Source organism: Thalassophryne amazonica, chromosome 17 (genome assembly GCF_902500255.1).
Source record: "Thalassophryne amazonica chromosome 17, fThaAma1.1, whole genome shotgun sequence".
In the NCBI taxonomy this organism is placed as follows: domain Eukaryota; kingdom Metazoa; phylum Chordata; class Actinopteri; order Batrachoidiformes; family Batrachoididae; genus Thalassophryne; species Thalassophryne amazonica.
The window spans coordinates 38,718,515-39,255,150 of NC_047119.1; the positions used below are offsets into that span (position 1 = coordinate 38,718,515).

The 536,636-nt window shown below is 43.5% G+C and overlaps 1 protein-coding gene and 1 long non-coding RNA gene across 2 annotated transcripts; one reads left to right on the plus strand and one right to left on the minus strand.

Moving 5' to 3' along the window:
- Positions 1–292: 292 nt before the first annotated feature.
- Positions 293–26,499, minus strand: LOC117529559. The gene is made up of 3 exons (XR_004566038.1): positions 26,429–26,499; positions 22,900–22,902; positions 293–414 (listed from the first exon to the last, which is right to left on the minus strand). It is a non-coding gene; the product is annotated as an uncharacterized LOC117529559 (long non-coding RNA).
- A 129,230-nt stretch (positions 26,500–155,729) lies between these two features.
- On the plus strand, positions 155,730–394,992 carry LOC117530101 (matrix metalloproteinase-17-like). The gene is made up of 11 exons (XM_034193041.1): positions 155,730–155,735; positions 165,481–165,627; positions 238,374–238,506; positions 238,943–239,078; positions 295,739–296,025; positions 328,369–328,545; positions 334,183–334,285; positions 336,513–336,595; positions 345,290–345,442; positions 347,047–347,304; positions 394,036–394,992. The coding sequence occupies exons 1-11, from the start codon at positions 155,730–155,732 to the stop codon at positions 394,359–394,361; spliced, it is 1,809 nt and encodes a 602-aa protein (XP_034048932.1). The 3' UTR covers positions 394,362–394,992.
- Positions 394,993–536,636: the final 141,644 nt, after the last annotated feature.

Genomic DNA, 536,636 nt, shown 5'->3' on the forward strand with positions numbered 1-536,636 from the left:
TCGTTGACTACTAAAGTAGTTGTCGACGGTTTCATTAGTCGACGTCGGACTAGTCGACTAGTTGTGGCAGTCCTAGTGCGCGATAAGAGAAAGCTCTGTGGGCCACAGACTTTTAATTCCCTCTAGGGACACAAAGTAGTCCTGCGCCCTGAGGCTGGTACGTAGGGTTTGATTAGGTCAGCTAAGTTGGGAGGTGCTAGTCTGTGAATAATTTTATAGGTTAATAGCAGAACCTTCAAATCTGACCTCACAGAGACAGGAAGCCAGTGAAGAGACATCAAAATGTATGTAATGTGGTCGAACTTTCTGCTTCCTGTCAAGAATCTGGCAACAGCATTTTGAACCAGTTGAAAACCCCTAATGCTAGACTATGGTAAACCAGAACATAGAACATTGCAGCAGTCTAATCTAGAACTCAATGTCAAACTCAACATCATAAAAGTTCATCTCTGTTGGGAACTAATATTGATTACACTGCCATCTAATGGTCTCAAAAAAAAAATCGGCAAATGTTTCATGAGGTCTCCTGCAGACATCACTTTACACATAGGGAAAACTTGGGGATTAAGACCTTTGCACAAGGGACATTCTTGTTTGACAGGGAATCAAACAGAGAATCGACTGACCTTCAGGTTGTCACCTCCACAGCTCAACAGGCCGTTTGGTTGTGATCAAATGGTCTGTCTATGGATGAAGATCTCTAACCTAGATGACTATTATGTTGGGTCCTCCTATGTCATAATCACAAAAATAATATTCCTGTTTCCTTTTGATTTTTTCTTTTTTCTTTTTTTTTTTTGAGGTGATGACATGAAATTCACTGAACTCTTTGCTAAAATGATGAATTTAAACAGGAAAAAGGATAAAAGAAATTAAACATATTGTGCAAAATAAAAGGAGAGAGAAAAATGACTCGTACAATTTCTATTTAGGATAATGACTTCTTGTAAGAAGGGCCTCCTAGGAGTCGAACATAAAAAAAAAGAAAAAAAAAAGCAATTGACTTAAATGAGTGGTTCAAGAGTGTGCACACTTGGCAAATTGGGCTTTCGGAACCATAAAATCCATCAGTGCCAGGATGTTAATTTCAAAGGTTGGAACTTCACAGTGATAATGTAAGGGAGATGTGATGAACCAGCTCGATGAACAGCCGATGTTGTGAGGATTCTACATCTTTGTATAAAATATGGATTTATAAACCGTTCTGAGTGATATAAAATCAATCCAGGATCTTATGGCAGTATTTGGCTTTGCTTCAGCTGTTAGAAACTTTATTGTCATGATGACTGATTGCCATCACTTGAACATTGTTTATCATATTCCCCTACCTGACATTACCGATGGAGCATGAACTCATTCTCCACCTCCTTGTGGGTTTTCACTATGTGGGAGGCTTTTTGAAAAATAGTTTTTTGGAAGCAGGCGTCCATCCTTCCATCTTGTGACTAACCGAAACACCAATATCATCACATTTCTTCTGATGCCAGGGTGTCTGTCATCTCTTATCTCTTATTAACTGTCCACTTGCTTCTATTTCCAGTTAAGAGAAAACCTTTTTCAAAACTGCACACAACTCCATCAGGCAGTCCACAAGGACAAAGCTCTAGTTCAGCACTGGTTTAAAATGAGGCAATGGGGACAAGTGCGGTTCCAGGCACTTAACATTAAGGTTAAAGAGTAGGCCTCCTTACTGGGGTTTGTTTTTTCTTGCTGAAAAAGCTAATTTTACATTTTACTCATGGGGCTGAACCTTGATAACACTGAGATGTAGAACTTTACTCACAATGTCATGTTACAGCTGCAAAGATAATTCACCATATTGGCCCTAATATTAGACATTGGTAAAATATTTTCTGAAGACCAAATCTTGTTTCTTACAAAAGAAAACAATTTTATTTCTTATGTTTTTGGATATAACAGCTAAAAGTCTAGTCCGCGATGGAGACCACTCCCTTTTTTTCTGATGCATTTCAAGAAAGAAATATAGTCTTGTATTTGCGCCAAAAGAGTATGTAGTAAAAAACCGCTAACTCAGTATCCACCTGAAGCTACCCAGTTAACACATAGCAGAACATGATATGACTTATGATAACACAGCTGCATAATTTTGGACACTGTTTCATTAACCTCAAGAGGTAAACACACACACTCATCTTCAACTGCTTATCCAAGATTGGATCGCAGGGGCTGGAGCCTATCCCAGGGCTTACTGTATTTTGAAATGAACTGAATTTCGTCTGACACTATTAGATGTTAAAAACTGTGTGCACAAATGGGGCCTTTCTTTTTTGTTTTAGGGCAGACCATTTCCAGCTATATACCAACTAGCCAAGATAGCTAGTTTTGCAAAGCAGTATACAACCCCTGGCAAAAAATTATGGAATCACCGGCCTCGGAGGATGTTCATTCAGTTGTTTAATTTTGTAGAAAAAAAGCAGATCACAGACATGACACAAAACTAAAGTCATTTCAAATGGCAACTTTCTGGCTTTAAGAAACACTATAATGATCAGGAAAAAAATTGTGGCAGTCAGTAACGGTTACTTTTTAGACCAAGCAGAGGGAAAAAAATATAGAATCACTCAATTCTGAGGAAAAAATTATGGAATCATGAAAACAAAAGAACGCTCCAACACATCACTAGTATTTTGTTGCACCATCTCTGGCTGTTATGTGGGCCGCTGAAGAGGAGGTACTGCTGGCCCACCACCACCAGAGGGCGCCCTGCTTGGAGTGCGGGCTCCAAGCACGAGAGGGCGCCAGACCCAGAGGAAGTGACAGCTGTCACTCATCGCACCAGCTGTCACTCATCTACACCAATACATAAGCCGGACTGCAACTCCACCTCCCCGCCGAGAAATCGACTACCAAGAGGTAATTTCTCTGCTGACTGACACTTTGTGTACTAATCTGAACTTCTGTTGCAGCCGTTTTCCTGGAGTGTTGCCTTGTCTGTGGATTGGCGTTTGGTGTGACAGCGACGGCTTCGCCTCACACCCCAACCCAGATAAGTGGTTAATCAGGAGCTGCACGAGTGTGTGATTGGAGGTGGAGGTGCTCCCTCCTAACTGTGTACAGACTGTGGACTACTGAGTGTGCGGACTCACACTCATTCATCTTGTCTCTGCTTTCTGCCAGCAGTACCAGGGTCGACAGCCGAAGACAGGCCACCTGGGGACGCGGGACTTGGCGGCTCCGGTGTTCTTCAGACCGTTGGTGGTGGAAACCGTGTGGGACGCGACTTCTCTCTCGTCGGGGTCTTCTATCTTCGAGCCTGCCCACACGTCACCTGGTGTTAATTGACTTTACAAATTTTGTGTATTTAGTTGTGTGTTGTCACAACATTAAATTGTTACTTTTGGCTTATTCATTGTCCGTTCTTTAGCGCCCCCTGTTGTGGGTCCGTGCTACGACACCTTCCCAACAGGATTTCTCGGCCAATCGTCATGGATTCCGAGGGGCATCAACCCGAGCTTGAACGGCCAATGGAAGAGCCAGGAGCGCAGGCGTCAGCGGGAGGCGTGTTGAGTGAGCTGCAGCAAATCTTAACCGCCTTCACGGCTCGGCTGGATTTAGTGGACGAGCAGAATGTTCTCCTTAACCGGAGGGTGGAGGCTCTCACCGCCAGGGTGGAAGCGCGCGATCAGGGCGCTGCTGCAGCCACTCCTCTTGCTGGTCCTGGGCCTGTAACAGACGTTCCACTGGTCGTTCAATGACCCCCCCCCCCCCCCCCCCCCCACCATCCCTGAAGCATACATAAGCCCTCCGGAACCGTGCGGAGGCTGTGTTGAGACGTGCACAGACTTTCTCATGCAGTGTTCGCTCGTCTTTTCACAGCGTCCTGTCATGTACGAGTCAGACGCCAGCCGGGTGGCTTATGTTATTAGTCTGCTTCGAGGAGAGGCACGCGCCTGGGCTACGGCGCTTTGGGAGCAGAATTCACGGCTCCTAACGTCTTATGCTGAGTTTATACGGGGTTCAAACAAGTTTTGACCATCCCAACAGAGGCGAGACCGCTTCGAGCGTGCTGCTGTCAATGAGACGGGCGCCGCAGCGCAGCCGAGTATGCAGTTGACTTCCGCATCGCGGCAGCGAAGTCCGGTTGGAATAATGTTGCGCTCCACACCGCCTTCGTAAATGGACTGTCTCCGGTCCTGAAGGAGCACCTGCTGGCTAAGGAGGAACCGCGGGATTTTGACGGGCTTGTCGATTTGGTTATATGCTTAGACAACCGTTTGAATGAGCATCGTCGGGAGCGGCCGGGGGGCATGACCGGGCACGAGCCGTCCCTCCTCCTTCCGGTTCCGAAAGGGTGACGTCGTCCCCACGCTTCACTGCCAGAGAGCTCCGTGTGGCTACAGCTCCCCCTGCTGAGGAGGCTATGGACACGAGCAGGGCCAAAATAAAAACAAACATCAGACAAAGGAGGCTGGCCCGCGGGGAATGTTTTGTCTACGGCTCTTGTGAGCATATGCAGAAGGACTGCCCCAAAACGGTCAAACTACAATGCCCGTCCTTAGAAAATGGGCTAAGGGTGGGTCATAACACGCACGCGGGGAAACCCCGCAAATCTGCACGAATCCCAGTAACGATCCTTTGTGGGGATTTAACCCTTCACGCCCCAGCACTGGTAGACACGGGGTCGGAAGGGAATCTGCTGGATAGCGGATGGGCAAAGGAAGTAGGGCTCCCCCTGGTGGCTCTGCCGGCACCGTTGCAGGTGCGAGCACTAGATGGCACCCTGCTTCCATTAATTACACATCAGACACAGCCAGTGACCTTGGTTGTGTCTGGAAATCACAGGGAGGAGATCGTGTTCCATGTAACACCTCCCTGATGGGTGCTGGTTTCTTTTTTGTGGGCAAAAAGGACGGCGGACTCCGTCCATGCATTGATTACAGAGGGCTGAACGAGATCACGGTTCGCAACCGATACCCGTTACCTCTGTTGGATTCAGTGTTCACGCCCCTGCATGGAGCCCAAATTTTCACTAAATTGGATCTTAGAAACGCGTACCACCTGATTCGGATCCGGAAGGGAGACGAATGGAAGACGGCATTTAACACCCCATTAGGTCACTTTGAGTACCTGGTCATGCCGTTCGGCCTCACTAACGCCCCCGCGACGTTCCAAGCTTGGTAAATGACGTCTTGCGGGACTTCCTGCATCGGTTCGTCTTCGTATATCTGGACGATATACTTATCTTTTCCCCGGACCCTGAGACCCATGTCCAGCATGTACGTCAGGTCCTACAGCGGTTGTTGGAGAACCGGCTGTTTGTGAAGGGCGAGAAGTGTGAGTTCCACCGCACTTCTTTGTCCTTCTTGGGGTTCATCATCTCCTCCACTCCGTCGCCCCTGATCCGGCCAAGGTTGCGGCGGTGAGAGATTGGCCCCAACCACCAGCCGCAGGAAATTGCAGCAGTTCCCTCGGCTTTGCAAATTTCTACAGGAGGGTCATTAAAGGCTACAGTCAGGTAGTTAGCCCCCTGACTGCCCTGACCTCCACCAAGGTCCCCTTCACCTGGTTGGATCGGTGCGAAGCCGCGTTCCAGGAGTTGAAACGCCGGTTCTCGACTGCACCAGTTCTGGTGCAGCCTGATCCTGATCACCAGTACATAGTGGAAGTGGACGCCTCTGACTCAGGGATAGGAGCCGTGCTGTCCCAGAGCGTGGAGGATGATAAGGTTCTCCATCCTTGTGCCTATTTTTCCCGCAGGTTGACCCCAGCTGAACAGAACTATGACGTCGGCAATCGGGAGCTCCTCGCGGTGAAGGAGGCTCTTGAAGAGTGGAGACACCTGCTGGAGGGGCATCGTGCCTTTCACGGTTTTCACGGACCATTGGAACCTGGAGTACATCCGGACCGCCAAGCGGCTGAACCCCAGGCAAGCCCGCTGGTCTCTGTTCTTCGGGCGCTTTGACTTCCGGATCACGTACCACCCCGGGACCAAAAACCAAAAATCAGATGCATTGTCCCGGGTGCACGAAGAAGAAGCCAAAGCGGGGCTGTCGAACCCCACCGAGACCATCATCCCCGAGTCCACTGTCGTGGCCTCCCTCACCTGGGACGTGGAGAAGACCGTCCGGGAGGCCCTGGCAAGGAGCCCGGACCCGGGGACCGGCCCCAAGAACAGAATGTACGTCCCACCAGAGGCAAGAGCTGCCGTATTGGACTTCTGTCACGGGTCCAAGCTGTCCTGTCATCCCGGAGTGCGTAGGACCGTGGCAGTAGTCCAGCAGCGCTTCTGGTGGGCGTCCCTGGAAACCGACGTCCGGGACTACGTCCAGGCCTGTACCATCTGCGCCAGGGGCAAGGCAGACCATCGGAGGACCTCGGGACTCCTCCAACCCCTGCCGGTGCCTCATCGCCCCTGGTCTCACATCGGCGTGGACTTCATCACGGGCCTCCCGCCGTCCCAGGGCAACACTGTTATTCTCACGATAGTGGACCAGTTCTCCAAGGCGGCCCACTTCGTGGCTCTCCCGAAGCTCCTGACGGCCCAGGCGATGGCAGACCTCCTGGTCCACCACGTCATGCGGCAAAATGGGATACCATCGGACATTGTATCAGATCTTGGTCCCCAGTTCTCTTCGCAGAGGTGGAAGAGTTTCTGTAAGGAGCTGGGGCCACCGTGAGTCTCTCGTCCGGGTACCACCCCCAGACAAACAGCCAGGCAGAGCGGGCTAACCAGGAGTTGGAACAGGCCCTTCGCTGCGTCACCTCCGCGCACCCGGCGTCCTGGAGTCACCATCTGGCCTGGATCGAGTATGCCCATAACAGCCAAGTCTCGTCTGCTACCGGCCTCTCCCCTTTTGAGGCATGTTTGGGGTACCAGCCCCCATTGTTCCCCTGGTGGAGGGAGAGGTCGGTGTGCCCTCGGTCCAGGCCCACCTCAGGAGGTGCCGCCGGGTGTGGCGGACCGCCCGCTCTGCCCTGTTAAAGGCCCGGACGAGGGCCAAGACCCATGCGGACCGCCGGCGTTCCCCGGCCCCCACATACCAGCCCGGGCAGGAGTGTGGCTCTCGACCAAGGACATCCCTCTTTGTGTTGACTCCCCAAAACTGAAAGACAGGTTCATTGGTCCATTCCGTATCCTCAAGATCATCAACCCGGCCGCAGTGAAGCTCCAACTCCCGGCTTCACTGCGGATTCACCCTGTTTTTCATGTTTCCCGTCTTTAGCCACATCACACCTCGCCTCTCTGTGCTCCGGGAACTACGCCGCCTCCTGCCCGGCTCATCGACGGGGAGCCTGCCTGGACAGTCCACAGGCTCCTGGACGTCCGTCGTAAGGGCCGGGGGTTCCAATATCTGGTGGACTGGGAGGGGTATGGACCTGAAGAACGCTCCTGGGTGAAGAGGAGCTTCATCCTGGACCCGGCCCTCCTGGCCGATTTCTACAAAAGACACCCGGACAAGCCAGGTCGGGCACCAGGAGGCGCCCGTTGAGGGGGGGGTCCTGTTATGTGGGCTGCTGAAGAGGAGGTACTGCTGGCCCACCACCACCAGAGGGCGCCCTGCTTGGAGTGCGGGCTCCAAGCACGAGAGGGCGCCAGACCCAGAGGAAGTGACAGCTGTCACTCATCGCACCAGCTGTCACTCATCTACACCAATACATAAGCCGGACTGCAACTCCACCTCCCCGCCGAGAAATCGACTACCAAGAGGTAATTTCTCTGCTGACTGACACTTTGTGTACTAATCTGAACTTCTGTTGCAGCCGTTTTCCTGGAGTGTTGCCTTGTCTGTGGGATTGGCATTTGGTGTGACAGCGACGGCTTCGCCTCACACCCCAACCCAGATAAGTGGTTAATCAGGAGCTGCACGAGTGTGTGATTGGAGGTGGAGGTGCTCCCTCCTAACTGTGTACAGACTGTGGACTACTGAGTGTGCGGACTCACACTCATTCATCTTGTCTCTGCTTTCTGCCAGCAGTACCAGGGTCGACAGCCGAAGACAGAGGCAACCTGGGGACGCGGGACTTGGCGGCTCCGGTGTTCTTCAGACCATTGGTGGTGGAAGCCGTGTGGGACGCGGCTTCTCTCTCGTCGGGGGTCTTCTATCTTCGAGCCTGCCCACACGTCACCTGGTGTTAATTGACTTTACAAATTTTGTGTATTTAGTTGTGTTGTCACAACATTAAATTGTTACTTTTTGGCTTATTCATTGTCTGTTCTTTAGCGCCCCCTGTTGTGGGTCCGTGCTACGACACCTTCCCAACACTCGCTTTTATAACAGCTTGCAGTTTCTGAGGCATGGACTTAATGAGTGACAAACAGTACTCTTCATCAATCTGGCTCCAACTTTCTCTGATTGCTGTTGCCAGATCAGCTATGCGGGTTGGAGCCTTGTCATGGACCATTTTCTTCAACTTCCACCAAAGATTTTCAATTGGATTAAGATCCAGACTATTTGCAGGCCATGACATTGACCCTATGTGTCTTTTTGCAAGGAATGTTGTCACCGTTTTTGCTCTATGGCAAGATGCATTATCATCTTGAAAAATGATTTCATCATCCCCAAACATCCTTTCAATTGATGGGATAAGAAAAGTGTCCAAAATATCAATGTAAACTTGTGCATTCATTGATGATGTAATGACAGCCATCTCCCCAGTGCCTTTACCTGACATGCAGCCCCATATCATCAATGACTGTGGAAATTTACATGTTCTCTTCAGGCAGTCATCTTTATAAATCTCATTGGAACGGCACCAAACAAAAGTTCCAGCATCATCACCTTGCCCAATGCAGATTCGAGATTCATCACTGAATATGACTTTCATCCAGTCATCCACAGTCCACGATTGCTTTTCCTTAGCCCATTGTAACCTTGTTTTTTTTCTGTTTAGGTGTTAATGATGGCTTTCATTTAGCTTTTCTGTATGTAAATCCCATTTCCTTTAGGTGGTTTCTTACAGTTCGGTCACAGACGTTGACTCCAGTTTCCTCCCATTCGTTCCTCATTTGTTTTGTTGTGCATTTTCGATTTTTGAGACATATTGCTTTAAGTTTTCTGTCTTGACGCTTTGATGTCGTCCTTGGTCTACCAGTATGTTTGCCTTTAACAACCTTCCCATGTTATTTGTATTTGGTCCAGAGTTTAGACACAGCTGACTGTGAACAACCAACATCTTTTGCAACATTGCGTGACGATTTACCCTCTTTTAAGAGTTTGATCATCCTCTCCTTTGTTTCAATTGACATCTCTCGTGTTGGAGCCATGATTCATGTCAGTCCACTTGGTGCAACAGCTCTCCAAGGTGTGATCACTCCTTTTTAGATGCAAACTAACGAGCAGATCTGATTTGATGCAGGTGTTAGTTTTGGGGATGAAAATTTACAGGGTGATTCCATAATTTATTCCTCAGAATTGAGTGAGTCCATATTTTTTTCTCTCTGCTTGGTCTAAAAAAGTAACCATTACTGACTGCCACAATTTTTTTTTCCTGATTTCTTAAAGTGTTTCTTAAAGCCAGAAAGTTGCCATTTGAAATGACTTTAGTTTTGTGTCATGTCTGTGATCTGCTTTTTTTCTACAAAATTAAACAACTGAATGAACATCCTCCGAGGCCGGTGATTCCATAATTTTTGCCAAGGGTTGTATTACCTGTGTCATCCTAGTTAGCTAGCAAGCTAGCTCAGTTAAAACTGGAAGAATTTAACAATTATGTGAATTTTTTTTTTTTTTTTTAACAGAGCAGTGTGGGATTTTATTAAAATAACTGTCACACTGTGACCTAACCTCACAGTCACCATCTTGGACACTGTTCAGTCCCAGGCCATACTCAAATATTAAATGGACGAAATGGGGACTGATAATCATGAAATGTGGGTAAAATGTAATGAAATGGAGCACAGTGAACCAGACTGACTCAAAATTAGTACTTTCATTTAATTGTTTGGCTTTTGTTTTTTATGAGCTGCGCTCAGTACATGTAGTAGGGGCATGTCCGCCATCTGGTGTTCAAGAAATGAAACTTCAGTCAGTGGGTCAGTCTGCTCCATTTCGTAACATTTTACCACGTTTCGTTATTATTGGTCCCCATTTCGCTCCAATTCACTTAAAAATAATTAATAAAAGTACTTAATTGAATCCTATTCAATCATATTTGGAGTCAGTCTGGGTCAGTCTGCCCCACTTTGTTACATTTTACCCCATTTTGTGATTATCAGGCTCCATTTCATTTCATTTCGTATTTTAGTATAGCCATTCTGTCCCCTGAAAATCAGTGACATGATGCAAATTTTTGTGAATGTGATACAGAATAATGTAAATTCACTTCTATGACAGATGACATGTTTCCCTTCATTTTAAAGTTAAATTATTTCTAAAACCTTATGGCGTAAAACAATGACTGCCACATAAGTTAGATAAATCAGGCTTCATGTGCAGATACATGTCATAAATGACACATTTTCACTGTTTTTTATTATATGCAAACTTTACTCTCCACCACATTAAAATTTGTTTTATGATTAAAGCTATGCTAATAAACCTTTGCTGGGGGGTGGGGGGGTGTTGAAGAGCACATGCCTGTTTAACATTACGGTTTTATGACCTCATTTTTATACTCAGCATTTTTCTCCTGTGTTCCCTTTTTGGGGGTCATAAAATTGAGCAAAACTCATAAATGACATGAGGAATCAATATGGCTGACAGAAATGAGGTTATGGGAGACTGTTGGGTGCACTAATTTCTGACCACAGCCTCCGCAGCCCTTTAATTAGTTTATTCGTTTCTAAATGCAGACAGAAGATTTAGGAGCGCTCTCTTTGCTGGCTTCTCTGACCTAAATGGAATAAATTGGACTGGGATTAGTTCTCGGCACAACACTCAGCCTGCAGTTGAAAGGCAAAAAAAAAAAAAAAAAAATCATTCCACCCAAAAAGATTCATTGAAGTCACAGAAGAGAAAAGGATCATTCTGGGAAACTTTCATTTGTTCTAAATCATCCAGCTGGATCGCCACTTGAAAGCAGGTTACTCCCCAGCTGTGGCTGCTACCATTTACAGCTGAGTGGACTGAAACATTACAGATGAAGTGTCTCGTCCAAGGACACAGGAATCGCAACTGAGGCTTGAACCCACATCTGTCTGTTCTCCAATAGTATCCCAGCTCCTTCTGCCATTGGGATAATTTTTCTTCTGCAAACTGAGCTGTGAGGCAGGTCCACTTCCACAGATGCTTCTTTATTTCTGTTCATAATAATGCACCAGCTCCATGCCAAATATTAGCAGAGGGGTTGAACTGAGGTCCCGTTATACTAAAATACTTGTTCATTTCAGCTATTATATAGGTTTTACACTGCAGAGGTTCATGGCATGCCTCACAGATGATGTAGAATGATCTTAAGGAGGGTACACACACGAGAGACTAGTGGAAACTCCTATCAACCATGAGTTGGAAGCTGTCCAGCTCCCATCACAAAAAAATTTGCATTTAAACAGTGGAGAGACAAGCGTGTATATTGCAGCTTTCTCAACCAGCTTAGTTGTATTAGATGGATGAGACAATAGTTTGAGTTTATAATCTTGTACCATTGACAGTGTTGGGAATACTATAATAAATTATATACAAAAAAAAAAAAATTCATTGCATTGAAATTGATATTTCATTGTTGGCAGTCTCTGTGCTACCTGGAATAAGGAAACACTTTTTAATTGTGGCTTACAATCATCATGTAATATTGTTTAATTTTTCTTACATAAAAGATTACTGATTTGAATTGGCCAGAAAATGACTTTTTAATGCCATACAAAAAAGGTTAGCAATGACATCTCAAAATGCACTATTCCTAGGTCATTTTTGCAAGAAGTACCTATCTGCAAAATGTGCCGCCTCCTGAACTCACTCCTAAGCATTCAACACTGCCTTGTTTGTTTGGGAAAACTTTTTGCATTCACCCATGCAATACACTTTTGCACTGGTGTTCACAGTAATTATGTAGAAAGTAATCTGTGATGAATGTTTAACTACAGACATTTTTCTTAAGTACAATTTGTAATCCTTGATGTCATTGGTTTATTATTTGTATATTTTTATAAGTCATTTGATTCCTCTGAAAGATGGCTTTATGTCTTCCATGCAGTTGTTGACTTTTCGTAGTTTCTGCTCAGATTGCAACATTTTCTAAATAGCATAAAGAAAGTGGTCACACCCTAAACCCACTTGTGCCTTGTGTTTTAGACTGTGCCATTCACTGTCAAGATAGGGCCCACGGTCTTGTTGAATATTTGTCATTCGAGAATGTGCAGTTAGAATAGACTAAATATATAATGCTAAAATACTCTCAGCTATATGACCATTTTGGTCTTTATTATTTGCAGTTGTTTAATTATTAAGATCCTATTGTCTTACATACAGTTTGTACATGTTCATTAAAGCCCCTCTGTCAACAAATCAATCAAAAACAATATTTATGTTTTACGAACATCTGCAGGAGTCCTTGCGTTTACATGAGCTTTTGACGAGCGAAAGTTGTGCAAATCAAGGAATACTGGTAGATCATCCTCTGTGCATTTGCTGGTATTGAGACAAATTTAACTCCAGGAACTCTAGGAAGTTAGCTTTGAGTTAGCAAAAGTTAGCATGCAGGCTAACAAAATATCTTGTAAATGACTCTAGAGGTGTTATCAGGATACAAAAACAGCATTTTTAGTTTTAGAAGTGTTTTTCGCCCTAGCTTTTGCATAATGTATGACCAAGAGTATTGTATTTGTATTGTATTTACACACAAATGAAACAGAGTTTTGCAGCTAGCTACCAGCCTGTGACGTCACCATGCTAACGTCCACAAAATGTCTTGTAAATAAGTTCAGAGCTGTTATTAGGTTCCAAAAATGGTGTTTTCAGGTTTAGAAGTGTTTATTTCACTAGCCTTTACATGAGAGATATGTATAAACACACAAAACAAAGCGGTTTTGGAGAGAGGAACCACTGATGTCACGGTACAGCTGTACTCTAATTAGCTGTCACCCGTGCCACTCAAAAACAAAATAGAACAGACTGAAACAGAATCTGACATTTAAACCTCTTAACCCTTTATCTACGGCGATGGCGCCCACGGCATATTTTCCATATGCGTATTTTTTTTACCGTACCTCCGCCATAGTTTGTCCAATCCAAATTATTCAAAGTGCATTGTTAAGCTAACACCAAGGGCTTTCCAATGATATATGGTGTATTACCGTAAACGTAAGCCTGTGATGTCATAACGCAGAGGAAAAACACGGACGTTTCACACTAGTGCGCCGCTGATTCTCATTACCGTAAGTTCTCATGTAAGCCCTCAATCTGAAAAATTTCAACACTGACAGCAAGCCAAGAACCCGTGCTTTCCAACAGTATGCTATATGTGGCATATATTACGGTAAAGTGCATTCTGTGACTTTTGAAATGAGGGAAAAGTATGAAAAAGAGCGCAAAAGTGACAGAAAAGTACAAAGACAGACAGCAAACATACAAGGTCTATTAGAAAAGTATCCAACCTTATTATTTTTTTCAAAAACCATATGGATTTGAATCACGTGTGATTGCATCAGACAAGCTTGAACCCTCATGCGCATGCGTGAGTTTTTCCATGCCTGTTGGTTGCGTCATTCGCCTGTGAGCAGGCTTTGAGTGAGGAGTGGTCCACCCCCTCGGCGGATTTTCATTGTCAGGAAGTGGCGGAATGATTTGGGTTTTTTTGCATCAGAATTTTTTCAGAAACTGTTAGAGACTGGCACCTGGAAACCATTAGAAAAATTTATCTGGCTTTCGGTGAAAATTTTACGGGCTTCACAGAGAATAAGGACTGTTACTACAGCTTTAAAGACGGCTTTAAGGACGCTTGGTGCGCCGCGCTCCGTGCCGCCATCGAGAGCCACAAACCACCGGATCATTTCTAAACGGATGGCTCTGTGGAGCCGGACCGTCGTGTGCACTTTCTCTGGTTATCACAAGAGCTGGACATCAACCATTTTCCGGCAGATTTCACTTTTAACAAGAGATTTTGTCATGGAAAGCCGAGCGGAGGCTTCGCGCGTCACGACCGATTTGCTGATGGAGCGAGACAAAGGAACACCTCCGTTTTGGTCTCACAGGACGGCTTTGAGATGGCGTTCAGACAGCTGTCGGTGGTTTTTCTATCGAGTGATTATCCGAGAAATTGTGGATGTGCCTGGACATGCCAGAACATGTCCCGTGAGGCTTCATCACGGCGTTGCTGTGCGCCATGCGGCACCGCCGCTCCTCTTTCCATGACAAAAACTCCTGTAACAGTGGAATGTGCCGTTCATTTCCAAACTGGACGCTGTGTTTTATCTGGGACGTCATCTGACTAGCACAGGAATTGTGAAAAGACGTGGACATCAGCATTTTTTCAGCACATTGAGACAGACGTGCGGAGGAATTCCACGCGTCGCGGCGTGGCGCATGGCGCAAAGCAACGCCATAATGAAGCCTCACGGGACATGTTCTGGCATGTCCAGGCACATCCACAATTTCTCGGATAATCACTCGATGGAAAAACCACCGACAGCTGTCTGAACGCCATCTCAAAGCCGTCCTGTGACACCAAAACAGAGGTGTTCCTTTGTCTCGCTCCATCAGCAAATCGGTCGTGACGCGCGAAGCCTCCGCTCGGCTTTCCATGACAAAATCTCTTGTTAAAAGTGAAATCTACCGGAAAATGGTTGATGTCCAGCTCTTGTGATAACCAGAGAAAGTGCACACGACGGTCCGGCTCCACAGAGCCATCCGTTTAGAAATGATCCGGTGGTTTGTGGCTCTCGATGGCGGCACGGAGCGCGGCGCGCCGAGCGTCCTTACAGCCGTCCTTAAAGCTGTAGTAACAGTCCTTATTCTCTGTGAAGCCCATAAAATTTTCACCGAAAGCCAGATAAATTTTTCGAATGGTTTCCAGCTGCCAGTCTCTAACAGTTTCTGAAAAAATTCTGATGGAAAAAAGGCCAAATCATTCCGCCATTTCCTGACAATGAAAATCCGCCGAGGGGGTGGACCACTGCTCACTCAAAGCCTGCTCACAGGCGAATGACGCAACCGACAGGTGTGGAAAAACTCACCCATGCGCACGAGGGTTCAAGCTTGTCTGACGCAATCACACGTGATTCAAATCCATATGGTTTTTGAAAAAAATAATAAGGCCGGATACTTTTCTAATAGACCTCGTAAATGTAGTAATTTTTGAGGAAAAGGCAGGGTGTTAGTGTCATTTGTGAAGGTGTGTGTGCGTGTTTGTGTGGGTGTGATGGCTCCATCAGCCACTGCCCGGTGCCAACAAGCAGAAACCCACCTTGCCAGCGATCCACAAAGGGGCGGCGTTCTTGCAAGGTTTGCAAGAGGCCAACCTGCTGGATGTGCAAACTTTGTAAAATTGGCCTCTGTCTTCAGCCAGACAGAAACTGTTACAAACAGTACCACACTGACAATGGACTGATGTAGTTTAGATCTAATTTTGATTCTTGGTTATATATTTGTATATAGTTTGACACTTTATTGTTTTATTCATATTGTATAATTTTGCACAAAATGAGTGATCAAATGAATGATTTATTACACATTTTAATAATACAGATAATAATTGTTATATTTATATAGTTTTGCACTTTGTTTGTTGTTATTCATATTGTTTGGTTCTGCACTTTAAAATTGGTTACTTTTTGCATATTTTCGCCTTGCAAAATGTTTACTTTTGCACTGTTTCTGCACTGTTTCTGAGTTCTAGACACACAAAATTAATTATTTTGATTGTAACCACTTACAGCTTCCTGTTAAAAATGTGAAATCCAAACTTCCTTTACATAACAATCATTTTTCAATTAAAAACTGAAAAAAAAATCAAGTTCGTTTTTTGTTTTTTCTCATTTTAAATGCTAAAACTTACAAATAATGTGTATAAATAGTTAATCAGGTGTAATATAATTGAAATTCAGGTACTCTTGGAAAAGGGTACCAAAGCACACAAACATAGAACATTATTTCTTAATTTTATTGCTATAATAAAAAATTATACCCAATCGTCCATTTATAGCCTCAGTAGGTAAAGGGTTAAAATACCTCTTAAAATATGTCAAGGTTAGTCATCTTTGAACTTGTCCAAGGTCTGTGTCCCAGGAATGTTCCCTGTGAATTTGAAGACTGTGGCAGTAATATGACAGGACTTATGTTGAGCACAGACACAAAAAAGACACAGACGCAAAGCCTTTGCAATACCCGATGGCCATATTTGATGGCCTCGGGTAAAAACAGGCAGCAAAGTGAGGTCAGTGTAGCATTCCACTATTTGGTATTCAACTTTGTGCCCTATGTATAGAGTTGAAATGAAGGTCAAAACAGTTGTGAGGGTCACCCTGATGATCAAGGAATGAAGAGCAGACGCTCGTTGATATCGTTTCCTCTTCAAATAAGGTGCTTGTGGATGAGAGCTGAAAGAGTGACCTGCAATCAGAGTAATTTATGCATGTGGTCGTTTATGAGGTTTTGTTGTTTAAATGGAACAAGCTGGGTAGATATAATACAGACTGAGAGACAGTTACAAATCACAGTCAAGTTTCCAAAACACTGTTTGCAAACTGATCAAAAACATTGGAGGGTTAATATTTTTATATGAAACTGATTGTGAAATATTTATACCACCCTTTCATGCCTAACGACAAATGTGGCTGTTTCATTCTGCTGGGCGTCCTTACATGCAGCATTTCTGTTCAGTTTGAATACTAATGCTCAGTTTGAATACTAATGCATATAAACGTTGCTGCTGATGCCGCAATAGCGGTTTCCTGACCGCTCAGTCTGACATTGTCACATATGCTGTGGTTGCATCTGGTCAGTTGATTGCTGTTCCAGGCCTCGTCAGTCAGCCTTCCACTGCTGCTGTTGTGCATACATTACAGTCAGTTCTTTTCAAGGGGTCAGGGTGCTTTCTGTGTAGGTTCACCATCTCTGAAGGTTGGTGGGCATCCGTGAGTTTCTCTGGCACACAGCTGGCAAATCTGTATCTGTCTCAGGGTAGATAATGGGGAAAAAAATTGGCAGAACAGGATTCCTGCAGGATAAGAGTTGAGAAGCTCTGCTTTAAATAATACCCATCTTTGAACTAGTAAATCTTGTAATTCACAGTGTTATATTTCTATTATTCCTACAATGAGTATTCCGTTTCTGTTGCACATCTGTCCTTGAGGATTTTTTATCCATTGTGAGGATTTTATGTTGTAGCAAATATCAAGCACAATAACATGTTGTAGTTTAGTGTTATGAATTGAAACAAATGGGTGGTATACACATGGTACATAGTCGTAGTCTGTATAAATATTGTTTATGCGGTAGTAACCACTAGAGTAGTAGAAATACATGAACGAATCGCCTGGAAAATGTGAATAAGTGGACCTGCACATGGAGCTTTAAGAATCCTCTGAAAGCTCCATCATGGGACGTTTGTGACTTTTTTTTTGCTGTTTGCACATTTTACGAACAGTGAGATCAAAATGCACAAGAGAACACATTGTGGTCATGTGAACAAGAAGGGAGTGACGACCTTCAGCTGAAACAGAGCTGTGAATCAAAACTAAAATTGGTATTCTGTGATTGTTTCATTGGGTTATTACCGCCGCCGGAGGTTATGTTTTTGGTCGCGATTGTTTGTTGGTTGGATTGTTAGCAGGATTACTCAAAAAAATCCTCAATGGATTTCAGTGAAATTTTTTTACCAGGGGTGTATCTTGGCCTAACTTAGAAGTCATTAGATTTTGGTAATGATCCGGAACACGATCCAGATCCAGTAATTTTTTTTTAAGGATTCTTTATCATTGCAGGACAGGGCCAATGTCAACATTTTTGCCTCTAACTTCATGAAGACGGGTCACAAAGGCTGAACAAAAATTAAGTTACTACACAAGAATAATTTAGCATTTGTTTCTCCTTATTGAATAAACTTATTAGAAAATAAAAAAACTTGTATAGTTCATGCAGTTTCTCTTTATAAATACATTTGCTGAAGATCTAAGGGTTTAACCCTCTGGGGCCGACGCTGTCATATACGATGGCTGAGACCAGGCTTTACTAAATTATAAATAACTTTTTAATGATATGAGATAGAAACCTTTTTTTTTTTTTTGGCTGAAAAGTTAACTCCGCGGACTTTCAAGCCACCGTCCACCATCTTTGTACTCCTCATAGAAGCTGTGTGATGACATGAGCAATGGGAGTGTCCACGGAATTGGTTCACCGTCACATGGTTTTCCAAAATCCAATCGTTTGGCAGATTCACCTCACGTGACACACCAACGATTCTTTTTAGGAGTGATGTTTACTAGTTTATTATAGTTTGCTGTGTGTTTTGAATAAATGTGTGTGGAAAAATTATCCGCTTTACTTTTTCCTTTCTTATTTCTGACTGTAAATCTTTATTACACTTATAAAACACAGCTACAGCATATATGTATTGAAAGTACAGGTTGTCCTGAAAAAAAGACATAAAACTTGATTGTGGGATGCAGGGAGAGCTGTTAACAGCAATAATAAAACATTTATGCCAGGCGAGTGAACTGTCCAAAAATGCCCTCGGACCCCAGAGGGTTAACCACTGAATCTGAAACATGACGGTAGATGCGTGAAACGATGTGGAATAAGTCTCTTTGCCAAAGGGTATTCCATGTGATGTCTGTGACCCTATGGCCTTGGTGGAGGTTTGCGCTCTCAGAGTGCTTCTAGTTTTGTAAAATATAAATAATGTGGACTTGCCACAGCACAAACCTCTTCCTCTTGTCTTTCTGTTGATGCGAAATGTGGCTCTAAATGTGGCACACCTTCTCATTGTTCTGACTCTCTGGGATTAAATTATTTGTGAGTTGTGGCCATCCATCCAGATGTATTTATGGCTCTTCAAAGGAAGAATTTGGGCACTTCTGGTTTTAAGGAAAAAGAAAAAATACAAAGACTAGATCCTTAAAAATACATTAGAAGAGGTAATCTATATATTAAAAACCAAGTGACCTCTGCTGCCGCCAAAATGGAATGTTGATGGGACTAATGTTTTTGGAGAAATTACAGATATTACATAACAATGAATAATGGCCATTGATAATTACATTCTGGACTCCCACGTCATTACAAATCATCACAAGAGCTTTGCATAATTTATTACCAAATGTCAGATACCTATTCATTACCCAATCTAGAGCCCGTGGATCCCCACAGGCAACACGCTAGTATTGTATTATTTTTGCACTGTGCAGACCTGTTCCTGCATGACTGTAAATGAAGCCACTACAGTGAGGCAAATAAGTATCTGATCCACTGTCAATTTTGCAAGTTTTCCCACCTACAAAGAATGGAGAGGTCTGTAATTTTTATCAAATGTACACTTAACCATGAGTGACAGAATCTACAAAACAAAATTCAGAATATCATATTGTTTGATTTGTATTTTCTTCCATGAAATAAGTATTTGATCACCTCCCAACCAGCAAGAACTCTGGCTCTGACAGACCTATTAGTTTTTCTTTAAGAAGCCCTCCTGTTTGGCGCTCTTTACTTGTATTAATTGCACCTGTTTGAACTCGTTATCTGTTTATTAGACACCTATATATTACACATTCACTCAATCACTCTCCAACCTATCCACCATGACACCAGGGACAAAATTGTAGACCTGCACAAGGCTGGGACAGGCTACAGGACAATAGGCAAGCAGCTTAGTGAGAAGGTAACAACTGATGGCGTAATTATTCGAAAATGGAAGAAATAAGATGACCTTTGTTTTTTGTGATGGCTCTCAGTTGTCCAGGTGGTTTCCATAGTAGAGAAGCTGAATCTTTGACTGGACTGGGTTGCAAAAATCTTAGCCAAGAAAATAAATGGTTTGAGAGGGGAGTGAAGGAAGCTTTGTGTGTGAAACAGTTGAAACTCAGCCTTAACCGGGGAGGGGGTCTGAGACACACTTTGTCCCCTGTGTACAATGGGGTACGCAGTTTCAGTCTTTTGTTCATGGTAATGAGTCATTCACGTCATCAGGAGAGTCGTCAGGAGAGACGTCAGTCCCATCGTTAGGAGGGACAGCTGTCCTGTCATTAGGAGGGTGCGAACTACAGCACAATAGGTGCTAATTAGAGCAGTTGTTAGTCACTAGCCAGTAGCAGTCTATTGTTTGATAGGAGAGGTCTGGTTAGGTTTAAAATTCCAGCTTTGATGGCTTCTGTTATTCTTCTCTACAAGAGTCAAGACAGAAGTCAGACTACCAGAGCAAGAAATTTAGCTAAGGAATCTTCTGTGATTAGAAGCAAAACGTCCTTGCGTCAAGCAACCCAGTCCAATCGAAGATTCAAGCTTCTCTTCTAAACAAGATGAATGTCAATCTTCCTCAGTCTGGGGCTCCATGCAAGATCTCCCCTCTTGGGCTAAGGATGATTCTGGTAAAGCCCAGAACTACATGGGAGTGTTGTGTGGGCTGCCAGAAGAGGAGGTACTGCTGGCCCACACCAGAGGGCGCCCTGCCTGAAGTGCGGGCTTCAGGCACGAGAGGGCGCTGCCGCCACGGACACAGCCGGGAGTGACAGCTGTTACTCATTACTTCCTGACAGCTGTCACTCATTCTTCATCATCTCACTCCATAAAACCCAGACGTCATCTCCACCTCATCGCCGAGATATCGTACTTCATTGAAGGTAATATCCTCAGCCGTTTTGTGTTACAATATATCTGTATATTGTGAGTGTTTGCAGGAGTACCGGTTCCTCTTTCTGTGGAAGCTGAGTGAGTGCAGGACGGCACTCTTTTCCCCTGAGGAACTCACTGCGGTACTCATCACATATTGAGTGAGAGGTGGAGGTGGCATTCCCACCGTTGTTGTTACTGGGTGTACACACACCCACACTTGACTGTCTTTGTTCTCGCCAGCAGTACCAGATCCGACAGTCGGAGACGGTGATCACCTGGGAATTCGGGACTTGGCGGCTCCAGTATTCACCAGGTTCGGTGGTGGCGGAAATCGTGTGGTTCCGGCCCTTCTCAGGACAGACGTCTTCTATCCTCGAGCCTGCCCACACGTCACCTTTGTACTTTGACTGTAATCATATTCAGAGATTGTCTGTATATTCGTTGTGCACATTTCACAACATTAAATTGTTACTTTTTGGCTCATCTATTGACCGTTCATTTGTGCCCCCTGTTGTGGGTCCGTGTCACTACACTTTCACAACAGGATATCTCGGCCAGCGTCATGGACTCCGAGGGGCGTCACCCGGCTGTTGAACGACCAATGGGAGAGCAGGGAGCGCAGGCGTCTGCAGGAGGCGTGATTGATGAGCTGCAGCACATTCTCACCGCCTTTACGGCTCGGTTGGATCAAATGACTGAGCAAAACATCCTCCTGAACCGCAGGGTGGAGGCTCTCTCTGCGCAGATGGCGGCAAGCTCAGGGCGCTGCTGCAGCTCGTCCTCCTGTCGAGCCTGTGCAGGATATGAACGTTCCAGTGGTGGTTTAACAACCCCTCCCACCATCCCCTGAAGCATACATAAGCCCTCCTGAGCCGTACGGAGGTTGTGTGGAGACGTGTGCGGACTTTCTTATGCAGTGTTCGCTCGTCTTCGCACAACGTCCTGTCATGTACGCGTCAGATGCTAGTAAAATAGCTTATGTGATTGCTCTGCTTCGGGGTAAGGCACGCGCCTGGGCTACGGCGCTCTGGGAACAGAACTCACGGTTGTTATCAGCATACACTGGGTTTGTGGGGGAGTTCAGAACAGTGTTTGATCACCCTAACAGAGGAGAGACCGCTTCAACTGTGCTGCTGTCAATGAGACAGGGACGCGAGAGCGCAGCCGCTTATGCAGTCAACTTCCGCATCGTGGCTGCGAGGTCCGGCTGGAATAGCGTTGCGCTCCGCGCCGCCTTCATAAACGGACTGTCGTTGGTTCTGAAGGAGCACCTGGTAGCTAAGGAGGAACCGCGGGATTTAGATGGGCTTATCGATCTCGTTATACGGTTAGACAATCGGTTGGAGGAACGCCGTCGGGAGCAAGGCGAAGGACGTGACCGGATACGCGCCGCCCCTCTTCCTTCGGGTTCGAAAAGGGTCCGCCCTCCCCACGCTCCACAGCTGCAGCGCTTTGTGGGGCAACAGCTCCCCCTGCTGACGTTGTTAGGGAAACGCACAGGGCCAAAATGAGGAGGCTGATCCGCGGGGAGTGTTTTCTCTGCAGCTCAAAGGAGCACATACAGAAAAACTGCCCCAAACGGCCAAAACGACAACACTCGCCCTTAGAGACTGGGCTAAGGGGGGGTCAAAACATTCAAGTGAGACACACACAGATTGCCACACGACTCCCAGTCACAATCCTGAGCGGGGATTTAACCCTTCAAGCCCCAGCACTGGTGGACACGGGGTCAGAAGGGAATCTGCTAGACAGCAGATGGGCAAGGGAGGTAGGGCTCCCTCTGGTGGCGCTTCCTTCACCATTGCAGGTGCGGGCACTAGATGGCACCCTCCTCCCTTTACTCACACACAAGACACAACCAGTAACTCTGGTGGTGTCTGGAAACCATCGGGAGGAGATTGAGTTTTTTGTAACTCCTTCTACCTCCCGCGTGATTTTGGGCATCCCATGGATGTTGAAGCACAATCCCCGGATTGATTGGCCGTCTGTGGTGGTGGTTCAGTGGAGCGAAACCTGCCATCAGGTGTGTTTAGGATCCTCGTTCCTCCCGGTTTACAGGCTAAGGAGGAGGTCAAAGTCCCTCCCAATCTGACGGCAGTGCCGGTTGAGTACCACGATCTTGCTGACGTCTTCAGCAAGGATCTGGCACTCACCCTTCCCCTGCACCGTCCGTACGATTGTGCCATTGATTTGGTTCCAGGCGCTGAGTTCCCATCAAGCAGGCTGTACAACCTCTCACGACCTGAGCGCGAATCAATGGAGACCTACATCCGGGACTCATTAGCTGCCGGGCTGATCCGGAACTCCACCTCCCAGATGGGGGCAGGTTTCTTCTTTGTGGGCAAGAAAGATGGCGGACTCCGTCCATGCATTGATTACAGGGGCTGAATGAGATTACGGTTCGCAACCGATACCCGTTGCCATTGTTGGATTCCGTGTTCACCCCCCTGCATGGAGCCAAAATCTTTACTAAGCTGGATCTTAGAAATGCGTATCACCTGGTTCGGATCCGGAAGGGAGACGAATGGAAGACGGCATTTAACACCCCGTTAGGTCACTTTGAGTACCTGGTCATGCCGTTCGGCCTCACCAACGCCCCACGACGTTCTAAGCCTTGGTTAACGACGTCTTGCGGGACTTCCTGCACCGATTCGTCTTCGTATATCTGGACGATATTCTCATCTTTTCTCCGGATCCTGAGACCCATGTCCAGCATGTATGTCAGGTCCTGCAGCGGTTGTTAGAGAACCGACTGTTTGTGAAGGGCGAGAAGTGCGAGTTTCACCGCACGTCTTTGTCCTTCCTGGGGTTTATCATCTCCTCTAACTCCGTCGCCCCTGATCCGGCCAAGGTTGCGGCGGTGAGAGATTGGCCCCAACCAACAAGCTGTAGGAAGCTGCAACAGTTCCTCGGCTTCGCTAATTTCTATAGGAGGTTCATTAAGAGCTACAGTCAGGTAGTTAGCCCCTGACAGCCCTGACCTCTCCAAAAGTCCCCTTCACCTGGTCGGATCGGTGCGAAGCCGCATTCAAGGAGTTGAAACGACGGTTCTCTACTGCGCCAGTTTTTGTGCAGCCCGACCCTAGCCGCCAGTTCATGGTTGAAGTGGACGCCTCTGACTCAGGGATAGGAGCCGTGCTGTCCCAGAGCGGAGAGACTGATAAGGTTCTTCACCCGTGTGCCTACTTTTCACGCAGGTTGACCCCGGCTGAATGGAACTATGACGTCGGCAATCGAGAACTCCTTGCGGTGAAAGAGGCTCTTGAGGAGTGGAGACACCTGTTGGAGGGAGTGTCTGTGCCGTTCACGGTTTTCACTGACCATCGGAACCTGGAGTATATCAGGACCGCCAAGTGGCTGAACCCCAGGCAAGCCCGCTGGTCACTCTTCTTCGGCGTTTTGACTTCCGGATCACCTATCGCCCCGGACCAAGAACCAGAGGTCGGATGCCTTGTCCCGGGTACACGAAGAGGAGGTCAAAACTGCACTGTCGGATCCACCGGAGCCTATCCTGCCGGAGTCCACTATCGTGGCCACCCTCACCTGGGACGTGGAGAAGACCGTCCGGGAGGCCCTGGCACGGAGCCCGGACCCAGGAACAGGTCTGAAGAACCGTTTATACGTCCCACCAGAGGCCAGAGCTGCAGTCTTGGACTTCTGTCACGGTTCCAAGCTCTCCTGTCATCCAGGGGTGCGAAGGACCGTGGCAGTTGTCCGGCAGCGCTTCTGGTGGGCGTCTATGGAGCGCGTCCGGGAGTATATCCAGGCCTGCACCACCTGTGCCAGGTGCAAGGCAGACCATAAAAGGTCCCAAGGACTTCTCCAGCCATTACCGGTGCCTCATCGCCCCTGGTCCCACATCGGCCTGGATTTCGTCATGGGCCTCCCGCCGTCCCAGGGCAACACCACCATCTTCACGATAGTGGACCGATTCTCCAAGGCGGCCCACTTCGTGGCCCTCCCGAAGCTCCCAACAGCCCAGGAGACAGCAACCTCCTGGTCCACCACTCTCCGCTGCAGCAAAGCTGATAGACAATTAGCATAACGTGACAGCTCACTACACAGGTGAGGGACACCAAATCCCAGTCATTACTTCATAAAAGTCACCAAAACCAAATTACCTCAGGAAGTGTGCTGAAGAGCGTGAGACCTCACCCAATCCTCCTTCACAGACTGTGGCGTCAAACCTGGAGCGGTCTCTGCATCCGTGATGGTGAGATTGTTCTCCTGACGTCGATCTCACACGTCTGCTCACAAGGTCGAGTCTCTGGCAATCACACACTGCATTCAAGGTTTAAATGCAGCAATCTCTGATCAAGACAAAATACACCACAGCTGTGAGTCCTGATGACCTGCACGTGAAAACAAGCCTCAGGTGTTCAGGGTGAGGTCCTAATGCTCAGCCACTCAATCCTGAATGCATACCACCTGGTGGGAGAAACAGAAAACAAAACCCAAGCCAGCCAAACACCCCAGCCCACAACAAAAAATATACAGACGTGCAGGAAAACTTTGATATAAACTGAACAGAGCAATGCAGGCTGATTTGGCTCCCCATATATTTTGTATAAATAAATCAGAATAAAATAAGATGTAACTCACTTTGAAATGAATAAAACATATAGCTGCAGCTTATAATAACTTTGAAAAATAACAAAAATCAGCAGCTTGTATTTTTATTCTGACTCCAGTTCATTTTAGAGTGAAGTCATTTTTTTCTCCTCATCAGTCACGTTTTGTGCTTGAACGCTACATTAAGCTTAAGATTGAACAAATAAATACCTTTGGAAAATAACAGCTGTTAAAGTTCATTGTTCTCACCTGCTTTTTGTGATCTGTGCCTGTGAACATCACTGCAGCTTCTCCACAGCAGGCTTTTTTAACCCATGAATGCGTAATTTTTCCTCAGTTCATTTATATATTCTCATTTTTTAAGGATTTTTTTAAGGATATTTGACCGTTTATTTCTTCTCATGATCTCATAAATTCAGTATACGACACGCACATGGTGTGAACAGGACTGTGCCATCAGAAAAACACTGGTAGAGAAAGAGCAGAGAAAAGTAAAGGCAGTTCCGTTTTTTTTTTTTTGTTTTTTTTTACATGTTCACTCGGGTTAAAATCCTCTCTCTGCTCCGCGCTTGCTGTCATGTGCACTGATGGTTCTCAGCAGAATGTAATGTCTCGTGCCTCCGTTCGCAGTCTGCAGCGAGTTGACTCCACGCGTGCGCACACACACACACACACTGACAGCTCCCCCGGTAAACTGCGCATTTTAAACGGCTTTGAACAAGAAGGCCACCGTTTTAATCGGCCGTCTTATCCAAGTTTGAACATTCAATTGACGGCAGGACGGCTCGCTGCCTAAAACTATGAATTGAGAGAAAAACAAAGACTTAAATAAAATAAATGACTCGTTGACTACTAAAGTAGTTGTCGACGGTTTCATTAGTCGACGTCGTGACTAGTCGACTAGTTGTGGCAGTCCTAGTGCGCGATAAGAGAAAGCTCTGTGGGCCACAGACTTTTAATTCCCTCTAGGGACACAAAGTAGTCCTGCGCCCTGAGGCTGGTACGTAGGGTTTGATTAGGTCAGCTAAGTTGGGAGTGCTAGTCTGTGAATAATTTTATAGGTTATAGCAGAACCTTCAAATCTGACCTCACAGAGACAGGAAGCCAGTGAAGAGACATCAAAATGTATGTAATGTGGTCGAACTTTCTGCTTCCTGTCAAGAATCTGGCAACAGCATTTTGAACCAGTTGAAAACCCCTAATGCTAGACTATGGTAAACCAGAACATAGAACATTGCAGCAGTCTAATCTAGAACTCAATGTCAAACTCAACATCATAAAAGTTCATCTCTGTTGGGAACTAATATTGATTACACTGCCATCTAATGGTCTCAAAAAAAAATCGGCAAATGTTTCATGAGGTCTCCTGCAGACATCACTTTACACATAGGGAAAACTTGGGGATTAAGACCTTTGCACAAGGGACATTCTTGTTTGACAGGGAATCAAACAGAGAATCGACTGACCTTCAGGTTGTCACCTCCACAGCTCAACAGGCCGTTTGGTTGTGATCAAATGGTCTGTCTATGGATTAAGATCTCTAACCTAGATGACTATTATGTTGGGTCCTCCTATGTCATAATCACAAAAATAATATTCCTGTTTCCTTTTGATTTTTTCTTTTTTCTTTTTTTTTTTTGAGGTGATGACATGAAATTCACTGAACTCTTTGCTAAAATGATGAATTTAAACAGGAAAAAGGATAAAAGAAATTAAACATATTGTGCAAAATAAAGGAAGAGAAAAATGACTCGTACAATTTCTATTTAGGATAATGACTTCTTGTAAGAAGGGCCTCCTAGGTCGAACATAAAAAAAAAGAAAAAAAAAGCAATTGACTTAAATGAGTGTTCAAGAGTGTGCACACTTGGCAAATTGGGCTTTCGGAACCATAAAATCCATCAGTGCCAGGATGTTAATTTCAAAGGTTGGAACTTCACAGTTGATAATGTAGGGAGATGTGATGAACCAGCTCGATGAACAGCCGATGTTGTGAGGATTCTACATCTTTGTATAAAATATGGATTTATAAACCGTTCTGAGTGATATAAAAATCAATCCAGGATCTTATGGCAGTATTTGGCTTTGCTTCAGCTGTTAGAAACTTTATTGTCATGATGACTGATTGCCATCACTTGAACATTGTTTATCATATTCCCCTACCTGACATTACGATGGAGCATGAACTCATTCTCCACCTCCTTGTGGGTTTTCACTAATGTGGGAGGCTTTTTGAAAAATAGTTTTTTGGAAGCAGCGTCCATCCTTCCATCTTGTGACTAACCGAAACACCAATATCATCACATTTCTTCTGATGCCAGGGTGTCTGTCATCTCTTTATCTCTTATTAACTGTCCACTTGCTTCTATTTCCAGTTAAGAGAAAACCTTTTTCAAACTGCACACAACTCCATCAGGCATTCCACAAGGACAAAGCTCTAGTTCAGCACTGGGTTTAAAAATGAGGCAATGGGGACAAGTGCGGTTCCAGGCACTTTAACATTAAGGTTAAAGAGTAGGCCTCCTTACTGGGGTTTGTTTTTTCTTGCTGAAAAAGCTAATTTTACATTTTACTCATGGGGCTGAACCTTGATAACACTGAGATGTAGAACTTTACTCACAAATGTCATGTTACAGCTGCAAAGATAATTCACCATATTGGCCCTAATATTAGACATTGGTAAAATATTTTCTGAAGACCAAATCTTGTTTCTTACAAAAGAAAACAATTTTATTTCTTATGTTTTTGGATATAACAGCTAAAAGTCTAGTCCGCGATGAGACCACTCCCTTTTTTTCTGATGCATTTTCAAGAAAGAAATATAGTCTTGTATTTGCGCCAAAAGAGTATGTAGTAAAAACCGCTAACTCAGTATCCACCTGAAGCTACCCAGTTAACACATTAGCAGAACATGATATGACTTATGATAACACAGCTGCCATAATTTTGGACACTGTTTCATTAACCTCAAGAGGTAAACACACACACTCATCTTCAACTGCTTATCCAAGATTGGATCGCAGGGGGCTGGAGCCTATCCCAGGGCTACTGTATTTTGAAATGAACTGAAATTTCGTCTGACACTATTAGATGTTAAAAAACTGTGTGCACAAATGGGGCCTTTCTTTTTGTTTTAGGGCAGACCATTTCCAGCTATATACCAACTAGCCAAGATAGCTAGTTTTGCAAAGCAGTATACAACCCCTGGCAAAAATTATGGAATCACCGGCCTTGGAGGATGTTCATTCAGTTGTTTAATTTTGTAGAAAAAAGCAGATCACAGACATGACACAAAACTAAAGTCATTTCAAATGGCAACTTTCTGGCTTTAAGAAACACTATAATGAATCAGGAAAAAAATTGTGGCAGTCAGTAACGGTTACTTTTTTAGACCAAGCAGAGGGAAAAAAATATAGAATCACTCAATTCTGAGGAAAAAATTATGGAATCATGAAAAACAAAAGAACGCTCCAACACATCACTAGTATTTTGTTGCACCATCTCTGGCTGTTATGTGGGCCGCTGAAGAGGAGGTACTGCTGGCCCACCACCACCAGAGGGCGCCCTGCTTGGAGTGCGGGCTCCAAGCACGAGAGGGCGCCAGACCCAGAGGAAGTGACAGCTGTCACTCATCGCACCAGCTGTCACTCATCTACACCAATACATAAGCCAGACTGCAACTCCACCTCCCCGCCGAGAAATCGACTACCAAGAGGTAATTTCTCTGCTGACTGACACTTTGTGTACTAATCTGAACTTCTGTTGCAGCCGTTTTCCTGGAGTGTTGCCTTGTCTGTGGGATTGGCGTTTGGTGTGACAGCGACGGCTTCGCCTCACACCCCAACCCAGATAAGTGGTTAATCAGGAGCTGCACGAGTGTGTGATTGGAGGTGGAGGTGCTCCCTCCTAACTGTGTACAGACTGTGGACTACTGAGTGTGCGGACTCACACTCATTCATCTTGTCTCTGCTTTCTGCCAGCAGTACCAGGGTCGACAGCCGAAGACAGGCCACCTGGGGACGCGGGACTTGGCGGCTCCGGTGTTCTTCAGACCGTTGGTGGTGGAAACCGTGTGGGACGCGACTTCTCTCTCGTCGGGGGTCTTCTATCTTCGAGCCTGCCCACACGTCACCTGGTGTTAATTGACTTTACAAATTTTGTGTATTTAGTTGTGTGTTGTCACAACATTAAATTGTTACTTTTTGGCTTATTCATTGTCCGTTCTTTAGCGCCCCCTGTTGTGGGTCCGTGCTACGACACCTTCCCAACAGGATTTCTCGGCCAATCGTCATGGATTCCGAGGGGCATCAACCCGAGCTTGAACGGCCAATGGAAGAGCCAGGAGCGCAGGCGTCAGCGGGAGGCGTGTTGAGTGAGCTGCAGCAAATCTTAACCGCCTTCACGGCTCGGCTGGATTTAGTGGACGAGCAGAATGTTCTCCTTAACCGGAGGGTGGAGGCTCTCACCGCCAGGGTGGAAGCGCGCGATCAGGGCGCTGCTGCAGCCACTCCTCTTGCTGGTCCTGGGCCTGTAACAGACGTTCCACTGGTCGTTCAATGCCCCCCCCCCCCCCCCCCCCACCATCCCCTGAAGCATACATAAGCCCTCCGGAACCGTGCGGAGGCTGTGTTGAGACGTGCACAGACTTTCTCATGCAGTGTTCGCTCGTCTTTTCACAGCGTCCTGTCATGTACGAGTCAGACGCCAGCCGGGTGCTTATGTTATTAGTCTGCTTCGAGGAGAGGCACGCGCCTGGGCTACGGCGCTTTGGGAGCAGAATTCACGGCTCCTAACGTCTTATGCTGAGTTTATACGGGGGTTCAAACAAGTTTTTGACCATCCCAACAGAGGCGAGACCGCTTCGAGCGTGCTGCTGTCAATGAGACGGGCGCCGCAGCGCAGCCGAGTATGCAGTTGACTTCCGCATCGCGGCAGCGAAGTCCGGTTGGAATAATGTTGCGCTCCACACCGCCTTCGTAAATGGACTGTCTCCGGTCCTGAAGGAGCACCTGCTGGCTAAGGAGGAACCGCGGGATTTTGACGGGCTTGTCGATTTGGTTATATGCTTAGACAACCGTTTGAATGAGCATCGTCGGGAGCAGGCCGGGGGGCATGACCGGGCACGAGCCGTCCCTCCTCCTTCCGGTTCCGAAAGGGTGACGTCGTCCCCACGCTTCACTGCCAGAGAGCTCCGTGTGGCTACAGCTCCCCCTGCTGAGGAGGCTATGGACACGAGCAGGGCCAAAATAAAAACAAACATCAGACAAAGGAGGCTGGCCCGCGGGAATGTTTTGTCTACGGCTCTTGTGAGCATATGCAGAAGGACTGCCCCAAACGGTCAAACTACAATGCCCGTCCTTAGAAAATGGGCTAAGGGTGGGTCATAACACGCACGCGGGGAAACCCCGCAAATCTGCACGAATCCCAGTAACGATCCTTTGTGGGGATTTAACCCTTCACGCCCCAGCACTGGTAGACACGGGGTCGGAAGGGAATCTGCTGGATAGCGGATGGGCAAAGGAAGTAGGGCTCGCCCTGGTGGCTCTGCCGGCACCGTTGCAGGTGCGAGCACTAGATGGCACCCTGCTTCCATTAATTACACATCAGACACAGCCAGTGACCTTGGTTGTGTCTGGAAATCACAGGAGGAGATCGTGTTCCATGTAACACCTCCCTGATGGGTGCTGGTTTCTTTTTTGTGGGCAAAAAGGACGGCGGACTCCGTCCATGCATTGATTACAGAGGGCTGAACGAGATCACGGTTCGCAACCGATACCCGTTACCTCTGTTGGATTCAGTGTTCACGCCCCTGCATGGAGCCCAAATTTTCACTAAATTGGATCTTAGAAACGCGTACCACCTGATTCGGATCCGGAAGGGAGACGAATGGAAGACGGCATTTAACACCCCATTAGGTCACTTTGAGTACCTGGTCATGCCGTTCGGCCTCACTAACGCCCCCGCGACGTTCCAAGCTTTGGTAAATGACGTCTTGCGGGACTTCCTGCATCGGTTCGTCTTCGTATATCTGGACGATATACTTATCTTTTCCCCGGACCCTGAGACCCATGTCCAGCATGTACGTCAGGTCCTACAGCGGTTGTTGGAGAACCGGCTGTTTGTGAAGGGCGAGAAGTGTGAGTTCCACCGCACTTCTTTGTCCTTCCTGGGGTTCATCATCTCCTCCAACTCCGTCGCCCCTGATCCGGCCAAGGTTGCGGCGGTGAGAGATTGGCCCCAACCAACAAGCCGCAGGAAATTGCAGCAGTTCCTCGGCTTTGCAAATTTCTACAGGAGGTTCATTAAAGGCTACAGTCAGGTAGTTAGCCCCCTGACTGCCCTGACCTCCACCAAGGTCCCCTTCACCTGGTCGGATCGGTGCGAAGCCGCGTTCCAGGAGTTGAAACGCCGGTTCTCGACTGCACCAGTTCTGGTGCAGCCTGATCCTGATCACCAGTACATAGTGGAAGTGGACGCCTCTGACTCAGGGATAGGAGCCGTGCTGTCCCAGAGCGTGGAGGATGATAAGGTTCTCCATCCTTGTGCCTATTTTCCCGCAGGTTGACCCCAGCTGAACAGAACTATGACGTCGGCAATCGGGAGCTCCTCGCGGTGAAGGAGGCTCTTGAAGAGTGAGACACCTGCTGGAGGGGCATCGTTGCCTTTCACGGTTTTCACACGGACCATTGGAACCTGGAGTACATCCGGACCGCCAAGCGGCTGAACCCCAGGCAAGCCCGCTGGTCTCTGTTCTTCGGGCGCTTTGACTTCCGGATCACGTACCACCCCGGGACCAAAAACCAAAAATCAGATGCATTGTCCCGGGTGCACGAAGAAGAAGCCAAAGCGGGGCTGTCGAACCCCACCGAGACCATCATCCCCGAGTCCACTGTCGTGGCCTCCCTCACCTGGGACGTGGAGAAGACCGTCCGGGAGGCCCTGGCAAGGAGCCCACCCGGGACCGGCCCCAAGAACAGAATGTACGTCCCACCAGAGGCAAGAGCTGCCGTATTGGACTTCTGTCACGGGTCCAAGCTGTCCTGTCATCCCGGATGCGTAGGACCGTGGCAGTAGTCCAGCAGCGCTTCTGGTGGGCGTCCCTGGAAACCGACGACCGGGACTACGTCCAGGCCTGTACCATCTGCGCCAGGGGCAAGGCAGACCATCGGAGGACCTCGGGACTCCTCCAACCCCTGCCGGTGCCTCATCGCCCCTGGTCTCACATCGGCGTGGACTTCATCACGGGCCTCCCCCGTCCCAGGGCAACACTGTTATTCTCACGATAGTGGACCAGTTCTCCAAGGCGGCCCACTTCGTGGCTCTCCCGAAGCTCCTGACGGCCCAGGCGATGGCAGACCTCCTGGTCCACCACGTCATGCGGCATGGGATACCATCGGACATTGTATCAGATCTTGGTCCCCAGTTCTCTTCGCAGAGGTGGAAGAGTTTCTGTAAGGAGCTGGGGGCCACCGTGAGTCTCTCGTCCGGGTACCACCCCCAGACAAACAGCCAGGCAGAGCGGGCTAACCAGGAGTTGGAACAGGCCCTTCGCTGCGTCACCTCCGCGCACCCGGCGTCCTGGAGTCACCATCTGGCCTGGATCGAGTATGCCCATAACAGCCAAGTCTCGTCTGCTACCGGCCTCTCCCCTTTTGAGGCATGTTTGGGGTACCAGCCCCCATTGTTCCCGCTGGTGGAGGGAGAGGTCGGTGTGCCCTCGGTCCAGGCCCACCTCAGGAGGTGCCGCCGGGTGTGGCGGACCGCCCGCTCTGCCCTGTTAAAGGCCCGGACGAGGGCCAAGACCCATGCGGACCGCCGGCGTTCCCCGGCCCCCACATACCAGCCCGGGCAGGAGGTGTGGCTCTCGACCAAGGACATCCCTCTTTGTGTTGACTCCCCAAAACTGAAAGACAGGTTCATTGGTCCATTCCGTATCCTCAAGATCATCAACCCGGCCGCAGTGAAGCTCCAACTCCCGGCTTCACTGCGGATTCACCCTGTTTTTCATGTTTCCCGTCTTTAGCCACATCACACCTCGCCTCTCTGTGCTCCGGGAACTACGCCGCCTCCTGCCCGGCTCATCGACGGGGAGCCTGCCTGGACAGTCCACAGGCTCCTGGACGTCCGTCGTAAGGGCCGGGGGTTCCAATATCTGGTGGACTGGGAGGGGTATGGACCTGAAGAACGCTCCTGGGTGAAGAGGAGCTTCATCCTGGACCCGGCCCTCCTGGCCGATTTCTACAAAAGACCCCGGACAAGCCAGGTCGGGCACCAGGAGGCGCCCGTTGAGGGGGGGTCCTGTTATGTGGGCTGCTGAAGAGGAGGTACTGCTGGCCCACCACCACCAGAGGGCGCCCTGCTTGGAGTGCGGGCTCCAAGCACGAGAGGGCGCCAGACCCAGAGGAAGTGACAGCTGTCCACTCATCGCACCAGCTGTCACTCATCTACACCAATACATAAGCCGGACTGCAACTCCACCTCCCCCGCCGAGAAATCGACTACCAAGAGGTAATTTCTCTGCTGACTGACACTTGTGTACTAATCTGAACTTCTGTTGCAGGCCGTTTTCCTGGAGTGTTGCCTTGTCTGTGGGATTGGCATTTGGTGTGACAGCGACGGCTTCGCCTCACACCCCAACCCAGATAAGTGGTTAATCAGGAGCTGCACGAGTGTGTGATTGGAGGTGGAGGTGCTCCCTCCTAACTGGTACAGACTGTGGACTACTGAGTGTGCGGACTCACACTCATTCATCTTGTCTCTGCTTTCTGCCAGCAGTACCAGGGTCGACAGCCGAAGACAGAGGCAACCTGGGGACGCGGGACTAGTGGCGGCTCCGGTGTTCTTCAGACCATTGGTGGTGGAAGCGTGTGGGACGCGGCTTCTCTCTCGTCGGGGTCTTCTATCTTCGAGCCTGCCCACACGTCACCTGGTGTTAATTGACTTTACAAATTTTGTGTATTTAGTTGTGTTGTCACACATTAAATTGTTACTTTTTGGCTTATTCATTGTCTGTTCTTTAGCGCCCCCTGTTGTGGGTCAGTGCTACGACACCTTCCCAACACTCGCTTTTATAACAGCTTGCAGTTTCTGAGGCATTGGACTTAATGAGTGACAAACAGTACTCTTCATCAATCTGGCTGCCAACTTTCTCTGATTGCTGTTGCCAGGTCAGCTATGCGGGTTGGAGCCTGTCATGGACCATTTTCTCAACTTCCACCAAAGATTTTCAATTGGATTAAGATCCAGACTATTTGCAGGCCATGACATTGACCCTATGTGTCTTTTTGCAAGGAATGTTGTCACCCGTTTTTGCTCTATGGCAAGATGCATTATCATCTTGAAAAATGATTTCTCATCCCAAACATCCTTTCATTGATGGGATAAGAAAAGTGTCCAAAATATCAATGTAAACTTGTGCATTCATGATGATGTAATGACAGCCATCTCCCCAGTGCCTTTACCTGACATGCAGCCCATATCATCAATGACTGTGGAAATTACATGTTCTCTTCAGGCAGTCATCTTTATAAATCTCATTGAACGGCACCAAACAAAAGTTCCAGCATCATCACCTTGCCCAATGCAGATTCGAGATTCATCACTGAATATGACTTTCATCCAGTCATCAACAGTCCACGATTGCTTTTCCTTAGCCCATTGTAACCTTGTTTTTTTTCTGTTTAGGTGTTAATGATGGCTTTCATTTAGCTTTTCTGTATGTAAATCCCATTTCCTTTAGGTGGTTTCTTACAGTTCGGTCACAGACGTTGACTCCAGTTTCCTCCCATTCGTTCCTCATTTGTTTTGTTGTGCATTTTCGATTTTTGAGACATATTGCTTTAGTTTCTGTCTGACGCTTTGATGTCGTCCTGGTCTTACCAGTAGTTTTGCCTTTACAACCTTCCCATGTTATTTGTATTTGGTCCAGAGTTTAGGACACAGCTGACTGTGAACAACCAACATCTTTTGCAACATTGCGTGACGATTTACCCTCTTTTAAGAGTTTGATCATCCTCTCCTTTGTTTCAATTGACATCTCTCGTGTTGGAGCCATGATTTCATGTCAGTCCACTTGGTGCAACAGCTCTCCAAGGTGTGATCACTCCTTTTTAGATGCAAACTAACGAGCAGATCTGATTTGATGCAGGTGTTAGTTTTGGGGATGAAAATTACAGGGTGATTCCATAATTTATTTCCTCAGAATTGAGTGAGTCCATATTTTTTTCTCTCTGCTTGGTCTAAAAAAATAACCATTACTGACTGCCACAATTTTTTTTTCCTGATTTCTTAAAGTGTTTCTTAAAGCCAGAAAGTTGCCATTTGAAATGACTTTAGTTTTGTGTCATGTCTGTGATCTGCTTTTTTTCTACAAAATTAAACAACTGAATGAACATCCTCCGAGGCCGGTGATTCCATAATTTTTGCCAAGGGTTGTATTACCTGTGTATCCTAGTTAGCTAGCAAGCTAGCTCAGTAAAACTGGAGAATTTAACAATTATGTGAATTTTGTTTTTTTTTTTAACAGAGCAGTGTGGGATTTTATTAAATAACTGTCACACTGTGACCTAACCTCACAGTCACCATCTTGGACACTGTTCAGTCCCAGGCCATACTCAAATATTAAATGGACGAAATGGGGACTGATAATCATGAAATGTGGGTAAAATTAATGAAATGGAGCACAGTGAACCAGACTGACTCAAAATTAGTACTTTCATTTAATTGTTTGGCTTTTGTTTTTTATGAGCTGCGCTCAGTACATGTAGTAGGGGCATGTCCGCCATCTGGTGTTCAAGAAATGAAACTTCAGTCAGTGGGTCAGTCTGCTCCATTTCGTAACATTTTACCACGTTTCGTTATTATTGGTCCCCATTTCGCTCCAATTCACTTAAAATAATTAATAAAAGTACTTAATTGATCCTATTCAATCATATTTGGAGTCAGTCTGGGTCAGTCTGCCCCACTTTGTTACATTTACCCCATTTTGTGATTATCAGGCTCCATTTCATTTCATTTCGTATTTTAGTATAGCCATTCTGTCCCTGAAAATCAGTGACATGATGCAAATTTTTGTGAATGTGATACAGAATAATGTAAATTCACTTCTATGACAGATGACATGTTTCCCTTCATTTTAAAGTTAAATTATTTCTAAACCTTATGGCGTAAAACATGACTGCCACATAAGTAGATAAATCAGGCTTCATGTGGCAGATACATGTCATAAATGACACATTTTCACTGTTTTTTATTATATGCAAACTTTACTCTCCACCACATTAAAATTTGTTTTATGATTAAAGCTATGCTAATAAACCTTTGCTGGGGGGTGGGGGGGGTGTTGAAGAGCACATGCCTGTTTAACATTACGGTTTTATGACCTCATTTTTATACTCAGCATTTTTCTCCTGTGTTCCCTTTTTGGGGGTCATAAAATTGAGCAAAACTCATAAATGACATGAGGAATCAATATGGCTGACAGAAATGAGGTTATGGGAGACTGTTGGGTGCACTAATTCTGACCACAGCCTCCGCAGCCCTTTAATTAGTTATTCGTTTCTAAATGCAGACAGAAGATTTAGGAGCGCTCTCTTTGCTGGCTTCTCTGACCTAAATGGAATAAATTGGACTGGGATTAGTTCTCGGCACAACACTCAGCCTGCAGTTGAAAGGCAAAAAAAAAAAAAAAAAATCATTCCACCCAAAAAGATTCATTTGAAGTCACAGAAGAGAAAAGGATCATTCTGGGAAACTTTCATTTGTTCTAAATCATCCAGCTGGATCGCCACTTGAAAGCAGGTTACTCCCCCAGCTGTGGCTGCTACCATTTACAGCTGAGTGGACTGAAACATTACAGATGAAGTGTCTCGTCCAAGGACACAGGAATCGCAACTGAGGCTTGAACCCACATCTGTCTGTTCTCCAATAGTATCCCAGCTCCTTCTGCCATTGGGATAATTTTTCTTCTGCAAACTGAGCTGTGAGGCAGGTCCACTTCCACAGATGCTTCTTTATTTCTGTTCATAATAATGCACCAGCTCCATGCCAAATATTAGCAGAGGGGTTGAACTGAGGTCCCGTTATACTAAAATACTTGTTCATTTCAGCTATTATATAGGTTTTACACTGCAGAGGTTCATGGCATGCCTCACAGATGATGTAGAATGATCTTAAGGAGGGTACACACACGAGAGACTAGTGGAAACTCCTATCAACCATGAGTTGGAAGCTGTCCAGCTCCCATCACAGAAAAAATTTGCATTTAAACACAGTGGAGAGACAAGCGTGTAATATTGCAGCTTTTTTCTCAACCAGCTTAGTTGTATTAGATGGATGAGACAATAGTTTGAGTTTATAATCTTGTACCATTGACAGTGTTGGGAATACTATAATATAATTATATACAAAAAAAAAAAAAATTCATTGCATTGAAATTGATATTTCATTGTTGGCAGTCTCTGTGCTACCTGGAATAAGGAAACACTTTTTAATTGTGGCTTACAATCATCATGTAATATTGTTTAATTTGTTTCTTACATAAAAGATTACTGATTTGAATTGGCCAGAAAATGACTTTTTAATGCCATACAAAAAAGGTTAGCAATGACATCTCAAAATGCACTATTCCTAGGTCATTTTTGCAAGAAGTACCTATCTGCAAAATGTGCCGCCTCCTGAACTCACTCCTAAGCATTCAACACTGCCTTGTTTGTTTGGGAAAACTTTTTGCATTCACCATGCAATACACTTTTGCACTGGTGTTCACAGTAATTATGTAGAAAGTAATCTGTGATGAATGTTTAACTACAGACATTTTCTTAAGTACAATTTGTAATCCTTGATGTCATTGGTTTATTATTTGTATATTTTTATAAGTCATTTGATTCCTCTGAAAGATGGCTTTATGTCTTCCATGCAGTTGTTGACTTTTCGTAGTTTCTGCTCAGATTGCAACATTTTCTAAATAGCATAAAGAAAGTGGTCACACCCTAAACCCACTTGTGCCTTGTGTTTTAGACTGTGCCATTCACTGTCAAGATAGGGCCCACGGTCTTGTTGAATATTTGTCATTCGAGAATGTGCAGTTAGAATAGACTAAAATATAATGCAATGCTAAAATACTCTCAGCTATATGACCATTTTGGTCTTTATTATTTGCAGTTGTTTAATTATTAAGATCCTATTGTCTTACATACAGTTTGTACATGTTCATTAAAGCCCCTCTGTCAACAAATCAATCAAAAACAATATTTATGTTTTACGAACATCTGCAGGAGTCCTTGCGTTTACATGAGCTTTTGACGAGCGAAAGTTGTGCAAATCAAGGAATACTGGTAGATCATCCTCTGTGCATTTGCTGGTATTGAGACAAATTTAACTCCAGGAACTCTAGGAAGTTAGCTTTGAGTTAGCAAAAGTTAGCATGCAGGCTAACAAAATATCTTGTAAATGACTCTAGAGGTGTTATCAGGATACAAAAACAGCATTTTTAGTTTTAGAAGTGTTTTTCGCCCTAGCTTTTGCATAATGTATGACCAAGAGTATTGTATTTGTATTGTATTTACACACAAATGAAACAGAGTTTTGCAGCTAGCTACCAGCCTGTGACGTCACCATGCTAACGTCCACAAAATGTCTTGTAAATAAGTTCAGAGCTGTTATTAGGTTCCAAAAATGGTGTTTTCAGGTTTAGAAGTGTTTATTTCTCACTAGCCTTTACATGAGAGATATGTATATAAACACACAAAACAAAGCGGTTTTGGAGAGAGGAACCACTGATGTCACGGTACAGCTGTACTCTAATTAGCTGTCACCCGTGCCACTCAAAAACAAAATAGAACAGACTGAAACAGAATCTGACATTTAAACCTCTTAACCCTTTATCTACGGCGATGGCGCCCACGGCATATTTTCCATATGCGTATTTTTTTTACCGTACCTCCGCCATAGTTTGTCCAATCCAAATTATTCAAAGTGCATTGTTAAGCTAACACCAAGGGCTTTCCAATGATATATGGTGTATTACCGTAAACGTAAGCCTGTGATGTCATAACGCAGAGGAAAAACACGGACGTTTCACACTAGTGCGCCGCTGATTCTCATTACCGTAAGTTCTCATGTAAGCCCTCAATCTGAAAAATTTCAACACTGACAGCAAGCCAAGAACCCGTGCTTTCCAACAGTATGCTATATGTGGCATATATTACGGTAAAGTGCATTCTGTGACTTTTGAAATGAGGGAAAAGTATGAAAAAGAGCGCAAAAGTGACAGAAAAGTACAAAGACAGACAGCAAACATACAAGGTCTATTAGAAAAGTATCCAACCTTATTATTTTTTTCAAAAACCATATGGATTTGAATCACGTGTGATTGCATCAGACAAGCTTGAACCCTCATGCGCATGCGTGAGTTTTTCCATGCCTGTTGGTTGCGTCATTCGCCTGTGAGCAGGCTTTGAGTGAGGAGTGGTCCACCCCCTCGGCGGATTTTCATTGTCAGGAAGTGGCGGAATGATTTGGGTTTTTTTGCATCAGAATTTTTCAGAAACTGTTAGAGACTGGCACCTGGAAACCATTAGAAAAATTTATCTGGCTTTCGGTGAAAATTTACGGGCTTCACAGAGAATAAGGACTGTTACTACAGCTTTAAAGACGGCTTTAAGGACGCTTGGTGCGCCGCGCTCCGTGCCGCCATCGAGAGCCACAAACCACCGGATCATTTCTAAACGGATGGCTCTGTGGAGCCGGACCGTCGTGTGCACTTTCTCTGGTTATCACAAGAGCTGGACATCAACCATTTTCCGGCAGATTTCACTTTTAACAAGAGATTTTGTCATGGAAAGCCGAGCGGAGGCTTCGCGCGTCACGACCGATTTGCTGATGGAGCGAGACAAAGGAACACCTCCGTTTTGGTCTCACAGGACGGCTTTGAGATGGCGTTCAGACAGCTGTCGGTGGTTTTTCTATCGAGTGATTATCCGAGAAATTGTGGATGTGCCTGGACATGCCAGAACATGTCCCGTGAGGCTTCATCACGGCGTTGCTGTGCGCCATGCGGCACCGCCGCTCCTCTTTCCATGACAAAAACTCCTGTAACAGTGGAATGTGCCGTTCATTTCCAAACTGGACGCTGTGTTTTATCTGGGACGTCATCTGACTAGCACAGGAATTGTGAAAAGACGTGGACATCAGCATTTTTTCAGCACATTGAGACAGACGTGCGGAGGAATTCCACGCGTCGCGGCGTGGCGCATGGCGCAAAGCAACGCCGTAATGAAGCCTCACGGGACATGTTCTGGCATGTCCAGGCACATCCACAATTTCTCGGATAATCACTCGATGGAAAAACCACCGACAGCTGTCTGAACGCCATCTCAAAGCCGTCCTGTGACACCAAAACAGAGGTGTTCCTTTGTCTCGCTCCATCAGCAAATCGGTCGTGACGCGCGAAGCCTCCGCTCGGCTTTCCATGACAAAATCTCTTGTTAAAAGTGAAATCTACCGGAAAATGGTTGATGTCCAGCTCTTGTGATAACCAGAGAAAGTGCACACGACGGTCCGGCTCCACAGAGCCATCCGTTTAGAAATGATCCGGTGGTTTGTGGCTCTCGATGGCGGCACGGAGCGCGGCGCGCCGAGCGTCCTTACAGCCGTCCTTAAAGCTGTAGTAACAGTCCTTATTCTCTGTGAAGCCCGTAAAATTTTCACCGAAAGCCAGATAAATTTTTCGAATGGTTTCCAGCTGCCAGTCTCTAACAGTTTCTGAAAAAATTCTGATGGAAAAAAGGCCAAATCATTCCGCCATTTCCTGACAATGAAATCCGCCGAGGGGGTGGACCACTGCTCACTCAAAGCCTGCTCACAGGCGAATGACGCAACCGACAGGTGTGGAAAAACTCACCCATGCGCACGAGGGTTCAAGCTTGTCTGACGCAATCACACGTGATTCAAATCCATATGGTTTTTGAAAAAAATAATAAGGCCGGATACTTTTCTAATAGACCTCGTAAATGTAGTAATTTTTGAGGAAAAGGCAGGGTGTTAGTGTCATTTGTGAAGGTGTGTGTGCGTGTTTGTGTGGGTGTGATGGCTCCATCAGCCACTGCCCGGTGCCAACAAGCAGAAACCCACCTTGCCAGCGATCCACAAAGGGGCGGCGTTCTTGCAAGGTTTGCAAGAGGCCAACCTGCTGGATGTGCAAACTTTGTAAAATTGGCCTCTGTCTTCAGCCAGACAGAAACTGTTACAAACAGTACCACACTGACAATGGACTGATGTAGTTTAGATCTAATTTTGATTCTTGGTTATATATTTGTATATAGTTTGACACTTTATTGTTTTATTCATATTGTATAATTTTGCACAAAATGAGTGATCAAATGAATGATTTATTACACATTTTAATAATACAGATAATAATTGTTATATTTATATATAGTTTTGCACTTTGTTTGTTGTTATTCATATTGTTTGGTTCTGCACTTTAAAATTGGTTACTTTTTGCATATTTTCGCCTTGCAAAATGTTTACTTTTGCACTGTTTCTGCACTGTTTCTGAGTTCTAGACACACAAAATTAATTATTTTGATTGTAACCACTTACAGCTTCCTGTTAAAAATGTGAAATCCAAACTTCCTTTACATAACAATCATTTTTCAATTAAAAACTGAAAAAAAAATCAAGTTCGTTTTTGTGTTTTTTCTCATTTTAAATGCTAAAACTTACAAATAATGTGTATAAATAGTTAATCAGGTGTAATATAATTGAAATTCAGGTACTCTTGGAAAAGGGTACCAAAGCACACAAACATAGAACATTATTTCTTAATTTTATTGCTATAATAAAAAATTATACCCAATCGTCCATTTATAGCCTCAGTAGGTAAAGGGTTAAAATACCTCTTAAAATATGTCAAGGTTAGTCATCTTTGAACTTGTCCAAGGTCTGTGTCCCAGGAATGTTCCCTGTGAATTTGAAGACTGTGGCAGTAATATGACAGGACTTATGTTGAGCACAGACACAAAAAAGACACAGACGCAAAGCCTTTGCAATACCCGATGGCCATATTTGATGGCCTCGGGTAAAAACAGGCAGCAAAGTGAGGTCAGTGTAGCATTCCACTATTTGGTATTCAACTTTGTGCCCTATGTATAGAGTTGAAATGAAGGTCAAAACAGTTGTGAGGGTCACCCTGATGATCAGAGGAATGAAGAGCAGACGCTCGTTGATATCGTTTCCTCTTCAAATAAGGTGCTTGTGGATGAGAGCTGAAAGAGTGACCTGCAATCAGAGTAATTTATGCATGTGGTCGTTTATGAGGTTTTGTTGTTTAAATGGAACAAGCTGGGTAGATATAATACAGACTGAGAGACAGTTACAAATCACAGTCAAGTTTCCAAAACACTGTTTGCAAACTGATCAAAAACATTGGAGGGTTAATATTTTATATGAAACTGATTGTGAAATATTTATACCACCCTTTCATGCCTAACGACAAATGTGGCTGTTTCATTCTGCTGGGCGTCCTTACATGCAGCATTTCTGTTCAGTTTGAATACTAATGCTCAGTTTGAATACTAATGCATATAAACGTTGCTGCTGATGCCGCAATAGCGGTTTCCTGACCGCTCAGTCTGACATTGTCACATATGCTGTGGTTGCATCTGGTCAGTTGATTGCTGTTCCAGGCCTCGTCAGTCAGCCTTCCACTGCTGCTGTTGTGCATACATTACAGTCAGTTCTTTTCAAGGGGTCAGGGTGCTTTCTGTGTAGGTTCACCATCTCTGAAGGTTGGTGGGCATCCGTGAGTTTCTCTGGCACACAGCTGGCAAATCTGTATCTGTCTCAGGGTAGATAATGGGGAAAAAAATTGGCAGAACAGGATTCCTGCAGGATAAGAGTTGAGAAGCTCTGCTTTAAATAATACCCATCTTTGAACTAGTAAATCTTGTAATTCACAGTGTTATATTTCTATTATTCCTACAATGAGTATTCCGTTTCTGTTGCACATCTGTCCTTGAGGATTTTTTATCCATTGTGAGGATTTTATGTTGTAGCAAATATCAAGCACAATAACATGTTGTAGTTTAGTGTTATGAATTGAAACAAATGGGTGGTATACACATGGTACATAGTCGTAGTCTGTATAAATATTGTTTATGCGGTAGTAACCACTAGAGTAGTAGAAATACATGAACGAATCGCCTGGAAAATGTGAATAAGTGGACCTGCACATGGAGCTTTAAGAATCCTCTGAAAGCTCCATCATGGGACGTTTGTGACTTTTTTTTTGCTGTTTGCACATTTTACGAACAGTGAGATCAAAATGCACAAGAGAACACATTGTGGTCATGTGAACAAGAAGGGAGTGACGACCTTCAGCTGAAACAGAGCTGTGAATCAAAACTAAAATTGGTATTCTGTGATTGTTTCATTGGGTTATTACCGCCGCCAAGGAGGTTATGTTTTTGGTCGCGATTGTTTGTTGGTTGGATTGTTAGCAGGATTACTCAAAAAAATCCTCAATGGATTTCAGTGAAATTTTTTTACCAGGGGTGTATCTTGGCCTAACTTAGAAGTCATTAGATTTTGGTAATGATCCGGAACACGATCCAGATCCAGTAATTTTTTTTTAAGGATTCTTTATCATTGCAGGACAGGGCCAATGTCAACATTTTTGCCTCTAACTTCATGAAGACGGGTCACAAAGGCTGAACAAAAATTAAGTTACTACACAAGAATAATTTAGCATTTGTTTCTCCTTATTGAATAAACTTATTAGAAAATAAAAAAACTTGTATAGTTCATGCAGTTTCTCTTTATAAATACATTTGCTGAAGATCTAAGGGTTTAACCCTCTGGGGCCGACGCTGTCATATACGATGGCTGAGACCAGGCTTTACTAAATTATAAATAACTTTTTAATGATATGAGATAGAAACTTACTTTTTTTTTTTTTTGGCTGAAAAGTTAACTCCGCGGACTTTCAAGCCACCGTCCACCATCTTTGTACTCCTCATAGAAGCTGTGTGATGACATGAGCAATGGGAGTGTCCACGGAATTGGTTCACCGTCACATGGTTTTCCAAAATCCAATCGTTTGGCAGATTCACCTCACGTGACACACCAACGATTCTTTTTAGGAGTGATGTGTTACTAGTTTATTATAGTTTGCTGTGTGTTTTGAATAAATGTGTGTGGAAAATTATTATCCGCTTTACTTTTTCCTTTCTTATTTCTGACTGTAAATCTTTATTACACTTATAAAACACAGCTACAGCATATATGTATTGAAAGTACAGGTTGTCCTGAAAAAAAGACATAAAACTTGATTGTGGGATGCAGGGAGAGCTGTTAACAGCAATAATAAAACATTTATGCCAGGCGAGTGAACTGTCCAAAAAATGCCCTCGGACCCCAGAGGGTTAACCACTGAATCTGAAACATGACGGTAGATGCGTGAAACGATGTGGAATAAGTCTCTTTGCCAAAGGGTATTCCATGTGATGTCTGTGACCCTATGGCCTTGGTGGAGGTTTGCGCTCTCAGAGTGCTTCTAGTTTTGTAAAATATAAATAAATGTGGACTTGCCACAGCACAAACCTCTTCCTCTTGTCTTTCTGTTGATGCGAAATGTGGCTCTAAATGTGGCACACCTTCTCATTGTTCTGACTCTCTGGGATTAAATTATTTGTGAGTTGTGGCCATCCATCCAGATGTATTTATGGCTCTTCAAAGGAAGAATTTGGGCACTTCTGGTTTTAAGGAAAAAGAAAAAAATACAAAGACTAGATCCTTAAAAATACATTAGAAGAGGTAATCTATATATTAAAAACCAAGTGACCTCTGCTGCCGCCAAAATGGAATGTTGATGGGACTAATGTTTTTGGAGAAATTACAGATATTACATAACAATGAATAATGGCCATTGATAATTACATTCTGGACTCCCACGTCATTACAAATCATCACAAGAGCTTTGCATAATTTATTACCAAATGTCAGATACCTATTCATTACCCAATCTAGAGCCCGTGGATCCCCACAGGCAACACGCTAGTATTGTATTATTTTTGCACTGTGCAGACCTGTTCCTGCATGACTGTAAATGAAGAGCCACTACAGTGAGGCAAATAAGTATCTGATCCACTGTCAATTTTGCAAGTTTTCCCACCTACAAAGAATGGAGAGGTCTGTAATTTTTATCAAATGTACACTTAACCATGAGTGACAGAATCTACAAAACAAAATTCAGAATATCATATTGTTTGATTTGTATTTTCTTCCATGAAATAAGTATTTGATCACCTCCCAACCAGCAAGAACTCTGGCTCTGACAGACCTATTAGTTTTTCTTTAAGAAGCCCTCCTGTTTGGCGCTCTTTACTTGTATTAATTGCACCTGTTTGAACTCGTTATCTGTTTATTAGACACCTATATATTAGACACATTCACTCAATCACTCTCCAACCTATCCACCATGACACCAGGGACAAAATTGTAGACCTGCACAAGGCTGGGACAGGCTACAGGACAATAGGCAAGCAGCTTAGTGAGAAGGTAACAACTGATGGCGTAATTATTCGAAAATGGAAGAAATAAGATGACCTTTGTTTTTTGTGATGGCTCTCAGTTGTCCAGGTGGTTTCCATAGTAGAGAAGCTTGAATCTTTGACTGGACTGGGTTGCAAAAATCTTAGCCAGAGAAAATAAATGGTTTGAGAGGGGAGTGAAGGAAGCTTTGTGTGTGAAACAGTTGAAACTCAGCCTTAACCGGGGAGGGGGTCTGAGACACACTTTGTCCCCTGTGTACAATGGGGTACTCAGGTCAAAGCAGTTTCAGTCTTTTGTTCATGGTAATGAGTCATTCACGTCATCAGGAGAGTCGTCAGGAGAGACGTCAGTCCCATCGTTAGGAGGGACAGCTGTCCTGTCATTAGGAGGGTGCGAACTACAGCACAATAGGTGCTAATTAGAGCAGTTGTTAGTCACTAGCCAGTAGCAGTCTATTGTTTGATAGGAGAGGTCTGGTTAGGTTTAAAATTCCAGCTTTGATGGCTTCTGTTATTCTTCTCTACAAGAGTCAAGACAGAAGTCAGACTACCAGAGCAAGAAATTTAGCTAAGGAATCTTCTGTGATTAGAAGCAAAACGTCCTTGCGTCAAGCAACCCAGTCCAATCGAAGATTCAAGCTTCTCTTCTAAACAAGATGAATGTCAATCTTCCTCAGTCTGGGGCTCCATGCAAGATCTCCCCTCTTGGGCTAAGGATGATTCTGGTAAAGCCCAGAACTACATGGGAGTGTTGTGTGGGCTGCCAGAAGAGGAGGTACTGCTGGCCCACCACCAGAGGGCGCCCTGCCTGAAGTGCGGGCTTCAGGCACGAGAGGGCGCTGCCGCCACGGACACAGCCGGGAGTGACAGCTGTTACTCATTATTTCCTGACAGCTGTCACTCATTCTTCATCATCTCACTCCATAAAACCCAGACGTCATCTCCACCTCATCGCCGAGATATCGTACTTCATTGAAGGTAATATCCTCAGCCGTTTTGTGTTACAATATATCTGTATATTGTGAGTGTTTGCAGGAGTACCGGTTCCTCTTTCTGTGGAAGCTGAGTGAGTGCAGGACGGCACTCTTTTCCCCTGAGGAATCACTGCGGTACTCATCACATATTGAGTGAGAGGTGGAGGTGGCATTCCCACCGTTGTTGTTACTGGGTGTACACACACCCACACTTGACTGTCTTTGTTCTCGCCAGCAGTACCAGATCCGACAGTCGGAGACGGTGATCACCTGGGAATTCGGGACTTGGCGGCTCCAGTATTCACCAGGTTCGGTGGTGGCGGAAATCGTGTGGTTCCGGCCCTTCTCAGGACAGACGTCTTCTATCCTCGAGCCTGCCCACACGTCACCTTTGTACTTTGACTGTAATCATATTCAGAGATTGTCTGTATATTCGTTGTGCACATTTCACAACATTAAATTGTTACTTTTTGGCTCATCTATTGACCGTTCATTTGTGCCCCCTGTTGTGGGTCCGTGTCACTACACTTTCACAACAGGATATCTCGGCCAGCGTCATGGACTCCGAGGGGCGTCACCCGGCTGTTGAACGACCAATGGGAGAGCAGGGAGCGCAGGCGTCTGCAGGAGGCGTGATTGATGAGCTGCAGCACATTCTCACCGCCTTTACGGCTCGGTTGGATCAAATGACTGAGCAAAACATCCTCCTGAACCGCAGGGTGGAGGCTCTCTCTGCGCAGATGGCGGCAAGCGCTCAGGGCGCTGCTGCAGCTCGTCCTCCTGTCGAGCCTGTGCAGGATATGAACGTTCCAGTGGTGGTTTAACAACCCCTCCCACCATCCCCTGAAGCATACATAAGCCCTCCTGAGCCGTACGGAGGTTGTGTGGAGACGTGTGCGGACTTTCTTATGCAGTGTTCGCTCGTCTTCGCACAACGTCCTGTCATGTACGCGTCAGATGCTAGTAAAATAGCTTATGTGATTGCTCTGCTTCGGGGTAAGGCACGCGCCTGGGCTACGGCGCTCTGGGAACAGAACTCACGGTTGTTATCAGCATACACTGGGTTTGTGGGGGAGTTCAGAACAGTGTTTGATCACCCTAACAGAGGAGAGACCGCTTCAACTGTGCTGCTGTCAATGAGACAGGGACGCGAGAGCGCAGCCGCTTATGCAGTCAACTTCCGCATCGTGGCTGCGAGGTCCGGCTGGAATAGCGTTGCGCTCCGCGCCGCCTTCATAAACGGACTGTCGTTGGTTCTGAAGGAGCACCTGGTAGCTAAGGAGGAACCGCGGGATTTAGATGGGCTTATCGATCTCGTTATACGGTTAGACAATCGGTTGGAGGAACGCCGTCGGGAGCAAGGCGAAGGACGTGACCGGATACGCGCCGCCCCTCTTCCTTCCGGGTTCGAAAAGGGTCCGCCCTCCCCACGCTCCACAGCTGCAGCGCTTTGTGGGGCAACAGCTCCCCCTGCTGACGTTGTTAGGGAAACGCACAGGGCCAAAATGAGGAGGCTGATCCGCGGGGAGTGTTTTCTCTGCAGCTCAAAGGAGCACATACAGAAAAACTGCCCCAAACGGCCAAAACGACAACACTCGCCCTTAGAGACTGGGCTAAGGGGGGGTCAAAACATTCAAGTGAGACACACACAGATTGCCACACGACTCCCAGTCACAATCCTGAGCGGGGATTTAACCCTTCAAGCCCCAGCACTGGTGGACACGGGGTCAGAAGGGAATCTGCTAGACAGCAGATGGGCAAGGGAGGTAGGGCTCCCTCTGGTGGCGCTTCCTTCACCATTGCAGGTGCGGGCACTAGATGGCACCCTCCTCCCTTTACTCACACACAAGACACAACCAGTAACTCTGGTGGTGTCTGGAAACCATCGGGAGGAGATTGAGTTTTTTGTAACTCCTTCTACCTCCCGCGTGATTTTGGGCATCCCATGGATGTTGAAGCACAATCCCCGGATTGATTGGCCGTCTGTGGTGGTGGTTCAGTGGAGCGAAACCTGCCATCAGGTGTGTTTAGGATCCTCGGTTCCTCCCGGTTTACAGGCTAAGGAGGAGGTCAAAGTCCCTCCCAATCTGACGGCAGTGCCGGTTGAGTACCACGATCTTGCTGACGTCTTCAGCAAGGATCTGGCACTCACCCTTCCCCTGCACCGTCCGTACGATTGTGCCATTGATTTGGTTCCAGGCGCTGAGTTCCCATCAAGCAGGCTGTACAACCTCTCACGACCTGAGCGCGAATCAATGGAGACCTACATCCGGGACTCATTAGCTGCCGGGCTGATCCGGAACTCCACCTCCCAGATGGGGGCAGGTTTCTTCTTTGTGGGCAAGAAAGATGGCGGACTCCGTCCATGCATTGATTACAGGGGGCTGAATGAGATTACGGTTCGCAACCGATACCCGTTGCCATTGTTGGATTCCGTGTTCACCCCCCTGCATGGAGCCAAAATCTTTACTAAGCTGGATCTTAGAAATGCGTATCACCTGGTTCGGATCCGGAAGGGAGACGAATGGAAGACGGCATTTAACACCCCGTTAGGTCACTTTGAGTACCTGGTCATGCCGTTCGGCCTCACCAACGCCCCCACGACGTTCTAAGCCTTGGTTAACGACGTCTTGCGGGACTTCCTGCACCGATTCGTCTTCGTATATCTGGACGATATTCTCATCTTTTCTCCGGATCCTGAGACCCATGTCCAGCATGTATGTCAGGTCCTGCAGCGGTTGTTAGAGAACCGACTGTTTGTGAAGGGCGAGAAGTGCGAGTTTCACCGCACGTCTTTGTCCTTCCTGGGGTTTATCATCTCCTCTAACTCCGTCGCCCCTGATCCGGCCAAGGTTGCGGCGGTGAGAGATTGGCCCCAACCAACAAGCTGTAGGAAGCTGCAACAGTTCCTCGGCTTCGCTAATTTCTATAGGAGGTTCATTAAGAGCTACAGTCAGGTAGTTAGCCCCCTGACAGCCCTGACCTCTCCAAAAGTCCCCTTCACCTGGTCGGATCGGTGCGAAGCCGCATTCAAGGAGTTGAAACGACGGTTCTCTACTGCGCCAGTTTTTGTGCAGCCCGACCCTAGCCGCCAGTTCATGGTTGAAGTGGACGCCTCTGACTCAGGGATAGGAGCCGTGCTGTCCCAGAGCGGAGAGACTGATAAGGTTCTTCACCCGTGTGCCTACTTTTCACGCAGGTTGACCCCGGCTGAATGGAACTATGACGTCGGCAATCGAGAACTCCTTGCGGTGAAAGAGGCTCTTGAGGAGTGGAGACACCTGTTGGAGGGAGTGTCTGTGCCGTTCACGGTTTTCACTGACCATCGGAACCTGGAGTATATCAGGACCGCCAAGTGGCTGAACCCCAGGCAAGCCCGCTGGTCACTCTTCTTCGGGCGTTTTGACTTCCGGATCACCTATCGCCCCGGGACCAAGAACCAGAGGTCGGATGCCTTGTCCCGGGTACACGAAGAGGAGGTCAAAACTGCACTGTCGGATCCACCGGAGCCTATCCTGCCGGAGTCCACTATCGTGGCCACCCTCACCTGGGACGTGGAGAAGACCGTCCGGGAGGCCCTGGCACGGAGCCCGGACCCAGGAACAGGTCTGAAGAACCGTTTATACGTCCCACCAGAGGCCAGAGCTGCAGTCTTGGACTTCTGTCACGGTTCCAAGCTCTCCTGTCATCCAGGGGTGCGAAGGACCGTGGCAGTTGTCCGGCAGCGCTTCTGGTGGGCGTCTATGGAGGCTGACGTCCGGGAGTATATCCAGGCCTGCACCACCTGTGCCAGGTGCAAGGCAGACCATAAAAGGTCCCAAGGACTTCTCCAGCCATTACCGGTGCCTCATCGCCCCTGGTCCCACATCGGCCTGGATTTCGTCATGGGCCTCCCGCCGTCCCAGGGCAACACCACCATCTTCACGATAGTGGACCGATTCTCCAAGGCGGCCCACTTCGTGGCCCTCCCGAAGCTCCCAACAGCCCAGGAGACAGCAGACCTCCTGGTCCACCACGTCGTCCGTCTGCATGGGATACCCACCGACATCGTCTCTGACCGTGGTCCCCAGTTCTCCTCACACGTCTGGAGGAGCTTCTGCAGGGAACTGGGGGCCACCGTGAGCCTCTCGTCCGGGTACCATCCACAGACAAACGGACAGGCAGAGCGGGCCAACCAGGAACTGGAACAGACCCTCCGCTGCGTAACATCCGCGCAGCCGATGGCCTGGAGTAACCATCTGGCCTGGATCGAGTATGCGCATAACAGCCAGGTGTCTTCTGCCACCGGCCTCTCCCCATTTGAGGTGTGTTTGGGGTACCAGCCCCCATTATTTCCCGTGGTGGAGGGAGAGGTCGGTGTGCCCTTGGTCCGGGCCCATCTTCGGAGGTGCCGTCGGGTGTGGCGCACCGCCCATTCTGCCTTGTTGAAAGCCCGGACGAGGGCCAAGACCCATGCAGACCGCCGGCGGTCCCCGGCCCCTGCATACCAGCCCGGGCAGGAGGTGTGGTTGTCAACAAAGGACATCCCCCTGCAAGTACAGTCTCCAAAATTGATGGACAGGTTCATCGGCCCGTTCCATATCCTCAAAGTCCTCAGCCCTGCCGCGGTGAAGCTCCAGCTCCCAGCTTCACTGCGGATCCACCCGGTCTTCCGTGTTTCCAGGATCAAACCTCACCACACCTCACCCCTCTGTGCTCCCGGTCCGGCGCCGCCTCCTGCCCGGATCATTGACGGGGAGCCGGCTTGGACAGTGCGCCGGCTCCTGGACGTCCGTCGAATGGGCCGGGGGTTTCAATATCTGGTGGACTGGGAAGGGTATGGACCCGAAGAACGTTCCTGGGTGAAGAGGAGCTTCATCCTGGATCCGGCCCTCCTGGCCGACTTCTACCGCCGACACCCCGACAAACCTGGTCGGGCGCCAGGAGGCGCCCGTTGAGGGGGGGGTCCTGTTGTGTGGGCCGCCAGAAGAGGAGGTACTGCTGGCCCACCACCAGAGGGCGCCCTGCCTGAAGTGCGGGCTTCAGGCACGAGAGGGCGCTGCTGCCACGGACACAGCCGGGAGTGACAGCTGTTACTCATTACTTCCTGACAGCTGTCACTCATTCTTCATCATCTCACTCCATAAAACCCAGACGTCATCTCCACCTCATCGCCGAGATATCGTACTTCATTGAAGGTAATATCCTCAGCCGTTTTGTGTTACAATATATCTGTATATTGTGAGTGTTTGCAGGAGTACCGGTTCCTCTTTCTGTGGAAGCTGAGTGAGTGCAGGACGGCACTCTTTTCCCCTGAGGAATCACTGCGGTACTCATCACATATTGAGTGAGAGGTGGAGGTGGCATTCCCACCGTTGTTGTTACTGGGTGTACACACACCCACACTTGACTGTCTTTGTTCTCGCTAGCAGTACCAGATCCGACAGTCGGAGACGGTGATCACCTGGGAATTCAGGACTTGGCGGCTCCAGTATTCACCAGGTTCGGTGGTGGCGGAAATCGTGTGGTTCCGGCCCTTCTCAGGACAGACGTCTTCTATCCTCGAGCCTGCCCACACGTCACCTTTGTACTTTGACTGTAATCATATTCAGAGATTGATTGTCTGTATATTCGTTGTGCACATTTCACAACATTAAATTGTTACTTTTTGGCTCATCTATTGACCGTTCATTTGCGCCCCCTGTTGTGGGTCTGTGTCACTACACTTTCACAACAGGGAGGACCTGGTCAATGACCTGAAGAGAGCTGGGACCACAGTCACAAAAATTACACTAGTAACACACTACTCTGTCATGGCAGCAAGGTCCCCCTGCTCACACAGCACATGTCCAGGCCCAATTGAAGTTCACAAGTGACCATCTGGATGATCCAGAGGAATCATGGGAGAAGGTCATGTGGTCAGATGAGACCAAAATAGAGCTTTTTGCTATCAACTCCACTCGACGTTTTTGGAAGATGAGAACGATCCCAAGAACACCGTCCCAACCGTGAAGCGTGGGGGTGGAAACATCATCATGGGGGTGCTTTTCTGCAAAGAAGACAGTTCTACTGCATTGTATTGAAAGGAGGATGGATGGGGTCATGTATTGCAAGATTTTGGCAAACAACCTCCTTCCCTCATTTGAAGATGGGTCGTGGCTGGGTCTTCCAGCATGACAATGACCCAAAACACACAGCCAGGACCATTAAGGAGTGGCTCTGTAAGAAGCATTTCAAGGTCCTGGAGTTGCCTAGCCAGTCTCCAGACCAGATCTGTGGAGGGCACTGAATCTTGAAACCTGAAAGAAATATTATGTATTTCAGAGGATGTAGGATAGGGACGTGTGCGATGAGCTGCTTGGTCTCCTACCATGTGACCTGGACCTGGGTAAGCTGTTGTGGCTGGCGTGCCTGGCTGGCTTTTGTTTGTCTTCTGTTTCTGTCTTTTGGTTTTCCTTCCAGGTGGTGCGCGTTTAGGACTGAGTGGCTGTGTGGCTGAGTTACCAGGACCTCACCCTGATCACCTGAGGCTGATCAGGTGCGGCTCGTCAGGACTCACAGCTGTGGTGCATCTACACGGATTGGAACATGGTGGCATTTAAGTCTGGAGTACACAGTGTGTATTTGCCAGAGACTCGACCTTGTGACCAGACGGGTGAGATCGTCGTCTCGAGAGCCATCTCATCATCAGTGGATGCAGAGAACGTCCAGGTTTGATGCATGGTCTGTGAAAGAGGAGGGGGTGAGGTCTCATGATCGTCAGCACACTTCCTGAGGTACGTTAGGTTTTGTGACTAACATTTGCACAGTCAGTAAACGTGGTGTCCCTCACACCTTATTATATTGAGCTGTATGTTAGTCGTTTAATCAGCTTCCACTGCAGTGGAGTTTGTGACCAGGGTGTTCCATGCCTGCAGGGTGGGAAGCTGATTAGTAATTAAGCCAGGAAGTGTTTGCTGTTTGTACACCTTTGAGCGGTCTCTCTGTGTGTGGAGTGTGGACTCGCATAATGATTTCTTCTTTCACAGACTCGGTTTGTCGCGGCCACCTGGGGGGTGTCGGCGGGGTCCTTGGGTCTGAACAGTTTCTGGCTCCGGACCGTTTGTGCTGCTAGGAGCGCACCGTAATCCACCACGCCAGACCGCGCACTCATTTGTTGTCTTTTTTCACATCACTGTTATGTCATTAAATTTAGTTATCCTTTGTACCGTGCTCTGCTTATTTTATACTGGGTCCTTCAAACGCTGGTCGGTTCTCCGGGCTGCGTCCGACACATAACATAAGCGGCAGAAAATGAATACAGTTTTGCGCATAATTGTTGTAAAATGTGTTTTTTATTAAATATGTCCCAGTAATACACTTAAAAGTACCATAACAAGTGCTATGCAGTTTCTATAGCAGTACTTAAGCCTTTCAGAAGCCCTTTTTGGAACTTTTGACAAATTAGTGCTACCACTTTTGCTTCAAATTGTAACACGATATAAATTTTATACCATGCTGTCTAAATATCTGTCTGCATGATGGTGGGTTGAAAAGATTAGGCAGAAATGAAAAAACGGACTTCACCGCATGGAGGATGTGTAATATAAAGTGCAACAGCATAATTGCAAAAGTCCAGCGTCCATTTCTGCGGGTGTACCTGAGCTCCACGTGGCTCGTCTTTGCTGTAGTGTGGCATTTTCTTTCTGCTTCTCAGTGTGTAACAGTGATATGAGCGGCGTTGCTCTTTAATTGGCTGTGCAGCGTGCGTGGCTGTCTGTGTTACAGACAGCAAGGCCCGCTCCTTCGGGAGGAATGTCATTTCTTTGCACGAAGCTTCACGCTAAAGGTTCAAGTCTTTGGCAGCCTGGTTTAACATCTTGACACAAGTCAGCCAGCTAATGAACAGTATTAGAGACGCGCAGGCCGGCACGTACAAACCTGTGTTTGTATCTCACACCGTCTCTAAACTGGAGAATATGCCTGTGATTCAGTTACCTCTTGTTTTTCTGATGTCTCAGCCTTTGTCTTTTTATTTCACATTTTTTTGAGCATCTTCTCAGCTACAAGTTTGGAGGAATTTAATGTCGCATAAAAACTGAGGCAATTTTCTTGCCTAAAAACTGAGTGTTATACAAAGTATGATCCTGGATTTATTGATTAAAATGATTGAAAAATCCCAGATACTGCATCGGAGGCACAGTTAAGTCATCTTTGGGTCTCTTGTTTGATATTCTTTATGGCTCCTGTATTGATATCGCTCACTGCAGTCATAGCACAGACTGAGACAAGCAAAACACACACAAGAATGTTTAAGTCTGAGCATCTTATTACTCTAATTGACAGGTGTGATGTCTGACACCATCAGAAGGAGCCTTTGCACTATAGCGACTGACAATCCCTCGTAGTGTGTTACATCACATATCAAAAAACCCACAGTTTGGACCAGATCATTTTTGGATCAGCAAAATTAAATGGTAAATGGTAATTGGACTGCATTTACATTGCGCTTTTCCATTTGCATCAGACGCTCAAAAACTACTTTTCTTTCCATTTTTAAAAAGAACTTAATGAGCAATGAAAACAAAGAACTTTTCCTGTGGTCCTGAATTGGTACTTTGTCTCTTTGGAGGATCCTTGAAATGACTTTGCATCAAACGAGTGGTTACTAAAAGGGACTGAGATGAGGAGGATCACTTGCACTGTGAGGGACCGTCAGCTTCAGCATTTTAACCATGTGGTCCATTTCTCCAGCGATCCAGCGTGTACGTGTGAGTGTTGAGGACCCCAGTAGCTGGAGAAGGCTAATTCTATGACCACCTTTCACCTGGCTGCAGCAGAGAGATGATTATTTTAGCTATGTGAGAATGGACCGGTTGTCTGCCTGAGTGGTTACCATCCAGGACCCAAGGCGGTTCCATGGTGTCATGGATGTGCAAAGCACAGCACCAGTGAGTTCTCAAAGACTTGACTTGTAGCTTAATGAGTTAGGTCCAGTTAATCAATGATTACTGGGAAATTCTGCAGGTCATAATTTTTAATGCCCACACCAAAGCAAATTATTATGAGAACCACCACCCAGTCCGCAAAAATATGATTTAATTCACATCCAAACCAAGGTTCATCTGTTAGCTTAGCTTTGCATAATTCATAAGATGGGGAGCATGTGATTTTGGGGGGCTTGAAAATGGCTCTTTCTGTTCTCTGTGGGTGATGTCAACCAGAGTTTATCCAGTAATTTCTAATTCATGACAGAGGAGGGGTGGAATGTCAGTTAATCACTTCATAATCCCAGCTCTCAACTTTTTAAAAGAGCTGAAAATTAAGCACATTTATTGGAAAAGACTGTAAAATGAGAACAGACTGCTGAGTTCTTGACACCACACAGCAGTTAAGTGAGTCTGATGTATTTTTCTGCTAAAGGTTGCTCAGTTTCATTTTCAGTGGTTCACAAAACTTGAGCTGCACCTTTGAGAAAGAGAGAGAGAGAGAGACCTGTCCTTGATTATCATCTTCCCTGTGGTGTTTCCAACACATTGGATGCCATATTTGGTACATACAATGTGCAAAATAACTGGAGGAGCACTGTGCTCCTCCAGTTATTTTGCAGTGTATAAGGAGGGGGATGACATTAGTCAAGCTGCATGTTATCAGCTTTTTAAAAATTCTATACTTGTTCTTTTTCCATCACAAAGCTGACAAAAGTATTAGCCTTTGTGTAAATAGAACCTCAAGCCCATTTTCAGCATGGAGAGGAACCCGTGGCATTATGCGAACATCCCTGGGAGATGAACTTTCTGTGTGCGTCTGCATGTACCAGCATAGAAACATTCTGTAAGCTTGTTAAAAGGGATGTAGAAGAACATTTTCAGTCATCTAAACATCACTCGAGGCTCAACTGCACCAGGCATGAATTAGCTACTTTATCATTCGTCCTATTATTCTGACATAATTGTGAAACTGACTTTGCGACAGGGCTTTAACATGATCACTGCCGGTGTTCTGTCGAGATGAGGTGCGTCGTCGAGATGAGGTTCCTCGCGTAACTGCACGTGTGCACTGAAAAAATTACTTGACGGAGTTCGCTTATTTTGATGGGCAAGTAAATGTATAAATTGTTCATCTGAACGTAGTAATGTATAAAATCTACTCACTATAAAACGATAAGTGTTATTAACCTGAAGTTAGCTTATTTCGACAGGCAAAATATACATATACGTACATTTATGCTCCTAACGTAAAATACAGAAAATGTTTTACTTACTAGGCTATAAATACACTGAATACAATTAATAAAAAAAAAACATGTGAATTCTTCACGGTGGTGGGTAGAGGAAAAAACAAACAATAAAAAACAAAATGTGCAGTTGCACGTCGAGCGAGTTACGTCATCTCCACATGTGCAGTTAGTTGCGTGAGGCACCTCATCTCGACGGGACACCGGTCATAGTGGTGAAAATGTGGACCAAATTTTGCTTAAAAGTGTCCAGCACAGTTTTTTTTGTTGTTGTTTTGTTGTTGTTTTTTTAAGATTGAACTCATAAAAAGAATTTTCTTTGATGCCACTATAATTTTATTCCTTAGACTTTAAATAAGGGATTCACACATAAAAGTCTGTGTACTTACCAGTGTAAGTGTGAGAACATTTGTCTTGTCATACATTCTGTTGTCTTTGTAGTGACCTGGAGCCTCATGTGCAAAGACTTGTGTGGATTTCCTACTGATACATGGCATATGGTAAAACCCAGAAACTGTTGTACGCACAAAGTACGCATGGATCCAAGCATGTTCCATTTGTTCATCCACTCTGGTTTTCATTTGGAACAATTACACAAACTCAGCAATCAGCCACCCATCGCACACCGTGCCAATGTCTAGCCTGTTGCCAATCCAACCCAATGCATTTGCATTTCACATATGATTTGAACACTGATAGAGTGAAAATGTTTCCTAGTAATCAAAACAAATTCATCATGTAATGGTGACTCTGTAGTAATATGTGTGCACTCAATAGCTCTGATTACATAAAGGCAGGGGTGCCCAACCTTTTTTTAACCGAGATTTACTTTTAAAGTTGACTTGACAGTGTATCGAGATCTACCAAGTCATATCGAACGCGATAGCTTAGCCACAGTTTGTTGTGCACCAATATAGTAACACAATTTCCTGGCACAAAGATAACATTTTAACAATAATAATGCATTATTGAAGTAAATATGCAAAGAATGCACACAAGTAGGCTTAGGACTGGCCTGTAACAACACAACAACGAACAACTTAAATTACACAATGCTGAATTAAAGTTGGAAAAGTTGTTCCCTACCTTAGTGGGTCTTCTGGCACTGAGAGGAGGCAAGAAATAAGAAAGGCTAAATCCAAAAGCTGTACATATTCAGCAAGGTTTGAACGTTTCAGAATTTTTTAAATTTTGGGCAACAATTCATTAAATTGTTCCAGAAATTTACCTCTGCTGAGCCACCTAACGTCTGTGTGCAGCAGTCCTCCAGCTGCACATGGAATAACGAAAAAATAATATAAAACCACAAACAATAGTAACAGTTTATCTCTGTATTATATTTATAAACTGTTACAGAAACAACTCACCTGTGTCACTTTTGTAAATATTACACAAAATGAATGCACAAAAATATAAAATAAAATAAAATCTCAAACACAATCATCATCTTTAAAGTAGACCTGCACTGTAATAAATGCAGTCAGATCTTTGGACCAAAAAATGACTTATATTTACACATAAGATCCTTCTGAATGTAGTAAAGTAAATCTGCAAGCCCAGATCTGTTATTCAACGGAGAAATCTTCATTTAAAAATGACAAATTTACAGCTAAAATTTAACCCTCCGCAAAACTGTCATCACATCCAGGACGCTACCGAGACATCACAGAGAAGACCGTATCCCAGCATGCATTGCGCGCGCCAACTGTAATTTGTAGATTTACGTCAGTTTGCATCTGCACCTTTTTCATGTCTTATACGGAAGGATCTACTTTTTTTAAACTTTTTTTTTCATATTGTCTTGCGGCACGTTTGTTGAGTACACGTTTCTTTTATTTGTGCTTGAAAATTATTTTGGGGGACTTTTTCATACGCCCGTTTGATTGAGTGGTGTCGCATTGAAAATCTGTCTTTTGCCTCCAGTGTTACCATCGCGGGGTACGGAGGCGGGACCCGCAACGAATTCAAGTCATTAAAAAGATATAAACCTCTCTCAGCGGCCATGGAGCTGCGGGATTAAGCTGGATTTTGCCGCAAGAAGTTTGTCCTTGCAAGCAACAGGTGTCACCGCCCGCTTTGCATTAAAACAGCGAGCGTAGTCTCTGGACTTGTGCCAAGTTGGCTGCACCTCCATTCAGTAGACAGAGAGGTGTTGTTGGCTGCACAGCAGACACGGGGGCGGTGTGAGTGGCCGCTGCGGCGTTTACCGAGCCTGCAGACTCAGTAAGTGCATTGGAGGCAGAGAGCGAGGCGTCGGGGAAGAACGTCGCCTGCTGTCGATGTCGCCGCTGATCTGAGCATGCAGAGCTGTATCTCACATTCATTGCAGCTTACTTTTGGATGCTGAAACCAGGATGTGTATAACAATAACATTACTAACTAAAATCAATTTCAATGCGGGATCGGACTGAAGGCGCGAGCGCTCCGTCTTCTGCCGGACGTCACTGCAATGTCCCAGATGTACAGTTTTCGCTGAGGGCCAAATTTTAGCTGCAAATTTGTCATTTTTAAACGAAGATTTCTCCGCTGAATTACAAATTTGGGCTTGCAGATTTACTTTACTGCATTCATAAGGGTCTTATAAATACATATCAGCTATTTCTTTCTGAGATCTGACCACATTTATTTCAATGCAGGTCTACTTTAACAAAAGCAGTAAATCACAGAATTAATAGTCACGGCTAACGGCTCACTATTTGTGTTCACAAACAGAACAAATACATGAAAAATAAATTAATAAAAATACTGACTTTTAAACTGTCTACATATCATTTTTGTCCACAGTGTAACTTATTTAAGCTCTTTAAGCTGTTATGTTCCTTCAAAAACTTTTTTCTCATTTAAATTTTTTTCTCCTCTGCATCCTGCACCATAGAAGAAGAAGAGGAGCCTTCTTCTTTTATCGTGTTTAACAGCAGCCGACATCCTTATAGGTGCAGTGCTGCCACCTTCTGCATCAATCCGTTACAGCAGCACTGTCCGTTACAGCACCAGTGTCATGCGATCGACTGGAACTCAGCTGGCGATCAACCAGTCGGGCACGGCAGCATAAGGGAAACTGGCTCTCGCTGCAAATTGAGCTTTAATGTTAGAATGTGATGTACCTGGATGACATTAGGATGATTGTGTTCCACACAGCTGGTCATGGCTCACCTCAAGGTTGGCAAGCACACTCGGGACCGATCGGCCAGCAATCTCAGTGAATGTCCCTGCTGCCAGGAAGCCCAGCGTGGTCAGTACCTGGGTGGGCACAGACAACCCCTGGCTCCTTGTCATATTGCTGTCTGCGCTGGCCGCAGTACTGTGCACAACTCCAACACTGGCCTTGGTAATCAAAATCGGCTAATGAGCCAATTATCATCACTTGCAAGCAAATCCTCATGTTCCCTGAATACATGCTCAGCTCGGATTGCACCATTTGCAAGGTCTTCTAACAACGCTGACACAGCCATTGTTAATACCATTTTCCACATGCTTTTATATCCACCCATATACTTGCAGACATGGGGTGTGTTAATTGCTCATAAGTGTGTCTCTGATGTATACATCACTGTGGCAACTTCTTTTTTTCACACTATTAACAGTTTCCCAGCTTCACCTTTATGCCGCGTTCACACAGGGCGCGATCAGATGCTACAAATTCGCAGGGGTCGCGTGGCGACGGACGCGCCTCCTTCACCCGGTGTGTCGCTCTGCTTGGGTGGACTTTCGCTGCAAAAATTCGCCCCGGTGCGTCATCAAATAGGAGGAGCTTCCATTCCGCTCGGCGTCAAGTCATCATGACGGACCTTGATCACACGGAGCGAGTTGTTGTGAAAAGCTCCCAGTACAGAGAGTATCATTATTTGCTGCAGGAGCTGCGTCTGGATGACGGCCGCTTTCAGCGGTCCTTCCGCCTCTGCGGGACCCAGTTTGAGGACCAACTGTCCCATTCATGCGTGCACATGTAAACAATAAAAAAAAAAAAAGAAACTCCGCTGCTTGCTGCAGCTCACTCTTCCCCCCAAAAATTCTGTCATAATTGTGTTTAGAAACCAGTCACCATTTGTTTTATTATACAGCTGTGTAGTTAATTAATAAAATATTCTCCACACAGACGATTCGCTCGCGCGCGCACATAAATAAAAAAGAAAAAGAAACTCAGCGTCTTGCTGTGAGGCTGCTCCTCGCTCTTTCCCAAAAAAACTCTGTCATAATTGTCTTTAGACACCAGTCACCATTTGCTTTATTATACATCTGTGTAGTTAATAAGTAAAATAATCTCCATGGACAATTCCCTCACATGCGCATGTAAAAGAAAAAGAAACTCCGCTCCCCCTGCTGTGGTGCTGCTGCTCGCTCCAAAAACTCTCTCGTAATTGTGAAATAAAGGACAAAAGAGACATAAGTCCTGCTCACAGGCTACTACCAGAGACAGGACTGTCAGGTCGGGCGGGAGCCCGTCACCAGGAGTGGTTGGACCCACAATACAGACTCCCAGACTTGACTTAGGTGAAAGAGAAAACGTGGTCTTTATTTCAGGCAAAGTTTCAGTACACATGTGGTCAGTCAGCGTGGCAGAGGTACAAACAGGATCAGGCTGAGACGTAGTCACAAACAAGCAGGGTTCAGAGGCACGAGCAATACCAGACATCCGGGATAAGGCAAAAGGCATGGTCAAGGTAACAGAGCAAGGTTCCAAAACACGGCAAGACAAAAAACAGGACTGTAATGGGCGCTGGAAAGTGTGCTAAGACAATAATCTGGCAGTGAGCTGTGAGTTTGTGGAGGCTTAAATAACAGGTGGAGTAAACGAAGTGCATGTATAGACTGATTGGGTAACAAGGTGCATGTGTGGAGGGAAGATTCTAGAAAGGGGGTGTGGCTAGTGGACAAAGAGTAAGCACTGTGCAAGATAGGGAAGGAAGGGGAACACAGAGTGGAGTGATGTAACAGACAAAGAGACATTAGCTGGCGGCAAGAGTGTGAGTGAATGGAAACACAAAGAAGACATAAACAAGATGGAAGACAAAGACATGGGGCAGGTGTAGTGAAGTGAAGTAACATAAATAACTGGGCATGAGACGAGAAGACTTGATGGGAGGTGCGGAGTGGAAACAAATGGCAAAAGCAGAACCGAGCTACAATGGGAATCATTGGGCAGAATACAATACAATGACAAACCAGGCATGAACATGAGAACTGAAAGAAAACAAAGATAAAACTAAGCTGGACTAAGAAAACAGAGTGGTAAAACAAACCAAAAATAAAACAGACTAATGAAAACTGACACCAAAGCACAACAGATAATATAACAAATGAGAAGGACAAAATAAACAAATGGTAAACAATGGAAACACAAACTGGCTGAACAAAACAAGAACAAAACTGGACAATGGCTAAAGTATAAAAGTAGCAAAGAAACAAAGTGACAAAGCAAAATAGAACATAGCAGAAACACATGATGAAAATAAACCACTAATAAATCAAAGCGGGAACAGAAGATGCCGCAAAGAAAGGGGCAAAAAAGGGATCAAGGCCTGGAACAGGGCTGGTCATGACAGAACCCCCCCCCCAAGGCAGCCAATCCCCGGAGGCTGTCACAACAACTCCCCCACAACGCCGCACACCCCAGACAATGGGCGGGACGGCGGGGGACCCAGGACGGGGGGAACATAGAGACAGGGGGCACCCCACCAGGCCCAAAAGGTTGAAGACCCCGAGGAAGACCGAGAATATGACCAAAAACAGGCCAGGGACCCAGTGGGCGGAAAACAGGGCAAACAACTGCAGCAGGTGGTCGGCCATACGATGGGACCCGGGGCATGAAAGTGTTAGGGGGCCGACCTAAGACAGGGTCCGGGGGGCGACCATGAGGCCTAGTAAAGTGCATGACCGAATCAGGAGGCTGACAATCAGGGACACAGACCTTCATGGAGGAACCAGAGGGACTTTGGGGAGCAAAATCGGAACAAAAACACCTGTAACCACACGGCGAGAACCACTCGCTTTAGGGCGGAACCCATTAATTGGAGAACCCACTGTAGCCACGAGCGTAAAAAGTTCAGCATCACAACGCATGACTTGTTAACCAGCTGCAGGAAAGAAAACCCATCATCTAACAAGTTAATTACATCTCTCCACCCTTGTGCAAAGAAAAAGGGTCCCTCAGGAAAGTCCAAAACAATGTTTGAATAGAAAAACTTAGCAGGGAACCTGTGCAGGGACTCAGCCACTGCAAAAATGAAGTTAATTCCCACATGAAGACAAAAACTTCCTAGAATGAACCTGAAGACAGAAATAAAGTCGTAGCTCATTATTAAACATATGGCATTCAGTAGTCCCATAAGAAGCCTACATGAAACATGTCTCAGATATGGAAATTTTAGCAAATGCACAACAGATTTACAAGAAGGCCGTCTCAGTTTCGAACATGATGGTTTAAACAATCTTCCAACATATTCACAAGAAAACCATCTCCGGGTCAAATGTGGTGCTTGTGAGAAATTCCTAGCCACCTTGCAAGGAAACCAATTCAGGTTTAGTTGTGGCATTCTTGACAGATTAGCCACTGGCATGAAAACAAAACTGCATTAACTACATAACTGAAGAAACGTGCATACGCCAGCCATGAACTTGGCGTGGGGCACGGTCATTTCACTTTTGATACATCTGAACGTTAGTGTGGAGAAGGGCGTACACCACGTTTTTGTGCATACGCAGCATTTGTACATGAGGCCACAGATCTGTTGGTAACTGGCTCCATGTGTGTTCAATCACACATGTGCCATTTTAGTGATTTTAACACTATTTTAACATTTGTGCCAATTCTTATGCTGAAATGGGAGAATCAAGAGGGTTTTTGTTGTCCTTAATAATAGGTTCCAACTTTTGGAGTTTTCCTTTTATATTATTGTGCTTATGGTTTAATTGTATTTCATTGTATAGATTTTTGAAATGTTCAACCCATGTTGTTACATTTTGGACTGGTAGGACCGACTCTTGTGGTTTGGCTGTGCTCAAACAGTTCCACATCCCCAAGAACTGGTTACTGTTGATGGAGTCTTCACTTTGTTGTAGGATCTGGTTAGTATGGTTTTTCTTCCGCTTAAATTGTCCATTTAAAGGTTTTTATTGACTCACAGTATCCGAGGGCAGTGTCTTCAGGCTGATGGCGATTTTTCAGTTTGACAGATGTCTCAGGCCTTTTCTAATGTTCAGGCATTAAGAATCCAACTAATCATGTGTTTTTTAGATTTAATTTTTAGTTTTTCTGGTTCGTTTAGCCTTTTGTGCTGATCTCTTAAATGCATAATACAAATAATAAATAAAAGATACAACTGGCTTATACCAGTTGTGTTGTGACGGAAGTCTTGTTAGTTAAATTAGTGATTTCTTTAACCAATTCGTGTGAGTTTGGTACCTGTGTACATTTTTCAGAGCTATTTGGAGTTCATCTGTAGGTCACATTAAGTTTATACAGTTTGCTGGGCTCCATGTTTGTCCTGGGGTTTTGAGTAGTTTTCAGAAACTCATTAATTTGAGTGTGGTCTAACGGAATTTGTTGCCTGACAGTGAATACATTGAAGGCAGATGGATCCGTGGCAGTTACTGCATAATCAACTACAGTGCATCCAAGAGATGAACAACATGTGATTCTCCCCAAAGAGCCCTCTTTAATCCTGCTGTTAAATGTGTACAGAATTGAGGCTGGGCAGAGGTTCACCAACACTTTACCACTTTTGTTTACAGCACAGTCCAAACTGTTTCTCTGAGAGAGCTTTAGTGTGATATCACATGTTTCCTCCAAACTCATGGCTGTTGCCTTGAGGGTCAGGGCAGTTTGGTCAGGATCACACCCTGTTCTTGCTTTTAAATCTACACGCAGGAGGACATTTCCGTGGGCCTGGAAATGGCTCGTTTCTGTTTTGTATTGTGTGGATGAACTCCTTCTCAAAATAAGGGGAGTCTGCTGGAGGGATACACACTGCATATGTGAAGACATCACCTTTTGTCTAAGGATTTGACCTTTTCCTGTTTGTCTTGTGAGTCTTAAGCTGGGTATGGCTGACCTGCTCTCAGTCATCTACGCCAGTGCAGTTTTAAAAGACTGGCTCATGCATCCACTCCTTGCTAATTCATTCACACATCTCTTGTGCCAGCCACACACATCCTCGTCACCTGTTCTGCCCAAGCCTGTGGTACACTTTGGACTGTTCTTGCGGACTCTCTTCATTTCGGTAAATAAAATCACTTTGGGTCCAATATATTCATCTGTGTAACAGCACAAAGATGTTTTGCTTTAATATGCCAATCTAATAGGGCAGAGCAGTCTCATTTGAAGGCGGGCGCTCAAGGGGTAAAATATGACACATACGAAAAGTACTGTACCTTTTTATTTTTTTCAAAAACTATATGGATTTGATTCATATGTTTTTACGTCAGCCAAGCTTGAACCTTCGTGCGCATGCGTGAGTTTTTCCACGCCTGTCGGTTGCGTCTGTTGTGAAAGTGTAGGGACACGGACCCACAACAGGGGGCGCAAATGAACGGTCAATAGATGAGCCAAAAGATAACAATTTAATGTTGTGAAGGTGCACAACGAATACACAGACAATCTCAGAATATGATTACAGCCAATCCACAAAAGTGAGGTGTGGGCAGGCTCGAAGATAGAAGACGTCTGTCCTGAGAAGAGCCGGAACCACACGATTTCCGCCGCCACCGAACCTGGTGAATACTGGAGCCGCCAAGTCCCGAATTCCCAGGTGATCACCGTCCCCGACTGTCGGATCTGGTACTGCTGGCGAAGAACAAAGACAAGTCAAGTGTGGGTGTGTGTACACCCAGTAACAATAACGGTGGGAATGCCACCTCCACCTCTCACTCAATATGCTGATGAATTTACAGTGATCCCTCAGAGGAAAAGAGTGCCGTCCTGCACTCACTCAGCCTCCACAGGAAGAGGGACCAGTACTCCTGCAAACACTCACAATATACAGATATATTGTAACACAAATGGCTGAGGATATTACCTCCATTGAAGTATGATATCTCGGCGATGAGGTGGAGATGACGTCTGGGTTTTATGGAGTGGGATGATGAAGAATGAGTGACAGCTGTCAGGACATAATGAGTAACAGCTGTCACTCCCGGCTGTGTCCGTGGCGGCAGCGCCCTCTCGTGCCTGAAGCCCGCACTTCAGGCAGGGCGCCCTCTGGTGGTGGGCCAGCAGTACCTCCTCTTCTGGCGGCCCACACAACAGCGTCATTCGCCTGTGGGCAGGCTTTGAGTGAGCACTGCTCCACCCCCTCATCGTTGTTTCATTGCGAGGAAATGGTGGAATGATTTGGGCTTTTTTTCCATCAGAATTTTTTCAGAAACTGTTAGAGACAGGCAGCTGGAAACCATTCGAAAAATTTATCTGGCTTTCGGTGAAAATTTTACAGGCTTCACAGAGAATAAGGAGTGTTACTACAGCTTTAAGGACGGCCCACAATGGCGCACGGCGCGCCGCGCTCCGAGCCGCCATCGAGAGGCAGAAACCACCACATCATTTCTAAACGGATGGCTGTGTGGAGCTGGGACCGTTGTGTGCAATTTCTCTGGTTATCACAAGAGCTGGACATCAGCCATTTTCTGGCAGATTTCACTTTTAACAAGAGATTTTGTCATGGAAAGCCACGCGGAGGCTTCGCGCGTCACGGCCGATTCGCTGATGAAGCGAGACAAAGGAACACCTCCGTTTCGGAGTGTTAGAGGACAAGTTGGGACATGCCCAGCTCTCCACAATTTCTCTTATACTCACTCGACTGGTAAGCACTGAAAGCCGAGATAGGCATGTCCCATCTTGTCCTCTAACATCAAATCCATATAGTTTTTGAAAAAAATAAAAAGGCACGATACTTTTCTAACAGACCTCGTATGATGTAATTTCTCTACTTCCGGGGTACAAACCATGGCATTTTCAATGGGGTTTTGGGCAAATTATATGCAAACAAAGTGAAAATGCAAAGAAAAAGTGACGATGCAGTGGGAAAGTGGACATATATTGCGGTTTGTTTGTGACCCAGAGCACAAACGTGTTGAGGCGGTTTTGCCGGCAAGAGACCGGGGCTACTCTGGTTAGCTGTGTAGGCTAACACTTACTGACACGACGTATCCCACCTCCTCACCTTTTCTTCTCCATCTGGAACCGAAAAAAATATATACTTTTTATGACGGTGATTCGGTGATTGCAGCCGAAAACAAACCCGTACACCATTTATCCGTGTGAAGTTACAGCCCAGTCTCACTTTTTTTTTGTGTGCTCCTGTGATGAAATGAGTCAAATTTTCGTGACAGGTTTTTTTTAAACTCACTATTACTAACCCTACTCCCACCCCCAACCCTAACTATAACCACCCTGAACTCCCCCCCCAATATTAAATGGAGGTCCCCATAAGTGGTCAAATCCCACGATATCACAGAGTGTTCAAACGAAACTACGGTCTCCTATTGTCAATTTTAATCTAGCAATCAGGGTTTCCTGTTATAACAGAAATGTTTGCCAAGAGTCTCTCCTTAAGCCACACTAGAAGTCCTTCTGTAGCATAACCACATCTGACTGTTTTTGTTTTGCATGATGCTATCTTTGTTTCCCCAAAGCCTCAGGAACAACTTTTGAGTGTGTTTTTACCACACCATGTTTCAGTCAGGATGAGAATATCCACACCAGCCATAGACTTTAAAAATTCAGGGTCTTAACTTTTCAGGCCAAATGCTGAGGAGTAAAGGCCCTCAAATGTCATTTGATTGGACCATTATGAAACCGGTAGCAGAAACAGAAATATTCCACTGGAGCTTAGCCTCAGTGGAATAGGAGGTTGAAGGTGAAAGTGTAAATTTTGCAATTGAGGCACAAACACCGTGCTCCATCATGTTCTGTTCATTTTTTTTTAGATTTTGATGTTAAAAATGGTGTTAAGATGGAGCCAGAACTTGCCACTATATGTTTCTTTTTTTGTGGTGCATCTGATATTGTCTAGAAACAGGTGGATTTCTGTTTTATGAGGGACTGCAGCATCTTATGAGGGACTGCTGTTCCATGCTGTGTCCCACAGACATTAAAAAATACGCTTCAACTCTTCACTTCCTCTCTCTCACTCACACACACACACACACACACACACACCTCTCATTCCTCAGAATGAACAATATTTACTGTGTATTAAGTTAGTAACTACCGCAATTAAAAATTAAAATAAACCTTTGCAGACAAAAGGCAGCGTCCTCTCTGTGACAGAGAAGCTTGTCACGAACCCTCCACATGCAAACTGTTTATATTCCTCCAGGCTCTTGTAAGATTAAAGTTAATCCATATATGGATTGGAGAGAATATCAAATAATTAGTAATGTCCAGGTAAGTGAATGAAGGCAGCAAACTTTGGCTCTCAAACTAGGATGTCCACTCCGACTGAAAAAGTGTAACTGTCCATTTCAGATCAACAACAGTTTTATCTCTCTCTCTCTCTCTGGACCTTTAATCATGTCCATGTAATGCAGGGGTTTGTTGGGTGGCTTACCACTACCCATATTCAAAGAAAATAATAATGAATACATTAAAGGGTGATTCTTTAACTACGGGCACTATTGGCCTTGTAAATGTAATTTCCACCACACCATTGCCTTACAATATAAAGCGCCTTGGGGCAACTGTTTGTTGTGATTTGGCGCTATATACATGTGCTCTGATGTCACTGTTTATCTCCATAGAAACTACCCAAACAATCTTTCATACAAACTGTTTAAAGGGACATTACAGTGTTGTGGAAATTACGGCAATAGTGTGGGACAACTACATTTTGTTTAAAAAAATCACAACAGTTGTATGACATTGAATACCCCAATTATGTTTTGATTATTTTACTGATATTTTATTCAGAGATATTTTAAAACATTAGAAAAAACGTTTCTTTACCATTCATTTTTATCATTGAAGATCAAATGTCTGGGTGTGGGACAAGCACAAAACGGCAATATTTGCATATAATGATGCTGAAAAAAGGTGAAAAAGTCATCATAGACTACTAGAACAAATTTCTTAACACACTTTCATTGTAAAGATAACTATAAAAGTGTGAAATTTCCCCTTTTTTCTGTTTTTCATACAATATGATTAAAGGACATAATAAGTGCCCGTAGTCTAAGAATCACCCTAAAATAACTGCAGAGTTGACCAAATTATCATGTAAATGAACGGAGTCCTTGGGGGTGGGTCCCCAAGATGGAAGAATGTCTTTCTAGGTCAAAGTGTCATCAGTGAAAGGTGCAGCCACTGAAAATACAGTATATGTAATTAAAACTTTTGCACCAAAATTTTGGGTGCTGTTTGTCATAATGATGTTGTACCACCCTTCCAAAAATAACAATTCAAATAAATGTCAGAAAATTTAATATTGCCATGATCTTCACATCTGGGAGTGTATGTAAACATTTGCAGTTCACAACAATTCTCCTGCTACAATTTCAAAGACTGTTTGGTTAGTTTTCCACTGGAAAATACAAATGCAGCATAATGCTAAAGACTTCACTGAATCTGTAATCTTGTCATTGAGGAAAAATAATGCAGTGTGCGAGAGGCGGAGTCCTCACTGTGGACAGCTGTCAAACAGCTGCTCACCGCTGCCAGGCGTCACCCTAACAACAAGCACAATCATGGATCAGGAACAGATACACATTACAGGACAATACAACCACAACCAACTCCGCACATAGAAATGGGAACTCTTCAGGGGTGAAACATAACAGACGCTAAGGACCCGTAAGACAAGTCAGGGGCCGTGCATGTTTGATAGGCTAGACCATGGCAACCGTACGCAGCAGGAGAACGGAGGATGAGACCTGGAAGGAATGCTCATTCACACACTCACAGACACGCCAAGAACTGAAGTGCCCAGAACAGGATTGTATGTTCCTGCTCACATCGCATACGACAGACTAACCATACACACAGTCACCCATACCGCAGGGGCGCATAGCACTACACGTATGTACTCTCATGCGGGACAACCACACACACACATATGCAGGACAAGACTGGAGGAGGCATGCAACCAACATCTTTGCCCACACACATGCAAGACCTGGGAGGAGGAGGCAAGCAACCAACACCAACCCACGCATAGGCACGCAGGACCCAGGGACCATGGTAGGAACAGGACAGGTAACCAGAGACACAAAAGGACACAGGGACAGGGATCGCATAAAAAGAATACCAAAACCACCCAACCGAACCCCAAAACAGATTTTCTCATCACTCAGCTGTATTGAAATTTGTCAGTAGGTGTGTACAGTGTAACTATGGTAACCAGTGCTTCTAATCACCACCAGACACTTTTCCTGCTGTGATTATTCCACATTTATGGCATAAAGTATGTGCATGCAGTTTTTTGTTGGGCATCCAATCACAACTCACTTGCATGGGGTGTACAGCCAGTACACTCTGAGTGCCGGTCCCAAACTCAGATAAATGAGGAGGGTTGTGTCAGGAAGGGCATCTGGCATAAAACAAGCCAATCCAACAATGCAGACTAATAATCAAATTTCCATACTGGATCGGTTGAGGCCCGGGTTAACAATGACCAAAACTGGTGCCATTGCCCAACAGGGTGCCAGCGGAAATTGAGCTACTGTTGGGCGAAGAAGAAGAAGAGGAGGACAACATGTCTACAGACAGTGGGAGAAGACAAAAACTAGAAGGGTGGAGGTGAGAGCCGGGACTTTGAATGTTGACAGTATGACTGGTAAAGGGAAAAAGTTGGTTGATATTATGGAGAGGAGAAAGGTAGACATATTTTATGTGCAAGAGACCAAGTGGATGGGAAGTAAGAGCAGGACCATAGGCAAGTGGGGTCAAGTTGTTGTATCATGTTGTGGATGGGGAGAGAAATGGTGATGGGGTCATTTTAAAGGAAGAGTATGTTAAGAGTGTGCTGGAGGCTAAGCAAGTGTCTAACAGGGTGATGAGTGTGAAGTCGGAAATTGAAGGGGTGATGATGAAAATCATCAGCGCATGGGTGAGTGCATGGGTTCTTAGACTACGGGCACTTTTATGTCCCTTGATCATATTTTATGAAAAAAAGAAAAAGGGAAATTTCACACTTTTATAGTTATCTTTACAATGAAAGTGTTTTAAGAAATTTGTCCTAGTAGTCTATGATGACTTTTTCACCTTTTTTCAGCATCATTATATGCAAATATTGCCGTTTTGTGCTTGTCCCACACCCAGACTTATGATCTTCAATGATAAAAATGAATAGTAAACAAATGTTTTTTCTAATGTTTTAAAATATCTCTGAATAAAATATCAGTAAAATAATCTAAACATAATTGGGGTATTCAATGTCATACAACTGTTGTGATGTTTTTAAACGAAATGTAGTTGTCCCACACTATTGCCGTAATTTCCACCACAACAATAATGTCCCTTTAAAAAGTTTGTATGAAAGATTGTGTGGGTAGTTTCTATGGAGATAAACAGTAACATCAGAGCACATGTATATAGCGCCAAATCACAACAAACAGTTGCCCCAAGGCGCTTTATATTGTAAGGCAATGGTGTGGTGGAAATTACATTTACAAGGCCAATAGTGCCCGTAGTTAAAGAATCACCCGCATATGCCCCACAGGTAGGTTCTGAGATGGAGAAAGAAGATTTTTAGAGTAAGTTAGATGAGGTGGTGGAGAGTGTGCCCAAGCATGAAAGAGTGGTAATAGTAGCAGTCTTCAATGGCCATGTTGGTAAAGGGAACAGAGGTGATGAGGAAGTAATGAGCAGATATGTTATCAAGGACAGGAATGCGGAAGGACAGATGGTAGTTGGTTTTGCAAAAAGGATGGAAGTGGCTGTGGCGAATACCAACTTTAAGAAAAGGGAGGAGCACCATGTGACATATAAGAGTGGAGGAAAGGTGCACACAGGGGGACTACATTCTCTGTAGGAAATGCAAGCTAATAGAAATTGGAGACTGTAAGATGGTGGCTGGAGAGAGTGTAGCTAGACAGCATAGCATGGTGGTTTGTAGGATGACTAGATGTAAATTGTGAGAGCTCAACAATGGATCAGATGGTGGACACTGAAGGAGGAAGAATTGTGTGAAATTCAGCAAGCAGGTGAGAGAGACACTGGATGGAGGAGAAGCAATTTTGGACAGCTGGAAAAGTACTGCAGATGTGGTGAGGGAGTCAGCTAGGAAGGTACTGGGTGTGACATCTGGACAGTGGAAGAAAGACAAGGATACTTGGTGGTGGAACGAAGATATCAGGAAAGCATAAGGACAAAGAGGTTGGCGAAAAAGTTTTGGGATAGTCAGAGAGAGATGAAGAAAGAAGACAGGAGTACAAGGAGATGTGGCATAAGGCAAAAAAGAGAAGTGGCAAAAGCTAAGGAAAAGGCATATTGAGAAGGAAGGGGGAAAGGACTTGTACCAATTGGCCAGAAAAAGGGACAGAACTGGAAAGGATGTGCAGCAGGTTAGGGTGGCAAAAGATGCAGATGGTAATGTGCTGACAAGCGAGCAGAGTGTGTTAAGAAGGTGGAAGGAATAATACCTTGAAGAGCTGATGAATGAAGAAAATAAGAGAGAGAGAAAAGGCTGGATGATTTCGCAAGAGTAAATCAGGAAGTACAAGGGATAAGTAAGGATGAAGTGAGGGCAGCTATGAAGACGATGAAGAGTGGAAAGGCAGTTGGTCCAGATGACATTCCAGTAGAGGCATGGAAATGCCCAGGAGAGATGGCAGTGGAGTTTGTAACCAGATTGTTTAATAAAATCTTGGAAAGTGAGAGGATGCCTGAGGAGTGGAGATGAAGTGTGCTGGTTCCTATGTTTAACAAGGGTTATGTAAAGTTGATCAGCCACAGCATGAAGTTATGGGAAAGAGTAGTCGAAGCTAGGCTTAGAAAACAGGCGAATCTGTGAGCAGCAATATGACTTCATACCAAGAAAGAGCACTACAGATGCAATGTTTACTCTGAGAGTACTGATGGAGAAGCATAGAGAAGGCCAAAAGGAGTTACATTGTATGTTTGTGTATTTAGAGAAAGCTTATGACTGGGTGCCAAGAGAAGAGTTGTGGTATTGTATGAGGAAGTCTGGAGTGGCAGAGAAGTATGTGAGTGTAGTGCAGGACATGTGAAGAGTTCAGGCGCAAAACCCTGTATCGCCACCAGACCACTCTTGTTTTAAATGAGGATATTTGCCTGATGGATGTTATACGAGGGCTGTCAATAAAGTTACGGTCCTTTTTATTTTTTTCAAAAACTATATGGATTTCATTCATATGTTTTTACGTCAGACATGCTTGAACCCTCGTGCGCGTGCGTGAGTTTTTCCACGCCTGTCGGTGACGTCATTCGCCTGTGAGCACTCCTTGTGGGAGGAGTCGTCCAGCTCCTCGTCGGAATTCCTTTGTCTGAGAAGTTGCTGAGAGACTGGCGCGTTGTTTGATCAAAATTTTTTCTAAACCTGTGAGACACATCGAAGTGGACACGGTTCGAAAAATTAAGCTGGTTTTCAGTGAAAATTTTAACGGCTGATGAGAGATTTTGAGGTGATTCTGTCGCTTTAAGGACTTTTCACGGTGCGAGACGTCGCGCTGCGCTCTCAGGCGGCGTCGTCAGCCTGTTCAAGCTGAAAACATCCACATTTCAGGCTCTATTGATCCAGGACGTCGTGAGAGAACAGAGAAGTTTCAGAAGAAGTCGGTTTCAGCATTTTATCCGGATATTCCACTGTTAAAGGAGATTTTTTTAATGAAAGACGTGCGGACGGGTCCGCGCGTCGGGACGCAGCCGCCGCGACGCTCCGCCACAGGAAAAACACCTCTGTTGAAAGCCTTAAGGACAAGTTGGAACATGTCCTGCCTGTTAAACAATTTCTCATATACTCACTCCACTGAAAGCCATCAAAAGCCGCCTGGATTTTACAAATGGTTATCAACACGGAGGTGTTTTTCCTGTGCCGCCGCACCGCGTCGGCTGCGTCCCGACGCGCGGACCCGTCCGCACGTCTTTCATTAAAAAAATCTCCTTTAACAGTGGAATATCCGGATAAAAATGCTGAAACCGACTTCTTCTGAAACTTCTCTGTTCTCTCACGACGTCCTGGATCAATAGAGCCTGAAATGTGGAGGTTTTCAGCTTGAACAGGCTGATGACGCCGCCTGAGAGCGCAGCGCGACATCTCGCACCGTGAAAAGTCCTTAAAGCGACAGAATCACCTCAAAATCTCTCATCAGCTGTTAAAATTTTCACTGAAAACCAGCTTAATTTTTCGAACCGTGTCCACTTCGATGTGTCTCACAGGTTTAGAAAAAATTCTGATCAAACAACGCGCCAGTCTCTCAGCAACTTCTCAGACAAAGGAATTCCGACGAGGGGCTGGACGACTCCTCCCACAAGGAGTGCTCACAGGCGAATGACGTCACCGACAGGCGTGGAAAAACTCACGCATGCGCACGAGGGTTCAAGCATGTCTGACGTAAAAACATATGAATGAAATCCATATAGTTTTTGAAAAAAATAAAAAGGACCGTAACTTTATTGACAGCCCTCGTACATCTCCATGAATCATTCTTCCTTGTTATGAAATGGTTATGGTGCACTGAGCAAAATAGCAGAATCTCAAAAATCAACCTTTATTCAGAAATGTGTTAATTAGTAACCTTTAATAGATTTGGCTGCAAAATCTGGTATCTCCACCTTCAGTTTGTTTGCAAAATTGAGTAAGTCCGTCACTTTAATGTACGCCAATGCTGCGTTTACACATAGGCAGTACGCGTTACGAATGTCATATTTGCGTCATTCTTGGCACATTCCTGACATTCTTAATGTGACTTAACGTATCTGAATACGTTTAATAGTGCATGTTGGTGTGAGATATTCATGATTTTTGTGGAGCATGTTTTTGTCTGTCAAAAAATCTTCCACGAATGTCACGCACCACCGTCATTTCACCTCATGTTGTGTAGGTCACAACTGAGCATGTTGATCCATCTTGATTAGTGATGATCCTTAATAGAGCGTGACAGCATTCTTCTCTGACATGCGCACAATTAAACCCTGCTGCACTGCATTCAGTTTCATTGCTACAGTATGCTGAAGGAGTATAGTGATGCCAAGTCGGCTAAAAGTTTCGTTCCAATGCTCCTCAGCGTGCTCCTGCAGGTGTTCCACTTGCTGCTGCACCTGATGTTTCGGAAAATGAGTAAGACCAGAGTCACGTGAAACCACACATCTGGCTCTCTCAGTCTCCTCCTCCTCTGTCTCCTCTCTGAACTCTTCATGTACAAGGATAGTGTGAGAGCAGGAATAGGAATGACAGACTCATTCAAGGTGGAGGTGGGATTACACCAATAATCAGCTCTGAGTTCTTTCTTGTTCGCAATGGTGATGCACAGGCTGACAGATGAGATCAGGCAGAAGTCTCCATGGACCATAATGTTTGCAGATGGCATTGTGATCTGTAGTGAGAGTAGAGAGCAGGTTGCATCTAGCCTAGAGAAGTGGAGATATGCTCTGGAATGAAAGTCAATAGAAACAAGACTGAATACATGTGTGTGAATGAGAGGGAGCCAGGTGGAATAGTGCAGTTACAAAGAGTAGAAGTGGTGAAAGTAAATGGGTATAAATACTTGGGGTCAACTGTCCAACTTAATGGAGAGTGTGGTAGAGCAGCCCAGTGTCACTTTTTTTTTTTCGTGCTCCCGTGACGAAATGAGTCAAATTTTCGTGATGGGGCTTTTTTTTAAGTCACTATTACTAACCCTACTCCTACCCCCAACCCTAACCTTAACCATAACCTAATCCTACTCCCCCCACTTCACTTTTAATTTTGTGCAGCCATTACGGAATGAATTAGAATGAATTTGTGCTGCCGTGACGAAAATGAGGCGCTTTTTGTCACAATATTACAAACCAACAGATTAATGTATATTTCGTGCTGCTGAATCACGACTTGCCATGAGACCAGGTTGGGTAGAGAGGTGAAGAAGAGAGTGCAGGCAGGTTGGAGTGGGTGGAGAAAGGCGGCAGGAGTGATTTGTGACCGAAGAATATCTGCTAGAGTGAAGGGGAAAGTTTACAAGACAGTAGTGAGACCAGCTACTATGTTGTATGCAGTGTTGCCACAGTTACTTTGAAAAAGTAACTTAGTTACTTTACTGATTACTCAATTGTAAAAGTAACTTAGTTACTTTACTGATTACTCAATTGTAAAAGTAACTAAGTTAGATTACTAGTTACTTTTTTAGTTACTTTTCCCAGCTGCCGACAACAACCCTCTGCCACCTCAACATGACAATGATACCTGTTTTGCCAAAACTCACTTTATAGTCACCCTTTCTTGACTTCAATGAAAATAAATACTTGTTTTATAAAAAGTAAAATAAAGACGTCTTTCTTGACCTCATATTTAACTGTTGACAGCACTGTAACAGTAAAACTTGCAATTTCGAGCCTACATTGTTTATAAAGGTAACTATTAAATTCTAACATTTTTCTAACATTTAAATTCTCTCTAAACATTTTACTTGTCGAAATTATTATTATTTTAAGCAATATTAGTTGTAGTAAAAAACAGCTTCAAAATTGCACCTTTAATCTAGGGGTGTTGTGGGGGAGGGGGGCACATCCCTCCCCCACGCCCCCATTCCATCTGGATTCGCCCCTGCTTTGGCGTTTGAGCACAAAGAATGGATAACATTTATTTATGCAGAAAACAGGACCAGATTTACAGGTAAGAAAGTTTTATTGCGTTTTCACATCATGTGGTCCTCAGAAAGAGAGTTTAGGTGCATTTGAGTGGAAAATAGTGTTAGTTGTTGACGCGTCGCGGAGGATCAGCTGTTTTTAATGACCAGATACAGAGCGGCTCAGCTCAGAATTCTAAATAAAGGAGGAAAAAAAGTATAAAAATGTCTTTGTAAAGTTCAGTGCAGGTGTGCTGATCACCGCGCTTTAAGAGGTGAGGACGAGTCGAGCAGCTGCTAAAAACCGCGGATTAAAAGCTCACAGCTCACTTAAAGTGGGCAGTTCAGTCGAACCCCGACCTCCTGCCCACAGACCAAGTTTAATGCTGTTATCGACCCACAATGAAAAATAATAGTAACGCACAGTGACATGGAGAAGTAACTTTAATCTGATTACTGATTTGGAAAGATTAACGCGTTAGATTACTCGTTACTAAAAAAAGTGGTCAGATTAGAGTAAGTAACGCGTTACTAAGTAACGCGTTACCGGCATCACTGGTTGTATGGCTTAGAGACGGTGGCACTAACAAAAAGACAGGAGGCAGAGCTGAAGATGTTACAATTCTCTTTGGGAGTGACGAGAATGGACATGATTAGGAATTAACATATTAGAGGGATAGATCAGGTGGGACAGTTTGGAGACAAAGTCAGAGAGGCGACTGAGATGGTTTGGTCATGTGCAGAGGAGGGACCCAGAGTATATAGGGAGAAGGATGCTGAGGATGGAGTCACCAGGCAGGAGGAGAAGATGGAGGCCAAAGAGGAGGTTTATGGATGTGCTGAGGGAGGACATGCAGATGGTTGGTGTGACAGAGGAAGATACAGAGGACAGAGTGAGATGGAAACGATTGATTTGCTGTGGCGACCCTTAACGGGAGCAGCCAAAAGAAGAAGATCCAACCATGCAAAATATTCAGCGTCTTTATTTGAAACTGATAAAATTAATCCCTTTTGTGGACACAGCCATACTGTGCCACCACAACCTTTACCCACGTTGAAATTTTTTCACATTATTGTAGACACTGTCTTGGAGAACAGTGTCACGCTCCACATCCGGAAATCCATTGATTCCCTGGAAACTTTAATATGTGGGCTGTGATCAACAGAATATTGGACTATGTGCTGTTCACTACATTACTACATCAGTCAGCCCCGGTGAGAAAAGCACCGTGTATGCTGGCTACCGTTATGACATTTTGATAGATTACACTCAGTACATAATTAGTCAAATCAAGTCATTTACTTGTGTGATATAAAGTGAGCCCGTCAAACCCAGCTAATTAAGGAGAATTAAAATGTAGATGGCAGTGCTTGGCAGGCCGACAGTGATCATGGTCCTGGTGGATTTTTCTGCTTGGCAGGGTTTGTTTGCGCATGAGAGAGAAGAAGAATGCCAAACATCTTTCGACTGACATCTTACGTTTGTGATGTGACTATACATTGATTCTGAACTTCCAGCTTTCACATTGAAAACAAATCAGCAATCTACTCTCAGTATTTCTACGCTAATGGCCAGATCATGAATTTTTCTCACTTTCTTAATGAACATGTGCAAACTATGATAAGTTGAGATGCAATTAACCCTTTATGACGTGTATTATGGGCTGTAATATAGCAAGTAAAGTTTTATTACACAACATGTCATTTGTAGTAATGGACAGATTTTTAAATTTAATAAAAATGAAGTGGCCTCCAGTTCCATGTCTTTAGGATCCTGATGCTTCCTGTCTTACTGTATGGTTGTTAGACTTGGAGGATAACCAGTGACCTGTGGAGATGACTGGATGTCTTTGGTACTTGGTCTCTTTAGAGGATCCTTGGATAACAAGTGATTACTTCAGGAAACTAAGATGAGGAAGACTACTTGTACTGTGGAAGAGCGTCACCTGGCTGTAGCAGATAGATGGTTATTTTTGTGAAGTGAAGTTTGATCAGTTCGCTGCCTTGGTGGTTGCCATCCAGGGCCCAAAGTGGTTCCAAACTGTTGTGTATGCAATGATGTTTAGCACCAGCACATGCTTCTCGACTCAACTTGATTTTGCATAAAGTTAAAATGTCTTGCGTTTAATATGATAATAATTTTAACATTGGATTTTATTTCAAGTTATGCAAACCAGTGAAGTTGTGAATTAGTAAAAACCAACTGCAGGGCATTTCCCCTGTTTTAGCACAAACATCACATACAGACAAGTTAAAATTCACATAGTTTTCAATAACTTTACAAATTGAAAGATTTCTCAGTCTTCAGATGTCTTTTTTTATTCTACACAGTTGTTTATCCCTTAAAGGAACCCATCGTTTGAAGCATATTTTAAGGTTGTCATAGCAAAGTAAAAGTTGATGAGGACACTGATCCCGCAGTCATCATCTGCTCGTCATCCTCTGCCTGTCCACTGTTAAAGTGCAGTACAGGAATTACATCCTATAAAGGCCCTGAGCCCATTTGGTGCTCATCTCCACAGACCATAGTATGAAGTGGGTGGCAGTCCATGACTCTCAATAGATCAGTCACCACTCCATGACAAGTTACTCCCCAGGCAATACCACTACCCTCACAGACCCATTGGGACAATTGACATGTTTTCTTCAGAGACAGACTGGTACCCTGGAGCAGACATACCTGGAACCTAGTCTAATTGTACAGGATGGTATCTTTTAAATTTAAAGCATTCCCAGAAGCGATGTTGATTGTTTGCTTGACTGTTTTCTTTTTGTTGGGGTTTGCAAAGGATCACTGCATCTGAAAAGCTTGCACTTGTGCATATGTTCTTTCAGAGAAGACAAGCCTTCTGTAAATACACATGTTGATATTTTGGTGAGAAATGGCAATCGTTGAATGTTGAGAATGCTGTGTACAGGGCAATGGCCCCGCCCACAGAGCACTGTACTTTAAAGGTAAAATAATTATCTGTACCTTAGACATCGAAGTTTTCAGTTGTCAGCCAACTACAGCCAAGTGTTAACTTTGTCTGCACACAGATTTTGTTGTAATTCATCAGCAGTTGCACTGGATAGTTTTGATATGTCAGCAACTAAATATTTTTTTGACTTGCACATTAAGGCCATTTCTCACCTATGTAATATTCCAAAACCTCATCCTCTTCAGTACACCACTGATGCAGAGTTTCATGCTTTTGCCTGTCAACCATCAGTAATTGCAATATTTCCTCTGACATGCTGCTCCTGGAGCTGAGATCGCACTGGTAGCCTCCCTCCACTGGTAAAGATTCTTTGTTGTTGCTAACATGTGCAGTCTGTCCTGAAGAAGCTCATGCTGAATTTGTACTGCAGAGGAACTGCTAATAGGTCAATTGCTGATATTTGGATCCTGTTTGGTTTGACCCAGAAAAAGTACATCAAAGTTGGCACCCCCTGAACTCGTGAGATTACCGTAAATCAAAACCCAAATATCTTTCGTCTGTAACAAGTTGGTGTCAAGTAGTCACGCAGCAAAAGCCTGTTTTTATGCGTTGACCCAGGAAAAAGTAGGTCTCAGCCTGCCAGGATAAAAGAACACTTTGATTGAATTCAGTTACTGAAAGGTAAATAGGGCTCGAAACACAGCTAATAGAGGACTGTTGGCCTTGGGTGTCTGTGCTTTCAGTGTCCTTCTAATTGTCTTTGACCTGCAATAACTGCTCTGCACTATTTGTGCCGAATATTAATTATAAATTGGGATGCAAGGATACTCCAAATAAACCAAAAATCAGTTGTTGCCTTAGTTCACTGGTTAGCATAATCTCTCAACCGTACAATAAGAACAGATGCACTATGACCACAGCACCTCATTTCTACATAGGGTGTGGACTGTGCCCATAATATACACCCTCTGTCAAGAAATGCGTGTAATTATGGCAACAGCAACAGCCATAAGAGGATAAATCAAATCTGCTGTGGTGACCCGGAGTTAAAAAGCAAGAAGCGGAAAGGTACACGTGAACCCCATTAACTCGTGCATGCGTACGTCGCATTTCAGCTTTACTCGCGGTCGATTTGTGGACCCCGAAAATTTATTTATTTATTTATTTTCCCCTGTCTGCATATATAGTAATGGTAAATGCCACACTGGCAGAACCATTTGTGAACATTAATAACACATATATGCAATTTATTCTTACAAGACAGAAGGTATGTATTAATGTTATACTATTTACATTAGTATATTGCCATTTGCACTACAGTATCATACTGTTATATGTCCACTGCTTACACTGTTTATACTGTTTTATATTGTTATTTTTATTTTGTAAATCAGTAGTATTAAGGTAGTTTTTTTACTTAGCTTACTAGTAGTTTTTATTCTATACTTTGCACCGTGGGTCTGAGAGGACTAAAATTTCATTTGTGACTGTGCCGTATGTCGAGCATGTATAGCATATTTGACAATAATGTTAACTTTGACTTTGACTATGTAGTGCGTGAGTGAACGTGGTGTGGGTGTGTGACCCTCATCCGCCCTTCCCAATCAGCCTACACCATCCTACTCAAAGCCAACCGACAACTTCTATCAGGAAGTGCCGACCACCAAAAGAACACGAAGACAGACAAAAACGAAAGATGAAAATGAAAAGAAAAAAGAAAGTGGTGAAAGCAATAACTGTGAAGTGATGGGAAGTGAGACACCGAGGAGACGGGGCCCCAAGGAGGAAGAAGAAGATCCAAAACCCACTCCAGATGAAGAAATTATATAATCATCCAGGAAGGCATCATCCACACCAAGAAGATGGTGAAACTCTATAACCACCTGGGCTACAAGGTCAAGAAGGTCCAGATTCAAGTTCATCTTCATGACATGAAGAGAGAACTGGAGGAATGTCAAATCATAGCTGCCTCCAATGCCTCGTACACCTGTTGCTACAACTATTTGCACACACCAGCGGCTGAAAGACAGTGTGCACTGTAAAAGCCCATTGAACCCTCTCGCGGCAGGTGTCGGCCAAATTCCAGCTGACACACATGAACATCTAACACCTCTCGCTTGGCACTTTGAAAATGTGTGGTCGTTCACACTATTAGCACGACAACAGTCAGCAGACGATCACTTTTGAGCTGGATGTGAAATTTGTCTAGGTGCCCCCACGACTGGGGCTTTGCAAAACAGCAACACACATGTGAGGTGCCAGAGTGTCAGCTCCCCCCGCACAGACATGTGCCATGTGTGCAAATCACGTAGTTGTGTGGAATATGTGCACATAACTCTAAAAGAAAATAACAGGTGACAAATCCCCTTTTAATGCTGCTAGAAATAACTACTGTACGAGGTCTATAAGAAAAGTATCCGACCTTATTATTTTTTTCAAAAACCATAAGGATTTGAATCACGTGTGATTACATCAGACATGCTTGAACCCTCGTGGGCATGCAAGAGTTTTTTCACGCCTGTCGGTTACGTGATTTGCCTGTGGGCAGTCTTTGAGTGAGGAGTCGCCCACCCTCTCGTAAATTTTTTCATTGTTTAGGAATGGCTCAGAGACTGCTGCTTTGTTTGATCAAAATTTTTTCAAAACTGTAAGGCACAACTGAGTGGACACCATTCGATAAATTCAGCTGGTTTTCGGTAAAAATTTTAACAGCTGATGAGAGATTTTGGTCTGGTAGTGTCGCCGTAAGGACGGCCCACGGTGCCTGACGGCGATCTGCGCTTCGAGGCGGCAGCTTTCAGAAGAAGTCGGCATGAGGAGTTTATTCGGACATTCCATTGTTAACGGACATTTTGTAATGAAAGAACGTGCGGGCAGAGTCGCATGTCGGGCTGGAACCCGACCACGGGGGGTCGCAACAGGAAAAACACCTCCGTTGGAAACCTTAACGGACAAGTTGGAACATGCCCAAGCTGTTAAACAATTTCTCAGTCACTCACTTGTTGAAAGCCATCAAAAGCCACCTGAATTTTACAAATGGTTTTCAACACGGAGGTGTTTTTCCTGTCGCGGCGCACACAGATTCGCCAAGTCGTCACAGAAACGACTCGGCGAATTTGCGCGCACGTCTTTCATTAAAAAATGTCCTTAAACAGTGGAATGTCCGCATAAAGTCCTCATGCTGGCCTCTTCTGAATCTTCTCTGTTCTCTCACCACGTCCTGGGTGAATTAAGCCTTAAATTAGGATGTTTTCAGGTTGAAACAGGCCGACGACGGCGCCTGGAAGCGCTGCGCAACGTCCCGCTCCATGGGAAGTCCTTACACCGACAGAAACACCCCATAATCTCTCATCAGCCATTAAACTTTTCACCGAAAACCAGCTTAATTTCTCGAATAGTGTCCACTCGGATATTCCTCACAGGTCCAGAAAAAATTTTGATAAAGCAACGCGCGCCGTCTCGAGCAGCGTGTGAAACAAAGGAATTCAGCCGAGAGGGCGGGACCACATCTCACTCAAGGCCTGCCCACAGGGAAATGACGTCACCGACACGCGTGAAAAAGCTCACGCATGCGCACGAGGGTTCAAGCATGATTGGTGTAATCGCACATCATTCAAATCCATATAGTTAAAAAAAATAATAAAAGTGTCAGTTTCTTATCTAATAGACCTCGTATAATCTTAATGTCTTAAAATTGCGAAACTACTTTCGTTTTACTTGTACAACTGCAGTCAGTCAACTGAAAGGAAGGTGGTAGGTTGTCAGCTTTTCAAATGTTTGCTTCCTGGCACATAGAAGATATGGTCTCTGCGAAATTCACAGCAAAAGCACTGTTTGACATCACACAGGGCATCCACAGAAATGAATGGGTGAATGGCTGTCCACTCATGCTGTGTGCAAAAGGAGGTGTAAAGATTTGGGATGTTTTGTTCTTCTGCAAAGATACTGGCATCGCCAAAAACAAATGACCTTTACTTCAATTATAAAAACCTGTGTTTTTTTGTTTGTTTGTTTATCAAAAGTGTGATATTTTACATTAGAAAAATATCATTTTGTGCAGTCTTCTGGGATCAGCATAAATTATTGGTCAACAAACTGGCACAATGGAACATCAGTTTGACTTTTTTTTCCATGATGAACCTTTATATCATTGCTAGAATTTGCCCAATCCCCACAACTGTTTCTTCTGTTCAGTAATCCTGCACCAATCTCCTCACAAATCCCGTATTACACTTTTTATCTCTCCTGATGTTTCCTTACCTGTTTTTGTCATCTCTTTCACTTTTCTCACCAAGCCTTCCTTGCTCTTTGTTTTGTTTTTTCCCCTTATGTTTCTATATTGTCCAATTTGATTTCTGCATTAGGACAGTTCACTGTTGTTTGTTGTTTTTGAGCCAACTTTCAACATGTCAGCTGGAATTTCATGTCTGAATCTACTGTTTATTTTGTGGTTTGTTCTTTACCACAAGAGCTTGACAGCATACAAACAAAGGTGGCAGCATCTTATCACTTCTGCTGCCTCCTATTTTTCTTTGGACATTTTAACTTTGTTTTCAATTATTAAAATCTTAGTTTTTCCATTTGCTTTCCATTTCTACCTATCTGTTTGTCATTAAGCTTCACTTTTGTTTCTTTTTCTCACATCTTTTGCACAATTCTGGCCTGCTCAGGTCTTTGCAGAAGGATGGAAGATGTTAGAAAAAAATGGAAAAGAATGTCAAGTCTTTTTTTGGTTTGTAATACTGTTTTCTGCTCACTCCTGTTATGATGATGATGATGATTATTATTAGTAGTAGTAGTAGCAGTAGCAGTAGTAGTAGTTCCAATGCTTGTCAGATAGTTACCGGTGTATTCAGAGGGCACTGATTCATTGGTTGTGTGCCTTGGTGGTTGCTGTCCAGGACCCAAGGCAGTTCCACAGTGTGGCAGATGCAGCGATGTGCTCCCAGCTATCTTCAAGTTGCTTTCTATTAAAGTAACTTAATCTTTTGATATCCTAGTGCAACTTTTGGCTGTTGCACCAACAGTGGGATCTTCCTGGTGGAGCACAACAGGATTTACAAGCAAAAACAAGCAAAAGCATCAAATCTGGGCTTGTTTCTCCCATGTGCCTTCTGGTAAAAATGTAGCTGTAATTTCATTTTTGTAGAAAATCCTTCCGTACCACTCCTCCATGAAGCGCCAACACACAATCTTTCTTGATTTGCTTCCATCACTAGTCTGCTTCTTGCATGATCACTCAGTTTTTGAGAACTGTTTACTACAGATTTATCATGTTATTCAGTAACTGGGAATGTAATATCATCAATCCCCTGACTAGTAAAAGTGATTTTTGCATTAAAATGTTTTATTTTTATTTACATAAAGCCTTTGAAATCAGGGGCATTATGCAGGCGCAGGTCCAGAGGGGCTAAAAATCCCTGCCGAATGCTGTTTCTGAACTCTCTATTCAGCAATACGTTACTCAGCTAGATACATTTATACCAGACCATGATTCAGCAAAGTACAGCAAAGGTGCTCACTTTTTTAGCCACAATCATTTTAAATGCTTGTCATCATAATGTCATAGCATCACATTCAAGATTGTACAAGTTCGAATGAATAAATAACTTGTTATAACGTTTCTTTTTTCTGTGGTGTATTTTTTGATAAAATATGCACCAAAATGCAGGAAATGGCACATAAAAATAAAAAAAATCCCCCTCCCCCTTAGTTGTTTGTAAATCCAGCACCCCCCCCCTTACAAAATCCTGGATCTGCCCCTGCTATGTACCTAAATGTGGCTGTAACTCCCTCCACCAAGGAGGTAATGTTTTCACTAGCATTTGCCTGTTAGCAGTATAGCTCAAAAAGTAATGAACAGATTTCAATGGAATACGGCGTGCAGGTGGATAACGCTCTGAGAAGTAAGTGCTTCAATTTTCGAGGTGATCCAGAATATTTTCTGGATCTGAGATTCAGAGGAATGTTTGACACACAGCAACTTTTACCTCAAAGTTGTGAGAGGATGTTCATGAAATTTTGTGCACGGATGGATAATGTCCTAGAAAATCTTTCTTTTAAAATTGATCGAGAAGATTTTGGACCCAGAAGAAGTTTTTAAGTATTCAGGAGCATTTAATTGAAAATTGTACAAATAAATGAACAGTGATAACACTTTTTGAGCAGATGAAGAATGGCGTTGGAAATAATTCATGTAATTGGAGTTCATTAAGAACACATTCTGGATTCGTGAGCCAGAAAATTGTTAGAGAAATGGCAACACTGAAGTGAAAATTCATGAATGGGAAATAAATGCATACATGAACACTGCATTTCTCTGTTCTCTTGAAATCCTGCAAAGCTTTATGTTAATGCAAGTGAAAGTGGGTATTGTGGTGGTGAAGAATATGTGGCCTTGGCGGAGGTACACACAGTTTACGTCTTATGGTTCCAGTGATTTTTGTTAAACCCCTTGAATTAATGTTAACTGCCTACAAGAACATCTCTGTTTCATTAATTTACTTATGGACCTAACCATACAAAAAGTATGATTTAAGCTCACTGCTTTCAGGATTTTCATTTTGCTGTGTGTTGCTTTTTTCCATCTCACTTCCTCGTTCAGGCCAAGCCGCGGTGACATATTTAATGCTGCATCCTCATGTGCGTCTGCACCACAATAATCCAATTTGAGCAGACAGTCGTACGTTTGGGTAATTAAAGCCACTTAGGAGTCCAATGTAAAAACTAAGCGTGAAGCTCGAGGCTTGAATTGTGTTGCATAACCTAAACGATGCTTTTTTCTCATCAGGGAAAGCTGAGTAATTGCACGCTCTCTCTTGGTCGTTCGCCGCTCCTTTTACGGGAAGCAGAGGGTAATATCATTAAATACCTGAGGCTCTCACGTACGCCTGGGTGCTTTATAAAATTTTTAATGTTCCCAATTCAGTGGCTGCATATTTTATACCTCTTGTTAAAGATGTGCTTTAATATTTTAGTGTGAACTGTGTGTGCATTTTAGTAATTGGGAATCTACCAGTAAATGGAAAATTGGGTGAAATTAAAACAATACATTAAGTGAATAAGAATCTAACTTCATGTCCTCAACATTTAATGTCCCTGTGTTTCTCTGAGGTGGGAGAGACTGTTAAAAACCTCTCAGGTCATTCGTCACGTGTACATTGTCAAAGAAAGACTTGTTATTTTGGCTTTTTATGGGGTTCAAAATTATAATTCACATTCTAGAGATTGGTGCTTGTAAATGGGTAAGAACATAACTATCCATTTTCATTGTCGTTTTTTAACTGAAACTTAACGTTGACCATTCAGTGTGCTTATCTTGGTGCACGCAGCAAGTGAGTGTAGATTTGAGTGGTGATCGTGGTTAGGGCCCCTTCACACATAATACGAATAAGTACAAATCAGGGTGAATCACGGCGAAACAGCCCGCACAAAAACATCGAGTCGATGGGCAGTCATGAACGAAATCATTGCAGAGGGAACACAGTGCGAGCAGCTGGAGCATGTGTAACCACATCGCGCAGCTGCTGTGGAAAAAAAAAACATGCCACCCACAGGATTCGAACCTGCAATTTCCAAAAGCTCTGACTGCCAGGCAGAAACTTTACCATTGTGCTATCACTGTCCTATAAAAGGTGATTAAAATCCCCGAAATCAACAAGCACATAAACGTATTTAAAAAAAAATAAAACCAAATACCATAAAAACACTGTATTTGATTGAATCCCTCTTACTGAGTGGACAATACAAGTATGAACCACCTGTTTGTCTGTAGATGACCCATGGTCACAGACGTACAGTCATGAAATGACATGAATGAATCAGTGCACTCTTATCATGTCCACATCTGCTGGGCCGGCATGTCCAGCCAGCCCCACACTCGTGGCCGGCTTGACATGTGTCCTGTGGACAGCGCGCTGCAGGACTGACACCACGTCATGTGGAACAGTGCTCACATGGATGACGTGACATTCAGATCACCCACTGTGTGTTATGATCTGATGGTCCCTTTCACCTGGTGCATCCTGTCAATGTGCGCGCTGTGCGCTCACTGCAGCTGGTCACAACAGCGATATATGTTTTTATGTATGTCCACGTGAGGACAGCAAGCAGACACGCGCGTCACAGTGGACAGTTGTTAGTTCATGTCTGTCCAAATACAATACGTGTTCTCCAGCTGGGACATCCAGAACCAGAGATTTCAACAGCTGCTGCTGTCGGCAGACATGCCCCCTGTCAGTTCAGCGCACACACCAACGTGTCACTCTGTTCCTGTGTTATGTGTTCATTTTTCTTTAGTTGTTATGTAATTGTGTATGTAGGTAGTGTAGTAATCATGTATAATCCTGTGCACTGAGCTGTCATTTGAGTCTCTGGTCAGCAGCTGGGAGGCGCCTCCCTGTACTGAGTGCACGCTGACCTTTCTGTCCGCCCCGCATGTGATCATGTCTGTACATATATATAAGCATTTTATGCAAGTGTGCCCCACCGGCACACACACACACACACACCACATGTGTAGGGCGGAGCGGAGGGAGCGTGACACATGCAGAACATGTGTGTTGCTTTTTGCAATGCCACACTCATGGGGGCACTTAAACAAATTTCACATCCTGCTCGAAAGTGATTGTCTGCTGACTGTTTTTGTGCTAACAGCGCCAATGGGCACACATTTTATAAGTGTCAAGCGAGCGGTGTTAGATGTTCATGTGTATCGCCTGGAATTTGGCCGACACCTGCCGCAAGATCGAATAGGCTCCCACAGGGCACACTCTGTTTTTCAGTCGCTGGTGTGAGCAAATAGTTGTAGAAACAGGTGTACGAGGCATTTGAGGCAGCTCCAATGTTACACGTATTACATATGATTCCTGCTTCATGCGCAATTCGGCCACTTTCGTATTATGTGTGACAGGGCCCTTACCAAGGAGAAATTGCTAAAAACTTGAGCACTAGAAATTCAAGTCATATCAAGAAGGTGATTTCCTATCAAGACTTTTAAGGAATGTTTTGGTGTATGGGGAAATGTCTACATTTAAATGCAGGTGTCCAAATTGTTGTAAATAGTTTGAAGTCCTAAACAAGTGTAGGTAATGCTAACTTTTTTAATGATGCCACTGAAAGTTTTAGGGTGGTATTGATCTATGCAAAACAATGCCGATTTTACACAGTATCACTTAGAGCAGAGGTCTCAAACTCATTCCAGAAAGGGTCAAGAGGGTGCAGGTTTTCTTTGCAGCCACTGACTCCACCAGGTGATTTCACTGATAACTGATTCCACCTGCTCAAAGTGATGTTAATCAGTGAAATCACCTGGTGGAGTGGGTGGTTCCATTTCTGGAATGAGTTTGAGACCTCTGTCTTATGCCACGTTCACACCGGGTGATCAGATGCTACAAATTCGCGGGGGTCACCAGGCGACGGACGCGCCTCCTTCGCCCGGTGTGTCATTCTGCTTGGGTGGACTTTCGCTGCGAAAATTCGCTCCAATGCGTCATCAAATAGGAGGAGCTTCCATTCCGCTCGGCGTCAAGTCATCATGACGGACCTTGATCACACGGAGCAAGCTGTTGTGAAAAGCTTCCAATACAGAGAGTATCATTATTTGCTGCAGGAGCTGTGTCTGGATGACGGCCACTTTCAGTGGTCCTTCCGCCTCTGCGGGACCCAGTTTGAGGACTAAATGTCCCGTTCACGCGCGCACATGTAAACAATTAAAAAAAAAAAAAGAAATCCGCTGCTTGCTGCAGCTGGCTCTTCCCCCCAAAAACCTCTGTCATAATTGTATTTGGAAACCAGTCACCATTTGTTTTATTATACATCTGTGTAGTTAATTAATAAAATATTCTCCACAGACGATTTGCTCGCGTGCGCACGTAAAAAAAAAAAAAAAAAAAAAGAAACTCTGCGGGGCTGCTCCTCGCTCTTTCCCAAAAAAACTGTCATAATTCTGTTTAGAAACCAGTCACCATTTGCTTTATTATACATCAATGTAGTTAATAAGTAAAATATTCTCCACAGACGATTCGCTCGCGCAGGCACGTAAAAAAAGAAATGAAAGAAAGAAAGAAACTCTGCTGCTTGCTGCAGCTGGCTATTCCCCGCAAAAAACTCTGTCATAATTGTGTTTAGAAACCAGTCACCATTTGTTTTATTATACATCTGTGTAGTTAATTAATAAAATATTCTCCACAGACGATTCGCTTGCGCGCGCACGTAAAGAAAAGAAAAGGAAAAAACTCCGCTCCCCGCTGCTGCAGGGCTGCTGCTCGCTCCAAAAACTCTGTCATAATTGTGAAATAAAGGACAAAAGAGACATAAGTCCTGCTCACAGGCTGCTACCAGATACAGGACATGTTCACATCCAACTCAGTCAAACTCCAGACATCTCTACGTCACTACATATTCAGCCCCTGATTGGTCATCGCGGCGCGAAGAGACAAAAAAGTTCAGATTTCTGAACTTGAGGAGGGCAACGCGACGTGATGCGACGCAATATTGCGCCACAAACGCGCAAAACGCTCAAAATTGCTTCACTCACATTGCTTCACTCGCGTCCATTGCGTCGCGCTGCGTGGTTTGGCGCCAAAATGCGTCCTTACATAGGGATTACATGGCAACCTGTGGCTGCAGTCGCTCGTGTCGCGCCCGGTGTGAACGTGGCATTAGAGCCTGAAGCATCAGTCACAGTGTATGGTGGTATTTTTCCATTGAATAAATATTTGAATTGAAATATAAAATTTGAGTAGGTTAACTTGCTTCAGATGCATCATGATTATTGCAGCAAATGGCCTCCAAAACTTGAATTTTCTGAAGAACTTTCTTACTGGTGAGACAGAGGACCCCAACGTAGAGAACCACAATGAAGGCAGATAAAAACTGGTTTATTTTCCTCAAATAACTTATTGTTGATGCTCACAGGTGTGGCAGCGGTTGTCCAAATGGCAGACAGGAGGCAGATGCCAGGCACAATTGGATCAGTCCAATATGCAACAGTCTTTCAGAAGGAATAGCAAACTGAGTGTGCAAAGTAGTAGCAACAGAGATCATACCAGGCAAACAAATCAATATAACAAGCCTAAACTCTGGAAAGCCACAGTTTTTACAGTATTCTGCATCTATTTGTGTCAAATATTAGTTTGTGTACAATAAAATCATTGGATATTGGTTTATACATTTAGGTCTTAAGTGTGATCTGCGGTGGTAGTATAAATGTTTGTTCTCTATTATACTTTCTATTCTACTGAGCTGAAAACATCAATACTTCCGATGATGCGGCTAATTGGATTTTTTTTTTTTTTTTTTTTTATAAAGAGAACATGAAGGTAAAATTTACTTGGATGTTAACGGTAGTATTTATTTATTTATATATTTAATTTTTGGAAAGCAGCCATTACATTGAGCTGCTAATGGCCAGTTAGGGCCAGTTCTTCCAATTGGTTTTAATGTGTTCTGATAATGAGGTGGCAGGGTCTTTTATTACATCTCTGCAATATCTTCAAGGTCTTTCAAAGAAAATGTACCCAGATGGAAATATTGAGAGTAGCGTGTGAAATGTGTTTTCTGCCTGAAAACACCACTCTAATATGTAATTATGAGGCCAAACATAGCACCATCACATGTTCTAACCCTCTCAGACATATTGTTTCGCAGTAAATATTAAAAATGAGATGTTACTTTGTAAACATCTTGGACAATAGAAATGAATTTATCCACAAACAGAAGCACTAAATGTCTTTGCAGAATTAACTCATTTGTTGGCTGTAATATTGTGTATTTTTTTAGTTTAATTCTAAGGCTCCTCTGTATATTTTATAGAAGAAATCACACCTAACAACTTAGCTATATGTATGTGGTTAAATTTCAGGTTTTGCTTCCTTCAGATATGCTGGAACTGTCTTTGCTGTCTGAATCTTTTTCTTCTTTCTCCCACTTTCTTCAACACCCCCATCAAATATTCTGTCAGACCCTTTGACATTTCCTGTTTCTCCATATTAGTAAAGGTTAAATGAACATGTTACATTTCCTGGAAAAATTTGAAGTGTCTATTTTCAGCTCAGGAGGATGGATTTTTTGCTGTTTTGCAGCATTTTAAAAGGTCTGCTCCCCTAAAGGACAAAAAATGCCTTCTAAAACGAGTCTTATGTGTTTGAGAAACAAACTGAGGATTTTCTGATCCCTTGCATGTGATTTGGAATTATTTTGCCTAAACTGATTTCTACTTCACCACACCAACTCTGTGTGTTTTCACACAAGATGAATAGAATCTGAGAGGAATTCTATGGATCCTTTTAAAGAAGGCAAAAGGTGCAGACTGAAGGGATGCACACAGTCCTTGGCACATTCCAATGCGGCAGAATACCGAGGATTTCTAGTAATTACTTCACCTCTACACATATAAATCCTGACCCACCCGAATCATTTATGCAATAAGGGATTCATCAGTCATACAGCACGCATGGTAATATGTTCATGGAGGCAGAAGAGGGAATATTTTTCAGGTTTATCAATAAGGTGAGAACGAGACCAGTTGTAAACCAAATGTTGCTGAATGGTTGAAGACTGTAATATTCATGTAGCAATAATATTAAAATGAACAGTTGTGTTACTAGCGTTTGGCTAGTGATCCTGTTTGTGCTCATTTTGTACGTCCACACAGATTCAGTTCTGCACCACAGAAAAATTCCTTTTGGAAATCTGTCAGTTATATAAAACATCCTTTAATAAACAGCTATTGAGCACTCACTCCACAGACAACTGGACTCATCTGTATTTTTTCCATTTGGACTTGGGTGCAGACCCAGCTGGACCATGCCACCAAGCACCTCTGCAAGTCAGGCCAGACCCATGCCAGTGGGACCGGCATGGCCCAGAGTGCTTACGCTCATGACACAAACTGGACTTTGTGGATGTAATGTGCTCTGTCATGGTCCAGAGCATAGATGTCAAACTGATTCCAGACAGGGCCAAGAGGGTGCAGGTTTTCTTTGTAACCACCACCTCCAGCAGGTGATTTCACTAATGAACATCATTTTGAGCAGATGGGAAGAGTTCATCAGTGAAATCACCTGGTGGAGGTGGCAGTTACAAAGAAAACCTGCACCCTCTTGGCCCTTTCTGGAATCAGTTTGACACCTATGGTCTAGAGGAAAAAAGCCACTGCTGTCAAATTTAAGACCCTCTTTTGCGCACCAGAGTTCCTTGTCTCATGAATGCATGTACCATTCATGGTGTGTTATGTTATGTTTTTTTTTTAACTTCCAACTCAATTATGACACATCTACCAGACAAATATGTCTGAGTGCATTGCAGAAAACTGCATTAGGGTGCATCTTCCTAAGTGACTTTGCCCCTTTAAGCTAGAACATTGACCTGGAGTGAATACCTCCACCAGGATAACACTGGCCAGCCTTTACAATCTGTCAATTGAGAGGGGAAGGCTTAGGAAGCTGGATCTATATACAGTCGGTTGTTATTCATTAGAGCTGTTTCCTAGCCCCACTATTGTCATCCAGAGTTCACCATCAAATGGCCCTTTCACACGGCACACAGCGATCACTGAATGAAGGAAAAAAGTCACAAAGCCACAAAACATTGCTTTTCGTCCCACACATGTACGAGTCACGTTCAGCTCGTTGGATCTTTAGTTATTGAGCCGTTCAGATATCGTTAATGTTTGTGCCAGACGTCGGACTTGGGAGGTTGGACGAAGTCGGACGACAATCAAACGGAATGCTGATATTATGGGACCTACACAAATGATGAGGAACCATCAAGACAGAAAGCAAAATGGTCAGACTTGTGAACACTAATTGATTATTGATAATGTCTTAATTGTGAGTAATCCGTTGCTGGTGTTTCTTGTTGGTGCTTGTAGGGGTTGTATCTATTTTTATATTTTGTTGTATTTTGTACATTGTGACCTGCTGTTTCCTGCTTCTGCCCAGGGACAACAGATGAAAATTAGCTTGTTTATATTTTATTGCCTCTAGACTTTTTTTCTTATTAAATTCAAATCTTAACAGTGGTGAGTATCAGGTGATGATTTGGAAGGTTTGTTGATCTTAATCTCATATCTTTGGACATATTGAAGCTCACAGACGACCTGCAGGCAGAACTGCCACATTGTGTCTGGAATAAATTGTGAAAATTAGTCTGCCCCGCAGACTGGGTCTTGGATTGAATCAAATTGAATCCTGCAGTGGCATTGTAAATCAGCTTTATCTTCAGCTTTCTGGCACGTGTACAGTTTGGGGAAAAATTAATTTCTGAACCTCCATGTTGGCTTGCAATTTATTGAACTGAATGCATCCAATTTTATAGGAATCCGCTTTAGTTTGAAAACAAGTGCTTAAATTAATTTCACTTATTTACAGAATTTCAAGGCATTAACATCTGGTGGGGGGAATTTTGATTTTTTTGGGTGCAAATATAATGTTTTCTGTAATGTAAATGATCATAACCTTTCATCCAGAAGACAGTTAATGACTTTTCTCCACCTTGGCATAAAACTAGTGCTTTCCTGTCATGCGTGTCATTGAGGTGGTAGGTGACTGTACACATGAAATTAGTTTTGACAGCCCTCCTGGCATTGTGTCGGTGCATAAATGGAGCCCTTCAGTTTCAGCTGGAATAGCCTAATGATATTGGAAAAAGGGGGGAAGAGACATTCTCACATTTTTGTGTTTTCCCTGACTCTAATGAGGATTTTCAGACCAGTGACCTTTTTGGTGAGAGACTGCGGCGTGGTATTGCAGGAAGGCTGAAATCTGTTGGAAGCATCCGTGCAGTGGCAGATAGGCTTTTTTTTTTTTGAGCAGGGCTGCAGCAAGGCCAGCCAAAATAAACAGGCAACACTAACTCATATTTGTCTAGAATTTTGGATGAGGAGGAGCTCTCAGCCTCTCGTGTTTCTGCAGAAAGCTGTCAGAAAGTAGCCTTCACTTTGGCTGCTGTTTAAGCCATAATGGTAATGGGTTCTACAGTGATATTTGCAGCACACAGTATAGAAAACTAGAAAATAAAATGATCTCAAAGTACTCCAGAGGGACAGTTACACTCATAAGTATTTGGACAGTGATGCAATGTTTTTGTAATTTCAATCAATCAATCAACTTTTTTTTTATATAGCGCCAAATCACAACAAACAGTTGCCCCAAGGCGCTCTATATTGTAAGGCAAGGCCATACAATAATTATGAAAAACCCCAACGGTCAAAACGACCCCCTATGAGCAAGCACTTGGCTACAGTGGGAAGGAAAAACTCCCTTTTAACAGGAAGAAACCTCCAGCAGAACCAGGCTCAGGGAGGGGCAGTCTTCTGCTGAGACTGGTTGGGGCTGAGGGAAAGAACCAGGAAAAAGACATGCTGTGGAGGGGGGCAGAGATCGATCACTAATGATTAAATGCAGAGTGATGCATACGGAGCAAAAAGAGAAAGAAACAGTGCATCGTGGGAACCCCCCACAGTCTACGTCTAAAGCAGCATAACCAAGGGATGGTCCAGGGTCACCTGATCCAGCCCTAACTATAAGCCTTAGCGAAAAGGAAAGTTTTAAGCCTAATCTTAAAAGTAGAGAGGGTATCTGTCTAATTCTAATAGGTAATTTGCCACAGTGGAGTTGATATGAAACATTCAAGATGTGTTTGTAGAGTCGACTGAATATGTCTTAGACTTAGTTTACATTAATCATTAAATACCAACATTATGATGTTATGTCTCTGCAGACGATCATTGGGTGCCACTGGAATGACTTACTCCTCATCTTAGTCTCTAACTATTACTTGTGGGAGCATCAGCTATGACATTTTGGCCGTGTGGCGGGTTTCTCTATGTATAATCCATCATGCAGGTGCCTCAGTGTTGAGGAAGCCAAGGGGTCACCTATGTTTCACCTGGCTAAAGTAAATAGATGGTTACTTTCAGGAGGTGGAGATAGATCAGTTGTCTGCCTGGTTGGTTGCCATCCAGGGCGGCTCCGTGATGTGGTGGATGCATGGTGAAGCATGGTACAAGGACATGTTCCCAGACTTGACCTGATGGTACTCTGAGGTTTTCAAAACCTGACTAACACCTGACTAACTCATCCCATCTGCTCAAAGTGATTCATCAGAGAATTCACCTGCTGGAGTCTGTGGTTACAAAGAAACCCTGCACCCTCTTGGTTCTTTCTGTAATGTCTTTGGACACCGCTGGCCTTAAAGTGCCTTGTCAAGCATGTCGTCAATGCATTTCAAACCCAAGTTCGACTTCACCCAGATTTTGTTCAATCTCGGGCACGAGAGATGATGTGTTCAGTTAATCAATTGCCGTTTTTTAATTTAATTTAATTTTTATTTAACCAGGTAAGTCCCATTGAGATTGAGACCTCTTTTAAAAGGGAGACCTGGACAATGATAAAGTTTCCAATTCACCTAACCTACATGTCTTTAAATGTGGGAGGGAACCGGAGCACCCGGAGGAAACCCACACAAACATGGAAGAACATGGCAGAACATGCAAACTCCACACAGAAAGGCCACAGGTGGGAATCGAACCCATGACCTTGTTACTGTGAGGCAACAGTGCTAACCACTGTTAGCACTGTTAGCACTCTTGTTGCACCGTGCTGTTGTGCTGGTATGAAATATGTCTGTTCAAAGAATCACAGTTTTGCAAAACAACGCAATTCCGTACGTATTTCTGAATATTTGTCAACATTCCTAAGGGTCCGAATGTGGTCAAATTGCGCCTGAAGCAGGAATTGCATGCAGTACATGTAAAATCGGAGCTGCCTCCAATGCCTCATACACCTGTTGCTACAACCATTTGCGTACACCAGCGGCTGAAAGACAGAGTGTGCCCCGTGAGAGCCCATTTGATCCCTCTTGCGGCAGGTGTCGGCCAAATTCCAGATGGCACACACAAACATCTAACACTGCTCGCTTGACACTTAGAAAATGTGTGGCCATTGGCGCTGTTAGCATGAAAACAGTCAGTAGACGATCACTTTCGAGCTTGCGGTGAAATTTGTCTAAGTGCCCCCACGACTGTGGAGTACATATGTGGCGTGCCAGAGTGTTGGCTCCCCCCCACAACACTTGTGCGTGTGTTTCACGCGCTCTCCCAATCTGCTCCCCCAACGTGTGTGCATGTGATTCACCCCCCTCCCCCCCAGGGGGGGTGGCTGGCTGCCAACAGCACCAGCTGTTGACAACTCTGGTCCTGGACATCACAGCTGCAGAACACGCCCCGTGAACCACATGCACGCACGTGCTGGGGGGAGCAGAGTGGGGGAGCGTGTGAAACACATGCACAAAACATGTGTGCTTGCTGTCCTCCTGTGGAAATACATAAAAATATATGTTGCTTTGTGACGGGCTGGAGAGCGCGCACATTGACAGGCTGTCCCAGCAGAAACGGACCGTCGGTTCATGTGGACATGCAGCATGCGATCTGAATATCACGTCTGTCTGACAGGACGCATGTGTCCTGTGAGCGGCGCGCCGCAGGACTATATGACAAGTACGCCACTTTCAGTCACGTATCAGCAGAAATACACCGTAACAAACGGTGTATTTATCACGGCGCTTTTTTCTCTTTTTTTTTTTTTTTTAAATACATTTATGCCCTTGTTGATTTCAGGCATTTTTCTGCATCTTTTATAGGACAGTGATGGTAGCGCAGTGGTAAAGTTTCTGGCTGGCATTCAGAGCTTTTGTAAATTGCAGGGTTGAATCCCGTGGGTGGCATGTATTGGGCATGTATTTTTTTTATAGTAGCTGCGCGATGTGATTACACATGCTCCAGCTGCTTAAGTTCTATTTCAATTTATTCTCATTTATATAGCACCAAATCACAACAATGCTGCCACAAGGCGCTTCACAGAAGTAAGGTCGAACCTTACCTACCCTTTGCGATGGTGTCGTGCATGAGCGTGCACAACACCGTTGCAGTGGGTTCATTCACGCCTGCCTGTTGGCTCGATGTTTTCGCGGTTCATTCATACAAGCTGTTCCGCCGTGATTTGCCCTGATTTGTACTTATTTGTTCTATGTGTGAAGGGACTCTAATCTGTGTGTTGGGAAAGTGAAGTACACGGACCCACGCCAGGGGGCGTAAATGAACAGCCAATAGGAAGTCCGAATAAATAACAATTTATTCTGCAAATGTGTACAAAACAACCAAATATGCTTTTAGTCTGTCAATCACAAAACTCAGTGACATGTGGGCAGACCCGAGGGTAGGAGACGAGAACCAGAGAAGAAGGCTCTTCTAACCAGAGAAAAGCCGGGACCCACGAGGTTCCACCGCCAACGGAGACCTGCAACACACCGGAGCCGCCAAGTCCTGAGTCCCCAGGTGGCCACCGCTTCCAGCTGTCAGATCCGGTACTGCTGGCAGGAAAAGAGACAGGTTAAAGGTGGGTGTGTGTACACCCAGCAAACAGTCAGCAAAGATACAGTTCCTTCCTGAGGGAAAAACCTCCACCTCCAAACACAGGAACAGAGAGTACGTGCAGTGCCTTATGTATCACTTAAAGTCTGAAGTAAGGAGTGGAGACGCCAACTCCTCCAACTTCCACAAACTCGGCTACAAGCTGCAAGTGTACAAAAGGTTACGACTGCAAAAAGCTCTGCTGCAAAAACGTGCGTACGGCACAGAACGGCTGAATAGTTTACCTTGAGGGTAAGCAGATAACTCGGCAGAGTTGTGATGTCTCTCCCAGGCTTTTATGGTCAATCAATCAATTCAATCAATTTTATTTATATAGCGCCAAATCACAACAAACAGTTGCCCCAAGGCGCTTTATATTGTAAGGCAAGGCCATACAATAATTACGTAAAAACCCCAACGGTCAAAATGACCCCCTGTGAGCAAGCACTTGGCGACAGTGGGAAGGAAAAACTCCCCCCTAACAGGAAGAAACCTCCTGCAGAACCAGGCCCAGGGAGGGGCAGTCCTCTGCTGGGACTGGTTGGGGCTGAGGGAGAGAACCAGGAAAAAGACATGCTGTGGAGGGGAGCAGAGATCAATCACTAATGATTAAATGCAGAGTGGTGCATACAGAGCAAAAAGAGAAAGAAACACTCAGTGCATCATGGGAACCCCCCAGCAGTCTAAGTCTATAGCAGCATAACTAAGGGATGGTTCAGGGTCACCTGATCCAGCCCTAACTATAAGCTTTAGCAAAAAGGAAAGTTTTAAGCCTAATCTTAAAAGTAGAGAGGGTGTCTGTCTCCCTGATCCGAATTGGGAGCTGGTTCCACAGGAGAGGAGCCTGAAAGCTGAAGGTTCTGCCTCCCATTCTACTCTTACAAACCCTAGGAACTACAAATAAGCCTGCAGTCTGAGAGCGAAGCGCTCTATTGGGGTGATATGGTACTATGAGGTCCCTAAGATAAGATGGGACCTGATTATTCAAAACCTTATAAGTAAGAAGAAGAATTTTAAATTCTATTCTAGAATTAACAGGAAGCCAATGAAGAGAGGCCAATATGGGTGAGATATGCTCTCTCCTTCTAGTCCCCGTTAGTACCCTAGCTGCAGCATTTTGAATTAACTGAAGGCTTTTCAGGGAACTTTTAGGACAACCTGATAATAATGAATTACAATAGTCCAGCCTAGAGGAAATAAATGCATGAATTAGTTTTTCAGCATCACTCTGAGACAAGACCTTTCTAATTTTAGAGATATTGCGTAAATGCAAAAAAGCAGTCCTACATATTTGTTTAATATGCGCTTTGAATGACATATCCTGATCAAAAATGACTCCAAGATTTCTCACAGTATTACTAGAGGTCAGGGTAATGCCATCCAGAGTAAGGATCTGGTTAGACACCATGTTTCTAAGATTTGTGGGGCCAAGTACAATAAATGGTGTGGTGTGTAGATGAGTGATGACTGACAGCTGTCGGTACCAGTGCTCCTGGTGCTCCTGAGAGGCGACTGCGCCCTCTGGTGCCTGAAACCCGACAACAGGCAGGGCGCCCTCTGGTGGTGAGCCAGCAGTACCTCCTCTTCGGGCGGCCCACACAACAGGATCCCCCCCTCAATGGGCGCCTCCTGGCGCCCGACCAGGCTTGTCGGGGTGTCGCTGGTAGAAATCGGCCAGGAGGGCCGGATCCAGGATGAAGCTCCTCTTCACCCAGGAGCATTCTTCGGGTCCATACCCCTCCCAATCCACCAGATACTGGTAACCCCGACCCCTCCGGTGAACATCAAGGAGCCTGCGTACCGTCCACGCTGGCTCGCCGTCGATGATGCGGGCAGGAGGCGGCACTGGTCCAGGGGTGCAGAGGTCCGAGGTGTGGTACGGCTTGATTTTTGACACATGAAACACGGGGTGGATCCGCAGTGAAGCTTAAACTCCCAGCTTCACTGCGGCTGGACTGATGACCTTCAGGATGGGAAAAGGTCCGATGTAGCGATCTGTCAGTTTGGGTGAGTCCGTGTTCAGTGGAATGTTTTTTGTGGAAAGCCAGACCTCCTGCCTGGGTTGTTAAGCGGGGGCCTGGGCACATCGGCGGTCTGCATGGTCCTTCGCCCTCGTCCGGGCTCTCAGAAGGGCAGAGCGGGCTGTCTGCCACACCCGACGGCATCTTCTGAGATGGGCCTGGATCGAGGGGACCTCAACCTCTCCCTCTATGGCCGGGAACAATGGGGGTTGGTACCCCAAACATACCTTGAATGGGGAGAGGCCAGTCGCCGATGAGATCTGACTGTTGTGGGCGTACTCGATCCAGGCCAGATGTTGACTCCAGGCTGTCGGGTGTGCGGAGGTTACACACCGTAGGGCCTGCTCCAGATCTTGATTAGCCCGCTCTGCTTGTCCGTTGGTCTGGGGGTGGTACCCGGACGACAGGCTTGCGGTGGCCCCCAGTTCCCTACAGAAACTCCTCCAGACTTGCGAGGAGAACTGGGGACCACGATCCGAAACGATGTCCGTCGGGATACCATGCAGGCGCACGATGTGGTGGACCAGGAGGTCTGCAGTCTCCTGGGCCATCGGGAGCTTTGGGAGGGCCACGAAGTGGGCCGGTCCACTACTGTCAAGATGGTGGTCATTCCGTGGGACGCAGGGAGGCCCGTGACAAAGTCCAGGCCTATGTGTGACCAGGGGCATAGAGGTACGGGCAACGGCCGGAGGAGTCCTTTTTCTGGCTGGTGCACAGCCTTGCCCCTGGCACAGGTGGTACAGGCCCAGACATACTCCCGGACATCGGTTTCCATCTACGCCCACTAGAACTGCTGCCGGACCACTGCCACGGTTCTTTGCACCCCTGGATGGCAGGAGAGCTTGGAACCGTGACAGAAGTCCAGAACCGAAGCCCTTGCGTCTGGTGGGATGTACAGCCGGTTAGCTGGTCCACCACCGGGGTCCGGGTGACGGGTCAGGGCCTCCCTGACGACGTTCTCCACGTCCCACGTGAGGGTGGCGACGATAGCGGACTCCGGCAAGATGGTGTCTGGTGGATCCGACAGCTCTGTCTTAACTTCCTCTTCATGCACTCAAGACAGTGCACCAGACCTCTGGTTCTTGGTCCCGGGGCGGTAGGTGATCTGGAAGTTAAAACGTCCGAAAAACAGTGACCAACGGGCTTGCCTAGGGTTCAGACGCTTAGCGGTCCGGATGTACTCCAGGTTCCGATGGTCAGTGAAAACCGTAAATGGAACCACAGCTCCCTCCAACAGGTGTCTCCACTCCTCCAGGACCTCTTTCACTGCCAGGAGCTCCTGATTGCCGACGTCATAGTTCCGTTCTGCTGGGGTTAACCTGTGGGAGAAATAGGCACAAGGGTGGAGAACCTTATCAGACTCCCTGCTCTGGGACAGCACGGCTCCTATCCCTGAGTCAGAGGCACCCACTGGCTGCACCAGAACTGGTGCAGTCGAAAACCGGTGTTTTAACTCCCTAAACGCGGCTTCGCACTGATCCGACCAGGTGAAGGGGACTTTTGTGGAGATCAGGGCTGTAAGGGGACCAACAACCTGACTATAGCCTTTAATGAACCTCCTGTAGAAATTTGCGAAGCCGAGGAACTGTTGCAGCTTCCTACGGCTTACAGGTTGGGGCCAATCTCTCACCGTTGCTACATTGGCCGGATCGGGTGCGACAGAGTTGGAGGAGATGATGAACCCCAGGAAGGACAAAGAAGTATGGTGGAACTCGCACTTCTCGCCCTTCACAAACAGCCGGTTCTCCAACAACCGCTGCAGGACCTGACGTACATGCTTAACATTGGTCTCAGGGTCCAGAGAGACGATGAGGATATCGTCTAGGTACACGAAGATGAACCAATGCAGGAAGTCCCGCAAGACGTCATTAACCAACGCTTGGAACGTCGTGGGGGCGTTAGTGAGGCCGAACGGCATGACCAGGTACTCAGAGTGACCTAAAGGGGTGTTAAATGCCGTCTTCCATTCCTCTCCCTTCCGGATCCGAACCAGGTGATGAGCATTCCTAAGATCCAGCTTTGTGAAAATTTTGGCTCCATGCAGGGGCGTGAACACTGAATCCAATAGAGGTAATGGGTATCGGTTGCGAACCGTGATCTCGTTCAGCCCTCTATAATCAATGCATGGACGGAGTCCAGTGTCCTTCTTGCCCACAAAAAAGAAACCGGCACCCAACGGGGAGGAAGAGTTCTGGATTAACCCGGCAGCTAAAGAGTCCCGGATGTAGGTCTCCATTGATTCGCGCTCCGGACGTGAGAGATTGTACAGCCTGCTGGACGGATACTCAGCGCCCGGAACTAAATCAATGGCACAATCATACGGTCAGTGCAGGGGAAGCGTGAGTGCCAGATCTTTGCTGAAAACATCAGCAAGATCATGGTACTCAGCCGGCACCGCTGCAAGATTGGGGGGGACTCGGACCTCCTCTTTAGCACTCTCACCGGGTGGGGCCGAGGATCTTAAACACTTCTGGTGGCAGATTTCGCTCCATTGAGCCACAGTCCCAGTCGGCCAATCGATCTGGGGATTGTGCTTAATCATCCATGGATAGCCCAAAAATAATTCTGGAGGTAGAAGGTGTTACAAAAAACACAATCTCCTCCCTGTGGTTTCCAGAGACATCCAGCGTTAAGAGCTGTGTCTGGTGTGTTATTATTGGAAGAAGGGTGCCATCTAGTGCCCGTACCTTCAATGGTGAAGGAAGGGCCACTAGAGGGAGCCCTACTTCCTTAGCCCATCTACTATCAAGCAGATTCCCTTCTGACCCCATGTTGATTAGTGCTGGGGCATGAAGGGTTAAATCCCCACAGAGGATTGACTGGGACTCGTGCGGATTTTCGTGGTGTTCCCTCGTGAGTATTATGGCTCACCCTTAGCCCAGTCTCTAAGGGCGAGCATTGACATTTTAACCGTTTGGGGCAGTTTTTCTGCATATGCTCACTCGAGCCACAGTAAAAACACTCTCCACGGGCCAGCCTCCTTTGTCTGTTTTCTGATTTTACTTTAGCCCTGCTCGTGTCCATAGCTTCGTCAGCAGGGGGAGCTGTTGTCACGCGGAGTGCTCTGGCTTTGGAGCGGGGGGAGGGCGGTGCTGCTTCGGACCCGGAAGGGAGAGGGGCGGCTCATGCCCGGCCACGTCCCTCATCTCACTCCCGTCGATGTTCTTCTAATCGGTTGTCTAACCGTATAACTAGGTCGATAAGCCCGTCTAAATCCCGCGGCTGATCCTTCGCCACCAGGTGCTCCTTTAGGGCCGGAGACAGCCCCCTTATAAAGGCGGCGCGGAGCGCTACCGTATTCCAGCCAGCTCTCGCTGCCGCGATGCGGAAATCGACTGCATACTCAGCGGCGCTCCTGCGCCCCGTCGGATTGACAGTAGCACATTTGAAGCGGATTCGCCTCTGTAAGGGTGATCAAACACCTGTCGAAACTCCCTGATAAACTCAGTGTACGTCGACAGGAGCCGTGAGTTCTGCTCCCAGAGCGCCGTAGCCAAGGCGCGTGCCTTGCCCCGAAGCAAATTAACCACATAAGCCACCTGGCTGAGGACTGACGCATACATCACGGGGCGTTGTGAAAAAAACGAGCTTCAGGCGACGGGCGGGGAGACCTTTGAACTACCACTGGATCATCATTATTAAGTGACAGGCCTGCAGGAGGAGTGGCTGCAGCCGCGCCTGACGCGCGCGCCTCCACCTGAGCGGTGACAGCCTCCATCCTACGGGTGAGGTGAATTTCCTGCTCGGTTAACAGATCCAACCGAGCCATAAAGTTGGTGAGACTGTGCTACAGCTCACCCAACTCACCTCCTGGTGGAGCCTGCGCACCTTGCATTTCCATTGGTGGTTCAACTGGTGGAAAACGCCCCTCGGAGTCCATGACGTGGCCGAGTTATCCTGTTGGGAAAGTGAAGTAGACAGACCCACGCCAGGGGGCGTAAATGAACGGCCAATAGGAAGTCCGAATAAATAACAATTTATTCTGCAAATGTGCACAAAACAACCAAATATGTTTTTAGTCTGTCAGTCACAAAACTGACGCGTGACGCGTGGGCAGGCCCGAGGGTAGGAGACGCCTAACCAGAGAAGAGCCGGGACCCACGAGGTTCCACCGCCAACAGAGACCTGCAACACACCGGAGCCGCCAAGTCCTGAGTCCCCAGGTGGCCACCGCTTCCAGCTGTCAGATCCGGTACTGCTGGCAGGAAAAGAGACAGGTGTGTACAGGTGTAGGTGTGTGTACACCCAGCAAACAGTCAGCAGAGATACAGTTCCTTCCTGAGGGAAAAACCTCCACCTCCAAACACAGGAACACAGAGTACATGCAGTGCCTTATGTATCACTTAAAGTCTGAAGTAAGGAGTGGAAACACCAACTCCTCCAACTTCCACAAACTCGGCTACAAGCTGCAAGTGTACAAAAGTTTACGACTGCAAAAAGCTCTGCTGCAAAAACGTGTGTGTACGGCACAGAACGGCTGAGTAGTTTACCTTAAGGGTAAGCAGATAACTCGGCAGAGTTGTGATGTCTTTCCCAGGCTTTTATGGTGTGGCGTGTAGATGAGTGATGACTGACAGCTGTCAGTACCGGTGCTCTTGGTGCTCCTGAGAGGCGACTGCGCCCTCTGGTGCCTGAAACCCAACAACAGCCAGGGCGCCCTCTGGTGGTGAGCCAGCAGTACCTCCTCTTCAGGTGGCCCACACAACACTGTGCACAAGGAGAATTTATTCCTCAACAGGATTTAACAGGGCTATTCCACAGGGCGCCATTCTGCTACAATCATCCACAATCCAAAAAAAACTGCAAAAATGGGCTGAAATGGCTTAATCCAGTTTACCTTTTAAAGTGCACACCTGGCAACTGGGTGGCTAATAAAGTGCAGACCTGGGAACCCACTTGAAAATGAAAAAAAGGAGCTGTGCCCTTGGCCAGACATGATCAGAAATCTCAACAAACGCTGCTTCATCTTCAAATTGTTACCCCGATGGAGCTCGATCAAACAAGTTTCATGGTGTCGTCACTATGAATACCCAGTTTAAAGACGTTCAAACGTGATTTGAAGCCATTAAGGCCACGAATACCCAGACGTTACCACATACTATCAATGATTTTGAGAATCAAGATTAAATTTTTGAACAGCTAAAAAATTTCATCCCAATTTCAAATCTGGTGCAGATGATGGCCGTAATTACTCCGTATACCAAGTTTCTTCAAGATTGACAAATATGGATTAAGAAGTTACTGTGATGCTTCAAAATGTGCTCCAATTTGCTATTTGGGATTGAACTGGAATGAACGGCACTCTGTGGAATAGCCCCATTAAAGAAAAGTGGTTTCCTTTAAAACCCTTCACCAAGTCTCAACAGTACTCTGTTAAAAAGAATACTGGGGCCCACTGTGAAATGTGGTAATTGATTGGGGCCCACTCACAACCTTCCATCACATTGTTGATTGGCACATGAGGGTAAGATGATGTATTTCTATATATATCCAATATGTTAAATGAGGTCAGATAAATGAACAATACCACAAAATGTCACAAATCCCATTCCAACATTTTATTACTTTTGAGTACATTTTTAAAAATCTAATATTTTTAGGTAATTTTAAATATGATAGTTGTATCTGTTTGAACATTTGCACCTTGTGCTGTGTTCCATACCTCCACCAAACGTTGTAAATACCAGTTCAACAGTTCTTGAGGAATTCTGCAGAAGGATCACTCAATTATCCAGAAACACTCTTCTTGGCACTGTCCACCCCCCACCCCCCCCCCCCATGATAAGTCACATCAGAAATTTGAGTAATCCTGCTAAAAAACAGTAAAAAAAAAAAAAAAAAAAAAAAAATGAAACAGACCAAAAACATGAAAACATGATGTCCTTAGCAGGGAAAACAAAGTAAAAGGGTTTCTGGTCCAGGAGATGGTGGCGCCGAAAGCAGGAACCCGGCAGTTTAAGTCTGGGTCTAAACGCATTAGCGGTGCAGCTGACTAAGGTCAACAGAGTGTGACGAGAGAGTCTGTGTTTGGCCCCAGCAGCCCTGCAACACCCACCATTCAGTGAATGTGGCCTCAGCTTTTACACTGTACCAGATGGAAGTTGGAGCTCATTCTTCTCTGGCACGGCGCCAGCAGCCTGCCAGCACACGCACATGTGTGAGCCCGTGCACGTGTTTGTGTGTCTGCACCTTTCCACTCGTTTAGTTCTCTCCTCGGGATGGCAGCTTTCCAGTTAATGTCATTCAGAATCTGTCGTCTTTCTTCCTGCAGTTGTTCTCTCTGGAAGTTTACGGTTTAATTGAAGACATTCTTCTGACCTCATTTCCAAAAGCAGGTTGCAGATTTAATTTGTTGCTGGGGTTTTTTTGTTTTGTTTTTTGTTTTTTTGGTCCACTGCCTGACATTCTTGATGCTCTCCTGTGAGGCAACTCTGATTTCACTGTTCACCTCCCCTTGTGGGTTTTCTCTCTGTTGCTGAAGAGTACATATGAGATCCAGTAAAGTAACTTTTCACACCTCTCAATAATATGTCAGCCTTTCCACTCATAATAATAGATTTAAAGATACAGTGTGTAAGATTTAGTGCTGTCTAGTTGTGGGACTGCAGATTGCAGTATGAAATCACCAGTCAGGATTTTGTTCCCCTCATGTTTTTAGTTCTTTGTAGACAGGGATTCACGCTCCCTTGCCTTCTTTTTTGATGAGCAATATGTATGATCGTCAATTAATAAAAAAGTTCTCAACTTTGTTAACCTGTGCTAGCAAGCAGTAGGAAAGCAACCACTGATTCTTCTTCTTTTTCCAATCTTCCAACCACGCTGGGGGGAAAACTGTGAAAGGCAGAGTAAGTATGTCCATTTTGAAATACTTTATCAACATGGCGGCCTTCATGAGGGGGCCCACTCCAATGTTTGAGAGCTCATGAAAACGTATAGTCATTGTTGCGGGTAATTATACACAAATGAACAGATGGGTATGAATGCTATATACCATTTGTGCTAATAAACACCGTAAATCCTACGGTGTAGCTTTAAGGTTAACCCTACGGTCAGGTTAACTACAAGCCATAGAGGTACAGTAAGGACTTGCCATTCATTTTCAATCAGATTGGGTGTTTTGCAGCAATAAGTCACAATGGTCGCTATGGCACCAGCTGGGTGGGGGCCAAATAGACAAGAAGTCTATTTCATGCAAATACTGCATGACACGACACTGCAACTGCCAGTCTGAGTGAATAGGCAGCATGACATCAGCTGGCTGCTCGTATGAACAAAATAAACGCTGCAGAACCGCTTATTTCGATATGACACTGTTTTCCCTGTTTTTGGTCATATTTTGTAAACGTCGGCAAGAAATAAACACTTCTAAATCTAAAATGCTGTCTTTTTTAAAAGAGGTAACACTTCTGAAGTGATTTACAAGACCTCTTACAGCAATGTTAGCATGAAAAAGTTGGAGTGAAACAAATCAAGTGAGCTTTGGTTCGTTAAGCAGTTGAGCATGGAATGAAAGTGACTGTCGGATTTTTCGTCTTTTAATCTATCTTCAAACATTGTGCACATTAATGTCAAGTAACCACAAGCTGGTCACACCCCAGGAATGTCCATCAAGCAACAAACGCGAACTGCTCATCACCCTCACTTGTAGCTAATGTGACCGTAGCGTAAAAGAGGCAGGGCACAGCCTGGACAGGTTGCCAGTCTGTCACAGGACTCATTATCTTGTTGCATCGAAATAATGTTTTGTGCAGTTTGTAACCTTCACTTAGTTACGTGAAATGTTCAGCGTAAAGTTATCCTGTCGGGATTAGCAGCTGGACAGATGGATCAGACAGTGGCATCAGGTCTTAAGATCCAAGTGGAGGAATTTTAATGAAAGTGAGAGGACAATTTGTCCTTGACTTAGTAAAAAGTGAGGCATAACTTACAAGATGCAGCGAGGGTATGAATAGGCTGATACCTGAGTCCATACCCTCCACTTCAACTCAAACAATAAATGCGGTCATTTTCTAACTCAACAAATTTAAAGGGCAGATAATGACAAAGTGATCACATTTATAAATAATTAGTGTTCAAAAATGGCTTTATTGATCTCATTTTCCAAAATAAAATGATGCCTTTCATTTAGCTTTTCTGTATGTAAATCCCATTTCCTTTAGGCGGTTTCTTACAGTTCGGTCACAGACGTTGACTCCAGTTTCCTCCCATTCGTTCCTCATTTGTTTTGTTGTACATTTTTCGATTTTTGAGACATATTGCTTTAAGTTTTCTGTCTTGACGCTTTGATGTCTTCCTTGGTCTACCAGTATGTTTGCCTTTAACAACCTTCCCATGTTGTTTGTATTTGATCCAGAGTTTAGACACAGCTGACTGTGAACAACCACATCTTTTGCAACATTGCGTGATGATTTACCCTCTTTTAAGAGTTTGATCATCCTCTCCTTTGTTTCAATTGACATCTCTCGTGTTGGAGCCATGATTCATGTCAGTCCACTTGGTGCAACAGCTCTCCAAGGTGTGATCACTCCTTTTTAGATGCAGACTAATGAGCAGATCTGTTATGATGCAGGTGTTAGTTTTGGGGATGAAAATTTACAGGGTGATTCCATAATTTTTTCCTCAGAATTGAGTGATTCCATATTTTTTTCCTCTGCTTGGTCTAAAAAAGTAACCGTTACTGACTGCCACAATCTTTTTTTCTTGATTTCTTATAGTGTTTCTTAAAGCCAGAAAGTTGCCATTTGAAATGACTTTAGTTTTGTGTCATGTCTGTGATCTGCTTTTTTTCTACAAAATTAAACAACTGAATGAACATCCTCCGAGGCCGGTGATTCCATAATTTTTGCCAGGGGTTGTATAATATGAATATCTGCTTTCATACCTGTTGAAGAAAGTGTCTCATCACCCACAAGGTTTGACATCCTTTGGTGCAGAAAATTTTAAACGTTTAAAAAAGAAGGCATTTCCAAAGAATCCTTATTAATCATATTTTCACTGTTATTTATTTGCAGCGTTGCTGGGGGTTGCATCGTAAGCTCCTGTTGTTTTTTTTTATGTTGTTCATTTCAGTCCCCCCCCCCCCCCCCCCCCCCCGTGTTCTCTCATTTCCTCAACCCAGCTGTTTTTTTCAGCCCCTCTACACTTTACGCAAGAAGCATTTTTATGATTTCCCCTCTGAACCTTAACAACAGTTTTATTGCCGTTTCTGGCCCGCAACAAAATTAGCCACCTCTTTATGCAACCTGTCAATTAAGATTTAGCTTTGATTAAATGACAACCTTTTTTGAGGGGGGATGCTGTGTTTGAAAGGGTGTGGCATCAGTTTAATCAATTTTATCTAATTAAATTCATGACTGATTTATTGTTCACAGGCTCTTCCATTATTGCAGTATGGAGATTTGGATTGTAAAGAAATTGCCTATTGTACCTCTCGACTGAAACCTTTTATGTTGCACAGTGAAATGCAATCTCGTTATTACCATGTTCCTGTCCTAAAGCAAATTTAGGGCCTGAGAGAAGACTAAATGTTGTGTATTTTAGACTTAGCCAAACAACAGTTAAAACAATTAAAAAAGATAAAGCTGATAAAGTGACATTTGGCAGCCAACATTAGCACCATCCATCCTGATCTGGACAGGAAATGCAACAACAACGCAGCACAGACACAGAAATTATGTAATCTTGAAGAACTGTTGGTCATTTGGGATATTAACTCAATAATCAAATGACAACTTTATTTAAACTTTTATTTTTTTAAACCCCAATTTATGTCAGTTCTAAAAATGAGATTTATTACTGTTTTAGTCAGAATTTGTTTTATATCATTGTATACTGATGATATTCTGTTAGGGCCCCTTCACACACAGTGCGAAGTTTGGATGAAGTGCACACAGTGCGCATGACATAGGAGTCGTGTGCAAACCGTGCAATGTCGTCCCTGCCTCCAACACCTTGTACACCTGTTGCTACAACTATTTGCACACACAGGCGCCTGAAAGACAAAGTGTGCACTGTGCGAACCCATCGCACCCTCTCGCGGCAGGTGCTGGCCAAATTCCAGGTGACACACACAAACATCTAACACCACTCGCATGGCACTTACAAAATGTGTGGCCAGTCACACTCTTGGTACGACAAGAGACTGCAGACTGTCTGCTGTCATACTCGCTGTGAAATTCGTCTACGTTCTCCACGAATGTGGAGTTGCCAAGATATGGAGTGCCGTCGGCTCCCCCCACAACGTGTGTGTGTGTGTGTGTGTGTGTGTGTGTGTGTGTGTGTGTGTGTGTGTGTGTGTGTGTGTGTGTGTGTGTGTGTGTGTGTGTGTGTGTGTGTGTGTTGCACGCTCTCCCCCCAACACATGCATGTGTGTGGTTTGCATGACCTCTGTCTGCACACATCTGTAATCTTGCACAGTTCTATCACAGTTCAATATATTCCTCAGTTTGAATTTATTGAAGGTCATGTTGAAAATCAGGAATGGGTCTTCACAGACGGAGTCCATCTTGTGAAAGACAACAAAGATGGCTCACACAACACTTTTATACAATGTGGGCATTACAGTGGGTGTGGTTTAGTCTATACGTTACTGGCTATCACAGACAGGGGTCCCTCCCTAAAACTTGCACATGTGATGGAAGTGAAACTTAACTCTTATGTTTAAACTTTAAACCAGATTTCAGAGACTTTCAATCAGAGAACAAAGGCAAATACTTTATCACTAACATACATTAAGGAATTAGCAAAGATACTTTCTAACACATCTGACTGTTCAGGTTTTGTGGATCTGTGTGCCCTGCCTTCACATATTTTTTTTTTTTTTTACTTTCCTGATTGCTCACAGTGTTCTCTAAAGCCAATTTTACCACAGATTACACCCATTTTCCTTTTTACAAGACACATAATTTGCATTGTCTCATGTGGAAATTCACTCATTCACAAAAAATAAATGGTTTTCTGATTGATTTGCAGTGATTCTGAACACAGACACCTCTGCAAAATGCTCATTTTTGAAAACCAAATACATATAAAAAAAATAGAGAATAATATGAAATGACTGAAAACGTCTGTCATGTCGAACAGCCCTAACTGGTAATGTTACCGGGAATCCAACCCTGGTCTACATCTTGGTGAGCCAATGCTCTGTCCCATTGAGTTACCTGATCTCTTCTTTACTGGTTCAAAATATTAGAAAATGGTTTTTAAAAAAATGTTCATGAGCACCACTTGGTTAAGCTCTTATTGTCATCATGTCTACTGTCTTGGTGAACCTGTTTGGAACACATTATTGTCAAATTGGAACCTCTTAGGTTGGGTAGATGAAACCCCAGAGTTCCAGGATTACATTTGTGCACAGAGTTTAGTCTCTCAGCACCTGTCTAAAGGACACATGATACAGGACATGTATACAGATGTATGATCAGGTTTGTTTGTTTGCTTTAGTTCTTATGTGCTGAAATTCTCCAGTGATCCAAATGTGTATGAAATCACAAAAATGCCTGAATCTTTTCTCTCTTTTTTTGGCACCCCTCATACCTTCCATCTGTGCTGCTTTTGCCTTGAAACAAACACTTTTGTCTCGTATGACACATCAGTCAAAATTTCAGCAGTTCTTCCGGCCAAATCTGAGTGTGAGTCTGTGTGTGTGTGTGCATGAGAACGGAGGTTTTTTTATTGCCTTTTATCTGCCTCTGCAGCTGTGTTGGCCTTGATAAAACAGAAGAGAGGTTTTTTTTAATATGTAATTGTCTGCTGTCAATGAGGAATAAGCTTGAGTCAAAGTGAATGAAGCAAGAAAGCATTTACATCTTTCTCTCTTTTTTTAAGCCAGAGCAATTCTTCACTTCCTTCTAAGCAGCTGTGTGTTAAAAGGAAAGAAGGAAAGGTCACTATTAAATATCTCCACAGTGTCTGCACAGAGTGGTAAAGTTTTTTAAATGCCACCAACTATTCGACATAAGTGGAAGTTAAAGTCTAGAATGAAGCAGGTAATTTGTTCTCCACAACCTTTCACCTGTATTAAAAAAGGCCTGATGTTCAAACTGACACTGGCATTTATTTCAGCATCTCATATCAACCACTGGCGTTCTTCATGTTTGTGACTTAGTGATATATAAACCGGTAATCTTGTGGGCTCACTCCTTCGTCTTGCAATATTGATCCTTTCTTGTGCCTTTTTTTCCCATAAGACCTTGCCTGACTTGATCATCTTGCAAAATGTTTAATTTGATTCATGAGACTTTCTCCTTCTGAGTGATACATCTTGTCTTTCCTGTAACAACTCACACCATAGTTTAAAGTTGTAGCCCCTTTTAATTTTTTAAGCATTTAATCATAGAAAGGCTTTTCTTTGTGAATACTATAATGCTGTTGTTTAATCTTCAAATAAAGGATTCACAATCTTATATCTCCAGTATGATAGAAATTCATCTCTTTCAAAAGAAATATTTAGCATTTTTCCTGGTTAAAATTTGGTTAAAATGCAGCAACAAGACAGCGCAGCACATATTCTGTGGTAACATCATGAATGACGTTGTCTTAAGGCTTACAACCCTTGAATGGCTATGCTAGTGTTGGTATCATGGCCCTGGAAAAATGTAACTGACATTCAACTGCAAGTGAAGTTCCAATATATACGTGTGTGTATGTGTGTGTGTGTGGATATATATATATATATATATATATATATATATATATATATATATATATATATATATATATATACAACCCCTGGCAAAAATTATGGAATCACAGGCCTCGGAGTATGTTCATTCAGTTGTTTAATTTTGTAGAAAAAAAAGCAGATCACAGACACAAAACTAAAGTAATTTCAAATGGCAACTTTCTGGCTTTAAGAAACACTATAAGAAATCAGGAAAAAAAAATTGTGGCAGTCAGTAACGGTTACTTTTTTAGACCAAGCAGAGGGAAAAAATATGCAATCACTCAATTCTGGGGAAAAAATTATGGACTCATGAAAAACAAAAGAATGCTCCAACACATCACTAGTATTTTGTTGCACCACCTCTGGCTTTTATAACAGCTTGCAGTCTCTGAGGCATGGACTTAATGAGTGACAAACAGTACTCTTCATCAGTCTGGCTCCAACTTTCTCTGATTGCTGTTGCCAGATCAGCTTTGCAGGTTGGAGCCTTGTCATGGACCATTTTCTTCAACTTCCACCAAAGATTTTGTATTGGATTAAGATCCGGACTATTTGCAGGCCATGACATTGACTCTGTGTGTCTTTTTGCAAGGAATGTTTTCACAGTTTTTGCTCTATGGCAAGATGCATTATCATCTTGAAAAATGATTTCATCATTCCCAAACATCCTTTCAATTGATGGGATAAGAAAAGTGTCCAAAATATCAACATAAACTTGTGCATTTATTGATGATGTAATGACAGCCATCTCCCCAGTGCCTTTACCTGACATGGAACCCCATATCATCAATGACTGTGGAAATTTACATGTTCTCTTCAGGCAGTCATCTTTATAAAACTCATTGGAATGGCACCAAACAAAAGTTCCAGCAGCATCACCTTGCCCAATGCAGATTTGAGATTCATCACTGAATATGACTTTCATCCAGTCATCCACAGTCCACGATTGCTTTTCCTTAGCCCATTGTAACCTTGTTTTTTTTCTGTTTAGGCGTTAATGATGGCTTTCGTTTAGCTTTTCTGTATGTAAATCCCATTTCCTTTAGGCGGTTTCTTACAGTTCAGTCACAGACATTGACTTGTTTCCTCCCATTGGTTTCTCATTTGTTTTGTTGTGCATTTTTGATTTTTGAGACATATTGCTTTAAGTTTTCTGTCTTGACGCTTTGATGTCTTCCTTGGTCTACCAGTATGTTTGCCTTTAACAACCTTCCCATGTTGTTTGTATTTGGTCCAGAGTTTAGACACAGCTGACTGTGAACAACCAACATCTTTTGCAACATTGCGTGATAATTTACCCTCTTTTAAGAGTTTGATAATCCTCTCCTTTGTTTCAATTGACATCTCTCGTGTTGGAGCCATGATTCATGTCAGTCCACTTGGTGCAACAGCTCTCCAAGGTGTGATCACTCCTTTTTAGATGCAGACTAACGAGCAGATCTGATTTGATGCAGGTGTTAGTTTTGGGGATGAAAATTTACAGGGTGATTCCATAATTTATTCCTCAGAATTGAGTGAGTCCATATTTTTTTTCCCTCTGCTTGGTCTAAAAAAGTAACCGTTACTGACTGCCACAATTATTTTTCCTTATACTGTGTGTGTGACTTATATACCGAAAATTCACAAGTCTGTTATTAATAATAGTAATGATACTAATTATATAGAACTTTCCCAAGAATCAAAGCACTAAACAAAATAAACTCAGTTAATAAAATAATACATGCCGGTAATAAAAATACACTAAACAACCAGATTAAAGAGCTCAGAACACAGAAAAAGGTGTGACTTATAGTCCGGTGCGACTTGGGCCCAATAAAAAACATTAGTTTATCATCCCTGCCCACATGCTGAAATCGGCCCACATCTTTTTTTTATTTTTTATTATTTATTTATTCAATTATTTTTTTTGCAAATTTCATTGGTGGTACAGCTGGTGCAGGAACCAGCACACCCGCTAGGTGCTGAGTATGCTTGTTTACTGAGCCCGGCCCGGAATTGCCAATGTCAGGTATGGCACAAACCGAGCAGGACACAAATGCAAAACTCTCACAAACAGACTGGTGTTAAGAAAAGCAGGGATTCGGTACACGGGAGGTCCAGCAGTGACGGAAAAGGTACAGACAGACGTGAGGCTGAGGCTTGGTCCAAAAAACAGGCTGTGGTCAAAAAACACGGCATGGAGGTAATCAGAGGCAAAGTCAAGTACCAGGTTGAGGGCAAAACAAGGTCAGATACTGGCAGGCTGAATACTAGGCAAAACAAGACAAGGACGTGAGTGCTGGAAAGTGAAATCATTCGTGCTGGAAAGTGAAATCATTCAACAATCAAGTGAGGGACTGTGAGACTGTGAGGGCTTATATAACTGGTGATGTAATTAGTGCAACAAGACACAGGTGTCGGTGAAGGTTCTGGAAGGGGGCGTGACCAGGGAAGACAAAGGTTAAGCATGGGTAAGATAATGGGGAAGGGAGTGCACAAAGTGGAGTGATGTCAGATACAAAGATGCGTGAGCAGGTTCAAGAGTGGGAGTGAATGAAAATGCAAAACAGACAAAGTGTGGGAGACAAAGACACAAGGCGGGTGCAGGAAGTGGAATGAACACAAACAAATGAGGATGACGTGAGAACAGAGCAAAAACAGAATACGATACTAGGGGATCAGGACAGAGCAAGAATCATGGGAACTAAAAGCAAACCAAGATATAATAAGTACAAAAGAAAAACTACATGAGAACTGATCAGAAAATCAATACTGAAGCAAAGCTCAACAGGAACTGACTAATTAACAGAAAGCAAAACCCGATATAAACAAAACTGATGACTACAGAATAGTGCAATAAATAAAAAGAACTAACTGATGAGCAATAAGTGACAAACAGAACATAATCAGAAGAAACACTTGAAGATAAATAATAACCAAAACCTGTGACTAAAGCATAATACAAAAATGTGATAAACAGAACTAAGCTAAGAATACAAGATGCTCAAAAGAAAACTGAACCGGTGACCAAAGCATAATACAAGAAATGAAGTAAACAGAATCAATCTAAGACTGGAGGGACTAAGTGACCAAGCGTGTACAAATACAAGGATAATTGACAAAAACAAAACCAATGACAACATGAACATGAAAACCTGACAAGAACAAGAAACAAGACCAGCTGAAGCGTGACTATGATACATGGCATAATTAAAAAATACAAAAGGCTCAGAGCACAAACGTGGAAAAAAGACGTAATAATAACGTAATTAACGTAATAAAATAATAACCGCCGGGCCCAACAGGGCTGGATCATGACAGCGACTTGTTGTCATTTATGACCACAAGTTGCCAAGTGAGTTTTTCCTCATCCACTTCTTCTTTTTCTCAGTAGTTCCAGCCGTTTGGTCCGGCCCACCTCCTGGAGGAGTAGTTGGATGACATCCCTGTTTTTGTGGATTTTAATCAAATACCATTGCAGAGCTGTGTCTGGTTTAGTCATCATTCTAAGTGAAACTATGTTATAGTCTTTGTGTCTTATTAGGGGAAGTTTCATTTCCCAAACTTTTACTGTATTGTTTACTCTCTGTTTCCAAGAAAAAAAAAATAAATCCGCCCTCCTTCATCACTTTTTCTGATGTCAACAATGATAAACTAATATTTTTTTAATAGGACCTTATATATGTTTTTTCCTCTTCAATAAGCACTTTTTTGACAGGTGTGACTTAAACTCCAGAAAACATGGTACTTGTGTACATACATGTTGGATCATATGATCCTAAATATGCAATTAAACATTTGAGTAAAAGATTTAACTAAATATTCACTTGAACAATTAGTGAATGTCTGCATTTTGTCAACGCATGTACAGTAGTGTTCACAATAATAGTCATGCTATGTGACTAAAAAGATTAATCCAGGTTTTGAGTATATTTCTTATTGTTACATGGGAAACAAGGTACCAGTAGATTCAGTAGAGTCTCACAAATCCAACAAGACCAAGCATTCATGATATGCACACTCTTAAGGCTATGAAATTGGGCTATTAGTAAAAAAAAAAGTAGAAAAGGGGATGTTCACAATAATAGTAGTGTGGCATTCAGTCAGTGAGTTCGTCAATTTTGTGGAACAAACAGGTGTGAATCAGGTGTCCCCTATGTAAGGATGAAGCCAGCACCTGTTGAACATGCTTTTCTATTTGAAAGCCTTAGGAAAATGGAACATTCAAGACATTGTTCAGAAGAACAGCGTAGTTTGATTAAAAAGTTGATTGGAGAGGGGAAAACTTATACGCAGGTGCAAAAAATTATAGGCTGTTCATCTACAATGATCTCCAGTGCTTTAAAATGGACAAAAAAAAAAAAAAAAAAAACAGACACGTGGAAGAAAATGGAAAACAACCATCAAAATGGATAGAAAAATAACCAGAATGGCAAAGGCTCACCCACTGATCAGCTCCAGGATGATCAAAGACAGTCTGGAGTTACCTGTAAGTGCTGTGACAGTTAGAAGACGCCTGTGTAAAGCTAATTTATTTGCAAGAATCCCCCGCAAAGTCCCTCTGTTAAATAAAAGACATGTGCAGAAGAGGTTACAATTGGACAAAGAACACATCAACTGGCCTAAAGAGAAATGGAGGAATATTTTGTGGACTGATGAGAGTAAAATTGTTCTTTTGGGTCCAAGGGCAGCAGACAGTTTGTGAGACGACCCCCAAACTCTGAATTCAAGACACAGTTCACAGTGAAGACAGTGAAGCATGGTGGTGCAAGCATCATGATATGGGCATGTTTCTCCTACTATGGTGTTGAGCCTATATATCGCATACCAGGTATCATGGATCAGTTTGGATATGTCAAAATACTTGAAGAGGTCATGTTGCCTTATGCTAAAGAGGACATGCCCTTGAAATGGATGTTTCAACAAGACAGTGACCCAAAGCACACTAGTAAACGAGCAAAATCTTGGTTCCAAACCAACAAAATTAATGCTTCGTAGATGTGAAGAAATCATGAAAAACTGTGGTTCTTCTTATTTGTCTTTCGGCTGTTCCCGTTAGGGGTCGCCACAGCAGATCAATCATTTCCATCTCACCCTGTCCTCTGTATCTTCCTCTGTCACACCAACCACCTGCATGTCCTCTCTCAGCACATCCATAAACCTCCTCTTTGGTCTCCCTCTTCTCCTCCTGCCTGGTGGCTCCATCCTCAGCATCCTTCTCCCTATATACACTGGGTCCCTCCTCTGCACATGTCCAAACCATCTCAATCTCGCCTCTCTGACTTTGTCTCCAAACCGTCCCACCTGAGCTGTCCCTCTGATATGTTCATTCCTAATCTTGTCCATTCTTGCTTCAGCTCTGCCACCTCCAGCTCTGCCTCCTGTCTTTTTGTTAGTGCCACTATCTCTAAACCATACAACATAGCTGGTCTCACTACTGTTTTGTAAACTTTTCCCCTTCACCCTTGCTGATATTCTTCGGTCACAAATCACTCCTGCCACCTTTCTCCACCCACTCCACCCTGCCTGCACTCTCTTCTTCACCTCTCTACCACACTCTCCATTACTTTGAACAGTTGACCCCAAATATTTAAACTCATCTACTTTCACCACTTCTACTCCTTGTAACTGCACTATTCCACTGGGCTCCCTCTCATTCACACACATGTACTCAGTCTTGCTTCTACTGACTTTCATTCCCCTTCTCTCCAAAGCATATCTCCACTTCTCCAGACTAGACTCAACTTGCTCTCTACTCTCACTACAGATCACAATGTCATCTGCAAACATCATAGTCCATGGGGACTCCTGTCTGATCTCATCCGTCAACCTGTCCATCACCACTGCAAACAAGAAAGGACTCAGAGCTGATCCTTGGTGTAATCCCACCTCCACCTTGAATGAGTCTGTCATTCCGACTGCGCATCTCACTGCTGTCACACTATTCTTGTACATGTCCTGCACTACCCTAACATACTTCTCTGCCACTCCAGACTTCCTCATACAATACCACAACTCTTCTCTTGGCACCCTATCATAAGCTTTTTCTAAGTCCACAAACACACAATGTAACTCTTTCTGTCCTTCTCTGTACTTTTCCAACAGTATTCTCAGAGCAAACATTGCATCTGTAGTGCTCTTTCTTGGCATGAAACCATATTGCTGCTCACAGATCTTCACCTGTTTTCTAAGCCTAGCTTCTACTACTCTTTCCCATAACTTCATGCTGTGGCTGATCAGCTTTATGCCTCTGTAGTTATTGCAGCTCTGCACATCACCCTTGTTCTTGAAAATAGGAACCAGCACACTTCGTCTCCACTCCTCAGGCATGCTCTCACTTTCCAAGATTTTATTAAACAATCTGGGTAGAAACTCTACTGCCATCTCTCCTAGACATTTCCATGCCTCCACTGGAATGTCATCTGGACCGACTGCCTTTCCACTCTTCATCCTCTTCATAGCAGCCCTCACTTCTTCCTTGCTAATCTCTTGTACTTCCTGATTTACTCTCACCACATCATCCAGCCTTTTCTCTCGCTCATTTTCTTTATTCATCAACTCTGCAAAATATTCCCTCCACCTTCTCAGCACACACTCCTCACTTGTCAGCACATTACCATGTGCATCTTTTACCACCCTAACCTGCTGCACATCCTTTCCAGCTCTGTCCCTTTGTCTGGCCAATCAATACAAGTCCTTTTCTCCTTCCTTACTATTCAACTTCTTGTACAGCTCGCAATATGCCTTTTCCTTTGCTTTTGCCACTTCTGTTCTCGCCTTACGCCGCATCTCCTTGTACTCCTGTCTACTTTCTTCATCTCTCCGACTATCCCAAAACTTTTTCGCCAACCTCTTTCTCCTTATGCTTTCCTGGACCTCTTCATTCCACCACCAAGTCTCCTTGTCTTCCTTCCACTGTCCAGATGTCATACCCAGTACTGTCCTAGCTGTCTCCCTCACCACATCTGCAGTACTTTTCCAGTTGTCCAAAATTGCTTCCCCTCCAACCAGTGCTTCTCTCACCTGCTCGCTAAATTTCACACAACAGTCTTCCTCCTTCAGCTTCCACCATCTGATCCTTTGTTGAGCTCTCACTCTCTTCTTCTTCTTTACCTCTAAAGTCATCCTACAAACAACCATCCTGTGCTGTCTAGTGACACACTCTCCTGCTACCACCTTACAACCGAACTATGCAGACTCATGAAAAACTGTGGTTATACAACTAAATACTAGTTTAGTGATTCACAGGATTGCTAAAAAAAAGCAGTTTGAACATAATAGTTTTGAGTTTGTAACATCAACAGCAGATGCTACTATTATTGTGAACACCCCCTTTTCTACTTTTTTTTTACTAATAGCCCAATTTCATAGCCTTAAGAGTGTGCATATCATGAATGCTTGGTCTTGTTGGATTTGTGAGAATCTACTGAATCTACTGGTACCTTGTTTCCTATGTAACAATAAGAAATATACTCAAAACCTGGATTAATCTTTTTAGTCACATAGCACTACTATTAGTCTGAACACATGTGCTTTGAATAATTTTTCAACCTTTATTATATTATATTATATTTTTTATTGTTTTTACTTTGCAAGAATGCTGCAGCTTGGAGTTTCATGGTACATGGAAGAATGCCGCTCAGACAAAAGAGTTGCTCCTGTGTCCTGTCACAGTCCAATTGGCAAGGACAGTGGACAGGAACAGCAGCAGCTCTCCATTTGCTTGACATCTGTCCTTACGTGGTCTGGGTTTTTTGTTGTTGCTGTTTTTGTTTTTTTTGGTTGTTGTATTACTCTCACATCCACATCCTGCTTCAAATGGTCCCCATACAGTGTAGAATTGTATTGTTTCCCTAAAATATAAATTCAGTTATGCCCGTCCTCAAATGATCCAAACTTCAGAACATAGCCAGAGCTCCCTCAACAATAAGGTGACCCTTAGAGATGTAGGTCCACATAAAAACAGAATATTTGGCAGAGCGGGATACCTCTACTTATACTCAGGAAAATACAGCAGCTATTTAGCTGCTTCTTGCTGAACCTGCTCTACTTGTCTACATTTACAAAAGTGGTGAGATGCACTCTCTCTCTCTCTCTCTCTGTGTGTGTGTGTGTGTGTGTGTGTGTGTGTGTGTGTGTGTGTGTGTGTGTGTGTGTGTGTGTGTGTGTGTGTGTGTGTGTGTGTGTGTGTGTGTGTGTGTGTGTGTGTGTGTGTGTACCCACAGACTGAATATACATTAAGGGAAAAACCTGAAACACTGAATGCAAAGGTGCACTGTGTACCACAATTAAGCAGTTAAAATCCAGTCATGCTCTGTCACGTGTATAAAAATGCAGTCAGCAGATCTCAACCCAATTAAACACCTATGGGAGATTTTATGGTGGGCATGGAGAGCTGACGTGTTAGACAGCAGCACGTTCCACCACTACTGTCAAAACACCAGATGAAGAAAACCTTTCGAGGGCTGCTGTTGCATCCCTTAAATCTAATTCTAGACAGACTTTTGGTCTTGGGTGTATTGAAACTGTTCTGGCAGTATATGGTGGCCCAACACCTTAAAAATACACTTCCCCCCCCCCACCCTTCAATTTATCACCTGTCTGTCTGTCTGTCTGTCCGAATAAAAGAGAGGCTTAATGAATGACATTCCCATTCATACCATCGTCTTCTGCAGCTACATTAAACTGCCTGAGCTGCAAGGACTGGAATAGATCTACACACTGGCGCTGACAGGATGCAACCTTAAATGATCAGAAAATGAGAAAGGCATTATTACTTTTCCCAGCGCAATCCTACAAAGTCCCATTGCTGTGGGCCCCCTCCCTGCCTGTTTTTGTCTCCTCCCATTCCGCTCTTTTGTCTCACTGTAAAGCTTCTTTTATGGTTGCAGTTGTTACAAGAGCACAAGAGGGAACATATTATGTAATTATGTCACTGGCGCTTTGGACATTCACCAGCGTCTGTTCAGTAACACAGTGAGGAGTTCTACTTGGTGTTTGTTAGGAGAAATATAGTCCAAAGTGGCAATGAATGTGCAGTCTTTGCTGTTTATAGGACTTATTGTGATAAAACTTATGTGCACTAATTTGGTGCAGTTCAGAGAATCAATCCAAATGGTTCATGTGGGGGTTAGTGGAACTGCTCATCTGCTCATCCATATGGAGCTAGATCTCAGTGATGCCCTTCCCATTCTTCTGGTACACTCTGACAGCTTTAACGCCTTCCCCCATATTTAACGCTTTTACACAAGGCCATATTTGATGGCCTTGGGTAAAACCAAGGCCATCAAATATGGCCATCGGGTATTGCGAAGGCCTTGCATCTGTCCGTCCGTCCGTCTGTCTGTGCTCAGCATAAGTCCAGTCTTATTACTGCCACAGTCTTCAAATTTACAGGTAACATTCTTGGCACACAGACCTTGGACAAGTTCAAAGAAGGCTAACCTTGATGTATTTTAAGAGATTAAAAAGTCACATTCTGTTTCAATCTGTTCCACTTTGTTTTTCAGTGGCAGGAATTACAACCAATCAGAGTAGAGCTGCACTGTGACATCAGTAGCTAGCCTCTCCAAAACTGCTTTGTTTTGTGTGTTTATATGCATATTTCTCATATATTATGTAAAAGATAGCAAGAAATAAACACTTCTAAAACCGGAAATGCCATGGAACCTAATAACACCTCTGAACTTATTTACAAGATGGACATTAGCATGGTGACGTCACAGGCAGCTAGCTAGCTCCAAAATTCCATTTTGTTTGTGTGTAAATATATCCTCTTTGTCATATGAGGTCTGTTAGAAAAGTATCAGACCTTTTTATTTTTTTCAAAAACCTGATGGATATGAATCACGTGTGCTTGCATGAGCCAACCTTGAACCTTCGTGTGCACGTTTTTTCATTCCAAGGTAAAAGACGGAACGACTGGAGCAGCGCCACATCAAATTTTGCCAGAAACTGGGCGACAGCCAGGTGGAAACCATTCAGATTATTCAGACGGCTTTTGGTGACGATGCTATGGGCATCACACAGATTAAGGAGCGGCAGTGCTTAATTTGTAAAGTGGGAGGTCCCGGAGCGCAGAGGATGGGTGGCTCCGGTGCAGAAAAAAAAGAAGGGCCGGGGGGGGGGGGGGGGGGGGCTGTGAACAACGCTTTGCGCCACACCGAAAATAAACTGGGCATGGATTGTAGGCCTAATAACACTAGTCACACCAAATCCGGATAGAGTACAAATTCCTGTTTAATGATGTACAGTGGTCCCTCATTTATCACGGGAGTTACGTTCTAAAAAATAACCCGCGATAAACGAAATCTGCAAAGTAGCCAGCGCTATTTTTTACAATTATTATAGATGTTTTAAGGCTGTAAAACCCCTCACTACACACTTTTCTCAAACAGGCATTAACATTTTCTCACTTTTCTCTCTTGTGTAAACACTCTTTTTTCTTCTGTGCGAGAAGATTATAAACAGACACACGCAGAACACAATGCGCGGCTCTCCCTTCACTCACTGCCTCCGGGGGTACGGATGCGGGACCCGCAAAGAATCCAAGTCCTCTCTCGGTGGCCACGGAGCTCTGCGGCTACGGTCAACATCCGCATCAAAACAGCGAGCACCTCTGGACCTGTTGCCAGATTTGGCATAATTCCGCACAGCAGACAGGAGGGCGGTATGAGTGGCAGTGAGAGCAATCGCGATGATTTTTTTTTTTAAATTCTGTTAGTCAAGAGAGGTGGCGGATCACCGGATCCAGTATAAATAGCTGGCGGAGCCAACGTCAGAGGTTCCGGAGCACGCATCTGAGGTTCCGGAGCGCGCTCCGGCTTGCTCCCCCTCAAATTAAGCCCTGAGGAGCGGTACAACCAGTTTAAAGACATCTGCACAATGGTCATTTCCAAAGTGAACGCTGTGGTGATGTGGGACCATCATGTGACTGTCTGAGAAATTGCGGAAGAGGTGGACGTCAGCACTTTTTCAGCACATTCCAATTTGGCCATGAAAAGAGTTGCAGCAAAATTTATGCCGATGGCTTCGGCAAGAAGCTGATGGCAGAGCAAAAGCGCCTTCGTGTTGAAGTCTCACAGGACATGTTGTGACATGCCCACCTCTTCCACCATTCGGAAGATTCAGACAGCTTTCGGTGGCTTTTCAGTCATGTGACTATCCGTGAAATTGTGGAAGAGGTGGGCATGTCACAACATGTCCTGTGAGACTTCAACACGAAGGCTCTTTTGGAAATTAATGCGTTAATCTTTCCAAATCAGTAATCAGATTAAAGTTACTTCTCCAAGTTACTGTGCGCTACTATTATTTTTGCATTGTGGGTCGACAGCAGCATTAAACTTGGTCCGTGGGCAGGGGGTCAGGGTTTGACTCCACTGCCCACTTTAAGCGAGCTGTGAGCTTTTTATCTGCGGTTTTCTGCAGCAGCTCGTCCTTACCTCTTAAAGTGCGGTGACAACAGCACACCTGCACTGAGCTTTACAAAGACATTTTTATGCTTTTTTTCTCCTTTATTTAGAATTCTGAGCTGAGCCGCTCCGTATCTGCTCACTAAAAACAGCTGATCCTCCACGACGTGTCAACAATTAACACTATTTTCCACTCAAATGCACCTAAACTCTCTTTATGAGGACCACATGATGTGAAAACGCAATAAAACTTTCTTACCTGTAAATCTGGTCATGTTTTCTGCTTAAATAAATGTTATCCTTTCTTTGTGCTCCAACGCCAAAGCAGGGGCGAATCCAGGTGGGATGGAGGCGTGGGGCAAGGATGTGCCCCCCCCACAACACCCCTAGATTAAAGGTCCAGTTTTGAAGCCTTTTTTACTACATCTACTAATACTACTTATAATAATAATAATAATTTCGACAAGAAAATGTTTAGAGAGAATTTAAATGTTAGAAAAATGTTAGAAAGAATTTAATAGTTACATTTACGAGGTCTATTAGAAAAGTATCCGACCTTATTATTTTTTTCAAAAACCATATGGATTTGAATCACGTGTGATTACATCAGACATGCTTGAACCCTCGTGGGCATGCAAGAGTTTTTTCACGCCTGTCGGTTACGTCATTCGCCTGTGGGCAGTCTTTGAGTGAGGAGTCGCCCACCCTCTCGTCGATTTTTTCATTGTTTAGGAATGGCTCAGAGACTGCTGCTTTGTTTGATCAAACTTTTTTCATAACTGTAAGGCACAACTGAGTGGACACCGTTCGATAAATTCAGCTGATTTTCGGTAAAAATTTTAACGGCTGATGAGAGATTTTGGTCTGGTAGTGTCGCCGTAAGGATGGCCCACGGCGCCTGACGGCGATCTGCGCTTCGAGGCGGCAGCGTCTCGCCGTTTCAAGTTGAAAACTTCCACATTTCAGGCTCTGTTGACCCAGTAAGTCGTCAGAGAACAGAGAACTTTCAGAAGAAGTCGGCATGAGGAGTTTATTCAGACATTCCATTGTTAACGGACATTTTGTAATGAAAGAACGTGCGGGCAGAGTCACATGTCGGGCCGGACTCGACCACGGGGAGTCGCGATAGGAAAAACATCTCCGTTGGAAACCTTAACGGGCAAGTTGGAACATGCCCAAGCTGTTAAACAATTTCTCAGTTACTCACTTGTTGAAAGCCATCAAAAGCCGCCTGAATTTTACAAATGGTTTTCAACACGGAGATGTTTTTCCTGTCGCGGCGCACACAGATTTGCCGAGTCGTCACGGAAACGACTCGGCGAATTTGCGCGCACGTCTTTCATTAAAAAATGTCCTTCAACAGTGGAATGTCCGCATAAAGTCCTTATGCCGGCCTCTTCTGAATCTTCTCTGTTCTCTCACGACGTCCTGGGTGAATTAAGCCTTAAATTAGGATGTTTTCAGGTCGAAACAGGCTGACGACGGCGCCTGGAAGTGCTGCACGATGTCCTGCTCCGTGGGAAGTCCTTACACCGACAGAAACACCCCATAATCTCTCATCAGCCGTTAAACTTTTCACCGAAAACCAGCTTAATTTCTCAAATAGTGTCCACTCGGATATTCCTCACAGGTCCAGAAAAAATTTTGATAAAGCAACACGTGCTGTCTCGAGCAGCGTGTGAAACAAAGGAATTCAGCCGAGAGGGCGGGACCACATCTCACTCAAGGCCTGCCCACAGGGAAATGACATCACCGACGCGTGAAAAAACCCACGCATGCGCACGAGGGTTCAAGCATGATTGGTGTAATCGCACGTCATTCAAATCCATATAGTTTTTAAAAAAATAAAAAGGTCGGTTTATTATCTAATAGACCTCGTATAAACAATGTAGGTTAGAAATAGCAAGTTTTACTGTTACAATGCTGTCAACAGTTAAATATGATGTCTGGAAAGAGGTCTTTATTTTACTTTTTATAAAACAAGTATTTATTTTCATTGAAGTCAAGAAAGGGTGATTATAAAGTGCGTTTTGGCAAAACAAGTATCATTGTCATGTTGAGGTGGCAGAGGGTTGTTCTCGGCAGCTGGGGAAAGTAACTAAAAAAGTAACTAGTAATCTAACTTAGTTACTTTTACAATTGAGTAATCAGTAAAGTAACTAAGTTACTTTTTCAAGGAGTAATCAGTAATCATTAATTTGATTACTTTTCCAAAGTAACTGTGGCAACACTGGTTCCCATTACCTCAAAAATGGGTACTGAGAATGATGTCACACCCAAAGTGCTTCTTCTTCCGGAGTATAATCGAACTACAAAAATATGTGGTCCGTCAAAAAGACCACATGGATGAGTACAGATGGTACAGAAGGTATTTTTGTGTTTCAATTTGCTGTTCAGTTTGCAGTGCTAATATTGGCTTCCAGATTAGCCAATATTTTGCTCATGAAACACTGTGTAGCAACATTTCTACAAACAGTGGTACAGTACTGTGTGTATGACTTATTAAAGTGAACGCAAAAAAAGACCCAGTTAAAAACTACAGCTTTCAGTTGCTGCTCAGACCAGCCATCTTGGGATTGTGAATTTGGAGTATATGGTCTTCAAATGAGTTGGAATTACAATAGTCGAACTATGACCTCCAAGTGCAAATGGAATACAGCACTTTTCTCTAGTGTAATTTTATTTAGTATTGCCACTCTACTTCCCCCTGCTGTTTTGGAGGATATTACAAGTGCCAATAAATGCTTTTTCACTGTGCTGAAGTGTGAACACTCCACTTGACGTCCACTCAAGGTGTTATCTGGTCTTTTCTGTTTTTATTCATTTTTGACTGCTCCTTAATTCATCACCTAGTTTCCAAAATTCATCTGGCTAATGGGCCCAAGTGAACACAGGGTTCACCCACCAAACTAGAAAACATGAACACCTGCCTATGCTGCTTACCTGCAAACGCAAACTCCCTTGAGCAGATGTGAGTGCTGCTTCCCTGCCGTGATGATTCTGCTGTCATTGCAGTGTATGTTAGCAAGAAAATAAATTGATTGTGTCCTTTTGGATGAACTGGATAACCTGCCGTAGCACTGTCTTAATTAGCAGCTACATCAGCGAGGCAGAGTGGAGGCATTACTGGATTGACTGGGGTGGGTGGAGGAAGGTTTTCCTCTGTTGCTGATCTGCTCTGTCGCTTGTATCTCAGAAGATAAAGGGAAGTGGAGGTGAAGCTCATATTTTCTCCCTCTCTGGGTTTCGAGAAAACCTCATTGTGCACAAATTCCCTGCGTATAACCTTTTGCAGTGTGGCAGCGGATGTGTGCAGCTTAAAAAGACCAAAGCTCTCTCTCTCTCTCTTTTTTTTTTGTGGGCATTTTCAAAGCATAGAAAATATTTTCATCAGAAACAAAACTGCACCAGTCGTCTGCTGTTAGAGTGAGATCGGATCAGAAATGTACAGACTCATTCATCTTGTCAGAGTCAGAAAGTCGTGTGTGTGGTTGTCCTTTCTAACGCTCAATAATAAATAGTAGTAGTAATGATCATTTATACAAAATTCATACCTGAGAAGGGCGCACGTGTGTGTGTGTGTGTGTGTGTGTGTGTGTGTGTGTGTGTGTGTGTGTGTGTGTGTGTGTGTGTGTGTGTGTGTGTGTGTGTGTGTGTGTGTACATGTTCATAAATGTAGCCCCGGATCTCCCCCCCCTCCATTTTTTTAATAAATTTTTGTACAGTACAACACATGTTGAAATAGCATTCAAAGGCAAATGATCTATGAGCGTACGGGGTACCCGTAGGCTTAAAATGTGTTGTTGCAACCGTGCAGTGCAGGCCTCCACCGAAACTTAATGGGTAATGATATTAGAGATTTGTTGGGTTGATTAATGCTGCCAACAGCAGAGAGGAGGGAAAAGATGTCTTAACAGTGATAACGAGCACCGATCTCTTTACCGACCGTGCAATTATCAGTATTATTCCCACAGACACACAGGTTATGTTTTGGTGTTTGTGAGCTCTGGTTTTGTAGCTTTATTCACAAGATTACAAAAGTTTGGTTTGGACCTACAAGACAAACCATTAACATCCTCAAGAAGTACCATTTCTCTCTCTCTCTTTCTTGCCAAAAGATGAAAAACTACTCACAAAAGGGATGCAATTAACCTAGTGGGAGGAGATGGATAAAGGGGCGGAGCCTCTGTCTGGTGTCAGGTTCAGAGGTTAAGTAATCACTTTGAGTACAAAATCACATGAGGAGTAGTGGGTGTATTTCTACAGTTTTGTAGCAACATTGTAGCAACATTGCTACAAAACTGCAGAAATACATTTACAAAACTCCTGCATTGAATAAAGGAAAAATTAATGTCTTTTTTTAATTGAGGTCAGATTTCCTTTTATTGGCTGCACCACATCTTCAGTTGTTCATGGCATATCTGTAGTATATTAGCTGATTTCTTTATTTTTGTTTTTTATTTTATGTTTTAATTTTTCGATAAAAATCTGTTAATTTATCATTTACAAGTTGAGAAGGTTTGCAGAATATATATAAGTGATAAATGTTGGGATGCTGCAAGTCTGGAACTCTATTTCAGCTTTTATTTTTACAGACTTACTGCAGAAGAAACGGCTGCAGAGGTTTTCCAATACACTGGAATCCGGATGCATTTACAAAATGAGCATATGTTGTGTTACAGTAAATAGTGTCACTGCTGCTCCTGCATGCACACAGTCACTAAATAAAAGCACTCTGTTTAATTGACAGCAGTCAGTGATTTGTGCTTTGTGTTGAACCCCATCCTTCAGGGGCTCTTAGCGTAGAACAGGCTCCTTGCTCAAGCATTCTCCTGGTGTACATCAATAAATCTTCAGACTAAAGCAGGATTTCTACAACATCAGCAAACGGTAGCAAAATCACTCCTGTCCTGGAGGCTCTGCATCATTTTGTTATTGGTTAACCAAGAGAGAACATCAATTGGTTATCAGCACATGGGCGGCTCCAGACTGAGACATTATGGGACTGCAGCCCCCATTAATTTGGGTGGCACCAACATAATCACACCAGAAACTTTTACAGTCATTCAACATTCTACATTTTCAGCATCAATTTGTCACATACTGACTGATCTGGTCCTATAGTGCTCCTATAAAACACGTGACTTTGTTGATGCACTGCACTCACATAAAGCAAGCAATGAAATGCATTGGTATTGTAGCATGATCTAAATGGGATTTTCTTATTAAACCTTTCTGTCCAGAGACGAGAGCTGAAGTTAGTGGGCAGTAGGGGTGTAACGATACACAAAAATCACAGTTTGATATGTACCTCGGTTTTGAGGTCACGGTTCGGTTCATTTTCGGTACAGTATGGGAACAAAATTAAAAACCCAAATTTGCTTTTTGTTTAAACCAACAATTTATTGTAATATACAAACAGGAAAATAAAATAATTGCAAAGTTCTGCCTGGTAATAAGTTAAATAAAATATTCTCAAATAAACAACAAATGTCAACTGATGCTGTCAATTGATTTCCTGAAAGCTGCGCTCCTCATGCGGTGTGAATTCACACACACAGTGTAAATATAAGGTCTTACCTGTGCGTTTTAGTGACGAAAAGTTGCTCTGCAGCACTTTGCGCCGTCAGATTAGTTAGCAGAGTGCAGCCTTCCCCCACTTCCCCACAGGTTATCTGTCTTGGCGCAACAAATCAGAAAAGTCACAGAGCCTCAATAACGTCTCATTTACCACAGCCTCCATGTGATCCTGGCTGCACACACGATGAAATCACAAGAAAAAGTTATAAAATTACTCAGTTCTCCCTGTGTGGAGCAGGGACACCGTGCGCACATGCTGGATGACATGCACGTCAATATTTATGTGTAGCACTTCAGGGAAAAAGAGCATTTACGGTACGTATTTAATTAAAAGTTTAAAAAATCTTTCTATCTAACATCTTTCTGTGTAAATGTCTCATGTTACAACGTGGAGACACGCATCTTATAGACAAGTGCGGCTTATTTATGTACAATTTCTTTTTTCTTTTTAAAATTGGTGGGTGCAGCTAATATTCAGGTGCACTCTATTGTCCAGAACTTACAGTAAACACGTGCAAGGCAAACTCACCCGTGCACAGCCCTGTACCGAACCAAACGTCCCATACCGAAATGGTTCAGTACAAATATGTGTATCATTACACCCTTAGTGGGCAGACACCAGACTTTCAGAGTAAAAGCGAATAGTGTCAACTAAAGGAAAGCAGCCTCTTTCCTGGCTGTTAGTTGTGGTTAGTGGTGCTTTATGATTTTTCAAACATTTTTTGTTCTGTGTATTGTAAATCTGAAATGCGTATATAGACAGCACTTGAAATTTATACCCACATGCATGCTTGCACATTGACTAAAATCAGGTCAGGTCTAGGGGTATGCAGGGGTGCCGCCATGGAACCGCATCTGGTGCTGTATTACAACCACCCAGGCAGACAACCGGTCCATCCCATCTCTTGAAAGCAGCAATTTATCACGTGTGCATTCCTTTGACCTTTTCCATCTGCTGTGGTTTTCATCACTGAGGCACCTATATACATATCCAGAAAAATGTGTCACATGGCCAAAATGTCATATCTGGCATTCCCTCACAATGCAAGTGATACTGCTCACTGTTCATTCCAGTGGTATCCAAAGATTCTCCTAAGATTTTAAATGGCTTGGCTCCTTCCCCATTATGTCAATTTATTAATCTTCATCCAGAGCAGTCTGTAACATCTACCAGAATATCTTCAGTAAGAGATTGTTCTGTGCCTCCCCGTCATACTGCTTTTGGTCAGTCAGCTTTCTCTGTAAAAGCCACGACTCAGTGGAATGCTCTCCCTGACAGCATTAGGAACTCTGATTCTATTGGAAGCTTCAGGAACAAACTCAAAATTTTACTGACAGACACTCAACTCTGTAACCACTGATTTTAGAACATCATGTTAAATATGACTGTGTGAGTGTGTTTGTGTATATGTGAGTGTAGATGTCTATGTGGGTGACCTACAGCTCTGCAACTTTGAGCTAATGTTTTAGTGATGTTTTATTATTCATGTTTTAGTTGTGACCACCCATTGGACTGCAGATGAAAATTTAAGCATTAAGCTAACTCTGGTACAATGCATCAAATGGAAACATTTATGTTTTTTATTGCACATGGTCCCTTTACAAATAAACAAGAAAGAGAAAGAAGAAAAGACCTACCACCAAAGACTAGTTGCCCCCTTAGGTCAGTGGTTAGTGTCCATGTCTGACAACCATACAGTAAGACAGGATGTACCATGGGCCTCATGTACAAAAGCTGCGTATGCACAAAAACGTGGCATATGTCCGTCTCAACGCTAACATTCAGATGTATCAAAAGTGAAATTACCGTGGAAATGTGCGTTGTGCCACGCAAAAATCACAGCTGGCACGTTTCTACAGCTATTGTTCCACTGCCGACACATAGAGGTGATGCTGAGAACGGTTAATAGTGTGAAAACATGAAGTCATCAGAGTGATGTGCACATCAGAGACACATTTATGAACAGTTAACACACCCACGTGTTTGCAATCATATGGGTGCACATAAAAACTTGCGCAAAGTGATGTATAAAATGGCATTAACAATGGCTGTGTTAGCGTTGTTAGAGGACCTTGCAAATGGTGCAATCCGAGGTGAGCATGTATTCAGGGAACGCAAGGAAATTACTTGCAAATGACGATAATTGCCTCATAAGACGATTTCGATTACCAAGGCCAGTGGTACTGGAATTGTGCACGGAACATTGCGGCCAGCCCAGAGTGCAATACGGCAAGGAGCCAGGGGTTGTCTGTGCCCACACAGGTGTTGACCATGCTGGGCTTCCTGGTAAGAGGGGCATTCCAGCGGGAGCTGGCTGATTGGACAGGAGTGTGCCTATCAACCTTGAGCCGAGTCATGCCAGCTGTGTGGAGCACAATCATCTGAATGTCATCCAGATACATCACATTCCAACATTAAAGCTCAATCCACAGTGAGACTCAGTTTCCCTAATGTAATCAGAGCTATTGACTGCACATATTGCTGTAAAGGCGCCATCACATGATGAAGTTGTTTTTGTTAATAGGAAACAATTTCATTCTATCAATGTTTAAATTATATTTGATGTGCAAATGCATTGGGTTGGGTCGGGAACAGGCTAGAGGCTGGCACGATGCGCAATGGGTGGCTATTTAATGAGTATATAGTTTATTCATTTAATTGTCCCGAATAAAAACCAGCGTGGGCTCATTTGGGCATGTGTGCATTCAAATATGTTTTTTTATTTATTTGTATTTGTTTAGTGTTTTGCTGGTGAAACTAGAGCTGCAGAATGAACCCCAACACCAACCAAGAGAGGCGATACAATGAACTCCATTCCCGCCCTTGGACAGTAGTGGAGGGGGCATTCGGGACACGGCCAGTTGGGCAGGCACCAGCAGCTGGCGTCTCCACGCCAGAGCTGTGTCACCCACTATCGCGGTCACTTGTTGAAGGGGGTGAATTCCTCCACTCTGTCCCCTCCTTTGATCTCCTCCATCTGAGCATTTATTTTCTTATTTCAGTGTGTCTGTGCTGCTGTTAGCCTCAGCATTTTTATAGCCTCACACACACACCCACCCACTCATTTCATTATCGTTTCACATTGCAGCAAGCTGCGTGGGATAAGTAGGTCTGAAGGAAGCTGTGTCCGAGCCACAGCTTCCGTCTTTTCTGCACTCTACCTCTAAAAGTTTTTACGCACGACAACACAGAGATAATGGTGGATGTCATCAAACGCAGTACACTTCACAGTTATGGTATCCTCAACATGACACAAACTATTGAAATAAATTTGTATGTTCAGATAGAGGCGTGGACAGGGAGGAGTTCAGTACTTCTGCATGGGCGCTCATTTCCATGTTGATTGGGATGTACAAAAGGAACGTGCTTGGATCCATGCATACGCACACTTTGATGCAGCAGAATATTTTTGTGCTTATGCCAGTTTCTGGGTTTTGGAGTACACCATGTTTCAGTAGGAAATCCATGCAAGTCTTTGTACATGAGGCCTCAGGACTCTAAATACCTGAACCTTCATTATCCTGTAAAGATCCAGCATCATGAAATACCTGTCAAAAGACCTTATTGTTGTGTGGGCTGCCAGAAGAGGAGGTACTGCTGGCCCACCACCAGAGGGCGCCCTGCCTGAAGTGCTGGCTTCAGGCACGAGAGGGCGCTGCCGCCACGGACACAGCCGGGAGTGACAGCTGTCATGTTATGTGTCGGACGCAGCTCGGAGAACCGACCAGTGTTTGAAGGACCCAGTATGAAATAAGCAGAGCACGGTACAAAGGATAACAGAGTTTAATACATAACAGTGATACAAAACAACAAAAGAGTGTGCGGTCTGGCATGGTGGTGATACGGTGCGCTCCCAGCAGCGCTAATGGTCCGGAGCCAGAAGCTGTTCGGACCCAAGGACCCCGCCGACACCCCCCAGGTGGCCGCAACAAACCGAGTCTGTGAAAGAAGGAACCATTATGTGAGTCCACACTCTACACACAGAGAGAACACTCAAAGGTGTACAAACAGCAAACACTTCCTGGCTTAATTACTAATCAGCTTCCCAACCTGCAGGCATGGAACATCCAGTTCACAAAACTCCACTGCAGTGGAAGCCGATTACACGACTAACGTACAGCTCAATATAATAAGGTGTGAGGGACACCACATTTACTGACTGTATAAATGTTAGTCACAAAATCTAACGTACCTCAGGAAGTGTGCTGACGAGCGTGAGACCTCACCCCCTCCTCTTTCACAGACCGTGCATCAAACCCTGGACGTTCTCTGCATCCACTGATGATGAGATGGCTCCCGAGACGACGATCTCACCCGTCTGGTCACAAGGTCGTGTCTCTGGCAAATACACACTGTATACTCCAGTCTTAAATGCCACCATGTTCCAATCCATATAGATGCACCACAGCTGTGAGTCCTGACGAGCCGCAGGTGATCAGGGTGAGGTCCTGATAACCTCAGCTACACAGCCACTCAGTCCCAAATGCAAGCCACCTGGAAGGAAAACCAAAAGACAGAAACAAAAAGGTAGCCAGGCCCCCCCAGCCATACAACATGTCACTCATTAATTCCTGACAGCTGTCACTCATTCTTCATCATCTCACTCCATAAAACCCAGACGTCATCTCCACCTCATCGCCGAGATATCGTACTTCTTTGGAGGTAACTTTCTCTGCCTATATTAATTGATTCTAAGAGCTATTGTTTTGCAGCTGTCAACCAGAGGACCGGCGTGGGTCGCGACTGTTTCGTCCTACGTCCGTCAGATAAGTGGTTAAACAGACGCTGCACGAGTGTGTGTTAGAGGTGGAGGTGGCATTCCCACCGTTGTTGTTACGGGGTGTACACACACCCACACTTGACTGTCTTTGTTCTTCGCCAGCAGTACCAGATCCGACAGTCGGGGACGGTGATCACCTGGGAATTCGGGACTTGGCGGCTCCAGTATTCACCAGGTTCGGTGGCGGCGGAAATCGTGTGGTTCCGGCTCTTCTCAGGACAGACGTCTTCTATCCTCGAGCCTGCCCACACGTCACCTTTGTGGATTGACTGTAATCATATTCTGAGATTGTCTGTGTATTCGTTGTGCACCTTCACAACATTAAATTGTTACTTTTTGGCTCATCTATTGACCGTTCATTTGCCCCCCCTGTTGTGGGTCCGTGTCACTACACTTTCACAACACTTATAACTGCATAAACTCTTCCCAGCCATCCATTAATTTTCTTGTTTGAATCAAAAGAATAAATTGGTATACATGATGCTACTGGCAGTCTGATTTGCAATCTGCATATATCAGACTGCCAGTAACATATCCTGGACCCTGAGGATTTCTGAGTGAAAGAACGTGCACTACAGATATGCTTGCTCAAGCATTCTCATGCAAAAGTACAGAGAATTCCAGAAGGAGCTGCATTGTATGTTTGTGGATTAAGGGAAGGTTTAACAGATTACTGAGAGAAGAGTTGTGATATTATGCCAGGAAGTAAAAAATGGCAGAGAAGCATGTGAGGGTTGTGCAGGATATATATGAAGAAAGTGTGACACTGTTGAGGAAATGGGATTGCATCAAGAATCGGCACTGAGCTATTTCTTGTTGACAGTTCTAATGTACAGGTTGATGGAAGAGAATAGATAAGAGTTTCCATGATAACCTTGTAATTGGTGTGAACAGCCGGCCTGAAGAGGTGAAGGTACACACTGGAGAGAAGAGGAATGAAGGCTAGTAGAAGCTAGACTGAGTATTTATGAGCGTGCATAAATAAGAGGGAGTGTGGCTGCAACGAGTAGAGGTGGTGAAGCCCAATGAACAAGGGTGCCGAAAGTAGAATTATGACTATTACACAAACAAACATCCATCATGTACTAAAGCAGAAAATATGAGGCTTGGAAAGCTGTAGCAGAAAATATATGTGTGCAAAATGTAAATTACCATCACCCTTCCTCCTGTGTAGCTTCTACACAAGAGGCAGTGCTCCGAAAACCTAAAACACAAAACCGAAGCCAATTTGTCAGCTATAACAGAAGTAATGGGATGCAAAATGTGTTATCTCTGTGGATTACTGTAAATTATGGAGCCTCAAAAGGATCAGACTTGAGGGAGGAGGGTGTTGCTACTTCTCAGTACTATTACAGTACATTTTGTATAATATGTGAAATCTTCACTTCTTCCCTCCAGATTCAGTTTTGCTTTACATGCATGTTTTTCAGTTGATCTACTTTCAGCCAGATTTTGATTATCTAAAAATACACATAAAATTATATATATTTCTACTGTTTTGCCAGATGCTACAAGAGAGGGGAAAAAGTGAGAGAATGTGTAAGCATTGCTCAGTGAAGATGATGAATAACAAACACTGTGCTGCAAATTAAAGAACAGAAAATGCTTTTTTTTTTTTTAAGTAGATATAGATCAAAACAAATATGGGGGTTAAAGGTGCTTTTAAATGCATCAGGAGGATTTGGGGATCTGAACACTATCAAAAAGAAAATGAGGAACACGAGCAGAAGTTATTGATGGGAGAGCCCCACTGGCACACTCCTTCAGGGTGCATTTGAAATATTTCTCTTTGCGCCTGAGACAGCAGCTGCAGGCTGAGTCTGATTGCAAAAGGCCCTGTCCCCAGAACCTCTGGTCAATAACTAATATAAAATTTCTTTCCAGATTGCAGTTAACCAGAGGAAATGACCCAAACTCCTGGCTGCATGTGAGTTCAGCCTCAGAGGTGAAATCTTTGCTGTGGACAGCCAATTCTCATTGTACCAGACTCCGACATGAGACATTTTGTATGGTTTCAGAATACAGCCACTTTCTCATGGACACCACCACTCCCCCGGGCAAACCAAAATTTCATGGTGGTGTATAGAAATCTGCCTGCCTATTCATCTGTCCATGAATCTTAAGTGCAGCACCTTCTGAACCACCTGGATTTCAATAACACTTCACATAGTATGAGTGCAGCATGTGAAAATGTGCATGACAGAAAATTAATCACGGTCCGTTATCTTTAAGGTGAGATGAGATGATTTAACATTTGTATTTGATTATAGTGCATCACATGATCTTGATGGATGGATTACAGTTGCCAGCTGCTTTGGGAAAGCCTTGGAGTCCCCCAGGATAGGGAAGTATGGGTTGAGCTGAGTGGTTTGTAGCCATCGTGACCTGGGTAAGTGGCAGAAAATGAAGGAGTGATGCTGGCCTCCTAAGCACAAGTGATGAAACTTTTGCCAAATCAACATGCAGCTCACTGCAGGAACCACTGTGGTGACTCTTAGCAAACGCAGGGTGTGCGTGTGTGGTGGTGGTGGGGGGGGGGGGGGTAAATCTGCTCTATCATGGTGTGAAATTAGGTTGTTCCGCTCCATTTTATTGATGTGATTTCACTTTATTTGGAGTACTACCAGATCTGCTCCTGGAAGAGTCTCTTTTACTGTAAAAATTGACTATGCATTTGCATGTGTGATCCACAATCAGGTGAGTTGTTTGTGCAAAATAAAGAAAATAATTTAGTTTTTACACATGGTAATTTTTTTTTTTTTTTTTTTTTGGAGGTATTTTACCTTTAGCCGCACTGCAGCTTACCTGCATGGAAACTCATTCCCTCATCCACAATCTTAGGGCGGTGACATTTCACAACACTTGAGACATTGTCCAGCTTTTTTTATGGGTTAATTCATGGTTTAAGGTTGAGGTTGGTGGCATTCTCAATAAAATATCATGTCAGCACCTTGTGCCCAGTGTGTGACCCAGTAAAAGCAAAGTGTGCCAGACCCTTCAATTATTGAAGGGGCTTCGGTTGTTGACACTGAATGATGTGTGACAAGTGACACAATAAAAACTGAAACATAGCTGGATGTTAAATTAAAATAGGACAAAAATGTGCAAAGGTGAACAGCTACAGTTCAACATAGGGGAAGTCAACATCTTGGAAGATACTCATTTTCGAGTAAAGAGGTCAGTCCTCTTCTGAGATACGATGATATTTCCAACAAATAGGATGCACAATAGATAGCAAAAATATATCTAATATTCTTGATTTAATACTAGAAATGATTGTAAGCTTAAACAATGACTGCTAAGGTTCACTACGGGGACGGGAAGTAGTTCTGTTGTTTGTGTATGTGTGTTAGTTTGATGATTCGTGGTTGCCCAGATGAGAGGTTGCTTTTACTTGTATTTGCTGCTACGTGAGGTCAACACAGTGGCGGTTCTACACTGAATTACTCCCCGGGCGAGACCTCTTCCATGCCCCCCCCCCCCCCCCCCCCCCCAAAAAAAAACAGACAAAATTTTGCACAAACAGCCATTTTTTCTTATTTTATTATTATTTTAAATATTTTAGAAGTGCCCCTGAAATTGCAATTGAAATTGACATCAAAAGACTGCAGGCTACAATATAACGCTTATACAAAACAAACATGAACTGCAGATTTGAATAAACATGCCCTCACATGCTAAATGTCTGTATTAATCTGTCTTTTAAGGAGGAATGATTATCTCTTTTACTAAGGTGCATATTTGTCTCAACATTGAGCTTAATATTTAGCTTGATGTTTGTAAAACCACCTAAAACAGTTCTGCATTTTTAAAGGTTTAAAGTGGTCTCACCATTTTCTTACTTATTTATATCTGTTGTCAACCGTCAGTCATATCGACTATGGTGTAGTACCAAAAGGATCATCTTGTTTGACTGTGCGGACCGAAATTAGATTTACATCCTCTGTGACATTTCTGACATATGAAGACAGACGCCTGTTGTAGATGCCAGTGATTCTGTAGTGCTGACTTTCCTTCTGTCCCTGGTTTCATCGTTACAGTCTCTGATGACAGGCCGTCCATTTCTGACTCCTTGTGATATTTATTCCTGAATCTTATTTTGTTTTGTTTTTTCCTGTTTGTAAGTGAACATTATCTGATCTCACAGCAGTCATATCACCAGTGATGACATAGAAAGCAGAATGAAATCTGAACTGAATCTGATCTCTGAGCACATACACAAAGGAAGGTAACAGGAAAAACACATAAATTAAACTTGACATGTTCAGATGGGTAATAAAACAGTAAGGAGCCCAAATCTCACATCAAATAATTTGATTTGGCACATTCACACTCTGCTATATTCACTTAATCTAGTTCTGTAAACTGGTCCAACATACCTCAATTGTTTAAAGATTAAACATAATATACTGTAAAATACAATACAGTTAATTGTATATTTTGTTAAATTAGCTATATATTTTGTTAAACAACCAGGTTATGTGGTGAGGGCTAACAAAAAATTAGATTAAGTACATATATGATATTTGTTAAAGTGTACACTGCATCACGCAGGCACACAAAAAACAAGGTCAGATTCAAGTCAGTTCAGCTAGTAATGTGAATGCAGCTCAATTTCTAAACCTTCAATAAGCAGGCTCTCCTTCTGCAAACTTTTTTTTCCAAGAGTGGGCATTTTGTTCTTTCTGGTGAAATTCGAACCCGTTCTCACACTCTATCTATTCGCTTTCTAATGCCTGTTCTGGGCACAGAGTTCTGGTTCAGTGCTGCATCCTAAGTGGACTTTGCCACAGGACAACAGGATCCTGCTGAGCAGAACAGCTAAGAAACAGGAGCACTGTAGGATGCTCCGTCCGGAGTCAAAGCGGAGCAGAGCACAGGGGAGGAGAGCTCCTTTCCCAGGGGACAACGCAGGAGACAACCACCGAACCTTTTACACTGGCTCTGTTCTGTGCAGCTTGCTAATTCTCCACACAGTGCTATGATAACCGCTTTGCAGCGCAGATGATTCTTTACTTTTTCTTAAGTGTTTATGCCGCCCCCTGTGTGTCATGAAAAAATGCACCCCCGGCAGCTGCCCACTTCGCCCACATCAAAAACCGTGTCTGTTTCTGTCAATTCTTGTTCATGTGTGGTTGTTTGTCCTGGTAAGTTGTATGGTTGGGGCCCCATCTCCTCGGTGTCTCACTTCTCATCACTTCACAGTTATTGCCTTCACCACTTGTCTTTAGTTCTTGTCTGTCTTCGTGTTCTTTTGGTGGTCGGCCTTTCCTGGTAGAAGTTGTTGGTTGGCTTTGAGTAGGATGGTGTAGGCTGATCGGTAAGGGCAGATGAGGGTCACGCTCGCACACCATGTTCACTCACACACCACATACCTTCTGTCTTGCAAGAATAAATTGCATATATGTGTATTAATGGACATAAATGGTTCTGCCATTGTGGCATTTATCATTACTATATATGCAGAGGGGGGAAGGGAAAAAAGAAAAAAAACACGCCTGGGTAAACATAAGAGTATTGTGTGATTTTAGCATTTTACCATGAAACATTTTAAAACTGTTTTACACTGGGTATATTCTTGTATTTTCGAATTATTTCATTTATATTATAATAGCCAAGTGGCGTGTGTGTGTGTGTGTGTGTGTGTGTGTGTGTGTGTGTGTGTGTGTGTGTGTGTGTGTGTGTGTGTGTGTGTGTGTGTGTGTGTGTGTGTGTGTGTGTGTGTGTGTGCGATCATGCAAAAAACTGGGGAGAGCTGACATTTGCTGTTTGGCATACTTATGTATTTTGGGTCAAGGATGAAAGCTGCAAAAATGGAAAGTTGATATGACATATATTTGTGGAGAATTTTGCAATTTTAGCTAACCACTAAACGATGGATGCTGTGCTGCAATGCACCATGGGAATTCTGAGTTTTAAGGTTTTAAATGTTATCGTGGTTTATGTTAAACAGTGTTGTTAGTGTTATTGACTTATTGTGTTTTGGTAGGTCAATTGGTTTAATCAGTTTAGATAAGTCTCATGTTGCTATTACCATGAGTGACTTAAGTTTCATCTTGGTACCATGAGTGAAATGTTTAGTAGTTTTAATGTGCTCAGCCATTGTCTTGTTTGTCTAATTAAAACCACCTGCTTACAGCAGCTGTGTGTGCGCGTGCATGCTGTTAACTACTTTCTGGACTCACACAGGCCTGGGCGATATATCGATTTTATTTTAGTTTTTTGTTGGGGACAATTTTAAAAATAAAAAATTAGTGGGTTTTTTTGTTGTTGTTTTGTTTTGTTTGTTTTTTTTTCCTCTTGCTGCAGCGCATCTTTTTGTCCCCAGGACCTTCCGTAGCTCCCCCCTCCCCATCCCGTTTCCTTCACACAATAACAAACATGGCTAACCCCTAATGAAGAGCAAGTTTCGTTAGTGGTTTGGGATTGCTGTGACAGATGTGGAACAAGTGACTGCACACTGCAGAGTTTGTCTAAAGCCCATTGCAACAAAACGCAGCCACACAACAAACTTATTCCAGCATCTAAAACAGGTATCCAGCTGCGTGGGAGAAATGCCACACTTTACGAGGGGAACAAGAGCGCTTACTCTAGTGGAATCATTTACTCAAGTGTATTTTTTTTTAAATCAAAAGAACAGTTGGAGCTTCAATTCCAGGAGGTAAGTAGGGGTTGGTTTTGTTAAGTTTTTCATAAAATGAAAGCAAAACTTGTTTTGAGTTATCTCTGTATTTGTACTGAATGTTTTCTTTAAAAAATTAGAGAGGAAAAAAAAATCGGAAAAAATTGAAAGTCGAATTTTTTCTGAAAAAACCTGAGATTTTATTTTTAGGTCAAATTGCCCAGGCCTAGTCTCACACCATTCCAGCAGGGGGACGTAAGTCACCTTTATATTAAATGCATGAGTTTGGGGAGTGATTTTAAGTTCAGTGTAAGTACAGAATATAATTGTAAATACGTTAAAAATACATGGATGACACCAGAAAAAAAAATATTTTTTATATTTTATTTAAAGAGTAAAATATAAAATAGAAGTAGAAATAAAATAATAATAATAATGTATATGACAACAAGAACCTAAATAATTTATAAATACTTTAAGGCAGTAAATTAACATTAAAAATTACATAATTAACAGGAAATAAAAGGGTTGAGTTCTTCACTGTTGAGGTCTAAGATTCTAAAAACATTCTGGACTCATAACATTCCAACTCAATATACAAACTTTGCTTAATTTATTACCACCCTTACCACAAAAATGTCAGCTACCTATTTTATAAACACTACCCAATCTTGAGCCCGTGGATCCCTACGGGCAACACGCTAGTGATTTTTAATGTTTTTAAAGCTAAATCTGCTAACTGTTACATCAGCCATGTCAGGTAAAGTTAATCCAGGTGCAAGTTGTTTTGTTGGCACAAACTCAATCTGAAATTTTTGTTTATATAATATAAGTAGTAGTAAAAGTGGTACCTGATTGATTTGTAGTTGGAAGGTAACTAGGAAAAGAACTGTCCCCCTTACAATATCATGCTGTGGGACCAGAATGGGTGTGTAGCACCATCCACAAAGGTCAGGAATGAGTGTGAGACTTACTTTGTCAGATATTCATGCAGTAGTGTAGACCTCATGTTACCAGCACTGGTTCAGACATGACCCATATGAATTTGTACCACTTGTTTTGACAGAGCCCTGTAACAGTTGCTTTCCTGTAGCATCCACTGTTGTTCACTAAGCAGCACTTTATAAGGTAAGTGAAAAACTGTTGTCTTTAACTGGACATTTGCTAACAATCAACATCATCATGTTCCCTTTTCTGGAAATTTTGAGTCCTTAGGGATGTATCTTTTGTATCTAGTAGATGCTGAAAGTTTGTCCTATCTATCATCACTGTTCTTATCTGCAGGGCATCTATCCCCATCTGTCTCTCTAACCTCATCCATCTTGGAGAGTGTTCATCAAACAGTCTGTTTCCTTATGTCTTTGTTATCCATCCTGCAGATAAACCAGATATTTTAATTGTTGGTGTAAGCAGGATTTGATTGGTTTTGTCTGTCATGTGGTGTAGTTCTGTATTTGAAAGTTTGAATCTCCAGCCCTGCTCATCATCATTCATATTTTTTCAGCTCTATCATCCTTCTGACTTGTGTATTCATCCTTCACCATCTTCCTCAGGAATTCATTCCATACGACCGCGACCTTTGTGACTTCTTTCACAGTCAGCTGCTAAGTCTGTGTACTGTACAAGAGTCGGGGTCTCACACATGCAGTGAGGAACTTTTCTCTAGTCGACAGCTGTACAGTGGTCTCTCGCTATAACGCGGTTCACCTTTCACGGCCTCGCAGTTTTGCAGATTTTTTTTTGTGCAATTTTGCATGCTTTTTATTTTAACAGCGCATTGTGTTCTGCGTCCTTATCAGGCGGGCCAGTCGCAGCACCGGTCGGCATCACCGCGATTGCTCTCACTGCCTCAGCGGGCCACTCACACCACCCTCCTCTCTGCTGTGCGGAGCTGCGCCAAATCTGGCAACAGGTCCAGAGACTACGCTCGCTGTTTTGATGTGGATGTTGACTGCAGCCGCAGAGCTCCGTGGCCACCGAGAGAGGATTCGGATTCTTTGTGGGTCCCGCATCCGTACCTCCGGAGGCAGTGAGCGAAGGGAGCGTATGCACATTGTGTTCTGCGTGTGTCTGTTTATAATCTTCTCGCCCAGAAGAAAAAAGAGAGTGTTTACACAGGAGAGAAAAGTGAGAAAATGTTAATGCCTGTTTGAGAAAAGTGTATAAAGTGTGTAGTGAGGGGTTTTACAGTCTTAAAGCATCTATAATAATTGCAAAAAGTAGCGCTGACTACTTTGCGGATTTCGCTTATTGCGGGTTATTTTTAAAACGTAACTACCGTGATAAACGAGGGACCGCTGTATATGCTGATCCATAAGAACATGTTTGAACTTACTCTATTTTGTAAATGCTGATCTGTGGTACACTGTGTCTGTGGTTAATTATTTAGCAGTGAGAACAAAAACACTAATATTTCAAAAGTGTGAAGTGACTCTACTTTGTTTTGGAGCAAATTCAAATGGCTTTTTTGTTTATTTTTGTTTTTGCACCACAAATACTTTAATGACATTGATGAAATGACATTGATTTTTATGTATTTTTGGCTCACATTCAAATAGAAATCATGAGTAGGGGGCAATGGCGTATAAAATTAGGCTTTCTTCAACCAATTGGGAATTCACTTTGATGAAACAGCATTCATGGTTATTCAAGTTCCACTGTTCATTACCGATTTATATATATATATATATATATATATATATGTTGGGAAAGTGTAGGTACACAGACCCACAACAGGGGGCGCAAATGAACGGACAATGGAGGAAGTCAAATAACAACACTTTACTGTTGTGAATGGGCACAACAAACACAACAGATTACAACAATAGACAAAAGCCAAATCACAAAAGGTGTCGTGTGGGCAGGCTCGAAGATAGAAGACGTCTGTCCAAAGTAGAACCGGAACCACACGATTTCCTCCGCCACCAGACCCCGGGAATACTGGAGCCGCCAAGTCCCGAACTCCCAGGTGGCCACTGCCTCCGCGTGTCGGACCTGGTACTGCTGGCGAGGAACAAAAAAACAATTAAATGTGGGCGCGTTTGCACCCAGCAATCCACACGGCAGGAAAACTACCTCCACCTCTCGTTGGAAAAAGAGTCTGCTATACGATGCACAAAAGTCACAAAAGGTTACTGTCGAAAGATCACACAGTCTGCTGAGAACATTACCTTCCAGGTAGAGCGATATCTCGGCAAAGAGGTGGAGACGTCGTCCTGCTGATGTACCCCTGCTGATCAGGTGATTGGTAACAGCTGTTGCAGGTGATGCGTGACAGCTGTCACCCTGGCTGCTCCTGTGAGGCGGCTGCGCCCTCTGGTGCCTGGAGCCCGCACTCCAGACAGGGCGCCCTCTGGTGGTGGGCCAGCAGTACCTCCTCTTCTGGCGGCCCACACAACAGGACCCCCCCCTCAACGGGCGCCTCCTGGCGCCCGACCAGGCTTGTCCGGGTGGCGGCGGTAGAAATCGGCCAGGAGGGCCGGGTCCAGGATGAAGCTCCTCTTCACCCAGGAGCATTCTTCGGGACCGTACCCCTCCCAGTCCACCAAATACTGGAAGCCCCGGCCCATCCTATGGACATCCAAGAGTCATCGATGATCCGGGCAGGAGGCGGCGCCGGACCCGGAGTACAGAGGGGTGAGGTGTGATGCAGTTTAACTCGGGACACATGAAACACAGGATGGATCCGCAGTGAGGCCGGAAGCTGAAGCCTCACTGCGGCTGGACTGATGACCTTAAGGATCTTGAAGGGGCCGATGTAACGGTCCTGTAGCTTGGGGGAGTCCACTTGGAGGGGAATGTCCTTTGTGGATAACCACACCTCCTGCCCTGGCCGATACGCAAGGACCGGGGATCCGCCGACGGTCTGCATGGGCTTTTGCCCTCGTCCGGGCCTTTAGCAAAGCAGAACGGGCGGCACGCCACACCCGACGGCACTTCCGTAGGTGGGCCTGGACCGAGGGCACACCGACCTCTCCCTCAACCACCGGAAACAACGGGGGCTGATACCCCAGACACACCTCAAAAGGGGAGAGGCCGGTGGCTGAAGACACCTGGCTGTTATGGGCATACTCGATCCAGGCCAAATGGGTACTCCAGGCCGCCGGGTGCGCGGCAGTCACGCAGCGCAAGGCCTGTTCCACCTCCTGGTTTACCCGTTCTGCTTGCCCGTTGGTCTGAGGGTGGTACCCGGACGAGAGACTCACCGTGGCCCCCAGTTCCCGGCAGAAGCTCCTCCAGACTTGCGAGGAGAACTGGGGACCGCAATCGGAGACGATGTCTGTTGGAATCCCATGCAGCCGGACGACGTGGTGGACCAGGAGGTCCGCTGTCTCCTGGGCTGTTGGGAGCTTCTGGAGGGCCACAAAGTGGGCCGCCTTGGAGAATCGGTCCACTATCGTGAGGATGGTGGTGTTACCCTGGGATGGCGGGAGGCCCGTGACAAAATCCAGGCCGATGTGGGACCAGGGGCGATGAGGCACAGGCAGCGGCTGGAGTAGTCCTGATGCCCTGCGATGGTCAGCCTTGCCCCTGGCGCAGGTGGTGCAGGCCTGGATATAATCCCGGACGTCGGCCTCTAGGGACGCCCACCAGAAGCGCTGCCGGACAACTGCCACGGTTCTTCGCACCCCTGGATGACAGGAGAGCTTGGAGCCGTGACAGAAGTCCAGGACTGCAGCCCTAGCTTCTGGTGGGACGTATAGTTTGTTCTTCGGCCCAGTTCCGGGGTCCGGGCTTCGTGCCAGGGCCTCCCGGACGGTTCTCTCTACGTCCCAGGTGAGGGTGGCCACGATAGTGGACTCCGGGATGATGGGTTCCGGTGGATCCGACAACTCCGCTTTGACTTCATCTTCATGTACCCGGGACAAGGCATCCGATCTCTGGTTTTTGGTCCCGGGACGGTAGGTGATCCGGAAGTCAAAACGGCCGAAGAACAGTGACCAGCGGGCTTGCCTGGGGTTCAGCCGCTTGGCGGTCCTGATATACTCCAGGTTCCGGTGGTCAGTAAAAACCGTGAATGGCACGGACGTTCCCTCCAACAGATGTCTCCACTCTTCAAGAGCCTCTTTCACCGCAAGGAGTTCTCGATTGCCGACGTCATAGTTCCGTTCGGCCGGGGTCAACCTGCGGGAAAAATAGGCACACGGGTGAAGGACCTTATCGGCCTCTCCGCTCTGGGAAAGCACAGCTCCTATCCCTGAGTCCGAGGCGTCCACTTCAACCACTAACTGGCGGCTAGGATCGGGCTGCACCAGAACGGGTGCAGACGAGAAGCGCCGTTTCAACTCCTTGAACGCGGCATCGCAATGATCCGACCAGGTGAAGGGGACTTTTGGTGAGGTCAGGGCTGTCAGGGGGCTAACTACCTGACTGTAGCCCTTAATGAACCCCCTGTAGAAATTTGCAAAGCCGAGGAACTGTTGCAGCTTCCTACGGCTAGTGGGTTGGTGCCAGTCTCTCACCGCCGCAACCTTGGCCGGATCAGGAGCGACGGAGTTGGGGGAGATGATAAACCCCAGGAAGGACAAAGATGTGCGGTGAAACTCACACTTCTCGCCCTTCACAAACAGCCGGTTCTCCAACAACCGCTGCAGGACCTGACGTACATGCCGGACATGAGTCTCAGGATCCGGAGAAAAGATGAGTATATCGTCTAGATATACGAAGACGAATCGGTGCAGGAAATCCCGCAAGACATCATTAACTAATGCTTGGAATGTCGCGGGGGCGTTTGTGAGGCCGAACGGCATGACCAGGTACTCAAAGTGACCTAAGGGGGTGTTAAATGCCGTCTTCCACTCGTCTCCCTTCCGGATCCGAACCAGGTGATACGCATTTCTAAGATCTAGCTTAGTGAATATTTGGGCTCCATGCAGGGGCGTGAACACTGAATCCAACAGGGGCAACGGGTATCGATTACGAACCGTGATTTCGTTCAGCCCCCTATAATCAATGCATGGACGAAGTCCGCCGTCTTTTTTACCCACAAAAAAGAAACCTGCACCCATCAGGGAGGTGGAATTCCGGATCAACCCGGCGACTAAGAGTCCCGGATGTAGGTCTCCATTGATTCGCGCTCAGGTCGTGAGAGGTTGTACAGCCTGCTGGACGGGAACTCAACGCCTGGAACCAAATCAATGGCACAATCGTACGGACGGTGGGGGGGAAGGGTGAGCGCCAGATCCTTACTGAACACATCCACAAGGTCATGGTACTCCACCGGCACCGTCCCTAGATTGGGCGGGACTCTGACCTCCTCCTTAGCCTGGGAACCGGGAGGAACCGAGGAACCTAAACATGCCCGATGGCAGGTCTCGCTCCACTGAACCACTACCCCGGACGGCCAATCGATCCGGGGATTGTGTTTTAACATCCAGGGGAACCCTAGAATCACACGGGAGGTGGCAGGAGTCACAAAAAACTCGATCTCCTCCCGGTGATTTCCTGACACCACCAGAGTTACTGGTGGTGTCTTATGTGTGATTAGAGGGAGTAGGGAGCCATCTAGTGCCCGCACCTGCACAGGCGAGGTAAGCGCCACCAGAGGGAGCCCTATCTCCCTGGCCCATCTGCTGTCTAACAGATTCCCTTCAGAGCCCGTGTCCACCAGTGCTGGGGCCTTCAGGGTTAAATCCTCATAAAGGATTGTCACTGGGAGTCGTGTGGCAATATGGGTATGTCCCATGTGAATGTTTTGGCCCACCCCTAACCCAGTGTCTAGGGGCGGGCGTTGGTGTTTAACCGCTCGGGGCAGTCCCTCACTTGATGCTCTATTGAGCCACAAACAAAGCACCCTCCGCGGGCCAGCCTCCTCTGTCTATCTGGTGCCCTAAATGTGGCCCTGCTCGTGTCCATAGCTTCGTCAGCAGGGGGGAGCTGTCACCACACAGAGCGTAGAGGCCGTGGAGCGTGGGGAAGGCGGAACTCGGTCGGAACTGGAAGGGAGAGGGACGGCGCATGCCCGGCCACGCCCTTCGTCTCGTTCCCGACGGCGTTCTTCTAACCGATTGTCTAATCATATAACGAGATCAATAAGCCCGTCTAAATCCCGCGGTTCGTCCTTGGCCACCAGGTGCTCCTTCAGGACCAACGATAGGCCGTTTACGAAGGCGGCGTGGAGGGCAGTGCTATTCCAGCCGGACCTCACAGCCGCGATGCGGAAGTCGACTGCATAAGCAGCTGCGCTCCGGCGCCCCTGTCTCATTGACAGCAGCACGGCTGAAGCGGTCTCTCCTCTATTTGGGTGATCGAACACTGTTCTGAACTCCCTCACAAACCCATCATATGTCAGAAGGAGCCGTGAATTTTGCTCCCAGAGCGCTGTAGCCCAAGCGCGTGCCTCGCCGCGAAGCAGATTAATCACATAAGCTATCTTACTAGCATCAGTCGCGTACATGATGGGACGTTGTGTGAAGACGAGCGAACACTGCATAAGAAAGTCCGCGCATGTCTCCACACAACCCCCGTACGGTTCTGGAGGGCTTATGTATGCTTCAGGGGAAGGTGGGAGGGGTCGTTGAATGACCTGTGGAACGTCACTATTGCGCACAGGATCGACAGGAGGGGGAGCCGCAGCAGCGCCCTGACGGCGCGCTTCCACCTGCGCGGCGAGAGCCTCCACCCTGCGGTTAAGGAGGACGTTCTGCTCGGTCATCAGATCCAGCCGAGCCGTAAAAGCGGTGAGGATTCGCTGCAACTCACCGATCATTCCTCCTGCAGACGCCTGTGCGCCCTGCTCTTCCATTGGCCATTCAACGGCCGGTTGACGCCCCTCGGGGTCCATGACGCTGGCCGAGATATCCTGTTGGGAAAGTGTAGGTACACGGACCCACAACAGGGGGCGCAAATGAACGGACAATGGAGGAAGTCAAATAACAACACTTTACTGTTGTGAATGGGCACAACAAACACAACAGATTACAACAATAGACAAAAAGCCAAATCACAAAAGGTGTCGTGTGGGCAGGCTCGAAGATAGAAGACGTCTGTCCAAAGTAGAACCGGAACCACACAATTTCCTCCGCCACCAGACCCCGGGAATACTGGAGCCGCCAAGTCCCGAACTCCCAGGTGGCCACTGCCTCCGCGTGTCGGACCTGGTACTGCTGGCGAGGAACAAAAAACAATTAAATGTGGGCGCGTTTGCACCCAGCAATCCACACGGCAGGAAAACTACCTCCACCTCTCGTTGGAAAAAGAGTCTGCTATACGATGCACAAAAGTCACAAAAGGTTACTGTCGAAAGATCACACAGTCTGCTGAGAACATTACCTTCCAGGTAGAGCGATATCTCGGCAAAGAGGTGGAGACGTTGTCCTGCTGATGTACCCCTGCTGATCAGGTGATTGGTAACAGCTGTTGCAGGTGATGCGTGACAGCTGTCACCCTGGCTGCTCCTGTGAGGCGGCTGCGCCCTCTGGTGCCTGAAGCCCGCACTTCAGACAGGGCGCCCTCTGGTGGTGGGCCAGCAGTACCTCCTCTTCTGGCGGCCCACACAACATATATATATATATATATATATATATATATATATATATATATATATATATATATATATATATATATATATATACACACACTTCTTTCCAAATCACTGTGTTTGGCACCAATCTGAAGTCTGATGAAACAAAAGAACAGGACCAGATTCTTTTAAGTAACAGTGAAAAACTGTGAAGCCTGTTTACTTGCACTTCATTGATCTCGTTAATTTTTAACAGAGGAAGCAAGAAGCAACATAATCAGTGTATCATTTGTTTTTCGATATAAAACCAAAAATAAAGTGCAAAAAAAAAAAAAAATAAATACAGAAAAGGCAAGGTTTTTCTCATTTCCAAAACCAAAACTGAAAAACTGATAAGTACTTTAACAGCATTTTGACCTTTTCATTTTACTGTGCATCCGGAAAGTATTCACAGGGCTTCACTTTTTCCACATTTTGCTATGTTACAGCCTTATTCCAAAATTGAGTAAATTAATTTTCCCTCAAAATTCTACTCACAACACCCCATAATGACAACATGAAAAAAGTAATAAAAAAAAAACTAAGAAATCATACATACATAAGTATCAACACCCTTTGCTTAATACTTTGTTGATGCACCTTTGGCAGTAATTACAGCCTCAAGTCTTCTTGAATATGATGCCACAAGCTTGGCGTACCTATCTTTGGGCAGTTTTGCCCATTCCTCTTTGCAGAACCTCGCAAGCTCTATCAGGTTGGATGGGGAGTGTCGGTGAACAGCCATTTTCAGATCTCTCCAGAGATGTCCAATCAGATCTGGAGAAATCTGGTTGAACATCCGGTCTCTATCTGGGCCACTCAAGGACATTCACAGAGTTGTCCTGAAGCCACTCCTCTCATATGTGGGTTGTTGTTGTTTTTTTTATTTAACCAGGTTAGTCCCATTGAGATTGAGGGAACCCACGCAAACACGGGAGGAGAACATGCAAACTCCACACAGAAGGGCCAAAGGTGGGAATCAATCCCATGACCTTCTTGCTCCACCATGCTGCCCATGTTGGCTGTGTGCTTCGGGTCATTGTCCTGCTGAAAGATGGACCTTCACGCCAGTCTCAGCTCAAATGTGATCTGGAGCAGGTTTTCATCTAGGACGTCTCTGTACATTGCTGCATTCATCTTTCCCTGAATCCTGACTAGTCTCCCAGTTCCTCCCGCTGAAAAATATCTCCACAGAATTATGCTGCCACCACCATGCATCAATGTAGGGATGGTGCCTTATTTGTAGACGGGTGTGTGCCATTCCAGTACATGTCCAATCAACTGAATTTACCTCAGGTGGACTCCAAATAAGCTGTAGAAATATCTGATGGATGAATTTTGAGCTTCATGGCAAAGGCTGTAAGTACTTATGTATCTGTGATTTCTTAGTTTTTCATTTTCAGTAAATTTGCAAAAAGCTAAAAAAAATAAATAAATAAAATAAACCAAAAACGCTGTTTCTACATTGTTATTATGGGGGTAAAACAGAATTTCATTCATTTTGGAATAAGGCTGAAACATTAAAAAATGTGGAAAAAGTGCAGCACTGTGAATACTTTGCAGTGCAAGCTTGTGGTGTGACTGGGAGATTACTGTACGCTTCAATTTTAATTCTTTAACAGGTTTAAAAATGAATGTTCTTAAATGTGTTAAAGGAGAAAAGGGAACGAGTGCTTGTTGTCCACTTTGTTTCCCATTTTCCTGTGTGTCATGAAAAAATGTGCCCCAGGCAGCTGCCCGCTTCGCCCGCAATCAAAAACTGCATCTGTTGCTGTCACTTCTTGTTCATGTGTGGTTGTTTGTCCTGGTAAGTTGTATGGTTGGGTCTCCTCGGCATCTCACTTCTCATCACTTCACAGTTATTGCCTTCACTACTTGTCTTCCATTCTTGTCTGTCTTCGTGTTCTTTTGGTGGTCGGCCCTTCCTGATAGAAGTTGTCGGTTGGCTTTGAGTAGGATGGTGTAGGCTGATCGGGAAGGGTGGATGGGGGTCACACACAAACACCACGTTCACTCACGCACCACATACCTTCTGTCTTGCAAGAATAAATTGCATATATGTGTATTAATGGACATAAATGGACTGCATTTATATAGCGCTTTTCCATCTGCATCAGACGCTCAAAGCGCTTTACAATTATGCCTCACATTCACCCCGATGTCAGGGTGCTGCCATACAAGGCGCTCACTACACACCGGGAGCAATGGGGGATTAAAGGCCTTGCCCAAGAGCCCTTAGTGACATAAATGGTTCTGCCAGTGTGCCATTTGTCATTACTATATATGCAGACGGGGGGAAGGGGAAAAAAAGAGAAAAAAAACACTCCTGCATGAACATAAGAGTATTGATTTTTGCATTTTACCAAGACACATATTAAAACTGTTTTACACTAGGTATATTCTTGTATTTTCTAATTATTTCATCTATAATAGCCAAGTGGTGTGTGTGTGTGTGTTTTGTTTTTTAAATTTTTGGTTTCATATTGGAAAAACAAATGATACCACATTTCACTTTTTTAATGAAAGGCAGCGTGATCGATATTTATTGGACCCTGTGTTCCACCGGACACAGTGAAAGGGTCAATGCTAGCTTCACACCAACACAGGTAACATTTTCACACCAAGTCCTCATGTTCTTTAAATAGTGAGTGCACTTGTGCTACCTTGTATGCTCAAGCTGAGTGGTCTTGAAATGAGATGTGGCCAGGCACAAAATGTGATCACGCTGTTGACTACCAAAAACATCATCAAACGTGGGTGTAGAGTTTAACTGCGATTGACTACATGGAGACATTCAGATACGCCTCATGTACATTCTGCTTATATACAAGCTGAATTAAAAAGAAATACAAGTAAACGGTCACAAAAAAAATGCAAAACTTCACTTCAGGGAGCTTTGGTGGCTGCTCTCCACTTGCTCATTTTGATGCATTGCGGACTGATTTGAGCACATGCCAACATGCTCTCAATCAATTTGGCTGTCATTGCTAATATGCACTGTTGCTGCAGTCATATTTATATTTACAAAATAACAGGACGCTTCTTAAGCAAGAACATGAAAACAGTTCTGTTTGTTTGTTGGTCGGAGAGTTTGTCAAAACAAAAATGTCAAGCCACCTTGAGGAACAACAAGCACCAAAGAAAAAGAGCAACAGTTTCTTCTTCTGTTACAGCTGGATGATTTTTTTTCCTGACCTTTTTAGCTACAGCTCTGCCATTTGTTCCAGCGTTGAAGTGCAGTCTTTATGTACAGTTTGTCAAGAATACAGGAACTATAGACTTTCAGATGTTTAGGTCCAATCACAGGGGCAGTCACATCCCTGTTTGTGTGTCTTATTAGAGTTTCTGTGGCTGTTTGGAGCCCAGTTCCCTATACAAGCATTAAAACATCTTCATAGAAACTAAGATTAGGGAGTCACTTCCAGCTTTGCTTTTGATGCTCCAATTCTTGCAAAACATATTATACTCCAAATCAAAGCTTTAGCTCTGTGAATAAATTTTACGCCTCTTAATGGCCTTTTGTCCTTTTTGTCAGATCAGATGGTGAAGACGAATGGTTGACTACATGGCTTAATGTTTTTTTTTGTGTGTGTGTGTGTACTTGTTTTCTCCTGTTTTATATCAGTGCTGTATCGATATGCTGAGTCAGCTGTTTTCTGACTACTGCATCGAGAGGGACTCCAATCACTTTTGGGCGAAACTTGAGTGAACTCTCAATCACCGGACAGAGGCTTAATGAAAACAAGATTTCATTTCATTAACAGGGCAGTGAGCCCATTTAGTTTGGTTCTAGATGTGGAATGATGAATACCAGACATGAATGGTGAAGATGAAGAATAGATGAAGGTGGACATGTCTACCTGCGTGGTCGCATCCAGGACCCAAGGCAGATCCATGGTGCAGTAGTTGTGGTAATGTACAGTACCATTATGTGCTCCCAAACCTCAGAGACTAAAGGGTTAGCCAACATGGAGTTTTGGGACAATTACTGCAGAAATCAAACCCCATGCAGAAAGACTGGTCTTGAGAAGTCTTACAGAGATACAGAATCTTATTAATGTTATATTGTTATAATGATGATACTTGTACAAGAGTAGATAAAGGCTGAATCTCAATTGTACCCCTTACCCCTTCCCCTCCATTTTGCGCAGGCACGAGAGAAAGAGGGGTGTCTCAATTCTCTTTTTGGAACGAGGCGGAGGGGTAGGCGGAGGGCTACAAGCCCCTTCAAATGGAGTGAATCTGGATGCATACTCCGTTTGGAGGGGTAGGAGGAGCTTACTGCTGTCTTCACAGAAACAAACATGGAGCCGAAAGAGCCGCACAAATGTAAGTGGCTTTCATTATAAATTACACTGTTTAGAAAGTTATAACTTGCCAAAAACTTTACAGGCAATTGCCTATGACAGCAACGTGCACGCTGCTGGATGCATGTTGAGTATATTGTCGTTCTGAAGAATATCGTAACTTCGCTTGTGTGCTGAGCCGTTATAATGCACATACACACACGAACGCTACAATAAGACACTTTTATATCTCACAATGGAGAAAATCATGATAAAGGATAAGCACGTTAATTTGTATGTTCATAAATCTTTGGATAATAGTGATTCCTGCTGTTGGATTTCAAGGTCTGTAATGTGTGTGTATTTTGTAAACAAACAGAGAGCCCTGAGCACACTCATCTCCTAATAAGCTTTCAGGCAGAAAATGAGAAGTTTCATCAATGGGAGTAAGTTGGAAAATATATACACACACACGTATATGTGTAACACATAACCTGACGTCCTAACAGACTGCTGTTATTTGTCAAGGAAATTTCTAAAGGAAATAGGGCTGGATGCAAAAAATGGGAGAATTTGAAAAAGAAATATAAGTTTAACAGAACTAGATGCAGCCCATAACATACATACAGGTGCTGGTCATATAATTAGAATATCATGAAAAAGTTTATTTATTTCAGTAATTCCATTCAAAAAGTGAAACTTGTATAATGTATACATTCATACCACACAGACTGATATATTTCAAGTGTTTATTTATTTTAATTACGTATTAATTAAGTAATTAATTACTAATCAATCAATTAATGATTAACCAATTAACATTATTAATTATTACTACTATTAATGATTATTATTAGTATTATTAACATGAATTAATTACAATTAATTCATTATTAATGCTATTTATTATTGTTATAAATTACAAATTAATTAAATTAATGATTAATACCACAAAATTATCCGACATGATTGCGATGCATCAAAGAAATCTGTGACTTCTTTTATTTCTTTACATTTACGCAGAAAGGTGAGAAAATAAAAACAGGCCACTGCAGCAAGTCTCGCTTCAGTTGCCATGTTGACAAACAGTGAAGATGGGCAGTTTTTTTTTTCCTGTAAGGCAGAGGGGTGTCTCAATTCATAGGGCTAGAGGCATACCCCTTCGCTTTACCCCTTGATTTAAAGGGGTAGGGGTAGGGGTAAGGCCAAGGGGAAGGGGTACAAAAGAGAATTGAGATTGGGCCAAAGTAGCACTGTTCTTCTAAAATGTTGGAAATGTGGGTGTAATTCTTGTTTGTCAGAACCAAACTTGTGTCTTCAATTTTTAAGATCTTATGGTCATCATTGTCCCACTTGTTCAGGTCTGCGTTGCTGTGGCAGTAAACCAAGCAGCTCATCCCACACTTCTCTATCCTTGGCCAAGTCGTCTAACTAACTCTTCCTGGTGGATTCCAAAAAGGCTCCCAGACTAGCTGAGAGATATAATCCCTCCAGCATGTCCTGGGTCTTCCCTGGAGCCTCCTCACTGTTGGATGTGCCTCCTTAGGGAGACAACCAGAGCTTCTTCACCAGATGCCCGGACCACCTGAGGTGACTCCTTTTAGTGCAAAGAAGCAGCTGCTCTACCCAGTCCCTCCCGGACATTCAAGCTTCTCACCAAGTGCAGAGGAGCTACAGAGGAGCCTCATTTCCAATGCTTGTACTTATTCTTTTGGTCACTACTCAAAGCTCATGACCATAGGTGAGGATAGGAATGTAAGTCAAGAGCATCACCTTTTGGCTCACTTATCCCCAGGACCTCAGACTCAGTTCTAGACTGTCTGATCTCATGCTCCATCTTACCCCCACTCATGAACAAGACCTCAGACCTCATGGCTGTGCACGATTCGATGAAGGTCAGTTAGACTATAAAATAACAATATTAAAGCAGAGCAAATGAAGAAAGTTTAAAGCATAGCTCCTGGAAAATGACATTTATAAGACAAACTTCATGAATGCTTTTTCATTCAGAAAATGAAACTGAGGTTATAATAGTTTTTTCCATTATTTTAATGAGTCCTTCCCTAGCAAACTTATTGGACAAGCTCTGTTTGTACAATTGGTTCTTGTACACAGTGAGTACAAGGACATCTGTCCAGTGCCAGCCAGGGGAGTAAAGAGGAATAACATTGCAGTCCTACCTTTTTGTTTATTTGTTTTTTTTTTGTTTTTGTTTTTCTTTGGGGGGAGTTTTCCCCCCAAAAGGAATTACAGCTATGCTGCATTCTAAACCTAACCCCATTTTTTCCCGTTTGCAAAATCTCTTAATTTTCTTTTTGTTTTTGTTTTTCTTCAATAAATGCAGTTTGTGCACAAACATCAATTTGAGAGGAAAGGCATTTTTCATCTCAATTTATAATTGAAATTTTGAGTTCCCTAATTTTAAATAAATAAAAGTATTTTCTTTGATGCAGCACTTCACTTGTGCCTTTCTACCATATAATTAGCAGACCTGCTCCAAGGTCCAAAACACAATCTCCCCTTTATCATGCATTATCAAACATGATAGATTGTATTGTGTTTTGAATGTGCATTGTCTTATAAAAAAAAGTGTTTTACTGATACTTCTATCTGTGTTTATGAAACCTTTTTTTAAAACTATAGTAGTAACTTGACACATTGCACTGATTACAGCAGCCGAGCAAAAAGTGGCAGATCTGTTCACAACAACTCTGCGTGCTGCGTGTTGATATTTGTGGATGGTTGGGGCAATTCTTTGCAACATCAAATACATGTTTGATGTGCAAAGTAGCTGGCAGATAAAATACTGTCTACTGCTATCATCATCTCGTCCAACCAACAGCAGGGCAGTCAGAATTCAAAATATGCCCACATCTGGGCTGTATGCACTGATGTATGGAGATTTTTTTTTTTTGTAAACACTAACTTGCTACCATTGTGGAATTGTTTGATAGTTACAGTTCAAACACTATGTGCCATATTTCAGGATGGACTTCAGGTTTCTGTTGGATCCCATCTATGTGAACACCAGTCAAGGAGTATGCAGATTGTAGAGGTTCATTAAAATATGTCAGGTTTTTAAAGAATCTTAATAGAGGCAGATCTTGATACTTGGAGGAGTCAGTGTTCAACATGTTTCAGCATAGCACATGATGCCTGAAGCCTAGTGTCCACATGTTCCCATTCAGGTATTCTCCAGATATCAGGAAGCAAATGTCATCTGAAGCCACAGAAAAGAGAAACTGAAGCTGGTAGTGACCTTAATACTGGTGACACTGATTCACGGGATGCAATATTTTGCCGCCTGCTTGCTGTGCTGTCATGGTGAGCTTTAGGATAACAGATCGGGTACAGGTCTGCATCACTGTTTTATACAAATCTAATGCCGTCAGCTTGTAGCAGCATTCCCAGGACACTGCAGACGGCTAGTTAAGCCACCGTGATCTTGCCGGTAACCCAGTCGGGTTCCTAATGATTTCTGTCGGCGTCAAAATTTTGTTCCCAATAATCCCCATGATCCCGACACTCCAGATGGTGCACAACGTGCTCCAGGATGTACATGTATGTTTGCAGATGGGTTGCTGCATGGTTGGTGATCATCCCGTGAGTTTGCCATTTTGCAGTTTTTTCTATCGGGAAGCCAACTGCAAACTAAACGGTCGCATGTGGACAGGGGGTTTAAGCTTTCTTAACATAAATGTTTCAAAGGTATTGAAATGTTTCCGGTAAGTGTTTCAAAATTATCCAAGACTAATTTGCAGTCCCAACAAGATTCAGATTTAGAAATTCAGATTCTTTATTGACATTGTAACAAGTACAACAAAAGGTAAGGTGCAAGGCTTTCAGTACAAATATTAACCTGAGTAAACCACATGCAGACATAAAAGGTCTGAGGAAGAAAAGAAAAGAAACAAAATTTTACAGAATGAAACAGGTGTGTTCAATGTGCAAATAAAAAATATATAAGTATGTGGTAGCAAAAAAGATTGTCTTGCATTGCATTTAGAGTGGAATTTGGTTCCATTTAGAGTGCAAATTTGGTTCCATACATTTGGCACCATTGCACTCTGCCTCGATCGCCTCGTTGAATGGTATGTTCCAGCTTTCACCTCATGAAATATTCGTACCATTGAACTCATAAACATTCATTAAGAAATGTTGCACTCATTTCAAGTGTGACATGTGAGAACAAAAAGTTCTGGCACTTCCACAACCACATGTTCTAGCCATTCCTTAATCCATTTTAATTTCCCATTCTGCTGTAAATTTTGGCCTATGTTGTGATGTCTCTATTTTCACAGATGGTAGAACATCCTCCAAAACACGAGTGCTTCAGTGATTTCAAACTATTTTGAAATAGTGTTTTGAGTTTCCTCATGTGTAATTTGCATTATCAACAACGTTTGAGTACCCACCCACCCACTTACCCACCCACTTGCACTTTTGCTGTCCAAGCCCTACACTGTTACCAGCACATCAAATTCTGTCTGTAAATGCATGATTAAATAAAAATCTTCCAAATAAGTATTCATTGGGGGAAAAAAAAAACACGGAAAATGGAACAGCATAGGAGCCTTTTGGTTTATTTATTTATTTGTATTGCTAGAGTTTTAACATCAAATATGAATCCACAGGATGACAGGTGATGTACTGAGACATTAAGAGGTGATGAAACACAGACTGATGAAAAACTGAGGAGGCTGCAGTGGCGAGAACATCACATCCATGATGCATTGTGTGGCTGCTTTTCCTGTGGTGCGGCTCTTTATAATCTGTCAGGGTCACAGCACCATTCAGCAACAGGAGAGCAAGCAGTACCAGTGAAACTAGCCCTTCTTCTGCTGACACTTATTAAAATTGGAGAAATGTAGCTCAACCTACACGCCCACACTCATAGGCCAAGAGGAAAGCAACGCTAAGCTTATGGGCAGCCCACAGACAGGAGCAATCAGCGCAGACTACCTCAGGTTTTTTTTACAGGTTAAAATGAACACAAATATTCATTTGCTACAGATCAATTAATTGTTTGATGTTTGCACTCTCGCTCTGTGTGGGGTTGCAGGATGAAAAGGGAAAAAAAATATTCTCTCTACGCAGGTGTAGACAAGCTGCAGGCACATTTTTTAGAAAAGCATTTCCAATCGAGGACGCCATCGCTCGTGCAGAACCTTCAGGCAGGAGGACCCATGTGGATCGCACGCAACTCTGATTAACATGGGCATCCGTGGTATGCACAACCTCCTGACTTCTCGCATTTCTGCTTTCAATTTCTGCTGGATTTCACTTAGACTCCAGGGAACAAAGACGAAGGAGATGAGAGATGTTAAAGCTGCAGACATTCAACTTTTCAGCTGTGCTGCTGCTGCTTGTCGTGCATTCAGCCCAGAAATCAGATTCCATTATGCTGTGCTGCAGCAGGTGCAACTGCAGAAACAGTTGAGTCCAGTCAACAGTCATCACAGAAAAAAAGGCAAAGAAAATGGAACTGTCAACATATTAGATTAGAATATGAATACAATTATACAACAAAAAAGGTTTATAAATAGTATTTGTGTACATTATTACCCTTGGAAGCTCCACCCTCTATATGTTTGAAGCCTCCTGACTGCATCAGTTATGACTCAGCGTAGCAACATAGCTGCTATATTTGTATTGGGTGGTAACAGAGTGGATTGTGCATGTGTCCTTCTACGACTAGGACACGTAAGACATATAACAGCCGTGAAGTTCTTTGGTGCTGGTGTTTATTCTCGGATACCGTGGGATGAGTATAATTGGAACCTTGCTCATGTGTAGCACCTTGAGGTGACTTAAGTGGTGATGTTACGCTGTATAATTAAATTGAACTGAACAAGAGACCAGGTGTTGCCCTGGATGGAGATGCCAGTACATCCCAGTTTACTTCAACAGCCAAGGCCAGTAACTCTTTCCAGCTGGGTGGACTGTTCTAATGCTGATGAAGCATCTTGTCCAAGGCCACAGACAGGTCTTCTGACAGCGAATTAGATCCAGGTCTACAGATTAGTAGCCCAACTCTTTCGACCTGCTCCTGTTTGGTGGGGAGAAATACTTTCCGCTTTAAGTTTTGTTTATTAACACTTAGTGGAAACTGACAAAGGAGCTGACTGGAAACCACAGCAGTGTCTTTAATAGTAAAAATTCTTGAATAAATAATTTAAAAAGTTAACTCCCATCTGCTTCATCCTGCTGAGTCTAGGGATAAACAAAGGCACCATTAGGCCTTTACAGAACTTCTACTTCAGTTTTGTTATTACATACAGTGGTGAGGAGTGCAAATATCCACTTTTATATAATAAATAAATAAATACTTGTCATTTGATTGGATTGTGGGATTCATTTTTTGTACTATTCTATAGAAAAAATAGTAAGTCGTAGGATTTACATCATTTTTCACGCAATTTGGTTCATGTTACCATTCATTTTCATTCCATAAGCTTCTTTGCTTTGAATAACTCCACTACCTTTTCATAAAATGTGTCCATGATGTAAAGAAGGCATCTATAACATATGGACTTTGCCTAGGTGTCATCTAAAACAAATAATGAATTTTTCCATTCATTATGTAAAGAATGTTACACTCAGACATTCATTATTTGTGTACTGAACCCACGTACATAATGCATTTCACATATAAACAGCAGAAACTCTACACTCAACATTAGATCTGGTTTTGTTGGTATACGACACAACAGTTTGTTTGACCACATTTCAACACCAACACGCCCTTGGGCGCACAGATGGCATTTATACACTTGCTACTTAAACATGGCATCAGATATCAAAATAACAATTGCATCAGTGTGCAACTATCAATGACATTTGAGCTGGATCCTTGGTGACTTTTAATTATCTTGCTAAAAATATCCAGAAAATGACCCCTTTAACTTCAGCTGCAGCATTCATATAAAACCAACATTATGTCTTCAGAATCACCGTGGAAAATAATATGAAAGTGATGAAACACTTCATGCGGAGTGAGCCTGGATTCCTGAACCTGTTGTTAACATAAATTTAAATGTTTTGACCTTTTATTTGCCGGGAGACCTGCTGTGAGACACAATATTCAGATTAGTTTTTGGAAAAGACACATGTGACTGGGATAGAAACAGTAAAAAAAAAAGCAGAAAACATTGAGTTTGTAGCAACAAACATATTTTTCATACGTTTCTCCTCTGGCCCGGCGATGAGCAACTGCTGTGTCTACAGTAAGCAAATTGAAATTTATGAGTTTGTGCATGTGCTGCATGTGTGATGATGTTGCAGAGAAGAGGATGATTAATTCACAATGAACAGCATTCTTTAAATTCTGATGGTGGCTGCTTGATCATTTCTTATGCCAACAGGTCAGTAAGAGCAAATGTTTAACATAATGTAGTCAGATATTTGAGCTTGGTGGTTGTTACAGTGTGGTGCCTTTTTATTTTATTTATTTATTTTATTATTTTAACAGATTTCAAATTATTATGGAACACAAAACATACATAAATAAGTATGGCTGTCTTTTCTGAGAACAAAGCAGGGTGATAACAGCACTTCATGGCATAATTATCTGCTGCTCCTTACTGTGATGGATATACAGTTGGGACCATAAATATTTGGACAGTAACAGTTTTTGTAATTTTACAGGTACATCATACACACACACACTGCCTTTAACATTGCGAGATGGAATGTTTTAGGAGGTTTCCATCACTTTTTCTGAGATTAATACATAGAGCATTTCGGGGGAGGGGGGGTATTCAAGTCCTCACTTTGTCATTTCAGCAGTATATTTAATTTGGTGCACATTCCTGTAAATATCTGGATTTTATGAATCAAAATATGAATTTTTAAATGTTGCATTCATAGTGGTTGAGGGCACGTTAAGAAATTAGGCTACACGCCTGCAATTCTGTATGATCACAGAGTGTGCGTGTGTGGGGAGGCATTTATTTTTGATTGAATGAGCAAGACGTGATTAAACTGTTATGGTGCAAAAAAAGAGTTATTGTCATGATCACAGACACAAATTGACTGGACACAATTTCTGGACTCTGACACAAAAAATGGAAATTCAAAAGCTTTACTCGGTTTCCAGGCAGGGTTCAGTACACAGGACAGTAAACGATATACAGCAACAGTGTCCAAAATATAAGGCGGCAGGCGAGGTCAAACAACAGGTGGATAGTCGGTACACAGCAAGACATGAACGGGTAACTCGGACACTGAGACAAAAAGGCTGGAAACGTAGGCATAAAGCACAAACGATCTAGCAAAGAGATGACGGAACCATGAGGCTTAAATAACAGGTATGATGAGGGATGATCAGAAGCAGGTGCGGGGAAGAGGGCGTGGCACAAAAAAGGAACAGATACACCCAGACCAAACCCCAACAGAAAGACAAGAGCTTGCAAACAGAAAAACACCAACCAGAACTCTCAGAAAAACCCACACATGCAATAAAACACTAAAATAAATCAACATCTCAACATAACCCCACAACCCCCAACCATGACAGTTATAGGCTTCTATGTTTGTGCAACCTTTGTCTGTTGCATCACCAGTTCAACAGCTTCATGGTGGAGTGGAACAGACTTCAACTTTGTTACAGTTTCCAGAAAGGAAATTCAAGCCCAGATTTTTTGTTTTCTTGGATAGAAATCCTCCTTCATGATAGGTATTGTTGCCAATTATCCCCATGCACATATCTTTGGTCAATTGGACAGTTGCCTAAATTTCAGCCTTGGCTATTGGGCTTTTCATCCCCTGCTGGCTGAAGGCCTGAAGGGGGATTATGTTGTGGTGATGTCTGTCAGTCTGTCTATCTTTCTACAAAAGGGAATAAGTCTTCTAAAATGAACTATCACATACCTTGAAATGTTATCAGACTGTACCAAGCACTTGTACCAAAGCAGCACTTGGATCATTTTTCTTTACTTTAGTTTACATTCTGTACCAAGGTGGAGCAAATGTTGTGTAGTGCCAAGGCACAGTCTGACTTTTCCCTAATGACTTCTGGCATTCGTCAGGAATGTGTTCAGTCTTCAACTCCATTTAATACCTGCATGGACTGGATGTTGATGTCTTATCAGAGGGGAAAAATTGACTGACTTTTCCAATTAAGCTGTAGAAACATCTCAAGGATGATCAGTGGAAAGAGGATGCACCTGAGCTTTCATGGCAAAGGCTGTGAATACGTATGTACATGTTCTTTCTTAGGGTTTTTATTTTTTTTAATAAATTTACAGAAATAACAAAAAAAACTTTTTTCACATTATTATGGGGTATTGTGTGTCATGTTTTGAGCTAAAAAAAATATCCATTTTGGAAATAGGCTGTAACATAACAAAATATGAAAACAGTGAAGCACTGTGAATACTTTCTGAATGCACTGTACATATGATATTGATTAATTGAACTTCTGAGGAAAAAAACTTTCCACAATAGTGATTTACCTTTGCTTGTAATCTAGTTTGTGATGTCCTCTTGTTAATGGACTTAGTAGTGAACAAGACATGAGCATAGCAAGCTGAATTCAGACTATCAACAACAAAGTTATTCTCTTCCCCGCTCATTCTTTGTCTCGTTATTGTCGTTTTCGGTCCTGTGTTTCTCTGAACTTTCCCTCAGGTTCCTCAGTTGCTAATCAAACATCTCAGACACACTGCAAAAACTTTTAAATTATAAACACAGTCTGGAAGTCAGACGATACAACACTGAAAAGAAAAGACACCTTACTGATTCCTAATGAGGCAAAATTCATTTTAAAAAGCCCTTATGTTGCAATTGTATCAAAGTAATATATGAATAGTGATATACAGTAGAGGTGGTGGTTGCAACCCCCACCCCACCCCAACCCCAAGCCACTGACCAAAGGTGCGATAAAGGTCTTGCATAAAGACAAGACTGTCTGAACACTGCTGACGGCAGAATTAGAAGAGTTCCAGTGTTTAAAATAAAAATTGTGTATTTTCAGTGTTTACAATGAAACACTTTAGAATGCAGGATAAAGGCTATAGTTTTTTTCAGGGGGACATCCCCCTAGACAACACCAGTAGCACATCCAACACTTCACAAACACCCCTTTACCTGTGTCCTGTCCCAACTTGCTGCAGGATGAACTCAGAATTTGAAAAGAAATAAAATAGATGTAGCACACTGGGCATTAAACTTTCTTTCTTTTTAGAAATACAAACATTGTCTTCATAATAGTGAAGGAAAACAAAATTCACCCACAACTCATATCTCACTCCCAACTGAAGCTAGAGAGCAATTCTGCAGTTTTAAAAATAAATAAATAAAATAAATAATTGGTCTGTTGTTGGCGTATTTATTTATTTATTGTGTAACTTAAGGACATAGGCAAAACAAAGTTGCTTTAGGGTTCAGTTATTGGATTAAATTTCTCTACATTTTGATCAGTTTATCCTAACTTTATGTCCTTTTAAATTTGGAGCCATACAAGATGGTAGCATTTACTGTTCTTGAGTTATTGTATCAATGATTAAGAAGGGATTTACTTGTTCATGTACATGTTCTACATTACCACATGCATAGACATGAAAATTATAACGTATTTACATTTCACATAGGAGTCTTTTAACCCCAATTCCTCTGATGGAGTTTTAGTGACCATATCTCACGGCATGTCATGATTCAGCATCACGAAATATACGTTAATCTACTGGTTTGTCATATTGTCACGAAAAGTGCAAAATTTTTGTAAGCGGATCACAAATTTATTCTAATATGTTCCGTGATGGGTGCACAAAATTAAAAGTGCTGTGGGGGTGGGGGGGGGAAGAGGTGTCTTGGGGGGGGATTAGGGTTGGGGGGTGTAGTAATAGTAAGATAAAAAAAAAACCCATCATGAAAATTTGACTCAATTTGTGACGGAAGCATGAAAAAAACTGGGAGACTGGGTTGAGTTTTGGTGTGGTGGGTACACAAAGTCTCATGCGGGTAGTATACCATCATTCAGATAGTACTGTTAAGAATTTAATGCTTAAAAACAGGATTTAGAATGTCAAATGTCAAGTTATGGTGGAGTTACTGGAATTCATTGGGTGGGGGTGGCTATGGCCCCGTCACGCCCCTCCCTAGAGCCGCCCATGGTTAAACTTTAATTTTATCCTGGAGTTGCAGGGATTCTTCTTGCACCTGTGTGTGAGGGGCTTCTTTGGGTTCAGCCCCTTTGAGCCTCTGTCCGTGAAGTAGTCTCGTGAAACGTGCGTGTTGCTGCGCGCATCATTAGTTCGGTTGGCTCGGAGCGCAACGAAAAGGCGCTGAACATTTCCACTCGGCGTGAAAAGGTTTGTGCCACAGACTCATCTACGCTCACCGTGCGTCACAGAGCGCGTGTGCTGCTCGGCACAAAAGCGCACGCACGCACACAGCTGCTGCTGCTGCTGTGAGCCGGAGAACCGGAGCACAGACTGGACCAGGAGGAGCTGCGGGGATTTTTAATTCCGTGAAACCCGATTTAGGACCAGAGCGCACGTCTCACCTCTGATCCACGCCGCTGAGCTCTGGTCCTGTTTTCGAAATGTGAGTGCTCGTTTTCAAGGAGCAGCAGCGTTTGGTTTGTGGATGCGACCGTCGGGGTCGGTGTCTGCGCCCTGCAGGAGCAACCTGCCGTAGGGTGCCCGGATTATTCCGCTTCTTCACGCGTGGATGAGGAATATTTGTCCGGAGATGCTGCTGCTGCTGGTGGTGCCGATCTTCTGGTTTTTACCTGTGAGTGGAGCCGCTCCATCTCAGACCACAGAGCAGCTGGATCAGGGGGTGGTAAGTTCTCCAGATTTTATAGATGGATCAAAGTTTGTTTGTTGGTTTTTTTCGTACTACTGTCAAGAGCTGCAAAGTTTCTTTACATTTTTATGTCACCAGTGGACGTGCAGTGTTTCTGCACATACTATCGGTGCAGATGTTTCTCCCTTCTTCCATCTGAAGTCTGAGCACCTCAACAGTCCAAACCAATGGATTCCTGTTTGCGTCAACCAAGAAACAAATTTCAAAACCTTGCACTCTGATCCTCCTCGTCCTCATTATTATTATTATATGATTATTATTATTATTATTATTATTATTATTATTATTATTATTATATTATTTATTATCATTATGGTCAGTAAACAACATAACCAAAATGACAATAATTAAAAACTCATTATATGGGCTAACTTAAAACCATGCACACATTATTCACATGCAAATCATTCATGCATGATCAAAACTTACAGATTGAAGATAAGCTTACTGTGCTTACACCTTTTGCACGTTCATCGTCAATAACTAACGTAACCGATAACGAATATACATGCAACATTGTTCACTTTTGCATCCAAATATGTATATATGGTACATACGAGTATTTTTATAATTGTGAGATGCTGTCAGAACGATTTGGTAGTAGACGGGTAGTTGAGGTATGTTTAATGCTGGATGCCCTTCTGGATGAACTTCACATGTACAAGGAGAAGTCAAAACAACCACATGCTCACTCATAATTGGAAAATGGGCCATAATTATTAGATGTTATAACTACAAGTTAGTAATTCATAAATGCAACATGCCAAATCATGATTACAGTGTGCGAAAACCGTAATTACAATATGATGAGTCAATTACAAGATGTAAAATCATATGTAAATCACATGTAAATCATAATTCTTAGGCCTAGTTATTGGATCGTGCTATTTTAGATATTAAGTATAACTACAAGATATACCAAGCCATCTGCACTAACACAATCTCAAAATTGAGTTGACAATTTATAATTGCAGTTTATTATTTAAGCTAACATGGTATTCCACAGGCTGCCTTCTACTATGATCGCCTATGATCCAAAAATGTGAAAAAACCGAATGAAGTGCGTAATCACCCCCCACTAGCAGCTGCAGACTTGCCTGCTCCTACCTTGGCAGCCTCGGCCAACTGATTGAGCTGTTGAACTTTGAACAAAAACGCAAACATGCATTTATCAGGGCTGCGTTGGCTTTAAATTTTTACCCCGACAGAACAAAAATCAAACAAGTTTCAAGCCATATAGTCACTAAATACCCCGTTTAAGGAAGTTCAAACATGATTGAAGCTCTTAACTCTACGAAGTTACTGCGTACTATCAACGATTTTTGAAAATCAGAATCAAGTGCCGATGATGGCCAAAGCTACTATGTGTACCAAGTTTGTTCAAGATTGACAAAGAAGTTATGATCCTTCAAATGCACCCAATTTGCTATTCAGGATTAACCGGGAAGGAACGGCGCTCTGTGGAATAGCGAGTCATAATTAACATACGTCAAAATTATGGGTTTTTCAGTCGTAACTTCAACATGCAAGTCTTAAATCTAAGATGTAAATAACTATGAGAAATCAGAATTACAGTAATCACAATAAGATCCAAGATCATAATTTGAGATTCTAAGTTATAACAGGCAACCTTGATTAGATAAATTTAATAAGTATAAGAGGCACTAAACTATACTTATGAAACACTAAATCCTAATCATGTTAGAGTATTTTATAACTACAAGTCAAAGTTATAGTTACTGGATATAGTTACTAAGTCATATTTGCAAGATTGAAAATCAGAATCCTCAGTGCACAATATTGAGGTTAGCATCAAAGTTATAATTACAAGATGCTCAATCATAACTAGAATTGAATCAGAATTTTATAATTACACATTAGATAACGTGTACTAAAACATTTGTACAAGTTACTGGTAAGTCATAATTAGAGGATAACATTTTTGCTTAGTAATTTCCCAGCAATGTCATAATTACAGTAAAAGATGCTACCACAATTGAGGTTGCACAATAATGAATACTAAACCTTACCATCAAGTATAATTTCAGAATTATGACATCTTGTCACAAAACAGGAACCTTTTTCAGATTTATCATATTTAAGTAGCATTTTATGGTTTGGGTTTTTAGAGGAATATCTTACAACCAAACCCCATAAAACGTGAGTGGCCTGTGGGCCGTCTCAGCACCACTTAAGTAGTGTTTCAATCTTTTTGTTACAAAATGGAAAAGTTTTTTTGTGTTTTGTTTTGTTTTTTAAGAAAGCTTACCTTCTCCAAAATAAGATGAGACCCCAAGCATGACATTTGGTGTTGCTGTGACCAGAATTAAAAAAAAAAAAACATGAAACCACAAGCTTGACTTTGATCTGAAAGACAGCATCCGTCCTTGTTATGATGTTACTTCTGAGAAGGCATTAAATTTTAAAGTCTTTCACTGTAATTTGACAGTAGACAAGCAAATGTTCTGAGAGGTTGATGGTCCTTTCAGCTTTTGTTCAGTTCAGTTTGTTTTTATACTCTCTAGAAAGATACCTTTTTGTTCCAACTTTAAAAAGTTGGTTTTGACTTAGTGTCTTAAATTTTGTGTTGATTGAATTTGAGATCTTTGTTTTCAGTCATTACAAAACACACCTGTTGAGTTATAATATGAACCACTGTATATCTTACACTTTAATTCATTTCACAATAAACTGTTTCCAACTGGTTCATAGTGTCTTTAAACTATAAAAGAGCAAGGTGTAAGAGAAGACACTACAAATAATAATAATAAAAAATAATCTTTTTAAATCTGGTGTGAATGTGCTTTGTGAAATACCTGCAATGACAAAAATCAGAGTTTGAACTTCACAGCAAATAACTTTAATGTCTTGGGTTAGATAAATGTAAATGCTATTTTCTTGGTGGGCTATCGACCTCTTCCACAGCTTGCTGACACAGTAGCCTACATATCCTGCACTGATGATGAATCGCAAAGGCATAGCAGGGGCTCATTTCCAGCTGAATGGAAAAGAGCAAGCCAAAAAACATTATTGGCTATTTCCTTTTCTCAGTCATGCCTCTGAAAGCTCATTACAGCTCCAATATGTCATCTAATGCCAAATTCAAACATAACAGCTCTGCCTAAAATAACTGAGATATCCTGTTGAAGCCGGTGTGGTGGCGGTTATACTGTGCTGGGGCAGAAGATTCTGGGTAATTTATAAAAGACACTACAAGGTCCGGTCACATCTGGGAGTGTAGACTGGCACCGTCAAACTGCTCTGTGTTCTGATTGGCAACCACGCAGACCACGGATACATCCAAAACTCCCAAAAGTAACCATATATCTGCCACAGTGCATGACCCATGTTTTCATAAACCAGTGATTAATATAACACAGAGTCATTATACTGCTATCCATGGATTCTCCAGGGAGAATTGGTACCAAAGACATCCCTTTGCCACTTTAGGTTAAGTCTGATTCAATTCCAAGTCTCACAGCCATACAGTAAGACAGAAAACAGGGCACTGAAGACTGGGGCATTTGTTCTCCTGTAACGGTGCCTTGACACGTTTTCGACTTTGATCTGCGAACTGGTACGCAATCTGCCATGCCAGAGAGTTAACTTGTTGTAAACTCATTGTAAACTATGCACAGCTTCATGCAAGTGCGCAAAGAAAATTTTGAATGTTGAAAATCTCTGACACACGTTAATTATGTGAACTTCATGTGAACATTGCGCAAATAATTCAAAAACATTGAGTGTCAATGCGAGCCAGTGCGAGTCATTGCGTCAGCGCACCGCATCACAGCACAGCTCATCTGAATGATTATAACAAGATGGTAAATCTATCATAAATATAATTAACAGATACTCATAAGAAGGAATGAAAATGTAACTGTTTTACCAAGCCATTACATTTAAAAATATTACAAATTTTTACCTTTGAGATTATTCCAAATGCATTCTCCACATCATGAAGCGCACAAGAGAGAGAGAACAAAAAGCTACAGCTGTAGGAAATTCCAGAAGCGATTAGAGGTGGTTTCATCAGTCAAACTCTGAGAGCAAATGATTAATCTGCTACAAAATAATAATTTTATATAACGCAGCGTCCAGGGGATAAAGCGCGGCATCCAGTGGACCACAGCAGGTTGCATTGGCATGACGAATTGTGCGGCAGTGCGGGGGTTAAATGCGTGCCACGTGTCAAGGTGCCTTAACTGTATCAGCATTGGAAAACATCTGTTGTCTTTACGGTTGTTTTCTGTACCTGATAGGCTTCGCTACTAGAAACAGTGTTACTGCCACAATAAGCAAATATCCTAAAATGTTTGACAATTTCACCACACTCATACACTAACTTACTCATCTTCGACCGCTTACTCCAATTAAGGGTCATGGGAGAGGGGGGCTGGAGCCTATCCCAGTAGTCATAGGGGGTGTGAGGCCTGGTACCAGTCTGTCACAGGGCCACATATAGACAGTGAAACACATTCACACCCACACGCACACCTACAGACAAAAAGTTTAAACTTTCCAGTCCAACTAACCTGCATGTCTTTGGATGTGGGAGGAAACCCACACAAACACATGGAGAACATGCAAACAGCACAGAGAAAGGCCACAGGTGGAAATTGATCCCATAACGTCCTTGCTGTGAGGCAACAGTGCTAACCACTAAGCCACTGTGCTGCCCGACAATTTCACCACATACAAATGGAATTCTGACTGCTAAGTCCACAAAGTCACTGAAAGTCTGGATCTTAGTCTTGATCCTCAACTCAGTCACTGTGATTCTTCACTCAGATTTTCAAGTAGTTCAAACAGGGCATCCATTGACTCAGCAGAAATCACAGCATCATCTGCAAAGTCAAAATCAGTTAACTTTTCTTCACTGACAAAGACACCAAAGACACTTAACTACAAAACCTTACCCTACACCCAATTCATGCACACATTGAATAAAGCATGAGCCAGAACACAGCCCTGTTGACTGGGTAGAAGGTAGAGGCTCTGCTTTTTCTCTGAACACCACTCACAGTACCTGTCTATAGGCCAGCTAAGATGTCCAGTAACTTACTTGGAAGCCCATGAATCTTCAAGATGTTCAAGAGAGAAATCCCAACAACCAAATCAAGGACTTTGCCAAAATCAAGGTTGATGGCTGATTTCTTAGGCATGAAATCAAACTGCTCTGGTTGCTGACCAGCAAGCAGCTGGCATTTAATCCTGTTGCAAGTGCAGTGTTGATACAAGAACAGTGTAACAACAGTTGCAATCCAGGCGATCACTTTCCTTCTAGCTCAGTTGGGATGATACCTGTGTCCCAAAAGGAAGCAAAGGTTTCTTGGATCACCAAGAGAACAGTAGCTCCACCTGCCTGAAGGAGATCAGCTCAGATACCACAGATCCCCACACCTTTAGCAGCCCACACCTACTATAATCGCAACTTCACTGAGGTTTGGCAGTTTGCAACTGACTAGAGAATCAACCAGAACCTTGCCACCAGAGATTTCATGGTCGGAGGTGTGTGTGTGTGTGTGTGTGTGTGTGTGTGTGTGTGTGTGTGTGTGTGTGTGTGTGTGTGTGTGTGTGTGTGTGTGTGTGTGTGTGTGTGTGTGTGTGTGTGTGTGTGTGGAGGAAACGCAGTGCTTCAGTTCCTCTGCAGCACACAGGGTGAGGGTCACTAGATCACAGATAATGATAACCTGCTAACATATTCCTGTAACTAATGCTCCTGTGTACCTCAAGGGCAATGACATTTAACTTGAATATGAACTGTTAATGTTGTTGGTCTCATCGTTATTTCTGATGAGACCCACCACGGTTGTGGTGTCCGTAACTTGATGAGGAGGTTGGTGTTGTGCCAGTGGTGTGCAGTTGTGGGTCAGCAGGGTGAAGAGGAGGGGGCTCAGCACACATCCCTGAGGGGCCCCCGTGTTCAAGATGATGACCCTGGATGTGTTGCTGCCGACCTGCACTGCCTGTGGTCTCCCTGTCAGGAAGTCCAGCAGCCAGTTACACAGTTCAGTCACAGTTCAGTCCCAACCGGTTCAGATTGATGATCAGGAGATGATTGTGTTGAATGCTGAGCTGAAGTCAATGAACAGCATTCTGACATATGAGTCTTTATTGTCCAGATGTGTAAGAGCTGGGTGGAGGGCAGTGGCGATGGCATCCTCAGTCAAGCGATTGGACCGATATGTGAACTGGAAGGGGTCCAGGGAGGGCTTGATGTGCACCATTACTAGTCATTCAAAGCACTTCATGAAGACTGGGGTGAGTACAGCTGGACAGTAGTCTCTGAAGCCGGAGGGTAAGGACTTCTTTGGATCTGGGATGACGGTGGTGGCCTTGAGGCATGTGGGGACAACCACCTGACTCAGCGAGATGTTAAAGATGTCTGTGAAACATCTGCTAGTTCTCCCGCAGAGTCCCTCAGAACATGGCCAGGTATGTTGTCAGGACCAGAAGCTTTGCGAGTACTGATCTTGCTGAATGTGACAGTTCTTCATTTTGTTATTGTTGGTATGACCAAACAGATGGTCCCCTCACTGAGTCGGGGCTGCTTGAGGTTTCTTCTTGTATGTTAAAAAAAGCCTGAGGGAGTCTTTCTCTTACCAGCATTGCCAATGTACTTGCTCAAGGGATGTATAAGGTTAATCCATATTCATGCGAAGCCCTGGAGATGATATTTTGTGATTTGACACTATATAAATGAATTGGATTTAATTGAAACACAAGATGAGCAGTGCAGATGATTAAAACCATTAATTGGTGGCATTGGTTTTGTGTGTGGACGGAGTTATAATTAAAGAGGGATGTGTAGAAACTGAATGCCTCAGAAGGACTGAACCCCATCTCACATTTGTGACTTTCTACCAAGAAACCAACTATAGAGAACTGAGTTTTACTTACAGAAAATAAATCTGCTCAGTATTCAAGAGCCAACTGAAATGGTTTGTAGACATCAGAATTTTCCAATCTTTAATTTTGGGAACATTCATAATGATTTCTGCCATAATTTTTTTTACACGTATATATAGAAGTCCCTTTGGCTGCTCCCATGTTTTCACTTGGGGTTGCCACAGCAGATTCAAGGTGGATCTGCATGTTAATTTGGCACAAGTTTTGTTCCAGATGCCCTTTCTGGCACAACTCCATATTACATGGAGAAATGTGGCAGGGGTGGGGTTTGAACCAGGAACCTTCCACACTGAAACCAAGTGCACTAACCACTTGGCCACCTATACATAGATTAACCACAGTTACTCAAAAAGCTTTTATGAAAATTGAAGGTGTGGGACACAGGCCAAGAAAGAACCTAATAAATTCAAGTGCACGTCCAGAGTCACATCCAAGAAGTCTCTGTTTTCAGACTGAAAGAAAAGAGTAATGCTGACGATTAGCACCACTTTGTGCAGTTGGGTGGAGTTACTGCAATCAGCTACAGTAAAAGAACCAAAACCTGCAGACTGTTTATTTACGCACAGTTTATTCACTGGATCAGGTGAATTCAGCCAGTCAACATCTGGGGCAGGAGTGTACAGAGCAGAGTGAAATGGGGAAAGATGAATTCTGTGGTCAATCAGGAATGAGTTTGAGAACAAGTGATCTGGATTCAGATCAACTGCAGCGAATGATTTTCATCTGTGAAAACTCTGGTAATTACTTAATGATCCATCATTCACTCTGCAAAGGATGTACAGCTTGAAATATTGTGTTATGGTTGTGGAAAGACTTTGCAGCTGAATGCTTTTGATGATGTCAACAGTACAGTTACCTGGGCTAAGCCGGGGTAACTTCTCCCCAATCTAATCAATCAAGTCACGTGCAAAGAAACACAATAAAGGACAGCTTGAATAGGTTTTATTCTTCAACAGTTAATTAGCTGAGCCACAGTGGCAAACAGGAAGGATGGTCCAAAAGTGGCACACAATAATCAGTCCAAAACAATCTCAGCCAGTCTGATGGGATACACAGGAGAATAATCCAGAGCCAGGAAGAGTTTAAAAAAAAGCAGAGTTCATCAATAGCAACAGGCGTTCAAGCGATGAAGCAGTAGAACTGCACACAAAACAGAATGAATTCAACAACCAGGAATTATCATACCAGATGGGCAGGCAAATGATAGGAATCTGGATGGCAGCAAAAGTTGATAACAAGATCAACAATGTGGAGACAGTAAACACTATAATAAGAATGCTAGAGAGTAGGGCTGAACCTAATTCTATCTGGCCACTAGGAGACATTTTAATGTCTTTTTATTAAAGAAAACAGAGCAATAGACCTGGAAGTGTGCAGATGGGAACACAGTTAACAGCCTGGAAATCAAAGCTAAGACAGGAGAATAATCTGAATAAAAGCACTACACACAGTAACACAAAGGAAAAATGCCAGAAGTCGCTATAACATAAAAACTGGACTGGAGCCAAAATGTGTCCCATGGCACCTAAGTGGCTACAGTGCAAACCCAAAAGAAGACTGTTTACAAGTGTTTTGGCAAATGTATTTAAACATTTTCCATGAACTAATTTAAGAAAAAATACTGCAAATTTGAAATTAGGTAGGGACTCTCCATCCGTGCCCAGGACATAACAAAGCAGCAGTAAACAATGTTTCATCACATAACTTTGTGTTTTAACAAGTATCACGTACCAGATGGTGAGTACTGCACAATCAGTGCTTTTTGCATAAAAGTCCCGTCATGTTTGAACAGAGCTGGGAAACATCTTTGCATAATGAGTATACAGTACATGGTTGAAACTCAAAAAGCAGTCGTTTTAATGGCACCCCAAAGCCTGCATTGTTACAGTCTGCAAAATGGCTGAGGAATTCAGCCAGACAGACGCGCAGACACAAGAGCACCTGTCTCCCCCATCAGCAGCTGATTGACTTTTAAATAAGGCTTCTCCAGCTTTGATGAAATTGCACTCAGCTGCTGAGAGCAGGTGGATAACTGGTTCTTGAGGATTTGAGCGAGTTTTCTCATCTCAGCACAGTTGTGTCCATAACCGCTGTACAGTTGGGACATGGTCCACAACGGCAACCATCTCCCCGTAAAACTGTGTCCTGATCTCCGGCACTGCTGCTCTCCAGAGCAATTATAATTCAGAGCATTGGTGCTGCACCGCTTGGCTTTTGGTTGAGATGCACCGAGCGTGTCTCTCATGACACCGCAACCGTAATTAACCGAAGCACAAACTTAAGCACAGCTCAGAGGCAGCTTTGTTGTTATCTCAGCCAGTATATCACTGCACAGCACCACTTCTGCAATTTCAGCACAGGAGAGAAATGCAGCATAACAACCACAGGATAATCTGCACTATATGCATTCATCATTTTTTTACTCAGTGCTTGTTATTTTTTTCCTCTGATCTCCTTATTGGACTGCAGAACTTTTTGCAACCCATTTTTGCCTCCAAGGAAGTAATGTTTTTGGTGATGTTTGTCCGGGATTATGCAAAAACTACTAAACCGATTTTCTTCAAACTCAGTGAAAAGGTGGGGTATGGGCTAAAGAAGAAACTACTTATGACTTTTACTGCAGATTTGATTAAGGGGACAGATCCAGAATTTTTTCTCCTCACTTTCTTAAATGCTGTGAGAGAGCATTTTTCAACATTTTCAAGAATTTCTTAAATGCTGTAACTTGCAATGAAGCAGATTTCCTTAAAATTTAGTAAAAAGTTGGGGTACAGGCCAAGGAAGAAACCATTAACTGAGAGTGGATTTAATTAAGAGGGCAGCTCCAGGATCCCCCCCACACACACACAGACTTTACTGAACTTTGTGAAATGGGAAAATTTTTTTACATTTTTGTGAATTTTTAAAAAGCCTCATTTCACAATGAAACCAGATTTCTTCCAAATCTGATGAACAAGCCAAGGAGTAAACCATTAAGTGGATCTAGGAACTTTTTCCCCACTTTCTTCAGCATTGTGAAATAGGACATTTTTCAACATTTTTGTTAATTTCCCAAAAGCCTTATTTGGCAATGTTAAAGAAAATGGAAAAACAAAATTAGAAATCCTGTATCTGCAACCCAGTCTCACGGCATGTCGTGATTCAGCAGCACGAAATATACATTAATCTATTGGTTCGTGATATTGTCACGAAAAGCGCCTCATTTTCGTCACAGCAGAACAAATTCATTCTAATCCATTCCGTGATAGCTGCACAAAATTAAAAGTGAAGCGGGGGGGGGGGGTCAGGGTGGTTATGGTTAGGGTGGGGGGAAGTAGTAGGGTTAGGTTATGGTTAAGGTTAGGGTGGGGGTAGGAGTATGGTTAGTAATAGTGAGTTTAAAAAAAAAAACCATCATGAAGAATTTGAATCATTTCGTGACGGGAGCACAAAAAAAAAAAAAAAAACGTGCGACTGGCCTGGAATCTGCCCCCATGAATCGGATCCACTCCAAAAGTTGACGGCATCTTCCTTGACTTGTACGCAACTTTATCAGCAGGTTTCCAGGAAATGGCTTTCAATGCAAGACTTTTGAAAATGTTTCTTCCTTGGCCTGTACCACAGCCTTTTACCAAGTTTAAAGAAAATCGGTTTTGTCGTTTTTGCATAACATTTATCTCATGAGATAAGTATGAAGTGTTGATGGAGGTATGTGCTCTTGGAGCTGTTCTTCTTTAAAATGACTTGATGGGCGGCAAAAAGCTGATTTTAAAGAAACAACACAACTGTGTGACATGTGCCTGATGACATACCTCACCCTGTCAGTCTGTTTCCAGTTCCCTTTTTTTGTATAATCTGTCTAGTGGGAATGCCATCTGGTCTTCTGTCCACTAACTAGAAGGGGTGGAATTGGTAGAAGCTACCCTCCTCATCTGTCTTCCACCAGTGCTCCCTCTTGATGTCCTTTTCTCCCTCCCTGGCAGACCTCATAATATTGCCTTCTCATTCAGCTAGTCTTCCCGGCACCGGTACCACTACCCTCATTAGCTCAGTCTTTGCCTCTTGGGTACACGCTTCATAAGTATCATTTTCTGTCTTCTCGTCTTTCAGTCTCCATCCTTCAATTTTCTTCTGCAAATCCAGATCCCAGCACGTCGCACTTCTTCTGATTACACTCAAAGTTCTAGGGAAAGATGGGATCATGAAAAGAAAACCTGACCTATAATAAAAAAAGCAGAATATTTAATCAGGATGTGGCAAACGCGAATCCAACGGCTTTTGGAGTGACGCTGTTTTTGATAGTGCGGAACGATATAGTCGGCTCACAGTGCAGGATATCATACACGATTCAGGGGTTACAGTCACAGTCTATTAGAATTGAAAGCAAATAATGAGGTCATATTGTGGAGTGACAGTTATAAATTGAGGATATTAAATCCACATCATTTGAACTGTGGAGGAATTGCAGAACATTTTCTGTATGTAATCGAAAAACTGCCTGCTGATCGCTTTAGTGTTGAGTTGTGTTATTCCCTCGTTACTTCATTGTTAACTCAGCAGATTAAAAAGGTCTAGAGTTCATTTCATGGTTACATTTCCCTCAAATATCATATCTTTCTTTCTGTCTACCACAAAAACGTTGCTGTAATTCCCAACAACATTCACCAAAGTCAAACTGAATGCGTTCAAGTCCAGTTAAAGCAAACAGCGTACACTATTCTGTTTTTGCTTTCTCACATATTACACATATAAACACATTCAAATCTGAACTTTGATGTGTCTGCCACCTGCTGGATGGCTAATATACTAGAAGGGCATTTCCCAGCCCAGTCTCACGTTTTTTTTTTCGTCCTCCCGTCATGAAATGATTCAAATTTTCGTGAAGGGTTTTTTTTTAAACTCACTATTACTAACCCTACTCCTACCTCCAACCCTAAACATAACCACCCCCTGACCCCTACTCCCCCCCCCCACTGCACTTTTAATTACGTGCAGCCATCATGGAATGAATTAGAATGAATTTGTGCTGCCATGATAAAAATTTTGCAATTTTTGTGAAAATATGGCAAACCAATAGATTAATGTATATTTCATGCTGGTGAATCACAACAATCCATGAGACTGGCTTGACATTTCCATACTGAATGGAAAAATTGGGCAAGTTTTTTTTTTTTTTTTTTTTACAGTGTTTCCCTTGCCTTTTCAGTTTTCTAGATATAAAACAACTTTTTTCAAGAAAAAGGGACTTTTGTTGTAATGCGAGTCACGCTGTAATTACAAGTAATTAAAAGAATAATTAAAGATTTATCTTACTTCTTCTTTATGTCATTTCAGGCCTTGTGTCAACTGGCACATGCATGCAAGAAATGATGTCTAAAAATGTGTATGTGTGGGAGGTACACAAAAAAATAACTTGAAAAGTGACCAAAAACTATACCAGGTGGAAACACGCAGAAGCAGGTGTGGTCGCCAGTGAAGAGACAAAAGGTTTCTGCACATAAATGTACATACTAAATCATATCAGTAAGCCCTTACGTTCTATTATTTTACAGTGGGAATATTCTAAAACTCAAATAACATGATCATACCTCCACACAATCCTGCTGAAAGGATTTTTTGGTGTGAATTTAGCTGTGAAAGAAAACAAGAGGGACACGATCAAGGGATTTATGGAGTGAATGTGGTCCGTGAGAGAGACAGTTAACCTACAGAAATTTGCTAAATCAGTGAAACAAACTGTAATTTTCTGTTATGTTCTGCAAGTCCATAATCATGGTCACAAGCCCACACAAACCTGAAGAAGGGATTTTGTGTGTAGCCACTTCAGTTTCTTTCATTTCCAAAGCCGAGGCCACAAAGGTCACCACTGCTTGGATGCTGTGATTTGTCAACTAAAATGAAATTCTGTCTAAATGCACATTCTGTGTTTGTAACTCTTATGTTGTGTGTTTTATTATACCCCTACCTTTTTTCAGCATATTTCTCAGACTCAGTGTGTCAGTGCTTGATAGGTTTCCTCCATATAATTTTCTACATCATCATTCTCAAGGCAGTAAAGACCAAGGTCTGCAACAGTGGCTGGCTTCCCCCCATTGAACACAAACATTCTTACATGTATTTGTATGTCCTGTCATCTTCTTTCAGCTTCCTGCACTTGTAGTTCATGAATGGAAGTGTAACTGTGTTGTCAAATCCAACAATTGTACCATTCTGAATCAAGAGTATGTGCAAGTTCACTTCTGTTCATTTTGTTGCTGCTGTATTTGTGTTATTATAGCATTCATAATATGCTTATGTCACTGACATGAATGAACAAAGCTCTTCACCATATCACCATTTCATTTAGGTCCTTCACACATTTTTTTTTAAGTAAGTGCTTCTAGGGAGCATTAGCATGGCTAAAACCCTTCAGTTTCTGGGAGGCTTTGCCCCCCAGATCCCCAGAACCACAGCCCTCTTAACCCCACGCCATTTTAAGCATTTTTCTTTATTTGCCTCTCACGTGCACATGCCTGGAAAGACCTCACCATCTCATTTACATCCTTCACTTTTTTCACTAAATGGTTCTGGGGAGCATTAGCATGGCTAAAAACCTTCATGTAATTTACACACTAAATAGTCACCTACTGACCTCATGACCTGTCAAGGTGTGCACTGGCTCTCACTTTACAGTTCTCGGTTTCAATGTCGGCTCAACATTTCACATTTCCTGTTTCAGTGTCTACTGTCCACTGAATTTCCGTTAGATCGCCTCTATTCGCTTGAGATTTCCTCTTTGTCTTTTTTCTTTAATTGAGACAAACAAAAAGTTAAACAAAAACCGTACAGAGGATAAGCATACCACAGGAAAAACAACATATTTAAAAACAGGTTAATCTTCTGTGCTGTCACTCCAGGAAGTGTTCAACATTTGACATTTCCAGTTTCAGTGTTGACTGAAAATTTGGCATATCCAGTTTCAGTGTGGACTTTCCACCGAATTCCCGTGACATCTCTATTCTCGTAAGATCTGTTGTGAAAGTGTAGTGACACGGACCCACAACAGGGTGCGTAAATGAATGGACAATGAATGAGCCGAAAATAGAACACTTTACTGTTGTGAATGTGCACAACGAAATACAGAATTGTTACAGAATTTGTATGCAGTCAATCTACAGAGGTGACGTGTGGGCAAGCTCGAGGATAGAAGACGTCTGTCCAGAGAAGAACCGGATCCCACATGATTTCCACTGCCACCGAACCCGGATGATACTGGAGCCACCAAGTCCCGAGTCCCCAGGTGGCCACCATCTCCGGCTGTCGGATCTGGTACTGCTGGCAGGAAGCAGAAACAGTTAGGTGTGGGTGTGTGCACACCCAGTAACACAGTCAGCTAAGCAGATGGGAATTGCACCTCCACCTCCGCAATACTGAACACAGTCAATCCGCTAAACCCGACCAGTTGCTTGTCTTACGAGTCGTGAAGGGTGAGATCCCGCACCCTGCCGTCAATGACTGATTTAGCCTCCCGCTGACACAAGCAAACAGGTCCCTCTGAAAAGAATAAACAAACGGTTATGTGCAATACGGCACAGTATCTGGCTGAGAGAATTACCTCTAATGGTAGGCGATATCTCGGCAGCGGGGTGGAGATGTCGTCCAGCTTTTATGGAGCGGTTGATGAAGTGGAGATGAGTGACAGCTGTCATGAGTTGATGAGTGACAGCTGTCACTCCCGGATGTTCCCGTGAGACGGCAGCGCCCTCTCGTGCCTGAAGCCCGTACGTCAGGCAGGGCGCCCTCTGGTGGTGGTGGGCCAGCAGTACCTCCTCTTCAGCGGCCCACACAACAAGATCTCCTTTTTGCCTTTTATTTTATTTATCTATTTTTTTTTAATTGAGACAAACAAAAAGTTACACAAAATCCTTACAGAGGATGAACATACCACAGCAAAAACAACGTACTCAAAAAAAGTTTAATCTTCTGTACTGTAGCTCCAAGAAGTGTTGAACATTTGGTATTTCCTATTTCACTGTGGACTCAAAATTTGGCATTTCCGGTTTCAGTGTGGACTTTCCACTGAATTCCCACAAGATCTCCTCTACTGTTGATCCAGGAAGTGTTGATTCAGGAAGTGTTCAACATTTGACATTTCCTGTTTCACTGTGGACTCAAAATTTGGCATTTCTGGTTTGGGTCTAACCTGTACCATGAGAGAGCTTGTGCCAGCGCGTTTGGTGCTGTCACTTCTCTCATATCAGCAGCAAGAACCTCATGTGTTAAACGCTATCCACGTTAAATTTTGCTAAATGCACAACCTTGTATGAAAGCTGTGTTGCGACTGACTGAAAATGAGTGACAATAATCTGCTGAGCCAGTTTCCCTGGCTCAGCAGAGTAACGAGCTCTTGCTTCACTGGAACTTCACGTTGTTGCTCCTGGAGTATGAATTGGCTACAAGAACAATTTTGCACAGTAAACAAAGACGACTGCTTTTGGTAAGATCTGTTTCATCCAGACCCTGCTCTGTGGCAGCTTTCACACCTCATGGACCAAACTGAAAAGCCCAAACCAAAGACACTAACTGTGAAAATACCCTTAGGGTTAAAGCAAAGCAGGCCTGTGGGGTTGGCTGATTGTTGGGGTCACACTGAGCAAGACACTAAACCCCAAAAGCTCTCAATCTTGGAGCAATTGTCGCCCCAAGTTCTTAAAGGCTTTGGCATCACTTTAAGGTTTTTTTTTTTTCCAGATGTGGTATTTTGAGACACACAATTCAGCTTCCTTTTCTTGGAGTATTACAATGAACAAAGGACTACTTAATACTCAGAGCAAGGACACTTTTTTCCAGGACTGTTTACTGCTTCATGACTTCACAGTACAATGGAGTTGATTATCAGGCGATGATTGACAGTGGGTACAACAGACAGTTATTTATCACACAGTCTCACAATCTCAGGAAGAGGACAAATCCGTGACAACCAGTCCTTTAATCCCCTCCTGTCAAAATGTATAATGTCAAAGTTCTCCAGAGACTGCAGGTTCCTGTTGAGATTGTCGAAGAGTTTATGATATCCTCTGAGGCTAATTCAATGTTTTTTTTTAATACATAGTGTCATTTGGTTGTCAGTGTTGTATGAGGACTGATTTTCCGCAGCTGTAGGATGTTTGCATGACCCTTTGTGTCGGCAATGGCACAGAGTTCCAGAGAGATTCTTTCAAATTAATTCATAACTTGGTAGTCATCAACAGAAATGCAACTTCTTATAATCTTTCTCGAAGCACTGCATCTGTTGGTGAGCTCCATTAGAAAGATGTGTGGTCGGTCAGAATGTTAAAATTTACTTTATTGTGCAGTTGGACCCAGAGCAGAATTTGACTTTTGCATTTAATTTGTCCTAATCACAAGGTGGAAGCAAACGAACATTGAAGAGCATTGAGGAGCTGCTTTGTCCAGAGATCAACTCCGGGTCTTGTGGTAATGCCCAGATAAAGGACAGTGGCAGGATCATAACCCTAACGTGAATATAGAATCACACTCCTTCTGGCACACTATGACTTATGAACACCTTAACCAATTTATTCTAAAATTGATATGCATATTCATATCTTATGTTTTCACACCCTATGAACATTTGGCCCTTCTATCAGTCAGGATCTTGACAACACAGCCATTTCAAACACTGTTGGCTCTGTATATTATAGAATTCTTGAACAATGTCTATAACCTCTAGGTGTTTTGTTTCAAAATCTATATGCATAGTCATACACAAGGTTTGCCCATCCTATGAACATGATTATGCTAATGTATGAATGCTTCACTTACTCCAGCTGGGGATGCTCTGCCACAAATTGCCTTCTTATTTTTTAAAAGATATCAAAATGTTACTTCAAAATAATAAAAACTCTGCTCTTATATGTGCTTAATAATTTATGTATTTGTTTGTTGTTCTAATTCACAGAAAGCTTGTCAATTGCCATACTGGCCCAAATCAAAGGTCATACAGGCCCCACATTTGATCTATAGGGGCCAATTTATATTCCATGCATCTCGCATGAAGTGTATGCCGGTAATCTGAGTGAGTGAGTCAGTCAGTGTGTCCACATTTTCAGACCCAATAACTCCAAAACTAAGAATGTCAGTGTCTTATTTCCCGTGCCACATTTGTGTGTTAGAGATGATGCAATTAACATTTGATCAATGTATGGATATTGGTTATCATGTTCAAATATTGAGAAGCCAACTACATATGCCTATAATACATTTATTAAGTAAAAGTGTACAAGTTAGTACATAAACAACACACGTCATTTTATACAAGGGGCATAATACATCAGCTCACAATCACTTTAAAAAAAATATACTGAAGTCCTAATTAAATAAATAAATAAAACCACAAACAACTACCATGTAAACATGACTTAATACATTAATTACCCTTGATAAACCATTACTTAAGCACATCATGATTCAGTAATTACAAAACCCATAATAATATGCTTCATAACAAACTTTAAAAACATTTACGGATGTAGCCTTTACGATTTGAAGTGGTAGATTATTCCAAAGACAAACTGTTCTCACTGAGGAAAACAAATTTCCTCTATGGAGTCCAGAATAATTTAACCACCCTGAATTATGAAGCCGATGGGCTTGCGCATTACTTGTGTATATATGGTTCTCCTAAATTAATGAAGTGTTTTGTGAATTCCACTTACAGTAAGTTCAGTGCATTAGCATTTCTCTGGAAAAACATCCATCTGTAGTAGTGAAACAAATGGATTGTCCAGGAGAAAACTAAAGGCTGCAGCAGATGACTTTACCGCAGTAATGTGTTTAATTTTCTGAACATGTGCTTATTGAGGGTGACTTTCCACAACAGAGCTGCACACGATGGTCCACTTTCATTGGTTCATGCTGCCGTCATGACTTTACTTTTAGCAGGCTTACCCACTTCAGGGCTCCCCATATAGAAAACCTCAAATCAGCTCCATGTGGACAGCGCTATTTCCATCGAGGAAGCCCGCCCCTCCTTCTAGTCTTAAACCAGATCAAGGCTTTTGTTGCCACTGCTATTTAAAGGAGCGACCCACTCTGGTAATTACGGTGGTTTATGGTGTGGTATTGGCTTGTGTGTTGAAACTCAGAATAACCTGCAGGCCAGTCAACCACACTGCCAGTAGACGACTTTAACAGCCTGATCATGAAAACCTCAAAGCAACAACAAAGCTAGTCTTCAATTGCTTACAGAAATTGGCAGAATGGCAATGAATGTGGTTTGTGTGTGCACATCAGTTTCTACATGTGTCACTTTAATTTGCATGTGTGTGATTGCGTGAATCAGTGCCATACTGGTTGTGTTATTAGCATTTATTCAAGTCACAGAAGAAGGGATGATGGGGGAAGAGGGGAAGGAAGAAACATAAAAAACCCACCATGATCCTGTCAGTCTTCAGGCCCCAGTGAAATAAAGAGAATAAGGTAGGAGGAGGAGAAAATAAGAGCAAATGGAAGGCAGAGATGAGCTACTGTGAGCTTTCAATCAAAGATCACCGTCAATTAAGTCCAGCTTTTTTGTATGTTTTTTTGTGCAGTGTTAGTTTGTGTGTAGTGTCCAGTGATTATAGTGAGTCTGCAGAGTGACCGTGCCTCAGCTCAGCCAGCGAGGTGTTTGCTGGTTTCTAAGTGAAATCAGTGACTTGAAAATATGATAACTGGTATCAGCAACAAAATGATCAGAAGGCACTGGTGAGGATATAATACGAGTTCTATTAGATAAGAAACCGACCCTTTTATTTTATGTTTTAACTATATGAATTTGAATGACGTGCGATTACACCAAGCATGCTTGAACCCTCGTGCGCATGTGTGAGTTTTTTCACGCGTGTCGGTGATGTCATTTCCCTGTGGGCAGGCCTTATATCCGAGTGGACACTATTCGAGAAATTAAGCTGGTTTTCGGTGAAAAGTTTAACGGCTGATGAGAGATTATGGGGTGTTTTCTGTCGCTGTAAGGACTTCCCATGGAGCAGGACGGCGTGCAGCGCTTCCAGGTGCCGTCGTCGGCCTGTTTCGACCTGAAAACATCCTAATTTAAGGCTTAATTCACCCAGGACATCGTGAGAGAACAGAGAACATTCAGAAGAGGCCGGCATGAGGACTTGATGCAGACATTCCACTGTTTAAGGACATTTTTTAATGAAAGACGTGCGCGCAAATTCGCCGAGTCGTTTCCGTGACGACTCGGCAAATCTTTGTGCGCCGCGACAGGAAAAACACCTCTGTGTTGAAAACCATTTGTAAAATTCAGGCGGCTTTTGATGGCTTTCAACAAGTGAGTAACTGAGAAATTGTTTAACAGCTTGGGCATGTTCCAACTTGCCCGTTAAGGTTTCCAACGGAGGTGTTTTTCCTGTCGCGACCCCCCGCGGTCGGGTCCGGCCCGACATGCGACTCTGCCCGCACATTCTTTCATTACAAAATGTCCGTTAACAATGGAATGTCCGAATAAACTCCTCATGCCGACTTCTTCTGAAAGTTCTCTGTTCTCTGACGACTTACTGGGTCAACAGAGCCTGAAATGTGGAAGTTTTCAACTTGAAATGGCGAGACGCTGCTGCCTCGAAGCGCAGATTGCCGTCAGGCACCGTGGGCCGTACTTACGGCGACACTGCAGACCAAAATCTCTCATCAGCCGTTAAAATTTTTACCAAAAACCAGCTGAATTTATCAAATGGTGTCCACTCAGTTGTGCCTTACAGTTTTGAAAAAATTTTGATCAAACAAAGCAGCAGTCTCTGAGCCATTCCTAAACAATGAAAAAATCAACGAGAGGGTGGGCCACTCCTCACTCAAAGACTGCCCACAGGCGAATGACGTAATCGACAGGCGTGAAAAAACTCTCGCATGCCCACGAGGGTTCAAGCATGTCTGATGTAATCACATGTGATTCAAATCCATATGGTTTTTGAAAAAAAATAAGGTCGGATACTTTTCTAATAGACCTCGTACACTGAAAAAAGAGAATGTTTGAACCAACTTAAAAAAGTGTTACAGACAAAATCTGAGGAAATAATACATCACTGTCTAATAGACAGACTCCTAGATCAAGTTTATAGCTGTATACTGTTATACTGTATACAGCTGTATACTGTACTGTATACTGTATACTATACTATAGAAACTAGCTGACCATGCAGCACCGTTTTTCTTCTTCTTCTTCTTCTTTCTTTCTTTCTTATTTAATGACAATTCTGGTATGAAGAAAAACATCTTTTTTTCTAAATGGGGCAAAAAGTGCAATATATGGACACACACTTTTACTAAACTAAGTCCCGTCGGCGACTCCACAGCAGAGCCACAGTGGATCTGCATGTTGATTTGGTTTACGCCGGATGCCTTTCCCGATACAACTCCATATTGGAAATCGGGCAGGCCTGTGTTTGAACCGGGAAACTTCTGCACGGGAAACAAGCGCATGTTAGTGCTTGGCCACCACCCCTGCAGGCACATGTTTTTATCATGACTGTAAATTGCTAGCTTTGTCTATCTTGAGCTGACAAAAACATCAACTCACACTATAGTCACGTGCTTTTCATTAATGTTAAACAAATGGGGCTTCCTCCATGTGATTCCCATTTTTGAAACCTTTTGCTTTATGGCTGCATTGTTGCCAGGTCTGGCAAAACAAATGAGTAACCACAGCTTCAATGAGAAGCTCAATATTGTCTGAGCCACACTCCAGAACATATGGTGGTGGTAATGCACCATTATATCTACCACTGAAGAAGAAGGAAGCAGGTCTTTTTAAAAGTCTATTTCCAGCGTGTTCACACATATAAAAAAGGTTTGGTCGAGTTGCCTTAAGGAAACCAAAAGTAAAAAGAAAATTATTAATATTTACTAGGCAGCTAATAATGAATGCGGTTTCTCAGTGGTGACAGAATAAGGCACTGTGTATTACAGGAATGCTGACGCTGAACAACTCTTCAAATCCCATCTAGACTTCTTTTCATACAAATAGACATTTCAGCCATTTAAAAACACTTCGTTCTCAAAATTCTGAACTTTGTTCTTGGATCCAAAATGGAATATTGATTCTGAAAAATGTAGATCTGTGTGCAGTAACTGCAAACCAACTGTGACAAGTGACCACTGTGAGTAACCCGCTGTCTGAGGACATTTTCACTGCTTATGTCTGTGGTCTTTGGTTTGCTGCCATGACACACTACCGCCCACAGAGACAGAACTTCAAACAACGCTTTGGGGCTTCTTCCACTTAGTGGAGCTGCTGAAGTGTAAAACGCCTCTTAACTGGAGCTCCTGTTACAAAGGGATCTCCAAAAAGACTCCATCAATTTATAAATCTTTGATCTTTGTGATTGGCATTATTACAGCAGCAGTGGTAGTAAAGTTCACGGTACTGGTTCCAGACCTGTGTTTCAACAAAATGACTCAAGAGGTTTGATACAATTTAGACCAAATTGATTTGATTTTGAGTAAAATAAATCTCTCTCATTGTACACCAATTCAGTGGTTATTATGAAACACTTGTATGCACTCATATAACCTTTCTGTTCGATTTTAGTGCTGGGTTGAAATCTATTTGCCGATTTTAATCAATCAATCAATCAATTTTTTTTTTATATAGCGCCAAATCACAACAAACAGTTGCCCCAAGGCGCCTTATACTGCAAGGCAAGGCCATACAATAATTATGTAAAACCCCTGTGAGCAAGCACTTGGCTACAGTGGGAAGGAAAAACTCCCTTTTAACAGGAAGAAACCTCCAGCAGAACCAGGCTCAGGGAGGGGCAGTCTTCTGCTGGGACTGGTTGGGGCTGAGGGAGAGAACCAGGAAAAAGACATGCTGTGGAGGGGAGCAGAGATCGATCACTAATGATTAAATGCAGAGTGGTGCATACAGAGCAAAAGAGAAAGAAACACTCAGTGCATCATGGGAACCCCCCAGCAGTCTACGTCTATAGCAGCATAACTAAGGGATGGTTCAGGGTCACCTGATCCAGCCCTAACTATAAGCTTTAGAAAAAAGGAAAGTTTTAAGCCTAATCTTAAAAGTAGAGAGGGTGTCTGTCTCCCTGATCTGAATTGGGAGCTGGTTCCACAGGAGAGGAGCCTGAAAGCTGAAGGCTCTGCCTCCCATTCTACTCTTACAAACCCTAGGAACTACAAGTAAGCCTGCAGTCTGAGAGCGAAGCGCTCTATTGGGGTGATATGGTACTACGAGGTCCCTAAGATAAGATGGGACCTGATTATTCAAAACCTTATAAGTAAGAAGAAGAATTTTAAATTCTATTCTAGAGTTAACAGGAAGCCAATGAAGAGAGGCCAATATGGGTGAGATATGCTCTCTCCTTCTAGTCCCCGTTAGTACTCTAGCTGCAGCATTTTGAATTAACTGAAGGCTTTTTTAGGGAACTTTTAGGACAACCTGATAATAATGAATTACAATAGTCCAGCCTAGAGGAAATACATGCATGAATTAGTTTTTCAGCATCACTCTGAGACAAGACCTTTCTAATTTTAGAGATATTGCGTAAATGCAAAAAAAGCAGTCCTACATATTTGTTTAATATGCGCTTTGAATGACATATCCTGATCAAAAATGACTCCAAGATTTCTCACAGTATTACTAGAGGTCAGGGTAATGCCATCCAGAGTAAGGATCTGATTAGACACCATGTTTCTAAGATTTGTGGGGCCAAGTACAATAACTTCAGTTTTATCTGAGTTTAAAAGCAGGAAATTAGAGGTCATCCATGTCTTTATGTCTGTAAGACAATCATGGATAGATAAAGCTGGGTATCATCTGCGTAACAATGACAATTTTAAACAATACCGTCTAATAATACGCCTAAGGGAAGCATGTATAAAGTGAATAAAATTGGTCCTAGCACAGAACCTTGTGGAACTCCATAATTAACTTTAGTCTGTGAAGAAGATTTCCCCATTTACATGAACAAATTGTAATCTATAGACAAATATGATTCAAACCACCGCAGCGCAGTGCCTTTAATACCTATGGCATGCTCTAATCTCTGTAATAAAATTTATGGTCAACAGTATCAAAAGCAGCACTGAGGTCTAACAGAAACAAGAACAGAACAATTAATCAATTCACATTTAATTACCATAGATTCATACATCCAAAGATCGATTTTTTTTTAAATATACGCACTTCTCACCAGCGCTATAACAGTGTGCCTGGAAAAATCACGCTGCTGTTGGGCCGTTACACTGTTTTCGAGAGTCTGAAAATGATGATTTCTCTACATTGATTAGAGAAATGATTTAGAAGCAGGTCCAAATTTTATTATTTCACAAACCTCTGTCAAAGCCATTTAAAGATGTCAATCATAGCTACGGTGACTCTTGTCTATTGCCGGCAAGAAAAGAGAATCGTCCGCCATTTAATTCACATAGTTGTGTTTTTTTTTTCCTCATAACATGCCTTTTCTGTGGGACAGCGCATGAAGGTTCTCTCATGTGGACTTTTCCCACAGCGCTCGCTGCGCAGCTGTGGAAAACATTCTCCCACAACATGTTGCGCAGTGAGCGCTGCAGACATGAGTATTTGAAGGGAGACTAGGACCGTTGTCCCCGGAAAATTTTTAAATTTATAACTCTCTGAAACACTATTGCCTGCATTTTGAGGGCCAAATTTTGTAAGTAAGCCATAGTTTTTTTTGTTGTTTATTTTTTATCTTGGTTGCAGCCTTACTTTAAAGCCAAAAGAAACAAGGCATCAGGCCAAAACATGGAAGCGTTTAGACATGTACATGTGTCTTTTCCGCCCCCATTTTCATTGGATGTGCCAGCTTTTCTGTGTCGTGCTCCTGCTCTGCTTTTCGGCCAAAAGCGTAGTCGTCACCGCGGGAGACGAAGTGGACATGGTGAAGCTGAAGCTTTATTTTGCTTGCTGTTTGGCTTCCGGACGAGCATCTGTGCTGCCCTGGTGGCCTTGTGGATCCGGTTAGAGCCTGTGTGGTGCCGCTGGTCGGCTCTGAGGACTGTCGGCCCGGACACCTGGGCTTGCTTCGTCGGGTTCCGAACAGTGAGACTGTCATCCCCACTGAGGTCCTTACCCTGGGTCTCCTGAACATCAGATCACTGTCCTCAAAATCATTGTTGATTAATGATTTAATCATGGATCATCATTTAGATATGATTGGCTTGTGTGAAACCTGGCTCAAACCCACAACTCTCCTTCCTCTGAATGAGGCCTGTCCACCAGCATACACATTTAGTCACATGTCTCGTGGTGTGAAGCAAGGCGGGGGTGTGGCTTTTATTTACAAATCTAGGTTTTCTTTATTAGCTGTTGGGGGTCACAAATATAATTCCTTTGAGCATCTGACTCTCCGTTATGCCCATGATGCTAAGTACTGTCAGGGTCATAAAACTGGAGCTCAGCTATGTTATTTTGTCACTTATTATGTTATTTTGCCCCCTGGCCCATATCTGACTTCTAGTGAATTTGGTGCGTTCATCTATAGTTTGTCAACTAGTTGCAGATAACATTTTGATTATGGTGACTTAACATTCATATAAATAAGCCCTCTGATCCCCTTAGCAAATAATTTATGCAAATTGTGGATGCTTTAGGATTCCAGCAATGCATTCAGGACCCAAACACATTAGTGGAAATACCTGGATCTGGTTCTTGCACATGGGTTTGCTGTCACAAATATTGACATTTTGCCTCTCGCATCTATAGTCTCGACCATTCATTATCAGGTTTACATTTACGCTGCCGCGTTTAGTGGAACAACAACCTTGTCTACAACTGAGGCGTCGTATTAAACCCTCAACTATGACTGAACTTGGGGCCAGACCACCTGATATTTTAGCTTTGAGTCTGGAGAATGCTAAATCAGTGGACAGCCTCGCGGATAGTCTAAATATAACGCTTAAAACTACACTTGATAAGATTGCGCCTCCTCTTTTAAGGTCACGCCCTCCTAAGGCACAGTCACCTTGGTTCAATGATTATTTGCGTGACCTCAGGCAGAAGGCTAGAGGTTTGGAACGGAAATGGCGTTGTTCCAAATTACAGGTGTTCCGCCTTGTGTGGCGGGATGCTATTTTAGATTATAAGCATGCACTACTGGCCACGAAGCGGACCTATTACTCTGATTTGATCAGTAAAAACAAACATAACTCAAAGTTTTTGTTTGACACGGTCGCATTTCTTATTCACCTGTTAGTCATTCTCCCTTTTCAGCACAGGATTTCTTGGATTATTTTGAGAAGAAAATAGAAGATATTAGGCTGAGCATATCGCAGCATGCCTCGGCCCAGCCATTAAAACCTGCTATGGAGGTGGGCGCTACCATTGAGGTGTTACCTAGATTGACAGAATTTAATAGTATTTCACTGGGCGTGCTGACGAAACTTGTGGCGTCTACAAAAAGCACAACCTGTTTATTTGATCTCATACCAACAAAATTGTTTAAGGACCTGTGGCCCACTCTTGGGCCGACTGTGCTGGAAATTATTAATCTGTCATTAACCTCTGGATCTGTTCCAGAATGTTTTAAATCAGCAGTGATTAAATAATTACTTAAGAAATCTAATCTTGACCCCCGTGTATTGAAAAATTACAGGCCGATATCAAATCTATCATTCTGTTCCAAAATTTTAGAAAAGGTGGTTTCACGGCAGCTCATAGATCACCTTACTGAGAATGATCCTTTTGAGCCACTGCAGTCTGCTTTTAGGAAATATCACTCCACAGAGACAGTGCTCACTAAAGTAGTGAATGATCTTCTGTGAGCAATGGACTCAGACACCACTACGGTTTTGGTGTTGTTAGATCTCAGTGCTGCATTTGATACCGTGGATCAGCATATTTTGCTCAGTAGGTTGGAGAATTTTTTGGGGATTACTGGAAGTGCCCTTGCCTGGTTGACGTCATATCTGTCCAGTCATTCTCAATGTGTCTTGTATAATGGCACTACCTCTGACCTTGCTGACATGAGAGTTGGGGTTCCACAGGGATCTGTTTTAGGCCCCTTGCTCTTCTCCCTGTATGTGGCACCCCTTGGGCGTATACTGCGGAGTTTTGGGATTGTCTTTCATTGTTATGCTGATGATACTCAGTTGTACATGTCAATAACTGCGGGAAATCTCACTCCCATAAAATCCATGGAGGACTGTCTTCTATCAGTGAGAAGTTGGATGTGTAGCAACTTCCTGCTTTTAAACTTTGATAAGACTGAAATGATGGTTCTTGGTCCAGCGAGACATTGGCATCAGTTTGACCAGCTGGCGCTCAGCCTGGGTTCGTGTGTCATACATCATACGGACAAAATGAGGAACCTTGGGGTAATTTTTGATCCCACGTTGTGACCTCCACATCAGGGATGTTACTAGGACTGCTTTTTTCCATCTGAGAAATATAGCGAGGATCCGCCCCATCCTGTCCATGGCTGATGCTGTGACCCTGATTCATGCTTTTGTTTCTTCTAGACTAGATTATTGTAATGTTCTATTTTCAGGGTTACCACAGTCCAGCATTAGGGGTCTTCAGCTGGTTCAGAACGCTGCCGCCAGACTTCTGACACGTAGTAGAAGGTCTGAACATATCACACCCATTTTGGCATCTTTGCACTGGCTCCCTGTCTCTGTGAGAGCAGATTTTAAGGTTTTGCTATTGACTTATAAGGTTGTTCATGGACTAGCGCCATCTTATCTGGCTGATCTGGTGGAACTCTACGTGCCGGCCTGGGCTTTGCAGTCGCAGGATGCGGGACTTCTCTGTGTTCCCAGGGTGAAGAAGAAGTCAGCAGGTCAAAGAGCCTTTTCGTATTGTGCATCCACCCTGTGGAACAGTCTTCCTGTGACCGTGAGGCAGTCTGAGTCCGTGGACATTTTTAAGTCAAGACTCAAAACCTAATTTTATTCTCTTTCTTATGGATAGTTTTTATTTTTATTTGTTTTATTCTTTTACTTCTGTTTTTATTTATATATTTTAATTTTTTTATTCATTTTTAATTATTTATTCAATTTTCTGTTGACTTGTTTTATGTAAGGCGCCTTGAGACGGCTTTTGCTGTGATTTGGCGCATTATAAGCTAATTAAATTAAATTAAATTAAAGGACATGTCACACATTATTTAACGTCTCAGTTAGCAACACAAGGTGGCCCTCAAAATGCAGGAAATAGTGTTTCAAAGGGTTATAAATTTTAAAGTTTTCTATGGGGAGGGGGAGGGATGCCTCCGGACCCTCCTACAATACTCATACCTGCAACGCTTGTAACGCGGCTAGGCCCCACTAAGTTCCCCCCTATGCTGTGAATAAATCTTGGTGAGAACCCTCGCCATCATTATTAACTACCAATACTAAATGTCAATATAATACTAGTATTAATATCTTGCATAACTAGACAATCAGGTAACAGCTCAAAAAACAGGTTTAATAACACTAACCCAAATTGATATTGGATCAAATCAAATCAAATTGAATCATATCAAATCAAAATAATCGATTCTGAATCTTAAGCTTTGAATCGAGTCTTGAAATTTGAATTTATACCAGCCCTATTTGATTTGACATTTGACCTTAGGTGATCTTGAAAGGTCAAACTCGTTTAGAATTGCTGTTTGGAGAAATTGATTACAGATACACCCACGGTTAAGATGAAGTCATATCACTTTTCTGTTGGTCACATGAATTTTGGCACTGTTTAATCTTTTTGTAGTCAGCATTCTTTAAATATGGTGGAAGGGTTCTGTGCTAGGGGTTCAGTTTTGTGCTTAATGGATCAAATGTCAAGACTGTGGATTAAATGTCAAGGCCAAACAGAATCATGTTACCGTATCAGTGAATCACAGAATTGTTTTTGCTTGAATCTGTCAAACATGTATAAGGTGTAAGTGTTGCACTCTGAGTGCCTTTCTAGTTAAACATGTCTGTCGTTTTCTGTAGTTGCGTTATCCAACATTCCTCCCACATGGTCATTCGAACCATCCTTAGAGTATTTACCATTCCACATTTATTTATCCAACCTTTAACTGTCCATTCGTATGGGCAGGATTTGTGGCCGGACACATTAAAATGCAGTTTGAATGGAAGGAAAAAAACTCCTTTGCCCACACAATACTGTACATGTGTGCTGATCCGCCTATCACACGCTCCACAATGCTTCTTTTGCATTTTCCTCACTGTAATTATACTCCCACAGAGCTGCTGGATTTGCCACAGGAAATGTTAACAGCTTTTACATACACAAACTAAGTTACCAAACGCTGTATTCACGTTCAATAATCATTAGTTAATACTTTGATTAAAAAAATAAGTTTGACGTATTGATGCTGATACAGACAGCAGGGGTCTCCTGCTTTGTCTTGTATCACACAATGTTACATGTGACTACATCTCTTTCCTGCAGGCGCCACACGTTGACGAGAAATAAGGGATTTGGTGTTTCGGGCAGAAACTGTTACTCCGTGATAGAACCATATGGATATCAATTCTTTGAGTTCACTTTGTGTCATTATTTTCAGTGTGATTTTGTGGTCTTACTCTTCATTAGTTATTTGAACATATATTCTTTGTGAAATCAATGGATAACCCTGATTGCAGCACTGAGAGGAATCAGTGTCTGCATTTGCATTTGCAATTGCCCTAGATCAAGACAAACATCCAGGCTTTCAGTGACTTCCTAAACTCGACCATTAGAAGTGTATTGTATGCAGGCCCAGCGCCAGAAAAAAATATTAAGGAGGCAATGAGTTTATCACAGGGGGTGGGGTCGCCCCCCCCAAAAAAAAGTGCACACCGCCTCTTCACTACGCCTCTGAGCGTGCGTAATGAATTGGGTGCGCTCCTAGAAAGCTCGTGCATTTAGGCTACACCGTTGTAAGAGACTGAGTAAGAGTAAAGAGTGATGACAGTATTTTTTTAATTATTATTTGAACATGTAGACCCTCGGTCAAGTGATCTCCTGCATACCACAAAACCAAACCACCAACTGATCTGAGAAACGACACGAGACAGTAGATTAACCCCACATACAGCCCTCCATCATAAGTGCAAACACAGTGCAATTGGGCATGACAGTCACACAACGGGTCAAAGATAAACCTTTCATGTAGATATACAGTGGTCCCTCATTTATCGCGGGAGTTACGTTCTAAAAATAGGCTGCAATAGGCAAAATCCGCGAAGTAGACAGCGATATTTTTTTCAATTATTATAAACGTTTTAAGGCTGTAAAACCCCTCACTACACACTTTATACACTTTTCTCAAACACTTTTCTCAAACATTTTCTCACTTTTCTCTCCTGTGTAAACACTCTCAAAGTTCAAACCTTAGTAGAAAAATAAGACCAACCTGTTTTCAGGCCCAAACATTTGTTTGATAAATAAAAATAGAACGTTTTCCTATAAATAATTATGATGGCTTTTAGAACTAAGGAATTAAATTTTAACGATCAACCTACGTGGTTGGACACATAAGAAATTATTAATAGTGACTGACCAGTATTTCACTGTTCCTCTGATCGCGCCTCTTCGTCCTGGCGCCGCGCCACTGTCGCACCTTTTTCCACTCACACCTCGCTGCAGGTGTCTTTTTCTGAGTGAAGAACACAGTTATGGGTAGTTGTTGGCGCTCTTTTTTCTTCTGGGCGAGAAGATTCTTATAAACAGACACGCAGAACACAATGCGCATACTCTCCCTTCGCGGTGCCGCAACAGGTGTCCCGTCATCTCGACAGAACACCGGCCTGCTTGATGAGGACACAGAGCACAATGCGCTGTAAAAAAACAAACAAAAAAGCATGCAAAATTGGACAAAAAAAAATCTGCGAAACTGCGAGGCGCTATATTTTCCAGTATTTCTTTTTCTTTCTTTTTTATTTTTATTTTTGATAACTCACATCTGAGGGGGCGAGGTTGATGACGTGAGGAGGCGTCGCCCCCAAATGCCCCCTCGTGGCGCCGGGTCCGATTGCATGTATTAAAGTGTCAACTTTGCAGAGACATTCACTTATCTCGGCAGTAGTGTTCACATTTCTGGATCATCACATTGAGGGATGGAGGAAGAGCTTATGGAGTCATGACGTCACTGAAGACAGACGTGTTTGGCAATGCCAGTTTGCAGGAAGACGAAGGTCCAAGTCTTTGGAGTCTTGGTGCTACCTGTCTCATTGTATGGTTGTGAGACTTCGACACTAGCCACTCACCTAAGGTGCCGACTACATATCCTTGGTACTAGGTCTCTTTGAGGATCCTTGAGGACCACTAGTATAACTTTGTCAAACAAACGGTTACGTAGTAAGACTGACATGAGGAGTATTACTTACATAATGAGGAACTGACAGCATTTTGGCAATATGGAACACTTCTCAGTGTTGAGGACCTTTGTGGCAGGATGCCCATGTTTCATCTGGCTGCAGTAGATAGATGGCTCCTTTTGAGAGGTAAGGGTGGACTGGTTGTCTGGGTGACTTCTGTGATGCCTCAGGAATTCAGATGTTGACATACTTATGATTTATCAAACTTGACAGTAAAGGCAGCAGTGAATAATCACATCAGCCTGTTTTCAGTCCTTGGTCTACTCGTCTATGCTTATTCTTTAGCTCACGCATTCACAGCTGCCTCTTTGAGGGAAGGCACGCCACATGCATGGTATGTTGCAGCTCTGACTATTAAACATCTTGGTAATACAATACGGCCAGAAAGTATTCACAGTGCTTCACTTTTTCCACATTTTATGTTACAGTCTTATTCCAAAATGGATGAAATTCATTTTTTCCTCAAAATTCTACACACAGTACCCCATAATGACGATGTGTAAAAAGTTTTTTATGATATTTTATGCAAATTTATTTTAAAAAATAAGAAAACGCATGTACATAAGTATTCACAGCCTTTGCCATGAAGGTCAAAATTGAGATCAGGTGCATCCTGTTTCCACTGAACATCCTTGAGATGTTTCTACAGCTTAATTGGAGTTCACCTGGGGTAAATTTGGTTCAGTTGATTGGACGTTAGACCTGTTCGAAATGTCAAATGTTACAGTATCCTTTGGGCCACATGTTGTTCTTGTTCCATTAATAAAATAAAAGATCTGTGGCAAATTTTACTGTAATCGCACATTATTTAGGGGTCCCTCACAAAGCAACAATTTTCCCCAAACAAACAATGTAGTAATCCAGTAATTCCAGTAATGTCCTCCTCTGGGTGACCAGTCAACCACCACTTTTTGCGATTGGAAGCCATCACATGTACCTGTAAAAGAAAAATAATGGCATTAGAGACTTCTCCCGTTAGGATGGCATTGCCTTGCCAGCAGAGGGAGAGGAAAATGTGTCACACTGGGGGACCTCTAAATCTTATCTGATTGAGTTCAAATTTGGTCTGCACCTATAAAACCCCAAGTGGAACAAAAACAACATGTGACACGAAGTCTCTCCCAACTTTTATTTTTTTTCTATATAACATGAACAGCCCTATTGGACATGATTTGGAAAGGCACACACCTGTCTACATATAAAGTCCCACAGTTGACAGTGCATGTCAGAACACAAACCAAGCATGAAGTCAAATGAATTGTCTGTAGACCTCTGAGACAGGATGGTCTCAAGGCACAAATCTGGTACAGAAACATTTCTGCTGCTTTGAAGGTCTCAATGAGCATAGTGGCCTCCATCATCTGTAAATGGAAGAATTTCAGATCCACCAGGACCCTTCCTAGAGCTGGCCACCCGTCTAAACTGAGCAAATGGAGGAGAAAGGCCTTAGTCAGGGAGGTGACCAAGAACCCGATGGTCACTCTGTCAGAGCTCCAGTATTCTTCTGTGGCTGCCAGAGGTGCATCAACAAACTATTGAGCAACGGGTATGGGATTTCTTAGTTTTATATTTTTAATAAATTTACAAAAAAAAAAAAAAACTTTTTAATGTTGTAATAATGGGGTGTTGTGACTAGAATTTTGAGGGGAAAAAATGAATTAACTCCATTTTGGAAAGTCTGTAAGTGAAGCAATGTGAATACTTTCTGGATGACTGTTGCTACTGTCTCTACTCATACTGCTTGTCACAACATTGATTTCAACGTTAGTGCATCTCCCAAAGACATGAATTAGTCCATGGACCAGATAAGTCAGTCAATACCACCCATGGTGGGAAAACATTTGATATGGCATTTTAGCCGCCTATCTATAGGGACTTGATAAATGTTTGGTAGACATACCAGTGTGCTAGCCATAGCCAGGTCTGGGTCAATGAAAGATTACCCGGTGGTCAGAATTTAAAAATGTTCCAATCATATTGAAAAGTGTACCACATTATTTATCCGATCATGGGGATTCCAAAAAGGTACAGATTGGGCTATTTATGTCTAAATATTCTCATATTATGAGGTAAAAACAACAAAATTGGTGATCAAGGTCAGTTTCAGTTTGCACAGGAGTCAAAAATTAAAGTTTCTCAAATTTTGGTAAGAAGTAATGCAAATTATTGGTTGCGCTAATAGGAATAATAAGTGGAACAGTTCTGAGTGTGGTGAATGTTTAATCTCCAAAGTAATGGTCAAACGAGGTCAACGTCCATTGGATTCTATGACATATGTTCCCCCGTAACATGATAACTAAGCATGACAGATGGTGTGAACTATTCTTTTTTAGGACCCTATAAAGCTAGTGATTAAATTTTGTGCAGATCTGGAGTCATAATCATTTATATATTTAATATGGCTCCCAGTGATTTCCATATTATTTGCACTTTGGTGAAACAGCGCCCCTACTTGTAATTCATGTCACTTAAATTTAAATTTAAATTTTGTGCAGATCTGGAGTCATAATCATTTATATATTTAATATGGCTCCCAGTGATTTCCATGTTATTTGCACTTTGGTGAAACAGCGCCCCTACTTGTAATTCATGTCACTTAAGGAGAACTAAACAGATGGCTGTTGGACCTTGGTGGAGGTCTAGTTTAATATTATTGTTCTGAAAATGTGGCATAGATGCCTATAAACTAGCCGGTGACAATTATAGTACCCCCATAAATGCTGTTTCCCCGGCGATATTTGCATGTTTGAATGAAACAGTGAGGGCGCTTTGCTGTAAATCGGATACATGTTTGACAGTCTGTCAAAGCAACAGAATATACGACCAATATACCTGGAAAATGGGATTGACTTTATTTTTTCCTCTTACTATTTTGCATTTCTTTTCACTTTCAGCATGCCTTCCTGTTTTCTTTCTACCTCTACTCTCTTTGTGTTTTTTCCTGTTTGATATAGCACTCCCTCACCTCTCTCTCCTCCTCTCTCTGCCCACCTCCAGGAACAAACGGGAGCGTTGTCTCTGCTCCGCATACGACCAGCTGTTCATAAAGCTGGGATTAAACATTCACTTAGTCATATTTTATTCCTCCTTGTTGCAGTCACACAAACATATGCAAATGAGTCCAGATGTTGTTCCGCAGCATCTCTGAAATGACGCACACACCTTGAACCAGATGAAAGGAAACCAGGCGTCAAAACAAGCACATCTATCAGAAAGTGGTGTGTCCTTTTAGAAGTCAGACTTTGTCCCATTATATGCATTTTGTGTCTGCAGCAGAGCAAAAATACTTCACTGAAGTGATGTAATTGAGTGCTTCAGCAGGGTGGCGTATGTGCCATCTGTTTGCAACAGAACAGGCTGGAATGAAAATGATGACTTTTATTGGATCCTGTTCTCTGTTGTTCCTGTTCACCGCATACGTTCTGGGAAAAAATTTACATGAATTAAAAACTGTATTCTTAATTTAAAGTTTACCCTTTACCCTTGTTTCCTTGTGAGATATTACATGTGACTGTTAATAATAATAGTATTTGGCAAAATTAGGATAGTAAAAATCAGATGGCCTTGCAAGACTTCATGAGGTCACTGAACAGAGGTGTTTGGTGATGCTGATGTTGTTGCAATGAAGGTCCAAGTCTTTAGGGTTCTCTGACCAGTGATTAAAGATGACAACTTGATGTCTTTAGTATTTGGTCTCTCCAGAGGATTCTAGGCTACTGCTGGAATGATTTTGCGTTAGATGAATGGTTTACTTTTACATTTATTACATTTATATAGCACCAAATCACAACAAAGCTGCCTCAAGATGCTTCACACAAGTAAGGTCTAACCTTACCAACACCTAGAGCAGCAAACAGGTGACAGTAGTAAGGAAAAACTCCCTCTGTTGATATTGAGGAAGAAACTTCAAGCAGACAGATTCAAAAGGGTGACCCACTGCTTAGGCCATTCTAACAGTTACAAGGATTTTACAAAGTTTTATAAAGTTTGGAAAAAACAAGACATCAGCTGCAATAATTTAAGGCATGACATCCTGCCATCAGTCCAGCATCCCGCTGTCCACAGATGCCACTCTTGAGTATTTCCCTCTGCACCTCGGACAGAGAGAAAAAGAGCAGAATCAGTCGGCCGGAAAAAACACATCTAAGGTATAATTCATTAACATTAAATCAACAGGAAAGCAGGAAAAACACTAAAGTGATCAGCGACCGCTAGCACTAAATTTCACTAACAGACCCCAAATTTAGATAAAGTTGATTTAGAGACCAATTCCATTACTAATAAACTGATTTCAAAAGGACAGGAAGCATAGTTTTGTGTTATGCCACTATGCTAGCCATACAAAAGGGAGAATAAATGCATCCTAAGTCTAAACTTGAATGTCTCTACAGAATGGTTTCTGAGGGAGGATCAGCTCCGATCCTTTTTTTGGTCACTTGGCATGTTCCTCTGTCCATGATCCAGCATTCAGGTGCCTCACTGTCGAAGACTCCAGCAACAGGAGAGGATAATGGGTACGTCCACTTTTCACCTGTCTGTGGCAGGTACTTGGTTACTCTCACAGGTGGGGATGGATAGGCTGTCTGTCTGGGTGGTTGCCATCTGGGACCTAGGACAGTTCTGTGGTGGAGTGGATGCGGTTATGCACAGCACTGACACATGCTCCCTGACTTGACTCTATTGGACTTGTGTGTACATTTAGGAAAACTGGTATGAAACTGAAACCTGGTGTTGTCAGAAAGTAGATGAGAGAGTGTTTCAAATGAACACAAGTCAGATAAAAATAATGCACACAAAATTAAAATAAGAGACAGTAAAATAGAACCAGTCACAAAGATTGGGTATCATCGTTGCATGTCCTAGAACAACAGATCAGTTTGATCAGTTTAGGCAAAGAAAAGCACCATGTGCACTGAATGAAAGAATACTTACATAAATGAACAAGTCTGCACCCATCAGAATTTAGCATTCTGTCTTGTCCTTGTCACCATTTTCACCACACCATGGAACTATCTTGACTCCTGGATGGCAGTCCCCATCTCTTGAAAGTAGCCACCTGTCTGCTTCATCCAGGTGAAATGTGAGCATCCTCTTTGCCTTCTCCACCTGCTGGGGTCCTCAGCGCTGTGGCACCTACATGCTGGATCTTGCCCAAAGAAATGCACCACATGGATTTAAAAAATCATACCTGACACTCCCTCAGCTTGCCAATGATACTCTTATTCTTACTCTCCCTAAGTGCAGGACCAACAGACTGAAAAACTCCATTGTTCCTCAGGAAGTCAGACTGTACAACTCCTTACTAAAGGGGACAAGGAGTTAGAGGATGACATTTTTCGGGAATTCACGTGTGTCACGTGATTCCTGCGGGATTCCCGCGGGATGGGAGTCAAAATTTTATCAATCCCTTGATTGGAATGGGACGGGAATAAAAATGAATGGGAGCGGGAATACCAAAAATAGATGATGATTTTCATCTATTTAATGCCGCGTTCACACCGGGCGCGATCAGATGCTACAAATTCGCGGGGGTCGCGTGGCGACGGACGCGCCTCCTTCGCCCGGTGTGTCGCTCTGCTTTTGCTGTGAAAATTCGCCCCGGTGCATCATCAAATAGGAGGAGCTTCCATTACGCTCGCCGGCTCCAGTTGTCAGTCAGGTTAACATGACGGACCTTGATCACACGGAGCGAGTTGTGGAAAGCTCCCAATACAGAGAGTATCATTATTTGCTGCAGGAGCTGAGTCTGGATGACGGCTGCTTTCAGTGGTCCTTCCGCCTCTGCAGGACCCAACTTGAGGACCAACTGTCCCGTTCACTCGCGCACATGTAAACAATAAAAAAAAAAAAATGAAACTCCGCTGCTTGTTGCAGCTCGCTCTTCCACCAAAAAACTCTGTCATAATTGTGTTTGGAAACCAGTCACCATTTGTTTTATTATACATCTGTGTAGTTAATAAGTAAAATAATCTCCATGGACGAGTCGCTTGCGCGCGCACGTAAAATAAAAAGAAAAAGAAACTCCGCTCCTGCTGCTGTGGTGCTGCTGCTCGCTTCAAAAACTCTGTCATAATTGTGAAATAAAGGACAAAAGAGACATAAGTCCTGCTCACAGGCTGCTACCAGATACAGGATATGTTCACATCTTCGGTCAAACTCCAGACATCTCCACGTCACTACATATTCAGTCCCTGATTGATCATCACGGTGCGAGACATACAGAAGTGGGATGGGAGTGGGACTGATTTTGAGTGGGAGCGGGATGGGATTGGGAGTCATCTTTACAGGAGTGGGACAGGATGGGATTTATTTTTTTACTCCAGTCCAGGATTGGGACAGGATGGGATTTTTTTTCTGAGAGCGGGATGGGACGGGAGTGAAAATCCACTCCCGTGTCATGCTCTACAAGGAGTAACAGGAAGACAGAGGACGGGAAGGAGGGGAACAGTAGTAGCCAGTAAACCAGTATTGATCAGTATGTCTGGTATTTATATTTGTGTAATTAGATTTATGTTTGCAAACTTTTTTTTATTATTATTATTTTCACATTTGATACTGTGTGATTCTTCCCCTGTATGCTGCTATACAATGCTACTGGAACCTCAATTTCGCTGAGGGAGTTTTCCTAAGGGATCAATAAAGTTGTATCCAATCTAACCTAAGTAACCACTCCCTTGACAGTCATTCCAGCAGTAACAAAGGATCCTCTGAAGAGACATAGTACCAAAGGCAGTCATCTCCTTTGGGCACTTGCTACCTTTTGTTGAGTCGAGTTATTCAAGAAATGTGGGAGAATAGTGGCTCTTACAGGCAGATTATTTGGCTAACGAGGCTCATTTCTGAGCATGGCTCTAATTTTGTGAAGATCAAAATTTAATAGCTTGGGGCGATTTGTGTACGAGGTACTACAAGGACAAACAAGGATGTTAGAGGCATGTTTAGTGGTGTGTACAAGGCTGTTAAAAGCCCAATATCTGAGTACCTGGTGGCTACAAGGACAGGACAGGCTATGTGCAACAGGGCAGGTTCCACTCTGAGAAAGCCTTTGTAGTCTTTTTTAACATCTGTTTCCTGCAATTCCTTCAGGAGAACATCATATACGTGGCTCATTATTCGAATAATCACTGAACTTTCTGACAAATCCATACGTGGCTCATTATTCATGGCTTTATTATTCTGTCTGACCAGGGCTTATGTCTCACAAATATACTGTAAGACAGGAAGCACCAGCACCCTACAGAACGAGCATCACCAAACACCACTGTCCAGTAACCTCGTGACTCCATGCGTTCTTCCTCCAATCTCAAAGGCTGAGGTCCTGGAGCCATGAATGTCACTACAAGTTTAACGCTTCTAACAACCAAGTCCAGAAAGCCATTGAAAGCTTTTATCTTAAACCCCTGTCACAACTTGGCGATTTATCCAGCGTATGCCGACCGTATTAAAACCGCTGGCATATGCAAGCATACTTCATACGTTATGGGTAAGTTTTGTATAAGAACATTGAAGCACGCTCATATACGTCATAATACGGCAAGTACATCGAAAAATTTTGGGCATGCACAATATTTTCAACATATGTCAGCATGTGACTCATACATCCCACATATGTGGGCCATAAGTTGTAGATAAGTTATGCAATTGTTGACACACGAAAATACGTGATTGGCTGAATAACTGAAACCTGTAGTCCTCATGCAAACAGTTCAGACTGTGGCAAATATTAAAACATTCATAGACGGAGGAAATATAGAGTCTTAATCTTATCTGTTTGTTTCAGTTGGATTCATCATCACAGCCTGACGAAAACTTATACACATAAAGTGTCCTGATTTTGGAAAGCAACATCTGAAAGTACTTAGTTCCTTGTTGTGGCTGAAGAAATGTAGCTTTTTAAAAGACGTTCCCTCTGTTTTATGTTCTCCCGGTGCATTTGTCAGTCTGAACCAGTAACCCAGTCTCACGACAGTTCGTGGTGGCATTACTAAAAGTACATTAATCTATGGGTTCATGACAGGTGCTGACAACAGGGTACTTTTCAGCCCAGGCTCATGGTTTTTTCGTGCTCCCTTCACAAAATTATTCAAATTTTCGTGACGGGGAATTTTCGTGTAATTCGTACCCCCAACCCTAACCTTAACCATAACCTAACCCTAATCCTTCTCCCAACCCTTACCATAACCAACCCCCCCCCCCCCCCCGCTTCACTTTTAATTTCGTGCAGCCATCGCAGAATGAATTAGAATGAATTCCTGCTGCCATGACGACAATGAGGCTCTTTTTGTGACAATATCACGAACCAATAGATTAATGTACTTTTAGTAATGCCACCACGAACTGCCGTGAGACTGGGTTACTGGTTCAGGCTGACAAATGCACCGGGAGAACATAAAACATTTCATGCTACTGAATCACGACATGCCGTGAAAGTGAGTTGTGCTTTTTGTGACGGGGCAGGATTTCATTTCGTGACAGGGCCACAAAATGTGAGGTAACGGGGGGGTTATGGTTAGGCTTAGGGGAGGGGACACACACTATGTTTATGGTTAGAGTTAAGAGAAGAGGGAGGATTACAAATAGCAAAATGAAAAAACTGTTTCACGAAAATGGGGCGCTTTCGAGTTGGGGCACGAAAAAAAAACACGAGACTGGGCTGGAACCAGAGGATGCCAGCACTTTCTGCTACAAGAGAATTAACTTATTTTAAAAGTTGAAAGAGTCACAGCACCTCATTCATTTCACACCAGCGTTTATCACAGTCAACTCTTCAGTATTCTGCATGCAATGAAAATAAATCCATGATCCACCTAGACAAAAAATAAAATAAAATTTGAAAAATATATTAAATTACTCTGTTTGACAGCATATGCATGTTCGTGTTCCGTCTGCCAGACAAAAAGGTTCTGCCTGTGGTGGAAAAGCAAACCAAGCCAGACCTAACCGTTCCGACCCGTACCATACTGTGCAGTACGGAACCAAACAGCTCAGAATAAACAGGGCTGTCAGTGTTCGCTAGCTAAATCATCATGGTGTGACAGCTGCATAACTTATTAGATGTATCCAACATATTCAGTGCATTTTTCATACATTGGCATATGCCGGCTAAATCGTAAAAGTGTGACAGGCCGTCTTGATCCAGGACAATTGCAAAGACAGACACTCTGATTGATCGCTCAATTTAAGTGCTGTAATCAGGGTATCCATTGATTCCCCAAACATCATATCATCCTATAAATTGGTCAGTTAAACGTCCACGCAGCATTCAACACAGTGGACAAAAAAATGCAAGATTCCCCCCCCAAAAAATTGCTTATTTTCCAAGCAGATGGTTTTACTCGAGCTTCATTCACTACAAAACTCTTTATTGCTACACTAATAGCATTTAGGTCTACAGGCCCATTAACCCTAAATGACTAATCCTACCCATCTTATTTCAAGCACTTGGTGTGTCTTGGCGTTTTCTAATGAATACCAATACAGCTGTGTTGTTCATTAGTGTTGCTACCTTTCAAATCTAATGAAGTACTTCTGAGCTGCTTCTGCACCATTTCATAGTATGTTGTTAAAAAGTCCCTCAATAATGCTTTGAAATTAAAGTGATACTTTAAAAAAAAACTATAATTGGCTGGATATGTCAGTCAGTAAAACTAATTAACACAAATCTGAATGAGCCTTGCTTGGAATGTTAAGAACGATTAAAAAGCTGAAAATATAATTGAGACAGAAATAGAGGAGAGGTCATGATCAGTGTGAATGGAGAGACAAAAAATGCCTCCGAGTAGACAAATCATTTCTGTGCATGGGTGAGTAATCCATCTTTAATTTTCTGTTTGATTACACGTGTCATTCAGGCCGTATGTCATCCCCAATCGCTCTCTCTGCACGCATGCTCCTGCTTTGATCTCTGCCATTGGTACAAATCAAACGAAATTTGAGTGCCGTTGCTTGTGATGTAAAAAAAAAATAAAAGCCTCTTCTGAGAAATCGTCTTGGCAGACAACAAAATAAGCAGCAGAAAAATGTTTGATGTGATGCATGACTAGTTTAAATACATATTTACTTAATCTTTTCACATTTTTGACCTAAAAAATTGTATTTGCAGATCTTGTAGTAATGTTCCGAGGTAAAGGTGCGTTTACACATAAGCAAGACGCATTACGAATGTCATTTTTCTGTCATTCGTGACACATTCCTGACATTCTTAACGTGACTTAACACGTCTGAATAGGTTTCTTAATAGTGCGTGTTATGCGTGATATTCTTGATTTTCGTGGAGCATGTTTTTGCCTGTCAAAAAATCTTCCACGAATGTCACACACCACCCTCATTTCGCCTCATGTGGAGGTCACAACTGAGCGTATTGATCCGTCTTGATGAGTAGTGATCCTTACTAGAACGTGACAATGTTCGTAGTGGTTCCTGTGATGGTTCTTGGAGCCCAAACTGTCACGCGTTATTACGAAGTGACATGGAAACTGCCAAGTTTTTACACGACTTGTAACGTGGCGTCACATTTCACTGCGCGCCACGACAAATCAGTTTTCTGTCACTTGCGCATACAACCCCTGGCAATAATTATGGAATCACCGGCCTCGGAGGATGTTCATTCAGTTGTTTAATTTTGTAGAAAAAAAGCAGATCACAGACATGACACAAAACTAAAGTTATTTCAAATGGCAACTTTCTGGCTTTAAGAAACACTATAAGAAATCAAGAAAAAAATTGTGGCAGTCAGTAATGGTTACTTTTTTAGACCAAGCAGAGGGAAAAAAATATGGACTCACTCAATTCTGAGGAATAAATTATGGAATCACCCTGTAAATTTTCATCCCCAAAACTAACACCTGCATCAAATCACATCTGCTCGTTAGTCTGCATCTAAAAAGGAGTGATCACACCTTGGAGAGCTGTTGCACCAAGTTGACTGACATGAATCATGGCTCCAACATGAGAGATGTCAATTGAAACAAAGGAGAGGATTATCAAACTCTTAAAAGAGGGCAAATCATCACGCAATGTTGCAAAAGATGTTGGTTGTTCACAGTCAGCTGTGTCTAAACTCTGGACCAAATACAAACAACATGGGAAGGTTGATAAAGGCAAACATACTGGTAGACCAAGGAAGACATCAAAGCATCAAGACAGAAAACTTAAAGCAATATGTCTCAAAAATTGAAAATGCACAACAAAACAAATGAGGAACGAATGGGAGGAAACTGGAGTCAACGTCTGTGAAATGGGATTTACATACAGAAAAGCTAAACGAAAGCCATCATTAACACCTAAACAGAAAAAAAACAAGGTTACAATGGGCTAAGGAAAAGCAATCGTGGACTGTGGATGACTGGATGAAAGTCATATTCAGTGATGAATCTCGAATCTGCATTGGCAAGGTGATGATGCTGGAACTTTTGTTTGGTGCCGTTCCAATGAGATTTATAAAGATGACTTTTCATATCCCATCAATTGAAAGGATGTTTGGGGATGATGAAATCATTTTTCAAGATGATAGTGCATCTTGCCATAGAGCAAAAACTGTGAAAACATTCCTTGCAAAAAGACACATAGGGTCAATGTCATGGCCTACAAATAGTCCGGATCTTAATCCAATTGAAAATCTTTGGTGGAAGTTGAAGAAAATGGTCTGGCAACAGCAATCAGAGAAAGTTGGAGCCAGATTGATGAAGAGTACTGTTTGTCACTCATTAAGTCCATGCCTCAAAGACTGCAAGCTGTTATAAAAGCCAGAGGTGGTGCAACAAAATACTAGTGATGTGTTGGAGCGTTTTTTTTGTTGTTGTTGTTTTTCAGGATCCCATAGTTTTTTCCTCAGAATTGAGTGATTCCATATTTTTTTCCTCTGCTTGGTCTAAAAAAGTAACCGTTACTGACTGCCACAATTTTTTTTCCTGATTTCTTATAGTGTTTCTTAAAGCCAGAAAGTTGCCATTTGAAATGACTTTAGTTTTGTGTCATGTCTGTGATCTGCTTTTTTTTCCTACAAAATTAAACAACTGAATGAATATCCTCTGAGGCCGGTGATTCCATAATTTTTGCCAGGTGTTGTAATTAAACTCGACTCCATAGTGTTCAGTTTGATGCAGTATGCCGAAGAAGAACAGTGACACGAAGTCAGCCAAGTGTCGTTCCGCAGCTCCTGCTGAAGCTCCTCAGGACGCTCCTGCAGGTGTTCCACCTGCTGTTGTAACTGATGAGCAGGAGAACAAGTCTGAGCAACCAGAGGAGTGAGAGGAGACTCACATGCGGCCAGACATCTCTGCACCTCCTCCAGTCCAGCGGAGGAAGAAGCGCGCGCACAATTAAACCCTGCTGCACCGCATTCAGTTTGATTGCTGACACCAAGTCGGCTAAAAGTCTCATTTCAGTGCTCTTTAGCGAGCTCCTGCACCTGCTGCATGTGCCTGATGTTTGGGAAAACGCGCAAGACGAGAGCCGCATGAAGCCACACAAGCGCTGTCCATCTCCTCCTCCTCCTCTCTGCGCCACTCCATGGCACAGAGCCCAACTACGCATGCAGTCACAAAGTTCTTCTGAAAAACTGCAGCGATCTGAATTCGGTTGGATGAATATGGGTGTGTGTGGAGACAATTCACCTCGTTCACAACGTGACAGAACTTAATGATGCGTTGTTACATGCAATAGCGCGCAACAATGCGGAACATTATTCTTGACCCTATTTAATGGTTCCTGATAATTCTCCAGAAACATGTGCCATTAATCATAACGTGTGGTAACAGGTTGCGACAGTTCCTGAGGACACCTGACGCCTCTGCCCCGAATAATCACATTCGTGATCAGCGGCCAAGAATGTGTACTTCGTGGCATTCGTGACTTGTCGTCGTTATGTGTAAACGCAGCATAAAAGTTTAAATTTCCAACATTTGTGGAGTTGGGCCAACCCACCATTGATGTTGGATGGTGTTACATCGTCATAGCACATTTGACTATTGATGAAAAGAAAACACCAGCTGTGATTAGCATATGCATTCTTGCTAACCTCAGATGACCCCAGTTGTTGGCATCCCCATGGTTACTGCCAACCACAGTTAACATCATTGCGTATGCTACCTGAGCCTGCAGACCAAAACTAGTTAAATATAACCATTTCAACACACAACTGAACAGATTTATGAATGTGTAAATGTGCAACAACCCAAACTGAAGTTCGGAGAAAGTCAAAATATGCCTTTCACCATGAGAATTTCTGGCTTTCTCCTCTTCAAGTCGTGTAAAAGCAGCATGAGCTTACAGATGGTGGACTGCAATTTGCTTTCTGAAGCCACCGCTATTGCTTGTTGTCAGAAAGACTTCAGACGATGCTCTGGCCTGCAGGTCACAAACAGTGAAGCTTAAGGCAAAGTTGTGCTTTTTTTTTTTTTAACCAACACGTTCTCATTGAAAAGGCATCAAACACTCAGACTTGGTTGGTTCTGTTACTGCAGTTGTGGTTGTGGGTGTTGGAACAATTACAGAAATGGGTGAAAGTTACAGAAGTGAGGGAAACGTTTGACCTGGTCTTTCAAATAAGTAAACCATGCAATACAAGACCATTGTTCCATCAAGGACATTGAAGGAAAAGTATGATGCATGCAAGGTGTCACACAAATGAGATTCGGAGAGCCTCCCCGCTCCGTTAAACCAACAATGGCTGCCAGTTTTTTTGCACTTCCCGTCCGCTGATGTGACAAAGTGCTTAATTTTCTGTTGGTTTTATGGCCGGGGTGCACCGTAGAGCTGTGGGGGAGACTAGGCAGAAATGTTTTTGCCTGCAGCTGTGTTAACAAGTTTGTATACCGTTTATAAACATTTTCCCTGTTGTCATATTTCTGATAATGTTTGTTATGCTAACTCTCACAGTTATGTGCTTTCTCGTGTTCTTGTTTTATTCCGTATACCTCAAACTGTTGCTGGGCGCATTTGTGCTATTTGCACATCTGCTCTCATAGTGAAGCACCTTAGGACCTCAATGCAAACTCTTATTATTCACACTTGAAATCATGAAACAGAGGTCCTTATTGTTTGCACTATTCTCTGCCTATGCCCACGGTCACAAAAAAATTATTTTCCTCTGCTTTGGAAAAGCATGAACATGGATCCTCTACAATGAAGTGGGTGGAGAGATAGATTCTGACAGTTCAAGTCAACTTATTTATACACCACCAAATCACAATATAAGTTGCCCTAAAACGCCACACATGAAGCAGAATTAAATCTTACCCACCGCCTGAGCAACCACACTGGCAACTTATGAAGAAGAACCTGAAGAAACACCTTGAGACAATCCCTGGTCACCCATGTGCCCACGAGGTGTAGTTATCCGCAATTAAGGGAACGGTCACCATCTTGAAGAGAGCCCTCGGATACAACGCCAGCAGTGTTTAGGGTGCAGTGTTTAGGGTACAACTGGGGCCCATTGCATTCTATTAAAAGAAATCCAAGAGAAATTTTTCAAAAAAAGCAACAGTGGTAGGTAAGAGAAAACTTTCTGAGTGTTGTTTGGAAATTTCAAGCAGACCACACTCAGCAGGGTGACCATCTGCTTTGGCCATACTTATGAAATAGAGTAAAGCTCCAAAATAAATGCTCAAAAAGGAATTGTCAACCATACAGTGAGAGACATGCTGCAGGAAAGCAGCCATATACACACAGAGTCCAGTTATGACCATGACCAATGGTTCAAAAGACAACAAGGAACTGAGGACCAGACTAGACTACAATAGGCAAGTCAGTGTTTGTACTGAAGCAAGCTCAGTCATTAAAATAAGACATTCCTTTTGTCCCGCAAGTAAGTTCTAAATTTGAAATGGTTCCCACGTAGACCTCACACATCCCAGTCCTGGAAGAATCCCTCAGACGTGTAGACAGGAACACTTGATCCCTGCAGTTCAAGGCTGGATCTCGGACAGAGAGAGAAATACCGTACCAGAACAACTTGTCCACTGTAACACCAACTTAAACAATGACCTAACAGATGACATGCTAACTATGAGGTCTGTGAGAAAAGTATCGTACCTTAGCCCAGCTCTCCACAATTTCTCTTATACTCACTCGACTGGTAAGCACTGAAAGCCAAGATAGGCATGTCCCAACTTGTCCTTTAATACTCCGAAATGGAGGTGTTCCTTTGTCTCGCTTCATCAGCGAATTGGTCGTGACGCGCGAAGCCTCCGCGCGGCTTTCCATGACAAAATCTCTTGTTAAAAGTGAAATCTGACGGAAAATGGCTGATGTCCAGCTCTTGTGATAACCAGAGAAATTGCACACGACGGTCCCAGCTCCACACAGCGATCCATTTAGAAATGATGTGGTGGTTTCTGCCTCTCGATGGCGGCTCGGAGCGCGGCGAGCCGTGCGCCATTGTGGGCCGTCCTTAAAGCTGTAGTAACACTCCTTATTCTCTGTGAAGCTCGTAAAATTTTCACCGAAAGCCAGATAAATTTTTCGAATGGTTTCCAGCTACCTGTCTCTAACAGTTTCTGAAAAAATTCTGATGGAAAAAAAGCCCAAATCATTCCGCCATTTCCTCGCAATGAAACAACAATGAGAGGGGTGGACCAGTGCTCACTCAAAGCTTGCCCACAGGCGAATGACGCAACCGACAGGCGTGGAAAAACTCACGCATGCGCACGAAGGTTCAAGCTTGGCTGACGTAAAAGCATATGAATCAAATCCATATGTTTTTTGCATAAGATAAAAAGGTCGGATACTTTTCTCACAGACCTCTATACCTCACTAACATTCCTCAAGTTTAACAAACCAGGTTATTAAAGTGATAACACAAAACAATAAAAGTTATCATCTTGTTGTTGTTATTCATTCGGCTGCTCCCAGTTTTTTGTTTGGGGTCGCCACAGCGGATACAGCCCGATCTGCATTGGGAATTGGCACAAGTTTTACGCCGGATGCCCTTCCTGACGCAACTCCAGTTTTACCTGGAGAAACTCACACAGCTGCTGGTGTTCCAAAGAGGTCTCCCAAACAAGTACTAACCAGATCCTGCTCTGCTTAGCTTCTGAGATCTGACGGGATCAGGCTTACACAGAGCAAACAAAAAGTTATCATCTTGTAACTTACTATATTAAAGAGGAATATAATAAAGTCAGACACTTTCAAATCTGGGGATCTTTGAGGCCCCAGAGGAAGCCAAAATGCAACTTTGTTTTGTCTACGTAACATCCCATAGATATCTGTGTCACCTGCAGCATGGTTAGAGGATGCTGGATTGATGATAGATGAGTTGCAGGTGGGGTTGCCAATGATGGATACCGACTACTAAATCAAAGAAGTAAACCATTGTTTTCTGATTGTTTCACAGCAACTATGTTCTAACATACACAACCTAGCAGAAAGGATTTTGTATTAATTCAGCTGTGAAAGGAAAAATGAGTGAGAGAGATGGCTGAGTGAGGGAGGAGTGAATGGGGACTGAGAGTGAGAGAGGCTTTGCAGAAAAATGTGCTATATTGTAGAAATACACAGTTATTTCTTTGATTCTTTAACAACAGTAGAAAGGATTTATAGTGGAAGCAGACACTTCTTCCTTCTCTCTCAACTTGTGTCTGAGTTCGAAGTTGCATGTAACTTAAAATAAGCTTATATGCCTCTTGAAAATACGGTACATTTCTGCTGCTTTTACATTCTACAAATGCACCATTAAGGTGTTTAGTAGCTTCATGCTACTAAACACAACAGTGAGGCTAATCTGCCAGATTTCCGGATCTTGAGCACCCCACTCTTACACCGGACCTTGATATGTTATTGTGACTGATTTGTTGCATTGAGGAAGATGCAAAATGCAATTTTCTTGGAATGTAATTGAATTGAAAATTGGTAGCTAAAAATAAAGGGGGAGGGTGAAAGAACTGATTCCTATTTTCCACAATTAGTTCTTTTTCTTCTCAAGCCAAGTTTAAAGTCTCAGATGTTAGCTACTGTATGAGCAATATGGGAACTTATTTGTGAGCTCTTTAGGAACGATGGAAATGCTATAATGGTAATGGTTTTACTTTTTTGACCCTTTTAGACTCAATGAGGTCACAAAGGTTAAAAGTCTTCCAATGATTCATTTCCTTTCAGTAAGAGGACGAACAGAATCCGCAGCTGTTTGTTCGGACAAAAACAGGGAGGCATTGTGGGAGCGAGGAGGTCACAGGCATGGGGACACCAGAGATTTGGTCTGAGGAATGTTGTTGTGGTGATTTCACAGTTGCACACAAACCTCAGTGTGTTTGTGTGGGCCGACTGTCTGACCAAAAAAAAAAGGAGTAGAGCGAGTGGGGAACCATTAAAGTAATAATGTCTCATGTGATTCTGGTGACCGATGGTGGAAGTCATCGGGTGACAGAGCAGGCTGGCGGTGAATGTCTGATTTAATCAGTTGTGTGGGTTTTAATTGATGTGGCTGAGGAATATTGAGGGCGTATTGAATTAGGATGAGTTAGAGTGATGCCACGAAAATTGGTGCATCACAATTTGTGACCTTTTGGTGGATAAGAACAGAACAGAAACAATTTCGATTCACATTTTAATCAAGAAGTAGACAAATTGTAACAAATTGTAAAATATTTTGTTATTTGTACAACCTGAATCATACAACAGAATGAATCAATTACTTTAAATGGTCCAGAACAACTTTAAATGTGATTCTCTGTAATCTGATTGATTTATGAATAATCTTGTAATATTTTCAATTCAAATGAAAAAATGATTAAAAGTCCTTTTTAAGTTGCTTCAAATGACATATTCATCATTTTGAATTTGAACTAGCTTCTAACTATTATACATTAAAAACTAAGTGGTTTAAACCAAATTAGAATGTGGTTAGTCTGATATTAACTAGTTTTGATTCATGAAAAAACCTGAATAGCTGAATGATTTTGGACGGTTATTTAAAAACAAGCATTCCTATCTACCAGACCTGGGATTTGGAAATGAAATGCATTTTATAATAAGCTATTTTCATGCAATAACTTCAAAACCACATATGTATGTGGCGAGATACTGAGAAATAAGAAGTCTGTTTCAGCTATAGTCATACAAAATCCTTTCTGCAGGGTTTTGTGGAGTTGGGACAGTATTTGAGTTTCAGAATGTATAACTCCTGTTCACCAACCAGAAAACAGTTTCTTTTTCTGGCTTAGTAAATACATATGTGGAAACCACTCAACCATTTCCTTCACTTTGTTTTTTTTTTTTTGTTTTTTTTGCCACAGCTAAATTAATGCAGAATCCTTTCCTGTGGGTTGTATTGTGTTATGATCATGTTATTTGGGTTTTAGTATTTAACCCTCTGGGGTCCGAGGGCATTTTGTGGACAGTTCACTCGCCTGGCATAAATGTTTTATTATTGCTGTTAACAGCTCTCCCTGCATCCCACAATCAAGTTTTATGTCTCTTTTTTCAGGACAACCTGTGCTTTCAGAATATATATGTTTTTGTTGTGTTTTATAAGTGTAATAAAGGTTTACAATCAAAAATAGGCAAGGAAAAAATAAAGCGAAAAATTATTTTCCACGCACATGTATTCAAAACACACAGCAAACTATAATAAACAACTGTTTTGACACTTTATAAAGGTAATTTGAGGTCTTGTGTGAAAGGCTGTACAACAAAAAGGTTCAAGCAATAAACACAAATGCACATTTTGAACAATATATACAAAATGGTCTACGCGTTTTGTTGTCCATTGATAGGGCAAACAGTGCTTTACGCAGAGAAAGCAACAGAGTTATCCAGTAACATTCACATGCAAACTAGTGGAGCAATCCTGATAGTTACACACTCTTTGTTTGAGCACGTGAGATTGTCATCAGAGGCTCTCTTTGTGCTCTTGCTTTCACTGATTGCTGTGTATAATGGCGCAGGGCGCACTGAGTATGTACTAATAGTATGTACTCATTGGAGCACCTAGGGGTCTATTCAAACGGGCCAACAGTAACATATCACTCCTGAAAATTATCTTTGGCTTTTCATGTGAGGTAAATCTGGCCTACGATTGGATTTTGGAAAACCATGTGACGGTGAACTAATTCCAATTGGACACTCACATTGCGCACGTCATCACACAGCTTCTATGAGGAGTACAAAGATGGCCAATGGCTGGCTCGAATGTCCGCGGAGTTAACCTTTCAGCAAAAAAAAAAGTAAGTTTCTATCTCATATCATTTAAAAGTTATTTATAATTTAGTAAAGCTTGGTCTTAGCCGTCGTATATGACGGAGTTGGCCCCAGAGGGTTAAATCATTCAGAAACAAATCTGACTTATTATGTTTCTGTGCAACAGGAACACCTGCTCCAAATTTCCATAATCCATTCAGCTTCCACCAACATCAAATTTGACCAGATTTTAATCAGTTCATCCTCATTAGGTGCCCATTTAATTTGGATGTATTATCATGTTAATTATGTATTATCTGTTATCTGTCTATTCACTTACACATGCCTATGCATTTCCAAAATAAGTAAATCCTTTCCTGGCAATGATACCCGTAGAGCCGGTGCTTAACTGTGGCTTCTGCAGCGTGAAGTGGATGAGTCTACAGCTTCCCCTGGGCAGATTATTCCATTACAGGTCACTCCCCAAACCAAACTGGTGTTCATTTACATCTGGGATGACTTGGAAAATGCACTTAGTGTCTTTTCCAGGGACACGGACAGGTCACCTGAGGTGGACACATCTGAACTTGAACCCTGGTTTATATATCAGGACTTAAAGTCTTATACCAGAGTAACCTCATCTGCACCATTTACAAAGCCAAGGGGAAGATGATACTTCAAGATGTATACTTGAGTTTTGCTAATCTTTTAGGGACAAGTAATTAAGAGTGAGAGTAATCAACACATAATAAAGTATTTGTTGGTTGCAGCTCAATTAGTGTTGGTGTATAAAATGTGTTAACGTTTGAGAACTTTGTGTCATCATTCCTTCCTTCTAACTAAACTTGAACCCTAAATACTGACAGTTATGTGCTTTCACAGATTGCATAACTTGGGGAGGAGTGCTGAGATCACAAATAAATTCAAGCTCACATTGCCTCCACCTTCTCAACCCTCCATTTCTAACTCTGTGCTTACTGATGCATCGGCAATTCAGCAACTCCTCAAATCTGCGCCCACATTAATCAATGTCTCACACATATGGAACTTGCTTTGCTGCTTCCGGTCTGTTTTTCTGTTGCAGAGAGGCAGTGAGTATATCTATTTGCTCTGTCCACGGTGACATAGTGATTTTTTCCCCCTTCCTATTTGCTCAGGCTCATCTGATGAAACAGATTTTGTTGAACTAGTTTGCAGTGTTGACTCATTGCAATACCAGAATTTTAGGATAAACAGGAAATTGACCTCTAACTATATTGCACCCACTGTCTAAAATTTAAAAAAAAGTCTTATATATGCCTTCTGACTTCATTATAGGTATATTTGGCCTCTTTATGCTTTTTATAGATCAATCAATTAATTGAATAATCAATAATTAATTGAATAACAGCCAGCCAGACCCTATGTACAGATCCTGTGGTGACTGTAGCCTATGGTATGGAACTTAGAATTTGATAAGGATGCAAATTCATGAACCATCCAGCAGGCGCCAGTGTTCACCAGGTGGCAGTATAGCACATGATGTCTTGCTTTTCATCCTAACCCTTAAATGAAATTCAGAATGTTTTGAAGCAGTGTTTCAAATTAGCCTCTGGTAATTTGCAGTACAAACTAGAGGTTTTCACACCATCCTCAGCCACACATTTTATCACTTCTTTAATTCTGGTTTTTCCATTCTTGTTTTGTTGTCTGTTCAGGCTTGTATTGTGATATCTTCCTTTTCATTCAGACTGCAGAAAAATGTTTCGAAACACAGGTGTTTCGAAACAGTTCACTGCAGTGTTTCAAATAAGCCTTCACTAATTTTCAGTACAGATGAAAAACAAAGCTTTTGGCACACATTTTTTTCTGTACTTTAATTCTGCCATTATTTTCTTATTCTAATGTGTATTTTGTGTTGTACTTGCCCACTTAGCAGGTGACATCTTTCTACCCACAGTTGCTAACTCAACACTAGCCATTAATGTGAAGGGTGGATCAGGCATGTCTATCCCTACAGTCACAGTAGCTATTTCTCAGTAACTTTTACAACATATATGAGAAACATATTAGATTTATACAGAAATAAGCTGTTTCGTAGCATTTTCTGCCATCTTGAATAATTTTGTTTGAGCGAACTGACATAACGCTGCCTATTCACTTGGATGGCAGTCGCTGTGTCATGTTACTCAACATTTGCATAAAATAGATTTATGTATTTCAGCCCTGCCTAGTGGGCAACAGAGCGACCATTGTCTCTTGCCGCTACAGAACGTCCACTCTAACCTAATTGAACATCAAGTCATCGCTTCGCCGCTATCCTTTGCTGTCACTTGTAGCTAATGTGATTGTAGGGTATGGGGTATTACATAGGTAAATCAAAGCTGATTTTAGGACTGAACTGATGGATCAGAGTTCACCACAAGGTGATCAGTTTGTCCTTGTTATGTGCTGTCTTTAGTTTGGTGAAATACAAGATGGTGGTATTTTGTTTTTGAGATATCATTGACACAAACTGGCTGAGATAGACTAATTTACCCACGTCTACATTTTTGCTATCCAAGACCAGTCATTACCATTTCAGTAGTTTTAGAAATTATTTGTACACCATTTTCTGCTGTGTAATAGACTAAATGTTATGGTTAGAGGTCCGGATGGGCGATGAACTCAAATGCTGGGAGCAAGGAACAGAACTGGTTGTGAATGAAAAGAGATTTATCTATTTACAATAAATAAATAAATGATATTGCTGCGCTGGAGCTGCCTGCAGAGTTGAGAGTCAGCCCGCTTGTAGCGGTGGGAATTAGGGAGCTGCAGGTTCCCGAGCCAGTCTTGAAAGAGAACTGAAATCCTGGAGTATATGGGACTGGAGCCGGAGCCAGGTGGGATGCACAGAGCTGAGGACGAGGAACTAGGACAACAGAGGAGAACAGAGGTGAGTGACTGCACTTGTAACACTGAAGCCTTTAATAACAAGCAGTTCACTGAAGGCTTAAAACAGGAATGTTCAAAGTTCTGGAAATAAGGTTCACAGTCTAGGAAATGAGGTTCACTGTTTCGAAATCGTTCACAGTTCATGAATATCTTCAGAGGTCGGGTGCTGCGTGTCTGGTGATGTAGTTCCAATTAAGCAGGGCTTGACTTTAGAAACGACTTGGAAAGATCTTAATGGTTTAATATCAGAGTTCATACAGTTCTTGGAAAACAGTTCTTAATCATGCACAGTTATAAACAGGAGCAGAATCAGAACAGGCTCTCACAGACATGCAGGAGCTTAACTGAAGCGTGGCTGAGCTACGCGCTCTGTAGCTGAGAGCCGGAGAGTTCCAAAGTGACATAGTGCTAGGTGGTGGCATGGGACCCTGGAGCATATGCGACATGGGAGCCTCACAGGAGTGCGTCTGGAAACACCAAAAACATCAGTGAGCTCTAATAGGAAAATTACAGTTGGCCAGGTTACCTTGAGATAAGCTGTGGGAAGCCCAGATGTCAGAGCACATGGAAGCAACAGCGAAGACAAGCTCATGCATTCAGCAGTAGATTCTGGTGTCATGGAAAGAAAGAATCTTGGCAGTGACTGAGCTCAAAGCCGGGGTGTAAGTAACCCGCTCCTCATGAGCCACAGATGAGTGGCAGGTGTGCGTAGTTGATGAGCAGCAGGTGTTCCTCGGCTCTGCAGTGCGCCACCTGGAGGGAAAACAGATGAACAACACACAAGAGGAGAGAAAGGGGAGGGGAGAGGGGCAGCCAAAAGGCTGGCTACAACACTAAACTAGTCATAGTCCAGCCCACTCTGGTTCAGACCTGATTTTATTGGGAATATCGGTTGAAATGCGTAGCCTCTTTGTGTTCCTGTTCCTAATGTATTAAAAGGATTACAGCGACCAGGGTTCAGGACCGGAGATAAATTGTCCTTCACTTGCTGTACTGATATTATTGCTCAGACTGTGGAAGTCAAACTCTGTACCCACTCCACGTATACAGGAGATACAAGGTGTGCATATTTATGGGGTGTAGGTTTTGTCCATTGTGTAAGTGGGCTTCTAAATTTAAAGTGGAAAAAAGTATAAAACATGTGTTAGTGTGCTCTGGTGCCGGTGCACAAGTGTGTGTTGTTTAGCTCAGTTTATAAGCAGCATTTTATAGGGATGGTGGTGGCGTGCCACAAAGTGCAGTAGTCGAGTTTATGTATCCCAAAAGTACAAGTTATCTCAAGATGCTTTAAAACCTGTACAATAAACACCCACAATATATCACCTTCAACCGTAAAGTGAGAGCAAACCTCAGGAAGAGCCCCAACGTGCAGATACGCCATATGAGCCACACGCATTGTGATGAAAACTGTTTGAAATTTTTACTTTGTTTGTTTGTTTGTTTGTTTGACTGTTTTGTTTAAACACAACTTAAAGATGGCAATAATTGTTTGGCGAATTATGGTTTTTTAGATGAGCCCAGGTAGCTAGCGAGCTGTGGCTTCCACAAAATAAGTCATTAATAGATATGTAAATTTGTGTATTTGTCCACATTTGTACTGTCCACCACTGTCTCATAACATAATAATATAATATATATTTATCTATATAGAAATACAAATATGTATTTACATGCAATTTACATTTTTCCCATAGCCAGGTCTCGCAATGCTGTGATGACCTTCATCTCAGGCATTATTACATTACTACACTGGGTGGGAAAAGTCCGATCATTCCTGTGATGAGGTCAACCACAAACATTTTCCCTGCACGGTCAAGCCCGTAGCGTGTTACTGTATCACTGCCATTCAACATATACGGGGAATATCTCTCCTTCCTGTCTGTCTTTTCCGCTAGCTTAAGACACTCTTAGGTTTCTTAAAAGTCCTCCTCCCTACTCTTAACAGTTTGGCACCTTAGGAGCTCTCCTTAGCAGCTCTCTTTAGGCCTAAGGGGCTGTATGAACAACTTTTTTCTTACCAAGGGAAAATTCTAAGAAATGTCTAAAAATTTGAGGAATTCTAAGAATTTTGTTGGGAAAGTGTAGGAACACGGACCCACAACAGGGGGCGCAAATGAAAGGACAATGGAGAAAGTCAAATCACAAAGTTTTACTGTTGTGAATTCACACAACAAACACAACAGATTACAAATACAGCAGTAACCGAATTCCAATGGTGTCGTGTGGGCAGGCTCGACGATAGGAGACGTCTGTCCGAGTCGAACCGGAACCACCCGATTTCCTCTGCCACCGAACCCCGAGGAAGATATAGAGGAGATAAAGACCTCATTAAACCATATATCAAAAGACATGTCTAATCTAGACAAACTGATGGTGGAAATTAAAGAACTCCAAAATCTGGTTAAAGAGAAGGACAAGATCATTAAGAAACTTGAGCAACGTGTAGATGAACTTGAACAATTTACTAGAAAAGATGACGTTATAATATCTGGACTAGAAACAAGGCATCGGACATATGCAAGGGTGGTGGATTCTGGTGTAGCCAGTGGGGAGGATGCACCACCTGAAGAAAGACAATCATTGGAACAACAAGTTACAAACTTTTTATATCAAAAAGGTGTTGTCATCCATCAAGATACAATATCAGACTGTTATACTATTCCAACTAAAGATAGAAAAAATAAACTATCTAACATTGTTATACGATTTACAAGCAGAAAATATAAATATGAGTTATTAAGACAGGCAAAGAATTTGAAAGGAACGAGTGTCTATATAAATGAGCATCTAACAAAAAAAAATGCAGATATTGCTAGGGAAGCAAGACTACTAAGAAAACAGAAACATATTGTTGCTACATGGGTCTGGAATTGTAGGGTGTGGATTAGAGTGAAAGAAGGAACAAACGGTATACAAATCAAAAACATGGAGGACCTTACGAAATACAGACCTGAATAGACAATCAAATATAACATCTGTTGGTAATTGGACCAACAAAAAATCAGATCAAACATGGAAACAGAGGATAAAATATATGACATAGACACTAATATTGATGAAAGTATATTTGACTTAAAAACGATTGGTTGTGAGTATTATACAGTAGAACAGCTGAATAGTGAAAAAATTGCAGAAGATACCCTGTCACTCATACATATAAACAGTCGAAGCTTGTATTGTAAAATGTCACAAATAAAAGATTATTTAAATCAGTTTAAAAATAGATTTAGTATTGTTGCAATCACTGAATCTTGGCTTAAAGATGATCTCATGGATGAAGTTCAAATGGAGGGATATGAGCTGTATTTTGTAAACAGAAGATATAAAAAAGGCGGTGGTATTGCTCTGTATACAAAAACAGATCTGATGTGTACAATTGTTGAAGAAATGACAATTATGAACTTGTACATGAAACATCTAAGAATATTTTAGTTAGTTGTGTATACAGAGCACCAGATTCTTGTGTTGTGAAATTTACAGATAAAATAATTGAATTATTCCATCAAATTAAAAACAAAACGCTTTTTATGTGTGGGGACTTTAATATTAACATAGAAAGCTCCAGCTGCCAAAGATCAAGTGATTTTGTGAATTCAATGTATAGTTTGGGGTTATTCCCCTTGATAACAAAACCAACCAGAATTACATCGCAAAGTGCAACGGTAATTGATAATATATTTACAAACAGAACAGATGAAATTATCAAGAATGGATCTTCATGACAGATATTAGCGACCATTTACCAATTTTTTCAATATTTAAATATAAAAATAGGTACAACAAAAAAACTGATATAAACTTTAAAAGAGATGTCAGTAAAAGCCTTAGAGGCATTAAAATATGACCTTAAAAATCAAAACTGGGAAGAAGTTTATGTCAGTGATGTTAATGTAGCATATAACTCATTTATGAAAATATTGATGAAATCATACAATAAAAATTGTAAATTAATTGAATTAGTAAGAAAAGAGTAAATAAACCATGGCTGACAAAGGGAATAAAAAATGCTTGTGCAAAGAAAAACTATTTATACAGGTGCTTTTTAAAATTGCAAACAAAGGAATCAGAACATAAATACAAAAAATATAAAAATAAACTATTAACAATAATTAGGAAACAAAAAAAAGATTATTACAGTGAAAAACTAAATAAGAGTAAAGATAATATGAGGGTAACATGGGGAATTATAAAAAGTGTGATTGATAGTGATGGAACGAAAGAAACTATTCCAAATTACTTTAAGGAAAATAAAGAGATATATGATATAAAAGAAGTTGCAAATGGGTTTAATGATTATTTTTCAAATGTAGGGTCAAGTCTGGTGGGAAATAAACCAATAATAGAAGATAAATTATGTACATTGGTAAATACGGTCAATAGTATTTTCCTGGACAATGTGGAAAAATATGAAATAAGAAATATTGTAAAAAACTGTGTAAGCAAAAGATCAACTGACCATGAAGATTTAGACATGATGACTGTAAAAAGTATAATAGAAATTGTTATTGAACCATTTACTTATATTTGTAATCTGTCTCTGTCAACTGGGGTTTTTCCAGATGAAATGAAAATTGCTAAGGTAGTCCCATTATATAAAAATGGAGACAAACATAATTTTTCTAATTACAGGCCAGTATCATTGCTTCCACAGTTTTCTAAAATTATGGAAAAAGTTTTTGTAACAAGATTGGATAAATTTATTGAGAAACATCATATTTTAAATAATGCTCAGTATGGATTTATAACAAAACATTCGACAGCTATGGCAATTATGGAACTAATAGAGAAAATATCAACAACAATAGATAATAAGGATTATTTTGTAAGTATTTTTATTGACCTGAAAAAGGCTTTTGATGTTATAGACCACTCAAGATTGCTCCACAAGTTACAACAATATGGAATAAGAGGTGTTGCACATCAGTGGGTAAAAAGCTACTTAGAAAATAGAAAACAGTTTGTTCAGATAAATAATACCAAATCAGAATTGTGTAACATTATTTATGGAGTACCACAAGGATCGGTACTTGGACCCAACTGTTTATTTTGTATATCAATGATTTTGTGAATGTATCCAATGTGCTTGGCAGCATTTTATTTGCTGATGATACAACGCTGTTTTACTCTGGATCAGATATACAGGAAGTAGCACAAGTGATAAATACAGAGTTGGAAAAAGTTAAACATTGGTTTGATATAAACAGATTGTCACTAAATATTAATAAGACAAATTTCATATTGTTTAATGATAGAGCGAAAGAAAATAATGTGTCATTACAAATAGATGGAATGGATATACAAAGGGTAAAAGAAATGAAATTTTTAGGAGTCATGATTGATGAAGATCTTACATGGAAGTCACACATAAATTACATAAAAGGAAAAATAGCGAAAGCCATTGCTGTTTTGCATAAAGTAAAATATTCATTAAATAGTTATGGTTTATTAACATTGTACAATTCATTGATTGTCCCATATTTAACTTACTGTGTAGAAATCTGGGGATCAACATATACAACCTATATACAACCTTTATTTATTTTGCAGAAAAGAGCTTTAAAAGTGATTAGTAACAGTGGTTTTAGAGATTCATCTAATCCATTGTTTATTAAGTATAGGGTACTTAAATTTCATGATTTAGTTGATTTAAAAATATTACAAACGATGTACCAAGTTAATAAAAATACTTTACCAACAAACATTCAAAATATGTTTGAAAAAAGAGTAAGTAGTTATAAATTGAAAGGAATAGAAGTCTTTAAAAAACCAAGATTTAGAACCAAAGTAAAGGAAAGGAGTATTGCAGTAAATGGTGTCAAATTATGGAACAATCTTAATAAAGAAATTAAAGAATTAAGGTCGCTTAAATTATTTAAAAAACATATTAAATTAGATGTATTAAGTAAGTATGAAACTATGAAGTAAGTCAGTGGGCTGCAAGAAAGTCAAAAAAAAAAAAAGTAAACTGTTAATAATGTTTGGAGTGTCTTAAGTTTAAATGTAACCTGTCAGTGATGTAATCTATTAATTAATGGTCATAATTATGAAATGGGTCAGTGGTATGTGACAAGTTAAAGAAATGCAATCTGTTAAATAATGTTGACTATGATGCTGTATATTGAAAGATTGTATTGTTAAAAGGGGCAGAAATCATAAGACTTGTTCTTCTTTCTGCTCCTTTTCATTCTGGTATTGTGGTGCTTTTGTTTTTTGCTTTTCTGTTTTTCTTTTAAATGAATGAAATAAATATTAAAGAAAAAAAAGAAAAAGGATACTGGAGCCGCCAAGTCCCGAACCCCAGGTGGCCACTGCCTCCGCTCGTCAGATCCGGTACTGCTGGCAAGGAACAGAAACAGTCAGGTGTGGGTGCGGCTGCACCCAGCAACACACAGGGTGGAAACACCACCTCCACCTCTTGTCAGGAAAATACTGGTGAGTGCAGGAGTGTGAGTACTTATCCAAGAAGTCCAATACAATCTCCCGCTGTACTACTCACTATCTGCTATCCAACACACAAGCAACAAAGTATTATCGTCAAGAACACAATCGGCTGAGTACGTTACCTCCTTAGTAGAGCGATATCTCGGCAATGAGGTGGAGATGCCGTCCTGCTGATATACCTCCCTGTTGATTGATATCAGCTGTCTCAGGTGATGGGTGACAGCTGTCACCCTGGCTGCTCCTGTGAGGCGGCAGCGCCCTCCGGTGCCTGGAGCCCGCACTCCAGGCAGGGCGCCCTCTGGTGGTGGTGGGCCAGCAGTACCTCCTTTTCAGCTGCCCACACAACATATTTTCTTAGAATAACGTCCCCAGGAGCTACTTTTAGCCTTAAGGTGGTTAATGGATACAGACAGAGATCTTTTTCTCCTTAGAACATGTAAGATTATGAAGTTATTGTACTTGGCCCCACAAATCTTAGAAACATGGTGTCTGACCAGATCCTTACTCTGGATGGCATTACCCTGACCTCTAGTAATACTGTGAGAAATCTTGGAGTCATTTTTGATCAGGATATGTCATTCAAAGCGCATATTAAACAAATATGTAGGACTGCTTTTTTGCATTTACGCAATATCTCTAAAATCAGAAAGGTCTTGTCTCAGAGTGATGCTGAAAAACTAATTCATGCATTTATTTCCTCTAGGCTGGACTATTGTATTTCATTATTATCAGGTTGTCCTAAAAGTTCCCTAAAAAGCCTTCAGTTAATTCAAAATGCTGCAGCTAGAGTACTGACGGGGACTAGAAGGAGAGAGCATATCTCACCCATATTGGCCTCTCTTCATTGGCTTCCTGTTAATTCTAGAATAGAATTTAAAATTCTTCTTCTTACTTATAAGGTTTTGAATAATCAGGTCCCATCTTATCTTAGGGACCTCGTAGTACCATATCACCCCAATAGAGCGCTTCGCGCTCAGACTGCAGGCTTACTTGTAGTTCCTAGGGTTTGTAAGAGTAGAATGGGAGGCAGAGCCTTCAGCTTTCAGACTCCTCTCCTGCGGAACCAGCTCCCAATTCAGATCAGGGAGACAGACACCCTCTCTACTTTTAAGATTAGGCTTAAAACTTTCCTTTTTGCTAAAGCTTATAGTTAGGGCTGGATCAGGTGATCCTGAACCATCCCTTAGTTATGCTGCTATAGACGTAGACTGCTGGGGGGTTCCCATGATGCACTGTTTCTTTCTCTTTTTGCTCTGTATGCACCACTCTGCATTTAATCATTAGTGATCGATCTCTGCTCCCCTCCACAGCATGTCTTTTTCCTGGTTCTCTCCCTCAGCCCCAACCAGTCCCAGCAGAAGACTGCCCCTCCCTGAGCCTGGTTCTGCTGGAGGTTTCTTCCTGTTAAAAGGGAGTTTTTCCTTCCCACTGTAGCCAAGTGCTTGCTCACAGGGGGTCGTTTTGACCGTTGGGGTTTTACATAATTATTGTATGGCCTTGCCTTACAATATAAAGCGCCTTGGGGCAACTGTTTGTTGTGATTTGGCGCTATATAAAAAAATTGATTGATTGATTGAAGATGCTTCTGACATTGTCTCTGGTTCAGGAGTAGCTTGGCACCAGGAATACAACACTTGTAGCTCATTTCCTGGACACGTCTGGTCGCGGTGGCTCTTGTGGCACTGACTCCAGCCTCAGTCCTCTCCTTCTGAAGCTCCCTGAAGTTCTTGAATCGGCTTTGCCTTACAATCTTCTCAAGGCTGCAGTCATGCCTGTTGCGACCACTCTTTTCCCCTCCAATCAACTTTCCAAGAATATTCATTGATCCAGAGCTCTGAACAGTCAGAGCTTTCAGCAATGACCTTCTGTGGCTTCCCCCTTGTGGAAGGTGTCTGGACAACTGCCAGTTCAGCAGTCTTCTCCATGATTGTGGTTGCGTGTACTGAACCAGATTTGAGAGATTGGTGTTATTCATACTACATAAATAGTGACTTGAAATAAAAATATTCTAATATACACTTTCTATTTTTTTTTAGCTATAGGCCATAATTATTAAAATTAAAATAAAAAATACTGAAACATTTTAGTTTCTATGTACTATAAATAGAATATGTAAAATTTTCACTCTGAAATAGCTGATAAAAAATATTGACTTTTTTCATGATATTCAAATTTTTTTAGATGCACATGTATGTGTGTGTATGTGTATAAATATATAGTGTCACAGTGGTATGAAGGAAGAATAAGACCTTTTGACCTCTTAAACTAGGTCAGGGTTAGCCGTCTTTGAACATGGCCAAAGTCTGTATCCCAAGAATGTCCCCTGTGACTTTGAAAACCCTGCAGTGAAGGGAAGGGTCGTCATATGCTGTTGCCCGTGGTACGCTGAGATTAGACTGCAAGTATTATTTTGTCACATTAAGTGGTACTTATTGAGCCCCGTGCAACTTAAAATGCATTATATTTCTCCCCACACCTCCTGGTTTGCTCAGTCTCCATTAAAACCACCACAGTCTGCCTCTAAACCCTGCCTCACTGTAAGTATTCCAGTCATGAATGTGCAGATTCCCTACAGTGTTGCACAAAACGTGCTCCTTTCTAATAGCTGCATCTTTTATACACTGACAGCTGGCCGGCATTTAATTGACTTGCCTGCTTGTACAACACGTCTCATCACTGTCAATAAGCTGAAGTTTATCATTCAGGGTTGAAACCATTGTATATCAGGCAGCCTCCCGAACTGAAATCTTTTGGTGATTTACCACCGACTGCAGCAGTGTATCCTCCACAGCATGTCCAGATCCAGCTCCCTTAGTCTGAGCTTGACTCTCCGTCATCAACAGTCTACTTACAGTTGTGGTTGTCTCACTGTCCAGTGAAGGTTTGTACAGTACCATGCAAACAACACTTTCATTGGGCTTTTTTTGTCAAATCTTTTAAATTCTGATATGGGACTTTAAGGGATACAGTAATATTTCCAAGGCATGTCTTGTTTTTCACTTACTTTGACCATTGATGGTCAACAGCACATTGCTGCTGTACAGTAAATAGTAAACCATTCTGATGTAGGCACTTCTCGAAAACCGATTGACCATGCAAGAAGGAGACAAGTGAGGGAAGCTACCAAGATACAGTAGTGTTCAGAATAATAGTAGTGCTATGTGACTACAAAGATTAATCCAAGGACAAGTTGGGACATGCCTATCTCGGCTTTCAGTGCTTACTAGTCGAGTGAGTATAAGAGAAATTGTGGAGAGCTGGGCTTGTCCTCTGGCACTCCGAAACGGAGGTGTTCCTTTGTCTCGCTTCATCAGCGAATTGGTCGTGACGCGCGAAGCCTCCGCGCGGCTTTCCATGACAAAATCTCTTGTTAAAAGTGAAATCTGCCAGAAAATGGCTGATGTCCAGCTCTTGTGATAACCAGAGAAATTGCACACGATGGTCCCGGCTCCACACAGCCATCCATTTAGAAATGATGTGGTGGTTTCTGCCTCTCGATGGCAGCCATTGTGGGCCGTCCTTAAAGCTGTAGTAACACTCCTTATTCTCTGTGAAGCCCGTAAAATTTTCACCAAAAGCCAGATAAATTTTTCGAATGGTTTCCAGCTGCCTGTCTCTAATAGTTTCTGAAAAAATTCTGATGGAAAAAAACCCCAAATCATTCCGCCATTTCCTCGCAATGAAACAACGACAAGAGGGGTGGAGCAGTGCTCACTCAAAGCCTGCCCACAGGCGAATGACGCAACCGACAGGCGTGGAAAAACTCACGCATGCGCACAAAGGTTCAAGCTTGGCTGACGTTAAAACATATGAATCAAATCCTATAGTTTTTGAAAAAAATAAAAAGGTCCGTTACTTTTCTAACAAACCTCGTACAACCACAGTTTTTCATGATTTCTTCACATCTGCGATGCATTAATTTTGTTGGTTTGGAACCAAGATTTTGCTCGTTTACTAGTGTGCTTGGGGTCATTGTCTTGTTGAAACACCCATTTCAAGGGCATGTCCTCTTCAGCATAAGGCAACATGACTTCTTCAACTATTTTCACATATCCAAACTGATCCATGATACCTGGTATGTGATATATAGGCCCAACACCATAGTAGAAACATGCCCATATCATGATGCTTGCACCACCATGCTTCACTGTCTTCACTGTGAACTGTGGCTTGAATTCAGAGTTTGGGGGTCGTCTCACAAACTGTCTGCGGCCTTTGCACCCAAAAAGAACAATTTTACTCTCATCAGTCCACAAAATATTCCTCCATTTCTCTTTAGGCCAGTTGATGTGTTCTTTGGCAAATTGTAACCTCTTCTGCACGTCTTTTATTTAACAGAGGGACTTTGCGGGGGATTCCAGCAAATAAATTAGCTTCACACAGGCGTCTTCTAACTGTCACAGCACTTACAGGTAACTCCAGATTGTCTTTGATCATCCTGGAGTTGATCAATGGGTGAGCCTTTGCCATTCTGGTTATTCTTCTATCCATTTTGATGACTGTTTTCCGTTTTCTTCCACGCGTCTCTGTTTTTTTGTCCATTTTAAAGCATTGGAGATCATTGTAGATGAACAGCCTATAATTTTTTGCACCTGCGTACAAGTTTTCCTCTCTCCAATCAACTTTTTAATCAAACTACACTGTTCTTCTGACAATGTCTTGAACGTCCCATTTTCCTCAGGCTTTCAAAGAGAAAAGCATGTTCAACAGGTGCTGGCTTCATCCTTAAATAGGGGACACCTGATTCACACCTGTTTGTTCCACAAAATTGATGAATTCACTGACTGAATGCCACACTACTGTTATTGTGAACATCCCCTTTTCTACTTTTTTTTTTACTAATAGCCCAATTTCATAGCCTTAAGAGTGTGCATATCATGAATGCTTGGTCTTGTTGGATTTGTGAGAATCTACTGAATCTACTGGTACCTTGTTTCCCATGTAACAATAAGAAATATACTCAAAACCTGGATTAATCTTTTTAGTCACATAGCACTACTATTATTCTGAACACTACTGTCCCTATGCCAGCTCTGAAGGACTTACAGGCTTTTGTGGCTGTTATTGAGAGATTGCGCATTTTATAGTGCCATTGTGGAGTGGCACAGAGAAGGATTTTCTCGTAAAGCAGGTGAAATCCAGGTTCAAGTCTCTTCGCAAAAATGTAGCTGAAACTGCAGTTGTTCACGAATGTCCTGGATCAAGACTAAGAGGCTTGATCCTTTGATACCTTGAGCCTGAAGAGGCTTTCAGTGACTTTCTAGACTCATTAGAAGTTTATTTGTACGCAGTGAAAGTGCTGAACTTGTGGAGACATCCGCTTGTCTTGGCAGGGACATTCATATGTCTGAGGTCTCAGCCTTTGAGATCAGGAGACGCCTGGTTTGAAAGTATAGATTCATGAGGTCGCAGGTCAGAGGTGTTTGGGGATATCATTGCAGGAAAACAAAAAGGTCCATGTGTTTAGGGTCCTGATGCTTCTTGTCTTACTGTGTAGTTGTGAGACTTGGATGCCAAACAGTGACCCAAGGAAACAACTGGATGTCTTTGGTACCAGGTCTCTTCAGAAGATCTGTAGATATTGCTGGAATGACTGTGTGAAATGAAGCGTAATATACTTGTCTGGTGAAGAGATGTCATCTACAATATTTTGTACATGAGGCACGTTTGTGTGGGAATGATCCAGCATGCCGGTGCCTCTGTGTTGAGGACCTCAAGAATGGTAAATATGCTGCATTTATATAGCGTTTTTAAATTTGAATCGGAAGCTCAAAGCGCTTTTACGATGATGCCTCACATTTACACACACACCAAGATGAGGGTGCTGCCATGTACAGTAAGGTGCTCACTACACACCAGGAGCACTTAGGAATTCATAAATATTATTAAAGTAGTAGATACCATTACATTGATGCAGACCCCTGAACCAATCTGAATGTACTATGAACCGGCTGTTGGCTTGATTTTTACCCGAGGCCATCAAATATGACCATCGGGTATTGCAAAGGCTCTGCATCTGTCCATCCGTCTGTCCGTCTGTCTGTTTGTGCTCAACATAAGTCCAGTCATATTACTGCCACTGTCTTCAAATTCACAGGAAAAATTCTCGGGACACAGACCTTGGGCAAGTTCAAAGATGGCTAACCTTGATGTATTTTAAGAGGTTAAAAAGTCACATTCTGTTTCAATCTGTTCCGTTTTGTTTTTAAGTGGCAGGGGTGACAGCCAGTCAGAGTAAAGCTGCACTGACGTCAGTGGCTGGTCTCTCCAAAACTGCTTCATTTTGTGTGTTTATATAACTGACTCTCATACACAGTCTTGTATAAAGCACCTCAAAGTGATACTTGAGTGAAAGTACAAGTATCTTACCATAAAATTAATTTGGTAAAAGTTAAAGTCTCCTTTTAAAATATTACTTGAGTAAAAGTCTTACAGTATCTGACATTTACTGTACTTAAATTTCAAAAGTAACTTCCTCACATAAAATGTAAAATAAAATAAAAGTAAAAGTATTGCATAAAAGTTAAATCTAAAACGAGTGGAGAGTGAAACGGCGACACGAAAAGAAAGCTAGTGTGGTGTCAGGATAAACCAGGAGGGGGACCTCAGCTCCTATAAAAGGCTGGATCCACCTCTGGTGGAGAAGTTGGTTTTGGTGACGGGATGAGTGAGCAACAGGTGGATGTATGTAGCTGTAAATAAAGTTGCCATGCATAATGACTGCGTCTTCAGAAAATGAAGACGCAGTCATTTTCCGAGAAGACCCACACACACTTTTCCGGTAAACACAACAGTCAGGCTCTTGTGAAACAATTGTGCAAAAATTAAGGAAAAAGCAGTGCTAGCATCACCACCACCAACCACTGCAAAGCAACCAAACGCAGCACTTTTTACACTCTTGAATCCAAAACATGGCACCACGTATATGCAGCGCTTCTCCTCGGAAATTTCAAATGAAACTAGGACTGCAAGCAGTCATATACGGGCCCTCGTTCCGCGTGACCGCCTACCCAGGGCAGTGCATCCCCTTGTGACTAGATGTGGACATGTGGGTACAGGGGCAACCATTCATCATACAGTAAAAATTTCAAGCAGATCACACAATGCGTGAAGGAGTTATGACATGTTGATGGTTCATCCACTAGGGGGCGCTTAGTGTACAAACAGAGGGGCCAGGTGTGTTCAGGGGCCAACCGTGAAGTTTTCCCCTTAAGCATGTGTTAACTCAAGTGGGAGCCGATCCGTGTATGTGTGTGTATGCATCGATGTGTGCATGTTTGGAGTTCACCCTCCGGTCTCCTCTTCTTCAGCGGGGTTGCGTCATCTTTTATTATTATTATCATCTTTTTTAGTTTGTTTGTTTTTTGTTTTTTTTTTTGTCTTTAAACTTCTTTTATGTCACCGCACTTTCTGCAGGGGTAAAAGGTGGACATCTCTTCCTGGGCTGCTTTCACCTCTGCAAACAGCATTGCCCAATCAAATTTCTTCTACTTTTATATTGTAGTAACGAGTAACAATGATTGTTCAGGGAAATGTATCGGGTAAAAGTATACAATTTATTGAGGAAATGTAGTGAAGTGAAAGTCGCCAGAAATGTACATAAGGAAGTAAAGTACAGATATGTCAAAATTAAGAATTAAGAAATAAACACTTCTAAAACTAAAAACGCAATTTTTGTCACCTAATAACACCACTGAACTTATTATTTCGTGGACGTTAGCATGGTGACATCACAGGCTGGTAGCTAGCTGCAAAACTGTATTTCACTTGTATGTAAATAAAACCGCTTGTCATATATTATGTAAACGCTAGTGAGAATTAAACACTTCTAAAATTGAAAACGCTGAAAACATTATAAACAATTGAGTTAATCTTGTTACATTGCTATTTCTGTATCTTCAAACTCTTGTAAAAGTTCAAAGTTCTCACGGAATTCGTTGCTGGAAAGTTTAACTTTACGAGATTAAAATCATAGTCAACATGTCCAATAGTGGTACGCGGCATAACCTGTTTAAACATTATGTTTGGGTAACAGTTTCTTAATACTGTCATACTGGTTCAGAACGAGAATGTTATGCTGTTGTAACAGCTGGCTTGTTTTTTGGGCTTCTGCACTTTTTGCTGCTGTGTATAATGCTGCCCCCTCTGCTGAACAAACACCTACATGCTGCAGCACAATGGCACAAACCTACTGAAAGTCTGTTTTGCATGAAATATAGATTTGAAGCTAAGCAGTATTTTGGGCTTATTCTAATTTATCATGGAAGACGAATGTTTATTTTAAATGGCATAGCTCACTCCTGTCAACACTCTTTCAAAAAAAAAAAAGACAAAACAGATAGCAAATCATTTCTTCCTAGTCTTTAACTTGTGCAGGCCCTGATATAACTCATCAAGGTAAAATAAGATATAAGACAAATTCACAGTCATTTTTATCCATAATTGGTATATTACGTTTGGAACAGATTTTTAGCTGCATGAAGGTCACTCGTCTGCGTCCAGTTACAGTTTCATGCTTGGACTTATGCCAGTACATCAATATAGGCTGCTTTTTGTATTCAGAAAGGAAAAAAACTAACCTAAAATAATCACAAACTATTAATAAACACATACCCTGAGAGATGCATACCACTGAGTTCTCTTCTCGTGTTCGCACACAGCAGCTATGTAGAATTGCGCTTTGGTTCCACACAACTCTGTATGTAAAGAAAGTCATTATCTCCTTTCAAAACCTCCATATTGTACAAACACATGATGGTCAGTAAAGATCTGATCAACGGTCATTGTTCCAGTAAGGTAACACCCATTAAATGACTAGGGGCTGGTCCGGTGTCCCCGTCATGGCTCTTCTGTTAAGATTGCAATAGTCACTTTTTCTGTCTTTGTGGTCACACTTATAAACACACGGATAAAATTCTTCTTTCTCCACGATTAACCTCCTGTCCGGTGTCCATGTCACAGCTCCTGGTGGAGCGTGGGAAAGAGAGACATTTCATTTCCATGACAGCAGCACAAAAAGAGAGACAACGAAGCAAGCTCCTGTTCCATGATTTTAGAGAGGCAACAAACTTAGTTCTTCTGGCCACATGAATGGAAATGAATTGAATTAAATTGGGTGAATTGTGTGTGTGGTTTTTGTTGTTGTTGTTGTTGTTGTTTTTGGAGCCCATTTCTCATGCTGTGCTCAGCTACAATTTTTCCACTCCTTCCAGGAGGTGTGTACAAATCACTTTCACTTCAACTTCAAAAGTCTTATCTGGGGGAACACTGCAACTAATAAAAATCACGTCTGGTATTGCTGGACCTTATAAAAACACACTTGTTCCCCTTTTCTGCATATCAAAAAACAGATTTTGAGGTGCAAAAAATTATGGTTTCCCATTTGTTACAGTGAAAATGGCAAATGGGTCAGAGGTGGTGGTTCCAAAGATGATGTCAGCAAAGTAAACATCTCTTACAGGCTAGCATTTCTTTTACACACGTTTATGACTTAATTTCTTAGGGCACATGGCACCAAAAATAAAACACAATACATCAATATTTTCATAATTCTTTATTTATTTAGATTGGTCAGCTTATTTGGAATTTCATTTACCAGAGGTGTGCACTTTAAGCAAAAAATTGTTTTGCGTCATCTTAGAAACAAAATATTTTTCCTGAATCGTCTCCTAATCCAGGTATCTAGATGCATATGTAATTTTATAAGGGAGAGATACAAACTCCAAGTATTTGTTAGTGCACCAGTCAACCTGTGCTAAAAAATTTTTTTGATGACGTTCGAATGTTAATGCTAGGCATCCATGCCAGATCAATTAGTAATACAATGAAGAAAATAATGTGGGTGGATGCTGCTCTCAATTTTGAAGTTCAAGGTCAAAATAGGTCAAAAATGGTCAAAATAGTTAAAAGGTCATATGTATTTGTCATTAAAAATAAATAAAATTATTTTTTATACAAAAACACCAGGAAACGTGTAAAACACAGCCTAAGATTATACATAACCTGTTGGGAAAGTGTAAGTACACGGACCCACAACAGGGGGCGCAAATGAACGGACAATGGAATAGGTCAAATAACACACTTTACTGTTGTGAATATGCACAACAAGTACAACAGATTACAATAATGGACAAAGTCAAATTCACACAGGTGTCGTGTGGGCAGGCTCAAAGATAGGAGACGCCTCTCCAAAGTAGAACCGGAACCACACGGTTTCCTCCGCCACCAGACCCCGGGAATACTGGAGCCGCCAAGTCCCGAACTCCCAGGTGGCCACTGCCTCCGCGTGTCGGACCTGGTACTGCTGGCGAGGAACAAAGGACAATTAAAGGAGGGCGCGTTCGCACCCAGGAATCCGAACGGCAGGTATGTTACCTCCACCTCTCGTTGGAAAATACTCTCAGAGGAATGCACAAAAGTCACAAAGATCACTGTTAAACAGTCAGCTGAGCACGTTACCTTCTCGGTAGAAACGATATCTCGGCAAAGAGGTGGAGACGTTGTCCTGCTGATATACTCCTGCCATCAGATGATTGGTAACAGCTGTTGCAGGTGATGCGTGACAGCTGTCACCCTGGCTGCTCCTGTGAGGCGGCTGCGCCCTCTGGTGCCTGGAGCCCGCACTCCAGACAGGGCGCCCTCTGGTGGTGGGCCAGCAGTACCTCCTCTTCTGGCGGCCCACACAACATAACCTTTAATAATGTTACATAAACTGCTAACTGTATAAATGTAAACTCTAAAATGTATGCATTTAATTTCTGTTCTTAATCAGTCTTTAACAAGGAATCACATGTACCTTGAAATGATTCTATATGAATGAATGTAGTTTTAAATGTCTCTCTTGCGCTTTACAATTGCTACAGGATCCATTGCTATTACTATAATTATCTACTCTGTGTAGTACTTCAACATGTCTGCACAGAAATTAAAAAAAAAAACATGGTTATACATTCACTGATCATAACACAAATAGGCAAGCTTAATGTTGTTTGTACAGATAGCATATGCTAGCAACAGGACTACATAACTTTTAACTGGAACATAAAATAATTGCAAAATATTATTTGCATTTTGTTTTTTTTTTGAAGCAGCTGCAAATAACCTGGAATACCAAGAACATACATGTCATCAGACTAGGTGGCAGCATAAATAGGCCTCCTACAAAGTCTATGGCTCCAAACGTAACAATTTTCATTGAAAATATTCATAACCTGTTTGTTATGAATGTTTTTGTTTTTTTGTTTTTTTTGTTGTTGTTGTTGTTTTTAAGTGTTTTGTGTGAAGGTAAGTATCAATTTTAGCTTGCAAAAATGTATTGCAAAATTTAAAATTTGGGGATTTTGACATTTGACCTTTATGGCATTGAAAATGACCTTAATTGTAAAACCTGTCATTAGCATCCACCAATGATGATCCAATGATCCAACACAGATGCTGACCATTAACAAGATAATGGCACCAAAAATTCCCATGTTTGGCTGGTGTACTATATGCTGAAAGCTTTTACTCCTTGCTATTATTAGAATTATTATCATTATTATTATTATTATTATTACCTTTTAATCATTTTATACAGTACATGCTTAATTTGTTAACATAGTAAAATAATCATCCGCTTACTTGATAATGCCGTTGCAGGTATGTTTTCTTTCACTTTAACTTGAGCAAAGTTTTCCATAGCAATAGATGGTTATTAAAATTTTGATGCATAATATTTGGAATGTTTGTGTATGAATGTGACTTTGAATAAATTAATCTTCCAATGCATAAATGTATTTTCTTGTATTTCAGCTGTAATATGTTTGAATGTCAATTACAGCTATTTCAGCATCATTGCCTTTCAACGCCCTCAGTTTAATTTTTGGGTTGCTAATCTCGGATAAATCCTACCACTGCTCAGAGAGCTTCCTCGCTCGCAGAATGGGACTAGAAGGCGCTCCTATAACTGCTGATCACGTAATTAGTTACTGAATTATTAAATCTAATACTAATTACATGCAGCTGAAAGGAACAGCATGAAAGGCAAAGGCCAATTTGTTCAGCGCTGCGTAAATCCAGTCATCGCTGTGTTTTCCTCAACCTCTTTATTTTTTAATTTGGAACTTTTATTCTTCAGATTTGACTTTTCTACAGAGCAAACATACATCTAATAGCCCAACAAGCAGCCAGACCTTAAATATGAGTTACTCAGTGGGGAAATTAATTTTATTTTTTTATGTCTTTCATGAACCTTTTTTGTTGTTGTTATTTCCAGCTACATTTTTTTTTGTCCCTATCTCACTCGCACGGCTTCCTGAATAAATTATCATTGGAAAAAGTTTCCATTTCATTTTTATTCTTTGAAGCAGCATTTGCCTGTTCTGAACCTCAGCCAGTGACGCTGTAAGACAACAACGTAATAATTACACATCCTATTTCATGCAGAAGACAGCGCAACAATCAAAACATAGCTGTGATTGGAGACACAACGGCTGAAGCATCAAAGGCTTTAAAGAAGCTCATCATTTGGGGCACAGCAGACTAATACCAGGGTGGTTTTATGCTTGATCCTTCTTTGTAACTGAATCCATCTTCTTGTTGCTAATCATAGATTTAGAGCACATGGATAAGTGTTTTAGCGTTACACACCAGCTTGTGTTTTGACACTTGTCCATTTCTCTGAAATCAAAGGCAGAGACATAGTGAGAAACTGGCCATTGTTTTTTGTGTTGGCAGTTAAAAATGTGCCTTTCATTAGGTTCACTGTGCTAGCAGTTGTGTTTCTGTTACGTGTTGCGTGTTTAGTCAGATGGGGTACACAGTTGGAATCTTGACTTGGATGTAGCTTCCTGCTAACTCTGACGTACTGGGGCCCCTCTTGCTCACTCCTAGGGCCTCTGTAGAAGTCATTCATACATACGAGGGATTGTTCTCACCTTGCACCCATAGCAGTTGGGTTAGGCCTGCCTAACCCAACAGCTTCAAAACATAAACAATATGAATGTTTAATTAGGAAGGACTGCCCCTTTTAAAATATTTTTTTAACAATTATCGGGTAAATTCCAATCAAGGTTGGTGGTTCGATCTTCTTCCCGGCATGTTGTGAAATCTGTACTGACACATCCATATGTTAATGATTTTCCCAGACTAAATGAAAAATAATTTGGGCCCTATCTTGACAACTTATTTGCATAGGGCATCTGGTTACATGTCATACACCACTTTTTTGTTTTTGTATGTTTTGTTCTGAAGGGGTTGAACATTGACACATATCAAAGTGTCAATGTTCAGGACCCCAGCAGCTGGAAAAGTCAAGGGGATGTCCATGTTCCTCCTGTCTGTGACCGATACGGGGAATGTGTCAGTTGTCTGTCTGGGTGGTTGCCATCCAGGACTCAAGGTGGTTGCAACACCAGCACATGCTCCCAGACCTAACCTGATTGTATTAGAGTTAGTGTCATTTGTGGTTATTCTGCCCCTTTAGGTGGGGCCACTAGCACCCCCAAGAAAAAAAAAGGATCCGAACTGACCCGGCCCCTCCCCTGCTGTTTCATTTATCATCTCATAAGTCAAAATAAATAAATCTTAACACTTAATGTTCTGTGTTAGTTTTTCTTTTAAAACAGATATATGGTTTGTTTACATGGGGTGGGGGGGTGGGGGGGGTCGGGAGCGCGGAAGACACCTACTTGACCTCCCACCTGCAGGTGGAACATTAGGTGACCGCCTAGTTTTGTTGTTGCTGTGGTTTATTTGCGTGTGTGTGTGTGTGTGTGTGTGTGTGTGTGTGTGTGTGTGTGTGTGTGTGTGTGTGTGTGTGTGTGTGTGTGTGTGTGTGTGTGTGTGTGTGCTCCAGGTAGTGGCAGGTCTCTCAAACCTCCTGTCCCTCAAGTCTATGTAGGGACTGAATCATTAAATCATTTTTTGTGGTCACGTGCGTCACTGCGTCAACACTGTGTGAGCTTTCAAAGAACTTGACCGTGCCTAGGTGTCAGGTGTCCTCAGCAGGTTTGAGGAGGTTACAGGTTGAAATTCCACAAAGGATGCTTGAACACTCTGCCTACTGTTTTTGATTCCAGGACTGGCTGAGCAAATATGGCTACCTCCCACCTCCTGACCCCGTGACCGGTCAACTTCAGACCAAGGAGGCCCTGACTAAGGCCATCAAAGCCATGCAGAAGTTTGGAGGACTGAAGGAGACTGGCGTCTTAGGTATGTGTGTGGGTGATCACAGAAAAAGCAACTCCAAAAAAAGGTCCAGAGAGTTAAGTTTGTTGTTGAGCAACAAAAAGCAGCATGTTTGTTGGACTTTTGGCAAAATTATTCAAAAACTAATCAAACATTAATGAAAGAATAAACCCCAGTACAGAAGAAATCTCAAACAATCATAAAACTATCCTTACCCCTATATCCAAGTGTACTTACATATATATATATGCGTATGCACTCAAAAAAACACATCCATGCAAGATAATGAAATTTAATTGAGTTGGGACCATATATATTTATTACATGGAATCCAATCCAATGCATCAGTTTTTTGAGTGTGTAAACATCCACTCACGTCTTCTCTTACTGACCCGGGACTGTTCAAACATCTCTCTGTGCACCGATCAGTGGTTCCCTCTTATACCTGTTGTCTCTTTAGACCAAGCCACCCTCGGCCTCATGAAAACACCCAGATGTTCTCTGCCAGATGTGTCTGAAGCCGAAGGAGCATTAGGCCGCAGGAGACGAAGCCCAACCCCTCAGAACAAATGGAACAAGAGACAACTGTCTTGGAGGTACAGAAGACGTGAACACTGTTTTCCCAGAGTTACTTTCACCCCTGAGGTTTGAGTGCAGAATTTAAAATGCATGTTTTGTATAATCATAATATTGAATAGACCCATCCAGGGTGGAACCCGCCTCTCAAACACACCCGTAATTGAAATAAGAGGGTGTAGAAAATGAATGGATGAATAATTTTAAATAAAATCTCTAAAGTTATTGAACCACATCTTGATTTCATGTCGTGAAATAAAAAAAAAGTATAGACAAAATGACGTGATACAAAAATAAATCAATAAATAACTGAGAGGGTGCCTGTTATTTTTCCACAATGTTGAATTTTGAAAGCAAATTCTATATATTTAAATTTCAGTCAGAGGAAAAAATTGTGCAATCCATTCCTCAATTCCTTTTTTTTACAAATTACTTATTATTACAAAGTTCTAAGAACTTTGGATCCTCTGAATTTTAAACAGAATTTCAAACATGTTCCAAAATAAATGCAAATGAAGCAGTTTTGTAATGATAAATTCAATAACAAAGTTCAGTATCTGTAACAAATTAATACCTTAGTTAACATGAACACAGCTAATAAACCCTCATTTTTATGCATGTTTTATGATCAAAATTCCAAATGAAAATTTCTGTGCTATAATTCCAAGGTTTGGTGAGCATAATTGTGTGTGATGAATGAAGCTGCTGCTTCATTTTTCACCTCGTGGAGTCGCCTTCCGCGTCTTATGTTAGCTGAGGGTTGTACACATCAGTACGACACAGTGCAGTCAGCTATAAATCTCAAATCCCATTACAACCCCCACCCCCCACCCCAATATATTAGATTAGAGGATTCTTTGTCAAGGCAGAAATCTTTTGCTCTCTGGATCAATTGGTGCTTCAAGGAAAAGCAGTTTGCTGCTTGGAGACCTTTAAGAAACAGTAAACACTTCAGTCCTCCACAGAGGATATGTAACAATACAAAGTCCTAAATACACTTTGTGTCAAAAGTTAACTACTGCAGGAATTTGGCAATACACTGTGGTATGAACTTTTCAATAAAAGGTCTTTGTGTGTCGTAAACACCGACTGTGATAAGGAGGGAGGAGAAATTTCTGTTATCTGTAGATTAGGTTATCTATGGATCAATGTTCTGAGACTTTTTTTGATATCTTGTCCAAAAACAGGTGATCTCATAACTACTGTTGTTAGCTGACAGTGCTAACTAGAACAGTTCTCTTATCAGTAGGAATATTTATTCTTTTGTTGTTAGTCAAAACTTGGCACCAGTTTTGTCTGCAGCCTCTGACACCTCTCCAGCTAAAGCTGAACAGACACTGTATGATATTTTCAATCGCTGGACTCGGCTCCACCTCAAACTGTGCGACAAAGTTCAGAGCACACGATTTATGTTCTCACGCTATATGACCCGATGCTCTGATGCGATCTGACTACTCACATTGTACATTCAAAAACCACACATTGGACTCGTGTTTCTGGAAGCAAAACGTAAACAGAAGCTTTTTTCCCTTTTTTTTTTTCAAACTTCATTTACATTTCTTATTTTTACAAAAAACTCTCTATGGGAGACATCAAAGTTAAAAAAAAAAAACAAAAAAAAAACACACAAGACTTTACATGAGTTGAAGGGGGAAAAAGAAACAGAAGCAGCTCTCCCAAAGAGATTATCACTGTTTATGCTTTCTCCAGTGTTTGCACATCAGCTCATTGACACTTGTAGCACTGCTTCAGCAGCGCGATGCCCTCACGAGGGCTGACCAGAATATCAAACAGGTTTGATTTTCATCCGACCGTACGATTGCCGATCGGGAGGTGGTCGTGAGAGGTTAAATGCAGCTCGTTACTCCATGTATACTGCACAATACAGGACACACGATTAAGCTGAAACTCGGCGCGATCCAAAATATTATTGCACGAGTGAAAAATCGGCTGAAAAAGGGCCAAAACTCGCACAGTGTAAGCCCATCTTAAGGCATAATAGTCAAGAGTGACCCAGATTGATGTGTACTAGTTATCCCCTGCTGGTTGAAGGCTCAAAGGGGGATTATGTCGTGGCGATTTCCATCCCTCTATATGTCTGTCTGGCAGTCCCAAAAAGGGTATAAGTGTTCTGAAATCAACTCCTCTCACACTTTTAGGAGAGATTTCATATAACGTGGTACAAATCCTTGTTACAGGTTGGTAATATGCATATTTTTGTATTATTCCAGTTGGACTCATTTTACCAGATTTATGGCCTTTGATTAACAAAACTAGACTCTGTCAGTTTCATGCTTGGGTGCCTACATTCTGAAATCAACTCTTCTCACATTTTTAGTAGGAATTTTATGTAACTTGGTACAAATCTTTATTATTGGTTGATAATACGAATATTGTAATTTTGTACAGTTGACACATTTTGGCAGAGTTGTAGCCCTTGATTAACAACCCTAGACACTGCCAGTTTCATCCGTTGGTGCCTGCATTCTGAAATCAGCTTCTCTCCCAGTTTTATGAGGAATTTCAGGAAACTTGGTACAATTCCTTGAAATGTTATGGACCAAAGCTGCATTTGCCAGCAGGGAATATTGTGCTTTTAGAGCACTCTTGTTAACAGTACTTGTGGGCATGAAGACATTTCACATTTAACCCCAATGACCTTGGCCTTCACCCAAGTGATTGACCTCTGGCTTTTTGTGGAGTCCACTTTAGTGTGTGCCACCATTGGTCCAATTCGGGTTGAAAATCAAATTCCTTGATATTTGCTTATTAAATGACTGCAGTAAAGTTGGAAAGATAGAGAACAGCAAATATTTTGGAATCACATAAGTGTCTAAGATCATCACTTCAAAACATAATTTCAACCCGACATATGGTTGGAAAACAAGTAATCATCATCATGTGACCTCGATTGATCAGTCAGAAGGATTACATACGGATAGCCACTGCCAAACTTAAATTGTGACTTTTGACCCCAGTGAGCCTCACTGACCTTTGGTCAATTTGATCTCAACTGAGCAGTTACATTCCAGACATTGGCATGCAAAAAATAAATAAATGAATTCATAATTTTGACCTTTGAGCTCAACTTATTTGGTGGCTGATTCCAGTGGATATGTTTTCATCCTTGGAGGTATAAGCACTCGCACCAACATGCTATAATCCTCTGAGATATAAGACCCAACATACTGCCAGACATGGATCTTAATCTGGATCTGAAACATGATGTGTTTATGGACAGTCAGTGGTGCAACACACATGCTAGGCATGATTTTTTTTTTCCTCTCAATGATTCACTAATTGTGTCACTTCTAGAAAATAGAGAGAAGCATCTGCTTTAGCTACATATAAAATCTTTTCCACAGGGTTCTGTGGGGTTATTTATTATTCACTGCGTGACTCAATCAGTCACACCCCACAATTTCTTTTTATTTTATTTTTATTTTATTAATCCTTTCTGGAGAGTTGTGTGGAAGTATGGCTGTATTATTTGAATTTTAAAATGTAAATGCCGTGAAACCATCAGAAATTAGAGAATAACTTTATCTGATTAAGTATGTTTTTGTGCAGAAAAGGTCTCTTTCACTGGGAACCACAGGTCAGGTCACTGTGTAACCACCTTTTGGTCCTGAATAGCAACCATCCAGGCACACAACTGGTCCATCCCCATCTATGAAGAGTAACTGTCTAATCCAGTTTCCCAAAGTGCAGCCCCCCTGGTGGGCTATTATGTTATAGCAGGTTGCCATGAGAAGTCATTAAAAATGAATGAAAAATATCTTCGACTTTCAATTTTTATACAAAGTTTAAAATTACCGTACCAAAAAATATTGATGATTAGAAATGGCCTCTCTTTCACTGACAAACACACCTGAATCCAATGAAAGACTCGTTAGCAGGCTTTTAATGAGCCTTTCATTGGATTCAGGTGTGTTGGAGCAGGGAGACAACTAAGAGTATCAGGAAGGTAGCTCTCGAGGACCGAACTTGAGCACCCCTGATCTAGAGCATCCATGTTCACTAATTTTTAATGAGGTTTTCTTGAATATACAGTGGGGAAAATAAGTGTTTGATCCACTGTCAATTTTGCAAGTTTTCCCACCTACAAAGAATGGAGAGGTCTGTAAGTTTTATCATAGGTACACTTCAACTGTGAGAAAAAAAAAAATCGACAAAATCACGTATGATTTTTAAATAATTCATTTGCATTTTATTACATGAAATAAGTATTTGATCCACTAGAAAAACACACCTTAATATTTGGTACAGAAACATTTGTTTGCAATTACAGAGGTCAGATGTTTCCTGTAGTTCTTGACCAAGATTTCACACACTGCAGCAGGGACTTTTGTCCACTCCTCTATTAGGATCTTCTCCAGGTTTGGAGTTTCAGCTCCCTCCAAAGATTTTCTATTGAGTTCAGGTCTGGAGACTGGCCAGGCCACTCCAGGACCTTGAAATGCTTCTTACAGAGCCATGTCCTTAGTTGCCCTGGCTGTGTGTTCCGGGTCATTGTCATGCTGGAAGACCCAGCCATGACCCATCTTCAATGCTGTTGCTGAGGGAAGGAGGTTGTTTGCCAAAATCTCACAATACATGACCCCATCCATCCTCCCTTCAATACGGTGCAGTCATCCTGTCCCCTTTGCAGAAAAGCACCCCCAACGTATGGTGTTTCCACCTGCATGCTTCATGGTTGGGATGGTGTTCTTGGAGTTGTTCTCAACCTCTAAACACAGTGAGTGGAGTTGATTCCAAAAAGCTGTATTTTGGTCTCATCTGACCACATGACCTTCTCCCATGTTTCCTTTGGATCATCCAGATCAGGGGTGGGCAACTTGTTCCAGAAAGGGCAAAGAGGGTGCAGGTTTTCTTTGCAGCCACTGACCCTCTTGGCCCTTTCTGGAACAAGTTGCCCACCCCTGATCCAGAGGGTCACTGGTGAACTTCAAACGGGCCTGGACATGTATTGGTTTGAGCAGGGGGACCTTGCTGCCCTGCAGGATTTTAAACCATGACGGCATAGTGTGTCACTAATGTAATCTTTGTGACTGTGGTCCCAGCTCTCTTCAGGTCATTGACCAGGTCCTCCTGTGTAGTTCTGAGCTTTCTCAGAATCATCCTTACCCCACAAAGTGAGATCTTGCATGGAATCCCAGACTGAGGGAGATTGACAGTCATGTTGTGTTTCTTCCACTTTCTAATAAATAATCATAACAGTTGTTGTCTTCTACCAAACTGCTTGCCTGTTGTCCTGTAGTCCATCCCAGCCTTGTGCAGGTCTATAGTTTTGTCCCTGGTGTCCTTAGACAGCTCTTTAGTCTTGGCTATGGTGGACAGGTTGAAGTGTGATTGATTGAGTGTGTGAACAGGTGTCTTTTATACAGGTAACGAGTTCAGACAGGTGCAATTAATACAGGTAAAGAGTGCAGAATAGGAGGGCTTCTAAAAGAAGAACTAACAGATCTGTGAGAGTCAGAATTCTTGCTGGTTGATAGGTGATGAAATACTTATTTCATGCAAAAAAAAAAAAAAAAATGCAAATTAATTATTTAAAAATCATACAATGTGATTTTCTGGATTTGTTTTTAGATTCTGTCTCTCACAGTTGAAGTGTACCTATGATAAAAATTACAAACCTCTCTATTCTGTGTAGGTAGGAAAACCTGCAAAATCGACAGTGGATCAAATACTTATTTTCCCCACTGTTGGCTCTTAATTTGGTGTTTAAAAAAAAAACAGATTTTAAGTTTTGTAATAACAACCTTCATATTGTACGCTATAGAACTGAATGATTGGTTGAGGAAAAACTAAAAGTCTCAAAAACTCTTCGTCAAACTCCCCAATGAGTTATGTAAATATGCTCAACATTTCTATCACAAAAAAACAAATAAAAATATACACTGTGCCTTAAATTAGGTTCTGCAAAACAAGATTCTCCACAAAAGCTTGACCAAAGGTTGCTTTCTACTTCATCACTGTTAAAACAATGTAGCCATAACGTGTCTTTTCAAATACGTCACCTTTTTAAAGAAGCAGCCACTGGCACGTGTGATTGGTCAGCATTGATCGACAGATATTATGATTTAATAGTGCGCTAGCATTTGGGCCCACGGGTGTCTGAGAGAAGTATCCATGAACGCAACTTTTCACCTGGTGGTGTTTAAGTGCCGCCTGTCAATCACACGCCGTGCTCCCGTCACTTCCTTGTGCTCAGCCAAGCACTTTTATATTCACAGTGCTAAGATTCATATCACAGTGCAGAGGAACAGTTGCGGATTACCTACCAACCTCAGATCCACTGAGATTTCCATGTGGTCCATTCAGAAAAGCACCTCAGCAGAGCTTTGATATTCCAAATCGATCCACACCTCCCTGTCTGTGCATTCTGCTTCTTCTTCTTCTTTTTACTGTTGGATTGCATAACAGTTTTCCTACTGCTTGGCTTCGAATATTATTTTCATCATCTAATATTTCATGGTATTTGTGCTTCGTTAGGTTCCACGCAGGCTGGCAGAGTGGAGATAATGTGCAGAACACCTAATGAGTCAGATCCAAACTGACAAGCATTTTACACGGCGGATAAACGCGTGCTCAGAGATCCAGCTTGGCACTTTTTCTGGAAAACAGCTCACTGCTGTCAACGAGGTTCTATTTTGAGCTTGATGATGTGGTTTATTTTGTTTGTTTGTATATTAGCAGGATTATGCAAAAACCTTTCACCCGACCTCCACAAAACTTTCTGGAATGACTAAGCTCATAAAGAAGAACAGGTTCCAGTTTTTAATATGACATATTGTGCACAATATGAACAAACAGTGATGGCCACATGGGGCCTCATGAAGAATTTTCTGTTTTGTTTTGTTTTGTTTTTTTTCCTAAAACCATTAGATGGCGGGTTCTTTTTTTTAAGGGTTCAAAGTCAGTAGTGAGCACAGTCCAGCTAATCCACTAATAGGTCATTAGTGAAGCTAACGTTTTCATTAGCATATTAGTTTTTTAGCTAACTTTGAAAACCATTAGCAGACCAATTAGCTTTCACCAAATTTAGTTATGCAAATTTTAATATTGTTTTGTGTAAAGTATAATAACCTAAAAAAAGTGGGGTGGGGGTTAGTGGGGCATTCAAAGCCAGTATATGTAGCTAAAGCCAGGCACAATTCAGCTAATCATCTAACAGTTAATATGCAAAGCTATTTTTTCATTAGCGGATTAGCTTTTCAGCTCACTTTGAAAACTATTGGGGAACAATTAGCTTCCACTAAATTTATTTCTGTGAACATTAAATCAGGAAACAAAAAAAAAAAAAAACATTAAAATGCTAAACCAAAAAACAGTAATACCCTTCAGCTGCTCCCTTGTTTTCACTTGGGGTTGCCACAGCAGATCGGCATGTTGATTTGGCACGTTTTACGCCGGATGCCCTTCCTGACGCAACACCACATTGCATGCAGAAATGTATGTACAAGATTTGTTGTTTTTGAACTATCATGTTCACAAACTGGAGGGAAGGGACTTGTTTATCTATCTATCCATTCACTTGCTGTATTTTACAGGGTAGTACCTAGGCTTCTCCATAGCCTCAGAAAACATGTAATGCCTAGGATAACACATTTAATTTGGAAAATGTTTTTTAATACTATTGTCTGTGCAAAACCAGCAATTCTAAAAGAGTGCGCGGTGGAGATTTCAAACCTGGCCCCAACATTCTGGGAATAACTGGATTAAACCATTAATCATTTTTTAAAAACTCACAGATATATATATATATATATATATATATATATATATATATATATATATATATATATATATATATATATATATATATATATATATATATATATATATATATGGCTGGGGGGGCCTGGCTGCCTTTTTGTTTCTGTCCTTTGCTTCTCCTTCCAGGTGGCTTGCATTTGGGACTGAGTGGCTGTGTTGCTGAGTTTATCAGGACCTCACCCTGATCACCTGAGGCTGATCACCTGCGGCTCATCAGGACTCACAGCTGTGGTGCATCTGCATGGATTGGAACATGGTGGCATTTAAGACTGGAGTGCACGGTGTGTGTTTGCCAGAGACTCGACCTTGTGACCAGACGGGTGAGATCGTCATCTCGGGAGCCATCTCATCATCAATGGATGCAGAGAACGTCCAGGTTTGATGCACGGTCTGTGAAAGAGGAGGGGGTGAGGTCTCACGCTCGTCAGCACACTTCCTGAGGTACGTTAGATTTTGTGACTAACATTTATACAGTCAGTAAATGTGGTGTCCCTCACACCTTTATGATATTGAGCTGTATGTTAGTCATGTATCGACTTCCACTGCAGTGGAGTTTTGTGAACTGGATGTTCCATGCCTGCAGGTTGGGAAGTTGATTAGTAATCATGCCAGGAAGTGTTTGCTGTTTGTACACCTTTAAGTGTTCTCTCTGTGTGTAGAGTGTGGACTCACATAATGGTTCCTTCTTTCACAGACTCGGTTTGTTGCGGCCACCTGGGGGGTGTCGGCGGGGTCCTTGAGTCCGAACAGCTTCTGGCTCCGGACCGTTAGCGCTGCTGGGAGCGCACCACGCCAGACCGCACTTTGTTTTTTATGTATCACTGTTATGTATTAAATTCAGTTAGCCTTTGTACCGTGCTCTGCTTATTTCATACTGGGTCCTTCAAACGCTGGTCGGTTCTCCGAGCTGCGTCCGACACATAACAATATATATAGTGACCTGCAGCCAGAATAAGGTTTTAATAAATGCAATTACTGTGTATATTAATTTCAAACACATTATAATTCCAACTATTTAATATTTCACTTGCACAGCCATGAAAGCATGCATATAAAATTTCCTTTCTCGTGGTTCTAGTCATCAAATCTGTAGCTGTTCACTTCATCAAGTCAACTCATGTTTAGTTTTATCACTCTCACCCTGTTCGACTAGTGTAATACTTTAAAAGGACACATAAAAATAAGTAATTTTGAGATATTAATCATGTTAAACAGTATGTGAAATTTTTCAAGGACTTTTTATGCTGGCAGGAGCACAGGTGCAGTTTTTTTTTTTTTTTTTTTAGAAGGACACACCTTACTTGTTTGCACCTGTACCCGACTGCGGTGAGGTCAGCAGTGCAGTGTGTCCCTGTTGCACTTTAATTCAAATTAAAAAACCCAGTGTGTTGATGTGCAGCAGTGAGTGCAGATAATCCTAAAAGTATCTCTTCATAATGAGATTCAGAGTGCAAAGTGAGGATTTAGATAGATAGATAGAAAGAACGTGATTGTGGGATGCAGGGAGAGCTGTTAACAGCAATAATAAAACATTTATGCCAGGTGAGTGAACTGTCCAAAAAATGCCCTTGGACCCCAGAGGGTTTGATGACTTACAGAAACATGGTCCCAACTGATGTGTGATTATTTGATACAACTGAAAGAATTATAAAACTCAAGAAGGAAGTATTATTTGTTATCAGTCATCTGTCAAAAATGTATTACAAGTACCTGTAGGCTTTGGAAAATTTTAGGCATGTATCTTTTAATATGCAGTGAGTCATTCAATAAATAATGAATGAGTCCTTCCCCTCCAGTTTAACATGATAACTAAAAAAATCAATCAATGCTAACATATTGAAAATCACAATATTAAAAAGGCATACAATAAGGAAAAATTGATTACAATTTAATTAACTTTGGTGCACAGAATCAATCCAGAAAGTAACTTTGTTTTGGTTATAGAATATCTCATAGATCTGTTTGCCACAAGCTGACAAGTCTGGGCTTGTTGCAGGGAATAATCTTATCATCACATGTGTAATGGAAATTAGAAGCATGTGTGGTTGAAATTATAAACAGCTTCAAATGAGGTTGTTCATTTTATTACAAAAGTCTAGGTCTGGTGGACATGAAGGCCACTGCTGCACATTCCAAATGTGAGCATAAACATAAAGCATTGCCATGGTATTTAGCATGATTGACAGTGTCTCACTGAAGATCCTGTCCTGATGCTCGCTGTTGGGGAAAGTGTAGTGACACGGACCCACAACAGGGGGCGCAAATGAACAGTCAATAGATGAGCCAGAAGGTAACAATTTTAATGTTGTGAATGTGCACAACGATTATACAGACAATCACAGAATCGGATAGCAGTCAATACACCAAGGTGACATATGGGCAGGCTCGAGGATAGAAGATGTTTGTCCTGAGAAGAGCCGGAACCACACGATTTCCACCGCCACAGAACCCGGAGAATACTGGAGCCGCCAAGTCCCGAATTCCCAGGTGATCACCGTCCCCGACTGTCGGATCTGGTACTGCTGGCAAGGAGCACAAACAGTGAGATGTGGGTGTGTGCACACCCAGTAACAAAAAACAGTCAGAAGGTGGAAAGTCACCTCCACCTCTAATCACACACTCGTGCAGCTCCTGTCTAACCACTTATCTGCTTTGGGTGTGAAGCAAAGCCGTCGCTGTTCACACCAAACGCCAATCCACAGATAATGAAACGCCACAGGAATACGGCTGCAAAGAAGTTCTGGTTATAAGTCAGGGTTTAGTTCAGCAGAGAAAATTACCTTCACAGGTAGATGATATCTCGGCAGCTAGGTGGAGATGACATCCGGCTTTTATGGAGTGATGAAATGAAGATGGGTGACAGCTGTCACTCCCGGTTGTGTCCGTGGCGGCAGCGCCCTCTCGTGCCTGAAGCCCGCACTTCAGGCAGGGCGCCCTCTGGTGGTGGGCCAGCAGTACCTCCTCTTCTGGCGGCCCACACAACAGCTCGCTGTACTTTACCGTTCTGAACATATGCAACATACGGCGAGTGCCAGTTACATGCTGGTGTTTCTAACTCCGATTGATATTTGGACCCTGATGGAGAACTCTGCACACAGCCAACTACGTTCGACAGCTCACTGGTGTCGCTGCCCACTGTTAGCTCATTATCTCATATTGTTAGGCCATTATCACAGCAGAAAGCCTGGCACTCATTAGCTGGCTGACTAATAACTCAAACAGATAGGTGTAGCGAGTTGAGGTGAGGAAGAAAAAAGAGATTGTGGAAGGAGGATTTAAAAAGAGGAGAAAAATTACTATGAAGAGAAAAAAAGACCATGCATCTTTTTCGGCCAGCTACAGCTGGCATATTTCAGCTACGGCATTCTCGACTGCAAAATCGCCAACTCTGGACTGCCTCATTAGACTTGTATTACTAGCTTATTTTAATACTCTGCAGTATTGTCCTTTTGATTCTGCAAAATACAGAAAATATGCTGCAATTGATGTAGGTGGATGCATGCTACAGCCGTGGACCTACTGCACATTAACAACACTGGATGTAGCAGTGGTTGCAGCAGTTTTGAGGTGCAAGTTCCACAGAATGCATAAGGTATGTTGTAGCTGATGTAGTGCATCCGTGCTGCAGCTGCAGTCCCACATATCTTCAACTCCTCCACCATCATTCCCGTACCTAAGAAACCAGATGCATCCACCCTGAACGACTTCAGACCAGTGGCACTCACACCAGTTACCGTGAAATGCAACCCTGTCTCATGGAAAGTCATGATTCAGCAGCACAAAATATACATTAATCTGTTGGTTCGTATATTGTGACGAAAAGTGCCTCATTTTTATCACTGCAGCACAAATTCATTCTAATTCATTCCGTGATGGCTGCACAAAATTAAAAGTGAAATGGGGGGGGGGGGGTGTGGTTATGGTTAGGGTGGGGGGAAGGAGTAGGATTAGGTTATGTTTAAGGTTAGGGTTGGGGGTAGGAGTAGGGTTAATAATAGTGAGTTAAAAAACCCTGTCACGAAAATTTGACTCATTTCATGATGGGAGCACGAAAAGAAAATGTGAGACTGGGCTGTGAAATGTCTGAAAAAGCTGATTCTGTGTTATCTCAACTCCATAGCGCCAGAAGCTGTTGACCCTCTTCAATTTGCCTATCGTCCAAACAGATCAGTGGACGATGCAGTAGACATAGCCCCCCACCACACTCTCCAACACCTGGACCACAGTGGAATGTATGTCAGGATGGTCTTCCTTGACTACACATCTGCCTTCAACACCATCCGCCCTAAAAAACTGATTGGAAAACTGTCCATCCTGGGGGTCCCGACCGCCACCTGTGACTAGGTTCTGGATTTCCTCACAGACAGACCGCAGCTTCTGTGGATAAGAGGAATGGTTTCCGCTGGGCTCACAATCAGCACCAGATCACCTCAGTGCTTCTGCCTCAACCCCAAACTCTTCACCCTATACACCCACGACTGTGTATCCAACATGAACAACAGTCATCATCAAATATGCTGACGACACAATCATCTTGGGCCTCATCAAGGGTGGGGACGAGACAGGGTACAGGGCAGTGGTCTACAGCATGCTTGTCTACGGAGAAGAAAATGACCTCATCCTCAATGTAGGAAAGACAGCAGAAATCATCATTGACTTAAGGAGGAAAGCCCCTCAACTGCACCCCCTCACCTTCAAGGGCTGTGAAGTAGTGAGAGTGGACAACCACAATGTCCTCGGCCTTCATGTGTCATCTGATCTGAGCTGGTCTGCAAACTCTGCAGCCACTGTGAAAAAAGGTCCGAAGCGGCTGCACTTCATCAAACTGTTCAGGAAGTTACTGCCCCCTCACACAAGCCTACACAGGCCTGGTGGAGAGTATCCTCACCACTGGCATCTCAGTGTGGTACGGCAACACAACTCAGCCAGAGAGGAAAGCTCCCCAGAGAGTCATAAAAACATGTGAAAAATTTACCAGGACTGAACTTTCATCAATGGACTCAATTTACAGTCAATGATGCAAAAAGAGGGCACAGCGCATTATCAGGGACCCTCACCACCCTGCCCACTTTCTCTTCAGGCCCAAACACACAGCTTACAGCCTGAGGAAAAGCAGAGCAGACAGCATCATTACACACAGGACTCCATTCCATCAAGGTTTTTCTGGCCACAACCAAAATATTTATCACTCAACTAAAGCCTAATGTGCAATATTAAAGTATTATTAACTGAGCGCGAGGTCTGTACAGGAAAATATCAGACCGAGGTGTTGACAGTACGGACCGAGCGTTAGCGACATTAATAATTTGTTTATTTTATGGCTATTATATATATAAACGTGAACTTACGGTATCGCCCGAATATGAAAGCTGCTGACGATTTTGGGCTCGTAGTCAAACTCTTGCTAACAGATGGTCCAGTCGTTAGCTGGTAAGCTTTCATTCTGTGTGTTTTTTTCAATGTTGTTTATATATTTATGAAGTATGTTCATGTCCAACTTGGTTTTTCTAATCGTCATACACATTCCAGACCGATTGTCATGGTAACCGGTCTGATATGGGAAAATATCAGACCGTAAATCAGCCAGTCAGAGCGTGTGTAGCATCACAGCCATATAATAATTTATTTTATTACTTTTGGTGCAATATCTGTTTGATCCACATGTGCAATATACACTTTGTTATCTGTGCAATATCCACCGTGTTGGAATACAACTGTGCAGTAACTGCTGTTTTCTGTCCCCATTAACCTGACACTTCTGTACCTTTTATATTTGTTTACTCGTGCGTTCTGCACAAGAATTCCAAAGTACCTAAACCTTTCACACGAGTACAAATGGCAAATAAAGTCTCTATCTATCTATCTATCTATCTATCTATCTATCTATCTATCTATCTATCTATCTATCTATCTATCTATCTATCTATCTATCTATCTATCTATCTATCTATCTATCTATCTATCTATCTATCTATCTATCTATCTATCTATCTATTGTGGTGGATGTCGCGTCAGCTGCATGTAATTTGACATGCAGGTTTTTTATTACCTCATTGAGTAATCTGCAGGATTTTCTTTGTGATTCCACAAAATGCCAAGAGCACAATGCATCTGATGTACAGTAGGTGCACAACTGCAAACTGCTCTTTGCATTATGTGGGATCACGAGCAAAATGCTGCAGAGTATTAAATAAGGTAATGATCTAAATCTCACATTCACTGTAGCTACAGTCAGGCACCCCACAGAGGGTTATTAGGTACAGTCCAACCATTTTCAAAATCACAGGTGGTTGGTAATGAGTGTATTAAATGTAGACATAGTCATAACTCAGCGGCAGGGGTCCATCAAAGCACTAATTATAGACATAGATCACAGTTGTTAGTGAGTGCTAAGAAATGCCACAGCTGTATCCAAGGACTATTGCATATTTATAATAATGTCTTAGAAGCAGCCATGGAACAATATGAAATAATAAAGTAATACTGCAAACATTAATGATTACATTACTTTTGCCTACACACGTTATCAGACACCTGCGCTGCACAGCTTTCAGTATTCATCAAGTTAATTAACTTGGGCCAACACCTTGGCTACATTGTACCTAAAAAAAAAAAAAAAAAAGCTCTTTGAGCAAATTTCATTTTCACAAAAGGTCATTTTATCCTGCGCCAAGGGATTTTATTTTATGGGTTTTACAACTGCGGCTTTAAGAGAACACTGAATGCTTCAGCCCTAAACCATTCACTTTGAGAAGTTGGTGTAGCACCTCTAATCTGTGACGTTCTTTCTACTCTGTCCACTTATTGAATTGGCGGGCCAGTGCGCCAATATCTGCAGTGCTTGAGAAAACATTCACCCCCTCAGGATTTTATATTTTTACAGGATCATGACATCAAATCTATTTATTTATTTATTTATTTTTTTTTTGCCTGGGGGGGGGGGGGGGGGGGATGTGGAATCTAGCCACTTTACTCAGAATTTTAAATTATAAATTTAATTCCTCTTTTGGGAAAAGCTCAGGTATGTATCTTGTGAAGTGCAGTAATTGACTGAGTACATCCCCTCCAGGTTGTTGGCGTGATAACTCAAAAAACAATAAACGCTGCCATCTTTTAACTCACCATATTAAAAGGGCATATCCTCAAGAGACTTTACTGGCTCCCAGTTCACCTCTGCATTGAACACAAACTCAATTTACTTACCCACCAGTGCATCCATGGAAATGCTCCACAATATCTCAAAGAACTACTCACACCACAGTCATCAACACAACACCTCACCTCCACAAATACTGCACCACGGACGGTTTCAAAAAACAACTGAAGACTTTTCTGTTCAGGAAAGCCAATTTATGAGAGTGCTACTTCCATTTAATGTCTGCTTTATGAGGGTGAGGTTTTTTATTTGTGTGTAGCACTTTGAGATTTGTCTTTTAATGTAAAGTGCTTTATAAATGAATTGAATTATTATTACTAGGGGAGGTGATGGTCTAGTGGTTAAGCATTTGGCTTGAGACCAGAGGATCCTTTGTTCAAATCCCAACCTGGCCAGAAAATCACTAAGGGCCCTTGGGCAAGGTCCTTAATCCCCTTTTTGCTTCCGGTGTGTAGTGAGCACCTTGTGTGGCAGCACCCTGACATTGGGGTGAATGTGAAGCATTATTGTAAAGCGCTTTGAACGTCTGATGCAGATAGAAAAGCGCTATATAAATGCAGTCCATTTATTATTATTATACAGTAATCTTCTTTCCTAGAGCTGTTACAGAAATGAATAGACACGCCCAAGCTCCAGTTGGAACAATTGCATTTTTCTAATTAAAACAAGGGCAGACATGTGCAATAATTGTTTTTAATTATTTTTAATTTTAGGTATATTTATTACTGTTTTTAAGCTATTTAAGGGGTTTTATTAAGTTGGGTATTTTTTATTGTTAGTTGATGTTTTGGAGGGATACGTGCAATATGGGACATGTGCAGTATGGGATAGTGTAATATGGGACAATGACAATGTCGGATCAGCGCAATACAAGTTTGTCTTCAAGCTTGCCCCCCCAATCTCCTGATGTTTTTTTGTTTTTTTTTTGATTGAAGTATGTGTATGGGTGTGTGTTTGAGGGTAGTCATTGTTTTTGAGGATGTACAAGCAAATTTCGTTGTGTTGATTGCTGTGCAATGACAATAAAGGTGATTCTGATTCTGATTCTAATGTTCAGAATAATAGTAGTGCTATGTGACTAAAAAGATTAATCCAGGTTTTGAGTAAATTTCTTATTGTTACATGGGAAACAAGGTACCAGTAGATTCAGTAGATTCTCACAAATCCAACAAGACCAAGCATTCATGATATGGACACTCTTAAGGCTATGAAATTGGGCTATTAGTAAAAAAAAAGTAGAAAAGGGGGTGTTCACAATAATAGCAGTGTGGCATTCAGTCAGTGAGTTCGTCAATTTTGTGGAACAAACAGGTGTGAATCAGGTGTCCCCTATTTAAGGATGAAGCCAGCACCTGTTGAACATGCTTTTCTCTTTGAAAGCCTGAGGAACATGGGACGTTCAAGACATTGTTCAGAAGAACAGCGTAGTTTGATTAAAAAGTTGATTGGAGAGGGGAAAACTTATACGCAGGTGCAAAAAATTATAGGCTGTTCATCTACAATGATCTCCAATGGTATAAAATGGACAAAAAAAATGGAGACGTGTGGAAGAAAATGGAAAACAACCATCAAAATGGATAGAAGAATAACCAGAATGGCAAAGGCACACCCATTGATCAGCTCCAGGATGATCAAAGACAGTCTGGAGTTACCTGTAAGTGCTGTGACAGTTAGAAGACGCCTGTGTGAAGCTAATTTATTTGCAAGAATTCCCCGCAAAGTCCCTCTTTTAAATAAAAGACATGCAGAAGAGGTTACAGTTTGCCAAAGAACACATCAACTGGCCTAAAGAGAAATGGAGGAATATTTTGTTGACTGGTGAGAGTAAAATTGTTCTTTTTGGGTCCAAGGGCTGCAGACAGTCTGTGAGATGACCCCCAAACTCTGAATTCAAGCCACAGTTCACAGTGAAGACAGTGAAGCATGGTGGTGCAAGCATCATGATATGGGCATGTTGCTCCTACTATGGTGTTGAGCCTATATATCACATACCAGGTATCATGGATCAGTTTGGATATGTCAGAATACTTGAAGAGGTCATGTTGCCTTATGCTGAAGAGGACATGCCCTTGAAATGGGTGTTTCAACAAGACAATGACCCCAAGCACACTAGTAAACAAGCAAAATCTTGGTTCCAAACCAACAAAATTAATGCCTCGCATATGTGAAGAATTCATGAAAAACTGTGGTTATACAACTAAATACTAGTTTAGTGATTCACAGGATTGCTAAAAAAGCAGTTTGAACATAATAGTTTTGAGTTTGTAGCGTCAACAGCAGATGCTACTATTATTGTGAACACCCCCTTTTCTACTTTTTTTTTTTTTACTAATAGCCCAATTTCATAGCCTTAAGCGTGTGCATATCATGAATGCTTGGTCTTGTTAGATTTGTGAGAATCTACTGAATCTACTGGTACCTTGTTTCCCATGTAACAATAAGAAATATACTCAAAACCTGGATTAACCTTTTTAGTCACATAGCACTACTATTATTCTGAACACTACTGTATAAAGAAGACAAACTGATTAAGCGTTTGTTAACTTTGATGCACCAGAACAATACAAAAAGCAACTTTACTTTGCCTCCTTAATGTGTCACAGACCTGCTTCCTACTGCATGGTTGATGAAAATTAGGAGCAGGTGTGGTTATGCTTATGTGTTGCCTGACTGCCACCTACTGTGACTGTTGGCTGTATGAGGCCTCATGAAGCATTTTCTATTTTTTCTAAGCCCACTAGGGTACAACAACAGGGTTCAGTACGCCCCCCCCCCCCCCCTTTTTTTTTTCCTTTAAGGAGACTGTTGTGTAGTGGGCTCAGAAAAAAATATGGCCATTGCTACCTGCTGCAAGTCTGGGGTTGTTGCTGGGAGTAATCTCATCACATGATGGAAATCTGGAGTTGCATGTAGCTTGAAATAAGCTCATATGTGGTGGTCACCAATTCCACTGCTCCTCATTTCGAGAAAACATCTCTGAGATTCAGTACAATGCAACCAGTTGAGAAAGGGCAGCAAGTGATGTAGCAGGTCATGCACCATAGGACCACAATCAGTGCTGCAACAGAAGACTTCACTGACATCATGTTTTATCTTTGGCATTCATACCACACTACCATTCAGCACCACCAAACTGTGAAATTACTTAGCGGAACCTCAAGAATAGCTTTGTTATTATTGAGTATTATCTCTTGAGCGTCATCATTTTTTTCTATAGATTGCACATCATTCAGATGGAGCTAGTGGCTGTTTTATTCCAGGGAGACGGGGACGGAGGAGAAAAAGTGAGATGCAGGCTGAACAAAAGGAGAGAGCGGGGAGGCTCGTGAAGAGCGTTTTCATTCAGCCACTTTGATCTTCAGCCTGAATGGTGTGATGTGTGAGGCGCGTTTTGGTAATCCACATTCGGACAGATATTTCCACGTACGCGAGTGCTTTTGAAAGTGTCTGACATCCGTGTGAGCACACAAGGATTTGTAATCAGCTTATGGCTGCAGAGCGCGGCCATGCACAGGAGGTGAATGTTGTGCAAGCCCACATGGGTTTGCTCATGCACGTCTCAGCATCACTTTTGATGTCAGCTCATGTCTTTATGGAGGAACGTGGGGAGGTAGCGGCATGCTGAGAGGCCGACAGCAAAAGAGTCTCCTCTCTCCTCACCGTGTCTTTGTCCAAGTCATCAGTCTGAATCCATGTGTGGAAATCAAAAGTCAAACAGGTGAATTGTAAAAGGAGGAGAGAGAGAGAGAGAGAGAGAGAGAGAGAGAGAGAGTGCAAAAGTTGAACTTTGTACTGTGGAATTAGATAAAACGAAGCTGGCACGCCTTTGAAATCATCTTCTCTTCATTTCTGCACAAGTTACAGGGCTGTTTATTGCTGATTTCTGTAAAATTCGCTTGTCATTACTAACGAGGCAACACGAGTCAGGAGTGAAAAGTGGATTTTACTGCTTCTCAAGCGATAATGAGGACCTGAAATTACAGAAAATGTTCCAGATTTTTGTGTGTGTTGCAGCTGAATCACAGCAAAACCTGGAACAGCAAATGTCTGATACAACTAAAGGCACAGAATAATGGCTTGTGACATTAACTGATTTAAAAAACAATAACTGGACAGACTCTCTGTGTCATCACAGAGATTTTCTGAAGAGCAGGTTTGAAGCTAAATTATTATGCATATTGCCTCAGTAACATCCGTTTCCTTTCTTCTTCTTTTTTTAGCTAATAAACGCGCTTACGGTAGCCTTAATGCAGTGATGATATCTGCTTAGCAGCACCTGACTAATGTGCTTTATTTTAGTGCTTCTTTACTGTTACTTTCACAAGCGTTATCTTGTCACAGAGGGGCATGGAAATTTCAGGAATATGATGGTTCCACAGCTGAAAAGATGTCAGGGGCATTCCCTGCAGTGGAAAACTACACCGGAACCGGTGAATCTCACAGAGAAAGTCGCACAAGTTTATCTGATTTTGGAGAAGTGTGACCACAAAGAGTCGAAGAGAAAGCAACAGCAGGTGATGATGGCATAAGGCTCTGCTCTCAGTCTCAACGGGAAAGCTATGATGTGGACATTTGACTTGAAACGGCTACCAGCCATTCATGTTAGCAATGATACCTTCCTGTTAGATTAGACTAGACTAGAGAGAACTTTATTAATCCCCTGGGAAGACTCTCTGGGGGAGAGTCTGAGGTTCCAGCATCATTTTATAGCAGCACACAGGATAAGAAGCACACAGAGCATCAAAAGTTAAAAAAATTGATTGTGACTGTGGACGGACAAATGAAAAAAAAACAAGCAACACAAATATGATGATGGCTATCAGATGTTTGCTGACCATTATGTGGCAGTCGTAGAGCTTTGAAGCATTGAAGGCGACACTATCTTTGTTGACCTACAAAGCCATGTGGAACAGGCGCAGTGCCAAACAGCAGAACTGCTGTGTGCGACCTTTAGAGAATTAAAATGAGTGGCATGTGGTTGTGCTTTCTCATCGTAGGTTACATCGTACATCGTAGGTTACAAAGGAGCCAGAGCCAGAAATACATTCTTCGGTCAACGTCAGAAAATTTAGGCAAAAATGCATGTGGGCTAGGGAGAATTACTGTAATTTCTGGACTATTGGTCATGGGTTTTTTTTAATTGGTTTTTGGAGGCCCTGTGACTTATACTCCAGTGCGACTTATATATTAAAAATGCACAAGTTAGTTATTAATAATAGTAATTATAATGACTGTTTAAATAGAACTTTTCCCAGAATCAAAGCACTAAACAAAAAATAAACTCCAATAATAGAATAAATGTCAGTCATAAAAAGATACACTACAGCAATGCACAAAAATCCCAAATTAAAGAGCTCATAACACAGAAAAAGGACTGATTTATACTCTAGTGTGACCTATACGGTAGGTGCACAGAAAGCCACAATATTTCAGATACAGTACATCTGGAAAGTATTCACAGCGCGTCACTTTTATGCCAAAATGGATTAAATTCATTTTTTCCCTCAAAATTCTACACACAATACCCCATAATGGCAATGTGAAAAAAAAACTTTTTTGAGATTTTAGCAAATTTATTAAAAATAAAAAACTAAGAAATCACATGTACATAAGTATCGACAGGCTTTGCCATGAAGCTTAAAATTGAGCTTAGGTACATCCTGTTTCCACTGATCATCCTTGAGATGTTGCTACAGCTTAATTGGAGTCCACCTGGGGTAAATTCAGCTGATCGGACATGATTTGGAAAGACACACACCTGTCTACATATAAGATCCCACAGTTGACAGTGCATGTCAGAGCACAAACCAAGCATGAAGTCAAAGGAATTGTCTGTAGACCTCTGAGACAGGATTGTCTTGAGGCACAAATCTGGGGAAGGGTACAGAAACATTTCTGCAGCTTTGAAGGTCCCAATGAGCACAGCGGCCTCCATCATCTGTAAATGGTAGAAGTTCAGATCCACCAGGACTCTTCCTAGAGCTGGCTGCCTGTCTAAACTGAGCAATCAGGGGAGAAGGGCCTTAGTCAGGGAGGTGACCAAGAACCCAATGGTCACTCTGTCAGAGCTCCAGCATTCTTCTGTGGAGAGAGGAGAACCTTCCAGAAGGACAACCATTTCTGCACCAATACGCCATTCAGACTTTTATGGTAGAGTGGCCAGATGGAATCCACTCCTTTGTAAAAGGCACATGGCAGCCTACCTGGAGTTGACATAAGACACCTGAAGAACCCTCAGACCATGAGAAACAACATTCTCTGGTCTGATGAGACAAAAATTGAAGGAAACCTGGCATCATCCCTACAGTGAAGCATGGTGGTGGCAGCATCATGCTGTGGGGATGTTTTTCAGCAGCAGGAGCTGGGAGACTAGTCAGGATTGATGGAAAGATGAATGCAGCAATGTACAGAGACATTCTGGATGAAAACCTGCTCCAACGCGCTCTTGACCTCATACTGAGGTGACGGTTCATCTTTCAGCAGGACAATGATCCTAAGCACACAGCCAAGATATCAAAGGATTGGCTTCAGGACAACTCTGTGAATGTCCTTGAGTGGCCCAGCCAGAGCCCAGACCTGAGGGTTTTAAAAAGGAATAGTTTGGTCATGGAGTTCAGAACCTCCATGACCAGTAAAAAATCAAGGACCGAGACGTCGCCCGGTATGGCGGAGCCGGGGCCCCACCCTGGAGCCAGGCCTGGGGTTGGGGCTCGCGCGCGAGCGCCTGGTGGTAGGGCCTTAGCCCATGGGGCCCGGCCGGGCTCAGCCCGAAAGAGCGACGTGGGCCCCCCTCCTGTGGATTCACCACCTGCAGAGGGGGCCATGGGGGTCGGGTGCAGAGAGGAGGCGGTCGAGGGCGGGTGGCCCGGCGGCTCGGTCCATGCTCACAGCCCCTGGTTGTTGGGACGTGCAATGTCACCTCACGGGGGGAAGGAGCCTGAGCTTCTGGCGTTGCCCACGGGGAGAGGCGGAGAGCTGGGGTCGCATTGCTTATTGCTACCCAGCTCAGTCGCCATGTGTTGGAGTTCACTCCAGTGAACGAGAGGGTCGCATCCCTACGCCTTCGGGTCAGGGACAGGTCTCTCACCATTGTCTCGGCCTACAGGGCCGAGCAGCAGTGCAGAGTACCCGACCTTCTTGGAGTCCATGGGAGGGGTACTAGATAGCGTTCCAACTGGGGACTCCATTGTTCTCCTGGGGGATTTCAATGCCCACGTGGGCAGCGACAGTGAGACCTGGAGGGGGTGATCAGGAGGTACGGCCTCCCCAATATGAACCTGAGTGGTGTTCAGTTGTTGGACTTCTGTGCTCGTCACAGTTTGTCCATCACGAACACCATGTTCGAGCACAAGGGTGTCCATAAGTGCACGTGGCACCAGGACACCCTGAGCCAGAGGTCGATGATCGACTTTGTAGTCGTATCATCTGACCTTCAGCCACGTGTCTTGGACACTGAGTGAAGAGAGGGGCAGAGCTGTCGACCGATCACCACCTTCTGCTGAGTTGGATCCGCTGGGAGGAGAGGAAGCCGGTCAGACCTGGCAGGCCCAAACGTATTGTGAGGGTCTGCTGGGAATGACTGGTGGAACCCTCTGTCAGTGAGGTCTTCAACTCCCACCTCCGGGAGAGCTTCTCCCAGATCCTGGGGGAGGTTGGAGACATGGAGTCCGAGTGGACCATGTTCTCCACCTCCATTGTCGATGTGGCCGCTCGTAGCTGTGGTCATAAGATCTCTGGTGCCTGTCGCAGTGGCAATCCTTGAACCCGGTGGTGGATGCCGGAAGTAAGGGATGCCATCAAGCTGAAGAAGGAGTCCTACTTATCTTTGTTGGTAGGTGGGACCCCGGAGGCAGCTGACAGGTACCGGCAGGCCAAGTGCGCCGCAGCCCGTGCGGTCGCAGAGGCAAAAATTCGGGTCTGGGAGGAGTTCGGGGAGGCCATGGAGGAGGACTATCGGTCGGCCTCGAAGAGATTCTGGCAAACCGTCCGACGCCTTAGGGGGCAGAAGCAGCTCTCCACCCGCACTGTTTATGGTGCGGGTGGGGAGCTGTTGACCCTAACTGGGGATGTTGTCGGGCGGTGGAAGGAATACTTCGAGGATCTCCTCAATCCCATCATCACACCTTCCGAAGAGGAAGCAGAGACTGGGGACTCAGAGGCGGACTTATCCATTACCCAGGCCGAAGTCACCGAGGTGGTTAGAAAGCTCCTTGGTGGCAAGGCTCCTGGGGTGGATGAAATCCGTCCTGAGTACCTTAAGTCTCTGGATGTTGTGGGACTGTCTTGGCTGACACGCCTCTGCAACATTGCGTGGCGATCTGGGACAGTGCCTCTGGATTGGCAGACTGGGGTGGTGGTCCCTCTGTTTAAGAAGGGGGACAGGAGGGTGTGTTTCAACTATAGGGGGATCACACTCCTCAGCCTCCCCGGTAAGGTCTATTCCAGAGTACTGGAGAGGAGAATTCGACCGATGGTCGAACCTCGGATTCAGGAGGAGCAGTGTGGTTTTCGTCCTGGTCGTGGCACACTGGACCAGTTCTACACACTCCAGCGGGTGCTCGAGGGTTCATGGGAGTTCGCCCAACCAGTCCACTTGTGTTTTGTGGATCTGGAGAAGGCGTTCGACCGTGTCCTTCGGGGCACCCTGTGGGGGGTGCTCCGGGAGTACGGGGTTCGGGATCCTTTGCTAAGTGCTATCCGGTCCCTGTACGACCACAGCAGGAGCTTGGGTCGCATTGCCGGTAGTAAGTCAAACCTGTTTCCAGTGCACATTGGCCTCTGCCAGGGCTGCCCTTTGTCACCGGTTCTGTTCATTATTTTTATGGACAGAATTTCTAGGCGCAGCTAGGGTGTAGAGGGGGTCTGGTTTGGGAACCACAGAATCTCGTCTCTGCTGTTTGCGGACGATGTGGTTCTGTTGGCTTTGTCAAATCAGGACCTTCAGCGTGCACTGGGGCGGTTTGCGGCCAAGTGTGAAGCGTCCGGGATGAAAATCAGCACCTCCAAATCTGAGGCCATGGTTCTCGACTGGAAAAAGGTGCTTTTCCCTCTTCAGGTCGGTGGAGTGTCCTTGCCTCAAGTGGAGGAGTTTAAGTATGGGAGGCAGAGCCTTCAGCTTTCAGGCTCCTCTCCTGTGGAACCAGCTCCCAATTCAGATCAGGGAGACAGACACCCTCTCTACTTTTAAGATTAGGCTTAAAACTTTCCTTTTTGCTAAAGCTTATAGTTAGGGCTGGATCAGGTGACCCTGAACCATCCCTTAGTTATGCTGCTATAGACGTAGACTGCTGGGGGGTTCCCATGATGCACTGTTTCTTTCTCTTTTTGCTCTGTATGCACCACTCTGCATTTAATCATTAGTGATCGATCTCTGCTCCCCTCCACAGCATGTCTTTTTCCTGGTTCTCTCCCTCAGCCCCAACCAGTCCCAGCAGAAGACTGCCCCTCCCTGAGCCTGGTTCTGCTGGAGGTTTCTTCCTGTTAAAAGGGAGTTTTTCCTTCCCACTGTAGCCAAGTGCTTGCTCACAGGGGGTCGTTTTGACCGTTGGGGTTTTACATAATTATTGTATGGCCTTGCCTTGCAATGTGGAGCGCCTTGGGGCAACTGTTTGTTGTGATTTGGCACTATATAAAAAAATTGATTGATTGATTGATTGATTGAAGTATCTCGGGGTCTTGTTCACGAATGAGGGACGGATCGAGCGTGAGATCGATAGACAGATTGGTGCAGCGTCTGCAGTGATGCGGTCGCTGTATCAGACCGAGACCGTCGTGGTGAAGAGAGAGCTGAGTAGGGGGGCAAAGCTCTTGATTTACCGATTGATCTACGTTCCGATCCTCACCTATGGTCATGAGATTTGGCTCATGCCCGAAAGAACGAGATCGCGAGTACAAGCGGCCGACCCCGGATAAAGTGGAAGAAAATGGATGGATGGATGGATGGATGGATGGATAGTTTGGACCATGTATCATGCTTAGTTATCATGTTACGGGGTAACATATGTCACATGTCATAGAATCCAATAAACGTTGACCTTGTTTGACCTTTACTTTACAGACCAAACATTCAACACAATCAAAACCTTTCCATTTATTAATCCTATTAGCTCAACCAATAATTTGCATCACTTTTTACCAAAATTAAAGGAACTTTAACTTTTGACCCCTGTACAAACGGAAACTGTCACCATTTTTGCTGTTTTTACCCCATAACTCCTGATCATTCAGTCATAGATAGACCAAACTATACCTTTTTGGAATCTTTACGATCAGACAAATAATGTGGTGTAGTTTTCAAAATGATTTGAGCATTTTTAATTTTGACCCCTGTGTAATTCTTCAATTGACCTCTACCTGGCCGCCTATCGAAAATTCAAGTGGCCAGTCGTTTTTTTCAAAGAGTAATGTCTAAGGAGTATTTGTGCCAACTTTGGTGCTTGTATCACCATTTGCACAATTGTTTCAGTTATCTGCTGCACTAACAGAGTGTACTTGGCTTTTATAATATAGATTCACCCCAGAACAGTTGTCATGAATGGGAAAACTGGCCATAGAGACCAAAAGGCATCATTGATCCAAAGCTATGCAGCATGCAAAGTCACATATATCAAGAAATTAAAAGTATCTACACATACCAGCTGCAACATTAAAGCAACACACACATTAATGCATTAACCACTATATAATTCAACAGTAATGAAATGTATATATTCTCATGAAATGGCCATTGTTGCTGCTTATACTTTTGTACATCTACTTAAGTAGTAGTTTCAGTGCAGGACTTTTACATGTGTCTGAATGTTTATGCAGTGTAGTTTTACTGCTTTTACTTGAATAAAACATCTGAGTTCATCTATCACCAATGCTGACTGGTTACGCTCCTTTAAAGAGATTTATTACGACCCATTTCTACTGAGAAATAATATTTTTCCTCATCTTTGTCTGTGCGACTGACTTTAGGATCACAATAATTAATGGCCGGCTCCAGATATGCTCGTGAAATCTGATATGTATGACTAATATCTTGGGCAAGCTGCAGATCAACATTTAGTGGGTCTGATTCCAAAACCACGCTGTGGTTTCAGACTCCAGCCAATCTTGAGTTCACTAAGAAAGAGGCCATCCCGCAATATCCTGGCATCTCTTTTAGTTTTCCTCAAAGTACTTTAACCCATGTTTAACTGGACTGTCAACAGTCTTTTGTAATGAACATTTTTGGTGGCGATCACTGTTCTCTTTGTGTGCCAAAGCCTGAAGACATGAAGACAGAAAGTCAGTTGGATGGAGAAGAAACTCCACGATTGTGACTCAGCAAAGACATGAAGATGGATCCATAGTCAGAATTCATCCAGCAACAGGCATGGCTGTTGCTTTTATCCTTTATCCTTCTCCTTTCTTTGGTCTTCCTCAGATTATCTCCCTGTGGTCCGAGTGTCATCTCCACTTTTGGCTTTTTGTTTCGGTCCCTGGTCATGTAATGCCACTTTACTCAACTATTAAATATTCAAAGTGGAATGTACTTTAACTAAGCAGCCTTTGGGTTCAATCCCAAGTTACCACTGAGTGTCTTTGAACAAGACACTGCACCTAAAAATTTCTCGACTTTAGGTCACATTGCCGCCACGTCATTTCCACACAAATGGAGATTCCAGTCAAGTCTTTGAGATGTCACGTCTTGTCATAAGGGCAAGCGACAAGTCAACCCCGTCTAGCTGTGGAAGACAAATTGAAAAGACATCAAAGTAAACGTTAAAGCAGACTGAGATCACACCAAAATTTTCTGAACACTTGCTTTCCCCAAAGGAGCATCTCTCCCCCCAAAAAATGTAAATGTAATCTTTGGAATTATTGACATATCTTGAAGTCACCAATACCAGAGAACCACACTTGAATTAAAATTTGTTGGGAAGTAATTTAAGAAACAACAAGTATTTGCGTAATTGTGGAGTTAAAGATGCTAAACATGAGGATTTGGCTCTTTGCTCCATTTTATATCAATGTCAATTTAATATTTTGGGGCTTTGGTCAGACAAAATGAGACATGATTTGGAAAGACACACACCTGTCTACATATAAGATCCCACAGTTGACAGTGCATGTCAGAGCACAAACCAAGCATGAAGTCAAAGGAATTGTCTGTAGACCTCTGAGACAGGATTGTCTTGAGGCACAAATCTGGGGAAGGGTACAGAAACATTTCTGCAGCTTTGAAGGTCCCAATGAGCACAGCGGCCTCCATCATCTGTAAATGGTAGAAGTTCAGATCCACCAGGACTCTTCCTAGAGCTGGCTGCCTGTCTAAACTGAGCAATCAGGGGAGAAGGGCCTTAGTCAGGGAGGTGACCAAGAACCCAATGGTCACTCTGTCAGAGCTCCAGCATTCTTCTGTGGAGAGAGGAGAACCTTCCAGAAGGACAACCATTTCTGCACCAATACGCCATTCAGACTTTTATGGTAGAGTGGCCAGATGGAATCCACTCCTTTGTAAAAGGCACATGGCAGCCTACCTGGAGTTGACATAAGACACCTGAAGAACCCTCAGACCATGAGAAACAACATTCTCTGGTCTGATGAGACAAAAATTGAAGGAAACCTGGCATCATCCCTACAGTGAAGCATGGTGGTGGCAGCATCATGCTGTGGGGATGTTTTTCAGCAGCAGGAGCTGGGAGACTAGTCAGGATTGATGGAAAGATGAATGCAGCAATGTACAGAGACATTCTGGATGAAAACCTGCTCCAACGCGCTCTTGACCTCATACTGAGGTGACGGTTCATCTTTCAGCAGGACAATGATCCTAAGCACACAGCCAAGATATCAAAGGATTGGCTTCAGGACAACTCTGTGAATGTCCTTGAGTGGCCCAGCCAGAGCCCAGACCTGAGGGTTTTAAAAAGGAATAGTTTGGTCATGGAGTTCAGAACCTCCATGACCAGTAAAAAATCAAGGACCGAGACGTCGCCCGGTATGGCGGAGCCGGGGCCCCACCCTGGAGCCAGGCCTGGGGTTGGGGCTCGCGCGCGAGCGCCTGGTGGTAGGGCCTTAGCCCATGGGGCCCGGCCGGGCTCAGCCCGAAAGAGCGACGTGGGCCCACCCTCCTGTGGATTCACCACCTGCAGAGGGGGCCATGGGGGTCGGGTGCAGAGAGGAGGCGGTCGAGGGCGGGTGGCCCGGCGGCTCGGTCCATGCTCACAGCCCCTGGTTGTTGGGACGTGCAATGTCACCTCACGGGGGGAAGGAGCCTGAGCTTCTGGCGTTGCCCACAGGGAGAGGCGGAGAGCTGGGGTCGCATTGCTTATTGCTACCCAGCTCAGTCGCCATGTGTTGGAGTTCACTCCAGTGAACGAGAGGGTCGCATCCCTACGCCTTCGGGTCAGGGACAGGTCTCTCACCATTGTCTCGGCCTACAGGGCCGAGCAGCAGTGCAGAGTACCCGACCTTCTTGGAGTCCATGGGAGGGGTACTAGATAGCGTTCCAACTGGGGACTCCATTGTTCTCCTGGGGGATTTCAATGCCCACGTGGGCAGCGACAGTGAGACCTGGAGGGGGTGATCAGGAGGTACGGCCTCCCCAATATGAACCTGAGTGGTGTTCAGTTGTTGGACTTCTGTGCTCGTCACAGTTTGTCCATCACGAACACCATGTTCGAGCACAAGGGTGTCCATAAGTGCACGTGGCACCAGGACACCCTGAGCCAGAGGTCGATGATCGACTTTGTAGTCGTATCATCTGACCTTCAGCCACGTGTCTTGGACACTGAGTGAAGAGAGGGGCAGAGCTGTCGACCGATCACCACCTTCTGCTGAGTTGGATCCGCTGGGAGAAGAGGAAGCCGGTCAGACCTGGCAGGCCCAAACGTATTGTGAGGGTCTGCTGGGAATGACTGGTGGAACCCTCTGTCAGTGAGGTCTTCAACTCCCACCTCCGGGAGAGCTTCTCCCAGATCCTGGGGGAGGTTGGAGACATGGAGTCCGAGTGGACCATGTTCTCCACCTCCATTGTCGATGTGGCCACTCGTAGCTGTGGTCATAAGATCTCTGGTGCCTGTCGCAGTGGCAATCCCTGAACCCGGTGGTGGATGCCGGAAGTAAGGGATGCCATCAAGCTGAAGAAGGAGTCCTACTTATCTTTGTTGGTAGGTGGGACCCCGGAGGCAGGTGACAGGTACCGGCAGGCCAAGTGCGCCGCAGCCCGTGCGGTCGCAGAGGCAAAAATTCGGGTCTGGGAGGAGTTCGGGGAGGCCATGGAGGAGGACTATCGGTCGGCCTCGAAGAGATTCTGGCAAACCGTCCGACGCCTTAGGGGGCAGAAGCAGCTCTCCACCCGCACTGTTTATGGTGCGGGTGGGGAGCTGTTGACCCTAACTGGGGATGTTGTCGGGCGGTGGAAGGAATACTTCGAGGATCTCCTCAATCCCATCATCACACCTTCCGAAGAGGAAGCAGAGACTGGGGACTCAGAGGCGGACTCATCCATTACCCAGGCCGAAGTCACCGAGGTGGTTAGAAAGCTCCTTGGTGGCAAGGCTCCTGGGGTGGATGAAATCCGTCCTGAGTACCTTAAGTCTCTGGATGTTGTGGGACTGTCTTGGCTGACACGCCTCTGCAACATCGCGTGGCGATCTGGGACAGTGCCTCTGGATTGGCAGACTGGGGTGGTGGTCCCTCTGTTTAAGAAGGGGGACAGGAGGGTGTGTTTCAACTATAGGGGGATCACACTCCTCAGCCTCCCCGGTAAGGTCTATTCCAGAGTACTGGAGAGGAGAATTCGACCGATGGTCGAACCTCGGATTCAGGAGGAGCAGTGTGGTTTTCGTCCTGGTCGTGGCACACTGGACCAGTTCTACACACTCCAGCGGGTGCTCGAGGGTTCATGGGAGTTCGCCCAACCAGTCCACTTGTGTTTTGTGGATCTGGAGAAGGCGTTCGACCGTGTCCTTCGGGGCACCCTGTGGGGGGTGCTCCGGGAGTACGGGGTTCGGGATCCTTTGCTAAGTGCTATCCGGTCCCTGTACGACCACAGCAGGAGCTTGGGTCGCATTGCCGGTAGTAAGTCAAATCTGTTTCCAGTGCACATTGGCCTCTGCCAGGGCTGCCCTTTGTCACCGGTTCTGTTCATTATTTTTATGGACAGAATTTCTAGGCGCAGCTAGGGTGTAGAGGGGGTCTGGTTTGGGAACCACAGAATCTCGTCTCTGCTGTTTGCGGACGATGTGGTTCTGTTGGCTTTGTCAAATCAGGACCTTCAGCGTGCACTGGGGCGGTTTGCGGCCAAGTGTGAAGCGTCCGGGATGAAAATCAGCACCTCCAAATCTGAGGCCATGGTTCTCGACTGGAAAAAGTTGCTTTTCCCTCTTCAGGTCGGTGGAGTGTCCTTGCCTCAAGTGGAGGAGTTTAAGTATGGGAGGCAGAGCCTTCAGCTTTCAGGCTCCTCTCCTGTGGAACCAGCTCCCAATTCAGATCAGGGAGACAGACACCCTCTCTACTTTTAAGATTAGGCTTAAAACTTTCCTTTTTGCTAAAGCTTATAGTTAGGGCTGGATCAGGTGACCCTGAACCATCCCTTAGTTATGCTGCTATAGACGTAGACTGCTGGGGGGTTCCCATGATGCACTGTTTCTTTCTCTTTTTGCTCTGTATGCACCACTCTGCATTTAATCATTAGTGATCGATCTCTGCTCCCCTCCACAGCATGTCTTTTTCCTGGTTCTCTCCCTCAGCCCCAACCAGTCCCAGCAGAAGACTGCCCCTCCCTGAGCCTGGTTCTGCTGGAGGTTTCTTCCTGTTAAAAGGGAGTTTTTCCTTCCCACTGTAGCCAAGTGCTTGCTCACAGGGGGTCGTTTTGACCGTTGGGGTTTTACATAATTATTGTATGGCCTTGCCTTGCAATGTGGAGCGCCTTGGGGCAACTGTTTGTTGTGATTTGGCACTATATAAAAAAATTGATTGATTGATTGATTGATTGAAGTATCTTGGGGTCTTGTTCACGAATGAGGGACGGATCGAGCGTGAGATCGATAGACAGATTGGTGCAGCGTCTGCAGTGATGCGGTCGCTGTATCAGACCGAGACCGTCGTGGTGAAGAGAGAGCTGAGTAGGGGGGAAAAGCTCTTGATTTACCGATTGCTCTACGTTCCGATCCTCACCTATGGTCATGAGATTTGGCTCATGCCCGAAAGAACGAGATCGCGAGTACAAGCGGCCGACCCCGGATAAAGTGGAAGAAAATGGATGGATGGATGGATGGATGGATGGATGGATGGATGGATGGATGGATAGTTTGGACCATGTATCATGCTTAGTTATCATGTTACGGGGTAACATATGTCACATGTCATAGAATCCAATAAACGTTGACCTTGTTTGACCTTTACTTTACAGACCAAACATTCAACACAATCAAAACCTTTCCATTTATTAATCCTATTAGCTCAACCAATAATTTGCATCACTTTTTACCAAAATTAAAGGAACTTTAACTTTTGACCCCTGTACAAACGGAAACTGTCACCATTTTTGCTGTTTTTACCCCATAACTCCTGATCATTCAGTCATAGATAGACCAAACTATACCTTTTTGGAATCTTTACGATCAGACAAATAATGTGGTGTAGTTTTCAAAATGATTTGAGCATTTTTAATTTTGACCCCTGTGTAATTCTTCAATTGACCTCTACCTGGCCGCCTATCGAAAATTCAAGTGGCCAGTCGTTTTTTTCAAAGAGTAATGTCTAAGGAGTATTTGTGCCAACTTTGGTGCTTGTATCACCATTTGCACAATTGTTTCAGTTATCTGCTGCACTAACAGAGTGTACTTGGCTTTTATAATATAGATTCACCCCAGAACAGTTGTCATGAATGGGAAAACTGGCCATAGAGACCAAAAGGCATCATTGATCCAAAGCTATGCAGCATGCAAAGTCACATATATCAAGAAATTAAAAGTATCTACACATACCAGCTGCAACATTAAAGCAACACACACATTAATGCATTAACCACTATATAATTCAACAGTAATGAAATGTATATATTCTCATGAAATGGCCATTGTTGCTGCTTATACTTTTGTACATCTACTTAAGTAGTAGTTTCAGTGCAGGACTTTTACATGTGTCTGAATGTTTATGCAGTGTGGTTTTACTGCTTTTACTTGAATAAAACATCTGAGTTCATCTATCACCAATGCTGACTGGTTACGCTCCTTTAAAGAGATTTATTACGACCCATTTCTACTGAGAAATAATATTTTTCCTCATCTTTGTCTGTGCGACTGACTTTAGGATCACAATAATTAATGGCCGGCTCCAGATATGCTCGTGAAATCTGATATGTATGACTAATATCTTGGGCAAGCTGCAGATCAACATTTAGTGGGTCTGATTCCAAAACCACGCTGTGGTTTCAGACTCCAGCCAATCTTGAGTTCACTAAGAAAGAGGCCATCCCGCAATATCCTGGCATCTCTTTTAGTTTTCCTCAAAGTACTTTAACCCATGTTTAACTGGACTGTCAACAGTCTTTTGTAATGAACATTTTTGGTGGCGATCACTGTTCTCTTTGTGTGCCAAAGCCTGAAGACATGAAGACAGAAAGTCAGTTGGATGGAGAAGAAACTCCACGATTGTGACTCAGCAAAGACATGAAGATGGATCCATAGTCAGAATTCATCCAGCAACAGGCATGGCTGTTGCTTTTATCCTTTATCCTTCTCCTTTCTTTGGTCTTCCTCAGATTATCTCCCTGTGGTCCGAGTGTCATCTCCACTTTTGGCTTTTTGTTTCGGTCCCTGGTCATGTAATGCCACTTTACTCAACTATTAAATATTCAAAGTGGAATGTACTTTAACTAAGCAGCCTTTGGGTTCAATCCCAAGTTACCACTGAGTGTCTTTGAACAAGACACTGCACCTAAAAATTTCTCGACTTTAGGTCACATTGCCGCCACGTCATTTCCACACAAATGGAGATTCCAGTCAAGTCTTTGAGATGTCACGTCTTGTCATAAGGGCAAGCGACAAGTCAACCCCGTCTAGCTGTGGAAGACAAATTGAAAAGACATCAAAGTAAACGTTAAAGCAGACTGAGATCACACCAAAATTTTCTGAACACTTGCTTTCCCCAAAGGAGCATCTCTCCCCCCAAAAAATGTAAATGTAATCTTTGGAATTATTGACATATCTTGAAGTCACCAATACCAGAGAACCACACTTGAATTAAAATTTGTTGGGAAGTAATTTAAGAAACAACAAGTATTTACGTAATTGTGGAGTTAAAGATGCTAAACATGAGGATTTGGCTCTTTGCTCCATTTTATATCAATGTCAATTTAATATTTTGGGGCTTTGGTCAGACAAAATGAGACATAAAAGTCTTTGGACTGTAAAAACTGCAGTGAGCATTTTATTGCTGTTTTCTGGTTTTTGTTCTTTGGTTTGTGGTTATTATTTTCCATTTTTTGCTTTAATACTTTTGGCTTTAAGGCTGTCGACTGGACAAAACAAGACCCTTGAAGATGTCTTGTAAAAACTGCAGTGAACTCCTGTCTGTCCAACTATTCACTGATTTAATAGTTTTTCCTTTTTTTTTTTTTTTTTTTGGATGAAATAGATTGAGCACAGAGGTACGGTAGTTATCACTCCTACCTCACAGCAAGAAGGTTGTGGCTTAAAGTCTGCCAATGCCCAGTTCCTCTCTGTGTGATGTTCTTGTGTCTGTGTGGGTTTCATCTTGTTATTCTGGTGTCTTTCCTTATAAATATGTACATTCTGTTCTTTCTCTTTGTAAACATGGAGTTGCGTCAGGAGTATTTCGATCATAAATATTCCCGACAGGATTGGCTGAGATGTAGATTGATAATTGACTATGATGACCCAAAGGAAAGGGAACAGCCAAAAGGAAAAAAAAAAAATCTTAGCTTTTGTAAAAATAAATAAATCATTGAATAGTGGAAATAATTGTTACTTACAACCTAAGAATTAGTTGTTTGTTTTAAAAAAAAGACTTCAAAGACTAATAAAAGAAGTGCATGATTGAAGACACATGAACCTTTGGAAGCGTCACTGTGAACATTGTACGGTGAAAAGAAACTAACGTGAAAGCAAAACTAAGGACCCCTTCACACATAGTGCGAATTTGGTCGATTTGCGCATAAAGTGCATACATACCTTACTGAATTTTCATGAAGCAGGAATCGTGTGCCAAACGTGTAATATCATACCTGCCTCCAACGCCTTGTACACCTGTTGCTATAACTATTTGCACACCCCAGCAGCAAAAAGACAGATTGTGCCCTGTGCGAGCCCATCAAACCCTCTAGCGGCATGTTTCGTTCAAATTCCAGATGACACGCACAAACATCTAACACCGGTCGCATGGCACTTAGAAAATGTGTGGCCAATCGTACTATTAACATGACAACAGTCAGCAGACAATCGTTGTGCTGGCAGTGAAATTTGTCTAAGTGCCCCACGAGTGTGGCTTTGGCGTGTGCGCTAAACTGACAGGAGGAGTGGCCACTGATAGAAGCAGCTGTGGAGATCTGTGGATCTGGACGTCACGGCTGGACAACACGTACTGTCTTTGGACGGACACGGACTAACAACTGCTCACTGTGACACGCGTTTGTCTGCTTGCTGTCATCGTTATTTGTAGTGACACAACTTTGAAACGTGTCCACAAAATGTTTGGTACGATGGCACGGTTTGAGTTTGATGGCTCCATTGCTGGTGCTGCTTGTCAAACTGATCTAAATGCTAACACCGTTGTGATGTAATCAAAGACTCTCATTTAATCAGTTATTCCCATTGCGAATATGTCAAAATGTTTGCTGCAGGCTTCACCCAGTGAACATGTGCACACTGAATAATTAGTTATTTATTGGAAATGGAAAACTAGAGCACCGCGCCCATAGAGCGCAAACCTGTGCCAACATTAGTTTCCAATTCCACAAAATTTTACCTTGAGAAAAAATATTCAACGTCAAAGTCCTGTTAGAAGTGGCTTTTCATAAGGTAAATTAGATGTGATCAGATGTCAAGAGTATGTATTTAGTTCATGCACTTGAATCAAATTTTGTGTGTGTGTGTGTGTGTGTGTGTGTGTGTGTGTGTGTGTGTGTGTGTGTGTGTGTGTGTGTGTGTGTGTGTGTGTGTGTGTGTGTGTGTGTGTGTGTGTGTGTGTGTGTGTGTGTGTGTGTGTTTCAATGTTTTCAGTTTCTAAATTCTTTTTCAGATCATTTTCACAGAACATTAGTTATCTTTGCTATACACAATTTGTCATTGGTTTTTGGCATTTGGTTTCCAACTGATAACTGGAAGATAGACAAACAGGCATAAAACTGGAACCTCCATTCAATCTTGGTCCTGTAGGTAAATCCATAACAGATAAATAGAGTGACTGAGACACTTTTGATTGAGATACAGTGGGGTAAAAATGAGAAAAAAAAATCCAGGAAATCACACTGTAGGATTTTTAAAGAATTTATTTGTAAATGATGGTGGAAAATAAGTATTTGGTCAATAACAAAAGTTCAACTCAATACTTTGTAACATAATCTTTTTTTGGCACTGACAGAGGTCAAACATTTCCTGTAAGTCTTCACCAGGTTTGTACACACTGTAGCTGGTATTTTGGCCCATTGCTCCATGCAGATGTCCTCTAGAGCAGTGATGTTTTGGGGCTGGCAACATGGACTTTCAACTCCCTCCACAAATTTTCTATGGGGTTGAGGTCTGGAGACTGACTAGGCCACTCCAGGACCTTGAAATGTTTTTTACAGAGCCACTCCTTTGTTGCCCGAGCGGTGTGTTTGGGATCATTGTCGTGCTGGAAGACCCAGCCACGTTGCCTCTTCAATGTTCTCACCGATGGAAGGAGGTTTTGGCTTAATATCTCACGATATATGGCCCTGTTCATTCTTCCCTTAACACAGATCAGTTGTCCTGTCCCCTTTGCAGAAAAACAGCCCCAAAGCATGATGTTTCCACCCCCATGCTTCACAGTAGATATGGTGTTCTTGGAATGTAACTCAGCATTCTTCTTCCTCCAAACATGACGAGTTGAGTTTTTACTACAAAGTTCTATTTTGATTTCATCTGACCACATGATATTCTCCCAATCCTCTTCTGGATCATCCATATGCCCTCTGGCAAACTTCAGACGGGCCTGGACACATACTGTCTTAAGCAGGGGGACATGCCTGGCACTGCAGGATTGAGTCCCTCTCTGCGTAGTGGTGTAGCCTTTTTTACTTTGGTCCCATCTCTCTGCAGGTCATTCATCAGGTCCCTCTGTGTAGTTCTAGGATTTTTGCTCACCGTTCTCATGGTTATTTTGACCCCACGTGATGACATCTTGCGTGGAGTCCCAGATTGAGGGAGATTATCAATGGGCTTGTATGTCTTCCATTTTTTTACAATTGCTCCCACAGTTGATTTATTCACACCATCCTGCTTGACTATTGTAGATTCACTCTTCCCAGCCTGGTGCACGTCTACAATTTTCCTCCTGGTGTGCTTTAACAGCTCTTTGGTCTTGGCCATGTTTGAGTTTGGAGTCTGACTGTTTGAGGCTGTGGACAGGTGTCTTTTATACAGATAACGAGTTCAAACAGGTGCCATTGATACAGGTAACAGGTGGAGGACAGAAGAGCTTCTTAAAGAAGAAGTTACAGGTCTGTGAGAGCCACAAATCTTGCTTGTTTGTGGGTGACCAAATACTTATTTTCCACCACAATTTACAAATAAATTCTTTAAAATCCTACAATGTGATTTCCTGGATTTTTTTTTTCTCATTTTGTCTCTCATAGTTGAAGTGTACCTATGATGAAAATTATAGACTCTCTCATCTTTCTAAGTAGGAGAACTTGCACAATCAGGGGCTGACTATATATTTTTTGGCCCCGCTGTATAATGCAAAATGGCTTTTCAGTATTAAATTAAAATCACCACAAAATCCAGAATCCAGATCACATCCGGATCAAACTTTGTCAGGTGATAGTGTCAGTCTGCACCTCACATTCAAATATGAGAGTGATTGGGCCACGTTTGATTACGATATAATGTAAAATATACATTAAACGGGGTTTTCAATGTTAAATTTAAATGGCCACAAAACAAGTAATGTTATGTGCCGACACGGGTTGAGGAGCGGACCTGCGTCTGACTGAACCCAGCGCTAAATAACCAGAAAGCGGTTCCAAAAAACAAAACAATTTTATTATCCCCCTCTTGTGCAACACTCGGTGTACAACATAAAAGTGCGTTTGTCTGGCGGAGTGAAGGACGGCGCGCTCTCCAGCGCCCAAAGGGATCGAAGCCCGGCGCTTCTGGACTCACATTCACCGCCAAACACCCCCCAGGTGGACACGACAAACTGACTCTGTGAAGGATGGAAAAGGTGAGGTAAGTCAACAGAGCTACAGCAAATATCCTTTAGAGGCACACACTATCAGCAACACATTCAGGTCTGACTTTAAGCTTTATGTAAATGAGCAGCTTCTCACAACAGGTGGAGGATCATCAGTCCGCACACCACGGCCGTGAGAAGCGAGCTGCACAATTCTCATCAATGTTCAAACATACTGCGTAAAAAAACACCAAATTACTATTAACACTTATTCAGACAATCAATCGCCTCTGATGTGTGCTGACAGCATGTGTCCCTCACCCGTCCTCCTTCACATGCACGATGTGTCAAACCCAGGCGCGGTCCTCAGCGTCTCACAAACGAACGTCACAAGGTCGAGTTCCCGGCAATTCTGCTTGAATCACTCATGGCTTAAATGCAGAACGCCATCTCATTATCTGCTTCAGCTGAAAGTCTTTAAGTTTGCACGTGAGCATCATCCACAGGTGCTGCAAATCATGCTGATGAGAGTGACGGACTCTTCTGCCAGCACCTTCTCCACAGACAAAAACCAGTTTGCATACCACCTGGAGAGCAAAGAAAAGAAAACAACACAAAAACATCCAGCCAAACCCCCCAACACGCAACAAGTAATCTGCATTAGTCAATTGATAAAGGATACCATCCTACATAATGCTCTCAAATATGAAAGAATTTGATCTTTTTTGACAGAGTTATGAATTTTTGAAAATTTGTTCAATGTTAAAGATAGCGATGTTTCCAATTTTCCAAGATTTTTCCCGACTTTGACCTTTGACTTATGACATTGAAAATTGAATCAGTTCTTGCCTATCACAATATGAATCCTCAGTAAAAATTTCATAACGATATACGAAAAATTGTGGGCTTCAGGTTGTTCACAATCAAAGAAACAGGTGCAAAAATTTTACTTCCTCCAACTTTGTTGGTGGAAGTACTAATAAGATTAGGTTTAGATATAATGACAGCATGTGTGACCCATTGGGACAAGACTACTCAGAGGGTTCTGAGAATTTGGGATGACGCCAAAATTGTTTGTTTTGAGATTATTTAATTAAATATAGCAATCCATTTGGGTCATTCATAATACAAGAAAAAAAACCTTTGATTGTACATCAATTAAAAGAAGATTGCATGGGTTTTCAGCATTATTACATTAATTAGCAGATTTTAAGTTTTTATTACATTATTTATTATATGGTATGGGATTTTGCCAACTTCTGATTGGCCCATTCGCCACTTTCTGAGCTGTACCACATACCGAGTTGACTGCTGGTGGAGCCGAGTAGACCGCACATGCGAAACGAGTACACTAGCTAATCGAGCGATGCCTTCTATCAATAACGACCAATCAGATAACTTGATACAACGCCAACTTTGGCTGTCAGTTTGTTGACAAGATGGCAGAAGACAGGTTTGAGTCTGTTAATGACGCTGACTTAAAACAAATTTTACACGAAAAAGATGCGAAGAACACCTGCAGAAATACACAGTCAGCAGCCAACCTGTTTCGCAAATACGTCACTGAAAAGGGACATGCGCCCAACTTTGAAGCTTATGACAGACGGATACTTGATGGAGTACGTGGAAGCTAGACAGGTGAATGGCGAACTTTATAAGGAAACAAGCCTGATGACTCTTCGTCATGGACTTAACAGGCATCTCCAGTCGATCGATAGGATGTCAGTTGGTGCAGTATGACAGTAATAATAAAGAGTTGAAACTTGAGATTAATTTTTCAGTTTTACTATGTTTGACAAACTCCCAATTTTCTTGTTTACCATATAATAATGCAGTTATAGAGTTTTGATTTTGGTGTACCCCCGATTATGCGGACCAGGTCCGCTTAATCGGGGGTACACCAAAATCAAAAGTCTATAATTATATAATATAAACATGAAACTTTCACTAAAAAGAGTGAAAATACATGGATATGTCACAGCAATGAATACTTGTATAATAAAATGAGAAAAGAGAAAAGTGTGGCTTAACAATAAAGTTACATTTTTAAAAAATCATATTCTATCTTGATAAAATAACAGTGGGCAGCACAATAGTTTAGTGGTTAGCACTGTTGCCTCACAGCAAGAAGGCCGTGGGTTGGATTCCCACTTGGGGCCTTTATGTGGAGTTTGCGTGTTCTCCCCGTGTTTGCATGGGTTCTCTCCAGGTGCTCCGACTCTTCCCACATCCCAAAACATGCGGAAAAACGTGTGTTAGGTGAACTGGAAACTTTAAATTGACTGTAGCTGTGCGTGCAGGTTTGATTGTGTTTGTTTGTCTAAATGTGGCCCTACAACAGACTGGTGCCCTGTCCAGGGTGCACCCTCCCTCACGCACTATGACTGCTGAGCTAGGCTCCGTGACCCTTAACTAGAGTAAGTGGGTACAGAAAATGGTTGGATGGCTGGATAAAATAACAGAACAAAATTATAATTGCTCAACTTTATTTACAGTTGAATCAAACACCTTGAAAGAAATAGCAGTTATTCGTAGTGTAACAGAACGTAATTACTAGTCACAAAAAGGTTATTTCACCAAAATTAATCACAAAAAAAAATCATACTTTCTCAAAAAAAAAGTTTTAATATTTGTTTACAGCGGTCATATCAATACTAAAGTGCCATATTGTAAAGTTTGGCAGGTCTTATTTTCGTTATATAAGTCAATGAAGCTCTTTTAATGTGACTGTGAACATCTATAAATTGTGTCACAAGTGAATAATAAGACGTTGATCAAGTTTTAAATTTTAAATAAAGGAAAATTGCATAATTAGCATGTAAACAAAGCTTCTGTCCCCGGCCACTCCTCTTCAAGCCTCCCTCCTTTGCATTGAGCAGATTGACAGTAGTTGGATCCTTTTACCAGGTCGAAAAACCAGATTTCTGTGAATTCTAGTGGAACCATGTTCTCAATCAGAGGCCACTGCTGTCTGCTATCTTGAAATATTCATCAGCTATGTGGTGCACAGTGAGTACTGTGTGGAGGGAGGCAACAGTTTAACAGGATGGGACTCAACATATATACAAAGCAACACTGGGTATGTAAAGTGGGAACAGAAAAGATCAGAGTACAGAGGGAGTGTCACTTCATTCTTGGTCACAGGACGCCATTAAGCCAATAAATACTTGCATAGAAAATGGGTGTTAGCTTCTATAAAAACATTTAAAGTGCAATTAATAGCACTTTTCAAAGCATTTTTTTCTGTTTTTTTGGGGGGAGTGCATGGAGAGGTGGAAGGGGTACCAAATTCAGCTAAGCCAATGTTTTTATCGTTCACATCCAGTTTCCTCACTTTTTGCAGTTCATTTTACTTAATAATTCACAGTTTTGTTTTTCTCCTGTTTCTTCACCTCATCCATTACCCAGGCACTCTGCACGTGGCTCCACCCACTTACATCAATCAACCATGCAGTTGCAGAGGAATTTTCACCTGGCTTCCCACTTTTGGGCAAAATGAAATTTCCCAAATCACTGAAAAAGGTGGAATAATAAATGAACTCAACCAACGGATTCCGCACTCATAGACAGTTTTTGAGAGAGAAAATCGTTTACAGTATGTGTCATACTGTATCCTGCAAAGATAACCTTGAACAGCCACAATACGGTGTGACACATAATAAAACACAAGGACCTTCAGTGGCAGGAAGATAAGTGGCCACTTCCTCAAGTTACGTAAGTGTTTTTATTGCAGCCAGCGTGAAGCATTATTCCTGCGTAAAGCCTTGGCGTTGTTAGCCTTACAAGGCAAGTGCACCATCAGTTTATTTGAAACTGATCGTTACCAGGTTGTGGAGGTAAGAAAGGGCGACTATTTCTCTTGGCTAAGAGCGTTGCTGCTCGATGATGAGCGCCCCCTAAATGTGACATTTATTAGTGTTTGTCCCACAATGGCACTCAGGCAGAGTGCTGTTGTTGGGAAGGTGAGTGCATCATGTCAAAGAAAAGGAGGTGGAAAACATCTGGGTGGTGATTTAGTAGGAGGGCGTATAAATTGGATTTAGCATGGCATTTGACTTTTTCTTACTTCCGGCAAGGACATCATTTTTTCTTCTGTATCTGTTGGTTGTTTGGTTTGTCTGAAGGATTATTTTAAAACAACCAAGGCGCTGACTGTAGCTTTCCTATAAATTAACCAACTTTTACTGAGTCTGTCATTGTGACTTAAAGCTACAGTGTGTAGGATTTAGCAGTGTTTATTAGCAGAAATGGAATACTGCATTCATAACCATCTGTTCGTTAGTGTACACTGACTCTGTGTTTTCATAAGCTTAGAATGAGCCTTTCATATCAAACAAGCATATTGCACCGCCATGTTGATACAGTAGCCCAAAAGGGACATACTTCACATTTTGCATTTTGCAACACGGCCAGAAGACTGACAAAAAAAAAGGAATTGGTGGTGCTGTCCTATACACTGTCAACTGGTTGCTAGTGCAGGTTAGCAAGTTTCAGAACACTCGTTTTTGGAATAGAGAATCTGATATGTCTGTGGGCCACCATGAGTATACTTGCACCCCCCGCCCCCCCAACTCTAAGAACCTATACTGTATTTTTCTGAAGCCTTAGAGTGTGACATTAATGAAATTGAATGTTAACATTGAAAGTTTGGTCCTCACTACCTGTTTTCACACAACAAATAGACATACTCTATAATCACCGTTTTTTGTAAGGCAAAAACACCAAAATTCTTCACTGAGGTATAAAAGGTTACAGGTTATGCAAATATTGTTGTATTTCAGATAAACTAAAAAATAAAATAAATTTTTTTTTTAGTGTAAAACAATGTTAAAATGTTGAAATAGAGGTACCCCATAATTGTCCAGTTTCATTTTCCCTATGTAGAAACATAGGCCTATGACTCCCACAAATATGTATAACATACATCAGAATACATGGTATGAAATTTATTATCATCTTTTTCACCACAGAAGAGATATAAATAATTAATAAAGAAAATCAACAAGTACAAATGAACATATAAAAAGTGTTGTGAAGGTGTAGTGACACGGACCCACAACAGGGGGCGTTAAATGAACGGACAATGGATAAGCCAAACAGTAACAATTTAATGTTGTGAAGTGCACAACGGAATACAGACAAACACAGTTTTGGTACCACAGACAGTTATATGTAGCGTGACGTGTGGGCAGGCTTGAGGATAGGAGACGTCCGTCCCGAACCGAGCCGGATCCCACACGGCCTTCACCGCCAACGGATCTGAAGAACACCGGAGCTGCCAAGTCCTGGATCCCCAGGTGGCCACCGTCTCCAGCTGTCAGACCTGGTACTGCTGGCAGAGAACAGAAACAGTATTGATGAGTGTGAGTTCGCACACTCAGTAATCCCACAGTCTGTGTTCTTTTGGGAGGGAGCACCTCCACCTCCAATCACACACTCGTGCAGCTCCTGTCTAACCACTTATCTGGTTGGAGTGTGACGCGAAGCCGTCGCTGGTCACACCTAACGCCAATCCCTCAGGTAAGGCACACCACAGGAAAACGGCTGCAAAAAGAGTTCAGACTATTTGTCAAAGTTGAATACAGCAGAGAAATTACCTCTCTAGTGTCTGATTTCTCGGCGGGGAGGTGGAGTTGTAGTCCGGCCTTTATGGTGGTGGTGATGAACTGTGGATGAGTGACAGCTGGTGCTGATGATGAGTGACAGCTGTCACTCCCGGTTGCTCCGACTCCCTCTCGTGCTTGAAGCCCGCACTTCAAGCAGGGCGCCATCTGGTGGTGGTGGGCCAGCAGTACCTCCTCTTCAGCGGCCCACACAACAGGACCCCCCCCCTCAACGGGCACCTCCTGGCGCCCGACCAGGCTTGTCCGGGTGACGGGTGTAGAAGTCAGCCAGGAGGCCCGGGTCCAGGATGAAGCTCCTCTTCACCCAGGAACGCTCTTCGGGTCCATAACCCTCCCAGTCCACCAGATACTGAAACCCCCAGCCCTTTCGACGGACGTCCAGGAGCCTGCGCACGGTCCAGGCAGGCTCTCCATCTATAATCCGGGCAGGAGGCGGCGCCGGTCCGGGGGTGCAGAGAGTTGATGCGTGGTAGGGTTTGATTCGTGAAACATGGAACACTGGATGAATCCGCAGTGAAGCTGGTAGCTTCAGCTTCACTGCGGCCGGACTGAGGACTTTAAGTATGGAAAATGGTCCAATGAACCTGTCCTTTAGTTTTTGGGATTCTACCTGTAGCGGAATGTCCTTCGTGGATAGCCAAACCGCCTGCCCGGGCTGATACGTAGGGGCCGGGGAACGCCGGCGGTCTGCATGGGCCTTAGCCCTCGTCCGGGCCTTGAGCAGGGCAGAGCGGGCGGTACGCCACACCCGACGGCACCTCCTCAGATGGGCCTGGATCGAGGGCACACCGACCTCTCCCTCCACTAGCGGGAACAATGGGGGCTGGTACCCCAAACACACCTCAAACGGGGAGAGGCCGGTAGCCGATGATACCTGGCTATTATGAGCGTACTCGATCCAGGCCAGATGGTCACTCCAGACCTTCGGGTGCGCGGAGGTCACGCAGCGGAGGGCCTGCTCCAGTTCCTGATTCGTCTGCTCTGCCTGCCCGTTTGTCTGGGGATGGTACCCGGACGAGAGACCTACGGTGGCCCCCAGTATCCTGCAGAAGCTCCTCCAGACCTGGGAGGAGAACTGAGGACCACGATCTGAGACAATGTCCGATGGAATCCCATGCAGACGCATGACATGGTGGACCAGGAGGTCTGCAGTCTCATGGGCTGTCGGGAGCTTTGGGAGGGCCACGAAGTGGGCCACCTTGGAGAACCGGTCCACTATCGTGAGGATGGGTCTTGCCCTGGGACGGCGGGAGGCCCGTGACAAAGTCCAGACCGATGTGAGACCAGGGGCGATGAGGCACGGGCAAAGGCTGGAGGATGCCCTGGGTCTTTTGATGGTCCGCTTTGCCCCTGGCACAGGTGGTGCAGGCCTGGACGTACTCCCAGACGTCGGCTTCCAGAGACGCCCACCAGAAGCGCTGCCGGACAACTGCCACGGTTCTTCGCACCCCTGGGTGGCACGAGAGCTTGGAACCGTGACAGAAGTCCAGGACGGCAGCTCTTGCTTCTGGTGGGACGTATAGTCTGTTCTTTGGGCCGGTCCCCGGGTCCAGGTTCTGTGTCAGGGCCTCCCAGATGGTCTTCTCCAGAACTGGTGCAGTCGAGAACCGGCGTTTCAACTCCCTAAACGCGGCTTCGCACTGATCCGACCAGGTGAAGGGGACTTTTGTGGAGGTCAGGGCTGTCAGGGGACTAACCACCTGACTATAGCCCTTGATGAACCTCCGGTAAAAATTAGCAAATCGAGGAACTGTTGAAGTTTCCGAAGGTTTGTTGGTTGGGGCCAATCTCTCACCGCCGCTACCTTGGCCGGATCAGGGGCGACGGAGTTGGAGGAGATTATGAACCCCAGGAAGGACAAAGAAGTACGGTGGAACTCGCACTTCTCACCCTTCACAAACAGCCGGTTCTCCAACAACCGCTGCAGGACCTGACGTACATGCGTAACATGAGTCTCAGGATCCGGGGAAAAGATGAGTATATCGTCCAGATATACGAAGACAAACCGGTGCAGGAAGTCCCACAAGACATCGTTACCAAAGCTTGGAACGTCGCGGGGGCGTTAGTGAGGCCGAACGGCATGACCAGGTACTCGAAGTGACCTAACGGGGTGTTAAATGCCATCTTCCATTCGTCTCCCTTCCGGATCCGAACCAGATGGTACGCATTCCTAAGATCCAGTTTTGTGAATATTTGGGCTCCATGCAGGGGCGTGAACACTGAATCTAACAGGGGCAGAGGGTATCGGTTGCGAACCGTGATTTCGTTCAGCCCCCTGTAATCAATGCATGGACGGAGTCCGCCGTCTTTCTTGCCCACAAAAAAGAAACCAGCACCCATTGGGGAGGTGGAATTCCGGATCAGCCCGGCAGCTAATGAGTCCCGGATGTAGGTCTCCATTGATTCTCGCTTAGGACGTGAGAGGTTGTACAGCCTGCTGGACGGGTACTCAACGCCCGGGATCAAATCAATGGCACAATCGTATGGACGGTGCAGGGGAAGGGTGAACGCCAGATCTTTGCTGAAAACGTCAGCAAGATCGTGGTACTCACTTGGCACCGTCGTCAGATTGGGGGGGACACTATCAATGTCACTGGCTGTGTCTGGTGTGTGATTAATGGAAGAAGGGTGCCATCTAGTGCCCGTACCTTCAAAGGTGAAGGTAGAGCCACTAAAGGGAGCCTGACTTCCCTTGCCCATCTGCTGTCCAGCAGATTCCCCTCCGACCCCGTGTCCACCAGTGCTGGGGCGTGAAGGGTTAGATCCCCACTCAGGATCGTGACTGGGATGCGTGCACATTTTCGGGGTCTCCCCGCGTGGGTATTGTGACCCACCCTTAGCCCAGTCTCTAAGGACGAGTGCTGCTGTATTGACCGTTTGGGGCATTTTTTCTGTGTGTGCTCGGTTGAGCTGCAGAAAAAACACTCCCCACGGACCAGCCTCCTTTGTCTCTGATCTGATCGCCTTTTGGCCCTGCTCGTTTCCATAGCAACATCAGCAGGGGGAGCTGTCGTCACATGCAGTGTCCTGGCTGTGGAGCGTGGGGAAGACAGCTCCTTTTCGGACCCGGGAGGAAGAGGGACGGCTTGTGCCTGACCACGCCCTTCGTCTCGCCCCCGTCGGTGTTCTGTTAATCGGTTGTCTAACCATATAACCAGGTCGATAAGCCCGTCTAAATCCCGCATCTCGTCCTTCGCCACCAGGTGCTCCTTAAGGACCAGAGACAGTCCGTTTACAAAGGCGGCGCGGAGCACAACAGCATTCCGGCCTGCTCACGCTGCCACAATGCGGAAGTCGACTGCATACTTAGCTGCGCTCCGACACCCCTGCCTGATTGACAGCAGCAAGTTCGAAGCAGATTCACCTCTATGGGGGTGATCAAAAACCTGTCTGAACTCCCTCACAAACCCAGTATACGTCGTTAGGAGCCGGGAATTTTGCTCCCAGAGCGCCGTAGCCCAGGCGCGTGCCTCTCCTCGAAGCAGATTTATTATGTAAGCCACCCAGCTAGCGTCTGACACGTACATGATGGGACGCTGTGAAAAGACGAGCGAGCACTGCATTAAGAAGTCCGCTCACGTCTCGACACAACCTCCGTACGGCTCCGGAGGGCTTATGTGTGCTTCAGGGGACGGTGGGGGGGTTCGTTGAACGACCAGCGGAATGTCTGTTTCAGGCCTCCGGTCAGCAGGGGGAGGTGCTGCAGCAGCGCCCTGAGCTTGCGCTTCCACCTGGGCGGTGAGAGCCTCCATCCTCCGATTGAGAATCACACTCTGCTCGGTGACTAAGTCCAGCCGAGCAGTGAAAGCGGTTAAGATTTGCTGCAGCTCACCTAACATGCCTCCTGCTGACGCCTGTGCACCTCGCTCTTCCATTGGCTGTTCAAGCGATGGTTGACGCCCCTCGGGATCCATGACGCTGGCCGAGAAATCCTGTTGTGAAGGTGTAGTGACACGGACCCACAACAGGGGGCGTTAAATGAACTGACAATGGATAAGCCAAACAGTAACAATTTAATGTTGTGAAGTGCACAGCGGAATACAGACAAACACAGTTTTGGTACCACAGACAATTATATGTAGCGTGACTTGTGGGCAGGCTTGAGGATAGGAGACGTCCATCCCGAACCGAGCCGGATCCCACACGGCCTTCACCGCCAACGGATCTGAAGAACACCGAAGCCGCCAAGTCCTGGATCCCCAGGTGGCCACCGTCTCCAGCTGTCAGACCTGGTACTGCTGGCAGAGAACAGTAACAGTATTGATGAGTGTGAGTTCGCACACTCAGTAATCCCACAGTCTGTGTTCTTTTGGGAGGGAGCACCTCCACCTCCAATCACACACTCGTGCAGCTCCTGTCTAACCACTTATCTGGTTGGAGTGTGAAGCGAAGCCGTCGCTGGTCACACCTAACGCCAATCCCTCAGATAAGGCACATCACAGGAAAACGGCTGCAAAAAGAGTTCATACTATTTGTCAAAGTTGAATACAGCAGAGAAATTACCTCTCTAGTGGCTGATTTCTCGTCGGGGAGGTGGAGTTGTAATCCGGCCTTTATGGTGGTGGTGATGAACTGTGGATGAGTGACAGCTGGTGCTGATGATGAGTGACAGCTGTCACTCCCGGTTGCTCCAACGCCCTCTCGTGCTTGAAGCCCGCACTTCAAGCAGGGCGCCATCTGGTGGTGGTGGGCCAGCAGTACCTCCTCTTCAGCGGCCCACACAACAAAAAGAGGTTTATTGATGTGTCAAATAAAATGTTAGGGCCCTGTCCCACTGGCGTTTAGGAGGATTTGCGTATAGATTGCGCACAAAATTGGCCCATATTCGCCAAATATCCGCAGTATCCGTGTAACATGCCTGTATGAGTCGGCCGTCATCCGAACACGCCCGTGATCATCCACAGAGGCACGCTTGTCCTCAGCCAGGATTTTTGAGCTGTTCAAAAATCTGGATGCGGATGACATCCGCCTTACATACTCCATACATACTCAATTCATATACATTACATACTCACTCTATGCGCTGTATATCTGCCATGAACCACAGATATCCGCAACTGACGGGGATTTGCGGCTTGACAGCGGACCGGGACAGTGTGTAAAACAGATATATATCGTGCCTATCATGTCCACATCACAAACTAAAATATGTTGTATCGAATGCATACAAATTGGCCACGAATAAAGCGTTTTTATTACATCTGCTTTGCAGCTGATTTGCGGACAATCTGTGAATGCATAACAAACACGTCACGTAAACCCAAAGTACTATATGTGACAGAAAGCGACATACCTGCCAGTCAGTGCCGGTCCGGCTGTGTAAATCCACAAAGACGTAGCTCCTGCAGTCGTGTCTCCTCCAGGAATTTTATTTAACTCCAACAAAAGGAAGAGTTGCTGTTTAGCCACAACTCATGCTGAAGTCTGTTTTCTGTGACACTCTCAAAAAGAACACCGTCTTACACCCCGAGCAGCTTCCCCCCTCCCGCTCCCCAAACTCATGAACAGTTAACCCTCGCATGACAACAAGAACATTAACTCTGTGATCAACTTGTCTAAGTCCAGCAAATGCTCCAGAGCCTGTATTGTTGGTGTGAATAGTGATGCCGAAAGGCCTGAGTGAGCTTATTTTATGAACGCAATGCAGATGCCGTGCACGTGCAACACGTGCGCGATGCGTTCATTATACAACCGTAATACTGCCGTGATAATCTCAATGTGTCGGATCAGTTTCCTCACTACATGCGTTATATAACCGTGATTGTTCATCATATATTCACTATATATTATTAATATATCCGTAATTCATACTGGGACATATGTCATTTTTGGCCATTTTTGTTGCGGACGACAACGAACGCCCGTAATTTGGGTACTCAGTTCATGCACAACTGATCCTCTCCCCTGTTGTGAAAGTGTAGTGACACGGACCCACAACAGGGGGCGCAAATGAACGGACAGTAGAAGGAGTCAAATTTGAACACTTTACTGTTGTGAATGCCACAACCATACACAGCAGATTATAGAATGATACAAAGTCAGTGGATAAAGGTGTCGTGTGGGCAGGCTCGACGATAGGAGACGTCCGTCTAAAGAAGAACCGGAACCACACGATTTCCTCCGCCACCGAACCCGAAGGATACTGGAGCCGCCAGGTCCCGAATCCCCCAGGTGGCCACCGTCTCCGCATGTCGGATCTGGTACTGCTGGCGAAGAGCAAAGACAGTCAAGTGTGGGTGTGTACACCCAGTAACAACAACGGTGGGAATTCCACCTCCACCTCAAATCACACACTCGTGCAGCTCCTGTTTCAGCACTTATCTGGGAAGAGTGAGAGGCGAAGACGTCGGCACTCTCACAAACCACCAATCAGCGGAAAAGGCTCCACAGGAAAGAGGCTGCAAAAAGAGTTCAGACTAAGATACAGCTTAGTTTATGGCTGAGAATATTACCTCCTTAGAAGAACGATATCTCGGCGACGTGGTGGAGGTGTCATCCTGCTTTTATCTGGGGTGAAGTGCAGATGATCGGTGACAGCTGTCATAGTTGATGAGTGACAGCTGTCACCTCGGCTGTTCCTGTGAGGCGGCAGCGCCCTCTCGTGCCTGAAGCCCGCACTTCAGGCAGGGCTCCCTCTGGTGGTGGGCCAGCAGTACCTCCTCTTCTGGCGGCCCACACAACAGGACCCCCCCCCCCCCCCCCCTCAACGGGCCGGGTCCAGGATGAAGCTCCTCTTCACCCAGGAGTGTTCTTCGGGTCCATACCCCTCCCAGTCCACCAAATATTGGAAGCCCCGGCCCATTCGACGGACGTCCAGGAGCCGGCGCACTGTCCAAGCTGGCTCCCCGTCGATGATACGGGCAGGAGGCGGTGCCGGACCGGGTGCACAGAGGGGTGAGGTGAGACGTGGTTTCAACCTTGAAACGTGGAATACTGGATGAATCCGCAGTGAGGCCGGGAGTTGGAGCCTCACTGCGGCGGGACTGAGGACCTTGAGGATCTTGAAGGGCCCGATGTACCGGTCCTTCAGTTTGGGGGAATCCACCTGGAGGGGAATGTCCCTTGTGGATAGCCACACCTCCTGCCCGGGCCGATATGCGGGGGCCGGGGACCGTCGACGGTCTGCATGGGTCTTTGCCCTCGTCCGGGCCCTCAACAAGGCCGAACGGGCGGTGCGCCACACCCGACGGCATCTCCGCAGGTGGGCCTGGACCGAGGGTACACCGACCTCTCCCTCCACCACAGGAAACAAAGGGGGCTGGTACCCCAGACACACCTCGAACGGGGAGAGGCCGGTGGCAGAGGACACTTGGCTGTTATGCGCATACTCGATCCAGGCCAGGTGTTCACTCCAAGCCGTCGGGTGTGCGGATGTGGTACATCGCAGGGCCTGATCCAGCTCTTGGTTAGCCCGTTCAGCCTGTCCGTTGGTCTGAGGGTGATACCCAGACGAGAGGCTCACGGTGGCCCCCAGCTCCCGGCAGAAACTTCTCCAAACCTGCGAGGAAAACTGGGGACCACGATCTGAGACGATGTCTGTTGGTATCCCATGCAGACGTACGACATGGTGGACCAGGAGATCCGCTGATTCCTGGGTCGACGGGAGCTTCGGGAGGGCCACGAAGTGGGCCGCCTTGGAGAACCGGTCCACTATCGTGAGGATGGTGGTGTGCCCCCGGGACGGCGGGAGGCCCGTGACAAAATCCAGACCAATGTGGGACCAGGGGCGATGAGGCACAGGAAGCGGCTGAAGGAGTCCCTGTGCCTTTTGGTGGTCCGCCTTGCCCCTGGCGCAGGTGGTGCAGGCCTGGATGTAAGCCCGGACGTCAGCCTCCAGGGACGCCCACCAGAAGCACTGCCGGACCACTGCCACGGTCCTACGCACCCCTGGGTGGCAGGAGAGCTTGGACCCGTGACAGAAGTCCAGGACGGCAGCCCTGGCTTCTGGTGGGACGTATAGTCTGTTCTTTGGCCCTGTTCCGGGATCCGGGCTCCGTGCCAGGGCCTCCCGGACAGTCTTCTCCACGTCCCAGGTAAGGGTGGCCACGATAGTGGACTCCGGTACGATGGGTTCCGGTGGATCCGACAGCTCGGTTTTGACTTCATGTTCATGCACCCGGGACAAGGCATCCGACCTCTGGTTCTTGTTCCTGGGGCGGTAGGTGATTCGGAAGTCAAAATGGCCGAAGAACAGTGACCAGCGGGGTTCAGCCTGGGGTTCAGCCGCCTGGCGGTCCTGATATACTCCAGGTTCCGGTGGTCAGTGAAAACCGTGAATGGCACGGACACTCCCTCCAACAGGTGTCTCCACTCCTCAAGAGCCTCTTTCACCGCTAGGAGTTCTCAATTGCCCACGTCATAGTTCCGTTCTGCTGGGGTCAACCTGCAGGAGAAATAGGCACACAGGCGAAGAACCTTATCGGTCTCTCCGCTCTGGGATAGCACGGCTCCTATCCCTGAGTCAGAGGCGTCCACTTCAACCACAAACTGGCGACTGGGATCGGGCTGCACCAAGACGGGTGCAGTCGAGAAGCGCTGTTTCAACTCCCTGAACGCGGCTTCGCACCGATCCGACCAGGTGAAAGGGACTTTTGGAGAGGTCAGGGCTGTCAGGGGGCTAACTACCTGACTATACCCCTTAATGAACCTCCTGTAAAAATTGGCGAAGCCGAGGAACTGTTGCAGCTTCCTACGGCTCGTAGGTTGGGGCCAGTCTCTCACCGCCGCGACCTTGGCCGGATCCGGGGCGACGGAGTTGGAGGAGATGATAAACCCCAGGAAGGACAAAGAGGTGCGATGAAACTCACACTTCTCGCCCTTCACAAACAGCCGGTTCTCCAACAACCGCTGCAGGACCTGACGTACATGCCGGACATGGGTCTCAGGATCCGGAGAAAAGATGAGTATATCGTCCAGATATACAAAGACGAATCGGTGCAGGAAGTCCCGCAAGACGTCGTTAACCAAGGCTTGGAATGTCGCGGCGACAGCTGTCACCTCGGCTGTTCCTGTGAGGCGGCAGAGCCCTCTCATGCCTGAAGCCCGCACTTCAGGCAGGGCGCCCTCTGGTGGTGGGCCAGCAGTACCTCCTCTTCTGGCGGCCCACACAACATCCCCAGTGGGACAGGGCCCTTAGAGATGAATTATCTCTGATTTATTAAAAACAAAAGTAGATCTATAAATAATAATAAGATGTTTTGCTCTCTTTTAGTAACAAAAATAATAAATATTTTATATATACAGTATGGCACTTTTCATATTTCATATATTACGTATACCCATGTTGGCCCACGGTCTATGATATGTTGCTTATCACAAGAGAAGCCAAGGCAACATGAGGCCCATCATCAAACAAGCACTTGAAGGGAAATAACATCCTAAGTGTTGACAACAGGTGCAATCTGCCACCTGACCAACAGATGGCACTACATCCTGCACACTGTAGCATTAAATTCTGATTATACTCTGCTGTTCTGTTCTGTTTCGTCCTGTATTTGCCTTCATAGTGGGTATTGTGTTTCTACCCTGCTAGTTGATGCTCAAGTGAAGGTGTGAAGTTGTTTGTAATTTTACATAATCCTTCTACCACCTACTAACCATCCAGCAGGTGGCAGCCCCATCTATGGGATATTACATAGGCAAAACAAAGCTGCTTTAACCTCTTATCTGCTGTGTCAGAATTCACCACAACTTAATCAGTGTATTCTCATGATGTAATCTTTTAATTTGGAGAGTTACAAACTGATAGTATTTTTGTTTATGCGTTGTCTGCAGAATCTGGCTGGGGTGTTTTCACCCACACGTACATTTTTTTCTGTCCATTGTAGTGTACACTGAATGAAGCAAGTGCTTCAGAAAATAATTGAAACATTATCACAGTGGTGTCCGCTGGACAGTTGGACCCACTGTTGTTGTCTTTCGTGTTTTATTTCCCATCTTCAGCACTTTCTTGTTCCACACTTCATTCCACTTCATCATTTCTCCTTCTTCACATTCACCACTGATGTTTCACCTCACACTTGACATACCCGTCTGCTCCTGTCACCTTCCGTGTACTTTATGGCTCCTTCTCATCAATCTTCCTTTTCTTCTACTACTGCTTTGTGCCCATCATCATCAGTCCTCACCTTCCCGGTCTCACTTTCTGTTGTTGAGGTCTTTAATCCTCCTCTCTGATCATCAGCCTGACCTTTCTCTCATTTCCTTTTGTTTTCCTTTCCTCTCGACTTTTTACCTCACCAATATATCATCTCCTCCTTCCTCCCTCACCACTTTGTAAAGTGCTTATAATCACGTTGATCACATTTCTAATTTATACATATTTTTTAGTAATTTATTTGTACTATTTAGTAATAATAATGATAATCACTACAGTGACAATAAGTTATTATTAATATTATTTTAATTAACTTTTTTTATTTTACGAATGTTCTTGCATCTATCTCTGAGCTTGTCTAAATCCACCTGGCTGTAAAAGTGATTATTAAATTGCGTTATATCTGTTTTTCTCTTATATATTTTTGTTTACCTTATTTTGTGTTGTGTGGGCCGCTGAAGAGGAGGTACTGCTGGCCCACCACCACCAGTCGGCGCCCTGCTTGGAGTGCGGGCTTCAAGCATGAGAGGGCGCCGAGACAGAGAGTGACAGCTGTCACTCATTTACACCAGCTGTCACCAATCACCACCATCTCTACAAAAGCCGGATCATTACTCCACCTCCTCGCCGAGAAATCAACTACCGTCGAAGGTAATTCTCTGCATTTCATACTTTCTGAAGACTAATTATTGTTCTGTGTGCAGCCGTATTCCTGAAGTCTGTAATTGGATTGGCGTGCAGTGAGAGTCTGCGACGTCTTCGCCTCTCACTCCATCCAAGGAGCAACTGTCAGGAGCTGCACGGGTGATTCTGTATCGGAGGTGGAGGTTTTCCCTCCGCGAAGACCTGTAGAAGAAGGATTACTGGGTGTGTGCATACACACTCACCATAACTGTTTTGTCATCTTCTGCCAGCAGTACCAGGGTCTGCAACAGAAGACGGTGACCACCTGGGGACTCAGGACTTGGCGGCTCCGGTGTTCTTCAGGCCGTTGGTGGTGGAAGCTGTGTGGGTCCCGGCTCTCCGATCGCCAGAGGTCTCCTATCTTCGAGCCTGCCCGCACGTCACCTTGTGTACAATTGGCATTATCTGTGTCTGTATTTAGTTGTGAGTTTCACAACATTAAATTGTTACTCTTTGTCTTATCCATTGTCCGTTCATTTGCGCCCCCTGTTGCGGGTCCGTGTTACGACCCTTTCCCAACATTTTGCAAAGTATAAGTTGCAGAACCTCCCAAACCAATAAAAAAAATTAATTATGCTCTGAAAAATGCGCTCAATGTTGTTCATACGGCTGCTCCCGGTCTTGTTCAGGGTTGCCACAGCAGATACAGCCAGATCCGCATCGGTAATTGGCACAGGTTTTACACCGGATGCCCTTCCTGACGCAACTCCAGTTTTACCCGGAGAAACACACACAGCCGCTGGTGTTCCAAAGAGGTCTCCCATCCAAGTACTAACCAGATCCTGCTCTGCTTAGCTTCTGAGATCTGACGGGATCAGGCTGACACAGAGCAGACCGGCTGCGTTTGAAAAATGCACTGATTAAAGCTGCATTATTGAGATGTGATTATTAGTCATTTAAAGACTAATATTTTGATCATTTTTGTGTATATATATATATATATATATATATATATATATATATATAAACAGTGAGGAAAATAAGCATTTGTGAGTGATTATCCGAGAAATTGTGGATGTGCCTGGACATGCCAGAACATGTCGCGGAATTCCTCCGCACGTCTGTCTCAATGTGCACATCTGTCTCAATGTGCCGAAAAAGTGCTGATGTCCACGTCTTTTCACAATTCCTCTGCTAGCCAGATGACATCCCGGATAAACCACAGCGTCCAGTTTGGAAATGAATGGCACATTCCACTGTTACAGGAGTTTTTGTCATGGAAAGAGGAACAGAGGCTTCGCGCATTGCGGCGGTGCCGCATGGCGCAAAGCAACACCATGATGAAGCCTCACAGGACATGTTCTGGCATGTCCAGGCACATCCACAATTTCTCGGATAATCACTCGACTGAAAAACCACCGACAGCTGTCTGAACGCCATCTCAAAGCCATCCTGTGAGACCAAAACAGAGGTGGTTTTGTCTCGCTCCAGCAGCGAATCCATCATCAATCAATCAATCAACTTTTTTCTTATATAGCGCCAAATCACAACAAACAGTTGCCCCAAGGCGCTCCATATTGTAAGGCAAGGCCATACAATAATTATGAAAAACCCCAACGGTCAAAACGACCCCCTATGAGCAAGCACTTGGCCACAGTGGGAAGGAAAAACTCCCTTTTAACAGGAAGAAACCTCCAGCAGAACCAGGCTCAGGGAGGGGCAGTCTTCTGCTGAGACTGGTTGGGGCTGAGGGAAAGAACCAGGAAAAAGACATGCCGAGAAGGGGGGCAGAGATCGATCACTAATGATTAAATGCAGAGTGATGCATACGGAGCAAAAAGAGAAAGAAACAGTGCATCATGGGAACCCCCCCCACAGTCTACGTCTAAAGCAACATAACCAAGGGATGGTCCAGGGTCACCCGATCCAGCCCTAACTATAAGCCTTAGCGAAAAGGAAAGTTTTAAGCCTAATCTTAAAAGTAGAGAGGGTATCTGTCTCCCTGATCTGAATTGGGAGCTGGTTCCACAGGAGAGGAGCCTGAAAGCTGAAGGCTCTGCCTCCCATTCTACTCTTACAAACCCTAGGAACTACAAGTAAGCCCGCAGTCTGAGAGCGAAGTGCTCTAATGGGGTAATGACGCGCGAAGCCTCCCCTCGGCTTTCCATGACAAAATCTCTTGTTAAAAGTGAAATCTGCCATAAATGGTTGATGTCCAGCTCTTGTGATAACCAGAGAAATTGCACACGATGGTCACGGATCCATACAGCCATCCATTTAGAAAGAAATGGTCGTTCAGCCTGTCGATGGCAGCTCTGGAGCGCGGCGCGCCATCAGCCGCTGGGGGCTGTCCTTAAAGCGACAGCAACACTCCGTAATCTCTTTGAAGCCCAGAAAATTTTCACCAAAAGCCATCTAAATTTCTCGAATGGTGTCCACTTGGATGTGCCTCACAGTTTCTGAAAAAATTTTGATCAAGCAAAGCGGCAGTCTCTGAGCCATTCCTAAACAATGAAAAAAACGACGAGAGGGGTGGACCACTCCTCACTCAAAGCCTGCTCACAGGCGAATGATGCAACCGACAGGCGTGAAAAAACTCACGCATGCGCACGAAGGTTCAAGCTTGTCTGACGCAGTCACACGTGATTCAAATCCATATGGTTTTTGAAAAAAATAATAAGGTCGGATACTTTTCTAACAGACCTCGTATTTGAACACCTACCAACCAGCAACAATTCTGGCTCACACAGACCTGTTAATTTTTCTTTAAGAAGTGAGAGACAGTGCACGTCCACTGTCTCTCATAGTGGACGTGCACCTATGAATATTTCAGACCCCTCCATGATTTCTAAGTGGGAGAACTTGCAAAATCGCAGGGTGTTCAAATACTTATTTTCCACACTATATATATATATATATATATATATATATATATATATATATATATATATATATATATATATATATATATATATATATATAAAAGACAGAGCAGGCAATAACTTTTTATCAGTACTCGCCCTATCATATGCCTTCTCCTTCTCCTCCCAGAGTGAGGACCTTCCCAAAGGATTCAGCTTTGCTGGGCAGGGACACTGTTCGAGCCCTGATGTACTATGCTTTGAAGGTCTGGAGCGACATTGCGCCGCTTAACTTCCACGAGGTGGCAGGAAGTGACGCAGACATTCAGATTGACTTCACTAAGGCGGACCACAATGACGGCTATCCCTTTGACGGGCCGGGAGGCACGGTGGCACATGCGTTCTTCCCCGGCGAGAGGTTCACAGCTGGAGATACACACTTCGATGATGACGAGGCCTGGACCTTCAGATCACCAGGTGAGGAACACTTCCTCTAAACTCAATCTGTGATTAAATTCATGACATCGTAATAAAATTGATGAATATGAATGAGCACAAGGTGCTACGCTGAACAGGAACTATGTAGATGCCTGGGTGCAAGGAACGGAAACACCATGCTTCAGGTGCTATGAAGTTCCAAAGTTGTCGCATTGTGATTAAGATTTATATCTGGATTATCTGTTTGTGTTATGATGGAAGAAGTGTCAAATGTGAAGAATAATCTGAAAATGATGAAGAGCAGTGGGAGTTGTTGAAAATGATATCTGCAAGTTTGAGATATTTCACTTTCACATATTTTTAATCCAGTCCGTCTTTTGTGTGAAAGTCTCTTCAGAACAGATGTATTGCTTGAGTTTTCTGACACAAATGGCGGCTAAAGAGATTGTGTGTCTGACAAATCTTACGAGTGATTTGTGGGCCAAAGTATCCGTTACCCAGAGTTATGTCTTGTGGGCCAACATGTCTTCAGTCCAAAAAATGTCTTTACTCCAAACATGTTTGACATCTAAAATGTTTAGTGGGCTCAGGTTTCAAGTATGTAAAGCAAAAAAAAAAAAAAAGTTTTCTTTTGCCTTTTGAGTCTTTCGTCAAAGGTTTGGGGTAAAATGCTTCTGTGTCTCAGTCTAACACATGTAACTTTAGTCACAAAGTTAAGTGTCTTATTGGCTAATTATGCAATATATATATATATATTTTGATAGTACCTGTACCTGGATGTGTTGCTGTACAGTGAGGAAAATAAGTATTTGAACACCCTGCGGTTTTGCAAGTTCTCCCACTTAGAAATTATGGAGGGGTCTGAAATTTTCATCTTAGGTGCATGTCCACTGTGAGAGACATAATCTAAAAAAAAAATCTGGAAATCATAATGTATGATTTTTTAATAATTTATTTGTATGTTACTGCTGCAAATGAGTATTTGAACACCTACCAACCAGCAAGAATTCTGGCTCTCACAGACCTGCTAATTTTTCTTTAAGAAGCCTTCTTATTCTGCACTCTTTACCTGTATTAATTGCACCTGTTTGAACTTGTTACCTGTATAAAAGACACCTGTTCACATAATCAATCACACTCCAACCTAACCTGTCCACCATAGCCAAGACCAAAGAGCTGTCTAAGGAAATCAGGGACAAAACTGTAGACCTGAACAAGGCTGGGATGGACTACAGGACAACAGGCAAGCAGTTTGGTAGAAGACAACAACTGTTATGATTATTTATTAGAAAGTGGAAGAAACACAACATGACTGTCAATCTCCCTCGGTCTGGGATTCCATGCAAGATCTCACTTTGTGGGGTAAGGATGATTCTGAGAAAGCGCAGAACTACACAGGAGAACCTGGTCAATGACCTGAAGAGAGCTGGGACCACAGTCACAAAGATTATATTAGTAACGCATGATGCTGTCATGGTTTAAAATCCCGCAGGGCAGCAAGGTCCCCCTGTTCAAGTCAGCACATGTCCAGGCCCGTTTGAAGTTCACCAGTGACCATCTGGATGATCCAGAGGAGGCATGGGAGAAGGTCATGTGGTCAGATGAGACCAAAATAGAGCTTTTTGGAATCAACTGCACTTACCATGTTTAGAGGATGAGAACAACCCCAAGAAAACCATCCCAACCATGAAGCATGGGGGTGGAAACATCATACTCTGGGGGTGCTCTTCTGCAAAGGGGACAGGACGACTGCACCGTATTGAAGGGAGGATGGATGGGGTCATGTATTGCGAGATTTTGGCAAACAAACTCCTCCCCTCAGTAAGAGCATTGAAGACGGATCGTGGCTGGGTTTTCCAGCATGACAATGACCCCAAACACAGCCAGGGCAACTAAGGAGGGGCACCATAAGAAGCATTTCAAGGTCCTGGAGAGACCTGGCCAGTCTCCAGACCTGAACTCAATAGAAAATCTTTGGAGGGAGCTGAAACTCCAAACCTGAAAGATTTGGAGAAGATCTGTATGGAGGAGTGGACCAAAATCCCTGCTGCAGTGTGTGAAAACTTGGTCAAGAACTACAGGAAATATTTGACCTCTGTAATTGCAAACAAAGGCTACTGTACCAAATATTAACATTGATTTTCACAGGTGTTCAAATACTTATTTGCAGCAGTAACATACAAACAAATTATTAAAAAAATCATACATTGTGATTTCCGGACTTTTTTTAGATTATGTCTCTCACAGTGGACATGCACCTAAGATGAAAATTTCAGACCCCTCCATGATTTCTAAGTGGGAGAACTTGCAAAGTATATATATATATATATCATTCATTTAATTCATCAATTCATTTTGGAAAAATTGTGTTCAACCCAAAGGTATCTTGGAGGTCATTTATGAGTGGAAGGTGTCCTCAGCTCTTCCATGTGTCTTGTCTTTAGTCCAAAAGCTGTGTAAAGGTTTTGAAGCCCAAAAGTGGGGATGAAGTTGTGGACAACGCTGTACTCCCCACCGCCTTGTTATTTCAGCAAAAACCTGTATTGCCTCATCTACCCCTACTACTCAGAACAAATGTGTCCAGCCCAAGTGTGTTTTGATGCCAAAAGTACACAGTAAAATCACCAGTGTAAAACTAACACTGACAGTCACTGGTGATTTTACTGTGTATCTTCAGTCCAAACCGGTTGTTTGGACTGAGTTGTCTATGGTTAAACAGTTTATCAAACCAAAGCTGTCTGTGGAGTCCCTTTATACAGAGAGTAGCGACATGACGATCCAGGGAAAAAAAATGGTCACATGACTCGTGGTGCCATCTTGGGCCCAAAATAACGTTTGCTGTTATCTGCATGTAAATCCAGCTTATTTATTTATTTATTCACTGAAAATGCCAGGTTGTTTTGAATTTGGATGCACAACAAGGGGTTCAAGATGTACAGATTTCCTTCAAATCTGAACAAAAGAAAGGTTTCAGACAATAAAGTCAGCCATGTGGGATAGAAGCCGATTTCATTTTCAAAGTTTTGCGAGGTAGGTAAATTTAGTGTTCAGTCCCATGTACAGTAAAACTCACCTAAACTGCCATCATAAAAAATGCATAAAGACTCAACAGAGAACTTTAAATCGGTCACGCACGTCAGTGTTATTGCATGACACAGAGTTACAGAGTCGCAGAAGTATAAATCAGGCTTTAAATAATGAATTAACCCCTTCTAAGCCTGTATATTGTATCAATGGGAAATTTTAGTTTTTATTTGTGAGATAATGACAACCCAAAATGAGGCAGGTAGTAGGGGGTTAAATAAATCCTCATGAATTGTAAATTTATGTAAATTTGATAGCTTAAGCATTTTTATATTTATTTTGATAGTACCTGTACCTGGATGTGTTGCTGTACAGTGAGGAAAATAAGTATTTGAACACCCTGCGGTTTTGCAAGTTCTCCCACTTAGAAATCATGGAGGGGTCTGAAATTTTCATCTTAGGTGCATGTCCTCTGTGAGAGACATAATCTAAAAAAAAAAAATCTGGAAATCACAATGTATGATTTTTTTTAAATAATTTATTTGTATGTTACTGCTGCAAATAAGTATTTGAATACCTACCAACCAGCAATAATTCTGGCTCTCACAGACCTGTTAATTTTTCTTTAAGAAGCCCTCTTATTCTTCATTCTTTACCTGTATTAATTGCACCTGTTTGAACTTGTTACCTGTATAAAAGACACCTGTTCACATAATCAGTCACACTCCAACCTGTCCACCATAGCCAAGACCAAAGAGCTGTCTAAGGAAATCAGGGACAAAACTGTAGACCTGAACAAGGCTGGGATGGACTACAGGACAACAGGCAAGCAGCTTGGTAGAAGACAACAACTGTTATGATTATTTATTAGAAAGTGGAAGAAACACAAGATGACTGTCAGTCTCCCTCGGTCTGGGATTCCATGCATGATCTCACTTTGTGGGATAAGGATGATTCTGAGAAAGCTCAGAACTACACAGGAGGACCTGGTCAATGAGCTGAAGAGAGCTGGGACCACAGTCACAAAGATTACATTAGTAACACATGATGCTGTCATGGTTTAAAATCCTGCAGTGCAGCAAGGTCCCTCTGCTCAAGCCAGCACATGTCCAGGCCCGTTTGAAGTTCACCAGTGACCATCTGGATGATCCAGCGGAGGCATGGGAGAAGGTCATGTGGTCAGATGAGACCAAAATAGAGCTTTTTGGAATCAACTCCACTTACCATGTTTAGAGGATGAGAACAACCCCAAGAAAACCATCCCAACCATGAAGCATGGGGGTGGAAACATCATACTCTGGGCGTGCTCTTCTGCAAAGGGGACAGGGTGACTGCACCGTATTGAAGGGAGGATGGATGGGGTCATGTATTGTGAGATTTTGGCAAACAACCTCCTTCCCTCAGTAAGTGTTAGGGTTAGGGTTAGGGGTAGGTGTTCAAATACTTATTTGCAACAGTAATATACAAATAAATTATAAAAAAAAAAAAAACATCATACATTGTGATTTCCAGATTTTTTTTTTTTTTTTTAGATTATGTCTCTCACAGTGGACATGCACCTCAGATGAAAATTTCAGACCCCTCCATGATTTCTAAGTAGGAGAACTTGCAAAACCGCAGGGTGTTCAGATACTTAATTTCCTCACTGTATATGGTTAACTGATAAAAACACAGAAAAGGTTAGTTCAGTAGATAAGCACAATTGGCGGCAAAATGGCCCCATGTTTTCAGTTTTAGGTACTCTGTGTATGAAGGGACTCTACTGTCTGTGGAGTGAGAGGTCCTTCGTCCAAATGTGTCTTGATTCTAAGAGTGTTTTGTGGGATAAAGTGTCTTCAAACTGTATCTCGTAGGGTATTTGTGGACTAAATTATCTTCAGCATTTCCATGTATCTTCAGGCCAAAAACAGTTTTGTAGGTGAGAGTGTTTGGCCCAAAATGTGTCTTTTGCATGAAATTGTTGATGATATTCTCCTGAAGGTGTGTGTTTTTTGGCCAAACATCTGTTGTGTTGTCCTTTGGCCAAACGTCTTAGATCCAAACCTGTGCCATGTGGACTGAGGTCATTTTAGCCCTAAGTCATGAATGTTTTCAGGGATCAGGTGTGTGTTACCCAGAATGTGTCTTATAGGGCAATTGTGGGTTAAATTGTCTACAGACCTTCTATACACTTTAATCCCAAAAGCTGTCATCTTGAATACTGTAGAAGTCAAATGTGTCTTCAGTGTCATTGTATCTCAACTTCCTTTCAGCCTAAAGTGTCTTCAGTTCAAGCCTGTGCTGTGGTATCTGGTATATCCTAAAGCCTGGTTCACACGGCAGGATAATTAGGCCGATATCGGACCCTTCCGACAATCTTAAGGACGGCCCGACAATCGTGATGACGTCAAAGATAATCTTATCAGATATTCCTGCCGTGTGTGGTGTGTTCAGAGCGCTCTGATCTGCTCGGAAGGGCGTCAGGAGCGCTCCAATCACAAATCGGAGATATTCAAATTTTTTTGGCCCAATATCGCAGCGTGTTGTGTCCTCCGACCACAAACGAGCACACAGCCTGCTGAATGTGACATGCAGCCAATCAGAAAGCGAGGTGACGGACGTACGGAGTGGAAAATAAAATCAAAACAGCTGTTCTGACTTACCAGAAAGTCCGGTGGTCGCGCTGTATCCACTCCTTTAAAGAACACCTTTTCTTTTTCTTTTTGTGTCGTTTTTCCCTCTGTTTTAAATAGTCCACAAAGTAGCTCCGTTTGTTTACTCTGAAGTCACGTTTAATCTCGAGAGATTTTGCGAGATTTCCTGTCTGAACTGTAAATGTTCGTGTGTGAAATCTGTTCGTGTGTGGTGTTGTTGTTATTACCGTGTGGCTGAACACCACACACTGTGCGACCAAACCTGTTAGAGCTATGATTTTTTTATCTTTACATGTGTGGTCTCTCAGATTTTGGAAACCTAAAGATAATTTTAAAATCCTGTCGTGTGAACCAGGCTTAGTCTTCAGTCCCAGTGTCTGTCAGAGCGGGCAGGAGCCCGTCACCAGGAGCGGCTGGACCCACAATGCAAACCCCCAGACTAGGCTTTGGTGTAGGAGAAATCATGGTCTTTATTCCAGGCTTGGTTTCGGTACACATGTAATCAGTCAGCGTGGCAGAGGTACAAACAGGATCAGGCTTAGACGCAGTCACAAACGAGCAGGGTTCAGAGGCACAAGCAAACTCAGACATCCGGGATGAAGCAAAAGGCATGGTCGAGGTACAGAGCAAAGTTCAGAACACAGCAGGACAAAAAACAGGACTATGATGGACGCTGGAAAGTGTACTAAGACAACGATCTGGCCATGAGCTGTGAGACTGTGAGGGCTTAAATAACTGGTGGTGTAATCAGTGAAACAAGATGCAGGTGTCAGTGAAAGTTCTGGAATGGGCGTGACCGGGGAAGACAAAGACTGTGCACAGTGCAAGAAAGTGAAGGCAGGAAAACACAGAGTGGAGTGATGAAAGAGACAAAGACATGTGAGCAGGTGCAAGAGTGGAAGTGGAAGAAAACACATAGCAAAAAGAGTCATAGTGACAGACGAGGACACAAGAGCTGGTGCAGGGGCAAATAAAGAAGATGAAGCAAAAATAGAAACCAAGGACAGATTAAAATACAACTATAACCAGGACAGAGCATGAATATGAGAACTGAAAACAAAACCGGACATAAAAGCATAACTGAAATCACAAATGAGAAGAGCCAAAATAAACTACTGAAAAACAGAGAAAAAACTAGAGAATAATGACTAGAGAATAATGCAGATAATAAAACAATGTAAGAGATAAACAGAAAATGCAATAAATAACAAATGGAACATAATCAAATAAGCAGCACTGCAGATAAATAACAAAACCCTGTGACTAAAGTATAATAAAGTAACACAAAATAAATGGCAAACAGAGTGCAATAAATAACTAAAGGAAAATAACCAGACAGGAAATACTTGCAGGTAAATAACAACCAAAAACTGTGACCAAAGCATAATACACACAATGTAATGAACAGAAGTAAACTACAGCTACATAAGGAACCAAGAGTGAACAAATACGAGGATGATTGACAGAAACAAAACCAATGATAACATGAAAACCTGACAAGAACAAGAAACAAGACCAGCTGAAGCATGACTATGATACATGGCATGAAAGAGAGCACAAACATGGAAAAAAGACTTCAAAATAATAACAGCCAGGCCCAACAAGGCTGAATCATGACAGTGTCTCTTTGAGATCTTGTCTTCAGTCCAGACCTGTGTCCCGTGGGCTAAGGTGACTTTGGCTTATTACGTCTAAGTGTGTTTTATGAGATAATGCGTCTTCTGGTGTTATTGTTGGCTAAAATGTCCTCAGTCCATTCATGTGTCTGGAGGCTCATAAGTCTTGTCATGATGTCCAAGCCTTCAGACAAACATTTGGACCAAAGATACCTGAGAGTTAATTGTTACCTCTTGTACAGTGTCATTAAATTGGTCTTTATTGCAGTGGCTTTGTGCGCATACATGATTGTGCCCTTTAAACACGTGAATTCAGCCTTCCTTTGGGATGCACTAATGCAGTAGCTTTCTTTATTTTGTTTTTTTCTTCGTGCATCCTGATTGTGAGTGATCTGTCTAAATTTCTTCCAAAGAGGCTGATTAGTCACTGAGGGAGAAATGAGTGCAGAGTGACAGCAGCTCTAAATAGAATTTAATCAGCTCTGCCAATCAGAAATCTGTCATTCTCAGACAGCTCGGGAAAACAAAAGTGCAGCGTGTTAATGCTCTGAGTGATGAATGACGCCATTCACTGATTCATACATTCATTTGCCTTCTCTATATGACACAGTGTGTGTTATTATTGCAGACATTTGACTGACATCTTCATGCTATGACATAAACGTTTTTTTTTTTATGTCTGCATTTACGGTTTGGGAGGTCTTGTCACTTATAATCATCATTTTCTTGCTGCAGGTCTTTAGTCTTTAGAGGGGAGGGAGGTAGTGAGACAGAACGGGCGAAGGGCAATTATAAGCCCACTCATCCAGAAGAAATGAGCGGATGGCGTGATGGAGTCCCACTGAACGCATCACCAGTGCAGTCGTACCGCTGACAGCATAAATCATTAACTCTCCTTTCCTTTCACTGGCTTTCTTTATTCTTCTTTTCATCTGGATGATTGAACTTAAAATGACCTTCCTCCCGTTTCGGCTCAGTATCCACAGTCCTCCTTTGTTTTTAAAAGAAGTCAGAGAGACAGAGTGGTGCTACGCCAGAAGTGGTGAAGAAGGAAATTAAGTTATGAAGAGAGAAGTGTTGCCCCATTGAACAAGAGACGTTCATGTTCATTCACTTGTAGGACATGTTTGCACTGATACCTCATAGTTTTAAACAACCACAACTATTTAAGGGGTCTTATTTGAGTTGTAGCAAGTTCTGTTTGATATCTTTCAACATTTTTTCAAGTTTAAGACACTAGGCAGGTTCCCATTACCCTCCAAATTGCACAGTTTGAAGTAGTGAATTGGAAATACGCTTAATTGAAACACACATATAAAAGTTTTAAGATTGGATGTGAGTTTTTCAGCCAATTCAAAAAAAATCTAATTTTCTAAAAACTGAAGTGGAAACTCTTTTTCCACTATTACACATCACATGACATATGTAAAGCCTCACATTCTAAAATACACAACACAGTATGTGTGGCTGAAGTAAAAGACAGTTTGTTAAACATTATAAGAAATTATATTACGGCAATGTTGAGTTAAAAAAAAGGTAGTATTTAGTCTGACTTACCTTTCTATTGTCTTTACTATTGGAATTACAGTTCTGGAGAGAGGACAAAACGCAACGTGGCATTCTATCATTCTAATGGAAATGCTACTTTTTGCAACTTTTTTTAAATGGCATTCTGAAAATATCACTAAACCTTTGCACAAATCTGTAATGGAAACCCAGCTACTAAAAGATTAACAGATTAAGTAAAGATGAAGGATCACATTTTTCTGAATATAAAAAAAATACATCTGAAAAAACAGGATCATCTTATATTCACGGTGTACACAGTATTTTGTCATAAAGTTCCGCAACACTAGGTGGCACCAAATATCTAGGAAACAAGTGTACTTCCTAGAACTGAAGCAAGTGCACTTCTACCTATCTTATAGTGCTACATGACAGAGAAACAGTAAATTTCCCAAATCTAGTGTGGCTCAAAAGTCGTGAGTTTTAACCTGCAGCTGAGGTGGCATTCTGATGCAAACGTTAGTCATCAAGCACCTCTTGAGTAGCCAAGAAATATGATGTGAGAGTCTCGTGTTTGATAATGAGAAGCCCCCAAAAAAGACCAAATTAAAAAGTGCTAACAGTCAAAAAAGATTACCCATGTGCATGGTCGTAAAAGCTGCAATGTGTCAGTATGCGGTTCTTTTTTTAATTATTATTATTATTTATTGTTGTTGTTGTTGTTTATAGTACTTTCCAAACACACAAAGTGGTTTGCAAGATAACATACAATAGTAAGTCCCTTCGGCCGCTCCCTTGTTTGCACTCGGGGTCGCCACAGCAAATCCAAGGTGGATCTGCATGTTGAATTGGCACAGGTTTTACGCCGGATGCCCTTCCTGATGCAACATTTAAAACACGTTTAAAAATAAAGAATTAATAGGAGAAATATAAAATACACATCTAAAACATTCAAATTAACAACAGTCACAGACTAGACAGTTGAATCTCCACCCGTGTTTTTTTTTATCAGGTTTGTAATATCATAACTAATTTGTGTCTTTAATGAAGTGGGCCACCGGTGGAATAGCAATATTCAAGCATTTTAAATTTGATTTGCCGCCCCCACACAGATGAAGGTTTTTTTAAAAGATACACACACACACGAAAAACTGCTTTTCCACCAAGATTCTGGGGTGTCTAAAAGTTTTCCACAGCACTGTATATAACAAACTGTATGTCAGCTGTGTCGTACAGTTACTGCCTCCATCTGCTGAGAATCCTTTGAAGAGCAGCGGGAGAACATTAAGCTGTGCCAGAAGTTTTGGATGTGTGGGGATGCCATTAAGCCTCTTCTGATTCCAAGGGAAGTTTTTTAAAATTCCATGAGAAACAGAACTGCAGTTCTTTGCTATTTCTAGCTTCCACTCGCAGACACCCCACATCAAGTCACTCCAATGTGAGAAACAGGTTTATGTCAAAACTTGACACACATTACCCTTTAGAAGCTGGAAAGATGTTTGCAAACAAAGTGAATTTTTAAGAATATTCATCACCAGTGTGAGTGATTTTTGCAGCACCAACACAGTGACAGGATGTTTGTTTATTTCTGTGAGCTTTTTTTTTTTTTCAAACGCACCTCAATTACGCGCCAAAACATAGATTACATGTTTGCGGGTCGATCACTGAGTCCCGAACGCTTGCATCCACGCAAGGCAAGCAGTTTAATTTAATATTGATTCCTTGTCAAATTAAAGATTTTTCTTCACTTATTTATGCATGAAAATATTTATGGGAAAAAACAATCTTGTTTTTGCGCTTCCTTCAACTCACCAAGCCAGATAATCTGGTACAAATGTTGCTGTGATGGAAATGTTACAGAGGATAAGAGGTGATTAAAAAAAAAACAACTCAAATTTACAACAGAAATAAATATTTTTACATCCTGTTTTCTTGTTTTGGAATTTTTGTTGGGGGGGGGGGGGTTCTGTATAGCTACATAGTTTTCTTATTCATGACAGTTGTATGGGGTGAAAGTTTTTAATAACTCATTATTTTAAGCTATTTTAAACCATAAGGTTATGACTAATTAGGGGGTGGTTTCTTTGTATGAGAGTTAATGTGCTGGTGGGTCAAGGGCCCATGTTAGCAGTTAACTTAATGAATTGGCCATCTAAGAAGTCTGTGTTCCATTATTTCTATTGACTGCAAGTTTAGTATTTTTTTAATTTGTAAGCACTGTTGGGACTAATTAGCAGGTGACTTTAGCAGGTGATAGCTGGGTGACATTAGCTACAGTGACAGTGCCACGTACCACTCATAGTTTTTAATACCCACACCGAAGCAACCCTTTATAAGAATCACTACTTCCCCCCATGTCTTTCCAAAAAGCCTTAATTTCTTCCACCTGTTGTCTAAAATTGTTCTTCACAGGGACCTGCTTGTTTTGTAAGAGGCTGTTTGCCTTCAACAGCTCCTTCTGGAACTCCTCAGTCAGAGAGCATTCTGTCTTTGGACTTTGACGGATCTCTTCTTCCTCCTCATTCAGCTCCTGAAGTGTGTCCATGAATCCATTTCTGTACTTTTTCTTTCCCTTATTTCTGCAAGTCAATATATGCCTTTTCAGCTGTTCTTGAAGCTGACTCATTTCCTCCAGCGTCTTCTCATTGTCAAGCTCCTCATTTTGCTCAGGAACTTGCTCCTCCTGAGGATGATGACTGTGCTGAGAGGGCAGAACTTCATCCTTGTTGTTGGCTTTGACCTTTGTGTCTTTTGTTGTGGCAGAAGGAAGTCCCCTCCATCCTGATGGTGGAGCCCTTTTTGTTTTACAGTACCAGACCACAGGACCTGCTCGTAGGTGACTCTGCTAATTAGCTGATGATTGTCTGAGTGTGACAATCGGCTCACCTTCAGCCGGCTGGTTTAGCTTCAACTCTTTGTCAGATGTCTCTGCAAGTTAACAAATTGTTTTTTTTTTCACTGGGGAGGACGGCGGCCCAAATTATGTCAAACTCCTTCAAGAAATTTATGCCTTGTCTTTTTTTTCCCTTTTTTCTCTTTTTTCCCTTTAACCTCTTTTCCTCCTCCCAGATATCATTGAAAGCAGGTTCAGCTGCAACAAGTCAACCTGTGGGCTGGAGGAATACTCGGTGGAGCTGTAGACTTTAAGTTTTGGAAAAAAAACATCTCCCCAAGATGTCACTAACCAAAGCACAGTGGGTAGAGTGAACAATTGTAGAACAACTGTCTTTATGTTGTACTGTTCTAAACACTCCACTGGCCTCCTCCCAGTTGGACATGCCTCTGTGACCTCCCGGGCAAGATGACTAGGGGGCATCCCCACCAGATGCCCAAACCATCTTAGCTGGCTCCTTTCAATGTGATGATGCAGCAACTCTACTCTGAGTCCCTCCCGGGTAGTCGAGCTGGAAGAAGTTGGGATGCACCAGGACTCTTCCGAGAGTCTAAACTGAACGATTGAGGGAGAAGGGCCTTAGTCAGGTAGGTGACCAAGAACCCGATGGTCACTCTGTCAGTCAGAGCTCTAGCATTCCTTTGTGAAAAGAGGAGAGCCTTCCAGAAAGACAACCATCTCTCCAGCAATCCACCAATCAGGCCTGTATGGTAGAGTGACCAGACGGAAGCCACTCAGAAGCATGGGGGTGGCAGCATCATGCTGTGGTGATGTTTTTCAGTGTCAGGAAGTGGGACTCTAATCACCATTCAGGGAAAGATGAATTGCTCAAGAGCGCTCTTGACCTCAGACTGGGCGATGGTTCATCTTTTAGCAGGATAATGACCGTAAGCACACAGCCAAAATATCAAAGGAGTGGCTTCAGGACAACTCTGTGAATGTCCTTGAGTGGCCCAGCCAGAGCCCAGACCTGAATCTGATTGAACATCTCTGGAGATATCTGAAAATGGCTGTGCACTGACGTTCCACATCCAACCTTATGGAGCTTGAGAGGTGCTGCAAAGAGGAATGGACAAAACTGCCCAAAGATAGGTGCACCAAGCTCGTGGCATCATATTCAAGAAGACCTGAGGCTGTAATTGCTGCCAAAGATGCATCAACAAAGTTGTAAGAAAAGGGTGTGAATACTTATTTACAAGTGAATTTTTAGTTTTTTTATTTTTCAGAAATGTGCAAAAATTAAAAAAAAAAACTTTTTTTAATGTTATCATTATAGGGTGTTGTGAGTAGAATTTTGAGGGGAAAAAAATTAATTGACTCTGTTTTGGAATAAGGCTGTAACATACCCAAAAGGTGGAAAAAAGTGAAGCGCTGGGAGTACTTTCCGGATGCACTGGATGTTGCTTCTTATCAAGATAAGTGGATGAATTTTTGAGTTATAATAAAAAATATCTATTGTGTAACCTGTAATTCCACCAACGTTTAAGAAAATCATTGAATTATTTTCACATTAAGACAAAATGCCAAAGTGAGGTGATAGCATGAAGCACTGTTAACATATTGAAGTATTTTCTTCAGCAGAACACAGTTACATGGCACAATTGGACCTAATATTTCAGAAAAACAAAACAGGAAAGGATGGGTGGTAGAGGAGGGGCAAACTGTCACAGCTGGCACATCTGATGAGGTCGGGACCTTTGTGCATCTCCTTCCTTTGTTTTGACCCATCAGGGATGTAAGCCATATGTGGCAAGACAGCAGCTCAGTCTGCTCCAATTAGACCCCACACAGGGCCACAGTGGTGACTGACAGATATGAAGCTGTGATTGTCTGTGTGTGCGTGGCTGAATGTGCAGATGCAGCATTATGGCAGCCAGCAGCAGCTGTGTAGGCGTGAGTTTGGTTAATAGAGGAAAGGCATTGAAAATCGCGAGGTCAAAGATGTGGCTCTCGTTACAACAATCTCTCTCTGTATTGACGCATTTTGCTTTCACGTAATAAGCTTACTCACAGGCAGCTCACATTGCAAACATTCAGTTTCAAGTCTTAACAACTGTAGCTACTGTCTTTGCAACAGATTATGTAAAATTTGAGAGTTTTGTGGTTAATCGTGATTTTATTTAAAAGATCAAATATTTTTAAAATTCAAAGCTTGATTTTCAGATACACCTTTTGTTTGTGAATTTTTTCAGTATTTGCACTAAACATTGCAATACACTCCTCCAATCCTGTAGGTGCCACTGTTGGCTGTTAAAGGGGGTAACAGATCATACTTATTTCATGTTATGCCCAAAAGTTGACCATGAACATTTAACCAAATAGATTCCCCCCCGACACCTGGTCCCAGATAAGTACTTGAAGATGAGTGAGTGAGTGATCTGACCCCCTTTTAGCTCTGTACACTATTGTACACCCTCTGAATATTTGCGCACGTGCAAAATACACTTATGCTATGCACAAAAAAATCTTGCACCATACATTGTCAATATTCATTGATAGGGCTTAACATCATTGTATTCGTTCATTCATTTTCTACCGCTTGACTGGGTTGTGGTAGCAGCAGACCAAGCAGCTCACCCACACTTCCCTATCTTTGGCCAAGTCCTCTAACTCTTACTGGGGGATTCTGAGGCATTCCCAAGCCAGCTGGGGGATATAGTCCCTCCAGTGTGCCCTAGGTCTTCCCCAGGGCCTCCACTAGGTTGGATGTGTTAGGAAGATGTCCCTGTGGAGATAAACCAGGAGGCATCCTCACCAGATCCCTGAACCACCTCTGTTGGTTCCTTTCGATGTGAAGAAGCAGCGACTCTACTCTGAGTCCCTCCCAGATAGTTGAGCTTCTCACCCTGTCACTGAGTGTGAGTCCAGATACCCTGCAGAGGAATCTCATTTCCAGCAATTGTATCTGTGAACTTGTTCATTTGGTAATGACTAGAGTTGTAGCTAGGACCATTTTAGTGCCGGCTAAATTATGTGATCGCGGCTCATAGCTTTGGGGGAGCCGATCTGCAGCCCCCCGAAGCTATATGGTTTTATACCACTAAAAAATTCTTGGCAAGCCTTATTTTAACTCATTTTCGGTGGTTTTAAACACAATGAACGCAAGAATAATGAACAAAAAATTACATTTATGTTGTAAGATCAAAATTATTTTTTGCATGTTTCTGTCAAAGTCTAACTTAATGAATTAAATAACATTGAAAATGTTAAAAACATTAATATTTAATGGACATTACATTTACTCGTCTTCAAAAATGACACAGTAGTTTTTAATCCAGTGAAGCAGGCAGTTTTTTCTGTCATCCTGACAGTTTTGTTTTGTTTTGTTTTTTCAACAATTTGAGTGGGATTGCATTACTTTTTCTTTTTAAACAATATAACACCTAATTGCCTTGTTTGAAGAAGACCTGGACGGATTTGTCAAACCTGCTGTTTTAAATGAAAAACTTTGTAAATAAGTTTCACTTTCCTTTCACTGACGCTGTGCCCCCCCCACCTCTCTCTCTCTCGCTCTCTCTCTCTCTCTCTCTCTCTCTCTCTCTCTGTCCCCCCCCCCCCCCCACCTCTCTCGTCTGCTGTTTTTCAAACTCAGAGCTCGAAGCTTTTTAGCTGTAAAATAAACCAAATTTCTGAATGTATCTTTAGATACAGATACAGAAGGACCTGGGTTAATGTCAGTTTTTCACAGTGGCTTTTTTTCCTTCATTTCAAGGCAGAGACGCCATTTCCAGCTGCTGCCGTTCACAGCTCTGTGGCCACAGAGCGCGCTGACTCTCTGATCTCTGCTGTTTGCGATTTGATCTGAAGAAAATGAGAAATATATTTCTTATTACTTTAATTATTGGTTTAAAATTGCAAAACTGTGACTCTATAAGCTTGAAATATGATAGAATTGGTACATTTTCAGCAACATTTCAGTTCATTCTTCAGAAATTCTGTGCTGGGCAGCACAGCCAATTTGACCCTGAGAGCCAGGTGGAAATCTGCAGTACTGGGCAGGGCCGCCTGGTCCCGCCCAGCACCACCCACCATGGCTAGAACCCTGGTAATTACCCAAACCTCACGACCTTAGGTGAGGATAGGAGTGTAAATCAACTGGCAAATTGAGAGTCTGTCCTTCTGGCTCATCTCTTTCTTCACCATGATGGTCTGGTACAGCGTCCAGAGGACCTCAGATGCAGCCCCAATCCATCTGTTGATCTCTCACTCCATTTTACCCCCACTTTGTGAACAAGACCCTGAGATACTTGGGGCAAAAATTCCCCCCTAACCCAGAGTGGACAGTCCACCCTTTTCTGACAGAGGTCCATGGTCTTATGTTTAGAGGTGCTGATCCTCATCCCATTCGCTACACACTCAGCCTCAAACCTGCCCAGTACACATTGGAGGTCACTGTCTGTTGAACCCAACAGAACCACATCATCCACAAAAAGGAGAGACGGAAATCACATGCTTTTCTTAAGTCATATTAGCCACACTCAAAGATTTTCCAAAGAGCCTGAGTATCAAGGAGATCCAGTCGTCTGGTTCACATCCAGGTTTTGCAGCCATACACCATAAGACCAGAAGCACCAAGACTGAAGATTTTAATCTTCATCCTTTTACAAAGTTATCAGCAGCACCACAGCATACCTGGAAGACTTGGATCCAAACCAAAATGTGTTTGAGAAGTTTTAAATGAGTTGAGAATGGATACTAACCCTTACACAGCTGACAACAACAGCTTCATAAACTTGATTATACTGGAATTACAGCCCACAATGCCAACAGGCTAAAACACAAGCGAGACAACAATCTTGTTGTTTTATGAAGAGGCCGAATGTGTTGCTACTAATATCAAGTTGACAGATTTGAAAAGCGGTGCCGGTTTTCCTCTGGTGCTTAATTGTGTAGTGAAAGAAAAGCACAGTCACAGGGCTAAAAAGTATAATTTTGGCGCTGCAAAACAAGGTTTATCAGAGTGCTGAAATGTGCAATTTTCCTATCAAAAAAACTTGCTTTCTTGTAGGAGAATAAAAATGGTTTCAGGTTAAAATTTCAATTCCCTTTGATTTTTATGCAGTAAAAATATTTAACTGATAGAACCGAAAAAAAGAAAGAAATTATTTTTGAGCCAAAATCAATAGATCTCTGGTGACATCCAGCCATAGCAACAGACTCCAGGATGATAGCAGCCATACAACAATCTTGTTGTTTTATGAAGAGGCCGAATGTGTTGCTACTAATATCAAGTTGACAGATTTGAAAAGCGGTGCCGGTTTTCCTCTGGTGCTTAATTGTGTAGTGAAAGAAAAGCACAGTCACAGGGCTAAAAAGTATAATTTTGGCGCTGCAAAACAAGGTTTATCAGAGTGCTGAAATGTGCAATTTTCCTATCAAAAAAACTTGCTTTCTTGTAGGAGAATAAAAATGGTTTCAGGTTAAAATTTCAATTCCCTTTGATTTTTATGCAGTAAAAATATTTAACTGATAGAACCGAAAAAAAGAAAGAAATTATTTTTGAGCCAAAATCAATAGATCTCTGGTGACATCCAGCCATAGCAACAGACTCCAGGATGATAGCAGCCATTGTGTTTGAAAGTAGCCTTTATAGTGGGGCAAATGGAATGTATGGCTTGATTTTACAATTCATTATTAATTATTAGTTTTCAAGGGGACTTGCAAGTAAATGTTGTATCTTGTGTATTAGAATATTTCCACCTGCAAAGTGAACACAGCCTTCTGCTTCTTAACTGTTAAATCATCTGAAGAAAAGCTGATCTCAGATATATTTCAAAGGGTTTTTTGTTTTTTTTTACTTGACTGATCATCTCCCAGGAACCCAACTGGAAACCTGCTGAAAGCCTCCATCAGTGGTGTTGATGTGGTGTTCATCCCACTTCCTGAGACTGATATTTTCTTTCCTTGTTGCATTTGCATTTCTTTAGTTCCACACTGATGTTGCCAGATTGAAGCACTGAAGCAGGAGGGGAGCAAGTTAATTAAAAAAAGCTTAATTTCTGCAGGTCATGCTCTGGCAGCTGTACCTTGCTGCTATCTTCCCAGCATCATCTTCCAGTGGCGTCAGCTCGTCTCTGAGGCATATGTTAGTATAATCACCAAGGTATCGTTGTTCTTGTAAAACAGAACTTTCTAAGTCCTGCTTTGCTATTTTACTGCACAGGTAACAGATTTGTAAAATGTTTCTCTTTTTTTAGGCATTTGTTTCAAAGGTCTGATAATTCATTCAGAAGATGTAAGCTTATTAGGTCAACCCAAAAGGCAAAAAGTCAGCGTTGGCAGCTCAGCAGATTGCAGAGCCTTTGTAATCTTCTTAAGAAAAATGAACCTTATCAGGCAAATCCATAGCTGAGTAATTGCCTTTGTTAATTGCCTTCTACCGTCTCCCAGTACATTGTTCTCAGCGGGACCCTAAATCCGGGCCCTTCGAGGCCACCTCCTAATGTGCATACTACTGCTGAAGAGTGGAATATTAAGCAGCACGTTTAGCGGAGCGGCTCACCCCTGCTGTGTGATTGATTTTTCTGGCGTCCATTTGAAGTCATCAGAGGCTGAATCTTGGTGAGATCAAATCGGTGACGATGTTTTTTTGTTTTGACAGTCAGCAGACTGCTTATTAATTATCACTCCCCAGCAATCTGCTTGTGCAAACTAATTGCCCTGAGTAAAGCAAAAAGCACCATTAAGCAGGTGAATGTTTGATGACACGAGATGTTTATATGCAGTACGCACGTGCGTCTGCATGACTCTCTGTAAATGAACAAGAAGGTGAAAAAGTGGTACAAAAGGCAGTATTATGACAAAAATATGTACTGTCTCGGGTCATGCCAAGCTGATCATTCAAATCAGTATAAATCTGATATTGGACAAAAATACTGTATCAAAAAAAAAATCTGATTTGAATCTTGTTTTGCACATCTGAGTCACGAGTCTCTTAGAAACATACATATCATAACATCTACAGAACATTTGTTTCACAGTTTGAGTTGATATTTTGTTCTTTGTAGTACATCCAGATGATTCACAGAGTTTTTAGACAGTTTTTTTGACAATAGGGGTGTAAGTGTCAAAAAAAACATTAAACTATTTGTGTGTGTGTGTGTGTGTGTGTGTGTGTGTGTGTGTGTGTGTGTGTGTGTGTGTGTGTGTGTGTGTGTGTGTGTGTGTGTGTGTGTGTGTGTGTGTGTGTGTGTGTGTGTGTGTGTGTGTGTGTGTGTGTGTGTGTTTTCATCCCCCACTGGCCAAAGGTCTGAAAGGAATTTTGTTGTGGCGATTTCCATCCATCTGTCTATTACAAAAAGAGTATAAGCTTTCTGAAATCAAATCCGCTCACAGTTGTTGGAGGGATTTCCTGAAACTTGGTACAAGTTTTTGTTATAGGTTGGTAATATGCATATTATAATGTCGTTCTAGTTGGGCTCATTTTACCAGAGTTATGGCCCTTGATTAACAAAGCTAGACTCTCAGTTTCATGCTTGGGCACCTGCATTCTGAAATCAACTCCTTTCATGTAACTTGGTACAAATCCTTGTTATGGGTTGGTTATGTGCATGTTTTCATATCATTCCAGTTGAGCTCATTTTACCACAGTTATGGGCCTTGATTAACAAAGTTAGACTCATGAGTTGGTGCTTCCATTCTGAAATCAACCCCTCACATTTTTAGTAGGAATTTTGGGAAACTTGGTACAAGTCCTTGAAATGTTGTCAGAATGTAGCAAACACTTGTACCAACAGGTAATAAAATTATGGAAAGTATTTCCACCCAAGTACAGTGCGTTAACGTAGCCACAAACAGTTTTGCTGAGTGACCTGCGGGGAACATGGGCTTACAAAGAATTACGCACAGAAAAATGTTCTGCACATGCACTGTCTTCATCCAGTACCAAGGCATATCAAACCAAAAACCTTGTACTTAAATCGGTACATTTAAATGTACAGATTTCAGTACAAGGTTTTACACCCCTAATAGACAAAGAAAATGGTATCGGCTTAGTTGGTATCGGCAGATACTGAAGCATCTAATAACAGTATCATGCATCACTAACACTATCTTTATACAATATGTTGAGGTTGGATGTAAACTAATTTTCAAGATTAAATATCTTGTACATTTAGAAATTAACTATGATTTGTAAAACCTGAGATAAATACCTTTCAAACAAACCCTGGATCAAGTCTGCAGCTGGGTGTCATATCACACTCATCACACTCACAAATTAAGCATCACAGGGGGCTGGAGCCTTTCCCAACAGTCATAGGGCGGGAGGCGTGGTACACCCTAGACAGGACACCAATCTGTCGCAGGGCGGGTTTCATAGCAAAATTTTTGTTGTTCTTTTTTTCTTAGCAGAATTTGTATTTTAACATTTCTGGTTTGGGGCTCCACCTTAAAATTCTAGTTCCTGAACTAGATAAAGAAAACCAAAGAACCAAAGAAAATGCTGGTTAATAACATTCCAATTTTATCTTTTAGACATTAAACAAGTGAAGCAACATGAAGCAACGTGAAGCTGGCTCATTGTACATTGTGTCACAAACAGGAAGGGCCAGATTTTGAGTCCACAGTGAAACAGGAAATGTCAAATGATGAACACTTCCTGGGATGACATTAGATGAGATCTCGTGGGATCTCATGGGAATTCAGTGGCAAGTTGACACTGAAACAGGAAGTGCCAAATTTTGAGCCCACAGTGAAACAGGAAATGTTGAACACTTCCTGGAGCTACAGCAGAGGATATTTACCTCTTTTTCATTATGTTGTTCCTGTTTTTCATTATGTTGTTTTTGCACTGCTATGTTTATACTCTGTAAGCTTTTTGTGTAACTTTTGATTTGTCTCAATTTAAAAAAAAAAGAAAAGAAAATTTAAAAAAGAGAACAGGATATCTCACATGAATATAGGAGATCTCACGGCAATTCAGTGCACAACTGACACTGAAACAGGAAATGCTAAATGTTGAGTCAACATTGACTCCAGGAAGGCTAAAGTGAGAGGCAGTGCGCAGCTTCACAGCACGAGGTCATTCAGTGACTATTTAGTGTGTAAATTGCATGCAGGTTTTTAGCCATGCTAATGCTCCCCAGAGGCATTTACTGAAGGACCTAAATGACATGGTGATATGCTAAAGAGCTTCACTTGTTCATGTCTGAGACATATACATATTAAAAATGTCTACTGGTAGAAGATATATTTTAGTGTTCAGTCCATCTCTAATGTTGCAGTTAGCATGCTTAGCTATGCTGGGTACATTGTTTAGCCTGCATTAATGTGACTCTGGGTCTATGTAGGACACCTCTTTTTCATGAATTAAAGATGAAAATCTACACTGCAAGCTCATCTTGATTGTTTTATTTCACTGCCATTACGGGGGTGTGGAGAGGCAAAATTACAAAAGTTGTGTATCCCTCCAAATACTTTTCCTAGTCCTGACTGTATGTGTGTGCATTGCTTATGGTTGAAATATTGCCCACATATGAAGAACTGGGCCGGTGGATGGGGTTGAACTGTCAGTGAGTTCACAGATAAAAGACCACACTATTTTCACCTCGAGTGGAAAAACAAATCAACAGGCAGCTCTATTAGCGCTGACTGAGCAAACGGGAGATCCCAGGGTGGGATTGTACTCCAGCAGACTCTGTGTGGTTGTTATAGAAACCATATCAAAGTTAGATCACCTAATAAAATTTTATTTTCGATCATTATTCCTACTTACTGGTTCATCGCCTGCATTTCAGATGAACTAATAGAGCAACTTTTAATCTATTCATCCTTGCACAAGCAAAAAGTTATAACTTCGTATTCTCAAACACAGACATTTTAGCATCGATTGCAAACTTAAATAATAAACTCAATGTTGTGTGTTGGGGGGGTTTGGCTGGACATTTTTGTGTTGTTTTCTTTTCTTTGCTCTCCAGGTGGTATGCAAACTGGTTTTTGTCTGTGAAGAAGGCGCTGGCAGAAGAGTCCTTCACCCTCATCAGCATGATTTGCAGCACCTGTGGATGATGCTCACGCGCAAACTTAAAGACTTTCAGCTGAAGCAGATAATGAGATGGCGTTCTGCATTTAAGCCATGAGTGATTCAAGCAGAATTGCCAGGAACTCGACCTTGTGACGTTCGTTTGTGAGACGCTGAGGACCGCGCCTGGGTTTGACACATCGTGCCTGTGAAGGAGGACGGGTGAGGGACACATGCTGTCAGCACACATCAGAGGTGATTGATTGTCTGAATAAGTGTTAATAGTAATTTGGTATTTTGTTACGCAGTATATTTGAACATTGATGAGAATTGTGCAGCTCGCTTCTCACGGCCATGGCATGCGGACTGATGATCCTCCACCTGTTGTGAGAAGCTGCTCATTTACGTAAAGCTTAAATTCAGACCTGAATGTGTTGCTGATAGTGTGTGCCTTTGAAGGATATTAGTTGTAGCTGCTGACTTACATCACCTTTTCTATCCTTCACAGAGTCAGTTTGTTGTGTCCACCTGGGGGGTGTTTGGTGGTGAACGTGAGTCCAGAAGCGTCGGGCTTCGATCCCTTTGGGCGCTGGAGAGCGCGCCGTCCTTCACTCCGCCAGACAAACGCGCTTTTATGTTTGTACACTGAGTATTGCACAAGAGGGGGAAAATAAACTTGTTTTGTTTTTTGGAACCGCTTTCTGGTTATTTAGCGCTGGGTTCAGTCAGATGCAGGTCCGCTCCTCAACCCGCGTCGGCACATAACACTCAAATTTAGTGATGAATTTTTTAACATCAGTGCTTAGCTGTAAGGAATTTAGGTGTAAAAATGGTAGAAAGTGAGTCAAAGCTCACAGTTACTACTAAAGTTTGCCAAAGTATTACAGACTTGTACTGACGGACTTGGCGTCACAGCACTTTGGAGCATGAAAAGCTCAGCATATGACCTCCACCTGGTGCACCAGAGGGATTGTATGATTTTTACCACTGTGTGCAAAATCTGACATCATGGTAATCATTAGTCCAAAGCAAGTTTGCCAAAGATGCACAATATGGAACTTTTCTTTGCACAGATTTTAAAACATTTTAAGGGGTCATATCTGAGTAAAGCAACTTTTCAGCAAATGGATATAGCTCAAGTGTCTTAAAATAGATATTAAGTTTGTAGGAAAAAATCATTAGGCTACAAGCTAAGTGAATAAGGATTAACTCATGAGAGTTGAATATCACTTTTAAAGTAACAGATATGACTACGTCGACACACATATCACTGAATCAATCTAAATCTACTATGAACTGGTCCATGGCTCCATTTTAATGTTTTAATATGATTTAGTTAAGGTTGTTTTCCTGCTGCGTATGTATCTTCAAACTCTCATGAAAATTAAAGTCATTATGAGGCTCTTGCGAGACTGGTCACAAGAACGTTAACTTTGCAAAGTAAAATCGGCATGTCCCATAGCGGTAGCCGAGATACTGGATAAATGTACCCATTTGAACTTTAGTTCATTATTTGTTTACACTATCATACCAGTTCAGAATGTGAAAGTTATGCTATGCTAACAACAGCTGGCTGCTGCTTCTGGGCTTCTTCTAAGCTACACTTTCTGCTACTGTATGCGGTTCTGCACCCCAGTGGTGAAAAAAGTGGGCCAACGTGCTCCTACACAATAGCAAAAATCAGAAGAAGGCTCCTGGTTTTCATGAAATATGTATGTGAGGATAAGCAATGCCACTGTTGGCGTATTCTCATTTATTGTGGAAAATGGACGTCTACATTAAACAAAGAACTGTATCTGACTGCATTGTGTTGCATCAACTTGAACCATTCCATAATAAAAAGTGTCATTCCTGAATCGTGCCCATGTATCTGTATCAGCGGTTCTCAACCCGGTCCTCAGGTACCACCTGACCTACACGTTTTCCTTCTCTCCCAGCTCTGCCAAAAGCTGATTAGCTCTTGCAGGTGTGCAGCCAATCAAGTACTAACAGACATCTGAATGAGCGAAATTCTATTGTACCTGTATTATTGGTAAATGTCCACCAGGTGGAAAAATTGCTCCATTTCCAGATCCGAGTAAGGGCTGCAATACAATGATGAACCTGTTGCTTATAGTAGTAGAAAAGGAAGAGATGCACACATCTACTACAGACTTATCACGTCCACCTGTGTAGACTGCCTGCGGCATGAAATGGAAAGGAATTGCTGCTTGCTGTGCCCTACCTCAGCAAGGCGGCGGTGCAGGAGCAACATAATCAGTCTTTCTCTTTGCCATAGACTTGTGGGTGTATCACATGGAACACAACATGGCTCAGTGGGCTCACTGTGTGTCTCTTTGTGTTTGCACTGTTGAAATAAGCCCTATATAGGACCTGAGGCCCATTAATTCAATGCTTGTTCTCAGATTCTGTACCATGAGAGTCTGCAACTCCCTCTGCTGGCATGCCAGACACTGTTACATGCCGGTAGTATAACATTAGCACAACCACAGCACTTCCAATGATGTTGCAGCATGTTTCCGACAACATAACGGGCTTCCCATATATGCAAGGATTACCAAACTCTGTCAAAGTTTGTGACAGAAACAAGACCACGGCTCAATGATGGAATATCCTGATTCACCATTTACTGGATCCTCAAAGATTTTTAAAAGCAGGGGCGTTTATGTGCCTAAAAAAATGTATAAAAATACTTCAGACCTTCACAATAAACCAAGCTATTTCTTGCAGTGGTATATAAAGCACAGTCAACACCATGTGTTGAATGACGTGCACATTACAACAAACCCTTAGTCCAAAAAACATGAAGAACCCATGTGTCAGGGACACCTTGGACTATTTAACAATGAACTGAACACAGTGCAGTTTCAGATACCAACAAATAAGATCTGTATTCCACTATATTTTCACACACAATCTATTATTATCTGGGTTTTAATGAGGCCTGCTCTTTTTCTGCTAAGCTGTTTTGGCTCTAATTGTCCTGCGTTGCTTGCTGGAAGGGAGAGTTCAGCTGATATAGGAGCTCCAGGATGACTTGGTGATGCAAGCCTCCAAAAACTGGAGTAGCAGTTATTTTTGGTACGGTGTATTGGCAAGTAGCCAATTACCCTGTCTCAATGTATTGTATTCTCAGTCTCTGTGGTTTCTGACACAAATCGGCTCACAACGTAGTTGGTCAGTAGGATGTGGATGTTGTATGTGACTTCTGTGGAAAATACTTTTCCTGAGGTATTTAATGTGCTGACCCCATGTGGTCTCTGTACAGCACTTACACCAAACTTGGTGGAGTTAATTTAGCTGTTTGTGTGTCATACCTGCTGAGAAATTTAACAATCCATTGACAGCCACAATCAGTAAAGCCACTGGGATGTATTAGCCCTAGGCTCATGTGTCATACATTACACTGACAAAGTGAGGAACCTTGGGGTGATTTTTGATCCTACATTGTCCTTTGACCTGCACAGTAGGGATATTACGAGAACTGCTTTCTTCAGCCTGCGAAATGTAGCAAATATTCGCCCCATCCTGTCTATTGCTGATGCTGAGATCCTGATCCATGCATTTGTCTCTTATAGACAAGACTACTGTAATGCTCTATTTTCTGGTTTACTGCAGTCCAGCATTAGGGGTAGGGTTGAGCCGGATACTCGTTTCAGAGGAGTATCTGGTATGGATAAAGCATTTTTGATGAGTGCGAGCATGATACGAGTAAAACTAATCAAATATCTGTGCTCATGCTGAATGAAAATCCTCATTAGCTAACTGACTGTCTTCATGCTCTGTGATTGGCCAGTCACACACAGCACCGCCCCTTCTGCAGCCTCTCGCACACACACAGACACGGACTGATCTCTCTCTCTGTGCTTGGCTTGACTCTACCTCATATTGCGCTCTCAGTACTCCTTAAGTTTTCTTCAGCTCACCTCTTTCTCAGTTTGTATGATATTTAAAGTTATTTGGTGAACTTGTTTCATAACGTACATGGTGCATTTGACAAGACAGAGCTGAAAATGGCTCTTGTCGCATCGGTCACTGCCTCCACTCCAGTTGGTTTTTTTTTCCTCTTAGTTAATTTAATTTTAATTTATTTCATTTATATAGTGCCAAATCACAACAGAGTTGCCTCAAGGCGCTTCACACAAGTGAGGTCTAACCTTACTAACCCCTAGAGTGGTAGGGAAAACTCCCTCTGAGGAAGAAACCTCAAGCAGACCAGACTCAAAGGGGTGACCCTCTGCTTGGGCCATGCTACAGACATAAATTACAGAACAATTCACAAAACGAATATACAGAAAATGCTGTTGGTGCACAGGACAGGAGGGTCTCCAGCACAAATACCACACCCAGATGGGCGTATTTGTTGGTATCAGTTGGAAAACTTTGCTCGTACTTTTCTCACTGGCTTCTTGTCTCTGTGAGGTCGGATTTTAAGGTGCTGGTATTAATCTATAACATTAGTCACGGACTAGCACCTACCTACTTAGCTAACCTAATCAAACCCTACGTACCAGCCCGTGCTCTGCATTCTCAGGGCACAGGACTACTTTGTGTCCCTAGGGTGAATAAAAAGTCTGTGGGTCACAGAGCCTTCTCTTATTGTGCACCTGTTTTGTGGAATGGTCTCCTTAAGCTGGGCAGATACTGTATGATATTTTCAATTGTTGTACTCAGCTCCAGCTCAAACTGTACGACAAAACCACAGGATGTAAAAGTTCAGAGCGCACGATTTATGTTCTCACACTATACAGCCCAGTGCTCTGATGCGATCTGATTACTCACATTGTACGTTCAAAAACCACAGGTCGGACTCGTGTTTCCGGAAGCAAAACGCAAACAGAAGCTTTTTTTTTCTTTTTTCTTTTTTCTTTTTTTTTTTCAAACTTTATTAACATTTCTTATTTTTACAAAAACTCTCGATGGGAGACATCAAAGTTTAAAAAAAAATACAAGACTTTACATGAGTTGAAGCATAAGGGGAGAAAAAAGAAACAGAAGCTGCTCTCCAAAAGAGATGATCTCTGTTTATGCTCTCTCTGTGCAGTGCGAGAGGTTGGGGTAAATCAGCTTGTACGCTTGTACCGCTGCTTCAACAGCGCGATACCCTCAAGAGGGCCGACCAGAATATCAAACAGGTTTGATTTTCATCCAACCATACGATTGCCGATCAGGAGGTGGTCATGAGAGGTTAAACGCAGGTTGTTACTCCATATAGACTGCACGATGCAAGACGCACAATTAAGCTGAAACTCTGCGCGATCCAAAAAATTCTCACATGAATGAAAATTCAGCTGAAAAGGGCCAAAACTTGCACAGTGTAAGCCCAGCTTTATGGAGAACAAACAGTCAGATTTTGTGGAGACTTTCAAATTCAGACTTAAGACACAATTATTCTCCATCTTGTATAGCTAGCATACTGGCATAACATGGAACTGTGCTTCCTATCCTGTGAAATTCATTTTATTTTTATCGACCTCAACTTTATCTAATTTCTGGGTCTGTTAGTGAAGCTTAGGGCTAGCGGCTGGCGATCACCTTAATATTTTCTCTGCTTTCCTGTTGATTTACTGCTGATGAATTATACGTTAGGTGTGGTTTATCCGGCCGAATGATTTTGCTTTTTTCTCTCTGTCCAAGGTGCGGAGGGAAATGTGCGGGAGTGGCCTCTGTGGACAATGGGATGCTGGACTGACCATGAGATGCCATGCCTGAAACTGATGCAGCAAATGTTGTTTTGATTTCATGTTTTCTGTTTCTTCAGCTTTGTAAAACTTTGTAAAAACCTTGTAGCTGTTAGAATGGCCTAAGCAGCAGGTCACCCCTCTGAGTCTGGTCTGCTTAAGGTTTCTTCCTCAGTATCATTCAAGGGAGTTTTTCCTTCCCAGTGTCGCCTGTGTGTTTGCTCTAGGGGTTGCTAAGGTTAGACCTTACTTATGTGAAGCACCTTGAGGCAGTTTGTATGTGATTTGGCGCTATATAAATAAAAATAATAAATAATTAAATAATTTGAAAATAATGTGAAATAGAAAAATTGAAATTTACCAAAAACAAATGTCTATTTTAATCCTGTTTGCTCAACTAGTAATTTGCATCACTTTCTAACAAAATTGGAGCAACTTCAACTCTTGACCCCTGTGCAAACTGGCTTTTAACCCCATAACGTTCAGTCATTGATAGTCCAAACTGTACCTTTTTGGAACACCTAAAATCAAACCAATAATGTGGTATACTTTTCAGTATTTTAAAATGTTGATCCCCGTGTAATCCTTCATTGATCTCTTTTGGCTAAAGATACCACTCTGGGAAGGCCGCCATACATTTTTGTGGAGGCCATTGTATACTGAGACTGGATCTTAAGTATTGTTTAGTCCCTTAAGTGGTAGCATTTAGGTCAAAATTGGCTTCCGGTTTGTGATCTACTATCTGCAGAGCTGCAAAAAGTTTCTCTGGTTTATTCAAGCAAATCATTTTTGTCCTAACTTTGTCCACAGGCATCATCAATTTTCTCAGAGAATGACAGACTATAAATATGGTAACACTATGGCACATTTTGTCCAAAATCCCAAACGTGTCCCTGTGTCCTTTCTTTTGTGCACCTTTCCACACTGTACCATGTGGTGGTGCAGATTAGAATGGTTGTTTGGCTGGTGACTCTCTCAGGTGGCTTGTCCCTGTGCAAGTCCAACGTCAGGTTAACACACTTGAGCCGAGCCATGGCAGCACCCTAAGCTACTTTGCAAAAAACTTGAAGCACTCCTGTGCAGAGCCAAATCTCAATCACGGAGCCCCAGGTTTTTGTCTCGCTCCACAGAGCCTGACAAGGAAGCTTTCTCTCTTCTGTTTTTTAGCTGAACATACAGGGAAAGTTGCTTTAATCGCCTGCAGCCTCTTTAGGTGTCTTTGTCCGTACTCGGATTTTGATTGGCAGTCCAGGGACTCAGGCGGTATTACCATAGTTATCTCACTACACCATATGCCTAACAACACTCGGAGTCTCGCGAGCTGTCTGTCATGGCTCCTAATTTGCACCATAAGCAGATAAGCTAAAAAGCTATGGAACTATCTGAATAGGAGTTTGGCTTGGTCAGTGTGGGACAGAGACACTTTTTACACTGCAGACTGTTTTCATTCCAGTTTAACCTGGAAGCTGCAAAACCTGAAGTGACATGCACCATTCAAATGATCATATTCATCTAAATTGAACTTTGACCCCTGTTCAGCTGAGTTTCCCGACATAAAACTGTTTGTGATTTAACAAAATCACTCACCAATGATAGAAAAGAAGTTTATCATCTTTATTATTCTGCCAGAGCAGAATGTGAGCCAGGGTCATCTTCTGCATCAGGCTCATCAACACAAAACCATCTCTGGCTGTTATCGTAATGTGTCAGAAAAATATAAAAATGTCATACCTTTTTTAACCCGTTCTAGTGAGTTGATCTGACAGAGGGACGTAAAAGTTTGTGAACCATTTTAAAAAGCATTTGGTTCAGAAGCTGAAAACCTTTTTGAACTTCTTCTTTGGGTCCATTTCTGGGTGATTTTCAGAACAGATTTGCACTGCAGCATAGAATCCAATTTGTTTGACCTGGATTCGACGTCCAGTTGTGCTACCTGTGTCTGCTTTTGAAAAAAACACTTCTTCTGCATTGTCCCACTCCATCCAGCTGTAAATGAGCACTGGCTTTGACTGGGGAAGTAAATTGACTGTGTCCTGTCCTGAAAGAGTGGTAGAATTTCACCTGCTTCACACTACGGAAACTGTTATAAGCACCAGCACCAATGGGCCTTGGAGCCTAATTAGGACTTGCTTTTCCCCTTCTTTTCTGTGCTACAGTGCCTCTGAAAGGTCCTTGATAACAGTAATCACACCTTTAATTTGGGGTACTGTGTCACTTTTGAAGAGATTTTCTCAAAAACCCCTGTGGGCTTCATACAAGGATTCTTTGTAGAATTGTCAACATTTCCTGTTATTTTGCTTACAGTATGTCAGGCGTGGGCCGGGGCGTGGCACAAACAGGACACAAATGCACAACTCAAACAATGTAGACTTAGGAGGTAGAAAAAAGGCTTTATCTGGTAAACGAGCAAAGGTATGATACACAGGTAGTCAGTCAGCCAGACACCCGTAACAAGTAGGAGTTGGCAGAGACGTGGTCCAAAAAACAAGCAGAATTCTCAAACACGGTGAGGCAGGGTACAGAGGCAGAGAGAAAAGCGAGGTCAAAACAAGGCAAGGTCGCAACACGGCAGACAAAACAACAAGACTGTGGAAGGCTGGTAAGTGAATGAAAATTTAACAAACTGGCCAGAAACCGTGAGAAAGTGAGGGCTTAAATACAAGGTGGGGTAATCAGGGCATGAATGTGGAACAGGTGTGAGCAAGGTTCTGGAAAAGGGCTCGTGACCTAAAAGGGCGGAGCAAGAGAGTGCAGTGAGACAGAAAGCAAAGCAGACCAAAGCAAGAGAAATAAGTGACAGAAAAAACCAACAGTGAAGCACATGGTAAATAAATGGTAAATATAGCGCTTTTCCATCTGCATCAGACGCCCAAAGCTCTTTACACATCAATGCCTCACATTCACCCCGATGTCAGGCTGCTGCCATGTAAGGCGCCCACTACACACCGGGATCAACTATGGGATTAAGGACCTTGCCCAAAGGACCCTTAGTGATTTTCCAGTCAGGCTGGGATTTGAACCAAGGATCCTCTGGTCTTAAACCCAGCGCTTTAGCCACTAGACCATCACCTCCCCAAATGATGTGCCCAAAACAAACAATTATTGGCGTGAACAAAACAAACGGGCAAAACTAAGAAATAAAGTGACAAGCCTAAAAAGAGAACAACAAGAAAATAAGACTACTACTAAACTAGAACAGAACTCACAATGGCAAAAGTACAACCGATAATGCGACTAATGACTACACAAAGATAAGCAGAGAATCAAACCAGTGATAAAAGCATATCACAAAGAAAGTAAGAAACAGAACCAAACTAAGACTTAAGTAACTGAGATACAATCATGAGAAAAATAAAACAGATGATTCCACATAAGACAAAAGAAAAACAAACAGGTGAAACAGCTAATGATAATACAATAGAGAAAAAAGTCTGCTTTTAGAAAATATCACTCCACAGAGACAGCACTTACTAAAGTTGTGAATGACCTTTTGCAAGCAATAGACTCAGATACCACTACAGTCTGGGTGCTGTTGGATCGTAGTGCTGCGTTTGATATTGTGGATCATCATATTTTACTCGACAGGCTGGAGAATCATTTTGGGATTGCGGGAACTGCCCTTGCATGGTTGACGTCATACCTGTCCCGTCATTCTTACTGTGTGTTTTGCAATGGCACTTCTTCTGATCTTAGGTATATGAAGTTTGGGGTTCCGCAGGGATCCGTTTTAGGCCTCCTGCTTTTTTCCCTTTATGTAGCACCCCTTGTGAATATACTGCAGCGTTTTTGGATTGCCTTTTATTACTATGCTGATGACACCCAATTGTACATGCCTATAACTGCTGGTAATCTCATTCACATAAAATCTTTGGAAGATTGCCTTGCATCAGTGAGAAGTTGGATATCTAGTAACTTCCTACTTTTAAATTCTGATAAGACTGAAGTGATAGTTCTTGGTCCAGCGAGGTATCTGCATCAATTTGATCAGCTAGCGCTTAACTTAGTTTCGTATGTTATACATCATATGAATAAAGTGAGGAATCTTGGGGTAATTTTTGATCCTATCTTGTCTTTTGTCCTCCACATTAGAGACATTACGAGGACTGCTTTCTTCCATTTGGGAAATATAGCGAAGATTCGTCCCATCCTGTCTATGGCTGATGCTGAGACTTTGATTCATACATTTGTCTCTTCTAGATTGGACTATTGTAATGCTCTATTTTCTGGTTTACCGCAGTCCAGGATTAGGGGTCTTCAACTGGTTCAAAATGCTGCTGCCAGACTTTTGACACAAAGCAGAAAATTCAACCACATTACGCCCGTTTTGGCGTCCCGGCACTGGCTTCCAGTCGCTGCAGGATCAGATTTTAAGGTACTGTTATTAGTTTATAAAACTGTTCATGGACTTGCACCTCCCTATCTGGCTGACCTGGTAAGCCCCTATGTACCAGCTCGGGCCCTGCGTTCTCAGGGTGCAGGACTTTTATGTGTTCCCAGGGTGAATAAAAAGTCTGCTGGTCACAGAGCTTTCTTCTACCGTGCCTCAGCTCTGTGGAATGATCGCCCGGCACACATATGGCAGTCGGATACTGTGGAGACTTTTAAATCACGTTTAAAGACTCATTTGTTTTCCTTGTTTTTTCATTAGTGTTATGATGTGTTTTTATTCTTGTATTATTTTATGGTTTTGTCTTTTTATTGTGTTTTTAAATTTTGAATTCAGTTTTTCTGTTTTTATTATGTTGTGTGAAGCACCTTGAGATGATATCATTGTGAATTGGTGCTATATAAATTAATAAATTTGAATTTGAATTTGGCAATGGAGAAAAACAAAGGTCGGTCAAAACTGGAATGGAACTAGACACATGGCTCAAGTATGATACACAGAAAATCAAAGACCGAGGATCGCAGACAGAAGACAGATACAAATATGAGTCCAGAACACAACAAGAGCCCAGAATGGGCCAAATCATGACACAGCATGACTTTTGCAGTGTTTGTTTTGAGTTTTGTTTTCCCATATTTGCCATTTCTGTATGTTGTGATTGTGTTGCTCTGATTCTTCCAGACTCCCATGGAATGGATCTGTTTGCAGTTGCGGTGCATGAGTTTGGTCACGCCATCGGTCTGGTCCATACTTCAGCCATGGAGTCCATCATGAGACCGTACTACCATGGACCTGTTGGTGACCCTCTGAAATATGACCTACCATATGAAGACAAGGTCCGCGTCTGGCAGCTGTATGGTATGAAGCAACATGCCACCATATTTCTGTATTATGCTTTAAAGGTGCATCTGGTATAAGATATCTGCATAGATGGGTCTGTGGCATGGGAGTTGTACTACCAACCTACAGATCTGATTTTGATTTCAGGGGTGCTTCAGGCTTCCTGTGTTCTTAGATGAGACACTTCATTGGCATCGCCCTAGTCCATTCAGCTGGAAATGGGTACTAGCCTTGGCTGGGGAAAGAACTTGCGATGGACTGGTGTTCCATCCACGTCGCATCATATGGACCCTTCAACCCCTGTCACACTCAGGAAAGTTTCCACTCCAAAAAAGTTGGTGGAGACACTAAAAACTTGTGCAGCGTAGTACAAACACAGTAGACACAGATGAGGACATGGTCAAAAAGTCCATATAGAGGACGTGGTCAAATCAGAATGCAGTAAGCTCTTAACAAAGACATAGTAATGACTGCATTGATATATTATTGAAATAATTAAACCTCGTATGGACCGCAGTAGTCTGTGGCTTTCTGAAATGTGCTGGTCGCTGTCCATGGTGGTGAAAGGCAGCCAAAGTAGAAACTATCTCCCACCTCCTTGTACAAATCAAAGTTTGCCATAAGCATACATGTGCACTTACGCACACACAACCAGCTGTGTGATTAATCAGGGAGGCCATGTTTATCAGGAGAGCTGTTTTTCTGACTGTACATTAATTTTGAACCTGCATGTGGACACAAGAAAACTTGCAGAACCAATGAAAAATAGCCACACATGACATGGATTGATTATGACTTGAAGGACACAGTGCAAATGTAGTACACGTGTAGTGCGATGTTCATTGTAAGAGTGTTGTAAGAACTTATTGGATGTTGTCCACCCTTGACCATGTGAGTGGTAAGAAATTAGTTGTAATGTGTGATGCTGTGAGAACATGACAGGGATGTCAATCATGATGAAGCATGGGCTTAAAAACACCATATTTTTCCTTTTTGACCATGTCCCCACTGGATTCATCAAACTCTTCATGATGCTGGTGCATATTCCCAGACGATGTAGCATAAAGTGGATAAGTCTATGACTTCCTCTAGACATAGTAGGTTGCTACCCATTTACAGCTAGGTGGACCCGCACAGTACAGAAGTGTCTTGCCCAAGGACACAAACCGGTATTATGACTGGGAGTTTAACCTAGGTCTACATACCAGTAGTCCACCTTCTGAACTCAATTAGCTGCTGCTCTACATGACCACCAGGGTAGGAATGTTGTTGATTTTTTTTTCTTTTCTTTTTTTATTCAGTCTTCCCAAATATTTCAAAATCTGTTTACGTCCGTGTTGTCTTGTTCTGTGGAGGGGAAAAAGCTCAACAGGTGGACCATATGGAGGACTGTTGTTGAAGAAAGCACCAAGTGATGAGGTCTCTGTCAAACGTTTATTGAATTGATGAAAACATGCTCAGAGTTAACTGGCCTCATTGTGGAGTGACCTCATTTTGCCAGTTCTTGATACATAAAATGACAGTGATGGACACAAAAGCGAGAATTAAGAGTGAGAGGGAACCGTGATTTGACAGGCTTCTGGGAGCTGAGACTCTGAATTGAATTATGAAAAAGCAAGAATAACGGGACGCCTGGTGTCGCTTCTGTTCAGTGGATTATGTTATCATTAATTATGTGTTTCATTAGTTTGTGTAAGCAAAAATGAGTTTTTGTTGACCTTTTTGTTTCCTGTCCTGTATTTTTCCACAGCCAGGAAAATGCATCAAACTCTCTCTGTGTTAGTACATAATGTAAAATCGAGATGCTTCTGATGTCTGAACCAAAATTGCAGGAATCAGACAACAGTCGTGGATAAATATCTCCTCCAGTGACTGTTATCGAGTCCCACACAGGTCTCATAACAGACACAAACCAAAAATAAATAAACAAATGACACATACGCAGAGATTTCCTCTCATTTGTCACAGTTCAGCAACCACATCCACACATTTTGTCTGGATCACAATATAGTTTGGAGAGGACGTTTTTGATGGTAATGGACATTAATGATCCCTCATCACTTGGTGTACATGTCAGTGAATGCTGAGAGTTATAAACTTCAAATTGCAAATGTTTAGACTATTTTTTCCATCTAAAAACAGTTTGCTTGCTTTGCTGAACAGGCAATATGCTTTTCAAACAGCAAAAAAAAAAATCTGGAATTTTTCACTGTGAAATTAAATGAATGGGAGGTATTTGCTCCCCCTCTAGCTGCCACCTTATCGTGGTGGGGGAGTTTGCGTACCCGGATGATCCTAGGAGCTATGTTGTTGGGGGCTTTGTGCCCCTTGTAGGGTCTCCCAAGGCAAACAGGTCCTAGGTGACGGGTCAGACTAAGGGCAGTTCAGAACCTCCATGACCACTAAAAAATCAAGGACCGAGACGTCGCCCGGTATGGCGGAGCCGGGGCCCCACCCTGGAGCCAGGCCTGGGGTTGGGGCTCGCGTGCGAGTGCCTGGTGGTTGGGCCTTAGCCCATGGGGCCCGGCCGGGCTCAGCCCGAAAGAGGGACGTGGGCCCGCTCTCCTGTGGGTTCACCACCTGCAGAGGGGGCCATGGGGGTCGGGTGCAGAGAGGATTGGGTGGCGGTCGAAGGCGGGTGGCCCGGCGGCCCAGTCCATGCTTACAGCCCCTGGCTGTTGGGATGTGGAATGTCACCTCGCTGGGGGGGAAGGAGCCTGAGCTTGTGCGGGAGGTTGAGAGACACTGAATAGAGATAGTTGGGCTCACCTCCACGCACAGCTTGGGCTCTGGTACCCAACTCCTGGAGAGGGGCTGGATGCTTCATTTTTCTGGCGTTGCACACGGGGAGAGGCGGAGAGCTTGGGTTGCATTGTTTGTTGCTCCCCAGCTCAGTCGCCATGTGTTGGAATTCACTCCAGTGAACGAGAGGGTCACGTCCCTACGCCTTCGGGTCGGGGACAGGTCTCTCACCATTTTCTCGGCCTATGGGACAAGCAGCAGTGCAGAGTACCCGACCTTCCTGGAGTCCCTGGGAGGGGTACTAGATAGCACTCTGACTGGGGACTCCATTGTTCCCCTGGGGGATTTCTGAACCCGAGTGGTGTTCAGTTGTTGGACTTCTGTGCTAGTCACAGTTTGTCCATCACGAACACCATGTTCGAGCACAAGGGTGTCCATTAGTGGCACCAGGACACCCTGAGCCGGAGGTCGATCATCGACTTTGTAGTCGTATTATCTGACCTTTGGCCACGTGTCTTGGACACTCGAGTGAACAGAGGGGCAGAGCTGTCGACCGATCACCACCTGGTGGTGAGTTGGATCCGCTGGGAGGGGAGGAAGCCGGTCAGACCTGGCAGGCCCAAACGTATCATGAGGGTCTGCTGGGAACTCCCACCTCCGGGAGAGCTTCTCCCAGATTCCGGGGGAGGTTGGAGACATGGAGTCCGAGTGGACCATGTTCTCCACCTGCATTGTCGATGCGGCCACTCGTAGCTGTGGTCACAAGGTCTGTGGTGCCTGTCGCGGCGGCAATCCCCGAACCCGGTGGTGGACGCCGGAAGTAAGGGATGCCGTCAAGCTGAAGAAGGAGTCCTACTTATCTTTGTTGGTAGTTGGGACCCCGGAGGCAGCTGACTGGTACCGGCAGGCCAAGCGTGCCGCAGCTCGTGCAGTCGCAGAGGCAAAAACTCGGGTCTGGGAGGAGTTCGGGGAGGCCATGGAGAAGGACTATCGGTCAGCCTCGAAGAGATTCTGGCAAACCGTCCGACGCCTCAGGAGGCGGAAGCAGCTCTCCACTAGCACTGTTTACGGTGCGGGTGGGGAGCTGTTAACCCTGACTGGGGATGTTGTCGGGCGATGGAAGGAATACTTTGAGGATCTCCTCAATCCCATCATCACGTCTTCCGAAGAGGAAGCAAAGACTGGGGACTCAGAGGCGGACTCATCCATTACCCAGGCCGAAGTCACCGAGGTGGTTAGAAAGCTCCTCAGTGGCAAGGCTCCTGGGGTGGATGAAGTCCGTCCTGAGTACTCTAAGTCTCTGGATGTTGTGGGACTGTCTTGGCTGACACGCCTCTGCAACATCGCGTGGCGATCTGGGACAGTGCCTCTGGATTGGCAGACCGGGGTGGTGGTCCCTCTATTTAAGAAGGGGGACCGGAGGGTGTGTTCCAACTATAGGGGGATCACATTCCTCAGCCTCCCCGGTAAGGTCTATTCCAGAGTACTGGAGAGGAGAATTTGACCGATGGTCGAACCTCAGATTCAGGAGGAGCAGTGTGGTTTTCATCCTGGTCGCGGCACACTGGACCAGCTCTACACCCTCCATCGGGTGCTCGAGGGTTCATGGGAGTTTGCCCAACCAGTCCACATGTGTTTTGTGGATCTGGAGAAGGCGTTCGACCGTGTCCCTCGGTGCACCCTGTGGGTGGTGCTCCGGGAGTACGGGGTCCGGGGTCCTTTGCTAAGGGCTATCCGGTCCCTGTACGACCACAGCAGGAGCTTGGTTCGCATTGCCGGTAGTAAGTCAAACCTGTTTCCAGTGCACGTTGGCCTCCGCCAGGGCTGCCCTTTGTCACCGGTTCTGTTCATTATTTTTATGGACAGAATTTCTAGGCGCAGCCAGGGTGTAGAGGGGATATGGTTTGGGAACCACAGAATCTCGTCTCTGCTGTTTGTGGACGATGTGGTTCTGTTGGCTTTGTGAAATCAGGACCTTCAGCGTGCACTGGGGCGGTTTGCAGCCGAGTGTGAAGCGTCCGGGATGAAGATCAGCACCTCCAAATCCGAGGCCATGGTTCTCGACCAGAAAAAGGTGCTTTGCCCTCTTCAGGTCGGTGGAGTGTCCTTGCCTCAAGTGGAGGAGTTTAAGTATCTCGGGGTCTTGTTCATGAGTGAGGGACGGATGGAGCGTGAGATTGATAGACGGATCGGTGCAGCATCTGCAGTGATGCGGTCGCTGTATCGGACCGTCGTGGTGAAGAGAGAGCTCAGTGGGGGGGCAAAGCTCTCGATTTACCGATCGATATACGTTCCGATCCTCACCTATGGTCATGAGATTTGGCTCATGACCGAAAGAACGAGATCGCGAGTACAAGCGGCCGAGATGAGTTTCCTCTGCAGGGTGGCTGGGCGCTCCCTTAGAGATAGGGTGAGGAGCTCGGTCACTTGGGAGGAGCTCGGAGTCGAGCCGCTGCTCCACCACATCGAAAGGAGTCAGTTGAGGTGGCTCGGGCATCTTTTCCGGATGCCCCCTGGACGCCTCGCTGGAGAGGTGTTCCGGGCACGTCCCATTGGGAGGAGGCCTCGGGGAAGACCCAGGACACGCTGGAGGTACTACATCTCTTGGCTGGCTTGGGAACGCCTTGGGGTTCCCCCAGAGGAGCTGGGGGAGGTGTGTGTGGAGCGGGAGGTCTGGGCGGCTTTGCTTGAGCTGCTGCCCCCGCGACCCGACTCCGGATAAAGCAGAAGAAAATGGATGGATGGATGGAGGTATTTGAACACTGATGTATCAGTTAAAGAAAAGCTAAGTAGAAAAAAAAAAACCAATCTCAGTGTTCATAATATTGGGAATAGTGCAGACATCCAACAGTCAACAGAGTGTTCTTGGTCATGTTGTATATTCCTTTGAGTTGACCTTTGGCCTCATCCTAGGTGTCAGAGACTCGGTGTCGCACACAAATCGACCTGAAAACCCGTCCCAAACAGCAGAGCCTCCTGTCCTGCTCGACCTTCCTGAAAACCGATCCACTGTACCGTAAGTCCAATATTAGGACAAGGCCAATAAAAGATCTACTCACTTTTAGTCATAATGTTCTTCTCTATGTAACTCTGAGAAACACAGAAACACTTTTTTTTTCTAATAAGTTTTAAAAAAAAGGTTTTCAGCAATATGTGTCCAATCATCTGTCAACACCAAATTTGAGGAAATTCCTGAGGGTTTTTGGTGGTGGTGTTTGTTTTTTTTCTTGGTCATACTTTACTTGCCAAATCAGGACTCAGGGTGTCCATACAGTTTTTATGAATGAACTAAAGACAGAATACGTGGAAGATGCATGACGTTTTGTGAAAGTCAGCATCCTTAGCATCAAAATCAGTAATAGGCTTTATTACATTTGTTCCAAAGTAAAATTGATCATTGCAAACACTGGAGGATCAAGAGGGGATTTAAGGTGGTTGCAGCCCCCCCCCACTCACGAGCCACTGACAGTGGTGTGATAAAATATGCGAATGATTGATTGAGTTGAACACTGCTGCCTGCAGAATTAAAAAATTTCTGGTGTTAGAAATAAAAATTGTGTTTATAACCAATGACTTGAGATTCAGCATTTAACCTCTCAAACTGCCTGAGAATGCACAAAAAGACTAGAGATTTGTAGTGGGTGTGGGTGGAGTGCATAGTTAAACTTTTGCACACCCAACCAAGTTGCAACCCCCCTAAGGGACATAGGGGGTTGCAACTAGGGGGTACATAGCTTCAAGTGAGGACCTTAAGCTACATCCGCCCCTCATAAATGCGATATTCCCTTGCAAATGTAAGTTATTAATGTTATCATTTAATGATAGGTGTATATTATTTTAAAATCTTAAGTTTGTACACGCTCTGGGTGGAGGACTTACAGACAAAAATGACCCACATAGAATGTGAGAGTTTCTACTTGACAAGACCCTTCCATGGAAACTGCCAGAGATTGCATGTGTGTCACCAGTGTTAACGGGAGGAGGCGTTTATTTGTGTGAGGGTGCCATGAGGATTTGTCATCTTGGTGGCAGTTCCAGGTTGTACAAGGAGCAGAGAAAGCAGGCTGTGATTTGTTAGAGGACTCTGAACAGGTGACACACCATCTGTGGTGTAGTGACCCTTGGCTATCTTACAGAGGAATCAAAGCTCTGTGTTCCAACAAACCTACACCTCGGTTCTGACAAATGACTCTGCTGTGTGGTCCCATTGGGCCAGCGACTTTGAGCAGTTGTATAAGCCTAATCCCCCTGCCAGGATGTTGGACATCTCCAGCGTCAGGGTTCTGATTCTCTGCCAGTCAGCTGTGAATCTAAATTACTAATTAATAAACTACAGTACACAAAACCTTTAAGCCATAATATATCAATGACTTTTTTAATCTCACTGTGCAGTACATGAACAATATCCACATCATCTTCTGCATGCTTGGTTTGGTGAATTTTTACTCCAGATGCCCCTCATAATGCAACTCTATTCACTTTTCAAGGCTTCTGTAGTTGTGGTTGGAGAAACTGTGCATAGTGTCACATGTAGATGTGATATAGAGAAGGAGACTAGAGAAAAGCCACAAGATGCCTAGATATCTCTGAAGGAGCTATTGGTTCTTGTGACTGGAAAAACTGGGATAGTGCAGTTTTGGCCTGTTCCAGCACCTGTTAGAATCAGCCCAGTGTCACGTTTTATTTCGTGCTCCCGTCACGAAATGATTCAAATTTTTGTGACAGGGTTTTTTAACTCACTATTACTAACTGTACTCCCACCCCCAACCCTAACCATAATCGCCCCGACTCTGCCCCCCCCCGGCTTCACTTTTAATTTCGTGTAGCCATCACGGAATGTATTAGAATGGATGTGTGCTGCCATGACGAAAATTAGGCACTTTTTGTCACAATATCACAAACCAATAGATTAATGTATATTTCATGCTGCTGAATCACGACTTGCTGTGAGACTGTGTTGGTGCATGAAAATTTGTTTGTTAAAGAAAATTTTTTGTTAAAGAAAATCCTTTTTTACACCACCATGACATTGTCCAAATTCTTATGGATATGACTGCTTCACAGGCAAAGAAAACCGGTATTATTGTGAATATAAGTGAAAGCCACAGACATGAATCATCTGACGCTGATAAAACTAACTAATCAGAACACAGAAACTTTGCTTTAAAATGTCAGTTTTTAAAATTTTGTACGAGGCTCACAACTTTATTTCCCAGCTCTTCTTTCGTTCACATCTCTCTCAGGCTGGCGCGAGATGCCCCAGACAGATGCACCAGTCACTTTGATGCAGTGGCCCAGATACGAGGGGAGGCCTTCTTTTTCAAAGGTAAAGGAACCAGAAAGAGATGATGCTGCAGAGTTTGTCTGGGGGGAAACAAAACAAAACAAAACCAGAAAACAGCTACAGGAGCACAAATAATGTAAAGTAGGAGACTGAAAGAAGCAGGATGATGTTGAGGGTGTCCACCCTGCTGACATGAGCCCATTGAGCCATGCTAAGAGACTTCAATCCAAAAACGGCATCAGGCTTTCAAATTTACCGTCCAGTTCCAGTTTTATACGGAACTACAAGACAGATGCACAAGCCTTTATATGTCATTGATTCCTAATTTTGCCCTTAAAATGCTGGTTTCTGCACATTTGAATTCATCAAGATGCAGATTGTGTCTTGCAAGCTTCCAGGTGTCAGATGATAGTTTTTGATAAATCTCAGCACGCAGCATGTTGATATCAGCCCACATGCCTCAACACATCTGCTAATCATCTACTGCCAGCTGTTTGACAAGACATTTGTTTTGTTTTTTTAATTTACATCAATGATACTCAACAATACCAGAAAACATCAACAATAGCAGAAAACATTAGTCTTTGTCTCACATAATTTTACCTCCTTAAGGGCGCCTTCACACACTAACACGACTGAAGCCGACTAGCGCAGGAAGGAGGAATTGCATGCCATTCGTGAAAAATCAGATCCTCCTCTAACGCCTTGTACACCTGACGCTACAACTAATCGTGCACACCAGCGGCCGAAAGACAGAGAGTGCCCTGTGAGAGCCCATTTGATCCCTCTCGCAACAGGTGTTGGCCACATTCCAGGTGACACACACACAAACATCCAACATCCTGGTACGACAGTAGACAATAGGCGACCACATTCGACCTGTCTGTGAAAAGTGTCAAAGTGCCCCACGATTGTGGCGAAACCAAGCAACACACATGTGGTGCCAGAGTGTCGACTCTCCCCTCAACACGTGTGGCCTGTGTGTGTATTGCACACGTGCGCATATGTCACACCGCCTCCGCCCCCCCTCCCCGCAACACATGTGGTGTGTGTGTCTTTTGCGCCTCCCCTGCAACACATGTGGCGTGGGTCACACTTGCATGAAATGCTGATATGTATGTACAGACATGATCACATGGAGACCGGCCAGCCATGTCTGAGCGCACACAGCGCGGCAAAGCGCCTGTCAGCTGATCACCGGCCAGTAACTCCATGACAGCTGGAAATCAATCAATCAATCAATTTTTTTTTTTATATAGCGCCAAATCACAACAAACAGTTGCCCCAAGGCGCTTTATATTGTAAGGCAAGGCCATACAATAATTATGTAAAACCCCAACGGTCAAACGACCCCCCTGTGAGCAGCACTTGACTACAGTGGAAGGAAAAAACTCCCTTTTAACAGGAAGAAAACCTCCAGCAGAACCAGGCTCAGGGAGGGGCAGTCTTCTGCTGGGACTGGTTGGGGCTGAGGGAGAGAACCAGGAAAAGACATGCTGTGGAGGGGAGCAGAGATCGATCACTAATGATTAAATGCAGAGTGGTGCATACAGAGCAAAAAGAGAAAGAAACGTGCATCATGGGAACCCCCCAGCAGTCTACGTCTATAGCAGCATAACTAAGGGATGGTTCAGGGTCACTGATCCAGCCCTAACTATAAGCTTTGGCAAAAGGAAAGTTTTAAGCCTAATCTTAAAAGTAGAGAGGGTGTCCGTCTCCCTGATCTGAATTGGGAGCTGGTTCCACAGGAGAGGAGCCTGAAAGCTGAAGGCTCTGCCTCCCATTCTACTCTTACAAACCCTAGGAACTACAAGTAAGCCTGCAGTCTGAGAGCGAAGCGCTCTATTGGGGGTGATATGGTACTACGAGGTCCCTAAGATAAGATGGGACCTGATTATTCAAAACCTTATAAGTAAGAAGAAGAATTTAAAATTCTATTCTAGAATTAACAGGAAGCCAATGAAGAGAGGCCAATATGGGTGAGATATGCTCTCTCCTTCTAGTCCCCGTTAGTACTCTAGCTGCAGCATTTTGAATTAACTGAAGGCTTTTTAGGGAACTTTTAGGACAACCTGATAATATGAATTACAATAGTCCAGCCTAGAGGAAATAAATGCATGAATTAGTTTTTCAGCATCACTCTGAGACAAGACCTTTCTAATTTTAGAGATATTGCGTAAATGCAAAAAAAGCAGTCCTACTATTTGTTTAATATGCGCTTTGAATGACATATCCTGATCAAAAATGACTCCAAGATTTCTCACAGTATTACTAGAGGTCAGGGTAATGCCATCCAGAGTAACGATCTGGTTAGACACCATGTTTCTAAGATTTGTGGGGCCAAGTACAATAACTTCAGTTTTATCTGAGTTTAAAAGCAGGAAATTAGAGGTCATCCATGTCTTTATGTCTGTAAGACAATCCTGCAGTTTAGCTAATTGGTGTGTGTCCTCTGGCTTCATGGATAGATAAAGCTGGGTATGATCTGCGTAACAATGAAAATTTAAGCAATACCGTCTAATAATACTGCCTAAGGGAAGCATATATAAAGTGAATAAAATTGGTCCTAGCACAGAACCTTGTGGAACTCCATAATTAACTTTAGTCTGTGAAGAAGATTCTCCATTTACATGAACAAATTGTAATCTATTAGACAAATATGATTCAAACCACCGCAGCGCAGTGCCTTTAATACCTATGGCATGCTCTAATCTCTGTAATAAAATTTTATGGTCAACAGTATCAAAAGCAGCACTGAGGTCTAACAGAACAGCACAGAGATGAGTCCACTGTCCGAGGCCATAAGAAGATCATTTGCAACCTTCACTAATGCTGTTTCTGTACTATGATGAATTCTAAAACCTGACTGAAACTCTTCAAATAGACCATTCCTCTGCAGATGATCGGTTAGCTGTTTTACAACTACCCTTTCAAGAATTTTTGAGAGAAAAGGAAGGTTGGAGATTGGCCTATAATTAGCTAAGATAGCTGGGTCAAGTGATGGCTTTTTAAGTAATGGTTTAATTACTGCCACCTTAAAAGCCTGTGGTACATAGCCAACTAACAAAGATAGATTGATCAAATTTAACATCGAAGCATTAAATAATGGTAGGGCTTCCTTGAGCAGCCTGGTAGGAATGGGGTCTAATAAACATTTTGATGGTTTGGATGAAGTAACTAATGAAAATAACTCAGACAGGACAATCGGAGAGAAAGAGTCTAACCAAATACCGGCATCACTGAAAGCAGCCAAAGATAACGATACGTCTTTGGGATGGTTATGAGTAATTTTTTCTCTAATAGTTAAAATTTTGTTAGCAAAGAAAGTCATGAAGTCATTACTAGTTAAAGTTAATGGAATACTCAGCTCAATAGAGCTCTGACTCTTTGTCAGCCTGGCTACAGTGCTGAAAAGAAACCTGGGGTTGTTCTTATTTCTTCAATTAGTGATGAGTAGAAAGATGTCCTAGCTTTACGGAGGGCTTTTAGAGCAACAGACTCTTTTTCCAGGCTAAGTGAAGATCTTCTAAATCAGTGAGACGCCATTTCCTCTCAACTTACGGGTTATCTGCTTAAGCTACGAGTTTGTGAGTTATACCACGGAGTCAGGCACTTCTGATTTAAAGCTCTCTTTTTTCAGAGGAGCTACAGCATCCAAAGTTGTCTTCAATGAGGATGTAAAACTATTTACGAGATACTCTATCTCACTTACAGAGTTTAGGTAGCTACTCTGCACTGTGTTGGTATATGGCATTAGAGAACATAAAGAAGGAATCATATCCTTAAACCTAGTTACAGCGCTTTCTGAAAGACTTCTAGTGTAATGAAACTTATTCCCCACTGCTGGGTAGTCCATCAGAGTAAATGTAAATGTTATTAAGAAATGATCAGACAGAAGGGAGTTTTCAGGGAATACTGTTAAGTCTTCTATTCCATACCATAAGTCAGAACAAGATCTAAGATATGATTAAGTGGTGGGTGGATCATTTACATTTTGAGCAAAGCCAATAGAGTCTAATAATAGATTAAATGCAGTGTTGAGGCTGTCATTCTCAGCATCTGTGTGGATGTTAAAATCGCCCACTATAATTATCTTATCTGAGCTAAGCACTAAGTCAGACAAAAGGTCTGAAAATTCACAGAGAAACTCACAGTAACGACCAGGTGGACGATAGATAATAACAAATAAAACTGGTTTTGGGACTTCCAATTTGGATGGACAAGACTAAGAGTCAAGCTTTCAAATGAATTAAAGCTCTGTCTGGGTTTTTGATTAATTAATAAGCTGGAATGGAAGATTGCTGCTAATCCTCCGCCTCGGCCCGTGCTACGAGCATTCTGACAGTTAGTGTGACTCGGGGGTGTTGACTCATTTAAACTAACATATTCATCCTGCTGTAACCAGGTTTCTGTAAGGCAGAATAATCAATATGTTGATCAATTATTATATCATTTACCAACAGGGACTTAGACGAGAGAGACCTAATGTTTAATAGACCACATTTAACTGTTTTAGTCTGTGGTGCAGTTGAAGGTGCTATATTATTTTTTCTTTTTGAATTTTTATGCTTAAATAGATTTTTGCTGGTTATTGGTGGTCTGGGAGCAGACACCGTCTCTACGGGGATGGGGTAATGAGGGGATGGCAGGGGGAGAGAAGCTGCAGAGAGGTGTGTAAGACTACAACTCTGCTTCCTGGTCCCAACCCTGGATAGTCACGGTTTGGAGGATTTAAGAAAATTGGCCAGATTTCTAGAAATGAGAGCTGCTCCATCCAAAGTGGGATGGATGCCGTCTCTCCTAACAAGACCAGGTTTTCCCCAGAAGCTTTGCCAATTATCTATGAAGCCCACCTCATTTTTTGGACACCACTCAGACAGCCAGCAATTCAAGGAGAACATGCGGCTAAACATGTCACTCCCGGTCCGATTGGGGAGGGGCCCAGAGAAAACTACAGAGTCCGACATTGTTTTTGCAAAGTTACACACCGATTCAATGTTAATTTTAGTGACCTCCGATTGGCGTAACCGGGTGTCATTACTGCCGACGTGAATTACAATCTTACCAAATTTACGCTTAGCCTTAGCCAGCAGTTTCAAATTTCCTTCAATGTCGCCTGCTCTGGCCCCGGAAGACAATTGACTATGGTTGCTGGTGTCGCTAACTTCACATTTCTCAAAACAGAGTCGCCAATAACCAGAGTTTGATCCTCGGCGGGTGTGTCGTCGAGTGGGGAAAAACGGTTAGAAATGTGAACGGGTTGGCGGTTGTACACGGGGCTTCTGTTAGGACTACGCTTCCTCCTCACAGTCACCCAGTCGGCCTGCTTTCCCGGCTGCTCGGGATCTGCCAGAGGGGAACTAATGGCGGCTAAGCTACCTTGGTCCGCACCGACTACAGGGGCCTGGCTAGCTGTAGAATTTTCCACGGTGCGGAGCCGAGTCTCCAATCCGCCCAGCCTGGCCTCCAAAGCTATGAATAAGCTACACTTATTACAAGTACCGTTACTGCTAAAGGATGCCGAGGAATAACTAAACATTTCACACCCAGAGCAGAAAAGTGCCGGGATGAGACAGGAGAAGCCGCCATGCTAAACGGCTAAGAGCTAGTAGCTGCGCTAAGCTAGCGGATTCCTAAAAACACGCAAAGTGAATAATGTGTAAATAATTTAGAGGTGATTCAGCAGAAGGAGTGCTTAGTTAAGGCACGTGAAGATTGCACTGGGAAACAAAATCGTTATCTAGATATCTAGATCAATCTAACTGCGCAGATTAAACAGCTAACAGATACAGCAAAACACTGCTGTGCTCCGGAACAGGAAGTGCTACAATACTGCAGTGAGAGACAACCACCAGTAGAGGCAAGCAATCTGACAAACAGAAATGATGGCTCAGTGCACTCCACGTGTTACATTACAAACACAGACCATCAGAAAGATGCAGGACAGGCACATAATAATACATACAAAGAATAAAACTAACAGAATGAAGGTACAGAGAGTGAGTTTTTTTCTGTGAGCTGCACAGGTCCGCACACAGAGGTGGGCATGTCCCCCTGCAACATGCAGCTGTTCAGATATCTGTGTTCGCAACTCACAGCTGGGGAACACCTGTACTGGCTTGTAGGATACGATCTCACATAACTGTACTGAAGCGGGATGTCAGCATGCTGTCCTCAGGTGGGAATAAATTAAACATATTGCTTCAGCTGACTGGAGCGTCACCGCACCGCAAGCTGATGAATATAGTGCCATGCGGGAAATAACCCCACGCGATGCCCCCGCAAGGTTCGTACTGTGAGATTTCCCCGGCTGTTCATGAGACGGGAGCCAGTCGGCCCGAACGCATCAGGTAATTAATGTCAACATAAAAGAGAACAGTAATCCATGTCATTCATTACTTCCTGGTGTACGTCTAGGCGGAAGCTAAATCCGCTCTTTAAAGCAGGAATCAAGTATTATAAATTATGGTGTTTAATTTTTGCTCTGCTGCTGTGTACATGACTTTCCACGTGCTTGCACTGATTTCGTGCGCGCGAACACGAGGGTGCATGAAACCATTGCCGCGGTATCGTGCATGCCTGTTCGAACCACATGTCCCTCCCGACAAGCAGGTGGAATGTTTGTGGTTCCCCATTTCATTATTCATTAGCAGATTTTCATCCGGTTTCTGCGTCTTTCGTGTTATGTGTGAAGGGGCCGGAACCTATGTGACATTCATGTCATTAGCCTGTTACATTTTGGAATTGTGACATCTCTACTCATCACAACTCCTCACTCGGGGAGGAGGAGGAGTAACAGGTAGACAGAGGTCGGGGATGAGAGGAACAGTAGTAGCCAGTAAACCAGTGTTGATCAGTATGTCTGGTATTTATATTGTGTAATTATATTTGCAAACTGTTTGTCTTTATTATTTTCACTTTTGATACTCTGTGTGTTTCTTACCCTGTGTTCTGCTACACAATGCTGCTGAAACCTCAATTTCCCAGAGGGAGTCTTCCCAAAGGATCAATAAAGTTCTATCTAATCTGTAATCTAATCTAATCAGTGCCGTCACATGCAAACTCCGCAAATGATTAAGGTACAGTATGTAGGATTCAGGGGCATGTATCAGCAGAAATGGAATATAGCATTCATAACCATCTGTTAGTGTGTAGTTACCTGCATAATGAATCAATGGGTTTTCATGAGCTTAAAATGAAGCCTCCATATCTACATTGGGAGCAGGCCCCCCTCATGGAGGCCCCCATTTTGCACCACCATGTTGATACAGTAAACTAAATCAGACATACTTACTCCACCTGTGGAATTTTGCAGCGCAACTGAAAGATTGAAGAAAAAGAAAAGGAGTCAGTGTTTGTATGCGGTCTACTAGCTGCCAGTGCAGGCCAACAAGTTTGACACCCCTCATTTTTGCTGATCACAAGAAAAGGCAAGGGAGCAAGAATCCCCATTACCAAAGTAAGAACATGAAGGGCAACAAAACTCTGACCAGGGATGGCAGAACACAATCTGCAACTTCATCACGAGATGACACTAAATGCGATACACTCTTACTTTAAAGTTTCATGTTTTAACTGTTTATTCTCATGTCTAATTTAGGTCTTTATTGATAGATACAAGTTAAAGATACTCCCGAGTGATATTTCAAAGTTATATATGTAGCTTTTTCACAAAAATATTTACTAAAACTGCTATAAATAGACTTCAGTGTGCATCTTCTTGTCTCTAGTTTAAATACGACATCTTTCCTGCAGGACCAGTAGCTACCGTTGAATTGGTGCTATAAAGTAGAGGAACAGGAAATCAGAGACTTAATGACATTTAAATCCTGCAGGATTTGACCAAGAAAAAGTAGATCAAGGTCGGCGCCCTCTGAAGTCATGTGAAAGGTTTGAAACATGAACCAATTATTTCAAGTGTCTTGGGTCTGCAACAATTTGGTGTTGAGTAATCGCGCAGCCAAGACCAATGACACACACAATTGAATGGACGGAACCCGTATCTAAAGGAATGAGCCCTGCCCCCCTTTTCTGTGATTAGATCATAAATGACCTCTTCTGTGATCCCAGTTTTGCGAATGAAGGAGGTAGAAAATGGCTGACTTCTTTTGGGAAGCTGGGGGCAAAGTGTCACCATGCGCTGCTTCCCTCTCAATGTCTACAGGAGAAGTCGTGAAGCTAACCGTTTGCTTTCCAACAGATGTATGTTCTTGGATGACTGGCATGGTCCATAATCCATTAAACTTTTTATATGGCCACATATTGCACCAAGTGTCACAGTGTGAGGCTGCTGCTCTCACAGCCAGTAGCGGCAGAATTTTCCAACGTCCTGTTATTGAAAATAATGGAGCTTCTGGTTTACAGTGTGCTGCATATTTCCAGTATATGAATGCAGTGTCAGAAGTCATTTTTTGGGACTAATTTGCAGAGAATAGAACTGCATGAATCAGTTATCCAACAGTAACAACAACAAGGAGGTCGAGCGGGACAGAAATGGAACTGGAAGATAAATGGTCCTAACGGGATGTCATCCGTCACCTGCTCTTGTATTTATTTATTTTAATTTTCGTTTGGACCAACTGGGAGATCCCAGAAGAGACGACTTTATGATGAAAATCAGATATCAGGCGCATGCAGGAGGCAAACTCTTTCAGCAACATTTCAAAGTGTAAGGATTTCTGTGTTTGGATTTCTGACTGATGTATTGCTAATGCCAAACTGTCCTGTTACTCACAGGGAAGTACTTCTGGCGACTAACACGAGAAAAGCACCTGGTGTCTCTGCGACCAGTTCAAATCCATCGGTTCTGGAGAGGTCTACCAGCCAATCTGGACAGTGTGGATGCTGTGTATGAGAGGCCCAGGGACCACAAAATCATCTTCTTCAAAGGTACAAGGAAATGCACCAGCTGATTTAAAACTAGAAAAAAAGATTTTAAAGTTTGAAGCAACAAATACCCCAGAGACATTGGGAGGGGAATTAAACAGATTTCTGAGATTTTTGCCTAAAAATGAGATGTTGCTTGCCATGCCCACTCTTCCTTTGGAGGGGGAGAATGTCAGGCTTCCTCTCAGAGACTATGTGGACATGGTACACAGACGACACACCCAGTCAGTGGGCGTGTCACAGAAAAAGCAAAATTCTACATATAGACTTCTGTGAATTTCGTCACAGAAGTCACAAGTGTGCTGCTTTAAGCCTAAAATTTGCTTTACAGCAGGGGAGTTTCTGCATGCACGTTCATTAAGTTGAGGCTCTATAGATGTTGTACATGAAACCCCCACTGTATAAAATGTAGATTAAACATATTTTGTGTAATGTGACATGTTTAATTTCCAGCAGGCTTGTATCCAAAATTTTGTTCAAAGGCATTCAGTCGTGAAGAACACATAAGTGAATGAAAATAATAATAATAATAAAAATCTTACAGTTAGAATTTCCTTAAGGACATGAATTTGTTTCCTTTTAATACATTTTGTATTATATTTTACATGATGATGGAGACCTCCTGACTTATTAAAATCTGATTCATCTAAAAAATATGCCAGATTTTGCCTTTCTTACATTTCATACACGTTAGTTTGCATTTTTAAGGTAATTGTTCCTTTTACCATAGCAGTTTTCTGTACCACTTAAGGGGACTAAACAACACTAACACTCCTGCCTCAGTCTACCATTGCCTACAAAAAATGTATGATAGTCATCCCACAGTGGTAGCTAGAGCCAGGTAGGGGTCAGTGAAGGATTACACAGCAGGGATCCAGCCATATTGAAAGATATTGTTTGGACTATCTATGACTGAATGTTATAGGGTTTCAAACTGCAAAAATTGTGACAAAGGTCAGTTTCAGTTTATACAGGGAAAAGTTTCTCCAGTTCTGGTAAAAGGTCATATAAATTACTGGTTAATAGGGTTTTTAAAATGAATAGTTAGTACCATCTATCATGCTTAGTTATCAAGTTACAGGGTGACATATGTCATATCCAATCCAATGGATATTGTCCTTGTTCGACTTTTACTTTGGAGACCAAACATTCAACACAATCAAAACTATTCCATTTATTAATTCTATTAGCTCAAGCAATTTGGATCACTTTTGACTAAAATTGGTGCAACTTTTACTTTTGACCCCTGTACAAACTGAAACAGACCTTTGCCACTATTTTTTTCTGTTTTACTCCATAACATTCAGTCATAGAGCCTCCAAACTATAGTATTTCGGAACCTTTGTGATCAGATAAATAATGCGGTATACTTTTCATAGTATACATGCATGTAAAATGCATAGGTATATAACTTTTTTACATAAAATTGTTTGCATGATTTTCCTTGACTGCATAGCAACTGCCTATGAAATGTATTTACTAATCTCACATCTTTTCCAGTACTTCATTCAGTTTTTTCAAATAGTGTTGTGTGGCATTTATAAAATTAGATTTGGGTAGATGTTGTGATTTGTTTTGTGTTGTTTTCCTGTCTGACCCCTCTACAGGAATAAAGTACTGGGTATTTAAAGACAATATCATGGAAGAGGGTTACCCACGTCCTATCAGTGATTTTGGCCTGCCCACAGAGGGCGTGGATGCAGCCTTTGTCTGGCTCCACAATGACAAAACCTACTTCTTCAAGGGCGACCACTACTGGCGCTATGACGACCACTTGCGACGTATGGACTTGGGCTATCCTAAAGACAATACACTTTGGAAGGGGCTGCCTCTACATCTCGATGACGCCATGAGGTGGTCTGACGGTGAGATGCTTTGAGAAATTAAGGCTTTCATCTTATCTTAGTTGTGCATGCGTTCCATGAAAAATAAATGTAATAGACACATTTTCTAAGGCCACAGTTCTTGTGGCTGCAGGGAAAACAGAGCATGTCATGGTTTAGATTCCGCAATAACTTTTTGCATCTCCTTCGGGGAATCTGCTTGCTTGGACATTTGGTTCCATTTTGTGTCCTGCCATCTCTTGGAAGGTCATGTCCCAGACACAAACCTGTGTTCGACTTCTCATCCTCTCAGAGATGAAAGAAAGTTACTCTGCAGAGAAATTTAATAATTTAATATTGATCTCTTGTGTCAGAGATCTCATTAGTTATGCCAATAGGATTGTCATGAATTCAAATTGCCTGTGGGCCACATTCCAAAAACTTTTATCCTAGTGGAGCAGAGTGAGAATTCAAACTGCATTAAATAAAGACAGGAAACTCTGAACCAGAAAATCCCCCACAGAGCTCTGGGTAAAACTGCACTGGATAACCTCATGCCCGATACCTTGGCTTACCTTGTTATTTCACAATAATAGTTGCAAGATATATATTTCAGTTTTTTGTCAGATTTTCTGTCAGTCAAACAGCCTTGAAGAATCTGACTGTCGTGAAGGAAATGTTTACTGACCTTGAATTGTGGACGATGCTGTGATCTTTGTCAAATCAATGGGATACCCTGATTGCACCACTTGAGGGCCAGGAGTGTTTGGGTTTCCGTGTGATTGTCCTGGATCAAGACTAAGATCCAGGCTTTCAATGAAACCCTGGACTTGGCCATCACAAGTGTATCTGTGTGCAGTGAAAATATCAAACATGTTAAGAGATTTTTCTGTCTTGGCAGTGACATTCATGCCTCAGGTGAGACTGGGATACTCCTCAGTGACATAAGCCAAGGACTAGATGTGTTTGGTACTGAGTCTCTTCAGATGATTCTTGGGTACTACTGGAGTGACTTTGTATCAAAGAAGCAGTAACTTAGTGAGACACACTGAGGGGTATCACTTGTCTTGTGAGGAAGCATCAGCTATGGCATTTTGGCTATGTGGTGCACCTCTTTGTGCATGAGCCCGTATGCAGGTGCTTCAGTTTTGAGGACTACAGCAAATAGAAAATGCCAAGGAGATGCCCAGATTTCACATGGCTGCAGCAGATAGATGGTTACTTTCGAGAAATGGGAATGGCCAGGATGTCCGCTGGTGGTGCTATTCTCATGAACCTTCAAGAACCCATGAAGGTTCTGTGGCGCATGGCATTCGTATATTCCCCAGACTTGATTTGAGGATCCCAAAAATTGGTGAAATTCCTTTTGAGCTTCTGAAAAAGTAATTGGCATAACACAGGTTAATTGGGGAACCTCTAGCTGTATTTACAAGCCTTCCCATAGAACAAGTGCCTTTGGGAGGGGATGGTCTAGTGGTTAAGCGGTGGGCTTCACACCAGAGCATTCTTGGTTCAAAGCACCCAGATAATCATTAAGAGCCCTTGGGTACGGTCCTTAATCCCCAGTTGCTCCACATGTGTAGTGAACACCCTGCATGGCAGCACCCTGACATCGGTGTGTGAGTGTGGGTGTGTGAACAGGTGAATGTGAGGCATCAATGTAAAGTGCTTTGAGCTTCTGATTGAGATGGAAAAGCACTATATAAATGCAGTCTATTTACCATTTTTGGGTTTAAAAGTCAGGATCCTGAGTGCAAATTTTGATCTTCATAAATCAGCTTCCTCATTACGAGCCATTTCAAAAAGTGTCACGATAACTCGAGCAACCGTACAATCTATTCTGCAATCATAAGAAGCTTGAGGCCATACAGACTTTATATCATTGAGGAAGGAAGCCCAAATTCACACTCAGGAATAATGAACTTTAGTTTAAAGGTGCAACAGAACCTCAGGAAAAGGAATTGATGAAATGGTCTGAGGCATCAGACAGGCTCACCGACCTTTTAAGAGAGTACTCCATCACCATGACCTAAAAGGCTGCCGACCAAAGACGAAGCCATTAATCCAAAATTGACTTTTAAGAAAGGGCTTGGTCTTTGTTCTGGTGACCAACTGTAAACTTTTGTCAAACTGCTCTTTTTTATGTTGATTTTACTTACCAGACCACTAAGGGTTAAATAGAAAAGTCAAAACGTGAGTTATCACAAGGCCAAAAAAACGAGATACGTGTGTTACAGCCCATATTCTGCTAATTGTTTGCTTGTTTGTTTTTTGGCTATCAGATGTGCATTTAATGAAAGTAAAATAAAAGCAAAATGAAAGACTTTCTCTTTGCCAACAGTCTCACACAATGCCTTCATTATGCTGCGTTTACACATAACAACAATTCACGAATGCCATGAAGTACACATTCTTGGCCGCTGATCACGAATGTGATGATTTGAGGCAGAGGCGTCAGGTGTCCTCAGGAACTGTTGCAACCTCTTACCCCCTGTTACGATTAATGGCACGTTTTGCTGGCAAATTATCAGGAACCATTACGCACGGTCAAGAATAATGTTCCACGCTATTGCGCAGAACAGTGCGGTGGCAGTCGTTGTTAACCCAGGTCTTGACCGATCCGGTATGAAAATTTGATTTCTACTCTGCATGGTTATTTTGGCCGGTTTTATGCCGGATGCCCTTCTTGACACACCTACTCATTTATCGGGCTTGGGACCGGCACTTAAAATGTACTGTTTGCACACCCCATGTGGCTGAGTTTTTTGCAATCCTTCATGACTGAAATATTAAATTCAGTTTTGCAATCCTTCATATCGAATTTAATACTTCATTCAGCTCCTCCCCAAGTGCATGGCCAACAGGCTGAAAAACACCTTTTCTCTCAGTCCATCAGACTGATAAATATGTAGTATTATTACTTTTTTCAGTACTCCAAAATTACAAGCTGTCCACCCTAAATTAATCTATCACCCAGAGTGAAAAAGTGTCCAGATACAATATAATCAAGTGGCAAACTGTATATTGCCCTCTTTTATCCTGATTAAAATGTGTATGAACATATGACTGAACACATTCAACATATGATGAAGCTGTCAGTTGCTTTCAAGAGCAAATAATTACAATTTTCACAGAAACATGGAGTTAGGTAACGCTCTACCAGAGCATCAGATGACTGGTAGCTCCGGTGTTAGTTGTGCCCAAGGTAAGACTGTTCTAGAAGGTTGTCATAGTTTATGATCAGAATTAAGCAAAATGCAATGAATGAAAAAAATGATGGATTTATTATTAAAGTTGGCAAACATGCAACCTCTAATCTAGGGGGAGATTTTTCTGACTGCCCAAGAGCAGTGAAGCAAAGAATCATTTGAACCTATCCTAGCAATCAGCCAGAGAAATGTACAATAAAAGTTCAACTTGTTTTTTGACATTTGGACAGGTAGCCATGGCCTGGGATTGAAAGATGATAGTCGATATTGGCCAGCAAATAATCTTTCCACCTGAGATTGTAGTCACCAGCCTTAGGCCAGACTTGGTACTTTGGTCCCCCTCACTGAACTCTTTACATCATAGAACTCACAGTTCCATGAGAGAGTTCAACCAAAGAGGCCTACGAGTGCAAGAAACTGCGCTACACAGAACTGGCAGCAGATGCTCTACAACAAGGATGGAATGCAAAAGTCTATCCGTTTGAAAAGGGACGCAGAGGCTTTGTGGCTTCTTCCACCATCAGGTTGTTGAAACACCTTGGTATACAAAGACAGGCTCTGCAACAGACAGTCAGATCAGTCTCTGAAGCGGCTGAAAGAAGCAGTCAGTGGATATGGGTCAGGCGGAAGGACCCTTGATGGGTTAAAAGAACAGCAACATAACCCACACCAATCCCTCCACCCCACACCCCACTTGAGAATCCAGGTCAGAATTTTCCAGGAGGACGGTGAGCAAGGTATGTGGTCAGCTCTAGGCTTGACTCATGGAAGAGGAGGCCCCTGCCCTGCATGGTCCCATGCGCAGCACCATTTAAACAACCAGGCAAGTTTCATGAGTGGGCATGGTACACAGGATCAGGCTTGATCACCCTGTAGCTGGGCACCTTTGATTAGCTTGTCTAGTGTTGAAAGGCTGAAACACCCCATGATTCAAAGGTGCACTACTGATGAGGTGTGCAGAAAATTTACATCCTTCCCATGCATGAGAAACAGCTCCCACGCCACTGTCAATATCAAGGCAAACCTCATGTGACTACCATCCATTGGCACAATGGACAGATTACTATTATGTGCCATGTTTCATGATTCTTACTTGTATTATAAATGTAGAACCACTAGCTTAGTTGAATAGAGATTGGGCTGTCAATATATAGACCTGGGTTCAGTTCACTCATACTACCTGTGTTCGGGGACAAGACACTCCATTTGTAGTCTAAGTTCAACCTGCTGTAAACAGGTACCAGTCGTGGCTGGGGAAGTAACCTGCATTGGATGTTGGGAAGGTGTCGTAACACGGACCACAACAGGGGGCGCTAATGAACGGACAATGGATAAGGGAAGGAGTAACATTTAATGTTGCACAAGAACACAACGTAAATAAACAAAGGTACTGCCAATCACACACAAGAGGATTGCGGGCAGGCTCGAAGATAGGAGACCTCAGATGAACGAAGAGCCGGGACCCACACCGCTTCTACCACCAACGGCCTGAAGAACACCGAAGCCGCCAAGCCCCGAGTCCCCAGGTGGTCTCTGTCCTCCGTTGTCGGCCCTGGTACTGCTGGCAGAAAAAACAGAAGGTAGTGAGTGTGAATCCTCACACCCAGCAACCTTGATTATTGATTCTTGGGAGGGAGAGCCTCCACCTCCAATCATACACACGTGCAGCTCCGAAAATCCAGTCAAGGAAATACCACCAGGAAAAAACAGCTGCAAAACAGATCAGATTATTATTTGACGTATAAGTCAGCAGAGAGATTACCTTGTATCGTAGAGATTTCTCGGCGAGGAGTGGAGTCGCCACCCGGCCTTTATGGTGATGGTGATGATGAGATGATGAGTGACAGCTGGTGTGAGGATGATTGACGGCTGTCACTCCCAGTGGTTCTGGCGCCCTCTTGTGCTTGAAGCCCGCACTCCAAGCAGGGCGCCATCCGGTGGTGGTGAGCCAGCAGTACCTCCTCTTTGGCGGCCCACACAACAGGACCCCCCCCTCAACGGGCGCCTCCTGGCGCCGACCAGGCTTGTCCGGGTGTCGGTGGTAGAAATCGACCAGAAGGGGCCGGGTCCAGGATGAAGCTCCTCTTCACCCAGGATCGTTCCTCGGTCCGTAACCCTCCCAGTCCACCAAGTACTGAAGCCCCGACCCATCCGACGGACGTCCAGGAGCCGACGAACGGTCCATGCCGGCTCCCCGTCGATGATCCGGGCAGGAGGTGGGTCGGGTCCGGGGGAGCAGAGCGGTGAGGTGTGGTATGGCTTGAGTTTGGAAACATGAAAAACCGGATGGATCCGCAGTGAAGCCGGGAGAGTTAGCTTCACTGCGGCCGGACTGAGGATCTTGGCGATGGGGAACGGCCCGATGAAGCGGTCCTTGAGTTGTGGGAGGTCACCTGGAGCGGGATATCTTTGGTGGATAGCCACACCTCCTGCCCTGGTTGGTATGTAGGGGCCGGGAACGCCGGCGGTCTGCATGGGCCTTGGCCCTCGTCCGGGCCTGCAACAGGGCAGAGCGGGGCGGCCCGCCACACCCGGCGGCACCTCCGCAGGTGGCCTGGACCGAGGGTACCCCGACCTCTCCCTCCACAAGTGGGAACAACGGTGGGCTGGTAGCCCAGACACGCTTCAAAGGGGGAGAGGCCGGTGGCAGAGGATACTTGGCTGTTGTGAGCGTACTCGATCCAGGCCAGATTGGTTACTCCAGGCCGCCGGGTGAGCGGAGGTGACACAACGAAGAGCCTGTTCAAGTTCCTGGTTCGCCCGCTCTGCCTGGCCGTTCGTCTGTGGGTGGTACCCGGACGACGACGCACGGTGGCCCCCAGTTCCTTACAAAAACTCCTCCAGACCTGCGAGGAAAACTGGGGACCACGATCCGAGACGATGTCCGACGGTATCCCATGCAGACCTCACGACGTGGTGAACCAGGAGGTTCTGCCGTCTCCTGGGCCGTTGGGAGCTTCGGGAGGGCCACGAAGGTGGGCCGCCTTGGAGAAACGGTCCACTATCGTTCAGTATGGCGGTGTTGCCCTGGGACGGCGGGAGGCCCGTGACGAAGTCCAGACCGATGTGGGACCAGGGGCGATGAGGCACAGGCAGGGGTTGGAGGAGACCCCTGGTCTTGCGATGGTCCGCCTTGCCCCTGGCACAGGTGGTGCAGGCCTGGACGTAGTCCCGGACGTCGGCTTCCAGTGACGCCCACCAGAAGCGCTGCTGGACTACTGCCACGGTCCTACGCACTCCAGGATGACAGGAGAGCTTGGATCCGTGGCAGAAGTCCAAAACGGCAGCCCTAGCCTCTGGTGGGACGTAGAGTCTGTTCTTCGGACCGTTTCCCGGGTCCGGGTTCTTAGTCTGGGCCTCCCGGACGATCTCCTCCACGTCCCAGGTGAGGGTAGCCACGACAGTGGACTCGGGAAGGATGGTGTCGATGGGGTCCGACAACCCGACCTTGGCTTCCTCTTCGTGCACCCGGGACAATGCATCAGATCGTGATTTTGGTCCCGGGTCGGTAGGTGATCCGGAAGTCAAAGCGTGCGAAGAACAGGGACCAGCGGGCTTGCCTGGGGTTCAGCCGCTTGGCGGTCCGGATGTACTCCAGGTTCCGGTGGTCCGTAAAAACCGTGAAAGGCCCCGTAGCCCCCTCCAACAGGTGTCTCCACTCTTCTAGAGCCTCCTTCACCGCGAGGAGTTCTCGATTGCCCACGTCATAGTTCTGTTCAGCGGGGGTCAACCTGCGGGAAAAGTAGGCACAAGGATGGAGAACCTTATCGGACTCCCCGCTCTGGGACAGCACGGCTCCTATTCCTGAGTCTGAGGCGTCCACCTCTACTACAAACTGGCGAGTAGGATCAGGCTGCACCAGAACTGGAGCAGATGAAAACCGGCGTTTCAACTCCCTAAACGCGGCCTCGCACCGGTCCGACCAGGTGAAGGGGACTTTGGTGGAGGTCAGGGCGGTCAGGGGGCTAACGACCTGACTGTAACCCTTAATGAACCTCCTGTAGAAGTTTGCGAAGCCGAGGAACTGTTGCAGCTTCCTACGGCTCGTTGGTTGGGGCCAATCCCTCACCGCCGCAACCTTGGCCGGATCCGGGGCGACGGAGTTGGAGGAGATGATAAACCCCAAGAAGGACAGAGAAGTGCGGTGAAACTCACACTTCTCGCCCTTCACAAACAGCCGGTTTTCTAACAACCGCTGTAGGACCTGACGTACATGCCGGACATGGGTCTCAGGATCCGGGGAAAAGATGAGTATATCATCCAGATACACGAAGACAACCGGTGCAGGAAGTCCCGCAGGACGTCATTAACCAAGGCTTGGAACGTCGCGGGGGCGTTAGTGAGACCGAACGGCATGACCAGGTACTCAAAATGACCCAACGGGGTGTTAAATGCCGTCTTCCATTCATCTCCCTTCCGGAGTCCGAACTAGATGGTACGCATTCCTAAGATCGAGTTTGGTGAATATTTTGGCTCCATGCAGGGGTGTGAACACCGAATCCAAGAGGGGCAATGGGTATCGATTGCGAACCGTGATCTCGTTCAATCCCTGTAATCGATGCATGGACGAAGTCCGCCGTCTTTCTTGCCCCACAAAAAAGAACCACAACCCATCGGGAGGTGGAGTTCCGGATCAACCCGGCGGCCAGGAGTCCCGGATGTAGGTTTCCATTGATTCGCGTTTCCGGACGTGAGAGATTGTACAGCCTACTGGACGGGAACTCACTGCCCGGAACCAAATCGATGGCACAATCGTACGGTCGGTGTGGTGGAAGGGCGAGCGCCAGATCTTGCTGAAGACGTCAGCCAGATCATGGTACTCCCTGGCCCGCCGTCAGATTGGGAGGGGTTTTAACCTCCTCCTTAGCCGTCATTCCGGGGGGAACCGAGGATCCTAACACTCCCGGTGGGCAGGTTTCGCTCCACTGCACCACGACCCCAGACGGCCAATCGATCCGGGGATTGTGCTTCACCATCCAAGGAAAACCCAAAATCACTCGGGAGGTAGAAGATGTCACGTAAACACTATCTCCTCCCGGTGATTCCCAGACACACCAAGGTCACAGGCTGGGTCCGGTGTGTGATTAGCGGGAGTAGAGTGCCATCTAGTGCCCGTACCGTCAAGGGCGAAGGCAGAGCCACTAGGGGGAGCCCCACTTCCTTTGCCCATCTGCTATCCAACAGATTCCCTTCGGACCCCGTGTCCACCAGTGCTGGGGCGTGAAGGGTTAAATCCCCACTCAGGATTACCACTGGGATTCGTGCTGATTTGCGGGAACTTCCCGTGCACATGTTATGGCCCACCCTTAGCCCAGTGTCTAAGGACGGGCGTTGGTGTTTGACCGTTTGGGGCAGTCTTTTAACAGGTGCTCACATGAGCCACAGTAAAACATTCCCCGCGGGCCAGTCTCCTTTGTTTAATATCTGATCTCACTTTAGCCCTGCTCGTGTCCGATAGCTTCGTCAGCAGGGGGAGCTGTTGCCACACGGAGCCCACCGGCAATGGAGCGTGAGGACCGACGTCACCCGCCGTCAGACCCGAAGAGAGAGGGACGCTTTAGTGCCCGGCCACAGCCCCCCGGCCTCTCCCGACGGTGTTCATTCAAACGGTTGTCTAAGCGTATAACCAGAGGTGACAAGCCCGTCGAAAGTCTGCGGTTCGTCCTTAGCCAGTAAATGCTCCTTCAGTACTGGAGACAGTCCGCTTATGAAGGCGGCGCGGAGCGCTGACGTCATTCCAACCCGACCTCGCAGCGCGATGCGGAAGTCGACAGCGGTAATCGGCCAAGCGCTCCGACCCCCTGGTCTCAGTGACAGCAGCACGGTCGAGGCGGTCTCGCCTCTGTTGGGATGATCAAACACCTGTTTGAATTCCCGTATAAAACCCAGCGTATGACGTCAGAAGCCATGACGCTGTTCCCAGAGCGCTGTAGCCAAGCGCGTGCCTCACCTCGAAGCAGATTAATTACATAAGCCACCCGGTGGCGTCTGCCGCGTACATGACTGGACGCTGTGCAAAAACGAGCGAACCACTGCATCAGAAAGTCTGCGCACGTCTCCACACAGCCTCCGTACGGTTCAGGAGGACTTATGTAAGCTCAGGGGACGGTGGGGGGGGTAGTTGAACGGCCAGTGGAACATCTACATTAGGCCCCGGGCCAGCAGGAGGAGACACTGCAGCGACGCTTGACTCGCGTGCTTCCACTCTGGCGGTGAGAGCCTCCATCCTCTGATTGAGGCTTGCATTTTGCTCATTTACCAGCTGTAACTGAGCAGTGAAAGCGGTAAGGATTTGCTGCAGATCACTTACCACGCCTCCTCTGACGCCTGCGCTCCCTGTTCTCCCATTGGCTGTTCCAAGCTGTGGTTTGACGCCCCTCGGTATCCATGACGAATGGCCGAGAAATCCTGTTGGGAAGGTGTCGTAACACGGACCCACAACAGGGTGCCTAATGAACGGACAATGGATAAGGGAAGGAGTAACAATTTAATGTGCACAAGAACACAACGTAAAATAAACAAAGGTACGGCCAATCACACACAAGAGGATTGCGGGCAGGCTCGAAGATAGAGACCTCAGATGAACGAAGAGCCGGACCCACACCCGCTTCTACCACCAACGGCCTGAAGAACACCGAAGCCGCCAGCCCCGAGTCCCCAGGTGGTCTCTGTCCTCCGTTGTCGGCCCTGGTACTGCTGGCAGAAAAAACAGAAGGTAGTGAGTGTGAATCCTCACAACCCGCAACCTTGATTACTTGATTCTTGTGGAGGGAGAGCCTCCACCTCCAATCATACACACGTGCAGCTCCGAAAAATCCAGTCAAGGAAATACCACCAGGAAAAAACAGCTGCAAACAGATCAGATTATTATTCGACGTATAAGTCAGCAGAGAGATTACCTTGTATCGTAGAGAGTTCTCGGCGAGGAGGTGGAGTCGCCGCCCGCTTTTATGGTGATGGTGATGATGAGATTGATGAGTGACAGCTGGTGGTTGAGGATGATGGACGCTGTCACTCCTCCCAGTGGTTCTGGCGCCCTCTTGTGCTTGAAGCCCGCACTCCAAGCAGGGCGCCATCCGTGGTGGTGAGCCAGCGTACCTCCTCTTCGGGGCCCACACAACATTGGACTGGGAAGCAGTCCAGGGGAAGTTGATTTTTAACCCACCTCACTCTGTGGAATCCTGTGTAAGTACCACCAAGGGGCCTCAGAGAGTCTAAAGTACTTTCTTCTCTCTTTATTATGAACTAGAGCGCTTAGTGAAATTCTATTGTACCTGCATTAAATGTCCATCAGGGGTGGAATTCCTCCATTTCAGGCTGCTGAGGTGCACGATGAATCTGTTGTTTATAGTAGTACATGATGTGTTTATTGGTGCATCCTGAGAGTGAAGACTTCCCAGGTCCATTGGAATCATGTGTTTTGGACAGCAGAAATCCCTCTGACACATTCTGTGATTTTGGGCTGTATAAATAAAAATTTACAGAATTAAGGTCACGCTGGATAATCACAGTGATCTGCTCCACTTGCATGCTAATGAAGTGTGAAATGGTCTTGTACTTTATTAGAAACTCTGCAACATTTGCTTTCAATTGGTATGTTTTGTGTCTGGATAAAGCTTTGGATGATGCCGAGGCATATGTAGATTTTGAAAATGACACAAACAAACCAGTGCACTGAAATTCAGACCAGTCTCAGTGGGAGCCGGGGTGTCCCTAATCCCCTGCAGAATGTGAATGCAAAGAAGCTCTCTGTCTGACAGGTGTTTTGTGCTCTGCATTCTGCTGCCTGAGCCCGTCGACTCAGAGGTTTCACTCCAGAGGCCTTTGATGTGCTGATGCACACATATGCACAAGAAGACTGCGCTCTCTGCCCCCACCTTGGCCATTATCGCCGTGCAGCCTGAAAGGGTAAACTTGGAATCTAGCATGCAGAAACGTTCATAGACAGACTTTAGGGCCTGGGAACTGGAGCCCCTTCAAAGGCCGTTCTCCATTTGTAGGCTGCTTTCACCAGCTCAGGATGAACAGAGGGAGGAGACAGTTGCAGGCAGTGAGAGAAAAGAGAGATACGGGAGCACGAGGGACATGGTGACAGGCCGTGATGAAAATAGAACAGATAGATAAGAAGGGATTTGTGAAGGTTGGAATAGAGGGGAAATACACACAAGAGGAGATATGGTGAGGCAGAAAGACATGAAGAAGTTCAATGGCAGCAGCAGCAATGTCGAGAATGAAATGAAATTTGTCCAGATTTTATTGAGGGTGGTTGTTCACAAAGTGTGTGTCACAGCCCACCAGGGGGCCATGAAGGTACTGTAGGTGGACCATGAGAGGTCCATAAAACATCTTTGATTTACAATTTTGTAATAAAGTTTCAAATGATATAAAATATTTAAAAATGTAATCAGAATAGGGCTCTCTATTGTGGCTCAAAATTCGATATGATACGTATTGTTGGACCTATGCAATATGTTTCACAATATTGATACATTTATGTGCTTAATACTGCTTATATAATATTTAATTGAATGCATACATAAATTGTAGTGTGGTGGTGTGTACTCCAGCTATTTATTACTTCATTCATACTGCCTATTTTGTGTTCTATTAGTATTTCTTTGCACACTTTCACCTTTTCTTTGGCTTTACCCTATCCCAAATGAACCTAACAACCTACATGTCTGTTTGATAACATTACTAACCAAAAGACCCTTTATGATTTTCGTATTTCTGATTTCTCTTACCCTAACCAACAAGATTTTAAAGATATAACCACAAACAGACGCAGTTATGCCCTATCTTAAATATTGCTTTGAACATGCTAACCACTAAGTCACCATGCTGCCCAAGTCAACAGATTTCTTTTAAATATGGCTCATCATTAACACGTAGTGCAGAATTGTAGTAAAACTAGGATACAGAGGAATATTGATTAAATTGTTGTTAGTTGTTAAACGTTTATTATTTATTTAATTATTATTATTATTATTATTATTATATTATTATAAGCAAAAAAAAGTCTTCACAAATGGACCTTGTAAGTGTTGTGTGTGTTGGGGGGGGGGGGGGGGGGGTCCACCCCCCCCAGCCGGCTGTGTGCCTGCACAGTCTGTGTGAGCAGGAAGACCTGTGATGACAAGAAAAACTTGTGTATTTGTGTGGAAAGTGTGACCTGATTGTCAGGTAAGAAGGATTTATCACATGTGCCATCCTCAAACACAGACTGTGTGCATATCTGAAAGAAAGCAATGAGAAATGTGTTTTAAAACTCATCACGGGTGCGCTGCTGCTGCCGCTGTGTCGGCATTATACAATGAAACACAAGGCAACACGCACTGTTGATGATCTGTTTTCTCAACTTAAAGTGCTCGGTGCTGTCAGAAACAGACAAAAATAAAAAAATGAATATGGACAAACTGGTCACAACACGGAGCATTTATATCAATGTTTTGATAGTATCATCATGGATCCCTAAACCAGAAGTGAAACAAATCCATGGGCTTTAAATTACTTCTTTTTTTTTTAATTTGTGTCACTAAGTTTCAATATGGCAATACTTCATCTTAGTCTCAGGAGTAGGTCATAATTAAGATTAAAGATTTGAATGGGCTCCCCAAAGATTTTCAAAGTGGTCCTCACCATTCTTAGGTGTGGGAGTGGCTGACGGAGAGTTTTACTCCAACAGGATCTGTGATGGGGAATGTTTATAAGCTGTGTCTTCCTGTTTCCATTTTATGTCTTCTTTTTTTTTGTGGCACTTTCAATCACAATTTAAGGTCGATCACTTCCTTGGCTTCATAAGACAAACACAACAGTTCTATTAGCCCTTGAATGGATTAAAATGCTGAATCATTTTTAGAAAATGTAAATTTTGAGCCTGTTGCTGATGATGAATCCTTTATTCGAATACTAAATAATAAAATTGTAATGGTGAGCAAGAATTTTTATGACTTAAATTGTAAAACTGTGATGATGAAGTTATTTTTGAGAGTCATGGGAACAGGGGTTGTTGAGTTTTGTGAAATGTCTTTGCCCGTTTTTGGCTCCAGCGATGTTTGCTCTGAGTGGGTAATAAAAAGGCAGTTGAGATGACAAAAGTCTTTCAGGGTTCCACACTCCTTTTTCAATCACAGAGATGGATCCAGAGAAAATGTGTTTGTGTGCTCTTGTCCTTTAGGCATTTTGTGAACCCGAGAATGCCTTTGTCGAAGTACTTCTAAGGAAGGTTGAATGTTGGTTTTAGTGTTCAGGTTCTCCTTATGTTTAACACAATATTATGGTTTTGTTGTTGGTGAGTAGATGTGGGAATGAATGCAACAAAATCAGTCGCATCACTGAGGACCATGGAGACCGTGAACACACTTATTCATTACACAAGGGGCAAACCGACAGCATTCACATTTTTCTTCCAATAGTCACACTCTGATCCAGATCAACAACAAAAACTACACTATGCAGCTTCTGTTTATTCCAACAATCATGATGCACTCTTGAGTTTGCTGTAAAAACAGAAAACGTGCCTGCTGTTGAAGGTCTTGTCAATGCCTGCTTTTCAGTACTTTAAATTGAAGGCCAGTGACATTTACATGAACATCGTTGTACCTCATTAACACCCCACCCCAATCATCGCTAGTGTTAGATAAATGGCTAAAGTTCACCATCACGTGCTGTTCAAAGAGCCATGATTTCTGAAACCATCATCAATTTTAATGTCACGGGAAAAGCTAAAGCCACTTCATCCCGTTGTTATCTGTTTAATCTCATTAACTCGCTAAATGTCATCAAAAATAGAATGTCACGTAGTACAGTTCCGGACAGAATGATTGGTAGTCCTGATTTTTATGTACAAAATTGAATAAATTAATAAATGTCAATTAACCATTTTTGTACAATCATAATATTTCATTAGTTTTGAACTAACAGTAAACACACCTTAATATGTGACAAATGTACATGTGATTTTTTATGACTTTGATACAAGAAAACTGATTAAATCTAAACTCAAGGCTCCTCTTTCACTTTCTTAAAAACTGTAACTAAGATTTCACATTTTAAGAAAAATCCCTATTTGTTCCACTCTGACCTTCAAGTTATACAAAACAAGTTGTGCAACAGACAAAATCTGCACTATGCACAGTTTTTCCAATCACAGCCACAGAACATCTTCAGAGATGTCAGGGTGTCTTGGTGGCTTCTTCTTTATTGGTCACTCTGTTTTTGAGAGCTGCCTACTCTGGACAGATTTACTACACAATATTGTGCTTATTTCTTCATGGTTGATGTGAATGAAGTCTAAGACTGCCTTTAAAAATGAGGATTTAGTGGGTTTTTATTTTACTATATGAACACATTTTGAATTTGTGTTGTTCAAAAACTTTGGACATTTTATGAAATATAACTATACAAAATTGTAATTGTTAATTTGTATTTATGTCTAAACATCTTACAAAGGAGCCAAACCTCACTCACCTTGGAGTTTAGATAGAAATTTGTAGTAAATGATAAAAATTTCTTGGAACTTTTTGTTTTGTTTTTTTGTTGTGTGTTGTGTTGTTGTTTTAAAAAGAATAATTTAAACAATTCTTAGACAGTTTAACTTGCATTGTGACATTTATAACAATTTCTGGTTTGCTAGTGGCACTTATATTTCTACATCCAATATGCTTGTGAAATATTTGTTGCAAAAATGAGTTCGGCACATCTACAATTTTGGTTTATTTTTGTTTTATTCCAATTAACAGTAGTGGTAGTAGCTTTTTATTTATTTTTTAATTTGTCAATCAACAGGAACCTTAATTCGAAATGTCCAAACTTTCCTGGTCCAACAAAAATCAAATGTGGGATTTTGCCATTTTATCTACCACTATAACCAACAGATTTTCCTGTCCCACAGTGCTTGAAATGGAACAGTATCTCCACCTGGTGGGCATATAATGCAAGTACAATAGAATTTACATAGAATAGCCCTGGTATGAAAAAAACTAAAGACAAACCAAAAACAAAAGACCTTTCATACATGTACCAACACAAGACCATTTGCTAATGAAGGAGACTGACTAATTTACTTTTAAGTGTGAAAAGTTGCTAGCTAGCCATGCTAGCGAGCTGTCTAGTAAAGCCTACAAGAAGTACTAGAGAATTAAAATCATACATTATTAAAATAAATGACATCAATTATACGATAAGAGATGTTCATACTGTGGAAAACAGAACAAACAACAAAACATCGTTTGACAAGACATTTGTTTTGTTTTTTAATTTACATCAATGATACTCAACAATACCAGAAACATCAACAATAGCAGAAAACATTAGTCTTTGTCTCACATAATTTTACCTCCTTAAGGGCGCCTTCACACATAACACGACTGAAGCCGACTAGCGCAGGAAGGAGGAATTGCATGCCATTCGTGAAAAATCAGATCCTCCTCTAACGCCTTGTACACCTGACGCTACAACTAATCGTGCACACCAGCGGCCGAAAGACAGAGAGTGCCCTGTGAGAGCCCATTTGATCCCTCTCGCAACAGGTGTTGGCCACATTCCAGGTGACACACACAAACATCCAACATCCTGGTACGACAGTAGACAATAGGCGACCACATTCGACCTGTCTGTGAAAAGTGTCAAAGTGCCCCACGATTGTGGCGAAACCAAGCAACACACATGTGGTGCCAGAGTGTCGACTCTCCCCTCAACACGTGTGGCCTGTGTGTGTATTGCACACGTGCGCATATGTCACGCTCGCCCCCCCCCTCCCCGCAACACATGTGGTGTGTGTGTCTTTTGCGCCTCCCCTGCAACACATGTGGCGTGGGTCACACTTGCATGAAATGCTGATATGTATGTACAGACATGATCACATGGAGACCGGCCAGCCATGTCTGAGCGCACACAGCGCGGCAAAGCGCCTGTCAGCTGATCACCGGCCAGTAACTCCATGACAGCTGGAAATCAATCAATCAATCAATTTTTTTTTTTATATAGCGCCAAATCACAACAAACAGTTGCCCCAAGGCGCTTTATATTGTAAGGCAAGGCCATACAATAATTATGTAAAACCCCAACGGTCAAAACGACCCCCTGTGAGCAAGCACTTGGCTACAGTGGGAAGGAAAAACTCCCTTTTAACAGGAAGAAACCTCCAGCAGAACCAGGCTCAGGAGGGGCAGTCTTCGCTGGGACTGGTTGGGGCTGAGGGAGAGAACCAGGAAAAAGACATGCTGTGGAGGGGAGCAGAGATCGATCACTAATGATTAAATGCAGAGTGGTGCATACAGAGCAAAAGAGAAAGAAACAGTGCATCATGGGAACCCCCCAGCAGTCTACGTCTATAGCAGCATAACTAAGGGATGGTTCAGGGTCACCTGATCCAGCCCTAACTATAAGCTTTGGCAAAAAGGAAAGTTTTAAGCCTAATCTTAAAAGTAGAGAGGGTGTCCGTCTCCCTGATCTGAATTGGGAGCTGGTTCCACAGGAGAGGAGCCTGAAAGCTGAAGGCTCTGCCTCCCATTCTACTCTTACAAACCCTAGGAACTACAAGTAAGCCTGCAGTCTGAGAGCGAAGCGCTCTATTGGGGTGATATGGTACTACGAGGTCCCTAAGATAAGATGGGACCTGATTATTCAAAACCTTATAAGTAAGAAGAAGAATTTAAAATTCTATTCTAGAATTAACAGGAAGCCAATGAAGAGAGGCCAATATGGGTGAGATATGCTCTCTCCTTCTAGTCCCCGTTAGTACTCTAGCTGCAGCATTTTGAATTAACTGAAGGCTTTTTAGGGAACTTTTAGGACAACCTGATAATAATGAATTACAATAGTCCAGCCTAGAGGAAATAAATGCATGAATTAGTTTTTCAGCATCACTCTGAGACAAGACCTTTCTAATTTTAGAGATATTGCGTAAATGCAAAAAAGCAGTCCTACATATTTGTTTAATATGCGCTTTGAATGACATATCCTGATCAAAAATGACTCCAAGATTTCTCACAGTATTACTAGAGGTCAGGGTAATGCCATCCAGAGTAACGATCTGGTTAGACACCATGTTTCTAAGATTTGTGGGGCCAAGTACAATAACTTCAGTTTTATCTGAGTTTTAAAAGCAGGAAATTAGAGGTCATCCATGTCTTTATGTCTGTAAGACAATCCTGCAGTTTAGCTAATTGGTGTGTGTCCTCTGGCTTCATGGATATATAAAGCTGGGTATGATCTGCGTAACAATGAAAATTTAAGCAATACCGTCTAATAATACTGCCTAAGGGAAGCATATAAAGTGAATAAAATTGGTCCTAGCACAGAACCTTGTGGAACTCCATAAACTTTAGTCTGTGAAGAAGATTCTCCATTTACATGAACAAATTGTAATCTATTAGAAATATGATTCAAACCACCGCAGCGCAGTGCCTTTAATACCTATGGCATGCTCTAATCTCTGTAATAAAATTTTATGGTCAACAGTATCAAAAGCAGCACTGAGGTCTAACAGAACAAGCACAGAGATGAGTCCACTGTCCGAGGCCATAAGAAGATCATTTGCAACCTTCACTAATGCGGTTTCTGTACTATGATGAATTCTAAAACCTGACTGAAACTCTTCAAATAGACCATTCCTCTGCAGATGATCGGTTAGCTGTTTTACAACTACCCTTTCAAGAATTTTTGAGAGAAAAGGAAGGTTGGAGATTGGCCTATAATTAGCTAAGATAGCTGGGTCAAGTGATGGCTTTTTAAGTAATGGTTTAATTACTGCCACCTTAAAAGCCTGTGGTACATAGCCAACTAACAAAGATAGATTGATCAAATTTAACATCGAAGCATTAAATAATGGTAGGGCTTCCTTGAGCAGCCTGGTAGGAATGGGGTCTAATAAACATTTTGATGGTTTGGATGAAGTAACTAATGAAATAACTCAGACAGGACAATCGGAGAGAAAGAGTCTAACCAAATACCGGCATCACTGAAAGCAGCCAAAGATAACGATACGTCTTTGGGATGGTTATGAGTAATTTTTTCTCTAATAGTTAAAATTTTGTTAGCAAAGAAAGTCATGAAGTCATTACTAGTTAAAGTTAATGGAATACTCAGCTCAATAGAGCTCTGACTCTTTGTCAGCCTGGCTACAGTGCTGAAAAGAAACCTGGGGTTGTTCTTATTTTCTTCAATTAGTGATGAGTAGAAAGATGTCCTAGCTTTACGGAGGGCTTTTAGAGCAACAGACTCTTTTTCCAGGCTAAGTGAAGATCTTCTAAATCAGTGAGACGCCATTTCCTCTCCAACTTACGGGTTATCTGCTTTAAGCTACGAGTTTGTGAGTTATACCACGGAGTCAGGCACTTCTGATTTAAAGCTCTCTTTTTCAGAGGAGCTACAGCATCCAAAGTTGTCTTCAATGAGGATGTAAAACTATTGACGAGATACTCTATCTCACTTACAGAGTTTAGGTAGCTACTCTGCACTGTGTTGGTATATGGCATTAGAGAACATAAAGAAGGAATCATATCCTTAAACCTAGTTACAGCGCTTTCTGAAAGACTTCTAGTGTAATGAAACTTATTCCCCACTGCTGGGTAGTCCATCAGAGTAAATGTAAATGTTATTAAGAAATGATCAGACAGAAGGGAGTTTTCAGGGAATACTGTTAAGTCTTCTATTTCCATACCATAAGTCAGAACAAGATCTAAGATATGATTAAAGTGTGGGTGGATCATTTACATTTTGAGCAAAGCCAATAGAGTCTAATAATAGATTAAATGCAGTGTTGAGGCTGTCATTCTCAGCATCTGTGTGGATGTTAAAATCGCCCACTATAATTATCTTATCTGAGCTAAGCACTAAGTCAGACAAAAGGTCTGAAAATTCACAGAGAAACTCACAGTAACGACCAGGTGGATGATAGATAATAACAAATAAAACTGGTTTTTGGGACTTCCAATTTGGATGGACAAGACTAAGAGTCAAGCTTTCAAATGAATTAAAGCTCTGTCTGGGTTTTTGATTAATTAATAAGCTGGAATGGAAGATTGCTGCTAATCCTCCGCCTGGCCCGTGCTACGAGCATTCTGACAGTTAGTGTGACTCGGGGGTGTTGACTCATTTAAACTAACATATTCATCTGCTGTAACCAGGTTTCTGTAAGGCAGAATAAATCAATATGTTGATCAATTATTATATCATTTACCAACAGGGACTTAGACGAGAGAGACCTAATGTTTAATAGACCACATTTAACTGTTTTAGTCTGTGGTGCAGTTGAAGGTGCTATATTATTTTTTCTTTTTGAATTTTTATGCTTAAATAGATTTTTGCTGGTTATTGGTGGTCTGGGAGCAGACACCGTCTCTACGGGATGGGGTAATGAGGGGATGGCAGGGGGAGAGAAGCTGCAGAGAGGTGTGTAAGACTACAACTCTGCTTCCTGGTCCCAACCCTGGATAGTCACGGTTTGGAGGATTTAAGAAAATTGGCCAGATTTCTAGAAATGAGAGCTGCTCCATCCAAAGTGGGATGGATGCCGTCTCTCCTAACAAGACCAGGTTTTCCCCAGAAGCTTTGCCAATTATCTATGAAGCCCACCTCATTTTTTGGACACCACTCAGACAGCCAGCAATTCAAGGAGAACATGCGGCTAAACATGTCACTCCCGGTCCGATTGGGGAGGGGCCCAGAGAAACTACAGAGTCCGACATTGTTTTTGCAAAGTTACACACCGATTCAATGTTAATTTTAGTGACCTCCGATTGGCGTAACCGGGTGTCATTACTGCCGACGTGAATTACAATCTTACCAAATTTACGCTTAGCCTTAGCCAGCAGTTTCAAATTTCCTTCAATGTCGCCTGCTCTGGCCCCCGGAAGACAATTGACTATGGTTGCTGGTGTCGCTAACTTCACATTTCTCAAAACAGAGTCGCCAATAACCAGAGTTTGATCCTCGGCGGGTGTGTCGTCGAGTGGGGAAAAACGGTTAGAAATGTGAACGGGTTGGCGGTGTACACGGGGCTTCTGTTTAGGACTACGCTTCCTCCTCACAGTCACCCAGTCGGCCTGCTTTCCCGGCTGCTCGGGATCTGCCAGAGGGGAACTAATGGCGGCTAAGCTACCTTGGTCCGCACCGACTACAGGGGCCTGGCTAGCTGTAGAATTTTCCACGGTGCGGAGCCGAGTCTCCAATCCGCCCAGCCTGGCCTCCAAAGCTATGAATAAGCTACACTTATTACAAGTACCGTTACTGCTAAAGGAGGCCGAGGAATAACTAAACATTTCACACCCAGAGCAGAAAAGTGCGGGAGAGACAGGAGAAGCCGCCATGCTAAACGGCTAAGAGCTAGTAGCTGCGCTAAGCTAGCGGATTCCTAAAAACACGCAAAGTGAATAATGTGTAAATAATTTAGAGGTGATTCAGCAGAAGGAGTGCTTTAGTTAAGGCACGTGAAGATTGCACTGGGAAACAAATCGTTATCTAGATATCTAGATCAATCTAACTGCGCAGATTAAACAGCTAACAGATACAGCAAAACACTGCTGTGCTCCGGAACAGGAAGTGATACAATACTGCAGTGAGAGACAACCACCAGTAGAGGCAAGCCAATCTGACAAACAGAAATGATGGCTCAGTGCACTCCACGTGTTACATTACAAACACAGACATCAGAAAGATGCAGGACAGGCACATAATAATACATACAAAGAATAAAACTAACAGAATGAAGGTACAGAGAGTGAGTTTTTTTCTGTGAGCTGCACAGTCCGCACACAGAGGTGGGCATGTCCCCCTGCAACATGCAGCTGTTCAGATATCTGTGTTCGCAACTCACAGCTGGGGAACACCTGTACTGGCTTGTAGGATACGATCTCACATAACTGTACTGTGAAGTGCGGATGTCAGCATGCTGTCCTCAGGTGGGAATAAATTAACACATATTGCTTCAGCTGACTGGAGCGTCACCGCACCGCAAGGCTGATGAATATCGTGCCATGCGGGAAATAAACCCCACGCGATGCCCCCGCAAGGTTCGTACTGTGAGATTTCCCCGGCTGTTCATGAGACGGGAGCCAGTCGGCCCGAACGCATCAGGTAATTAATGTCAAACATAAAAGAGAACAGTAATCCATGTCATTTCATTACTTCCTGGTGTACGTCTAGGCGGAAGCTAAATCCGCTCTTTAAAGCAGGAATCAAGTATTATAAATTATGGTGTTTAATTTTTGCTCTGCTGCTGTGTACATGACTTTCCACGTGCTTGCACTGATTTCGTGCGCGCGAACACGAGGGTGCATGAAACCATTGCCGCGGTATCGTGCATGCCTGTTCGACCACATGTCCCTCCCGACAGCAGGTGGAATGTTTTGTGGTTCCCCATTTCATTATTTCATTAGCAGATTTTCATCCGGTTTCTGCGTCTTTCGTGTTATGTGTGAAGGGGCCGGAACCTATGTGACATTCATGTCATTAGCCTGTTACATTTTTGGAATTGTGACATCTCTACTCATCACAACTCCTCACTCGGGGAGGAGGAGGAGTAACAGGTAGACAGAGGTCGGGGATGAGAGGAACAGTAGTAGCCAGTAAACCAGTGTTGATCAGTATGTCTGGTATTTATATTGTGTAATTATATTTGCAAACTGTTTGTCTTTATTATTTTCACTTTTGATACTCTGTGTGTTTCTTACCCTGTGTTCTGCTACACAATGCTGCTGAAACCTCAATTTCCCAGAGGGAGTCTTCCCAAAGGATCAATAAGTTCTATCTAATCTGTAATCTAATCTAATCAGTGCCGTCACATGCAAACTCCGCAAATGATTAAGGTACAGTATGTAGGATTCAGGGGCATGTATCAGCAGAAATGGAATATAGCATTCATAACCATCTGTTAGTGTGTAGTTACCTGCATAATGAATCAATGGGTTTTCATGAGCTTAAAATGAAGCCTCCATATCTACATTGGGAGCAGGCCCCCCTCATGGAGGCCCCCATTTGCACCACCATGTTGATACAGTAAACTAAATCAGACATACTTACTCCACCTGTGGAATTTTGCAGCGCAACTGAAAGATTGAAGAAAAAGAAAAGGAGTCAGTGTTTGTATGCGGTCTACTAGCTGCCAGTGCAGGCCAACAAGTTTGACACCCCTCATTTTTGCTGATCACAAGAAAAGGCAAGGGAGCAAGAATCCCCATTACCAAAGTAAGAACATGAAGGGCAACAAAACTCTGACCAGGGATGGCAGAACACAATCTGCAACTTCATCACGAGATGACACTAACTGCGATACACTCTTACTTTAAAGTTTCATGTTTTAACTGTTATTCTCATGTCTAATTTAGGTCTTTATTGATAGATACAAGTTAAAGATACTCCCGAGTGATATTTCAAAGTTATATATGTAGCTTTTTCACACAAAATATTTACTAAAACTGCTATAAATAGACTTCAGGTGTGCATCTTCTTGTCTCTAGTTTAAATACGACATCTTTCCTGCAGGACCAGTAGCTACCGTTGAATTGGTGCTATAAAGTAGAGGAACAGAAATCAGAGACTTAATGACATTTAAATCCTGCAGGATTTGACCAAGAACAAGTAGATCAAGGTCGGCGCCCTCTGAAGTCATGTGAAAGGTTTGAAACATGAACCAATTATTTCAAGTGTCTTGGGTCTGCAACAATTTGGTGTTGAGTAATCGCGCAGCCAAGACCAATGACACACACAATTGAATGGACGGAACCCGTATCTAAAGGAATGAGCCCTGCCCCCCTTTTCTGTGATTAGATCATAAATGACCTCTTCTGTGATCCCAGTTTTGCGAATGAAGGAGGTAGAAAATGGCTGACTTCTTTTGGGAAGCTGGGGCAAAGTGTCACCATGCGCTGCTTCCCTCTCAATGGTCTACAGGAGAAGTCCGTGAAGCTAACCGTTTGCTTTCCAACAGATGTATGTTCTTGGATGACTGGCAGGTCCATAATCCATTAAACTTTTTATATGGCCACATATTGCACCAAGTGTCACAGTGTGAGGCTGCTGCTCTCACAGCCAGTAGCGGCAGAATTTCCAACGTCCTGTTATTGAAAATAATGGAGCTTCTGGTTTACAGTGTGCTGCATATTTCCAGTATAGGAATGCAGTGTCAGAAGTCATTTTTTGGGACTAATTTGCAGAGAATAGAACTGCATGAATCAGTTATCCAACAGTAACAACCAACAAGGAGGATCGTAGCGGGACAGAAATGGAACCTGGAAGATAAATGGTCCTAACGGGATGTCATCCGTCACCTGCTCTTGTATTATTATTTTAATTTTCGTTTGGACCAACTGGGAGATCCCAGAAGAGACGACTTTATGATGAAAATCAGATATCAGGCGCATGCAGGAGGCAAACTCTTTCAGCAACATTTCAAAGTGTAAGGATTTCTGTGTTTGGATTTCTGACTGATGTATTGCTAATGCCAAACTGTCCTGTTACTCACAGGGAAGTACTTCTGGCGACTAACACGAGAAAAGCACCTGGTGTCTCTGCGACCAGTTCAAATCCATCGGTTCTGGAGAGGTCTACCAGCCAATCTGGACAGTGTGGATGCTGTGTATGAGAGGCCCGGGACCACAAAATCATCTTCTTCAAAGGTACAAGGAAATGCACCAGCTGATTTAAAACTAGAAAAAAGATTTTAAAGTTTGAAGCAACAAATACCCCAGAGACATTGGGAGGGGAATTAAACAGATTTCTGAGATTTTTGCCTAAAATGAGATGTTGCTTGCCATGCCCACTCTTCCTTTGGAGGGGGGAGAATGTCAGGCTTCCTCTCAGAGACTATGTGGACATGGTACACAGACGACACACCCAGTCAGTGGGCGTGTCACAGAAAAAGCAAAATTCTACATATAGACTTCTGTGAATTTCGTCACAGAAGTCACAAGTGTGCTGCTTTAAGCCTAAAATTTGCTTTACAGCAGGGGAGTTTCTGCATGCACGTTCATTAAGTTGAGGCTCTATAGATGTTGTACATGAAACCCCCACTGTATAAAATGTAGATTAAACATATTTTGTGTAATGTGACATGTTTAATTTCCAGCAGGCTTGTATCCAAAATTTTGTTCAAAGGCATTCAGTCGTGAAGAACACATAAGTGAATGAAAATAATAATAATAATAAAAATCTTACAGTTAGAATTTCCTTAAGGACATGAATTTGTTTCCTTTTAATACATTTTGTATTATATTTTACATGATGATGGAGACCTCCTGACTTATTAAATCTGATTCATCTAAAAAATATGCCAGATTTTGCCTTTCTTACATTTCATACACGTTAGTTTGCATTTTTAAGGTAATTGTTCCTTTTACCATAGCAGTTTTCTGTACCACTTAAGGGGACTAAACAACACTAACACTCCTGCCTCAGTCTACCATTGCCTACAAAAAAATGTATGATAGTCATCCCACAGTGGTAGCTAGAGCCAGGTAGGGGTCAGTGAAGGATTACACAGCAGGGATCCAGCCATATTGAAAGATATTGTTTGGACTATCTATGACTGAATGTTATAGGGTTTCAAACTGCAAAAATTGTGACAAAGGTCAGTTTCAGTTTATACAGGGAAAAGTTTCTCCAGTTCTGGTAAAAGGTCATATAAATTACTGGTTAATAGGGTTTTTAAAATGAATAGTTAGTACCATCTATCATGCTTAGTTATCAAGTTACAGGGTGACATATGTCATATCCAATCCAATGGATATTGTCCTTGTTCGACTTTTACTTTGGAGACCAAACATTCAACACAATCAAAACTATTCCATTTATTAATTCTATTAGCTCAAGCAATTTGGATCACTTTTGACTAAATTGGTGCAACTTTTACTTTTGACCCCTGTACAAACTGAAACAGACCTTTGCCACTATTTTTTTCTGTTTACTCCATAACATTCAGTCATAGAGCCTCCAAACTATAGTATTTCGGAACCTTTGTGATCAGATAAATAATGCGGTATACTTTTCATAGTATACATGCATGTAAATGCATAGGTATATAACTTTTTTACATAAAATTGTTTGCATGATTTTCCTTGACTGCATAGCAACTGCCTATGAAATGTATTTTACTAATCTCACATCTTTTCCAGTACTTCATTCAGTTTTTTCAAATAGTGTTGTGTGGCATTTATAAAATTAGATTTGGGGAGATGTTGTGATTTGTTTTGTTTTGTTGTTTTCCTGTCTGACCCCTCTACAGGAATAAAGTACTGGGTATTTAAAGACAATATCATGGAAGAGGGTTACCCACGTCCTATCAGTGATTTTGGCCTGCCCACAGAGGGCGTGGATGCAGCCCTTTGTCTGGCTCCACAATGACAAAACCTACTTCTTCAAGGGCGACCACTACTGGCGCTATGACGACCACTTGCGACGTATGGACTTGGGCTATCCTAAAGACAATACACTTTGGAAGGGGCTGCCTCTACATCTCGATGACGCCATGAGGTGGTCTGACGGTGAGATGCTTTGAGAAATTAAGGCTTTCATCTTATCTTAGTTGTGCATGCGTTCCATGAAAAATAAATGTAATAGACACATTTTCTAAGGCCACAGTTCTTGTGGCTGCAGGGAAAACAGAGCATGTCATGGTTTAGATTCCGCAATAACTTTTGCATCTCCTTCGGGGAATCTGCTTGCTTGGACATTTGGTTCCATTTTGTGTCCTGCCATCTCTTGGAAGGTCATGTCCCAGACACAAACCTGTGTTCGACTTCTCATCCTCTCAGAGATGAAAGAAAGTTACTCTGCAGAGAAATTTAATAATTTAATATTGATCTCTTGTGTCAGAGATCTCATTAGTTATGCCAATAGGATTGTCATGAATTCAAATTGCCTGTGGGCCACATTCCAAAAACTTTTATCCTAGTGGAGCAGAGTGAGAATTCAAACTGCATTAAATAAAGACAGGAAACTCTGAACCAGAAAATCCCCCACAGAGCTCTGGGTAAAACTGCACTGGATAACCTCATGCCCGATACCTTGGCTTACCTTGTTATTTCACAATAATAGTTTGCAAGATATATATTTCAGTTTTTTGTCAGATTTTCTGTCAGTCAAACAGCCTTGAAGAATCTGACTGTCGTGAAGGAAATGTTTACTGACCTTGAATTGTGGACGATGCTGTGATCTTTGTCAAATCAATGGGATACCCTGATTGCACCACTTGAGGGCCAGGAGTGTTTGGGTTCCGTGTGATTGTCCTGGATCAAGACTAAGATCCAGGCTTTCGATGCAACCCTGGACTTGGCCATCACAAGTGTATCTGTGTGCAGTGAAAATATCAAACATGTTAAGAGATTTTTCTGTCTTGGCAGTGACATTCATGCCTCAGGTGAGACTGGGATACTCCTCAGTGACATAAGCCAAGGACTAGATGTGTTTGGTACTGAGTCTCTTCAGATGATTCTTGGGTACTACTGGAGTGACTTTGTATCAAAGAAGCAGTAACTTAGTGAGACACACTGAGGGGTATCACTTGTCTTGTGAGGAAGCATCAGCTATGGCATTTTGGCTATGTGGTGCACCTCTTTGTGCATGAGCCCGTATGCAGGTGCTTCAGTTTTGAGGACTACAGCAAATAGAAAATGCCAAGGAGATGCCCAGATTTCACATGGCTGCAGCAGATAGATGGTTACTTTCGAGAAATGGGAATGGCCAGGATGTCCGCTGGTGGTGCTATTCTCATGAACCTTCAAGAACCCATGAAGGTTCTGTGGCGCATGGCATTCGTATATTCCCCAGACTTGATTTGAGGATCCCAAAAATTGGTGAAATTCCTTTTGAGCTTCTGAAAAAGTAATTGGCATAACACAGGTTATTGGGGAACCTCTAGCTGTATTTACAAGCCTTCCCATAGAACAAGTGCCTTTGGGAGGGGATGGTCTAGTGGTTAAGCGGTGGGCTTCACACCAGAGCATTCTTGGTTCAAAGCACCCAGATAATCATTAAGAGCCCTTGGGTACGGTCCTTAATCCCCAGTTGCTCCACATGTGTAGTGAACACCCTGCATGGCAGCACCCTGACATCGGTGTGTGAGTGTGGGTGTGTGAACAGGTGAATGTGAGGCATCAATGTAAAGTGCTTTGAGCTTCTGATTGAGATGGAAAAGCACTATATAAATGCAGTCTATTTACCATTTTTGGGTTTAAAAGTCAGGATCCTGAGTGCAAATTTTGATCTTCATAAATCAGCTTCCTCATTACGAGCCATTTCAAAAAGTGTCACGATAACTCGAGCAACCGTACAATCTATTCTGCAATCATAAGAAGCTTGAGGCCATACAGACTTTATATCATTGAGGAAGGAAGCCCAAATTCACACTCAGGAATAATGAACTTTAGTTTAAAGGTGCAACAGAACCTCAGGAAAAGGAATTGATGAAATGGTCTGAGGCATCAGACAGGCTCACCGACCTTTTAAGAGAGTACTCCATCACCATGACCTAAAAGGCTGCCGACCAAAGACGAAGCCATTAATCCAAAATTGACTTTTAAGAAAGGGCTTGGTCTTTGTTCTGGTGACCAACTGTAAACTTTTGTCAAACTGCTCTTTTTTATGTTGATTTTACTTACCAGACCACTAAGGGTTAAATAGAAAAGTCAAACGTGAGTTATCACAAGGCCAAAAAAACGAGATACGTGTGTTACAGCCCATATTCTGCTAATTGTTTGCTTGTTTGTTTTTTGGCTATCAGATGTGCATTTAATGAAAGTAAAATAAAAGCAAAATGAAAGACTTTCTCTTTGCCAACAGTCTCACACAATGCCTTCATTATGCTGCGTTTACACATAACAACAATTCACGAATGCCATGAAGTACACATTCTTGGCCGCTGATCACGAATGTGATGATTTGAGGCAGAGGCGTCAGGTGTCCTCAGGAACTGTTGCAACCTCTTACCCCCTGTTACGATTAATGGCACGTTTTGCTGGCAAATTATCAGGAACCATTACGCACGGTCAAGAATAATGTTCCACGCTATTGCGCAGAACAGTGCGGTGGCAGTCGTTGTTAACCCAGGTCTTGACCGATCCGGTATGAAAATTTGATTTCTACTCTGCATGGTTATTTTGGCCGGTTTTATGCCGGATGCCCTTCTTGACACAACCCTACTCATTTATCTGGGCTTGGGACCGGCACTTAAAATGTACTGTTTGCACACCCCATGTGGCTGAGTTTTTTGCAATCCTTCATGACTGAAATATTAAATTCAGTTTTGCAATCCTTCATATCGAATTTAATACTTCATTCAGCTCCTCCCCAAGTGCATGGCCAACAGGCTGAAAAACACCTTTTCTCTCAGTCCATCAGACTGATAAATATGTAGTATTATTACTTTTTTCAGTACTCCAAATTACAAGCTGTCCACCCTAAATTAATCTATCACCCAGAGTGAAAAAGTGTCCAGATACAATATAATCAAGTGGCAAACTGTATATTGCCCTCTTTTATCCTGATTAAAATGTGTATGAACATATGACTGAACACATTCAACATATGATGAAGCTGTCAGTTGCTTTCAAGAGCAAATAATTACAATTTTCACAGAAACATGGAGTTAGGTAACGCTCTACCAGAGCATCAGATGACTGGTAGCTCCGGTGTTAGTTGTGCCCAAGGTAAGACTGTTCTAGAAGGTTGTCATAGTTTATGATCAGAATTAAGCAAAATGCAATGAATGAAAAAAATGATGGATTTATTATTAAAGTTGGCAAACATGCAACCTCTAATCTAGGGGGAGATTTTTCTGACTGCCCAAGAGCAGTGAAGCAAAGAATCATTTGAACCTATCCTAGCAATCAGCCAGAGAAATGTACAATAAAAGTTCAACTTGTTTTTTGACATTTGGACAGGTAGCCATGGCCTGGGATTGAAAGATGATAGTCGATATTGGCCAGCAAATAATCTTTCCACCTGAGATTGTAGTCACCAGCCTTAGGCCAGACTTGGTACTTTGGTCCCCCTCACTGAACTCTATTTACATCATAGAACTCACAGTTCCATGAGAGAGTTCAACCAAAGAGGCCTACGAGTGCAAGAAACTGCGCTACACAGAACTGGCAGCAGATGCTCTACAACAAGGATGGAATGCAAAAGTCTATCCGTTTGAAAAGGGACGCAGAGGCTTTGTGGCTTCTTCCACCATCAGGTTGTTGAAACACCTTGGTATACAAAGACAGGCTCTGCAACAGACAGTCAGATCAGTCTCTGAAGCGGCTGAAAGAAGCAGTCAGTGGATATGGGTCAGGCGGAAGGACCCTTGATGGGTTAAAAGAACAGCAACATAACCCACACACCAATCCCTCCACCCCACACCCCACTTGAGAATCCAGGTCAGAATTTTCCAGGAGGACGGTGAGCAAGGTATGTGGTCAGCTCTAGGCTTGACTCATGGAAGAGGAGGCCCCTGCCCTGCATGGTCCCATGCGCAGCACCATTTAAACAACCAGGCAAGTTTCATGAGTGGGCATGGTACACAGGATCAGGCTTGATCACCCTGTAGCTGGGCACCTTTGATTAGCTTGTCTAGTGTTGAAAGGCTGAAACACCCCATGATTCAAAGGTGCACTACTGATGAGGTGTGCAGAAAATTTACATCCTTCCCATGCATGAGAAACAGCTCCCACGCCACTGTCAATATCAAGGCAAACCTCATGTGACTACCATCCATTGGCACAATGGACAGATACTATTATGTGCCATGTTTCATGATCTTACTTGTATTATAAATGTAGAACCACTAGCTTAGTTGAATAGAGATTGGGCTGTCAATATATAGACCTGGGTTCAGTTCACTCATACTACCTGTGTTCGGGGACAAGACACTCCATTTGTAGTCTAAGTTCAACCTGCTGTAAACAGGTACCAGTCGTGGCTGGGGAAGTAACCTGCATTGGATGTTGGGAAGGTGTCGTAACACGGACCCACAACAGGGGGCGCTAATGAACGGACAATGGATAAGGGAAGGAGTAACAATTTAATGTTGCACAAGAACACAACGTAAAATAAACAAAGGTACTGCCAATCACACACAAGAGGATTGCGGGCAGGCTCGAAGATAGGAGACCTCAGATGAACGAAGAACCGGGACCCACACCGCTTCTACACCAACGGCCTGAAGAACACCGAAGCCGCCAAAGCCCGAGTCCCAGGTGGTCTCTGTCCCTCCGTTGTCGGCCATGGTACTGCTGGCAGAAAAAAACAGAAGGTAGTGAGTGTGAATCCTCACACCCAGCAACCTTGATTACTGATTCTTGTGGATACACACGTGCAGCTCCGAAAATCCAGTCAAGGAATACCACCAGGAAAAAACAGCTGCAAAACAGATCAGATTATTATTCGACGTATAAGTCAGCAGAGAGATTACCTTGTATCGTAAGAGATTTCTCGGCGAGGAGGTGGAGTCGCCGCCCGGCCTTTTATGGTGATGGTGATGATGAGATGATGAGTGACAGCTGGTGTTGAGGATGATTGACGGCTGTCACTCCCAGTGGTTCTGGCGCCCTCTTGTGCTTGAAGCCCGCACTCCAAGCAGGGCGCCATCCGGTGGTGGTGAGCCAGCAGTACCTCCTCTTCGGCGGCCCACACACAGGACCCCCCCCTCAACGGGCGCCTCCTGGCGCCCGACCAGGCTTGTCCGGGTGTCGGTGGTAGAAATCGACCAGAAGGGCCGGGTCCAGGATGAAGCTCCTTTTCACCCAGGAGCGTTCCTCGGGTCCGTAACCCTCCCAGTCCACCAAGTACTGAAAGCCCCGACCCATCCGACGGACGTCCAGGAGCCGACGTACGGTCCATGCCGGCTCCCCGTCGATGATCCGGGCAGGAGGTGGGACGGGTCCGGGGGAGCAGAGCGGTGAGGTGTGGTATGACTTGAGTTTGGAAACATGAAAAACCGGATGGATCCGCAGTGAAGCCGGGGAGAGTTAGCTTCACTGCGGCCGGACTGAGGATCTTGGCGATGCGGGGAACGGCCCGATTGAAGCGGTCCTTGAGTTTGTGGGAGGTCACCTGGAGCGGGATATCTTTGGGGATAGCCACACATTCCTGCCCTGGTTGGTATGTAGGGGCCGGGAACGCCGGCGGTCTGCATGGGCCTTGGCCCTCGTCCGGGGCCTGCAACAGGGCAGAGCGGGCGGCCCGCCACACCCGGCCGGCACCTCCGCAGGTGGGCCTGGACCGAGGGTACCCCGGACCTCTCCCTCCACAAGTGGGAACAACGGGGGCTGGTAGCCCAGACACGCTTCAAAGGGGGAGAGGCCGGTGGCAGAGGATACTTGGCTGTTGTGAACGTACTCGATCCAGGCCAGATGGTTACTCCAGGCCGCCGGGTGAGCGGAGGTGACACAACGAAGAGCCTGTTCAAGTTCCTGGTTCGCCCGCTCTGCCTGGCCGTTCGTCTGTGGGTGGTACCCGGACGAGAGACGCACGGTGGCCCCCAGTTCCTTACAAAAACTCCTCCAGACCTGCGAGGAAACTGGGGACCACGTCCGAGACGATGTCCGACGGTATCCCATGCAGGACGCACGGACGTGGTGAACCAGGAGGTCTGCCGTCTCCTGGGCCGTTGGAGCTTCGGGAGGGCCCGAAGTGGGCCGCCTTGGAGAAACGGTTCCACTATCGTTAGTATGGCGGTGTTTGCCCTGGGACGGCGGGAGGCCCGTGACGAAGTCCAGACCGATGTGGGACCAGGGGCGATGAGGCACAGGCAGGGGTTGGAGGAGACCCCTGGTCTTGCGATGGTCCCGCCTTGCCCCTGGCACAGGTGGTGCAGGCCTGGACGTAGTCCCGGACGTCGGCTTCCAGTGACGCCCACCAGAAGCGCTGCTGGACTACTGCCACGGTCCTACGCACTCCAGGATGACAGGAGAGCTTGGATCCGTGGCAGAAGTCCAAAACGGCAGCCCTAGCCTCTGGTGGGACGTAGAGTCTGTTCTTCGGACCGTTTCCCGGGTCCGGGTTCTTAGTCTGGGCCTCCCGGACGATCTCCTCCACGTCCCAGGTGAGGGTAGCCACGACAGTGGACTCGGGAAGGATGGTGTCGATGGGGTCCGACAACCCGACCTTGGCTTCCTCTTCGTGCACCCGGGACAATGCATCAGATCGTTGATTTTTGGTCCCGGGGCGGTAGGTGATCCGGAAGTCAAAGCGTGCGAAGAACAGGGACCAGCGGGCTTGCCTGGGGTTCAGCCGCTTGGCGGTCCGGATGTACTCCAGGTTCCGGTGGTCCGTAAAAACCGTGAAAGGCCCCGTAGCCCCCTCCAACAGGTGTCTCCACTCTTCTAGAGCCTCCTTCACCGCGAGGAGTTCTGGATTGCCCACGTCATAGTTCTGTTCAGCGGGGGTCAACCTGCGGGAAAAGTAGGCACAAGGATGGAGAACCTTATCGGACTCCCGCTCTGGGACAGCACGGCTCCTATTCCTGAGTCTGAGGCGTCCACCTCTACTACAAACTGGCGAGTAGGATCAGGCTGCACCAGAACTGGAGCAGATGAAAACCGGCGTTTCAACTCCCTAAACGCGGCCTCGCACCGGTCCGACCAGGTGAAGGGGACTTTGGTGGAGGTCAGGGCGGTCAGGGGGCTAACGACCTGACTGTAACCCTTAATGAACCTCCTGTAGAAGTTTGCGAAGCCGAGGAACTGTTGCAGCTTCCTACGGCTCGTTGGTTGGGGCCAATCCCTCACCGCCGCAACCTTGGCCGGATCCGGGGCGACGGAGTTGGAGGAGATGATAAACCCCAAGAAGGACAGAGAAGTGCGGTGAAACTCACACTTCTCGCCCTTCACAAACAGCCGGTTTTCTAACAACCGCTGTAGGACCTGACGTACATGCCGGACATGGGTCTCAGGATCCGGGGAAAAGATGAGTATATCATCCAGATACACGAAGACAAACCGGTGCAGGAAGTCCCGCAGGACGTCATTAACCAAGGCTTGGAACGTCGCGGGGGCGTTAGTGAGACCGAACGGCATGACCAGGTACTCAAAATGACCCAACGGGGTGTTAAATGCGTCTTCCATTCATCTCCCTTCCGGATCCGAACTAGATGGTACGCATTCCTAAGATCGAGTTTGGTGAATATTTTGGCTCCATGCAGGGGTGTGAACACCGAATCCAAGAGGGCAATGGGTATCGATTGCGAACCGTGATCTCGTTCAATCCCCTGTAATCGATGCATGGACGAAGTCCGCCGTCTTTCTTGCCCACAAAAAAGAAACCAGCACCCATCGGGGAGGTGGAGTTCCGGATCAACCCGGCGGCCAAGGAGTCCCGGATGTAGGTTTCCATTGATTCGCGTTCCGGACGTGAGAGATTGTACAGCCTACTGGACGGGAACTCACTGCCCGGAACCAAATCGATGGCACAATCGTACGGTCGGTGTGGTGGAAGGGCGAGCGCCAGATCTTTGCTGAAGACGTCAGCCAGATCATGGTACTCCCCTGGCACCGCCGTCAGATTGGGAGGGGTTTTAACCTCCTCCTTAGCCGTCATTCCGGGGGGAACCGAGGATCCTAAACACTCCCGGTGGCAGGTTTCGCTCCACTGCACCACGACCCCAGACGGCCAATCGATCCGGGGATTGTGTTTCACCATCCAAGGAAAACCCAAAATCACTCGGGAGGTAGAAGATGTCACGTAAAACACTATCTCCTCCCGGTGATTCCCAGACACAACCAAGGTCACAGGCTGGGTCCGGTGTGTGATTAGCGGGAGTAGAGTGCCATCTAGTGCCCGTACCTTCAAGGGCGAAGGCAGAGCCACTAGGGGGAGCCCCACTTCCTTTGCCCATCTGCTATCCAACAGATTCCCTTCGGACCCCGTGTCCACCAGTGCTGGGGCATGAAGGGTTAAATCCCCACTCAGGATTACCACTGGGATTCGTGCTGATTTGCGGGAACTTCCCGTGCACATGTTATGGCCCACCCTTAGCCCAGTGTCTAAGGACGGGCGTTGGTGTTTGACCGTTTGGGGCAGTCTTTTAACAAGTGCTCACATGAGCCACAGTAAAAACATTCCCCGCGGGCCAGTCTCCTTTGTTTAATATCTGATCTCACTTTAGCCCTGCTCGTGTCCATAGCTTCGTCAGCAGGGGGAGCTGTTGCCACACGGAGCCCACCGGCAATGGAGCGTGAGGACGACGTCACCCCGTCAGACCCGGAAGAGAGAGGGACGGCTTGTGCCCGGCCATGCCCCCCGGCCTGCTCCCGACGGTGTTCATTCAAACGGTTGTCTAAGCGTATAACCAGAGTGACAAGCCCGTCGAAAGTCTGCGGTTCGTCCTTAGCCAGTAAATGCTCCTTCAGTACTGGAGACAGTCCGCTTATGAAGGCGGCGCGGAGCGCGACGTCATTCCAACCCGACCTCGCAGCCGCGATGCGGAAGTCGACAGCGTAATCGGCCGCGCTCCGACGCCCCTGTCTCAGTGACAGCAGCACGGTCGAGGCGGTCTCGCCTCTGTTGGGATGATCAAACACCTGTTTGAATTCCCGTATAAACCCAGCGTATGACGTCAGAAGCCATGACTGCTGTTCCCAGAGCGCTGTAGCCCAAGCGCGTGCCTCACCTCGAAGCAGATTAATTACATAAGCCACCCGGGTGGCGTCTGCCGCGTACATGACTGGACGCTGTGCAAAAACGAGCGAACACTGCATCAAGAAGTCTGCGCACGTCTCCACACAGCCTCCGTACGGTTCAGGAGGACTTATGTAAGCTTCAGGGGACGGTGGGGGGGGGTAGTTGAACGGCCAGTGGAACATCTACATTAGGCCCCGGGCCAGCAGGAGGAGACACTGCAGCGACGCTTGACTCGCGTGCTTCCACTCTGGCGGTGAGAGCCTCCATCCTCTGATTGAGGCTTGCATTTGCTCAGTTACCAGCTGTAACTGAGCAGTGAAAGCGGTAAGGATTTGCTGCAGATCACTTACCACGCCTCCTGCTGACGCCTGCGCTCCCTGTTCTCCCATTGGCTGTTCAAGCTGTGGTTGACGCCCCTCGGGATCCATGACGAATGGCCGAGAAATCCTGTTGGGAAGGTGTCGTAACACGGACCCACAACAGGGGGCGCTAATGAACGGACAATGGATAAGGGAAGGAGTAACAATTTAATGTTGCACAAGAACACAACGTAAAATAAACAAAGGTACTGCCAATCACACACAAGAGGATTGCGGGCAGGCTCGAAGATAGGAGACCTCAGATGAACGAAGAACCGGGACCCACACCGCTTCTACCACCAACGGCCTGAAGAACACCGAAGCCGCCAAGCCCCGAGTCCCCAGGTGGTCTCTGTCCTCCGTTGTCGGCCCTGGTACTGCTGGCAGAAAAAACAGAAGGTAGTGAGTGTGAATCCTCACACCCAGCAACCTTGATTACTGATTCTTGTGGAGGGAGAGCCTCCACCTCCAATCATACACACGTGCAGCTCCGAAAATCCAGTCAAGGAATACCACCAGGAAAAAACAGCTGCAAAACAGATCAGATTATTATTCGACGTATAAGTCAGCAGAGAGATTACCTTGTATCGTAAGAGATTTCTCGGCGAGGAGGTGGAGTCGCCGCCCGGCTTTTATGGTGATGGTGATGATGAGATGATGAGTGACAGCTGGTGTTGAGGATGATTGACGGCTGTCACTCCCAGTGGTTCTGGCGCCCTCTTGTGCTTGAAGCCCGCACTCCAAGCAGGGCGCCATCCGGTGGTGGTGAGCCAGCAGTACCTCCTCTTCGGCGGCCCACACAACATTGGACTGGGAAGCAGTCCAGGGGAAGTTGATTTTTAACCCACCTCACTCTGTGGAATCCTGTGATAAGTACCACCAAGGGGCCTCAGAGAGTCTAAAGTACTTTCTTCTCTCTTTATTATGAACTAGAGCGCTTAGTGAAATTCTATTGTACCTGCATTAAATGTCCATCAGGTGGTGGAATTCCTCCATTTCAGGCTGCTGAGGTGCACGATGAATCTGTTGTTTATAGTAGTACATGATGTGTTTATTGGTGCATCCTGAGAGTGAAGACTTCCCAGGTCCATTGGAATCATGTGTTTTGGACAGCAGAAATCCCTCTGACACATTCTGTGATTTTGGGCTGTATAAATAAAAATTTACAGAATTAAGGTCACGCTGGATAATCACAGTGATCTGCTCCACTTGCATGCTAATGAAGTGTGAAATGGTCTTGTACTTTATTAGAAACTCTGCAACATTTGCTTTCAATTGGTATGTTTTGTGTCTGGATAAAGCTTTGGATGATGCCGAGGCATATGTAGATTTTGAAAATGACACAAAACAAACCAGTGCACTGAAATTCAGACCAGTCTCAGTGGGAGCCGGGGTGTCCCTAATCCCCCTGCAGAATGTGAATGCAAAGAAGCTCTCTGTCTGACAGGTGTTTGTGCTCTGCATTCTGCTGCCTGAGCCCGTCGACTCAGAGGTTTCACTCCAGAGGCCTTTGATGTGCTGATGCACACATATGCACAAGAAGACTGCGCTCTCTGCCCCCACCTTGGCCATTATCGCCGTGCAGCCTGAAAGGGTAAACTTGGAATCTAGCATGCAGAAACGTTCATAGACAGACTTTAGGGCCTGGGAACTGGAGCCCCTTCAAAGGCCGTTCTCCATTTGTAGGCTGCTTTCACCAGCTCAGGATGAACAGAGGGAGGAGACAGTTGCAGGCAGTGAGAGAAAAGAGAGATACGGGAGCACGAGGGAGACATGGTGACAGGCCGTGATGAAAATAGAACAGATAGATAAGAAGGGATTTGTGAAGGTTGGAATAGAGGGGAAATACACACAAGAGGAGATATGGTGAGGCAGAAAGACATGAAGAAGTTCAATGGCAGCAGCAGCAATGTCGAGAATGAAATGAAATTTGTCCAGATTTTATTGAGGGTGGTTGTTCACAAAGTGTGTGTCACAGCCCACCAGGGGGCCATGAAGGTACTGTAGGTGGACCATGAGAGGTCCATAAAACATCTTTGATTTACAATTTTGTAATAAAGTTTCAAATGATATAAAATATTTAAAAATGTAATCAGAATAGGGCTCTCTATTGTGGCTCAAAATTCGATATGATACGTATTGTTGGACCTATGCAATATGTTTCACAATATTGATACATTTATGTGCTTAATACTGCTTATATAAATATTTAATTGAATGCATACATAAATTGTAGTGTGGTGTTGGTGTGTACTCCAGCTATTTATTACTTCATTCATACTGCCTATTTTGTGTTCTATTAGTATTTTCTTTGCACACTTTCACCTTTTCTTTGGCTTTACCCTATCCCAAATGAACCTAACAACCTACATGTCTGTTTGATAACATTACTAACCAAAAGACCCTTTATGATTTTCGTATTTCTGATTTCTCTTACCCTAACCAACAAGATTTTAAAGATATAACCACAAACAGACGCAGTTATGCCCTATCTTAAATATTGCTTTGAACATGCTAACCACTAAGTCACCATGCTGCCCAAGTCAACAGATTTCTTTTAAATATGGCTCATCATTAACACGTAGTGCAGAATTGTAGTAAAACTAGGATACAGAGGAATATTGATTAAATTGTTGTTAGTTGTTAAACGTTTATTTATTTATTTAATTATTATTATTATTATTATTATTATTATTATTATAAGCAAAAAAAAGTCTTCACAAATGGACCTTGTAAGTGTGTGTGTGTGTGTGGGGGGGGGGGGGGGGGGGTCCACCCCCGCCCCAGCCGGCTGTGTGCCTGCACAGTCTGTGTGAGCAGGAAGAAAGCCTGTGATGACAAGAAAAACTTGTGTATTTGTGTGGAAAGTGTGACCTGATTGTCAGGTAAGAAGGATTTATCACATGTGCCATCCTCAAACACAGACTGTGTGCATATCTGAAAGAAAGCAATGAGAAATGTGTTTTAAAAACTCATCACGGGTGCGCTGCTGCTGCCGCTGTGTCGGCATTATACAATGAAACACAAGGCAACACGCACTGTTGATGATCTGTTTTCTCAACTTAAAGTGCTCGGTGCTGTCAGAAACAGACAAAAATAAAAAAATGAATATGGACAAACTGGTCACAACACGGAGCATTTATATCAATGTTTTGATAGTATCATCATGGATCCCTAAACCAGAAGTGAAACAAATCCATGGGCTTTAAATTACTTCTTTTTTTTTTAATTTGTGTCACTAAGTTTCAATATGGCAATACTTCATCTTAGTCTCAGGAGTAGGTCATAATTAAGATTAAAGATTTGAATGGGCTCCCCAAAGATTTTCAAAGTGGTCCTCACCATTCTTAGGTGTGGGAGTGGCTGACGGAGAGTTTTACTCCAACAGGATCTGTGATGGGGAATGTTTATAAGCTGTGTCTTCCTGTTTCCATTTTATGTCTTCTTTTTTTTTTGTGGCACTTTCAATCACAATTTAAGGTCGATCACTTCCTTGGCTTCATAAGACAAACACAACAGTTCTATTAGCCCTTGAATGGATTAAAATGCTGAATCATTTTTAGAAAATGTAAATTTTGAGCCTGTTGCTGATGATGTGAATCCTTTATTCGAATACTAAATAATAAAATTGTAATGGTGAGCAAGAATTTTTATGACTTAAATTGTAAAACTGTGATGATGAAGTTATTTTTGAGAGTCATGGGAACAGGGGTTGTTGAGTTTTGTGAAATGTCTTTGCCCGTTTTATTGGCTCCAGCGATGTTTGCTCTGAGTGGGTAATAAAAAGGCAGTTGAAGATGACAAAAAGTCTTTCAGGGTTCCACACTCCTTTTTCAATCACAGAGATGGATCCAGAGAAAATGTGTTTGTGTGCTCTTGTCCTTTAGGCATTTTGTGAACCCGAGAATGCCTTTGTCGAAGTACTTCTAAGGAAGGTTGAATGTTGGTTTTAGTGTTCAGGTTCTCCTTATGTTTAACACAATATTATGGTTTTGTTGTTGGTGAGTAGATGTGGGAATGAATGCAACAAAATCAGTCGCATCACTGAGGACCATGGAGACCGTGAACACACTTATTCATTACACAAGGGGCAAACCGACAGCATTCACATTTTTCTTCCAATAGTCACACTCTGATCCAGATCAACAACAAAAACTACACTATGCAGCTTCTGTTTATTCCAACAATCATGATGCACTCTTGAGTTTGCTGTAAAAACAGAAAACGTGCCTGCTGTTGAAGGTCTTGTCAATGCCTGCTTTTCAGTACTTTAAATTGAAGGCCAGTGACATTTACATGAACATCGTTGTACCTCATTAACACCCCACCCCAATCATCGCTAGTGTTAGATAAATGGCTAAAGTTCACCATCACGTGCTGTTCAAAGAGCCATGATTTCTGAAACCATCATCAATTTTAATGTCACGGGAAAAGCTAAAGCCACTTCATCCCGTTGTTATCTGTTTAATCTCATTAACTCGCTAAATGTCATCAAAATAGAATGTCACGTAGTACAGTTCCGGACAGAATGATTGGTAGTCCTGATTTTTATGTACAAAATTGAATAAATTAATAAATGTCAATTAACCATTTTTGTACAATCATAATATTTCATTAGTTTTGAACTAACAGTAAACACACCTTAATATGTGACAAATGTACATGTGATTTTTTATGACTTTGATACAAGAAAACTGATTAAATCTAAACTCAAGGCTCCTCTTTCACTTTCTTAAAACTGTAACTAAGATTTCACATTTTAAGAAAAATCCCTATTTGTTCCACTCTGACCTTCAAGTTATACAAAACAAGTTGTGCAACAGACAAAATCTGCACTATGCACAGTTTTTCCAATCACAGCCACAGAACATCTTCAGAGATGTCAGGGGTGTCTTGGTGGCTTCTTCTTTATTGGTCACTCTGTTTTTGAGAGCTGCCTACTCTGGACAGATTTACTACACAATATTGTGCTTATTTCTTCATGGTTGATGTGAATGAAGTCTAAGACTGCCTTTAAAAATGAGGATTTAGTGGGTTTTTATTTTACTATATGAACACATTTTGAATTTGTGTTGTTCAAAAACTTTGGACATTTTATGAAATATAACTATACAAAATTGTTAATTGTTAATTTGTATTTATGTCTAAACATCTTACAAAGGAGCCAAACCTCACTCACCTTGGAGTTTAGATAGAAATTTGTAGTAAATGATAAAAATTTCTTGGAACTTTTTGTTTTTGTTTTTTTGTTGTTGTTGTTGTTGTTGTTTTAAAAAGAATAATTTAAACAATTCTTAGACAGTTTAACTTGCATTGTGACATTTATAACAATTTCTGGTTTGCTAGTGGCACTTATATTTCTACATCCAATATGCTTGTGAAATATTTGTTGCAAAAATGAGTTCGGCACATCTACAATTTTGGTTTATTTTTGTTTTATTCCAATTAACAGTAGTGGTAGTAGCTTTTTATTTATTTTTTAATTTGTCAATCAACAGGAACCTTAATTCGAAATGTCCAAACTTTCCTGGTCCAACAAAAATCAAATGTGGGATTTTGCCATTTTATCTACCACTATAACCAACAGATTTTCCTGTCCCACAGTGCTTGAAATGGAACAGTATCTCCACCTGGTGGGCATATAATGCAAGTACAATAGAATTTACATAGAATAGCCCTGGTATGAAAAAAAACTAAAGACAAACCAAAAACAAAAGACCTTTCATACATGTACCAACACAAGACCATTTGCTAATGAAGGAGACTGACTAATTTTACTTTTAAGTGTGAAAAGTTGCTAGCTAGCCATGCTAGCGAGCTGTCTAGTAAAGCCTACAAGAAGTACTAGAGAATTAAAATCATACATTATTAAAATAAATGACATCAATTATACGATAAGAGATGTTCATACTGTGGAAAACAGAACAAACAACAAAACATCAGCTTGTCAGCAAGCTGCTGGTTAGCCTCTGTGTGTTTACTGTCACAGTATTGTTACGGTTTAAATTGTTGACACTCTGCGGGAAGGTGTGAAAAACTGATCCAGAGCTTGAGTTACAAACCGCTGAATGTTTAGCGTAATGTGTGAAAGAATTAGATTGAGCTTCTGTGGGAGTCAACATGCGCTCGGAGGCTATCGGCACATCATTTGGCTCTCTAACTTTTTATCTGCTCCCTCTCAGTCCGTAGTTGAGAATAAAACACAACACTTAGTGGATCTCCTCCTCATGTTTGCCTCCGCTGCTGGTTAAAAAGGAAAACAATAAAGAAAATACTCTCACAGTTTTGTGTTTTAAGAGAAAAGAGGGAAAAAAAACTGAATTAATGATCTCTTGCAGAAGAATGATAAATGATTTATAAAATATACAAACACAAAACAGATAGATAGCATCAAGGATTACAATTTATACTTCAGAATGATTTGTTTATAATGTGACAACATTCACCATATATTACTTTTTGCATAATTAGTGGGAACTGTGATGTAATTATGTGATATGTATCGAGCTGTGATAGGTGTATCATGATATGTGGAGCTGCTGCATCGATACACCATGAAAAAAAACATCTATGAAACACTGAGGGTTTGAGGAGCAAACACTTGTGATAACTACTGGAGAATTATCTGGGTGTCTTGGTGGCTTCCCTCACTAGTCTTCTTTTTTTTTTTTTTTTGCTCTCACTCAGTTTCTTGAGAAACACCTCATCCAGGCAGATTTATCATGTAGTACCACATTGTATGTATTTCTTAAAGCTTGATGAATATTAAGTCCAAAGACATATTCATTGACTTGGAAATACTCCCGTATCCATAGCCTAATTTCTCTCAAGAAAACTGACTGTGAAAGCGATAATTTGATTGTGTTTTATTTAAGGGTGTGTGTGTTTATTTTATTTATGTCATGTTGTAGAGGTTAGTTTTCATCGTGTGTTTAAATGGCGTCATTTTAGAAATTTTAATATAAAGAAGCCTGAATTATGTTGTTTACACTTGATGTCTACAAAATGCAGAAGTGTAACAGCTCAAGGGTTCGCAAACTTTCAAGCACTACTTTAAGTCATAAACACAGGCAAAAGGGTCACTTTGCGCAGAGTGCATTGCAGAGATGTTTTCTTCTTCTTTGTCTTTTTCTGGCTCACTCTTGGCCATTTGGTATTTCATTGACTCAGTTCAATAAGCATCTAGGTGTAAAAGTACAGGAAAAGTAGGGGGTTTGTCAGAAACACTAAAGTGTTGCAGGGCATTTATTGTCATTTCAATAAAAGCCCCACAAGAACTACCTGTGTTCTTTGCTTGATGTCACAGCAGCAGAAAACTGACAGAACTGCATTTCTTCCATTTTAATTACAGTGTGCAGGATATGTCGGTTGTATTTGTCAGCCAGTAACCCCGTGCACTTTAAATATTTTAATGCAACCTGTTCAGTGGGGCGGTTTACTGATCCACAAGCGCCAGCTTTGTACTGCGTGATGAAAATTCTCTGTCCTGATAAATGCCAAACACAATCTTTCATAAGCCTGTAATATACAGTGAGGCAGGGTGTGTGTAGGTGTGTGTGTGTGCGCTCGCATGCATGTTTGAGTTTATGCTCCAGCTGAAATGTTGAATTCTCTCCCGCTGCATGTGCTTGGATTTAATCGTGTAAGCAGCACCAGGCTGTAGTAACGAGCTAATTCTCAAATTTTCTGCACATCAATTGCACTGATTGGTTCAGTTGTGTGTGATTCATCGCTTGACCAAGTGTCAAATCATCAAAGAACAAACCGCACACAAGCAAACCTCTGCGCCCAGCAGAGTGAGCAATAGTACTGATGTGCACTGACAGACATTTTTTTCTTTAATAGAAGATAAAATAAATGTGCACAAACACAACAAATGTTTGTGATTGTGTTTTAAAAGGAGAAGTTTGCAAAATTCAGGTTTCAAGTGTTGAATCTAAGGGCCCCTTCACACATAACATGAAAAATGCAGAAACCGGAAGAAAATCCGCAAACCAAAAACAAACCGCAAAACATTCCACCTGCTGTCGGGAGGGACGTGCACGAACACAGTGCGAACACGTGGAAGTCGCACACACAGCAGCGGAACAAAAAAATAATAAAACACCACAATTTATAATACTTAATTCCTGTTATAACAAGCGGATTTAGCCTCCACCTAGATGTACACCAGGAAGTAATGAAATGATGTGGATTAATGTTCTCTTTTTCATGTTTTACATGAATTACTTGATGCACTCTTCTCGTGAAGAGCCAGCCAGCTCCCATCTCATGAAGAGCCGGCTCTCAGGTTGTGCACACATCAGCCGGCATGGCATGTCCAGTACACAGTGATCCGCTGGTGACCGTGTTGCAAATGTGATATGTGTTTTAATTATTACAATGTGGGGAAATCCTGCAGTGACACGTGCCTCGCGGGGGCATCCCCTGGGGTGATTTCCTGCATGGCACAATTTTCAAAAGCGTTGCAGTGCCCTGAGGCAGCGGTCAGCTAAAGCAATATGTTTTAATTTATCCCCACGTGTGGACAGCATGCCGACGTCCGTGCCTCACAGTACAGTTATGTAAGGTCTTATCCTACAAGCCAGTACAGGTGTTCCCCAGCTATGACTTGCAAGCACAGATATCTGAACAGCTGCACGTTGCAGGTGCACACAGCCACCTCTGTCAGCGGACCGCGACAGCTCACAGAAAGAAAAATCACTCTCTGTACCTTCATTCTGTGATTTTTATTCTTTGTATGTATTACTATGTGTCTGTCCTGCATCTGTCTAATGTCTGTGTTTGTAATTTAACACGTGCCATGCACTGAACCGTCATTTCCAGCTGTCAGGGAGTCGCTGGCCGGCAATCAGCTGACAGGCACTTTGCCATGCTGTGTGCGCTCATGCGTGGCTGGCCGTTCTCCGTGTGATTATGTCTGTACATCCATATCAGCATTTCATGCAAGTGTGCTTCCCCCGCACGCCACATGTGTTGTGTGGGGGAGGGGAGGACAAAAGACGTGCACGCTACGTGTTGCGGTGGGGGGGGGCACAACAGACACGCACACCACATGTTGGGGGAGTGGGGGTGTGACACACGTGCATACTTGCGATACATTTGCAGGCCATGTGTTGAGGGGAGAGCTGACACTCTGGTATGCCACATGTGTGTTGCTTGGCTACGCCACAATCGTGGGGCACTTTGACAATTTTCACAGACAGCTCGAATGTGGTCAGCTGCTGTCTACTCTTGTACAAGTAGTGCGACTAGTCCCGCCTTTCTAAGTGTCCAGCGAGTGGTGTTAGATGTTTGTGTGTGACACCTGGAATTTGACACCTGGCGAGAGAGAGGTTGAATGAGCACTCAAAGGGAACTTGCTGTCTTTCAGTCACTGATGTGCGCGAATGGTTGTGGCGACAGGTGTACGAGGCGTTTGAGGCTGCTCCGATTTTTCAGGAATCGCATGCAGTTCCTCTTTCGTGTGCTAGTTGGCTTCAGTTGTGTTGTGTGTGAAGGAGACCTAAGGGATGTTAACTTAGTTTGTGTGTGTTGTGTTCATCCACACGTATGTGTTTGCTTGTTTGTTTGCAGGATTATGCAAAAGCTAATTAAATCAATTTAATAACATTTGATGAAGGGGTGGGACATGGCCAAGAAAGGACCCAATATATTTTAGTGTAGATCCAAAACAAATGATGGCTCCAGAAAATTTTTTACCACTTTTATTGCACTTTAGGCCCATCAGGATTCAAAATCCAGTGTTCTGGAACAAAGATATTCCAAGATCTACTGTTTGATCTGTAATCAGGAATGAAAGATCAGTGGTCAGTAGCAAAGGTTTTTGATTACACTATGTAACAATTTTTGTTCCTGGCTTTTAAGTGTTATATTTCAACTGCTTATGTCTAAAGTCTATGGAAAAATGACTACATTCAGCACAAACTTTGATTTTATTTTTTTTAACGTTCTAGAAAGTTCTAAAAGTTTCTTGAAATTTCTAGATAATTCTGGAAACTTCTAGAAAATTCTGGACAGTTCTAGCGGTTAAAGAATATTCTAGAAGACTACTCAGTAGTAGTGAAGGTGAATCGAGAATATTCTTGAAAACAGACAAATTTCAAAATATCATTGTCCTGATCACAGAAGCAAAGTTTCTGTGGAATAACCGCTATTTTTTATTTATTTAAGGCATAACAGGTTAGGAAAACACACTGTGAACCCAGGAACAAAACAAAAATAAAAATTTGTTACATAGTGGATCTGAAGTTGGGAATCACTATCAAAGGTCATGATTAAGGATCAAAGGCTAGCATTAAGTCCAGTGATAGGGATCAAAGATCAGCAATCATCATCAAAGTTCAATAATTGTGATATAATATTAAAGGTCATGATTAAGATCAAAGTTCTGGATTACAGATCAAAGTTTAGTTATTATAATCAAAGGCCATTGATTAGAGATAAAAGGTCTCCATTCATGATTAAAATTCATAATTAGGATGAAACTTCAGCATTAAGGATCAAAGTTTTGTGATGAGAATAAAAGAGCAGTGAACTGCATCAAGAACAGGATCAAAGTTTAGACATCAGGGTCAAAGTTCAGTAATCAGCATCAAAGTACAGCTATCAAGACAAAAGATTGCAATCAGGATTAAAGGAAGAGATGTGTGCACTACTGAATGTTTTTAAGTTGCACTGATTTTGTACCTGGCAACACAATGCCTTAGTGGTTAGCACTGTTGCCTCATAGCAAGAAGGTCATGGGATCAATTTCCACCTGTGGTCTTTCTGTGTGGAGTCTGTATGTTCTCCCTGTGTTTGTGTGGGTTCCCTCTGGGTGCTCCGGCTTCCTCCCACGTCCAATGACATGCAGGTTAGGTGGACTGGATGCATTAAATTTGTCCGTAGGTGTGAATGTGTCTGTCTGTCTATAAGTGGCCCTGTGACAGACTGGTGTCCTGTCCAGGGTGTACCTCGCCTCACGCCCTATGACTGCTGGGATAGGAGTACTGCCGTAACCCTTAATTGGAATAGAAAATGGATGGAAGATTTTGCATCCTGGCAAAAGGACAGTGTAGGAAAACCAGCATGAAATAAAACACTTTAAAAAGAGATACATTTGTTTGATTGCTCTCCAGAATGCATCAGTGAACATCCTTTTATTTTGATGCATTCACCAGTTTCTTGTTAATCTGTTTGAATTTTAAGTGCAGAGGCTGATTGAATGGCTGCTTTACGCCTGCAGGTTTTAAGTGCGAGTGTGCTGTTGAAATTTTTAATTTGAGGGAAAACATCTGTGCAAGTTTGTCAGCTTGTTCCAAAATGTGATGGAAAAAGACACTGGTGTGAAACCCACAGCTGTTATTAGGAAGATTATAGTGTAACTGTACGATTAGTTAGAAAAATGTTAAACCAGGACCAGTGTTGGCATGAGAACATTAAAGATGAGCAAATCGAATTCCAGACAATTTTACCAATTAACAGATGTTCATAAAACGTGTTTGACAGGTGGTAAAATCTGATTGGATTCATTTCAATAGGTGGATTGAGAGCTTCCAGATTGAGCTCCTCTGTTCTGTGCTTCTGGCTGATCTCCATGTGCTTTGTCCTGTTCTATTCTTCAGGCTCCTCCTATTTCTTCAAGGGTAAGGAGTATTGGCGCGTGCCGGGCAGTGATATGGAGGCAGAGGCGGGATTCCCCCGGCTCATCGCTAAGGACTGGCTGCTGTGCACCGAGATGCAGTCGGATTCTCCTGACGCCCAACCCAAAAGTGGAGAGACAAGAGTCAATGTGCATCGTCACCTGGACCACGCCGAGAACGGTTACGAGGTGTGCTCCTGCACCTCTGACACCGCCTCGCCTTTAGGTGCGCGCCCCTCACTGTTTCCTCTCTGGCTGCTGCCGCCACTCTGGACACTCTCATTGGTTCTCCGCTCTGAACTGCTATGATGCCAAAGCATGGGACAAACTGATTGGTGGAGGACCTGTGGACTGGAAGTTCTTTTTTAACTCAACTTTTATTTATTTCTATCAACATCGGACACAGACTGTTGCGTGTTTTACAAAACTACAGCAAGTATTTTATTAATATTCTCATCAAACCAAACATCATGAACCAGCAGGACTAATGTGTTTCTGATGGACCACAGTCTAGGCTACCAGTCTGAGATATTTAGCGGGTCTGTCGGATTTCTTGCTTAAAATGTTTAACTCAGTCAGGGAATCCTTGCGTCCGTGTTGCTGTGTGTTCTTCATCTTCACCGCTGATGCAGGTGTGTCTCTTTGCAGTGCCTGTTTGCTTTTTTAAAAAATTAAATGCAGGACTGATTCTGTTGGACATTGCTTTGATCCAGAAGACTTTTATGACATCATCAGCCACAGCAGGACTTGGACTCCCTTGCTGTAAGATGTATTTACCTGCACTATGAATATCGGTAACTATTTGAGTTGGAAGCTTCTGCAGTTATCACAAAGTCAAGTGAAATTTGTCTTTTAAGATGTTTTCTAATGTAAAATATTTTTGTAGAAAATTTCAAAAACAAATATAATCACACTGTATTGGCTAAACGTGGTCATGTGACTCTGTTGCAAGGCTGAGTATTGTCTTTTTCTTTCTTTTTTTTAACAAAGGCCAGTGTTAGACATCAGATGAAAGTAATGCGACAGCTTGCAGACTCCAAATAGGACCTGGTCCCTGAAGCATAGTTTTTTGGGGTTTTTTTTTTTTTTTTCGGTTTTTTCCTTGTTGCCCAAAGGAATGCAAACCACATTCGATCAGACCGAACGGCCGCTTTGAAGCACTTAATGAACAGGCGCGGTTGGCACCGGATGAGGTATGTGTTTCTTTAAAAGGTAAATTACGGAAAAAATTATTCACCAGCTCAGAATCAACTTATTCCAAGATCAAAATGAAGCAGGTGATGAACGAAGCCTTTACTCGATTAATACATTGATTGATTGATTGTTTGTCGGGTACAAATCTCACACTTTGGTTTTTCTCCCTTATGTTTGATTTGATCTTAGGGTGTCGGCTCAGTTTCACTTTCTGGTGAAGTTTTTGTCTTTGCTGGAAACCACAAGCAATTTGGAGTTTATCGTCTTGCTCAAGGACACTTGAACGTACAGATGAGCATTTATAGTAAAGTGTTCCAGGATGGAATCATTGACTTCTGCTGAAGGACAACCTGCTGATCTACACGCAGCCATCCTGGAACTCGAATATTTATATTTGCCAAAGAGGTTATGTTTCAGTCTGTCAATAGCATTATGCAAAAATCCCAATTTAGATGAGACTTGGCAGAGGGGGGGACATTAATTTTATTATTATTATTTTTTTTTTTTTTTTTTTTTGAGAGAGAGAGAGAGAGAGAGAGAGAGAGAGACTAACAATTTGACAATACAATACGAAAATCTATTTTTTAATATTCTATTTTAAATGTACAATGAAAAAAAGACACACCTATATGGTGGAAGAGAGGCAGAGAAAGATCAAAAACAAAAGCAATGTGCAAAATCAGCCATCATAAATTCCAAAGAGTAGTTTAAATAAAAACTGAACCAAATCAAAAACACACAAGGAACGCCCCCTGACCCACCCCACCCCACCCCACCCCCGGCTTAGTCAGAGCAGCCCATAATTCTGTAAAAACAGTGGTGAACAGTGGCAAATGAGAGTTCAATCACGCAACACGTGTAGTTCCATAAAATGAGATATAACAGGTTGCCATTTATGAAAAAACTTCCCAGAGGATCCTCTCGGTCTATATTGATATACTTAAATTTTATAAATAAAAAAACATGGATTCCTTTAACCATTGAGCGATAGAGGGATAATTTGCTGAATTCCAGTGTAACTACACAGTCCATCTCACTTTCAATAATGCAAATGCTGCAATATCCTTCTGTATGAAGGTTAATGTAAATGAGTTATCAGGGATCCCACATATAGGCAATATAATGTAATATATGGGCACGGCTGCAGAGTGATTCCAAGAATTTTTGACATAATACCAAAGTAACTAAGCCAAAAAAAATATGTTGGTTTGGACAAATGACAAGGAGAGCCATGATAGCTGTCATATGAGGTCTGTCCAAAAAGTATCCAACCTTTTTATTTTTTGCAAAAACCATATGGATTTGAATCACATGTGATTGCATCAGCCAAGCTTGAACCTTTGTGTGCATGCGTGAGTTTTTTCACGCCTGTCGGTTGCGTCATTCGCCTGTGAGCAGGCTTTGTGTGAGCACTGGTCCACCCCTCTCGTCGTTTTTTTTTATTGCGAATAAATGTCTGAACGATTTGGAGCTTTGCTGCATCAATTTTTTTCCAGAAACTGTGAGAGACCTCCAGGTGGACACCGTTCGGAAAATTAATATGGCTTTCAGGGACTTTTTTGTGGTGATTACACAGATTAAGGAATGTTACTGCCGCTTTAAGGACGGCCCACAACTGCTGAGAGCGCCGATCGACAGGCTCACACCCCGCTGAAACAACCAGATCATTTCCAACGTGAAGGCTTTGTTGATCCGGGACGTCGTCGACGTCGCCGGCACATTCCACTGTTACAGGAGTTTTTTTCATGGAAAGAAAAGCGGAGGGATGCGCCACGGAGCCGTTCATTACGCGGCACAAAACCACCTCCATGTTGGTCTCACAGGATGGCTTTGAGATGGCTTTCAGACAGCTGTCGGTTGCTTTTCAGTCGTGTGATTATCCGAGAAATTGAGCATGAGCTGGACATGCCCCAACATGTCCTGTGAGGCTTCATCACAGTGTTGCTTTGCACCATGCGGCTCCACCGCAACGCGCAGAATTCCTCCGCACGTCTGTCTCAATGTGCCGAAAAAGTGCTGATGTCCACGTCTTTTCACAATTCCTGTGCTAGTCAGACGACATACCGGATCAAGACAGCGTCCAGTTTAGAAATGAACGGCACATTCCACTGTTACAGGAATTTTTGTCATGGAAAGAGGAGCGGAGGAATTCTGCGCGTCGCGGTGGAGCCGCATGGCACAAAGCAACGCCGTGATGAAGCCTCACAGGACACGTTCTGGCATGTCCAGCTCATGCACAATTTCTCGGTTAGTCACACGACTGAAAACCCACCGACAGCTGTCTGAAAGCCATCTCAAAGCCATCCTGTGAGACCAACACGGAGGTGGTTTTGTGCCGCGTAATGAACGGCTCTGTGGCGTGTCCCTCCGCTTTTCTTTCCATGAAAAAAACTCCTGTAACAGTGGATCGTACGGACGGTGCGGGGGAAGGGTGAGCGCCAGATCCTTGCTGAAGACGTCAGCAAGGTCGTGGTACTCAACCAGCACCGCCGTCAGATTGGGAGGGACTTTAACCTCCTCATTAGCATTTACACCGGGAGGAACCAAGGATCCTAAACAATTCCGGTGGCAGGTTTCGCTCCACTGAGTCACAACCCCAGACGGCCAATCAATCCGGGGATTGTGTTTAATCATCCATGGGAAGCCCAAAATCACACGGGAGGTAGAAGGAGTTACAAAAAACTCAGTCTCCTCCCGGTGATTCCCAGACACTACCAGGGTTATAGGTAGTGTCTTGTGTGTGATAAAAGGGAGAAAAGTGCCATCTAGTGCTCGCACCTTCACTGGTGAAGAAAGCGCCACCAGAGGGAGCCCCACCTCCCTTGCCCATCTGCTATCCAGCAGATTCCCTTCTGACCCCGTGTCCACCAGTGCTGGGGCTTGAAGGGTTAAATCCCCGCTCAGGATTTTAACTGGGAGTCGTGTTGACAGATGTGTATGACCCACGTGAATGTTTTGACCACCCCTCAGCCCAGTCTCTAAGGGCGGGCATTTGTGTTTTGACCGTTTGAGGCAGTCTCTCTGCTGATGCTCACTCGAGCCGCAGACAAAGCACTCCCCGCGGACCAGCCTCCTCTGTCTGAATGTGGCCCTGCTCGTGTCCCTAGCATCGTCAGCAGGGGGAGCTGTAGCCACACGGAGCGCTGTGGCTGTGGAGCATGGGGAAGACGGCTCCCTTTCGGACCCGGGAGGAAGAGGGACGGTTTGTGCCTTACAACGCCCTTCGCCTCGCTCCCGTCGGCGTTCTTCTAACCGATTGTCCAATCGTATAACCAAATCGATAAGCTCAGCCAAATCCCGCGGTTCCTCCTTAGCCACCAGGTGCTCCTTCAGGACCGACGACAGTCCGTTTATGAAGGCAGCGCGGAGCGCAGTCATATTCCAGCCGGATCTCGCAGCTGTGATGCGGAAGTCGACTGCATATTCGGCTGCGCTCCGGCGCCCCTGTCTCATTGACAGCAGCACGGTAGACGCGGTTTCGCCTCTGTTAGGGTGATCAAAAACAGTTCTGAGCTCCCTCACAAACCCAGTATAAGAGGCAAGGAGCCGTGAACTTTGCTCCCAAAGCGCTGTAGCCCAAGCGCGTGCCTCACCCCGAAGCAAATTAATCACGTAAGCCACCTTGCTGGCGTCAGACGCGTACATCACGGGACGTTGTGCAAAGACGAGTGAACACTGCATAAGAAAGTCCGCGCACGTCTCCACGCAACCTCCGTACGGCTCTGGGGGGCTTATGTATGCTTCAGGGGATGGTGGGGGGGGTCGTTGAATGACCAGTGGAATGTCTGTATTCGGCACTGTATTCGGTTGGCAGGAGGAGGAGCTGCAGCAGCGCCCTGAGCGCGCGCTTCCACCTGCGCGGTGAGAGCCTCCATCCTGCCATTAAGGATGACGTTTTGCTCGGTCATCAGGTCCATCCGAGCGGTAAAGGCAGTGAGGATGTGCTGCAACTCACCAATCACGCCTCCAGCCGACGCCTGTGCACCCTGCTCTTCCATTGGCTGTCCAACAGATGGTTGACGCCCCTCGGGATCCATGACATTGGCCGAGATATCCTGTTGGGGAAAGTGTAGTGACACGGACCCACAACAGGGGGCACAAATGAACGGTCAATAGATGAGCCAAAAGGTAACAATGTTGTGAATGTGCACAACGATTATACAGACAATCTCAGAATCTGACAGCAGTCAATACACAAAGGTGACGTGTGGGCAGGCTTGAGGATAGAAGACGTCTGTCCTGAGAAGAGCCGGAACCACACGATTTCCGCCGCCACTGAACCTGGTGAATACTGGAGCCGCCAAGTCCCGAATTCCCAGGTGATCACCGTCCCCGATTGTCGGATCTGGTACTGCTGGCGAGGAGCACAAACAGTGAGATGTGGGTGTGTGCGCACCCAGTAACAAAAACAGTCAGAAGGTGGAAAGTCACCTCCACCTCTAATCACACCTCGTGCAGCTCCTGTTAAATCACTTATCTGGAAGGAGTGAGAGGCGAAGACGTCGCTTCTCTCACTAAATGCCAACCCAGCAGAGTGCACCACAGGAAAAACGGCTGCAAAACAGATCAGACGTAAGTCACAGTTTGGATACAGCAGAGAATATTACCTTCACAGGTAGATGATATCTCGGCAGCGAGGTGGAGATGACGTCCGGCTTTTATGGAGTGGATTGATGAAGTGGAGATGGGTGACAGCTGTCATGAGTTGATGAGGGACAGCTGTCAACCCCGGCTGTGTCTGTGGCGGCAGCGCCCTCTCGTGCCTGAAGCCCGCACTTCAGGCAGGGCGCCCTCTGGAGGTGGGCCAGCAGTACCTCCTCTTCTGGCGGCCCACACAACAATAGGCTCATCAATCTTCAGTGCGGCCTTGTTAACTGGAAAGCATTCACTTTTCCCCATGTTTATTTTATACCCAGAAAAACAACCAAAATCCTCCAGAATTTTAAAGATGGCAGGAATGGAAGTTACAGGATTGCAAATATAGAATAAAAGATCGTCAGCATACAGCCATACTTTATATTCTGAACCATTGCTCAATATATTATTAAATAAAGGGGAGGATCGCAAAGAGATAGCCAAAGGTTCAATAGTAATAGCAAAGGTGAGAGATGGTAACCCTGCCACGTACCACGTTTTAGGGCAAAGTAGTCCAAATAAATATACTTTAGTATGAACACTAGCTTGGGGGGATATATAGAGAAGACGAATCCAAGAGATGAATTTCTATCCAAAACCAAATTTCCCCAGTACTGCAAAAAGGTATTTTCACTCGACTCTGTTGAATGCTTTCTCTGCATCCAAGGAAATTACAATCTCAGCGAGAACAGATGATTGTTTAGCATAAATAACATTAAAAAGAGTACAAATATTAAAAAAAAAAAAATTTGTCATCCTTTAATAAAGCAATTTTACTCTCGGAAATAATACGAGGCAACACAATTTCCAAATGAGATGCAATTACTTTAGCCAACACCTTCACATCTGCGTTAAGCAGAGACAAAGGTCTGTAAGAGCCCCAAGAAGTAGAACCTTTGTCTTTCTTGAGGAGGAGAGTCAAAGATGCTTGTCTTAGCATCAGTGGTAATGAAGTCTTTCTTGAGGAGGAGAGTCAAAGATGCTTGTCTTAGCATCAGTGGTAATGAACCCTGCTCCAAAGATTCTTTGAACACAGATAATGGTAAAGGAGCTAATTTTCCATTAAATACCTTATAAAATTTGACTGGAAACCCATCAGGACCAGGTGTTTTATTAGATTGTATTGCTGTGATTGATTTTAAGATTTCGTCCAAAGAAAGTGGTGCGTCCAACTGCTCTGCCAAATTAGGATCAATGATAGGATACTTAAGACCGCTGAGAAACTTCTTCATTTTGGAGGCATCATTAGGGAATTCAGAAGATTATAATGCAGAATCAAAAGATGTAAAAGTAGCAGTGATTTCAGTGGGAAGAACATGAGAGGTATTTCTAATTTGGGGTGTCAGGTGTGAGGTAGCCTGTTTGTTTCGCTAATGAGCCAACAAACAACTTGCCAAACACATTTTTTTCTGCTATTTACATTTTCAGTAATTTCTCAGGATATATTACTTGGATCTTGTTTAATGGGAAAAGAAATCAGGTACATTTATAGTGATAATATTTATGAATGTGGAGGATTTTATGCAGAAGTTTGGATCCAGTTGCATTGTCATAAGGGGGGATGTTAATTCAGTCACTGTTCAGTAGAAATGTGGTTAGAAAAACTCTGTAGGCCTGCATTCTGAGGGCCCTCCAAGTTTAAGATGTTTTTGAGGAGTGATCGTGAGCAGACTCACTGAAATGATTGACAGACTGACCTGATGGCACTGGGTTGGCTGTGGGGGATATTATTGTTCATGTAAGTGCATCCATTCCTACATGTTTGAACAAAATAGCTTGAAGAGTTTTCAACCAATTTGGACCAAACTTGGTGGAAGGGTTGAAGGCCAGCCAAGGACAAAGTGAATCAAAGGTTAAAGTCAAATGTTTAGTCCAATACTTTAAATCATTTGCTGTTTTTTTTTTTCTGAGCCCACTAGATGGTGCTACCTTTAAAAAAGATTCATTCAAACCAAACTGAAGTGCTATGTGCTTTAATTTAATTTAATTTAATTAGCTTATAATGTGCCAAATCACAGCAAAAGCCGTCTCAAGGTGCCTTACATAAAACAAGTCAACATAAAATTGAATAAATAATTAGAAATGAATAAAAAAAATTCAAATACATAAATAAAAACAGAAGTAAAATAATAAAACAAATAAAAATAAAAACTATCCATAAGAAAGAGAATAAAAATAGGTTTTGAGTCTTGACTTAAAAATGTCCACGGACTCAGACTGCCTCACGGTCACAGGAAGACTGTTCCACAGGGTGGGTGCACGATACGAAAAGGCTCTTTGACCTGCTGACTTCTTCTTCACCCTGGGAACACAGAGAAGTCCTGCATCCTGCAACCGCAAAGCCCGGGCCGGCACGTAGAGTTCCACCAGATCAGCCAAATAAGATGGCGCCAGTCCATGAACAACCCTATAAGTCAATAGCAAAACCTTAAAATCTGCTCTCACAGTGACAGGGAGCCAGTGCAAAGATGCCAAAATGGGTGTGATATGTTCAGACCTTCTGCTACGTGTCAGAAGTCTGGCAGCAGCGTTCTGAACCAGCTGAAGACCCCTAATGCTGGACTGTGGTAACCCTGAAAATAGAACATTACAATAATCTAGTCGAGAAGAAACAAAAGCATGAATCAGGGTCTCAGCATCAGCCATGGACAGGATGGGGCGGATCCTCGCTATATTTCTCAGATGGAAAAAAGCAGTCCTAGTAACATCCCTGATGTGGAGGTTAAAAGACAACGTGGGATCAAAAATTACCCCAAGGTTCCTGATTTTGTCCGTATGACACACGAACCCAGGCTGAGCGCCAGCTGGTCAAACTGATGCCGATGTCTCGCTGGACCAAGAACCATCATTTCAGTCTTATCAAAGTTTAAAAGTAGGAAGTTACTAGACATCCAACTTCTCACTGATAGAAGACAGTCCTCCAGGGATTTTATGGGAGTAAGATTTCCCACAGTTATTGGCATGTACAACTGAGTATCATCAGCATAACAATGAAAGGCAATCCCAAAACTCCGCAGTATACGCCCAAGGGGTGCCACATACAGGGAGAAAAGCAAGGGGCCTAAAACAGATCCCTGTGGAACCCCAAATCTCATGTCAGCAAGGTCAGAGGTAGTGCCATTATACAAGACACATTGAGAACGACTGGACAGAAATGATGTCAACCAAGCAAGGGCACTTCCAGTAATCCCAAAAAAATTCTCCAACCTATTGAGCAAAATATGCTGATCCACGGTATCAAAGGCAGCACTGAGATCTAACAACACCAAAACCGTAGTGGTGTCTGAGTCCATTGCTCGCAGAAGATCATTCACTACTTTAGTGAACACTGTCTCTGTGGAGTGATATTTCCTAAAAGCAGACTGCAGCGGCTCAAAAAGATCATTCTCAGTAAGGTGATCTACGAGCTGCCATGAAACCACCTTTTCTAAAATTTTGGAACAGAATGATAGATTTGATATCGGCCTGTAATTTTTCAATACACTGGGGTCAAGATCAGATTTCTTAAGTAATGGTTTAATCACTGCTGATTTAAAACATTTCGGAACAGATCCAGAAGTTAAAGAAAGATTAATAATTTCCAGCGCAGTCGGCCCAAGAGTGGGCCACAGGTCCTTAAACAATTTTGTTGGTATAGGATCAAATAAATAGGTTGTGCTTTTTGTAGACGCCACAAGTTTCATCAGAACGCCCAATGAAATACTATTAAATTCTTGCTTTGAACACTTTTTTGAAACAGACCACCATCCAGTGGGCTCAGAAAAAAAACTTGCTTCATGAGGCCTCATCACTAGTCAAAATTGCTTAACTCAAACGTTTGGAACCAATACGGGTTAAACATTTCTCTGTGTAATGTGAAGTTGCGTCAGGAAGGGCATCCGGCGTAAAACCTGTGCCAATTCAGCATGCAGATCCACCTTGGATTTGCTGTGGCGACCCCGAGTGCAAACAAGGGAGCAGCCGAAGGGACTTTACTTTATGGTGGAAATGTTGTGTGTTAGTCAAAGACAAAGTGGTTCAGTTTTGGATGGAATCATTCAGATGTCACGACCACACAGGATCATATAGCATGTTAACATACAAGTCGCAGGTTTTGCTCTCCCTGAGCATCTGTGTGCTTCTTTAATCATTTTCAGCTACCAGCCGGAGTTTCTGTCTTAATTCTGTTTTTTTTCCAACCTGGTTCCGCCTCTCCTCTGGCTGCTCACTGCTGGTTTCCCAAATCCCCATGTGGAACAGCCCTAAATGGAAGCTGGATAATTGGTTAACTGCCTGTGGTGCACGTGCTGTTCACACTGTGCATCAGCTGCACACCCTAAACCACACCCCCTCTCCCCAGACAGCACTAAACCACACCCCCTCTCCCCGCAGTCATTCATCCTCACGATAGCGCAGATTAGAAAATAGCTGTAACCATTGTTGTGTTAGGAAAACATATGTGCACTGGTGTGTGTGTGTGTGTGTGTGTGTGTGTGTGTGTGTGTGTGTGTGTGTGTGTGTGTGTGTGTGTGTGTGTGTGTGTGTGTGTGTGTGTGTGTGTGTGTGTGTGTGTGTGTGTGTGTGTGTGTGTGTACACGCCTTCTGCAGATTCCCAAAGGCTGCAGATGAACTCAAGCAGAATTCTGCAAAGCCAAAACTTCACTGTTTTTGAGGTAAAATGAAGTTGAATAGTTTATAAAGTCACTCGGTCGTTATCTGTGCTAACAGCAGCAGTTTTACTTTCCTGCTCTTGCCACACTCCAGTGGTATTAATTAAGCGCCGCTGCGCAGCAGCCACCAGGAGACCACCTGCTCCCAAAGGCACGTGCACTGTCACTTTGCTGCCCTTTGTCCTGTTTATGATCACTTTCTTTAATACACTAACAAGATGTAGACTTTTATTTGTGCGTTTCCGAATGAGGACAAATGATTAAGATGTGGTTTAACTTTGATGCACCACATGAATAGAAAAAGCAAGTTGGTTTGGCTTTGTATATCACAGACTTGTTTGCCACCTGCTGGACATGTGTAGGATTTCTGCAAGGATTGATCTTAGAATTGCAAGAATGATGGGAATTAGGAGCAGGTGTGGTTTTAGTTATGAAATGAGTTTAATCGTTTGCTTCATTTCCAAAGCCTCAGGTTCGATAGGAGCCGAGATGATTTTGTGATAAAAATGTAAAGTTTTGGTCTGTTTTAGGGTGTGTTTTTTTTTCTCCACTTTTGTTGCTTGTGGAGCATCTTTGCAAGATTTATTTATTTATTTATTGCATTTTCAGTGCTGCAGGCATCAGATGGGATAAGCAGAACCAATTGATCATTCTGTGACAAAAAAAAATTGAGTAGATTTGCAAAGTGTGAACTTGCAGATGGGCCTTTTTTATGTGGAAAAAGCATGTCAGGGTTTTTAAAAAAGGAAAAAAAGCAATGCAGGGGCGGTTCTAGAATCCTACAGAAGGGTGCCCACGGGGGCTGACTGATGAAACTGAAATTCAGTAAGTTCAGTCTGGACTTTGTCTTCTCTTACCGACACATCCACTTTCCCACACTGTCATCTTGGCTCATTCTCGGCACACCGACATCCTCAGGATTGTCATTTTAGCATTTTTTTAATTCTGCTAATCAGCTGTTTGAAGTTGGCTCTCTGTAGGACATTCACCACTCAGTATTGCCCTTTAAATATCCTGAAAATTCATGAATCACAGCTCTCCACCTCCAGCCTGCTGCCGTGTTCCCCCTCAGACAGACGTCTTCATTCCCGTGTCCACCATCACCAGCGTCTAGATGCTGAAGAGATTTTCTGTCCTTGTTATTTTGCACGGCTCTCACACTTGAGTCGACCCACCGAACTCTTCCTTAATTAAATTATGTTTTGCTTGTGATCGATCTTTTTATTGAACTGTTTGAAGGATTTATTTGAAGGTTGATGTGAATCCACAAGTGTCACACTAATTTTATCTTCACAAAGGATGTTTCATCCACTGCTGCTTGTTAGGAGCATTTTAAGAGAAACTAAAACTTATTTTCATAAACTGCCAGTTTTTCTGTTTTCTAACTGTGTTCTATTTGTGTTCTACTGTGTTCATGTTGTTTTGACTGGTGGTTGTCTCTCACTGCGGTATTGTATCACTTCCTGTTCCGGAGCACAGCGGTGTTTTTCTGTATCTGTTAGCTGTTTAATCTGCGCAGTTAGATTGATCTAGTTATCTAGATTACGATTTGTTTCCCAGTGTAATCTTTCCGTGCCTTAACTAAAGCACTCCTTCTGCTGAATCACCTCTAAATTATTTACACATTATTCACTTTGCGTGTTTTTAGGAATCCGCTAGCTTAGCGCAGCTACTAGCTCTTAGCCGATTTAGCATGGCGGCTTCTCCTGTCTCTCCTGCACTTTTCTGCTCTGGGTGTGAAATGTTTAGTTATTCCTTGGCCTCCTTTAGCAGTAATGGTACTTGTAATAAGTGTAGCTTATTCGTAGCTTTGGAGGCCAGGCTGGGCGAATTGGAGACTCGGCTCCGCACCGTGGAAAATTCTACAGCTAGCCAGGCCCCTGTAGTCGGTGCGGACCAAGGTAGCTTAGCCGCCGTTAGTTCCCCCCTGGGAGATCCCGAGCAGCCGGGAAAGCAGGCCGACTGGGTGACTGTGAGGAGGAAGCGTAGTTCTAAACAGAAGCCCCGTGTACACCGCCAACCCGTTCACATTTCTAACCGTTTTTCCCCACTCGGCGACACACCCGCCGAGGATCAAACTCTGGTTATTGGCGACTCTGTTTTGAGAAATGTGAAGTTAGCGACACCAGCAACCATAGTCAATTGTCTTCCGGGGGCCAGAGCAGGCGACATTGAAGGAAATTTGAAACTGCTGGCTAAGGCTAAGCGTAAATTTGGTAAGATTGTAATTCACGTCGGCAGTAATGACACCTGGTTACGCCAATCGGAGGTCACTAAAATTAACATTAAATCGGTGTGTAACTTTGCAAAAACAATGTCGGACTCTGTAGTTTTCTCTGGGCCCCTCCCCAACCGGACCGGGAGTGACATGTTTAGCCGCATGTTCTCCCTGAATTGCTGGCTGTCTGAGTGGTGTCCAAAAAATGAGGTGGGCTTCATAGATAATTGGCAAAGCTTCTGGGGAAAACCTGGTCTTGTTAGGAGAGACGGCACCCATCCCACTTTGGATGGAGCAGCTCTCATTTCTAGAAATCTGGCCAATTTTCTTAAATCCTCCAAACCATGACTATCCAGGGTTGGGACCAGGAAGCAGAGTTGTAGTCTTACACTCCTCTCTGCAGCTTCTCTCCCCCTGCCGTCCCCTCACTACCCCATCCCCGTAGAGACGGTGTCTGCTCCCAGACCACCAATAACCAGCAAAAATCTATTTAAGCATAAAAATTCAAAAAGAAAAAATAATATAGCACCTTCAACTGCACCACAGACTAAAACAGTTAAATGTGGTCTATTAAACATTAGGTCTCTCTCTTCTAAGTCCCTGTTGGTAAATTATATAATAATTGATCAACATATTGATTTATTCTGCCTTACAGAAACCTGGTTACAGCAGGATGAATATGTTAGTTTAAATGAGTCAACACCCCCGAGTCACACTAACTGTCAGAACGCTCGTAGCACGGACCGGGGCGGAGGATTAGCAGCAATCTTCCATTCCAGCTTATTAATTAATCAAAAACCCAGACAGAGCTTTAATTCATTTGAAATCTTGACTCTTAGTCTTGTCCATCCAAATTGGAAGTCCCAAAAACCAGTTTTATTTGTTATTATCTATCGTCCACCTGGTTGTTACTGTGAGTTTCTCTGTGAATTTTCAGACCTTTTGTGTGCTTAGCTCAGATAAGATAATTATAGTGGGCGATTTTAACATCCACACAGATGCTGAGAATGACAGCCTCAACACTGCATTTAATCTATTATTAGACTCTATTGGCTTTGCTCAAAAAGTAAATGAGTCCACCCACCACTTTAATCATATCTTAGATCTTGTTCTGACTTATGGTATGGAAATAGAAGACTTAACAGTATTCCCTGAAAACTCCCTGCTGTCTGATCATTTCTTAATAACATTTACATTTACTCTGATGGACTACCCAGCAGTGGGGAATAAGTTTCATTACACTAGCAGTCTTTCAGAAAGCGCTGTAACTAGGTTTAAGGATATGATTCCTTCTTTATGTTCTCTAATGCCATATACCAACACAGTGCAGAGTAGCTACCTAAACTCTGTAAGTGAGATAGAGTATCTCGTCAATAGTTTTACATCCTCATTGAAGACAACTTTGGATGCTGTAGCTCCTCTGAAAAAGAGAGCTTTAAATCAGAAGTGCCTGACTCCGTGGTATAACTCACAAACTCGTAGCTTAAAGCAGATAACCCGAAAGTTGGAGAGGAAATGGCGTCTCACTAATTTAGAAGATCTTCACTTAGCCTGGAAAAAGAGTCTGTTGCTCTATAAAAAAGCCCTCCGTAAAGCTAGGACATCTTTCTACTCATCACTAATTGAAGAAAATAAGAACAACCCCAGGTTTCTTTTCAGCACTGTAGCCAGGCTGACAAAGAGTCAGAGCTCTATTGAGCTGAGTATTCCATTAACTTTAACTAGTAATGACTTCATGACTTTCTTTGCTAACAAAATTATAACTATTAGAGAAAAAATTACTCATAACCATCCCAAAGACGTATCGTTATCTTTGGCTGCTTTCAGTGATGCCGGTATTTGGTTAGACTCATTCTCTCCGATTGTTCTGTCTGAGTTATTTTCATTAGTTACTTCATCCAAACCATCAACATGTTTATTAGACCCCATTCCTACCAGGCTGCTCAAGGAAGCCCTACCATTATTTAATGCTTCGATCTTAAATATGATCAATCTATCTTTGTTAGTTGGCTATGTACCACAGGCTTTTAAGGTGGCAGTAATTAAACCATTACTTAAAAAGCCATCACTTGACCCAGCTATCTTAGCTAATTATAGGCCAATCTCCAACCTTCCTTTTCTCTCAAAAATTCTTGAAAGGGTAGTTGTAAAACAGCTAACTGATCATCTGCAGAGGAATGGTCTATTTGAAGAGTTTCAGTCAGGTTTTAGAATTCATCATAGTACAGAAACAGCATTAGTGAAGGTTACAAATGATCTTCTTATGGCCTCGGACAGTGGACTCATCTCTGTGCTTGTTCTGTTAGACCTCAGTGCTGCTTTTGATACTGTTGACCATAAAATTTTATTACAGAGATTAGAGCATGCCATAGGTATTAAAGGCACTGCGCTGCGGTGGTTTGAATCATATTTGTCTAATAGATTACAATTTGTTCATGTACATGGGGAATCTTCTTCACAGACTAGGGTTAATTATGGAGTTCCACAAGGTTCTGTGCTAGGACCAATTTTATTCACTTTATACATGCTTCCCTTAGGTAGTATTATTAGACGGTATTGCTTAAATTTTCATTGTTACGCAGATGATACCCAGCTTTATCTATCCATGAAGCCAGAGGACACACACCAATTAGCTAAACTGCAGGATTGTCTTACAGACATAAAGACATGGATGACCTCTAATTTCCTGCTTTTAAACTCAGATAAAACTGAAGTTATTGTACTTGGCCCCACAAATCTTAGAAACATGGTGTCTAACCAGATCCTTACTCTGGATGGCATTGCCCTGGCCTCTAGTAATACTGTGAGAAATCTTGGAGTCATTTTTGATCAGGATATGTCATTCAAAGCGCATATTAAACAAATATGTAGGACTGCTTTTTTGCATTTACGCAATATCTCTAAAATCAGAAAGGTCTTGTCTCAGAGTGATGCTGAAAAACTAATTCATGCATTTATTTCCTCTAGGCTGGACTATTGTAATTCATTATTATCAGGTTGTCCTAAAAGTTCCCTAAAAAGCCTTCAGTTAATTCAAATGCTGCAGCTAGAGTACTGACGGGGACTAGAAGGAGAGAGCATATCTCACCCATATTGGCCTCTCTTCATTGGCTTCCTGTTAATTCTAGAATAGAATTTAAAATTCTTCTTCTTACTTATAAGGTTTTGAATAATCAGGTCCCATCTTATCTTAGGGACCTCGTAGTACCATATCACCCCAATAGAGCGCTTCGCTCTCAGACTGCAGGCTTACTTGTAGTTCCTAGGGTTTGTAAGAGTAGAATGGGAGGCAGAGCCTTCAGCTTTCAGGCTCCTCTCCTGTGGAACCAGCTCCCAATTCAGATCAGGGAGACAGACACCCTCTCTACTTTTAAGATTAGGCTTAAAACTTTCCTTTTTGCTAAAGCTTATAGTTAGGGCTGGATCGGGTGACCCTGAACCATCCCTTAGTTATGCTGCTATAGACGTAGACTGCTGGGGGGTTCCCATGATGCACTGTTTCTTTCTCTTTTTGCTCTGTATGCACCACTCTGCATTTAATCATTAGTGATCGATCTCTGCTCCCCTCCACAGCATGTCTTTTTCCTGGTTCTCTCCCTCAGCCCCAACCAGTCCCAGCAGAAGACTGCCCCTCCCTGAGCCTGGTTCTGCTGGAGGTTTCTTCCTGTTAAAAGGGAGTTTTTCCTTCCCACTGTAGCCAAGTGCTTGCTCACAGGGGGTCGTTTTGACCGTTGGGGTTTTACATAATTATTGTATGGCCTTGCCTTACAATATAAAGCGCCTTGGGGCAACTGTTTGTTGTGATTTGGCGCTATATAAATACAATTGATTGATTGATTGATTGATCATTCCTTTGTGGGATTGGTTTGAAAACAAAAAAGCAATGTCCTTGTCTCTTTCTTTTTAATTGTAACAAAATGTGTGCACTTAAAAGATTACATACAAATTAGATGATTGAATTTTAATTTTATTTATTTATGTCCTATAATGAGCCCATCCATCCATCCATCCATCCATTTTCTTCCGCTTTATCCGGAGTCGGGTCGCGGGGGCAGCAGCTCAAGCAAAGCCGCCCAGACCTCCCGATCCACACACACCTCCCCCAGCTCCTCCGGTGGAACCCCAAGGCGTTCCCAAGCCAGCCGAGAGATGTAGTCCCTCCAGTGTGTCCTGGGTCTTCCCCGGGGCCTCCTCCCAATGGGACGTGCCCGGAACACCTCTCCAGCAAAGCGTCCAGGGGGCGGAGCCGGGGCCCCACCCTGGAGCCAGGCCTGGGGTTGGGGCTCGCGTGCGAGCGCCTGGTGGTCGGGCCTTAGCCCATGGGGCCCGGCCGGGCTCAGCCCAAAAGGGCGAAGTGGGCCCGCCCTCATGTGGGTTCACCACCTGCAGAGGGGGCCATGGGGGTCAGGTGCAGAGAGGATTGGCTGGCAGTCGAGGGCGGGTGGCCCGGCGGCCCGGTCCATGCTCACAGCCCCTGGCTGTTGGGACGTGGAATGTCACCTATAATGAGCCCATGTTTTGAAAATTCAAAAGCCTTTCTGCTAATACTTTTAATTTTCAAATTTGGGTTTTCATTTAAATTGTGATGACTGCTTAGTGGGGTATTTTTTAAAAATGAAAAAGCAAATGCATTTTGTCCTAGAATGTGCATACTTGAAGATAAAAATTTAAATAGGATGAATTTTATTCATGAGTCAAATAATGCACCCATGTTTTAAAAACGAGAAAGCCTGTCTACTCTTTCTTAATTTTCAAATCTGCTTTTTCGTTTGAATTATGATCACCAGATGTTTCCATAAGCTGTGGGCATTTTCTTGTAAACAGAATTTATTGCCTGGTATAAAAAATAAATAAATAAATAACAACAACAGCAAAAATCTGATATTTGGCACTATGAATTTGACCTTCACCCTCATAATTGATACTTTGCTGCCTGTCCCAGGGCAATTCCACAGATCACCAACAAATGTATGCAACGTTTTCTATGATTCCTTGACGCCAGTGATGTTTACTTTTGGCAAAATGGGCAATACCAGAGCTCAGTGGCGGCTCCAGAGATTTTTTTTTCTGCAGGTGCTATGGGGGAGCTTGGCATTTTTATGGGTGTGCTGTGGTCTTGTGTGTCACGACGGCTCTCTGCTACGCCGCTGCCACATTCACGGGCATGTGTACACATAGCCACATTCTCATCTGCGACAGTCAGTAATGACATACAGAATGACCAAACTCTCACACATACCTTGGCTACTGTTCCATACAAATATCCACAGACCTACACATGTAGCCTACAGCCTCAGGGAAAAATGCCAGCAGCAGGCAGAGGAGAAAATCTTTCACCAACCACTGATGTCTTCATAACAGCACAATGCGCCTGTTGTTGTGGTTAAAAGTAAAAGCATCAATGATTTGGGTGCTGTCCAGAGGTCGTGTTCTCTGAGGAGTAATTCCCAGGAGTGACACCGGGTCACTGGTTTGTCCATCCCCACATCCCCACTGCTGTTCCTCAAGTAGTTCTTTAGATGACACAGTCTTTACTTCTTTCCAGTTCCACTCATGGATATTTGGACAGCAAAAAACAAACTATTTCAGCAACTGAAAACTACACTCACTGCAGTACGACGTCATCACTGATGCTGAAAAACTTGCCCATGCCTTTGTCTCCTCTAGGCTTGACTCCTGTAACTCCCTGTTCTTTGGGATCTCTGGAAAAACCTTCAAAGGCTCCAATACATTCAAAACAATGCAGCTAGAATTCTGATGAGAGTACGTAAACAGAAGCACATTACACCTATACTCCATAACCTTCACTGGCTCCCCATCACCTACAGAATCCATTTTAAGCTTGCTCCCATCACCCACTAATTCATCTATGGCAATGCCCCCACATACCTCAAAGACCTCCTCACTCCCCACTAGGGTTGGGTATTGATAAGATTTTATCGATATCTATACCATTATCGATTCCTCTTATCAATCCAATTCCTTATCAATACCTCTTGTGCATTTTCTGTGTACTAAAACTAGGCTTTACAGGTTTTCTATGTCAACAACATTTTATTGAGTCTTAAAGTAAATATGAAATTGGTCACTGGATTCTTAAAGTCTGGACATAATAAACTCTACATGGTGGATGTTTGATCTCTGGACATAAAGAGAAACAAACAAAATTTGTAGTTTTTGTCAAAAGCATTTCCTTTCAGACATTATTGACATGAATGTCTTTCCATATAGCCCAGAGCATTTTGGTCAAACGAACGAGGTACCAATATCTGAGGTCAGGATCTTGTACTTTGTGTTATATAACATGCAGAAATGAATGTCTGCCGGGGACCCCCTGCTGACCCCTAGGACCCCAAATAGGGGGTCAAAAAATGTGCTGGATCAAACAAAGGAGGTACCACAAAATACCAATGTAGTCTGAACCGGCATAGTACACAGTCATTGAAACAGCCCTTGCCAGACATTTTGTTCTCTGCAAGGGGGATGCCAGACACCCCTAAAAGGGTCCCAAAAATTTGGGCTCGGTTAAACATTCAAGGTACCACATGAAACCAAGTTTGTATGAATCTTCATTATGCACTTAATGTACGAGGTCTGTTAGAAAAGTATCCGACGTTTTAATTTTTTTCAAAAACCTGATGGATTTGAATCATGTGTGCTTGCATGAGCCAACCTTGAACCTTTGTGCACGTGTGAGTTTTTTCACACCTGTCGATTGCCTCATTTGTTTGTAAGCGGCCTTTGTGTGAGGATGAGTGGAGTCTCTCATCGTTTTTTCTTTGCAAGGAAATAGCAGAACGACTGGAGCAGCGCGACTGCATCAAATTTTGGCAGAAACTGGGTGACAGCAGGGTGGAAACCATTCGGATTATTCATACGGCTTTCTGTGACGATCCTACGGGCATCACACAGATTAAGGAGCGGTACAACTGGTTTAAAGACGGCCGCACAACGGTGGAGAGTGAGCCACGCTACGGGCGGCCATCAACACACTGAAATGACCGGATCATTTCTAAAGTGAAAGCTGTGGTGATGTGGGACCATCGTGTGACTATCCGAGAAATTGTGGAAGAGGTGGACATCAGCACTTTTTTGGCACATTCCACTGTGACAGAAGATTTTGCCATGAAAAGAGTTGCAGCGAAATTCATGCCGATGGCTTCGGCACAAAGCTGATAGTGCAGCAAAAGCACCACCGTGTTGAAGCCTCACTGGACATATTGTGACATGCCCAGCTCTTCCACCATTCGGAAGATTCAGACGGCATTCGGTGGCTTTGCAGTCGTGCGACTATCCGAGAAATTGGGAAGAGCTACATTGCACCTGTCAGACAGTACTAAAATAAGACCACAGCTTCTATTTGATGGTTAGAATAACCATTGAAGATAATTAAATGCTTATACTTCCTACACACATACATCACACTGACTGGCTCCTGTGACATTAACCATTACTAAACCCCTGAAAAGGGTTCTGAAATAAGAGCTATGCCAGACATAAAACACACGACCTGGAGCCTAGTTTGAAACAACAGTCACAATTTATAAATAAAATATGCAAAGCAAATGACATTTTTTTTCATTGCACGGGCCCTCATTGAGACTCTTTCTCCTTGCTATTAATTGTTAAATTGAGCCCTTAGCCAAAAAAGTAAGTACATGTATGTACATATTGTATCAAATGAAATGTCATCTTCAAACAAAATACTTGGAATGGTATTATGAAATTATGAATGGTCCGCTGCTTTGTCTGCAGAAAAATTATGCAGAAAGGTAAATATCAGTTTCATTGTCAGAATCATTGCTCCAACCATTTTCTGTATTGGAATCATCCCACTCCTCCTCTGGTCAAGCAACTTCCAGCTCATTTTCAACCTCACACACAATGTCATCTTGTTCAATCACCTTTAAAAGACCATCTGGCATAATAGGGCTGGTGTAGCAGCCTTGTTCTTCTTTCCAACCATACTTAAGAGGGTCCAAACTATCACCGGGATTTACAGTGTCCGCATTTCCACCAGAGAATACTTATATAATGTGCTCATTGTAGTTTCTTGTAGACAGTCTTTGCACATGGAGGTAGAAGTGCACAGTCGACTCTGTTCACCTTGGACATTGGATTTTCCTGAAACGGAATGTAAAAGACACTTAATTTTTTTCCCCATGGAAAAATACTCACTTTAAGATAAACTCTGGTTTTAACATATTCTTATGTTGGATGGTGGATACAGTAGTGTTCAGAATAATAGTAGTGCTATGTGACTAAAAAGATTAATCCAGGTTTTGAGTATATTTCTTATAGTTACATGGGAAACAAGGTACCAGTAGATTCAGTAGATTCTCACAAATCCACCAAGACCAAGCATTCATGATATGCACACTATTAAGGCTATGAAATTGGGCTATTAGTAAAAAAAAAAAAAGTAGAAAAGGTGTTGTGTGGCTGGGGTGCCTGGCTGGCTTTTGTTTCTGTCTTCTGTTTTCTGTCTTCTGGTTTTCCTTCCAGGTGGCATGCGTTCAGGACTGAGTGGCTGTGTGGCTGAGTTATTAGGACCTCACCCTGATCACCTGAGGCTGGTCATGTGCAGCTCGTCAGGACTCACAGCTGTGGTGCATCTATATGGATTGGGGCATGGTTGCATTTAAGTCTGGAGTACACAGTGTGTATTTGCCAGAGACTCGACCTTGTGACCAGACGGGTGAGATCGACGTTTAGAGAACCATCTCATCATCATGGACGCAGAGACCGTACCAGGTTTGATGCCATGGTCTGTGAAAGAGGAGGGGGTGAGGTCTCACGCTCGTCAGCACACTTCCTGAGGTACTTTAGGTTTTGTGACTAACATGAGTACAGTCAGTAAATGTGGTGTCCCTCACACCTTATTATATTGAGCTGTTATGTTAGTCGTTTAATCAGCTTCCACTGCAGTGGAGAATTGAACTGGGTGTTCCATGCCTGCAGGGTGGGAAGCTGATTGGTGATTAAGCCAGGAAGTGTTTGCTGTTTATGTACACCTTTGAGTGGTCTCTCTGTGTGTGGAGTGGTGGACTCACATGATGGTTTCTTCTTTCACAGACTCGGTTGGTCGCGGCCACCTGGGGGGTGTCGGCGGGGTCCTTGGGTCCGAACTGTTCTGGCTCCGGACCGTTTGTGCTGCTGGGAGCGCACCGTTCTTCCACCTCGCCAGACCGCGCACTTATTTGTTATTAATTAAGCACTCACTGTTATGTCATTAAATTCTGTTATCCTTTGAACCGTGCTCTGTTTCCTTTATGCTGGGTCCTACTGTCAAACGCTGGTCGGTACTCCGACTGCATCCGACACATAACAGTAGTCTCTGGCCAATACATCACGGACCCAGCGGTAGCAGAGGCGGTACTGTGCCGGGAAGGCGGCAGCAGACGTCAGAAGTTATCCAGATCAGTTGCGGGTGCTCTCCGCCCGGATGGTGCGTGTCGGAGAACCGATTATTGAATAGTGATTTGAGCTCTCTTGCAGCCGTGTTCCTGTGGTGTTGCCTTATCCGTGGGTTGTTGTGGAGTGTGAATAGCGACGGCTTCACGTCACACTTCGACCGGATAAGAGGTAAAACGGGAGCTGCATGAGTGTGTCTTTAATGGGTGAACGCGCACAGCAGAGTTCTGTGGCACGGGTCGCTGTGCTTCCTGTTGTTACAGTTGTAGCCCCGTCTCCCCGGGTGAAGATAGCTACTGCGTCTGTTGTGTCAGCTTCGGCGTAATTTAGTTGAAGCACATTTTTGGTTGTGTGTTACACGTAGCTGCGCACAGGGAAAGCAGCGTGAGTTGTTTTCTCGGTTACCAAAGGGGTTTTTTATTTTTAGCACTTTGGCTCCCCCTGTTGGTGACTGAGTCACATTACCGTTATAGCTGTTAAGGTGGAACAGGTGTGTTCCATTTGTTTGAGCTTAATGGTATAAGTCACTTATTAGTTTTGTGTTGGTTCATTTTTTGTGGGGGTTTTTTGAGTTGTTTTTTGTGTGGGATGTTCTGCACTATTAGTGTTCTGGGGTCGTGACCGTGCAGGCTGTCTGGAGCATAGAAAGGACCCAGGTAACTTTATGTTAGTCTGTTAGTCTTTCTTTTTATTTCTTTTGGTTTCACCTCCCAGGGTTTGATGGGACGGTCCTCTGGGGGTGATGGGGGGGGGGGGGGGGGGGGTAATTGGGTTGTTTTTTCTTTTTTCTTTGTTTTTTTTTTTGTTTTTGTTGTGCACTCTCTCTCCTCTGGCTCCAGCCGTGTGAGCCGTAGGTTGTCGGCGTTGCTGGAGTGGTGCAGTTTGGTTATGCTGCGCGTTTCCCAGGTAACCTCTGCAAAAAAAAAGCATTTTGAACATAATAGTTTTGAGTTTGTAGCGTCAACAGCAGATGCTACTATTATTGTGAACACCCCCTTTTCTACTTTTTTTACTTATAGCCCAATTTCATAGCCTTAAGAGTGTGAATATCATGAATGCTTGGTCTTGTTGGATTTGTGAGAATCTACTGAATCTACTGGTACCTTGTTTCCCATGTAACAATAAGAAATATACTCAAAACCTGGATTAATCTTTTTAGTCACATAGCACTACTATTATTCTGAACACTACTGTATATCTAATAGAACTTCTCTGTTTTTTTACATCAGTACATACTGGTATTAAGAATGTGTGGCAAAATATTGAAACTATCTTTTATATGTACTTTCAGCATACCAAAAAAAATATCTATGGTCATAAGCCATTAGGGTTACCTTGTCTACTTTCCCAGTCATCTGGCACAGTTTCACATATCTAGCTTCATTAACATTCTTCACTGCATCCTTCATACCGCACAAGGAACAGACAAACTTCTCAGCTTGGCTTTGGTCTGGGGCATCTCTACGAGACAGACTAATGAAGAATTGGATAAGGCGACCTCCAGTGTCCTTTTCCAACACTTCTAGAGGTTTGATCTTCCCTTTCCTGTAGAATGAGGTAGTGAAGTCTGATCCAGTGAGGGCATGAAGACCAGGGAGAGCTGCGGCAAGTCCTTTTTGTTTCGACTCAACGGTTGTGGCAATGCTTGTGACGTCAGTATGGCGACGGGTATTCCCCAACCCACAATCCATTATGACCTTTCGGTAGCCTCGAACTCTGCCATTCAACAGGTCCTTCCCAACCATTCCAAGGATGATGACTAGGACGTCAATGTCTGAGGCACGAATGACAACATTCCCATGAACACTGGAGGCATGAAATGCCAGCAACGTATCTGCTTCTTCATGGCTTCCTTGGAGATGGTCTGGCTGGTCAACCATCTTCTGTTCGGTGGAGGAAAACAGACGTTTAACACAATTGCCACCATGGGAGACAACAAGCGTTTTCATTCCAAGGATTGGTCCATAGTGATTCTGTTGCCATTCTCTTTGTAGGAACAGTGCGAGCTGTTCCTTGAAAATTCCATTCTGAAGCAACTTCTGGCATGTCTGTCTGGGCGCTTGCTCTGGGCCAGTTATTAGGAAAGGCTGGTCCTCTTCCCCATGGAGTTTCTTCTCACTCTGTTTCAAAGATGTTGGATGGTACGTATCAAACAATACGTGGATCTATCTCATCACCTCTGTTTCCACAGATATGAGATAGTAGATCCCTAGCCAGGTGTCTGTATGTGGTTATCTTGCCTATTGCAGACAGGAAGGAGTGTAGAAGGAGACTACCATTAATCAGCATGACATCTATCGACGGGAGTGGTGCCTCACTGAACCCATCCTGAAGTTCTTCTAGCTTGTCAAGCAATCTACTCGGGTCTGTCTTCAGACCCGTTCCATCTGAGTGCGCAATGGAGAGAGGAAACGCTGTAATTGGGTACGTCATGATGTGCTTCAGGTTGAAGTCTGTTCGTTCTGAGATGATGACAAGAACTCGGATGAAGACATCACGAAGACTCTCAGCTGCTGGTTTTACTTTGGATGAGGGGTGCCTCTTAGTTGCATTCTCCTGAGCAAAGTTCAAGACCTTCCTTCTTTTGATTGGCTTCATGAACCTGTCCTGGACAAGATGTTGACCTTTTTTATAGAAAAAGGCTGCCACCTATTCCCCATTCTAAGGACTTCATCCATTAGGTATCAAAGGGTTGTGGTATCATTTGTTGGTGGCAATTACCAGAAAAAAGGTTAATTTTGGGGGTGTCTGGAGTGGCCAATGCAACACAGAACCTTACAACAGAAGCTGGTTTCATGCGATACCTTCACTGTTTAGCCAAGCCTTTATTTTGGGACTCTTTTAGGGGAGGTCTGGCACCCTCCATGCAGAGGACAAAATGTCAGGCAATGGTCAATCTAAATATTGTATGATATACATATTCATTTGGTGCAGCCTTTTTTGTGCTACTTTTGAAGTGTAATCTAGCACAATCTTACCATTGCCGGAAAAAGGGTTCATTTTGGGGGGATGTCTGGCAGGGCCAATGCAGCAGAAATTTTGTCTGGCGTTGCTCATTATACTTTAAGTACATAATGAAGATTCATACAAACTTGGTTTCATGTGGTACCTTGAATGTTTAACCGAGCCTAAATTTTGGGACCCTTTTAGGATCGTCTGGCACCCCCCTTGCAGAGGACAAAATGTCTGGCAAAGGTAAATTTAAATATTGTATAACACACATATTCATTTGGTGCAGCTTTTTTGTGGTACTTTTAAAGTTTAATCTAGCCAAATTTTACCATTGGTAGAAAAAGGGTTAATTTTTGGGGGTGTCTGGCAGGGCCAATGCAGCAGAAATTTTGTCTGGCATTACTCATTATACATTTAGTACATAATGAAGATTCATACAAACTTGGTTTCATGTGGTACCTAGAATGTTTAACCAAGCCCAAATTCTGGAACCCCTTTAGGGGTGTCTGGCACCCCCTTGCAGAGAACAAAATGTCTGGCAAGGGCTGTTTCAATGACTGTGTACTATGCCGGTTCAGACTACATCGGCATTTTGTGGTACCTCCTTTGTTTGATCCAGCGCATTTTTGACCCCCTATTTGGGGTCCTATTGGTCAGTTGCAGCAGGGGGTCCCCGGCAGACCTTCATTTCTGCATGTCGTATAACACCAATATCCTGACCTCGGATATTGGTACATCATTCGTTTGACCAGAATGCTCTGGGCTGCTGCTCTAATAGATCTGAGCTGAGCTCTTGCAGCTGGCTGTGTTGCACGTCAGGATGTAATTCATAAAGAATGCAGGACACTCGATACGTAACCTACTCCCCACACATCCTCCCGTTCCCTCCGTTCATACAACACTAAACCTCTCCATCTCCTTCACACCATGGGAGACAGGGCCTTCTGTTCAGCTGCCCCTCATATATTTTATTATGTTATTTTGCTTTTATTCTATTCTGCTGACTGCTTTTATCTTAAGATTTTCTGGTTTTGTTCTCTTATTTATCCTTGGTTTGTGTACTACAGCATTTTCACACGGTTTCACTGGATCTGTGAGAACGGAGATATTTCTTGAATGGAACACTTTTTGAAAATGACAATGAAAAAGACTGTATAGCAGACGTTCAGTTTCAGTGTAGACAAGGCCTTAAAAACATGGGATGAAATTAAATTAAAATAATAAATGAGGAATTATTTTCTTGGGGGTGCTATGACAAATCCAGGGGGAGCTCTAGCGCCCAGCTTCAGATCCAGCCCTAACTATAAGCTTTAGCAAAAAGGAAAGTTTTAATCCTAGTCTTAAAAGTAGAGAGGGTGTCTGTCTCCCTGATCCGAATTGGGAGCTGGTTCCACAGGAGAGGAGCCTGAAAGCTGAAGCTGGGCGCACAATTTTTTTTCCTGATTTCTTATAGTGTTTCTTAAAGCCAGAAAGTTGCCATCTGAAATGACTTTAGTTTTGTGTCATGTCTGTGATCTGCTTTTTTTCTACAAAATTAAACCACTGAATGAACATCCTCCGAGGCCGGTGATTCCAACATTTTTGCCAGGGGTTGTATATATACTCAACAAAAATATAAACGCAACACTTTTGGTTTTGCTCCCATTTTGTATGAGCTGAACTCAAAGATCTAAAACTTTTTCCACATACACAATATCACCATTTCCCTCAAATATTGTTCACAAACCAGTCTAACTCTGTGATAGTGAGCACTTCTCCTTTGCTGAGATAATCCATCCCACCTCACAGGTGTACCATACCAAGATGCTGATTAGACACCATGATTAGTGCACAGGTGTGCCTTAGACTGCCCACAATAAAAGGCCACTCTGAAAGGTGCAGTTTTGTTTTATTGGGGGGGGATACCAGTCAGTATCTGGTGTGACCACCATTTGCCTCATGGAGTGCAACACATCTCCTTCGCATCATCCGTGAAGAGAACACCTCTCCAACGTGCCAAATGCCAGCGAATGTGAGCATTTGCCAACTCAAGTCAGTTACGATGACGAACTGGAGTCAGGTCAAGACCCCGACGAGGACGACGAGCATGCAGATGAGCTTCCCTGAGATGGTTTCTGACAGTTTGTGCAGAACTTCTTTGGTTATGCAAACCGATTGTTTCAGCAGCTGTCCGAGTGGCTGGTCTCAGATGATCTTGGAGGTGAACATGCTGGATGTGGAGGTCCTGGGCTGGTGTGGTTACACGTGGTCTGCGGTTGTGAGGCTGGTTGGATGTACTGCCAAATTCTCTGAAACGCCTTTGGAGATGGCTTATGGTAGAGAAATGAACAGTCAATACACAAGCAACAGCTCTGGTTGACATTCCTGCTGTCAGCATGCCAATTGCACGCTCCCTCAAATCTTGCGACATCTGTGGCATTGTGCTGTGTGATAAAACTGCACCTTTCAGAGTGGCCTTTTATTGTGGGCAGTCTAAGGCACACCTGTGCACTAATCATGGTGTCTAATCAGCATCTTGATATGGCACACCTGTTCGGTGGGATGGATTATCTCAGCAAAGGAGAAGTGCTCACTATCACAGATTTAGACTGGTTTGTGAACAATATTTGAGGGAAATGGTGATATTGTGTATGTGGAAATAGTTTTAGATCTTTGAGTTCATCTCATACAAAATGGGAGCAAAACCAAAAGTGTTGCGTTTATATTTTTGTTGAGTGTATATATACACACACAGTTGTATGCAAAAGTTTGGGCATCCCTGATAATTTCCATGATTTTCCTTTATAAATTATTGGTTGTTTGGATCAGCAATTTCACTTAAATATATATCATATAGCAGACAAACAGTGATATTTCAGAAGTGAAATGATATTTCAGAAGTGAAATGAAGTTTATAGGATTTACAGAAAGTGTGCAATAATTCATTAAACAAAATTAGGCAGGTGCACAAATTTGGGCACCCCAACAGAAAAAATACGTCAATATTTAGTAGATCCTCCTTTTTCAGAAATAACAGCCTCCAAACGCTTCCTATAGCTTTCAATGAGAGTCTGGATTCTGGTTGAAGATATTTTGGACCATTCTTCTTTACAAAGCATCTCAGGGTTGTTCGTTTCCGAGCATGGACAGCCCATTTAAAAATCACACCACAGATTTTCAATAATATTCAGGTCTGTGGACTGAGATGGCCATTCCAGAACGCTATACTTGTTCGTCTGCATGAATGCCTTAGTAGATTATGAGCACTGTTTAGGATCGTTGCCTTGTTGAAAGATCCAGCCCCGGCACAACTTCAACTTTGTCACTGATTCTTGAACATTGTTCTCAAGAATCTACTGATATTGACTGGAATCCATGTGACCTTCAACTTTAACAAGATTCCCAGTACCTGCACTGGCCACACAGCTGCACAGCATGATGGAACCACGTCCAAATTTTACTGTAGGTTGCTAGTGCTTTTCTTGGAATGCTGTGTTCCTTTTTCTGCCATGCATACTGCCCTTTGTTATGTCCAAATAACTCAATTTTAGTTTCATCAGTCCACAGCACTTTATTCCAAAATGAAGCTGGCTTGTCCAAATGTGCTTTAGCATACCTCAAGCGACTCTGTTTGTGGTGTGTACGCAGAAAAGGCTTCCTCTGCATTACAGCATCATATATTATCTCTTTGTGCAAAGTGTGCTGTATAGTTCAACGATGCACAGAGACACTATCTGCAGCAACATCATGTTGTAGGTCTTTGGAGCAGGTCTGTGGGTTGACTATGACTGTTCTCACCGTCCTTCACTTCAGCTTATCTGAGATTTTTCTTGGCCTGCCACTTTGGGCCTTAACTAGTACTATGCCCATGGTCTTCCATTTCCTCACTATGTTCCTCACAGTAGAAACTGACAGCTGAAATCTCAGAGGTAGCTTTTTGTATCCTTCCCCTAAACCATGATGTTTAAGAATCTTTGTTTTCAGGTCATTTAAGAGTTTACAGGCTCCCATATTGCCACTCATTAGAAGAGATGCAAAGAGGGGAAACATTTGCAAATGGCCACCTTAAATACCCTTTCTCATGATTGGATTCACCTGTGTAAGGAGGTCAAGGGTCAATGAGCTTACCAAACCAATTTTGTGTTCCAATAATTAGTGCTAAATGTATTCAAATCAATAAAATCAATATCTGCTATATCATATATTTAACTGAAATTTCTGATCCAAACAACCAATGATTTATAAAGGAAAATCATGAAAATTATCAGGGGTGCCCAAACTTTCCCCTGATCCCATACCGTTCAAGTTTATTGATTAATATGAGTGATTGTGTCGAAAGCTTTTTAAAGGTGTATGAATATTCCAACTGAATGTAATTTATGATCTATGGCATTTGTGATCTCCTCAGCTGATTCTATTAATGCCAGTGATGTTGAACTATTTGCTCTAAATCCATATTGACTGTCAATAAGTAATTTATGTTTGTTTATAAATGTATCTAATCTATTGTTGAATAATTTTTCTAATATTTTGGAAAATTGTGGAAGCAAAGAAACAGGCCTATAATTTGTGAAGTGGTGTCCATCCCCAGTCTTATACAGCGGTACAACTTTGGCTATTTTCATTTCATTGGGAAATTTACCGGTTTGAAATGACAAATTACAAATATATGTTAATGGTTCTGAAATCCCTTCAATGACCTGTTTTACAACTATTCATTTAAATCAGTAGATGTTTGTATTTGCAATTGTTAACATCTATGATTTCTTTTTCTTCCACTGCTGTAAGGAACATTGAACAGGGATTCTTCTCTATAAGATTATCATTCCAGTCCTCAGATAACAATGAATCAGGAATCTTTTCTGCCAAGTTAGGTCCAACATTTACAAAAAAATTATTAAAGCCATTAACCACCTCATCCATATTCTCCTTTCTGATATTGTTATCAATGAAATATTGAGGATAGCTCTGCTGTTTTGTACCATTTTTAATAATGCTATTTAATATATCCCATATTCCTTTGATATTATTTTTGTTATTATATAATATCTTAGTATAGTATTCCTTCCTACATACCCTTATAATATTAGTTAACTTATTTTTATATTTCTTATATCTATTTTCTGCCTCCTTAGTCCTTAGTTTTATGAATTCTTTATATAGAGTATTTTTCTTTTTACATGCATTTTGTAATCCTTTCGTCAACCATGGCCGATCTTTGAATTTTTGTTTTCTACCATATTGTTTTATTGGACAATTTTTTTCATATAGTGATGTAAATATTTTTTAAAAAGCTCCATATGCTCTAACAACATCACCTTCACTGTATACCTCTTCCCAGTTTTGCACCCATAAATCATACTTCAGTGTATTCATCTTTTCCTCTGTTCGCTCTCGCCTGTATTTTAGTTTGTCCTCTGGCTGATTCCTCCAGTGGTTTCTATTATAAACAATGAAAACTGGTAAGTGGTCACTGATGTCATTGATTAGTAATCCATTCACTGTATTGTTTTCAATATCACTGGTGAATATATTATCGATTAAGGTGGCACAATGGTATGTAATTCTACTTGGCCTCGTGATTTTTGGATATAAACTCATGCTGTACATTGTATTGATAAATACAAACAAAATAAATTATGCAGAGTTTCTATAATGATTTGGAATGGCATATGCCAGAATCTACGTCCATTGTTCATTGTTATGTAATATTAGTAATTTCTCCCAAAATATTAGTTCTATCAACTTTCTCTCTTGGCAGCATTCATCTTTGACCCAAATACATAAGCATACCAAACGGCAAATGTCAGTTCTCCCCAGTTTCTCCATGTTCGAAGGTACACACGGGAGCGTGCGCGTGCACATGTACACATACACAGAGGCCACTTGATTTTTTAATATGTAGATGATTTATCGCCCCCTGCTGGATTGGCATGTCAGTCCAGAATGTAAATATCAATGTCCATTGTTCACTGTTATTTAATGTCCGTAGTTTCTCCAAAACTATTAGTCCTAACAACATTCGGTTTTGGTAGCATTCATCCTTTACCCAAAATACGTAAGCATACCAAACAGCAAATGTCAGTTCTCCCCGGTTTGTCTGTGATTGAAGACATACACATGCATACACGTACACAGAGGCCACTTGGCTTTTAATATATAGATATATCAATATTTTCATAATTCTTTATTTATTTAAAATAGTCAGCTTCTGACATTTCATTTATAAGTGAGATACACGTTTCCAGACTGAAAAAGATTTTTAAAAAAAAACAATTTCTCTGCAAGTAAATTGTGTGTGTGTGTGTGTGTGTGTTGTCGTCATTGCAGATGCTTCCACCAGTATCATGCCAACTAGTCGCTGCTGTGCAGTTTTGCTTTTTTAACCCGAGAGGAGAAAAGTTAGTGTTCAACAAATAAAATTCATACGTACACAGTGTCTGTGCACGACCCTGTGCATGTCTGAAGGTTTTGTGCTTTCGTGGGGAGGTGGTGGCGGTCACAGTGGTGCAGAGGAGCAGCTGTTGTTGTGACGGTCCATTTTGCAATTTTCCTCTCATCATGCACACATCAAAGAGCTCCATGTGGCCCCGTGATGCTGATACAGGCACAGAACACACACCTGACAGGGAGAACTGCAGGGAGAAGCTGTTTTTGTGGGAAAGGCTGCACAATATATTCATTGCCTCTGAGGACCTGCTGTAAACCAAAAACAACAACAGACAGAAACACTACACAGTTTAAAGGAGTCGTAGTACCATCATACGGGTCACCGGGTGTCTTACAAACAGTGTTTTTTTGTTTTGTTTTGTTTTTTGTTCTTTTTTATTATTTTGATATCTTTGTGTCTGTAGCTTTATATTGAAATGTTGGATGCCACGCCCCCTTCACACGTGTGTCTGGACACAAGTGTAAAATTATGTTACAGTCTTGAATTATACATAATTGTTTAGTTGTTTTCATTTTAGTTATAATAATGCAAGAAATCAACAAATTGACAAAAAAAATGCATTAATTCACACAGTGGCACTAAAACGTTTGCGTGAAGGCATAATGTGCTCTTTTTGCTGCTCTACTGCCCTCTGCTGGTTACTAATACGTCAGAGCAACAAGATTTGAAAAATATTGTAAATGATAATGAGATCAACCAAGATTTTAGTTTTGTACCAAATTTAAAAGGTGAGTGTAAAAGCTTACATCGTTTCACTCAACATTTTTCCATTTTAAAGGCTGACTTTTGTAAATATTAACATTCTCTTCCTGTGCGCTGTCTCCACCCCCCTGGGTTTTTGACAAATTAAAATTATTTTTGAAAGTCACCTGTATTTCTGTCATGGAGTTTTCACATATATTGTTTATCTTTTAGACATTTAAACTTTTTTCCTCAAACTTATCAGTTTTTTCTAAATGGGGACAAACAGATTCAGTAAGGAAACAGACAAACTTTTTTGTTTGTTTGTTTTTAATTGACCTCTTGAATTAATGTTTTTCTTTCTCTTTTCCTGCCTGCTCCCTCTTTCCTTCAACTTGTCCTTGCGTGGTTGGCTGGCCACTAGAGGGCGCAGCCCCATCAAAATTTGAGAAGAGAAAATTGACAGCATAATTCAAATAAATTATATATTATGCAATTATTGTTGCAGGAGAATTACTTTATTTTGTAATAGTAAATTTATAAACATTTATTGAAAAACCAAAATGAAAAGATTTAAAATTCCAATTTATAGATGCTGCCATCTAGTGGGCCAGGGTAGAAGTGACATTGCACCTACTTAAAAAAATTATAATTATATAATCCACCAGCCCAACTGCCTTCACATGATCACTTTCTTACTTCCTGTTTTCATTCACTTAAATTCCATTATGCCATCTTTAAATTTGTTGTACTTTTAATGATAAAACTTCACATGAAATAAATGACCACAACAATAAGTGTATGAAAAAATAAGCGTTATAAATACTCCTGTGCATTAATAATGACAAGCAACAGCGACCACCAATGGGCACTTGGTGCCTCAAGTACAAAGCGCGCATACACACAAAATGAGGCGTACATCCTTTTCCATGCTAATACTGAGATGTATCAAAAGTGAAATGACTGGAAATGTGTGGTGCCCCACTCCACGTCCATGGCTGGCGTACACATTTCTACAGCTATTGTTCCTCTGCTGACACGTAGAGGTGATTTTGGGAACCGTTAATTGTTGTGTGGGCCGCTGAAGAGGAGGTACTGCTGGCCCACCACCACCAGAGGGCACCCTGCCTGGAGTGCGGGCTCCAGGCACCAGAGGGCGCTGCTGCCTCACAGGAGCAGTCGGGGTGACAGCTGACACTCATCACCTATGACAGCTGTCACCACTCATTGGATCAGCTTCGGTATATCAGCAGGACGACATCTCCACCTCTTTGCCGAGATATCGCTCTACCAAGGAGGTAACGTATCCAGCCTAACGGATTATCTTTTGACCATTAAAAACTTTTTGCCTTTACACAGAAAGAGAGAAGAACAGCAGGAGACTGTATTTTAGATAAGTACTCACATTCCTGCACTACAGTGTTTTTTCTGACGAGAGGTGGAGGTGGTGTTTCCACCCTACGTGTTGCTGGGTGCAGACGCACCCACATCTGACTGTTTCTGTTCCTCGCCAGCAGTACCGGATCCGACAAGCGGAGGCAGTGGCCACCTGGGAGTTCGGGACTTGGCGGATCCAGTATTCCCGGGGTTCGGTGGCGGAGGAAATCGAGTGGTTCCGGTTCGACTTGGACAGACGTCTCCTATCTTCGAGCCTGCCCACACGACACCGTTGTGATTCGGTTTATTATCTGATATTGTAATTGGTTGTGTTTGTTGTGCGTGTTTCACAACAGTAAAGTGTTGTTATTTGACTTCCTCCATTGTCCGTTCATTTGCGCCCCCTGTTGTGGGTCCGTGTTCCTACACTTTCCCAACAGGATATCTCGGCCAACGTCATGGATCCCAAGGGGCGTCAACCGGCTGTTGAACGGCCAATGGAAGAACAGGGCGCACAGGCGTCCGCAGGAGGGATGATCGGTGAGTTGCAGCGGATCCTCACCGCTTTCACGGCTCGGTTGGATTTAATGACCGAGCAGAATGTCCTCCTGAACCGCAGGGTGGAGGCTCTCGCCGCGCAGGTGGAAGCGCGCCCTCAGGGCGCCGCTGCGGCTCTCCCTCCTGTTGACCCTGTGCGTAACAGTGACGTTCCACAGGTCGTTCAACGACCCCTCCCACCTTCCCCGGAAGCGTACATAAGCCCTCCAGAGCCGTACGGAGGCTGTGTGGAGACGTGCGTGGACTTCCTTATGCAGTGTTCGCTCGTCTTCGCACAACGTCCCGTCATGTACGCGACTGATGCTAGTAAGATAGCTTATGTGATTAATCTGCTTCGTGGTGAGGCACGCGCTTGGGCTACAGCGCTCTGGGAGCAAAATTCACAGCTCCTTCAGACATATGATGGGTTTGTGAGGGAGTTCAGAACAGTGTTCGATCACCCAAATAGAGGAGAGACCGCTTCAGCCGTGCTGCTGTCAATGAGACAGGGGCGCCGGAGCGCAGCTGCCTATGCAGTCGACTTCCGCATCGCGGCTGCGAGGTCCGGCTGGAATAGCACTGCCCTCCGCGCCGCCTTCGTAAACGGACTGTCGTTGGTCCTAAAGGAGCACCTGGTGGCTAAGGACGAACCGCGGGATTTAGATGGGCTTATTGATCTCGTTATTCGATTAGACAATCGGTTAGAAGAACGCCGTCGGGAACGAGACGAAGGGCATGGCCGGGCACGCGCCGTCCCTCTCCCTTCCGGTTCCGACCGCGTCCCGCCCTCCCCACGCTCCACGGCCCCTACTCTCCGTGTGGTTACAGCTCCCCCTGCTGACGAAGCTATGGACATGAGCAGGGCCACATTTAGGGCACCAGATAGACAGAGGAGGCTGGCCCGCGGAGCGTGTTTTGTTTGTGGCTCGACAGAGCATCAGGTTAGAGACTGCCCCGAGCGGTTAAACACCAACGCCCGCCCCTAGAAACTGGGCTAGGGGTGGGCCGAGACATTCATGTGGGACACACCCATATCGCCACACGACTCCCAGTTACAATCCTTTATGAGGATTCAACCCTGAAGGCCCCAGCACTGGTGGACACGGGCTCTGAAGGGAATCTGTTAGACAGCAAATGGGCCAGGGAGATAGGGCTCCCTCTGGTGGCGCTTACCTCTCCTGTACAGGTACGGGCACTAGATGGCTCCCTACTCCCTCCTATCACACATAAGACACCACCAGTAACTCTGGTGGTGTCAGGAAATCACCGGGAGGTGATCGAGTTTTTTGTGACTCCTGCCACCTCCCGTGTGATTCTGGGGTTCCCCTGGATGTTAAAACACAATCCCCGGATCGATTGGCCGTCCGGGGTAGTGGTTCAGTGGAGCGAGACCTGCCATCGGGTATGTTTAGGTTCCTCGGTTCCTCCCGGTTCCCAGGCTAAGGAGGAGGTCAGAGTCCCGCCCAATCTAGGGATGGTGCCGGTGGAGTACCATGACCTTGTGGATGTGTTCAGCAAGGATTTGGCGCTCACCCTTCCCCCCCACCGTCCGTACGATTGTGCCATTGATTTGGTTCCAGGCGTTGAGTTCCCGTCCAGCAGGCTGTACAACCTCTCACGACCTGAGCGCGAATCAATGGAGACCTACATCCGGGACTCTCTAGCTGCCGGGTTGATCCGGAATTCCACCTCCCCGATGGGTGCAGGTTTCTTTTTTGTGGGAAAAAAGGATGGCGGACTACGTCCATGCATTGATTACAGGGGGCTGAACGAGATCACGGTTCGTAACCGATACCCCTTGCCCTTGTTGGATTCTGTGTTCACGCCCCTGCATGGAGCCAAAATGTTCACCAAGCTCGATCTTAGAAATGCGTATCACCTGGTTCGGATCCGGAAGGGAGACGAGTGGAAGACGGCATTTAACACCCCCTTAGGTCACTTTGAGTACCTGGTCATGCCGTTCGGTCTTACAAACGCCCCCGCGACATTCCAAGCATTGGTTAATGATGTCTTGCGGGATTTCCTGCACCGATTTGTCTTCGTATATCTGGACGATATACTCATCTTTTCTCCGGATCCTGAGACCCATGTCCGACATGTACGTCAGGTCCTGCAGTGGTTGTTGGAGAACCGGCTGTTTGTGAAGGGCGAGAAGTGCGAGTTCCACCGCACTTCTTTGTCCTTCCTGGGGTTTATCATCTCCCCTAACTCCGTCACTCCTGATCCGGCCAAGGTTGCGGCGATGAGAGACTGGCCCCAACCCACTAGCCGTAGGAAGCTGCAACAGTTCCTCGGCTTTGCTAATTTTTACAGGAGGTTCATTAAGGGCTACAGTCAGGTAGTTAGCCCCCTGACAGCCCTGACCTCACCAAAAGTCCCCTTCACCTGGTCGGATCGTTGCGATGCCGCGTTCAAGGAGTTGAAACGGCGCTTCTCGTCTGCACCCATTCTGGTGCAGCCCGATCCTAGTCGCCAGTTAGTGGTTGAAGTGGACGCCTCGGACTCAGGGATAGGAGCTGTGCTTTCCCAGAGCGGGAAGACCGATAAGGTCCTTCACCCGTGTGCCTATTTTTCCCGCAGGTTGACCCCGGCCGAACGGAATTATGACGTCGGCAATCGAGAGCTCCTTGCGGTGAAAGAGGCTCTTGAAGAGTGGAGACATCTGTTGGAGGGAACGTCCGTGCCATTCACGGTTTTCACTGACCACCGGAACCTGGAGTATATCAGGACTGCCAAGCGGCTGAACCCCAGGCAAGCCCGCTGGTCACTGTTCTTCAGCCGTTTTGACTTCTGGATCACCTACCGTCCCGGGACCAAAAACCAGAAATCGGATGCATTGTCCCGGGTACATGAAGATGAAGTCAAAGCGGAGTTGTCGGATCCACCGGAACCCATCATCCCGGAGTCCACTATCATGGCCACCCTCACCTGGGACGTAGAGAGAACCGTCCGGGAGGCCCTGGCACGAAGCCCGGACCCCGGAACTGGGCTGAAGAACAGACTCTACGTCCCACCAGAAGCTAGGGCTGCAGTCCTGGACTTCTGTCACGGCTCTAAGCTCTCCTGTCATCCAGGGGTGCGAAGAACCGTGGCAGTTGTCCGGCAGCGCTTCTGGTGGGCGTCCCTAGAGGCCGACGTCCGGGATTATATCCAGGCCTGCACCACCTGCGCCAGGGGCAAGGCTGACCATCGCAGGGCTTCGGGACTGCTCCAGCCGCTGCCCGTGCCCCATCGCCCCTGGTCCCACATCGGCCTGGATTTTGTCACGGGCCTCCCGCCGTCCCAGGGCAACACCACCATCCTCACGATAGTGGACCGTTTCTCCAAGGCGGCCCATTTCGTGGCCCTCCCGAAGCTCCCGACGGCCCAGGAGACAGCGGACCTCCTGGTCCACCACGTCGTCCGGCTGCATGGGATCCCAACAGACATCGTCTCCGATCGTGGTCCCCAGTTCTCCTCGCAAGTCTGGAGGAGCTTCTGCCGGGAACTGGGGGCCACGGTAAGTCTCTCATCCGGGTACCATCCCCAGACCAACGGGCAAGCGGAACGGGCCAATCAGGAAGTGGAGCAGGCCCTGCGTTGCGTGACAGCCGCGCACCCGGCGGCCTGGAGTACCCATCTGGCCTGGATCGAGTATGCCCATAACAGCCAGGTGTCGTCTGCCACCGGCCTCTCCCCTTTCGAGGTGTGTCTGGGGTACCAACCTCCTTTGTTTCCGGTGGTTGAGGGAGAGGTCGGTGTGCCCTCGGTCCAGGCCCACCTACGGAAGTGCCGTCGGGTGTGGCGTGCCGCCCGTTCTGCCTTGCTGCGGGCCCGGATGAGGACGAAGGCCCATGCAGACCGTCGGCGGACCCCGGCCCCTACGTTCCGGCCAGGGCAGGCAGTGTGGTTGTCGACTAAGGACATACCCCTTCAAGTAGACTCCCCTAAGTTGCAGGACCGGTATATCGGTCCGTTTAAGATCCTCAAGGTCATCAGTCAAGCCGCAGTGAGGCTTCAGCTTCCGGCCTCACTGCGGATCCATCCCGTTTTCCACGTGTCCCGGATCAAGCCCCATCACACCTCACCCCTTTGTACTCTGGGTCTGGCACCACCTCCTGCCCGGATCATCGATGGCGAGCCGGCTTGGACTGTGCGCCGGCTCTTGGATGTCCGTAGGATGGGCCGGGGCTTCCAGTATTTGGTGGACTGGGAGGGGTACGGACCTGAAGAACGTTCCTGGGTGAAGAGGAGCTTCATCCTGGACCCGGCCCGCCAGGAGGCGCCCGTTGAGGGGGGGGGTCCTGTTGTGTGGGCCGCTGAAGAGGAGGTACTGCTGGCCCACCACCACCAGAGGGCACCCTGCCTGGAGTGCGGGCTCCAGGCACCAGAGGGCGCTGCTGCCTCACAGGAGCAGTCGGGGTGACAGCTGACACTCATCACCTATGACAGCTGTCACCACTCATTGGATCAGCTTCGGTATATCAGCAAGACGACATCTCCACCTCTTTGCCGAGATATCGCTCTACCAAGGAGGTAACGTATCCAGCCTAACGGATTATCTTTTGACCATTAAAAACTTTTTGTCTTTACACAGAAAGAGAGAAGAACAGCAGGAGACTGTATTTTAGATAAGTACTCACATTCCTGCACTACAGTGTTTTTTCTGACGAGAGGTGGAGGTGGTGTTTCCACCCTACGTGTTGCTGGGTGCAGACGCACCCACATCTGACTGTTTCTGTTCCTCGCCAGCAGTACCGGATCCAACAAGCGGAGGCAGTGGCCACCTGGGAGTTCGGGACTTGGCGGCTCCAGTATTCCCGGGGTTCAGTGGCGGAGGAAATCGAGTGGTTCCAGTTCGACTTGGACAGACGTCTCCTATCTTCGAGCCTGCCCACACGACACCGTTGTGATTCGGTTTATTATCTGATATTGTAATTGGTTGTGTTTGTTGTGCGTGTTTCACAACAGTAAAGTGTTGTTATTTGACTTCCTCCATTGTCCGTTCATTTGCGCCCCCTGTTGTGGGTCCGTGTTCCTACACTTTCCCAACAGTTAATAATGTGAAAACATGAAGTCATCAGAATGATGTCCACACCAGAGACACACTTATGAGCAACTAACACACCCATGTGTTTACAATAATGGTGGATATAAAAGCACGCGCAAAGTGATGAATAAAATGGCAATAACAATGGCTGCGTTAACATTGTTAGAGGACCTGGCAGATGGTGCAATCTGAGTTGAGCTTGTATTCAGGGAACGCAAGGATTTACTTGCAAATGATGATAATTGGCTCATATGCCACTTTCATTTACCAAGGCCAGTGTTACTGGAGTTGTGCGCAGATCTGCAGCTGGCCCAGAGAGCAACGACGAGGAACCAGGGGTTGTCTGTGACCACACAGGTGCTGCCCACGCTGGGATTCCTGGGAACAGGAGGATTCCAGCAGGAGCTAGCCGATCGGTCCGGAGTGTGCCAGTCATCCTTGAGCCGAGCCATGCCAGCTGTGTGGAATGCAATCATCCGAATGTCACCCAGGTGCATCACATTCCAACATTAAAGTGCAATTTGCAGCGACAGCCGGTTTCCCAAATGTAATCAGAGCTATTGATTGCACACATTTTGCTATAAAGGCGCCATCACATGATGAATTTGTTTTTTGTTAATAGGAAATACTTTCATTCCATCAATGTTCAAATCATATGTGATGCGCAAATGCATTAGGTTGGGTTGGGAACAGGCTAGAGGCTGGCATGATGCACGATGGGTGGCTGCTTGGTGAGTAAATTTCCAACTGAAAACCAGTGCAATCACTAATCCACCATGCTGCCACTGCCAATTGGTTGTACAAAAAACATAAATTCATTTAGAATCCATATAGTGGAGCTGCCCTCTCTTCAGTGGATACATTTTCAGTTACCAGCAGTAATGACATTTATATAATTACATGTACAGCTTGTAATAAATGCGTATTACGTATAGAAACCAAACAACCCATTCTCATGAGGCTTAAACAACACTTGGACAACAATGGGGCAGGTGGACTCTCCACCCCTTTGGTTTTACATTTTCAAAATCACTCCTTTGCCTCATCATTTCGGATCTGGAATTTAATGACCAATGGACCAGAGAGAAGAGAAACTCTGAATTCCCCAACTGGACACTGTCATCCCCAAACACCTCAATGATCTTTCTTGAATACAGAAAATGTTACCACTTTTTTAATTCGTACAATTCATACAATTTCCAAAATAACAAAGATTTCTTTTTCATTTTCAGGAATATCAAGTCTTAAATTTAAAGACCTGGCAGACTTTCAATTCCTGAAAATGAAAAAGAAAAAGAAATTTGGAGAATCCCTCTTGAAATGTGTGGCAATGTCACCACAAACTTCAATGTGCATGTTGCAGCTGTAATCCAGAGAAGAGGAGCGTGGATTGAACATGTCATAATTATTGAACTGTGCGGAAAACAAGAGACAAAGTGGGACCTTTAGTATCAAATGTTAATTTGATGCTTCTGTTACAAGTCTGTAAATAAAATTTTCAAATGAGTTCTCATTTCAAAAACTTGTGTACGATCAAAAGGTGGTAACATTTTATTGGCCCACCCTGTATATTTTTTCCTTTTCTTCTGTCCTTGTCCTACTGGTACAGTCCCTAGTCTGAAGCTGCATGTTTTCACAAACCACTGCATTTTTTTGTTGTTGTTGTTTTTTTTTTTTGTTTGTTTGTTTTTGTGTTTTTGGTTCATTTCCGTTTTAGTTTTTATGACCCTGCACACAGTCTATGTTCTAAGAAATAAATCATTTAAAAATGAATGGTTGTGCTTTTTTAGTCTCATGAATCAACTCTTACTTACAGTTTTCAGATAGTCTTTTCTTGGTGGGGACTCGATCTCTGATCCTCTGACCTGATTGGTGGACTTCTGGAGTGGAGGGTGACCCCTGCTGGAGACTTCGGTATGCTTTTAATTTTAGCCTGCATAACTATGGCATGATGTGTGGGTGTTAATATATTTTTAGATCCATTTTTCTTCATGTTGCACTTTGCACTTGTTGCACTTTTGGCAAGAGCTTTCGGTCAGTCGCCATGTGGGGGTGCCGTCCGCTTTTGAAATATCACTAAAAGAATCTTAATTATGTTAATTTATATATATATATATATATATATATATATATATATATATATATATATATATATATATATATATATATATATATATATATATGCTCTCTGCCCACTGGTCTTGCTATCAATTGTGAAACCACACTGGGGTCATTTAAAATAGGACTTAAAATTCATAGTGTTCTCTGAGCGTAACAGACAAGATGTTGCATTTCACCCACATTTGTACAGACTGTGGGAGAGAAGGGATATGTACCTGATTTGCCCACATTCTGGGGCTTGTTTTGGCACCAAGCTATTTAAATAGTGACCATAGAGGTAGTTGCTTCTTCATATAGAGCTTTCTCAGATCAGTAGGCCTGTGCCACAAAAGTCTATTCATGACCTATATGAAACATCAATCCTAACCCACAAACCCATTATTTCTTCACACTATAATTCTTAAATTTAAAGACCTGGCAGTCTTTAAAACTGTACAGATATTGTTTAGAGCAAAAAAATAAATAAATAAAAGGCCACAAAAAAATGTACACTGTAGGAGAGAAGGTTTATGGTTTAAGTGGTGTCACTTAATTTCAAATAAAGAAGGCAGGGGTGGGTGTTTTGGTTTGTGGATGAAGTGGTGGAACAGTATGAATGAGGAGCTAAAGGGATGTCCAAGCATGATGCACTTCTGACGACGCAGGGGCCAGCAGGCCCCATTATTCACGACCATTTTTTCCCCAAACATAGGCTCTGCTGTCGGGACTGCAGCACCACCTTTGACCTCAGCAGTCTACATTCTCAACTATGAGACTCCCCCCAAATTTTTTATTTTTTGCACCATTTAATAGTTTTTTTTGGGGGGGGGGAGGGGGGGGGTAGCCAAAAAACAAGGCAGCACTGCAGGACCAGACAGAAAGGGTCATACCGATACATGATCCAAACCCACCACGGAGTCCCGCTCCGGCTGGAACTCAGACTCCCTCTTAGATTTTTCTGAGCCAGTAAAAAGTCCAAAAATGTGATGAGACATCCACTCTGTCCCCACAAAAAACCTCTCACACCACCACCACTCACACATCCAACAAGGCATAAACACCAGACAGGATGATGATTGGTCACTGTGGGCCTGAAAGAAGTGGATGATTATGGAGAACTTGTGTTTAAACAGGATCTCAGGGTTCCAGACCTGCAAATAGACAGCAAACCTCACACTCGTGGAGGCTATCTTAACGAACACTGACCGCAACATCACGTCAAAAAGGTCATCCTGTCTTACATCCTTTGGTCTGAATAACCAAATTAAAACATTTAAAAAAAAAACAAGTCAAACAAATACAGACCATGGTGAAAGTAGCCAGGATAACCTCTCAGGGTACCCAGAACCAACTCCAGTACAAAGAACAATACAAACAAATAAAAAAAATCCACACCTCTCTTACCACCACAGTCCTTCTGAAGAGAGTTCGATGGAATCCACTGGACCCTGCGGACAGCAAAAGCCATGCTGCAGTCAGGGGGACTCAAAATGGTAATAAACCTTACCAAACCTTTTACACAATCACATTTCCCTCCCAAACAGGGGACTCACTTTGGCGGCAACAGTACAGATGACCAGGGAAGAAATAAATAAATTATTGGACTTGCAAAAATTACTATCGGAACTTAAAACAGTCAATTTTTAAATGAGGTAGGACACAGACTCTCCATGCCAAAATGAGACTGAACGCCTTCCTTAAAAGAGAGACATGGGTCTGGCAGACATGTTCCTTTGTAGGGCTGCTGAGGGCATAAAGGAAGAAAAACCTGGACAAGGAGGCACTGTCAGCTACAAACAAATGATCAAACCTGCTGGAAAAAGCCACTGTAATCAGGTCTCAGTATATTTTGGACAGAAATTTGTTGGTACTCTACAAATTTATAGATGAATCTGAGATTTGTGTAAACATACATACGCAGTGTTTAAGCACAGGTCCAGGTGTAAGCATCGCTTATTAATGAGGCCTAACAAAGACCATGACCACAAACTTCTACCTACAGCAAGTGTCTTCTGAAAACCTTTGCTCCAATGTTGACGTCAACTGAAGCAAGTGGGGTCTCTTCCTTTTTTGCATCATAGTGTACTTAATAGCATCCATTCTTTAGTGCCTTGATTCCTGGGACTGTCCTTTGCAGTCATGACTTTTCAGTGTACAAGTCACAGAACCTCCTAAAGCAGATAAACAGCAGAAAATATGGTACCTGTGGTTGGACATTCCACCAACAGTCTAGTGATTAAAAGAACTGAGCTTGTACATTTTACTTACAACTTTCTATACATTTAATATAACTAAACAGTGCAATTAATGCTGAACATAAATTAAACTGCCAAAGGCAATTTAAGAATCTTTCTTACAGTTAAATATGAATACATTGTTTGTCCAATGGAATTCATTTGATTGCAAAACCTTCAATTTTTTGAAACTGCAGTTAAAATTGAATGAAACTGACAGCAAGTCCAAAATGGATGAAGGTGAGAAAAAAGTGGATTTTCCAGGAGTGACATTGATTATGTTTTGAACCTTTTCTATGACAGACACATCTGAAGGTCAAGCCTTTGGGACAGTAGTTTTTTCCAACTGCTGCCATGTCTGAGTTGGATGGATGCATGAGATTTATTGTCATTACAAGTGCAACAACAAAATTACATCCACACTCAAATTGCCGCAGACAAGATACAGCAATTAATCCACAATTATTACTTGTTTACTGTAATAATGGCACACATCAGAATTAAGACACATATACATTTGACATTGTTTACCTGCTGCAGCTAAAACTCCACAGCCCCCGGAGGGGAAAAGGGGTGGCGTGAACGGTGGCCAGGATGGGGTGTGTGATGGGGGCAGGAGGGGAGGTGGAGCATGCTTTCAATCTTTCCAAAGCCGTAGAGATTCTTCTGGAGGAAAACAATGGGGCATTTTATCTTCAGAGGCTGATAAGCCTGCCGTGTTTGTGGTTGAGCAGTGAAAAACACTTACAGTCTCACATGAACAAACCAGATCCCAAATTATGAATATTCCCCAGTCTCTGAAGTCTTCCACTGCAAGGTGTGCATTTGCTCCGAGATGCCACCCAATTTGCATCCGAGTTCAAGGGTTAACGCAGTGTGAGAATGCATCCCCTTGCCCAACTCAATCATGACTGACGAGTGAGGGGTCGTGGTTATGGCAGCAGCTGTTTTGCCAATTTTCCGGTAGGTCAGGGCAGCACATAAGCCAATAAGTACCAGCCTCCTACTATGAAACCAAATATAAATAAATGCTCGACATCCTCTACACAGAATGGCGCAAAGCATGCAACTCGCCATATCTCCCAGGTGTCAAGAACATAGCCCGCAGGGTAGGTTCCATCTGGGCACACAGGGTCCCCCGCCCTGATCATGTAGAAGCAGGGGAAGAAAAAAAAAGTGTCAATAGCATTCAGAGACGAGCTGATCAATTCCATGATTAATCCAACATAGTTTGAAGAATTCACAGCCTGGTGAAGTAGGGACTTTGCAGGTTGGAGCAGAGATAGGAGGAGATACGATCGCCCTCACTGGAGGGCCAAGCAGATAGTTGGGACTCCGGCATTAATGCAGTGACCCAGTTTTGTAATCTCATTTTATGAGAGAGATAAAGATGACAGCAGTGTCTTTGTGGAATCTAAACTCTACATTTGAAAATTCTCAGAAGTGAATTCTTAGCATAGATGCCTTTGAAACCTGAACAGGTTTGATCGCCAACTGATACAGGACTCCAGAGACTTGAACATTCATCTCCAGATTTTATGGTGCAGTGATGTGCATTTCCTGCTGAGCACCTACAAAAGAACAAGTTAACGTTTCAGGCAGAGATCCACACAGGAGCTGAACAAACCAGCTATAGTCAAGAGTTTAAAGTTACAGTGCACTGAACATCAAGTTTTACTTGTACCTCATTTTATTACATTTCAAATCAAATCAATTTTATTTATATAGTGCCAAATCACAACAAACAGTTGCCCCAAGGTGCTTTATATTTAAGGCAAAAGCCATACAATAATTACAGAAAAAACCCCAACGGTCAAAACGACCCCAGAGAGCAAGCACTTGGCGACAGTGGCAAGGAAAAACTCCCTTTTAACAGGAAGAAACCTCCAGCAGAACCAGGCTCAGGGAGGGGCACAGTCTTCTGCTGGGACTGGTTGGGGCTGAGGGGAGAGAATCAGGAAAAAGACATGCTGTGGAAGAGAGCAGAGATCAATCATTAATGATTAAATGCAGAGTGGTGCATACAGAGCAAAAGGAGAAAGAAACACTCAGTGCATCATGGGAACCCCCCAGCAGTCTAAGTCTATAGCAGCATAACTAAGGGATGGTTCAGGGTCACCCGATCCAGCCCTAACTATAAGCTTTAGCAAAAAGGAAAGTTTTAAGCCTAATCTTAAAAGTAGAGAGGGTGTCTGTCTCCCTGATCCGAATTGGGAGCTGGTTCCACAGGAGAGGAGCCTGAAAGCTGAAGGCTCTGCCTCCCATTCTACTCTTAAAAACCCTATGAACTACAAGTAAGCCTGCAGTCTGAGAGCGAAGCGCTCTATTGGGGTGATATGGTACTATGAGGTCCCTAAGATAGATGGGACATGATTATTCAAAACCTTATAAGAAGAATTTTAAATTCTATATTCTGGAATTAACAGGGAGCCAATGAAGAGAAGCCAATATGGGAGAAATATGCTCTCTCCTTCTAGTCCCTGTCAGTACTCTAGCTGCAGCATTTTGAATTAACTGAAGGCTTTTCAGGGAACTTTTAGGACAACCTGATAATAATGAATTACAATAGTCCAGCCTAGAGGAAATAAATGCATGAATTAGTTTTTCAGCATCACTCTGAGACAAGACCTTTCTAATTTTAGAGATATTGCGCAAATGCAAAAAAGCAGTCCTACATATTTGCTTAATATGCGCATTGAAGGACATATCCTGATCAAACATGACTCCAAGATTTCTCACAGTATTACTAGAGGTCAGGGTAATGCCATCCAGAGTAAGGATCTGGTTAGACACCATGTTTCTAAGATTTGTGGGGCCAAGTACAATAACTTCAGTTTTATCTTAACTTAAAAGCAGGAAATTAGAGGTCATCCATGTCTTTATGTCTGTAAGACATTCCTGCAGTTTAACTAATTGGTGTGTGTCCTCTGGCTTCATGTATAGATAAAGCTAGGTATCATCCGCGTAACAATGAAAATTTAAGCAATGCTTTCTAATAATACTGCCTAAGAAGCATGTATAAAGTGAAGAAAATTGGTCCTAGCACAGAACCTTGTGGAACTCCATAATTAACCATAGTCTGTGAAGAGGACTCCCCATTTACATGAACAAATTGTAATCTATTAGATAAATATGATTCAAACCACTGCAGCGCAGTGCCTTTAATACCTATGGCATGCTCTAATCTCTGTAATAAAATTTTATAGTCAACAGTATCAAAAGCAGCACTGAGGTCTAACAGGACAAGCACAGAGATGAGTCCACTGTCTGAGGCCATAAGAAGATCATTTGTAACCTTCACTAATGCTGTTTCTGTACTATGATGAATTCTAAAACCTGACAAACTCTTCAAATATACCATTCCTCTGCAGATGATCAGTTAGCTGTTTTACAACTACCCTTTCAAGAATTTTTTGAGAGAAAAGGAAGGTTGGAGATTGGCCTATAATTAGCTAAGATAGCAGGGTCAAGTGATGGCTTTTTGAGTAATGGTTTAATTACTGCCACCTTAAAAGCCTGTGGTACATAGCCAACTAATAAAGATAGATTGATCATATTTAAGATCGAAGTATTAATTAATGGTAGGGCTTCCTTGAGCAGCCTGGTAGGAATGGGGTCTAAGACATGTTGATGGTTTGGAGGAAGTAACATGAAAATAACTCAGAACAATCGGAGAGAAAGAGTAACCAAATACCAGCATTACTGAAGGCAGCCAAAGATAACGATGTGTCTTTGGGATGGTTATGAGTAATTTCTCTTAAAATTTTATTAGCAAATAAAGTCAAGTAATTAGTAGTTAAAGGAATACTCGGCTCAATAGAGCTCTGACTCTGTCAGCCTGGCTACAGTGCTGAAAAGAAACCTGAGGTTCTTATTTTCTTCAATTAGTGATGAGTAGTAAGATGTCCTAGCTTTACGGAGGGCTTTTTTGTAAAGCAACAGACTTTTTCCAGGCTAAGTGAAGCTCTTCTAAATTAGTGAGACGTCATTTCCTCTCCAGCTTACGGGTTATCTGCTTTAAGCTGCGAGTTTGAGAGTTATACCAGAGTCAGGCACTTCTGATTTAAGGCTCTCTTTTTCAGAGAAGCTACAGCATCCAAAGTTGTGCTTACTGAGGATGTAAAACTATTGACAAGATAATCTCTGCGTTTAGGTAGCTACTCTGCACTGTGTTGGTATTTGGCATTGGAGAACATAAAGAAATCATATCCTTAAACCTAGTTACAGCGCTTTCCAAGAGACTTCTACTGTAATGAAACTTATTCCCCACTGCTGGGTAGTCCATTAAAATAAATGGACATGTTAAGAAATGATCAGAAGGGGGTTTTCAGGGAATACTGTTAAGTCTTCAATTTCCATACCATAAGTCAGAACAAGATCTAAAGTATGATTAAAGTGGTGGGTGGACTCATTTACATTTTGAGTGAAGCCAATTGAGTCTACTAATAGATTAAATGCAGTGTTGAGGCTGTCATTCTCAGCATCTATGTGGATGTTAAAATCCCCCACTATAATTATCTTATGAGCTAAGCACTAAGTCAGACAAAAGGTCTGAAAATTCACAGTAATGACCAGGTGGACAATAGATAAAACTGGTTTTTGGGACTTCCAATTTGGATGGACAAGACTAAGTCAAGCTTTCAAATGAATTAAAGCTCTGTCTGGGTTTTTGATTAATTAATGAGGTGAAGATTGCTGCTAATCCTCCCCCTCAGCCCCATGCTACGAGTGTTCTGATAGTGTGACTCAGGGGTGTTGACTCATTTAAACATTCATCTTGCTGTAACCAGGTTTCTGTAAGGCAGAATAAATCAGTGTTGATTATTATATCATTTACTATTTCACACAATAATGCTCAGAGGAAGATTGTAGAATCATGTTTTATTTAGTATCAAGTTTGGAGAAGCCGGAGTTTGTGTTGGGCTGACAGGAAAGTTAGAGAGCAGTGGGCTTTTCAACACATGCTGAGTGCCTTTGAGAACCTTCATGTTTTTCAGCACATGCTTGATACTGTGTGGGGTTTTGAGAAGGCAGACCTGCTGGGAGAGGTTGTGCAGCACATGCTTCCAGACTTGCAGCATGTTCCCCCAACTGTGGGGTGCACCACTGATGTCTGGGGTGGAATGATGGCAGGTCACCTACAGCAGGTTCACCTTCACTGGATAAACCTGCAGGAAGGCTTGAAAGTTGGATGTCAAGCTGCTGTGGGGTGCACGCCGAGTGACTTCCAGAACCACCATGTTGTGTTGGGCATGCTTGATGTTTGCTGGGGTGGTGTGAAGGCAGATCTGGCTGTTGCACAGCACATGCTGGATGTCTTCCAGGATCATTGCAAGGCTGTGAGGTGCACACTAGATGTGTGTGGAGGTCTGAAAGCAGGTCATTGGCATCTTGTTTGTTCAGATCAGTGTAATCATAGAAGGTCCTTGGTGATGAAGTGGGGTTGTCTGAATGTGAATCATCTTCACCAAGAGTGTCTCCATGAGACCTTGGCACCAATGTCATCTTGGGTTGTTGATCACATGCTGAGCTCCTAGAGCCATCATGAGAAATGCACACTTGATGTGTTGTGTCAGACAGATGATGTCGGGCAGCACATGACAAATGCCTTACGGCATGGTCAGATTCTTCTCTTTTGGATAAAGGTACATGAGGGCTGACATTTGGTGTAGTCATGAACTGTTGGCATGCTGAAGGCCTTCCAGAACTGACACGTCGTCTGGGGCATGGATGATGTTGACCGGGGTGGTCTGAAGGCAGATCTGGCTGTTGTGGAGCACAAACTGGATGCCTTCCACCACTGTCACCAGGTTGTGGAGCACAAGCCAGTGTCCCAGTAGGAGGACCTGCAGGTGCATCATCTGCAGTAAGGCTCTCAGGAGGAGGGAAAGTCCTTGGTGTTGCAGCTTCAGGAGATGTGGACACTTGTGAGGTCTTGAGTTGGTGAACAGCACATTCTGAGGGTCTTCTAGGCCTGTCTGGTGTTTGGCACGCTGGGAAGCTATCTGCAAGATATTCTGATTGCTCTGGGAATTTTAGCTGTTGTGCAGCACATGCTGGATGCCTTGAAGGCAGCGCTGTAAGGATTTCCATCTGTGGCTCAAATTCACTGGATGCATCTGCATTAAGTGTTGACACTGTTTGGGTTCTGTGATGTTTTACAGCACATGCAGATGGCTTGACAGGGCAGTTTGAAGGAAAACCTTCTGTAAATGTTTCTGTGGCCTCCATCTGTTGTGCAGCACATGCAACATTCCTGTCAGCATCATTCCCAGGCTGTTCCGAACACAGACAGCTCTTGGGGAGTTGTGAAGTCACTCCATCCACCTCAACCATCTCAGGTGATGAGCCTGAGGACTGAATTGAATGTGGCAGGTTCCTGGGTTGTGCAGTGCAGGTATGCTGCCTTCTGGTGTCATCTGCAGGAAGATTTGACAGTTGTGTTGCACATGCTGGACACTTTCTGTCAGAGTGTTGTCTGAAGCACCCTGGGTGCTGCCTGTGACCCCTGTGGAGGTCTTCATCACTCCTCACCCTGCTGCAACATTGTGTTGCATCTTTGTCCATGTCGTAGTCTTCTCCAGTGACTAGAGTTTCCACTCCTATAGGTTCACCATCATACAGGTCAAAATTAAGGTCCTCCAGTTCCCACAATTCTTGTTTTTCTAGAACCCTTTTGGTCAGATTTTGCCCACTTTCAGACTTCAGGTCAAGACAGATTGCCCGCATTATTGACATTTCATGTGAATCCAAGTAGACCAGTTCAATGATGGAAACCTGCAAGACAGTAACTGTTAACTGTGCAAACAGAAGCTTCAACAGTAGATCATGTTGTGCACCTTTACCATGTTTGATGTTTTGACAACCAGCGTGTCTTTCTCCAAGGTAAAGACAGTGTCCTCTTCATGCAGAGCCTTTACTCTCTCCAGTCTTGCATCTTGAGGATATTTCACTGTGACATTTGTTTCTCTACAAGTAACCACGGGCAATTCTCCTGCCGTTGCTGCTTGTGGATTCTCACAGGTTGCTAAAGCCGTCACATTCTCCTGTAGTTCACGGTCAAAGTAAAGCACCTTCACTGGATTCACCTGAAGTCAGTTTGAGAAAAGGCATTTGATGAGTTTGAAGTGGGGAGTCACCAGCTGTTTGGCAGTTATTAAAATTCAAAATCACCAGCACTTGAATGGCTGAACAGATATTTGGCCCAATTTGCTTTCAGTAAGGACTTTCTGAAGCCAGATCACCACTTGGCATTCAGAAGCCTTCAAGAACTTAATTTCCGTATTATTTAGATGTAAATCATTTGTAATTTTGAGTGTATGAGGTCTGTTAGAAAAGTATCTGACCTTAAGTTTTTTTTTCCAAAAAAACTGATGGATTTGAATCACGTGTTCTTGCATGAGCCAACCTTGAACCTTTGTGCGCATGCGTGATTTCTCATGCCTGTCGGTTGTGTCATTTGCTTGTAAAGCCTGGTTCACACAGGATTTTAAAATTATCTTTAGGTTTCCAAAACCTGAGACCACACATGTGAAGATTTAAAAAAAAAAAAAAAAAAAAAAAACATGGATCTAACAGGTTTGGTCGTACAGTGTGTGGTGTTCAGCCACACGGTAACAACAACACACGAACAGATTTAACACATGAACATTTACAGTTCAGACAGGAAATCTTGCTAAACTCTCGAGATTAAACGTGACTTCAGAGTAAACAAACGGAGGTACTTTGTGGACTATTTAAAAGAGGGGAAAAATGATAAAGGAAAAGGCATTCTTTAAAGTGGAGACAGCGCGACCACCGGACTTTCTGGTAAGTCAGAACAGTTTTGATTTTATTTTCCACTCTGTACATCCGTCACCTCGCTTTCTGATTGGTTGAACGTCACATTCAGCAGGCTGTGAGCTCGTTTGTGGTCGGAGGACACAACACACTGATATTGGGCCAAAAAAAAACAAACAAAAAAATACGTTGAATATCCCCGAATTGCGATCGGAGTGCTCCTGACGCCCTTCCGAGCAGATCAGAGTGCTCTTAACCCACCACACACGACAGGAATATCTGATATTATCTTTGACGTCATCACGTTTGTCGGGGCGTCCTTACGATTGTCGGAAGGGGAAGATCAGGTCCGATATCAGCCTAATTATCCTGCCGTGTGAACCCAGCTTAAGCAGCCTTTGTGTGAGGATGGGTGGAGTCTCGTCGGATTTTCATTGCAAGGAAAATGGCAGAACTGGAGCAGCGCGACTGCATCAAATTTTGCCAAAAACTGGGCGACAGCTAGGTGGAAGCCATTCGGATTATTCAGACGGCTTTCGGTGACCATCCTCTGGGCATCACACAGATTAAGGAGTGGTACAACCCGTTTAAAGACGTCCGCACAACAGTGGAGGGTGCGCCGTGCTCCGATCGGCATCAACACGCTGAAACGACCAGATCATTTCCAAAGTGAACGCTGTGGTGATGTGGGACCGTCGTGCGATTATCTGAGAAATTGCGGTAGAGGTGGACATCAGCACTTTTTCGGCACATTCCACTGTGAAAGACGATTTGGCCATAAAAACAGTGGCAGTGAAATTCATTGGCATGAAGCTGATGGTGCAGCAGCTGCGCCTCCATGACGAAGCTCACAGGACATGCCCTGACATGTCCAGCTTGTCCACAATTTCTCTGATAGTCACATGACTGAAAAGCAACTGAATCTTCTGAATGGTTGGTGAGCTGGGCATGTTACAACATGTCCTGTGAGGCTTCATCACGGAGGCGCTGTTGCTGAGCCATCAGCTTCGTGCCGATGAATTTCGCCACCACTTTTCATGGCCAAGTTTTCTTTCACAGTGGAATGTGCCAATAAAGTGCTGATGTCCACCTCTTCCGCAATTTCTCGGATAACCACATGATGGTCCCACATCACAGCGTTCACTTTGGAAATGATCTGGTTGTTTCAGCGTGTTGATGCTGATCGGAGAGTGGCGCACCCTCCACCGTTGTGCGGATGTCTTTAAACCAGTTGTACCGCTCCTTAATCTGTGTGATGCCCAGAGGATCATCACTGAAAGCCGTCTGAATAATCCGAATGGTTTCCACCTGGCTGTCGCCCAGTTTGTGGCAAAATTTGATGCAGTCGTGCCGCCATTTCCTTGCAAAGAAAAAAACGACTACACCCATCCTCACACAAAGGCTGCTTACAAGCAAATGATGCAACTGACAGGCGTGAAAAAAAAAAAATCATGCATGCAGGTTCAAAGTTGGCTCATGCAAGCACACGTGATTCAAATCCATCAGGTTTTTGAAAAAAATAAAAAGGTTGGATACTTTTCTAACAGACCTTGTAGTTTGAGGGGAAAAACCCTCAACTTGAGAAGTTTTGAGTCAATGTCAAAGATGATGATTGCATTCATTCAAGTGGGGATCATCTACCAGCTGAAGCTCAGAAACAACACTTCATCTGATTGATAGTTAAACTATTGTAGGGTAGTAGTTCACTATTAAGACTGTTCAAATGTGTCTATGGGAAGAGCTTACCCATAATTGCGTGTTGCAGTCAGTGTAGGAAAGTTTGAAGAGCTGCCATGACTTGAAGGTATGAACTGAACCATTACATCCATCTGGCTGTGACCCATCTGTTGGACAAACATTTTATCATGTGACAGTGTTCTAGTGACACCTTTAAGTTAAAATCCATCTTCTGCTGTTGTCAACTTAGACATTTAATATTTAGGACAATAACATTTTATGACACATTGAAACTAGCAGTTATGTTCACTGACAATTCAGACTTACCCTCCAAATGCAGATCAATGTGCCGGAGGACAGAGAAGCGAATTAAGAGAGCGTCTTCACCACAACGATACTGCGGTAGACCAAAGTCTGATTTTGTGTCATCACCACGATCCAACACTGAAAGACCAGTTCAGAGAGACTTGTTCATTTACCTCAGAATGATAAATTAGGAACTTTGAACTACAATTCATGAGCCAGTTTTCTTAATTACAACCTGGCAAAAATTATGGAATCACCGGCCTCGGAGGATGTTCATTCAGTTGTTTAATTTTGTAGAAAAAAAAGCAGATCACAGACATGACACAAAACTAAAGTAATTTCAAATGGCAACTTTCTGGCTTTAAGAAACACTATAAGAAATCAAGAAAAAAAGATTGTGGCAGTCAGTAATGGTTACTTTTTTAGACCAAGCAGAGGAAAAAATATGGAATCACTCAATTCTGAGGAAAAAATTATGGAATCACCCTGTAAATTTTCATCCCCAAAACTAACACCTGCATCATATCAGATCTGCTTGTTAGTCTGCATCTAAAAAGGAGTGATCACACCTTGGAGAGCTGTTGCACCAAGTGGACTGACATGAATCATGGCTCCAACATGAGAGATGTCAATTGAAACAAAGGAGAGGATTGTCAAACTCTTAAAAGAGGGTAAATCATCACGCAGTGTTGCAAAAGATGTTGGTTGTTCACAGTCAGCTGTGTCTAAACTCTGGACCAAATACAAACATGGGAAGGTTGTTAAAGGCAAACATACTGGTAGACCAAGGAAGACATCAAAGCGTCAAGACAGAAAACTTAAAGCAATGTGTCTCAAAAATCAAAAAATGCACAACAAATGAGGAACGAATGGGAGGAAACTGGAGTCAACGTCTGTGACCGAACTGTAAGAAACCGCCTAAAGGAAATGGGATTTACATACAGAAAAGCTAAACAAAAGCCATCATTAACACCTAAACAGAAAAAAACAAGGTTACAATGGGCTAAGGAAAAGCAATCGTGGACTGTGGATGAAAGTCATATTCAGTGATGAATCTCGAATCTGCATTGGGCAAGGTGATGATGCCGGAACTTTTGTTTGGTGCCTTTCCAATGAGATTTATAAAGATGACTGCCTGAAGAGAACATGTAAATTTCCACAGTCATTGATGATATGGGGCTGCATGTCAGGTAAAGGCACTGGGGAGATGGCTGTCATTACATCATCAATAAATGCACAAGTTTACGTTGATATTTTGGACAATTGAAGGGATGTTTGGGGATGATTAAATAATTTTTTAAGATGATAATGCATCTTGCCATAGAGCAAAAACTGAAAACATTCCTTGCAAAAAGACACATAGGGTCAATGTCAACGAGCAGATCTGATTTGATGCAGGTGTTAGTTTGGGGGATGAAAATTTACAGGGTGATTCCATAATTTATTCCTCAGAATTGAGTGATTCCATATTTTTTCCTCTGCTTGGTCTAAAAAAGTAACCGTTACTGACTGTCAATCTTTTTTTCTTGATTTCTTAAAGCCAGAAAGTTGCCATTTCAAATGACTTTAGTTTTGTGTCATGTCTGCGATCTGCTTTTTTTCTACAAAATTAAACAACTGAATGAACATCTGAGGCTGGTGATTCCATAATTTTTGCCAGGGGTTGTAAATACAGATTGACTCAAACTCTACATCTTTAAGCATTACAGCCTTTGTCATTGACAAGATTGAATATTAAATTCATAGTTCAAAGCAGGAAATCAGTTTGTTAGGGTATTAGTTTGGTAAAAGTCTTTACTAATAGACAGAACTGCAGCTTTCATCTAAATCAATTCAGATTAAAGTCCCTTTCACACTGGCGTAAACAGTTGTGTTTAGAATCTGCCTGAAATGCGCACGTACTCAGCGTTGTTCCTGGGTATAGAAGAAACTTTTGGTCAGATTCTGCTGATTCCAAGACCTGCTGTTTGTGTTCTCTGGATTTTTAAAGAAAGCCATTTTATGAATTGATAGAATGTAACCATGTTTTCTGATGTGCATTTTAACAGCTGGATCCCTCCCAGCTCATGCACACAGTGCGCATCAAACCTGTTCACACGCAAATCTGAAACCTTCACACTTAAAGTGATGCTTTTGTAAAATGCTGCCTGGTTTACACAAGTTGAGGCACAGTTCACCACAGACAAAATATTACGTTGTCAGCACTCAGCAGCACCAAGACAAAGGTGCTCGGGCTCCTGCGGAGAACAAATACACAGCCATCAACGAGCGTATCGACACTCAGCAGCTCCAGTGTAATTGTGCTCCTGCAAAGCTTCTCCCTCCAAGGCAGCTCACAAACTGAACGGTACCCCCTAAACATCGGCCTGCATACCTTCACTGTGCCATCTGGAACAGCAGCTCGTTTGAGAAAGTCTCTTAACACTAAACAGTCAAATGGGTAATATGATTATTAGCCATCAGAAGACAAGGTAAAACCTCTTAAATCATTCTGAAGTCGGTATTAAGGAGAAACGCGATGCTTTGAGATGACGGCTGTGCAATGAACACATCACCTAGCAGCTCGTGCAGCTGCAGCACTCTGATCCCTTTCCTTAAGTGATGCTGAATTTATGTGGAAATGATTGTTGTACAAAAGCTTCAGATATCTGTTGCTAAAATAGATGACTGGCGTGCAGTTTGAAGCAGAAACTGCATTTCACCAGGTCGTTATCGTAAATAAGAATTTTTCTTAACTTACCTGGTTAAATCAGAATGTCTGCGACACCAGCTTCTGTTTCTACCACGCAACATTGGGAACCACTGACTCAGTTTCTACAGTGTAGAGCTTTGCATGCAGTAGCTCAGTCTTGCTTAAAACAGCATGCTTTAATCATCTAGTGCACAACATGGAAAAAATTAAACATGTTAGATATATTTGTGTTTATGTTTTGTTTCCTGTACACGTTTTGGTATTAAGGTAGTTATTTTATTTAGGATTATATTCTTCATTTTCATTCTTATTTTCACTTTACTTTATTCTCTCTTGGTATGTGCGTGTAGAACCGTATTTAACTAGTTTGTACCACTTAGGATGAAGAGAGTTAGGTTCCAGTTATAAATCATGTCTCGTTATTGCACGGGTCTGGGGCAGGGACCTCCCTTGAAGGCCCACAGGGGCCAATAAGAAGGGTTTTGTCAAATAAGGTCTGCCTCTGTCACACTTATGTATTCCTGTATAAAAACTACTTGTATCCATTGTTCTGGGTTCTGTAAGAGCAGATCTTGTCTGTAAGAGAAGTTCTTGCAGGGCCCAGGCCTGATTATTTTTGTTGTGACTTTGATTAAATTAAAAGCCCAGAATAGTTTGAGTTTGTACTTTGTAAGGGGCAGTATTACAGAGAGGACATGTTTAATATTTTCCTCTTACTGCTGCCTCAGGGGGCAACAACTCAGCACTGACCTACATAACTCAGTGTAGTAGGTACACCATAACACACAACTGTTTGCACCAGTGTAAAAGAGGCTTAAATTCCTGCTCCAGCTGGAAGTCACTGTGACTGATGAACAGCAATAAATCTGTATTACAGGAGAAAAATATGGGTTAACCTTGAGAAACCAGATTAACTTTAACTTTTCATACTTTAATGTGGTGAAACTGGAATACATCCACAAATTTGATGTTTACAATATTTAAGACTAACATACATAACTCTACAGTTATTTTTATATAACAAATAAATCCTTCTCAACTGTTGGCATTTTAAGAAATCAAACAGACCTTGTAGGAACTTCCACACTGACACCAGGTGTTTTCTTCCTCCAGTCTGGACACCTGGTAGCTCAGAGTCCAGGTACTGATTTTCTTGAGCATGAAGCCACACTGGACTCAACAAACTGATCAAAATCCAAAACTTCAACCTTCCTGAAGACATCAACATGACTCACTTCTCCAAACAAACAGCAACTAGAAGCTACTGAAAGATTCCAGCTGAGGGTTCAAAAAGCCTCCAGGACAATCAGACACACCTGATCAGGACATAATTAGATGATGGAAACTGAAGAGCAGGTGAGTCCGAGCTGAGTGTTGCCATGCAAAGTGTGTTGTTGCCAGCAAATTATTAAACTTACTCACAGCTGACTTTAAACCTTTTGTGCTTTAATTTAATAAAACTGGAAACACAATTTCTAATATTAAAGTTTTTGATATTGATTGTACACAGATATATATTTTATTATGTGTATCTGTACTGCAGGTTGTTGGAAGATGAACTTTGTCATAATTTCAGTCAGAATTACTCAAAAGTGAAATAAAGAGTTGAAAATGATTTTTTTCATAACCTGTGATGTCTCAGGTGTCAGTACAAGCTCACAATGGGTCTCATTCACTAACGTGCACAAAAATGATTTGACTCTCTGCACAAAATAAGTGTCTGTGTAAAGTCTCCTCCAGATTCATGACACGTGACGGTCAGTTCTGTTGTCATTCAATTCATGTTATTTATATCACACCAAATCACAACAGCGTTGCCTCCATGTGCTTCACACGAGTCAGGTCTAACCATCACCTCGCATGTTTGTGAATCAGATTCATTTTAACCTGACAGGTGTGTGTTTGTGAGCTGGAATCTGTCACGTTTCTATTTCTCTGTGTGAGGACATTCATCAGGTGCATCATGCTGAGAACACTGTGCTCTACAAAGGTGACAAAAAATTCAGACACTACAAATTTAATGAGTAATCAGGTTTTAAACAAACAATTTAACAAAACCTAAAACTGTTGCATTGCAACATGAACATTCTCATTCACTCCATTTAAAAACTAAATGAATTCACTTAACTAGGACAGCTGATTTTCACAATGATGAATGATGATGAAAGGGAATCAATTTCATCTTTATTTAACAAAGTTGATCAGTACATAAGTGAACTATTTTCTTTAATTCACTGAATTAAATTATGTCTTTGAAATAGTGAGGATATAATGTGTATTTAGGTAAAAAGGTCTTTTGCAATTTTAAATGTCAACCAGCCTTCATAATTTGGGCAAACACGTGGTGTGAGGTTCTAAATTTGTTCGCTGAGCACCAACAAATTTAGGGAAGAACATCATGAAGAATCTGAGATTTATTCATCAAACACACGTTCACCATTTAAACACATATTATTATGAGTGTCTTGTGTTGTGTGTAAAATTGCTGTGGGCGTCAGGTTGTGCTTTGTTGTACGTGTTTTGGACAGTGGTGGACACAGTTCAGCTAATCCGAGAGCAGATAATTATCAAAGCTAATGTTTTTGCTAGCGGATTAGCTTTTCAGATAAGTTTTAAAACCATCATCGGACCAATTATCTTCTAAATTTAGTTCCGATAACTTTCAGTCCAATAACATTTTTTTTTTTTTTTTTTTTTTGCTGGTAAAGTGAGCAAAGTTTAACGGTCAAAAACACTTGTAAACCCTAAAATCAAACATTTTAGTCCGTCTGTTGTGTGTTTGTAGCAGACTGTTTATAGCCTGTTGCTTGCTGATGTATTCATCATTAAGCGCAAAACTTGATTGGCTGGTCGACACAGGGAGCATTGTGGGTAGTGTAGTCCAGGTCCAGACACAAAAACAAAACAGACAAATTTTAACATTTTTTATTTTATTTCTTTGTGACTGTAATTTAATCGCCAAAACTTGGTGGGGGAGAGGAGCTCTCACGGTGCAGCTGTGTGTGCAGAGGGACTTTTCTTCACGTTTAGACACTGTTTTGGATTTTTTTTAAAAGAGGATGCTTTATGTGGATTATTTATTCACATGAATCTCAGTGAAACTAACAGGTAAGAATTTATATTTACTACGTGTATTTTGCTCTGCCAAGCAATACATTAGGGGACGTATTTCAGTTGTTTAAGCCGCAGAGTTCAAAGCGTGTGAAAAAAGCGGCAGCTTTTTGCTCGTAAATGACGGCGTACCTAATACTGAGATAAACTGTGACTTCTAATACTGTGTTTACTGCTTCTGAAAGATGATGACAGTGTTTGAGGTTATATTTTTTGATTTATTCATTTTGTGTGTGTTCTTTGTGTTTGTGATCCTTGAATTTATCCAGCAGCCCCTCCAGGGCTTAAAGTGAAACTGGTTTATCAGAAGCCGACAGTGTAATGTGATGTGGTCGCATCCAAATCAATACTAATAGTTATCAGTTATCTGTAATAAAGATACATTTTTAGCAGATTACCGGTTTATTGTCATAAAAGATAACTTTTCAGTTATCTGATTAATGGTTATCGAAGCCAACTTTTTGGTTCGCTGTCCCCACCACTGGTTTTGGACATCCTACTGCACACTAAAGTTCCTTTTTAAGGATAAATAAAGTGAAACTTAAACTTGAAATAAAGAAAAAGAATCACCCCGCTATCCTTCAGTCATAAATAAAGTAATGTAACGTGCACGGTCAGTTTTAAATATTAACCACACTTCCCTGAAACATTTTCCACAGCTTTTACTTTAAAGCAGAAAACTCTGGCTCTCATGTGAAAACAGTGGAACATTCAGATGGTCGCTGTCAACACATCAACTGCTTTCTCCATGTTGGCGTCCAGAAGCACTGTGTGTGCTCACTGTGTCCCACTCTCTCACACTCAAAATGTGCTGACAACGTCCAGGCAGCAGATAAGATCTCAGTCTGAACTCCCCTCAAACTCATTTTGCAGATGTAAAAAGGACTTATGTCTGATAAAAACAAACAAATGGATTTCAGTCACCATGTGGCAGGGGCTACAAAGTCAGCCATTGTCACGGAACACTTCCTGTATCTTGCACGAGAATCTTTCAAAATAAGAGCACAGGTCAAATGGATGACATCACAAGTCAGATGCAAAAGAAATGAGAAAAACGTGAAAACTTACAACCCCAATTCCAGTGAAGTTGGGACATTGTGTAAAATGTAAATAAAAACAGAATACAATGATTTCCAAATCTTCTTCAACCTACAGTAGTGTTCAGAATAATAGTAGTGCTATGTGATTAAAAAGATTAATCTAGGTTTTGAGTATATTTCTTATTGTTATATGGGAAACAAGGTACCAGTAGATTCAGTAGATTCTCACAAATCCAACAAGACCAAGCATTCATGATATGCACACTCTTAAGGCTATGAAATTGGGTTAGTAGTAAAAAAAAAAAAAAAAAAAAGTAGAAAAGGGGGTGTACACAATAATAGTAGCATCTGCTGTTGATGCCACGAACTCAAAACTATTATGTTCAAACTACTTTTTTTTTAGCAATCCTGTGAATCACTAAACTAGTATTTAGTTGTATAACCACAGTTTTTCATGATTTCTTCACATCTGCGAGGCATTAATTTTGTTGGTTTGGAACCAAGATTTTGCTCGTTTACTAGTGTGCTTGGGGTCATTGTCTTGTTGAAACACCCATTTCAAGGGCATGTCCTCTTCAGCATAAGGCAACATGACCTCTTCAAGTATTTTGACATATCCAAACTGATCCATGATACCTGGTATGCGATATATAGGCCCAACACCATAGTAGGAGAAACATGCCCATATCATGATGCTTGCACCACCATGTTTCACTGTCTTCACTGTGAACTGTGTCTTGAATTCAGAGTTTGGGGGTCATCTCACAAACTGTCTGCAGCCCTTGGACCCAAAAGGAACAATTTTACTCTCATCAGTCCACAAAATATTCCTCCATTTCTCTTTAGGCCAGTTGATGTGTTCTTTGGCAAATTGTAACCTTTTCTGCACATGTCTTTTATTTAACAGAGGGACTTTGCGGGGGATTCTTGCAAATAAATTAGCTTCACACAGGCATCTTCTAACTGTCACAGCACTTACAGGTAACTCCAGATTGTCTTTGATCATCCTGGAGCTGATCAATGGGTGAGCCTTTGCCATTCTGGGTATTCTTCTATCCATTTTGATGGTTGTTTTCCATTTTCTTCCATGCGTCTCTGGTTTTTTGTCCATTTTAAAGCATTGGAGATCATTGTAGATGAACAGCCTATAATTTTTTGCACCTACGTATATGTTTTCACCTCTCCAATCAACTTTTTAATCAAACTACGCTGTTCTTCTGAACAATGTCTTGAACGTCCCATTTTCCTCAGGCTTTCAAAGAGAAAAGCATGTTCAACAGGTGCTGGCTTCATCCTTAAATAGGAGACACCTGATTCACACCTGTTTGAAAATTGACTAACTCACTGACTGAATGCCACACTACTATTATTGTGAACACCCCCTTTTCTACTTTTTTTTACTAATAGCCCAATTCATAGCCTTAAGAGTGTGCATATCATGAATGCTTGGTCTTGTTGGATTTGTGAGAATCTACTGAATCTACTGGTACCTTGTTTCCCATGTAACAGTAAGAAATATCCTCAAAACCTGGATTAATCTTTTTAGTCACATAACACTACTATTATTCTGAACACTACTGTATATTCAATTGAATACACCACAAAGACAAGATATTTAATGCTCAAACTGATAAAATTATTTGTTTTTGTGCAAATATTTACTCATTTTGAAATGGATGTCTGCAACACATTTCAAAAAGCTGGGACAGTAGTATGTTTCCCACTGTGTTACATCACCTTTCCTTCTAACAACACTCAATAAGCATTTGGGAACTGAGGACACTAATTGCTGAAACTTTGTAGGTGGAATTCTTTCCCATTCTTGCTTGATGTACGACTTCAGTTGTTCAACAGTCCGGGTTTCCTTTGTCTTATTTTTTGCTTCATAATGCGCCACACATTTTCAATGGGCGACAGGTCTGGACTGCAGGCAGGCCCACCTGCCTTCACTGCGCATGGACGTCTTTTTCAGGGACGTCCCTGAAAAGACGTTGCTTGGGTGGGAGCATGTGTTGCTCCAAAACCTGGATGTACCTTTCAGCATTGATGGTGCCATCACAGATGTGTAAGTTGCCCATGTCATGGGCACTAACACACCCCATACCATCACAGATACTGGCTTTTGAACTTTGTGCTGGTAACAATCTGGATGGTCTTTTTCCTCTTTTGTCTGCACGACACAACGTCCATGATTTCCAAAAACAATTTGAAATGTGCACTCATCAGACCACAGCACACTTTCCACTTCGCATCTGTCCATTTCAAATGAGCTCGGGCCCAGAGAAGGCGGCAGTGTTTCTGGATGTCGTTGATGTATGTCTTAACTTGCACTTGTAGATGTAACGATGAACTGTGTTAACTGACAATGGTTTTCTGAAGTGTGATGTCGGTTTTTAATGCAGTGCCGCCTGAAGGATCGAAGGTCACAGGCATTCAATGTTGGGTTTCAGCCTTGCCACTTACGTGTAGAAAGTTATCCAGAGTCTCTGAATCTTCTGATTATATTATCGACTGTAGATGATGGAATCCCTAAATTCCTTGCAATTGAACATTGAGAAACATTGTTCTTAAACTGTTGGACTATTTTTTCATGCAGTTGTTCACAAAGTGGTGAGCCTCGCTCCATCTTTGCTTATGAACGGCTGAGCTTTTTGGGGATGCTCCTTTTATACCCAATCATGACACTCACCTATTTCCAATTAACCTGTTCACCTGTGGAATGTTCCAAACAGGTGTTCTTTGAGCATTCATCAACTTTCCCAGTCTTTTGTTGCCCCTGCCCCAGCTTTTTTGAAATGTGTTTCATGCATCCATTTCAAAATTAGCAAATATTTGCACAAAAACAAAAAAGTCTATCAGTTTGAACATTAAATATCTTGTCTTTGTGGAGTATTCAGCTATAGGTTGAAGAGGATTTAAGATAAGATAAGACTTTACTGATCTCACAGTGGCCAAATTCACATTACGTCAGCTCTTAAAAAAACACACAAGATGGGTGTGAGCAGAGGAAAATGTGCATCAAACAGCGTGTATAAGGATAAGCAATAATAATAATACTTGTAACAATACAATAAAATAAGAAAATGAGGTAGAAATAGAACATACATACATATATATACGTACATATATATATATATATACGTACATATATAAGTACATATGCATATACAGACATGATTGGAATTGAAAAAAATAGGAGCATCTTATTTACAATATGTGAAGTGGAATTTAGATGTGATAAGGTGACACCAGTGCTGGAATTTGTAAACAAGTTGTTATTGCATGTCATTTGTGGACATATTAATATTGCACGTGATTTGTGGACATATTATTGCATGTGGTTATTTCACAGTGTTATTGTACAGTCTGACAGCAGCAGGGAGCAATGACCTGCGGTATCGTTCCTTCTTGCACTGAGGGTGCCTCAGTCTGTCACTGAAGAAGCTGCTCAGCTCCACTACAGTCCGGTGCAGAGGGTGAGAGGAGTTGCCCATGATGGATTTGAACTTGGCTAACACCCTCCTCTCAGCCACCTCCTCCAGAGAGTCCAAAGGACAGCCCAGGACAGAGCTGGACTTCCTGACCAGCTTATTCAGTCTCTTTCTCTCCCACTCTGTGCTGCCCGACAGACGACAGCATAGAGGAGAGCAGAGGCTACAACAGAGTCATAGAAGGTCTTAAGCAGAGGCCTACTCACTCCAAAGGATCTCAGTCTCCTCAGGAGGTGGAGGCGACTCTGGCCTTTCTTGTACAGGGCGTCAGTGTTGTGAGTCCAGTCCAGTTTGTTGTTGAGGTGAACACCCAGGTATTTGAAACTGTCCACGGTCTCTATATCCTCCCCTGGATGTTCACCAGTGGGTGAGGTGGTGGTTTCCTCCTGAAGTCAATCACCATCTCCTTCGTCTTACTGGTGTTGAGACACAAGTGGTTGCGCTCACACCAGTCCACAAAGTCTGTGATGACCAACTGGTACTCCAGCTCATTCCCCTCAGACACACGACCCACAATGGCGGAGTCATCAGAGAACTTCTGGAGATGGCAGCTGTCCATGTTGTAGGTGAAGTCCGAAGTGTAAAGGGTGAAGAGGAAAGGTGAGAGGACGGTGTCCTGGAGGGCCCCAGTGCTGCACCTTACCACCTCAGATTGACAGCCGCGCAGCCGTACGTACTGCGGGCGGTCAGTGAGGTAGTCGATGGTGCAGGCGGCGAGATATCCATCCACACCTGCGTCCTCCAGCTTCCCCCACAGCAGCGCCGGTCTGATGGTGTTGAAAGCGCTGGAGAAATCAAAGAACATGACTCTCAGCGCCCCCGCTGGTCTCCAGGTGAGTGAGCGCTCGCTGCAGAGCTCATCTGCATAGGTCTTCAGCAGCCTTGGGGAGATCCCATCAGGTCCTGCTGCTTTCCTCTGCTTCAGCTGCAGGAGCTGGCCTCTCACGTCAGTTGGAGTTACAGTGAGGGGGGAGGGAGGGGGGAGCTGAGGTGTGAGCTGAGGGGGGCTGGTGCTGAATACAGTCCAGGGAGAGGAGGGACAAAGTCTGGGGTGCAGTGGAGGTGACCAGGGGGAATAAGGTGGGGGGTCAGAGGGGCTGGAGGGCTGACTGCTGTAGATGTGTGGAGAGCCGGGAGCACGCAGGGGGGCAGGTGTGGAGGAGCCAAAACGGTTAAAGTAACTCTTTAGCTCCTCTGCAAACCGAGAATCTCCATCTGCAGACCTGCTGGCACCCTGCCCAAATCCGGAGGCGGTCTTGAGGCCCCTCCACACGTCCCTGACGTTGTTCTGTACCAGCTGCTCCTCCATCTTCCTTCCATACTCCTCCTTGGCTGCCCGAATCTTCCACTGGAGTTCCTGTTGGACTCTACGCTGCTCCTCTATCTCCCTGTCTCTTTGCAAATCATTGTATTCTGTTTTTATTTACATTTCATGCAACGTCCCAACTTCATTGGAATTGGGGTTGTATTTGGTTTTACAATGTGTTAGAGGTCACACATTTATTTTAGGTGGGCATTTAAGAAACTTTAGTGGTGTAAATGCACACATGAACAAGACATATTTCCAGTGAAATCTCAGGATGGTTGTAAACATTTGGCCATCTTATAGTGCTATGCTACCATGGCACACTAGTAACCAAAACAATCTAAACTGCTGCTCTGTTTCATCATTAATTTTTATTACTTTGATATACATCTACATAATATGTGTAAATGTACAAAAATGTTACTTCAATCCCGGGAGGACAGCACTTCTAGCCACCACTGCTGTCTGCTGTAATACATAGCATCTGCTATATGGAACTCAGTTCTCAGTTTCCATACGTTTCAAAAGGCACGGAATTAAAAAAGCGGTGGGTAGTTAACATCCAACAAGACAAGTTACAAGCAGCTCGCAAGTTTGTTGCTGACATTTACAAAGTACAGACCTGATTGATCCTTGAACTCCAGCTGGACGCAGACGTCTGAGAAACTGAGCCGTCACTGTCCCAGTGAAGTTTCAGTGGGACAACTTCAGTCTTCCAGCCCCATGACCCAGAGTTTGGGAAAGGACAGAGTGACCCAACACAGAAACAATGCAGACCGATGACCCATCTGTGGACATGGAATATCCTGACCATGAATGCTGCATCAGTACTGAGCCTGCAGCACTGGATTTGTCTCGACCAAAATGAAAAACTCCAGGCACAAATAGCAAGGCTCCAAAAACAAATCGGAAATAATCAGCAAGTTCTGTTTGGAACAGTTTGCTGCTACTAATGACAAGATGTTGTTATGTGTCAGATGCGGGCGGAGAACCGACCCAGCGTTTGAAGGACCCAGCATAAAATAAGCAGAGCACGGTTCAAAGGATAACAGAATTTAATAAACATAACAGTGAGTGATGATAAACAACTAAACAGTCCACGGTCTGGTGAGGTGAAAACACGGCGCGCTCTCAGCAGCGCAAACGGTCCGGAGCCACAGCAGTTCGGACCCAGGGACCCTGCCGACACCCCCCAGGTGGCCGCGACAAACCGAGTCTGTGAAGAAAGAAAACATGAGGTGAGTCCAACTCCACCCAGAGAGACACAACTCAAAGGTGCACGCAATCAGCAAACACTGCCTGGCTTAAATCTATACATCAGCTTCTTACCCTGCAGGCACGGAACAACTCAGTTCAAATCTCCACTGCAGCAGAAGCTGATTAGACAATTAGCATAACGTGACAGCTCACTAACACAAGGTGTGAGGGACACCAAATCCACTGTCATTACTTCATAAAAGTCATCAAAACCTAATTACCTCAGGAAGTGTGCTGAAGAGCGTGAGACCTCACCCAATCCTCCTTCACAGACTGTGGCGTCAAACCTGGAGCGGTCTCTGCGTCCGTGATGGTGAGATTGTTCTCCTGACATCGCTCTCACATGTCTGCTCACAAGGTCGAGTCTCTGGCAATCACACACTGTGCATTCAAGGTTTAAATGCAGCAATCTCTGATTAAGACAAAATACACCACAGCTGTGAGTCCTGATGACCTGCATGTGATAACAAGCCTCAGGTGTTCAGGGTGAGGTCCTGATGCTCAGCCACTTAGTCCTGAATGCATACCACCTGGTGGGAGAAACAGAAAACAAAAACCAAGCCAGCCAAACACCCCAGCCCACAACAGATGTTTCACAACAAAAATTAAGATATACATCGTGTTTCACAGATTGATAAAGTATAAGCGTTGTAAATCAGTAGCATCATGAATGACATCTAGCTCACTGCCCATGGAGATCCACGGGCTCTAGATTGGGTAGGGTTTATCTAACATCTTTAGACATCTTTATCTTTATTAACATCTTTTCAATCAAGACCCAGGACCTTCATCCTGCTAGTTTTGCTAACGGGGAATTTCCCTTTGACTGACCTGGTAGAGAAGTGGTCTTTAGTGCGAGCTGTCCGGGGCTCGATCCCACCGCCGTCCCAGCCACAAAGGTCCTACGGTCACATTATGTACTTACAGTGAACTGCTAAATAAAATCATGCAAACATTTTTAATTTATAGATGGTTTTCGGCCCCCTGCTGGATTGGTGTGAGTCCAGAATATAAATATCAATGTCCATTGTTCAGTGTTGTTAGCAAATGTATGTAGCTTCTCCAAAAGTATTAGTCCTATCAACATTCGGTTTTGGCGCCATTCATCCTTGACCCAAAATACATCAACATACCAAACGACAATTGTCAGTTCTCCCATTTCACACACACGCGCGCACAGCTGTTCGTCATTAAGACATTAAAAGCACATTTCACTTGTGGTACCAACAGAACACTTCACAAAACTGACTAAACCAATTGAACTACAAAAACACCAATCAATAACACTAACTGTGAAACAAACATGAACCACAAGAACATCTGAAATGCCAAACTCCCATGCTGCATTGCAGCACAACGGTATCGAAAACTGCTAATTTCTCCAAAAATATTTGCCCTTTCTGTTGCAGCATTCATCCTTCTCCCACAATACATCAGCATATCCAATGAGAATTCTCAGCTCTCCACGGTTTTAGTGTGATCGAAGCCATTTGCTGTTTCGCAGTTGTGAATCTCATGGGCCATGACTCATGCCAGAGGTCAGTTTCAGCAGAGTTCTGGTTAAGGGAATAATGTAAACAAACCTCGTGAAGTGAAGACAACAAGACAACATCGGGGCATGGCAGAAGTCCATCTCAGGTGCTACACCTCCTCTAAATAACCCTCTCAACTGAAAACGCGTCATCATAATCACTGGTGAACACGCTGGATCAATGCTATCCACCTCTTCGCTAGCTATTATTTACATCCACTGTGAGACGCCGGAGCTCTGCTGGCACCGTGGTGCATTCTGGGAAGCACAGGGGCCACCAGGGGGATTACGGGAAATATTAAAGTACTGAATATGAACAGAAAGGCCACTTGGCTATTTCATGGGTTAAAGCAATAAATTTTCATCTGACTGAAATTTTTTCCTGGCAAAAATCAATGCCAGCAATTTCCTAAAATGTGGCTTAGTGGGGGGCACACACTCTTTTTTTTCTCAGTAAATACAATCAACATTATACAGTATACAAATCTATTCTAAATAGCCTCTAAGGAGAGAAAGAGACAAAGCATAAAAAGAATGCAAAACCTGAACATAAAGGTACATAAAAGGGTGGTGGGGGGCAGGGTGTAGTCTTGATTCTGGGGGGTCTGGGGGATCTTCCCCAGAACATTTTTAAAAGAGCAAGTCAAATTTTGTGTATTCTGGTGAATTTTAATGGGTATGAACCCCTCTGAAACAAATAAAAGTCACTTCAAACTGTTAAGTAAAAACACAGTATTGATTATGGGGGGTCTGTGGGATCTCCCCCAGAAAATATTTAAAAGAGCAAATCAAATTTTGCATATTCTGGTGAATTTTAATGGGTATAAAGCCCTCTGAAACAAATAAAAGTCACTTCAAACTGTCAAGTAAAAACACATTATTGATTATGGGGGGTCTGGGGGATCTCCCCAGAAAATTTTTAAACGAACAAGTTAAATTTTGTATATTCTAGTGAATTTTAATGGGTATGAAGCCCTCTGAAACAAAGAAAACTCACTTCAAACTGTCAAGTAAAAATTCTTTGTCTTCTGTAGTATTTTGATCGGTTCCATTCCGGTAAATGCACCAAAAGGGTGCTGTGTCGCTGGTTGTACAGTCAATAAAATACAAAATGAGGGCCTAAAACAATTGACAACATTGTTCTGCTGTGCACAAAGTAACACTGTCACTCGTTTTGAAGACGCATGTGCACTGAGAAACTCAAAACTGGCTTATTCACATTTAATCGGTAAAATGCTATCACTCGTAAAACAAATTAGGGCTGCAACTAACAATTATTTTACTAATCGATTAATCGGTTGATTTTTTTCTTCAATTAATCATTTTTTATTTTTTGTTTTTTTACTTACATGTGAGTTTTGCCATTATTTCTTCAAGTGAGTTATTATTAAAAGGCCTTCATCACGCAACATCAACATTTGAGCTTGTAACAAAGTTATGATGTTATATTCTCATCAAAAACATACCTGGAGCAGTGTTTTGGTTTATTTTGCACATACATACATCACTGACACACCACAGAGATTTACATCAGGTTTCACCTGATAATGAGCATTTTTAGATGCCTACAGAAACTATATCAACCACTGACAACATATTACAGCAAGAGTCCACAAGTTTTTTGAAGGCTTTCATGAAAAAAGACACAAATGTGCAATTTACTGCATTTTATTTTTTTCTTGTGTAAAAACACAGCTTAGATGTGGTTTGACCAAAACAAATCGTCATTAAACTTAAAACAGGGATGAAGTGGAGGTGTAAGAGTCACTAGGTGTTCACAGGAAACAGCTATTTATTTCTGTTTGTTGTTAGTTGGTTTTATCTTTTGTGTTTCTTTTTGTCTGTTTCTCTAAAATTGTATTGTAGCATTAGTTTTTATTACTATTATTGTTGTTGTTGCTATTATTAATATATAAATAAAATATTAATTGGTAATCGATTTGACTGTTTTACAGCTAACTTTAACATTGAAAACGCCATAGACATGCTAACGCGTTAGCATCGGTCCCGTTTTTAAGTTATAAAATACATCTATAACTGTTTCAGAAGACCATAACAGGTAGGTAAAGGTAAATATTACAGACATGTGCTCTTTAGGGTTTTAGTGGGGAAAAATTAAGATATAGCGAAATAAAACAAAGAACCGAAGCATCAGATTGAAGCATTGCTTCATTGGTTCAAAGCAAAGCCACGCCCTGCTCTACTTGGGGAGTGTCTGCCAATGTTCCCACGAAGACAGAGAGGAGAAGGACCGCGGCTCATGGCAAGGAGAAAACAGAGCGGAGAGGAGTGAAAATTCACACATTCCCTTCCACGGTGCGGCGCCATACACGCTGACATTGCTGCTGCTTTGATTAGCGCAAAATGGGATGTTGCTTTGACAATGAGAGTATCATAATTCGGCCCCAAAACACGCATGACACCACGTGCACCCGCGTATGCGTAATTAAATTTTCCAATTCTGTGGTGACAGAACTTTAACCCATGGGCTATTTTAATATAGATGGGGGGGGGGGTGCCTTACGGACAACCTTGCTCCCTCACATGAAAAGTTAAAAATAACCCACACAGGAGTTTAAGTCACACCCTAATCTGTATGATGCCCTTGGGTCGTTGCATGTCAAGTCAATCAATGGTCCCCACGACCCCCTCAAAAAAATGTGGGGAAAAAAAAGATCACAGTTCCTCTACCAGAGAAATGAAAATTCCCAAAATTTTAATGATATAGCTTTAATATTTTAGGAAATACAGCCATTTCAAAATTACATTTTTTAATGCGGTTTTTGGCAAACTTTGGAAAGCTGTTTGCCCTGGAGTATTGAAGCTACATCACACTGGAAAGGCCATATCTGGCATCAAGTTTGATCCATCAGGCTTTCAAAACTGCCAAAAATGCAATTTTCAAAAGTTTATATTTCAATGAAAAATGTGGTTGTGAGGCAAATACTGAAATTACTCAATTTCCATTTTACACAAAAAATACCAGGTGTCCAATTGATAATTTGACATTAACTTTGTATAGGTGTCAAGATTACAACCCCTGGCAAAAATTATGGAATCACTGGCCTCGGAGGATGTTCATTCAGTTGTTTAATTTTGTAGAAAAAAAGCAGATCACAGACATGACACAAAACTAAAGTCATTTCAAATGGCAAATTTCTGGCTTTAAGAAATACTATAAGAAATAGGGGGAAAAAAATTGTGGCAGTCAGTAACGGTTACTTTTTTAGACCAAGCAGAGGGGAAAAAATATGGAATCACTCAATTCTGAGGAAAAAATTATGGAATCATGAAAAACAAAAGAACGCTCCAACACATCACTAGTATTTTGTTGCACCACCTCTGGCTTTTATAACAGCTTGCAGTCTCTGAGGCATGGACTTAATGAGTGACAAACAGTACTCTTCATCAATATGGCTGCAACTTTCTCTGATTGCTGTTGCCAGATCAGCTTTGCAGGTTGGAGCCTTGTCATGGACCATTTTCTTCAACTTCCAATGATTTTCAATTGGATTAAGATCCGGACTATTTGCAGGCCATGAAATTGACCCTATGTGTCTTTTTGCAAGGAATGTTTTCACAGTTTTTGCTCTATGGCAAGATGCATTATCTTGAAAAATGATATCCCCAAACATCCTTTCAATTGATGGGATAAGAAAAGTGTCCAAAATATCAATGTAAACTTGTGCATTTATTGATGTAATGACAGCCATCTCCCCAGTGCCTTTACCTGACATGCAGCCCCATATCATCAATGACTGGAAATTTACATGTTCTCGTCAGGCAGTCATCTTTATAAATCTCATTGGAACGGCACCAAACAAAAGTTCCAGCATCATCACCTTGCCCAATGCAGATTCGAGAATCACCGAATATGACTTTCATCCAGTCATCCACAGTCCACGATTGCTTTTCCTTAGCCCATTGTAACCTTGTTTTTTTCTGTTTAGGCGTTAATGATGGCTTTCATTTATCTTTTCTGTGTAAATCCCATTTCCTTTAGGCGGTTTCTTACAGTTCGGTCACAGACGTTGACTCCAGTTTCCTCCTATTCGTTCGTCATTTGTTTTGTGCATTTTTGATTTTTGAGACATATTGCTTTAAGTTTTCTGTCTTGATGCTTTGATGTCTTCCTTGGTCTACCAGTATGTTTGCCTTTAACAACCTTCCCATGTTTGTATTTGGTTCAGAGTTTAGACACAGCTGACTGTGAACAAACATCTTTTGCAACATTGCGTGATGATTTACCCTCTTAAGAGTTTGATAATCCTCTGTTTCAGTTGACATCTCTCGTGTTGGAGCCATGATTCATGTCAGTCCACTTGGTGCAACAGTTCTCCAAGGTGCGATCACTCCTTTTTAGATGCAGACTAATGAGTAGATCTGATTTGATGCAGGTGTTAGTTTTGGGGATGAAAATTTACAGGGTGATTCCATAATTTATTCCTCAGAATTGAGGGAGTCCATTTTTTCCCCCTCTGGTCTAAAAAAGTAACAGTTACTGATTGCCACAATTTCTTGATTTCTTAAAGCCAGAAAGTTGCCATTTGAAATGACTAGTCATGTCTGAGCTGCTTTTTTTTCCCTACAAAATTAACCTGAACATCCTCCAAGGCCAGTGATTCCATAAATACTGCCAGGGGTTATATATACACACCCACCAAGTTTTGGCTTTGGAAAGGAATGTGTCTTATTTTTTCTTTGCATCCCTTCTTTGCATGAAATCACACATGGATTATAGTGAAAAGTACCTACAGTTCAATAAACAGAAATTTGAACTGTGGTTAGAGCTTGAAACCAAGTAGCCAGGGTTTTCGTGGCATCGACTTTGTCCGGACAGATTTTGGGTTGTTTGGGGGGCGCTGAATCCAAATCTGGTTAGTTTTTGCCAAATCACAACATTTGAGGTCAAATTTTTATGGCTCTTGTTCATGTCATGTACAGTTTGAAACTATGCGTCTGACGTTGTGTTTGTGGAGAATTGGTGTCAAATTTTTCAGTGAAACAGTAACTGCTGCATAATCCATCAATATTCGAATTGAAAAAACAAAGGCTCAAATTTAGCCTCAGTTCAATCAATGCAATAGAGTTTTTTTGACCAGTGTTACTTGAACCCTTTTGGTCTCTTTCCATTTGATAATCAAGCCTTTGGGATAGTTAATTTAAGACAAAAATGCTCAACCAACTGCTGCCATTTCTGACAGCGTTCATGCAGTGAAGTTCTGGAATTTCTTTTCAACTGAACCCAAAATGATAGCCTTTGTGCAGTCTTAAAATACCACATTTGAAAGTTTAAAGGTCTTCAAGTCTGATTTTGAGGCGATGCCTTTGAAACCTGAACGCGTTTGATTTACCAGCTGATACAGGACTTCAGTGACCTCCCATCTGCTCGTGACTAATGAGTTTGTTCCAGAAGGTTTTCTTAGCAAAGAGGGATTTTTGAGCAGCTACAAATCACAAGTTAAAGCAGTTTCAGGCAGAGTTAAACAGGAGCTGAACAAACTAGCTACAGAGCACTGATCAAGTTTTACTTGTACCCCATTTTAAGTTACATTTCACACAAAATGCTCAGAGGAAGATTGTAGAATCATGTTTTATTTAGTTTCAAATTTGGAGAAGCTGTAGTTGTGTTGGGCTGACAGGAAGATTAGAGAGCAGTGGGCTTTTCAACACATGCCAAGTGCCTTATAGAACCTTCCTGTTCTACAGCACATCCTTGATACTGTGTGGGGTTTTGAGAAGGCAGAAGTTCTGCAGCACATGCTTCCAGACTTGCAGCACGTTCCCCCAACTTTGGGGTGCACCACTGATGTCTGGGGTGGAACGATGGCAGGTCACCCACGCCAGGTTCACCTTCAGTGGATAAACCTGCAGGAAGGCTTGAAACATGGGTGTCAAGCTCGTGTGGAGTGCATACTGAGCGACTTTCAGAACCACCACGTTGTGTTGGGCATGCTTGATGTTTGCTGGGGTGGTGTGAAGGCAGATCTGGCTGTTGCACAGCACATGCTGGACGCCTTCCAGGATCATTGCGAGGCTGTGAGGTGCACACTAGATGTGCGTGGAGGTCTGAAAGCAGGTCATTGGCATTTTGTTTGTTGGGATCAGTGTACCCATGGAAGGTCCTTGGTGATGAAGTGGGGTTGTCTGAACGTGAATCATCTTCACCAAAAGTGTCTCCTTGAGAGCTCGACACCAATGTCATCTTGGGTTGTTGACCACATGCTGAGCGCCTTCTAGAGCCATCATAACGGCACACTTGATGTGTTGTGTCAGACAGATGATGTCGGGCAGCACATGACAAATGCCTTCCAGCATGGTCAGATTCTTCTCTTCTGGATAAAGATACACGAGGGCTGACATTTGGTGTAGTCATGAACTGTTGGCATTCTGAACTTCCAGAACTGACACGTCGTCTGGGGCATTGTTGATGTTGACTGTGGTGGTCTGAAGGCAGATCTGGCTGTTGGGGAGCACAAACTGAATGTCTTCCAGCACCATCACCAGGTTGTGGACCACAAGCCAGTGTCCCTGTGGGGTGACCTGCAGGTACATCATCTGCAGTAAGTCTCTCAGAAGGGAAAGTCCTTGGTGATGCATCTTCAGGAGATCTGGAGAGTTGTGAGGTCTCGAGTTCAACAGCACATTTTGACCTGCTTCTAGGCCCGTCAGGTGTTTGGCACGCTGGATGCTTCCTGGGGAGGTGTGAAGGGAAGTCATCTGTGAGATATTCTGATGGCTCTGGGAATTTTAGCTGTTGTGCAGCACATGCTGGATGCCTTGAAGGCAGCTCTGTAAGGACTTCCATATGTGGCTCAAATTCAATGGATGCATCTGCATTAAGTGTTGACACTGTTTGGGTTCTGTGACGTTTTACAGCACATGTAGACGGCTTGACAGGGCAGTTTGAAGGAAGACCTTCTGTAAATGTTTCTGATCCTGGGGGCTTGATCTGTTGTGCAGCACATGCAACATTCCTGTCAGCATCATACCCAGGCTGGTCAGAACACAGACGGCTCCTGGGGAGTTGTGAAGACACGCCATCCACCTCAGGAAATGAGTCTGAAGACTCAATTGAATGTGGCAGGGTCCTGGGTTGTACAGTGCAGGCATGCTGCCTTCTTTCAGAGGGTTGTCTGAGGCACCCTGGGTGCTGCCTGTGACCCCTGTGGGGGTCTTTGTCACTCACCCTGTGGCTTTGAGGCCTGCTGCAGCCTTGTGCCCCATCTTTGACCATGTCGTAGTCTTCTCCGGTGACAGGAGTTTCCACTCCAATTGGTTCACCATCGTACAGGTCAAAATTAAGGTCCTCCAGTTCCCACAATTCTTGTTCTTCTAGAACCCTTTTGGTCAGATTCTGCCCATTTTCAGACTTAAGGTCAAGACAGATTGCCCGCATTATTGACATTTCATCTACTGAATCCAGGTAGACCAGTTCAATGATGGAAACCTGTAAGACTGTAACTGTTAGCTGTGCAGACAGAAGCTTCAACAAAGTAGATCATGTTGTGCACCTTTACCATGTTTGTCGTTTTGACAACCAGAGTGTCATTGTCCAAGGTAACGACAGTGTCCTCTTCATGCAGAGCCTTTACTCTCTCCAGTCTTGCATCTTGATATTTCACTGTGACATTTGTTTCTCTACAAGTAACCACGGGCAATTCTTCTGGTGTTGCTGCTTGCAGATTCTCACAGGTTGCTAAAGCCATCACATTTTCCTGTAGTTCACGGTCAAAGTAAAGCACCTTCACTGGATTCACCTGAAGTCAGTTTGAGAAAAGGCATTTGATGAGTCTCAAGTGGGGAGTCACCAGTTGTTTGGCAATTAATATAAAAAAGCATTTGAGCCAGTTTGCTTTCAATAAGGACTTTGATACCAGATCTTCCCTTGGCCTTCAGAGCTATCTTCAAGAACTTTATTTCAGCATCATTTTAGACCGTAACCTTAATTTGTAATTTTTGAGTAAAAACCCTCATCTTTAATAGTTGTGTCAATGTCAAAGACAATTCTTGCATTTACTCAAGTGGGGATCATCTACCAGCTGAAGTTCAGAAACAAGAACATTTCATCCGGTTGCTAAACTATTGTAAGGTAGATCACTATTAAACTGTTCAGATTTTTCCATAGGAAAAGCTAGTTACCCATAATTCCATGTTGCAGTCAGTGGAGGAAAATTTGAAGAGCCGCCATGACTTGAACGCATGAACTGAACCATTACATCCATCTGGCTGTGAGCTATCTGTTGGACAAACATTTGATCATGTTACAGTGTTCCAGTGACACCTTTAAGTTAAATTCCATCTCCTGCTGTTGTCAATTATCTTAAACATTTAATCTTTAGGATATTATGACATTGACAATTCAAGCTCACCTTCCAAATGCAGATCAGTGTGTTGGAGGACAGAGAAGCGAATCAAGAGAGCGTCTTCGCCACAACGATACTGTGGCAGACCAAAGTCTGACTTTGTGGCGTCATCACCACGATCCAACACTAAAAGACCAGTTCAGAGAGACTGTTGTCCATTTACCTCAGAATGATCAATCAGGAAGTTATTTTGAACTACATTTCATTTGTAAATCAGATTTCATCTCACTGAGCTACAGATTGACTCAAATGCTACATTTGAGAGCCTTGACATAATTGAAAAGATTAACATTAAATACTAAATCCATTGTTACCAGCAGGACAGTTTTCATATGACATATTTTATCAAATTAATACAGAGACAGAACTGCAGCTTTCATCTAAGTCACATCAGATTAAAGCCTCTTTCACACCAGCTTCAGAATGGTTCATTAATTATAATTTGCAAAGCTTCTCATTGAGAGATTGTTTAACTCAGTTTACACTTTAAAGTGTTGGTACTAAATAGAGCCTTCATGTCATTCAGTGAGTAGCAATAGTTTTGTGACATACCAAGTTACAATATAAATAGACTCAGAACTTTAAATTTGTTTATATACGAGGTCTGTGAGAAAAGTATCAGACCTTTATTTTTTTCAAAGACTATATGGATTTGAATCACGTGCGATTACAGACAAGCTTGAAACCTCATGGGCATGCAAGAGTTTTTTCACGCCTGTCCATTATGTCATTCGCCTGTGGGCAGGCTTTGAGTGAGGAGTGGTCCACCCCTCCTGTCTGAATTCCTTTGTCTAACTTGCTAAGAGACTGGCGCTTTGTTTTATCAAAATCTTTTCAGAACCTGTGAGGCAGATTGAAGTGGACACCATTTGAGAAATTCAGCTGGCTTTCGGTGAAAATTTTAATGGCTGATGAGAGATTATGGAGTGTTACTGTCGCTTTAAGGACTTCCCATGGAGCGGGACGTCGCACCGCGCTCTGAGGCGCCGTCGTCAGCCTGTTTCGAGCTGAAAACCTCAAAATTTAAGCCTCTGTTGACCCAGGACGTCGTGAGAGAACAGAAGTTTCACTAGAGCTCGGGATCAGCAGTTTCTGAACATTCCACTGTTAAAGGAGATTTTGTAATGAAAGCCGTGCGGACGGATTGGCGCGTCGGCAGGCAGCTGGCGCAGTGCGCCGCCACAGGAAAAACACCTCCGTTGGAAGCCTTAAGGACAAGATGGAACATGTCCAGCTATTAAACAATTTCTCAGATACTCACTACTGAAAGCCATCAAAAGCCGCCTGGTTTTTACAAATGGTAAACATGGAGGTGTTTTTCCTGTGGTGGCGCGCGCTGGCTTCCTGCCAATGTGCCAATCCGTCCGCACGTCTTTCATTACAAATTCTCCTTTAACAGTGGAATGTCTGAATAAACTGCTGATCCCGAGCTCTTCTGAAACTTCTGTTCTCTCACGACGTCCTAGGTCAGAGGCTTAAATTTGGAGGTTTTCAGCTTGAAACAGGCTGACGATGGCGCCTCAGAGCGCGGTGTCCCGCTCCGTGGGAAGTCCTTAAAGTGACAGTAACACTCCATAATCTCTCATCAGCCATTAAAATTTTCACCGAAAACCAGCTGAATTTCTCAAATGGTGTCCACTTCGATCTGCCTCACAGGTTCTGAAAAAATTTTGATAAAGTAAAGCGCCAGTCTCTCAGGAAGTTGTCAGACAAAGAGATTCCGACGGGAGGGGTGGACCACTCCTCACTCAAAGCCTGCCCACAGGCGAATGACGTAACAAAACTCACACATGCACACCAGGGTTCAAGGTTGGCTGATGTAATCGCACGTAATTCAAATCCATATAGTTTTTGAAAAAAAATAAAGGTACATTTTTCTCACAGACCTCATATATCAGTTCAGATTGTTAATCCATCAGACTAAATTCCTGCTCAAGATAAAAGTCACTTAATGATAAACAGTAATAAATCTGTATTACAGGAGAAAGTTACAGCATAAATTTGAAAAACCAGTTGATCTTAAACTTCATGCTTTAATGTGGTGAAACTGACAGTTTGGAATATTTGTGTAAAAGTTGCACAACAGCTTGACATTCATGATGTTTAATGTTGACAAATGCATAATTCTAGTTATTCATTTATGTAACAAACCAAACCACCTCAATTGTTGGCATTTGAAGAAATCAAACAAACCTTGCAGGAACTTCCACACTGACACCAGGTGTTTTCTTCCTTCAGTCTGGACACCTGGTAGCTCAGAGTCCAGGTCCTGATTTTTTTCAGCATGAAGCCACACTGGGTTCAAGAAACTGATCAAAATCCAGAACATCAAAGGAACCGTCAACCTTCCTGGAGCCATCAAGCTGATTCACCTCCCCAAACAAACAGCAACTAGAAGCTGCTGAAAGTGTCCAGCTGAGGGTTCAAAAAGCCTCCAGGACAATCAGACACACCTGATCAGGACATAATTAGATGATGGAAACTGAAGAGCAGGTGAGTCCGAGCTGAGTGTTGCCATGCAAAGTGTGTTGTTGCCAGGTCTGCTGATAAGAACTGTTTGTTTTTTGTTTGTTTCAATTGCTTCTGAAATTTACACAGAACTCATATATGAATAAAATAAAAAGAGCCAGATTAGAGTGACTGCAGCAAATTATTCAACTTACAGCTGAGTTTAAACCTTTTGTGCTTTAATGAAAGTGGAAACACAATTTCTAATATTATGATTGTACACAGATATATGATGAAGGATCCGCCCCTTTAACAATCATGTTTGTGTGTTTCACTTGTTTGATGGACAATGTCAGTGACCAATTGGAGTAGCCCCTTGTTTAAGTTAGGTTGAGGGTGTTACGTGTACATGCGCTTGGCTGTGGGTGTTAGAGTCGTGCGGAGCCTCGTGGTTAGGGTGGTTTTTGCCCGTGTGCGTGAGAAATGTAAGTATTGGTATGAGTGAAGACACCCTACAACCCAGTTTACCCTGTAAGTTTATTGTGTAGATTAGTTTGAGTATATATTAGTCATGAGGGCCATTTTATGTTCATTTGTGTGCGCTACCTAAGCTAAATGCTAAGTGACCCAGCATTGCGTAAGCTATTATCGTTTGTGTGCGTCGTTATATGAATATTTATTAATATATATTATTTTTCTTGTTCTTTTTACAGATAACCACACATAATTATCCACACCACCCTGTAACCATTTAACCAGTTTATTTGTTCAATAAAAAAGTGAAACATCGGGTGCATTCTTACCGATGCCCCCCAGCGGTCACAACCATATCAAAGACTCAAAAGTAGCTCTCCCCATAACACGAAACGTGCCGAAACCCGGGACAAGTGTGACTACTGTGGGATTATAAAGATGTATTCAGACAAGTCTCCACACAACATGTGTGCCTGGCCACGTAGAGAGAGAAGGCCACCAGCTTGGATGCAGGACTACGTCACGTCCCCTGCCCAACATCAGTCTGTCCATGAGTCGCAGCAGCTGTATCCCAGAATGGAGAGATTAGTAGAGAGCAGTGCCAGGATGACCACTCTTACACCTTCACCACCAGCTGAGGACTGGAGCATACAGCAAGGAGCAGCAGCAATAGGCCCATATGATGAGCATTCACGGCCATTGTCCACAAGCACACCAGTCCACCTCAGACAGATACCAGCTGCAGACACATCCGGCACGTTTATGCTGCTACAGAGAGTGCTGGAGGATAATCAGAGGATGCAAAGACAGATGATGGAGATGCAGAGATACCATGATTCCAAAGTCACGTCCCAACCCCCATTATCCATACCCATGCCTACACCTGTTCCTCCACCAGCCTTCAGTGCACTCATGAACCAGGCCCACAGTCAGTTGGTGCTCCCTCGTCCACCTGCACTTGTTGCTGTCATGCCACCTATAGAGCCCGATGAGTACTGGCCACCTCCTCCTCCCCCTGTAACAGATGAGTTCACAAGTAGGCCACCGCCACCACAGACCCTGGTGTCAGAACTCACTGAGCTGCTGCGGGAGCTGAGAATAAAGAGAGAGCAGTTAGGTTATGAAGCAGAGCCCCACCAGCCCTTGCCTTATGCTCCAACCCCAGAGTACTACAGCCCCTATACTCCACCCAGATGTGAATCATCACCCACTCCACCTCCCCTCCAGCATGAGGTGGTGTATCGCAGCCCAAAACCCACTACTAAAGGTGATCCGAGAGAGTTTGCCTGACTCAAAGTTGCACTAGACAATCTGCTGCCTGAAGACGCCACAGAGCGCTTTAAATACCAGATTCTGTTAGACCACCTAAATCATGAAGATGCCTTGCATATTGCTAATGCCTACATCAACTCAGCAGCCATATACTGAAACAATGTCCAGCTTATCTGAAAGGTACGGTCAGCCAACACCAGTTAGCGCTCAGGAAGATAGCTGACCTAATGGAGTCCCCAAACATCCCTTGTGGTGACACTAGTGGCTTCAAGCAGTTTGCATTGAGAGTGAGAGCACTGGTGGGTCTATTGGAGCAGCTGGGTGAGAGTGGAAAGACAGAGCTCTGCCTGTGGATCACATGTGACACGGTTACTATCCAAGCTGCTGCAACACGAGAGCAGAATTTAAGAGGTTCCTGTACCCAGTGCATGTGTTCAACCCCAGTCTTCTACACTTTTCTGATTGGTTGAATTATGAGCTGAAAATACAGGAAACAGTGTATGAGTCATTACACAGTGAAGTGAAGGGCAGTAGTGAATCCAAACCAGCAAGGCGTCAAGACAGCAAGGCCAACAGAAACACTAGTATATTTCATACACAAGACAAGCGCAGTGATGTCCCTCCAGCTGAGCAGCAGCAGCCGGCCACACCCAAGAAGACTGAGAAGGCTGCATTTTGCCCCTACTGTGTTAATACACTGCACTACCTTGACCAGTGTGGTAACTTTGGCCAGCTTACAGTGGAACAGAAAGGGGCATGGATCAAATCTAATAGAAGGTGCTGGCACTGTGCATGCTCACATCAGGCTGCACAATGTCGTTTGAAGGTCACATGTCCAAAGTGTAAAGGTAAACACCTGCAGGCCCTACATGAGGTTAATGCTAAGCCACCTGAGACCCAAGTTCACCCCGTAAGCTCCACCAATGAAGTGCTGTACATGGACAGACGTTCTGGCTACAACCAAGTGCTATTAAAGGTCAGCAGAGTGCTACTGAGTAATGGTGAAAACTCATTAGAGACATACGCCGTACTTGATGATGGGTCAGAGCGTACTGTTCTCCCTGCTGCAGCCAAGACACTCAAACTCACTGGTGAGCCAGAAGACCTTGCCCTCAGGACTGTGAGACAGGATGTCAGGGTCATGCATGGTGCAGCAGTTTCCGTCGCCATTTCCTCTGTAGATGAGCCTCAGAAGACTTTCAAGATAAAAGGTGCATTCACTGCAGAGCCTCTGAGTTTAGCAGAGCACACCTACTCAGTGGAGGCACTACAAAGAAAGTACAGGCATCTCAGAGGTCTCCCCCTCCCATGTATAAAGAAAGTGCGCCCCCTGCTGTTGATAGGGTCAGACTACCCTCCCCTTATCAATCAATCAACTTTTTTCTTATATAGCGCCAAATCACAACAAACAGTTGCCCCAAGGCGCTCCATATTGTAAGGCAAGGCCATACAATAATTATGAAAAACCCCAACGGTCAAAACGACCCCCTATGAGCAAGCACTTGGCCACAGTGGGAAGGAAAAACTCCCTTTTAACAGGAAGAAACCTCCAGCAGAACCAGGCTCAGGGAGGGGCAGTCTTCTGCTGAGACTGGTTGGGGCTGAGGGAAAGAACCAGGAAAAAGACATGCCGAGAAGGGGGGCAGAGATCGATCACTAATGATTAAATGCAGAGTGATGCATACGGAGCAAAAAGAGAAACAGTGCATCATGGGAACCCCCCCACAGTCTACGTCTAAAGCAACATAACCAAGGGATGGTCCAGGGTCACCCAATCCAGCCCTAACTATAAGCCTTAGCGAAAAGGAAAGTTTTAAGCCTAATCTTAAAAGTAGAGAGGGTATCTGTCTCCCTGATCTGAATTGGGAGCTGGTTCCACAGGAGAGGAGCCTGAAAGCTGAAGGCTCTGCCTCCCATTCTACTCTTACAAACCCTAGGAACTACAAGTAAGCCCGCAGTCTGAGAGCGAAGCGCTCTAATGGGGTAATATGATACTACGAGGTCCCTAAGATAAGATGGGACCTGATTATTCAAAACCTTATAAGTAAGAAGAAGAATTTTAAATTCTATTCTAGAATTAACAGGAAGCCAATGAAGAGAGGCCAACACGGGTGAGATATGCTCTCTCCTGCTAGTCCCCGTCAGTACTCTAGCTGCAGCATTCTGAACCAACTGAAGGCTTTTTAGGGAACTTTTAGGACAACCTGATAATAATGAATTACAATAGTCCAGCCTAGAGGAAATAAATGCATGAATTAGTTTTTCAGCATCACTCTGAGACAAGACCTTTCTGATTTTAGAGATATTGCGTAAATGCAAAAAGGCAGTCCTACATATTTGTTTAATATGCGCTTTGAATGACATATCCTGATCAAAAATGACTCCAAGATTTCTCACAGTATTACTAGAGATCAGGGAAATGCCATCCAGAGTAACGATCTGGTTAGACACCATGCTTCTAAGATTTGTGGGGCCAAGTACAATAACTTCAGTTTTATCTGAGTTTAAAAGCAGGAAATTAGAGGTCATCCATGTCTTTATGTCTGTAAGACAATCCTGCAGTTTAGCTAATTGGTGTGTATCCTCTGGCTTCATGGATAGATAAAGCTGGATATCATCTGCGTAACAATGAAAATTTAAGCAATACCGTCTAATAATACTGCCTAAGGGAAGCATGTATAAAGTGAATAAAATTGGTCCTAGCACAGAACCTTGTGGAACTCCATAATTAACTTTAGTCTGTGAAGAAGATTCCCCATTTACATGAACAAACTGTAATCTATTAGACAAATATGATTCAAACCACCGCAGCGCAGTGCCTTTAATACCTATGACATGCTCTAATCTCTGTAATAAAATTTTATGGTCAACAGTATCAAAAGCAGCACTGAGGTCCAACAGAACAAGCACAGAGATAAGTCCACTGTCCGAAGCCATAAGAAGATCATTTGTAACCTTCACTAATGCTGTTTCTGTACTATGATGAATTCTAAAACCTGACTGAAACTCTTCAAATAGACCATTCCTCTGCAGGTGATCAGTTAGCTGTTTTACAACTACCCTCTCAAGAATCTTTGAGAGAAAAGGAAGGTTGGAGATTGGCCTATAATTAGCTAAGATAGCTGGGTCAAGTGATGGCTTTTTAAGTAATGGTTTAATTACTGCCACCTTAAAGGCCTGTGGTACATAACCAACTAACAAAGATAGATTGATCATATTTAAGATTGAAGCATTAAATAATGGTAGGACTTCCTTGAGCAGCCTGGCAGGAATGGGGTCTAATAAACATGTTGATGGTTTGGATGAAGTAACTAATGAAACTATGAAACTATCACTCCAGTGGCTCCTGTGTGCCTTGGACGTCCGGGGGGACCTGCAGCAGTGAGAACCAGATTAGGCTGGACACTCCAAGGGCCCACTAAGACTGGTAAACAACAGGCCAACATGCAGCACTGTTTCCATATCTCCACCTTGTCACCCGCTGCTGAAATTCTCCAGAATGTGGAAAAATTGTGGCAATTAGATGTGCTCCCATATCGCAGCGAGAAGCTGGTGGTGCGCTCCAGGCAAGATCAAGAAGCAGTACAGCTGCTGGAGGCTAAAACCACACCACTGAACATACAGGGTGTCCAGAGATATGCCACTCCACTCCTCAGGGTGAAGAACATGCCACAGCTTCATGCACCCAAAGAGGCAGTGCTGTCCAATCTCCGCAGTACAGAAAAGAGATTACAGCGGGACCCAGAGAAAGCTGCTGCCTATTGCACAGAAATTAATCAACTAGAGACTGCTGGTTATGTGGTAAAGGTCCCTGAAGAGGAGCTGTACACTGCAAAAGAGACATGGTTCATCCCACACCACATGGTGAGCCACAACGATAAGAAGAGGATTGTTTTTAACTGTTCATTCTGTTACAAAGGGGACAATCTCAATGAGCTGCTGCTGCCAGGCCCTACTCTCACATCAAGCCTCATGTGGGTGCTGTTGTGCTTCAGAGAACATGCTGTTGCTGTGAGCAGTGATATAAAAGGGATGTTCCATCAAGTTAGGCTGCTTCCTGAAGATAAGACTCTGCTATGTTTCCTGTGGCGTGACATGCAGACAGACAGACCCCCCCCAATGTCTATGTGTGGCAAGTCCTTCCATTTGGCACCACATGTAGCCCATGTTGTGCCACATTCGCGCTGCAGAAGCATGTGTTTGACCACAGCTAGGAGGGCGAGGATGTGAGGGTGGCAATTGAGAAATCCTTCTACTTGGACAACTGTCTACAAAGCCTTCCCACAGTAGAAGGAGCCAGACATTTTGTGGACAAGCTGAAGGCGCTGTTGGCTACAGGTGGATTTGAATTAAGACAATGGACCAGGTACAAGTACAACCTGTTGGATCTCCCCACACCCACTATGCGAAACATCTACAAAATCCTGGCCCGCCTTTATGATCCCCTGAGGTTCATTGTTCCTTACACTACACGGGCCAAGATACTGGTGCAGCGGTTGTGGGAGAAGCAGCGAGAGTGGGACGACCTGTCCCTCCCTGAGGATGTACTACAACCTTGGTTGGAGTGGGAAGCGGAGTTGCAGCACTTCTCCCAGATCACACTGCCCCGCTGTTATGCCAGCCCAGCCATAGACTCCACAGACTGTCATAGGGACATTCATGTGTTTTCAGATGCATCAGAGAGAGCGTACAGCTCAGTAACCTATCTGCGCATTGAGGACTATAAAGGCCAGGTGGAGGTGTCCTTCCTCACCGCTCGATCCAGAGTTTCCCCCAAAAAGCAGCAGTCTATGCCCAGGCTGGAGCTCTGTGCGGCGCTAACGGCTGCCCAACTGGCTGCACTCCTTCAACATGAGCTCACAGCACCTATTGACAATGTTTTCCTCTGGACAGATTCCACCACTGTCCTCACCTGGTTACAGTCAGACTCATGCAGGTTCAAGATGTTTGTGGGAACCCGAGTGGCAGAGATCCAGGAGCTGAATGATCCTCAGAATTGGAGATATGTCAGTTCAGCTCAAAACCCAGCTGATGATGTCACTCGGGGCAAGACCCTGTTTGAACTGTCCAGTAATAGCAAGTGGAGACATGGGCCAGCCTTCCTCCAGCTGTCCCCAGAATTCTGGCCCGTCAGCCTGTGAAAGAACAGCCAGAAGATGAGTCTGAACTCCGAAAGCCAGCTATCTCCTGTCTTACCACCACACTGGCCAAGACCACTCTGCAGGCTCAGGCTGACCAGTGCTCCTCCTTCACTGACCTCGTAGAGACAGTTGCACTCTCCCATCACGGGGCTGCAGCTGGCCAAGTCACACCCTCTGCTGCAGATCATCAAAAGGTAGAGAGAGAGATCCTACAGCTGGCCCAGCAAGAGAGCTTCCCAGAGGAATATGGCCTGCTGAGCTCTAACAAGCCAGTTTCCTCCACCAGTCGGCTGCTGACCCTGGCCCCAGAGTTTGACCACAGTGCAGACCTTATTAGAATTGGTGGGAGGCTGAGACGCAGCAGTCAACTAGAGCCTGACGCCATTCACCCTGCAGTTTTAGACCCTCATCATAAAGTTACAAAGCTTATTATTCAGGACACAGACAGGGCACTGGGTCACCCAGGCTCAGAGCACTTGTTTGCGGAACTTAGGCGCAAGTATTGGATACTGCGAGGTAGAGAGGCAGTGAAGAAACATCAGCATTTATGCCCAGACTGTCAGAGATGGAGAGCCATGCCATCTGTACCCAAGATGTCTGATCTGCCAGATGCCAGATTGAGACTATTAAAGCCACCATTCTTCTCCACTGGCATGGACTGTTTCGGGCCCTTTACAATTAAAATGGGCCGTCATGTGGAGAAAAGATGGGGCATTATTTTCAAGTGCCTAACGACAAGAGCTGTGCACTTAGATGTTCTCTCCAGCTTAGACCATGACTCATTCCTCATGGCACTTCAGAGGTTTATTGCCAGAAGAGGCAAGCCAGCTGAGCTCCTCTCTGATCAGGGAAGAAACTTCAAAGGAGGAGAGAGGGAGCTGAGAGAGGCCTTTGAAGCCCTACAACCTGCACTTCGGGATCATTTAGCTAAACACCAGATCCAGTTCAAATTCAGCCCGCCAAATGCACCACATTTTGGTGGTGTATGGGAAAGAGAGGTGAGATCCGTCAAAGCTGCACTTTATGCCACTATTCAACCTCAGTCTGTGCCAGAAGAAGTGCTGAGGACTGTCCTAATAGAGGTGGAAGGAATTTTAAACTCAAAGCCGCTGGGTTATGTTTCTATGGATATGGCTGACCCCGACCCAGTAACCCCCAATGTTCTCCTCATAGGGCGGCTTGACCCCTCACTGCCACAAGCTGTTTATGAGGATGCAGAGCCCTTAAGTAAACGCCGCTGGAGGCACAGTCAGGTGCTGGCGGACCAGTTTTGGGCTCACTTCATCCGGTATTACCTTCCAACATTGCAGACCCACTCTAAATGGCACAAGGACCCAGCACAGCTGCATCTTGGGACTGCTGTCATGGTTATGGACCCTCAGGTGCCGAGAGCCCTGTAGCCAGTTGGTCTGGTCACCAAGCTTCTCCCTGGCCAGGATGGACGTGTGCAAGCTGCAGAGGTTCAGGTTAAGGACAAGACCTACACACGGCCTGTCACACCTACTCGTGGCCCTGCCCACCATCCCTGACCTTGACTCTGACATAGCTGGTCCTTCTTAGTTGTCAAATTTGTTGGACAAATTTGGGGGCGGCTGTGATGAAGGATCCGTCCCTTTAACAATCAAGTTTGTGTGTTTCACTTGTTTGATAGACAATGTCAGTGACCAGCTGGAGCAGCCCCTTGTTTAAGTTAGGTTGAGGGTGTTATGTGTGCATGTGCTTGGCTGTGGTTGTTAGAGTCGTGCGGAGCCTCGTGGTTAGGGTGGTTTTTGCCTGTGTGCGTCAGAAATGTAAGTATTGGTATGAGTGAAGACACCCTACAACCCACTTTACCCTGTAAGTTCATTGTGTAGATTAGTTTGAGTATATATTAGTCATGAGGGCCATTTTATGTTCATTTGTGTGTGCTAACTAAGATAAATGCTAAGTGGCCCAGCGTTGCGTAAGCTATTATCATTTGTGTGCGTCGCTATATGAATATTTATTAATATATATTATTTTTCTTGTTCTTTTTACAGATAACCACACATAATTATCCACACCACCCTGTAACCATTTAACCAGTTTATTTGTTCAATAAAAAAGTTTGAAACATCGGGTGCATTCTTACCGATGCCCCCCAGCAGTCACAACCATATCAAAGAATCAAAAGTAGCTCTCCCCATAACATATATATTTTATTATATATATCTGTACTGCAGGTTGTTGGGAGATGAACTTTGTCATAATTTCAGTCAGAATTACTCAGAAGTGAAATAAAGAGTTGAAATGGATCTTTTTCATAACCTGTGATATCTCAGGTGTCAGTACGAACTCACAATGGGCCTCATTCACTAACGTACACAGAAATGATTTGACTCTCCGCACAAAATAAGTGTGTGTAAATTCTCCTCCAGATTCATGACGTGTGTGTGACGGACAGTTCTGTTGTCATTAAATTAATTTTATTTATATCGCACCAAACCACAACAGCGTTGCCTCCAGGAGCTTCACACGAGTCACCTCACGTTTGTGAATCAGAATTATATTAAACTGACAGGTGTGTGTTCGTCAGCAGATGTCTGGCCCTTTTTCATCTATAAAAAAATAAAATAAAAGTAATGTTACGTGCACGGTCAGTTTTCAGTATTAACCACACTTGAAATGTTTTGCATAGCTTTTATTTTAAAGCAGAAAACTAGCTCTCATGGAAGCTTAAAAACTACCTGTTTAAATCCAGGCGAGTCTGCAGTTAAATAATCCATTTGTTTCCGTCCATTTTTTCCTCCTCATTAAGATAAAACCGTAATTTTCCAGTCAGCCTCACAGTGAAAACAGTGGAACTGTTGTGTGGGCTGCCGAAGAGGAGGTACTGCTGGCCCACCACCAGATGGCGGCCTGCCATGCTGGCACCTTTTGCCCTGCAGAGGGCGCACATACCGGTTGGATCCTCCAGGTCAGGGGTGGGCAAAGACACTGCAGGTTTTCCTTGCAACCAATCACCTCAGCAGGTGGATTGCTGATGAGCTTCTCCCCTGAACATAAACACCTGATTGTCAATGAAATCACCTGCTGAGACAAGTGATCATTAATGAAATCACCTGCTGAGGTGATTGGTTGTATCTGCAGTGTCTCGGCCCTTCATGGCACATGATTGCCCACCCCTGCTCCAGGTGCACCGTTTTGGCTGTCAGCTGCCAGTCATTATTCATCACCACATCCATAAGAACCTGGGAGAGACACCATAACTGCCGAGTTATCAGCTTACCACGCAGGTAAACCTACTCAGCCATTTTGTGCCGTACGCACATTCATTGTTACTGAAGTCTTTGCAGTTCTGACATACTTGCAGCTTGTAGCCAAGTTTGTGGAAGTTGGAGGAGTTGGCGTCTCCACTCCTCGCTTCTAAGTATAACAATTGACACTGCATGTCCTCCAGTTTTTTCTCTGCACTCTGGGAGTATCTGGATTTATTCCTACAAGACGATTACTGTGAGTTGTTGACTGTTTGCTGGGTGTTCACACACCCACCCTTAACCTGTTTTTGTTCCTGCCAGCAGTACCGGGTCTGACAGCCACGAGCAGTGGCCACCTGGGGGAATCAGGACTTGGTGGCTCTGGTGTGTTGCAGGTCTCCATTGGCGGTGGAAGTTCGTGGGTTCCGGCTCGCCTTTGGATAAGCGTCTCCTACCCTCAGGCCTTCCCACGCGTCACCTTTTTGATTACTGATTGACTGAAGCATATTTGGTTTTGTTTGCACATTTGCATAATAAATTGTCATTTATTTGACTTCTTATTGGCCGTTCATTTACGCCCCCTGACGTGGGTCCGTGTACTTCACTTTCCCAACAGGAACTTTCAGATGGTTGCTGTCAACACGACAACTGTTTTCTCCATGTTGGTGTCCAGAAGCACTGTGTGTACTCACTGTGTCCCACTCTCTCACACTCAAAATTGTTACGTGCTGACGACGTCCAGGCAGCAGGAAAGATCTGTTGGAGCTCCCCTCAAAGTTTTGAACATGCACAAAACCTTTTTCACCAACTTCACGGACATCAGCTGACAAGGAATTCATTTTGCAGATGGAAAAAGGACTTATGTCTGACAAAAACAAATGATAGCAGTCACTGAGTGGCTGGGGCTACAAAGCCGGCCATTGTCACAGAACACTTCCTGTTTCTTGTACAAGAGTCTTTCAAAATAAGAGCACAGGTCAAATGGATGACATCACAAGTCAGACATGGAAGAAATGAGAAAAACGTGAAAACTTATTTGGTTTTTACAATGTGTTGGGGGGGGGGGGTCACAGAATTCATTTATTTTAGGTGGGCATTTAATAAACTTTACTGACCTAAATGCACACATGAACATGACATATTTCCAGTAAAATCTCAGGATGGTTGTAAACATTTGACCATCATCTAGTCACCAAACAATCTAAACTGCTGCGCTGGTTCATCATTAATTTTTACTACTTCTATATACAGCTACATAATGTTATTTCACTCTTGGGAGTACAGCACTTCTCGCCACCACTGCTGTCTGCTATAATACATATCTGCTATATGGAACTCAGTTCTCAGTTTCCATACATTTCCAAAGACACAGAATTTAAAAAGCGGTGGGTAGTTAACATCCAACAAGACAAGTTTACAGTTACAAGCAGCTCGCAAGTTTGTTGCTGACATTTACAAATTACAGACGTCATTGATCCTTGAACTCCAGCTGGACGCAGACGTCTAAGAAACTGAGCCGTCACTGTTCCAGTGCTGTTTCAGTGGGACAACTTCAGTCTTCCAGCCCCACGACCCAGAGTTTGGGAAAGGACAGAGTGACCCAACACAGAAACAATGCAGACCGATGACCCATCTGTGGACATGGAATATCCTGACCATGACTGCTGCATCAGTACTGCCTGCAGTGCTGGATTTGTCTCGACCACAATGGAAAAACTCAAGGCACAAATAGCAAGGCTCCAAAAACAAATCCGAAATAATCAAGTTCTGTTTGGAACAGTTTGCTGCTACTAATGACAAGATGTTTCATAACAAAAATTAAGATAAACACTGTGTTTCACAGATTGATATAGTATTAGTGTTGTAAATCAGTAGCATCATGAATGACATCTAGCTCATTGCCCATGGAGATCCATGGGCTCTAGATTGGGTGGGGCTTATAAAATAGTTATCTGTCATTTTCAAGGGTGGCAAATTGTGCAAAGTTTCTATCATGAGTTGGAATGGCATGTGATTCCAAAATGTTTTTAGAACCTTAGACAGCAAGCTTTTTGAAGGACTCAACTCTTTAATTTCCTTTTAATTATGGAATTTTTTAATGTTAATTTACTGTCATAGTGCTTTTATAAATTGTTTAGGTTCTTATCATATACACACCATTATCATTATTGTCAGTATTATTATAACTGTTTTATTTTTACTTCTATTTTGTCATTTGATTTTTAAATGGACCACAATGAAAATATGTTTTCACTTTCTTGTGTCATCCATGTATTTTTAACATGTTTACAATTATGTACTTATGCTGAACTGCTAAATAAAATCATGCAAACACTTTTAATTTATAGATGATTTACTGCCCCCTGCTGGATTGGTGTGAGTCCAGAATGTAAATATCAGTGTCCATTGTTCAGTGTTGTTAGCTAATGTATGTAGCTTCTCTAAAAATATTAGTCCTATCAACGTTCGATTTTGGTGCTGTTCATCCTTGACCCAAAATACATAAACATACCAAATAGCAATTGTCAGTTCTCCCCTGTTTTGTGCATGATCAGCTGTTCGTCATTAAGACATTAAAAGCACATTTCACTCGTGGTACCAACAGAACACTTCATGAAACTGACTAAACCAACTAAACTACAAAAACAACAATTAATAACACTAACACTGTGAAACAAACATGAATCACAAGAACATTTGAAACCCCAAACTCCCATGGTGCATTGCAGCACGTTGCCAAAAACTGCTAATTTCTCCAAAAATATTTGCAGCATTCATCCTTCTCCCACAATACATCAGCATACCCAGTGAGAAATCTCAGCTCTCCATGGTTTTTGCGTGATCGAAGCCATTCGCTGTTTCACAGTTGTGAATCTCATGGGCCATGACTCATACCAGAGATCAATTTCAGCAGAGTTCCGCTTCAGGGAATAATGTAAACAAACCTCGTGAAGTGTGGACAACAAGACAACATCGGGGCACGGCAGAAGTCCATTACAGGTGCTGCACCTCCTCTAGATACAGTGGGACAAAAAAGTATTTAGTCGGGCCCTGAATGGGCAAGTTCTCCTACTTAGAAGGATGAGAGAGGTCTGTAATTTTCATCATAGGTACACTTCAACTGTGAGAGACAAAATGAGGGGAAAAAAATTCCAGGAAATCACACTGTAGGATTTTTAAAGAATTTATTTGTAAATTGTGGTGGAAAAAAGTATTTGGTCACCCACAAACAAGCAAGATTTCTGGCTCTCACAGACCTGCAACTTCTTCTTTAAGAAGCTCTTCTGTCCTCCACCTGTTACCTGTATTAATGGCATCTGTTGGAACTCATCTGTATAAAAGACACCTATCCACAGCCTCAAACTCAACCATGGCCAAGACCAAAGAGCTGTTGAAGGACACCAGGAGGAAAATTGTAGATATGCACCAGGCTGGAGAGAGTGAATCTACAATAGTCAAGCAGGTTGGTGTGAATAAATCAACTGTGGGAGCAATTGTAAGAAAATGGAAGCCATTCAAGACCATTGATAATCTCCCTCAATCTGGGGCTCCACGCAAGATGTCATCACGTGGGGTGAAAATGATCATGAGAACAGTGAACAAAAATCCCAGAACTACACAGAGGAACCTGATGAATGACCTGCAGAGAGCTGGGACCAAATTAACAAACGCTACACACTACACAGAGGGACTGAAATCCCGCAGTGCCAGGCGTGTCCGCCTGGTTAAGCCAGTACAGGTCCAGGCCCATCTGAAGTTTGCCAGAGATCATATGGATGATCCAGAAGAGGATTGGGAGAATATCATGTGGTCAGATGAAACCAAAATAGAACATTTTGTTATAAACTCAACTCGTCGTGTTTGGAGGAAGAAGAATGCTGAGTTGCATTCCAAGAACGTCCTATCTACAGTGAAGCATGGGGGTGGAAACATCATGCTTTGAGGCTGTTTTTCTGCAAAGGGGACAGGACGACTGATCTGTGTTAAGGGAAGAATGAACAGGGCCATTGTATCGTGAGACTTTAAGCCAAAACCTCCTTTGATCAGTGAGAGCATTGAAGATGCAACGTGGCTGGGTCTTCCAGCATGACAATTATCCCAAACACACCACTCGGGCAACGAAGGAGTGTCTCCGTAAAAAACATTTCAAGGTCCTGGAGTGGCCTAGTCAGTCTCCAGATGTCAACCCCATAGAAAATTTGTGGAGGGAGTTGAAAGTCTGTGTTGTCCAGCGACAGCCCCAAAACATCACTGCTCTAGAGGACATCTGCATGGAGCAATGGGCCAAAATACCAGCTACAGTGTGTGCAAACCTGGTGAAGGATTCCAGGAAATCTTTGACCTCTGTCATTGCCAACAAAGATTGTGTTACAAAGTATTGAGTTGAACTTTTGTTATTGACCAAATACTTATTTTCCACCATAATTTACAAATAAATTCTTTAAAAATCCTACAGTGTGATTTCCTGGATTTTTTTTTTTTTTTTTCCTCATTTTGTCTCTCACACTTGAAGCGTACCTATGATGAAAATTACAGACCTCTCTCATCTTTCTAAGTAGGAGAACTTGCACAATCAGGGGCTGACTAAATACTTTTTTGCCCCACTGTAACGCTCTCAACTGAAAATGTGTCATCATAATCACTGGTAAATACGCTGGATCAACGCTATCCACATCTTCGCTAGCCATTGTTTACATCCACTGTGAGACGCCGGAACTCTGCTGGCACCGTGATGCATTCTGGGAAGCACAGGGGGGTTACGGGAAACAAAGTACTGAATTTTGTTGTGTGGGCCGCCAGAAGAGGAGGTACTGCTGGCCCACCACCAGAGGGCGCCCTGTCTGGAGTGCGGGCTCCAGGCACCAGAGGGCGCAGCCGCCTCACAGGAGCAGCCAGGGTGACAGCTGTCACGCATCACCTGCAACAGCTGTTACCAATCACCTGATCAGCAGGGGTACATCAGCAGGACGACGTCTCCACCTCTTTGCCGAGATATCGTTCTACCTGGAAGGTAACGTTCTCAGCTGACTGTGGGATTTTTCGACAGTAACCTTTTGTGACTTTGTGCATTGTATAACAGACTCTTTTTTCCAACGAGAGGTGGAGGTAGTTTTCCTGCCGTGTGGATTGCTGGGTGCAAACGCCCCCACATTTAATTGTTTTTTTTTGTTCCTCGCCAGCAGTACCAGGTCCGACACGCGGAGGCAGTGGCCACCTGGGAGTTCGGGACTTGGCGGCTCCAGTATTCCCGGGGTCTGGTGGCGGAGGACATCTTGTGGTTCCGGTTCTACTTTGGACAGACGTCTTCTATCTTCGAGCCTGCCCACACGACACCTTTTGTGATTTGGCTTTTTGTCCATTGTTGTAATCTGTTGTATTTGTTGTGCCCATTCGCAACAGTAAAGTGTTCACATTTAACTTCCTCTATTGTCCGTTCATTTGCGCCCCCTGTTGTGGGTCCGTGTACCTACACTTTCCCAACAGAATTTGCACAGAAAGGCCACTTGGCTATTTTAATATAGTTAAGGAGGGTTGCCTTAGGGACAACCTTGGTCTCTCACATGAATAATTACAAATAACACACAGGAGTTTAAGTCACACCCTAATCTGTATGATGCCTTTGGGTCATTGCATGCCAAGTCAATCAATGGTCCCCACATGACCCCCTCAAAAAAAAAAAAAAAAAAACATTGAAAAATTGGGGGAAAAAAAATTTTTCTTTCATTGTTCCCCAACCAGAGAAATGGAATTTCCCCAAATTTAAACGATGTAGCTTTAATACTTTAGGAAATACAGCCATTTCAAAATTCCATTTTTTTAATGTGGTTTTTGGCCAACTTTGGAAAGCTATTTGTTCTACAGTATTGAAGCTACATCACACTGGAAAGGCCATATCTGGCATCAAAACAATGGTAGCTGGCTGCAAGTTTGATCCATCAGGCTTTCAAAACTACCAAAAATGCAAATTTTTTTCTCCCAAAACATTTTGGTTTGGGTGTGCAATGTTTAAAATGGATGAATGCAAAAATGTCTCAATTGGCATACAATTTCATGGTCAAGCTGCAACATTAAAATGTTTCAGTGAAAAGTGTGGTTGTGAGGCAAACACTGAAATTACTCAATTTCCATTTTACACAAAAATACCCTTTAATTGAAAAAAAAAAAAAAATTACCAGGTGTCCAATTGAAAATTTTAAGTTTGTATCGGTGTCGAGATTATATATACACACACCGAGTTTCAGCTTTGGGAAAGGAATATTTTTTTCTTTGTATAACTTTTTTGCATGAAATCACATGGATTATGGTAAAAAGTACATACTCTTCAGTAAGTACAGATATCTGAACTGTGGTTCAAGAGCTTGAAACCTCAAGTATCAAGGTTTTGTTTTTTGTATCGAGTTTAAACAGATGTTGGGTTGTTTGGTGGTGCTGAATCCGACTCTGGTGTTGGTTTTTGCCAAATGTGAAAACATTTTTTGCATCAAGCATTCTCTTCAGTGATCAATTATATGGCTCATATTCATTTCATGGACATTTGAAACTATGGGAGGTCTGTTAGAAAACTGTCTGACCTTTTTATTTTTTGCAAAAACTATATGGATTTGAATCATGTGCGCTTGCATCAGCCAAGATTGAACCTTCGTGCGCATGCGTGAGTTTTTTCACGCTTATGGGTTGCGTCATTCGCCTGTGAGCACGCCTTGTGGGAGGAGTGGTCCAGCCTCCTCTGTTGTGTGGGCCGCCAGAAGAGGAGGTACTGCTGGCCCACCACCAGAGGGCGCCCTGCCTGAAGTGCGGGCTTCAGGCACGAGGGGGCGCTGCCGCCTTACAGGAACAGCCGAGGTGACAGCTGTCACTCATCAACTATGACAGCTGTCACCGATCATCTGCACTTCTCCCCGGATAAAAGCAGGATGACACCTCCACCACGTCACCGAGATATCGTACTTCTTTGAGAGGTAACTTTCTCTGCCTGCGTACTATATTGATTGATTCCAAGAGCTATTGTGTTGCAGCTGTCTACCCAGAGGACCGGCGTGGGTCGCGACTGTTTCGTCCTACTTCCCACCAGATAAGTGCAGTACCAGATCCGACACGCTGAGACGGTGGCCACCTGGGGACTTCGGGACTTGGCGGCTCCAGTATCCTTCGGGTTCGGTGGCGGTGGAAATCGTGTGGTTCCGGTTCATCTCCAGACGGACGTCTCCTATCGTCGAGCCTGCCCACACGACACCTTCATTCATTGACTTGTATTTATTCTATAATCTGCTGTGTGTGGTTGTGACATTCACAACAGTAAAGTGTTCACATTTAACTTCCTCTATTGTCCGTTCATTTACGCCCCCTGTTGTGGGTCCGTGTCACTACACTTTCCCAACATCCTCGGCGGATTTTCATTGGCAGGAAATTGGCTGATTGACTGCCGCTTTACTGCATCAAAATTTTTTTCAGAAACTGTGAGAGACAGCCAGGTGGAAACCATTCGGAAAATTCAGATGGCTTTCGGTGAAGATCTTATGGGGATCACACAGATTAAGGAGTGTTACAACCGGTTTAAAGACAGCGCACAATGGCGGAGGGCGCGCTGCGCTCCGATCGACAGGCTGAAACGACCAGATCATTTCCAAAGTGAAGGCTGTGTAAAAAAAAAAAGCACAACCAACTGCCATTTTTGATAGGGTTCATGCAGTGAACATTTCTTTTTTATCGACTGAACCCAAGATGATAGCAGCCTCTGTGGAGTCTTAAAATACCACATTTGAAAGTGTACAAGAGATCAAGTCTGATTATGAGGCGATGCCTTTGAAACCTGAACGGATTTAATTTACCAACTGATACAGGACTCCAGTGACCTGCCATCTGCGCTTGACTACAGAGTTTGTTCCAAAAGGTTTGTTCGTTAGCAGGGATTGCTGAGCAGTCATCCAGTGTAATTGTGCATTTCCTGCTGAGTAGCTACAAAAGGACAAGTTAAAGCTTCAGGCTGAGTTCCACAGGAGCCAAACAAACCAGCTACAGTCAAGAGTTTAAAGTTACAGTGCACTGAACAAGTTTTACTTGTACCTCATTTTAAGTTACATTTCACACAAAAATGCTCAGGAAGATTGTAGAATCATGTTTTATTTTGTATCAAGCTTGGAGAAGCTGTAGTTGTGTTGGGCTGACAGGAAGGTTAGAGAGCAGTGGGCTTTTCAACACATGCCAAGTGCCTTCTAGAACCTTCATGTTTTTCAGCACAAGCTTGATACCTTGTGGGGTTTTGAGGAGGCAGACCTGCTGGGAGAGGTTGTGCAGCACATGCTTCCAGACTTCCAGCACGTTCCCCCAACTGTGGGGTGCACCACTGATGTTTCGGGTGGAATGATGGCAGGTCACCTACACCAGGTTCACCTTCATTGGATAAACCTGCAGGAAGGCTCAACACTTTGGTGTCAAGCTGCTGTGGGGTGCATGCCGAGCGACTTCCAGAACCACCACGTTGTGTTGGGCATGCTTGATGTTTGCTGAGGTGGTGTGAAGGCAGATCTGGCTGTTGCACAGCACAAGCTGGACGCCTTCCAGGGTCATTGCGAGGCTGTGAGAGGCACACACTAGATGTGTGTGGACATCTGAAAGCAGGTCATTGACATCCTGTTTGTTGGGATCAGTGTAGCCATCGAAGGTCCTTGGTGATGAAGTGGTCATCAGGAAAAACCACAGGAAAAACACCTCCGTGTTGATAACCATTTGTAAAATCCAGGCGGCTTTTGGTGGCTTTCAGTTGAGTGAGTATCTGAGAAATTGTTTAACAGCAGGGCATGTTCCAACTTGTCCTTAAGGCTTCCAACGGAGGTGTTTTTCCTGTGGCGGGCGCACCGCGCCGGCTGCGAGCCGACGCGCCAATCCGTCTGCACGTCTTTCATTAAGAAAATCTCCTTTAACAGTGGAATGTCTGGATAAACTGCTGATTCCGACCTCTTCTGAAAGTTCTCTGTTCTCTCACGACGTCCTGGGTCAACAGAGGTTTAAATTTGGAGGTTTTCAGCTTGAAACAGGATGACGACGTCGCCTCGGAGCGCTGCGCGACGTCCCACTCCGTGGGAAGTCCTTACAGCGATAGAAACACCGAAAACCAGCTTAATTTGTCGAATGGTGTCCACTTGGATGTGCCTCAGTTTTGGAAAAAATTTTGATGAAGCACAGCGCCAGTCTCAGCAACTTCTCAGACAAAGGAATTCCGATGAGGGGGCTGGACCACTCCTCCCACAAGGCGTGCTCACAGGCGAATGACGTCACCGACAGGCGTGAAAAAAACTCTTGCATGCCCACGAGGGTTCAAGCTTGGCTGATGTAATCACACGTGATTCAAATCCATATGGTTTTTTAAAAAAAATAATAAGGTCGGATACTTTTCTAATAGACCTCGTATACATGATAATATATGGAACTATTTGTTACATTGGTTGACTTTGAAAGACAGCATTAAAATATTTTTGCAAGGTGGAGAGTTACACTGAAAATAAATATTTGTTGCATTTCAATTCAAGTTTCAAGGATTCAAGGATTCTTTTGAATCCTTGAATCCTTGGAAGTTCAGTGTCTGGTGGTTCTGTTTGCATATAATAGCAGTCAACATTTTAACAGATTTTTTATCTTGATGTACATGCTAAATAACCTGAATATAATTAAATAATTTTTTTATTTAAAAAAATCTTGTATATAAAGATTTATTCAACGTGTTCTGAAGTTAATTGACTCTGTTCGTCAGCTCTGCTTCAGGTGCTGGTCCACAGAGTTACTTGCAGATCATGCCGTCAGTAAAGGCAATTTCCAGGGACGGTTTGTGCAGTATATATTCGTGATGATTACCTCCGCCAAGGAGGTTATGTTTTTGGTCGCGTCCATTTGTTTGTTGGTTGGTTTGTTAGCAGGATCACTCAAAAAATCCTCCACGGATTTCAATGAAATTTTTACCAGGGGTGTATCTTGGCCTAACTTAGAAGTCATTAAATTTTGGTAATGATCCGGAACACGATCCAGATCCAGTAATTTTTTTAAAGGATTCTTTATCATTGCAGGATAGGGCCAATTTCACCGTTTTTGCATCTAACCTCATGAAGACGGGTCACAAACGCTGAACAAAAATTAAGTTACGACACAACAATAATTTAGCATTTGTTTCTCCTCATTGAATAAACTTATTAGAAAATAAATTTAAAAAAAATGTGTAGTTCATGCAGTTTCTCTTTATGAATACATTTGCTGAAGATCTAAGGGTTTAACCACTGAATCTGAAACATGATGGTAGATGCGTGAAATGACGTGGAATAAGTCTCTTTGCCAAAGGGTATTCCATGTGACATCAGTGGCACTATGGCCTTGGCGGAGGTTTGCGCTCTCCGAGTGCTTCTAGTTAGGAGTTGAAGTTATGCAGCCGTCCAATAAGCAGTCTGCAATGAGTTCATGCTCTTTACAACAGTATGACTCCATGTCTGTTCACATGACAGAGCAATGCTCACATCAGCACCATGGGGTGCTAGCCATTTTGGACCTGCCGTCACACACATCTCTGGCCGCATTTTCCTCCTCGGAATCACTGGAATGCGAGGACTCGCCCCCTGAAGCCTCCTCCTCCCTCTCCAGTTTGTACAGGTAGCTGTTTACACAAAGTTCATCAAAGTGAGAAGCCATGATCTTGCTTATTGAACACTGTATGTACTGTGGATCTCGACTAAATGAGACACGGACGCACTGACCCGAAATCAGTGACTGTATGTCACTTCCGGCTGGCAATGGCTGCTCCCCATTGGTTCTGTCCGAGCGGGTTATTCCTGTGATAAAATGATTCAGTATGCTACTTTTATGGTGTAATTTTTACTGAATACCAGCATATTTTGTTTATGGGTAATCCATAGCATGGCTAATGTTATATTTATGACTAATACTAGTACATTTTAAGAGGTTAAAAACATTCTTTTTGAATCTGTTGTTTTTGAGTGACGGGGGATGACAGCCAATCAGAGTAGAGCTACACTGTGACATCAGTGGCTGGTCTCTTCAAAACCACTTAGCTTTGTCTTTATATACGTCTCTCATATATTATGTAAAAGATAGCGAGAAATAAACACTAAAACTGAAAACGCCATTTTTGGAACCTAACACCTCTGAACTTATTTCATGAATGTTAGCATGGTGACGTCACAGGCTGGTAGGTAGCTGCAAAACTTGTTTCATTTCTATGCAAATATATCCTCAGTCGTATTATATAAAAGCGAGAAACAGTACAAAAACTGAAAACGCTCTTTTTGTAAGTCGATAACATTTTGCAGCATTAGCGTGTATGCCAACTTCCTATGGAGGTACATTTGTCTCAATACCAGCAAATGTAGACGTTGATCTACAAATATTTGTTGATTTGCATAACTTCCTCTTCTTAAAAGCTCACACATCCACAACCTCCTGCAGATGCTACTAAAACAAATGTTTTTGATTGACTTAGAGAGGCTTTACTGAACATGTACAAGTTGTATGCAAGACAATTGGATCATAATTAAACTGCAAATTACGATGCTCATATGGCCGAGGGTATTTTAGCATTTAGTTAGTGTGAGTTTCATCCAAATGGATTTTGGGGAGGGGTGCTGAAACTGAAGTAAGTTTTTACCAAATCACATTGATATGCAAGCATTTCTCGCATCAAGATGTAATCTCACACCTCTTCAGTGCCATAAATGACAGTTTTTGTTCTTTTCATGAACATGGTTTTTAGTGGTGACAAATTTGTGAGTGAATGAGCAGCTATTGCACAATCCATCAGTGCAGAACATGCAGACTGCAAAATGACATCTGAGCTCAAATTAGCCTTACGTTCAGTTTAAGAAAAAAAAGTTGACCAGCATTACTTGAACTCTGAGCTTCTCTCCACACAATTGTCAAGCCTTTAGGACAGTGAACTTTAAATGCTCATACAACCGCTGCTGTTTTGAGAGTTCATGCAGTGACGAGTTTCAGAATCACATTTTTCATCAAGTGACCAGTAGCTTCTACATGGAGTCTTAAAACACCACATTTGAAAAGTCACAGAACTTCAAGTCTGATTTCCTTGAAATCAGAACAGATTTGAATTACCAACTGATACAGGACTCAATGACCTGCCATCTGCTCATGCCCAATGAGTTTATTCCAGAAGGTTTTATTAGCAGAGAGGGATCACTGAATGTTCTTGGTAAATTTTCCAGTGTAATTGTGCATTTCCTGCCGAGCAGCTACCAAAGCACAAGTTAAAGCAGTTTCAGAGTTCCACACGGGAGATGAACAAACCAGCTACAGTCGAGTTCAAAGTTACAGTTCACTGAACCTCAAGTTTTACTTGTACATCATTTAAAGTTCGATTTCACACAAAAACGGTGAGAGAGGAAGATTGTAGAATCATGTTTTATTTAGTATCGAGTTTGGAGAAGCTGTAGTTGTGTCGGGCTGACAGAAGGTTAGAGAGCAGTGGGCTTTTCAACACATACCAAATGCTTTCTAGAACCTTCATGTTTTTCAGAACATGCTTGATACTGTGTGGGGTTTTGAGAAGGCAGACCTGCTGGGAGAGGTTGTGCAGCACGTTCCCCCAACTGTGGGGTGAACCAATGATGTCTGGGGTGGAATGATGGCAGGTCACCTACAGCGGGTTCACCTTCACTGGATAAACCTGCAGGAAGGCTTGAAACTTTGGTGTCAAGCTGCTGTGGAATGCATACCGAGTGACTTCCAGAACCACCATGTTGTGTTGGGCATGCTCGATGTTTGCTGGGGTGGTGTGAAGGCAGAGCTGGCTGTTGCACAGCACATGCTGGATGCCTTCCAGGGTCCTTGTAAGGCTGTGTGGCACACACCAGATGTGTGTGGGGTTCTGAAAGCAGGTCATTGACATCTTGTTTGTTGGGATCAGTGTAGCCATGGAAGCTCCTTGGTGATAAAGTGGGGCTGTCTGAATGTGAATCATCACCAAAACACTGAGAGCTTGACACCAATATCATCTTAGGTTGTTGATCACATGCTGAGCTCCTTCTAGATCCATCATGAGAGGTGCACACAGAAGAGAGAATACTGAGAGACCTTATGTTCAAAACTGATTTATGGCCCTGTCAGCCAATCAGAATCGACTACGTCACTAAGCCCCGCCCCTACTCCCGCCCCCTTATGACATCACAGCCAATCAGAATCGATTATGTTGCTATGTCCTGCCCCTAACCCCGCCCCTAACCCCTCCCCTAGTCCCGCCTCCAAGCCCCGCCCCTGGCTCCTCCCCTAGTCCCACCCCTGGCTCCTCCCCTACCTCCCCTAGCCCCACCCCAAGCTCCTCCCCTAACCCCGCCCCAAGCGCCGCCTCCAAGCCCTACCTCCCCTCCCACCCAGGTCTAATATTTTAATGTCATTTTATGTCATGAATTAAAGAACGATTAAAAAATACCTAGATCTTTTTAATGTATTAAAGAATTAACTAATTCTGAAATAATTAAACATAAATCAGTGTCTAATATTTAATACCCCTTTAATATTTTTAATTCTTAAATTAAAGCGCGTCCCTTTATGGTTTTTAATGCCTCAATTAAAGAAGGAATAAAAAATACCGTATCTTATGCATAATTATGGGAGGTTTTCTTCAAGTTAGTGATTAAACACGAATATTTTAATACGCCTTTAATATTTTTTAATTCTTAAATTAATGCGTCTCCTTTTCTGTTTTTTAATTCTTAAATTAAAGAAGGGTTAAAAATAACCGTCTCTCGGCTGTAACGGCTGTCTTTGCAGCAAGACGGTCAAATACCCACGCATAGAGCTCCTCACGGAAACATGACCCCACGGCTGTAATACCTGTTGCAGACGCTAACTGTGTGTTTCGGAGGTGTGTGTGTGTGTGCGTGTGTTTCGGAGGTGTGTGTGTGTGTGTGTGTGTGTGTGTGTGTGTGTGTGTGTGTGTGTGTGTGTGTGTGTGTGTGTGTGTGTGTGTGTGCGTGTGTTTCGGAGGTGTGTGTGTGTGTGTGTGTGTGTGTGTGTGTGTGTGTGTGTGTGTGTGTGTGTGTGTGTGTGTGTGTTTCGGAGGTGTGTGTGTGTGTGTGTGTGTGTGTGTGTGTGTGTGTGTGTGTGTGTGTGTGTGTGTGTGTGTGTGTGTGTGTGTGACCTGTGCAGCGGGGGTGTCACGCCGGATGGTTTTTTATAACATAGTAGAGAAGCTTGAATCTTTGGTTGAAGCTTGAATGTTTTATTACATCCGATTTCCTGATGACGGGGTCGTTCGCTGGGCTTGTTTGAAGACGGAAAAACAAAGCTTATTCTTAGTCACGGTAGATGCAGTTTCTTTTAAGATATTACCCGGTCGATCAGGGGCTGCGGGACACCCGCTGATCGGAGATACCGCCCGAGGTGATGAAGCCGGAAAAAAACAAAGTTTCTTCTCAGTCACGTCCCCCTGTGGGAAGGAGTCAGCGCTCATTTCCACTACGACCGGTGAAGAGTGAAGGCGCCTGGACCCCGCGATGGGTATAAAATAGAATTAATTTGCGGTAAAAAAAAAAAAAAAATCCTGAAAAACCATGTTGTTTAATTAAGTTTTCTTGTCTTCGAGCAGAGTGCGAAAACCGCATCAGCTTTCAGGGTAAGTGATTTAAGTAATCTTTTTTTGATAGAAATGAGTGTTTTTAAATGATGCACGCGGTCTGAAACTGTGTCTTTTTTAGACAAAACCACGCAGACGGTCCAGAGTGTGTTCGGACCCGGCCTCGGTAATATATTTGAAATATTACAGAATATCTGCTTGCGAGGGTGCTGGTTTTTATTTATTTATTTATGTTAATTCTAGAAATCAAGTCAGAGCCCCCTGAAGAAATTCGAAGGCTGGAAGCCCCGACTTCACCACGCAGATGTAAGTACACCGACCGAAATTAAATCACGGTTAAAACTCTGGAATAACCCGATTTTATCTGTTACAGCCCGTGGAGAAGCGGGTCAGCGGCAGAGAACCGTAAAACGATCCACGGATTTACACGGTAAGGAGTCGGAGTTTATGTATTTATTTATTTTAAATATTTAATAACTAACGATTTTCTCTTTTTTCAGCACGCAGTGGAGGGAGACCGTCTATTTTCCACCGAGACGCAAGGCTCGAAGATATTCTGAGCTGGGATTAACCTCATCTCGCAACTTTTTTGAAAATGTGTATTCTGTTTTTTTTTTCTTATTCCGATGGAACGGGAGAATTCATTTTGAAGAGGTATATTAATTGATTTTGAAGAAGTATATTAATTGATTTTCTTGAGGTAGATTCATTCTGGTACAGATTTTAAAAGATGGAAGGGCCTGTTACAGCCTGCATAAACAGCCGAAGTATCGTCCTTCCGCCGGTAAGTGTTGGGAAAGTGTAGTGACACGGACCCACAACAGGGGGCGCAAATGAACGGTCAATAGATGAGCCAAAAAGTAACAATTTAATGTTGTGAATGTGCACAACAAACATACAGACAATCACAGAATATCATAACAGTCAATTCACAGAGGTGACGTGTGGGCAGGCTCGAGGATAGAAGACGTCTGTCCTGAGAAGAGCCGGAACCACACGATTTCCGCCGCCCCAGAACCTGGTGAATACTGGAGCCGCCAAGTCCCTGAATTCCCAGGTGATCACCGTCCCCGACTGTCGGATCTGGTACTGCTCCTATGAAGTATGATATCTCGGCAACGAGGTGGAGATGACGTCTGGTCTTTATGGAGTGAGATGATGTTGAGTAGATGGGTGACAGCTGTCAAGAGGTAATGAGCGACAGCTGTCACCCCCGGCTGTGTCCATGGCGGCAGCGCCCTCTCGTGCCTGAAGCCCGCACTTCAGGCAGGGCGCCCTCTGGTGGTGGGCCAGCAGTACCTCCTCTTCTGGCGGCCCACACAACAGTAAGTTCGTTAATGTGTGTGATAACAGAAAAAAATGCCCTCGATGTAAACGCGAGTATTACATAGCGTTTTCTAAAAACAGCGCTCCGCACGTGTGTAAGCAGAAGAGGTGTCATATATGCGGCAAGGCTCTCCAGGAGCCGAGCGAGGGTCACCTCTGCTATATGACGCTGGTCAAAGCTGAAGAGACGCATTCAGACAAATACGTTTTTTATGACTTTGAAACGTATGTCGATAATAACGGGGAACACGTACCGTTTTACGTCAGCGCTGTAACAAAGACGGGTGATTTTTGGAGCGCATGGGAGACAGACTGCGTAGCCCGCTTCTTTAAACATTTTAGAACGAGAAAATTCAAGGAATACGTGTTCATCGCTCACAACTCAAAAGGTTTTGACGGCTATCTGCTTCTAAAGTATTTAGTCCAGCAGGGCGTAACCCCCGCTGTGATTATGACCGGGAGTAAACTATTACTCATGACAGACACCGCCTTTAAACAGAAATATATAGATTTGTTATCTTTCCTTACAATGCGCTTATCTCAGATGCCTAAAGCCCTGGGAATCCGGCTGAAAGACGAAATCGTCCGCAAAGGTTACTTTCCGCACCTGTTCAGTTCAGAAAAAAATCTGAACTATGTCGGACCGTACCCTGACTCTGCGGCTTATGGGGTCGCAAATATGTCAGAGGGAGAAAGAGAGGAATTTAACGCGTGGTACGTGCGCAAAAAACCCCGCAATTTTCGATTTTAAAGCCGAGGCCGTTATGTATTGTGATAACGATACAAAAATCCTGGCTGCAGCCTGCTCCAAATTTATGTCTGAATTCATCGCTGAAACACGCGTGGATCCTTTTACCTGCGTTACAATCGCCTCGGCGTGTATGAAAGTCTTCCAAACTAACTTTCTTGCTCCAAAAACGCTGGCGATCCCCTCCGCCGACAATTCTAGAATGAAGCATAAAAAATATTCGGACGTGCAGTGGTTAGAATGGGTTGCTGAGACGCAAAACATTATCATCGATCACGCTCTAAACAGGGGCGAGAAAAAAATAGGAGGTTATTATGTTGATGGGTATGCTCAGATTGACGGGTGGATAAAAGTGTGGGAGTTTCTCGGGTGTTTTTACCACGGGTGTGCAAGGTGTTTTACACAGCACAAAATAAACCCTCTCACAAACACCTCATTTGGAGAGCTCCACGCAGCGTGTCAGAAAAAAATAGCCTTTCTGCGGGCTATGCCGGGCGTCACCCTCAGCGTAATTTGGGAACATCAGTGGCTTGAAATGAGGCTGAGGGATGAGAGCGTTCGGTGTTTCCTCGCCCGCAGGGGGTTACCACCGCCCCTCGAACCTCGCGACGCTTTATACGGCGGTCGGACTTGCGCGTCCCATCTGAGGTACACGGCTAAGCAAGATGAGAGGGTCTATTACGTCGACGTGACCTCGCTGTATCCTTACGTTAACGTAAATTTCACATATCCCACGGGGCATCCGGAAATTATCGAGAGAAATTTCCGAGACCCCAGGACTTATTTCGGGCTCATCAAAGCCGTCGTGTATCCACCCCGGGGGCTAAAATTCCCCGTCCTCCCACACAGAACTCCTCACGGTAAACTGGTGTTTACTCTGTGTCGCACCTGCGCTGATGAAAATAATCAAGCTGGAGCGTGCACACACAGTCAGCAGCAGAGAGCTCTGTCTGGGACTTGGACGACCCCGGAATTCCACAAAGCTCTGGATACAGGCTACGTTGTAGCTAAGATTTTTGAAGTCTGGCATTTTGAGGAAAAAAGTGATAAAATCTTTGAGGGGTACATAAACACCTTCTGAAAACACAAGCAGGAAGCCTCTGGTTTCCCTCCCGAATTTGATAAAGACCCCGAGAGCAGAGAAAAATATATCACGGACTACTGGCTGAATCAGAAGATTCGTTTAGACCCAGAAAAAATCAGTCACAATCCGGCAAAACGACAGATGGCTAAGATCTGCCTCAACTCCTTCTGGGGGAAATTCGCTCAGAGGTCAAATCTGACGCAGACCGCGCTCGTTAAAAACGCAGACGATCTGTTCAGGTATCTGTTTTCTGAAGAGTACGAGGTCACATATCTAACATTCCTCAGCAGTCAGGTGGCTATGGTTCAATGGAGGTACGGCCCGCGGTACGTCAGCCGACCGGGTAAAGCCATCAATATTTTCATCGCAGCGTTTACAACGGCGTACGCGCGTTTGACCGTGTACGGTTTTATGGAGGCTGTGGCAAATCCTGACAGGATTCTGTATTATGATACCGATAGCCTGATTTACGTTTGTAGGCGGGGTGAAACCCCGCTGCCTACCGGTAATTATCTGGGGCAGCTCACTGACGAGTTGAACGGCGACGTCATCACAGAGTTTGCAGCAGCGGGGCCTAAAAGTTACGCATATAAAACCGTACGAGGTAAAACGGTCATGCGTGTGAAGGGGATCACTCAAACCCACGAGAGCTGTCAGAAAATAAACTTTGACAGCGTCAAAGCTCTGGTCGAGGGTTATATAAAAGACCCCGCCCTCGCTGCATCTATCAAAACACCGCAGCAGGGAATTAAACGTCATAAAAGCAGTTTCAGTTTGACAAACGTGTCATTTCAAAAATCCTTCAGGGTGGTGTATGACAAGCGGCGTCTTTTAAAGGACGGGGAAACCGAACCGTTCGGATTTTGAAACATGTCTCACTCGGGAAATACGGTGGAGATTGACCCCAGACTTCAGCCCCCATTCTCCTGTCTCATTGTTGGACCGAGTGGTTCAGGAAAGACTGTGTTTGTGAAAACATTGCTGGAAAATTGTAGCCACGCTATGAGATATGTGCCTGACAACATTGTATGGCTGTATACGTCTGAACAACCTCTGTATTCTGAACTGAAGAATAAAAATATTAAATTTGTAAGAGGACTCCCTGACTCATTTCTGGACGACAGCCTTTTCCCTGAAGGTAAGAGCCATCTGGTTATTTTGGACGATCTCATCTTTCAAGCAACGGATCATCCTGAAGTTGTAAGAATTTTCACCCAGTACAGACATCACCGGAATATGAGCGTCATCATGATCACACAGAACGTGTTTCATAAAGGGAAATACAGTCGAACCATCAGTTTGAATTGTAATTATATGGTGCTGTTTAAAAACCCCAGAGACAAGTTACAGATGAACATTCTGGCTCAGCAAATGTTTCCCGGCAGAAAACAATTTTTTTTGGAGGCTCTTGATGATGCTACGAGCGTACCTTACGGGTATTTATTACTGGATTGCACGCAGGAGTGTCCAGATCAGTTCAGACTGAGATCGGGATTACTCCCGCACGAGTGGCCCACAGTTTATTTACAGAAAGATAAACGGATATGAGCTCTCTTTTAAAAAGGAACGCCCCCGCTCTTAAAGCGCTAATCAGAGCCGGGGCGAGGGAGCGTCACCACAGCCTGAAGACCTGCAGGCCGGAGCTTCTGAAAACTTTATCCGAGATCGCTTTGAATATATTAAAGGGGAATATTGCCTTGAGCGACTCTCAATTCCGTGCCTTGAAAAAACGAAAAAGAGTTTTACGTCTTCTGGCCGATAGAAAAACCAGTTACAAAAGGAAGCGGGGAGCGTTGATTCAGACGGGCGGCTTTCTCCTGCCTCTGCTCGCCGCGGCCCTGCCCGTTATAACGAGTCTAATACTGCCCAGAGGATAATGGCGTTCAAAGCGGCGCAAAAGATGTTTTTACTGACTCCTCAACAGGTGCTTCAACTCGGTCATTCCGGTCCGCCGAGCAGAAATAACATCAGACAAACGGCGGAAAATGATTTAGACTCGCGAATGCGGGCCGTGCTGGAGGAACGTACTCACTCCCCTTATGAAAAAAATAAAAAGTATGAGGCTCTGCTGCAGCGTTATTTAACCCTGATCAAACAGGGGGAACTCGAATTACGCGTTTCACCCCCGCAAGAGACTCACGTCGCTAAGCAACCTGAGGAGGAGGGGGTGGAGGAGGAGGAGGAGGAGGAGCTGGATGAGACTGTGACAGAGGTCCTGAAGAATATCCCCTCCAGAGAGCGTAGAAACGCTGAATATATTATGAGGAAATTGTCGGTGGGTGATACGCGCTGGAGTCCGTCGGGGGAATTTATTTACAAGGGGAAAGTCGTGAGGGGGTCTCACGCCATAGATCTTATGAAACATCTCGGATCCTCGTTCAAGAAATCGAGCCCCCCTACAGGCTGGGTGAAGTTCCTCAATATTTTACAGGAGCGGAACATTCCGGTGGCGTGCGTATCCATCCCGTTTTCAGGCGAAAAAAACACACATAAAAAATCAGAGGTCAAAGGTCAACGCTTCTTTCTACGCTTAATAACGGGGTATTAAATTATGCAAACGCGATAAAACTTTAAAGGTGTGATCGGGAGACCGCTCTCACACATCCATCCCGTTTTCAGGCGAAAAAAAACACATAAAAAAAATCAAAGGTCAACGCATCTTTCTACGCTTAATAACGGGGGTTTAAAGCGTGCAAACGCGATAAAACTTTAAAGGTATGATCGGGAGAGCGTTCTAAGACGGGGGTAACATTTTCACACGGAAAAACATAAAATAATAGGAACGCCAGTTAACACAAGCCGTGACAATATTTAAACTGCCCTGCTAGCTGGTTACAGGAGGTATTGCAGCTTTTCTTAAGGCAATAACGATATCTTTTCACAAAATGAGAAACCAAATCATCGTTCGCGATAGTATTTTCGGTGTATAAAGACACCACGTCCTGGTACGACTTCCCAGTGGCTCTGTTATACAGATAATACACGCAGTGTTGTCCACATATGTCCGATAACTCTTGCTGAAGCTGTTTGTTGTGATACAGAATGTTTTTAACATCTGGGAGATTCTCCAGATATCGCAGGATGCTTTTAGGGTAGTATTCAAAGTCCGGGCTGAGGCCGAACGAGTCAAAAAATGTGGCTCGACCATTTTTTTTCAACGGTGAGCGCTAACCAGTGTTCCCCCGGTAAATGTCTAGGGTGGGTGTTTACAATGAAATATACGGGAGGGTCCGGCTTGATCCGGAATAACTCGTCAGACGCAAAAACACCGGCGAACAGGTCTCCTATTAAGCCCCTCATAACAGCGTCTAATTCCAGGGTGTTCATCAGTAAAAATCCACAAGGACCTGTCGCTTGGAATTAATCTCCAGGAGAGAATCGTAACACGCGTACACTATCAGCGTGGTGGTATGCGGAGTCGCGACTCTGAATCTCATCTCAAGTCGCAGGGTCCCTGTGGAGACGGGGCTCAGAGCGCCGCTGTCCTCCTCCGGGTTTAAATTGAAGACGTACAGCGCATAGCCGAGCGCAAAATCCTCCCGGTCTATACAGAGAGGCAGGTCCTTGAGGTGTCGCCCGGTTGCCGTGTAGAGATTGTAAAACTCCCTGACAGAGAGTCCGTTGTTAAATTCAGGCTGGAAAGCTTTAGCCGGCAGCTGTCTCCCGTTTTGACTGAGTGCGAGGTACTCCAGGTCATAGTGTGCAAATTCAAACGGGGACAGATCTCTTCTCCCGCTGAATGCGTTGTGATTCACCATACCCAGAACCACATATTTGGGCATGGTTCCTAAAAACAGGTTCTCCTGGTTGCATATCCTGGAATGGCTGGGGATCACGTATGTCTTAACGTTGATTCGTGATAACGGGTACACGGCGTTCCCTTTCATGAGAGCTGCGGAGTGACCCAATCTCACTGCAGGGGATACGGTGACTTTCTTAACGAATAGGGACGCGCCCAGAATTTTCAGCTTGAAAGTGGAGGCCGCCAGCCCCATCAGGCAGAAAGCATCGCTGGCTCGAATTAATTTAACTCTTAGATCAACATTATTCAGAAGAAGCCTCTCGCAGAAAAATATGTCCGCGTGCAGCGGGCCCTGAACTTGAAATTCACGCGATTCGGCGCTAAAGCGCGCTCTGCTCACGAGGCCTTTATTCGGGCCCGCGTCCTCCACAGCGGTCGAATTGTGCTGACCCGGGGTGTCCTTGTAAAACAAATCGCCCGTGAACTGCGATTTCAATGAAGGGGGCGAAAAGTTCAGCAGCGTCTTAATCATCGCCCTGTACGGGTGCGTCGCGCTGGACTGGGAAATCAGCCGGTCACCCAGAGTCACGTCGACTTGCAAGAAAATCGTATTGAGAGGGTAATTTATTACGCCCACGCGGGCGTCATTAGCCAGGTCAGTCCCGTCGGCGTTTGTAATTTTCAATCGCAGATAAAGCAGCGTATTATTGAGGTCTAAATACCTCTCACCGTCTCCGGGGATAAAAAACTTGATAGGGCCCGTGTCCGTCAGGGCTGATAACGGGCTGACTTCAACGTATTGGCTTTGCTCGATGGACAGCTGGGTCCCGTTGACGGCGAATAAATCCAATTCGCTCATGGTGCATTCGGGGGAATTATTTCGCAAAAGAGACATTGTTTAAGAGAAAATATCCCGGACAACCTCCTCTTCTTATGCTTCCTTCGAACTGTTCTGCTTTTTCCGGGGGTCTTTCGCTTTTTAACCGTTTTGACCCGTTTCCCGGGGGGCCGTTTCCGGGGCCTTCTTGAGAGCACCATGATCCCGGACCCCCGCTGCTGCTCGGGTTCCTGACTCCGTCCGGCCCTCTCAACAACGCGGCTCACTACGTCGGAAGCGATGCTTCGAGCAGCGTTTTTCAGGTGAGGTTTGGCGATCGTGTATCCTTGTTTAATCAGCGGCGACACAAATTTGAACAGTTTCGAAAATATGTTCCCGAGCCCACGCCCGTACATAACAGGAGCGCCGTGGAAGCCGTGAAGGCCGTTCCCGACTTGATTTTCATAGTAAGGCACAAATCTATAAATGTCGGCTTTGTGCGCTGCCCTGGCCATTTTTTTTTATCCCGCCGGTTTAAAATGTAATGTCACAACCACTTTACCGTATCTGAAATTCACCGGTCGATCTTGATCGCTTTTGATTTCGATGCGTATCGTCTCAATATGTCTTTTGGAGACCGGGATGTAATAAGCGGGGTTGAATTTCTTTGTAATTATTTCCCCGAAACGACCTCCAATTTCGAACGCTCGGAGGAGAGGAGCAAAAGCGTCGCCCACCGCCTGAGGCTGTACAACGTCTGTATAACAGAACAGGTAATACATGCCGGCTTTTATATCGGGGTAGCGGGGAGAGCTCGTGACCCCGGGTCTGCATCTCAGCCATTGATTAGGCTGTATCCCCAGCATGTACGCCGTCAGGGCTTCAAAATATACCTGGCAGGTACCGTCTCCTTCCCACAGAAACTTTTTCTGGATATCGTCATATTTTAAAGTCAGCTTCGGATCTATAGTCTTCAAACGAGGGTTTATCCGCGCTGCAATAACCTCAAAGTTATCGTAATAACTCGTGTCAAAAAATTGCGAGTGAACGGCGAGTTTGTTCTTGGGCGGTAAGCCCGTAATTTTCTTCACCTGAAACGTACAGCAAGGCTTTTCCGGGATATTTAACCAGGTGTGCGGATAAGAAATTTCCGTCAGCGCCACATCCCAGTCACTCTCTAGATCCAGGTGTCGAGCCAAGTCCACCTGGTAGCATGGAATTGTGTTGTCCGGGAATACAAAATCATATAAAATCATATAAAATCTGTGTTTCAGATCCCGATCCATTTCTCATATGTCGGTTGAAGATAGATGTTCGCATATTTATACGGCCATCAGCTGCTCCGCGGGAACCCAGGAGTTAAATTTCTCGGGCCAATTTTTCCATCTGACAAATACAAATTTCTTCCCCTTGGTAAAACGTTCACAAATAATTTCTTGAACCTGATACGGTCTGTCTTTTGCTATTTTAACCTTCTGCAATTCTGGTTCATAGAATGAACCTTCAATGATCTCGCCGTCATAATCTTTCAATTTATAAACGGGCGGCGCACGTTGTATACATTCTGACACCGTGAACATTTCATCCGTAAAACTTTGTTCATATTTTTTATCAAAAACTCCCCTGAGCTTGGAGACCCTGACTATATCTCCGACCTTATATTTAAACTTCGCAGGCCTCCTGCGTAGGGTGGATGTCCCGTACAAATTTTGAAACACTTGATCCACCTTTCGAGCATTAACCTCATTCGGTCTCATCTTAATGCTTTTATGATAACTCTCGTTATAAGCCGTGAGTAAAGACGGCAGGACGTCGATGTATCTTCGTGTGTTTTTAGCAGTAAAATATCTCCACATTCTCGTCTTTAGCGTGCGATTAAACCTCTCGACAACCGAGGCTTTCAGATCACTGGCCATGGCAAAATGTAGAATCCGGTGTTTTTTCATTAAATCCTTGAACGGTTTGTTAAAAAACTCTTTCCCAGCATCAGTCTGCAGCTTCAGAGGCACCCCGCTGTGCTTTAAGAGCGAGGCAAAGGCCTGTGAGACTTCGCGCCCTTGCTTTGACTTCAGGGCTCTGGTATACGCTTTTTTTGAGAAGATATCGATAACGGTCAGCAGGTACTTGTACCCGTCGTTAAAATCTGATAACCCCTGCATGTCGCATAAATCTGCCTGAAATTGGTTAAGCGGGTTTGTGACAAATACTCTATTTCTTGGAAAATGCGTCCTGGCAGGTTTGTGTAATGTGTATGCATCTTCCCCCGACAGGAAATCTCTGATATGCTTCATACGAATTTTAGATCCGTGTTGATCGCGCAGAGCCCTGCGTAAACGCTCCGGTCCTCCAAAACTCCCCGGATTTACCGGACTATAATACATATCCCTCATTAAACCCTCATCACCCATCTTTTAAGGCGGATCTCTTCAGAATGATGAACCGGATAGTCCTTTTTCATTTTTATATGTTTTAGCGAACAGAAATATTAGTCTTTTGTTTTAAATAGGCGCTCTTGGAAATGTTAAATTGAACTCTGATTCACTACCGCGGAGAGTGCTCACAGATCAGCCTCGACCTTTTAATAAGACCGTGTTAAAACCCCGCATTAATTCATACGAGAACCTTTTTTCCACCAAAACCTCGTTTGTATGACTGTCTTGCAATATGAAGCGCCTTGGGGCAACTGTTTTGTTGTGGTTTTGGCGCTATATAAATTTGATTTGAAAACATTTCACCCTTTTTTTCAACAATATTATTGGAAAGAACACTGACGTCAGAGTTTTAGAATGTATGCTTTATTACATTCATTAAAGTCACACACACAGAAAAAAACAATTGTTCATGTTTATTAAACACAACATACGTGGAGGAAAAAGTATACGTTCACGTACAAAACGCTCAGTAATACATCTCCCCCGTATTTACGGTTTATTTCAGTCTTCAGCTGTAAAAGTGTAGGAACAATCTCCCCTCTGAGCAGTTCCAGCTGTTTCACCCGGCACGCCATCACATCCACAAACAGAGTGTATAATGTAAGCAGGTGCAGCGGATTACACCGTGTAAAATCGTCGGTGGTCAAAACAGAGATTTTCAGATGAATGGAGAGCCGCGTTGTAGATATGTTCTGTCCAGACTCCGGGCGATGTCTGATAACGTCGAAGACCCTCTCCATAACCCATGAAGGCGGGGTGTCTGGGGTCTCCAGCCTGCGAATGACAGCCCACTCCCGCTTATACGAGAGTCCACGTATAATATAAACTTCACGCAAGCTTTGAAAGAGACTCATCACACAATTACCAATGACTATAAACAATATAATGATATAAAAAAAAATGCAGGTTTTTTTCTTCAGTCGTCTGGGTTATAGACGGCTACCATCCCCTCCAGGTCGAGATCTGCGTCTTCACCGAAACATGTGTACAGTTCGTTGATCTTTGCTTCAAAATTATCAGTGTATTTCAGCTCAGTGAGGATGTTTTCTACCGCCCCCTGGACCCTCGCCGCCGATGGGTTGAGGAAGCGCTGGGCTAGGAGTTTTACCACAGCCGGAATGAAGGTCGGTCTCCAGAGTCTCACCATTAATCTCTCAAAATGTCTGGTAAAGAAATATTCATTTAACGGGTCCAGGCACTCGTGCTGGCGCTGGCTGGGGTGATCGATCTCACACCCGTAACAGAGTTTTTGTAACTTTTGATCACAGCCAACAGTAAGTGGGCCACGCCGACTTTCACCGTTTTCAGGAATTCCTCTGACAGGAACCCGTTTGGCCGGTCTGATGCATAAGATGTGGCGTATTTCTCAGCCCGCTCCAGGTCTTGTACCTCCCCCGGACTCACGGCCTCCATGACAGCGGGAAGAGAGCCCACGTCTCCCGGGCTGGAAAGTGCGTGAGAAGGATGGATCTTGCCCCAGACCGGTTCGAGCTGAACTTCCCACGGGCTCTCGTACCCGCCGCGGGTCCGTGAAGCCTTCTGGCGCCGGTCCTGGTTCACGACCGGCTCGGCAGATCTCGTCCAGGCCTGCCCCGGGGATGGCGGGTCTCTTCCACAGGCGAGCGCGCAGTCATAAGCGATGTCATCGGCCGGTGCGATGGGGGAGGTTGAGGAGCTCATGCTGGTTCATCGTCCGATGCTTAAATGAGATGTGGTCCCCTGGTTTTTTTTTTTTATAGAAATCACCGTGCATGCGGGGAAGAAGCTACAGCAGAGGAGCTACGGCAGAGTTTTATTTAAAAAAAAAAAAAAAAAGAGGGGCCAAGTTTTTTCGGACTTCGATCACGTCCCTCCAGACCAGACACCTTGTAAAAAGGCCCGTAATCCTGTCGTTGCAGGTGTTGAACAACTCGTGCCAGCTCTCAGCCGCGGCTGTGACGGATGTGACACGGCTGCTGGCACTAACTCGCTCCAATTTAATTTCACCCTCAGAGTCAGTGTCAGGAGGTCCCCGCTGAAATATCACCCTATAGCGCGGCCCCTGGGGGCTGAGCCAGGTGAGTTGGAAGTGAGTTTTCCTCTTTTCCGGCGTCCGATCTCCTGGAGGCTCAGGGTTGACCGTGTCGCGAATCATCGACCCTGCAGCCGCGGAGAACACTCCCCAGTCGGCGGAAGTAAGCGCCACCCGCGGGGTTCCTCGAGTGGCAGTCTCACCCTCAGCCAGAGTGAAGAAACTTACTTGGGCAAAATACGGATCGAACGTGTAAGTTAAACGTTCGGGCCCCTCCAGGCCGCACGTCAAATCTTCCTCCGGTATCGGCTGACTCAAGCGGCTGACGTACATCCTCGCTTTTTTTGGAGCGAGTGAGCCCTCTATCGTCATGGTGATGTTCACGGGCGTCTCACAGATGTAGCGGAGGATTGGAGTTCGTCTCGCCATGGCGAATGCTGTATGTCACTGTCATCGAAAAGGGGATTTTTAAACCCCGTCTTCGCCCGCGGGGCATAATTCAACGCCTCGGATGAATAAAAACACCATCTGGCGTGACTGAGAAGAAACTTTGTTTTTTTCCGGCTTCATCACCTCGGGCGGCATCTCCAATCAGCAGGTGTCCCGCAGCCCCTGATCGACCGGGTAATATCTTAAAAGAAACTGCATCTACCGTGACTAAGAATAAGCTTTGTTTTTCCGTCTTCAAACAAGCCCAGCGAACGACCCCGTCATCAGGAAATCGGATGTAATAAAACATTCAAGCTTCAACCAAAGATTCAAGCTTCTCTACTATGTTATAAAAGACCATCCGGCGTGACACCCCCGCTGCACAGGTCACACACACGCCTCCGAAACACACAGTTAGCGTCTGCAACAGGTATTACAGCCGTGGGGTCATGTTTCCGTGAGGAGCTCTATGCGTGGGTATTTGACCGTCTTGCTGCAAAGACGGCCGTTACAGCCGAGAGACGGTTATTTTTAACCCTTCTTTAATTTAAGAATTAAAAAACAGAAAAGGAGACGCATTAATTTAAGAATTAAAAAATATTAAAGGCGTATTAAAATATTTGTGTTTAATCACTAAATTGAAGAAAACCTCCCATAATTATGCATAAGATACGGTATTTTTTATTCCTTCTTTAATTGAGGCATTAAAAACCATAAAAGGACACGCTTTAATTTAAGAATTAAAATTAAAGGGGTATTAAATATTAGACACTGATTTATGTTTAATTATTTCAGAATTAGTTAATTCTTTAATACATTAAAAAGATCTAGGTATTTTTTAATCGTTCTTTAATTCATGAAATAAAACATTAAAATATTAGACCCGGGTGGGAGGGGAGGTAGGGCTTGGAGGCGGCGCTTGGGGCGGGACTAGGGGAGGAGCCAGGGGCAGGACATAGTCACGTAATCGATTCTGATTGGCTGTGACGTCATAAGGGCGGGGCTTAGTGACAGTCGATTCTGATTCGCTGACAGGGCCATAAGTCAGTTTTGAACATAAGGTCTCAGTATTCTCTCTCACAGATCATGTTGGGCAGCACATGACAAATGCCTTCCAGCAAGGTCAAAGACTTTTCTGGATAAAGGTACACGAGGGCTGACATTTGGTGTCGTCATGAACTGTTGACATGCTGAACTCCTTGCAGAACTGACATGTCTGGGGCATGGATGCTGTTGAATGTGGTGGTCTGAATGCAGATCTGGCTGTAGAGCACAAACTGAAGATCTTCCAGCACTGTCACCAGGTTGTGGAGAGCAAACCAGTGACCCTGTGGGGTGGCCTGCAGGTGCATTATCTGCAGTAAGGCTGTTGGAGGAGGGGAAGTCCTTGGTGATGCAGCTTCAGGAGATCTGGACCCTTGTGATGTCTTGAGCTGCTGAACAGCACATTCTGAGTGTCTTCTAGGCCCGCCACGTTTGGCATGCTGAGAAGCTACCTGTGAGATATTCTGATTGCTCTGGGAATTTTAGCTGTTGTGCAGCACATGCTGATGCCTTGAAGGCAGCTCTAAAGACTTCCATCTGTGGCTCAAATTCACTGGATGAATGTGCATTAAGCGTTGACACCATTTTGGTTCTGTGACATACAGCACATGTCGACGGCTTGACAGGGCAGTCTGAAGGAAGGCCATCTGTAGACATTTCTGATCCTAGGGGCTCCATCTGTTGTGCAGCACATGCAACATTCCTGTCAGCATCATACCCAGGCTGGTCAGAACACAGATGGCTCCTGGGGAGTTGTGAAGACACCATCCACCTCAACCATCTCAGGTGATGAGCCTGAAGACTGAATTGAATGTCGCACGGTCCTGGGTTGTGCAGTGCAGGTATGCTGCTTTCTGGTGTCATCTGCACGAAGGTTTGACAGTTGTGTTGCACATGCTGGATGCCTTCTTTCAGAGGGTTGACTGAGGCACCCTGGCTGCTGCCTGTGACCCCTGTGGGGGTCTTTGTCACTCACCCTGTGGCTTTGAGGCCTGCTGCAACCTTGTGCCCCATCTTTGACCATGTCGTAGTCTTCTCCGGTGACAGGAGTTTCCACTCGAACTGGTTCACCATCGTACAGGTCAAAATTAAGGTCCTCCAGTTCCCACAATTCTTGTTCTTCTAGAACCCTTTTGGTCAGATTCTGCCCACTTTCAGACTTCAGGTCAAGACAAATTGCCCGCATTGACATTTCAGCTACTAAATCCAAGTAGACCAGTTCAATGATGGAAACCTGCAAGACAGTAACTGTTAGCTGTGCAGACAGAAGCTTCAACAAAGCACATCATGTTGTGCACCTTTACCATGTTTGACGTTTTGATAACCAGAGTGTCTTTGTCCAAAGTGAGGACAGTGTCCTCTTCATGCAGAGCCTTTACTCTCTCCAGTCTTGCATCTTGAGGAAATTTCACTGTGACATTTGTTTCTCTACAAGTAACCACGGGCAATTCTTCTGGTGTTGCTGCTTGCAGACACTCTCAGGTTGCTAAAGCCGTCACATTTTCCTGTAGTTCATGGTCAAAGTAAAGCACCTTCACTGGATTCACCTGAAGTCAGTTTGAGAAAAGGCACTGGATTCACCTGAAGTCAGTTTGAGAAAAGGCATTTGTTGAGTCTAAAGTGGGGAGTCACCAGCTGTTTGGCAATTATTAAAAATCAAAACCACCACCAACACTTGGGTGTTGGAAGAGACAATTGGGCCAGTTTGCTTTCAATAAGGACTTTCTGAAAGCAGATCTTCACTTGGCCTTCAGAAGCCATCTTCAAGATCTTCATTTCAGCATCATTTTAGACCGTAACCTTAATTTGTAGTTTTGAGTCAATGTCATGATTGGTACATTTGTTGAAGTGGGGATCTACCAGCTGAAGATTGTCAATTAACTATTGTAGGGTAGTAGATCACTATTAAAACAAACTGTTCTAATGTCTCCATGGGAAGACCTAGTTACCCATAATTCCATGTTGCAGTAAGGGGAGGAAAATTTGAAAAGCCGCCATGACTTGAAGGTATAAACTGAACCATTACATCCATCTGGCTGTGACCCATCTGTCGGGCAAACATTTGATTATGTTACAGTGTTCCAGTGACACCTTTAAGTTGAACTCCATCTTCTGTTATCAACTAACAGACATTTTATGACACTGAAATTAAGTTATGTTCATTAACAATTCAAACTCACCCTCCAAATGCAGATCAGTGTGCCGGAGGACAGAAAAGCGAATCAAGAGCGTCTTCACCACAACGATACTGTGGCAGAACAAAGTCTGACTTTGTGCCGTCATCACCACGATCCAACACTGAAACATTGAAAGACCAGTTCAGAGAGACTGCTGTCCATTTAATGATAAACAGCAATAAATCTGTATTACAGGAGAAAGTTACAGCATAAGTTTGAGAAACCAGTTGAGCTTAAACCTTTCATGGTTTAATGTGGTTAAACTGTAATGACAGTTTAGAATATTTAATTGTATAAGGTTTGCACAAGAGAGTTTGATATTCATGATGTTTAATGTTGACAAATGCAGAATTCTACAGTTATGTAACAAATCACACCATCAGTGGTCTTTGGAAAAATCAAACAGACCTTGTAGGAGCTTCCACACTGACACCAGGTGTTTTCTTCCTTCAGTCTGGACACCTGGTAGCTCAGAGTCCAGGTCCTGATTTTCTTCAGCATGAAGCCACACTGGACTCAACAAACTGATCAAAAGCCAGAAGAACAAAGAAAACTTCAACCTTCCTGGAGCTGTCAACATGGTTCACTTCTCCAAACAAAGAGCAACTAGAAGCTGCTGAAAGTTTTCAGCAGAGGGTTCAAAAAGCCTCCAGCACAATCAGACACACCTGATCAGGACATAATTAGATGATGGAAACTGAAGAGCAGGTGAGTCCGGGCTGAGTGTTGCCATGCAAAGTGTGTTGTTGCCAGGTCTGCTGATAAGAAGTGTTTTGTCTTTTGTTTGTTTAAATTGCTTCTGAAATTTCGAGAGAACTCATATATGAATAAAACAAAAAGAGCCAGATTATAGTGACTGCAGCAAATTATTCAACTTACTCACAGCTGAGTTTAAACCTTTGTGCTTTAATTTAATGAAACTGGAAACACAATTTCTAATATTAACGTTTTTGATATTGATTGTACACAGATATATATTTTATAATCTATATCTGTACTGCAGGCTGTTGGAAGATGAACTTTGTCATAATTTCAGTCAGGATTACTCAGAAGTGAAATAAAGAGTTGAAATGGATCTTTTTCATAACCTGTGATGTCTCAGGTGTCAGTACGAACTCACAATGGGCCTCATTCACTAACGTGCACAAAAATGATTTGATTGTCCGCACAAAATAAGTGTGTGTGTAAAGTCTCCTCCAGATTCATGACACATGTGTGACAGTCAGGTCTGTTGTCATTCAATTAATTTTATTTATGGGTGATTCTTTAACTATGGGCACTATTGTCCTTGTAAATGTAATTTCCACCATACCATTGCCTTACAATATAAAGCACCTTGGGGCAACTGTTTGTTGTGATTTGGTGCTATATACATGTGCTCTGATGTGTCACTGTTTATCTCCATAGAAACTACCCAAACAATCTTTCAAACTGTTTAGGGACATTACAGTGTTGTGGTGGAAATTACGGCAATAGTGTGGGACAACTACATTTTGTTTAAAAAAAATCACAACAGTTGTATGACATTGAATACCCCAATTATGTTACTGATATTTTATTCAGAGATATTTTAAAACATTAGAAAAAAACGTTTACCATTCATTTTTATCATTGAAGATCAAAAGTCTGGGTGTGGGACAAGCACAAAACGGCAATATTTGCATATAATGATGCTGAAAAATGGTGAAAAAGTCATCATAGACTACTAGAACAAATTTCTTAACACACTTTCATTGTAAAGATAACTATAAAAGTGTGAAATTTCCCCTTTTTTTCTGTTTTTCATACAATATGATCAAAGGACATAAGTGCCCGTAGTCTAAGAATCACCCTTATATCGCACCAAATTACAACAGCGCCGCCTCCAGGTGCTTCACACGAGTCAGGTCTAACCATCACCTCACGTTTGTGAATCAGAATCATTTTAAACTGACAGGTGTGTGTTTGTGAGCTGCAATCTGTCACGTTTCTATTTCTCTGTGTGAGGATTCATCAGGTGTGTCATGATGAGAACACTGTGCTCTACAAAGGTGACAAAAAGTTCAGAAATGAATAAGAGAGAGGCCCATAATTTTATAAACCCTGCACACCCTTTAATATGCAACCAAAGAATAGATGTGCAGTGTAATGACACTACAAATTTTGTGAGTAAACAGTTATATGCAAATAAAGAATTTAACAAAACCTAGAACTGATGCATGAACATTCTCATTCTCTCCATTTAAAATTAAATAAATTCATTCAACTGAGATAGTTCAAGATTTTCATGATAACAAATGATAAAAGTGCATCAGTTTCATCTTTAACAAAATTGATTGATACATTAGTGAACTATTTTATTTAATTTGTTTTATTAAATTGTGTCTTTGAAATAGTCTTAATATACTGTGCATTTAGGGAAAAAGTTTTTTCCATTTTAGTTTAAATGACAACCAGCCTTCATCATTTGGGCGCACACGTGATGTGAGATTTAATATTTGTTCGCAGAGCGCCAACAAATTTAGGGAAGAACATAGTGAAGAATCTGAGATTTATTCATCAAACACATGTGCACAGTTAAAACACAGATTCATGAGTGTCTTGTGTTGTGTGTAAAATTGCTGTGGGCGTGTGGTTGTGCTTTGTTGTACATACGAGGGCTGTCAATAAAGTAACGGTCCTTTTTATTTTTTTCAAAAACTATATGGATTTCATTCATATGTTTTTACGTCAGACATGCTTGAACCCTCGTGCGCATGCGTGAGTTTTTCCACGCCTGTCGGTGACGTCATTCGCCTGTGAGCACTCCTTGTGGGAGGAGTCGTCCAGCCCCTCGTCGGAATTCCTTTGTCTGAGAAGTTGCTGAGAGACTGGCGCGTTGTTTGATCAAAATTTTTTCTAAACCTGTGAGACACATCGAAGTGGACACGGTTCGAAAAATTAAGCTGGATTTCAGTGAAAATTTTAACGGCTGATGAGAGATTTTGAGGTGATTCTGTCGCTTTAAGGACTTCCCATGGTGCGAGACGTCGCTCAGCGCTCTCAGCCGCCGTCGTCAGCCTGTTCAAGCTGAAAACCTCCACATTTCAGGTTCTATTGATCCAGGACGTCGTGAGAGAACAGAGAAGTTTCAGAAGAAGTCTGTTTCAGCATTTTATCCGGATATTCCACTGTTAAAGGAGATTTTTTTAATGAAAGACGTGCGGACGGGTCCGCACGTCGGGATGCAGCCGCCGCGACATACCGCCACAGGAAAAACACCTCTGTTGAAAGCCTTAAGGACAAGTTGGAACATGTCCTGCCTGTTAAACAATTTCTCATATACGTACTCACTCCACTGAAAGCCATCAAAATCCGCCTGGATTTTACAAATGGTTATCAACACGGAGGTGTTCTTCCTGTGCCGCCGCACCGCGTCAGCTGCGTCCCGACGCGCGGATCCGTCCGCACGTCTTTCATTAAAAAAATCTCCTTTAACAGTGGAATATCCGGATAAAATGCTGAAACCGACTTCTTCTGAAACTTCTCTGTTCTCTCACGACGTCCTGGATCAATAGAGCCTGAAATGTGGAGGTTTTCAGCTTGAACAGGCTGACGACGGCGGCTGAGAGCGCTGAGCGACGTCTCGCTCCGTGGGAAGTCCTTAAAGCGACAGAATCACCTCAAAATCTCTCAGCCGTTAAAATTTTCACTGAAAACCAGCTTAATTTTTCGAACCGTGTCCACTTCGATGTGTCTCACAGGTTTAGAAAAAATTTTGATCAAACAACGCGCCAGTCTCTCAGCAACTTCTCAGACAAAGGAATTCCGACGAGGGGCTGGACGACTCCTCCCACAAGGAGTGCTCACAGGCGAATGACATCACCGACAGGCGTGGAAAAACTCACGCATGCGCACGAGGGTTCAAGCATGTCTGACGTAAAAATATATGAATGAAATCCATATAGTTTTTGAAAAAAATAAAAAGGACCCTTACTTTATTGACAGCCCTCGTATGTTTTGGGCATCCTACCGCACACTAAATTTCCTTTTTAAGAATAAATAAATAATAGTAAATAAAGTGAAACTTGAAATAAATAAATAAATAATCACGTTTTTTCCCCTGCTATCCCTGTCATTTATTAAATGTGTTCCTTGTCAGCTGATGTCTTGCCCTTTTTCATTTCAGCAGCAAAAAAATAAAAGTAACATGACGTACATGGTCAGTTTTCAATATTAACCACACTTCCCTGAAACATTTTGCACAGCTTTTATTTTAAAGCAGAAAACTCTGGCTCTCATGGAAGCTTGAAAACTACCTGTTTAAATCCATGCGACTCTGCAGTTAAATAATCCGTTTGTTGGCGTCCATTTTTTCCTCCTCGTTAAGATAATACCATAATTTTCCAGTCAGTCTCTCAGTGAAAACAGTGTAACATTCAGATGGTCGCTGTCAACATGTCAACTTTTTTTCTGTTTTGGCATCCAGAAGCACTACATGTGTCCCACTCTCTCATGCTGCGTTCACACCGGATGCCACGCGAGCGAGGGGGGCGAGAGGTTGCCATGTGATCCCTATGGAAGGACGCGTTGTGGCGCCACAAAAGTCCAAGCCACTCAATGTGACGCGATGGATGTGAATAAAGTGACGCAAATAAAGCAATTTTGAGCAATTGCCGTGTTTGTGGCACGATATCGCATTGCATCGTGTCGCGCTGCCCTCTTCCCCAAGTTGAAAAATCTGAACTTTTTCATCTTGTCGCACCGCGATGACCAATCAGGCACTAGATATGTAGTAACGCAGGGGAGCGCAGCGTGGACAAACTTCATTCAAGATGGAGGAGAGACTGTGAATGCTCGGCCTAAGTTGTATGACTCGTCAAACTATGATTACAGAGACAAGTACAAAAAGGACATTGCATGGAGAAGTCAGCGAGGAGACCTGACTGGAAGGTAACCTTTGATTTTTTTTTTTGTTTCTTTGTTTTGTATAGATTGCTATTTAAATGGCTTTAGCGATAGCAATTCACTACGTCTGACTGAAATCCTTTGTTCTGATTGGCTGATTCGTGTAATATTGCAATACTTGTCACAATAAATCATCCAAAGGTAACAATAGCCACATTATTGACTGATTCTGCACCATTTCGGGCAACATTTATGAGTGATTGCGGACCGACAGGGCAACAATGTTACGTGCTGCATGCGCGCCTGCGAACGAACTGTCGGTAAGGTGGAGATGTCTGGAGTTTATACTTGATGTGGACATGTTCTGTCTCTGGCAATAGGCCTGTGAGCAGGATTTATGTCCCTTTCGTCCTTTATTTAACACAATTATGACAGAGTTTGAGGGGAGAGCGAGGAACTGCAGCAGCCATTTTTTTTCTTTGTTCACATGTGCGCGCACAAACAAATCATCTGTGAAGATAATTTTATTAACTACACAGATGTATAATAAAACAAGTGGTGACTGGTTTATAACACAATTATGACAGAGTTGGAGGGGAGAGCAAGGAACTGCAGCAGCAGCCAGTATTTTTTTTTTTTTTCATATGTGCACGCGAACGAATCATCTGTGAAGATACATTTATTAACTAAACAGATGTATAAAACAAATGGTGACTGGTTTCAAATCAGTCACTATTTATATATTGACCGCCAAAACGAGAGCCGCTATTCCACAAAGTCAAGTTATTTAATGGCTAATCCTCTACAGTAATCAAATTGATATTATATTAATTGCTAGATAGTGTTTACAAAAGCAATATAAATCTAACTTAATCTATTTTTAGTGGAAGTGTGCCGCAAGCGGTGGAAGGGCTTGCGTCCTGCAAGCCCTTCCACGTACCTCAGGGAGAGAAGGATGGAGTCGGAGGCCAGGAAGAGAGGGGCAGCAGCACACCAGTGGAGGAGATGGAGGTTCTCTGGTGTTCTCTCGTTCTTAGACCCATTCATGGCTCCCCCACCCACTACCAGCAACATGAGCCAGGTCCAGGAGCCACAAGAGGCAAAGAACCAGGACCTCCCTCTCTCATCGACCTTGGACCAGGAGTCAGAAGGTTCAGTGCAACCAAAACATGTATTTTAACATGTCTTTTACAGACGTCATAACGTTATGTCCTGTCATTATAGAGGATGATGAAGACCCCAGGACCTCTGCACTGCTGAGGTCTCGTCAGGCCCAAATGACCCTGGTCCTTCTGGTGCTGCTGCTGCGCCCACTACCCCGGTGTCCACTCCCACAGGTGTGTGCTGGTTATACAACCCCTGGCAATAATTATGGAATCACCGGCCTCGGAGGATGTTCATTCAGTTGTTTAATTTTGTAGAAAAAAAGCAGATCACAGACATGACAAAACTAAAGTCATTTCAAATGGCAACTTTCTGGCTTTAAGAAACACTATAAGAAATCAGGAAAAATAATTGTGGCAGTCAGTAACGGTTACTTTTTTTAGACCAAGCAGAGGGAAAAAATATGGACTCACTCAATTCTGAGGAAAAAATTATAGAATCACCCTGTAAATTTTCATCCCCCAAACTAACACCTGCATCAAATCAGATCTGCTCGTTAGTCTGCATCTAAAAAGGAGTGATCACACCTTGGAGAGCTGTTGCACCAAGTGGACTGACATGAATCATGGCTCCAACAAGAGAGATGTCAATTGAAACAAAGGAGAGGATTATCAAACTCTTAAAGAGGGTAAATCATCACTCAATGTTGCAAAAGATGTTGGTTGTTCACAGTCAGCTGTGTCTAAACTCTGGACCAAATACAAACAACATGGGAAGGTTGTTAAAGGCAAACATACTGGTAGACCAAGGAAGACATGAAAGCGTCAAGACAGAAAACTTAAAGCAATATGTCTCAAAAATCGAAAATGCACAACAAAACAAATGAGGAACGAATGGGAGGAAACTGGAGTCAACGTCTGTGACCGAACTGTAAGAAACCGTCTAAAGGAAATGGGATTTACATACAGAAAAGCTAAACGAAAGCCATCAACACCTAAACAGAAAAAAACAAGGTTACAATGGGCTAAGGAAAAGCGATCGTGGACTGTGGATGACTGGATGAAAGTCATATTCAGTGATGAATCTCGAATCTGCATTGGGCAAGGTGATGATGCTGGAACTTTTGTTTGGTGCCATTCCAATGAGATTTATAAAGATGACTGTCTGAAGAGAACATGTAAGTTTCCACAGTCATTGATGATATGGGGCTGCATGTCAGGTAAAGGCACTGGGGAGATGGCTGTCATTACATCATCAATAAATGCACGATGATATTTTGGACACTTTTATTATCCCATCAATTGAAAGGATGTTTGGGGATGATTAAATAATTTTTCAAGATGATAATGCATCTTTCCATAGAGCAAAAACTGTGAAAACATTGCAAAAAGACACATAGGGTCAATGTCATGGCCTGCAAATAGTCCATCCATCCAACCATCCATCCATTTTCTTCCGCTTTATCCGGAGTCAGGTCGCGGGGGCAGCAGCTCAAGCAAAGCTGCCCAGACCTCCTGATCCACACACACCTCCCCCAGCTCCTCTGGGGGAACCCCAAGGCGTTCCCAAGCCAGCCGAGAGATGTAGTCCCTCCAGCGTGTCCTGGGTCTTCCCCGGGGCCTCCTCCCAGTGGGACGTGCCCGGAACACCTCTCCAGCGAGGCGTCCAGGGGGCATCCGGAAAAGATGCCCGAGCCACCTCAACTGACTCCTTTCGACGTGGAGGAGCAGCGGCTCGACTCCGAGCTCCTCCCAAGTGACCGAGCTCCTCACCCTATCTCTAAGGGAGCGCCCAGCCACCCTGCAGAGGAAACTCATCTCGGCTGCTTGTACTCGCGATCTCGTTCTTTCGGTCATGAGCCAAATCTCATGACCATAGGTGAGGATCGGAACATAGATCGATCGGTAAATCGAGAGCTTTGCCCCCCTACTCATCTCTCTCTTCACCACGACGGTCCGATACAGCGACCGCATCACTGCAGACGCTGCACCGATCCGTTTATCAATCTCACGCTCCATTCGTCCCTCACTCGTGAACAAGACCCCGAGATGCTTAAACTCCTCCACTTGAGGCAAGGACACTCCACCGACCTGAAGAGGGCAAAGCACCTTTTTCCGGTCGAGAACCATGGCCTCGGATTTGGAGGTGCTGATTTTCATCCCGGACGCTTCACACTCAGCTGCAAACCGCCCCAGTGCACGCTGAAGGTCCTGATTTGACGAAGCCAACAGAACCACATCGTCCGCAAACAGCAGAGACGAGATTCTGTGGTTCCCAAACCAGACCCCCTCTACACCCTGGCTGCGCCTACAAATTCTGTCCATAAAAATAATGAACAGAACCGGCAACAAAGGGCAGCCCTGGCGGAGGCCAACATGCACTGGAAACAGGTTTGACTTACTACTGGCAATGCGAACCAAGCTCCTGCTGCGGTCGTACAGGGACCGGATAGCCCTTAACAAAGGATCCCGGACCCCGTACTCCCGGAGCACTCCCCACAGGGTGCCCCGAGGGACACGGTCGAATGCCTTCTCCAGATCCACAAAACACATGTGGACTGGTTGGGCAAACTCCCATGAACCCTCGAGCACCCGACGGAGCGTGTAGAGCTGGTCCAGTGTGCCGCGACCAGGACGAAAACCACACTGCTCCTCCTGAATCCGAGGTTCGACCATCGGTCGAATTCTCCTCTCCAGTACTCTGGAATAGACCTTACCGGGGAGGCTGAGGAGTTTGATCCCCTATAGTTGGAACACACCCTCCGGTCCCCCTTCTTAAACAGCGGGACCACCACCCCGGTCTGCCAATCCAGAGGCACTGTCCCCAGTCGCCACGCGATGTTGCAGAGGCGTGTCAGCCAAGACAGCCCCACAACATCCAGAGACTTAAGGTACTCAGGACGGACTTCATCCACCCCAGGAGCCTTGCCACCGAGGAGCTTTCTAACCACCTCGGTGACTTCGGCCTGGGTAATGGATGAGTCCGCCTCTGAGTCCCCAGTCTCTGCTTCCTCTTCAGAAGACGTGACGATGGGATTGAGGAGATCCTCGAAGTACTCCTTCCACCGCCCGACAACATCCCCAGTCAGGGTCAACAGCTCCCCACCCACACCGTAAACAGTGCTGGTGGAGAGCTGCTTCCGCCACCTGAGGCGTCGGACGGTTTGCCAGAATCTCTTCGAGGCCGACGATAGTCCTCCTCCATAGCCTCCCCGAACTCCTCCCAGACCCGAGTTTTTGCCTCTGCGACCGCACGGGCTGCGGCACGCTTGGCCTGCCGGTACCTGTCAGCTGCCTCTGAGGTCCCACCTACCAACAAAGATAAGTAGGACTCCTTCTTCAGCTTGACGGCATCCCTTACTTCCGGTGTCCACCACCGGGTTCGGGGATTGCCGCCGCGACAGGCATCAGAGACCTTGCGACCACAGCTACGAGCAGCCGCATCGACAATGGAGGTGGAGAACATGGTCCACTCGGACTCCATGTCTCCAACCTCCCCCGGGATCTGGGAGAAGCTCTCCCGGAGGTGGGAGTTGAAGACCTCGCTGACAGAGGGTTCCGCCAGTCGTTCCCAGCAGACCCTCACAATACGTTTGGGCCTGCCAGGTCTGACCGGCTTCCTACCCTCCCAGTGGATCCAACTCACCACCAGGTGGTGATCAATCGACAGCTCTGCCCCTCTCTTCACTCAAGTGTCCGAGACACGTGGCCGAAGGTCAGATGATACGACTACAAAGTCGATCATCGACCTCCGGCTCAGGGTGTCCTGGTGCCACGTGCACTTATGGACACCCTTGTGCTCGAACATGGTGTTCGTGATGGACAAACTGTGACTAGCACAGAAGTCCAACAACTGAACACCACTCGGGTTCAGATCGGGGAGGCCGTGCTTCCCGATCAGCCCCCTCCAGGTCTCACTGTCGCCGCCCACGTGGGCGTTGAAATCCCCCAGGAGAACAATGGAGTCCCCAGTCGGAGCGCTATCTAGTACCCCTCCCAGGGACTCCAGGAAGGTCGGGTACTCTGCACTGCTGCTCAGCCCGTAGGCCGAAACAACGGTGACAGACCTGTCCCTGACCCGAAGGCGTAGGGACGCGACCCTCTCATTCACCAGAGTGAACTCTAACACTTGGCGACTGAGCTGGGGAGCAATAAGCAATGCGACCCCAGCTCTCCGCCTCTCCCCATGGGCGATGCCAGAAAAATGAAGCGTCCAGCCCCTCTCCAGGAGTTGGGTACCACAGCCCAAGCTGTGCGTGGAGGTGAGCCCGACTATCTCTAGTCGGTATCTCTCAACCTCCCGCACAAGCTCAGGCTCCTTCCCCCCTAGCGAGGTGACATTCCACGTCCCAACAGCCAGGAGCTGTGAGCATGGACTTGGCCGCCGGGCCACCCGCCCTCGACTGCCACCCAATCCTCTCTGCACCCGACCCCCATGGCCCCCTCTGCAGGTGGTGAACCCACAGGAGGGCGTGCCCACGTCACTCTTTCGGGCTGAGCCCGGCCGGGCCTCATGGGCTAAGGCCCGACCACCAGGCGCTCGCGCGCAAGCCCCAACCCCAGGCCTGGCTCCAGGGTGGGACCCCGGCTCTGCCATACCGGGGCGACATCTCGGTCCTTGATCTTTTACTGGTCATGGAGGTTCTTAACTGCCCTTAGTCTGACCCGTCACCTAGGACCTGTTTGCCTTGGGAGACCCTACAGGGAGCACAAAGCCCCCGACAACATAGCTCCTAGGATCATCCAGGTACGCAAACTCCCCCATCAAGATAAGGTGGCAGCTAGAGGGGGAGGAGGCCTGCAAATAGTCGGGATCTTAATCCAATTGAAAATCTTTGGTGGAAGTTGAAGAAAATGGTCCATGACAAGGCTCCAACCTGCAAAGCTGATCTGGCAACAGCAATCAGAGAAAGTTGGAGCCAGATTGATGAAGAGTACTGTTTGTCACTCATTAAGTCCATGCCTCAGAGACTGCAAGCTGTTATAAAAGCCAGAGGTGGTGCAACAAAATACTAGTGATGTGTTGGAGCGTTCTTTTGTTTTTCATGATTCCATAATTTTTTCCTCAGAATTGAGTGATTCCATATTTTTTTCCCTCTGCTTGGTCTAAAAATGTAACCGTTACTGACTGCCACAATTTTTTTTCCTGATTTCTTATAGTGTTTCTTAAAGCCAGAAAGTTGCCATTTGAAATGACTTTAGTTTTGTGTCATGTCTGTGATCTGCTTTTTTCTACAAAATTAAACAACTGAATGAACATCCTCCGAGGCCGGTGATTCCATAATTTTTGCCAGGGGTTGTACTAGGTTTAGGATTTGATGTGATGTAACATTTTACCACAAACTATTGTACTGTGGTGTATAATTCTGCTGGATTACTTATACCAAACCAGAAGTAATTTATTCAGATATTTTGAACAACCAGTTTTACTGTCTGTTTACTTCCATTTACATTTATGACCCCATTAAATGTAAAATTTATTTTACTAATGGATTTTGCTTAAATGGCTTTTCAAACTGTTAGCATTTAATTTAAATCAGTAAACCTTGGTAACTTTTACAAATCAAATTGATGTTACACAAAAGTGGAGACATTTTAGCAAAAAGTACAAAAGTTTATTCAAAATTCACAGTGAAACATAACCGGTGTATGACGTGTAGGCAAATGACAGGTATCCCATTCCGTGGCATGAACTTTTGCGGCGGTTTCTCTGAGAAAACCATCTGAAACACACACATACAGCATACATATTTTAATTAGTGCTGTCTGGTTATTTAAAAATAATGTAATTGATTACAGGGTTTGTGATTAGTTAATCTAAATGAATCATTTAATTGCAGGTATATTTTAAAAAATCTGTGTTTGGGGCATTTAATAATCTGGTCAACAGGGTGTGGGTTATTTCTGTTACACATCAAGCAGGTATTAAGCTGTAAATTGATCTTAAATTGGGAGAAGTGTCTAACTGCAATTTGGATGGGTTAAATGCAGACAAATTTCACTGTATTTATGTGTAAAATGACAATAAAAGGCTGTATTATAAAGAATGCCTATAAAAACAGAATTATGGGAGTTTGGAAGCTGATTCTTTCTGCACAATATGATGCTTTTAATAATTATGAGATTTCATATTTAAATGTGTCCATTGAACATTAAAATCTGGATGAAAAACAAATCAAATGTTTTTAATGCGTTTTAACCTGTTCGAGTTCAGTGACGACGTTAATTAACGGTCATTAAAACCGAATTAACATTTTGTGCATGAACGTCAGTAAACGCACAAACTCCCACGTTTGATTTTTAACAATAGTTATCAAAGCAAGTTACTTCAGTTTAAAACGTATTGACATCTAACACATTCCTGCTCTCAGAAACGTGTCTTCATTTACAGACCATGTCACTGACGTCAAAACAAAACGGAGCAAAGTGTGACTGAAGGTGTGACAAGTGCTGTAATTAATTAATCTAAATTAACGCTTTATTTTGTCAACCACAATTTTAATACTTAATAGCGACAGCCTGCAGTTATTACTTATGAGCTAACAATTAACTTACCGGCATGCTTTGTCTCTTTAGCAGCTCATATCTTCTCGTCTTCATATTGTTGTATGAATTCCCAAAGTCTTCTGTACTTTTCAAGCGTGTTTCGTCTCGTCGCCAGCAACTTTCTCTTAAAAACTCACAGAGCAGCAAACACACGGAGTCCACCATTGTTTATGTTTGTGTCGCGTATAAAACGACGTCACTGCAGTTTGCTCTGCTGACCCCGCCCACGTTGAGGAGGTAGTGGAAAAGGACGCGCCTGGAACCAAACCGAGTAGAGTCGAACCGAGTAGTGCTACTTTTGTGAAGTAGAAAAGCACTTTTACATTTGGGCGCTCTTCGCCTGCGACTCCCAATGGCGCCACCCCGCGGTCAGTGACATGCGCAGTGACTCTGGACTACAAATGTCCGCTGTCGCACAGTGGCTGCTGCCGTATTCCGATCCAGCGGAAGTGAGCAAAATTGCACAGCTGACGCGGTGAATGATAAAACTGAAGTGGGTAAAGTGGACCTGCTAAAACTGAGGCAGTGAATGAAAACATTCAACATTAAATCGAGTACAGCAAATGATACAATTGAAGTGGGTAAAGTAGAGGTACTAAAATCGAGGCAGTGAATTAAATTAGCCAGTGTTATATTTTTAAGACATAATATTTACCATAATTTGGATGCCAATTTTAATGGCATCCAAATTTAACGATTCTAATTTTCAAAGGGGCAATATTAATCAGATGTTGTTTTTTATGTCACTCATTTTCATGTTTAGTACTTCACACCTTCCATTTTTATCAAGTCCAGTTTGATTTTTTTTAACCACGCTTTGATTTTTTTAACCACATTCAGTATTTACTGCTTTCACTTTTAACCACATTAATTGTTTAATGCTTTCATTTTCACCACATTCTAAGTTTTACTGCTTTCATTTTTACCACACTCTATGTTTTACTGCGTTCATATTTACCACATTCAATATTTCAATTAATTTTGATCACTTTGACCCTTCATACCACGACGACCTCTCTGAGGTTTTGCGGAATTTGAAACATCAATGGGGCGAATGGGAAAATCCTCAATTAATAGACAGAAACCCGCACAAAATGTTTCTTGGCCCGGTAGATGAAACGGAAATTATTAATGTAGTTAGTAAATGTAAATAGCATCGTCAATTAGCTCAATTAAATCATCGTGTCATTGTCCCCCGCACACGCACGCAACCAGGTCGGCGCTTGTGCGCACATGTACTACCAAAAAAGACTGTGTACATCCTCAATGCAGGGGGAAAAAAAGTCATGTCAGAAATTAGTCCAGCTTCTCATTCTTTCTTCCTACTCCTACTTCCTACTTCCTACATTCTTTCTTCCTACTCCAGCCATCAGACAGCAAAGTGGATTTGTTTTGTGTGTACTTGCGTGTGTTGCATGTGCATGCATGAGCACGTGTGGCGCATGTGCATGTGCAAGCACGTGTGCATGCGCACGTGAGGATGTGTGCGCACGTGTGTGTGCACGTGTGCAGAGTGCAGTGGTACCAAATTTGCACTCTAAATGGAACCAAACCGCACTCTAAATGCAATGAAACACAAATGGAACTAGGACTGCAAGCAGTCATATACGGGCCCTCGTTCCGTGCAACCGCCTACCCAGGCCAGTGGGTGCCCTTGTGACCACATGTGGGCATGTGCATGCAGGGGCAACCACTCATCACACAGTTAAAATTTTAAACAAATCACACAATGCATCAAGGAGTTATGACATGTTGATTGTTCATCCACTAGGGGGCGCTCAGTGTACAAACAGAGGGGCTGGGTGTGTTCAGGGGCCAACCGTCATCATACATGTGAAGTTTCAAGTCAATCAGGCAAAGCATGAAGGAGTTATCATGACTTGATGTTCCATGGCAAAGGGTCAAAATGGCGGCACCATAGTGGCCACACGCTTCAACATAGAGAAAAGGTTTCAATAACTTTTGGTCAGTGTCATCTGTGGATGCTGTCAAAGAAATTTGAAGTGTATTGGACAAAATCCCTAGGAGGAGTTCGTTCAAATACAACATGTGGAAATCATTTCAAAATGTGAAGAAAATTCAAAATGGCTGACTTCCTATTTGGAGTAGACTCATGGTGCAAGAGACTTTTTTGTACTTCTATGCAAGTCACACATGTGTACCAATTTTCATCTCCCTACTCCATAAAAAACCCTATGAAAGTTTCAAGGGGGCGCTATTGAGGCATTTTGCCCCGCCCATAGGCGACGCACCTATGAATTGTAAGAGGTTGTCGTGCTCGACCTGTGTATCAATTTTCATGATGATGTGACAAAATTAAAGCCATCAAAATGAAGAACGTAATTTCATGGCGAATGGGCAATATTCGGCACACCGCCACATGGACGCCATTACTCGTAACTTTACGGCGTTCATCGCCTATGTTCAACAATTTGTTCTGCATGTTTTAGAAGTGGAATGAAGTTGATTGGGTTAAGTATGTGACATCAGGACCTCTTAAAGTAAAAATAGGACATTTCCCGCCACCACCGGGGGGCGCTATGGCGTAGGTGGGAACTTAAGATATGTAGACTTTCAGGGCGGAGCCCTCATCATGTCCAGCAAGTTTGAAGGATCTACGATGAAGTATGTGAGCGTGACAGCCGTTCGAAGTGAAATGGCGTGCTCCGAAACGCTCGCCAAAGTTTGACGACCCCTAGCAGCCACGCCTTTTGACTTAATTAGAATCTTTTGATAACTTTTGATCACCATTGTGTTTTGATGATTTTGACCAAATTTGAAGACAATCGGATAAAATCCCTAGGACGAGTTTGTTCAAATGTAAGTAGTGGAAATGGCCAAAAATGGCAAAAATTTGCTCAAAATCGAAACTTAAAATCAAAATGGCCGACTTCCTGTCGATATTTCACTATGACAGTAAGACTTTTTCGTGCATCCTGGCATGGTAAATATGTGTACCGAATTTTGTGAGGCTATGACGAAAAAAGCCCAATGCGGAGGGGTTTTTGAAATTTTCTAGGGGGCGCTATTTCGCGGATTTTCTGCGACCATGTGCGAGGCCCCCGAAATATTGAATTTCGGATCCAGCCGGACGACTTTGGAAAGTTTGGTGAGTTTTTGAGCATGGGAAGAGGCCGGAATTTCGATTTCAAGAGAGAATAATAATAATAATAATAATAATAATAATAATAATAAACAGCGCAATTACAATAGGGTCCTCGTAGGATGTTGCCTACTCGGGCCCTAATTAATTTATCCTTGTCTTCTGACATACAAAGCACCAATCAAATGACAAGGATCCACTCAGCCATTATATAAAATAATCTGACAGAGGAACTCAAACGATGTCCAAATATTAATCAGTTTAAACATCAATATAAAGAAATTATGTTCTCTAGATATGTGTCTGATGAAGATGAGTTTTGTGCTTTATATGTTGCTATATTGTAAATGTAATTTGATCGGTAGCATTCGGCTTGTGTCCTTTAAATTGAAGTGATTAAAGTGGTTGAAAAAGGGAGTGGGAATAATTTTTTTAAATTTCCCCCCACTCCTTTTTGGCCTAGATTAAACTGGATGTATAATCCTGAAATATAAATTGTTACAGTATTGAGATGCACATTTGTTTTGAATGCTCTAGGCTTATGGCAGATTGTATTTTAAGTTGTATGCATATTATGTTATCTTGTCTTCTCTTTTTTCCTTTGTTGTGTATGTTTCTGTGGTCCGAATAAACCAACTCCAGTAACTGTTATAATTCTGAAATCTTCTGCATCAAACCCCATCATGTCAGTGTTTACAATGTGCTTGAGCGATAATAGGTGAAGTTGCTCCAAAACATTAAGTTTCGTAAATATTTACTACAGCCACTCTTAAAACTTTAGTTATCTTCATACTTTTATTACTGGTAAATTTTAGAATTGATTTAGATGAGATATACTCATTATCTCACAGGAATATATCACAATTATCTGGGAACAATTTTTTGCGCAGGAATTCATCGAGTACATTGGCCTCTGGCGCTAACACAGAATATACAGAAATTGTATATCGTTGTTCAGCCAAAAGGAGAGCATCCACTGCCTGAGCTCGTGGCACACGTGAGCGTATGGATCAGATACTTTATTCAGTGTGTTCTGTTGCAGCTTAGGTTATTATTATTGATCTCCTGGTTTTCCACTTTGATTAGTCACATTATCTCCTAGTTTTTCCCCTTTTGTTTTGCTCACTTTTATTATTGTCTGCCTTAAGCACATCTTATTTTCCTCCATTAATTTTCCAGTCACTTAGTTCCTTTGATTCGTCTGCGTTGCGTTTTCTTCCCTCGCTCTCTTGCACCTGTTCATCTGTCAGCCACGCCCCCCTTTTCCAGATCCTTCGTCCTCATGTGCACCTTGTTTTCTTGTCACTGTCTTCCTTATTTAAACTGCGTCTGTTCACTCCCTCACTGCTCGTTTGTTGATGATGTTCATCACTTACCAGCACTTCGTCTCATCCTGTTTTTGGCTGTGTTTTGATTCTGCTCTGTGTACCGGATCCTGTTTTTGCCTCAGCTCTGATAACCCAGTTGGCTCGTGTACTGACCCTGCTTGTTTTTGACCACGTCCTGTCTCGCCCCTGCCTGGTACTTTTTCTCCGCGGGCTGCCTTCCTGTTACCGAACCCCTACCTGTAATAAAGACAGTATTTTACTTCATACGTCCTGTTTGAGGACCTGCATTTGTGTCCAGCCTCTGTTTGTCCCTTGCCTTTGCACAGCCTGACAACTACAAAAAAATTAGATGATTTTATCAATTAGACAGCTATAAAAACATCAGATAGTTGCCAAATACAAGGACATTTTGGATGTGCCTCAGCCATTTTGAAAAGCAGTTAAGATCAGATAGTTACAAGGACATTGTGGATGTTTGTCGGCCATTGTGTAAAATGCATCATGGAACACTGACAACTCTCCGCTAAATAAATAAATAAATAATGTCTGTAAAGTCTCTGCCAGATTCATGACGTGTGTGATGGTCAGTTCTGTTGTCATTCAGTTCAGTTCATTTTATATTGCGCCAAATCACAACAATGCTGCCTCAAGGTGCTTCACACAAGTCAGGTCTAACCTTACCAAACCCTACAACAAGCACACAGGTGACAGTGGCAAGGAAAAACTTTCTCTGGTGATATGCTGTGATTTAGTATGCCACCAAAGAATAAATTAAAATCAACCACAGACATGCAATGTAATGACACTAGAAATTTGACAGTAAACAGCCTTTCACAGAACATGCAAGGTGTCAGTTTCCGGCTTCACTTTTTTGGCTGGACGTGAACGTGCATAGGGGGCAGTTTTCTACGTCACTTTTTGGTATTCTGGCAGAGGTAGGGCACAACTGAGACCTCCTTCATGTTAAAATGGGATTGGTACCCTTCCTTAAACAAAGGAGACAAATGGTTCTGGCAGACACACGTGCCTTTGGAGGTCTGCTGTGGTCACAAAGGAAGAGGGAAAAACCTGGACAAGGACATTAAGGCACTGTGTCAGCTACAAACAAATGAAGACCAAACCTGCTGACAAAGGTTGTGCCATTGACAGAGAAAAGAGAGAAGAGCCTTTATTGCCCTTGTACATATAGACAGGGCTGAGCCAGGTAAAAACTAACATTTTTTCCTGTCAAGGTTTTCTCAACGGATTCCGGTACTTCAGACCATACTAATCAAAATATGATTTTATGCCATCTTGAAATTTGTCCAGAATCCAAGATGGCAGCCAAAAATCCAGATGGCTGCCAAGATGCATACAGTTGGTGCAAGGTGGTAGGAACTTGTGTTTTGTTTTTGTTTGTTTTGGCATGTTTTTTTTGTTTTTGTTTTTTTTGGCATGACTTGGTAAGTTATGATGAAGGAAATAATTAGTGGCTTAAAAATCATAACCAGGCGTTTCTATCGTGCAAACCCAAGATGGCCGCTGTCCCCTATACTTCAAAGTGTCGTATCTCCTATTCTATGACTACGGCCACACTTCTGATGTCTATTCATAGGTTTTTATGGTCAAGGAATCCATTTCCACTAGTATTTTGCAAATCTGATCATGCAGTCTATCAGAAAATTCAATATGGCTGCCAAAGCCAATGCTTTACTATAGTAGCTCATTGTTATTTCATAACTCACCAAATCATGCCAAAAACAGATCTTTAGACAAGTTCCTACCACTTAGGACCAACTTTATGTATCTTGGTGGCCATCTGGATTTTTGGCTTCAGACCATATATGGTCTGAAGTACTGGAATCCGTTGAGAAAACCTTGACAGGAAAAAAATGGCAGTTTTTACCTGGCTCAGCTCTGCCTAATATATACATACATGCAAACAACGAAATTTGTCTTCTGCATTTAACCCATCCTAATTACAATTAGACACAACCACTAGGAGCAGTGGGCTGCCACAGTCTGACACCTGGGGACCAACTCCAGATGTAGAGCTGCCTTGGTCAGGGGCAGAGAAAGGAGCAGACCCTAAATAAGCATGCGTTTGCGTTTGATTGTGGGAAGAAACCGCAGTGCTCGGAGGAAACCCACACAGACACGGGAAGAACATGCAAACTCTACATAGAAAGGGCGGGAGGCGATCCCACGACCTTCTTGCTGTGAGGCACCAGTGCAACCACTAATCCACCGTGCATCCCATGAGGGAGACCTCATGGACAGATCTCCGTACATTTGGAAGGTACAAAGAAATAAACAAGCATCATGACATCAAATTGGACGAGTCCATGTTATTTGGACACAAAAAATGAAAAATTCTTCAAAATGTTTCACAGTGACATTTTTGCAAACAGTGCTGCAGTATAACCAGCAGGATACCACTGTCTGTTCAGTGAATTTTGTGACACTGCACCTTATACAGATTCATTTATTAAATATTTTTCTGGTGTCTCTTTTCATTTTTGCACTTTATGGACAGTCCCTACGCTTCCGTTTCTCAGCCACCTGCTTATTCAGATCAATGTTATTTTTCCAGCTCATTTAAGGTTGTAGCTCATTGTCTACCTTTCTGAGGTTAGAAACTAGTGTTGTTTTTCTCTACGTTTTATTGAGCTGTGAACTTCGAAACTGTGAATATCTTTGTAACTTTTCCAGAGTCTCCAGGTGAGGTTTCTGTCCTCCATGAGTTTGCCACCTGTGTTACCATTTGACAGGTGTATAGTTACAACCCCAATTCCAATGAAGTTGGGATGTTGTGTAAAATGTAAATAAAAACAGAATACAATGATTTGCAAATCCTCTTCAACCTATATTCAACTGAATACACCACAAAGACAAGATATTTAATGTTCAAACTGATAAGCTTTGTTGTTTTTGTGCAAATATTTGGTCATTTTGAAATGGATGCCTGCAACACATTTCAAAAAAGTTGGGACAGGTGACAAAAGACTGGGAAAGTTGATGAATGCTCAAAGAACACCTAATTGGAAACACACTGAGTGTCATGATAGGGTATAAAAGGCGCATCCCCAAAAGGCTCAGCCATTCACAAGCAAAGATGGGGCGAGGATCACCACTTTGTGAACTGCATGAAAAAATAGTCCAACAGTTTAAGAACAATGTTTCTCAATGTTCAATTGCAAGGAATTTAGGGATTCCAGCATCAACAGTCCATAATTAATCAGAAGATTTAAAGAATCTGTGTTACCATTTGACAGGTGTACCCAGTTACAACCCCAATTCCAATGAAGTTGGGATGTTATGTCAAATGTAAATAAAAGCAGAATACAATGATTTGCAAATCCTCTTCAACCTATATTTAATTGAATACATCACAAAGACAAGATATTTAATGTTCAAACTGATAAACATTGTTTTGGTGCAAATATTTGCTCATTTTGAAATGGATACCTGGAACACATTTCAAAAAAGCTGGGACAGTCGTATATTTACCACTGTGTTGCATCACTTTTCCTTCCAACAACAAAAAACTATGCAAATTATTGGTTAATAGCATTTTTAAAAGGAATAGTTTGCACCATCTATCATGCTTAGTTAGCATGTTATAGGGTAACATATGTCATAGAATCCAATGGACGTCGACCTTGTTTTACTTTGGAGACCAAGCATTCAACAGTCAAAACTATTCCATTTATTAATCCTTTTATTTCAGCCAACAATTTGCATCACTTTTTACCAAAATTGGAGCAACTTTAATTTTTGACCCCTGTACAAACTGAAACTGATCTTTTTCACCATTTTAGCAGTTTTTACCCCATAACTCCAGAACATTCAGTCATACAACCCCTGGCAAAAATTATGGAATCACCGGCCTCAGAGGATGTTCATTCAGTTGTTTAATTTTGTAGAAAAAAAGCATATCACAGACATGACACAAAACTAAAGTCATTTCAAATGGCAACTTTCTGGCTTTAAGAAACACTATAAGAAATCAAGAAAAAAAGATTGTGGAAGTCAGTAACGGTTACTTTTTTAGACCAAGCAGAGGAAAAAAATATGGAATCACTCAATTCTGAGGAAAAAATTATGGAATCACCCTGTATATTTTCATCCCCCAAATTAACACCTGCATCAAATCAGATCTGCTCATTGACACTGACCCTATGCCATGACATTGACCCTATGTGTCTTTTTGCAAGGAATGTTTTTGCAGTTTTTGCTCTATGGCAAGATGCATTATCATCTTGAAAAATGATTTCATCATCCCCAAACATCCTTTCAATTGTCCAAAATATCTTGAAAAATGATTTCATCATCCCCAAACATCCTTTCAATTGTCCAAAATATCAACATAAACTTGTGCATTTATTGATGATGTAATGACAGCCATCTCCCCAGTGCCTTTACCTGACATGCAGCCCCATATCATCAATGACTGTGGAAATTTACATGTTCTCTTCAGGCAGTCATCTTTATAAATCTCATTGGAAAGGCACCAAACAAAAGTTCCAGCATCATCACCTTGCCCAATGCAGATTCAAGATTCATCACTGAATATGACTTTCATCCAGTCATCCACAGTCCACAACTGCTTTTACTTAGCCCATTGTAACTGTAACCTTGTTTTTTTTTTCTGTTTAGGTGTTAATGATGCCTTTCGTTTAGCTTTTCTATATGTAAATCCCATTTCCATTAGGCGGTTTCTTACAGTTCGGTCACAGACGTTGATTCCAGTTTCCTCCCATTCGTTCCATTTATTTTGTTGTACATTTTTTGATTTTTGAGACATATTGCTTTAAGTTTTCTGTCTTGACGCTTTCATGTCTTCCTTGGTCTACCAGTATGTTTGCCTTTAACAACCTTCCCATGTTGTTTGTATTTGGTCCAGAGTTTAGACACAGCTGACTGTGAACAACCAACATATTTTGCAACATTGCGTGATGATTTACTCTCTTTTAAGAGTTTGATAATCCTCTCCTTTGTTTCAATTGACCTCTCTCGTGTTGGAGCCATGATTCATGTCAGTCCACTTGGTGCAACAGCTCTCCAAGGTGTGATCACTCCTTTTTAGATGCAGACTAACGAGCAGATCTGATATGATGCAGGTGTTAGTTTTGGGGATGAAAATTTACAGGGTGATTCCATAAATTTTTCCTCAGAATTGAGTGATTCCATATTTTTTTCCTCTGCTTGGTCTAAAAAAGTAACCGTTACTGACTGCCACAATCTTTTTTTCTTGATTTCTTATAGTGTTTCTTAAAGCCAGAAAGTTGCCATTTGAAATGACAGTTTTGTGTCATGTCTGTGATCTGCTTTTTTTCTACAAAATTAAACAACTGAATGAACATCCTCCGAGGCCGGTGATTCCATAATTTTTGCCAGGGGTTGTAGATAGTCCAAACTATATCTTTTTGGAATTGTTATGATCAGACAAATAATGTAGTATAGTTTTCAATATGATTGGAGCATTTTTTTAATTTTGGCCCCTGTGTAATTCTTTGACTCCTGTAGCTCATTAGAGGTCAGCTCCAGGATGGCGCCATATCTGAAAATAAACAGTTAATTTAGAATATGTGTGCTAAATTCCATGCTTTTATCACAAAATGAACAATTGTTATGCTATGCCGCCCCACTAAATTTTGTAGGTGATACGGATTCTTGATCAAGTTTCACATTATTGAGGCTTTGAAGGATTATATCAAAACTACTTCAGAGATTCTCACCACAGCCCATGGAGGACTGCATTGAATTTTGGAAGTGATCCAGATCAAGTTTCACTTTATATAGACTTTTAAGGGCTACGTCAAAACTACTTCATGTATTCTCACAAAATTTGCACTATAGATACATATTAGACGATGGAAGACTCCATTAAATTTTGGAGGCAATCCAGATGTAGATATCAAGTTTCTCTTGATAGGCTTTTAAGGATTACGTCAAAACTACTTCAGATTCTCACCAAATTTGCACCACAGATATTATGGCATGGAAGACTCCACTGAATTTTGGAAGTGATCCAGATCCAGATTGGCAGACATCAGAAATCTCCAATTGCTCTTGCTAATTACAGTATTTTAATTTCAGTAGCTTAGTGGTTAGGACTGTTGTCTCACAGCAAGGTCATGGGACTGCTTCCTACCTAGAGTCTTTCTGTGTGAAGTTCATATGTTCTCCCTGCTTTTGCATGGGTTCCCTCCAGGTGGTCCAGCTTCCTCCCACGTCCATTCAGGTTAGGTGGATTGGAAACTTTATACGTGCAGCTGTGAATGTGTTTGTCCATCTGTATGTAGCCCTGTGATGGACTGGCATCATGTCCAGGGTATACCCTACCTCACAGTGCTTGAAGCATTTTTGTTATGTATTCAGTCTACAATATATAAAATTTTCATTTTTGAAATAATTGACAAACATATGAAACTGTCACCTTTTTTGGTGCACCTGTAAATATCACCTTATAACAACCTTTGGATTTGTATGATTTATTGGAATTTGTGTCACAAAGGATGTTATACAGTCCATGAGGATTTTGTCCACAGTGGTTCCATCTGGTTCACACACTGTTGAAACTGTGAAGTCCACAGAACTCACACACTCGTGTTTATTCCTAAGTTCTGATCTACATTTCTCTTCCACTGCATGTTTGCAGGGGGATCATGGATGCCTGAAAGTTCAGCTATAAATGTCAAAC

Excerpts from the sequence above, each read along its gene's own strand:
- LOC117530101 (XM_034193041.1), top strand. Across the intron at positions 238,507-238,942 it reads GAAGGAGACTGGCGTCTTAG|ACCAAGCCACCCTCGGCCTC; the intron begins GTATGTGTGTGG and ends TTGTCTCTTTAG. Across the intron at positions 336,596-345,289 it reads GGAGGCCTTCTTTTTCAAAG|GGAAGTACTTCTGGCGACTA; the intron begins GTAAAGGAACCA and ends TGTTACTCACAG.